The following is a 484,002-nucleotide window of genomic DNA, read 5'->3' as shown; positions in this document are numbered from 1 at the left end:
TGATGAACAACAGGAGGACTGTGACTGTGACTGTGACAGACTAACAATGAACCATTGTATCATAAAAGAAATCTAACTTAATGTTGGGCTGGAGCGATAGCACAGTGGTAGGGCGTTTGCCTTGCATGCAACCAACATGGCCGACCCGAGTTCGATTCCTCCGCCCCTCTCGGAGAGCCCGGCAAGCTACCGAGAGTATTTCACCCGCATGGCAGAGCCTGGCAAGCTCCTCGTGACGTGTTCGATATGCCAAACACAGTAACAATTGTCACAATGGAGACATTACTGGGCCCGCTTGAGCAAATCGATGAACAACAGGAGGACAGTGACAGTGAACGTCTTAGTTGAGGCTGGAGCAATAGTATAGCGGGTAAGGCACTCGCCTTGCACATGGCCAACCTGGGTTCAATCCTCAGCACCCCATATAGTCCCAAGAAGCACAAAGCCAGGAGTGAGCCCTGAGTACTGTTGGATGTGCCTTCTACACACACCACACACACAAACAAATGTCATGGCTATTGTATGTCCTTTACTATTCAATCTATACACAGAGAAACTAAGTGAGATTATAACTGCATTGATTCTATAGGTAAATCTGGGGATAAATAACATCTTTATCTATGGGGAAAAAAAATAAAAAATTGGATCAGAGGGAGAGTCTGGTGGGGAGGGCATTTGCCTTGCATGTGGCTGAGCCGGGTTTGATCCCCAGCATCCCTTATGGTCCCCCCCGCCCCGAGCACCACCAGAAGTAATTCTTGAGGGCAGAGCCAGCGGTAACACCTGAGTATCACCAATGATGCCCAAAGCTAATAATAATTTAGTTACTATGATCCTAGCTCTTTTTTAAATTTTTCAATAGCTTCCAATTTTCTCTACAAAGACCTTATCTTACTTTTGTTAAGTTTATTCCTAGGCATTTTGGTTTTTCTTACATTTTCTATTTTTTCCTATTGCTGTATAAAATATAATTGTTTTTTATTTTTTAGGTAGCACCAGTGGTACTTAGGTCTCATGCCTGGTTCTATGCTTAGGAATCCTTTCTGATGTTCTCTGGGGAGATCAGAGATTGAACTGGGGTCAGAGCACAAGCTTGTCAGCCCCTGTATGCCATTCTTTATTCTCTTATTTTTCCATCTTTCTAGATGTACTTCTTAAATATATTTGAATTTTTACAATCTCACCTCCAAATCTTTATCTTTGAACTGGCATATTTGCATTTATCAATATATCAGTTATCTATTGCCCAAAAGTTAGCTTAAAAAAAAAAACATTTATTTTGTGGGTCATTAACTGGAGTTGGGTTCAACCAGAGTGCCCTGCTGTGGACCTGGCTGAGGTCACTGATACGGCTGCAGTCATCTGGAGGCATTACTGGCAGTACCTGGCACACATTAGGGTGCCTTATCCCTCCTCTCTTTAATGGGGAGACTGGCAGAAATCACACTTCAAAGGGTCATACTGAGTTGGGAGAAAATATGGCCATCTTTGCAACTAATCTTTCTTAAACATCATAAATTACATATTTAGTTGTATTCCTGAATTATTTTATATTTTCCATCTAATACTATTTTTCCTTAGTGTTTATTTTAAATTATTTTCTCATTTAATTTTCCTCCCTTACTAATCTGAAAGTTACAAATCATATTTATAATTACCTTAAGAAAGTACCATATAGGAGCTAGGGGGTTGACACAGATGATTAAAGCTTTGCATGCAGGAACCCTGGGTTTAATTCTCTGCATGGCATGACCCCCTAAACAAAGCCAGCAGTGACCTGTCCTCAGTACCTATTTGCTACCTGTATCTTCACCTTTCCCAACAGTATAGAGGTTTGTGATTTAACTAACCATGACTCTCACACTTTTGACTCATAAGGCTTTGTATTTTTATTGTATTTCTTTAAACCTAACAAGGCATTGTTATTAAAAGCATAAGAATATTTGGGTGGGTGAGGATGTAGCTCAGTGATAGAGTGTATTTTTTTTTTCAATCGTTTTTTGTTTGGGGGCAACACCCAGTGATGCTTAGGGGTTATTCTTACTTAGCTCTGTATTCAAGAATCACTCCTGGTGGGCTCTGGGGACCATATGAGAAGCCAGGGATTGAACCTGGGCAAGTCATATACAAAGTCAAGTACTCAACCCGCAGCACTATTGCTCTGGCCCCTATAATGTATGTTTTCGAGATATGAAGTCCTGAGTTTGATCCCAAGCTAAGACACACAAAAAATGTAAAATTTACCAAATATAAAAAATTGGTAGGAGGGGGGAAGGAGGGGGCAGGCTTCCAGGTGGTTCTCAGGAGTTTCCAGCCCTCCACCAGAGATCTTGGCTAACCATGCTGGTGGTTCAGCGGAAGGTCCGAGGATGCTGCTGTTTGGCAATGTAGACACAGGGGGTTCAGATAAAAAGCAGAATACAAACAAAGAAACCCGTACCTAAGCATGTCAAATCAAAACTGTTAAAAAAAAATAAAGAAAATCATGAAGCAGCTAAAGGAAGGAAAAAAATTACTTGAGGGCCAGGGAGAGAGTTTAAAGGGGAAGCATATGGTGACTGATTATCAGCTGGAAGCAGCCTCTGGGCACCAAAGGATATGGCCCCCCAAAATAAAAGAGGGCGATACGTGTAGAAAGGTAGCTCATGGGCTAAGATATATGCTCTGCATGTGGGAGGCCTGAATTCAATCCCTGGCACCATTTGGGTCCCAGAGCACCGCCTGGAACAACACCCCCCCCCCCACCACTACCACTTGGGAGCAGCCTGAGCAGAATCAGTGTGGCTCAAAAACAAAAAACCCCTCTGGTTTCTGAGTCTTTAAGCTAAAAAGGCCCGGCAACTACCAATGAGTTTAATGCACAACATTCAGCTGGGGCTCAGAACCGTAACATGGATGGGATTATCAAAGATTCCTCATACCTTTGGCCATCCTAAGCAAGGTGGAAGATTTTAAATGTTAAATATCCAAAATTGGGGGGCCGGGGGCAGCACAGTAGCTAGGGCACAAGCCTAGCATGTACCCAACCCAGGTTCCTTGGCAACACATCAGGTACAGAGCATCCTCGGCCCTTCCGCCGAACTACAAGCACTGTTTGATTAAGAATCCCTCCTGCAGGGATGGGTATGTGATCATTGTATAATTGAAATCCAAGCACAAAAATTTGTAAGTCTACAACTGCACCTCATGATGCTTCACTAATAAAAATTAAAAAACAAAAATAAAGAATCTCTGGTGGAGGGGCCAAAACGTTCAGAGACACACTAGGGAGTCGCCCCCTCCTTCCCCCTCTCCTATGCCAAAAAAAAAAAAAAAAGTTTTGGCTATGAGAGTTTCTGCTGGCTTTTTCTACAAGTCAAATAGTATATTACTTTATATTTCTCCTATTACAGATCTGTGCAACAAGAATAAAGACGTGGGGCGGGAGCAGTAATACACCGGGGAGGGCGCTTGCACATCCTGATGGATCGGGGTCGATCCCCAGCTACCCCATCCGGTCCCTAGAGCACCGCCAGGAGTGATCCCTGAGTGCAGCGCCTGGAGGAAGCGCTGAGCATCGCCGGGTGTGCGCCCCCCCCCCCACCATAATTAAAACAACAACAACAAAATAATGACGTGTAAAACAAAAACAAGTATGTGGGGCTGGGGGGGGGGGGGGGGATACACAGCAACCAGGACTACACAAAGAAGAAAACCGGATAGAGCTACAGTTTATCAAGTTGACCTCAGCCTTCTGTTTACACCCGAGAGAGGAAAAAAGTCACAACTCAAAAAGAGCGAACTGGCTTGATCTTGATGTTGACTAACTTTTTTTTTTTCCACACTTGGTTCTAGGCCACACCCGGCGAGGTTCGGGGACCACTCCCGGCGGTGCGCGGGGGTCCGAGGGAGATGCGGGGATGGCCGCGGGTGGGTCCCCGCAGGGCGACCACCCTCCCCGCTGCGCGCTCGCCCGCCGGGACCACCTTCCTCGAGGTCGGAGCCTCTCGCCTTCCCGGTAAAAGCCCGAATTCCTCGCTCTGCAGCCCGCGGCGGGCGTCAATCAAGAACGATGCCCGGGAGGGCTGGAGAAAGAGCACAGCGGGTAGGGCGTTTGCCCTGCACGCGGCCGATCCGGGTTCGATTCCCAGCATCCTATATGGTCCCCCGAGCACTGCCAGGAGTAATTCCTGAGTGTATGAGCCAGAAATAACCCCTGTGCATCGCCGGGTGTGACCCAAAAAGCAAAAAACAACAACAAAAAAAACCACAACGACGCCCGGGATACGGAGCGGAGGGAGAAGGTCCAGGGCGTGCCGGGCACGTCCCCCGGGGACGTGGCCCTCGGGATTCGTTAGCAAAGTCCCTGGTCAGGGCCCGGGGAGCGCCGGCCACTGACGCGAGGCCAGGAGGAGTCCCTCGGGCCCAGCTCTCCGCCGAGTCTGAACCGCCGCTCCAAAATCCAAACGCCCACGTGAGACGCCAGCGGGAGCCCGACACGCCGAGCCCCACCGCAAGGCCCGCCAGGGACGCGTGTCTCGGCCTGGCAGCCCCGACGCCCTGTCCCTTACCCGAGCCGCCGGCCCCGGTGCGCACCAGCTGCTCCCGGCGTTTGAATACGCGCGGGGCGCGCGCCCACGCGACTTGACTTTGTTCCGCTTCCTGTTCCGGAAGGGTTTTGATTGGTTCGCAGCCCTATCCCCAGGAAGGAACGCGGCGCCTATTGGTCAGCGTTCCCAGCCGGCTGCCGCGGACGCCGCTTTCAAAACGAGCGCGCGCCGGGCGCCGCCTCCTTAGTTCAGAGTTCGGAGTGGTTGATTGGGGCGTGTTGGCCCCGGCTTGCCGGGTGTGGCTGTCGGCGACCCGGCTGCTGATGAGAACGGCTTGGTGGAAATCAGTGAATAGGAGGAATAGTGAAATGATCCAGAAATATTTGATCTGAGAAGTCAAAAATACACGAGACTTGATTGATTTTTCAATATAGTTGCCATCGGCAGTGGATGAAATCAACCTGAAAAGTTCTATCTACCATTATGATTATTGTATTAGCTACATTAATTAAGTTTTGGAAATAACTAAAGTGCTCGTCAGTAGAAAATTAGATAAAGATGTATGTTATTATTAACCTTTTTTTTTTTTAAAAAAAGATGAGAATTAGTCATTTGCAGCAAAATGGAAGAAACCAGAAAAGGGAGTATGTGAAGTATAGTTAAGTAAGGAGGAAAAAAAAAATATCGGGTGATTTCACCTATGAGTGCAATATAAGGAAGTAAAACTGATTAACAGAACAAAACAAAAATCAGTGGACATTGACATCAAAATTGAAGATTTGGAGGCCCGAGCAATAGTATAGCGGGACGTTTGCCTTGCACTTGGCTGACCTGGGTTCAATCTCCAGCATCCCATATAGTCCCCTAAGCACCGCCAGGAGTAATTCCTGAGTGCAGAGCCAGGAGTAACCCCTGAGCATCGCTGGGTGTGACCCACAGAGCAAAAATGAAAAAAAAATTGAAGATTTGGTAATTTGAGAAGATATGAGAGAAAAAGTAAATAGTTTAAGGGAAGTTAGGATAGAGGGTTTTAATTTTTTCTTTTGCAAATATATGTATAGATATATAAAATTTCAAACAAAGATATTGCTGTTCAGAGGACAGTCTAAGACCAATGGAAGAAAGTAAATGTCATGCAAAATTAGCTCAACGCATTTTAACCACTAAAGAACAAAGTAGGTAAATTTGGAAGGTGGTCAATTCCTTCATCAGTGAAGTGTTCAAGTGAAGTAATCATTTCTTAGAGATATGTAAATAGGATCCTTTCATTGGGTAGACATTTAAAATACATGACTTCCATTTTTCACAGTTAAATGTTTTATTTATTTTTTGGTTTGGGAGCCACACCGAGCTGTGTTCCGGGCTTACTCCTGACTCCCTGCTCAGGGATCACTTCTGGTGGGCTTACGATTGAGGTACCAGGGATCAAACCTGGGTTAAGTATTGCAAGGCAAGCATCCCACCTGCTGTGCCAAAATACATGACTTTTAAGCATTCTTCTGAAACTAAATATATGTTTCCACCCAACAAACGAGGGACTAGTTTTATAAAGAAGTCATCTTGATTTCTCAGAAATGTCAGTTCCAGAGGTGAATACTCCTTACAGCTTGTGGACGGCTCAGACGTCTATTGAATCTTAAAAATGTGGGTGAAAATGGATTATTTTGGTGGAATATTTCAGGTGGGAGAGAACCCAAAAACTAACCAAATCCTCTTGTCATTGCTCTCAATTCACTGGAAGGTTGTGAAATAGAGGTGGCTTAGGAGGAATGGTCAGTCTCTTTCTGACCTTGTAAACCCACATAATTTAGTTTTCTTGGGGGCCCCACCTGGAAGGATCCAAAGGCTATTCCTGGATCCATGCTAAGGGAACCAGGTAGTGCCAAGTTTTGACTGAGCCCACTGCATGCAAAGGCATACTCTAACCCACTGAGCTGTCTTTCTGCCCACTCCCCCCATAAAATTTTGACCCTTGTAGTGAATTCTACATTTAATACAAAGGGGGAGGCATGTGGTCTGGGTGATTGAACCCAGAACACCAAAAATACAAGGTTTGTGTTTTACCTCTCAAACTACCCTTCTCTGAGGTTTGGACTTTATTGTTCACATTTACTCGTTGTAAGGAAATATTTTCTGTCATAAACCTGGAATTTGCTATTTAACTTACTGCAAACACTGTAATCCCTTTTATATCTTCTTTTCTACTCTAGCTGTAATTGTTTTTCAATTACAGTTCTATTTTAAGAACCGAAATTGATTACTTCCTCTAGTGATTCTTTGAGAAATATGACCCTTAGAAAAGGCAGTAACTACTGAATCTGGGGAAAGGAGAGAGGAAATGATACAACAAGCAAATATACAGTGGAATACTATTCAGTTGTAAGAAAGGGATAAGGCTTTCCTTTTGCTACATACATGTTGAAGTTAGTCAGAGGGAGAACACATACAAGATTATCTCTCTCATTTGTGACATACAAAGACACAGTAGCTTGAATATTGACTGCAAACTGAGATTGCTAAACCCTTGAAGGATAGGGGTGGAGGGATGGGACTGGGGTAGGGGAGGAAGAGGTAAACTAGAAGTGACACAGGACCAAGGTGGGGAGGCTTTGGTACTTTGCTGGTGGTACTGAGGCACTTTGTTGGTGATACTGAGGTATACATTATACACCCAAAGCATTAATATTGGCACTGTTGTAACTGTGGTACATCAGATACAAATAACCCAGGAGTGATCCCTGAGTGCAGAGTCAAGAATAAGTCCTGTGCACTACTGGGTATGACCCAAAAATAAAAATAAATGAGATCTGGATTCTTATGGGAACCGGAATACTGATCATTTGTTGCAGCACCAAGAGCCTATACTAGGTCTAGGGATAGCACCATCCCTTCTCCCAATCTGACCAGACTGTTCCCAGAAATCATCTTCAACCATTGAAAAGAATCACCTTTATGGGGCTGAGTGATAGAACAGTAGGTAAGTCACATGTCTTGCACATGGCTGACCCGGGTTCGATCCCTAACATTTTTTATATGGTCTCCTGAGTCCCTGAGCACAGAATCAGGAGTAACCTTACTTGAGCACTGCCTTGAAAATTGCCTTGTGTGGCTCAAAAACAAAACCAAAAGAAAGAAGAAAAATAAAACTCACCCTGAAAAGTCAGTGCCTCTGTGATATTAATAGTCCACCTTTAAAAAATAAAAAGGGGGAAGATGTGGGAAATCACACCTTTAATAAAAACCCCAAAGTTGGGATAGTCCTCTGAGTAAAACAAGTTTAGTTTATATAATCAGGGCTGCAAATAAAGTGTTGTCTTTACAAGAATAGAATAAGAGATTATCATGATTTTAATATCTAATTTAATTTAGACAATAGAGTCTGTCAATGTGTGCCCAGGCAGAATAGGAGATGACTCCAGGCACAGTGCTCTACGTTAAATGTGCTTGCTAATTGTTTATCACCCTGTGGCTACGACTACGTAAATTATATTCCAACCTTTGCTCTTAATGTACCTGTTAACTCTTAATGTACCTCCTCATGGAAACAATTAGCTCACCTGTGTGGAGCCGGGGAGCTAGTTGGGAGAGCAGAAACTGTGTTCAAGAAATGGTCCAGACTGTTGAGACCTGCTCCCAACCTGCACAAGTCACAGAGTCTGTCTCATTCTTTGCACTGCCTCTACCAAACAGAGACAGAATGAAGGTGCCAACCTGATTGGCTTTATTGTGACAAATTACTACAAGGTTGGACAACCAAAATGAAACCAAACTGAAAAGATTGGCTAAAAAAGAAAAATAATTAATATCGTCTGCTAAATGTACAGCATTTGTCCACCAGAGGGGGTTATGTTAACTGGTAGGAATAGAGACCAGGCTGAAAGGTTTATGTAAATTGTATAGAGGTGTCATTGCTTTTATTTATTTTTATTTATTTAGTTTTGGGGTCACATCCGGTGATGCTCAGGACTTACTCCTGGCTCTTCACTTAGGAAGTACTCCTGGTGGTGCTCGGAGGGCCATATGGGGTGTTGGGAATCGAACCCGGGTCAGCCTTGTGCAAGACAAGTGTCCTACATACTCCACCCCCAGTGTGTCATTGACTTTAAAAGTGGAGTATTCTATAATTGCAATTTATCTTTCAAGGTGGGGAGATAATATTTAATAACAGTTTCTTTGTACAAGCACATGATGTAGCTGGCTCCTCTCCTCCTTCCGCACCACCTTTTCCTCATGTAACTTTGGTTATATTAGCAGCATCTATAGACTTCTCTTTTAATTTTATTTTGTCTTATTCATTTTTAAGATTTCTACTTTTTTGGGGGGATGGGCAATCACACCCAGCAGTTCTCAGGGCTTACCCCAGGCTCTGTGATCTTACTGACGTCATCGGGGTCCATATGTGAGATTGAACCCAGGTCAGCAAGCCAAACACCTTACCTGCTGTACTATCTCTCTGGCCCTGATCATCCTTTTTATATCTTTATGTTGCACATCTAGACAAAATCATCCACTGAGTCTCAAATTTGTCACTTTAACCTCCCCAACATCTTTGTTAAAATATTGGTTAAGTTGTAATTCATGGTTCAGGAGAGGAAATCATCAAATACTGTTTTTTTTTTTTAACCTTCCAACACATTTTGCTCATCTTAAATCCCTTCTGCTCCTTCCATTTTGATTTGAGTGGCAAAAATTCACTTTTTATAGTAGTAGATGAATAGTATTTCATTTTATAATTGCCATTTTTAACTTCTTTGTCCAAACACCTATAGGTGGGCACTTCATTTGTTTTTGTATTTTAGCTCTTGTAAACAGTGTTGCGGTACTTTTTGTGTCAATGTTTTTGTATTCTTCAGATTAGCATCCCAGAATGGGAGGATTGCTGGATTATATGTCAGTTCTGTGTGTGTGTGTGTGTGTGTGTGTGTGTGTGTGTGTGCGTGTGCGTGTGCGTGTGTGTGTGTGTGTGTGTGAAGTTGGGTCATACTCAGCAGTGCTTAAGGCTTACTCCCAGCCCCGTGCTTAGACGATTATTTCTGGTGGTGACAGGGGACCATATATGGTCAAAATTAGGGTTGAATGCATGTAGGGCAAGTTCCTTAACATATTTGTACAGCACCTAGTTTTCTCTTTGGTTGGGATTGGAGATCACACATGGCAGTGCTTGGGGTATTTCCTGTTTGAGACTCAGGGATCACTCTTGGCTGTCCTCTGGGGAACGTGAGTATCAGGGATCAAACTTAGATCATGTGCATACAAAAAATATACTTCCACCCATTAAACTATCTCTCCTGCCTCTAAGTGGTTTAAAAAGTTTATTTTTTGTTTACTTGGCCACACAAGGAAGTGCTCAGGGGAATATGCATTTCCAGGGACTCAGTATGGGCCTCTTGCCGGCCAACCATGCTCTCCAGCCTTTAGCCTTTATATCCAACATTTAGCTTTCATGTGAGGGGTTGGGGATGGGGAGATCGAGGTCATATCCGGCAGTGCTGAGGAATTACTCCTGGTTCTGAGCTCAGGGATAACTCCTGGTGGCACTTGTGGGACTATTTGTGGTTCTGGGGATCAAACAAGTGTCTACCATGTGTGCTGTGGAGAGGGATAAGTACCTTAAGTCTTGTATTATCTCTCTGGCCTCCAGCCTTTAGGTTCTTTTTTATTGGTGGGGGGCATACCTGGTGATGCTCAGGGGCTACTCCTGGCTCTGCTTTCAGAAATTACTCCTGGCAGTGCTCAGGGGATCATATGGGATATTGCTCCAGGTCAACTGGAGCAAGGCAAGCACTCTCTCCACTGTATTGTGACTCTGGCCCAGCCTTTAGGTTTTAAGGAAGCATTTCCAGGATTCTTACATTAATTTACATCCCAACTAACAGAGCATGAAAAATTATTTTCTCTACATATCTCTTATTAATAAAATTACTTATTAATAAGTATTATTGATGCTTTTGACGCAAGTCATTCTCATAGGAATGAGATACTATTTCATTGTGATCTTAGTTTGAAGTTTTTTGCTAATCAATGATGAACATTTTAAAATATGCTTTGCACTGGCCAAAATATTTTCTTTGGTGTAAAGTATTTATTAGTAAATGCAAAAAAATCTATCTTTTTCCCTTTTTTGATGCCTGGGATTTGTATATCTTACAAATGCAAGATATGCTTACTACTACATTTCTAGTTCATCTAATAGGTAATGAACTGATTGTTTAAGTTCATTATCAGATGACCTGGTAATGTCAAGGGGAAATATTTTAGAAAAATATATGTTAATTTAAATGACTTTTTATGGTTTATTTTTGTGTCATACCTACTAGTGCTTGGGGGTCCCAGCTTGGTGATCTGGGGCAGGGGGCTGCTCCTGGCACTGTTGGGGGCTTGGGTGCCATGTGTTGCTAAGAATCAAGTAAAACATTTTAAACCATTACACATAGATTGGGTTGGAGCGATAGCACAGCAGGTAGGGCGTTTGCCTTGCATGCGGCTGACCTGGTGGACCCAGGTTCTTTTCCTCCTCCCCTCTCAGAGAGCCTGGCAAGCTACTGAGAGTGTTTCGCCTGCACGGCAAAGTCTGGCAAGCTACCCGTGATGTATTCAATATGCCAAACACAGTAACAAGTGTCACAGTGGAGACATTACATCGATTTGCCCGCTTGAGCAAATCGATGAACAATGGGAGGACAGCAATAGTGACAGTGACACATAGATTGACTTCATTTTATTTTTCTGTGACAGAACTTTTTGCCTGAGTCAGTTTAAGCTGTAATAATTTATTGCTTTCTATAATCATAGCAGAAAGATACATTCTTCGCTTTTCAAGTATACACTTATGCAAGAAGCTTAACTCATTTTACTTTTCTTTTAAAATTTCAGTAAAATATCTAAAAGAAGGAATCATACACTTACTACCTCAAGAGAGAGGAATAAAGCAGGAGGCCCAAGTTCAATCCCCAGCACTGCCCCCTCTGCATCCCTGGGAGCCCCTGAACACCTCTGGGTAAGGTCCAAAAGCAATTGAAAAACACAAGTGTTGGGGGTGGAGCAGGTAGGGTGCTTGTCTTGCACACCGCCAACCTTGGTTCCATCCCGACACCTTATATGGGCCCCAAACCCACACCACTGGGTACAGCTCCAAAACAAACCAAAAAAAGGAAACAAGGGGCCGGAGCCATAGCACAGCGGGTAGGGCGTTTGCCTTGCACATGGCCAACCCGGGTTCAATCCCCGACATCCCATATGGTCCCCCAAGCACTGACAGGAGTTATTCCTGAGTGCAGAGCCAGGAGTGACCTCTGAGCATTGCTGGGTGTGACCCAAACAACAACAACAACAACAACAACAACAACAACAACAAGAAGTTTTTTTTTAACCATGCAAGTTGGCATGCATACATACTATTTTATACTGAATTGAACACAGTGTCATCTTAATCTTTTGCCTCCCTTTGAATATAAATTTCTTTGTCTCCTCTCCTTCCCTCATCTGTCCTCATTTCTCTTTTCTAGGGAAATTTCCGTGGGGCTGGGTGCAAAAGTCACAAGAGTATAACAATAGATAAAAGAGCTGGACTGACATTAGCATCCAAGGACTAAAACTATATTCTGGGGGCTGAAGCGATAGCACAGCGGACAGGGCATTTGCCTTGCAAGCGACCGACCTGGGTTTGATTCCCAGCATCCCATATGGTCCCCTAAGCACCACCAGGAGTAATTCCTGAGTATATGAGCCAGGAGTAACCCCTGTACAACATCGGATGTGACTCAAAAAGCAAAACAAAATAAAACAGAACAAAAAACTATATTCTGAAGGAAAAACCATTCATTTCCATGCATCCCAGAAGGTTTACTTTCTAAAGTAAGCACTTGCTTCTTACAGTAGCCCAATAATTTGGGTAGATTCGCTTTAAGAACTTGTATCTAGATTTAGAACACCCAAAATCATAATGCAAGCACACCAAGATAGATGCTAATAAGCAACCTTGCAAAATCAATAGAAGAAAGAATTTTTAAAACTTTTTAAAAAATTGAATCACAGTGAAATATACAGTTACAAAGTTGTCTGTGATTGGGTTTCAATCATACAATGTTCCAACACCTGTCCCTTCAGCTTACATTTCCCATTACCAATGTCCCCAGTTACCGTCCCTCCTCCAAAAAATTCTCAAGGGCTATTCCTGGCTTAGAATCAGGAGTCACTCCCAGAAGTTCTAGAGAGACCTTATCCATTACTGGGGATTGAATCCTGGCATCCTACTTGCAAAACATGCATATGCACTCAGACCATTTAGCAAACTCTTCTTCCCAAAATTAAAGTTTTAAAAGTATTGTCTTCCTTCCAAGCCCCCCTCTCTAGTTTCTGGGCCATAGGTCCTGGCAGTGTTCAAGGGACCATATGTGGTGTAGATGATCAAATCCTGGTGGGCTGCATTCAAGGCGAATGCCCTATTAGCTGTACTATTTCTCTGACATCTCTGTTCCTTTTCACTACAAATAGCACTGTTTTGTCCATTACAAAGACCCTCCAGGGGAAAAGTTGGTACAGATTTTATTATCAGGCTCACAGTGATTAAGTAAATTTATTTGAGGTGCTTGGGATTAAACATATTAAGATATAAAAATGTTTCACTGCCATAGGAGTTAAGTGTACTCCACAGTAGCTTTCTGTGGCTCTGGAGGGAAAAATCATGAAAGAGAAGACATCTGTTTTGTCTGCAAAGAATTTAACATTCAAGAAAGTAGAGGAGCAGGATGCAGAGGGAAGTTTGTTCTGAGCTGATATGTGCCAGGGATAAGCAATAAGTAACTTGCATCCTTATTTAACTCCACGACTCCTTGTGAACTATTATTATTCCCATTTTCCACATAAGAAAATAGGCTCTGAGAAGCTAGGTGTGAATTACATTTGAATTCAGAGTTTTTCTTTTCTTTTCTTTTTTTAATTCAAAGCTTTTACTTTCCCATTGTACCTGGCGTTCTCAGGGTCTAGAAATAAAGTGTGATAATTGAAGTTATTTGAATAAAATATATATAATACTGTACGTCTATACGCTTGCTCCTCTTCATCATATACATTTAACAGTTACGGTAATTAATGCATGCTATTTGTTATAATGTTAAGACTCGGAGTAGAACCCGGTAGTTGAATCAGGTACTGCATGCCTCGTATCCTCCAATAGAAAAACAATGATAATTTCTGTCTTTTTTTCCACTTGAAAAAACTTACATGATTACTAGGGAGCCAAGACCAGTTGGGAGTCATAGAAAGAATGAACTACGACTCCCAACATGCCCAAGGGGCTAATGCCAGTCCGCCAAACACTTCCAGCTTTAGGGCAAAGGTGACCTCGCAGGGTCGGGCGGCCAAGTAGAGAGCCTGCGGCCCGCCTCTCACTTCTGGTGCATTCTGGGATTTGTAGTTCCGTAAAGGGCAGGGCCTGCCCACCAGGGGACACCTTGAACTACGACTCCCGTGAGGCCCCGAGGCGCGGGCAGCGCCTGCGTGCCGAAGCCGCAGGAGCGTGCGGGCGGTGCTAGGGGCGGGAGGAGTAAAGATGGCGGCTCGCGGGTCTCCGCCTTCTGCTCCCGGCTGAGGCTCCGCGAGGGAGGCGGCGGCGGCGACCCGAGCGGCGACAGCGAGCGAGCGAGCGGCGGTAGTTCGTGCGGCTGCGTGCCGAGGCCGGAGCCATGGCGGAGTTGGAGCACATCGGCGGGAAGCGGGCAGAGTCGGCGCGAATGCGGCGGGCGGAGCAGCTGCGGCGCTGGCGGGGTTCGCTGACGGAGCAGGAGCCCGCCGAGCGCCGGGGCGCGGGGCGCCAGTCGCCGTCGCGGCGCGGGAGCCCCCGGGTCCGCTTCGAGGACGGCGCCGTCTTCCTGGCCGCCTGCTCCAGCGGGGACACGGACGAGGTGAAGAAGCTGCTGAGCAGAGGCGCCGACATCAACACGGTCAACGTGGACGGCTTGACAGCCCTGCACCAGGTAACGGTCCTCGGCGGCGCCCCGGCCCCCCGCGGGTCAGCCCCGGCCCCCCGCACGTCGCCGCACCCGGGGACGCCGCTCCCGCTGGGCTCGCCCAGGTCCTCCTCGGGCGGCCGCTCCCCCACCCGGGGTCGCCGCCTGCAGGGAGAGTGTGTGTCCCCGTCCGCCCGGTCGGGGTTTGTATTTCCCTCCACCTCCCCGGGTTGTCATGGTTACCAGGGATCTGGTCCCCGGGGTTCTGCGTGCCGCGGAGCCTGTGCCCCGGGTCGCGCGCGCCTGGACAGAGACCCCTGTCCAGGCCCCGTTCCGAAGAGCCCGTCTGTTCTGTGCGGGGCCCGGTTCTAGAACGGGTCAGCCGAGTTTTCCCAAGCCACATCGCTCCAAAGACGTCTGCCCCTTGTCCAGGCTGTAGCTCCTAGAACACCCTGAGCCCACTGTCGGGGGAGGGGTGCGGAGGGGCTTTCGGTCATAGCAGGGTTGCTCCCACCCCCGCCCCCCATATGGACTCTTCCTCTAGAGAACCCAGCCACGTTCGCCGGATGCCTGTGTCGTGGCCCTTCTCTCCAGCCTGCAGCCGTGGCTTTTTCCTTTCCCTGCTCCCCCCAACATACTCACCCCCCCCCCCCCCCCCTCACGTCTACAGCCGAGCGTGAGGGTCTGTGCACGAATGGACAGCTCTGTCCTGGCCATTGCAGCTGGCCTTCTCTCACCTTATGTAACGAGATTCTGTACAGACTGACTGTCCTAACTCTGCATCCTCCTCCCCAAATGGGAACTTCAGATATTTTGGTAAGCTGGGAGCTGGACACCCACTCTTAATCTTTCTTGTTTTGCTTGTGCCGTCTGTGCAAAGTGAATGTGTTGGCACGAGAATCCCCTTTTAAATATTAATTTGATGTCAAACCACTTTGCCGAAAGTATCAGCCAAATCAGCTTGAGTTACTCCTCCGTTGTGATCGAAACCTTCTCCTTCAGATGGAAGGAACTTCCTCTTCTTTTCACCCTGTTTGTATCTATTTTCTTTTCTCTTTGTAACTTCCCTGCAGGCAGATAGCAGTCAGCACTGCTGGTTATTTTGTCTTAACCTCATGTAAATTTCAGCTGGGAGATTTAACAAGTGATTATTCCCATTTTACAGAAATCTAGAACTCAGAAATTGTTGCCTGTGCAAAGTTTGAAAGGATTGAGAAGTTTGTCTCAGGCATAACTTTTTCCCGATTTAAATCCCAGAGCTTTATATCCCATCTAATAAGAAGCTGAATGTGAACAAGATAGAACCTAAGAGGGCCACCTTCATTATTTAAATCCTTTGTACTATCTGAGAGGGTAACTTCTTATTTTTTAAATGTATTCAGGATGGAAAGATTACGATTTGGATAGCAGAAGAAACCATTTAATGGCTTCATCGAGGATAAAAATATAATAGAATGCAGCTAGTTTTCTTGTCCATGTGTTGTTTCATTGATTCATTATTTCATTAAAGCACACTTTTCTTACTCTCTTACTAGCCCTGTTTCTTTTAAGGTGACTGCTGGCTGATTCTGGTCCTTAACATATATGGTAACACCCCAAGAAAAGCACCTGCTCTGAGCTTACTGTTAGTAGATCTTCCTTTAACTACTTGTCTGATCCCTTCTCTGAGATTGATTTCATTTGTGCTGTTTAGTCTCACTCCATTATTGTGAAATACAACTTCTAGTTAACATACTTTTCACAGTTAACAGTCTCTTGAAATAGGAGAGGAAGGAGAAGAGAGCTATGGAGTTAAAAAAAAAATCCTACAAATGCATTGGGTATGCTTTCCTTCCTACTTACAGGGTGGCAGTGAGTTGAGCTGACTAGGTATACTCAATACCAGACAAGTTCAGGAAAAAAATTTAAAGATTTGAAGTTCAACAGCCTTCTGTTGAGAAACTATCTTTGAATCAAGACTTTCATTGAGTCAGAAACTCCCACTTCATTTTCCTGAGGTAATCTGTATGGCCTGAAAGACTCTTAAAATACACACAAGGTTATTTTCAAGATGTGAGCTGGAGCTGCTAATAAGCATGGTAGTGAGTCTCCTGTATCTTTTGTGCAGTGGAGATTTAAATTACTTAGCTTAAATACCTATCTGTTAGACAAGCATGATATGAATTATCACGGTAATTGCTCCTTTCTTTTGTTTTGGTCATGGACTCTTGACCAACTCTAGGTGATCATCTTGGCATGTGGAATGCCACCCCCTCCCCCAATCTTAGATCTTTTTTCCTGTTCTCTCCAATCCCTTTCTACCTCCATGATTTTTCTCCTGTTCCCACGAGGTCACAGTAAATGATTTGAGCTTCAGGTTGGGGTGCCTTGATGCTGCTTTTGACTTAGAGATCTTCCTTTCTTGGCAGCTTTTACTTAGACCATGAGGTGCTTGAATCAAAGATAACATGCTCCAGGGGGGTCTATTTATACTTGAAATAGACTGGGATAAGAAATACCTCAAAGGTTAGACCAACTCTGATCAAAGTCTTGGAGATGAAGTAAATTTGGGTGACTAAACTAAGATTTAGTGAACATGCACTCAGTATCCTAGAACCTTCAATGGAAACAATGTTAGTCTGTTTATATAACCCCCCAAATCACTTGTTTGCTCACAAAGAAACTCTTGTTTCATTTATCTACCTTATAGGGAATAAACTATATGGATGAAGCTATACATTTTTTCTTTTCTTTTGGATGGGAGAGATAACCCAATGGACTGAGTGCATGCTTTGCAAGTAGGAAGCCGGTTCAATACCTGGGAATGCATATGGTCCTCCCTAGCCAGAAATAGCCTCTGAGAACTTACGTATGTGACCCCCAAGACAAGAATATTTAAGAAAATTCTTTTCTGTATTTGTTTTGCAAGGTTGCTTATTAGCACCTGTCTTGGTATGTTTACATTGTGATATTGGGGTTCTAAATCTAGTTACAAGTTCTTAAAACTGAAATCTACACAATTATTGAACTATTGTAAGAGACAAATGTTTGCTTTAGAAAGTAAACTTTTTGGGATGTTTATAAATGAATGTCTGCTTTTTCCTTCAGAATATATTGTTTTAGTGCTTGTATCTGTGCTGGCTGTACTGTAGGATATTAAGTGTCAGCCCAACTCTTTTATCTGTTGTTACTCTTGTGATTCTTGCACCTGGCTCCAAAGGATTTTTCTGGAAAAGCAAAATAGGGACCAAGGAGAGGAGACAAAGAAATTTATATTCAAAGGAAGGCAAAAAATTAAGATTCCACTGTGTTCAAGTCAATATAAAATAGTATGTATGTGTGCCAACTTGTATGGTTAAAAAAATAAAAAGCAATACTGCATTTCTTTTTTTTTTTTTTTGTTTTGTTTTGGGGCCACATCAGTGGTGTGGGCTTGGAGACCATATGGGGTGTTGGAGATCAAACTTGAATTGGCAGTGTGCAAGGCATGTGCTGCATTCTTGTTTGTTTGTTTCACTTTTTTATTGAACCACTGAGAGATGGACCCTTACAAAGTTGTTCATGATTAGATTTCAGTCATATAGTATTCCAACACCCATCCCTCCACCAATGGTCATTTTCCACCTGCTGCACTCTTGGTCTAGTCCCAACACTTGTGCTTCTTAATGACTTTTGGACCTTACCTGGAGGTGTTCAGAGGCTCCCAGTGATGCTGAAGGACCATGCAGTGTTGGGGTTGAACCTGGGCCTCCTGCATACAGAGCATGAGCCTTTTGAACCATATCTCAGATCCACTACTTTTTTTTTTTTTTCATTTTGGGTCACACCCAACGATGCTCAGGGGCTACTTCTGGCTCTGCATTCAGGAATTACTCCTGGCAGTGCTCAGGGAACCATGTGAGACTCCGGGGATTGAACCTGGGTTGACCACGTGCAAGGCAAATGCCCTACCCACTGTACTATATTTCCCACAATTTGTTCTTAACCCATTTCCCTACCCTAGTGAATTACTTACAACTTTAGGGTTTATCTGTGAAATGACTCTTGTGTTACCTATGTGCTAGTGAATTCTGTTCAGTGAAAGGTCCCAAGGAAAATGGGATCTATGAGAGAAGAAAATCCTCTTGGTTTCTTCCTTATTGCAGATCTGGGATAGTCATCCAGACTTATTTTAGTAGTTTGCCTCTTCAGATGGTTAATATGATGCATCAGACTATGTTGAGCACCTGGCTTCTTGCCTTATGAATATTACTCCCAAGTTTCCATGCCTTAGTGGGCCTCAAAGTCATATTTAGAAATTAGGCTTATTTTTATGATGTTTTTTGAAGGCCAGATACAAGTGACATTTTTATATATCTATTGGCCAAATTTCTCTTCTCCTTTCTTAAAGTCTTGTAGAGTAGTTATATACCACCATTAGGGCTTTTAAAGTTTGGGGGGAGTATTTTAAATAGACAGGCTGAGTTATAAGTTTAGCAAGTTCATGGGATGTGATTACAGCATAGTGTCTATATTTAACAATACTCTGTGGTATATCTGAAAACTGTGAAGAGAATAGACCATAAAAGTTCCAATCACTGGAAAAAAATGACCAGTTTTTCTTTATGTTAACTGTGTAGTAATGGGGGTAATAAAACTTTTCATTTTGTAATCTATACTTATGTAAAATAATTATGATGTACATCTAAAATAAGTACAGTGTGATTTATCAATTATAACTCAATAAAATTATGGAAAAAAACAATAAAAATTTTGAAAAATTTAGCTAAGTTGTCTGTGTTTGTATATTAAATAAAGAATCACTGAAGTTAGTTTACTGGCCAGACCTTGTTGGTAAATTAAAATTAAGATGTTGTTTTCATTTAATTAATGTATTTATCGTTTGTATGTTTTTGGACCACACCCAACAGTGCTTGGGGGATCCTCCTGGCTCTGCACTCGGGTATCACTCCTGGTAGGGTGGGGGATGGTAAGGGAGTCTGAGGATTGAGTCCGGTTTAGACTTATGCAAGACGAGCAGCCTTCCCACTGTGCTTTCTCTTATACCCCTATTTTTATTTTAGAATATTTTGAATTTGGAGCCACAGTGGTAGTACAGTGGGTACGGTGCTGCCTTGCCATACAACCTACCCAAGTTTGACCCCTACCATCCGAAATAGTCTCCCAAGTCCATCAGAGTGATTCCCTAGTGCACAGCTAGGAGTAACCATGGAGCACCACTGGGTGTGATCCAAAACAAAACAAAAATTAAAAAATTAAAAAATTTAAGGTGTACGACATATGCAGTAAAATTCACTTTCTAAATTGTAGAGTTCTCTGAATTTTGACAAATGTATAAATTGTTATTAAAATCAAGACAAATAACAGTCCCTCAAGACTTGTGTTCCTTTTAACTATCTCTTCTTCCCACTTCTATTCCATCCATTCTATGTCATCAGGTTTTTTGTTTTTTTCCCCTATGCTCACTTTGCAAAATAGATGAATCATACGTATGAAAACTCTTTTTCATTTGCTATGTTGTATTGAGATTTTATCATACTGTTACATTTACCAGTGGTTCATTGGTGGTGTTTTTGGGGGGACTACACTTGTTGGTGCTCAAAGGTAAGTGCTTGGGCGATCATAGAGAGTGCAGGGGATCTAATCTGGATTGGCTGCAGGCAAAAATCTGTCCAACTGTTTCCCAGAGTTTCCATTTTGTATTCTGTTTTATTTCCATTTTATGTTCTAGTTACTCATTTTCACCAGCACTTGGTATTATCTCTCTTTTTAAAAAAAAATTTGGGCCGTACCTGGCAATATTCAGGGCTGATTCCTGGCTCTGCACTCAGGAATCACTCGTGGCACTGCATGGGGGACCATACGGGATGCTGGGGATCAAACCCAGGTCTGCTGCATGCAAGAAAAGCTCCCTACCCACTGTACTACCCACAGCTCCAGTGCTTATCTTTTTTGTTTTTTAATTTTTTTCTTGGGAGGCACTCAGGCAGTGCTCAGGATTTAGGGGTGACTCTTGGTTAATGTGGCCCACTGGACCAGGAGGTAGTTTAATGATAGGACCCCTGGATGTGGTGTTGCTTGTGCCCTGTGTTGGGAGGGACCATCAGGGCCACCCTGGCAGTGCTGGGTTAGGGTATCAGAATAGTACCCAGGAGTGTTTGGGGCCACCAGGCTATACCTGGTGGTGCTCTGTGAGTCATACAGTTCTAGAGGTTGACTGGGGGTCCTTTACCCTGACCCCTATGCTTTCTCCCTGACTTTTTCTTTTTAGAGCTATTTGTTAAATTTATTTAGGTTTTGGGCTCACACCTGGCAGTGCTCAGGGGATACTCCTGGCTCAGTGTTGCTCCTGAGAATGCTCGGGAAACCATGCATTCCGGGGATTGCATGTAGGAGGTATGTTGAGCTATCCCTTCTGCCCTTTAAAGCCATTTAAATTGTCACTTTATGGTAAGTTGTTTTTTTTTTAAATGACAGTAATAATACTACTTAGTAATAGTAGCAGCAAGAGTAGTGGGTATAAGTAGTAATAGTAGCCACCACTTCCAGAGTGAGCCAAGGACAGAAGAACCATGAGTAGGTACTTTTGTTATTGTCAGCATTCACGGAGTTGGGAAATCTGAGACACTGCTAGTCACACAGATAATAAATCTCAGAGCTAAAATTTATCTAAGCCAAGTGGTCAGTTAGGGAGGTCCATGTTTTTAACTTTTTTTTTTTTTTTTTTTTGCTTTTTGGTCACACTCAGCGATGTTCAGGGTAACTCCTGACTCTGCACTCCGGAATTACTCCTGGCGGTGCTTGAGGGACCATACAGGATGCCAGGGATTGAACCCAGGTTGGCTGTGTGTAATGCAAACGCCCTACCTGCTGTACTGTCACTCTGGCCCCATGTTCTTAACTTTCTATTGTATTACCTCTTATTAGACTATTTCACCTCTCATTGTTAAAAAATTTTTTTTGAAAGAAGTTGAAAAGCATTTAAAAATCAAGCTGCTCAGATAATACCACTCACATTTTAGTGTGCGTATTTTTCCCCCCATGAAAGTTCATTATATGAAGTTTTTGTTCATTTGTATTTTTGGGGGGCCACAATCAGTGATGCTCAGGGCTTACTCCTGGCTCTGCTCTCAAGAATCACTCTTGGCAGGACTTTGGAGACTGTATGGAGTGCCAGGGATCAAACCTGCATTGGTCCATGCAAGGCAAGTGCCCTACCTGCTGTATTACAAGTTTATAAGTAGGATATAAGAATAAACTTGCAAAGATAGTAAACTTCAGTTTTTCTTATAATTTTATTCCTGTATCATTAAATGTACCTTGAAAGTAGACCTTTAACATTTAAATAATATGTTCTCATCTGCATGTTCTCTCCTACATTTTTTTGATAGCGGTTTAATATGATTTAAAGTTTTTAACTTATATTGAATGTGTAAAGATAGATTGTAAGCCTGTGCTAAAGTATGTATTTGCTAATCAGTAGGTTTTTCTGCCGTCAAGGAACTCATGGAAAGTTTTGAGATAGATGGATGAAAGACAATGACTTTGAAAGTTCTATGCTGTAAGGAAGATGTGCCTATGTGGAGGTGCAGGGGGTCGCAGTACGGGTTGACAGGGCAATGTGGGCAGAGTAGGATGAGGGGTGTATGGGCTGAGGACACCCGGGGAGTCCTGGGGGATATGTGTGTGTAGAGGGTTAGGAATGGGATTGGGGATGGGGATAATAGTCTAGAGGACTTTATAAGCATCAGGCCGAGAAAGCATGGTGGGGTCCTTAGTAGAGGATTTTCATGGGTTTGAGCAGGAGAGTTAACCAGCGAAATTAGTATTTTAGGAATATGAAGCCTTGACTGGATTTCAGTATGAATGGAAGAACAGAGAAAAGAACCAGCTGTGAGAATGGAATTGGTAAGCAAACAAGAAGCACATAATACAGCTCCAGTATGTGAGTCTGGAAGAACTGTGTTATTCAGATACAAATAAGATTCTGTCCAGTACTAGACTCGAGGTGCTCTAAAGATGGTCAGGTAGAAATATTCTATTTTTCAAAAAACATGATTCAAATCGTATCATTTCCTTAACTTGATTCTGTTTTTCTCTTATTTATTTAGTTTCGTTTAGCCACATCTGATGATGCTCAGGGGTTACTCCTGGCTCTGCACTCAGGAATTACTCGTGTTAGTGCTTCAGGGACCAAATGGGATGCTAGGGATAGAACTTGGGTTGGTCGCGAGCAAGGCAGGTGCCCTGTGCACTGTTCTAGACCCCTGTTTTTCTTATATTTAAGGTGAGAAACTTGATTGTCAGTGTAAAAGTGAAAATTGAAGCAGTGAATATGAAAGGAAGGGAGCAAATATAAAAGAGAAGAGCAAAATCTCAGGTGGTAGGCTGAGGAAGAAGTTCAATTGAGAGTCATAGGTACGTGTGGTATATTGTATTTATTGTTTCAAAGTTGGCCACATCCTTATTCCTGGAACCTGTGAATATTACCTTACACAATAAAAAGGACTTTGTGATGTTGATTAATTTAAGATCTTGAATTAATTTAGGGGACTGGAGTGGTAGCGGTAGGGCATTTGCCTTGCGCGCAGCCAGCCCAGCTGAGCCAGGTTCGATTCCTCCGCCCCGCTCGGAGAGCCTGGCAAGCTACTGAGAGTATTCAATATGCCAAACACAGTAACAAGAAGTCTCACAATGGAGACGTTACTGGGCCCGCATTGAGCAAATCAGTGAACAACGGGAGGACAGTGACAGTGTGAATTAATTTAAGATCTTGAATTATCCAGGTGAACGCAGTATAATCATATGAATTGTTATAGAAGGGAGGCAGGAGAACAGAGTCAGCATGTGATGGGATGATAAAAGCAAAATATTGAATAATAGTGGAGGAAGGGGTTGCGCATAAGCCAGACTGTAGCCAATCCTTAAAAGCTGAAAAGAGAGAGGAAATGAATTTGACCTTCAGAGCCTTGTTTAATAACTTTAGCCCAGTGAGACTGATTTTAGACTTTTTTCCGTTGGGTCACTGCCAGCACACAAGGGGTGGGGAATGCCTGGGGCCACACTTTAACAGTGCTCTGCCTAACTGCAGTCCTGATGGTCTGCTTGGTGCTTGGGTCTGGTACTGAGGTCCTGCTTAGGCCTGGAGGTCAGTCCACCATGGTGCTCAGGGTGATTTCAGACTTCTAATTTTCAGATCTGTGAGATAATAAATATGTAAGGTTTTTTTTTGTTTGTTTGTTTTGGCTGTTGTTGCTATTTGTTTTTGTTTTGTAACCCTAGCAGTGGGCTGGAGCAATAGCATAACGGGTAGGGCATTTGCCTTGCATGCAGCCGAACTGGGTTCGCCAAGGTATTCCGCCCACATGGCAAAGCCTGACAAGCTACCCATGATGTATTCCATATGCCAAAAACAGTAGCAAGTCTCACAGTGGAGCCATTACTGGTGCCCGCTTGAGAAAGATCGGTGAACAATGGGAAGACAGTGCTACAGTTCTAACCCTAACAATGTTCAGGGGTTACTCCTGGCTCTGTGCTTAGGAATCACAACTGGTGGAGCTCAGGGAACCATATACGGGATGCAGGGAATCAAACCCAGGTGGGCTGCATGCAAGGCTAGTATCCTACCTGCTGTACTAGCACTACAGTTCCAAATGTTATTTCTTAAAGTTTGTTTCCAGTGCCAGAGATCAAACCAAGGGCTGAGCCACACCACCATCCAATAGTGTTGTTTTAAGCCACTAAGATTTGTGGTAATATGTTTTAGAGGAAGATGAAACTAATAACATGAAGAGGACTAAGCACAGCTAGCCTAGTCAGTACTGTGAAAATAAATGGAGAAGTCCTTGAATAAAACTCTTGGTTTTTGAAGTGGACTTAGAGGCAGTGTTTGCCTTCCATGTATGATATCCTGGGTTTGATCCCTGGCACTGATACACAAAATAAAGGACTGTTAGATTTGATCTCTTATAACTTTTAAAACAGCAGTTTCAGTAGGGAGTTGTTTTTTTTTTATGAGTTTCATGGAAATGAGGCTTTTTCCAATTAAAATAATTGTGTGATAGCTTATGTAACACAGTTATGGTTATATTAATGTTAAAGTTTATGGTTTTGATATACAAAAATATTGTGCCTTTGCCACCACTAAAATGCCCAAGACCCTCCGTCTCTGCCCTCCTGTCACTTGATATCAACCTCTTCCTTTTCTCCCCACCACTCTCACTGTTTGGTAATCTCAGCTTTTTAATCAAAGTCCACAGGTTTTTCATCATCTGATACTGTCTATTCTCTATATGCCACAGATGAGTGAGATAACTGGTGTTTGTCCTTCTCCCTCTGAATTATTTTGCTTAATGGGTTGCCCTACAGTTCCATCCCAAATTGTAGTGAACTGCGAGATTTCATCTTTTCTTAAGGCTGAGTAGTTTTCGTTGTGTATATACACCAGAACTTCTTTATCTAGTCATCTATTACACATTTGGATGATTTCCATAGCCTGGCTATCGAACTAAGCACTACAGAAAACATAGGTATATGTATGTCTTTTTGAATTAATGTTTTTGTGTTTCGGGGGTAGATGCCAAGAAGTTGAATCACTGGATCATATGGAAACTTTATTCTTACTTTTGGAAGAAATCTCCATTCTGCTTTCCATGAATAACATTCTCACCAACAGTGAATGAAGGTTTTTATCTCACCACATTCTCACCAACACTGGTTGCTTCTTGTGTGTGTGTGTGTGTGTGTGTGTGTGTTTAAAAAAACTTAAAAATTTGTATTAATTTTTAAAAAATTATATCATCATGATTTACCAAGTTGTTCAGTTGTTTCAGGCATTCAGTATTCCATTACCAATCCCACCACTGTCCCTCCACCAATGTGCCCAGTTTCCCACCCAACCCCTCAGTCTGTCTTCTTAGCAGCCACAAACAAATTTACTCCAGGTTGTTTATTATAACATATAGGCAAGTGGAATTAAAAAAAAAGTCAATAAAAGTCAATTTGTGATATAAAAGTCAATTATTGTTATATCTCACAGTGGTGTTACAGAAATTATTGACTGAAGATTTACTGGGCTGGTTGTTGCTAGTTCAGCCTTTTGTGTATTGTTTTCGCTCTTTGAAGTTGGTGCATTTCCCTGATAATTGATGATGGACTTTTTTTGCATAAGTCTGTGTGCCTTCTTTGGGGCAGTGTTTGTTCAGCTCCTCTCCCTATTTTTCATGGAGTTAATTGGATTTTTGTTGTCTAGCTTTGTGTTTTTATGTATTTAGAATATGAGCGCTGTGATGTAATATTTTCTTCAGTTGAGTGTCTTTATATTTTAACCTAAATTTCTTTCACCATGTAAAACCATATTAATTTGATTGAGTCCCATTTGTTTAATTTTAGCTTCGTTATCTTTGCCAGAAGAGGCAGATCACTAAGACAATGATGAGATCCATATCCTGGAGAGTTCTGCTTATGTTTTCCTGAGTGTATTTTGTGTATTCTGGCTTCATCTATTTTTATTTAGCTTCTTGTGTGTGGTAAGAGATTGGGAGCCAGTTTAGTTTTCTGCATGTGGCCATCCAGTTTCCCCAGCATCATTTGTTGAAGAGACTTTTCTTTCTCCATTTTATGAACCCAGCTTCTTTGTCATAGGTGAACCGTCCATGTATATGAGGGTTTGTTTCTTGGCACTCTGTTTTAGGGAATGCTCCATACCTGGTGGTGTTCAGGAGACCATAGGAGGTGTCAGGGATAAAACCTGGGTTGGGCACATGCAAGGCAAATTCCCTACCTACTATCTATCTATCTAGTCCCCTTGGCACTCAGTTGTATACCATTGGCATGAGGGTCTGCCACACAGCTTTGATTACTATCGCTTTATGGTACAATTTAAAGTCAGGAAATGAAATGCCTTCTTCCATTTTCCTTTCATTGTTTTCTTTTCAGAACAGCTTTGACTATTTAGGAAGTTTTACAATTCTTTGCAAAGTTTAGTAGCATTTGTTTAAAGTCTTTAAAGAATTTCATCAGAATTTTGAGGGGGACTGCATGGGATCTGCTTAATGCTTTGGGTAGAACAGCCATTTTGACCATGTTAATGATTTCAATCCATGAACAAAGATATTTTTCCATTCCTCTCTTTCTGTTGTGACTCGTAGATCTTGAAGTATGTCTTTCACATCTGACTTTACCCATTCCTAGATACTAGATTTTTTTGACACTTATTTTAATATAAACATTAAATATACTTAAATATTATTAGAATTATTCCTGGTGGTACTCAGGGGATCATACGGAATTTCAGGGATTGAACCCCGGTTGGCTGCGTGCAAGACAAATGCCCTGCCCACTATAGTATCACTCTGGCCCCTCTTCTTTTCTTTCTTTTTCTTTTGATGTTTTAGTCCCTGCTAGGCAGTGCTCAGGTCTTACTCCTGGGTCTGTGCTCATGGAACCCTATGGGTGGAACTCAGAGACCATATAGGTATCGCGCCTTTGTCAGCTGGGTGCAAGGCAAGTGCCTGCCTACAGTTCTATCTCTCAAGCCCCGAGTCTTTAGGATCTTCTATGTATATTATTTTGTTATCTGCAAATAGTGATGTTTAACTCTTTTCAAATTTGGGTGCATTTTATTTCTTCCCCCTCTCCCCCAATTACTGTGGCAAAATCCAAAATTATATTTAAGTACAGCAGAGAAAGTGAATATCCTTGCCTTGTGCCTACTCTTATAGGAAAGGCTTTTGCTGTTTTGCTGTTGAGTAGATGTTGCTGTGGGTTCACTGTATTTGGCCATCATGTTTTTTGCTTTTGCCTTTCGGGTCATACCCAGCAATGCACAGAGGTTACTCCTGGCTCATGCATTCAGGAATTACTCCTGGTGGTGCTCAGGGGACCATATGGGATGCTGGAAATTGAACCTGGGTCAGCTGCATGCAAGCCTTTACCCACTGTGCCATTGCTCCAGCCCATGGCCATGTATCTTGAGGCATGCTCTTTCTGTTCCTATTATGTTGAGTTTTTTTTTCTTCACGAATGTACGTTGAATCTTTTCAAAAGGTTTCTCTGCATCTATTGATGTGATCATATGATTGTGTGTGTGTGTGTGTGTGTGTGTGTGTGTGAAGACAGAAAGTTTTTACTGAAACTTATTTAGAAAGATGTGAGGGAAGAGAAAGTGAGAAGTACATATTTGAGAGAGAACACAGGCTTCTCCAGTGTGGGAATAAGCCAAGGAAGAAATAGACAAGTAGTAAATACAAGTGCAAGGGAGAACACTGGGCTTGAAGAGCATGGTCATTTGAGTTTTATTTTCCCTTTGTTGATACATTGTATTACAGTAATTGATTTGCATATGTTGAATCACCTTTGCATCTCTTTGTATCTTTTTGTTTGGTTTTTAGATTTTGGCCACATCCTGTGTGTGTGGGGGGGGTCTTGCTCCTGGTTCCATCCCTCAGAAATTACTCATGGCAGTGCTTGAGGGACCGTGTGAGATGCTGGGACTTAAACCTGGGTTGTTTACCTGTCAGGTGGCACCCTACCAGCTCTACTATCTCATTAGGCCTTTTTGTATTTTTTGTCTTCATGAGTCTAAAGTTTTGTCAGTTTTATTTATTATTATTATTATTTTTCAAAAGGGCTCCTAACTTTATTTTTTGGCTTTTTGGGTCATGCCTGGCAATGCTCAGGGTGTGCACTCAGGAATTACTCATGGCATGCTTGGGGGACCACAAAGGATTCTTGGAATTGAACTCAGGTCAGCTGTGTGCAAGGCAAACACTCTACACACTGTACCTGATGATTGCCTTTTTTGTTTGTTTTGGGGTCATACCCAAATGTTTCAGCTGTTTTTTGAGACTGATACCATCAGTCCCTCAAATCTTAGTGATAGTCATTCAGGGTAGAGGATTGTTGGTTGGAGATTCTTTTCATTTATTACTTTGAATATATCATGTCATTCCCTTCTTGTTAGTAGAATTTCATTCTAGAAATCTGTTATTAGTTTTATGTTGTTTCCCTTGTATTTGAGGCTTTGCTTCCCTTGTTTTTTTTTTTTTTTGTGGTTTATCTCTCTTTGGTTCTTGTCATTCTGATTGTGGTATATCTTGGTGTATTTCTGTGTGAGATATTTACTTCACTTATTTATTTAGGCTTCCTGGGTTAACGTACATTGTCTCTCCTTAAGCTGGGAAGTTCTCAACTATTATTTCTTCCACCAGCCATTCATCATATTTCTTCACTTTCTGGAATTCCTGTTTGGAAACTGTTCCTTCTTCTGTTGCCCACTAACTACCTTAAATTATCTTCATTAAAAAAATCTCTTCTATTCCTGTCTTTATTGCTGTTCTGTGTGCCTTGTCTTTGAGGTTACTCATCAGATTTTCTGCTGCTTCCATTTTGCTGCTGAATCTACTCCTATATTCTCTAGATCCTTAATTTCTGCTAAAATAAGTTAATTTAATTTTTTCCATCAATCTTTCTTTGAGCTTACTGACTCTTCCAATGACTTTCTCACCTTTGAGAGAATCATTGTTCTGAAATTATTCGTGGGCAGTGTCAAAAGTTCTAATGTACTTGAGGAGTTTCCTGGGCTTCTGTCCCTATCTGTTAATGTAGATGAATTCCTTTTAAAACTTATTCTAAAAAAAAAAAGAATAAATAAAAATTATTCTGATGCTTTTTGCATACTAAGGGTGGAGCTCTGAGTTCTAAGTGGTTTGAGCAGTGACCACCGTGGTCTTATTTACAATACGAGGCTAATGCCTGTAATTACTGAATGACTGGTGAAGATTTCTTTTTTCTTTTTCTTTTTTTTTTTTGTAGGGGGAGGGTGAGGTCCACACCCGGTGGTGCTCAGGGCTTACTCCTGGTAGACTCGGGACCATATAAGATGCTGGGGATCAAATCCAGGTTGGCTGCATGCAAAGCAGCACCCTATCCTCTGTGCTATCTTCTGGCCCTTGTGAAGACTTCGTTAATGCTTACAAGATCAAACTGGTGCCTTTATCTCTGATTTATGTGCACCTGGTTGACAACAGGGGATTTGTGGCAACAATGTACTATAGCGGTTATAGCACCAGGTCTAGCTGGCCTGGGCCCTTCAATTGATGTAATGTCACAGTCCACCTTGCTTGGGCAGTGATGAAGATTGTGGTCACTTCTACCCAATTACAGCAGTTCAGGAAGCTGATATTTGCAGCTGTGGGGGGATTCTTGAATTTGTCAGTTCCGGTTTGGGGAAAGCTGCTCCAGACCGTAGCCTGATGGGCGGCCTCACCTCTGCAGTATCTGCTGCCAGGGCGAACAGCTCCCCCTGCTTCTTTGGGAACAGCTGCTCGCAGCTGTGTTCTGGAGACAGCTGCGCCCTGTCTGTGCTGGGTACTGCCAGTTCCCAGTCTCTTCTGACAAATGGGCACAGGCACAAAACAGAACCTTCTAGAACCGTTGCATTCAGTGTTCTCTGACTTAGGTGTTGGGCTTGTTACCCCTGGATATAGTTTTTGCTTCTGTGAGTGCTTGTGTGTAATTGGTGTTCTATAAGCCCTTGCATTCAGCATCCACCTCACTCCTGTCCCCTAGCTTGGTATTTCCTGCCAGTCTCCGGGATTCCCAGTCCCATTTTCCTTTTGGCCTCTCCTGCAATCCCCGCTTCCAGAGAACAGGCTCCTTCGCTCTGGATTGGTGTACAGTTCTTCCTTCTGCAGAGCTGAGGCTCCCAATGGTGGTGGTGTTTTCTCCAGTGAATTTTCTTTATTTTTATTTTTTTTAAATTTTTATTTTATTTTTATTAGTGAAACACCATGAGGTACAGTTGTAGACTTACAGATTTTGTGCTTGGGTTTCAATTATACAATGATCAAATACCCATCCCTCCACCAGTGCCCATTTCCCACCACCACGGATCCCAGTATCCCTCCAACCCCCCCATCCCACCCTGCCTCTGTGGCAGGGCATTCCCTTTTTTTTCTCTCTCTCCTTTTGGGTGTTGTGGTTTGCAAAAGAGGCGTTGAGTGGCAATCATGTTTGGTCTATAGTCTACTTTCAGCATGCTTCTCCCATCCTGGGAGGATCCTCCCAACCCCCTTTATTTGGTGCGCCCTTCTCTATCTGAGCTGCCTTTTCCCCTAGCATGTGTGGCTGGCTTCCAAGCCATTCTCTAGTGAATTTTCATAGCAGACCAGTTGTGGGTGCTGTACTCTGTTTAGTTTTTATGTATGAGTCTTGGTGTTGAAACTGCACGAACACTCAGCACTCTTTTCTCAGTCATATTGGCCCTACCTGGAGCTATTGCTTGTATTTTTTTTTTGTTGTTGTTGTTGTTGGTATCATTTCTTTTGTTTTGGGATCACACCCAGCTTTGCTCAGGACTTACTCTTGACTCTGTGTTCAGGAATCATTCCTGGCAGGGCTCAGGGGATCATATGGGAAAATAGGAATTGAACTCTAGTCGATTGCTTGCAAGGCAAGTGCCCTCCTCATTGTGCTATCACTCTGGCCCCTGTGCCTTATGTACCTATATATCTATATATCTATATATATTTAAAGCTTTCATATTTGAGTTTCAGTTATACAATGATCAAACCCCCATCCCTCCACCAGTGCACATTCTCCACCACCAATGTCCCCAGTATTACCTCCCCCGCCTCACCTTTCCCACCCTCCCCTATGGCAGACAATTTCTCCCATACCCTCTCTCTTTACTTTTGGGCAATATGGTTTGCAATATAGATACTGAAAAGCTATCACGTTCGGTTATTTATCTACCTTCAGCACACATCTCCCATCCCGAATGATTCCTCCAACCATCTGAACAGTCAGAGCAAACACAGATTCAAAGTCAAAGGTTGGAAAACAATTCTACAGGCAAACAACTCCCTTATATATTTAATGTTATATCTAAGAAACTATTGCTTTATCCAAGGTCAAAAAAACTTATCTATTTTCTAGTAAGAGTTTTATAATTTTAGCTTTGGGTCTTTGATCAATTTTGAGTCAATTTTCATATTGTGTGAGGTAGAGATTCAGTGAAAAAGAAATTTCCTTGTCCCTAGTTTTTAAAAAGTTTTGTATTGATTTTATCTTCTGAGACTTTCCCCGGCAGTGCCCAGGGCCCCGTGAGCTGCTTCCGGGAGTACTCTACCCGCGGGTCTGAGATTAGTGCTTGGGTAGTGATGTGATGCTCCTGGGCTCAGGGGTACACCTGGTGGTGCTTGGAGGCCATGAAGTACTACAGATTAAAGTTGGGGTCTTAAATGTGCAAGGCATGCATTCCAGTACTTTGAACTTTAAAAATATTTTTTTAAATTGAAACTTTTTATAGACATTGAGTAAAGTATGCAGAAATGTACAGATGAATTTTATGAACTAAATACTTAGATTACTATTGCTTTGATCAGCAAATAAAAATTATTTACTGTTATTATATTTCAAATAGTATCGCTTGTTCACTTGATCACTTGACACCCCGTTACTCATCGATTTGCTCGAGCTGGCACTAGTAACGTCTCCATTAGTCCCTGTCGTGTGCTAGTGTAGCCCAATGGCGTCTGCTCGCTCCAGGAACACAAAGAGCCTCAAACCGTTCATTCAGGGTCTTGACAAAGAAGTCTGACCATCTCGTTAGTGGGCGGCCATGTGGAATCCAGTCAGTAATGGCTCTAGTCCAGCGGTCATCTCAAAATTGCATTATGTGTCCAGCCCATATGATTTTCGACACCTTGGCAAATGAGACAGTATCCCTGATTCTCAATCGTTGATGGAGGTTGGAACTCCGGATTCCTTCTCTCACCTGAGTGAAGTGTGATACTCCAAGCATAGCTCTTTTGATTCTTCTATGGGAGACCTGAATAGCGTTCTCATCCTGTTTTCGTAGGCCCAGGTCTCTGAGGTGTATGTTAATGCAGGAAGAATGGTGGAGTTGGAGAGATATGCCCAGAGCTGGAGGTTCTTCGTCTTCTTAGCTATTCTTCGATGCTCTTGAAGGCGTTCCAAGCCACTCTCTTCCTCCTGCACAACTCAGGTACCAGGTCGTTCTTCAGGTTGAGTTCTTGACGTAGGTACACATAACTGCTGCATTTGGAGACGTTCATTCTGTTGAGCAAATGGAATGTCAGGAACGAGTCCATTATTATAAACATTGTCTTCTTGAGATTCAGCTTCAGTCTGACTTTTCCACACTCACGGTTGAAGTTGGCCAGCATTTTTGCCGCTTGGCTAATGTTTGGTGTTATTAGAACAGTGTCATTAGCGAAGCAGAGGTGGTGTAGTTGCCGACCATCTATCTTCAGTCCCATTACTTCCCATTCCAGTTGTCGCATGATGTTCTCGAAGGTGGCACTGAAGAGTTTCTGGTGAAATGGTATCACCCTGCTGAACCCCTCTCTTTATGTTGATGATCTTTTCCCTGTAGAATGGTGAGATCCTGGTGGTGTATCCGTAATATAGCTCACGGAGGATCCTGATGTACTGAGTTTGAACATCCTGTTTGATTAGGGCTTTGATGACTGCTTCAGTCTCAACAGAATCAAAGGCCTTCTTTAAATCAATACATGTTAGACAGAACTCCCAAGAAACCTCAGTGAGCTTGGTTATCGTGTGGATACGATCGATCGTGTTGAATCCTTTTCGGAATCCAGCTTGCTCGCATGGTTGTCCTTCGTCTAGTGTTCTGCCAATCCTATCCAGGATGACTCAAGTGAATAGCTTGTAGATGACGGACAACAGGCAGATCGGGCGATAGCTGCCTATGTCGTGGATATCTCCTTTCTTGTACAGTAGAATGGTCCTGCTGGTTTTCCACTGGGATGGAACCTTGAATTCAGACAGTATGCATTCAAATAGTATGCCACTAGTTAATAAACCTGGAAAGTTTAAAGGAATTAATGGAATGATTTCTCATCTAAGGGACCTTAAATGTGCTCGTTATAGCTTGAACTGGGCAGGGAGTCTGTTATTTTGTATTTCCAGGAAAATCTGACTTCTTGCAGGGGATGTTGGGCTACATCCGGCCATGCCCAGGAGTTAATCCCAGCTCTGTGCTGGGGTTAGATGATTCCTTTCAGTAGTTCTTTGGGGGATCACTTGGTGCTGGGAATTGAACCAGGATTGGCCGCATGCAAGGCATGCACCCTGCCCCTTTATATTATCTCTCCAGTCTTGGGAGATCTGTGTGTATCCTGAGTTTTAAAACTAATATACATCTTCATTATTATGATCTGCCCTGGGGTGGCTCACAGGCACCTCAAATTCAATGTATTTCAGGGACAGAGAGATAGCTCATATGGCTGAGTAAATGCTTTGCGTCCGGGAGGCCTGGGCTTGGTTCCTGGCACTGCATGGTCCCCTGACTACCACTGGCAGCATCACTCAGGCACCACCAGCTGTGACTCGATGCCCCCACCCCTAAAAAAACAAGTAAGCATTCAACATATTTTATACAAATAACTTCATTTTGTGTGTGTGCTTTTCAACAAAGGATACCTTTTTCTTTCTAGATAATGTGTCAAATCATTTGTGATTCTGTATTTTATGATTTATTTGTTCAGAAGTGTTTCTCTACACCCTCCACACCCTTTGTTGTTTGTTGACTGGAGTCTCACACTTATTGCTTGTTTGCCTGGCTGTGGTACTTGCTATGGTTCACACACTTGGTTGTGGAGCTTATGCCTTGGTTGTGACATTCCTGAGAACTTCATCCTTGGGGGCTGCTGGGGGTCTCATTGGCAGTGTCCACATCCCTGGGCTCTGGTCAGCAATATTATTCAACACTTATTGGCACTGATGATGCAGTAGAGATCAAAACAAGCAGTGGTCGCTTTATGGGATCATAGTTACGGAATCTTGTGGATTCCACTTCCTGTCTCTCGAGTCTGTTCTACTTTTCATTTTTTCTTTGTCACCATCCTGCTATTCTCTCCCATGTAGTTCACAGAAATAGTCAGTTGAGTAGCGTACTTGCATCTGCTCGTGTCTTCTCCAGCCATTTCCCACATACTGGCCTAGAAGATCTAAACGTATTACACTTCCCTTTAAACATTTTCAGTGGTTTTCACTGCCCTGCTCTCCAGTCTTGCATTTTGCCATTCCCAACTTTAAATTCTCTGCTTCACCTGTATTGATCAGTCTTTGATTTTCTCAGTTATATCGCTTTTCTTTCCAGGTGTTAGGACATTTCCTTTCCTGGCTATCTCCACCCTCGATGGTTCTCTTCTTTGCCTATTCGTCTTTCAGGTTTAACCTCATTGCCTCTCAGGAGCCTCCCTCTGGCTACTCAGTCTGTGTTGTGTTATGTGTCGGGCACTTCTCCACTTCTCCTATGTTTTCTCTTGGTATCTTGTAGCTTAACAGTACTAACAGTTGTCACATAGTCTTACAATTTTTTCATGTAACTGGATGTCTTTCCCTAAACAGTCTTTAAGCTATGTGAGGAAAGGTTTTATTCCTAAGTTACTCATCATTATGCTAACTGTGCCTACCAAAATATCTGTCAAATTTTAGATATTTCAAGAGCCCGGCAAGCTACCGAGAGTATTCGATATGCCAAACACAGTAACAACAAAGTCTCCAATGGAGACGTTACTGGGCCCGCTTGAGCTCGAGCAAAGTAAAAAGTATATGTTTAATAAATGAACAGATCTGGATGGTAGCAAGAGAGGAATAGTGAATTACTCTAGTCAATAATTAAATGGATTAATTAGCATTTTAATTTGAGTTCATATCTTAAGCTTTATATCTTTCTTTGTTTAAGATATATTATTTTTTGTAAATAATTTTCTATTTTTTGGGGGACACACCCAGAGATATTCAGGTTTACTCCTGGCTCTGTTCTCAGGCATGACTCCTGGCAGGCCCGGGGGACCATCTGGGGTGCCAGGGATTGAATCCAGGTTGGGCATATGCAGAACAAGCACCTTCCATGCTGTAGTATTGCTCTAGCCCTTTATTTTAACTTATTTTACATGTAAAAAAAATAGTGTAGAGACCGGAACAATAGTAAACCAGGTCAGGTGCATGCAAGGTAAATGTCTTACCCATGGTATTATCTCCCTATCCCCTTAAATCCTCTCTTGGGAGTGGTGTATACTCCCCCAATACTTCATTCCTGCCATTCAACTAAAACTGGTTCACCACAGACTTCCAAAGTACCATATCATATTATCTTTATAAGTTCTTTTTCTCCTTTTCTCATTTAATAGTACTTTTGTCTACTTGACCCCTTTTGTTAATTAAAACTCTTTTCTTGTCTTCTGAAATATTGCTTCCTGTCCCTACCCTTCTTCTCTTGCTTTCTAAATCACTCTTCCCTTCTTTCTTCACTATTCTCATTTTTTTTTCTCCTGGTGTTCATCCCAGTCCCGTTTCCTCTCCATTGGTATTCTTACCAACTCCCAAAGTCTAATCTATTGCTTCTGTACTAATGATGTCCTGATCTGTCCAGTTCTGAGCTTTTCAGGTTTGATCTTTTCCCTGCCTCCTAGATCTCTTGGTTTAATTGTTTTACATGCATAGTTCAGTTTTTGTGTTTCCAAAACAAAAGCTTCTTTGTTCCAGTCAAAGATAAATCTGTATTTATTTTTTTCCTTCCTTCTTTCTTGAAGTCTACTATTAGCAGTAACTCATTCACCTAAGACATTGATTCCCAGTTGTTGATTTTACCATTGATGTTTCGTTCTGAAATCCAGCAGAGGGCACGTTAAAAATGGACACCCCTCTGTGCTACCCTCCAAAGACTGTGACACAACAGGTTTGGAGTAGTGCCCAGGACCCTTTTATTCTGATATTCATCCAACTTTGGGAATCTCTGATAAAAACAGATGTGTTCCCTCCCTCCTGTCCCCTAGTCTCTGCCCAGTTGTCAAGACTCTTTAACGTCCTTTGATTCTGTTTTCTTGTCTCCATTCACATTCCTAGCATCCTCCTTCAGAATTCTATCCATCATATCAGCCAGTATATATATATATTTTTTTTTGCTTTTTGGGTCACAACCGGCGATGCTCAGGGGTTACTCCTGGCTCATGCACTCAGGAATCAGTCCTGGCGGTGCTCGGGGGACCATATGGGATGCTGGGAATCGAACCTGTATCGGCCATGTTGGCTGCGTGCAAGGCAAACGCCCTACCCGCTGTGCTATCGCTCCAGCCCCTCAGCCAGTATATTTTAAAAATTGAATTAATATTAGATTGCAACACTGTTTCTATTTTAGATATACAGTTTGTCACCCCAGCAACTGTGTACATCATGCCATTCCCATTAGCAGATGCTCAGTCACTTTTTTCAATGATGCCCATCACTGTTACCAACCCCTCTTTTCTCTCATCCCCTCTTGTAACCATCATTGTATTATCTGTCTAAGGGTTTGTTTTATTCATTAGTTTTGTTTCTTTATTTTCCACAAATTGGTGAAATCATATAATATCTGTCTTTCTCCTTTTAACTTATTTCAGCTTGGTAACTGGTAGAACCCAGAATTCTGTGCTTTTGTTATGCATCCCATATTGTTCTAATGTAGCTTTGCAATTTGGTGCCTTTGACAGGCAAAGTGAAAAGTCTAATTAATTCCTTATGTGGCATCTAAGAAGCTTTCATCTCTACCAGATTCTCTACACCCCACTTCACATTCACATTCCTGTATATTTGTTCCTTGTCATTTTTGGAACAGTCTTTGCCCATTCTAATCCTGCTGTCTGGATTGACCCTGTTGCTCTCTTGTACTTGGTGCAAACCCTCCCATTCTGGGCCGGCAAGGTAACTAGGTGCATGTCAGAGGCTGGGGTTCGATCTCCCACACTGCATTTAGTCCTCCCGAGGACTGCAAGAGTGACCCAGGAGCACTGAGCCAAGATGTAGCCTCAGCACTGCCATTTGTGGCCCACGCAGGCCAAGAAAACAGAGAGAGCTCCTCCCTCTTCAAGGAGGTCCAAAGTCTCTGGCCAGAATGTCTTCATCCTTTCTTTTTCTCCTTGCTGCTTCTTTAGCAACTGTACATGGTAGTAAGTCACAGATTCATATTTTCAGAGTGTGTGTGGTTTCTTTTTTCTTGCAGCTTAGGTAGTAACATGGTTGCTCTAGTGTTAATGTTTATGGTATTGATGTACAAAAGTTACAGAATGCCATGACCACCAAAATGCCTGAAACCCTGCACCACTGTCCCTATGTCACCTTTTGTCCACTTTTTGCTGTCTTCCCTCCTTCTCCATGCTATTGTGCAAATTCTATTTTGATTTCTTATTCTAGACTGTGGCTTCCTGTAACCAGGAAGTAGATCTTGGTCATCTGTTTTCTCCTTAATGTCCATTGTTCTGCTTGAATGTGTGTGTCTGTGCTCAGCAAAGCTCTGAAAGAAGATGAACTCTGTTCAGGAAGAGCAGAAGTCTGCAGTCTGGCCCTTGAGGGATGTACATATTTAGGAAGAGGAAGAGTTACCTGATTATAAAGAGAACTGAAGAATTAGTGTCTCTGGAAGGAGAGTTTGTACTTCATTCATCGCTCCATTTTCCTATTAAATATTTATTGAGCATTTATTTTGTGTGAAGCTCTGTGTTAGGTATCAGAGAATAGTGTATGTTGCAGAATTTGGATGTCACTGTCACACTGTCCTCCCGTTGTTCATCAGTTTGCTCGAGCGGGCCGGGCTCTCCGAGAGGGGCGGAGGAATCGAACTCGGGTCGGCCATGTTGGCTGCGTGCAAGGCAAACACCCTACCGCTGTGCTATAATCACTGTCCTTCCGTTGGTTATCGATTTGCTCCAGTGGTCCCAGTAACGTCTCCATCGTGAGACTCGTTGTTATTACTGTGTTTGGCATATCAAATACGTCACGGGGAGCTTGCCAGGCTCTGCCGTGTGGGCGAGATACTCTCGGGATCTCCGAGAGGGGCAGAGGACTCGAACTCGGGTCGGCCATGTTGGCTGCGTGCAAGGCAAATGCCCTACCGCTGTGCTATCGCTCCGGGCCACACCCTGCTGTGCTCAGGGCTTACTTTTGGCTCTGTGTTCAGGGATCACTCCTGGCAGGGTTTCAGGGGACCATATATGGTGCCAGGATCGACCTTGGGTCAGGTGAGGTAAGTATCCTGCCCGCTGTTCTATTGCTCTGGTCCCTGGATGTGTATTTGTATCTAAAATAAATAAACAAAAAATGATTTTTTTATTAGTGAAACACCATGGGATACAATTGTAGCTTGGGTTTCAGTTATACACTGATCGAGTATCCATCCCACCACCAGTGCCCATTCTTCACCCCTACCAATCCCAGTATCCCTCCCCCCATCCCCCATCCCACCCTGCCTCTGTGGCAGGGCACTCCCCTTTGTTCTCTCCTTTTGGGTGCTGTGGTTTGCAGAAGAGGCATTGGGTGGTAATCATGTTTGGTCTAGAGTCTAGTTTCAGCATGCATCTCCTGTCCTGGGCGGATCTTCCCAGCACCGTTTATTTGGTGCTCCCTTCTCCATCTGAGCTGCCTTTACCCCTAGAATGTGTGGCTGGCCTTGAAGCCATGGAGTGAACCTCCTGGTATTTATCACAGCTGTTCTTGGGTGTTAGTCTCTTATTTTGTTACTTTATGTTACCCAAATGAATGCAATCTTTCTGTCTATCCCTCTCTTTCTGGCTCATTTCGCTTAGCATATTTTCCATGTAGTACCACTTGTATGTAAATTTCATGACTTCACTTTTTCTAACTGCTACATAGTACTCCATTGTGTAGATGTACCAAAGTTTCTTTAACCAATCATCTGTTCTCGGGCACTCAGGTTTTTTCCATATTCTAGCTATTGTAAACAGTGCTGCAATGAGCAAACAATTGCAGATGTCACTTCGACTATACTTTTTTGCCTCTCTGGGATATATTACCAGGAGTGGTATTGCTGGGTCAAATGGGAGCTCAATTTCTAATTTTTTGAGAATTGTCCATACCGTTTTCCAAAAGGGCTGAACCAGTCGGCATTCCCACCAGCAGTGAAGGAGGGTCCCTTTCTCGCCACATCTGCGCTAACACAGGTTGCTTTTGTTCTTTTGGATGTGGGCCAGTCTCTGTGGTGTGAAATGATATCTCATTGTTGTTTTGATCTGCATCTCCCTGATGATTAATGATGTAGAGCATTTTCTCATGTGCTTTTTTGCCATTCGGATTTCTTCTTTGAGAAATTTTCTGTTCGTTTCGTCGCCCCACTTTTTGAGGGGTTGGATGTTTTCTTACTGTGGAGTTCAACCAGTACTTAGTATATCCTTGATATCAACCCCTTGTCGGATGTGTATTTGGCGAATATCCTTTCCCATTCTGTAGGCTGTCTTTGTATTTTGGTCACTGTTTCTTTTTTTTATTTATCATACTAATTTTAATGAACAACCTTTTAGTCATTCTATTACATACAAGCACAGCGGGTAGGGTGTCTGCCTTGCACGCAGCCAACATGGCCGACCCAAGTTCGATTCCTCCGCCCCTCTCGGAGAGCCCGGCAAGCTACCGAGAGTATTCGATATGCCAGACACAGTAACAACAAAGTCTCCAATGGAGACGTTACTGGGCCCGCTCGAGCAAATTTTCTATAACTATTATTTATATTTCTATAACTATTATTTAAAGTATTTTATTTTCTATAGGTATCAGAGGATAAATACAAATATTTTGTAAAGGTTTTCAACACAAAACTAAATATTTTCTCAAAGAGTTAACATAAAAATATTCTGTGTAACACATGGGTAAATGAATTATTTAATAAGGTGTTTAATAAGGCTTTTATTAGTTTTTTTTATTTTTTATTAGTGAAACACCATGAGGTACAGTTGTAGATTTACAATTTTTTGTGCTTGGGTTTCAATTATACAATGGTCAAATACCCATCCCGCCACCAGTGCCCATTTTCCATCACCATGGATAATATCCCTCCCACCCCCATCTCACCCTGCCTCTGTGGCAGGGCAATCCCCTGTGTTCTCTCTCTCCTTTGGGTGTTGTGGTCTGCAAAAGAGGCTTTGAGTGGCAAACATGTTCAGTCCATAGTCTACTTTCAACATGCATCTCCCCTCCTGGGAGGATCCTCTAAACACCCTTTATTTGGTGCTCCCTTCTCTATCTGAGCTGCCCTTTCCCCTAGAATGCCCGGCTGGCCTCTAAGCCATGGAGTAATCCTCCTGGTACTGATCTCGGCTATTCTTGGGTATTAATCTCCTATTTTGTTACTTTATGTCCCCCAGATGAATGCAATCTTTTTATGTCTATCCCTCTCTTTCTGACTCATTTTGCTTAGCATGATACTTTCCATGTGGTACCACTTGTATGTAAAATTCATGACTTCAGCTTTTCTAACAGTTACACAGTACTCCATTGTACCAAAGATGTACCAAAGTTTCTTTAACCAGTCATCTGTTCTTGGGCACTCAGGTTTTTTCCAGATTCTGGCTATTGTAAAGAGTGCTGCAATGAACAAACAAGTGCAGATGTCACTTCAACTATACATTTTTGCCTCTCTGGGATATATTCCCAGGAGTGGTATTGCTGGGTCAAATGGGAGCTCAATTTCTAATTTTTTGAGAATCGTCCATACTGTTTTCCAAAAGGGCTGAACCAGTCGGCATTCCCACCAGCAGTGAAGGAGGGTCCCTTTCTCGCCACATCTGCGCCAACACAGGTTGCTTTTGTTCTTTTGAATGTGGGCCAGTCTCTGAGGTGGGTCACTGTTTCTTTTGAGGTGCAGAAGCTTCTTAGTTTAAGATAGTCTCATTTGTCTATCTCTGTTTTCACTTGCTTGGCCAGTGGCGTGTCATCTTTGAAGATACCATTAGCTTCAGTGTCATGGAGTGTTTTGCCAACTTTTTCTTCAATATACCTTATGGATTCCGGTCTGATGTTGAGGTCTTTGATCCATTTTGATCTTACTTTTGTACATGGTGTTAGGCAGAGATCTGAGCCCAGTTTTTTGCATGTAGCCGTCCAGTTTTGCCAGCACCATTTGTTAAAAAGACTTTCCTTACTCCACTTCACATTTCTTGTTCCTTTATCAAAGGTTAGATGATCATATGTTTGAGGGGAAATGTCAGTATGTTCATCCCTGTTCCATAGGTCTACAGCTCTGCCTTTGTTCCAGTACCATGCTGTTTTAATTATTACTGTTTTGTAGTAGAGTTTGAGGTTCGGGAGGTTAATGATTTTTTAAGTTTATTTTGTCTCTGGTGAGGGTTAGGATTGAGGTACAGTTCTGTTTGATGAGGTATTTCCATCTATTTGGGCAGAGAATACAATACATGATTGTTACTATACCCAGTATCTGTTCTCAATAGGGCCTGCTCTGATGTTTTTTATCATTCTCTGAGAATGTAAAGTCCAGTTAGTTATATGTTAATAAAACTAGAACCCAGTTTTCTAAACAGCATTAAAAAAAAAGGTCATGAATAGAATGTTCTTAACTATTTGGAATTGCGAAATTACATTAAGGCAGGGGGATAAAGTGCTAAGATTCTTTAATCTGAAATACGAAGAAAAAATTTTTGATGGGTACTTGGGAAAGCAACTAAATTGTGTGACAAAAGTTTAATTAGTATGAGATGAGCATCTCATTTAGATTTTCTGGTTACAGTTGCCAATAATCAGACCATTAACTTTCTGTGGCATCTGTGTCTTAAGAGCAAGTTGATGAAACATTTTCTCCTTTTCCAGATCCAGTAGTACTCGGAGAAGTCTGACTATGTCTTTATAGGAAATTTTGACTGACATCATTCTGTTTTCTTGATTAATTATTGTTGGAGAAAGGTAAAGAGTTCTATGCTTTCCTATGATTTACTATCTTTTATTTTTATTTTTCACACTTCATGGTATTTGAAACTATTCCTTATGGTTCTGTGCTCAGGAATCACTCCTGGTGGTCTTGGGGAACCTTATGCGGTGCCAGGGATTGAACCAGGGATGACTGTGTGCAAGGAAAGCACTTTAACTCCAGTACTATCTCTTTGGCCCTGATTGATACCTCCTCTTCCTCTTCTTCCTCCTCCTCCTCCTCCTCTCAGTGTTCAGAGCTTACTTCTGTTTCTGGTCAGGGATCACTCCCAGAGAAGCTTGGGGACCAAATGGAATGTGGGGGACTCTGGTCGGCTAATGCAAGACAAATGCCATACCTGCTGTATTATATGTCTCTAGCCCATGAATAAAATTTCTAATGAGTTTTTTTTGGTAATGTTTCTATAAAATTCCTATTTTGTGTCTGTTTATTTCTATTTTAAGGTAGTTTTGTTAGGTTTCATTTGTCCCATGGTGCCATTGAGATTTTTTTCTCTATGTGACTTTCTTAGATTTTATTTGTTATAAAACGAAAATGTGTTATTTTTTAAATATTGGGGGAAATTTAGCAGTGGACTCCAAGTCAGCATTCAAGTTAGCACAAGTTTCTAAAACCTTCAGTATGCTACTAGCAACTTGAATTCAACAATACATTAAAAGGATCATATACCATAGCCACATGGAATTTACTCTGCACGTTAGGGTAGTCCAACATGCAAAAATCAATTAGTATGATACGTTATACCAACAAAAGGAAGGACAAAAATCATGATCACATCAATAGATGCATTGAATCATGTCAACTGAAAGCATTCAACAAGACTCAGCTCCCATTTATGATAAATCTGGATAAAAGGAACATATCTGAACATAAATAGTATTGGAGAAACCTGGACTGCCACATGCAAAATGATGGAACTCGACCCCTATCTACATTATACATAAAAATTAATTTACAAGTGATTAAAGACTAGAATGTAAGACCTAAAACCATGAAATCCCATGAGGAAAACAAAGATAATAAAATCAATGGCATTAGTCTTGGTGACTTTTTGTTTTGAATTTGACTCAAAGATAAAGAAAAGAAAAACAAAAATAAATGGACTGCCACTGCATAATCCTTCCTATGTTTTATTTATTTTTAAATCTTAATGAATCACCGTGAGATACAGTTACAGACTTACAAGCGTTTTGTGATTACGTTTCAATCAAACAATGTTCGAGTACCCATCCCTCCACCAGTGCCCATTTTCCACCACCAATGTTTCTAGTGTCCCTCCCGCTATCCCCACCCCTCTTCCTATGTTTTAAACACATATATGTAAGTATACTGTTCATCCCAATGTTGCATCTAAAAGGTAAAGGTAAAGGCCCTCCCGTTGATTGTCGATTTGCTCGAGTGGGCCCAGTAACGTCTCCATTGGAGACTTTGTTGTTACTGTGTTTGGCATATTGAATACTCTCGGTAGCTTGCCGGGCTCTCCAAGAGGGGCGGAGGAATCGAACTCGGGTCGGCCATGTTGGCGCTTGTAAGGCCAACGCCCTACCCGCTGTGCTGTCGCTCCAGCCCTAAACTGCATCTAAAGCAGTTTAATATAAATGATTTTCGAGGCAGAGCAATAGTACAGTGGGTAGCGCACCAGCCTTGTATGCAGCTGACCTGGGTTTGATCCCTGACATCCCATATTGGCCCTCGAGCACTGCCAGGAGTAATTCCTGAGTGCAAAGCCTTAGGAATAAGCCCTGAGCATCACCAGGTCCGGCCCAGAAACAAAATGGAAAACAGAAAGATCCTAAAATAATGCTGGTACAATTCTTTAATTTTTGGGGGGAGAGTCCCACCTGGCTGTGCTCAGGGCTTACTCCTGGTCTGTGCTTAGGGATCACTCGTGTCAGCTAAATGCAAAGCATCACCTAACCCCTGTAATATATCTCTTGTACAATTCTTTTTGTTAAAAAGGTTTTTGTGTGTGTGTTTTTAAAAACTTTTTTTTTCTTTTTGGGTCACACCTGGCAATGCACAGGGGTTACTTCCAGCTCTGCACTCAGGAGTTACTCCTGGCGGTGCTCAGGGGACCACATGGGATGCTGGGAATTGAACCCGGGTCAGCCGCATGCAAGGCAAACGCCCTCCCTGCTGTGCTATCTCTCCAGCCCCCGTTTTTAAAAACTTTTAAAAAACACTGTGACTTGTTTATGATTGTTCAAAGTTGTTCATGATAAGTTGTTATGAACATTCATGTTCCAACACCAGTTTCACCACCAGGTCACCACAAGTGACCTTCCCTCCACCATCGTTCCCATTTCCCACCCCCACCCCCAAGCCTGCCCCTTTAGCAGGCACACAAGAATGTGTTTTGTATTCGTTGCAATGAATGGCTATGAAATTCTTTAAAAATACTTCAGTAAAAGAAAAAGTTTGTGAAAATTTTTCTGTTTTCTGTTACTGCTAAATCCTTGCCTAAGGATTTACTAAGCTGTTCGCTGCCTTTCATGTGATTATTTTCCTTTTCTTTCCTTTCTAACTTTCTTCCCCCCTCCCCCACCCCCAATTTGGTGTGCTCCTGTTAGGATGTCAGTATTGTGAAATTTGGAGGTATTAAAGAAAAACACAAAACCAGCATTTCTCTGCAACAAGCCTATGGTTTTACAAACGTGTTATAAACATAGAAGTTGAAAAGCTCCCACTTCATCTTATCCACATTACTGTCATCCCTCTGTCTGTGGTCTGAGTCTGTCTTCATAGTCACGACCTTGATTTTGATAAATTGAAATTGCTTTGGAGAAATGATCCATTGAATTACTTTACAGTCTTTTCTGCTTCTAGCCTGGTTTTTCCAAAGCAGTTTGAGTATCTGTGAGAAAGAATGCCAGTGTTGGTTTAGCATTGCAGATGCAAGGGCCCTTCTGTCAAGAGAATGTTGCGTCTGGCACAGGGTCAGTTAAGCAGAGTGTCATATACACACGCATATACACTTTACAGTGGTGAATGCCTTTGGTCTCTGCTTTCTTTGTAAAAAATTTTTAGTATTTTTTTATGGAATCATAGTGAGATACACAGTTACGAAGTTCATGATTGGGTTTCAGTCAGTCATACGCCAGTCCCTTCACCAGTGTACATTTCCCATCACCAATGTCCCCAGTTACCCTCCCCCGCCCCTCCTGCCTCCACAGCAGACACTTTCTTCTCTCTCTCTCTCTCCCTCTCTTTTCTGTCTCTCTGTCTCTGTCTCTCTTTCCTTTTGGGCATTATGATTTGCCGTACAGATATGAAAGATTAGCATGGATATCCCTTTACCTACTTTCAGCACACTGACTGCTTTCGTAAGACAGACCCAGACAAACACACACACACACACACACACACACACACACACACGTCCATCTATCATTCCCCCTCCTCCCACACATACCTCTCTTCAGTGGACTTGTTGAATCCCTTTGATCACTGACTCTTAAGAGTGTAAGAGGATTGAAGTAATAGTACAGTGGGTAGGGTATTTGCCTTGCATGCTGTTGACCCTGGTTCAATCCCTGGCACACCTAGTTACCCGAGCTGCTAGGTGTGATACCTGAGCACAAAGCCAGGAATAAACCCTGAGCATCACTGGGTATGACCTCCGGCCCCCCAAAGAAAATTGTCTAAGAGCAGGATGAGAAAAGGGCTCCTGTACTGTTAGCACATTGCTTTTGACCACAGACAGTGCTATGTTCATATAAGTTTCAGATTTTAGTTTTAGTGCCCTCTTTTCTTACTGACAAACACAGATTATTTTGAGTCAGTTAGGGAGTACCGGTCTCTTTAAATTATTAAAAGTATATGGTATTGTGATAATTGTGTGCATTCTGAGACAAATTCTGGCTGGTCACTGAATATTTCTATTGATAAATAATAATAAAATTGATCATTTAAGATTAGGGCTGGAGTGATAGCACAGCGGGTAGGGCGTTTGCCTTGCACGCAGCCAACATGGCCAACCCAAGTTCGATTCCTCCGCCCCTCTGGGAGAGCCCGGCAAGCTACCGAGAGTATCTTGCCCCCACAGCAGAGCCTGGCAAGCTCCCCGTGATGTATTCGATGTGCCAAACACAGTAACAACAAGTCTCAAAAATGGAGACGTTACTGGTCCCGCTCGAGCAAATCGATGATCAACGGAAGGGCCTTTACCTAAGATATTAGAATTTAAAAATATTTGCAGTCACATTTCTAATATAGCTGGGAGACTTCTATTCTAATTGTGCTTAATGTATTAGGTTATGTACTGTCTTGTTAATAAAACATGAGACAAATACATATTGAGTTCTTTCTGTATATAGTACACTATTCTAGGCCTGGGAATATCATTTGCAGCTCAGAGTCTCTGTAAGAAGTTCAGAGTCTTATTAGGGAATGGAATTGTTAAAAATAGCTGCAGTAAAATGCAATGCACTATAATTAATCCTTAGAAACACAGGTGGTGTTGGGATGGGAAGGACAGTCAAGGCAAGCTTCACAGAAGAGGTGATGGTTAAATAAAGTCATGGAGGCTTCACAGAAGCTCTCAGGAGGGAAGAGTAGAGAAATGGTGTGTGTAAATGGGTAGGGGTGTATGGAGGTATGACCCATCTGGAGCACTGTTATGGGACTTACGGTGTGTTTCTAGTAATAACAGATAGTAGACTGAGCAGAGCAAAGACAAGCAAATCTTCTCTGTCAGAAGGATTTGCAGTTCGGTTCCCTGCACTCACTCCATTTGGCCACTGTAGTGTGAAAAAGCTGCAGTGTGAAAAACTAGTGGAGCTTTGTTATGGGCGTTACGGTGTGTCTAGTAATAACACACATGAACAGTTGTGCCAGAAACTGTTCCAGCTGCCATATGCACATTACGTCATGTGATCTCTAGGACAACACCATCAGGAAAGTGTTGTTGTTGTTCTCATTGTAAAGATGAGATAACTGAAGCAGAAAAAAAAAATAGCAATTTGTCTAAGGCCATGTCGCCATTAAAGTTACCCGCAACCTTTTGAACTCAGACTTTCTGCACAGTGCTGTGCGTAATGTGGGGGTCGGCAAACTAAATTTACCCACGCGAATCCAATGGGTAGCTTGTTTTCGTACTACTTGCAAACTTCAAATGATTTTATTATTTATTTATTTATTTATTTTTACTGTGATAGAGGTTTTTATTTTTATTTATTTTTAAAAAATTTTTATTAGTGAAACACCATGAGGTACAGTTGTAGACTTACAAAGTTTTGTGCTTGGGTTTCAGTTATACAATGATCGAGTACCCATCCCTCCACCAGTGCTCATTCTCCATCACCACTGATCCCAGTATCCCTCCCACCCCCCATCTTCTCATCCCACCCTGCCTCTGTGGCAGGGTATTCCCTTTTGTTCTCTCTCTCCTTTTGGGTGTTCAAATGATTTTTAAAAATTTAGTTGATAAAAGAATATTTTGTGACATGTGGAGCTTATTCAAAGTCAAACTTAAGGGGCTGATGAGATAAGTCAAAAGATCACTCATGCTTTGTGTGTTGGGTACCTGGTTCTGTCCTCAGAGCTGCATGGTCCCCACGCACTGCCAGCAGAAATGACCCTTCTGTACACCAGAAGTAGCCCTAAGCACCTGTTGGTGTGGCATCAAAACAGGACCATTGAAACATCCCAATTTAATTTCATTGGCACATGGTTGCATTCATTGTTTTCGTGTTGTCTGTGGTTTTTCACACTGCAGTGGCCAAATGGAATAATTACAGGGAACCGAACTGCAGATCATTCTGACTCTTGACAGAGAATGTTTGCTTGTCTTTGCTCTGCTCAGTCTATTCAACTTCCTCATAGAGATGCTTCCTATTATAGAAGATCACGTGTCAACAACAGTACTTGGGCTATGCATTATTTATCTCTTTTGGAGGGGGGGGATCATGGGCGTATGCCACACCTAGCTGTGCTCAGGGATCACTCCTGGCTCTGCTCCAGAGACCATATGTGGTACTTGGGATTGAACCCTGGTTGGCAACATGCTAGGTAGGTCCCTTATCTGCTGTCGTATCTCTTGACCTAGCGTTACTTATCTTTTACAAAGTGTGTCTTCTTGAACTCTCTAGCCTCTCACTGAGTAGGAGATAGGCGACCTCCCGTCATCTCGCTGTGCTTCCCAGAGCCTGGCAGTCATGCCCATGAACTACCTCTGGTGCCACATAAGCTCATGAATGGCCATGATGCATAGACTCACAAATAAATCTCAGAAAAGATCAACAAGCTGCAGAGATGCCTCCAGACCCATGCCAGACTGAGTCTCATCCAGGGCACCCCAGAGCAGGCGAGTAAACCCACCACCCACCCAAACAGCCCTGGCAACCAAAAAGCTCCAGAACCCCGTCACCATCATGCTCACAGCTGATCTCCATAGGCCCCAGATGAGCCTCATTCATGAGAGAATCTATTGAAAAACTCAACACCAGCTGTACGGTCCTCCTGTTGTTCATCGATTTGCTCGAGCGGGCCCAGTAACGTCTCCATCGTGAGACTTGTTACTGTGTTTGGCATATTGAATATGTCACGGGTAGCTTGCCAGGCTTTGCCGTGTGGGTGAGATACTCTCAGTAGCTTGCCGGGCTCTCCGAGAGGGGCAGAGGAATCGAACTCGGGTTGGCCATGTTGGCTGTGTGCAAGGCAAATGCCCTACCCGCTGTGCTATCGCTCCAGCCCTCAACACCAGCTGTATCATTCTATTTAAAATTTTAGAATTCCTAGTACATGGGGCCATGACATCTCCTGCTCTACATCACTGGTGTATCAGGAGTAGCACACTACATGGGACAGGGTGTAAAGTAGAAGGCAACCGATCTCAATAAAAAAAAAAATATTAGCATACACGCCTATAACAGCATGTTCATAATCTCTTATTCAAGGATTTAATGGTTCCAAAGTGAGATACAACAATCTTCACATACTTTCCTTATTTTTTTTTTTTTGCTTTTTGGGTCACACCTGGCAATGCACTGGGGTTACTCCTGGTTCTGCACTCAGGAGTTACTCCTGGCGGTGCTCAGGGGACCATATGGGATGCTGGGAATTGAACCTGGATTGGCCGCGTGTAAGGGAAACGCCCTACCCGCTGTGCTATCTCTCCAGCCCCACATACTTTCCTTTAAGGAAAGTTTTTGATAATTCTTAGCACATTATTCATAACAAGCAATATAAAATAAATTATTTGGGCCTGCTTTTGGGTCAGGCTTGGGTGGTGGTTGGGAAAATTCAAAATAATGGTGGTGGGAAGGCGGTGGGGTTGATGTTGGAATATTGAATGTAATAAATTATTGTGAACAATTTTATAAAAATAAAATTTTAAAAATGTGTGTCTTCAGGTTAAGTTGTTGCACATGTTCTTAGGTCAAACCTGTAGTTAAAGGACGTTGTATCTGTTGTTCTCCATCACGTGGCTAGGGATCCGCTTTATGGAAAGACTGACTGGCCTATGCTGTGATATTAGAGTGACACTCCTTTGAGCCTGTGCACTAACCCATAATGTCCCCCATCTGTCCTGAAATTTGCCCTTTGTGTCTCAGAGCTTGGGCCACAGCCACTTCATAAACGAGACAGTTGAGATGGATTGAAAATGCAAGATAATACTTTTCCCTTAACCTTCAGCATCGCTGCTGCAGCAGTGTCTGAAATTCTCCGCCTTGGCATGCTCCTCAGTACGCCGAGCATACTGCCAGAAAAGGCTCCGGGAAACTTGGATTTGATCACAACAAGTAAGCACTTCTAATCAAAGGAGACACGGACATTTCTCATGCCATTGCATTGTCAGGCTTTGTGTATAGTCTTTGAACTTAATAAAAGTAAAAATGTAAAGGCCCTCCCGTTGATCATCGATTTGCTCGAGCGGGGCCAGTAACGTCCCCATTGGAGACTTTGTTGTTACTGTGTCTGGCATATCGAATACGTCACGGGGAGCTTGCCAGGCTCTGCCGTGCGGGCGAGATACTCTCGGTAGCTTGCCGGGCTCTCCCAGAGGGGCGGAGGAATCGAACTCGGGTCGGCCATGTTGGCTGCGTGCAAGGCAAACGCCCTAATAGTCCTCTTTTTTTTGGCCACACTCGGCTGGACCCAGAGCTTACTCTTGTTTCTCTGCTCAGGAGTCACACCTGGGACACCTGGTGGTGCTCAGGGGACCATATGAGTGCCGGGGATTAAACCCAGGTTGGTCACGTTCGAGGCAAGTGCCTTGACCCCTGTACTATCTCTCTGGCCTCAAGAATGTCTTCTCTTAACAAGTAAATCACAAATGCTTTTTTGCTTCCCTTGGCACTATTATTAAGCTGGTCAGGGAGAGTGAAGTCTAATGTTCTACATGTGACCTCAAGGGATGTTTGTATTATTTATTGTTTTGTAGCATTAATTCCATGCCCTTACCTCTTGCACAAAGCAACCAGATGCAGAATTCTAAGCCATTTTATTTAAAAAAAAAACTATGGGTATAAATATACTTATTTCCTATGTATATGTGTTTGTGTGTTATGAGGTCAAACTCAGGGCTTCCTAAGTGAGCATATAAGCATGCATTTGACTACTGAGCCACATCCCAGTCTTGGCCATATATATATATATGTGTTCGTATATATATATATGTATATGTGTGTGTATATATATATACACACACATATATATGCACACACACATATATATGTGTATATAGACATACATATATTTTTTCTTTTTAAATTAAATCATCATGAATTACAAAGTTTTTCATGATTGAGTTTCACTTGTTCAGTGTTTCAACACCAGTCCCTTTGCCAGTGTCCACTTCTCTCCACTAATGTTACCAGTTTCCCACCTGCTCCCAGCCTGCTTCCATGGCAGACCCTTTTTTCTCTTCTGTTTTGCTTTTTTAAAAAATTGTGGGAAATACCCGATGATGCTCAGGGGTTACTCCTGGCTCTTCACTCATGAATTACTCCTGGAAGTACTTGGCTGAACAGATGGGATGCCAGGGATCAAAGCCGGATTGGCTATGTGTAAGGCAAATGCCCATCCGCTGTACCATCACTCTGGCCCCAGCACTTTTTTTCTTTTCAGGCATTGTAGGTTACAGTACTTTACTGGTAGGGTATTATACATATCATTTTACTGCCTTTCAGCACCCAGTCCTCATCCCGAGCCACCATTTCCCGCTATCATTCTTAGTAGTCCCTTCCTGACCTGTTCCCCTCCCCCACAGCGGCAAGTTTTCCATTAAGGACTGCTATTCATTGCTATTGCCTTTGGGTATTAGTTATTCCCCTAGTACGTTTCTTGTTTTTTTTTTTATTATATTTAAGTACTATTTGTTGTTGTTTAATTTTTATTAGTGAAACACCATGAGGTACAGTTGTAGACTTACAAATTTTTGTGCTTGGGTTTCAGTTATACAATGATTGAGTACCCATCCCTCCACCAGTGCCCATTTCCCACCTCCAATCTCCCAGCATCCCTCCCACCCCCACCCCCCTATCCCACCCCAGCCCTGTGGCAGGGCATTCCCTTTTGGGAAAAAAACGTGCCTCACACTCTACTACAAGGTAAAAGGTAAAGGTAAAGGCCCTCCTGTTGATCGTCGATTTGCTTGAGCGGGCCCAGTAACGTCTCCATTGGAGACTTTGTTGTTACTGTGTCTGGCATATCGAATGCTCTCGGTAGCTTGCCGGGCTCTCCGAGAGGGGCGGAGGAATCGAACTTGGGTCGGCCATGTTGGCCGCTTGTAAGGCAAATGCCCTACCGCTGTGCTATCGCTCCAGCCCACTCTACTACCGAGAGTATTCGATATGCCAGACACAGTAACAACAAAGTCTCCAATGGAGACGTTACTGGGCCCGCTCGAGCAAATCGACGATCAACGGGAGGGCCTTTACCTTTACTCTACTACAAAGCGGTAATAATTAAAACAGCATGGTACTGGAACAAGCCGGGGCCGCAGACTCCTAGTATGTTTCTTTATGGGCCGGAGCGATAGCAAAGCAGGTAGGGCGTTTGCCTTGCACGCGGCCGACTCAGCCGACCCGAGTTTGATTCTTCCGCCCCTCTCAGAGAGCCCAGCAGCTACCGAGAGTGTCTTGGCCACACGGCAAAGCCTGGCAAGCTAACCATGAAGTATTCGAGATGCCAAACACAGTAACAACAAGTCTCACAATGTTACTGGACCCACTCAAGCAAATCGATGAACAACAGGAGGACAGTGCTATGTGTTTTCTTTATATCCTAGAATGAGATCATAGAATAGATATCATAGAATGAGATCATTCTATGTCTGTTCCTTTCCTTCTGATTCATTTCACTCAGTATGATACTCTCCAGATTCATCCAGGTATCAAATTACATGACTTCATCCTTTCTCATGACTGAATAGTATTCTATTGTGTCATCTGTTCCTGGGCACTTGGGTTGTGTCCAGATTTTTGGCTGTTGAGAATAGTGCTGCAATGAGCATAGAAGTGTAGAGGTCTTTTCTGCATTTTGTTTTTGAGCCCTTAGGATATATTCCCAGGAGTGGGATTGCTGGGTCATGTGGAAGTTCAGTTCTAAGTTTCTTGAGGAATGATGGAAAGTTGGACCAGTCAACATTCCCACCAGCAGTGAATGAAGGTCCCTTATTCCCCACATACACATCAGTACTGGTTGTTGTTCTTTTTGATGTGTGCCAGTTTCTCTGGTATGAGGTGATGTCTCTCTGTTGTTTTGATTTGCATCTTCCTGATAATTAGTGATATAGAGCATTTTTTTTCATATGCCTTTTGGCCATTTGTATTTCTTTGAGGAAGTTTCTATTCATCTCTACTCCACATTTTTTGATGGGGCTGGATGTTCCTTCTTGTAAAATTCTATTGGTGCTTTATATATATATGTCTATATATATATATATATCTTGGAAATTAACTGTATCAGATGAGTGGTGGGCAAATGCTTTCTCTCAGTCTGTGGGCTTCTTTGTTTTCTGGTCAACATTTCCTTTGAGGGGCAGAAGCTTCTTAAATATAGTCCCATTGGTTTATCTTTTCTCCCATTTGCTTGGTCAGTGTCAACCATATTTCTTAATGTTTTTGAAGTTGATATTTACATCTTCACCACCAGTGTCTTCTCTTTCAGAATCACAGATTTATAGTTGATAGGAAAAGTAAGTTGTATCTGCATTTGGTTGGTCTGTTAGACGTAGCAGTAATAAGGTGCTATCTTAAGAGAGGTCATCCCCGTTTCTGTTCATCACCAGCATTTCCTGGACCACTGACAGTGCTGAGGTCAGAGCAATGTAGGAAAACATTTCTCTGTCCCAGGGGTCAGATCAGGGACACAATTCAAATGTAACACAAGCGCGTCAAAACTCAGTTACTTTTCACTTCACTGGATGTAAAAGAATATTGTGGACAAGTGTTAAATTCATGTTGCTGATATACATAGGGAAATATTTGGGGGAATTATTTTTAATGTCTGAAATGGGGTGGGTGGGCAAAGTGATGACTATGATAAGCAAGTATATTGTTTTGGTGGATTACATGCTCATTTGGTATTCACTGGGAAATTCTTTCAACTTTTCTGTATGTTGGGATGTTTTCATAGAGGACTGGCTGTTTGGGGGAAATAGCTGTAGGGGATGGGTGGATAATATGAGGGTGTGAAGCAGACTAGGTAGAACAGAGTAGAGAATGCTGGCTGGGGGCATGGGGAGTTGAGGGTCTCATGGTTTACAACCTACTACTTATCTCTCACCAATGGTTAAGTTTCAGGCATATGACCTTAGAGGAACCAGATATTTTACTTTTTTAATCCAATATGAAATTTCTTAATATGAGTAGTGTCTTAGCTTATTTTGAAAGTTCCACATGAATCAAACAAAATGCTTTTGATTTGTCAGTTGTTTTTCTTTCTGCAAATTTTATATTTTGGAGGACAATGGGCGGTGTCCTTCTGAGTTATAGTCACTGTGGTGATGACTGACAAGTGGCCTGAAAGTAATCTCAGTGTGGCTGAGACCTTACCCTTATAACCTCAAGTCCCCTTCTCTGTGGGCTGCTGGACAGTAATGCTTTGCCAGGAGCCCAGGGCTATGTTTCAGTATTCATGACATGGACATAACCAGGGCTTTGCTGTGGGGCAGGCAGTAGCTGGGAGGTTGGGCAGCTTGGCATAAATTTTCTTGGACTCACGTTGGGATGGTTTCATATGAAAAAGCAGTGCAGATAAGCTTGCTGCTCAGTTATAGTTGCTGCATATAAGTCACTTAGGCTTTAAACAGAATTAGAAATAGATAGGATCAGAAGCAGATAAGGCTTCTACAACATCCCTTGGATTCCCTGTTTGGACTCAGTGGTGTCACACAGGCCATCCCGGGGCCTAAGCTCTTAAGAGTCCCCTTTGACTGCTAGTATGCTCGTCAGCTACACCTCCCCTTCTACCTCAGGAACACTTTTTAGATCCTTTCCCTCCTTTGTGTCCGCCACCAGCACCCTCATTCCAAGACTTCATTTTCTCTAGTTCTAGTGGTGTTTCTGTCCTGAGTGTTCCCTACCAGCAGTTCAGTCTTTGTACGCTCATTATGGTTATCATTCTGAGATATGCATTTAATGGAACCACTCTCTGGTTTTAAAATCTCAGTTCCTGTCTTGCTGCCTGCAGGATTAGACTCATTGTCATGGATTATTGGAGACTTCTCTGCTGTCAGCCCCATCCATCCAGCTTCTCTTCTTTCCATTTCCTGTTAGCTTACGCAATGTTTTCAGTCTTTCTTATTTTTTGGCCACACCTGGCGATGCTCAAAGATTACACTTGGCTCTGCACTCAGGAATCACTCCTGGCAAGGTTCAGGGGACTACATGGGATTCTGGGGATCAAACCTTGGTCAGCCACCTGCAAAGCAGGCATCCTACTCACTGTCCTGTGAATCCTGTTCAGATCTCCACATCTGCCGCACTTGAATTTGAGTACAAGCATGCAGAATTTCTCATAACTCTAAACAATTCAGCTCTTCTTTTTCTCTCCCTCAGACTTTCATATACACCTTTCCCTTTTCTACAAATTCTCTTTAGCTTACTTTTTCTTTCTTTTCTGTTTTTTTTAACTCACTGTAACTACTGTCTTCTAGCCCCCATCCCTAATTTTTCAACTAGTTATCTCTTTTCTCCTTTTAACTGAGATGAATCATACCCATTCTGTGTAAATGTTCCCTGTCATCCTCAGAGTTGGAGATTTCTTATTTTGTTCATTCTCTTCTTGCACATATCTTATTTTATGTTCAGTATGATTCCTCTTGTAGGCAGGGTTTCTTTTTCTGCTTTTTTTCCCTCTCTCTGCTAAATGGCTCTCATTTTTAAAAATTGAAGTGATTGGTTTAGAAGACTGTATAAATATTATGAATAGGTGCTCATACCTCTTCAAATGTCCAAATTATCACAGCACACCCTCCAGCAGAGTACCAATAACCCTTTCCACCGTGCACTGGGACCTACTCTATGCTTTACTCCCTCCCTCATCTCCTTTTCTGGTACTTTCAGTTTAACAGCCAGGATCTAAGAGTTGGTTTTATGTTGTGAGTTCTTTTGCTTTGTTTTTCTAGTTTCCTTAATGCAAACAACATCATCCTATATTTGCCTTTCTTCTTTTGGTTTATTTTTTGACATCTTCTTTTTCTGTTCCCACCCACATTATTGTAAATGGCAAAATTTTATCTTCTGGCTGAGTAGTATTCCATTGTGTTTGTGTATGTGTGCATACCTTCCTGTCTCTCCTCCTCTTCACGCATTCATCCCTGTTAGACACACCTTGTTTCCCTATGTTGACTGTTACAAGCAGTACATAGGACTATGCTTTTTTGAATGAGTGTTGTTAGGTTTTGGATCGCTCCCTAGGAGTGGAATTGCTGAATCATATGGTAGATCTATTTTCAATATTTTGAGGTCGTTATTAATACCGTTTTCCATAGCGCCTGCTCCAGTTTACATTTCCACCAACCACGTACAAGGTTTTCTTTTTCCCCACACTGCTGCCAACACTTATTTCTGGTCTTTCTGAGATAGGGCCATTTTCACAGGAGGAAGGTGATAATCTTATTGGAGGTTTGATTTTCATTTCCCTGGTAATAGTAACAATGAAATTTTTTTTCCATCTTTGCCATTTGTACATCTTGTAAGGAAGAAGTGTCTGTTCAGCTTTCATGCCCATGTTTGAATTGGGTTGTTTTATGTGTGTGTCTGTGTGTGTTTTATGTTGTTGTTATCTTAGATATCAACTCCTGATTGTCAGAGATGTAGTGCAAGTATTCCCCCCCCATTTTGTAGATTGTCTTTTTGTTTTAATGAAGTGTCTTTCATTGTAAGATGCTTTTCAGTTTGATATAGTTCCACTTATTTATTTTTGCTTTTGTTCTTCTTGTTGGTGCTAAATCCCCAAAGCGTCATGGAAGCTATATTGCGGAGTATATTGCCTAAATTTTCTTCTGTATGTTTTATGGTTTCATATATAACATCTAGCTTTTTAATCCTAAACTACAAAGTGTGATTGTGTGTGTGCATGTGCACGCACTCATGCATGCTGAGGACTGAACCTTTGTCCTCACACGTTCATGGCAAATACTGACCCTGGGCCTCATGTATGTTTGTTTTCTTCCATTTTTGGTTTTGGGGCCACACTGGGCAGTCCTCAGGGGCTGCTCCTGGCAGTGCTCAGGAGGTTATGTGATGGTAGGGATTAAATAAGCAAAGGCTGTATCCCAGCCCTTTGAGCCATCTTCTTGACCCAGTGGCCCCAAGTCTTATTTATTTTTGATTCCTACAACTGAAGAATGAAAAAATAAATGTTTGACAATAGTATAGACCTCAGTGAATGTTTGCTACATGAATAAATGGAAAAGCACTTTACAGTCAAAGAACATATTACTAAGAGAAATTCTTAACCTTCTCTTTGGTAATGTGAGTCAGTGTCAGATCCGGAACTTAAATCTGCCGTCTCAGATTTTCTCCCTGTGCTAACAATAGACTTGATGGACCCTGAAGCAGTCGGGGCCTCTGTGACGGTGAAACTTAGCCTGCAGCCCCTGACTTCCTTTTCCAGTCACAGGAGTCATTCTTCCAGCCCTTCCATATTGTCGTCCCTTTCTTCTAATCTTAACTTTTAATTTCTTTACTTCTCATTCATAGAAAATGTAGTCTAAAACTTGAATGGGTGTTTCAAATGTTTATTTTTCTTCAAATGTTTATTTAAAATACATAAATTTTACTCTTTTGTGGAAAGAAGTGTTTCTGCTAGAGACCAATAGGGATATAATGATGATGATGATGATGATGATGATGATGATGATGATAACAGTTGATATTTACATAGCATTTAACTATAAGCTAGGTACTAAGTGTTTTTATGTATCTTAACTCTTAATTACTATTGAAACTCCATGCAGTAGGGTTTCTAGGCTTGGTATGATCATTGTATAGATGGCAAACAAGTGTGCATTGCTAACTTATTCCAGGAACAGAAATATACCCATTTAGTAGGACTGGGATTTGAACCTGGGAAGTCTTTAATCTGTACTGTGTTGAGATTTTATATATCTAAATATATAAAAGTATACTGGGCCCGAACAATAGTACAGAGGATAGGGCATTTGCCTTGCATGTGATCAGCTCAGGTTCGATCCCCAGCATCCCATGTGATCTCCTGAAACCTCATGGAGTAATTCCTGAGTGCAGAGTCAGAATAACCCCTGAGCATTGCCAGGTGTAACCCAAAAAAAGCAAAAAAAAAATCCAAAAACCAAAAAACAGCAACAACAAAAAACCTATGTGAGTAGATATTTTCTTTATAATGTAATATATCTATATATATAAGGGCTGGAGTGATAGCACAGCGGTAGGGCATTTGCCTTACAAGTGGCCAACATGGTCGACCCGAGTTCGATTCCTCCACCCTTCTTGGAGAGCCCGGCAAGCTACCGAGAGTATGTCGCCCGCACGGCAGAGCCTGGCAAGCTCCCCGTGACATATTCGATATGCCAAACACAGTAACAAGTCTCATGATGGAGATGTTACTGGGCCCGCTTGAGCAAATCTATGAACAACGGGAGGACCGTCACCGAATGTAATATATAACATAATATATAAATATGTACTCACTTAAATAAGTATATTTTTTCTAATATTTTGTATCAAGTTTCCTCTATATACATACCAGTAAGTGTTATATATTAATCAATATTAGCACAGCGGGTAGGGCATTTGCCTTGCACGAGGCCGACCCGGCTGACCGAGTTCGATTCCTCTGCCCCTCTCGGAGAGCCCGGCAAGCTTCCAAGAGTATCTCGCCCACACAGCAAAGCCTGGCAAGCTACCTGTGACGTATTCGATGTGCCAAACACAGTAACAAGTCTCACAATGTTACTAGGCCCACTTGAGCAAATTGATGAACAAGGGGAGGACAGTGACAGTGACCTATACAAAAAAATAGAGAAAAATTGCTGGGGAAATAATAGTCTTATGAGATTTCCTTTTATGGATAAAGTGTGGCATAATGATTTATACTTTCTGAGAACTGAATCTTCCATGATTTCTTTGTAACTTTTACTCCTTACCTAACCCACGTTTCAGAATTGCTTTTCTTCTTTCCATGAGGCTTACTTGACCGCCATGGAGTGTTGCCCAAGCCTTAACTTTCAGGCTGTACTTTTGTGGCTTGTGAAACACTTGTTTATGGGCACAGAGTGATCCTGAATTAAATAGAAAATCCCTCTCCATGGGACAGCAATTTATTCTACATGCCAAGTTGGCAGCAGAGTAGACCTATGGGGGCTGTGGTTAAGACAGGTAGCCAAGATATGAGGGCGGTTTCTAATCCAGTCTCATGCTGATAAGCAGTGGTAGCCAAAACACTTTAATGGAATCTTTCTGTTTCGCATTTAGTGTAAGCAGAGGGGACCAACTCCATTTTACCAACTTGCCACATTTCACATGCGAAATTATTAGAGGGCTAGATTAATATCAGTTTGCCTTATATATGCTAAAGCAAAGTTATATTTAGGAAGATAGTATCAGGTATTAAAAATGTTCCATGAGCCAAGTGGTATCTTGAGCCTGGTCCATGGACTCTATTTTGGATACTTCTTAATTAGTAGGTAGAAAACACTCAGGTGGTTCTGTAACCTAACATGACCTCAACTAAGGCTCCGTAACTTTTCTGGGCCTAATTCTCCATCTGTAAAATGAAGACTCCTAATACTTATTGCTATGGCTGTAACTTCCTTTCCTTTTCCCATCTCTTTATCTTTCTGTTCCCTCCCCTCCCCTTCTCTCCCTGTCCTCCCCTAATTAAAAAAAATTTAGGCCCTCAATCCTGGAGGTCCTTGGAGGCTATTCCTGGCTTTGTTCTTAGGGATCATTCCCAGTAGTTCAGGGAGCACCATGAGGTGCTGGGCCTCCTGCATATTCTGCATATTCAGTTTTTTTGGGGGCCACACCCAGAGGTGCACATCTGGCTCTGTGCTCGGCATCATCCCTGGTAGGGCTCATGAGACCATATGCGGGACTGAATTTGAAATGAAGTTTGCCACATGAAAGGTGAGTGCCTTAAAACCCAATACCTCTCTGGTCCCCTATTTTTTTTAAAAGCAGCATTAATGGAGCAGGTTGACAGCATAAAGGGCTAGTGTCAGCAAGTCCCAGAAAACACCACAGCACCGGAGATCTCTCCAGATCTTATACCAGGCCAGTTTCACCGGGGCACCCCAGATGGAGCAGGTGCAGTCTCCCCGCCTACTCCAGATGAAATCCTGGTGACCAAACGCTTCCACAAACAAGGCTCAGTTATGTTGGTTCCAGAACTGAATCTCCAGGCTGCATAGCGGCAGAGATCCGGGATGTCCCACCCCAGGTCCCCACCTGCCCAGCAGACTATCACACCCACATTTGCCTCTGGGCTCCAGCTTAGCACACCAACAGCCCTGGCCCAGAGACTCCAATTGAATCCCAAAATGGATTAGTGCCATACAGAGATGTCTCTGGAACCCAACCATTTACAATCTAGAAATTTACATTTATAATTGCGGCCACGCAGGCTCTCATGATACTCAGAATGAGCAATAGAAAATAAATTATAAGCGTCTGTCCCTGGCAGGTAGGCTTGAATGGTGGTGGGAAATTTCGGAGCAAAACATCACTGTCACTGCCACTGTCCTCCCCTTGTTCATCGATTTGCTCGAGCAGGCCAGGTAATGTCTCCATTTTGAGACTTATTGTTACTGTGTTTGGCATATTGAATACATCATGGGTAGCTTGCCAGGCTTTGCTGTGCGGACGAGATATTCTCGGTAGCCAGTGCCCCAAATTAGAGAGTATTGGGGAAATTGTCTGCCATAGAGGCAGAGTGAGGACTAGGATGTGGGTGGTGGAAAATGTGCACTGGTGGAGGGATGGGTTATTGTATGACTGAATCTCAAACATGAAAGCTCTGTAACTCTATCTCATGGTGATACAATTAAAAAAAAAGTAATGTGGAGTTCATGTCCAATTCAGTCAGCTTAACCAATGGTTGAACAAATAGCAGTATACCTACATTATTAAAAGTAAAGTAAAGTAAAGGCCCTCCCGTTGATCATCGATTTGCTTGAGCGGGCCCAGTAACATCTCCATTGGAGACTTTGTTGTTACTGTGTCTGGCATATCGAATACGTCATGGGGAGCTTGCCAGGCTCTGCCGTGCGGGTGAGATACTCTCGGTAGCTTGCCAGGCTCTCTGAGAGGGGCGGAGGAATCGAACTTGGGTTGGCCATGTTGGCTGCGTGCAAGGCAAACGCCCTACCGCTGTGCTATTGCTCCAGCCCCAGCTATCGCTCCAGCCCCACATTATTAAAAAATTTAAAATAAAGGGCTAGTGTGCATACTTTACATGCAAGGAGATCCGGGTTTGATCCTTGGCACCACATGGTCCCCCAAGCAATGTGCTGCAAGTGTCCCATGAACGGGAGGTTCATGTTCCCTGAACCTCTCTCCATCCTTGGTAACCTTGGTTCTGTTGCCAGAGTTGAGGGGTTTGTTTTCATTTTTCATTCCCTGTCTTTGTTTTATTTATTCCACTTAAATGTGAGATCATCTGGCATTTGTCCTTCCTCAGACTTACTTTATTTACCATCAAATCCTCTAGTTCCATCCAAGTTGTAACAAAAGGCAGGGTTTCATCTTTCCTTACAGATGAGTAGTGTATACGTGTCAAAAATTATCTATGCACTGGTCTGGTGTTGGGCATTTGGGTTCTTTCCAGTTCTTGGCTATTCTAAGTAGTGGTTGAATATACTCAGGTGTGTTTACATCTTTTCAAAGTAGCATTTTTATATTCATAGGGTAGATGCCAAGGTGTGGAATTACTGAGTCATATGGTAGTTCTATTTTTAAATTTTTGAGAAGTCTCCATACTGTTTTCCCTGGCAGCCGAGCTTGATGACAGTGCCTCCAATCACGAATATGGTTCCTTTTCCACCACATCCTTGCCAGCACCGGTCACTTCTGGGCTTTTTGATATAGGTCACTCTCATTGGTGTGAGATGATATTTCATTGTAACCTTAATTTGCAGTGCACTGATAATCAGTGATGGTGTACACTTTCAAATGCCTGTTGAAAATCTGGATAGCTTCTTTTTTTTAATTATTAAAATTATAGTTTAGATAATATGGTAATATTAGTGTTAAAATTTATAGTATTGATGCACATTATTGCATGCTTCTATCACCCTTTGAGAAAGTGTCTGTTTGTCTCATTTTTTGAATGGGTTGTTTGGGTTTTTATTGTCGTTGAGCTTTGTGAATTCCTTAGGTATGTCTTACATATTATATTAGCCCAGATGTATATTGTGTGAATATTTCTCATATACATTACAGTGACCCCAGGCAGCACACAGGCCTGGCTGTGGACCTTGGCAGCTGCACAGCCCACTGTTTGCCTGGGCCATGGTGCTGCTGAGACCCACCCTCCTTGCATTTCACTGCTGGCACTCAGGAGTGCACTCTTAGTCGAGGCACATCAAAAAGCTGCACACCCCCCTTTACAGCTGTGATGTTCTCAGGGACTGTCACCTTTTCATTTGTGAGGGATGGGGGTGGGGTGTGTCTTGGCAGAACACCTGGCTGTGGGGCAACCAAGATTTAGTGTGTCGCAGGAGGGATCTGAGAGCCGGGCTGCCAGGGCTGGGGACGTGGAGACCCCAGGGACTCCGCCTCATCACCACTCACTCTGCAGCAGCATTGTTCCTCTCAGCCCTAGTTTTGTGTTTAAATATTGAAGTTCCTAACCCAGCTGGAGCGTTCTTTTTTTGGGGGTGGGGGACCACATCAAGAGGTACTTAGAGATCATCATGCCTGGCATTGCTCGGGTACTGTGCCAACATTCAAATAGGGTCACCACAGCATGCAGGCAGGTACTTTCATCTTTATACTATCTCCAGCTCTCTAGCACTTAGTTTCTTATTTTTTACTTTTTAATTGAATCACTGTGAGATACACAATTACAAAGTTGCTCATGATTGGATTTTACCCATACAATTGTTTCAACACCCATCCCTTCACTGGTGTACATTTCCCACCACCAATGAACCCAGTTTCCCATCAGCCCCACCCATCAGCCTGCCTCTATGGCAGACACTTGCCCTCCCTTCTTCCCTCCCTCCCTCCCTCCCTCCGTCTCTCTGTCTCCCTCTCTCCCCCCACCCCACTCCAGACACTCTCTCTCTCTCTCTCTCTCTCTGGCATTATGGTTTTTGCAACACAGGCACTGAAACGTTATTATGCGTATCCCTTTACCGACTTTCAGCACTCAGTTCTCTGGAGTTCAGTCTGGAGTGGTTATTTCCAATTATCATTGCCATAGTGTTCCTTTTTCTGTTCTAATTGCCCTCTCCGCCCCAGGCAAGTTTTCAACTGGGGGACCAGTCCTCTTGGCCGTTGTTTCATTGTCCGTAGGTATCTGTCTCATACTATGTTTTTTAAAATATCCTACAAATGAGTGAAATCATTCTATATCTGTTCTTCTCATGTATGTCACCAGCATGATATTCTCCATGTCCATTCATTTATAAGCAAATTTCACGTCTTCATTTTTTTCCTGGCAGCTGTGTAGTATTCCATTGTGTAGATGTGCCAGAAGAGCAGAGGGCTTTTCCTGCATTGTGTTTTTGGACCCCTTGGGTATATTCCCAGGAGTGGTATTGGGTCATATGGAAGGCTCAATTTCTAGTTTTTCGAGGATTGCCCATAATGTTTTCCCAAAAGGCTGGACCACTTGGCATTCCAACCTGCAATGAGTGAGGCTTTTTCTTCCTGCATCTATACCAACACTGGTGGTTCTTTTTTCTTTTTGATGTGTGTTTTTTAATAGAGTATAAGTCTCTGGCTTAACTTCAAAGGGCTGGAGCGGTAGCACAGCGGGTAGGGCGTTTGCCTTGCATGCAGCCAACCCAGCCGACCTGAGTTCGATTCCTCTGCCCCTCTTGGAGAGCCCAGCAAGCTACTAAGAGTATCTCACCCACATGGCACAGCCTGGCAAGCTACCTGTGACGTATTTGATATGCCAAAAACAGTAACAAGAAGTCTCACAATGGAGATGTTACTGGGCCTGATGAGGACAGTGCTACAGTGCTACATTACAATATCTTTTTACTTAGCTATAGTTTCTTTTGCAGTAAGGAGCCTTTCACTTTGATGTAGTCCCACTTTTTTATTTCCGCTCATTTTATTTGCCAATTGAATCAAATCATTAATGACAGCTCTAAAGTCAGTATTATGAAAAATTTTGTCAGCATTTTTCTCAAGGTGTTTTATGGATTTGGTTCTAATATAGGTCTTTAATCCCCTTTAAAATATTTTTTGTATATGGTAGGAGCTAGGGATCCAATTTATTTTTTTGTTGTTGTTTGTGGCTAAACAGTTTTTCTAACACCATTTGTTGAAGAATCTTCCTTCAATGAAAGAATCTTTCAACAACAAAGTACCTAATGCCACTAACTCTTTGTCAAAAACTAACTCCTATGGTTCTTTAATTCTCTTCCATTGGATTGAGGGTCTGGGTTATTTTTTTTTGCAGGCAAGGGTTGTCCCACACCTGGCAATATTCAGGGATTATTCCTGGCTCTGCACTCAGAAATTACTCCTGGCAGGGCTTGGGGGACCATATGGAATGCCAGAGATTGAACCAGGGTCTATTGCATGCCAGGCAAGTGCTGTACTATCTTTTCGGCCCTAAGAGTTTGTTTTTATTCTAATACCACACTACTATGATATGATTGTTTTACAGTATATTGAAGTGCAGGGAATTCAGGGCCACTCATCTTCTTTTTTCCTCATAATTACATTGACTATTTAAATTTTTTTGTTCCTTGAAAATCTTAGCAATATTTGTTATATACCATTGAAGAATGTCTTTGGAGTTTGGTAGGGATTGTAGTGAATATGTGTAATATTTTTTATAAGGAAGGACATTTTAACAATTCTTCTAAGTCATGCACAAGGAATAGTTTTTATTTCCTTGTGTCCTCTTCTATTTCTTGTAATAGAGAAATAGTTTTCACATATAAGTGTTAACTTTAACGTCATTTTTGAACCATTCAATTCAGGAAGACGATGGGCAGCTAGTGAGATGCATGTGTCTGTCCCATCATGTATCAAGGCTGGACCATGTGATTTCATGATCTTCAGGCCAGACATTCCATAGGGGAAAAATGACTTGCTACTTTAATATATTGACTTATGATTTTAAAAACGTTTTCAGTGATGTCTTTACAGTTTTCTATGTATAATATGTTATTATTGATATTAACATGATATAGTGATATTAACATGATATTAGTGATAATGGGCTTCTGTTTTTACAACTTTCATTTTTGTTTTTGTTTTGGGGTTAGGAGGTGTTCTGGTGGTGCACAGAGGACCAAGCAGTGCCAGGGATTGAACTGGACCTTCCACATATTAACTATATACTCTAGCCTTCAAGCCTGTCTCCCTATCATTTAGTGTGCTCACCTTTAGGTTCAGGATTTGTAAGAAGAATTTCTTATTTCCATACAAGTATCAGAGGAGTGACTCAGCTATGTACAGTCTTTTGACCAGAGAGAAACTCCTAATTTAGATTTTTTACCATTTAGTATTTCTCAAAGCCAGGGTTACCAATATGTAACAAAGTAGAGATGTAGAATTATAACTGTAGTACTTCTGTTTGAAGTCTGACCATAGACTTTGAGAAGCTGTGGCTCCTATTTTCTGGGTCCTTCTGCTTTGATGACTGAAGTTAGATCAGATGTGTATAAATTCGTACATTATAAAAATGGATAGGAGATTAGCTGTAGGACAGCTTAAAGGGCTTTCTTTACCTAAGTGTATATATTCATGAAGAATAGAGAAAGTTGAGGGAAACATTATTTGAAGACTCAGGGCTTGAGGCATTTAGAGGAGTTCTTGATAGACTCAGGCTGTACATTTGTAAAATCTAAATATTGTCAGTTCAATATGATACTTGTTCCTAACTCAAAGAAGATGGGTTTATTTATTTATTTATTTTTGGTTCCACATTGTAGATATTTATAGTCTTGGATGTAATACCCTGAATCCAAAAATCTTAGCGAGTCACTCTATGGAAAATTCTTTACTTCTGCTGTCCCTCTTGGCTGTCCCTCCTGCAAAGCTACAGATCTGTGTCCAGGGCCTGCCTGAGCCCTGACTACATAATCAGATATAGTTGTCACCACGTGGGTGCCAAGTCTTTGTGCCAGCAAGCTGTGAGTCTTTCACACAGAGCTAAAAGTTGCCACGGTCACCTGTCGTGTTGGAGCAGACAGCAGGGATGCTTCTCCTTTGCGTGGTGGCTGCGGTCTCCTGACAGGAATGAAGAGGCAAGAACTTGGAAAGGTTGACTAAGCATCAAATCTCAACTCCTATTATGTTTGCAACCTGATCTGAAACCGAGATCTCCAAATGTACTGGCTCCCTTATCACCCGTGATTGATTAGCCTGAACTCTTGAGACGAGCAGGCTACCTTACTGGAGCAAGGAGTCTTGTGAACTTAAAAATGTTGAGTTTTACAGTGCTGGCGTGGGTGTGGGGGAAAAGGGACACTCTTTCACTGTTGGTGGGAATGCCCACTAGTCCAGCCTTTCTGGAAAACAATATGGACAGTCCTTCAAGAACTAGAAATTGAGCTTCCATATGACCCGCAATACCACTTCTGGGAATATATCCCGAGGATGCAAAAAAGCACAGTAGAGGGGCTGGAGCGATAGCACAGCGGGTAGGGCATTTGCCTTACACACAGCCAACATGGCCGATCCAGGTTCGATTCCCAGCATCCCATATGGTCCCCCGAGCACTGCCACGAGTAATTCCTGAGTGCATGAGCCAGGAGTAACCCCTGAGCATCGCTGGGTGTGACCCAAAAAGCAAAAAAAGAAAAAAAAGAAAGCACAGCAGAAATGACATCTGTACCTATATGTTCATTGTAGCACTGTACACAATAGGCAAAATCTGGAAACAACCCAAGTGCCCAAGAACAGATGACTGGTTAAAGAAACTTTGGTACTTCTGCACAGTGGAGTACTATGCAGCTGTCAGGAGAGATGAAGTCATGAACTTTGCTTATAAATGGATAGACATGGAGAGTATCATGCTAAGTGAAATGAGTCAGAAAGAGAGGGCCAGACATAGAAGGACTGCACTCGTTTGTGGAGTATAGAACAACATAACTTGAGGCTGACACCTAAGTACAGTAGATATATGGGATAGAGAGATTGCTCCATAGATGAAAGCCTGCCTCATGCGCAAAAGGGAGAAGGCAGCTGGAATAGAGAAGGGATGACTAAGAAAAAGATGGCTGGAGGAATCAGTCGAGATGGGAGGTGTATGCAGAAAGTAGATGGAGGACCAAACATGGTAACCTCTCAGGGTCTGTATTGCAAACCATAATGCCCCAAAGTAGAGAGAAATTATGGGGAATCATGTCTGCCATGGAGGCAGAGGGAGGGTGGGAAAGGGGGGTTATACCAGGGATATTGGTGGTAGGGAATGTGCACTGGTGGAGGGATGGGTGTTTGATCATTGTGTGATTGTAACCCAAACATGGAAGCTTGTAACTATCTCATGGTGATTTAATAAAATTAATTTAAAAAAAGTTGGGTTTAAAAAAAAAACTTCTAGATTTCCCAGCAGATTCACCAGTCAGTCCTGCCACCCTGAGTCTTCAGTTTCTGTCCTCAGCCAGAATACCTAATGTACATTTGTGAACTCTAAATATTGTCAGTCCTTATTCAATATGATACTTGTTTCTAACTCAAAGAAGATTTTTTTTTGGGGGGGGGGTTAAGTTGTGGACATTTATAGTCTTGAATATATGTGCTGAATACAAAAATCTAATGTGAGACAATGGTCAAACCTGTCTAGGCATTTGCTATTTGGGCAGAAGGTTTGTTAAACCTTTCTAAAACTTTGCGCTAAATGTCTTTTTGACGTGACACAGTATTGTTGTCCCTTTTAATCTGGCAAATATGAGATTAATCACTAATGGATTTTAATTAATACCAAAGAGTGGGGCTCCAGTTTCTGACTTCCTGTTCTATGCCATTTGCCTTTGTTTTCTGTTTTTTTCCTTTTTGTTTATTTCCTTCTTTCTCCCTTCTTCCCTTTCCTCCTCTCCTCTCCTTCTTTGCCTCCACCTCTTTCTTCTCCTCCTTTTACTTTTCCTCCTGCTTTTCCTTTCCTTCTCCTTCCCTTCCCTTCTTTTCCCTCCCCTCCTTTCCCCTTCCCTTCCTGTCCCTTTTCTTTTCTAAGAGGAGAGCATCCTCAGTTATCCAAGTGAGATGTAAGGCCAGTGACTAGTGTCATCATATGGGCTGCTGGAGATTGAATGCACACAAAGCAAACAGCATCTTACCTGCTATACTATTGCATCAGCCCTGTTTCTTGTATTTTCTGTAAGAAATTACTCTAAGTGTGCTTTAAGACAGCAGAACTTTATTATCTCACTATGCATGAGGCTAAAATCTGAAATCAAGGTGCTGGTAAAGACATATTCCCTTTGGAGATCGAGGTAAAAAGTTGTTCTTTTGGCTCCTCCAGCTTCCAGTGAATACTGACCTTCCTTGACTTGTGGCTTCAATTATATTCTTCTCTTCTGGTGCCTGCTTCAGTCTCCTCCTATCCTTTCTCATATAAGGACACTGGTCACTGGCTTGAGTTTTCACTTGGATAATTGAGGATGGTCTCCTCTTAAAATCCTTAACTGTTTCTGCAGAGATCTTCTTTTTCAAGTAAGGGACCTTCCCAGGTTTTGAGGGATTAGGTCCTAGACATATCATTTTGAGTGTCATCGTTCAACAAACTGTGCCATTGGAAAGTAGATGCATGGACAAAATCACAAAATGGATGGGAGGCAATGCATTGTGCAATGCCTTTGACCTTGCCCCAGTCCCAGATTGTATGTGCTTCATGATTTGGATGGGATCAGTTATGCAGCTTGGAGAGAAGTCTTTGTCTGATTCTAGACAACTGAGAATCAAATGAATGTCCAGAAAATATTACTTCCCCATGTTTTTAAGTCTTCTTTTTTAAACTTAACATACATTTATTGAAGACTTACTTTATTGCCAAGTGTTGTTCTAGATGTTTGAGATTTGTCAATGAACAGATTAGCCCTTGTGGAATGTATTTCTTGCATTGACAGTAATGACTTGAGAAATCCGTATAGGTGATTTAGGGATTTGGTATTTGTTTGATGAATGTTTGCCAGAAAGAAATTCTGTTCTTTGCTGTCATCAGCAAGCTCTTTGGATATTCAACAGAGTTGAAAGGATATATATTTTGAAGAATATGTTTTTGATGATAGTTCATATAAAATTATTCTTATTGAATTATGTAAGGGAAAGAAAAAGAACAAAATAATGGAAGCATAGCATGGGGATATCCCACAAACCTCTTTATATACAGATACTTTTGTCAGCATGATTTGTTAAAATCCAGCCAAGCATGAGCTAAAAAATTCAGACAAGTTGGTATTAGGCTGTGCAAAACTCAGTTTGTTATGTGTCATCTTCCTGCACTGGGATTTGTGGGAAAGAGGGTTGATCTGGCCAGTGCAGGTAGTTTCAACGATATTCTGAGACGCAGCAGGAAGGTCAGCTCTTGCAGCCAGCCACACTTGGTGGTGGTGACAGTTGCGGGCTATTTTGGGAGTGGAGGAGGCTTTGTTTTGTAAGGCCTTCTCTGTAACTCCCAGATTTAACTCTGGCACAGATCAGCTATCAGCTCCTTTTGCCTTTGATATGGTACAGTAGAGAGCATTTAATCACTGTCTCCCCATTTCATTGGTAAAATAAAGCATTTTGCTTGAAAATTGCTTGTCATTGTCACACCGTTTTTCAGAAGTTTTAGATGATTACCTGGCAATTTTTCTAAATAGCTTTATAGAGTAATTAAGTCAGACCACTTTTGCTTGAGGACCATTGTTACCACACTAGGAGTCTATGCTTCTGTAGAAATGCAAAACCAGAAGGAAATGGCATAAGCCAGCTGCAGTAGGAGTTTGTGTGGAGGACAGAAGAGTTTTCCCTTTGATGTCACAAGTGACATCAGAAACTTGTTTACATTCCTTTGCCTGCTGAGAAAAAGGAAAGACCCTTCTCCCTGGAAGGTTCAGTACTGCAGGCTGGGCGGTGCTCATGACCTCAGACAGGTTTTATAAATGGGTGAATCTGCTCATTTTCGATGCTTCTGTAGTGAATAAGCCAGCGGTGCAGCTGGAGAAGGCTTCTCAATTTAGTCGTTATTACTTGAGGAGATTTTTAGGGGCTGCTTCTCCTCCATAGCTTTAGTCATATTTCATCTTCTGGAAGGAAAAGAGCAAAACAAGGAGTGAGACTGTGGGTCTCACAACTCTGTTGATTGGTCTCTGTAACTTTTGATTCTCCTTCAACTTACTCTCAGTGCATATAATTTCATTCACACAATTCCTGACCTTAGAAATCCAGTAGATCCTAGATATTAGGTACTTTCTGAAGTCAGCCTCCCAGAAACTCTTGCTATTTCAAAGCCATTTTAGCCAAACCTCTGGCCCTTCTTTAAGTTACAGGAGATGGAGGAGAGCATAGGTCAGGAGTAAGTGCTAAGTGAAAAGTATGTATAATTGGTGCTTTTTCTTGGAAGTTGGTGTTTGTTAAATTATTAGTCTTTAAAAAAAATCAACCATGTCAGGCATTGTTCCATCGATTCATCTCCTTTCATCCTCACAGAACTCTACACGGTTGGTATTTTCATGCTATAGATAGCATTTTGTTTGGTTTGGTTTTGGATTTTGAGCCATATCCCGCAGTGTTCAGGAATCACTCCTTGTGGTATTTGGAGGACCATTTGGAATGCCAGGGATCAGACCCTGATAGTCCCATGCAAGGCAAGCACCCTACCTGCAGTACTATTGCTCTGGCCCTGCAAGTTAGTATTTTGATACTAGGCTATTTGTAAAGCTTAGATACGAAGCTTCACTATTGGTAAAGCTTTGTGCAAATCCAAGTCACCTGACTTCAAAACTGATGCTTTTAACAAAATATTATTTTTCACCTCGTGGACAGTATAGGGAATTATTCTCACAGTCAGCCTACTTTATTTTCTCTCAGAGTTTTTGGTTTGTTTTGTTTTTTGATTGATGCTGTGCCAAGTTACATTGCAGATTAGCTCGTATTTTTATTGTGTTCTCAAACATATTCACAATGTCATTCTCATGAAAATACTGCACCAAGGATGTGAGACTTATAGAGGGTAGTGTCACAAAACTGAAGATAAAAAGGTTTTGTTGGGGTGAAGGAGACTTCGAAGAGGAATGAATAGAAGTAAGAGAGAAGGAAAAGTAAAGATGTTTTTCCTGTATACCTGTGCTAGCTGGGCTTATTTTAGTCCCTTTGGAATTTGGCTGCTATCATCTTGAAAGGGCAAAGAATGATCTTGGGAATTTTGGCGTCCAAAAATCTGCCTCATGGTGGCATGGCTCTGGGAGCTAAGTTTTTAGACTGTTCTTTCAGAGCCAGAGAAATTTTGCAACCACACAGGAAGCAGTTGACCAAGCTGTTCTGGCTTACACAGGTTAAGATGGCACATTTGACCTTCTTCATAAATGAGTTTATTGTTACATGGGCAAAGGGTGTCTTCAAAATACTTTTGCCTTGAAATTGTAGTACGGTTTTTGGTGGTGGTGGTGGTGGGGTGATGGGGGCATGTGAAGCAGTGCTCAGGACTTCCTCCTGGCTTTGTGCTCAGGGATCACTCTGGGCAGTGTTCAGGTGCTAGGGAACAAACCTAGGTCAGCTGCGTGCATGGCACGTGCTCTACTTGTACAATCACTCACTTCTGGACTTGAATACTGTATTGAAAATAGTATTTCATTTTTTCACATAAAGTCTTTTTTAATTGTTTTTAGCAAGACACTCTGCACTGGGTTGGCTCAACCTTGTCATAGGTGATACAGACTGGCAAATGAGTGTAATAGTGAAAAATTTAAAGCAAGAGCTTGTAGAAGTTGATAAACCTAAGAAGCATATAGAAGCATTTATAGGGTAAATGCAGGGAGCTTCTTGTTGAAAGAGACTGTTAGGAATACAAAAGTCACCTGATATCCAAGTTTAATTTGGAGGAATACATCGAGGTTGATAATTTCAGTAACGATATAAAGAATATCAAGTTATTTGGATAAAATGAACTAAAATGCTTTTTTAGAATCAGAGTCAGCTATTAAATTTTTTCTTTTTTCCCCTAATTAAATTTTTTTGAGAATTTATAAATGCATTTATAATTATTATTTAAGTTATTTAAATGCATATATAATTATTACCTTGCTGATAAAATAGTTAACATTCCATCTTTGCAATCTTGTAAGGAATACAGTAAGATATTGTAAAGGCTTTCCAGTATAACCAGGTCATCAACAACCATGCACACATATACACACCACCTACTTTAGTGTTTAACACCGTACCAACTTTTCAGAAAGGCCCTCTTCAGAAGCTCTACTGGATAGCTGACCCTAATTAAATTTTTATCTATTTCCCTGCTTTTCGTTAGGATTCACTCAAGGTTATCTGTGGAGGAAGTTCTCGTAAGTTCTCTAAAGTCTGTACTTGCTAAGTCCCATAGTTACCAGAGTCCTCTGGTGTTCTACCTTGGATTCCCTCCCCCACATAATCGTTCATTTTAACAGTTGCCTATTATTATTCCTTGGTATGTTTTGCCAATATTCCACATGAGTAGAATTACAACAATATTTATCTTTTTCCATCTGCCTTATTTCATGGAGCATAAAACCCTCTAGTCCATCAGTACTGTTGCAAAGAGCAGATTTTGTCTTTTTCTGCTAGTTGAATAATGTTTCTGCATGTGTATGAGTGGCTACATTGAGTGAACACATTGTAGCCTCTTTCTCCATTCAGCACCTAGATGCACCCAAGTCTTGGCTGCTGTAATAATAAATAATGCTGTCAACTTGGCAGTGTACTTATTTGTTCAAGTCAGGGTTTTAAAGAATAATATCCTGAAGTAGGGTAACTGGGTTATATAGAATTTGGATTTGATTTTTTTTTTTTTGATGGGCAACACGCACAGTGGTCCTCAGAAGTTGTACTAGGGTTGGTTGTTTGGGATTTGTTCCTCGTGGTGCTCAGAGGACCATGTGGTACCAGGGATTGAACCTGGGCCTCCTATGTGTGAAGTATGCATTCCGCCCATTGAGCTATCTCTCTAGTCCCTATTCTTAATGTTTTGAGGAATATCCATACTTCTTTCTGTAATGTCTGTGCCAATTTACATTCTACCCACCCCAGTAGTATTAAGGGTTAGGAATCCTAGAATATTAGACTTATACATCACACTGGAAAAATTATATTCAATCTTATGTGACTTTTATTTCCCAATTCATGAGCAAATCAATGTTTCCTAACATGCCCTGTTTTAAAAATAACAATAAAACAGGTCACCCATTTATAGTATTATATAATCACTTTCTCAGTTTATTCTAATGGTATAAATGAGATTATATTATAACTGTTTCAGAGCTGATATAGTGAGGCATGTTCATTGAGAGGCCTGCACAAGATCTCAAAGTTTAATAGAAATTAACATCTCATTTCAAAGGCTCTGTTGTCCATGTCCAGAGAGTCTAGTTTGTAGTAGAACTTAATCAGTACTTGTTGAATGAATGAATGCATGAATGGGCTTTTCTTTTCAGGCCTGTATTGATGAAAATTTGGACATGGTGAAGTTTCTGGTGGAGAACAAAGCCAATATAAACCAGCAGGACAACGAGGGCTGGACCCCCCTTCATGCAGCTGCTTCCTGTGGCTATCTCAACATCGCTGAGTGAGTCTCTCTGGGTTGGGATTATTTATTGAAAGTCTTTATATCTCTTCAGCTCCCAAGGGCCTACCGTTCACAGTATAATTTCTCTTTGTTGCAAATGATAAAAGCTGGAGGTGAATTATTACTATTTTGGGAAAGGCACACCTGGTGGTGCTAAGGGGGTTACTCTGCCATTGCTCTGCACTCAGGAATCACTTCTGATGGTGCTCAGGGGACCATATGGGATGCTGGGGATTGGACTACGGTCGGCTGCTTGCAACACAAATGTCCTATTCACTGTACTATTGCTCTGACCTCATGGAGGTTGAATTATTTATTTTATAAGGAGTAATTTATGCTATATTTTATGTGGTAGCTAACTATAATCAGAAAACAAAACTTTCCCCCCCTTCCATTCACTGCGTTTTCTGTTGTGCTGACAGAATTGCCCTCCTTTGGTTCTTGGACTCCTTTAATTATAGTGTTTGCAGGGGGTTGCACTCCTGAGTTGCAAGTTGTGGAGTTTCCACACACGTCTGTGGTGCAGCTGTGTGTGGTACCAGGGATCTCAGACAATATTGCTGCATGGATGATTCTGAGTATACATGGTGGCATTGGGTATTGAACTGACAACTTGTTATTTGCAAGACAAGTGTCCTAAGCCATTGCACCTCCCCCAGGTTCTCGTTAGTGGGTTTTTTTTCCTCATTAGTGGTTTAAGTTGAAAATTTTCATTTGCTTCTATTTTCCAATAATGCATATTCTTTGGGACATGCTGAGGTGTCTGCCGATTGCTGCACTGGGTTCACTTTGAGTAACTGTTGGTAAGCACACATGGGCAGGCCAAGGGATTTTTGTAAACTTATCCTATTGCTTTAAAAATCATTGGGGTACATCTACACAATGGAATACTATACAACTGTTAGGGAAAAAATGAGGTCATGACATTTGCCTATAAATGGATTCACCTGGAGAGTTTACAGAAGTTGTTAGTACCATTATATTTATATTTTACTGTCTGTAGTTTTTGTGCTGCGTGAGATGAGTCAGAAGGAGAGGGACAGACATAGGATGACTGCATTTATCTGTGGGATATGTATTAAAAAAAAAACCAAACAGTACGAAACTAATATCCAAGGTCAGGGAAAATGAGTCAGGAGTACTAGTCAATGATTGGAAATTACAATAAGGGTGTGTGTGTGGGGGGGGGGGAGAGTAGTTAAGATAGAGGAGAGTCCATATTAATTGTAAATGAACACTCTAGACAAGAACTATGTGTTGAAAGTAGGTAAAGGGATATACATGATAACCTTTCAGCATCTATATTGCAAACCATAATGCCTAAAATATGAGAGAGAGAGAGAGAGAGAGAAAGAGAGAGAGAGAGAGGCTAGGTTGGGGGGTTGGAGGTGTGGGAGAGACTGGGGACACTGGTGCTGGGAAATTACACTGGTGGAGGGGTGGGTATTGGAACATTGTATGAGTGAAACCCAATCATGAACACATTTGTTAAAAAAACAAAAGACTGGAAAGATCTGTGCATAAATAAAAATCACAGTGTCTCTGAAAAAAAATCACTGGGGGCAGGAGAGATAGTAAAGCAGGTAGGGCACTTGCCATACATGTTGTATACCCAGATTCGATTCCTGTCATCCCATGTGGTCCTCTGAGCACCACCAGGAGTAATTTGAGTGCAGAGCAGGGAGTAACCTCTGAGTATTGCCAGGTGTGATCCCAAAACAAAAAAATCAACGAAAAACAAAACAAAAATTTCTCAGTATAAAGGCAGCTAGAGAATGCCAGATATTTTGATAATATTTTACATGGTAAATGGAAGGATAAGCTTATACATACACGAAACACAGTCAAGGCAGAGATTGGCATGTGTTCTCCAAATTAGTTGAATGAGTAAAGCCGCTAAGCTCCATGACAACTAGGTGTACCTCCCTCAGACAAGAATCTGGACCACAATATGAGTCACGAGATTCACCCTTGGCCCCAGAGTATAGGGAGGACAAGGAATGAAACAGTGAAGGCAAAGGGGAGAAGAGATAGATGAGAAGCAACAGGGCAGGGGTCAAGGGGATTCAGGTACATCAGTGGAATGATATCCATCCCAGAGTCAAACAACACTGAAACCGTAAGACCCAAACTTTAATAACCCAATTTTAAAGATGCCTGTCAAGGTGGCAGGCTGGGACTGGGGGCATGGGAGTTAGGAGAGGGAATCTGGAAATATTAGTAGAGGGAAGTTGACACTGGTGGTGAAATTGGTGAGCAACATTGTATCTTAAAACTCCGACTATGAAATGGTGTTTTAATAAGATAAAATTTTGGAGCAAAAAGTCACTAAAACAATGTCTTGTGAAGGAAGAAGTGGCCAAGGAGATTGTTCTTATTTATTTAATTTTTCCCCTTTAATTTATTTTTATTTTTTATTGAATCACTGTGAGATACACAGTTATAAAGTTGTTCATGATTGAGTTTCATTGTACAGTGTTCTATCACCCATCCCTTCACGAGTGTACGTTTCCCACCACCATTGTCCCCAATTTCCCTCCCCCAACCCCAGCTTTCCTCTATGGCGGACTCTCTCTCTCTCTCTCTCTCTCTCTCTCTCTCTCTCTCTCTCTCTTCCTCCCTCCCTCCCTCCCTTCCTCCCTCCCTCCCTCGCTCCCTCTTCCTTTTAGGATTGTGGTTTGCAATACTGTTACTGAAAGATTATCATGTATATCACTTTACCTCCTTTCAGCACCCAGTTCTTGTCCAGTGATTATTTCCAACAATCATTGTCACAGTGGTTCCTTCTCTGTCCTAACTGCACTCCTCACCCACACTTGTGGCAAGATAAATGGGAAGAAGACTTTGATAGGTGTAATATCTTTGTTTTTCTATTTTTTTAAATTGTTGTGGGGCCCACACCTAGTGGTGCTTGGGTACCGTGTAGCTCTAGGGAGCAAACCCAGTGTCTCACATATGCAGGGCCTGTGCTTTCCCGCTAGTCACATCCCTGGCCCTGGAACAGCTTTAAAATGAGGGGCCAGTGAGATCGTAGAACAGGTAGGGAGCTTGTCTTATACACAGCTGACTTGGATTCGAGCCCCAGCACCCGATATTGTCCCCTGAACCCCACCAGAAATGATCCCTGAGCACCACCAGGTATGACCCCCAAACCAAAAACCAACCAACAAAAAAATGAGGCCATTGAGTATATTCTGGAAGAGGGTCAATTTTGACTGATAAGGCAAATTCCGTAAATAAAAATCATGATGTTATAGGATCCTTTGAAAACTAGATTGCTTATTTTAAGGTTTATTTCAATATAGTTAGCGCATTTTTACATATTTCTCTCTCAGCTGACAGCAGGGAAAATCGTTGGCAACTGTGCCCAGGCCTGGGATTGGCTTTGTTGTTGGATTTGTATAGATTTCCCAGGGGAGAGCCCATGCCACTGGTTTGCTCGAGAGCTGGGATGTCCTATCAGAGCAGTTAAAAGGACAGTGAGCGGGAGAAACAGTCAGCAGGAGGCCTGGGAGTGACTGGCTGCCTGTTCTGAGGAAGGGACGATGGATGGAAGGTCCTGAGGCCAACAGAACCAGAACAAAGCAGTTTCCTTTGCTCTGGCACTTCGTTCTTGTAGTTTAGTAAGTCAGTTCCCGCTTCCTCCCCTGGACTCGCCTCTTTTCATGGAAAGGCTGAGTCTCACTGTACCCGTAAATGCCAACTTTCTGATGTCCAGCAGATCAGGAGATTGGCATAGACTTCTATTTTGCCTTTAAAACTATTTTCATGTTTACAGAAGTTGTTAGTACCATTATATTTATATTTTACTGTCTGTAGTTTTTGTGCTGCTAAATCTCATTCAAGGATTTCCCTTTTTGTTGGTTTGTTGTTGTTTTTTTGTGTTTTTTTTTTTTTTTTACTATTGGAAAGCAGCAAATAGAGCTCATGCTTAGAATGAGGATTGCTTATGTTGGCATTATCCACAAGCGTTCCTTTCTTTCTCCTTTTGTGAAGCTGAGTACAAAGAATGATTGTAAATGTGTTTTTACAGTGGTTTCTTTATTTCCCCCCACGCTCCTTTTTTTGGGGGGTGGTGCAAGGTGCAGGGATCAAACCCAGGGCTCACGCATGCAAGGCAAGTGCTCTACTGCTGAGCTGCATCCCTGCCTACATAGTGTCTTTCTTCTTTTGGCTTTTTGGGTCATACCCAGTGATGCTCAGGGACTACTCCTAGCTCTGCACTCAGGAATCATTCCTGGTGCTGCTCAGCAGACCATATGGGATGCTGGGGATTTAACCTGGGTCAGTCATGTGCAAGGCAAATGCCCTACCCACTGTACTATCGCCCCAACTTTCTAAATAACAGCAGAACACTTCATGACATTGAAGCTAGAGGTATCATCAGTGATTCAAAACCATTGGCCGAGCAAGCTGAAATAAAGATAAATAAATACTCTTCTTCAGCGTTGCAAATAATATTTTAGAAGGTTGGTCCATGGTCATTTCCCCCCTTTTCTTTTTGTAGCTTAAGTATCCCTTTTTTAGGGGGCGCTCACACCCATCGACATTCAGAGATTACTCCAGGCTCTGCACTCAGGAATTAACTCCTGGCGGTGCTCTGGGGACCATAAGGAGTGCCAGGGATCAAACCCTGGTCGGCCACAAGCAGGGCAAATGCCATACCTGCTGTACCATCACTCCAGCACCTGTAGTTTAAATATGTTAAACTCTATATTCTCATTAGAAACTCTGTATTTCTTTTTTTTTTTTCTTTTTGCGTCACACCCGGTGATGCTCAGGGGTTACTCCTGGCTCTGCACTCAGGAATTACTCCTGGCAGTGCTCTGGGGACCATATGGGATGCTCGGAATAGAACCTGGATTGGCTGTGTAGAAGGCAAATGCCCTACCTCTGTGCTATCGCTCCAGCCCCAGGGACTCTGTATTTCTAAGGAGTGGAAAGGAACAAAAAAGACAACTAGTTTTCTAGGTGTTCTAAGTGTATTTTGACCTTCACATTTGAGCTCAATATGACATATTTTTTAAAAGAGGTTTGAGGTTATTTTCCCTCTCACTTGAGTTTATGCATCATGCTATTTGAGTGTTTTGCGTTCTCATTACCAATACATATTTACCTTGTAAGCATCAGATTGGTGCAAAGCTGCAGCATTTAATTTGGCTTTATTGTTTATTGGGAGGCTAATTTGTCATAAATTTTCAAACACATTTCACTTTCTTCAGCCCTCCCTTAGAATAGTAATAAATCACAAAAAAGCACCATTTTTCTCAGATCAACAGTAAGTTTAAAAGGTTTTATTTCTCCCCCTTTCCCTCTGTTCCTGTGGTGACTGGAGGTTCGTACATGTGCTTTGTCCTGGTGCTCACACTCTTGGTCGTGTTGTGTATGCACGCTGGCTCACGCATCTGGGGGCTGTGCTCACATGCTTGACCATGGGTTGGGCCAGAGACCGCACACTGTATTTGCAGTGCTTGCTTGTTTTTTTCAGTTGTGGTGCTCCCATCCATCCTGGCTATTGTGTTCCCTAGAGTTGCTTACTCCTTGGGAGGTCACGTTCCTGACTGCAGTACTTGGATGTCTTTTAACTGCATTGCTTGTTGGGGTCGTACCCTTTAGTCGCAGCGCTACACACAGTGGCTGGGGCCAGAGGTTGCCTACTTAGTTGTGGTGCAGGCGCTCAGAGAGCAGGGCTGCTGCCATACTTGGCACATGTGGATGGCACCAGGGACCCAGCTCCAGCCTCATGTTTTCAAGGCAGGTGCTTTTCACTGGTAACCACCCGCCCCCACCCCTCTTCACTTTGTTGTTTATGTGTCACGAGTCGCACCCTGGGTTGTGGTGCTTGCATGCTCGACTGCAGTGGGGGTTGCTGTGGTGGTGCCGGTGTCACAATCAGCTGTGAGGGTTGGTGCCAGGATCAAACAGGAGCCTCACCCTTGCAATGCAGTGGAGCCCTAGTCTCAAAAGGTTTTGTATTTTGAAAGGACCTGGTTATTGAGCAAGTAGGTATTTCTGAGTCCCAGAGGTAAAATTAATATTTAATGTAGAGGTGATGTTTATTGTTGTTCAGGTAAAAAAAGGATCAGACTAAAGAAAATTTATTTTTTGTTTTGTTTCTGGCCACACCTGGTAATACTCAGGGGTTATTCCTGGCTCTACATTCATGTACAACTCTTGGCAGTACTCAGGGGTCCATATTGGATTCTGGGGATCAGCTGCATGCAAGGCAAATGCCTTACCCACTGTATTTTCACTCCAGCCCTCAGACTAAAGAAAATTTGACTTTCCCCCACTAGTATGGTTTAGGAAGGCAGTCTTCCTTAGCAATCAACAATCTCTTTCTGATTCATGGAAAGCCAGATTATTTTAGAAAATGATTTTTTATAAGTGAGTTTTCTTGATCGTGGACTTAAAAACATATCAGAAAAGGAATACCAGGGGTCTCTATAATCAAGTGGCATGACAATTAGGATGGCCTAGATGTCAGGGTAGAGTGGTTAATTGATTTGCAGCAATATTTATGGAATGCCGTGAGCAAAGAGAAAGTGTCAGCTGTCATGGCAGTGGTTGTGCTGAGAGAGGCACACTTGTCCTCAGCTGGCCTTCAGCCTGGTTGCGTCATGATACAGTGTGTATCATGATACAGTACATATTCCTGAGGTGCCCAGAATTAGTGCTGGTGAGGCATGGGGGTAGGGAAGGGAGAGGGAGAGGGGAGAGAAAAATCAGTTGGTGAAAACAAGTTAAGTCTTCTTCAAGGCAAACGTGTTTGAAATGGACCTTGACAGATAGGAGAGCTCTTGAAAGGAAAATGAGAAGGAAAGGGTGTTTCATTTAGTTTGAGGAAACTGTTGGGGAACAGAGCCGAGAGTGGGCGGTGTGGGAACAGTGATTCTGGTGCAGGATTTACAGTTCAATCTAGCAGATAGTCACTGAGGACAAATGACATATATTACTTCTATTTTGATTTTTCAGTGCCGGGGAGTTGAACGTGAATTTGGCCTAAATAAGAGAAACCAGTATAGAGGAGCTCGTGAATGTGTGGAAATAGAGGGCTGACTGATGGGTAGAAAACCCAGACTTGGTAACATTAAGAGGACAGGGCTGGGGAGAGTCCAGTGGGTAGGGATTGCACTGCCTTGCATGTGACTGACACCGTTTCTGTTCCCAACACTGGATCCAGTCCCCCAAGCACCTCCAAGAGTGATCCCTGAGCACAGAGCCAGGAGTAATGTCTGACACCTCCAGCTGCGGCCAAAGAAACAAACAAATAAGGATACAGATGAATAGAGGAAAGTGGCAAGATGCAAAAGGGAAGTTATATTCAAAGTAAAGCCCATATGATTCAGCAGCTCTGACAAGTCAGACTCTACAAGCTGAAGAAAATGCAGGGATAAAGTGAACAAACTCCATGAAATGAACACGTCCCCAAGAATACTCTGCCCAGCAAGGTTATCATTCAGACTTGAAGGAATGATATGAGCTTCATGGATGGGCAATAGCTTACAGATGCATAGCCTTGAAAATAGTTTTGTAAGAAGCATTAAAGGAGCTTCTGAAAGACAAGACAAACTTCTTAGCACTTTGCCACTGAGTACAGCATTCACTCATGGGCTTATGGTGCTTTTCTGCTAGATTAATAAAGGTCTGTTTATTACTAGTTTGCTAAGGGATTTTATGCTTTTTCAATAATGAATGAATGTTTCATTTATATTGAATGCTGTCTTTTAAAGTGATTTTTATATCTCTAGATCTTTTTATTACAATCTTTTACTTATTTATGGATATACTTAAGCACTATCCATAATATAATATTTTCTAATACAAAGCCAACATTCCCTTTTGTTGATAAAACACGTTTATAAGCCTATTCAGATTTTCTCATAAAATTTTCTTAATTTTCTTCTCCTTACTCTTACACCCAGCAGTGCTCAGGGCTTGTATATCCATAGGACTTATCTATTTCAAATGAATTTTAAAATGTAGCATTATAGAATTATTCAGACTATTAAGTTTCAAATTTTATATACCTGTGAAAAAAAGATATAAGGTTTTTAAAAAAATTCTTTTGTTTTTTTGGGGTCACACCTGACAGTGCTCAGGGCTTACTCCTGGCTCTGCACTCAGGGATCACACTTGGCAGAGCTTGGGGGACCATATATGGTGCCAGGGATCAAACCCAGGTTATCAGCTACAAGCAAGGCAAGCATCCTACCTACTGTATCACTCTGGTCAAAAGAATTTTGGGGGGAAAATTTTTTTTTGTCAACTTATCATTGATTTACCAATTTTGTGGAAATTCAGTAGATTATCTTTTTGTTGTGTTTTGCTTGGGCCACACCCAGCAGTGCCCAGGGACCACTCCTGGTGGTGCGCAGGGGACCATAAGGGATTCCGGAGATTGAACCTGGTTTGGCTGTGTGCAAGGCAAGTGCCCTGCCTGCTGTACTATGTCTCTGGACCCAGGTGTTTAGTTTTATTCATTTCTGTGTATGTAGGAGTAACCACCTCCACAATGAATTGAAAGAAAAAATGCTTTCATATGTGGGATATAGCACTGTAGCACTGCCCTCCTGTTGTTCATCGGTTTGCTTGAGTGAGCACCAGTAACATCTCACAACAAATTGTGAGACTTATTGTTACTGTTTCTGGCATATCAGATACGTCACAGGAAGCCTGCCAGGCTTTGCCATGCAGGCGATATACTTTCAGTAGCTTGCTGGGCTCTCCGAGAGGGGTGGAGGAATCGAACTCGGGTCAACCTCGTGCAAGGCAAACGCCTTACCCACTGTGCTATCACTCAGGTCCCATGTGGGATATAAAGTTCATAATAAGGGAACAACAGATGGCCAAAGTCATTGGAACGGGAGTTTCTGTCTGTACTTATATAGGATGGGAAGTGGCTGGGTGGGTTCCCAGGGACACTGGTGGGGGATGTGGGCACTCTGATGCTGATGTGCTGTTGGAATGATGTATGCATAAGTGGTGGATGAAAAGACTAGTGAACAGTATTGTGAATCTCGATACCTCAATCAGATGGTCACTGTCACTGTCACTGTCCTCCCGTTGTTCATCGATTTGCTCAAGCGGGCCCAGTAACGTCTCCATTGGAGACTTTGTTGTTACTCACATAGATACTCTCGTTAGCTTGCCGGGCTCTCCGAGAGGGGTGGAGGAACCGAACTCGGGTCGTCCATGTTGGCTGCGTGCAAGGCAAACGCCCTACCGCTGTGCTAATCAGATGGTTAAAAAGTAAAATTATAAAGGGCTGGAGCGATAGCACAGCGGGTAGGGCGTTCGCCTTGCACGCAGCCAACATGGACGACCCGAGTTCGATTCCTCAGCCCCTCTCGGAGAGCCCGGCAAGCTACCGAGAGTATTCGATATGCCAGACACAGTAACAACAAAGTCTCCAATGGAGACGTTACTGGGCCCGCTCGAGCAAATCGACGATCAACGGGAGGGCCTTTACTTTATAAAGGCCTTAGGTGGACTGGAGTGATAGCACAGTGGGTAGGGCATTTGCCTTGCACGCAACCAACCTGGGTTCGATTCCCAACATCCCATATGGTCCCTTGAGCACCACTAGGGGTAATTCCTGAGTGCAGAGTCAGGAGTAACCCCTGAGCATGGCCAGGCATGACCCAAAAAGCAAAAAAAAAAAAAAAAAAAAGAAAGAAAGCCTTAGGATGAAAAATGTTTGATCTTTCTCTGAGATTGTGAAGAAAGTTGAAAATTAGGTGAGTTATAAATGCCATTGTACCTGATATATAGAGAATTGATCTGTAAATCAAAAACATTTATTAAGGCCCTATTTTTTTTAGACCAGGTTATTAGGCACTGAGAAAGCAGAATTTATGGTCTTAATCTAGTGCTGGTTAACTTTTTTCTTCTTTGCCGATCCTTTGAATATAGTGGCCATTTATCTTTCAAAAAATTGCCTACAGTGTTTAAAATGTGACACTTTAGGACTGGGAAGATAGCTCCAAGTGCTCTAGTGCATGTTTGTCATGCATGAGGTCCCAGGTTTGATTCCCAGAATTTCATGTCTCATACACACACACACACACACACACACACACACACACACACACTGCATTGAATGGTCCCTAAACATGCTAGGAAAGTAAAATAAAATAATAGTATGTATCTTAAACATAAGAGGACCAAAAATAGCTTTTATTGTTGAATTAGTTTTATTATTGAATATTTGAATTCTAATTGAAATACTTTTTCTTCTTTGATACTTATATTTGGTAGAAAGTCCAGTATTATTGGGAAGTGATATTACACACTGATTACTCTATAAAATTATATTATTTTGTTATTTTGTGTGAAAGCCCTTTGGGAAAAAAATTCGTGGAGCATAGTAGAGTGATCAAACATTTCTTTTTCTGAATCAAATGTTGTATTTGGATATAAAATCACTATCTGTAGTTATTTCTTTAGTAATTTAGTTTCATCTAAGAGTGTAGAATATTTCATGTAGATGGTGGGTTAAAGGGAGAGTTTGTTGGCATGATTTTGGCAGATCTCTGCAAATTTAACTCTAGCTTTATTCTCCTAATTTCATATTCCAGAAGCATTTAACAATCTCTGTTATTGCACTGAGAATATTTTTGTGAGACTTACTCTCTTACTTATTCTCAATATTGTAATACAGTGAGTCCTTTTGGGAACCCATGTTTTGCCCTGAGAGTTGGTGTGAGCTTTTCTGACTGCCTGCTTCCCTTGATGTATTAGAAAATCTCTGCTATCCACTGAGCATGAGTGACTAGCAGTTAGAAATAATGAGTAGAAGAGAAGGGACCACTATGTGATAGTTGGAAATGATCACTCTGGACAAGAACTGACTGCTGAAAGGAGGTAAAGGGATATACATGATAATCTCTCAGTACCTGGACCATAATGCCTGTGTGTGGGTGGGGGGGGGGGGAGAGACAGACAGAGAGGCAGAGAAAGAGAGGGAGAGAGGAGAGAGAGAGAGAGAGAGAGAGAGAGAGACAGAGACAGAGAGACAGAGAGAGACAGAGAGAGAGAGGAAGAGAGAGAGAGAAGAAAACTGTGTGTGCTATAGAGGCAGGCTGGTGGGCAGGGGGGAGGGAAACTGAGGACATTGATGGTGGGAAATGTACACTGGTGGAAGGAGGGGTGTTGGAACATTGTATGACTGAAACCAATCATGAACAACTTTGTAACTGTGTATCTCATGGGGATTCAATTTTAAAAAAGGAAGAAAGAAATAATGAGTATAGAAGAAATCTAGTTTGTTGTTGTCATTGCTCTTTTTAGGAACTAGAGAAGCCTCCAGTCCCAATTTTTGAGGACTGACTAATGGAATTATAAATTAATAATGGATACTTTACCTGGGAGCATGTCTTTTTTAAAAATTTTTATTAGCAAAACACCATGAGGTACAGTTGTAGACTTACAAATTTTTGTGCTTGGGTTTCAGTTATACAATGATTGAGTATCCATCCCTCTACCAGTGCCCATTCTCCACCACCAATGATCCCAGTATCCCTCCCACCCCCCATTCGCCTCTTCCTGCCCAGCCTCTGTGGCAGGGCATTCCCTTTTGTTCTCTCTCTCCTTTTGGGTTCTGTGATTTGCAAAAGAGTTATTGAGTGGCAATCATGTTTGGTCTGTAGTCTACTCTGGGAGCATATCTTAGCCTTCCAAACAGAAGCCTTGCTTGCGTTGAACATCAGATGCATGAGTGTGGATTGATTTTAGCCTGATAGAGGTCGTGTTAATCCTGGGTCTTTTCTGCACAGGTATTTCATTAACCAGGGAGCCAGCGTGGGCATGGTGAATAGTGAAGGGGAAGTCCCTTCTGACCTTGCGGAAGAGCCTGCAATGAAAGATCTTCTTCTGGAGCAAGTAAAGAAGCAAGGTAACTGAGGGATCGGAGAGGGTCAAGAGAGGCTCTTGAACACTGCTACTTAAGAATTGCTGTGTGTAGAACTTTTCATTATCACATGGTAAGCGATTGGATCTGTCTGCACAGCAATAGCCAACCATATCACTTACGACCGAGTATCCTCTTAATAACTCTCCCAGGTAGGTCAGATACCAGAAGGATAACTCTTCCTGGTTTTTGACTCTCTAAGCTTGTATGGTTTTCATACCCTAAAAAATTCAGAATTTTTGTGCTTAGTTTATAGCAGTACCTCCCACAGTTTGCAGTGTAATGTTTAAAAAGTAACTTTTCACCAACTAGGTTTTAAAAAATAGATGAGATTTGAGAAACAGTCTTCTATGTTGAATACTTACTCTTCACTGAAGAAGTCTACTTATATATGTCTGCTTAATTTTGCAGTGCCGTTCACTCTTTGTGTGTGAAGTTTGGGTCTGTTCTAAATCATTTACCCCTTTCAAACTCTCATGCACTGCTGGTAGGAATGTTGTCTGGAAAAACCCCTGTGGGAAATGATATGGAGAGTTTTCAGCAAACTTAGATTTGAACTGCCATATGAACTGGCAATTCCCTTTTGGGCATCTACTTCTAGGACCTAAAATCACTCTCTGAAAAGGACTGTCACAGTCATTGTCCTCCCGTTGTTCATCGATTTTCTCCAGTGGGCCCAGTAACGTCTCCATCATGAGACTTTGTTGTTACTGTGTTTGACATATCGAATATGTCACAGCTGGGCTCTCCAAGAGCGGTGGAGGAATCGAACTCAGGTTGGCCATGTTGACTGCTTGCAAGGCAAACGCCCTACCCACTGTGCTATCGCTCCAGCCCTGAAAAAAACATATATACATTATTATTCATTGCTGCGCTCAGTACAATAGCTAAGATATGGAATCAACCTAGGTGTCCAATGACAGATGAATGAATTATGCAGATGTGGTATATATACAAAATGGAATGTTATGCAGCTGCAAGGAATGATGATATCATGCAGTTTGCTGCATTGTGGGAACTGGAAGATATGTTGAGTGAAGTAAGCCAGAGGAAAGACAAACACAGAATGATCTCAATTATTTGTGGTATATAGAATACAGGACAAGTAAATATATTGTAATAAAAGGGTGATGCCTTGATCACCCTTGACCCAATGTTTAGAAAGGAGAAGGACAGAGAAGGAAAGAAATCAAGGGGGAATGAAGAGAATGGGAAGTAATGGGTGAACAGGCATGATGCCTGTTCAGTTATACTGGTGATGTGATGAGTAGTATAGCCATATATCCAAAACACAGACTCAACAAAAATGAAAACATGAGATCTAAGCTATAACCACTGAAACCTTGTAATTTGCCTGTCTAGTTGACAGGCAAGAATGGGGTGGGGGTTGGGATGGGGAGGAACATGGGAACACTGGTGAAGGGAAGTTGACACTGGTGGTGGAATTGGTGTTGGACTATCATATGCTTAAGACTCAAGTATCAATAACTTTGTAAATCAGAGTTCTTTCATTTAAAAAAATGAAAAAAATTATTCCTTTCAATTCATCAAAGGGATAATAGCAATTGTAAATGTGTATGCACCAAATATCAAAGTATCAACTATATCAAATAAATACTAATAGATAAGAAGGGGAAAACAGACAATGACATGACAAGAGTGAACTTAATTCCTCACTTTCAATAATGACTAGATCATTCAAACATAAAAATTAATAAGAAAACTGTACTTTAGAGCAGACAGACCTATTTTACATCTGTAGATCACCTGTCTGCCCAGTAACAGTAGAACTCACACTGAAGTGTTTATGAAAAATTTTAGAGGCTAGATTGTATTTTATGGAACAAAAACAAATTTTATAAAACTTTCAAAGATTAACATTATGCCATGTGTCTTTCCTGACCACAGTTATATGAAACTAGAAATTTGAAACAAATAATGTGGAAATTAAACAGTGTAGTGTAGAATAACCAATTTGGGTCAAAAGAAATTTAAAGAATCTTAAAACAAATGAAAATGAAAAATAGCTTACTAAATCTAATGGGTTGCAATAAAAAACAGTCCTAAGAGAGAATTTTTTTAATGTATTTTTTTTTATTACTGAAACACCATGAGGTACAGTTATAGACTTACAAATTTTTGTGCTTGGGTTTCAGTTATACAGTGATCAAGTACCCATCCCTCCACCAGCGTCCATCCTCCACCACCACAGGTCCCAGCATCCCTCCCACCCCCCATCACCCCCAGCCCACCCTGCCTCTGTGGCAGGGCATTCCCTTTTGTTCTCTCTCTCTCTCTCTCTCTCTCTCCTTTTGGGTACTGTGGTTTGCAAGAGAGGCATTGAGTGGCAGTCATGTTCGGTCTATAGTCTACCTTCAGCATGCTTCTCCCATTCTGGGAGGATCCTCCCAACAACCTTTAGTTGGTGCTCCCTTCTCTATCTGAGCTTCCTTTTCCCCTAGCACGTGTGGCTGGCCTCCAAGTCATGGAGCAAAATTCCTGGTACTAGTCTAAGAGAGAATTTTTATATCCTAAATACTTATATTAAGGAAAAAGAATAGAGTCAGAGAGATAGCTCAACTGACTAGAGTGTTAAATGTAGGAGATCTGGTTTTATTCCTAAGACCAGCATAGCCCCTGACTATCTCCAGGAGTGACACCAAACCTGGAATAGCCCCTTAGTAATGCTACATGTGACCCCAAAACAAACAAAAAGAAAAAGAGTTATCTTAAAAACTTCATAACACAAGGAACGAGAAAAATAAAACCAAACTAAGTCCAACGTTACCAAAAAGAAACAACAAAGAGTAGAGGAGAAATAATCGAAACTCTTACCCACTTCAGTCCTAGTAAACTATAGAAGATAATACCTTTTCTAAAAAAAATGCACAAGCAATAAGTTTATTCATCATCAGTACCGTAAACTTGAACACTACTATGATGATGTTACCTAAACTATAATAAGAAAAAAGAAACAGGAAACATTGGACCCTTGAGGTAGCTGCTATTCTGCTTCAGCAAATTTTAAGTTTAACTATATTGGGAAGTCACCTCATTTTTTTAAATTTGGTTTTCTTTCTTTAATTAATGAACAGTGTTTGTCAAGTTGAGAATCAAGTTAATATGATGTATCACTCTTAGGGTGAGAATAGAAAGGGAAAATTGTTAATGAGAAGGGTGACACAAGATTACAAAATGTGTTTGTGGTATTTTAATCATTAAGATGATGATGCATAGGTATTTCCTATATTGTGATCCATGTACTCCTATATATATATAAAATGCTTTTAATAAATAAATGATTATAAAGTAGAAAAAATAAAATAAAATAAAAATTTAAAAAATGCATAAGGATGGAGAGATAGTACAGTGAGTAGGGCACTTGCCTTGCAGTGGTTGACCTGGGTTGGACCCCTGGCATCCCATATAGTCTCTTGTGTACTGCTAGGAGTAATTCCTGCATGCAGAGCCAGAAGTTACCCCTGAGCATTGCCGGGTGTGGCCCCCAAACCAAACTATAAGTAAATAAATAAAAGATATACATGTTGATACACCTTTGGAATAAGAATAACCCAAGATTCAAACACAGTTCAAATAAATAAAATGAGATTTGAAGGAAGAGCGCTTATAACTGATGACACAGAAATGAACCATAAGGAACTACCATGAATAATGCCAACAAGTTGTCTAACCTAGGAAAAATGGATCAGTTCCCAGAAATATGCAACCTACCAATGTTGAAACAGGAAGGAATAGAAGATCTGAGGAGACTGATGAAAAGTCACTGTCACTATCACTGTCCTCCGTTGTTCATCAATTTGCTCAAGCGGGCCCAGTAACATTGTGAAACTTGTTGTTACTGTGTTTGGCATATCGAATATGTCTCGGGTAGCTTGCCAGGCTTTGCCGTGTGAGCTAGATACTCTCGGTAGCTTGCTGGGCTCTCTGAGAGGGCAGAGGAATCGAACTCGGGTTGACCAGGTTGGCCTTGTGCAAGGCAAACACCCTACCCGCTGTGCTATTGCTCCAGCCCATGATAAAAAGTAAGGAGATAGAATCAGTTATCTATCAAGAAAAGTCCAGGACCTAATGGCTGCACTGGGAAACTACCAACTGTAATTTTTGTTCATTTTTTGGGGGGGGGTCTATATCCCATGGCGTTCAGGCGCTACTACCACCTTTGTGTTTGGGGGTTGTTTATGACAGTGTTGGAGGAACAGTAGGTGAGAAACAAACCCACATCTCCCAAAGTGTGCACTCAATCCATTGAGCTCTGTCTCTGGCCCCTCTCCAAAATATTTAAAGATGAATTAACAACAGTCCTTCTCAGATGCATCCCCAAAAATTAAAGAAGAGAAAATATTCCTAAGCTCATTTTATGAGTCAAGCATTTCCTTGATATCAAGCAAGAGAAGAATTCTGTAAGAAAACAAAACTATACGCTAATAGTTCTGATGACTATAGACACAAAACTTCTCAACAAAATATCAGCTTTCTAGCAGATTAATAAAATTATCATTTTATCATGATAAAATAGGATTTATGTGTGAGACGCAAGGATGGGTTCAAATCAATACATGTCACACATCACATCGCTAAACTGATTGACTATACAGAACATATTTTCATGAAAATAAGTTCTTAACAGTTTGGGTTAAAACAACCTCAACATAATGAAATCATGAAATCAAATTGGACAGGCCAACATATAACATTTGACTCAATGCTGAAAGATGAAAACGCTTTTTTCTAAGATCAGGAACATCACAAAGTTACCTACTATTAACAGTTATATTCAGCATTGTACTGCGTAAGGTCCACCAAGCACTGCCGGCAATGATTTCTGAGCACAGAACCAGGAGTAAGCCCTGAGCACAAAACAAAACAAAAATATAATATCAAAGGGAGTTAGAAGAAGTTGATAGCAACCCTCTAGAATGACTTTGAGGGGTTAAAGACTTCCTTGGAGGAGGTATCCACACATGTGGAAATAGCAAGAGGACTAAAAGGGAAACCTGAGGAAGATGAGTCTGAGTTGCTGTAATATCTTAGTAAAATGTCAGCATGTGAGAACTTGCTTCTTAAGGATGAACACAGAGAGCAGTTTCCTGAGGTGACATCTGTTTCTGCTGGAGATGCTGTGAACGCTGGCAATAACAGCGGGGAAAGTCACATAAACTTGGTTGATGAAGCAGTAGCAGGGTAGAGAGGATCGATTCCAATTTGAAAGAAGTTCTCTTCTGGGTAAAATGCAGTGCTACAGAGAAAGGAAGAGTCAGTTACTGCAGCAAACTTGATCATGGTCAACTTCAGCTTTCAACAACCACCACCCTTGTCAGTCAGCAACCCTCAGCCTCGGAACAGCATCCTTCACCAACCAAAGATTCTGGCTAGCTGAAGGCTCTGGTGATGGTTAGTGTTTCTTTTTAGCAATAAAAATACTTTTAATTAAATTTAACTTATTTGTTAAGTCATACATTTTTGGACACAGACTGTCACATACTTAATAGAATTTGGTATAGTATAAACATAAACCTTTATATGTGTTGAGAAAGCAGAAAATTAGTATGACTTGCATTATTGCAATTTCACTTGATTGCAGTGGTTTGGAATTGTGCCTGCAATCTCTCCAGGGTTATACTTATAGGCTGTAGTCAATTGTATTTTTTTTTTTTTGCATTTAAAGGGTTTATTGGTTTTACAAATGAGTGAGCATTAAACTAATTAATAAAAAAGGTTCTAATATGACTACGAGGAAGAGACCTAAAGCCTCTTTGAAGTACGTATGCTGTTTTTAAAGTGTAATGAGCCCTTAGATGGAAACATAAAACGTAGGATACTAATTCTTCATCTTCGTTTCATTAGCGGGTCTTGCTGAGCCTCAGAGGTTAAGTGGTTTAGTCAAGAATATTCTTAGCTGATACTTGTATTACTCACCCTTACTTGTGTGTGTTTGGGCACACCTGGTTGTGTTCCGGCTGTTTCTGGCTATGCTTAGAAGTGACCCTGGGCAGTGCGCAGGGTGCTTAGATTAACGTTGCTAACTTTTCACTATCTAGATAGCCTCCAACCTAGGACCAATTCTGAGGTCCATCAGTTTAAAAATATTGACATTCATTCTCCAATAAATATATAAATTGAGAAAGATTTCTCGACTATGTGAAATGGTGCCCTTTTTTTTAAAAATTTATTTATTTATTGAATCACTGTGGGAAAAGTTACAGAGCTTTCGGGTTTAGGTCTCAGTCATGTAGATACCAAACACATTTCCCTTTACCAATACTCATTTTTAACCCCGAACCCCAATAGACCCCCACCTCCCACCCCTCCCAATTCTTGTGAGGCAGATGAGTTCTAGTTAATACTCTATCTACTTTGACTAGATAGATTATTTCGATAGAAGATGCACAATTATTGTTTAGAGTTTACGACCCACCCCCCACAATCAGACATGCTGAAACAGCGTTGTGAAATGATTTGCTTTCTACAACTTGGTTTAAGAACAAAATGATGTCGCGCGGCCGCTATTGCGGCCGCGCAGTTTTGAATTTCTGCTATTTTACTTATTGACCCTGGAAGAATTTCTATTAAAAGTTAGCTAGTTAAGAGATTGGTTTCTGTGCCCTGGAGTTGTGGCCGTGCCGGAGAGCCGCTCGTGGGGGGCAGCTGGCGACCTCGGTGGGGCGTGGGGGACGGCCCACAAAGCCCCCCTTCCCATGAGGTCCCTGCCGCTCCCGCCAGCCCCGGCTCAAACCTGCTTTCCACAAGGCTCCCGTGCGGCCGCCATCTTTCTTTCCAGAGAGGAGCGGGCGGGCCGGTCAACACCCTTTCCCCTCCGGGCAGGCTTGGTGGCGCGGTTCAACACAAGTCCATTTGCTTTTCTGCTCCAAGCGGCTGGTTCTCTGTGCTAAGTCCTTGTGCCTCCGGGGCCGTGGCCGTGCCGGAGAGCCGCTCGTGGGGGGCAGCTGGCGACCTCGGTGGGGCGTGGGGGACGGCCCACAAAGCCCCCCTTCCCATGAGGTCCCTGCCGCTCCCGCCAGCCCCGGCTCAAACCTGCTTTCCACAAGGCTCCCGTGCGGCCGCCATCTTTCTTTCCCTCAATTGTATTTTTATACACTGACAATAAATAATCTGTACAGGAAATAAAAAGGATTGCATTCTCAATAACATCAAAACCAGTAAACATGTAGGAATAAATTTAACCAAAAAGGTGAAAGACGCATAAAGTGAAAACTCTAAACTTTGATATAAGAATTTTTGGGGAGGTGGTCACATCTGGAGGTCCTCTGGGGCTGTCTCTGTCTCTGTGTTCAGGAGTGATGTGGTGCCAGGAATTGAACCAGGGTTGGCTTCTTGCAAGGCAAAGATCTTTCCCCCTGTATCTCCAGCCCTAAAAAGAGAATTTTAAGAAGACAAATACTGTAGCACTGTAGCACTGTCCTTCCATTATTCATCGATTTGCTTAAGCAGGCTCAGTAACATCTCCATTTTGAGACTTATTGTTACTGTGTTTGGCATATTAAACACATCACGGGTAGCTTGCCAGGCTTTGTGGTGCGGGCGAGATACTCTTGGTAGCTTGCCGGGCTCTCCGAGAGTGGCGGAAGAATCAAACCTAGCTCAGCCGGGCCGGCTGCGTGCAAGGCAACTGCCCTATTGTTGTGCTATTGCTCCATAGTAAGGTAATCTGTCTTCATGGATCAGAATAATTTTGTTAGATGTACAGACTAGTCAGTGCAGTTCTATCAGACTTTCCAGGCATTGCCCACAGAGGTCAATTCTAAAATGTGTGCAGAACCACAAAGTGCCCCAAAAATAGCCAAAACAGTTCTGAGCAAGAACAAATCTAGAGACATCATTTTTTTTTTTTTTGCTTTTTTGGGTCACACCTGGCAATGCACAGGGGTGGTTATTCCTGGCTCTGCACTAAGGAATTACCCCTGGCGGTGCTCAGGGGACCATATGGGATGCTGGGAATCGAACCCGAGTTGCCTGTGTGTAAGGCAAACGCCCTACCTGCTGTGCTATTGCTCCAGCCCTGAGACATCACATTTTTGATTACAGATTTTACTAATTAAAGTAGCAGGGCACTGGCAGAAACAAACTTAAAATGAAGTAAAGACTTAGACATAAAACTTAAACTGAGAAACTCCTCAGAGAACCCACAGGGGACAGACTACGTGACTGATCTCAGCATAGACCTCTTGTGTGTGACACTAAAAGCACAACTATAAAACAAAAACAAGAAAATACACGAAACTCTAAAACTACAGAGCAAAAGAAGCTCCACAAACGGAAAAGGCATCCTACTGAAAGGAGAAGGAGAATTTTCAGGACACATATCTAGTTATGGGTCAGTTTCTAAAATATAAGTATAAAAGGAACTCATATAATTCACTGACTTCCCCTCCTCAAAATACTCATTAAAAAATGGGCAGAGGCTTATAAGTTGGGTTATTGCTATCATATGAAATTGCCACTGCAAAATTTCTCTCACATACAGTTAAGAGTTTGCTTATTCACATCCAGTTTTTGTCTTTGTTTTCAAAAACTACCTTGAGATATTTCAAAGATTTCCTAACCCTTCTCCAGTGGCTTCTCAAAATAATTACTGGCTTCTTTATGGCAACTGGAAATAAGTCACTTTTGGGGAAAAAATTACTTTTCCAGAGAACAGAGGTGCAGAGCAACTAAAAAGATGTTTCTCTAATATAAATGACCACATGATACAGGAAGAGATGTGCAACTTATTTTATCATCAGGCAGATGCAAATCAAAGCCAACATTGAGTTACTGCTTCACATTTGTTGAATGCTCATGTGCAAAAAAGAAGGAAAATGTTTTTTGTAAAGATGTAGAGATGAGGGAGCCTTTGTGTGATGTTCGGATTGTAAATGGTATAGCCACTATTGAAAACAACCTAGAGATTCCTCCCCAAATTACAGAACTGCAATGTGATCTAGCTGTTCAACTCCTGGGTATAATATACATATGGAAAGAAATCAAGATCTCAAAGAGTTTCCATGTTCAATTGTAGCATAATTTACAATAGCTAAGAGAGGAAAACAGTATGACTATCAGTTTGTAGATAATATAAGTATAGATCCTATGTCACTGTCACTGTCCTCCCGTTGTTCATCCATTTTCTCGAGTGGGCCCAGTAATGTCTCCATTGTGAGACTCACTGTCTTCCCGTTGTTCATCCATTTTCTCCAGCGGGCCCAGTAATGTCTCCATTGTGAAACTTTGTTGTTACTGTGTTTGGAATATTGAATAAGTCATGGGGAATTTGCCAGGCTTTGCCGTGTGGGCGAGATACTCTTGGTAGCTTGTTGGGCTCTCCGAGAGGGGCGGAGGAATCGAACTCGGGTTGACCATGTTGGCTGCGTGCAAGGCAAACGCCCTACCCGCTGTGCTATCACGCCAGCCCAGGTCCTATGTAAATATCAAATATATAAGAATGTATAACTATATTTTACATATATTAATATAGCAAAGTAAAATCTATTATACTTAATTATGTATGATTATATATATTTTGCCTCATAAAGCCTTTTAAGGTATCTAAAACCCTTTGAACAGGTATGCACGTTCTGGAGACACTCCATTGTTTCCTCTCCTGGGGAACACCCCACCTCACTCCTTCTCATTGGTACGGATGGTGGGGCATTGCAGGCTGAAGGAAGGAATCTTTGGAATTTCTCTGTGATGCTTTTTTTTCGAGGATGGGTGGGGCAGTATTAAAAAAAATTATTATTGTAGTGTAGGTAACATGTTGCCAGTGGTATGAACGTTACTGATCTAATTTTTAAAAAATTTTAGTCACCATAATTTACAATCCTGCTAATGTGTACAGTGTTCTAACCCCACACCCTCCACCAGAATGTTCTGTTCCCTCCATTGTCTTGGGCCCCCCTTTCAGCCACCTCCCTTCTTCCACTCCCCACCCCAACGTCATGTATTTTTGTTGTTCTCAAAACATGACATTTATAAAGCCACAGATCAGTCACACTTCTCATAGACTCTAGGATTTTTACCATTCTTATTTTAAAAATATTTATATATGGGGGTCAAGTGATATTACAGCAAAGAGGGCACTTGCCTTGCATGCGGATGACCCAGGTTTGATCCCTGGCGCCCCGTATGGTCCCCTGAGCACCACCAGAAGTGATTCCTGAGCACAGAGCCAGGAGTTATCCCCGGGCATCTCTGGGTATGGCCCCAAACAACAACAGAAAAATTAAAAATATTTACTAAGAAATCAATTGATTTGTAAAATGTTAAGTTCTCAAGAACTTTTAATGATCTTTATTTCATATCAAGCAAATATCTGTTGTTGACCCATCATGTTCTGTCACTAGGGATAAAGTAATGTGGACAAAATCCCTGCTTAATGAATTACTTTTCTAATTTTCTTTTTATTCTCCTTGATTTACAATATTGTCTTTATGACAAGGTTTCACACATGGTGTTCCAGCCTCTCACTCTCCACAACCATACTCATGTGCTCTTGATTTGTTTGTTGTCTCTGGTCCACACCTGGCAATGCTCAGGGATCACTTCTCGTGGGGCTCAGGAACCATATGGGGTACCAGGAATCTAATCCAGGTCAGCCACATACAAGGCAAACATCCTACTGCTGTGCTCTCTCTCCAGCCCTGTAATTTTGACCTTGATGCCTAGTTGCCACACCTCATCTTTTTAGAGCTCTGTTTTAATCATCCGGTTCATAATAGTCATTGAAAGTTAGTAGAACCTCTTTTCCAAAATAGCGACAGGGCTGGAGCGATAGCACAGGGGGTAGGGCGTTTGCCTTGCACGCAGCCAACATGGCCGACCCGAGTTCGATTCCTCCGCCCTTCTCGGAGAGCCCAGCAAGCTACCGAGAGTATTCGATATGCCAGACACAGTAACAACAAAGTCTCCAATGGAGACGTTACTGGGCCCGCTCGAGCAAATCGACGATCAACGGGAGGGCCTTTACTTTACTTTACTTTTTACTGTAAGAGTATTTCTGTTGTTGTTGTTGTTACTGTTGTTCTTTTTAGATTTCAGCTGCTGGTGCTTGGGGTCAGCTTTCTCTGTAGTGCTCAGCATTGCATCCAACAGTGCTGAGGGATCATGCAGGTGCCTGGGATCAAACCCGGAACTCCCACGTGCAAAGCATACACTCTGCCTCCTACTGGGAGCCACCTTCTTCATCCCCAGAATTGTTTTGCTGTTTTGTTTTAAAAATTAAATATGAAGAAAATAGTCTAAAACACTTCCCAAATAATCTGTTATTGTAAATGTATCAGGCATTCTTATATAAACTTGAGCTCCTGAGTAACTACCTAAACCAGTGATTCCTAGCATCTGGAAAAAAATTTTTATGAACTTAATCGAATTTAACCAACACTGGAAGTGTTTCAGAAATATCTAAAATAAAACTAGCAAGTATTATCTGTTATAGATGACAGTGTATGTGTATTAAATAAATAATGAGTCAAATTTTCTTGGAGAGAAATAAAAATTTTGGTTTTTTTCCTCTAAGCTTATTCCCCTTAGTTTTTTTGTTTCTTTCTGTTTCTGTATTTAAATTACAGTTTAGATTCTGTATTTTTATTTATGTTGATATATGTGGCTGCCTTGCACACAGCCGACCTGGCTGACCTGAGTTTGATTCCTCCGCCCCTCTCAGAGCCCAGCAAGCTATCGAGAGTATCTCGCCCACACGGCAGAGCCTGGCAAGCTCCCCGTGATGTATTTGATATGCCAAACACAGTAACAACAAGTCTCACAATGTTACTGGGCCCGCTCGAGCAAATAGATGAACAATAGGAAGACAGTGACAGTGATGGTGGTCTTGGTGTACGCACCTTACCTCATAACCACTAGAGTGTCATCAGCCCCCACCTGTGCCCCCGAGTGACCTCCAGTCCTGCTCCACCCTTTACCCCCATCTGGTACTTTCATTTTGTTCTCTGTACCCAGGGTTTGTAGTTGGTTGATATTGTCAGTATCCTTCCTTGTTTTCTTTCCTTCCCTGTAATGCTTTAAAGAGAAAGTATCTCCATTCCTTTGAAAATTTTAACTACACATCACCTCCTCATTTACTCTAGATTATTTAGCTGCAAATCATTTTGTTTCCATTAAAATACATTTAAATAACTTAGAGGTTTTTTTTTTTAGTTTATACTAGTTTTTTGTTAGCAGTCTATCATAAAGTGAGTTGAAAAGAGAGATGGAAGGAGGGACCAGAGTCATAGTGCAGTGGGTAGAGTGTTTGCCTTGCATATGGCTGACCCACGTTGGATCCCTGGCATTCCAAATGGTCCCCCAGGCACCACCAGGAGTAATTTCTGAGTTCAGAGCCAGGAATAATTGTTACGCATCACTGGCCCAAACTGTTCCCTCCGCCCCCTCAAAAAAGGAAAACCAGAAAGAGACCTAGAATATCAGAGTTCTGGTGACTAGAACTAATTTTTTTTTGTGATCTTGAGCATGATTTTTAACCTTCCAGTATTGTTTTTCTCATCTGTTCAGTGAGGATGGTGATGCCTGTCTTACTTACCTCCAAAGGTAAATGAAAATGATATATGATATATAGAAAGAACTTCAAAATGAATATTTTAAAACACATATTATAACATAAAAATCACCTGTGGTCTCTGTATTATATTGAAAACAATTTTAGATATGTTCCGTTAATGGATCTGCCATCACATAATATTTAACACTGGTAAGATTATTAATATGGATAAAAATATCATTGCTCTTCTAAATGAGGAGTGTAGTTAATGACTATCCGGTATGATGACTAATCTGTTGTTTGCAGTTATTTTTAAGTTTTGAATCTAAGGAAAATATACTGTCAAATAGAAATGGCCCTTTAGTAATGCTGCCTCTCTGGTATCTGGTTCCTGTAGGAGTTGATCTGGAGCAGTCAAGAAAAGAAGAAGAACAACAGATGTTGCAAGACGCCCGCCAGTGGCTCAACAGTGGGAAAATAGAGGATGTCAGGCAGGCGCGCTCAGGGGCCACAGCTCTCCACGTGGCTGCTGCCAAGGGCTACTCTGAGGTCCTCAGGTATTGTTCATTAGCATCAAGCAGGAGTTTGATTGATTGGGGCGGGGGAAGATGAATTGGGGGCGAATTAAATTTTCAGCTATGGAATGTTTCTTATTTTGTTGTTGGTTTCCTCGCTGAGCCTATATAGTCTTTTCTAACCTTTTGCTAGAATTCATCCATGGATGGTTTCTCTCCCTTCTACAAACTCTCAGTTACATTTATGATCTACAACAGAGCTGAAATAGACTGACCTAAAAGCTAATTCTTGCAGCTCTGTGATGATCATGAATAGCCCTGCAGTCTCTTCTGGTGGCATAGAATGCAGGGCAAACTTGTGATCATTTTCATCTTCTTTGCACATAGTATCTTTGGACTTTTTGAATTATGTAGATCTTGAGTGTACAGGGCCTAACTAAGTAGGACAGATAATAGGATATTATTCTAATCTCTGTCTCTTTCATTTTTTTATTATTATTATTTTTAGTGAAACACCATGAGGTACAGTTGTAGATTTACAATTTTTTGTGCTTGGGTTTCAATTATACAATGGTCAAATACCCATCCCTCCACCAGTGCCCATTTTCCATCACCATGGATAATATCCCTCCCACCCCCATCCCTCCCATCTCACCCTGCCTCTGTGGCAGGGCAATCCCCTGTGTTCTCTCTCTCCTTTTGGGTGTTGTGGTCTGCAAAAGAGGCTTTGAGTGGCAAACATGTTCAGTCCATAGTCTACTTTCAACATGCATCTCCCCTCCTGGGAAGATCCTCCAAACACCCTTTATTTGGTGCTCCCTTCTCTATCTGAGCTGCCCTTTCCCCTAGAATGCCCGGCCGGCCTCTAAGCTATGGAGTAATCCTCCTGCTGTTGATCTCAGCTATTCTTGGGTATTAATCTCATATTTTGTTTCTTTATATCCCCCAGATGAATGCAATCTTTCTATGTCTATCCCTCTCTTTCTTTTTCTTTTTCTTCTTTTATTAGTGAAGCACCATGAGGTACAGTTGTAGATTTACAAATCTTTGTGCTTGGGTTTCGGTCATACAATGATCAAATACCCATCCCTCCACCAGTGCCCATTTTCCACCACCATAGATAATATCCCCTCCCACCCTGCCTCTGTGGCAGGGCATTCCCTTTTGTTCTCTCTCTCCTTTTGGGTGTTGTGGTCTGCAAAAGAGGCATTGAGTGGCAAACATGTTCAGTCCATAGTCTACTTTCAACATGCATTTCCGCTCCTGGGAGGATCCTCCAACACCCTTTATTTGGTGCTCCCTTCTCTATCTGAACTGCTCTTTCCCCTAGAATAACCGGCTGGCCTCTAAGCTATGGAGTAATCCTCCTGGTGTTGATCTCAGCTATTCTTGGGTATTAATCTCATATTTTGTTGCTTTATATCCCCCAGATGAATGCAATCTTCCTATGTCTATCCCTCTCTTTCTGACTCATTTCGCTTAGCATGATACTTTCCATATTGTACCACTTGTATGTAAATTTCATGACTTCATCTTTTCTAACAGCTACATAGTACTCCATTGTGTAGATGTACCAAAGTTTCTTTAACCAGTCATCTGTTCTTGGGCACTCAGGTTTTTTCCAGATTCTGGCTATTGTAAAGAGTGCTGCAATGAACAAACAAATGCAGATGTCACTTCGACTATACATTTTTGCCTCTCTGGGATATATTCCCAGGAGTGGTATTGCTGGGTCAAATGGGAGCTCAATTTCTAATTTTTTGAGAATCGTCCATACTGTTTTCCAGAAAGGCTGAACCAGTCGACATTCCCACCAACAGTGAAAGAGTGTCCCTTTCTCGCCAATCTGCGCCAGCAAAGGTTGCTTTTGTTCTTTTGGATGTGGGCCAGTCTCTGAGGTGTGAGATGGTATCTCATTGTGGTTTTGATCTGCATCTCCCTGATAATGATGTAGAGCATTTTCTCATGTGCTTTTTTGCCATTTGGATTTCTTCTTTGAGACCCAAAAGTCCATGGCTTTCCTATACGCAAACAGTGAGAGAGAAGAAAGCTACATGAAAAAAACAATCCCATTCACAATTGTTCCCCAGAAAATCAAGTACCTAGGAATCAGCTTAACTAAGGAAGTAAAGGACCTGTACAGAGAAAACTACAAAACGCTACTTCAGGAAATAAAAGAGGACATGAGGAAATGGAAAGATATCCCCTGCTCATGGGTCGGGAGACTTAGCATTGTCAAAATGGCAACACTACCGAAAGCACTGTGTAAATTCAATGCAATCCCTATAAGGATACCCATGACATTCTTCAAATAAATGGAGCAAACATTCCTGAAATTTATATGGAACAATAAGCCCCCACGAATAGCTAAAGCAATTCTTGGGAAAAAGAAAATGGGAGGAATCAACCTCCCTAACTTCAAACTGTATTACAAAGCAGTAATAATTAAAACAGCATGGTACTGGAACAAAGGCAGAACTGCAGACCAGTGGAATAGGGTTGAATACACTGATGTCTCTTTCATTTTTATCCTTATAGTTGTACATGATTTATCTTTGCTGTTTTGCTTTTTGTTTTATTTTGGGGGGGGGGAATCAGTGGAGGGGGGTGGGTGGGCAGTACTTGGTGGCCACTCTGGGTGGTGCTTAGGGAACCATGTGGTTGGTACTCGGGATAAAGCCTGGGGAATTCCAGTATCTAAAGAATGCAGTTTAAGCTTTTTGATCCATCTCCGCATCTCTAAACATGGCTTATGTAGGTTTTGGTACCCAATGTTGGTGGGCCCCCAGTGAATGGGTCCTTAAAAGCACTGTATGTTTAGTTGTTGCTAGACTCTTTCAGTGCTTTATAGTCTACCTAATAGGTATGACAGCATGTGCTGTTCTATTTCCATCTGTGTGACATTCATACTCTCTTCACTTCTTGGAAGATGTCATGGAAACCCATGCAAACGGATCCAGTCCAGTGCAGTAGCGAGGCCCTGGGATGGGGGTTGGGGTTGGGGGTGGTGATATCAGGGGCAGGGGCCAGCAGAGGATATACACTTCATTCTTCATGCAAAACACAGCAAGTTCATAGCTTTATTGGTTATATAAATACCCTACAGATAGTTTTAAAGAGTTGGAATATAAAAGTCTACATGAAGTAGATGATTTTCTAGAAAGACCAGATCAGAAAGCTTTTAAGTAAAATATTGGAAGAAAACCGAGTTATTTTATATGCTATTTTATCTTTCCACTGGAAAATGGAAAGCACATCTTGTAATAGAGCTCTTTGATTCAGATAATTCAGTTAGACTTTGATTAATCTCAGACATCTTTCCTTACACCTTCTTGCGTGGTATAACATGTGTGTTCCTATAGATACCATGTGGTTGTGTGGTATTCAGTGTAATTGGCTTTCCGTGTAGTAGCTATTAAACTGAGCTGTGCACTAGAGGTTGTAGGACCCTTGTGGTTCCGGACCCAAATCTGACTTTATTTGGTGATCGTGTAGTTGGTAGGTAACAGTAATGCAGAGGAAGTAAGTGTCTTGTTTGTGGCTTTTCCCCTAGACTTCTGATTCAGGCTGGTTATGAACTCAATGTTCAGGATCATGATGGCTGGACCCCCCTCCATGCTGCTGCACACTGGGGCGTGAAAGAGGCTTGCTCCATCCTTGCAGAAGCACTCTGTGACATGGACATCAGAAACAAGCTGGTTAGTAAACCCGGCCCTCTGAAGGGACGGTGAGTTGGGTGGGTGAGTCTATAGAAGAAGAGGCTAAAATCTGTTGCTTGGCAAGGCAACAGCTGCCTGGGGATATGGCTCTGCTCATGACCTGGACAGAGATGCTATGTCAAGTAAACTGCACTGTCATGACTTTCAGATTTCATTCATGTTGAAGCCCCTTAAACCAGCTAGAAAAAAAAATTTGCCTTTGGAAAAAATGGACACTAGGGAAGCCTAAGACTTCTATGTTTATGGTAAAATACAAAATATTTTATTTGATGTACTTTAAATCAAGAACTTTTAATAGCAGAACTCATCACTCCTAGTAATTTAAAAATGACAGAAGTTTCTTTCCTTTGAAAATAGTGGGAGTCAACCTCAGTCAAGCCACTCAAGCTCTTTCACATATATACTATATACATTTGCTATTTCCCAGGAATCCTCAGGCATGACTTTTTGCCAGAAAATGGAAACACAGAGACCAGTGATCTTAATGTGCCTCACATCTCTTCTGAACTTAGGTTACATTTTTAAATTATGGACCAGGCCTTGCTGATGTTTCCTTCCTAAGAAAGATGACTTTTCTCTCGCTCATAGGGAGATGACTCCTGTAAACGTAATCTCTAGAGCATATGTGCCACCCACCTCTTTCTGAGATTTGTAAGCCCCTTCTTGAATTTTCATAGCAATTAAGCTCATTTAGAGCGATAGATCAGTGGTAGGGCGTTTGCCTTGCACGTGGCTGACCCAACCGACTGGGGTTCAATTCCTCCACCCCTCTCGGAGAGCCCGGCAAGCTCCCGAGAGAATCTTGCCCACACGGCAAAGCCTAGCAAGCTCCCCGTGATGTATTCAATATGCCAAACACAGTAACAACAAGTCTCACAATGGTGATGTTACTGGGCCCGCTCGAGCAAATCGATGAACAATGGGAGGACAGTGACAGTGACAGAGCTCACAAATAGAGCTTTCTGTTACCATCAATATCATCACGGTTATTGTGACTTCCTCAATAATATTTTATTAAGCATAAAACTATGTGATAAAAATTTTGCCTTTTTTTGGTTTATGTTTTCTTGTAATCGATGAAGGTGTCATAAGGCAGAGTAGATCATTTAGGGAAGCAACTACGTTGTATGGATCAAAAGTTTGAGTGGAATATTGATAGTGCCCCGATAGGGTCAGGTAATCACTTGCTTCTGTTTTCTCTTGGTCATGTTATCCCTCTTTCATTGCTAGGGCCAAACACCATTTGATGTTGCTGATGAGGGTCTTGTAGAACACTTGGAGATGCTCCAGAAGAAGCAGAATGTGGTGAGTTGCCAGTTGATGTTTTGCAAGCTTTTGTAGCAGTCCACACCTGGTGTCTTAATCACTTGCTTTAATTATATCTGCTGAGGGCTAAAGTGGGCATATTTCCATTCCAGAGGTGATAATTGTTCCTTTTAGGAACTACTAATAGTCTTCTAGAAGAAAACATCCCAGAAACTGTCATTTCAAAGTTTCTCATTTCAGTCTCCAGGCAGCTGAAAGCTTAAAACGACAACAAGCTAATAATTACCTATGAGTTTTAGAAAATAAATGTCATAGATTCAAATCGGTTATTTTTTCCCCAATTAGGAACGATGACATCTCACAACATTTCTTACATTATTGACCAAAAGGGCATCTATATTTAAAGTAAATTAATTGTAAAAAGGAATATGTGACTTTCTTAAAAAGCAAACATACCCATAAACTAAAACTGTCACTTGGTGCTGGAATTAGGCTCAGTGGGTGAGTCACACTTCTTCCACATCCAGCAACCATCCCGAATTTAGCCCTCTGCTCCCTCCTCCGTAATCTAAATCTTCTGTTGTTTGGATGCAAGCCATTCCTCTTAGTGCTATGTATAGGAGACTCCTATGAGCACAGCACCCATGTACATAGTGAAGAATGGAGAAAAACCCTTATTATTATAATATAAGAAGTAAATACTTAAGTTTTCTACTTGTAAGGTGGGTCAGTAGGTTGGACATGGAGAATAAAGATGAATTTGTGTTAGGGGTTAGAGAATTTCTTATTTGAATCGGGTGGGAGAGAAAAAAATAACTGGCTTTGGACCTGAGATGTGGTTCAAATAGCAGAGAACATATGTAGTATGTGCGAAGCCCTGGGTCTAATCCCTAGCATGATCCCTGAGTATGGTCATGTGTTGCCCCCACAAAAATCACTAGCTGTGTTGTTTTTGGTTTCTGGGTCACAACCAGTGATGCTCAGGGCTTACTCCTGGCTCTGTGCTCAGGGTGCTCAGGGCTTTCTTCTGGCAGGACTCTCCGAAACTCTATAGGATGCTGGGAATTGAACCCAGGTCAGCCACTTGCAAGGCAGGTACCCTACCTGCTATTACTATCTCTCCAGCTCCTAAGAAAAATCATTAGTTTTGATTTTCCATGTGTGCAGACTAAGAACTATGCTGAGCTGAACTTTAGGACTAATATGAGAAATAGCAGTTGTGAATGAAAGAACTATATATAGTTCAATACCGAGAACAAGCCAGCCATGTCTATATCTAACCTCCTGGGTATATACAGCGTCATGTCTCAACAGGGAAAGTGAAGATACTCCCCAATTCAAGTGGGAAAGTCACCTCTCTGAGCTCAGACAAACATTACCTTCATTTCATTTTCTTCAACAAGCAATGGAACCACCAACCTCTAGAACTTTCTGATAGGGCATCAGTACTATATTTAGCAGTGACAGTCTCCCTGATGACAGATAAACACTTTGCGTGGTTAGAGTTGTGTTTTTCAATTCTAAAATGGTTTTTAGACTCCTGTGGAAGTTGCATAAGTTTGAGTTTAGGGTCTATAAATAAATTTTGTTTAGAGCACATAATTTAAATACAAGTTTTTCTAAGGGCCAATTTCCTTTTGCTGCCTGTTCTTAATTTCTTTTTCTTTAGAACTACTGCCAACTAAATTCATCTATGGATCATAAAGGACTCTTTCAAAGTTTTTATTTTTATGACTGCATGTACCTATGTACCTATACCTAAATATCTATAGCCATAGCTATCACTGTGTCTGTCTGTCCTTCTGTCTTGGTCATACCCAGCAGAGCTGCTTCTATGGTGCATAGGCCAGTGTTGCTTGGGATGATTAGGGCCATACCTGGTGGTTTTGGGATCCAACAGACTGTTCTGGAGAGCGGACTCAGGGCCTTCCCATGCTAGGTGTGTGCTCAGACACAGTAGTTCTGGAGACTACTGGACCACACCTGATGCACCAGGGTCTTCTTGGCACTGCTGGGCAAGCTGTGTGATTCTGGAGCTTAAAACCCTGGCCAGGCGCATGTCAGATGTGCGCCCTCCCCACTGGACTGTCTCCCCAGTCCTGATAGGATGGCTCTTTCATTGCAGCTCGAATACCAGGGTTTTTGGTCTCTCACCGTAGATGGGGATTTTTCTATTTCCTTGTCTCCTAAGGCAATCCGTTTGTGGCTGTTGGCTTTGTCAGTTCTCTCCTCTCCTTCTGGTGGTGGTGCTGTCTGCCTTCTTTGGATGACAGAGCCCTTTCCTGCCTTCCCTTCATGGTGGTTCCTGCCGTGGCAGTGACCAGGGATCACATGCTCACTTGGCTGTGGTGCATACACACTCAGCTGTCTCGGTGTCCGGGGGTTATGTATGTTTTAGTTTAGATGTTCACGTGGATCACACTCGCTTCATTGTCCTACGTGCATGCCTTCTGGCTCTTAGGCTTGCAGGGGGCCACTGTGGTGCTCACATTCGTGGTCCCAGGGGAGTGAACTCCTGGCCAGGCCTGCACATTCTTGAGGTGTAGTGTTGGCTGGGTCCCCCACTTTAGGTGAAGTGCTCGTATACCCCTGGCTGTGGTGGGCAGGAGATTGCACACTCAGTTGCAGCTCTGGGGTCCCAGATAGCAGAGCCACGAGTGCCACTAAGCCCATGTGGGTGGCAATTGAACTCGGGACATCACTTTTCTGAGGTGAGGCCTGTGTTTGTTTGGTTTTGGTTTTGGGGGCCACACTGTGCTCAGGGATTTCTCCAGGGTCTGGGTCAGGGATCACTCCTGGTGGAACTCAGGGGACCAGCTAGGATGCTGGGAGATAGAACCCCGTTGGCCATGTGCAAGGCAAGCACCCTACCCACTGGGCTACTGCTCAGGCCCCTTGAGGCAGGTGCTTTTGACACAAAGTGACCTCCTCAGTCCTAACAGTACCATTTTGAGTTCTTCTCATTGCTGCTGATTTTTACCAAACATGAACTTCTTTTTTTTTTTTTCTCTCTTCAAGCTTCGAAGTGAAAAGGAGACCCGGAATAAGCTCATTGAATCAGACCTGAACAGCAAGTTGCAGAGCGGACTCTTTAAGAAGTAAGATATTTGGGGCTTGAGAAATGTGATGAGCTCTGCTGTGTATGTGTATGCAACATATTTAGCTTGAGAATTTATAGTAAAGAAACTCCAGTTTTAGCCAAATGATCTTCAAACATATGGGGATGCTTGAGGTGTGAGGAGGTGGCATAGATATGTGGGGGAGATTCCGAGGGTAGATGGACACATTTTTAACTTAGACATCAACTGAGACTGCAACATTTCTATTTTTTCTAGTTTAGGGTTAAAAATTAGTTTTTGTTTTATTTAAACAACCTGGTTTACAAAGTGGTTCATAATATAGTTGTTATGAGCATTCAGTGTTCCAACACCAATTCCACCACCAGAGTGACCTTCCCTCCACCATGTCCCCATTTTCCTAGTCACTTCCCACACCTGTCCACTTAGCAAGCACAAAGTTAATTACTCTATGTAGCTTATTGCAACTGAATGGGTAATGGAATTATAAAAAAAAAAAAAGCACTATAGTAAAAGAAAATTTGTGACAATTGTTGGACTGGAGCGATAGCATAGCAGTAGGGCACTTGCCTTGCACGCAGCCAACATGGCCAACCTGAGTTCGATTCCCCTGCCCCTCTCGGAGAGCCCGGCAAGCTACCAAGAGTATCTCGCCTGCACGGCAAAGCGTGGCAAGCTACCCATAGCGTACTCAATATGCCAAACACAGTAACAGTTGTCACAATGGAGATGTTACTGGGCCCGCTCGAGCAAATCGATGAACAACGGGAGGACAGTGACAATTGTTATATCTCACCTTGGGGTCATTGAGTTCTTATGAGAGGGTTTACTAAGCTGTTTGTTATTACTGAGTCTTCTGTTTCATTGTTTTTGTTTATTGAGCTTAGTTGGCTACTGTGTTACTTTCCGATCTCATTTGTGTGCTCCTACTGGGTTGTCAGTATTGTGGATTTTGAAGTGACTGTGGGCTCCAGAAACTCGAGGATCTGTAGAATTGAGCCCATGAGTTTACATGACAGTGGCTGTGGGATGTGGGTGTGGCTGCCAGGGATTCCTGAAGTATGGGGGGGGGGGTGAGGGAAGGGGAGAGATTGCTCACCCCCCTCCCCTCTGAGAAGACCCTAGAGCTCTTGCTAGCTTAGACGTTCGTAATTAGCTAATAGAACTTCCCTAAGCTCAGGGACAACATCTACCTTACCACTGTACTAGTACCTAACTTGATTTCTGGCATATATAATAAATACAGTTCATACTTATTCTGTCACTGTCAGTCACTGTCCTCCCGTTGTTCATCGATTTGCTCGAGCGGGCCCAGTAACTTTTCCATTGGAGACTTTGTTGTTACTGTGTTTGGCGTATCGAATATGTCACAGGTAGCTTGCCAGGCTCTGCCGTGCGGGCAAGATACTCTCAGTAGCTTGCCGGGCTCTCTGCGAGGGGCGGAGGAATCGAACTCGGGTTGGCCATGTTGGCTGCATGCAAGGCAAATGCCCTACCGCTATGCTATATTAAATGATTTAAAACATATTTATTTTATCATCATGAGATTTATAGCTATTCTTTTTCTTATGTGTTGAACAAGCCAATTGCTATAAATACTAAAGTCTAAACACTTAATCTTCAGAAACCTCAGATATAGAGAAATGCCTCTGTAAAGATTTACTTGAATATATTTCTACTGTTACTTCTAATATAAATGCCTTTAAGATTCATTTTTATTTCACCTCATTCTCACTGAACTTAAGAAGTAGTTTGTCATTTTTGAGTTAGACTGTATCATCTTTAATTTAGCAAAGAGAAGATGCTCTATGAGGAAGAGACACCAAAGTCCCAAGAAACGGAGGAAGAAAACAAAGAATCCAGCAGCTCCAGCTCCGAGGAAGAGGAAGGTGAAGATGAGGCTTCTGAGTCTGAAACTGAGAAGGATGCAGGTAAAACAGAGATGTTCAGAGCGATGGTTCATCCCTTCCTTCCTTCCTTCCTTCCTTCCTTCCTTCCTTCCTTCCTCCCTCCCTCCCTCCCTCCCTCCCTCCTTCCCTCTCCCTTCCCCTCTTTTTCACTATCTTTTTGCTCTTTCTCTTTCTTTGTTTTTTTTTTGTTTCTGTTTTTATTGGAAGAAATTTAGAGCTATAGTTGGGGAGAGAAGAGAAAGAGAGACACAGAGAGACAGACAGACAGATGTAGTCAAAGGAGAGCACAGGCTTCTTTAGAATAGAAAAATCAAAGTACACATGTATGAGAAAGTCCACATCTCAAGCAGATGCAGGCCAAAGAGGCAAGGACAGGCTAAGAAAGTATATATCTCTTGGGCCGGGGCTCTACAGAAGGTGGGGCTTTTGCTTTGCATTTGGCCACCCTGGGTTTGTTCCTTGGCACCCCATAAAGACCCCTGAGCACTGCCAGGAGTGATCCCTGAGTATAGAGCCAGAAGGATGCCGTGAGCACCACTAAATGTGGCCCCCAAACCAATAAGTAAATAAATAAATCTAAAACCAGAAACTGCAACAAACTAAAAAGACAGAAAGCACACATCTCAAGAGGAGATGTGGACAAGTGCAACAAGACCCCTTGTTTCTGTAGTGGGAGGAGATCATTGCTTGTCAGAGAAGGTCTCCAATTATTCTTGAAAGAGCAATAAGTTTCATTTCCAAAGATTCCAGACCCCTGGAGAATTTGACTGTAAAAACTGGGAGCTTGTTAGAATGTGTTAACCAGTTCCTATATTGCTGCATGATAAGGCGCCCAAAGAATTTTTGTAGGAGGGAGCCAAGTTTTCTGACCTTGAAGTAGTAGGTGGTATAAAGACCAGATTCCAAAATTCTCTATATTAACAGTCAGAACAGGTGAGATTCTGCAGAGACAATTTTGGTCAAGTACATCTAGTCAGATGATGAAAATCTGCATTGTTTTTTGAACAGAATCTCTAACGTCTTTTTTAAAAAAAATATGTTCTTATTATCTTGAAGCTCCTTTTATTACTGAGTCAGAGATAGATGAAGAATTGAAGTTCTGTTTACTTTTACGGTTCCTACATGCAATATATACATCACATGGGGCCTTAAGTTATTACAGGGCAAGATGGTAGCCCCACTGTCTGAGAGTGAGATATTCAGTATGGTGACACCAACTATAAACTATCCCATAGTTATTTATTTTTTGGCAGTGCTCAGGACTTACTTCTGGCTCTGCACTGAGATCACTCCTGTGCTTGGGGGACCATATGGGGTGCCAGGGATAAAACCTGGGTCAGCCGTGTGCAAGGCAGATGCCCTACCTGCTGTGCTATCATTATGGTCCCAGTACAGTATCTCATAGATTTTGATATATTGTATGACAGTGCGAAAAGGAGTTCTGGATTTTACTGAATAAAGGTTCAGTACAGTTTCTCATGAATAATTGGGAATTCATGATAAATTAAGGCTTTAAAATGTTTGTCTTGCATTCACTGGCTTATTTTCTCTCTAGATTTGAGTCTATAAGAAATGAAACATTTTTTGACAGTATAGCAGATCTATTTTTTTTAAATTTTAATTTTTTTGTTTTAAATTTTTATTAGTGAAACACCATGAGGTACAGTTGTAGACTTACAAGTTTTTGTGCTTGGGTTTCAGTTATACAATGATCGAGTACCCATCCCTCCACCAGTGCCCATTCTCCACCACCACAGATCCCAGTATCCCTCCCTCCCTTCCATCACCCCCATCCCACCCCACCTCTGTGGCAGGGCAAGAAATGAAACATTTTTAACCAGAAGATTGTGTTAGAGGGGAGTGCACTAAGTTCATAATGGAGTCTGTGTTTTTCTCTGAACTCTGTCATGGCTGGCAACATACAATGAAGATATTTAGTTCTTTCTGTGCCTCTCCCCATATCCTATTGAGGTTGGTGTTGTTGGTATGGTCTCCCGCAGTTATAGGAGAATATTGCCTTTCTTCATGTCTAGATCTCTGAGGGTTATTGAGTGTTCATAATGGGATTAGATAACATTGGTTCTATAGAGAACCCAGGCAACAGCTAAGTTGTAGTACGAGAGGGAACCATTCTTTCATTGAAACTTGAATTTCTATGATTAAGTAGGGACAGTTTGCTCTGGAAATGCTGACATAGTAAAGCTATCAAAATATAGAAATATCTCTTTTAAAAATCCTTTCATTAATTACTTACATTCTCCAGTCTTCTTGTGTGGAATTCGTATTTGAACTTGCCGCATGCCAGATCACTTTGTTAGTTACCAAGTTTTGAAGAATTGAAGAGAGCTGCCTGAACTACTTTTAATTGCTTTATGACGTGCACCCATGCTTTGAGTCTCTTGTTCCACAAAGCCCATTGCTATTGGTGTAAGCTATCCATAGCACCTTATTTCCCATGATGCACCTTTGTTCAGAAATCTTTGATGACCACCTTCTCTGTCTTTGCCTTCAGAGTAAATCTCAAGTGCTCTAGCCTGACCTTCCAGTGCTCTCCATAGGTAATAACTTATGCTAGCCACATTGGCATAAACTCTGTATTCTCAAACATGTCTGAAACCTTTCCTGTCCTTAAATATTTCTTTGTGTTTTAGAATTAACTTCTATCAAATGCTTAGTTGAGAGATTTCTGCTAGAAGCAATGTGATCTAATTTACCGGATAGAAGTTTTTTTTTTTTAATTGAATCAGAGTGAGATAAAAAGTTACAAAGTTGTTCATAATTGGGTTTCAGTCATATAATGTTTAAACATCCATCCAGAAGAAGTCTTTCTTAAAGGTATTTTTATGTACAAGAAACTGAAAAGTAGTGGATCACTTCACGGTTCTACCACTCTGATTACTGTCCCCACATTTTCTCTGTCTCCAGTTCTGCATACTTATCTCTGTTGGAAAAGTCATCATTTTGGCTGGGAACTCAAGGTTTATCCTTGTACTCCAATCTCAATACAATATTTGGCATATGGAAAGCCCTTCATTTAGTAAATGCTTTTGGTTGTGTATTTCTTGGGAAAATACGGGATAGGAAAGACATATACACGTGACTAAAATACATTTCACATGAGAAATAAAAATGAAGTTCATGTTGTTCACTAGTAAAAATTACCTTGAAATTAAAGTATTAATTTGAATTAATACTCTTTATATGTTGAGTCCTTTTTATTGACTATGCACTGGAACATTTTATTTAATCCTTATACTCCCATTCTGAGATATATAGTGTTATTTCCACTTTTTAGAAATGCCCACAGCACTGTATGGGTTCAGGTTTTATAGCTGCTTATAGGTGTTTGTAGTGGCTTATCTGAAATCCTGACCTTGGATTCCTCAGAACAGCAGAGGAAGAGTGAAATTTGGAAATTTTCTTCCTAAGAAGTGAACGCTGAAGCTCTGTAAAGGATGAGCTGTCCCATGGAAGAGATTTCCCATCATAGAGGAAAGAGATACAAGGAGTCTTGGGCCACACAGATATTCAGGAAGTAGCACCGTAGCACTGCCCTCCCGTTGTTCATCATTTTGCTCGCGCGGGCCCAGTAATGTCTCCATTTTGAGACTTGTTGTTACTGTGTTTGGCATATCTAATACGTCACGGGTAGCTTGCCAGGCTTTGCCTTGTGGGCGAGATATTCTCAGTAGCTTGCCAGGCTCTCCAAGAAAGGTGGAGGAATCGAACCCGGCTCGGTCAGGCTGGCTGCATGCAAGGCAAATGCCCTACCTGCGGTGCTATTGCTCCAGCCTTGTTCAGGAAGTAAGTGTAAGAATTAGTGAAGTCATTGAAGAAGGTATGGTCAGAGAGGTAGAGTGTGGGGAAAGCTTGGGTGGGTATTTTTGCATCAGAAAACCAAGGCAGGAATGAGTGGGAGAATCAGCTAATTTCCACATCTCACAGTGTTCCTGTTGCTTTGAGGACTCTGGCGTCGGATTTCAGCCAGTGATAAGACGGCAGTGAGGCAGTGAGGCTCCGGCAGCCTCAAGTCCAGTTGAGATTTTACTCATGTGTCAGAGCCCAGCCCAAATTTCCTTTAGAATGTTTTACCGCCATAGGTACAAGTTCTTTTCCTTTCTCTGACTCTTCTAGCTATTTGAGCCATTTTGTATGCCTTATGCTGCTTAGTGCTAGTGTCATGTCTATGTTGTTTTTTCTTATCTCCCCTCATCACAGGCTGCAGAAGCACTGGAATACAATGTGCCTCTTATTCATCTCTTTGCCTTTCATAATATCTAGCAAAAGGGCCTTTGACCAGCTAGGTGAAAATAAATATGTGGAAATGTGGAAAAATGGGTCAGATTTAAACCTCAGCGGTGCCCACCATATATATGTGTGCTGAAAGAATGCTTGTTGAATACATGTATCATATTTTTAAAGATACACAATGCAACCTCATAGAATGAAATCTTTTATGTATGAATGTTGTTGTGACAATTACTAATTATATTTGGAGGTGAATGTTAGCAGTTTAACTTAGATTTCCTCTTTTTTTTTCCCATTTATTTTACTCAGTGACCAAAACATTTGGTGTATCAGTTACCTGCATGGCAGAGCCTGGCAAGTTCCCGTGGCATATTTGATATGCCAAAAACAGTAACAATGATGTGTTTCATTCCCCTGACCCTGAAAGAGCCTCCAATGCAGCACTGTTAGGAAGAAGGAGTAAGGAGAGGCTGCTAAAATCTTGGGGCTAGGCCGAATGCAGACGTTACTAGTGCCTGCTCAAGCAAATCGATGAATAACAGGCTAACAGTGATACAGTGATGTCAATTGCCTGTCACTGTCCTCCCGTTGTTCATCGATTTTCTCAAGCGGGCCCAGTAACGTCTCCATCGTGAGACTTTGTTGTTACTGTGTTTGGCATATCGAATACATCACGGGGAGTTTGCCAGGCTCTGCCATGCAGGCGAGATACTCTCGGTAGCTTGCCGGGCTCTCCGAGAGGGGCGGAGGAATCGAACTCGGGTTGGCCATGTTGGCTGCGTGCAAGGCAAACGCCTTACCCACTGTGCTATCACTCCAGCCCGTCAATTGCCTATTGCTACATTATAAGTCATCTTAAAATCAAGTGGGTACAGACAACAAGGGTATAGTTGTGTGAGTTGGCAATGGGAGGGGCCCAGCTTAATTGACTTTTCTCTCCCTCATTAGTGTAATACACATACAGCAGCAAATTCATGTGTTGAGTCAGTTGGTAAGATAGCTGAAAGACAGATGATCTTACTTAGATTTCTAACGTTTGGGAGGATGCTTGGTGCAAGGGGACCGTTTGCCTCTTGTTATCACAAGGTAGCTGGATTCCAGCATAATCAGGGAAGACCCAGTCCATAAGCTCTTTTCTAGTCTCAGCTTGTATTGCATTCATAGTGTTCCAGCAACCATAGAAAGTCACACAGCCAAGCCCAGAGTCAGTACGAGAGAAACCCCCTCAGGGTGTGGTTCACTGAGAGTTACAAGATAGATTTCTTATGGCTGGAGATACTCAGATAGTATTTAAAGAGTGTCATAAAGAGGAACTGGAGAGATCATAGAGGGGTTATGGTAGTTAATGCTGATCCCTGGTACCACATAGAACCCTGCATAAAAAGGTTCTTTGGGCACATTATATGTAATATGAAAGAAGTTTCTGGTCCTATATTTAGGAGTTAGAGGTAAAGCTGGCATACCAGGATAAGAATTCCATTGCGTTAATTTTCTTATGGCAGTGGGTGCAGAGAGTCATCTTAATTTGAGTAGAAGCATCACATGACATCAATAAGGACTGGGTTGACAAGGCATAAACTTTTTAGCAAAGGCATCCATACACATAAAGATAAAAAGTCTCATATTTATTTATTTTTTCATTGATGATTTTGGTCTTTTATTTATTTTTATTAGTGAATCACCATGAGGTACAGTTACAGACTTACAAACTTGTGTGCTTGCATTTCCGTCATTACAATGGTCAAGTGTCCATCCCTACACCAGGGCCTATTTTCCACCACCAATGGTACCAGCATCTCTCCCATCACCCCCACCCATCCCCCCCCACCCCTTTTGCTCTCTTTTTCCTTTCTGGTGTTGTGGCTTGCAATAGAGGTATTAAGTGACCATCATGTTTGGTCTGTAGTCTACTTTCAGCATGTGTCTCCCATCCTGAGCAGATCCTCCAAACGCCCTTTACTTGGTGGTCCCTTCTCTATCTCAACTGCATTTTCCCCCAGCATGTAAGGCCAACTTCTAAGCTGTGGAGTAATCCTCCTGGTACTTATTCCTACTATTCTTGGGTGTTAGTCTCCCATTCTATTACTTTGTATTCCACAAATGAGTGCAGTCTTTCTGTGTCTGTCCCTTTCTTTCTGAAAAGTCTCATATTTAGATTTGTACTTTTCTTGTCTTAATAGATAAGAAGTCAGAAGCCACTGTCAACCATTCCAGCTCTGAAAGCAGGAGGAGTGTGTCAGAGCAGACATCAACACCAGCTCAAAATACCTTCTCTGCCTCTTCTCGGAGAGTGAGTACTTGGAGTTTATTTGAACATAATGTCCCCTGATGCAGTGACACACAATGAAAACCTTAAAGAAACACTTCTGGGGCTGGAGAGATATTACAAGGAGTAAGACACTTGCCCTGCATGTGGCCAACTCTGACTCAATCTCCAGCATTGTATATGGTCAAATTCTTGCAAAACAATTAAGTTACATTTTCACTTGCACCAGCCTGCTCTGATGGCTGAACAAAATACCATAGATTGGGTAGGCATATGAGAAAGATACTTTTTGGAGGGGGTGGTTTTATGCCATACTGGGCAGTGCTCAGGGCTTAATCCTGGCTGTATGCTCAGGAATCCCTTCTGGTGATTTCTTCACTTTTGCTCTGGACAACATATGCAGTTCCAAGGATCAAACCTGACTTAGTTGCATGCAAGCCAAGCACCTTGATTGCTGAACTATAAAAAGATGCTTGAATCAAATCAACCGCAAAACTTCACTGGGTGTCTTTCAATAATAGAGAATGAGTTTTTCATAAGAACTCTGAGATCATGGGCCTAGCTTATCCGTATCTTGGTGAAGACTCTCTTGGCCTTGCGAGCAGCCTCCTCTCACTGTGCTTTCACACTGTGAGAGAATGAACTTCCATATTTGTTCCTCTTCTTCTAAGGGCAGCATCCCTACGAAGTCGGAGGCCACAGAATGACTTAATTTAACTTTCATCACCTCCACATATAGCCATTTTTGGAGATAGACTATGAATGTGGACAGGGAAGGCACACACAAGCATAGCATCTTTTACATTATCCACCAAAGCAATAGAACCATTCGTCGACAAGAAAATGTGCCTGAAAATAAGTGCAGATAACATAGGGTATAGTAGTCTGGGACCAAGAAATTTTGTCAATTGCCTGTTTTCTTCATATCTGAAGATAAGTATTTTCTTACTGGATTAGGAAGATACCACGCATCCAGGATTGTTTTGATGTTTACTCCCCTTCATGTTTAAATAAAGTCTTTACATTTTATGATAGAAAGCAGAGAGGCAAAGAACTTGTAGAAATACCAGCAGTACCTCCTCCTGTAACATTATTCAGGCCTCTTAAGAAGTTGTAGTTTTCTGTGCAAAGTTGAATGATGAGCCTGGCAGTGAAAAGTTTAAAATTGAGGTTTAAGTTGATCTGAGTTCTTTGGAAGGTAACTGTAGAAAAAGCCCTATGGTTTGAAAGATTTTAAGTTTGTGATCTAAGTGCCATGACTTAGAAAGACAAGCTTATGATGTCATTGTGGAAGAGAGCAAAGAGGACCTAGCAACTTATTTATTTCTACGAACACTGTTAGGAATTCATTACGAGCAAATACAGTGCAGCCATCACACACTAGCCAGGCTTTTAGTTACACCCAAACACTCCCAGGACTTCTAGGTATGAGGAAATGTTTTCATTTAAAGATTAAATACACACACACACACACACACACACACACACATTTATTTGTCTTTGTTGCAGTAATGTTGGGAAGGGCATTTGCCCCCCTCAGAAATGGGGCAGAGAATAAAGAGCTTATATGATTGAATTTCTAAAGCCAAGAGATCACTTGATCACTTGATATCCCGTTACTCATCGATTTGCTCAAGCGGGCACCAGTAATGTCTCCATTCGTCCCAGTCGCATGTTAGTGTAGCCCAGTGGCATCTGCTCGCTACAGGAACACGAAGAGCCTCAAACCGTTTGTTTAGGGTCTTGACAAAGAAGTCAGACCATCTCATAGGTGGGCGGCCACGTGTTCTTTTGACGTCACATGGAATCTAGTCAGTAACAGCTCTAGTCCAGCTGTCATCTTCAAATCGCATTACGTGTCCAGCCCATCTGATTTTTGATGCCTTGGCAAACGAGACAGCGTCCCTGATTCTCGATCGTCGATAGAGGTTGGAACTCTGGATTCCTTCTCTCACTTGAGTGAAGTGTTATATTCCAAGCATAGCTCTTTCAATTCCTCTTTGGGTGACCCGAATAGCGTTCTCATCCTGTTTTTGTAGGGCCTACAGGTCTCTGAGGCATATGTTAGTGCAAGGAGAACGGTGGAGTCAAAGAGGTGTGCCTGGAGCCGGAGTTTCTTTGTTCTCTTAGCTATTTCTTTGATGCTCTTGAAGGTGTTCCACGCTGCTCTCTCCCTCCTTCACAGCTCAGGTGCCAGGTCGTTCATCATGTTGAGTTCTCAACCTAGGTATACATAACTGCTGCATTTGGAGATGTTCATTCTGTTGAGAGAAAATGGAATGTCAGGAACTGGTCCATTTTTCATAAAAATTGTCTTTGTGAGATTCAGCTGCAGTCCGATCTTTCCACACTCACAGTTGAAGTTGGCCAGCATCTGTGCCACTTGGCTAATGTTTGGTGTTATTAGAACGATGTCATCAGCGTAGCAGAGGTGGAGTAGTTGCCGACTGTCTGTCTTCACTCCCATTTCTTCCCATCCCAGTCGTTGCATGATGTTCTCGAGGGTGGCACTGAAGAGTTTCAGTGAAATGGTATCACCCTGCCAAATCCCTCTCTTGACATCAATGATTACTTCCTTGTTGAATTGTGAGATCCTGGTGGTGAATCCGTAATACAGCTCACGGAGGATCCTAATGTACTGAGTTTGAACACCCTGTTTGGTTTGATTACCGCATTAGTCTCAATAGAATCAAAGGCCTTCTTTTAAATTGATGAATGTTAGACAGAGTGGCATCTTGAACTCCCAAGAAACTTCAATGATCTTGGTCACTGTGTGGATATAGTCAGTCGTGCTGAATCCTTTTCAGAACCCCGCTTGCTCACATGGTTGTCCTTCATCTAGTGTTCTGCCAATCCTATTCAGGATGTCTCGAGTGAACAGCTTGTAGACAATGGACAACAAGCAGATCGGGCGATAGCTGCCAATGTACTGGATGTCTCCTTTCTTGTACAATTGAATGGTCCTGCTGGTTTTCCATTGGGATGGAACCTTGCATTCAGACAGGTAGCATGTGAAGAGCCGAGCCAGTCTGTTGACGAGTACTGATGGCATATTCTTCAGGTGTTCAGGTCTGACTTTGTCTGGGCCGGGTGCTGTTCACTTCTTTACCAAGAAATGGCATGTCGGAAACCAAGAGAAATACATAAAAATTATGTACATTCAAGTGAATGAGTAAAGATGAAAATCAGAATGTGGGCTAGAGATAAGTGGTTTAATGTTTTTATTACATTTCTATTATCCAAGATAGTAAAAGTAGTCTGGTACCTGGTGAAAGACCAAAGCTTTCTTGCAGAGTCCGTTTCTCCCTCCCCCCCCTCCCCCTGCACACATGCCCCTCCCCCACTCCCACCCTAGCCCTCAGAAAGAGACTATTGATTGATGTTCTGTACATTAGTTAAACCACTGACTGGCCTTTGGGCTAATTCTAGTCTATAATGGTTTCCATGGCAAACTGAGCACATTAAAGACAATGCAAGTTTTCCCTACAACTTTTGTTTTCTGGTGTTAGGATTTTCTAATATTAACTTAAGTCAACTTGCCACTGCAAGTCTTATTATAGTACTCTAACTACTCTTAAAGGACCAGTTAAGCTCTTCATCACATATTGAGACCTGGAGAAGTGAAGTTATTTTTCAGTTACGCAGTGGATCAAGAAAAAAAAAATATGTTGTTAGAACTCAGGATCTTTTGGTCAGTCCACATTACATGAGGAAAGAAAATGGTGTTTAATTTTTCAGAGCCGCACTGCAAGATAGGAACATTGCACTAAGAATCTCAGGCTAAGGGAAAACAAGAGCGAGGAGAACTGGTCAGTGGTGGTTGGAATCCACCACAAAGTTTGTATGGGACAGAGGGTAGTAAGATAGAGAAGGGACCAGTATGACAATAATAGGTTGAAATGATAACTCTGGTCAAAAGTAGAAAAAGGGATATACACAACAACCTTCCAGTATCTGTAATTGCAAACCATAAATGCCCAAACCTGGGGATGGGGGGAGGGGAGGGGAGGGAGGGAGGGAGGGAGAGAGAGAGAGAGAGAGAGAGAGAGAGAGAGAGAGAGAGAGAGAGGAATGAGCTGCTGTAGAGACAGAGACAGGGTGGGGTGGGGGTGATGGGAGGGAAACTGGGAACTGGGAACACTGGTCCTGGAAAAGGTGCACTGGTGGAGGGCTGGATGTTGGAACACTGTATGACTGAAACCTAATCAGGAGCAGCTTTGTAAGGGTCTGTCTCATAGTGATTCAATTAAAAAAATTGAGGCTAGGGGCTGAAGAGATGGAAGAACAGGGAAGGCACTTGCCTAGCACGCAACTGACCTGGTTTTGATACCCGGCACCACGTATAGTCCCCTGAGTCCTGCCAGGAATGATCCCTGAGCACAGAGCTAGGAATAAGTCCTGAACATTGCCAGGGGTGGCCCTCAAACCAATAATAACAACAGTAATAATCATCTGAGGCTATTTCTGACTTAGGGAGAAAGGAAGCCTGACAGCTGTTGGTGTCTGCCAGGTGAGGAAGGGAACATTGGCAGGAAGCCTGCCATGTATTTCTCCTTGTATTGCCGTATGTTGCTTCACTGAACCTAAAATGCAGGAGAGGCAATGAGGCTGGAAAAAGAATCATGAGCATCTTTCTTGGATTTGTCCCTGCAGTACTCCTCCAGCCTTTTTAACAAGCCAGAAGAGCCCAAAGATGAATCTCCTTCTTCCTGGAGACTAGGTCTCAGAAAAACTGGCAGCCACAACACGCTGAGTGAGGCCGCCAATTCCAGAGAAGCTCTAAGGGACCGAGGCTCTTCCATCTACCGCTCATCATCAAGCCCTCGGATTTCTGCTCTGCTGGACAACAAAGACAAGGTACGGTGTGGGCTGGCACAGGGGAGTTCCAAGGTAGATTTTATTCATGAAAATTTAGTTTCAGAAACAAAACAAAATTTTTATAATTCTTGGTTTGTTCTACATGTAGAAAGCCAGCCTCCCTCCCTCCCTCCCTCCCTCCTTCCCTTTCTCCCTCCCTCCCTCCCTTTCTCCCTCCCTCCCTTTCTCCCTCCCTCCCTTTCTCCCTCCCTCCCTTTCTCCCTCCCTCCCTCCCTCCCTCCCTCCCTCCCTCCCTCCCTCCCTTCCTTCCTTCCTTCCTTCCTTCCTTCCTTCCTTCCCGGACAAGAATCAAACCCAGGGCCTCTTATATGCAAGACAAAAGCTCTACTACTGGGCTGTACACCTGATCCACTACCAGCTATTTAAAGGAAAATAGATATATTGATAATCAAATAATTATTTGCCCTCTATTGTTTGTTTGGCAGATGCCCCACAAAAAAGTCTTTTAAGAGGCCTTAGTTTATCCTTCCTCATACTCTTTGTGTAAGGCAAAGAGCACGAGCCAGCAACATGAAAGTCTAGAAATGGCTGTAATTTATTCTTTTGACAATTATGAGCAAAGTTCATTAGTGGGTAGTTAGTCCTAGTGAAACTACTTAGAAAAAATTTTAGTATCTTTTCTTTTGTTTAGTAGTAGTTGTGAGAGCAGTTTTAACTGCATGTAGAGCATATCTGCTCATTCTTTCAGGATGATGTAATTTTTCATTTTTTTCACTTTGGCTTCATATTTTATCGGCTTCTATTAATGCTCTTTTCTGGAATCAGGTCTTCCTTGCAATTTAGTACCCTTGCTTGATAAATGTGTTTCTTTAGACTTCTCAAGTGGACACAGTGTTTGGGTTGGATTAACCTCTGCCATGCCTATTCCTTATAAAGAAGCTTGCATTTCAAGGAAAAGTTAGGTGGGGCAAGAAATGATTAGGTTTTTTTGGCGGGGGGGGGGGTTGTTTTTCGTTTTGGGGCCACACCCGGCAATACTCAGGGGTTACTCCTGGTTCTGCACTCAGGAATTACTCCTGGCGGTGCTCAGGGGAACATGTGGGATGCCAGAGATGACCCTGGCCTACTGTACTGTCACTCCAACCCAAGATATGTTTTATTTTATTAAAATCTTGAGAGTGGCTTATGAGGCTCCCTCTCAACGGAGCCACTGCCTTATATATCTCTGTTGCTGTTTTATTTGATCAACCTGACTTCTCTGTGAAAACCATTCCCCTGATATTTTTTCCTCTTGTATGAAAGAAATGTTCAGAATTAGTCTGTGAAAGCTCTCCCTTTGTAATACCACTCAAATTGGAATTGCTATTGAATCTAGAAATAAGATTATCCAAGTATATTAAGTTCTGCTTTTTTACCCGAGGTGTTGCACAGCGTGTCAATATGGTACCTTCCCTATACTGAATGTGTTTTGATTTTACAGGAGAAAGAAAACAAAAGCTATTTTAGTTCACTAGGACCCCGAAGGCTGAACAGCACAAGTGACATTGAAGAGAAGGAGAACAGGTAATCCTAATGCAGACCCAAAGGCAGGTCCCTTTCACTCTGCTGGAATCTGACAGGGATCTGGCCCTTCCTGGGTCTCCCTCAGAGAACTAGTGAGGACTGTGGAATGACCTTAGCACCACAGTGGGAGCGGTGGTCCTTGTGTTTTTAGAACTCCACCCAGCAAAGCAAAACTCCCTTGCTTTGCCTGTTCTTTGCCCTTGGGATCTTAGTCCCGCCTAGTGATTGCTGTCTAAGGCCTTCCTCTCTGGCTCGACTCAGTCTGGGTTTCTTCCTTTATTTGAGGGGTTTGTACCACACATGGCCGTGATCAGGCATAACTCCTAACTCTGTGCTCAGGGATCCTTATTGGTGGGGATTGAGGGACTCTATGGGATGCTGGAGAATGAACCCAGCTCAGCCACACACAAGGTAAATGCGTCACCAGTTGTACCGTTGCTCCAGTATGTAAGGGTTTATTTTAGTCCACCAGAAAACTCTAAAGAGAGTTTTATGTCTGACTGGTTTCCCAGATGCTGCCACATGACAGACATGAAAATTGTTTAATTGTATCAATCTCACCCGGACAGCAGAGCCTGGCAAGCTCCCCATGACTATTCCATATGCCGAACACAGTAACAACAAAGTCTCCAATGGAGAAGTTACTGGGCCCGCTTGAGCAAATTGATGATCTACGGGAGGGCCTTTACTTTAAAATTTTAGGTGGATAAATTTTAAATCTTCTCAGTTCAAAATTAGTATACAGATTTTGAAGTACTACTGTTATCTCACAGCAGAACCTGATATAGAACTTTGCTTTTATTTTGGTGTGTGGGGGGGTCATATCTGGCGATGCTTAGGGGTTACTCCTGTCTCTGCACTCAGGAATTATTCTTAGCAGTCCCCTAGGGGACCATTTAGGATGCTGGAGATCAAACCTGCAGCTGCATGCAAGGCAAATACCTGATGTACATACTACTGCCCTGGCCCAAACATTGCTTTTCAAGGTGTGGTCCTGCAGCTGGTAGCATTGGTATCACCTAGGAGTCATTAGAAGTGCAGATTCACAAGCCCCACACCATATTTTTTTTTAATTTATTTTATAATGTATGTATATTTTTGCCTTTTGGGGTCACACCCAGCAATGTTCAGGGGTCACTTCTGGCTCTGTACTCAGGAATTACTCCTGGTGGTGCTTGAGGGACTATATGGGATGCCGGGCATCGAACCCGGGTCGGCCGCGTGCAAGGCAAATGCCCTACCCGCTGTGCTATTGCTCTGGCTGGAGCGATAGCACAGCGGTAGAGCGTTCGCCTTACAAGTGGCCAACATGGCCGACCTGAGTTCGATTCCTCCGCCCCTCTTGGAGAGCCCAGCAAGCTACCGAGAGTATTCGATATGCCAGACACAGTAACAACAAAGTCTCCAATGGAGACATTACTGGGCCCGCTCGAGCAAATTGACGATCAACGGGAGGGCCTTTACCTTTCTTTACCTATACCTTTACCTTATTTTATAAAGAAGTTCACAATACTTGATTACGTTTAATATCCGAACACCAATTCCACCACCATTACACCTTACCACCACCATATTTCGGGTGTTTCCATCCCAAACCCCAATCCCTACCCCAAAGCAGAACTGAAATAATGTATTTCCCTCTAAGGTTGGTTGCCTCCTACTTTGAGGGTTTTTTGGTTTTTTTTTTTTTTTTTTTTTTTTTGCTTTTTGGGTCACACCAGCAATGCACAGGGGTTACTTCTGCCTCATGCACTCAGGAACTACTCCTGCCAGTGCTTGGGAGACCATATGGGATGCTGGGAATCAAACCCGTATTAGCTGCGTGCAAGGCAAATGCCCTACTCACTGTGCTATCGCTTCAGCCCTGCCTCCTACTTTGAATCTCATCAAATGTGGTGCGGTACTCTTGGACTATGGATAGAGTGTGTGTGTCTTATGAAGTGTCCAGGAAAGGGTTCACTCTTAGGTGAGGCTCGGCCGGAGCGTGTGGAGAGCGGCCGTGAGCATGGCAGTGGTTGAGTTTTGGAGGTTTTTGGTTTCCAGGGCTGGGTCCGTTGGGGCAGGGAGGGGTCTTACCCGCCCCCCTCTGGGGTGCCCTGAGTGAAACAGCCTGGTGCGGGATCCGGCAGCATGGTTATGGTGAGCATTATTTTGCTCCCTTCTGGGAGAGAAGGACGTGTGATCTGGATGGTGGCCAAAGATGAGATTATTTGGCTTCAGCCCACCCACCCCATATTTTAATTCACATTAAGCAGTTCCCTAGGATTTGTGACTCAATTAGTTTTTTTTTTAAATGTGGGAGTACTGCTATTTATTCAGCCACTGATTAAGCTGATTCAAGTGGGCATGAACTCCACATTACTTTTATTTATTTATTTATTTATTTATTGCTTTTTGGGTTACACCTGGTGATGCACAGGGGTTACTCCTGGCTCATGCCCTCAGGAATTACTCCTGGCGGTGCTCATGGGACCATATGGGATGCTGGGAATCGAACCCGGGTCAGCCGCATGCAAGGCAAACGCCCTACCCACTGTACTATCACTCCAGCCCATCCACATTACTTTTTTAAAAATTTTTTTAAATTGAATATTCATGAGATAGACCATTACAAAGCTGTTCATAATTGGGGTTCAGTCACGCAATGATCCAGCACCCATCCCTCCACCAGTTACATTTCCCACAATCAATGTCCCCTGGTTTCCCTCCTCATCCCCCTCCAATACCCATGCCCCACCCCCAGCCTTCCTTTGTGGGAGGCACATTCCTTCTTGCTCTCTCTCTCCTTTTCCTTTTGTGCATTATGGTTTGCAATAGAGGTGCTAAGAGGTGATTAACAAACACAAACAGGTGTTTGTTCAGGACATTCAGTATTTTTATTAGGACAGGAAGGCTGGAGTAGTTTTTTAACTGGGTGGCACTTTGGGTTGTGAATGTGACTGCTGAGGCTTCCAGAAGTACAGGGAGGTGCCGGGAGGTAGTTCATCCCGACCTCGAGAAAGCTTGAAGCTTTCAGTCACAAAAACTGTATACCTGAATTTTCGGCAGATTATATCTTGGTGGGCTGGAGCGATAGCACAGCAGGTAGGGCATTTGCCTTGCGCACAGCCAGCCCAACCGAGCTGGGTTTGATTCCTCTGCCCTTCTCGGAGAGCTCGGCAAGCTACCTAGAGTATCTCGCCCGCACGGCAAAGCCTGGCAAGCTACCTGTGACATCTTCAATATGCCAAACACGGTAACAAGTCTCACAATGAAGACGTTACTGGGCCTGCTCGAGCAAATCGATAAACAATGGGAGGACAGTGCTGCAGTGCTATATCTTGGTGAGGTCCATCCCAAGACAGTGGAGTCTGGACAGGGGCATGGTGGTGATTTTGGATTGTGGAAGCAAGTGGCTGCTGGAGGCTCTGCTTGGGTGGGCACCAGGCTGACCCACCCCTCCGCTTCAATTTACCTTGGTCTTTTCAGCCTTGTATGGGTCCAAGATTAGCTGCGGCTTTTTATCTCTTTTGAGATTTATTTATGGGTCTCTGAAGCAAGTCTGGTAGAAGAGCTGACATAGTGGCACTGGAGCTGGTTCGTGGGGGTGACTGCCAGTGCTTCCCAGAGTATAGGAAAGTGGGGGGAGGTAGCCCATTCCCAACTCTGAGAAAGCCTGGAGATTTCAGTCACAAAACCCACATACCCGAATTTTCAGCAGATTTATCTTGGTGAGGTCCATCCTGAGATGGTGGAGGCCTGGGGTATGGCAGTGATTTTGGATTGTGGAAGCAAGTGGCTGCGGGGGGCTCTGCTTGGGTAGGCACTAGGCTGACATGACCCACCCCCCCACCCCCAGTCTGTTCAGTCTGTTCAGCCATGCGCTAGTCCAAGATTGACTGTGGCTTTTGATCTTTTTTGAGATTTATTTATGGGTCTCTGAAATAAGGCCGATAAATGAACCTGTATAGATGAGCAGGAGGTGGTTTGTGTGTGTGGTTCCCACATACCTAACTTCTGGCCATTTAATTTCTTGGTAAACTTGGTCCCCAGATTGCTGAGGTCTGGCCAAAGGCAGAGTGGCAATTTGGGGTAGCAGGAAGCCTGAAGGCCCCATCAGACTGCTGATGTACTTGCCCCGCAGGTACAGGTTGACCTACTGGTGGCACCATACCCCAGACTCAGTTAGTGGGTGGAGAGGTAGTGCTTGCAGTGACCTACATTTAATCCTTGGCACCGCATATGGTCTCTCAGCCACTGGGTGTGATCCAAAGAAGTAATCCCTGAGTTCTGTTGAGTGTGGTAAACAAGCAAACAAGCAGAGGATCAGAAGTGATGTCTTAGTGTTACAGACTTTTACGGTTTAGATACCTAACAAGTTGGCTTTAATATTTTTCTTTTTTTGTTTGGGAGACCTTGTCCTGGCAGTGGTTAGCAGCAGCTGTTGGTGTTGTGTGGAAAGAACCAAAAGAACCATGCACTTCCAGGGATCCAGCCCGGAGTCTTTCATGTATTCGAGGCATGCTTTCTATCTCTTGGAGACATCTTCCCAGTTTATACAGCAGTTGGCTTTGGAGTTGGTAAAAGAAAATCGATAGTAATACTCTTCCTCTGTATAGAAATCAGGTATATGAAACAGAGGATTACTTGAAAAATATGCCTTGGGGCTGGAGAGATAGGACAGCAGGTAGGGAGCTTGCCCTGCATGCAGCTGACCTGGGTTCAGTCCTCAGCACCCCATATGGTTCCCTGAGACCCTCCAGGAGTGATCCCTGAGTGCAGAACCAGGAACAAGCTTGAGCACTGCTGGCTGTGGTCTCCCAAAGAATCCCCTTCCAAAACAAACAAAAAAAGTAAATACATCTTATTGCTTTAACCCTTAACCATGTTACAGTTTTTCTTATTGACTCTTCTCTCCCAGTTTGCATTGTGTCAGGAAGATAAACTGATGATAACTGCTGCTGTTTGGTTTGGTTTTCTTCCATCCCTCCACAGAGAATCAGCTGTTAATCTGGTGAGGAGCGGCTCCTATAACCGGCAGCTGTGGCGGGATGAAGCGAAGGGAAAGGAAACTCCACAGACCGTCACTCCGTCCAGCTATGTATCAAGCTACTTGAAAAGGTACATGTTCAAAGGGATGGGAAATGATTTTCTTTCTCCCTGGCCCTGGGGATTGGGTAAATGCATGCTCGGTTATACCCAATTAGCACCACAAAAATGAATCAAAATGGAATTCCTTTTAGATTTCTTGGGGTTAATATATTGCTTGAATTTCAAATTGAAATATAGTTTTCTTAGCTGAATAAAGTGAGCTGATTCTAAATTCTCACGACAGATATGAATTTTCTACCCTCTCAGTCCTCATAACATCTTCACCTAAAAGTGACTTCTAATATTCTCTGAACAGGACTGAGTTTAACGCCCTGTGTCCAACTAGCTCTCCTCTTGTAGCTGTCTTCTCCCCACATTTTTTTTTTTTTGCGGGGAGGAAGGTTGGGGTTCCTGTAGAGTGGTGAGTGGGGTGGGAAATGGGAATAGAGTTGTATTACAGTGAAGTAGTTTTGTTTTGAGCCTGTTGTTAATTTAGGGACTTGAGTTTTGTGTTTTTTTTTTATGACTTTAATGGCCCTCAGATTCATCAAGATGTGAAACTCGCAAGTTTGGTGCAGAGAAGGTACTTGGGTTTCCTCCCTTTTCTCATCTGTATTCCTTTTCTGCAGTTATTTTCTTTGCCTTGTACCAGCCAGCAAATACAGCACCTTTGCCCAAGCCGTAAAGCTATAGAGTGTACTTCTTTCATATTTTAATTCAATCTTTGCTTCTGATGTGGAAGAATCTGATTCTGTCACTTACTGTGAATTCTCTCCTTCCAACTGTCTCTTTATGCTGTCATTAAACTTTTTGACAATTGATTGGCTACCCTTGAATCAAACTTGTCCATGATCTACATATTTGGGATCAAAACTTCATTTCTGCTTGCAAGGAGCAATGTAATTAGCTAATAAATATCAAAATACAGAAAAAAAATAGCCATTTTGCCTTTTAATGTACTTAGAAAGGACTCAACTTTGAGAACAAGTGAAGTTCAGTGATGACACAGAAGTTTTCTTATGCAAACCTGGTGGTTCTTTTATTAATAAGGCTTTCATCTGTCTTCAAGTCTTTAGTCTCTCTCTAAATACGCAAACGTTCCTTATGGTTGGACATAAGAATATGTTTCTAAGTAAACAGTGTTCTGTATCTAAAAAGTAGAGAAGTCTTCCAGTTAATTTTTAGGCATGTTGTTATTTTGTGAGGTTGTGATTTTTCATGATCCAAGTCATCCACATGTCAGCTGACAAATGCTGTTTGACCTAATTATGGCGAACAGAGTGTAAAGGAACTGCTTCAGTCTCAGTGGAGCATGCATAACATTTTTTGAGGAAAGAGCTGAAACTTGCTTCAAGTTTTGGTTTTGCAAAGCTGTTCTTCTCTCATCCTAATGTACTTTTTGATTTCACAAAATCTCACATTAATGATCTTTTGAAGAGAAATTTCTCATGGGCTGGAGAGAAAGTACAGGGATAAAACTCATACCTTCCATGTTCCAACCCTGATTTGATTCCTGATGCTAAATGGTCCCTTGAGCATTGCCCAATAAGGCCCTGGAGGCCCCTGAGCACTGCCATGGTTGTGGGCACAGTCCCCTGAAGCACGGGGCTGAGCAGCACGGCACCCTCGGACCCAAGAATTAAACTGCTGACTCAGAAGGCCTCAAGTCTCTGAGAAGGGTCCCTACACCTCCTGAGCACTGTTTGGGAGTCCCTCACTCCCTGAAGATTTTGAGATGAATTATATGCCATCACTACTAAAGAAAACAAAGCATGAATAGATATTTGTTATTTTTGCGTCATGCCAAACCTTGGCATACTTCCCATATCCCAGCTCATCATTTCCCTATAGGCAAAAGTTTCTTTCAAATAATCCAATAGAATGCTTCTTTTCAGAAGACACTTCAAAACTTCTTTTGGTAACAGCACTCCTCCTACCCTGACACAAAAACACCATATGTCTTATTAGTGTTATAGACAAGAAGTGTCTTATGCCCTAACCCTAATGATTTTTACTGCAATTCAGTTAGTTCTTATGTGTCCTTAGTTGAATCAAAAGATAAGAGTTGCTTTCTAATTCTCTCGCACATTTTTACTTTCTTGACTTAAGACATAAATCCTCCCAAAGATGATTTTTGCTTTGGATTAAATCATTGTACTTCTCAAAGTAATTTTTTTTCAGAATTTATTTTATACTCTTTTCTTTTCTTTCTCAATTTCAGTTCCCAAATCTTTCTAAATTCTTGATCTCACTTTAGCTGTTGCTACTTCTACATCAGATAGACATTTGAAGTTGCATGATTTTTTTGTTTTGCATCGGGCTTTACTGGGAATTATTTTTTATATTCAAATTACTCTGTTCCAAGCATTTTCCTTTCTTGGTCTCTACTCACGCATTCACTCTTTTGCTTTCTCTTGCTATGTACCATTGCTCCTTTCTCATATTCTTTCTCTCTTTTGAATGATTGACTCATGCCTGCTTGCTGACAGTGACCCAGCTCTAGCTGGATTTGATCACTCCACTTCCCAGTTGTCATACCCTCTCTTTGGGCTACATTTCTTGTAAGTGCACAATTTTGGTGGGAAGGTGGTGCTGGGAAGTGGTGGGTGGCACCATGTCCTGAAGAAAGTGACTGTGTGCTATTTTGCAGTGCTTCATTTGGTAGAAGTAGTGACCCCACAAGTCCCTACATTTCAGCCAATCGCAATTCATCTTCTGCTACCTCACCCATTACCATTGGTTCATCTACCTCTCAGGGCAGCGAGTGGCAACCTGCCTCTTCTTGCCCTGCACCAGTCAGTGCAAACACTACTGCATCTGTGCACCATGGCAGGTAAGGCTTCTTGGAGCCAGTATGAGTTACAGTCATCAAAGCTAATGCCTCTGGAAACACATGTGAATGCTAAAGCAAAGAGACTTTGTCACTTTGACATGGTAGACATAGCTTGAATTACTCTAAGATGTTTGTAACTTAGAGGGTATGCATTTGATTTGACTTGTGTTAGATAGTCATCAGTTGCTTGCTGATTAATTATGGGGTAATTATGGGGTAAGAAGCTGGATTTGCTTCTTAGGTATCAAGCTAAGATGATTGCTTTGATCTTGCAAGAATCTTGCCAACTGAGCTACAATTTAAGGGGCATACTATTACAAAACGTCACCTGTGATACATATCACTTACTAATTTTTCAGTAGTTATGATTAGGAAGAGTTTATATTGAGCCCTTTGGGAGGATGGCATAAAATCAAATCCAAAGGAAAATGAATTCTTGTTTCAAAAGCCTCCGGTAGCCTTTCTGAGATACCCAGCCAGTGAGAACGTTTTGTTGGAAATGGCAATATTTGTACTATTGTAGGTGCAGAGGAAGGAGAGACCTGTGTTGGTCTAAATTTTGTACTGGGCATCATTGTCTTGGTTTACTTACCGGTTCAACTCAGGAGTAGCACGGGGAAAGTGCTGCAGGAGGTTAGCTGGGATTTTAACCACGTGGGCGTTTCTGGTGGGGCTCAGGTGCTTCCACCCTGTGCTCAGGGGCCAGGACGTTACCTACCAGTGATACTCAGCCAGCTGGGCTTGTGGTTTAGTGCTCAGACTAGAGGATGCAGCACAGCTTGGCCCTTTCGATGCCCCGAGAGCCACTAGGGTCCCATACAGCGGTGCCAAGGGGCCATGCAGTGCTGGCATCAAGCAGGAAATCCTGTGCCCCTGACCCCAGCTAGCCCCCGCATCCCCTGTATGTTTTTTATAGGTTTCTCCTTATTTAATTTTTTTCTCCTTCCCCTCTCTTTATTGTTAGTGTTTTGAGAACCACGGTTGCACATGTTTGATTATGGGCACAGGGGATGGTCCATTTTTTATGGTGCTGAGGATTGCAAATGGCAGTGCCTCCAGGAGCACACTTAACATATGGGGGTGATGCCAGGAATTGAACTCATAGCCTGTTGTAAAGTTATTATTGTAAGAACACCACTGATAATGGTGCTTGATTAATAGTTGTCAGTGTATTAGATTACTTTCCCTAAATAAATGATCATGTATTTGACTAGGAGGGATAGACTTAGGATGGATAAAATATACTAATACCATGTAATTATATAGAAATATACTACATAACAGTCCAATTGATTATGCAGAAGGACAGGTTTTTGATATATTATCAATAATAATTCAGTGCAAGTGTATATAAATTTATTAAACCTTCATAGTAATCCATTAAGATAGGGTAGATATTACCCTCAAATGGAAGAGTGGTTATGTGATTGACTTTTAAGAGTTAAAACTGGGGGAAAGTATGGATAGCGCTCTCTCTCTCTCTCTCTCTCTCTCTCTCTCTCTCTGGCAATGCTTAGGGGTTATTCCTGGCTCTGCACTCGGGAATTACTTCTGGTGGACTCAAAAGATCATATAGGGTGCCAGGGATCAAACCTGGCTCAGCTGCATGCAAGACAAATGTCCCACCCACTGTACTGTTGCTCCAGTTCTTTGTTTTTTTTCTCTCTCTTTTAAGAAAGTCCAGATTTTGGTTTTGTTTGTTTGTTTTGGGGCCACATCAGGCAATGCTCAAGACTTACTCCTGGCTCTGCACTCAATAATCACTCCTGGTGAAGCTTGTTGGGGGGACCACATGGGATGCCAAGGATTGAACCCAGGTCAGCCGTGTGCAAGGCAACCTCTCCTATCTCTCCAGCCCCCAAAAGTCCAGATTTAGGCAGACCAGATACACAGTTCAAAAGCATTAAAGGATACAGACTCCTTTTGCTTTTCTGCTCATAATGTTCATTCCTTAGGTTTCTTTGGTTACATAATAGCTGCTGAAGCATTGGCCATGGTGGCTGCATTCATGGCAGGAAAGAAGAGGAAAGGGGGGAAGTGCACAGAGGGAATTTGAGCTGAGAGTTTTCTCAAAAGCACTGATCTTCTTCTTATATATTCCTGGCTACCACTAATCAGCCAGGAAGACTTTGGAAAGTGTGGATTTTATTTTATTTTTTATTTATCATTATTATTATTATTATTATTGCTTTTTGGATCACACCTGGCTATGCTCAGGGATTACTCCTGACTCTGCACTTAGAAATTACTACTGGTGGTGCTTGGGGGACCATATGGGATGCTGGGAATCGAACCCAGGTCGGCTGCGTGCAAGGCAAATGCCCTACCCACTGTGCTATCGTTCCAGCCCCTGATTTTATTTTTTATTGCACAGTGGGTAGCACTGTCCTCCCGTTGTTCATTGATTTGCTCGAGCAGGTCCAGTAATGTCTCCATTATGAGACTTGTTGTTACTGTGTTTGGCATATCGAATGCGTCACAGGGAGCTTGCCAGGCCTTGCTGTGCAGACGAAATACTCTCGGTAGCTTGCCAGGCTCTCCGAGAGGGGCAGAGGAATTGAACCTGGCTCAGCCAGGACAGCGGCTTGCAAGGCAAACGCTCTACCACTGTGCTATTTTTTATTAGAAAATGTTATTCGGAGTCACTCCTAGCAGCGCTTGGAGGACCATCCCATGCTGGGGATTGAATAGGATTTGACTCATGCAAAGTGCCTTAACCCCTGTACTATCTCTCCAGTCCAGAGATTTTAATTTTTTCAAATAGGTAAATCACTGTCCTCAGTGTAGCTGGGGTTTGTTAGGAGGGTAGAGAATGAGATTGAGTATTAATTAGACAGCTAACTATCTCAGCATGCATACATACTATCCAGTTTCATGAAGAGCCTTCCGGTGTATGAATTGGACTTTAATTTTGTAGGTGAAGAAATTGAGATCAAAAGCTTAATCATTTTCCCCAAAGTCACACAGCTGGTATAGAACCACGGAAAGCCAGAACCTAGATTTGTCTATGTAAAGCTCTTGTCTGTTTCATTATTTTATTGCCACTGTGTTCATATGTTATTCTTGGCATTTAGTCTGCATTCTACGTACAGTATTTTACCTGTCACCCTGAATTTTAAGTGTTATTGTCCCCATTTTACAAAACAAAATACAGATCAGAGGGGTAAAACTCGCTTATTCTTAGCTTCAACTGTTTCTGAAGACTCTAAGCCTAATTCTGGAAACTTTTCTCCAGTATTCTGCTTCTAACAGTCTACTTACAAAACCATACTTCAGGGTAATAGTAAAAGTCCTCTTATGTAATTTAATAAAATAAAATCCCTGGCATACGATTATGATCACGATCACGACCATCCTGTTGTTTGTCGATTGCCTCGAGCAGGCCCCAGTAACGTCTCCTTCGTCCTAGCTCTGAGATTCTAAAAAGTGCCACATTCAAGGCTCTTTCAGGGTTAGGAGAATGAGACCCATCATTGTTACTGGTATTTGGCATATTGGGTACGCCACGGGGAGTTTGCCAGACTCTGCCGTGTGGGCAGGTTACATTCGGTAGTCTGCCAGTTTGTCCAAAGTAGGAATGAAATAATAAGATGTCGCACGGCCACGACACACCCTGGCATACAGAGATCAAAATATGTTATTAACCAAAAAAATATTTTTGGGTAAGATTTTGGTGTATTTTTTTGTAGTTTGTTTCTGGCTAATTTTATTAGGACCCAGAGACTCATATATCTTGCATGTCTTGGGATTCACTTACCTTCGTTTTTTAAAATTAAATAGTGAGAGGCTGGAGCAATAGCACAGCAGGTAGGGCGTTTGCCTTGCACGCAGCCAACATGGCCGACACAGGTTTGATTCCCAGCATCCCAAATGGAACTCTGAGCACCGCCAGGAGTGATTCCTGAGTGCATGAGCCAGGAGTAACCCCTGAGCATCGCCGGGTGTGACCCAAAAAGCAAAAAAAAAAAAAAAATTAAAGAGTGAGTGGTCATTCTTTCCATGAAAGTCATTCTTTAATGAATTAAAATTTATATGAGAGTGAGTCATTTTTATGTGAGTCATTAATTGCTCCTAGAGTAGTGATTGTATTTTTTAAATCACACTTCAAACTGTTCTACTTGTATATTTGCTTCTAGGTACCATATATAGACTTGTATGATCTGGTTATTTCTTGCTGCTTCTGACAATACTATTATTTGGAAGTGACCTTATGATTAATTGTAAAAAATTGTGAATATGTGGAAAACCCAGATTTCCAGCAGTTACTATTTTCATTGCCTCTCCCATCTCCGCAAGCATCAATTTTGGATCTCTGTTACCCCAGCAACAAACTGTGACGTCACGAGCGATAGCATTTTGGGTGGAGAGCCAATGGTTGTACTCAGGTCTGTGTTAAGAAACAAAGATCTTGTTTTCATGTAAAGGAGTCTGATCATCCACTAATTATTCAGCTTGCTGTCAGGAAGCCTGTGATTAAGCTTGGATATAGAAGTCTGCGAGTTTTCATTTTTGTAGTTAGGAGTATAGACAATTCTTAAATGAAAAACCATTGCTGAGCTAGGTGAAGGAGAATCAGACAGACTGAGGCTGCACGCTTTTTATCAAATGTTTCTGGATAATCCAAGAAGATGGACATCCAGTCTAGGCTGAGGACTACTTGAGAGCCTCAGAATTAAGGGGCAGGTGAAATCCAGTACGGTAAGTAACTTTAGTGTTGTTTTCATGTGTGGAGAGCCTTGTCTCTGTGTGCATGCATGGAGACCAGATGGTATTTCAAAGTCACTTAAAGAACTCTCACATATGTCACTAGTAAATTTGCTTTGTGTAACAGCTTTTATTTGATTAAAAAAAAATTCCAGGGAAAAATAAATTCCTTGTAAATGTACCTCTTAAGCCAGAGTATGTTAGATTGAATTCTGAATCAGACTAGTCTATAAATTAAGGGCTCTTTTTTTTAAAAAAATAAATAAATACAAAACAGAACCTGCTAGAGAGAGAACTCAAAGGACCGAGTTCATTTTTCCCATGCCAGAGACTCGGCTTCAGTCCCCATGTTCTACCTGGCTCCCTGAACCCTGCCAAGTGCAACCCCTGAGTCCCAGCTGTCAAGCCCACCCCAAATAAGAATAAAAAACCCAAACCAACAAATTTCGAATAAGAGAATGCTCCAGTTAAATTTCTCCTGAGCGGTCTGTCTCTGCAATAGTGCTTTGTGGTATAGCTTGCCTGATCGTTCTCCTTCCTCTATCTGCCCCACCCCCCTTTCAGGACTCCTTACAAATCTCAGGCTGACTCAACTGCAGAGAAAACAGCAGACAATGTGTCTTCGAGCACCCCGCTCTGTGTGATCACCAACCGCCCTTCACCCAGCACTGCCAATGGGGTCACCACTGCCACTGCGCTCTCCACGCCTGGGACGGATTCTGTGGAGGCCAGGGAGAGGAGGAGGTAGGTTCTCTGCTGATTCCATTGTCTGGTTTTGCTTTCAGGGTAGCAAAAAAAAAAAAGACGTGAAGTCTTTTCCTCGATCGCAAGTAAATTGCTGGAAAATGTCTTTACTCTTACAGTTTTGTATTTTTGGCAGAAATCTTCATTGCTCCTGATTATTTTGACATAGACATAAGATTACCTTGTGGATAGAGGCAAGGACATACATTACCATAGGGATATAGCTCTTTTCTCTTTGTCTTTTGTCAGGCATTTCTGAGGCACGTTTCCCATCAGACTCTATTTGAATAAAATGACCGAAGGATATTCATTTTGTTCTTGGTGGTCCATGGCTTTTCTCGCAGCAAAGAAAAGCAGTAGTATGACAAAAAGTGCAGAGCACTAGAAGGAGGCAACCCATTTTAATTGCTCTGAGAATTCTAGAATCATAGAGGATGGTATGGTAGAGGACAGTGACGGGCTGTTCTGCAGTGTCTGTGTAGGGAGATTGCGAGAGAGCACTCAGGACTTGAGAAAGAAGAGGCTCAAGGTAGAATCTTAAGAAGTTTGGTTTTTTTCAATCATCAGTGTTAAAATTCTCGGGAGATGTGATCAAGCCAAACAGACCTTTTAATTTTTTTTTCTCCTGCTTGAAAAATAGAGTAAATAGGATAGAAAAATAGACTGTACTTCACTTGGGCGTTTTCAGTTTGTTTTAAAACCAGGACTGCTGAAACTTTGTGATGTGTCAAGTTGCCAGGCTGGATGGTGGGGAAGGGAGAGTTGGGAGTGGGGAGGGAATATGGGAGCACTGATGGAGGGAGTTGACGCTGCTGCTGGGACTGGTGTGGAAATAGTGCAGGCCTAAAACTCCAATAACTTTGTAAATCACAGCTCTTCAATTTAAAGAAGAAAGAAAGAAACCAGGGCTATCATTATCCTTCCCCTTGCCCCACTTTTTTTTTTTTTCAACAGTGTTTTTGAGCCTCATGCTGGTGCTCAGGGACTATTCCTTGAACAGTAATAATATATCACAATAAATCTGCAAGATGCAATGAGTCAAACCTTTTAGATCTTTGTTTATTGGAATACTAGCTCTAGAACTTACGTTTTGTGAAGAAATTGAAGGGAAATGTTGTCAGTTGAAAATAGAATTTTTCCCCTTTCTTTTTTCCCTTCCTTTTCCCTCTTTTTTAATCCCCTACCTTCTCTCTCTCTTTCTTTCTCTATCTCTTTCTTTGGGGGAAGGGGTTCTTGGACCATCCCTTGATGTGTTTAGGGCATACTCCTGGCTTTGTGCTCAGGAATCAGTCCTGGGGGATCATATATAGTGACAGAAATCAAATCAGCCTCATGCAAGGCAAGCACCCTACCCCCTATACTATATACTATCTCTCCAGCTCTCTTTTTTTATTTCTTTACCTAAGCATGGGGGAGAGGGGAACCCAACTGATATCTGGGCAAACAGATCACAGAAACATTAGTTGTCATTAGTTATCACACCTCTTTTTTTTTTTAATTAGCACTGTAGTGCTGTCTTCTTCTTGTTCATCGATTTGCTCAAGCGGACCCAATAACGTCTCCATTGTGAGACTTGTTGTTACTGTGTCTGGCATATCGGATACATCACGGGTAGCTTGCCAGGCTTTGCCGTGTGGGCAAGACACTCTCGGTGGCTTGCAAAAATTTAAATTTATAACACTGTGATTTACCAGGTTGTTCATAATGCAGTTGTTTCAGGCATTCACTATTCCAACATCAAATTGTCACACTCTTTTAATTGGCTGTTACCCAAGAAAAAATTTTAAAATTCATCTTGAGTAAATATGTTAATGATAATGCATTTAATTGCTCATGAGCTATTTAGATTGTATTGGTTTTATCTAAAAACTAAATGTAAAAGTAATCTTCTCATTAGCTGAAAATATGCCTTTTGAAAAATCCTTCGCTCTGTGCTAAGCAAGAAAAGTAAAATGAAATTTATCGCTAAGAGGTCCAGGAGTGTGACTCAGTGGGAGAACATGACCTGGTGGTCCTGGTTACACACCCAGTACCACATGCAGGCACACAGCACCCCAGAATGTGGCCCCTATAAAAAAAGAATTTAAATAAGTTTATTATTAAGATTATGATCCCTGAAAGGATCAATAACTCAGGTAAGTCATTCTTTATCAGACTGTATTATTATATGTGTTATTTTATATATTTCATGAATCATTAGAGAATACTATGGAGGCATTTACTATGGAGGAATTTTAGAACCCATGGTTAATAAGATGTCACTTTTTATAGATTTTGATTTGAAGCTTTGAAGTTTGATTTATTCCACAAATGTTTATTGAGTACCTGCTATTCACCACATACTTTATAAGGAGGCCCTATTTTCTCAGGGGACAGCAATAAATGAAGGTATTAAATCAGGATATTAATCACAATGTGAGAGTTGTTTATCAGGATACGTGCCCTTGGGGAGTGGCACAAGATAAATAGGGTGATGTTAAATATTTATTAGATGATTAAATAAGGAGATGGCACAAGATATCAAAGAGCTGTTGGACTTACTTACTTGCTCTGTACTATGATAAGCCCAGATCATTCACCAGGCAAATACAGTCGCAGTTCTTGGAGAGTGAAGATGAAAAACAGAAAACCTCTGCTAGTGAAGGTGACAAACAGAAAATCAATAATTATACTTGTGATGTATGCTAGGTGATATACATACATATGTTTATGTGTATATGTGTGTGTGTGTGTGTATCTCCTGATGTATGCATTATGATCCTGTATTCCAGGATACTTCTGTAACGTCCCTTCCTTCTAGGAAATCACTAAGAGGGTGATGCTAAAACTGAGATCCGTAGAACAAATGACTTAGTTAAAGAGTGTGAGTGTTCCAGGCATAACATATGGCAATTAAAAATACACTGTGAAGGAAAGTTGTTTGATACTTTGGAGAAACTGAAAGATGGTCTTGTGGTTTCCATATTGAAGGTTAGGGAGAGTAGTTTACGAGGCTTGTGAAATAGGTAGGAGCCGTGTAATGCAGGGTCTGACAGTCAATGATAAGGCTTTTGAATTTATATGCTAAGTTATATATAATGATGATCCATTGATAAATATTCTGGTACTATCTTTATAAGGGCTGGAGCGATAGCACAGCGGGTAGGGTGTCTGCCTTGCACGCAGCCAACATGGCCGACCCGAGTTCGATTCCTCCGCCCCTCTCAGAGAGCCCGGCAAGCTACCGAGAGTATTCGATATGCCAGACACAGTAACAACAAAGTCTCCAATGGAGACGTTACTGGGCCCGCTCGAGCAAATCGACGATCAACGGGAGGGCCTTTACCTTTACCTTTTATCTTTATAAAGCTGTATGTCATATAATTCACACATATTTATTTGGGGGTGGGTGCCTCATCCAGCAGCGCTCAGGGGTTACTCCAGTCTCAGTTCTCAGGAGTTACTCCTGGCAGTGCTCAGGGGAGCCATATAGGATGGTGGAGATTGTAACCCAGGTCAGCCACGTGCACATCTATTGTACTATTGCTATAAAGTGTAAAATTCAGTAAGTTTTTTTCTTAAGTCTCCCTGACAGTGCTCAGGGATGCTGGGGGCCATTTCCAAATGCTTGTTGGATTCAGTGTTTGGACCTGGCAATGCTGGCTGTGCTTAGGGCCCCATGTGGTAGTGGGGCTCAAGCTCAGAGATGGGCATGTACTCCAGCTACTGAACTATCTCTCCAGCCCTACAGTTCAGTCACTATCACTGTCACTGTCCTCCCGTTGTTCATCGATTTGCTCGAGCGGGCCCAGTAACGTCTCCATTGGAGACTTTGTTGTTATTGTGTTTGGCATATCGAATACATCACGGGTACTTGCCAGGCTCTGCCATGCGGGCGAGATACTCTCAGTAGCTTGCAGGGCTCTCCGAGAGGGGCGGAGGAATCGAACTCGGGTCGGCCATGTTGGCTGCGTGCAAGGCAAATGCCCTACCGCTGTGCTATTGCTCCAGCCCTACAATGTGAGTGGTCGCAAGGTTAACCTAAAGTCAACCTACAATTCAATAGTTTTTAGTATTTCCAGATATGTAAGACTGTTAGCAAAGGTCAGTTTTAGATAATCTCATCACCTTAAAAAGAAATTCCATATCTTTTAGTTGCCTTCTTTCCCATCTTTCCATTTCCCCTTAGACCTAATCAGCCATGATCTTTCTGTCTCCGTAGAGGTGCCAATTCTGGACATGGTTGGTGAATGAAACCAGCATGTGGCATTTCACAACTGGCTCTTTGTCTTAGTATAATTTTGTCATGGTTCACTCATGCATGTCGTAGCGTATGTCAGTACTTTATTCTTTTTCATGACCAAAAGCTATTTTGTTGTGTGGACATCACTCATTTTGTTTGCCATTCTTAAATTGGTGGACTTTTGAGTTTTTTCCCCACCTTTTGACTATGATGAGTAACATTACTATACACATTTGCATACCAGTTTTAGTGTAGAAATGTTTCTCTCTAAGTGAACATATCTATTTCTCTTGTTTTCTATGTATGTACCGAGAGTAGAATTGTTGGGCCATGTGCCACTTGTTTGTTTTTTTTTTTTTTCTTGCATGCTTGGACCACATTCAACTGTGCTAGAGGCTTACTCCTGGCTCTGTGCTCAGGGGTCACTCCTGGCAGTACTCAGTGGAACATATGTGGTTCTGGGGATTGAACTAATGATATCCACTCACAAGGCCAACTTTCCAAGTTACAAGAGAGCAGTACCTTACCCTCCATGCTCTCTCACTAGCTCACCTCTGGAGGTTTTTTTTTTTTCTTTTTGGGTCACACCCAGAGATGTACAGGGGTTACTCCTGGCTCTGCACTCAGGAATTACTCCTGGTGGTGCTCAGGGGACCATATGGGATGCTGGGAATCGAACCCGGGTCGGCTGCATGCAAGGCAAACGCCCTACCCGCTGTGCTATCGCTCCAGCCCCACCTCTGGAAGTTTTTAATCACAAGGTCTGAATTACTTAATTTTTTAAAAATTCTGGCTATTAAATTCCAGTTACAGTATTGCATATTAATTGACAGGTAAAAAACAGATACCAATGGGTGTCATATGACCAGGAAGGAGTCTGTTGCAGAAGGATGGCACATAGGAGAGAACTGGGGCACTGAGATATCAGTAGTGGAGATGGACAAAATCAGTCTCAGGTATGCTTTTTAGAATGGTTCTGGCCATGTGGTAGATAGAATTTACAAGGATCTCTCTCCCATTATAAATTATGAAAGTATAGTTGAACTTAGAAAAATAAAAGGGAATTTCTAGGTTACTTCCAAGAATAAAGATAACCCCAAGCCAGATTAGGCTGAGTTGCCCAGCATTGGTATAAAACCTATACTGTAGACTTTAGAAGCTCACGTTTTAATGCCATTTATGAGTGTAGGAAGCATGGTTGGGGACCGACCAAACTGGGAACTGTAACCAAGAATCTGTATAATGCTGGAATTCTTGAATGTCTTCTTAAAATATTCAGCCATGAACAGGATACTTTGTCCAAAGAGGTGTTAAAGAAGTAGTATTTGTCAAGAATTTGGTCAGGGACAGAGAAAACTCTTGTGGGAAATTTTTATAACCTTATATAGTTTGGCTATCCAAGCCAAACATTTAATATAGAAAGTAGCTCTGTGAGGCTGGAGCAATAGCACAGTGGGTAGGGCATTTGCCTTGCACACGGCCAACCTGGGTTCGATTCCCAGCATCCCATTTGGACCCCTGAGCACCGCCAGGAGTGATTCCTGAGTGCAGAGCCAGGAGTAACCTCCGTGCATCACCAGGTGTGACCCAAAAAGCCAAAAAAAAAAAAAAAAGTAGCTCTGTGCTCTTGAAACTCTGGAGCTAGAGCATGGCAAGTTCAGAATCCCCTTAATGAAACACATCTACCCCCAAGGTCTCAGGGAGTTTTGTAATAAAGTTCTCTACCTAGAGGAATACACGAAGCACATTATAGACGCTGAAGTCAGTGAATCACCACAAGGTAGAGTTAGTAAATGCAGGTTCTAAGATATTCATGGATGCAAGTTAACATATAATAGAATTTTTATTTATGTATTTGGGGCACCTCCCTAGCATAGCTCAGGGGGCTGGGGCCTACTCCCAGTGATCCTCAGCCTAACTGTGCAGACTGGGCCATTCATTGGGTGGACTTGGTCATGTGATGCTCCGGGACTGACAGGGCCACACCAGGATAGTGCCTGGGGGGATTATTAATTTGGTGCCAGGGATTGGTCCCAGGGCTTCCACATACCAGGCACGTTCTCCATCCCAGAGCTATCTCCTTGGTCCCTTAAATGATTTTTTAAAAAATTGAGTTACCATTAGTTTACACTGTTGTAGAATTTTAGGTGTAATATAATTTTTGAATGCATACCAAACCCCAAACTATTTAAATTGGTAACAGCAATTAGAAGTAATGAGCTATTATAAATATAGGCACATCTATAGGATCAGTTCTGTGAATTAGTCAGGAATAGTCCTTAATACATAAAATTCTGCAAATACAATGTTGTAGCTAATGTGTAGAGTCCTGCTTAAATGGGAACTCAGATACGTTGACTATCTAATAAGTCTCTTGAGACTGCTATTTGCCAGGCACAGAGAGAGGGATTAAGGATAAAAGATCAAAGAAAAACATTCTTTAGACCCTTCAGTATATATGTTGTTGGAAGACAGACAAACAAATGAAATGTTATAATTTTTATAAATAAAAAATGAACAATTAAGTACTGATTCTTAAGGCTGGGCTGTAACTCAGTGTCCAGCCACTTGCCTTGTATGAGTGTCTCCCTAAGTTTGATTCCCTGCACCACAAAAAAAATAGTTATTGCCCTGATAATTGTTAAGTGCTCATGATAAATATTTGTGTAGGTTGCTATGGGAGCACAAAGGAGGACAATCTAAATTCGACTGAGTAGGGTGACAGAGGGTGTACCACAGGCAGTGGCGGGGTTGGATTTTGAAAGGTAGCCAGAGGTTCTCTGTGAGTGGAAATAGGGTGGTATTTTAGAGGTAAGAAATACACGAGACAAGAAATTTCCATATGCCTAAAGCTGGGAGGGGACATGGCGCTGAAGCACTTCTGCCAATATTTTATGTGAAATCGATTTAAATAAAGAAAAAGAAAGAAATTAACTCTGGCCAAATGAGTTTGTGAAACTTCAACCACTGATCCCCAGATCAGTGCTGGTCTGCAGAGAGGTTGAGAACTAGTTTGTGTAGCTCAAAGGACTGGAGTGCATACTCGCTAAGAAAAAAAAATGTTGGTCTATGGACCACTGTGCAGGCCAGGTGTTGGTTTGCAGGTGTAAAAAAAGGCTGAAGAGTATTGGGTCAAATTAAAAGAACTCTGAAATATTCATTAAAAAATTTTATGGTATCACTCAAAAGCCTTTTCAGAGTCATTTCTTAGAGGTTGGGGGTGGAGAGCCGGACGTGGGCTGTTAGAACTTACAGCCTTTTCCAAATGTCTCTGTCCATGAAAAAGTTTTGCTTTGTTTTTGTTTTTCACAGAAACCTAAGACTCCAATTCCTCTAGGTATACTTTGGAACTAATGGAGCGTGAGAATGGGGAGCTACGTAGATGTGTGTCTTTGCTGTCTTAAGAAATGTGGGCCTCTGTTCTCTGAGCTCTGAATACCACTGAAGTATTTTCAGCTGGGGAATGACTTGATCAAATCAAATCTATCATTTAAGGCTTACAGAATGAAAACCATTTAGTTCTCTCTAGACAAACTTAAGCTGAAAGGGGGGGCGGGGAATCACATATTTTGCAAATAGCTGAATTTTCCTTCTGAAAGAGCAGCACTGGCTGCTAATTCTCCGGGAGCTGGAACTTTTACTGTAAGCAACTGATTGTGGAAGCATTTGACTCCATCTGGGAAATTGTGGCGGAGGCTTTCAGCCTCTGTTCATAGGGACCCTTGGGGTAAATGAGTCTTTGAGAATGGCCACAGGCACACCTCACCCAAAGGAAAGTATCTCAGAAGCAAGCTCCTTCGGGCATGTTGGAGTGACTGGTAAAGCACATTCCTTTACCCGAGAATGTCTCATTCTGGAAGGGGATAAGCGAGTGGGCACATACCAGCTGGCCAGTGACTGGCCTCAGTCTTACACCCCAAGCTACTGTTTCTTTCATTTTCTAGAGTTCTTGTTTAGGGACACGGCAAAGCCTGGCAAGGCTACCCGTGACGTATTCGATATGCCAAACACAGTAACAACAAATCTCACCATCAAGACGTTACTAGGCCCGTTCGAGCAAATCGATGAACAACGGGAGGACAGTGCTACGGTGCAGTGCTTGTTTAAGGAAGACGGTTTGATACAAAAGGAAACTCGTGACTCTAACTCATAAACAGGGACATATTAACACTTGATCTTTATGAGTGATTATGGAACATTTTCCTCGTTTTATTTTACAAAGTTCCAGAGTGACCAAGGATTACCATTGGAATGGAGGTGTAGGGGATCTTGATTTACAAAAAAAGTAACTAGGGATCAACAGTCTCTTAGGATGTTTATCTGTGAAGGCAGCCAATCCCTGAAGAGTCAAGTGAGCTTTTTAAGAAAGCCACAATCTTGGGTTTTCAAAATTCCTTTTTCTTTCTTTGGGGGCGGGGGTGGGGGGCCACACCCAGCGATGCTCAAGGGCTTACTCCTGGTTCTCTGCACCAGGATCACTCCTGGCAGGTTCAGAGGCCCATGTGGAGTACTGGGGATTGAACCCAGGTCAGCTGCATGCAAGGCAAGTGCCTTGCCTGCTGTACTATCTTTTAAGAAATTATTCTTTTTGTTCAGTTATTGGGCCATGTATGGTGGTGCTGGGTTGGGGGACTCTCGGACTCTGTGCCCAGGGTCACTCCCAGCAGTACTCAGGAATCAAGTCCAGGCCTCTTGCATGCAAAGCAGGCTTTGCATATGCCAAGTCCATTGAACTATCTCTCCAGCCCTTAAGTTCTTTATATGTTGAAAGAAATAAGACTTATGCTCCCTGTTTTACAAATGAAAGTGCCGAAGCCCTGAGAATAGATTTAGATTTGCTTAATATGGGGCTGGAGTGATAGTACAGGGGGTAGGGCATTTGCCTTTCACCCGTCCGACCCGGGTTCTATTCTCAGCATCCTAGCACAGCCAGGAGTAATTTCTGAGTGCATGAGCCAGGAATAACCCCTGTGCATCGCCGGTGTAACCCAAAAAGAAAAAAAAAAAAGATTTGCTTAATATTACCTGGTGAGTGGCATAATGAAGCCATCACCCAGATCTTTTTCCTCCTGGGTTGAATTTATTACCCCTTTCTTCTTTTGGACTTAAACTTTTTAAAACATTGCATGACCTTGAGATACACAGTTACAAAGTTGTTCCCAGTTGGGTTTCAGTCATCTAGTAGACCAACACCCATCCCTTCACCAGCGTACACTTCCCACCACCAGTGTCCCGTGTCCCATTGGATTTAAACTTAAAGGTTCACATTCAGGGGCCAGTCTCTCTTGATCCGTGGCAGTCTGCCTTTCTGACACTCCAATCACTGCCCTCCTGTGGATTGCTCCTGAGGGCTGCAGATGCCAGCAGGCTCAGCTGCCTTAAAGGAGTGGGTTTGATTGGCAGGCAGCAGAATGGCAATGGCAAGTGGCACACAGTTGGCAGAGAGCTCCTCGGGGATATCGGAGCTGGGCAGCAGCTGTCACAATAGGGTGGTGGTCGGGCTCCTTTTCCAAAGCTTAGGTTTTCCTTAGCAACCAACTGGAAACAATTCTCTTAGCTAATAATAGAGTCCGATCATGGCTGCCTTTGATCCTCCGGCTCTCTTCTTGATGTTTCCCCCTTCCTGAAACCTGAAGTTTACATCTTAATTGTAGGGGGTGCCCTTTCACTTCCGTATAGTTCATTTGTTTTTTCACCAGAAGCTAAAACTTTTTGTCTTTCCTCAACAATTTATATGCGATTGGTTGGGACGTAGGCAGTCCTGGCAGTCTTATACTCTATAAACATCAATCTTATTTTACAAGAGAGACAGTTATTCCTGCTGGTAGGAAGCTATTAGCAGATTAATTTGGCATCATCTCTAGAATGTTGGAAATTAATTTTATTGATTGAAGCACAGTGATTTACAGTATTGTTAATGATGGCTTCCCTTGTATGTATTCCAAGTGCATGCATCACCAGTTATCCACCTCCCTCCCACCAGGATCCCAATGCCCTTCCCTTTCAAGTGCCCCTGACTCAGACCCCCCAAAACTCAGTTGTGTGACTCAGTTCTATTATTGTGCTGCCTTTGGCCCTTGTTGGTACCTTATGGTGTGTCTTGAAGCCCCACATATGAGAGAGATCATTCTGTATCTACCCTTTCATCCTGAACAACTTCACTCCACATGATCTCTAGAATGTGGGGCATTTATTTATTTTTTATTTATTTATGTAGGTGTACTGCTATTTATTCAGCCACACAGCAGGTAGGGCATTTGCCTTGCACACAGCCGACCTGGGTTCGATTCCTTCATCCCTCTTGGAGAGCCCGGCAAGCTATTGAGAGTATCCCGCCCACACAACAGAGTCTGGCAAGCTCCCTGTGGCATATTTGATATGCCAAAAACAGTAAAACAACAAGTCTCACAGCGGAGACGTTACTGGTGCCCACTCGAGCAAATCGATGGGGAGGACAGCGCTACAGGGCTATGAACTCTACATTACCTTTTTGTTTTTTAATTTTTTTAATTAAAAAATTTATAAACTTCACAATAATTATTTACATTCAATATTTCAATACCAATCCCACCACCACTACTTTGAATCTTGCCACCACTACCCCAGCCTGCCCCTTAGGCAGATGCTAAATAATTTATTTTGTATTGCTTGCTATGTATAGTATGAGGTGTCATGTGGCTGCAAAAGTGGCCGTGTGCTCCTGAAATTTTGAAATTTTAAAATATTTGGGGTCCGGAGGCATCTCCGTGGTGTGCTGCTCTCCTCCGAGATTCATTTGTGAGTCACTGAATCATGGCTATTAATACCCTTAAACAGTGTCCAGAGGCAGTGACTGCCAGGAAACCAGAAGGTCGGGGAAATGGGAGGAGGTCACCCATCCCCAACTCCTTGAAGCCTGGAGTTTTCAGTCTCTGGTTCCACTGAGTGTTTTAGTGGATTCATTCTTGGGGGGGGGGGGACTCAGGATGAACCTGTGGGGTCGGCCATGAACGTGGCCACGAATGGGTTTTGGAGGTTTGCAGCTGCTAGGGTTCATTTGGGGCAGGCGGAGGGACACACCTGGCCCCCTCCCAGGTGCTCCAGTGAAATCAGCCTGGCTCGGGGTGGGGAGACATCTCTTGCGGTGTGCTGCTCTCCTCTAAGATTCATTTGTGAGTCTCTGAATCGTGGCCATTAATGTACTAAAATGGCCTGCTTTTGATCTCTTTCAAGATTTATTTATGGGTCTCAGAAGCAAGGCTGATAAATGAGCTTGTATAGCTGAGCCAGAGGTGGTTTGTGGGCATGACTCCCACATACCTAACTTTTGGCTGTTTAATTTTTCTGGAAACTTGGTCCCAAACTGTTCAGGTCCAACCAGAGGCACAGCAGCAGTTTGGGGGCATCAGGAAGCCTGAAGGCCCCATCAGGCTGCTGATGCATTAGCCCCACGGGGACAGGTTGACCTGCTAGATGGCACTGTACCCCCATAGAATGTGGGACATTTAAGCCAAGTATAAAACTCTTGAGTCATGGTTTTAAAAACTCACTTGACTCACCTTTCTTAAGCTAAAGGGGCTCTTGATAAAGTAGGGCACAAGCTCCTCTAGTCTCTCAATTTGTGTTCAAAAATGAATATTTTCTTCCCCTATCCAAAAGACTATGCAATGATGATCTTACCAGTTTTTTTTCTCAATCTGTATAAATAATAATCTTCCTAACATGGATATTGAACCAGGAATATTAAGCAGGAAAAGAGTGAGCAGTACTTAGCAGTAGGCATGTTTTCTAGGATACTGCAATTGCCAAGGCCTCTGGGTTACTTGTGTGACTAATTATTGCATTGGCTTACTAGCTTATCTGACTCCTTTTACTCCTTTCTTAGTGCTGTCAGTATCTGTCATTTTGTAACTAGTATACTCCACACTGTGTGCAGTAGTGAATATTGATGCTAGGGTGAGTACTTTTCACATTTTAATGTCTGTTTTATTGCTCATTTTGACTCCTACACCTGTGAATTTGGTTGTAGGTGTGCATATTATTACTTCTGTTGAGTCATGCATATTGCTGGTATTCAGTATGCCGAAGTAAGGTGTAAACAATCCCTTTCAATAGCTGCAACACTAGTTCAAATTCTGGTACCACATTTGGTCCCCCAGTCACTGCCAGGAATGGCCTCTGAACACAGAGCCAGGAGTAGCTCCTGAGCACTGTCAGGTGTGGCCCCAAATAAATAAAAGCTGTTAAATAAAGTGAGAAGCTGTGGGTGGGGGGGAGTGGGTGGGGAAGTGTGATTGATAGTTTTCTTTCTTTTTTTCAGCGTGGGTGAGGGGGGTACACCTGGTGATGCTCAGGGCTTTCTCCTGGTTGGGGAATCACATGGGGGGCGAGGGATTTGATACAGGTTGTCCATGTGCAAGTCAAGCGACTTGCCTGCTATATTCTCTCTTCTTTGGCCTCAGTATAGCATTTTTCTTTTCTTGTGATAAGGAAAGCAGTGGTCCCCCTTACACTAGTAGGGCTTCAGAGTTGATAAATTGGTTGGTACTAATTAATTAGACTGTGGGGAACAATGCTCTTGATGTATATCTCAAAATGTGACTTGGGGCCAGAGCAATAGTACAGCAAGTAGGGTGTTTGCCTTGCCTGAGGCTGACCTGGGCTCAATTCCCTGTATCCCGTATGGTCCCCTGAGCACTGCCAGGAGTGATTCCTGAGTTCGGAGCCAGGAGTAACCCCTGAGCACCTCTGGGTGTGGCCCCAAAACAAAAAAAAAAAACCACCCACAAACAAACAAAACCCCCATGACATGAAAGGAGGTGATGGAAGTTTTTGTTTGGGGGATTTTTTTTTTTTTGCTTTTTGGGTCACACCCGGCAATGCACAGGGGTTACTCCTGGCTCTGCGCTCAGGAATTACCCCTCGTGGTGGTCAGGGGACCATATGGGATGCTGGAAATCGAACCTGGCTCAGCTGTGTGCAAGGCAAACGCCCTACCCGCAGTGCTATTGCTCCAGCCCCAATAGAAGTATTTTAAAATAGCTTGTGGTGATGAGCACATAATTTAGTAAATATATTAAAACTGCTGAATGATACATGTGAGTGGTATATTAAATCTCAAGAAAGCTGTCTAAAAATACTACTACTACTGCCGGGGCTGGAGAGATACTATAGCAGGTGGGACATTTGCCTTGCACATGACCGACCTGGGTTCTATCGCCACCATCCCATATGGTCTTCTGAGTCACCAGGTGTAATTCCTTGTGCAGAGCCAGGAGTAAGCCCTGAGCATCTCTGGGTGTGGCCCCAAAACAACACAGAACAAAATCCTAGTACCATTTAGCCCCACTGAATAGTTTGGGAGACAGTCTGAGTGATCCCCCACAGTGCATTGCTACGCTAAAATTTCAGGACCTTTTGTGAGAAAATCTAGCATCCTTCTCCTGTTCTGATGTCCAGCGTGGCCGTTGTGATGCCAGTTAGTTCCTTTCCCACAGACAAGGCTCATGTCACCCAACCACTTACCAGTGCAGAAGTGGGGCTTAGGACCTTTCCCTCTGCCCCCAGGACACACGCTGTCCAAAGCACACCCGGGAAGCCCTTCCCTGCCGCCCAGGGCCTCTGTTGCTCTGTCCTAATTCCCCAGCCACTTCAGAGTGAAGTGAGCAGTCAGCCGACACCTGCCAGGCCGAGCCCTTATCGGCCATGTTTTTATAGTTAATCTCCTTCTGATAAAGTGGTTCTTTTTTCAGAGCTGTGAGTATTGGTGACCCGTGGAAGGGACAAAAATTCCGTGCCCTCACTCAGCATACCTCCCCCACCCCCTTCCACCATTCGATTTTCCCAAGTTAGAAACCAACAGTTGCTTCCAGCAGCCTCAATCAATGGGCTTGGGCATTTCCTAAGGAAGAACAACCAGAGGAATGGCCGCCTGTGGTGGAGACCAGGCTTCTGGGAGAGCGGGTGTGCCTGTGGAGCAAGGTGTGTCTGAGGCAGCGTGACCGCCTCTCATCCGGAATGATTTGCTCTGCCGGTGGCCATTCAGCTGTTCCTGGTTTTATGGAAATCAGAGGCACAGGAAGTTACCGTGTGTGTGCTTGGGGAAGTGAGCCCAACCTCTAAGCCGGCTCGGGGCTCCGGTGTCTTGGGGACTGACGGCGGGGTGCCGAGCTGAGACAGCAGCATGTTCTGGGCGTGCGGGAGCAGGTACCGTTTCTCTACCTGAAGGCTCGGGCAACAGTGCTCCTCTTAGTCCCCTTCTCTTCCTGCTGGTTCTTGCCAAAGCAGCTTGTTCGTTTACGCTGTTTGCATGGCGGTGTGGACCGGGGAGTGGGCGAAGGTGTATGAGTAATAGGAGGTTCAGAATAACCGGTTGGGAGCTTCCCCGGGAGTTCTGCATGTTCCTAATGGGTTTAAACATGTGCTCAGACTTGAGGATCGGTGCCTTGAGGTGAGCCTTGCAGGAGATGATTAGAAATAGGAAGTAGGAACAAGGTTTCTCTTTTAAGAGGAAGCATATGGGCAGTGTTACTGGAAGTTGGATGGTGGTATGCTGGTGGTGGGTATATTCTCTTCCTACACCCTCTTTCTTTTCTTTCTTTCTTTTTTTTTCTTTTTTTTTTTCTTTTTTGCTGTGGTGCCTGGGATCAAACCCAAGGCCTTATACAAATGGGCTGTGTTGTTTGTCTTTTTTATCTTGTTTTATAAATTTTGAAGTAAATATGTCAGGAAAAAAATTGTGCTTGTTTAGGCAGATGGAAGTGTAGCTTCTCTCTGAATTGATCTTTGAATAGGACATTTTATGTATTATTTTATTTGAGAACAATAGCACAGCGGGTAGGGCATTTGCTTTGCACGTGGCCGACCCCGGGTTCGATTTCTCCATCCCTCTTGGAGAGCCCAGCAAGCTACTGAGTGTATCCCACCCACATGGCAGAGCCTGGCAAACTCCCTGTGGCATATTAGATATGCCAAAAACAGTGAGACATTTTTGGTGCCCGCTCGAGCAAATCAATGAACAACGGGAGGACAGTGACAGATTTTATTTGGGGGGCCTTCCACGGGGCACTCAGGAGGTCTGGGTGCCCTATCTGTGATTCTTGACCAACCAGGCTGGAGGTTGCATCCAGGGCCAGAGGATGTAGCAGTGCCCTGGCTATCCAGGGCCAGGACCCGGGGTGACCAGGGCCACCCTGGCAGTGCTCAAGGGAGCTCCAGGGCTGTACCCAGAGATGCTCAGGGGACCATGTGGTACCAGGGGATTGAACCTGGGTTGGCCACTTGCAACACAGCATGTACCTTAACCCTTGTAACTGTCTTTCCAGCAACTAAACAGAAAATTTGAAAATCAGTTCTCTTCATTGAGGCCTGGGTGGAAGTTGTTTGTTTACTCACTACAAACTGTAAGATTGAGACTTGATAGACATCAGTATTTTTTTTTCTTTTTTGCTTTTTGGGTCACACCCAGCGATGCACAGGGGTTACTCTTGGCTCTGCACTCAGGAATCACCCCTGGAAGTGCTCAAGGGACCATATGGGTTCCTGGGAATCGAACCTGGGTTGGCTGTGTGCAAGGCAAATGCCCTACCCGCTGTGCTATTGCTCCAGCCCCACGCCAGTATTTTCGAATGCTTACACATGGCAGTTTCTTAGTTTATCTTGAGTGCTAGGAGGACCCACCTCTAGATAAAATTCATAATCTCGTTGAGCCAGTCAGTGTAGAAACTCCTGCTGGTAGGTAGGCCTTTTGGCCCGTGGAGTAGCACTCTATTAGAATCTTTAATTCGCTTTCTCTGGAACCTTCCTTTTCTGTCTACTCTTCAGTGTTTTCTGGATCCCATCACTGGATCCCAGGTAGAAAAAGCCTTACATTTCCCGAATCTGTTCTACTTTCCTGCCTCTGTCTACCCATGATGAGTCTTTGAAGTCACATTGGACAAAATCCAGTTCGCAGTATAAGAATCGCTGCTGATTAGCACTTGCTGTCAGCTCCTTTCTGAGTGCCAGGCGCAGACCAGTAAGCTGTCTTTAGCAGTCTTTTAGATCATTGTGCTTAGGACGGGTTTAAATCACTCAGTGATGTGGCCTTTATCACTGCATTGTGAGCTGCTGCTTTGTGGGCCTCCTGTGTACACGCAGAGCATGTTGTACATGTGTGCATGCCCTTTGTGCATGTGTACATATTCATGTACATGCCCTTTGACTCTAGCTCGTGAGCTGCTTCTTTGATTGTTTTTGGTTTTTATTTTGTTTTGGGGCCACACCTGGCGATGCTGAGGGCTTCCTCCTGACTCTGTTCTGAAGAATCACTGCTAGTGCTGCTCAGGTGACCATATGGGATGCTGGGGATCAAGCCCAGATCAGCTGCCTGCAAGGCAAATGCCCTACCCGCTGTACTGCAGCTCCAGCCCCAAGCTGCTTCTTTGAAAAGAAAGAAAACAAAAACAATAGCAAAAACTGTGCTTATTTTCCACCTGCCCTTTCCGGTGCTGTTGCTGCTGCAGCTGCTGCTGGAACCAGGGGGCCTCGAACACTTAGATCACATCCTTTGCTGTGCTGGGAATCCAAAGGGCATGGCCGCTCGGCTCCCACGCAGCACACGTGGCCATGCCCGGCAGCCTGCGGCCTATCCTCCAGGCTCTCTGTATCCCTTACCCCCATTAGGAATGTCTCGATGGTGCTTTCCTATCAGGTTTTCTTCACATCACGTAGCCTGATTGGTGTGGAGTAAACATTGGATGAAATTTTGTTTCTCCGGCACAATAAGCCCCTATGTAGTGAAGCTCTGAGTCCAGGAGATGGCAGCAGAGGAATGCCAGTTGACTTGCTTGCTGTAAGGCCCAGCCCAGCTATCCCCTCCCCAAAAAGCTTCTGTTTGATGTTTGGATCCGTTTGCAGATACGCCTGTCTGCGCCATTCCGTTTTAAGTGTTCTAGCAGAGCGGGTGCAGGTGGTTTCTGGCGTGTGGAGGTGCTTTGTGAACGTCTGCTCTGGTGATTCTTCACACGAGAACAGCTTCCCCGAGGTAAAAAGCTCTGGGTTGCAAGACAAGAGACATATTTCACCCTTCAGAGGAGCACACAGTTTGTTCTCAGGCAAGCCATTTAACTTCTTTTACTCTCAGTTTCTTGATTGGCAGATCAGGGGCAGAGGAGATTTGTGGGTGATATTGGCTTCTAAAATCACAGGATTCCGACATCTTCAAATGATTGTCTTACACTCCACGTGCTCAGTATTCGGCTACAGACTGTGGGTATTATAGGACATGTGCCCTCAAGATGGAGGACGCTTCGTGCACACACACATAAGCCAGACTTTTGGGTGGAAGCAACGTAACCTTGGGTGCAAGATTGTGTTCAGGTAAGTAGGTCAGGATTTCGGAGAAGGTGTGGGGTGGAGCCATGAGGAAGGGCTTCACGAAGCCAGTGGAAGTAGAATTTGAACTGACTTTTAAACCTATGAAATGTCTTTCCTTCTTTCATTTTTTTAAAATGAAAAATGATTCTCATTTTTCAGGTTTTGGGGGGTAGCAACTAATGGTGCGAGGGTGGGGAGTGGGGAGTGCCAGGGACGGAACCCAGGTTGTAGCACATGCCACGTCCCTGCCCCAAACACACAAGGGTTAAGTGGGTAAGAGAACTAATATCCTTGAAAGCTTATCAAAGTACCCTGGATGTAGTTAGCTCTCCAATGTTGTGAGAAAATAATGTATTATTAATACATCTATGGAAAATCAGATTCCAGTAGATTAGATATGAGTTTTAATTTCTAAATTAGGGGACCTGCCAGCAATTGCAGATCTAATAAATGCAGAGGCAGGATTTAAAACAAGGTCTGTTGACTGAGTACATGACCCCTCAAATGACAGAGGGGGGGTCGAAACAATAATACAGCAGGTAGGCGTTTTTTTGCCTTGCATGTGGCTGACCCCAGTTCAATCCCTGACATCGCATATGGTCCCCCAAGCACTGCCAGGAGTAACCCCTGAGCATTGCTGGGTGTGACCCAAAAAGAAAAAATAATTGTATAAAGATAGATAAAGAAATTGGGGTTGGGGCTGGAATGATAGCATAGCGGGTAGGACGTTTGCCTTGCACGTGGCCAACCCGAGTTCGATTCCCAGCTTTCCATATGGTCTCCTGAGCACCGCCAGGAGTAATTCCTGAGTGCAGAGCCAGGAGTAACCCCTGTGCATCGCCGGGTGTGACCCAAAAAGCAAAAAAAAAAAAAGTTGGGGCATCCCTGCACAGTGGACTACTACACAGCTGTAAGAAAAGAGGGAATCTAGCAGTTTGCTGCAACTCAGGTGGAATTGGAGGGTATCACATTAAACGAAATAAGTCGGAAGGGGAGGGACAAATGTCGAATGATCTCACTCATCCAGTATATGGAGAAACAAAATACGGGAGCAGGCAGTATTGAAGTATTGAGTGATGACAGCCCCTTGGCCTTGGATTACAAAACTCAGATAACTTCGCATTGGAGAGACCAGCGAGGGGAATGGAAGGACAGGCTGGAGGACATAAAGGCAGTGGTGGAGGGTCTCAGATACTGGCTGGGAGACTGCGGCTGCAGTGAGGTACAGTAACTCTGTGCATGAAAGCCTAAATGACAATGCTGTTGTAACCAGGTTACCTAAACTATGATAAAATTTCTTAAGAAAAAATGATGGCTCTCATTCTCCTAAAGAGCCCTGAATATAATCTCAGGGCTAGGATGAAAGAGACGTTACTGGGGCCTGCTCGAGGCAATCAACGATTAACAGGATGATGAAATGAAAAAATGAAATGAAATGAAGAAAAAATTATTTTAATCCAGACCTTTTGAACTTTCTTTCTCGCTTGCCTGTAGATACCCACAGGTGTGCCCAAGGTCAGTTTGAGACTTACTCCTGTGTACCCTGCCTGCTTAACTGGTGGGTGTCTTTAAAACATTGCTTTACGGGGATATTTCTGTATGATTCACTCAGTAAATGTTTTATTTGTTTACTTATTTTCTATACCTATATACCCAAGGTCCCATAAAAGTTTCTCAGGCAAAAAGAGGCAGCGAGTAGAATAAAGTACAAGAAGCTCAGATTTATATCATTGCAGTAGTTAGAATCTCTTTTTTGTTTGCTTTTTGTGTTTGTGGGGGGAGTTCTGGGGGACAGTATACCTGGTGGTGCTCAGGGTTCGCTCCTAGCTCTGCACTTAGGGATCACTCCTGGAGGGTTGGGGGGAGGAGGGTATGCCGGGGATCGATCCTCGGTCTGCCACATGCTAGGAAATGCCCTGTCTGCTACACTGTCACTCCAGCCCTGAGAATCTCTTGATACTTCTTTAAAGAGAAGATGAAATGCCTAGGAGGCTAGGATTTGTTTTCGGAGATACCACATCTGAAAACAAAGTAAATTAAAAACCTTCTATCCTCTCTGAAATTTAAATGGGAAGTAAGGGTTTTTGAAAACCAAATGAGAAGTTGTCTCCTCAAAAGGTTTGTACACTGTTTTATGAGGACACAGGATATAAGTGTTTTATCTTTGGAGAATTCCAGGGCCAGGGCAGTCATATTTCTATTTTCAGAAGTACTTTTTAAAAATGGAATTGGCTGACAGCAGTTGCTTAAATGAGTCCTTGTTTCTGATCCTTCTTGAAGACTGTTTCTCCCTCTTTGTCATAATTTCTTAGATAACCTTGGGTAGTGTACTGACCTAGATCTTTTCTTAAACAAAACAAAATCTTAGACTTCTAACGTGGAAGGGGAAAACAATGTAATTCACATGTTCTGTGCGCTTATGCTGCAAATGGCTCCTTGACATGTAAATGAAATAGAGCTCCAGGACCCATCAGGAACCACATTATTTTATGACAAAGCTACGTGTCTAGAAGAAACAATACTTGGCACAAAAATTCATAAAGATTAGGAAGCAGGACTGCAAGGTAAGCTCTATGACAAAGATGCGTCTGCACAAAAGTTCATTTGTCCTTGACTGCTCTGTGTCTTTCCTGTTGGAATAGAACACGCCTTTGGCACTGCAGTGTCCTTTAGAGTTGCCCCATCTCACTGAAGCGTCCCTGGTACTCTTGAGAAACTTCTCATTTCCCTTTTTTTTTTAAGTCACTCTTTACCTATTAAAGTAGAAATTCTGCCCCACTTTCCGGCCAGTGGATTTGCACTGGCAAAGTGCTTTAGAGCTTTCCTAAGTATTGCTCAGCCGCTTCATCATTTACCTGGCTCTCTTGAGAGCATTTTTACCGGCTGCCTGCTGCCTTCTTAGATCTTCAGTCTCTCTCTGTAATACTGTTCTTTTTTCTTTGTTTGCTTGTGGGTCACACTGGGCAGCGCTCAAGGGACCATGCAGTATTAAGGATTGGCCCCGGGGCCCCTGTGTACCGTTTGCTCAGCGCTTGGGTCTGTCTCTTCAGCCATGACACCATTCTCTCCTGCTTACTTCTGTGCTTCTAATTGCTCCTTCCTTGTCTCCCTTTTTGCCCCTTTTCTTCAGCAAGCCCCTTAAGTACTGTTCCTCAGACTGCTTTGCTCTTCCTAGCACTCTGCAGTGTCGATACTAATGTACCCCATTTGTGTCAGCCATCACTTAGTTCTCTGTTCCCGGTCCTCACTTCTCTGCCTGGCTTCAGAAGGCCACAAGTGTAGGTCTTTCTTAGAACCAGGCCTGGCTGTGACTGCCACCCAAAACTGAGTTTCCTTCCCTTCTTAGTTCTTCATTTTTTTAAAAGTGTTGTTACAGGCATTTCTTTTAAGTTCTCAAATCCTCTTTAGTATAAACCGGCCAAACTACCCCCTCCCTTCTGATGTCCCAAGAAAGACCAGAGAGGTCTGTTTTCATTTGTGATGGTGGGGCCACACCAGTGGAACTCAGTAGCTACTCCTGGCTCTGTGCTCAGGATTGAACCCATGGTGGACCATGTGCAAAAGCAAGAGTCTTAACCTCCATCCTCTCTCCCTAGCTTTCTCATATTAGTAAGAAAGATTAAAGTTGTCCTGCTTAAATATCACCCAGTTTAGAACTTGGAAACCAAACTCACTGCCTTCTCCTGTAATTGGCACCAGGAAATGACCGGCTTTCCCCTAAGACCTGTCCTTCCCTCAGACCCTCTTTGGTCTTCCTTCCCTTGCACCGCCTCACCTGGACACCTCCCTTCTCTGCCTCGTCATCTTCCTGATATGCAGATCTATCCTCACTCTCCAGCTTTCAGTCCCAGCATGGCACCCCGAGCAACACTGGCTCCCCTGCTCTTGCAGGAAGCTTCCCATCCTCTTTAAATCTGCTCCAGGCACATCTCCCTAATTACTTTTGCTGACCTTCTTCAGCAGTGCTCTGTCCCACTTCCTACCCAGAGTTCTTTCTATACTAAATTATACCAATAAACACAGGGCTGGAGTGATAGCACAGCAGGTAGGGCATTTGCCTTGCACACAGCTAACTCAGGTTCGATTCCTCTGTCCCTCTCGGAGAGCCTGGCAAGCTACCGAGAGTATCCCTCCCACACGGCAGAGCCTGGCAAGCTCCCTGTGGCATATTTAATATGCCAAAACCGTAACAAGTCTCACAATGGAGACATTACTGGTGCCTGCTCGAGCAAATCAATGAGCAATGGGATGACAGTGCTACAGTGCTACCAATAAACATGGTAGACCATTCCCACAAGATCCTGCTGGAGATAGGCCTTATTCATTTGGGGGCGGGGGGGGGGGGGTGGAAGAATGGAGGGAGAGACACTCAATAGTGCCTGGGTGGCCACTCCCAGTAGTGCTGGGGGACTGTGAGGTGTTGGGGATCCCAGCTCAGCCCCTTGAGGTATTTCCCCAGCCCAGGCCTATATCCATTTTGGTATGCAATATCTGGCACAGTTCCAAAAAAAAAAAAAAGGACCATGGTTGATTGAATGGAATGAAAAACACACGAGTGTTGACCAAACTGTAAAGATAGTAAATAAATTATTGGAGAATTAAAGCCAGCCTGAAGTGAAAACTATGGTAATCCTGACTGAATTTCATCCATTAATTGAATATAGTAATTTTAGAACACTTACAGGCTAGTCACAGGGCTAAATGTAGAAGATGTAAGAAAAATACATGAACCCCACTTTTCTAAACCTTAGGGAATGAGTGGTTGTGAGCAGTGGTTTAAAAATAAGGAATTTGCTCACCTGGATCTTAAGCTCATTTTTTGCTATAATCGGTAATGTGTGATTGTAACTTAATTTAGTGGGCAAAATTGGTTAGCATATTTCTTTTCAATGTGAATTAAAAAGCTGTTGTGGACTGGAGGGATAGTACAGGGTTCAGACGCTTGTCTTCCTTATGGCTGACCTGGGTTCGAACCCTGGCCCTGCCAAGAGTAACCCCTGAGCGCAGAGCCAGGGCTAGCTCCGAACACTGACAGTTATGGGACCCCTCTTGCTCCCCCCACCAAAGAGAACCAATGTGTAGTTTCAGAAATGAGTTTTAGTGCTTTCTCTGTAATTAAAAAAAAAATCTTTATTTTAATAAAGAGAAAGTTCCCTTAGACTAGGCTGGTGGCAAGTTTGACCCCAGGGCTCTGCCATCACTGAGGAGTGATGTTTGTGTGCTACCAAGGGCAGATTTTACTGTGAATTTTACCTCAGGAAATCTGGCATTTTAGAAGTGCCCCTGTGTCAAAATCCTGAAAGGAATTTGAGTCATCAGAAAAGTGGGTAATTGATCTAGAAGAAAATAGATCCATTTTATAGACCTTCTCTGGAAGTAAACCTAATTTTGATTCTTTAACGAGCTTTTTCATTGTAGTCTTTCTCCCTCCCCTCACTTCCTTGTGTTCAGGGGTCACTCTTGGCTCTGTGCTCAGGAGTTACTGCCCGTGATGATCAGGGGGCCAGAAGGTGTTGAGACTAGAATCTGAGCCTCCTGCATGCAGAGCCTGTTCTCGGCCTATTGACCTATCTCTCTGGCTGGTCCTGACTCTTCTTGAATTTCAGGGAAGACCTTAAATTGTTAGCAAAATTTTGTTATATGTAAGTATTTTGGGGCTGGAGTGATAGCACAGTGGTAGGGCGTTTGCCTTGTGCACAGCCAGCCCAGCTGAGCCAGGTTCGATTCCTTCACCCCTCTCGGAGAGCCTGGCAAGATACCGAGAGTATCTTGCCTGCACGGCAAAGCCTGGCAAGCTACCCATGATGTATTCCATATGCCAAACACAGTAACAGGAAGTCTCACAATGGAGACGTTACTGGGCCTGCTCAAGCAAATTTATGAACAACGGGAGGACAGTGTTTGTTTTGTTTTGTAAGTACTTTTATTTGGGGGAAGAGATTACAATTTCCCTCTGATTGTGCAAGATTAGCGTGTGGAATAGAGGCTGAAAAACATGGATTTGGTACTCCCCAGATATGCTCCCTTACCTGCACAAGGCAGTGCAGTGGTCACAGCAGTCACAGACCAATTTTTAGAGGCAGTGAGAGGAGCGGGAGCTGTGAAGGCTCCATTCTCAGTGCTCAGGGCCCACCTGATGCTGGCACAGGCCTGCTCCTGGTTCTCTGAACAGCTTCATACCCCCTTTCTGCCACTCCAGGCTCTCAGGGCTGGGGAGAAGCTCAATGAGTTGGAATGCATGCTTTGCAGGCCGGCAGCCCAGGTTTGATCTCATAGTGCAACCCCCAAGTACTAACCCAGACGTATCCCTGAACACCACGAGGGTGTGGTGCCCTGCCTCAACCCTCCACGAAAAAAAAATAAAGCTCCCACACCTCTCAGACCTAGACTGCTCAAAGGACATCCCTGCTCCCGCGTGTTTAATTTCTTTAATATTAGCACAGCCTCGAGAGTACCTATACTTGTGTATCACTCCCAGCGATGGCAGTGCTCTTCAGAGTGCTCTCTTTGGCAGCTTTTTGGGTCTGAGGCAGTACTTTTAGTATTGCATGTATTTAGGCTTTACCCCCACCTTGCTGGAGTGATAGCACAGCGGGCAGGGTGTTTGCCTTGCACGCGGCCGACCCAGCCAACCCGGGTTCAATTCCTCTGCCCTTCTCGGAGAGCCCGGCAAGCTACTGAGAGTATCTCACCCACATGGCAAAGCCTGGCAAGCTACCCATGACGTATTCAAAAAGCCAAACACAGTAACAAGTCTTACAATGGAGATGTTACTGGGCCTGCTCGAGCAAATTGATGAACAACGGGAGGACAGTGACAGTGACCCTCAACCCTGGTGCTTGTGGTGGGCCTGAGTCTATTCCTGGGTATCTGTCGGCCGTGTAAACCTTACTCTTTAGTACTTGGGGGTACTTTGGTACAGTGCCCTGACTCAGGCACTACTAGGGCCACTCTCAGCAATGATCAGAGGGTCATACAGTGCCAGGGATTACTCAGGGCCTCAGACATGCTTAGATGCACCCTACCACTTGCACTGTCCTCCAAATCCTGAACATTAAAAGGCTTTGCCTTTGAAAAAAATGAAAATTGATTAGGGAGATGACCCGAAAAGACAGAATGGAAGTCCTGGGCTTGGTCCCCACTACCATATGGTTCTCCAGAGCTGCCGGGAGTAGACCTTCAAGTACCACTGGCTTTCAATCAAAACAAAATAATTTAAAAGCACTTCAAGTTTATGATTTTTATGCAATATGCATATTTTAAGTAGAAAATGAGTTACACATAATCGCACCATTTAGTAATAACCACTAAATTTTTGTTCTCTTTATTTTGATATTCTGCATACTGTTTTCTCTTTAAAATATTGCCATTATGATAGTGGCAGGATGGGTGGCAGGAGGGAAAGTGGGGACATTGGTGGAGGGAAGTAGACACTGGTGAAGGGATTGGTATTGGAATATTGCACACCTGAAATTCCACCACGAATAACTTCATAACTTTGTAATTCATGCTGATTAAATAATAATTTTTATAATATTTCAATTATAAATCTTTGCATTAACTATTATGAACAACCAATATATCAGTTTTCCAGCTTGATTAACTCCTTGCATTTTGCAGATTGGCTTCAATTAAAAATACAGTCTGAACTCCTGTATGTGCCTCAGATCCATCCTTCCCTAGAAGTCATCACTCGTATAGGTCCTTCACCTCTTTGGTTAAACTGATTCCAAGGTACTTGATTTTCTGAGGGACCATTGTGAACGGAATTGTTTTTTTAGTGTCTATTTCTTCTCTTTCGTTATTTGTATATAAGAAAGCCATGGACTTTGGGGTGTTGATTTTGTAGCCTGCCACTTTACTAAACCGACCTATTGTTTCTAGGAGCTTTTCTGTAGAATCTTTAGGGTTTTCTAAGTATAGTATTATGTTGTCTGCAAATAGTGATAGTTGGACCTCTTCCTTTCCTATTTGTATTCCCTTAATATCTTTCTCTTGCCTAACTCCAATGGCCAGGACTTCCAGTACTATATTGAGTGGCGAAAGTGGGCAACCTTTTCTTGTGCCTGATCTTAGAGGAATGTCTTTTAGTTTTTCCCCATTGAGAATGATACTTGCTGTGGGCTTGTTGTAGATGGCTTTGACTATATTGAGGAAATTGTCTTCAGTGCCTATTTAGCTGAGAGTTTTTATCATAAATGAGTGCTGAATCTTCTCAAATGCTTTCTCTGTGTCTATTGATATGATCATATGGTTTTTTTGTTTTCTTTTGTTGATATGATGGATTCTGTTGATTGATTTCCGAATGTTAAACTGTCCTTGCATCCCAGGGATGAATCCTACTTGGTCACGGTGTATGATCTTTTTGATGAGTCGTTTGATTTTATTTGCTAATAGTTTGTTAAGGATCTTTGCATCTGTGTTCATCAGGGATATGGGCCTGATGAAAGAGATACCTTTCTTTGTGGTATCTCTGTCTGCTTTTGGTATTAGGGTGATATTTGCTTCATAGAAACTGTTAAGAAGTGTTTTTGATACTTCAGTTTCATGGAAAAGCTTAAAGAGAATTGGGAGTGGGTACTCTTTAAAGATTTGAAAGAATTCACTAGTGAATCCATCTGGGTCAGGACTTTTTTTTTCTTTTTGGGTCACACCTGGCGATGCACAGGGGTTACTCCTGGCTCTGCATTCAGCAATTACTCCTGGTGGTGCTCAGGGGACCATATGGGATGCTGGGAATCAAACTCAGGTCGGCCGTGTGCAAGGCAAACACCCTACCCGCTATGCTATCTCTCCAGCCCCTGGGCCAGGACTTTTGTGCTTGGGGAGACTTCTGGGAATATATCCTGAGGATGCAGAAAAGCACGGTAGAAATGACATCTGTACCTATATGTTCATTGCAGCACTGTGCACAATAGCTAAAATCTGGAAACAATCCAAGTGCCCTAGAACAGATGACTGGTTAAAGAAACTTTGGTACATCTACACAATGGAATACTATGCAGCTGTAAGGAGAGATGAAGTCATGAACTTTGCTTATAAATGGATAGACATGGAGAGTATCATGCTAAGTGAAATGAATCAGAAAGAGAGGGACAGACACAGAAGGACTCCACTCATTTGTGGAGTATAAAACAACATAACATGAGGCTGACACCTAAGGACAGTAGATACACGGGACAGATAGATTGCTCCATAGCTGGAAGCCTGCCTCATGAGCAAAGGGGAGAAGGCAGCTGGAATAGAGAAGAGATCACTAAGAAAAAGATGGCCGGAGGAATCAGTTGGGATGGGAGATGTGTGCAGAAAGTAGATAAAGGACCAAACATGATAACCTCTCAGGGTCTGTATTGCAAACCATAATGCCCAAAAGTAGAGAGAGAGTATGGGGAATATTGTCTGCCATGGAGGCAGGGGAGGGTGGGAAAGGGGGGTATACCGGGGATATTGTTGGTGGGGAATGTGCACTGGTGGAGGGATGGGTGTTTGATCATTGTGTGATTGTAACCCAAACATGAAAGCTTGTAACTATTTCACAGTGATTCAATAAAATTTTTTAAAAAGTCATCATTCTCCTATTTGGTATTTGTCAATTTTAGCTTTTTATTAATGATGATTGCATGTTTGCCTATATATAATACTGGTTCATATTTTTGTTCTTCCTATGCATTCTGTGCACATTATTCCAAAAGCTGCTGTTTTTTTTTCCCTTTATTTTATTTTATTTTTTTTAAAGTTGTAGATTTACAATTTTTTGTGCTTTGGTTTCAATTATACAATGATCAGATACCCATCCCTCCACCAGTGCCCATTTTCCACCACCATGGATAATATCCCTCCCACTCCCATTCCCCCATCCCCCCTGCCTCTGTGGCAGGGCAATCCCCTGTGTTCTCTCTCTCCTTTTGGGTGTTGTGGTCTGCAAAAGAGGCATTGAGTGGCAAACATGTTCAGTCCATAGTCTACTTTCGACATGCATCTCCCCTCCTGGGAGGATCCTCCAAACATCCTTTATTTGGTGCTCCCTTCTCTATCTGAACTGCCCTTTCCTCTAGGATACCCGGCTGGCCTCTAAGTTATGGAGTAATCCTCCTGGTGCTGATCTCAAAAAGCTGCTGTTTTTACTTGGTGTTCTGTTCCTTCATTTAAAATGCCCATTTTTTGTGCATGTACCATATACATTTTTTAACTAATGGGTCATATCCTTTTGTTATTAATTCTGTTATGTATATTCTTGTTCATGTTTCTGTATATAAATACCATGAGTGTATTTTTTCTTGAGTGAACTTTGATACCCAGAGGTGAATGCATCTTTGCCCGAGCATGCTGTTCTGCTCTCCTGTTACGCCTCACTGTCTGTGTGCTGGAATTCAGTTTTTCAGAGCTAGAGTTACACTTTGTATATCACTGTGTGCTTGTTTTTGTGTGGAATCTTAATATGATGAAATTGTTTTCCATATTTTAATTTGCATTTTCTTGAAGACTGTAGCACTGTAGCACTGTCCTTCTGTTATTCATCGATTTGCTCAAGCAGGCCCAGTAACAGCTCCATTTTGAGACTTGTTACTGTGTTTGGCATATCGAATACATGACGGGGAGCTTGCCAGGCTTTTCTGTGCGGGCGAGATACTCTTGGTAGCTTGCTGGGCTCTCTGAGAGGGGCAAAGGAATCGAACATGGCTTGGCCGAGCTGGCCACGTGCAAAGCAAATGCCCCACCGCTCCAGATCTCTTGAAGACTAATGAACAAAAAAAATTTTGTAGATTCTTTGGGCTTTCTGCTTTATAAATTCCTTCATGATAAGCTTTGTGAATATTTTTTTCAGCTGCATTTTTGGTCCTTTGTTTAATGTTTTAAACTCTTTACATATCTATGTATGGGCAGGCATCATTCTATTGAACAGTAGTTGAAAACCTTTGTTTTAGATGCTTATATTTTGCAAGTTATATATCTGTTTTAGTTTGTTTGTTTCCTAATGTCCACCTAGTATCCTAGTATTCTATCACATCTAAGTAGAGGTGTTCCATATTTTATTAAATTATTTTCCCTGTTTGAGAATGAGATTTTTCCATCAATATTTTTGTGTTTTCTTGAGTTTCTTTGTTTAAAAAAAAAAAGAGGTGGTACTGAGTTCGACCTTCTCTATTTTATAGTCAGTGATAAATACTTGAGGCCATTGGCCAGGTCCAGTTGGTGCAGCGTCTGGGCCCGAAATAAGGCATCATTCACTTGGCGCTTTTTACTACTTGAAACCTCCAACACCTGCTTGGATCAGTGCATGAAATATATATTGACCAATGTAAATAAAACATTTCTGGAAGTGATTTTGGCACTTGAATCTGGAGTATTTTTAAAGGAGTAAGTGTTCAGAAGGGCAGGGATTCAAGATGATACAACCCTTATTTAAGGTTGGTCATAGGAGCATCAGACTCATAGTCTCAAACAGTGGCTTTCGACACCACCCATGGACCTCTGCCAGTCTTCAGGTACACCAAGATTGGAATCCACTGGACTCTAAAGCCAAACTGGCCAACTGGCAACATCAATAGTCGTGAAGAGAGAAAGAGGAACCCATGACATAAAGGCAAGGACAAACTTCAGACCTGGTGCAAATGGGTTAAAGTTAAAGGGTGGGTGGTATTGTGTAATCTGATAAGCTAAAAGATCCTAAGATTTCAAGATTTCCTATGTCACCTAGCAGAATATGGCCTGACTTTATCATCAAGGAAGAATATTTAAATGATCCAGTTTCCTACGAGCTGCTCTAATTCAACACTGACAGCCGAAGTTTTAGCAAGGAACCAAAGTTACAACTCCACTAAAAAAATTATTTAAAGCAAATGGGTAGTGTGTGTGAGGGGGCTGGGGGGCGGGTAGGAGTTCTCTGAGCCAAAGCAGTTCTCTGAGCCATTTGCCATGTAACTTAATCTAGATGAGTGATCCACAGACCTTTTGCTGACCATGATCTCCTTCCAAACTTGCTTTCTTCTGGTGTCCTACCAGCGGGACCCCTGGTCTTGTGCTATGGCCTCCTTAAGTAAATTTTACCTGTGGCCGCCTCCTGGGGACTCACAGGAAGCTATATGGCCCCTGGTTGAGAAACAGTGGTCTAGAGTAAGGATCAGCATGCTTTTTCCTCTTCTTTAGTTTGCAGGGGTTGGGGTGGTGTCAACTTAGACTCTGAGTATTTGGGATGCATACAGACACCAGGGGACTGAACCCCGAATTTCAAGCATGCCAGTCCTCTGTCACTTGAACCAGTTCCACCGAACTTTCTTTAAATGGCCACATATCTAAGACTTGGTGGGTTCGTACTGTTTCTGTGGTATCTGCTCAGTTCTGCTGCTCTCGCATGGCAAACCCCAGGCCTCCAGCCTTGCCTGTCGACTTGTCCTGGTCCGTGACTACTCTGGCACAACAGTAGAGCTGTGAGGAGCCCGGCAAAGGCCCTAGAGATTCACCATCTGTCCCTTAACAGCCAAGCTTTGCAACCCCCTTGACATTTCAGGACAGATAATTCTTTGTTGTTACCCCCTGGGACAGTTTGATCCTATTGAGAACTAATCTGAAGCCTATAGGTAATGATTATTTTAATTAAGGAACCCCCCCCACCCGCCCCCCGGCCCCCTCACACACACTACCCATTTGCTTTAAATAAGTTTTTTTAGTGGAGTTGTAACTTTCATTCCTTGCTAAAACTTCGGCTGTCAGTGTTGAATTAGAGCAGCCCGTAGGAAACTGGATCATTTAAATATTCTTCCTTGATGATAAAGTCAGGCCATATTCTGCTAGGTGACATAGGAAATCTTGAAATCTTAGGATCTTTTAGCTTATCAGATTACACAATACCACCCACCCTTTAACTTTAACCCATTTGCACCAGGTCTGAAGTTTGTCCTTGCCTTTATGTCATGGGTTCCTCTTTCTCTCTTCACGACTATTGATGTTGCCAGTTGGCCAGTCCTCAGCTTCTCCTGAAGCAGAATTTACAGCTCAGTCAGATGGATGCAGCAATTAGGGTAGCCCAAGGGCAAATGAAATAATATCCCCAAAAAAACGCCACCAAAACCTACTCCCCGAGTGCTGCCTCTCTCTGACGCTCTCTTCTTTCCCAGGAAGGAGAATTCACCCAACCCCACCTCACCACTGCCCCCCCACCGTCTTCTGTGAAATGAGAGATAGTATTGATCGGTTTGGTACAGTGTATAAAATATGCATCTAATGGAATGGTATTTTGGGAGCGGTTCTCAGCATTGGCCCTGTCGAGCGAGCCCCAAGATTTTGCCTTCCTCCCCTTTTCTCCTCCCCTTCCTTCTCCTCCTCCTTAGCAGCAGCTCCTTAGCAAATTACAAGCTTTGCCTGTGGCTCGCTGGATAGTAGTGGCAGTGCAAGCCTTCCTAGTTTCCAAGGGAGACGGCTGCTGAGACTGCAGTCTTTCCCGGCAGCCTCTTACCTTTCTTGCTATTCTTCTCCACACATCTCTTGACCTTCATTCTGCTATGCAGGCCTGCGCAAGGAGGTAACGGTCGGTTTTCTTGGAGCTCTCTTTGCCGAAGGGGGCAGAGGGAGAGCAGGGTGGGACGGGGAGGCGTATGGGGACAGCCGGGTACGAATGCTGCGATTAGGGTGAAAGTAGTTCTGGAGTGCGTCGCGCGCTGCTCGCGTGCTCCTATCTGCTCTGTCTATAAATATCGCAGAGGTGGGGGCCCCACCACTGCCTCATAAGACTCAGAGGTGCCACATGATGAAAATGCAAATTCACTGATAGTGCCTTTGGGAAGCATAGGAAAAGGATGCATTTATCTCAGAGAAAATAAAATGAGTTGTTTTGCAACTTAGTTGACTAACTGTATTCTTGGACAAAATTTGGTTAAGTTTGTTATATCAGCTGGATCTGGTTTTGGGGTTTAAGGACAAAGCTTGATCATGTAATAATGAAAATAATTGGTTCTCAGGACTGATGCCGTCCAATATGATAACCGGTCTTCGTTTGTGGCTATTTAGATGTCAAGTTATTAAAAAAAAATTTAAAAAATTAATTTCCTTCTTGCATTAGCCATTTGGAGGTGGGGTGGAGGGGAATGTTTGGACCACACACATTGTTGCTGAGGCCTGCTCCTGGCTTGGTGCTCAAGGATTACTCCCCATGGTACTGGACTTCATGTGAGGCTGAGAACCAATCCTAGGCCTCCTGTATGCAAAGCAGGTGACCCAGCCCTTTGAGCTATCTCTCCACATTTAAGTACTCAAACGTCACAAGTGACTAGTTACTACTCATAAGATTGTGAAGGTGAATAACTTTTCCGTGTTGTACAAAATTCTGTAGAGGTGTGTGCAGCAAAGTGTCTAGGGGATATAGGAAATTTAGTATTTGACCAAAACCAATAAGTAGGCATTTTATCAAGAAGATTTATCTGCTCTTTGTACCAGATCAGCATAAATATGGATTGACTGTGGTTGGGCTAAAGCCAGATCACTTATCACTTAAGTGATGGGACTTAAAAATACAGACTTATCACCCTTGTTTTATAAATGAAGAAAGTAAATGCACATAAATGCACATGAAGTGACATGATTTTGTCAAACAAATAATAATCAAACAAATGACTGAGCTGAAATTAGACTCCTTGTGTGTGTTCTTTCCACTCTACTGCACTGTTAACCTCACACATACCAAGGAAAATGGGTGTTAAAATCTGCCCAGTATGGCCTGGCAGCTGTAGAGAACGAGATCTTCTCACAAAATGTAGCCACCCGTCTTATGTCACTGTTGAGTTTGTTCATTATTGATGGCAGCCTCTCGTAAATTTAAACCATTCTTTCCCAGGGTAAAGAGTTGGTTATTGGGGCTGAAGTGATAGCACAGCGGGTAGGGCATTTGCCTTGCACGCAGCCGACCCAGGTTCGATTCCCAGCATCCCATATAGTCCCCCACGCATGGCCAGGAGTAATTCCTGAGTGCATGAACCAGGAGTAACCCCTGTGCATCGCTAGGTGTGACCCAAAAAAGCAAAAAAAAAAGAAAGAGTTGGTTTTTGCAAATCTTAGGAAATTTCAGGGGATGTGAGAAGTATTCTAATGAAAGATAAGACATTTTTATCCACTAAGTTCTGTTACTGCTAGAGAAAGAAATTTCTTCCTCTGAAAATCCACATGGCCAGGGAAGCCTGATACTTGGTGGAAGGAAGTTTTCATTGTGGAACACGTGAGAAAAACTGTATAGAAGCAGAATGTTCAGAGGGCCAGTTGAGTGAAGTAAATCTATTTTAAGTAGAAGGGTACGAGAGAAATGAATGTAACTTCCAAGGAGAGAACAAAGTTGTGTTCCTAGAATAAAGAGAGAATAAAATTTTTATATGGAATCACAGTAGGAAATTGACTTTTGAAATAGCTTTCAGGAGAACTTCATTTGATATATATATAATATATATTTATATATATAGATATATAATATATATATATACATACACTGGAGAGAAGGAGCTTAAATGGTTAGCTTCAAACAGGGAAATAATTTTTAAAGATGTTTGTCTTATATTGTATTCAGTGCAAAAAAAAATGTAATGCAGTGGTCATTAATTACCAAGCATCTAATGGTCTGATAAAATGTTTTTTCTTTCTTTGAACTATGTGCTCTCATAAGGATGACTTATGATTTTGATTTAGAAGCATTTGTGGATCTCTGTAGGGAAGGGAGACTTAGAAAAATATCCAAACCATAGACCTATGACAAAAGACTATGACTTCAAGAACACACTTGATATCAAATTCTGAGACTTGGATAGAGACAGTAAAATTATTTTTGTTTCACAGACAAGTTGATCAAGGCCTAAGGAAATATTACTTACCCAGAGTCTCAGTGGTGTTCTGTCAGAGACCTAAAAGAACTAGTACTTCGGTGTCCTCTTTCACTACAGTCATCCTAGCTTGTGACAGTCACTGCCGATGACAGCCAGAGCACCTCATCATTCAAGTGCACAAAGCAAAGGTTTGTTTCAAAGCATTTTTGTCTCCGCAGGTCCTATCTGACCCCTGTCCGGGATGAGGAAGCCGAGTCTTTGCGGAAAGCACGCTCCAGACAAGCTCGCCAGACTCGAAGGTCTACTCAAGTAAGTGAGAACTCTTGATGCCAGCACATCTACCTTCCATTTAAAAAAAAGAATAGTTTCTTATTCAAACAATGATAATGAAAGCTTTCAATCTTGTTCAACATAGAATCAAATTAATTTCTCCTTACCTTTACTCATTCCCATTTCTATTCCTCCTGGTTCAGACCTAATTTATCTCCTTTCCTTCACATGGCTTATTCCAGTTGTGTTCAAGGAACCACATCATTTTGGGGGGTTGGGGGAGAGGGAGCGCACTCACTCAGCTGTGCTCAGGGCTTTCTTCTGTCTCTGTGCTCAGAGACCATATGCAGAGGTCAGTCTGAGGTCAGTCACATCCTGCATTGTCTCTCCAGTCCCTAATGGACCGTGTCTTCGTTTTCCAGAGAAAATTCTGGTAGTTTGTCAAACATTGTGGGTAGCCCAACACAGCTACTCTGGTATATATATATATACTCAGGAGAAAGGAAGACATGTCTACAAGAAAAATTGTACAGAGTTGTTTATAAGCAGTATTAATCACAGTAACCCAAAGCACAGATTCATTGTCATCTATGGGCAGAGTTTACTGATTATATAGACCTCTGTTCTTCAAGCTGTGATCAGGAGTTTCCTGGTAGTCCACTAAAAATTTTCCCCAGTCGGAAGTGGAGAGATAGTTACAGTAGGGAGGGCACATGGCTTATATGCAGTCAAGCCAGGTTTGACACCCTGTACCCCATATGGTCTGCCCCCCCAAGCCCCCCTCCCCAGGAAAAACTCTGAGTGAAGAGCCAGGAGTAAGCCCTGAGCACTGCCAGATGTGGTCCCAAAACAAAACACAACAAAACAAAATTTTCCCAATAGCATAGCAGCTACATGATTTAAGTGCCACATTGTTGCAGGATCCGGGAGGTTGTTTTTGCCTTCACTGTCAGCTTGTCGGAGAAATATTTCTCCTATTTTCCCTAGTGCGCAGGTGTGAAAAGGTTGAAGAATGCTGATGTAGACTATACTCATGTGTAGAGCTGATGGTGCCTCTCGGGGCCTCTGAGGCAGTGTGGCTTGGTGTAGAATTGGTTTTGTCCTTGACACATCAGTGACTGCTAGCCTGTATGACATGGGAGGCCTTGCTGTTTAGATCTGTGTAATCACACTCACTGGGTTTGAACAGTTTCACACAGAAACCACCCAATATCATGCCCCGTGGAACAGATGCCATGTTTATCCTTTCGTCTGAGGGGGGCAACTGAACTGCTTCTACCCTTTGGCTGTTATGAATCTTGCTGCAGTGAGTGAGCATGGGATATAAATTCTCTCTCTAAGACCATGCTTTGAGTTCTTTGGGGTATATATTTGGAAGTAGAATTTGCTGGAATTTTTTGTTTCTATCTTCTTAGTTACATTTGTTTTCTTTTTTACTTAGTTACTTATTTTACTTAATTACTTCTAGTTACTTTTTTTACTTAGTTACTTTTGTTTTCTTTCCTTTTTTTTTTTTTTCTTTTTGGGTCACACCTTGGAGATGCATAAGGGTTACTCCTGGCTCTGCACTCTAGTGGTGCTCAGGGGACCATATGGGATGCCAGGGATCAAACCCTGGCAAATAGCCTCTCCGCTGTACTGTTGCTCCTGCCCCACTTTTTTTTTTTATCTTTTCCACTAGATTAAAAGGAACTTTAGGGCCAGAGTGGTAGTACAATGGGTAAGGTGCTTGTAGTGGTCTTTAAATCCCCTGCAACACATATTGTCCCCCGAGCCCACCAGGAGTGATCCCTGAGCACAGGGGAGAGCCAGGAGTAAGACCTGAGCCCTTCCAGCAGGGTAGGGCCCCCAAAAGAAACCCTTCTAAAAAAATAATTGTGTATTTTTTTTTTTTAGATAACTTGGTTAGCATAGTATTATTGTTTTTGGTTTTGGTATATAAAGTTACTGCTTCTTCGCCTAAGACCTTCCACCACTGTCCCTTTGTCACCTCTAGTTCACCTCTTCCTTCCTCACCACTAATATCTGGAGTATAAAAGCGCTTGATTTGTCTGTCATCCCTGTGCTTAAAGACACTTAAGTGTTCTTTCATAGGAGAATGAGTAAGTACGTTAAAGAAGAGTAAATAAATAAAAGCTCCTTGTGGTTACAGTGCTGCTTTGCTGCATTCCAGCTTTGGGACTTCTCTTTTCTTCTGAAGACCAGAGCACAAAACTTCTCGAATGAGAATCCGCTCCCTCCCTCCCTCCCTGACTCCTGGTTCCCAGCTCCAGATGTCTGCATACTTTTGCCTTTCTCCAATCCCACTGCTACTCTGATCCTGAGGGGCACCAATAATTGTTGGAATGTCTCTGTGTGATTCCTAGAGTTACTTGAGAAATGATGTTAGAGGAAGAACAAGTTTGGGGGCTGGGGAGTGGTTTGTTACTGTAGCCTGGCTCTGAATTTTCAGCCCTTTTGAGCCTGGTTCTTCTCCTCTGAGTAAACATTTTTCTCATGTCTGCTATTGAGAGTATCTGTAGGTATACCGTCAGTTTGCTCCCGGGGGAGTAAAGGAGACTTCCAAAAAAGACGTCGTGAACTTTATTTGATATGAATTATTCTGTGAAGGAGAGCATCGACAATAGGCTAGTGTCGATGTTCATCTATTCTCTGGAACTCGGATTGGAAAAGCTCAGTATCATGCTCTGGTCATGAAGCAGTAGGACAGCAGGTAGGGTGCTTCCCTGCATGTGGACAACCCTGGTTCAATCCCTGGCACCCCATAGGATTCCCCAACCACCACAGAAGTGATCCCTGAGCACAGAGCTAGAAGTAAGCCCTGAGCACTGCCAGGTGTGCCTCCTTAAGCCGAAAAGTTATAGTTCCTCTACACACTGAATAGAACACGTGAAACAAAGGAAATAATCAGGCCTTTGCTCATCAGGGTATTTATGTTAATCACACATTAACATAAATGTGACATGTGGCCTCCTGCCTCTGGGGAACTTCAGGAGTCAAAGACTAGTAGATCTTTTAGGGAGTTTCCTGCTTTTTCATGAAGGGATAGTCTGTGATTAGAGTGACACTTCCCTGAACTTGGGATATTTTCTCAGGGAGTAACTCTGACAGACCTTCAAGAAGCCGAAAGAACTTTCAGCCGGTCGAGGGCGGAGCGGCAGGCCCAGGAACAACCAAGCCAGAAGCCCCCGGGCAGCGAGGAGCCAGAGGAGAGCACTGAGAAGCATGAGGCCGCCGCCTCGGACACCGAGGACACCCCGCAGGCCGCTGACAGCAGTCGGGATGAGGAGGTGAGCCCATTTCCTTCATCCGGACTGTGCTAGATGGACACGGGGTCATCTGTAGGGGAGATCGCTCACATGGCTACTGCGCCCAGGTCAGCACGTAGAAAAACGCTTTATGTCACTCGCAAAGTTATGTGAGTGCAAGAATTCAGAAGATGCTAATCCTGAACTAAGATGGTATCAGTTTTAGATGTACAACATAATGATTTTGATTGATAAATGTATTGTGCAATGATTGCAATAGGCTTTTTTTTTTTTGCGGACCCTCCACATGACATGGGATGTGCTTTCCTGAGCCTTCTCCCCAACCACACATCGTTTTAGTGCTGTGTGTGCTTGCCAAGGGTGACACCCCCTGTTTGGTGCTTCCTCACAACTAGTTGTGGTGCTGCTAAGGTCTTGCTTGTCTCAAGTGGGACATGGGGGATTTGAACTCATGGCCATATACTTGCAAGGCAGACTCTCTAAGCCATTGTGGTATACCCCCTCATAAAATATTTTTTATTCTTTAAAAATACTGTTTTGGGGGCTAGAGCGATAGCACAGTGGGTAGGGTGTTTTCCTTGCATGTGGCCGACCTGGGTTCAATTCCCAGTATCCCATATGATCCCTGAGCACTGCCAGGAGTAACCCCTGAGCATCTCCAGGTGAGACCCCCCCAAAAATAAACTTTTTTATAATAAAATTCAAGTAGAAATATAAGCACTTTTTGAATATTAACTTTATGCATGCATTATACCAATTGTTTTGTAGTTTTTGCATTTATTAACTAGTTTAATCCTCAGATCAACTCTCAGGTGGATATTATCCTACTTTAAATAAGAGGAAAGGGTCTGGGCAGTAGCTCAAAGGCTTGGAGTGCATGCATACTTTGCCTGTGGTCTTCTCAGTTGAATCCCAGCATAAATGGTGCTCAGAGCACCACTGGGTACAGCCCCCAGGGCCATACACACAAGACCACTGCAGCACCAGCCCGATCACTGAACCATCCGGCCTGAATAGCCAGGAGTGGATCCCAGTCCCTGAGCACAGCTCAGGCCCCCTCCAGCACAGCATGAGACAATGGGATTAAGAAACTCACTCATCATTTCATATGCCAAGACATGGTTAAACAAATAACTGAAACTAGGCAGGCCAGTGTCGCTGTTTGCACTCTTAAGCATAGTAATTCCAGCAAACCTAAATGTTTCCAAAGTGCCCCTTAACCCCATACCACAAGATGTCACTATTGGGATGGATTTGTTGGCTTTTGTTCCATTTCCCAGGTGGAGCTGGTTGTCAAGGGGGTGAGTTCTTTTTAGAGTGAATGTCACTTCTGGTTTCCCTGGGATTGTTCCAATTATTCCAATTATCCAATTACCTGTTGTTGTGCCTGTGTAGGGCTCAGTGCCACTCCTGTCACTCTCAGCAGCATCCAGCTGTGATGATGCATTTTACAGTCTAGAGGTTGGGAGATGATCCTTCCTTCCTTCCTTAGATCCTTATCTCTGAGTCACCAGGCTTTGCAAACTAATGGAGACCAGTGTTCTCTCAGCTGTTATTCATTGAGTGCTTAGTATCAGGTACTGTTCTGAGGCCCTAACACAGACTGTCTCCTTTAACTCTCCTTATTCCCACTGAGGAAATATTATCCCACGATCACATCTGAAGAAGCCCAAGCACAGAGGTGTTAAACACCATTTAAGATTATAGAGCTAGTAAGTGTTGTGGCTAGAATTTGAATTAACTTCTGCCTTACATTAAAGCTTACAGTAGTTTGTGGATTTTTCAGTTTGTTTTGTTTTTTTGAGCCACATCCAGCAGCGCTCAGCACTTACTCCTGGCTCTAAACTCAGGAAACATTCCTGGCAGGCTCAAGGGACCACATAGGATGCTGGGGATTAAACCCAGATTGACCACGTGCATGGCAACACTTCTCCCTGCTATACTATTGCTGTAGTCCCCTATTTGTTATAGGGCTGGAGCGAAAGCACAGCGGTAGGGCGTTTGCCTTGCACGCAGCCAACATGGCCGACCCAAGTTCGATTCCTCCGCCCCTCTCGGAGAGCCCGGCAAGCTACCGAGAGTATTCGATATGCCAGACACAGTAACAACAAAGTCTCCAATGGAGACGTTACTGGGCCCGCTCGAGCAAATCGATGATCAACGGGAGGGCCTATTTGTTATATTTTTTATAATTTGTAATTATATATACATATTTATATATGTGTATATAGCACAGCGGTAGGGCATTCGCCTTGCACGCGGCCGACCTGGCAGACCTGAGTTCGATTCCTCTGCCTCTCTCAGAGAGCCCGGCAAGCTACTGTGTGTGTGTGTGTGTGTGTGTGTGTATGTATATATATGTGTATATATATACATATATATAATTTCATGTGAGGTAAGAATTTCTCTGTCACTGCATTTTCATTAAACCAAATTAAGGCTTATTGTTGTCAGGTCATCTTATCTGTTCTAATTTTTGGGGGGAACTTACAGAAAAAATTCAAAGGGGAAATTGGGAATTTTTAGAAAATTTCTATAAGCTAGGTTATGTAGCATTTTCAGGAATTAGTAGACTGCTCCAGTTTGGTCTTTCTTTTCATATAATATTTTCATGTTCTTGATTTTTTTTTGTTTGCTTATGGAAACCTTGTCTTTCAGTTCTGCATCTTAAAAAGGTCATCATCCTTTCTATTTTCATTCCAAAATGAAATAATTTTTTACCAGCAAGGTACTACCTAGTGCCTTTAGGTCAGTTAGGAATAATTTTCCTGAGAAGCTTGCAACATGATGGTATTTTCAGAATAGAAATCCAGAGGCTATTTCTTTACGGTTGATGAACTTTAATTCAACTCAGTAGCTACCTAATGAGTTTCTGCTACCTTTTCCTGTGCTCTTGGTGATGGAGGAGTGCATTTTTAATTTTATTTATTTGAATTTGAGGGTTCAGCCTTGCTATGCCCGGGGCTATATTTTGGCTCTGTGCTCAGTAGTGACCCTTGGTGGTGCTCAGGGGATCATATAGAAGGTGCCAGGAATTTGAACTGGCATGAGCTGCATACAAGACAAGTGCCTTACTCCTTGTGCTTCTTTCTGGCCTTTATTTTGTTTTATTGAAAGGTGGGGTACACCCGGTGTGCTCGCGAACCCTATGTGGTGCCAGGAGCCATTTCTCAGTGTAGCCCCATACAAGGCGAATGCCTCGACCACTACTGTTTCTCTGACCCTCATTTTATTTCTTAATTTTTGCTGTCATGGAGGCGAGGGTGAGGGCAATTCTGTTAGGGTTCACACGATACCAAGAATCAAACCTAGGACCTCTCACATGCGAGGCCAGTTGAGCCACACCTCCAGCCCCAAAGTCCTCATTGGGAATCGATCTGCTGTCCTCCTCTGGTTGGACTTGATTCTTACCTCTCCCCCTGTGGGTCATTTCCAGCCTGTCTATCGCCGCCTGAGGTGTTCAGCTCAGGCTGACAAATCCACAACACCAGTGTCTCCTTCTGCATCAAAACCCTCCCTCTACGCCCATCTGCGGACAAGCAGATACTCAGCTCCGGATTCTGAGAGTTCAGAGAGTACCACAGACGCTGCAGCTGCACAGGAAATGGACAAAAATGGTACGTAGGGGTTCAGAAGGGGCAGGCCCCTCCTCGTGCGCGCCCTCCAGAGTCTTACAGGCCGTCCTGTGTTTTATCTTTGGCCAGAGAGAGAAGAAGTGGATTTGGATGACCAGTCCTCCAACAGGCTGTCCACTCGTGACAGGAGACGGCCCAAGGAGCGGCGGAGAGGCACAGGCATTTGGATAACGGATGTAAGTGGGTGGATCAGTGCTGAGTCCCCTCAGATCACCCTCGGCCACTGTCCTTTCTGTGGAGTTCAGAGAAGAGCTCCTCAGCACTGCCATGCATTTTGCAGATAGTGAAGATGGCACGACTGAGGGAAAGAAGAAAGACACAGCTAGTCTGAGTGTTTTGGGTCTGTTCCCTCTGGATGCCCAGTTCCTCAGACAGTGGTGGGCCCATGTAGGCAGGCAGTAAACAGTAAGAAACTGGAAATTTACACAGCCAAATAAACAGCAACAAAGCTTAGCAACTGTTGGCAGTGCATCCTGATATTCCCTGGTCAGCAGTATCTTTCTGCCCCATATTACCAGCAGAGATTCAAACTGAATGATGTAGGATGGCTACACTATAAGAATCTCAAGGAAGTCAAAATCTACAAGTAAGATAATTTATTTGCCTTGGTTTTACTGTGTCAGGGAAAGGGGACAAATAGTACAAAAATAGATGAACTGTAACTTTCAAATAAAGATAGGTGCCCCTGCGCTTCTTTACACACGCAGTGCTTTAACTCACCCCCTTTTACTATATCCTTCTCCCTCAGACCTTGTTACTGGAGTGTACTTATTTATGGGTTTGTTTTGCTTTGGGGACCAAACCAGGCAGTGCTCAGGGCTTAATTCTGGCCTTGCACTGAGGGATCACTCCTGGTAGTGCTCCGGGGACCATATGGAACGTCAAGGATTGAACCTTGGGTGGGCCACATGCAAGGCAAACGCCCTCCCCTCTATACTGCTGTAACTGTCACAACTAGCCCCATGAAATTTTTAAAAATCAAGTGGCCAGTAGTGAAGAGATCCAGGGTTTTCACTGCCTCGTTGGAGTGAATCAGAAATAAAACAGCATTTATTTATTTTTATCGAAGTAGCTTTTTATCTAAAATCATTGTCTAGATGGGAGCATTTCATTGTCATGGAACCAGATACCCTGATCGCTGTTGAGGAAGATGAAAGAAAGTCTGTTTTTCACGAGGCCCCTTTCCCCACTATGGTTCACTGGACTTGATTTTTTTTTCTTGAATGCAGGTGACATTCCTAAGCTGCCTGTCTCTGGCGGCTGGTAAAGAAGCAGGGACAGCCTCTCTGGGCATCCGCTTCCCATTGCCCGTGATTGATGGGTCAGGATGCATCATGGCTGGGAGCTGCCCCTGTGGCTTTCCAGGACATCTGTGACCATAACCCTCTTGTTTCCCTCTCTCCATCCTTTTCAGGACGATGAAACTGGTGGCTCCGGAGAGGGGAAAGAATCATGGGTAAGTGACAAGTCAATGAGGCACATTACTGCTGGACACTGCTTGCTCCTGTGCATGCAGTTTCCACAGAAGAAAGAGCAGACCCAGTGCCAGTTCTGGCTGAGGGGAGTTTGGAACCAGACGTGCCTCTGAGACCTGTGGCAGGTGCTGCTGGTGCTGCTTTTCTGCACGTCGTAACAGTGTCCACGTTCTTGGACCAGTTTCCTATGAGTTTTCTGTGCCCACTGTCAATCCCTAACACTGTGGGCAGTGTTATACAGGTGCTAAGACAGCTATGGTACCTGTCTTCTTTTTCTCTCTGCAAGTACATTATTGATGTGTATAAAGCACTCTGAAATCTTGGGAAGAAATGTGAAGAGTGTTTCTCTCTCTCTCTCTCAGGGGTCTACATTAATAGAAATGAACATACATGTAGAGTATGTAAAACATCGGTCCAAAAGTAATTTATATTTGACTTTGAAATAAAGTGAGCCACCTAGCGCTATGAAACGCAGACACTTTAAGGCCTGTCAGGAGCTGTCCTGAGTCCAGCTCTCCTGATTCTCCTGGAGTGTGAATGCCAGTCACTCAGAGGTGATAAAAGGTTAATGATTTTCTCTGTGGTTCCATTTATTAGGAAGCAAGTGATTTGGTTTTAACTAAATCGAGACTACATTTTTGGTTAGAAGTGATGTGAAAAGAGGCCTGTTTGTTGCCTAAGGTTTGTAGTCTGGAAATGTGTTCTTAGGATATCAGCAATTAACGCATGTGTAGCAGAGGTAATAGAAGCACTATTTTAATCATTAATGTGTCTTTACTTCTGTCAAAATCCAAAGAGTCCATAGTCACCTACCAGAGGGCAGTGCCTATCATTTCTTATGGTGACAAAGCAGAGAATTGCCTACCCTTGGTTGAAATGAGGGTTTCTTCACAAGGATAAACTATGTCATGTGGAAGTAGCACAGAGATGTTCTCTTGTGATGGTGTGTGCATGCATGCGCGCGTGTGTGTGTGTGTGTGTGTGTGTGTGTGTGTATGCACGGATACATGTATGCAGGCATGCACGTGTGCAGACAACTGAATTTCAAGAGGCTGGGGAAGCTTTTGGAGAGGAATGCAGAGACAGTTGCTTTGGGGAATACTAAGATAACCTAAAGAGAGAATCTGAGTAATAGATTACAAAGCACTTGAAATGGACTGTAATCTCAAGAGAGCAGGAGAGGCCATTTCAGTCCTTAAGAGGAATTATAATAAGGGAGGCTTTGTTATAGGGGAATGCCTTTTTGCTTGTGAATCTTTGTGTCTACTTTTTAAAACTTCTTCACACGGAAAAATACTGACCTAGGGCTTCAATCAAGGAAAACGGAGCTGTTATACATGCAGTGCTTCCCAAACAAGTTTATTTTAGGACTATTGACTTAGAATCGTAGGAAATGTTTCTGAAATGAGGGAAAGCAAAGACTGTTGAGGTTTGACATGAAATGTAATTGTCAGACTGATAAAGATTCCATTCACCTGATCACTTGAAGTATCCACTGGTTTTTACTGTGTGAATCTTATAAGAGCGAATAGCTTACTGTGTCTAAACCAGTTACTTTGGTTGAAAATCTCTGCAATTCTACTTCAAGAGAATCAGTATTATCTTCTGATCGTCCTCTCTCCTACACCCCGTGTCCTGCCATTAGACAGCAGAGCCCACTTGGCGGCAGCAAAGATGACCAGCCAGAGGGAAGGTCATTCTGTCTCAGTGGCATTGGGGACTGTCCAGCATGGAGACCGCTGAGAAACAAGGGAAGTTTGCTCTTGCCTTGGTTTGGGAATCAGTGACATTATATCAGCCATGAAAGCATATTGGTTTTCTTCTATGCCTTAGTGTGCTCCCCAAGAGGAGTGGAATCTATTTTAAGTTAGAACTCTTCCGGGGGTGCTGGAGAGATACAAGTTGTGAGGTGCTTGCCTTGTATGCAGCCCAGCATCCTACAGGATCCCTTGTGTACCACCAGGAGTGATTACTGAGTGCAGACCCAGGAGTGACCCTTGAGCATTGCCATGTGGCCCAAAAAAAAAAAAAGTTAACAGTTTCTAAGACTTCAGCATCTATTTTTTTAAAATTTACAATAAATAAATTGCACAGATTTGCAAATATACAATTTAATTTTAAACAACTGTATCTGTTTAATCAATGGCTGAATAAGTAGCAATACTCCTACATTATAAAAAAAAATAAAATAACTGTATCTGCCTCAGAATGACTCTATAAAAAAATATCTTTACAGCTCCTCGGGGCTGGAGTGATAGCACAGCGGGTAGGGCATTTGCCTTGAACGCGGCCAACCCGGGTTCAATTCCCAGCATCCCATATGGTCCCCTGAGCACCTCCAGGAGTAATTCCTGAGTGCAGAGCCAGGACTAACCCCTGTGCATTGCCAGGTGTGACCCAAAAAGCAAAAAAAAAAAAAAAAAAATCTTTACAGCTCCTTAACAACGCAAGTCTGATAGTTACATTTGGTATGTAAGAGTCTCTAAAAGTCATAATAAATCCTTTTTCTTGTTAAGGAAAAAGTAACGGATTCCAAATCTTAATATGGAGGTCATTTAAGTTATATGCCCAGAAGCCTTCCTGTTCAGGAGCTTGCTTGCTCTCTGGTAGGGATTGCAGAGAATGTTGGTTGCTTCTGAACACATGGGTCATGACCTTTCACCTGGATCTCTGGCCTGCATGCTTTTTGCTACACAAGAAGTTTTACCTACTGCCTTCTTCTCTCACCCTTCCTGTCTGCTGTTTCCTCCCCTGGAGCCAACTTTTCAAATCCATTTCTGTTGTACAATTGAATTTCTCACTAGAGGGCACAAGTGGTCAAGAGAAAGGATGCGATAAACAGAATGGGTCCAGATGAAGCTGAGCCAGAGTCAGGTCACTTTTGTTTTAAAGTAACCCTCGAAGAACCCAGTTCAGTGTAGTAGGGGTACTTGCATCCCAGGGTAGTAAGGGTGCTTGTCATATCTTAGAATTGGAGAGGAATTTAGAATCAGCCTAAATTAGAAACTTCATTTCACAGTTAAGAAAACTGAGGCCCAGGGCCAGAGTGGTACAGTACAGTGGTGGGTCAGGTGCTTGCCTGGGCCAGCCTGGGTTCAATACCTGGCGTCTCCTATGGCCCTTAAGTCTACAGGAGTAAACCCTGAGCACAACCGCATGTGGCCAAATTAAAAATACCTAAACTAAATAAATAAACAAAACCGGAGAAAACTGAGGCCCAGAGAAGTTAAAGCCTGTTCCAGTCCATGACATTAAGGCCTGTTGCCGTACTTGAGTTCTTCACTGGGTAAACTGCCACAGGGAACCTTTCTATTTGACTGCAGTGAAGCAGCCTATCCTGAATTAAGGCTTACCTCCTTCTCCATTCCCTATTCTTTTTAAAATTTTTTAAAATTCAGGCTACATGTTTGATTTTGTTTTGTTTTGCTTTGCTTTCTTAGATTACATTGTCTTTAAATTGATTTTGCTAGAAGCATCTTACCTTTTTCCAATGAAGGAATATCTTTCCTGGTGGACAACTTAAAAGAATATTAAGATTCAGGGGTACAGCATGCCCAGTGGGCTGTGGACAGCCAGTGAGAAGTATACATCTGTCTTGCAATGTCCCAAGGCCAGACCACCTGATTTTGCAGGCCAGACATTCCCCACCCCTGCCATATGCCAATAATCCCTAAGTTGCCGTCAGTCATTGTAAGGACTTTTTCTTTTTTCACAGATGCAAGGCATTTGCCCAACCACTGATCCAGGACTCTGTTTTTTTTTTTTTTTAAGTGAATAAGTGAATCATCACAGTAGAGTTTCATATAGAAGAATGATGCATTTATACTATTTTTAAAGGGTAATTATCTAAGGGGATTTGGGTGGAAGCCAGGATATAAGGTAGTAATATTATATAATAATATAATGATTATTACAACATTTCAGGGGAAAACTTGGTGGTTTGGACCTGCTTAAGGAGCAGGTACTGGGATGCTGAAGTTTTATATTCAGGATCTGTTTTGCAGGGAACCCCAACAAGATTTGCTATTGAGTTGGATATAGGGTAAGAGGAAAGGAATCAAGATTCACACCATAGCTTTTAGCTAAGACAACCAAAAGAGTGGTTTTCATTAAAGCGGTGGCATTGATCGTGGAAGAAATAGACTGTTGGTGGCAAAGTCGGCTTTTGGTTTTGTTTTCAGAAGTGTTATATTTGATGGCTGATTAACATTCACTTAGAAATGTTGAGAGGAGAATTGGAGGTAGGAGTCTGGAGTTAAGTGAGTATCTAGAGAGGCTATATAAACTTGGCCGTCAGTATGTATATATATAAACTGTACTTAAAGCCGTGAAATTGGAATAGATTACTAAGTAAGGGAATATCAACAGGGAAGCCAGTCCAAAGTAGTGCCTCAAGTGTCACTCTGAAGTTCATTGTGAGAAGTGGCAGAAGAAGAGACTGGCCTCTGAGAATACAATGGCCAGTGGCCATTTCCCCCCTTTTCCAAACCAACCATCAGAGGCCAATGGATGGCTTTGTTATTGCTGTTTCATCATTTTTCCCCTCCACCTAAGTGAGAATGCTCCCCGTGAGCTCTGCTCATTCTGTTGCCGGATGTTGCATGGTGGCATGGCAGAGCTGGACATCCCAGAGCATCCTGATGTCTTTTTTTTTTCCCTGTATCCTGATGGGCTGGAGCGATAGCACAGCAGGTAAGGCGTTTACCTTGCACACGGCCAACCCAGCCGGCCCGGGTTCGATTCCTCCGCCCCTCTCAGAGAGCCTGGCGAGCTACCGAGAGTATCTCGCCCGCACAGCAAAGCCTGGTAAGCTCTCCATGATGTATTCTATATGTGACATGCCAAAGACAGTAACAAGTCTCACAATGGAGATGTTACTGGGCCTGCTCGAGCAAATCGATGAACTGGAGGACGCAGTGCATCCTGATGTCTTTTAAGATCAAAATGGTTGCTTCTCTGCACCAGACCTTGTCTGCAAGCCTTAGAAGTGCAGGAATGTGACAAGATTGTTTCTGTTACCTTGGAGATCAATTAAAACCATATTTACAAATACTCTTTTAGAGTTGATTTAGGTTTTTATCTTCTTTGCTTTGGCTAATTTTCCTGAGCTTCATGACATGTTTGAACAACTAGCCCTTTCATTTAGCTTTAGATGAGGCTTTCTTTGCAGAAGTTATTTCTGCATGCTATTGTACACTAAAATCTGATTTAGCTTGGATGGCTAAAACAGCAATTACTATAGACTTTGAATTGTAGAGCTGAAAGTGACTTAAAAGACCATCTAATTGAACTCATTTTTAAAGATAACAGTTGAGGCCCAAAGAGATTAACTTGTCAGTATCACACAGCTAAGTTCCTATTCTATGGTTCTATACCTCCAGTTGAATTTTCGTCTCAGTTATATAGCTCACGTGATATAGTGTTAAGACTAACAATATGGCTTAGTAGTTAAGGATGCAAACCCATGAACTAAGTCAGACAGCAGCCTGACCTCTTAACTCATTTGGCTAAGTTGCCAGTCTTTCTATGCTTCAGTTTCCTCGTCTCTATAAAGCAGGGATAATAATACCATCTACAGCTTCAAGTATGAAATGAAAATGAATTAGAGTTGTGAAATAAAAATGAATCAATATTTGTGAAATGAAATGAGTTTGATAATTAAATAATAATTAATAATAATTAGATAATAATTGCAATCCGTTCCAATTATTTTCCAAATCATTAGGTTCTTAAGCCTGGATGAGACTAAGGGTTTTTGTAGTACTTTTATTGACCTTAGAATCATGTGATTTTTAAATTTATTCATTGATTTACCCAGAAGAATGAATCATGAATAGCAAGTCAAAAAAGAAAAAGTAGGCCAAACTCTTTAGTTATTTCAACATATTTCTGTGTTCTGAAACATACCTGCAGGTTTGTTTTTGTTGTTGTTGTGTTTTGTTTGTTTGGTTGGTTGGTTTGGGGGCCACACACCTGGAGAGACTTGGGCTTTAGGGCTTACTCTTGGCTCTGGGCTCTCAGATCATTTCTGGTGGGGCTTGGGGCACCATATGGTGTGCTGGGATTGAACTTGGGTCAGGTATTTGCAAGGCAAGTGCCCTACCCACATTACTATCTCTCCAACACACAGGTAGTGTTTTAAGAGAGAATTTTGTTTTTCACTTTATTTGAACTTGTGGTTTACAAAGTTGTTAATAATACAGCTGTTAATGGCATTCAGGATTCTAACACCAAGCCCACCACCAGTGTGACCAGCCCTCCACTGCTGTCCTCGTTTCTCCAAACACTCCTCAAACCTGACCCCTTAGCAGGCACAAAATAATTTATTTTATATTACTTGTCACAACCAAATGGGCTAATGGAATTATGCAATAAAAATCAATAAAAGAAAATTTATGAAAATTGCTATGTCACACCATGGGATCATTAAGTTCTTTTCTGATGGTTTAGAAAACTCTTTGTTGCTAGTTGAGCCTTCTCTGTGCATAATGACAGTTTATTGAGCTTAGTTGGCTTCTCTGCTACTTCCCCATCTGATTTGGTGTGTTCTGCTGGGATTTTAGTACCATGGAATACACAGCCATGAGCTCCGGGATCTGTAGAACTGCGCAGTGAATGGTGGCAGCTGTGGAATGTGGGAGTGACTTCCAGGGAGAAAGGCAGTCTGCTCTCACTTGAAGAAGACCCCTGAGTTTTTCAGCCTGGAAACCGGTGCACCTGGAATTTGCCTTGGTCTGGTGTTTCTGCAGAAATTATTTATGAAACAGTGGAGTTGGGCTGTTGCCGTGGCAGCAGCTGTGGGGTGTGGGTGTGGCTGCAGGAGTTTTGGGCAGGGTGAAGACTCGGCCCACCCCCCTCCTGCGGGTGCCCTAGAGTTTTCAGCTGAGAGACCTGTGTACCCATGAATTTTAGCAGCTTGGCTTGCATCTCTTCCCAGATTTAGTCGTGAGTCTATAAAGCTGGGCTGATGGATGGGTTTGCATAGCAGTGGCTGCGGGGATGTGGGTGTGGCTGCTAGAGCCTCCAGAAGCTCAGTGGGGGCGCAGGGGGGGTGCTGGTTCCAAGAAGACCACGGAGGTTTCAGCCCGATAACGGGTGTGCCTGGGGTTTGTGTGGGTCCATGGTCTCTACAGAGGCTGGTAGCAATTAGAGGCCAACCCGAAAGCCTCCATCCCTCTTGGAGAGCCCAGCAAGCAACTGAGAGTATCCCCCCATGAGGTAGAGCCTGGCAAGCTCCCTGTGGCATATTCGATATGCCAAAAACAGTAACAATAACGGGCCTCATTCGACTGACCCTGAAAGAGCCCCCAGTACACCATTGGGCTACGTTAGCACACGACAGGGATAGTTGGAGACGTTACTGATACCCTCCCGAGCAAATTGATGAACAACGGGATAACAAGTGATGCAAGTGATGCGGATGCTAGTCGTGAAGCAGTGGAGTTGGGTGTTGGCGTGGAGGCAGCTGTGGGGTGTCAAGAAGAAACCTTCCACAATTTATTTTAAGACACCATGATTTACAAAGTTGTTCATAATAGAGTTGTTTCAGGCAGACAGTGTCCCAATACCAGTCCCTCCGCCAGTGTGACCTTCCCTTCGCCAGTGTCCCGAGGCTTCCTCCCGCCCTCACCCTGCCCCGTTGGCAGGCACTTAACATTTATTTAATATTGCTTGCTCTAACAATACTTACAGGCAAGGCAAACGGAATTTATGATGATTTTAATCCATGTGAAGAAGCTCAAATCATTCAGTACAACATAATATGATGCCTATCCTAAGAGATATTTCGAAGGGGATTGCACTATATAGGACGGAATAAAAGAGAAGAAAGGGACAGAATAAGAACTGTTTTTCTTTCACCCAGAACCCTTTGAACACCTTACCAAATCAAGCTCCTGTGAAATTCTGTCAGTCAAGCAGGCTTTGGGCTTTCATATTCATGCCTAAATTACTACCTCTACCTCCCCCTTCCCCCCACTAAGTTTCTTTGCCAGCATTTCTAAAAACCACACTTTTTACATTTTAGCTCCTTTACATATTTGCGCTGGCTTTTCACAACTTGCTCTGATTATTTGCTGGGACTTTGCCCCTCTCTTGAGCAGTATTTTGTCTCTTAATCAATGTATCACTTATTAACAGTACTGTAGGATTTCAGGAGCATAACTTCATACCTCTCAAGCATACAGGATTTATACCAACCACTTTATACTTACCTCAGCCAAGGCCACTGCGCCGTCCCACCACTAAATGATGCCTCTGCAATATCCCCCCTCCCCCCACCCCTTCCCTCCAGTAACCAACCTAGTTTTCACCTAGTCTAGGAGTTGGTTTTGGTTTTTGCTAGTTTCAAGTAATATTTAAAAATTGTGTTACTTAATCCTATGATGCCCCTCTATCTGCTGAAGGATACCCGTCTTCCTGTCCACTTCCTATCCACTCTCTGCTCCCCAGAGCAGTAGTGCTGACGTTCTTCTCTTGGGTAAAGGACAGGACTGTTCTGCATTCCCCTCTCTCCGGGGCCTGATTGCCTAATATGGTAAGGAATGTCCCCGGCCAAGACCGCACTGTCAAGATAGAGCAACGGTTTGAACAAGTTTAAAGGCACGTAGGTGAACGATCAGGTGATTATTTATGTACTAAAGCAGTGTTTTTCAGAGTATTGTAACCACTCCCTTAAAAAAATAGTCTCTCTTCCTTTTTATAAAGAAAAAGGATGATGAAATAGAATTTTTCTCCCTTCACCTCTTTATCGTTATCCAGAAAAGTAAGGGTGGGAGGAAGGGCAGTTGTTCGTATTATGAGAGGATTTTATTTATTTATTTTTTGCTTTTTGGGTCACACCCAGCGATGCACAGGGGTTACTCCTGGCTCTGCACTCAGGAGTTACTCCTGGTGGTGCTCAGGGGACCATATGGGATGCTGGGAATCGAACCTGGGTCAGCCATGTGCAAGGCAAACGCCCTACCTGCTGTGCTATCGTTCCAGCCCCTATGAGAGGATTTTAAATGTCTGAGAAATTTAATAATATGTGCCTTGTGAGTATAAAAAAGTAAGAGGAGATTTAATAAGCAGAGGCTATTCTAAAAAGCCCAATCATTGCCAGCCTGAGAGTTGGTGTTCCACCTGCAGAAAGGCCAGCTGTCCTGGCTGAGTGCAGTGGAAGAGAGCGGGTACCCAGGAAGGAGATGCTGATTGAGAGATTGGCAGCTGAACAGTTCTGTGGGTGGGCAGCTTACCTCCTAGCCACTGTGGACTGAAGTATTTGGTTCCACAGTAGCCTGAATGAGCTTTCCTTTCACTGTACTTTTGCTCTTGCCTTGCAGATGCAATTAAAATACAACACTTAAAATACAGCAGATGCAGTGATTTTCTATATAAGGGTCAGACTCGTGTGCCTTGTTCTCGCCCTAGCTCTCCGAACTATCTTAAGAACAAAGTTTCTCTTGGCATCTTCCTTTTAAGGAGACTAATTTTTGGACCCTCTGTTCCTATTACGTACTGAATTCTGCTTACGTTAGAAGTTTGTTTTGGGGGTAGAATAACTTGAAGTTTCTCATCTTCATCAAACTTCTTATCCAAGGGTGGGGATGGTTTATCAACTACTAAGGTTCTTATGGTTAACCTCTTCAACCTTTCTTTGTTTTATTTTGCCTCTGACTGCCTGCGGGATATTAGTTTATGTCAGTTAACCCTGACCTTATGTCTCTGTGAAGGAATTCTGATGAGCTTGAAATGCTGCTGACACTTTGCTATTATAAAGCAAATACATTTCATTATAGAAAAACATATGAACTTTAGAAAAGAATAAACAGTTTTAGAAAAGAATAAAACAGTGGTTCACAAGCAGCAAGAGCATTTGTGGAGGAAGTTATAAAATCTCAGAGGGATACTTTTAGGGATCAGACTGAATGGGAATGGGGGTGCTCTCTATGCAGTCAGTGGGCAGTGGCCAGAGATGCTACATACCCAATGTGTCCCCTGTAGTAAACAATTATTCTGTTGTTTGCTTGGCCTTTTGTTTTCTCCCTGGACAGTTAAAGATAACAACTTCTCCATCACCTTAGTCCAAAACCACACTTGATTTTTTGTAAAGATTTACTTTTTTTTTTTTATAATTGGAGGCTAGCTCATAGAATTGGAGGAATGATAACAGAGCGGTAGGGCATTTCCCTTGCACACAGCAAACATGACCGACCCGAGTTCGATTCCTCCGCCCCTCTCGGAGAGCCCGGCAAGCTACCCAAAGTATCTCGCCCACACGGCAGAGCCTGGAAAGCTACCTGTGATATATTCGATATGCCACACACAGTAACAACAAAGTCTCCAGTGGAGACATTACTGGGCCCGCTCGAGCAAATCGATGAACAACAGGAGGACAGTGACAGTGATAACTGGAGGCAGTTCTGAAAATCCAACCACCATGATCTTGGTGAAAGGAAAACCTATTTATAGTTTTCTCCTTTTTTCTCCATTTTTTTCTCTGTGATGGCAGTGCCATTCGTATAATCCCATCGTCATACAACATGGCCTACATGTCTGTGTTTGACTTCTGCTTTTGTGGGGGGTTTCCTTCTAAGTCCAAGCCTCTGACTACTTTCTTATGATATTTTGTAGTATTATACCAAGAATTTACATATTGAAATACATATTTAATTATAACTATTTTTTATTCATGTTGTCAATTTCAAAAAAAAAAATTTTTTTTTCCACTAAGTTTTATATCTGTAAATTTCACCTCAGGGTAGTAAAGGTTGTGGTAGGTGGAAATAGTAGAAAAATAGTGTATTAATAAAGGAAATTCTTTCTGCTATCAGGAAAAATTGCCCAAAGTCAAACTACTCAGAAGGAATTATTGTTTAACATTCTGGTGAATTTACTGCTGGTATTTTTCCTAAGTTGTTTGTTTTAAACATACTCAAGACTAATGACACACTTTTCCGCCTCCCTGCTGGAGACAACTAATGACATTATTTGTTTTGTTTTTGGGGCAACACATTCTTAAGAAAATGATCGTTTTCATCCTAAGCATTCCTGGGACCCCATCATTACCATGATAGCACTTTTTTAAAGTTGTCTTCAAAGCTGTTGGTTTCAACTCTTTTATCAAAGTAATCAGTCCTGTGATGGCTTTGATCATAGTTTCCAAAAATAATTGTTCCCCTTTCCATTGGAGTCTGAGGGTTACCTTACTTACAAAAGTATTCATTTCTTCTGTTGATAACATGGCTGGGAAGCTTGAACCATGGTCTGGGCTGAGCTAATGTCAGAGTTCTAGCCCAGTGATTGAGGAGAAATGCTTTAGTGTGGGATTTTCAGTTCTTTCTCAGCAAATGGAGTGTTTATGGAGTTAGCCCAGCAGGAATGTTGAGCTTGGGGGACTAACAGATGTTGTCTTTAGAAGTGTTATTTTGTTAGGACATTAAAGGTAGGTTAGTTGGGGTGAAAAATGTAAATATGAGAGATTGCAGTCTACCAGACTTCATTTTCTCCATATAGCCAGGTTTTTACCAAGCAAATTCAAACACCAAAAACAACCATTTAGTGATACGAGTTTCTTTTGCAGAAATCCACGTTTCAGATCCATATACGATTCTTTAAGATACATAACATTCACCTGTGTGTCCCTTAGCACAGTATGTGTGCTTTTGAAATTTCTTTTCTAAAAGCTTCAATTTTGGGTTTTTTTACACTCCTATTCTCCTTTCATCTTTGTTTTGGGGGTAACACATCTGGTGGTGCTCAGTGATCATTCATTGCTCTGTGCTCAGGAGTCATTCCTGGAGTCGCTCATTGAACCATATGTGATGCTGATGATCAGACTGGAGTCAGAACATAGACAAGCTCCTGTACTTTTTATCTGAGCCTCCTCTTACACCTTGAGCATATACCAGTGTTATTGACTACTGAGAATTAAAAAACGCACATTTAAAAAGTCCATTGACAGGGCTGGAGTGATAGCACAGTGGATAGGGCGTTTGCCTTGCAAATGCAGCTGACCTGGGTTCAATTCCCAGCATCCCATATGGTCCCCTAAGCACCACCAGGAGTAATTCATGAGTGCATGAGCCAGGAGTAACCCCTGTGCAACTCCGGGTATGACCCAAAAAGAAAAAAGAAAAAATCCATTGACTTGGGGGTATGGTGCTGCCAGCAGGTCAATCTGTACCAGTGAGGCGAGTGCATCAGCAGCCTGATAGCACTGTCAGGCCTTCAGATACCCCAAAATTGCTGCTATGCCATTGGCCAGACCCCAAAAACTTGGGGCAAAGTTTACCAAGAAAGTAAACGGCCAAAAGTTAGGTATGTGGGAGACACACCCACAAATCACCTCCAGCTCAGCTATATAATTGGAGGCATGGCTTCTCTGGTTCCTGATCGAACTACTTAACACCCATGATCCCAGAGGATCAGAAACGAATCTCGGAACCCAAAAGCTTTTGGCAGAAATGCGTCCTATTCCAGCAGTAGGTTACTGATGCTGGGCCACTCCAGGTGGGAATAGGTTTTGTGCCTTGGCCTGTTCCCCTTGGCAGCCTGGTGACCGTCATCCTCCAGAGGCCACAAGACAGTCAGGATTGGGCCTGCAGTGACGAGACATGCGGGGCCTCACCAGTGGTGGTGGAACCAGCCCTTTCCTCCCCATTCCAGCGAGACCTCGAGTCGCCGCCTACAAATGGCCTCTCTGGCTCCTGATCAAGCTGATTAATGGCCACGATCCCAGAGACTCAGAAACAAATCTCGAAACCCAGCGACTTGGCAGAAATGCATCTGGACCGCATACACGGCCATGGCTCCAAAGGCAAAAGGACTTAATCCAGAGCCCGACAGCTTGCAGCAGAAAAGTGAATGGACCATGCGTTAAACTACGGCACCATGCCTCCCCGGGAGGGAAAGGGTGTTGCTCCCTTCCAACTTCTCCCCCCCAGCAGCAAGGTGGCCACCGCCTCAGAGCTTATTGGAAAGCCAGGTATGAGCCGGCAGTGATGGGGCAACTGTAGTCTCACAGGAAGGGGGTCATTACTGGCTCATCCTTCATGCCCTACTGAGGTCACGAGTTGCCCCCCACGAGCGGCTCTCCGGCACAGACATGGCTCCAGAGGCAAAAGGACTTAGTCCAAAGCCCGGCAGCTTGCAGGAGAAAAGTAAATGGACCATGCGTTAAACTACAGCACCATGCCTCCCCAGGAGGGAAAGGGTATTGCTCCCTTCCGCCTCTTTCCCCTCTGGCAGTAAGGTGGCCGCCTCCTCAGAGCTTATTGGAAAGCCAGTTATGAGCTGGCGGTGACGGGGCAACTGCAGTCTCATGGGAAGGCGGGCAGTACCGGCTCATCCTTCACGCCCTAATGAGGTCACGAGTTGCCCCCCACGATCATCTCTCCAGCACAGCCATGGCTCCAGAGGCAAAAGGACTTAATCCAGAGCCCGGCAGCTTGCGGCAGAAAAGTGAATGGACCATACATTAAACTACGGTGCCATGCCTCCCCGGGAGGGAAAGGGTGTTGCTCCCTTCCGCCTTTCTCCCCCCGCCCCCCCCCCCCCCCCCCCCCGGCAGCAAGGTGGCTGCCTCCTCGGAGCTTATTGGAAAGCCAGGTATGAGCCAGCGGTGACGGGGCAACTGCAGTCTCATGGGAAGAAGGGTGGTACCGGCTCGTCCTTCACGCCCTACTGAGGTCCTGAGTTGCCCCCCAAGAGCAGCTCTCTGGCACAGCCATAATACCAGACGCACAGAAACCAGTCTCTAAATTAAATTATCTGGCTCTTTGAAGAAATCTAAAATTGCGTGGCCGCAATAGCAGCCACGCAACATTATATGATTCTCATAACCAGCTATAGAAAACAAAGTATTTCACAATGCCTTTTCAGCAATTCTGATTGTTGGGGGGGAAATTCTAAACAATAATGGTGCATCTTTTGTCGAAATGATGAATGTAATCAATGTAGAGAAGAGTTAAGTGGAGATCATCTGCCTCACGGGCATTGGGTGGGGTGGGAGGGGGGTTTATTGGGGTTAATAAATAAAACTATGGAAAAAAAAGTAAGGTGGAGTTCATGCCCAATTCAATCAGCTAATCAGTGGCTGAATAAATAACAGTACTCCATAAAAAAAAAATCCATTGACTAATTGCTTGAACTTAAATACTAGTTCAAAGAAGAATACTGATATTCTGGGATCTTATCCTTATGATTATTATTTTTTCCATGTACTAGAAACATCTTAAGAGGAAAATAAAATGTTTGAATATTCTGTAGCCAAATCAAACATTTTACATTTTCCTTCCTAACAGTACTTTCAGAAATGATATCCAAAGTCATGGCTGAATGCTTTCTCACTTTTCCAGATGTCTAGTGGAACTCCTTGCTGACTGTTGTCAAGGATCGACACTGCCCATCTGGGGCCCCTGGGGAGGGCTCTTTTTCCTTTCCTCCAGCAGTATGTTCTGGGGGAAGGACCATGGCAGCTCATCTGTAGCACATAATACTCTGGGTCAGGGTCAGCAAATTGTTTTGGCAAAGTCTTGTAAATCTTTTCTATCTTGCAGGCCATGTGGTCTGTTGCAGCTCCTCAACTTTGCCATTATAGTGGGAAAGCAGTCCTAAAGGAGATACAAATAAATGGAGGTGGTATGTTTTAGTAAAACTGTATTTATAAAAGCAAGCTGGTGGGCTGATTTGGTCTGTGGGCCAAGCTTTTGATTTGTTTTGCTAATTCAGAAAAATATTTGCTGTTTCCAGCATGATTCCAAGTGTCATTTTCCTCTTACCCGAGTGCATCTCTGATAATTTAGTTCTTTCCCAATTCTTCTGACTTAATAATATCACCCCACTTTGTAAGGCAAGAGTAGTCATCTGTTTGCGAAGGTACAGATTAGTTGTCACTCGGATAAACATCCATAAGTTTAGTCCTACTGCAGAAAATAACCTCTAAACCTTCCTGAATGAATAGGAGGAGAATAGTTTCTTCTGTATTATTTAAAAGAGTTTTTTTTTGTTGTTCTATTTCGGTTCATTACCTTATGCAGAGAAAGTCTGAAGTGGATGTATAGCCTAGTATATCCCTATCTGCTTTTCTCATCTTACCCTTTCCTACCTTCTGTCTTTGAGGTTAGCTAAAATTATAGTTTGGTATATAATAACTTGACACTTGAGAAATTCCTCTTTTTATAGCCCTGTGACCAAAAGTAAATTTGCCTTTAAGGCTCAGAGATTCTTGGAGGCATGCCTGTCAGAAAATTGTTAATTGCTATCATTCACTTTAATTGCCGATTGTCATTTTAATTCCTTAGTCAGGAGCAGATTATAAATTTATTCAACTTTTGGAAGGGCCTTGTTTTCAGTTTACAGAACATGTGCAGTAAGAATTTGGAGAAGCACCAAAGCATTGACCCTTGGCAGGCTTAAAATGATAGTTAAAAGGAGTGACTGACTGGAAGAATAAACTAAAATTCTGATTCTTCAACAACTTTAAGGGTAAATGCACTGAAAGCTGACAGCAATATGTCACGGCAAAGGCTCACTCTCAGGTGGGAAAATTGATTGTGGCATGGATTGACACAATTTCGTGCTAAGGGGGCCAGAGATATGACTAAAAAAGATATGACCCGTGACCTATGTCATGGGTCAAGCTCCAGGTTTGACCCCCAGCACCACTCCCTTTCATCTCTGGGTGGGAGGGGGGTTTCCCTAGAAATAAAATGTGCCAAATAAACAGAGCCAAACCTTTCCTCAAGCATGGATGTCAACCCAGTGCAGGGCATGTTAGAGCACTAGTGACCTCTAGTGCTCTGAAATAAAATTAATGAAGTACTAGGTGGACATCTTCTAAGTTTATTTCTGGAGGGCTTGGTTAGACTCGAGGCAAGTGTCAATGCTGCTGCTGAGCAAGTTGATAATGTTCCGTGCTAATACTAGCAGGCAAGAGTTTCTACAGCCAGCTTTCTCCAACTCATCAGTGAGGATCACCAGGGTCACTTGTTTATGAAATTGACTTGTAAGCCTTTGAAATCCTAAATTAGTAGAGTGGAATGGTAGATTGGAAAGCCTGGAAATCTGTTATTATAAAAGTCTCCCTGGTGATTCTTAACAGGCAAGTTTGATGAAACTATTCCTTGTGGTTTAGGGAGCACCACTATCCCAGGTGAGCATCATTGAAGAGGAGGATTCATTATCACACTAATGAAGCTTTTTGACAGTCTCTTCTTCCTTTCCTCCTGAAATGTACATGAAGCCTACAGAGTTCCAAACTCTTAAAGGCTCTCTGGGACAGCCCTGTCCCATTCAGGAACTCTTGTCCACAAAGCAGCATTTGTTCAGTCAGCAGATTCTTATTTATGTAGATTTGGGGGCCACACCCAACAGTGCTCAGGACTTACTCGGTCACTCCTGGCAGTGGTCAGGGACCATATTCTGTGCAGGGATCTAATTGGCATAGCTCATATACAAGGCAAGTGCCTTCGCCCCGTACTATTTCTCCAGTCAACTTATTTGATTACCCCCAGGCATTATGCATTAGGTTACAGAAATATATCAGCTGGAATGTGTTTCTGTTACAGATTGCATTTTAGGGGGCCTGGAGGTATCCTTAGACAAGTTGAGATAGTAAGTTGGTATTTAAATGTACGAATTTGATGTACATATGAGATATTAGAGCAAGAGATAAATAGTTGGGAGTTGGGACTTAGAAATGGTACTTAGAAAAAGAGTCACCATGTGACATCTCTCAAAGTAGAATTAAAAAGAAAATCAGTGGGGTGGGGAGCTCGGGTGGGTGGGGAAGTGGGCGGAGCAATATTACAGTAGGTCGTGCCCTTGCCTTGCATACCCAGGTTCAATCCCTGACACCCATACCCAGGTACAATCCCTGGCACCCATATGATCCCTCAAGCACTGCCGGGAGTGATTCCTGAGTGCAGAGCCAAGATTAACCCTGAGCATTGTCAGGTGGGTCCCTGCCACCCCCCCAAAAAAGGGGGGGAGGAACTGGTTTAGAACTATGTCCTAACTGGCATCAGAACTAATCCTAGGTAAGACTAAGACCAGGAGCATTTTTTTTATTGTAACCAGGGAAAATAGATAAATAGGCAAATCTCATGTTGGGGAAGATGAAGTAGTTCTGATCTGACTTTTTTTGTGTGTGATTCATATGCATGCACACATTCTTTATGCTTAAAGAACAATTCAAGCCTTTTGGCATCACAGGGAAGGATAATGAACTAAATCATTAATAGTAGGTCTGGATCTAATGCAATTTAAGAAATATGAAAACTCAGCAGGATTTGGTATTTTACTGGCTGTGGGAGGTAAGACTTAAGAGAGGATTAGTGATTGAGAAGATGTATGGACTGGTAGAAACAGTGCTGGTTCGGGAGCCTGAAGAGCTGGGTTCAAACCCAGTTCATCATTAGCTGAGGTCGGTGCCCATTTCCTCCAGGAGGCTGCCTTTTGACCCTATTCTGACCAGACTAGGTTTTCAGCATCTTAGGGATCATCTTTAAGACATGGAGTTTATCATTGCTACATTGCATTTAACAAATGCATTAAATTCTTTAAGGAAAAAAAAGAGAGAAGACATGGAATCACAGTGAGTGGCAAAGTTACAAGGTTATTTAGGGTAGATCCAGGGGTACAGTGTTCTAACACCAATCCCTTGACCCAGAGTCCATTCCCTCCACCAGTGTCCCTAATTTCCTGCCTCCTCACCCACTTCCCTAACCCCTCAGCCCGCCATGCCCCTGCCCCAGTCTGCCTCTATAGCAGGCTCTTTTTCCTCTTCCTCTTCCCCCCACCTTTTAGGTACCATGGTTTACAGTGCTGTTACCAATAGGGTATCATGCATATCCCTTTACCTCCTTTCAGAACCCCATCCTCCTCCAGGATGACCATTTCTCTGCACCATTGTCATAGGATTCCCTTCCCTGATCTATCCTGCCACCCACCCTCCAGTGGGAAGCTTTCCATTGAAGACCAGTTTCATGTTCTTCATTTCTATTGCCTTTGACATTTGTTATTCTCCAACTGTGTCGCTTTTCGCCCCTGCATATGAGAAGGACCATTCTGTGTCTGTCCACCTGATTAACCTCACTCGGTATGATACTTTCTCTCAATCCATCCATGTAGCAGAAAATTGCATGGTTTTATCTTTTCTTATGGTCAAATAATATTCCATTGTGTATATGTAATATAGTTGTGTGTATGTGTTTTTTTAAATCCAGTCATCTCTTTGGTGGCACTTGGGTTGTTTCTGAATTGTGGCTATTGTGAGTAGTGCTGCAATGGGCATAGGGGTGAAGATTTCTTTTCTGCTTTATATTTTTAGGACCTTGAGGTATAGTCCAGGAAATGGAATGGCTGGGTCATATGGCAATTCAATATGAGAAGTGTTTTTTGATAAATGACCAGAATGAAATTCTTTAAAGGCAGAATCTGTCTCCTGGTCATGTTCTTACTCCAGGACCTGGCAGAATACCTCGTATTTTAGGCATTATGTTTTCTCTGAAATTTGTAGGAAGTTCTGTTAGTGACATTTGCTTTTTTCCATTTTGATCGCTCCTTGGGTAAGCTGCAATTAATGAGACTTGGAATTGAGGAGAACAAACATGTTTGTAGATGAAGATAGAGATTTTGCTTTTGAACATACTGAATTGGAGGTATGCCTTTCAGCTGTGTCAAAATAAACATCCTGCAGGCGAGTCAATACATGGCTCTGAAGTCTGGGGACTCTGAGGCTAGCAATAGAAATGCAGAGACTCTCAGCCTGCTGGTAATGGGTTTAAGCTATGAAAAGGTATCTTTCCCAAGAATAACTTGTAGATCACTTAGTTCTCAAGTTGCCCTCGTTTCTCCCCTCCTGGGCAAGAATTGTGTATGTGTGTGTGTGGGGGGGGGGGGGGGGGTAGGGGACAGGGGGGTGTTGATGCATTCACATGAATGCAGTGCATTTTCACAATGACTCTGAAGTAGTAAGGATAGGCAAAGGGAGTGTATTCCCCAAGGAAGGAGATTTGTATGTGATAAGGAGGACCACTGCTGTTTCAAAAAAAAGGGGGAGGGGGTGCTGGGGAAATAGTTCAAAGGACCGGAGCATAGCTTTGCAAGCAGAACCCCTGGGTTCAGGAGCAACTTCTAAGCACTGAGCCAGGAGTGACCCCTGAGCACCGCCAGAGTCACACAAAATGAAACAAAATGAGAGTAGACAGTTTAGAACAAAAAGTGTCTGAGCGGGGCTGGAAGTGATAGTACAGTGAATAGGGTGTTTGCCTTGCACGCGGCCAACCCGGGTTCAATTCCCAATATCCCAAGCACCACCAGGATTAATTCCTAAGTGCAGAGCCAGGAGTAACCCCTGAACATTGCTAGGTGTGACCCAAAAAGAAAAAAAAAGTGTCTAAGGGATAGGCAGAGGAATGAGGTTCCCACGAAAGAAATCAGCACAGATATGGTCAATGGAGGAGGAAAAGAACCAGGAAATAAAAATGTTCCTTCAGCGAGGACATGAGGTGTTTCAAGGACTCTGGGTCACAGAACTTGAACTTCATACTGCTCAAGCCAAAAGGCTTAGGTCACTGGATTATTCTGTGTATTGATCCTAGCATAGCTCAATAACACAGTCTGATACTTTGTCATCAGCACTCTGCCTTTTCTCTCAAGGCCACAGAGGAAGCATTGCTTTGTCTGTCCTCGTGTTCATATTTCTGGTTGATCTTGCTTGTGTCAGGTAAACTACCCTGATCCAATTTCTGTAGCCAGAGATGAAATGAGACAGAATTAGAGGACAGTGAAGCATAATATAGTTAAGTTCCTTAGGAACAGAAGCATTTGTTCTTCTCTGGAGCCTGGTGATGGCTCAGTAGTAAAATCACCTGCCTGATAAATGTGAGGCCACAAGTTTCATCCCTCATGCCACCCACATGTGCCAAGGATAGTCCTGGCAACTGTTATTTAGGACCCATGGTGCTACAACAGAGTGCGGTGTACTGTTACCAAAAGAGGCACTGAAACCAAGAAGTACGTGATCCCTGCCGGGCCACGCATCCTCCATCAGGGATGGAGCTCAGGGTGAGGGTTGGAGAGTGGGGGCCACACTGTAGGGACCGTGCGGTGCTGAATCATGGAGCCAAATTTGGCCACGTGCAAGATGAAACCCTATACTCCAACTCAGGCCATTTCTTTAAATGAGATATGAATACCTATGAAGAGGGGTATATGAAGGGAAGAACAGTGTCAGCACATAGCAAGAGTTCAATAAACATCAGACACAGTGGTAATGGTAGTGCTGGTAGTGATAAGGATGCTGCAGCAGCTGCCACTTCTTGTCAGGATAGTTAGAAGACAGCCAGCCACATGGACTCAGTTCCCCATAGGAAGTCAAGAGTGTTATTGAGAGTACTGTAAAGACAAATTGCCAACCAAGATTCTGTGTCAGTGGCACCCACTGTAAGTCTGAGTACGCGTGGTTTGGGAGCTCTCAAGCATTCCGAGGATTTGGCAATAAGGGGACATTGCTAATCTGTGACACTTGGCAGAGTGAGGATTGGCGCAAGGTCACGGAATCAATACTAGTTTTTCTTTATATACATGTTTGGCTTTGTTGAGTTTTCTGAGAGTTAATAGCATCTGATTAGTAGCCATTGGCTTAATGGGCAAAGTTCCAAGATCATCTGCTATTTAAAAATAATCTTCAAAGCTTGAGGAATTGAAACAGATCTAATCACCATGTCACTTGACAGTTTGTGTTGCCTGTGTGATTTCATATTGTCCTCTGAATTTCTTTCTCCTTATCGTTTTTCCACATTTCTACTTTCTCTCCTTCTCTAGAACAGATGCTAGACCAACATTCTTGTCTACTCCTTCAAGGATCTTTTGAAGGAAATGAAAAGGAAACACCTCAGGCCAGAGTTAGTACAGAGGGTAGGGAGCTTGCCTTGTGCACAGCTGACCCGGGTTCAATCCCTGGCACCCCATAGGGTCCTTGGAGTCCACCAAGAATGATCCCTGAGTACAGAGCCAGGAGTAAGTCCTGAATACCACTAAATATGAGCCAAAAATCAAAAGAAAAAGAAAAGCAAGCACTGCTGTTTTAGAGGAGTATTTCCTACATGTTATGCTAACAATGATAAAAATGAATTAGTTTGTTGAATTAGTGAGTTATTATTGTCAGCTGTTAATCAGGTTTTTATTATGAGTAATGATGTCCAGAAAAACTTTGTTTTCTCTGTTTCTGCCTCTTTTTTTTTTCCTATTTAGTTTATTTGTTGACAGAACGTTTTCAGAGAAAAAGCCTAATGTAGGGTTAAGTACATTCTGCCAAGTCACCCAGAGATTATCCTTAGCTAAAGAAGTTTTTATAGAGTAAGTTGTGGAAAATAGCTCTTAACCTTAGGACTTCTAGGTTAATCGAGAAAGGCTTCAAAAGAAAAATTTTAGAAAAATAATATGGGAACCTTTTCCTCCCATCTTTCTCTCTCTGTGGTTACATTATCACACAGAAAAGTAATCACCAATAAAACAAAGCTGAGTGAAAGATAAATATCTGGGAGTTCTAGTTCCAGCTTCACAGTTAGGGCCGGGAGAGTACAGTGGATAAGGCACTACTTGCCTTGCACATGGCTGACTCATGTTTGATCCTCGACACCCCATATGAACCCCTGATTCCTGCCAGGAATGAGTGCAGAGCCACGAGTAATCCCTGAGCACTGCCAGAGTAGCACAAGCCAACAAGCCAATGCCCCCCCAAATAAAGACCAATTTCACCAGTAATAAAAGTACACTGCTGCAAAACAAATTGCCCTATGAATAGGTAGCTTTCCTAAAGAAACTCAGTAAATCAGTAAATTCCTCCAGAATTTACATCCTAGAACAAATTTTTTGTACTGCAACCTAGAATGAGTTTCCAGAATTCACTTTGCTTTAGCCATGATTTGTAGAAAACTGTTTCAGAATAACTAGTTAGCAAATGTAAGAAAAAATTTATGACTTCAATGATATTTAGACTTTAATTCAGAATTATAATGAAGTAGGATTCTTCTCACCACCCAAAATTGACAGCAATTTTAGAAAGATAAAACCCAGTTGAGATAAATATTCAATTAAATGAACCCTTTACTGTTGGGAATGCAAGTCAGTACTTGCTTTTTAGAAAGCAAATTTTTCAAACTATCAAATGCCTCAAATTGACCCATAATTTCTACTCACATAAACCTATTCTTAGGAAGCTGTACTAAATATCAAAAGGGTGGGGAAATCCTGTGCACAGTATATATTATATGTACTTGTATAAACATTCTTTCAGTGAGTGCTCAAGTATTGCTACCTCTTAGTAATAGAAGAGACTGTTAGATACTATTAAACAAAACAGATGACTCTAGTTAGCTATTATATAATAATGGAAACATTGGGAACACCCTAAATGTCCAGTATTCTGGCAACAGTTAAGTAAACTATGATTCATCCATGTAATAGGATACTGTGAATCATAGTTTACTTTACCATTCTCCCACCACTGGCCACTTATGGGTGTCTCTTTGCAGTGGATCACAGTATGAAGCAGCCATTTAAACACGAGTTACAAGATAGTGCAGTATCCTACATGAATGTTTGTGGTTCAATTCTACTGAATGAACTAGATCAGCTGTTATCTGTCTATATGATGCAAATATGATCCTCAGGGTACACCAGCCCCAGTGAAAAGACCAGAGGGGAAAAGTCACTGAAATGCTGTTAGTGGCTATATTTTTGTGGTGACACTAAACAAGACCTTGTTCTACATGGCTTTCCAAATTTTCCATTTTGAGACTCTGTTGTGTGGGTTTGTGGGGTGCAATCTTAACTGCTTTGGCAACCAGCACAAACAGAGAGAACCAAAGGCTTGCGTGAAAGTGAAACTGTTTGGTGCCCTGAACATGAACCAACTGGGAATTTTGTCAGGAAGTTCATTCCTCTCTTCTGACTGGAAGCCAGTTGCTGTGGTGGTAGAAGTATCAGGGAGCAGATGGAAATCGCAGGGTGCCTGTCCCTAGAAGGATTCGTGTTTCCGCACCGGCGAAGCAGAGGTGATGTGCAGTGCCCCAGCTGCAGTCACACGGATGGTGCAATGAGCTGTGTTCAAGGGCTTCTTTAGGGTATAAACTGAAGACTGCCTGGGATTTATGGCTGGTTCGCTCTCACACATACCAAGTCAGAACCAGCCTGGCTTTCGCTGCAACAAGGTGGAATGGACTTGTTCTTATAAATTACATTGTCAGCACTTGAGAAGCTTTGAGCTTTTTCTTTCCTTGAGTTTTCTTGACCACCTTAATCCAAGTTTTTCTTCTCTTCAGCAGAAACCCCAAGTTTTCTCTTACCTTCCTCATCCTTTCCCCTACAATTTCACCCTGATATGTCTGACTAATACAGACTTTACAGTCTGCGGGTCCCATTTCTCACATCCTGTAACTTGGTTGTGTGCCGTTTAGATTTTCTGTACACAAGAAATCTGCTGGGTTTGGGCCTGGCTTTGGTGTTCCATTAACGATCACGGCCATAGATATGTTTATGGGAACATCTTTTCCTTTCTTGTCTCCGTGACTTACATGGAGGGTTTTTCTTTTGGTCTTGGCTTGCTCTTCTCAATTAAAAAACTCTGTCTACACCCACATCAGGTGGAGACTCTGCTTTTCTCAATTGAAAAACTCCGTCTATACCTACACAGGTTGGTAACTTGCTGCCACCAGGTTCCAGTAGCTATCAGTTGGCAGAGAGGTGATAAACAGAAGCTGTGACTTCCGGCTGCCTTGGAAAATCATTTCAGGATAGATGGTTTTCTTCCTACACCTGGCAAGTTATTTACTCAGCAAAGTGGAGAATAGAGGACTCAGGCCTACTTACAAAGTACCAAAGTGCTGAGGTCACAGAAAATTATTTCTGGAATTTACTGTAGAAGCTATTCCAGCCTTATTCTCTTATTTTATGGACAAAAACAAACAAAAAACCCCCTGTTTAAAGAGGGAGGAGAGGCAGGGGGATTGGCGTGGGGCCCCAGAAACTGCATGTGTTCAATCCTCAGTACCACGCGTTCCCTTGCTGCCCCCAACTAGCACAGCAGGCACCCAGCACCCGTAGGTCTGAGCCGTGCCCCATTCCTGAGCCCTGGCACTGAATCATATGGCCCAGTTTACAGTATTACTGGCAGTGTCCCCCAACTCCACTGAGCAGTGCTTGGGAAGCCCCCCAAGAAGAGCGGGCAGGGCAGTGGGGGCATGTCTCAGCCACAGCTGAACAGCAGCTTCGTGGCAGAGAATGAACTCGAACAGTCCTGGATTTCCAGACCAGCATTCTTGCCTCTCTTGATGGCCGTCTTCCAGTTGCGGGAGTGCAGGTTGGTGCTTTCTGTGGGAGCTGCTGACTGCCTAGCCTATGGGAACCACTGTCCTCTTTGCTCAGTCTGATCCCATTTATGGGAAACGTGCTGCTCCTGGTTGCACACAGGCTTCTCACAAAGTCTGCTGCCACCCTAGTCTCTTACCTCCTTAAAGGCATCTTCCTGCCATTTTTTTTATTTTCTAGTATATCTATTTTAGGGTGTTTTGTTTTGCTTTGGTTTTGAATTTTGGGGTCACACCTGGTGCTGCTCAAGGGTTGCTCTTGGCTCTGTACTCAGGAGTCACTCCTGGCAAGGCTCTGGGGGCCTAATGGGATGCTGGGATTGAAGCTTGATCAGCTGCATTCAAGGCAAGGGCACTATCCACTGTACTGTCTCTCCCAGCCCTGTATTATTTGTGGGTTTTTTTTCAATTCAGACAGCTTTGTGAATATATTTGCTAGTGCTGACAAACTGATGAGGTTCAGAGATGAGAACTGCTATTTTTTTAATTTAACTTCGATTCCTCCGCCCCTCTCGGAGAGCCCGGCAAGCTACCGAGAGTATTCGATATGCCAGACACAGTAACAACAAAGTCTCCAGTGGAGACGTTACTGGGCCCGCTCGAGCAAATCGACGATCAACGGGAGGGCCTTTACCTTTACCTTTAACTTACAAATTTATAAATAAATTTTTTAATTTATTTTTTTATCAGTGAATAACTATGAGGTAGTTACAGACTTACAAACTTTCGTGCTTATGTTTTAGTCATACAATGATCGAGTACCCATCCCTCCACCAGTCCTCATTCTCCACCATCACAATATCCTCCCATTCCCCCACCCCACCTTGCCTCTGTGGCAGGACATTCCCTTTTGTTTTCTCTCTCCTTTTGGGTGTTGTAGTTTACAATAGAGGCATTGAGTGGTCATTGTGTTTGATCTATAGTCTACATTCGATGAGAACTGCTATTTTAAAGGAAAAGCCCATCTAGGATTTCCAGATTAGGGAGGAGTGAGGATGCTGAATCCTGTCTCTCTCACTCCGGATTTAAGAAATCACAAATGATAATCATACTAAGTCTTGGTTTGAGTCAATAATGGAGAGAGAAGCTACTGTGATTGGGAAACTATAAATTGATATAGGCAATAAAGATCAGCTTTTTTTTAATTTGTTTAGCAAGAATTCAGTCTACTCAGAACATGGACCCATAAACCAGGCAGTCATTATACTCTGCAAAAGGGGGTTGGGTTAATTCAGCTTCATCCCAGAAATTAGCTTGCTATAGACAAGGGAAAAAAGGACAGACATGAGTAAAGAGACAGGCACAAAGACCCAGACAAGATAAAATCCAGATCCAGATGACTTTGGGCTAACAATCTAGAACAGGTCTACAAAGGTGGGGAGAGATTCCATGCAATCCACTTAAGATATAGTTGAAGAACAGTGCCTCTGGTGAGGTCACTTGAAAATGCCTTGTAGAGATGGGTGCTTTCATATTAGAATAATTATAGAAACTGAGTTCTTACAACATTTCTAGGGATCTGTAACATGGAAGACCCCGAAAAGCACTGAGGGAGACCCAACAAATGATAGAATTTGTTTTTTCAAAGAAAGATAGAAAAGCAACGAAAAGAGGGTTCAAAAGCAAATTGAAAATCTCACCAGAAGTTTAATTGCATAAAACAAGAATACCAGGTAATGAAACAGGAACAGAAAGGGCTGAATGACATCTCTCAGAAGCAGGAAAAGTGAAATATATAAAACTGAAAATAGAAGATAGTACAGTATCGGAGCTGGAGAGATAGTACAGGGGTTAAAGCACTTGCCTTGCATGCAGCCAACTTCAGTTGGATCCTGGTACCATGTCTAGTTCCTGGATCCAGGAATAACTCATCAGGTTTCAGTCATTCAGTGCCCCAACACTCATCCCTTCACCAGTCCCCAGTTTCCCTCCCCCGCCACAACCTCAACCTGCTCAGTGGCAGACATCATTCTCTGTCTCTCTGTCTCTATCTCTCTCTCTCCCACTCTCTTTTTCTCTCTCTCTCCCTCCCTCCCTCCCCCTCCTTCCTACCCCCTCCATTATGTTTTGCAGTACAGGTGCTGAAAGATTATCATGTATATTATTTTACTTCTTTCAGCACCCAGTTCTTGTCCATGTGATCACTTCCAACTATTGTTATGGTGGTTCCTTTTTTGTCCTAACCACAACCCTCCCCCACTCTGAACTGGTCCTTCTGGCACTCATTTCTACTGTCTTTGGGTATTATTCTCATACAGTGGGGTTTTTTTTTTCTTTTTATGTCCTGCAAATGGGTGAGATCATACTGTATCTGTCTTTCTCCCTCTGACTTATTTCTCTCAGCATGATACTCTATGTATATCCATATATATGCAAATTTCATGGCTTCATTTTTTCTAGTGACTGCATAATGTTTCATTGTGTAGATGTACCATAGTTTCTTTGTCCACTCATCTGTTCTCAGGCGCTTGGGTTGTTTCCAGATTCTAGCTAAGTGTGCAACCAGAATATTAAAGTGAAAGAACAGTTAGACTGTGTGGTATAGTCAACTTAAGAGAAAGTTAGCAGATTGGAAATTTAAGCAGAGGAAATCATTCATTTAGAAATCTTTCGATTTTTCACCATGTTAACTAGGTTTGTGACTATTTTGCAATATGCGCAAATACCGTTAAACCCTTGAAACGAATGTTAAGTATTGATTGGTTATACATCAGTTAAATAATATGGAGGGTGGTAAATGAAGACAGATGTTCCATGTGAAACCTGAGCTTTTTATAAAGAATTGACTGGTGAGTTCAGTTCTGTCTCAAATGAATTAAAATTCACTAGCAGGTTCAACCTCACTTTTGTTATAGGTTGACTAAACTGATTTTGTTATGTTGATAAAGTGTTGTCATATCCTATGCACTGGGCTTGCTTGCACCACCTATATTTATGATAAGCCTCTCCTTGCATTAATTTAGTTTGTTTTTTTTTTAAACATTTTTATTACTTAACATTCTGTGTTTTACAAATGGTAGTTCTTTTCACTATTTTTAATCAATATCTGGTTTGTGGTAGTTTCATATTTATAAATTATTGGTGTAATCATAATCAGATTCACCAAAGTTAAGGATCCTCTAAAGCCTTTTTTTTCCTTAAATTTTTATTAGTAAAATACCATGAGGTACAGTTGTAGACTTACAAATTTTTGTGCTTGGGTTTCAGTTATACAATGATCGAGTACCCATCCCTCCACCAGTGCCCATTCTCCACCACCACCAGTCCCAGTATCCCTCCCACCCCCATCCCCCCATCCCACCCTACCTCTATGGCAGGGCATTCCCTTTTGTTATCTCTCTCCTTTTGAGTGCTGTGGTTTGCAAAAGAGACATTGAGTTAAAGCCTTTTTTATATATATATATATATATATATATATATATATAAATTTCAAAACTGAGGATTTTATTTGAGAAACAGTTGTTGCTTACCGTTGTACTTCAGTGGAGTTTTCAGTGGAATTTTTTTTTATTTTAATGATATAAGTCTGGAACTATAGATATAATTCAGTGACAATCCATAAAACACACACATATATGTGCACACATAAGAATAGTAGCAGTCCCGGGGCTGGAGCGATAGCACAGCGGTAGGGCGTTTGCCGTGCAGGCAGCCAACATGGCCGACCCGAGTTCTATTCCTCCGCCCCTCTCGGAGAGCCCGGCAAGCTACCGAGAGTATCTCGCCCGCACGGCAGAGCCTGGCAAACTACCCGTGAGGTATTCAATATGCCAAACACAGTAACAACAAAGTCTCCAATGGAGATGTTACTGGGCCCGCTCGAGCAAATCGATGATCAACGGGAGGGCCTTTACCTTTTTACCTTTATCCTTTGAAAGATTTTGTATACTCTCATTCAGACTTATTAGGACCAAGAGACCACATAAATGGCATGTGTCTCCCTATAAGATAACTGTTCACCAGTAGTCCATGGCATGGAAAGGCAGGGTATGTTTCGGTTTGTTCTAATGTGTGCTAGCTAGACATGTACAGCAATGTTCCCCAAAGTGAGCATTACCACCCCAAGGGTGGTCAACCACAAACCCATTACAGAGATTCACGCTGTGCTCTTAATTCCAGTAACACATTTTTTTCACATACCCACACCCCAAATTGATTAACCCCTGTAAGTAACGTTACACACAGCATCAAACTGCTTAGAACAGTGCATGCGCCTCGCAGATATATCTGGGAGGGTGTGGGAAGTGGATGGATAGGTGCACCTGGCAGTGTTCAGGGCTTACTCATGGCAGTGCTTAGGGGAACCCCGTGTGCACTGGAATTGAACCAGGGTCTGCCGCATGCCATCCTGGCTTGCATTTCAGCCAGATGCTGGTTTTTATGTGCCTTTAAGCTCACAGAACACAACATGTGGTTTTATGTATCCCACTCAGTCATCAAAAAAGCCAAGGGGGGGTGGGGTTCTATATTGTATGATAAACAGCAGACTCCAGGAAGCTAATTAATTGGATTCCCATAGTGAACCTGTTTGCCTCAAATATTGCTGTACCTTATGAACCTCTCAGGTTGTGTTTCTGTGTTTCTTAGATAAATGTACCTGTAGCTCTTACTCGGCAAGTGTTTGCCTCAGTATAATTGTGTTCTTGTGGAATTACATTGCCATTGCATTGTAGGGATGGCAGAGTTGACAGGACTATTAAGTTGTGTGCCCTGGGGATTGTGTTATCCTCCCCTCCCTCATGGGTAATGGGCTCTCTTTCTGAATTATATTATGATACAGGAGCTGAAATGTGTTTATTTTACAGACTGCTTTACCTATGATGGGGTGGGGATGGGGGCGGAGATTCTGCACAAACAACAAACATCAGCACTCTCCCCTGGACATGGATGGGTATTTTGTTCAGTTTTGGGGTCACACTGGCGATGCTCAGGGGTTACTCCTGGCCCTGCACTCAGCAATTACTCCTGGTGGGGTTTGGGAGACCATATATGATGCCAAGGATTGAACCCTGGTCAGCTGCATGCCCTACCTGCTATAGTATCTGCCTGGCCCCTGGAATGTTTTATTTTTTTCAACCTTTTGTTGTATTTATATTCTTGTAGTTCCAGGGAGAAAGCCCAGCACTCACACATATAAGGCAAGATCCCTGAGCCTCATCAGGTTTTTCTCTTTGAATGGCTTTATATAATCTTATTATATTAATCTTATAGCGTACACACATACACACACATCTCCAGGGAGAAACCTTTTGTTTCATTCAAAGTTGTAGCTGTGTTGTTTTGGTTTTAAAGAATCAAGTGTGAACTTCGCCCACAGGATCCTAGTGAGGAAGGTATATTGATGTCCAGGAAAAATGAGAAAGGCAGAGAACTTTTCCTAAGTTGGATAGTGAAGGAACCTTCCTAAGGTGGAACCGGGAGGAAAAAAAGAAAAATTGAGCATGAAAGAAATGAAGTGAGAGATTGGAAACAAAACCTGGTAGTACACTGGTTTCTTTCATATTCGTTGATCTTAAATTGTTTTAACGACGATGTGGTGGCAAACAGACCATGGATGGGTAGCAGGTATGCATCAGGCACACGCACAAACACACTATATCAGTGCATCAGTCGCTACAAAACTGAAAGGATTCAAGCCAGTGTAGCATGCAGTAGAATGTTCTTTTGTATACTCTGCCATTATCAGCACTATCACATGATTCGTTGCTGAGTTTCTAGCTTCATGTTTAATGCTCAGGAGGGAGCGTTCTTAGTAAAACCAACGAATGAAGCAGACTTTATTTCTGGTAAATTGACAATTTTGAAGACTAGTTGAAGAACGTAAATGTATCTGTGAACTCTATATTCACACATTGATTGCTTTTCTCAGTGAGAGTTTTTCCTTCAAACTCAGCAGTTACTAATGATGGGAAATGATTGTGTGCCCCTTCTTTCCCACCACCTAATAAAGCACTTATCTAAATTATAGGCTTTAAAGAAAATTACTAAAAATTTAAAAACTAAATCAAATTGAAGCTGAAAAACTTGTGGTCAGGACCCAAACGAGAACTTGGGCTTGAAGCTCTTGGCCAGCAAGCGCCAACCCATGAATGCACACTCTGGTGCCATCCTGTTAGGGACCCCCAGCGAGAAAGAGCCCAGAAGATGCTCTGTGGCCCCAGAAGTGCCCAGAGGTAGCATGAGATCGTGAACCTCCACGCAAGTGACTCACATGACTCAGGCAATCCTGATCACCCCACCACTTTAGGTCCCTCATAAGGGTGAAGGCAGATCCTTGAACTTATCGCAGAATTTCTGAGCCTTTGGGTTTATGATTTATTTTGGTATAAGATTTCACTTAATCACTTAATCACTTAACTTCCCGTTAGTCGTCGATTTGCTCGAGCGGGCGCCAGTAACGTCTCCATTTGTCCCTGTCACGTGCTAGTGTAGCCCAATGGCATCTCTTCGCTCTGGGAACATGAAGGGCCTCAAACCGATCGTTCATGATCTTGACGAAGAAGTCTGACCATCTGGTAGGTGGGCGGCCACGCGGTCTTTTGACATCCCGTGGAATCCAGTCGGTAACAGCTCTAGTCCAACGGTTGTCTTTAAATCTCATTACATGACCAGCCCATCTGATTTTCGACACCTTGGCAAATGAGACAGCGTCCCTGATCCTTGATCGTCGACGGATGTCAGAACTCCGGATTCTTTCTCTCATTTGAGTGAAACGTGATATTCCAAGCATAGCTCTTTCTATTCTTCTTTGGGAGACCTGAATAGCGTTCTCATCTTGTTTGCGTAGGGCCCAGGTCTCTGAGGCATATGTTAATGCAGGAAGAACAGTGGAATCAAAGAGATGTGCCCGGAGCCGGAGGTTCTTCGTCCTCTTAGCTATTTCTTCAACGTTCTTGAAGGCGTTCCAAGCCACTCTCTTCCTCCTGTGCAGCTCGGGTGCCAGATCATTTGTCATGTTGACCTCTCGACCTAGGTACACATAGCTGTTGCATTCGGAGATGGTCGTTCCATTGAGAGCAAATGGGGCATCAGGAACAAGGCTGTTTCTCATAAACATTGTCTTCGTAAGATTCAGCTGTAGTCCTACCTTTCCACACTCACGGTCAAAGTCGGCCAGCATTTGTGCCACTTGGCTGATGTTTGGTGTTATTAAAACAATGTCATCAGCAAAGTGGAGGTGGTGTAGTTGCCGACCATCTATCTTCACTCCAATTCCTTCCCATTCCAGTCGTCGCATGATGTTCTCGAGGGTGGCACTGAAGAGTTTTGGTGAAATGGTATCACCCTGCCGCACCCCTCTCTTGACATCAACAATCACTTCTTTGTAGAATGGTGAGATCCTGGTAGTGAATCCGCAGTACAGCTCACGGAGGATCCTGATGTATTGGGCTTGAATGCCCTGATTGGCTAGGGCTTCAATGACCGCTTCCGTCTCAACAGAATCAAAGGCCTTTTTTAAATCAATAATAAGATTTCATCTTTAAAAAAATCCAGTGTTCTAATTACTTGAGCCTAAATTTTACATCTGTTACTACCAGGTGGTAGGATGTTTTTCCTGATAGCCATATTATAAGTACAACTTACATATCATAAATATCTAAATGTCGTAACAGATTTGTTTATTAATGAAGCAAGAAGTTTCTGTTGAACAAAATTTACTTAGAAAGGAACCAGGGAAGAGAGATAAAATATGTGTTCAAGAGAGAACAGAGGCTAGGGAGAATATGGGTTTGAGAGAACAAGGCTAACAGATTTATTTTTAAAGTTACATTAGTATATAACTATTTCCTGGCATTATAAAAATGTGACTATTTGGCATCTTTTTCCTTTCTTTTATTTTTTGTTTTTATTTTGTGGTACCAGTGTTTGCAAAACAAACACTTTCCCCCTGAGCCACATCATAGCCCTCTCTTTGACTTTAAAACAACTTCCTTGTGGGATCATGGATGTGACTCAGCTGTAAGAGCACTTGCTTTGCATGTGTGAAGTCTGGGTTCGATTCCCAGCACTGCCAAAAAAAAAAAAAAAGGAAAGTAAAAATAAAAATAAACCAACATCACATAAAACAACTTTGTTGGGATTTATGAATAGTGATATATTTTTCCTTGACTTTATTTTTTTTTTCATTGATTTAACATTGGTTTACAAGACTTGTCTTTTTGGGATACAATTTTATACCTCTTCAAAACGTGTGTTCCTACCTCCTGTTCATCACCCATACGTGTCCCCTCACCGCTGTCCATTGCACTCCTCTGCCACGTCTCAGCTTTCTCTCATCTCCCCCTTGGCCACCTCAGCTCTGCAGTAGTGAGGGTTAATTGTCATTTGACTTTGTGTATTCCCTTGCTTTGTTTTTTCCTACCCCCGGTTGAGATCATGCAGAAACTTTTCTTTCATCTTACCCACTGCAATATCTTTCCACTTAACGCCCCCCCCCCAGTCTTTTTATTATGAGCATTGTTTCTTTTTTTTTAAGTTAAAAATATTGTTTTTTTATTGATTCACCGTGAGGTACAGTAACAAAACTTTCATGTTTGAGCTTCGATCATACAGTCATCAAACACCCATCCCTTCACCAGTGCACGTTTTCCACCACCAAAATACTCAGTATCCCCCCCCCACCCATTCCACACCTGCCCCTGTGTGTGTGGCAGACAATTTGCACTATATTCTCTTTCTCTACTTTAGTTACCTTTGATATTTTGAGACCAGTCCCACCACCATTCATACCTGCCGAAAAGGCAATGCTAGACAATGTGCTTTGTATTGCTTGTTATGGATACAATGTAATGTCGTGCAGCCACAGGAGCAGCCACATGCTCTAGGGTTTCTAAAATTTTAATAATTAAAGGGTCTGAAGAGATAGCTGCAGCAAGTTGCTCGGGTCCAAGATTCGTTTGTGTGTCTCTGGATCATGGCCATGTGGGAGCTTAAATAGACAGTGGCCGGATGTGGCGTCATCTCAGAGTCCCATCAGGGCCGGGGGATGGGCCCACTCCTCCCCTATCCTGTGAGGCCTGGCATTTGCCACCACAACATTTGTACCTGAAGCTTGTCACTGACTTCTAGAAAATGGCGTCTGCTGGGGCTCCTAGAGGGCAGGCAGAGGGACAGCACCTGCCCCCGTCGGGAGCAGCCCAGCGGAAGTGACCTGTTGCAAAGTCCAGGGCCATCTCTGCAGCAAATTGCTCAGGTCTGAGATTTTTTTGTGTGTCCTTGTGGGCATAGTTTCTTTGGTGGTGCAGAATCTTCTTAATTTGGTGTAAACTTATTTATCTTTGTTTTCATTTGCCTGGCTAATGTCATTGAGTCATTGAAGATGCCCCCAGATTCAGTATCATGCAGGGTTCTGCCTGTGTTTTCCTCAATATAACTTATGGATTCAGGTGTGACACTGAGCTCTTTAGTCCATTTTGAGTTGACTTTTGCTCATGATGTCAGACAGCAGTCTTAGTTCATATTTCCACATATGGCTGACCAGTATTCCCACCACCATTTGTTGCCAGGGCTCTCCTTGCTCCACTTTATACTTCTAGATCCTTTGTCAAAGGTTAACTGTTCGTTTACCTGCATATCTGTCTGTGGAGTCTCAGTTCTATTTTATTGGTCTGAGAATCTGTCCTGTTTCCAGTGCCACACTGTCTTGATTACTACGACTTTATAGGATAGTTTTAAAAGTTGGGAAAAGAAAGGGCTCCCACCTTGCTTCCTAGAGTGTCTCTTAGGAGTGGGGGCAGTTATTATTTCATCTGAATTTCAACATGTAGTTTTGTTGTTGGGCTGGAGCGATAGCACAGTGGGTAGGGCGTTTGCCGTGCACACAGCCAACCCAAGTTCGATTCCTCTGTCCCTCTCAGAGAGCCCAGCAAGCTACCAGGAGTATCCCACCCACACGGTAGAGCCTGGTAGGCTCCCCTTGGCAGATTTGATATGCCAAAAACAGTAACAAGTCTTAAAATGGAGATGTTACTGGTGCCGGCTTCAGCAAATCGGACAGTGGGAGGACAGTGCTACAGTGCTAGTTTTTGTTGTTGTTATTGTTACTTCTTTTGCTGTGCAGAATTTACTTTTACGTAATCTTATTTATTTTTGCTTTGGTGGGGAGTGGTAAAGGTAGACTCCCCAGAGCTCCTATTTTTGCTTTCTAAACAGCATATTTTAAAGTATACTGGAGGGGCTGGAGTGATAGCACAGCGGGTAGAGTGTTTGCCTTACAAGTGGCTGATCCAGGTTTGCTTCCCAGCATCCCACGTGGTCCCCTGAGCACCTCCAGGAGTAATTCTTGAGTGCAGAGCCAGGAGTAACCCCTGTGCATGCCTGGGTGTGACCCAAAAAGCAAAAATAAAAATGGAAATAAAAATAATAAGGTGTACTGGAATATATGTATCCCAGTGGAACTGCTTCCCCAAATATACCTGGAATATGTGTATACCAATGGAACTATTTCCCTAAATCCACCTTAATTCTTAATATATGAATTTTCAGAAAACATTTCAGACAAGCCATGCTTTTTAAAGCTGCATGTCCCACATAACCTACAGAGAGCTGTTTGGCCTACTTTTAAGCTAATAAAAAAGATTTGTCCTACTAATGCTTCTGATCAGTTCAAGTATTTTTTTTCTCATCGAAGCAATATGAATGTTTTGATTGAATAGTTATTATTGCTCTCATAGAGCATATGTGGGCATTCAGTAGCCTTGGTCCCGACCACTTAATGAGAACCAGCCTACCCATCCTTATTCTTACTTCATCCTTGATAACCTCTGTCCAGTTCTGAGTTTCCCCTCCTAATTTGAGTGTGGTCTAATCATATAAAAAGGAGATCGCCAGTCGGGGTGGTAGATTTGTGCCAAAAGTAGACAATGAACCAAACATGATGACCTCTCAGTATCTGTATTGCAAAACATAATGCACAAAAGTAGAGAGAAAATATGGGGAATATTGTCTACCATCGAGGCAGGGGGAGGGTGGGAAAGGGGGGGATACTGGGGAGATTGGTGGTGGGGAATGTGCACTGGTGGAGGGATGGGTGTTTGATCATTGTGTGATTGTAACCCAAACATGAAAGCTTGTAACTTTCTCACAGTGATTCAATAAAATTTGAAAAAAAATAATAATAAAGAAAATAAAAAGGAGATCGCTTCCACTTCTGCTTTGCCTTTTTAAAAAATCTGTTGCTAAATTTAATTGCATAATGTTAAGCCATGAACCGTATCTGGGGGACAGGTTTAAAGCATGATTTGTTTGTAAAGAATCCTTAGCATTCCTTACCTTTATGAATTCCTGAGATTTTCCCTTTCATAATTTGGGGGCATGATTATTTAAGTAGATGAGAGTGAGACTGGAAGCATTTTTTGGATACTGTAAAAATAAGTGAGCTTCAGTGGGGGATGAGAAGATGCCTCAGTGGGCGGGAGTCATGCTTTGCATGCAAGAGCCCCAGGTTTAATCCCTGGCACAGGTATCCCTGAGTACCCCCAGTGGGGATACCAAAACAAAGACAAAATTAGTAAGCTCCCTAATAGGCATACTTTACTCTTCTAGTACTGCCTTATACCTCAAGATAGAACTGTATACCAGCAACCTACCGGAGTGTGCAAAAGCCTTTTAATGGATCCATTTGGTTGGTCAGATTTTCAGCTTTTATTGCTTTTTCATAAAGAGCACATGTTAAAAAAAAATCCCTTTGTTAAATGGAAAGAATTACTTGGCTTCTTTTTTGTTCTGAGTTTCCTTACATATGGAACAAATGCCAACTCTATTCCAGAATGAATCATTTCAAAGAAGAAGTTGAGGGTAGGAGCTTCCTTGTGTGGTGCCATGCCTATTTCATTCCAGAACATCTGTATAGGCATCAGTAGATGTCTTTGATTAGGGCTGGAGAGACAGTGCAGGGGTTAGGGTGCTTTTGTCTTGCATATAGCTGACCTCAATTCAGCCCCTGGCATAAGGTCCCCCACACCCCGCCAGGAGCAACCCAGTCATCGGTTTGAGGCCACTTATTTGCTTCCGTAATTTAGCTGTTATAAGTAATGCTTCAGTAAACATTGGGGTAGATATAGACTTTCTTAGTAGTGTACTCATAGTCTCTGATCAGACACCAAAAGTGGAATTGTGAGATTATATTGTAGCTCTCTCTTTCGCGTTCTTCTTCTTTTCTTCCTTTTTTTTTAAAGAAAAAAGTTTACTCTTTATTTGAGGATGTGGGGGTTGTGCCATAGCCAGTGAAGCTCAGGGATTACCCTTGACTCTGCCCTCAGGAATTACTGCAGTGCTCAGGGACCAAATGAAATGCTGGGGATCAAACCCAGGTCAGCCGCATGCAAGACAAGCGCTCTCCCTGCGGCACTATTGCTCCAGCCCCTTCCTTTATCGTCTCGATCTCCCTTTATCTCCAGAGCATCTTATAAGATAGTCGCACCAATTTACTTTCCCATCAACAGTGCATGAAAGTTACTCTTCCTCCTTACCCTCTCCAACACTTAACTGTTATCGTGCTTTTAATGTGAGTCAGTCTCAAAGAGTGATCTGAATGTGCATTTCCCTAATTATAAGTGATAACTAATTGTTTCATAGAACTGTTAGCCTCTGTATGTCTTCTTTGGAGAAACTTTTATTCAAACGTCTGCCCATTCTTCAATTTTCTTGTTGGTTGTTGTTGTTGTTGTTGTTGTTGTTAAAGCTATATGGGTTCTTTATGTACCTTGGATACTAAACCTATCAGTTTTATTACTTGTAAGTATCTTTTCCCATTCGACAGGGTGTCCTTTGAGGGGGGGCACATCCGGTGATGCTCGGGGTTAATCCTGGCTCTGTGCTCAGGGATCACTCCTGGCTCAGGGGACTGGAGGGGGAGCCGGGGACGAAACCTTGGTTGGTCATGAGCATTACCTACTGTGCTATTGCTCTGGTCCTTAGAGTGTCTTTTCGTTTTGTGTAAACTTTTTGTCACTGTGACCCCTGATCATTTTATTGGAGAGTGGCATTTAGAAATAAAGATTTTGGCTCTGGCCCCAGAGTGTCCTTTTGTTTTGTGTAAATTTTCTCTCACTGTGGCCCCTATCTTATTGGCGAATGGCATTTAGAAATAAAGATTCGGCTCTGTAAGCTCAATTCTTCTGCTCTTCCAAGCCTCTCTCACTAGACGGAGCTGGGAAGTATAGAGATACATGGCACATATCTTTTTTCAGTTTTTAACACTTTTTTGTTCATTGAGATCGCACAGTTTTCATGGTTTTGGTCTACAAAGTCACTGCACCTCCAACACCACCACAGTGCCGGAGACTGTCACCAGTGTCCTTCTGTCGCTTCCAGTCTACCGGTCCCTCCCATTCCTCTCCACCGGCCCACCCGCCTTTGTCACCTTAGTTCTGTTGTCAGAGTTCAAGGGCTTGTTTTCATTTGCCATTGTCCACTTACTTGCTCTCTTCATGCCACATTTGAGAGACATCACCCTGCATCTGTCCCCCCTCTGGCTTATTTCACTTCACGTAACACCCTCTAGCTCTGTCCACATTGTAGTAGAAGGCAAGATTTCTTCTTTCCCTAGAGCTTGGTAGTATTGCAGTAGGCATATATCCCATAACTCCTTTATCTGCTCATCTGTTACTGAGCACTTGGGTTGTTTTCAGATCTTGACTACTTATAATAGTGTTGCAACAAACATGTGTGCATTCATCTCTTCATAGTAATTTTGTGTGTCCTTTTGACCAGTACCAAGACTCCCATTTCCCCGTTTGATCGTCTCTCGCTTTCTAGACTCGGGTAAGCTTCCTGCTTAGAGAGTCAGCAGGATTCAACTCTCTAATCTACAGAGGGCTCCCTTTGCAGGGGGCCGAAATTGTGATTTGCTCATCTTCAGGTGCAGCAGGAATGACATGTCACGAACATTGAACAGAGCGGTGCTGAGGGGGCCCTGATGGATGCGTGTGTCCGGGATTTGTTACTTAGAAGTTCTAGAAGTGGGAAAATCTCCTTTTCCCGATGTTGAGACGTCAGCCCTTGGGACTGTCGCCTCCTCCGAGGCAGTGGACGTGGAAAGGTGGGTGGGTTTGCCTCACTGCACACCCCTGACCAGCCTCCCTTTATTCCTAGAAGCTGGCAGACTTGCTTTTCCTCCTACAAGTGGCAACTAGAATTCTGAGTTGAAAGTGAGTCTTTGCCCTTGGCTCCTGTCCAGCATTCCTTGCTGAGCGAATAGGGATTTGGAATGTCAGAAAATAGAAGAGGGGAGGGGAACAATTTGAATCTGACTGCGAGTGTTTATATGTAAAAGCAGATTCGTCTGGGAGAACTTGGGCAAACTTCCTCGGACTGCTTCCTTCTCTGAATCTTTAGGTTCCTTATTTATGTATTTTTTGTTTTGATTTTTTTTTAAGTTGTTTAGCCAGAATTCCATACCCGTCAAGCCCAGGGGAGGCAACGCAGGGAAGACAGCATGATTTCCAGAGAATTTATCTTTCTTCCCTGTGGCTAGAGGGACCAGGGTGTTCCCTGCTCAGCTGCAGCTGGATCCAAAGTCGTCGGTTCCTCTGGGATTTTATCTGGTGTCATCGGGACCTAGACTCAAGTTTTCATTGGGGGCACATCGCAATTTGAAGCGTCCTCTGGGGAGCATTTTCTAGGCAGAAAAGGTGTGACTCAGCACAGTCCCGGCCACGGTGAGCTGCCAGTTCTGAGCACTTGTGGTCAAAGCTCCGCTGAAACTATTGATAGGGCCACGCCTCTCAGGCTCCGCTTAACCCAGGACTGGTTCTCAGCTCGAGACTGTAATTTCCAGGGTGGCTTTTCTCCTTGATTCAGTTCTAGCCAGAGTCGGCTTGCCTCAATGCAAACAGATCTGTGTGGGTGACCTACTGGGGCAACTTCCCAGCTTTCTGTGAAGAATCCACTGGTTCCGTGTCGGGCTCCATACCTCCTGAGGAACCATGTCCTCTTTATATACCCGAAGTAAAGAATTCACCCGGAGTAGGAAGTCTCAGTCTGACTCTCCCCCTGCATCTCCCTCCCCGACTGCCAAGACGTTCCGAGTAAGCAGTGTTTCTTTTTATTTGCATGCTTTCATAATTGTGTACACGGGAGATAGTGTGCATGTGTGCGGGTGGGGGATGGAGAGAGATGTATGTATGCATCTGTCTGAAGTCTTGGGGGAATTGCGCTTAGAGCAAAGTATCATTTCAGAGTCAAAGAAAACTTGTCAGTAAAGATCCAGTTAGCCTCTCTGCCAGTTTCTTTGGTTCCTGATACTTACTGTAGTTGTCAGAGCTGACTTCACTGTGTCAGACTGCAGTTTCTGTCTTTTAGCTTTCAACAGTCAGTAGTAAAGTGCTTGACAAGATTTTTAGTGTCCTTGTCTTATGGGGCTTTTCTTCATTTCTGTGGCTATATTTAGTTGCTCCCTTTCCTGTGTTTTATGGGTCAGTACTATGTTTCAAGAGCAAAACTCCCAAATGGCTGTGAAATTCTATACGTTAAACCTCAGTTATGTGCAAGTCCATTGGTGTATTCACGTTTGTGAGCGAGCATATGTTTCTGCCTATGTTGCCTGTCGGTGAGGGAGGGGGGGAAAGTGAGCAAAGGAGTTATGGACGCCTGGAGTCTGAATCCTCAGTCACTATCAGGAAGTTTTGTGCTTAAAAAGCCAGAGGAATAACTCCTGGCCGTGACAAGCATCTGTATGGAGGTAATTCTAGTGTCTTAGCAGATTCATTCCAGACTTACTCCCTTTTTCTCCAGTGACTGTTTCCACTGAAGTGAGTTGCATATGGGCATTTGTATCCCATTTAGATCTCTGTAAGAAGCTGATTAAAAGGAAGAACTGCTACCAATCGCAAACAGTGAGAAGGCCCGGTGGGCATATTAGGTAGTAAAACAACTACCTAACTTCCTTCTTAGGGAACAAACTGGTGCTTGTACCAGGCATATAAAGTAAAAAGCAGGGATGCTCCATGCTTCCTTATTTGGGGAGCTACAGGAGAAAAATCGGCAAGAAACCCAAAGAGATTACTGCATTTCTTTTGGGCTGTTTTCTGTCCATCTCCAATGGTTTTCTCACCGTGTAACTTACCATGGACTTTAATTTTCATCTGTGGCTTGTTGATGTCAATTATCAGCCAGAGATGTTTAGTTATCAGAGTACCAAAGTATTTTGTTATAAGGCTGTTGGTTTCCTGAGATCTGTTTGTATGAGGAATGAGGCAGGTTTCAGTGTTTATGTCACCGTCACTGAGTTGCAGGTAGTTTCCTCAAGTCATAGATTGCTGCCTTTCCTTCCTGAAGTGCCACAGAATACTCTTCCCCAGTGATGCTAGAGTATACTTTTGGCGGTGCCCAGTTGAGGTCCATAAAACATTGCACCTTCCCCTTTGTTCCCTTCTCTCACCACACTCTAGTACCTTTTGGTGTAGAGTTCTCTTGTTAACATTTGGGTTTGTTTGGTTTTAGTTTGGGGGGCACATCTGGCAGTGCTCAGGGCTGACTCCTGACTCTGCACTCAGGAGTCACTCCTGGTGGTGCTTGGGAGACTATATGAGGTGCCAGGAATTGAGCCTAAGTCAGCCATATATAAGGCAATTTGCCCTGTCCACTGTACTCTCTCTCGAGTCGTCTTGTTAACATTTGCTTGCCACTTTCACCATAGTATGGCACCTGGTCAGTTTCCAACAACATATGTGCTGATGCCTCCTGTTTAGCTTTGGCCTCAGTTCTTCTGTAGAGTTAGGCATTATTTTCTTTTTTGCCTATTCTAACAGCTGCCATCCATCCTTCTTCACCGTATCGACACCCCCAGCTTGTTCGATGGAGGTTACAAGTGGGAGAGATTTTTGAGAATTTGGGTTACAGGAAACCCAAAAATGGATGGGTTTAATAAGAGACTGCTTCCCAATTTAGTGGTCAGTGACAGTGGGTTTCACAGTAGCATCAACTTACTGTGGCCAACTTCAAGCATCTGAATAGCTTGGACTGGACGTCTAGAGTGCTCATTTTCATGTATCAGTCATGTGCACATATGCCTTTAATGTCTCAGAAAGTGAAGGAAATGCAAGAATAATTTAAAGGCTGTCACCACGAAGGATAGGCTATAAAACTGAGATTTATCTCATAAGAATCCAGTGTAGCCATTTGCGCTCATGTCCTGATTAATTAGAGAGCTCTCTGAAAACTCGTTTGGGGGATACTCTGCTAGCAGTTAACACGGCGGTGGTGATGCTGGGAATGTATGGCTTCTGGTTCCTGGTTGTATCTGCACAGAAGAGAAATCACTCAATTCAGCACCATTTTGCTTGGAAGAAGTAGAACCGGGTCTCTGATTCCCAAACTTGTCGTCCTGTGCGCAACACTGGAGCACATACAGATGGTTTGGAAGGTTAAGGACTGCTAGCGTCAAAGGACAATTAAGGGCTTGGGTAGCTGTGAGAGTCCAAAGTCAGACGTGAGAGGGATACAATTTCACCAAATGAAATGGCAGGAAGGAAGAAGGCTGTGTTTATGGACAAGGGAGGGAATTGACAAGCTACTGAATTTCCCATGGTTGACTCTCAAATCCCAGTCAAAGCATGAGTCCACAGACCCCAAAGAGCCCTGTGGGTAACAAAGTTTTCCGGTTATTTGTAGTAGAAATGCTTGCTTAGACCTTTAAGGGTAAAGATGTCAGAAGATGAATGTATGCAAGTTGAAGGTTAGATCAGAACAGCCTCTCTCTCTCCCCTGTCTTCCTCTCCCTCTCCCTCTCCTTCTCTCTCTTTTTCTCTACCCCCCCCAACTTTATACATGAGCACACACAGTGTTTTGTTAGAGATTACATAAAATCAAAGATATGTAATTCCAAATGCCTCTGGAATCAGCATTCATCACCACCAAGAGTTGCCTTGTTGGGGCTGGAGAGAGAGCACAGTGGGTAGGGTGTTTGCCTTGCGTGCGGCTGACCCAGGTTCAATTCCCAGCATCCCATATGGTCCCCTGAGCACCGCCAGGAGTAACTCCTGAGTGCAGAGCCAGGAGTAACCCCTGTGCATTGCTGGGTATGACCCAAAAAGAAAAAAAAAGAGTTGCCTTGTTGAGCAAGCACATAGCCTTATTATTTTTTCTTGCTATTGCCATAGGGCCAAATATTAAATGTTTCCTTACATGTAATATCCTCAAAAGGAAATTATAAAATAATGGCCATTCACATGGGAAAAGTATTTTGGGCACATCATTACTAATCCAATGCTCCCAAAGTAGTAGGAGCAAACTGTAACTAACTCACGCAGATGCTTTTTTTAACTTGAGAAAAAAAAAAGCATTAGGATGATTTTCAGTAAGTAGATAATGTGAACTAAAAACTATCTGGGTTTTTTGTTTTTGTTTGGGTGGGGGGCACCCCCGGTGGTGCTCAGGGCTTTAGACTCAGTGATCTCCTGGCAATACAGAGACCGTATGTGATGCCAGAGTCTAACTGGGGGCAGCTGCATGCCAGCTAGTGCCTTGACCCCTGTGCTACCTCTCCAGTACCTAGAAACTATCTTCTCATAGTTTACCTTTAAACTCCCCATATGTGTGTGTGTTTATATAGCATCTGATACTTTTAATATTTTGTAATTCATTCAATACATGGGAACTCTACCAATCTTTTTAATATAAAAAGATATAATGCTTGCCTAGAGATTACACAACTGAAAATCTCTTACATGCAGAAGATAACACATGTCCTCACCAGCCAGAATCTTTGTTTACTCTTTCTAGTTTGTATTTTAAAAGCATTTTCATTCTCTAAACATGAAGTTATATTCTTAAATGTGATTTTTTTCAAGGGAAATGTCCATCCTCTCAGTGTCCGCACACCCCTCATATTCCCATCAAAATGACTCTCCTGAGAGGGGCCCCTCACAGAGTGCTGCTTTTGCTTTCTTGGCCCTAGATAAGAGAACAACATTTTTAATCACTTATTTTGACTTTCATGAACACAGGGGTCACGATAGCTTGACATCTCTTTGTGTCTAAAAGCCGGGCAACTCCCGAGTAATAGATTCCTCACTGATTTCTTTTCTGGAGAAAGCAGAACAACTTTCGGATTAACTCTCATTTCTGATGGGAACCACACCCGTACTTAAGAGAATTTAAAGTCTCTGTCCTCGCATTCTCCGGCAACTGCAACATGCAGGACCAAGTTCACATAATTAGCAGGAAAGCTTCTTTTTGACATAATTTTCCATCATCAAAATCACACAACTCCAGAGTTGAAGCTATAGTACAACCTTGCATGCAGCTAACCCGGGTTCAGTCCCCAACATTTCATGCAGTCCCCCCAAACACCATCAGGAATAATTCCTGAGTGCAGAGCCAGGAGTAACCCCTGAGAATCACTGGGTGTGACCCCAAACCAAGAACAAAAATGCACAACCCCAGAAACATCAGACATCTCTAGCACTTGCTTTTTAACCATTTTCATATTATTATTGGATTCAAGTGTATAAATTCTGTTCACTTACCAGCTCGTCAGGTTAGATCTGTTTTCTGACTAGCCCGTGGACCAGTGTCAGTTTAGAGGTGTGTAGGAAGGTTGAAAACACTTGGATTAGATGAATACTTTTGAATCATCTTGATTGCAAGAGCCAGTTTTCCCAAAGCAGCCTTTGCTAATTTAACAAAATATTTTTCAGTACCAAAGATGAAAAAAAAAAACCTTCACAATGTTCCAAACTGGGACCAGGGGTGTAGCTCAGCAGTAGACTGCTTGCTTTGCATGTGTGAGGCCCAGGGTTCGATTCCCAGCACTGGGGTAGGAATGAATGCCCAAATTGTGGTGCTTCCTCAATCTTTCACTCTTCCAAAATGCTTTGAGGGAGGGGCTGGAGAGATAGTACAGCAGGTAGGGCACGTGCCTTCACATGGCCAACCTGGATTCAATCCCTGGCGCCCCATATGGTCCTCTGAGCCCCACCAGGAGTGGTCCCTGAGCTCAGAGCCAGAAGTAAGCCCTGAGCACTGCTGTGTGACCCAAAAACTAAACAAACCCCCCAAAAGTGCATTGAGTTGGAAGGAAAAGTGCCATCAACTGAGCTCTAAAGACATTTTAATTGGATTTTCATAAAATGGGCTGGAGCAATAGCACAGCGGGTAAGGCATTTGCCTTGCAAGCGGCCAATATGGCCGACCCGAGTTCGATTCCTCCGCCCCTCTCGGAGAGCCCGGCAAGCTACCAAGAGTATCTCGCCTGCATGGCAAAGCCTGGCAAGCTCCCCGTGACGTATTTGATATGCCAAACACAGTAACAAGTCTCACGGTGGAGATGTTACTGGGCCCGCTCGAGCAAATCGATGAATAACGGGAGGACCGTGACCGTGACCATTTCATAAAATACTTATTGTACTAGGATTTGACCTGCATCTGTAAACCAATATTGGTAGCATTTCTTATTCAATCCGAATTGTTTATGCTTTGGGGGAGAGCCCCAAATGGTACTCAGGAGGCCCCAAATACCCCACCAGCAATCTTCTGCAACGTAGGTTATTGGTTCAGTGCAAAGGCTAATGATAAACTGCTGCTCGGGCTTTGAGGTGCTGGGGAGATCCCGGCCACCCCAACAGTTCTGGAGGCCACCAGGGCAGAACCCAGTGGTGCTCAGGGGACCATGTGCTGCCAGAGATTAAGCCCAGATCAGGCTTAATCTGGGCTATCTCCCAGCCCCTGGATTGTTTGTTCTTTCATAATAACAGAAAATATAAAGATTTTATATATTTTCCACCCCCGCCATTAATGTAAATAAAAAGAACAACTCATTTTGCTTTTTGTTTATTTTTCGTTTTGTTTCGCTTTTTTGGAACATGCTCAGTGTGTTTGCACTCAGGGATCGCTCCTGGCAGGCTCAGGAGACCATATATGGTGCCAGGATGAAACTAGCCTGCAGCCGCGTGCACGGCGCGCTGCCTGCTAGACTGTCTAGTGGGCTTGGGGACCACTCCCAGTGGACTGTGGGGGACTGAACAGTCCCGGGGAATGTGCCCAGGGCTCCAGCATGCAAAGCACAAGCCATCACTCCTGGCCATCGCTCCTGCCCAGCCTGAGTCCATTTTTTAGTCCCTTTTTTTAATGTATTGTCATGGATCAAGAAGCATCTGTCTTAGTGAATAATGCTAATTAAATCTGCAAACCAATTTTTCAAGTGCAACCACAGTATATATAGGGTTAGTCGTTTTTTAATTTTACTAAAGAAAAGCCAATGAACATGGGTTCTTTAGCCCACAGAATCATCTAAGCAGTAGTATAGGTGGTAGGAATAAAGATAGTTTCACATTTGGAGCCATTTTCTGAACCCTAGATGGATACTGACCTAGTTAGCATCTGTCCTACTTAAGACTGGATTAGGCGGCATTAAAAATCTTGGGTTACTGACCCAAGAGATTGGGAATTTCTAAGGCATCAGTATAGTTCCTGTCCTGAAATCTCTAGGTGACAGCTAGAGATGTTAGCACTGTCCTGTCCTTGACCCTCAGATATTTTTTATTCCATTATAAACAGGCATCTACCTGCCATAATTTGAGTCCTCACAATTAACATCAGGAGCCCCTGCTATTTACTAGGTCCTCTACTGGACACTGAGATTCATAATTGAAATATAGGTTCTTTGCCCAAAGAACTTATCTTCCTGGGGAGAAACCCAGGGACAGGGAGACAGCTCAAAGGGCAGAAGCGTATGTTTTGCATTCTGGAGCCCTGGGATGGAACCCCAACACTGCAAGATTCCGGGTGTGACCCAAAAACAAACACAAAAAGAAATTCAGCCTAAGTTTGAACGAAAGATAGTTCATGCACCCACTAGTCTGTCTCTGAGCACATCTTTCCTGTTCCTGAGCAGGGCTTAGTACAACCTTTAGGCAGGATGCATAGACAGTAAACAAAGAAAAAGAGAGAGTACAAAGATCTGGAGCACATGCTTTGCATATGAGCGCCCCAGGTGTGTTCCTCGAACATCACTGAGATCACCATAGTACACTGGGAGTGGTCCCCAGGCACCACTGAGTGTGTTTTGGTGTGTGATCAAGCCAAAATGAAACAATCATTTTATTTTCTCAGCTTTTCTCAATTTCATAGTATTTGGGTGGATTTACAATTACTTACACTCAGAAGAGCAAAGAGAAACCACTAGAGAACCAGAGCAGTAGTACAGCAGTTAGGGCGTTTGCCTGGCACGCGGCCGACCCAGGTTCAATCCCCAGAATCCTATATGGTCCCCCAAGTACCACCAGGAGTAATCCCTGAGTGCAGAGCCAGGAGTAACCACTGAGCATCACTAGGTGTAACCCAAAAAGCGAGAGAGAGAGAGAGAGAGAGAGAGAGAGAGAGAGAGAGAGAGAGAGAGAGGAGAAAGGGAGAGTGAGAAAGAGAGGGAGAGAGAGAGGGAGGAGAGAGTACATGTTTTCATGCTCATCCAGACTGGGACTTCCATTCTCACAAGGTCTAGAATTCAACAGCCTTTGTGGGTGACTCAAAATGGAAAGATTTGGGGGGGTTGTTTGTTTTGTTTTGTTTTTGTTTGTTTGTTTTGGAGTTTTATGGGTGGTGGGGGGTTAGTAACCTGCTAAAAGATCAGATAAAGTTTATCAAAAGTGTGTCTCGACTTCACCCTCTTTATGGTTCATTATGAATGCAACATTTCTAAAAGTTGAGGTAATGTTGTTTACAATTGTTTTGGGGGGGTTGGGGGTTTTTGTTGAGGAACACCCAGCGATGCTCAGGGCTTACTTCTGGCTTTTGTGCTCAGGAATCACCCCTGGTGAGACCATATGGGGTGTCAGTGATCAAATCTGGTCAGCCACATGCAACGCAAATGCCCTACCTACTATGCTCTCTCTCTTCTAGCCCATTTCCAGTAGTTTTGATACTTATGCTTTAGGGTCACAATCCAGTGCACCACACCCACTGCGGATTGCCACTGTCCTTCTACCACTGTCTCTGGGTCCCTTTTCGTCTCCGTCTGCACAGCATACCTCCTATTGACAGAATTTGAGGACTTGGATTTGTTGGCTATTGTCTATTTCCTTGTTTGAAAATATTTCATGTAAGAGTTGTTACATCTTTATGTTGATTTCCAAGATGAGTTTGTCTTGATTGGTTATCTCAGAGAAAATATACTGTAATATAACTGTATGACTGTGTATATATTGTGTGTGTGTAACCATAATTGTCAAAGAGTAAACAAATGAGCTTAAGTGCCTGTATGTTTAGAAAGGAATAGTCTTAATAATAAAACTCTACAAACAATCAGAACCTTTTACTTTAGAGCCAAGGAATTTATTTGAGCATATTCCTCTTGCAGCCAGAAAACATTGGCAGAGCCAAAGGAGTGTAGAGGGACAAGAGAAAATGGAAAAGTAAAAAATAATATATTGTAGTAATACCAGTTGCAACTAATAAAATGCTGACTATATGCCAGTTTCTATGCCAAGAGCTTAAATTTATTTTCCCATTTTGTGAAAATAAATTTTTGCACTAGGTAGCATTTCTCTGCCACCTCCACCATTTTGGCAGAGGGGTGGGGGGTGGAAAGGGGCGTTGGGTCATACCCAGAGTTGCTTGGGGCTTCTGACCCTGCTCAAAGGTCACTCCTGGCAGTACTTAGGGAACCATCCATGGTGCCTTTTTTTAACCATATGCAAGGTCAGTGCCTTGAACCCTGTACTACCTCCCTGGCCCTCATTTTCCCTGTTTTACTGGTTAGGACACTGAGGCACAAAGAAGTTAAACAATTATGTAAGGTCACCTCACAAGTAAGTACGGCAGCCAGCAGGTTGGCTTCAGCTGAACCAGGAAGTTTTTGTAGCCAACCCAGTGAAGCTTCTGCACTCATTACATAGCTCTTGATTATAGTTTGTGCCCCAGACTGTTGAATCTGGTTTGAAAAAAGCGATAGTAGTAATAAAACCTGAGATGATAGTAATAATGATGATAGTGTTTCAAGGGAGGAAAAAATTAGCAGAATGATTTAAGAAGGAATAAATCTATGTTGGTAGAACATTCATTTTATATCATGTTTAAACGGGGATAAATATTGGCTGATAATTTTGTGAGGGAAAAAGATCCGCTCTTCCCTGGAAGGTGGTAATGTGGATTCATTTTTAGTTTGTGTGTTCTACGCAGTTACTCTAAAATCATTTGTAAGTGCTCAAAAACAGGTCCTTTAATTTAGGTGTATCTCTTTGTTTATAGTATTAATGTACTTTATGAGTCTTTTTTGTTTGTTTTGGGACCACACCTGGTGGTGCTCAGAGCTTACTCCTGTCTCTGTGCTTAGGGCTCACTCCTTGCGGGACTTAGGGGATCAGATGGGATGTCAGGGGTTGGACACATGCAAGGCAAGCTCCCTACCCACTGTACTATCACTCCAGCCCCTGTAAATAATTCTTACACAAAAGCCACCAAGGTATGTGTCATCTGTCAGTTATAAAAAGTTCTGAGTTAGAAAATTATGATTTACCAAGGGGTTTTCTTACCAGAAGGATCCTCCTGCTAAAAAGCAAACTACAAGTATATTTAGTCCCTCTCTTGAAAAATTTACACTTTGACATTAACCTACATTCTAACATATTTTTTCTGGGGGTAGAAAAACACTATCCCCCCACATCCAAAAAAAATTGTATGCATCTGAAGACTTTAGGTCCATATTAGGGTATCATAGGCAACAATAGTATCATACCAGAGCAATAACAGTTGGGGAAGACGCTTGCCTTGCACACAGCTCATCCAGATTTGATTCCCAGCATCCCATAGGAGCCCCCGAGCACCACCGCCAGGAGTAACCCCTGAGCATCGCTGGGTGTGCCCCCCCACACACACACAAGGCAACAGTAGCTCTTTGGGTCAGTTGTGGTCCTCAAAATTTTCTGTCTTGAACCAGATTTCTTAAAGTCCGCATGAGAGTCATTCTTCATTGCAACCCAGTTTCTGTCTGTAAGCAGCTGCCAAGGCAGGGCTGTTCCTTCAGGGAAGCCGCCCCAGAAATCTCTCAAGGGGGGTGTTGCCCTTGACTGGTCACCCTATTTGCTGTGTGTACCAGATCACTGAGTATTTGATTATTTTCTCGCATCACTTTCCTTGGTTTATGGGTGTGTTTATCTTTTCATCTTCAGAGAAGAGTTCTTTGAGATCAGAGGACCGTGTCTTAGATTCTACAAATGTTCCTTTTCCTCCTCTCAGTGGTTCTTCCGCCACTGGGCACCGACACTCTGGAGTGCTGGGGACAGGCACTGGCGCTTGCCTGAGATATGAGCTCCTGGCTTGCTCACCCCATCACCTGTCAGGGAGACGGAGGCCCCAAAGCCTCTTTCTGGATCAAAGTGACACACTTTCCCCTAGGCGACTTGGATTCCTGTTTATTACAATTGCTCGTGTATTTACAAGTCTAGAATATGAATACCAACAGTTTGGTTTCTGTGGAGACAAAAAGAAAACAAAGGAATCTTTTGACCTTGCATGGAACCTCCTTATAAATATTAAAAATCTACATAAAACAATGGGGAGAGTCTTTGGCAATTGGTGGCTGTGGAGGTGCGGTAACATGGTAACACCAAAAACATACCAAATACCCCCCTAAAAATCTAAGAGTTCTACAACTGGGAATATCCCCCAAAGAATAAGATACAGACCTGCATAGAAAATAAAGGCTGTAAAATTTCAATAACATTTATGCCGCACGATCCATAGATAAAACAAATGATGAGTCTGTTTTTGTCACTCAATTAATTTAGATAGATTTATGTTAAATGTTATGTTTAAACTTTCTTTTAAATATAGTGAGGTATACTCGATTATGTGGTCTCGTTTCTACATGCACTATTAAATGAATAGGGTAAATGCAATCTGGAAAGGAGATTCTTCAGTAATATTTATAATGCAAACTAAATGTCAGTACTGTATATCTTTCCTTTCCTGTTGGCTTTTGTTCCATATGCATTAAGTAATTATAAAGTCAAGTCAAGGAGTTTTACATGATGAGTTGCATATAATTTAGGACTTGCCTTTGAAAGCTGCACTTTGCTTGGGACTGTTCTATCACACACACACACACACACACACACACACACACACACACACACACCCCTTCTGGTTCACAGGAATGCTCATTCTCTTCAGCATTCGGATGCACTTCCTGAAGGATTCTGGTTCTGACTGTAGATAATAACCCTGCTATAGCTGATTGGTCATGAACTATGGATGTATCTTACTTTGAGTAGTTTATCGATAATCTAGATCAGGTTTCCTAAAGCAGGAAGAGGTTGAGGGGGTAGGCTGGGGGCAGGGTGATTCCAGATCTTGTAATAGTCATAATTTCTACACTGTCTTCCCCAAAGATGTCAAAATTAATCTCCATTTATGGAAATAGGATGAGCTAGTTCTCCCATTATTCTATTGTATGGCATAATTCACCTTAACGTAGGGAGATTTTTCTGGGCCTAATTTTTTTTTATGGGTTCTTAAAAGTAATGAACATGGGCCGAAGCAGTAGTATAGTGGGTAGGGTGTTAGCCTGAACTGCATGCCACAGTTCAGATCGACTGGGTTTGATCCCCAGAAGCCTGTATAGTCCCCCGCACCCTGCCACAAGTGATCCCTGAGCACAGAGCCAGGAGTAAGCCCTGAGCACAGCTGGGTATGGCCAAAAAAAAAAAAAAGCCATGGACTTGGCTGAGGCAGAAGAGAAATCTGGAGTGTGACAAGGTCTTACGGCACCATTGCTTCCCTGAAACGAGAAAGGGGGCCATGGATTGTTGGAAACTCCAAGGATTGTTGGAGTTTCTAGGAGCTGGAAGTGGTGAGAAGTTCCCAGGGGCCGGCTCACCAGCTGAGAGCCAGCAGGAAAGCAATTCCCTGACACCTACATCCACAGCGAACTGGAGCCTCTCACCAGCTCTGAAGGAGTGTACAAGCAGACCCTTCCCCCGGATCTTCAGGCCAGAGCCAGCCACCAGGCACCCTATTTCTGCCCCACTGGAATCTGACCAGGATGCCCAGAGACAGATGCTGGATTTCAAATGCCCGGAGACAGATGTTGTATTTCTGCCCTACAAAGCTGTGGAAGGGAATAATTGGTGTGTTGAGTCACCAACGCTTATGGTAATTTATTAGAACAGGAGAAAGTGCAACAAATTGAAATTTTCTTATTAAGAAAAATAACAACGTTTATGATGCACTGTCTGTAGCACTGTCCTCCCGTTGTTCATTGATTTGCTCTATCGGGGTCCAGTGTGAGACTTGTTGTTATTGTGTTTGGCATATCGAATACCTCATGATAGCTTGCCAAACTTTGCCACACAGGTGAGATACTCTCGGTAGCTTGCTGGGCTCTCCGAGAGGGGCAGAGGAATCGAACCCAGCTCCACTGGGTCGGCGGCTTGCAAGGCAAACGCACTACTGCTAAAACCTCCACTTAAAATCAGTCTTTGTTGACTGCCCTCTACTGTTACATGCCCTCAGCTTGTATTTCCAATTTATTTGTACAGGATCCCTGGACCTGATCCCCAGACACAGATCAATACAGACTCAGAAAGATTCATCTCAAAGTTCATTGCCAGTTACCCTCCTTTAAAATATCCTGAGAACCCCATCTATTTAAGTCGTTCAGGGGTCTCTTCCTTTATGTAGAAGGGAAATCAAATGATTCTTAAAACTTAAAAAGTGAGGCTGGAGTGATAGCATAGTGGATAGGGCGCTTGCCTTGCACGCGGCCAACCCGGGTTAATTCCCAGCATTCCATCTGGTCCCCTGAGCACCACCAGGGGTAATTCCTGAGTGCAGAGCCAGGAGTAACCACTGTGCGTCACCAGGTGTGACCCAAAAAGAAAAAAAAACCCTTAAAAAGTTACAAAATTATGTTTCAAGTGTTAGATAATACAGCAGGTAGGGCACTTGGCTTGCATGTGGCCAACCCAGGTTTAATCACTGGCACCCCATATAGTCCCCCAGTACTGCCAAGCAGGATCCCTGAGTGTAGAGCCAGGAGTAAGCCAGGAGCCTGAGCACTGTTGGGTGTAGCCCAACAACAAAAAGCACAAATTCATGTTTTAGTTAACCCAGATAATGGTTAGGTTTGCCATGGTCCTGGAAATCTGAGAGGCCCTTCTGCTGCCACAGTCATCTCCGTAGCTCGTCCATTCTTGGTCATCAGTTTGAGAACACTGGAGGAAAAGGCTGGTTCTCTGCACACCATCCGAGAATAGCTCAGATTGTTTCTCCTGGCCCAGCTCGTGCACAAGAATATGATATGAAATGTTCTTTCTGCTCCGTCCTTCTTCAGGGAAAATGTAAATAGGAGGTTTTTTTCCCATCACTGCAAGGTCAGGCCATAACTCCAAAGGAACATGAGTTAGACCCATTTCAGGCTTGGCAGTGGCCATGTGACTTGGTCTCATTTCTTTCCCTTGGGCTCCAGTTTCCAGAGCCACAATTTTATTTTAAACTTGGTCAAAAAAAAAGTTTGGTTTCAATTATGTGCCTTCCTGAACTCGCGATAACTTTCAAGTTAAAAGCTTTTGTGGGGGGTTTTCTAAGTCAGTCTCTGGTGATTTGGGAGCGCTACGCATTTCACAAATCAAAACCAGCCTGGTTCCTGCCCCTCTTCAGAATTGCCATCTGAATTCATGGTGATCTTTGCTCTGTACTTTTATTGGAAACAGGGTCCAGCCAATGAGATTATAATGGGAGAATGTTAAGAACTGTGAAAGCAAAGAACCTGCTGCTTGGTTTCAGAGCATTTCTAGAACTATGGTTGGTCTGGGCCAGAGTGATAATACAGCGAGTACGGCATTTGCCTTATGTGCGCCCAACCTGGGTTCGATCTCTCACACCCTCATGGTCCCCCAAGCCCACCAGGAGTGATCCCTGAGTGCAAAGTCAGGAGTCAGCCCTGAGCATAGCCAGGTGTGGCCCAGGAACAAAACAAACACACACACAAAAACTATGGTCTATTTATAGTTAATCATCTTTATAGTTCTACTTTCTCTATTCATGTTGGTTTCTGAACAGCTTCTAGTCTTTTCTTTTCCAGAGTCCCATTCACAGACTCTATTGTCCATAGTTGAACCATAAAAACTGTGAAACTAATTCCTCCTCTAAAAAAAATATTTAGTTCAGACACACTAAAGAGTCTCATCTTACTGGGCATCCCTCCTTTATCTCGAATAGAAAGCAGATCAGAAATCTTACATAAGTTCCTTCTAAGATTTCCTTAGGAGAAAATATGACATAATACATTTGTGTATTGACTAGAAATATTGGCTAGAAGAACTTAACACCTTTCCAAAAAGTAAAGCTGCCATCATATAACAGGGCTAATCAGACCCTGCTCAGGGAATGGAGAGTAACTTTTATTTTTGTTTGGTTTGGGGCTTGAGACCACACTCAGCAGTACTTAGGGGTTATTCCTCACTCAGTGCTCAAGAGGGACCCCTAGCAGTGCTCAGGGGACCATATGTGGGGCTAGGGATTCAACCCACAGTTAGCACTGCCATAGCCACATACCAGGCCTCCAACAAAGCTACATATGTATTACCTCCCATGCTATTTCTCTAGCCCATGTTTTTTTCCTTTCTTTTCCCACCTTTTTTAAAACTTTTTTGTGACTTACAAAGCTGTTCATAATGATTTGTTAGAAGCATTCAGTATTTCAACACCAATCCCACCATCACTGTCACCGTCCCTCCACCATTGTCCCCATTTTCCCAACCAACTCTCAAGCCTGCCCCATAGCAGGCCCACAGTAATTTATTTTTATTGCTTGTTGCCATAAAATGCTAATGGAATGATTAAAAAAATAAAAAAGAAAAATTTTTAAGAATTTTTGCATCTCACCATGGGGACATTAAGTCCTTGTCTGAGGGTTTACTAAGCTTTTGTTGCAAGTTAAACCTTCTGAGGTAATGTATTTGTTGCCAAGACTGGTTGCCCTGTACATTATATTTCCATCCAATCTGGTGTTCTCCTGTTGGGATGTCAGTATCGTAGAGTTTGGAGATGTTGCTCTAGAAAATGCAGAATATTTAACTGGGCAGTCTAGCGGAGGCATGGCAGCAGCTGTTGGGGTGTGAGTGCGACTGCCCAAGTTTTGGTCGGGTAGAAAACTGGCCTGTGCTGCCTCCCCAGGTCACCCCAGAGGTCTCTGCCAAGATGGATATCCGAGAAATTTTTGTGGCTAGTTGATCCAAGATTTATTTATGAGTCTCTGGAACAAGGCCAAATAGATGAGTTTAGATGGCAGGGGCAGCAGGATGTGAGCATGGCTACTGAGGCTTCTGGAAGTATGGGAAGGTGGGGGAAGATTGCCAATCCCAACTCCGAGAAGGTCCAGGATTTCAGAAAAAAAGGGGGGGGAAAATCCATGTACTTGAAATTTTTCGCTGGTTAGCATCTCTTGGAGCTCAGTCGTAAGGTGGTGGAGTCTGGCCGGCTTTGGTAGCGCAAGCTCTGGCCCACCCCCTGAGATAGCCCAGGAGGTCTCAGCTAGGACTGTATCCGAGAAATCTTCGCAGCTAGTTGATCTCTTTGGAGATTCATTTACGAGTCTCTGGAACAAGAACTGTACATGGCAGCAGTGGCGGGACATGGTTTGTTCTGGCTTTATTTTTGAAAGAGACAGCTGAGGAAAATTGAGCCATCCCCAGAATATAAGTAAAGTAGAACCCACTTTCCTGACCGCTAGAAGATCATGGATTTCACTGGGTGCCCCAAACCCCATGTTCTAGGGTTTGTTTGTTTTTTTTTATTTCCTGCCCGTAAGACCAACCTCCTTGAATCTTCTGGGAGGACCTGCAAGGTAATTTTCCTCACCAGTGTTCTGCCTGCCTTATGGGGTGTCACTTCCTGGTTCACTTCCCCTGAGAGCACCGTGGAGAACTCCAGCTGGTTCAAGTCTCCCCTCTCTGAGTGAGGGTGAGTCAGCGCTTTAGAATGAGAAGCCCTGTCAGCCAGCAGTGAAGCAGGCCAGTGTGACTGACAGCAGGATAAAGAGGGAAAATCCAAGTTAAGTCTCTGCCACCAGTTGAGCGACTTTTGCCCAAGAAACCCAAACTTTTCTCTCCCTAGATCTGACCGCTCTTTCTCCATCAACCCCAGACTCTCTGGGATAGTAAGCTGCCCAGCAAGGAACTAGTTTCTGGAGGTGGTCTACAGTGAAAAGCAAAAAGCGGAATCTGAAAACTTAAGCTAGTTGATCCGAAACTAGCAATTTGAACCCTAATCCCTCTTTACTTTTAAGGTTTTAGCTTGCTTAAATTTTTAAGAGCCAGGGAGCTAGCTTTGCCGGCTGAGCGCAGGCTTTGTAAACTGAAGCCCCCAGTTCAGTCCCTGGCCCTTAGCACATAGTAGTTCCAAGAGTCAGATCTAAGAGTTATTGAGGGACAATTAAGGGTTAATGCAGAAGTCCTGTTTTCTCTGATACTGAATCTAGGGGAATTGTTTACTGTCTTTTGAGTCATCACCTGCTCCTTTATAAAATGTGCACCCCAAAAGAGTACAGCAGAATGCGTAGTGTCCCTTATTGTTCTTTTTCAAAGATTGTGAATCTGCCTTGGATTCCTGCAAGCAGACACGTGCTTGTCTCTTAGCTTTGGTGTCTGTCTTTAGGAAACCTCTGCAGTAGGCCTGTAGGGACCAGAGCTGGTGTAGGAATCCCAAATTTGAGCAACATTCATATCCCCTTACCCCACATGCTCCTATTTGTGGAAAAATGAATTTAGGCCTCTCAAAAATCTGTGGAATATGTTTTTTCATATTGGAGAATCTTGTGAACTTTTCCCTGCTTGCCACTAGGGTGTGCGTGCATGCGTGCGTGTGTGTTTGCATGTGTCCCTGCATGCGTGTGTGTGTGTGTGTGTGTGTGTTATGTGTGTGTTTGTGTGTATTTGTATCTGTGGGGGGGTGGGGGGGTGTTGTGTGTGTGTTTTGGGGGCCATACCCGATCGTTCTCAGGGCTTACTCCTGGCTCTGCGCTCAGGGATCCCTGCTGGTGGAGTGCAGGGGGATCAAATGCATGCCAGGGATCTAACCCAAGCAGGTTGCATGCAAGGCAAGTGTCCTACCCACTGCAGTATCGCTCTGATATGAGCGTTTTAAAGTTTTAAGAGTCATATTTATAGCATCCTCAGAGGAAGCCATATAGTATGCACAGCCATAGAACACTGTGATGTACACATCTGAGAAGTTCTTGGGCATGATAACACATGAATGGCTTCATGATATTTCCAGAACTCTCTAAAGAAAGGGGTTAATTATCTCTAATTCTTTATATTTTGTGTCGGTGTGGGTTTGGGTGATGAGAGGGGGTTGGGACCATACCAGCTGCATTCAGGGCTCACTCCTGGTTCTGTCCTTAGGGTCCCCTCATGGCAGTACCTCGGGACCATATGCAATAACGGGGATGGCTGCTTGCAAGGCAGGTCCCTTAGCCCCTGTACTGTACCTCCATCCCTGCTAGGCATTCTTAGAGGAATAAATCAATAGAAATGCTTTAATATACCTAATGGCTAAGATCCATACCTGGCAAAATTCTAATTTCCAGTGAAAATAAAAGCGGGTTTTTTTCATATAGAATTACCTATCAGAATCTATACAGCAAACTTCAAAGCAGAATTTATAGCTAAAACCTTACAAACAGGGCCTGGAACGATAGCACAGCAGGTAGGGCGTTTGCCTTGCATGCGGCCGACCCGGGTTCGATCCCCAGCATCCCATATGGTCCCCTGAGCGCCGCCAAGAGTAATTCCTGAGTGCAGAGCCAGGAGTAGCCCCTGTACATTGCCAGGTGTGACCCAAAAAAAAGCAAAAAAAAAAAACTTACAAACAGTAGATATTTATAAAAAGGAACACACATTTAAGTGAGGTCCCATGTTTTAAAGTAATAGTCAATAGGGCCAGAGCAATAGTACAGCGAGGAGGGCATTTGCCTTGCATACTGCGACCAACCTGGGTTCAATCCCTAGCACCCCGTATGGTCTCCCAAGTTCTCCAGAAGTGATCACTCAGCACGGAACCAGGAGTAAGCCCTGAGCATCACCAGGTGTGGTCCCAAAACCAAAAAATAAATAAATTAAAATAAAAAATAAAAATAACATTGTCGATAGACATGATTTATCAGTAATAGTCTCATTCTGCATACCATGTAGAAATGGGCTTTTACTTGAATAAGAAGAAAAAGGCCTAAAGCAGAGCATTTTGATTATAAATGGGTCATTATTTTATTCTAAGAGTGGGCAGGAAACATCTATCTTTGGAGACATTGTCAATGGTCCTGTCATTTGGGTGGAGTTGTTTGAAAAGCACTGTTCTGCCTCCAGGCAGAGAAAGTAAATGGTTTCATAAAGCATCATTTCATTTGCTTGTGAGTTCAGTTCCCTGCATCAACGGTCTGAAGTTAACTTGCTGCTCTAGCCAGCAGCAAAAGCTTTCACAGTATTCCTAACAACTAAAAAATGAAATGATGGGACATGGGGGAAAATTCACATGTGCAAAATTTGCTTCCTAAAATTTTCCCCCTTTAAAAAAAATTGGGGGGGGCCATACCTACCAGTGCTCAGGGGTTACTCCTGACTCTGTGCTCAAGGATCACTCTTGGCAGAGCTCAGGGAACCATATGGGATGCCAGGAATCAAACCCAGGTCTGCCATGTACAAGGCTATCGTATCCACTGTCTATGACTCTGGCCCCTGAAATTGTCCCCTTCAATTCTTACTATCAGAGTAAGCGGTGACTTGCTCCAGGTCACGTGTCTAGAGAATATCAGAGTAGAAATCATAACCCCAGTGTGGCCGGAGCCGCTGCTCCTTCCCAGGGTATCAATAGTGCAGTTCAGTGAGTGTTTATTGAGCACTTAGTTTCTAACAGCACAGCACTGATGAAGTAAGTGGGACTAGGGGAGCGACTAGGTCACAGTCAGAGGCATTTTAGGAACTGTGTTGTTTTCAATGCATCTCAGTACAAGTGCCTTTATTTCTGCAGCATCCTCTTCTCGAAACTCATTTCCTTTATGAACCCTTCCTTGGAGCCCACTGGTGAGCACTGCTACCTCCGGGAGCCCCCGGCTTCCGTACTTACCCACATTGCTTGAGCCCATTCGTCACAGAGCATGTGGGGCCCTGCTTGGTGCCTTCATGCAGGACTCTGCTTTGCTCTAGTTAAGCCAGCCCAGGCACTGGCTGACGTGGAGTTCATTCTGTTATCCATCTATTCAGCATGGCACAGTGTACAGTTTTCCTGGGTTATGACTTTGCATCCACCTAGCTAGTGAGTGGGTGTAGACAAAAGCCAAGTCACCCCCTTCATGCAAATGCTCTTGGAGCATTTTTATATACCATATTTCTCAGGAGGTGATTAAAATTTAGTTTCAGGGCTGGAGAAATAGCTCAGCAGTCTGGAGCACACACTCTGCATGCTGGAGGCTGGGTTCAATCCTATCAGCTCAGGATTCCCCCATGCACCCAAGGGTGGTTCCCTAAGCACTCAAAGGTAGCATGGTGAGTAAAATGTTGCCTTGCATGTTACCAACCTGGGGACGATTCCTAGCAACCCACCTGGTCCCTGAGCCATGCCACAAGTGATCCCTGGGTACAAAGCAAGGAGTAAAACCTGAGCATCACTGCATATGACCTCAAAATTAAAACACACACACACATACACACACACACACACACACACACGCGTGCGCGCGCGCACACACACACACACACACACACACACACACACGCACCTGTGATTTAGGCCTGAGAGATTCTACAGAGATCAAAGCTCTTGCCTTGTACACAGCCAATTCTGGTCCAGTCCCTGGCATTGCATAGGTGGTCTAAGCATCACCAGACACAACTGCTGATGAGCACAGAGCCAGGAGAAACCCAGGAGCACTGCTGTGTGTGGCCCAGAATCTTCCCTTCCAAAATATCTAAAACAGCTCTGCTTGAGATCCATTGAAAAGAAACTATTCCAGAATACTGAAGGAACACACGAGAGAATCCTGCGGAGGGTTACCCCTGACTTAAAGAGCATTCCAGAGAGAAGAGCAGCTTTCAGCAAGGAACATGCCACCCCTCCAGGGGAGCTGTGGGCTGTGGGGCCCCAGACCCTGGGCTCTGGGCTGAGAGCCTGGGCTCTGGGTGTGTGGGTTGTCCTGCAGCTTCCAGGAACTGCTTCATGCTTGAACAAAGCTATCATTGAGAAGCTCCCCAATCATTCCAAAGTTTCTTATTCATCTTGTACATTACTCTGCCCTTGTTTCTCTTCTTTCCATTGTCCATCATTGGTCTTTGAGGGCTTTACCAATCTTTTGCATCTAAAAAAGAGAAAATACTTTATTTGTCTTGAATTCTATTTAAAAAAAGGGAGAAGAGAAAGTGTGGGCTAGAGAAAATTCAAACGGCCAAGCACATGCTTCAGGTACAGGAAGCTTGGGTCCAACCCCTGACATTACATGATCCACCTCTAGGTGTTGTACAGTCCCTCTCCACCCCCGCCCACAAAAGAAACCCAGACTAAAAGAGGTAAGGCATGTGCATGTGACAAACCCTAGTTCAAATCCCCAGCACTTCACGTGGTCCCCTGAGCACAGCCAGGTGTGACCCCAAAATAAAACAAACCATATAAAACAAAAAGGGGGGTAAAGGTTCTCTGTGGTTTAAAGATAAATGTGAACAACATGGGCATAATTGCTTTTCATTGTTTTTAATGACCATCAGTAACCAAGCTCATAGTCTGTGTCTAGGAAACTCTTCTTCAGAAACCTCAGCATACTTTTTTTTTTTTGCTTTTTGGGCCACACCCTGAGATGTTCAGGGCTGACTGCTGGCTCTGCACCCAGGAATCACTCCTGGTGGTACTCGGGGGACCATATGGGGTGCTGGGAATCAAACCCAGGTTGGCCGCGTGCAAGGCAAACACTCTAAAGTACTATCACTGAAGTGATAGTACTCAACATACTTCAACATATTTTCGTACTCTTTTCCTTTTCACCTAGGAACAAGGCTAGAACTTTTCCCTTCCCCCAAATCCTCTCCTTGGGTTCTTTTCCCTAGAGATCAGGGAGATGGTCAGGAACTGAGTTTTAGTATCTGCAATTTGTGGTGTTCTTTCAGAGTCCGTTTGGTGGTTTATGAACTGAAGGAGATTCACAGGATGCAGACTGGGATCCAGAGAAACTAAGTGTCACACAAAAAGTCTCTCACTTCTAGAACAGAAAAGATGTGCACTTTATCGGTGTGGGGTGGTTTTTGATGGCTTTCCAGTGTGCTAGCTGACTGCGCGCTGAGAACAGTGCTCTCCCACACTCGAATCTAGTACGTCCTGGAGCCAAAAATGGGAGTTGGTGCCAAGGAGTCTTTTAAACAGTCCGTTCAGTTGGTTTTTCTTACATTGTATTCCTGTCTCATGTGAAGTTGAGACATCAGATTTGGAAAATATGTTTATAAATGAAAGTTATGAAAATTCGTCCCTTGCTAAATGCTGTTTTTTTGTTTTTGTTTTTGTCTCCTTTCTCCAGCATGAAAGACTTTCTAGGTAAGCACGTCCCTGTTTTGTGTGCATGTTTAATACGTGTGAATTAATGTGTGTCTAATTAAGCAGCTTTCTGTAGCTTAGTAATGCTTCACACAGCCTTTCCTCCCTTTTAATTTCCACAGCCACCGCAATCATCCAGGCTTTTATCATCTCCTGCCAAAAGTAATTCGGTAGCTTTTCAGCTTAACTTCCTGCATCTTCTCTTTCTAATTTGTTTGTATCTGACCGCATTCTACATGAATTTCCCTGAAGCATCCAGGCTCTATGCTAGATGCTAGGGAAACAACAGGAGTAGGAATCTGTCTTACCCTCCATAGTCCTCACCAAATCTCTGGTGAAACAGTTTCAATTGCACGTACTGAGTGCCAAGCTAGAAGTCGGGGCTGAGGAGAAATCCCAGTCATGGGCGTAGTGGTCCTGCTGTGTAATTGAAGGTCGGAGGTTAAGAAACCAGCTGTCTGGGCCCTGTGGTGGTACTCCTGAAGTGTATGGGTTGCATCGGATATACCAGAAATCTGAAAATTCTGAGTGCCGTGCCCATGGTGCCATCCCTAGCTTCATCCGGCCTCCATTGCCCATCTACAAGTCCATATGTTTCTGATTCATCGACAGCTCATTGGAGTCGTTTCCCAAGAGTCATTAAACTCCAAGAAACTTTCACTTTTCAGAGCAAACTCATGGGGGCAGCTGTTTCATCCTAAACTTAACTTGAAGAGCTCTAGCATATCCGTCAACACCTAGGTCCAGACTTCCCCCATTTCAAGTACACTCCACTCTTGGCACAAAAGGGTCACTTTTTCAAGCTGGGGGCATGTCCGGGAAGGAATGCTGGGCATTGTTCCGGGCCTGAGCACGAGCATACTTCCTGGAGAAGGAGCAGAGGCCTTCTCCTCACTTCCGTGTTCTCAGCACCTGACCTTTTCTTTCATCCCCTCCCCAGGTTGGAATCTGGAGGTAGCAATGCTCTCAGCAGCGACTCTTACAGTGATCGGGCATCAGCGAGAGCCCGCCGGGAGGCCCGAGAGGCCCGTCTAGCCAGCCTGGCCAGCCGGGTAGAAGAGGACAGCAGCCGGGATTACAAAAAAGTAGGGTCTCTCCTCCGGTGCCTGTCCTTGGGTCACAGCACAGACACCACTTGGCCTTCCCCTGGTGGAGGAAAAAGTGGGGAAGAAAGACAGCAGAACTCACCTCTGCTCCCCACAAACCACCAGGAAAGGCATGAGGAAGAGGAACGAGGAATTCCTTTCGGCTCCTTGGTTCACTCCGCCTGTCCGCCAACCAGACTGAGAACCCCCCCACCCCCCGCCCCGCAGATAGTGCTGTTAGTGTCTGGGCAGACATTTAGAGGTGCAGACCAAAAATTTAAAAGAAAAAAAAGTAAGGACTCAAAATTATAGGAGGGGGGACACAAAAGCCAAGCTGTCTAGTGGTTCATTTGGAAGGCTCTTGTATTTTTAAACACACCTGCTCTCAATGAAGTCCTATGAGTATCAGACAACCACTTTGTTGGCGACTGTGATAATAACAGTCTGGATGGGGTGAGGGTTTCAATCACTTTACAGTTTATTTCCTTCAGTACCCAGCTCAGGCCGACTTGGAAACCTTTAGTCCTTGCCAAGGGGGAAAAAATCTTTAAGAAAATGTTTATTTTGTTAATGTTTTGTTAAGCAAAACTTGAGTAAAACTAGTGTATACACAATAGATTGACTCAAGAATAAATATTTAGTGCTAGAAGGCAATACAGCAGTCAGGCTCAAGTACCATATGGTCCCCTGAACATCATAGGGTGCCACCCAGGAGACCCCTGAGCATCATTGTGCTTGGTGCCTTGGAGGTCCCCACCACTGCAGGGCAGACAGTATAACATCCTTGGGCCCTTGCATTGAATAGCCAGCCTGGCTAGCCAAGAAATGTCATTGGGCGCCCCACCAGCCCCAAATTTCTGTTTTGTTGGGAATACAATTTTCAAGCAATCCAGTGCCCACTAGGAGAATATGGAGTGACTGTTCTTCCCCAGCCCCCCACCCCACCCCCCGGCTCCAAGAATAACATTGCATTTAAACGTCACTCTCTTCCTGTTCAGCTGGGACTTCCTTGGTTTTTAATCTGAACAATTCTGTTTCCTCTCTGTTGGGCTCGCAGTGGTTTGGGGCAGGGAGCCTTGGGCATTCCCATGTAACAAAGTGAAGGGTTCTCACCCTGAGAGCCGTGCCTTGCAGGGGACCCATCTCTCTCTCTCTCTCTCTCTCTCTCTCTCTCTCTCTCTCTCTCTCTCTCTCTCTCTCTCTTTCTTTCTCTCTGTCCCCTGCTACAGCTCTATGAGAGTGCCCTGACTGAGAACCAGAAACTGAAAACAAAACTTCAGGAGGCTCAGCTCGAGCTGGCAGATGTCAAATCCAAGCTTGAGAAGGTAGCGCAGGTGAGTGGGGAAGAGGGAGAGGATGGGGAGGTGGGGTGGGTTGAGGGGGATGAGTAAGCCCAGGGTCTCTGGGGGTAGGAGGAAGCGGGAGAGAGCAAGGCTGGCCCCTGCCAGCATCAGGGAGATGGAAGCCTCTTTGATTTGTCACCAGTATGGGGATTCAACCAGCATTTATGTTCAAGTTGAAAACTGAGGACCCAGAGATAACCAGCACCTTGAGTTTGCCCCCTGGCAGCATGTGGCCCTACCAGCACCACTGGGCATAGCCCTCCAGCACTAGTGGGTAGCCCCCACCACCACCACACATCCCCCAAAAGAAAGAAAATTAGCTATTCTGTGTGTGATTCCTGATGCTCTGAATGCTAATATTGTGGACTATCTGCATGTTGATACCAAAGTCTAAAGTAGTATAACATAGCTAGTTTATACTAGACATCAAAAAGCCCTGTCTTCAATGTGTTTCAGCTCCTTTACCTACCTGTCACTTCTCACCTAGGGATGATAAGCAAGACACACTTTGAAAAAAAAAAAATGAAGGGAAATTGATGTTGGTGGAAGGATTGGTGTTAAAATAGTCACTGTCACTGTCACTGTCCTCCTGTTGTTCATCGATTTTGCTCGAGCGGGCCCAGTAATGTCTCCATTGTGATACCAGTTACTGTGTTTGGCATATCGAATATGTCACGGGGAGCTTGTCAGGCTTTGCCGTGCGGGTGAGATACTCTCGGTAGCTTGCCGGGCTCTCTGAGAGGGGTTAAAATAGTATATGCCTAAAATTCAACTATCTATAACTTCATAACTCAGAGTTCTTTAGATTTAAAAAAAAATTTTTTTTTAATTTGGGTTCACACCTGGCAGGGGCGGGGTGGGGGTGGGGGACAAACAGTGCTAGGGACCAAATCCAGAGCCTCCCACATGCTAGGCACGTGCTATCCCACTCCCCCTACCTACTCATCCAGCCCGGTAACACCCCGTTAAACTTGAGGCACAGAGGCTGCGAAACAGCTGTGGAAGCAAGTAGTTTGCGTAGGTCACAGCCTACAGCAAGAACCAAGCACTGTTAGAACATAGGTGAAAGAAAGCAAGGATTCTGTCTCTAAGCCTCCGCTATCTTTCAGCCTAGGAATAGGAAACAGCAGTGGCCGAAGGACTAGCTAGACCTTTCCCTCTTACTGCCCGCGCTGGTTTAATTTAGAGGCAGTTTAGGAGGTGTTGGCAGCAATCACCCCCGTCCTCCATGAAACAGACCTGCAGCTGGAAGCTAACGCAAGTGCCTTCTTAGCTTGTTGCCGAGCTGACAGGAAGTCTATTGAGTTCTTGCCCTCTCAAAGTGCCCAGGGACTAAGAGTCTAAAAGCAGAACTGAATTACATATGGCTCTCCCAGAAAGACGGAAATGAAAGCCAGAGATGGCTAGTTGTTATGGCCATATGATACAACTCAGAAGCAAAGACTCAGACGCGAGGATTATACTGTCTGGGTACAGGGATTTGGGGGTGGGGGAAGCTGGGAGGGTTACAGGATGACCCTCTAAATGTCATCTTATAATTTCTATGCATAATTGGGTGATTGCACCCAAAAAAAATGTATATGGGCTCCTAGCAGGAACCCCACACACTCTGGAGAAGGGGTCGGTCCAGACAAAATGGGTGGCCTGCCTGTCAGAGGCAGCCCCTCTGCCTGGTTCAAAAAGCTGCACTTGGCCCTTCTACTGGCAATTCCCAAGATCCACTGCATCCCAGAGGACAGCTGGCCTTCGAGTGATTTAGTGGAACCAGAGGAATAGGTCCAGTCTAAAGGAAAACACGTGCACTTCGCTCTCCGCTCCAGGCTGGGGGTGGGCTGAATACCCCTGAAGGGCTCTCTTGACCCAACATTGCTGAGCCATGCTAAGTGCCTAAGTCCCAGCAGCGCCTCAGAAAGTAGCCAAGACTTATTCTGAACAGCACCGCCAGTAACTGGTAAGGCAGATCTCAGGCTGGTTCTCATCAGTCTTTACTGGGCTATTTCACAGGGAACCCCATCATCACCCACGCCCCACTCTCTGTCAGAAGCTTCTGTCAGCATGTTACTTGACCTTTAGGGCTTTCCCACCGTGCTCAGGTCATGGAGCAGTCTTAATAATGGGCTGGCAGCGCCTGGCACCACGGGCCTGGCAGACCAAAGCCACCTGCCCAGTCACGGGGAGAAGCGTGGCCTTGCTAGCCAGCCACTTTGCTGGGTGTGTCAGAATCAACTTTGTATGCCAAAATACAAGTTATTGAAATTCAGAAGAAATAGTGGTGTTATGAATCAAGTGTTCTGCTATTACCAAAAATGGAGTTTTTGGCACTGGAGAGAGGCGAGTCAGCCGCACACATGTATGGGGGTAGTTACCACATGGACACATGTAATATATAATGTTTTAACATAGAAGAGCCCCAGATTCTAGGGGGTTAAGGTGTCATGTTAAAATGAAAATATTTGGGGGCTGGAGCAATCGAATAGCGGGTAGGGCGTTTGCCTTGCACGCGGCCGACCCGGGTTTGATTCCCAGCATCCCATATGGTCCCCCGAGCACTGCCAGGAGTAATTCCTGAGTGCAGAGCCAGGAGTAACCCCTGTGCATCGCCGGGTGTGACCCAAAAACCAAATAAATAAAAATAAAATGAAAATATTTGTTCTTTGTGCGAGTGAGCAAGAACTAGCTAAGATTGAAGAAAATAGTGAGTCACAGAAAATAGTGAAGCTGAGAAGTTTCTCTGCTTCTCAGATTTAGGAAAGAGGAGCATAGGACAATATTCAAAAAAAAAATGGCAGGACTTACTTCAGCCTTTTTCCTTTCTGGGGACTCAAGGTCAAATCAGGCGGCCATAACTTCAGAACAGAAAAACCCAGAAGGAGTCAGAAATGCTAGCTTTATTATTAGTTCTGGCTACTTTTTAAGATTTGGGGGGAAGGAGGGATGCCTTCTCCCCTTTAAGAGAATGCAGAATAATGTCTGCATTTATTAGCTGTTTGTAGATAGTGTTCAGCAAAATAAAAATAATCATCCTGGTTTGCTCTCCAAAGCCTGTGTTCTCTCTTAAACACGTATGTATTCCTCTCTTTCTATTTCTATCCCCTTACATCTATTTTTTTGCTTTTTGCTTTTTGGGTCACACCCGGCCACGCACAGGCGTTACTCCTGGCTCTGCACTCAGGAATTACTCCTGGCGGTGCTTGAGGGATCATATGGGATGCTGAGACTCTAACCCAGGTCGGCCGCGTGCAAGGCAAACGCCCTATCCACTGTACTATTGCTCCAGCCCCCCCTTACATCTTTTAAAGTACATTTTGTTCAGTTAAAAAACTTTGGTACATCTACACAATGGAATACTATGCAGCTGTTAGAAAAGATGAAGTGATGAACTTTGCATATAAGTGGATCAATATGGAAACTATCTTACTAAGTGAAATGAGTCAAAAAGAGAGAGACAGATATAGAAAGATTGCACTCATCTTTGGAATATAAAATAACAGAATGGGAGACTAGCACCCAAAAATAGTAGGGATAAGTACCAGGAGGTTTGGCTCCACGGCTTAGAAGCTGACCTCATATGCTGGAGGAAAAGGCAGCTCAGATAGAGTAGGGAACACCAAGTAAAGTGTGGTTGGAGGACCTGCTCAGGATGGGAGATGCGTGCTGAAAGTAGACTATAGATCGAACATGATGGCCACCCAATACCTCTATTGCAAACCACAACACCCAAAAGGAGAGAGAGAACAAAAGGGAATGCTCTGCCACAGTGGTGGTATGGTGGAGGGATGGAGTGGGGGTAGGGGGTGGGAGGGATACTGGGATCATCAGTGGTGGAGAATGGGCATTGGTGGAGGGATGGGTACTCGAGCACTGTATGACTGAAACACAGGCACAAAAGTTTGTAAGTCTGTAATTGTACCTCACGGTGATTCACTAATAAAAAATTTTAAAAATAAATTAAAAATTCAAAAAAAGAACCAAAAAAAAGGATCTTGCTTCACTAAAAAGATCATCATCGGGGCTGGAGCAATGGCACAGCGGGTAGGGCATTTGCCTTGCATATGGCCAACCCGGGTTCAATTCCCAGCATCCCATATGGTCCCCTGAGCACCGCCAGGGGTAATTCCTGAGTGCGGAGCCAGGAGTAACCCCTGTGCATCGCCAGATGTGACCCAAAAAGGAAAAAAAAAGTCATCATCATCACCCTGTATTTATTAAATATCTACTGAGCATTAGAAATTTTGTCCACTTTCATAATATTAAAGGCAAAAGGAGGGGTTGGAGCTCTAATACAGCAGGTAGGGCGTTTGCCTTGCACACAGCTGACCCAGGTTTGATTTCCAGCATCCCATATGGTCCCCCAGGCAATACCAGGAGTAACCCCTGAGTGCAGAGCCAGGAGTAACTTCTGTGCACCTCCAGGTGGGATCCAAAAAGCAATAGATAGATAGATAGATAGATAGATAGATAGATAGAGGCAAAAGGAACTTCAGGGTTCATTTCTGTTTCCTGTTGAAGAGCCATTGCTGGTTTTCCTACCTCCTAACTTTTGTGGCTAAGTGTTTTTAACCCCTCTGCAAAAATTCAGTTAAGAAGCTGAAGAGTGTCGCGGGGCTCTGACTCTCCAGCTCAAGGAGCCTTTTTTTTGTTGTTGTTGTTATTTTTATTTATTTATTTATTGGTTTTTTTCCCTTTATTTTATTTTATTTTATTTTTTTTAAAGTTGTAGATTTACAATTTTTTGTGCTTTGGTTTCAATTATACAATGATCAGATACCCATCCCTCCACCAGTGCCCATTTTCCACCACCATGGATAATATCCCTCCCACCCCCATCCCCCCATCCCCCCGTCTCTGTGGCAGGGCAATCCCCTGTGTTCTCTCTCTCCTTTTGGGTGTTGTGGTCTGCAAAAGAGGCATTGAGTGGCAAACATGTTCAGTCCATAGTCTACTTTCGACATGCATCTCCCCTCCTGGGAGGATCCTCCAAACATCTCAAGGAGCCTTTTATCAAAGAAGCCACATTTCATTTCGGGGGCTGGGGGCATGGAATAATTAGAATCGAAGACGTAGTGAGCCTCTGTATATGTGCCCCGAGTAACGTCTTGGTATTCGGGATTCTTTCCCATTCGAGGAAACATTGCTCCTCTCTTCCCTCCACCAAGTGAGGCTCCCACTAACTCAAAGCAGTGACCTGTGAGGGCTAGTGGTCAGCCTGTTTTCTCCAGGCCTCTGCTGAGTGGGATTTTGGGAGGTCTGCTGGTGACCATGAGCTAGGCTAGGCTGTACACTGGCCGCAACAAGTAACCACTGTTTGTTCTCCATTGGCTCTAGCAGAAGCAGGAGAAGTCCTCCGACCGGTCATCCATGCTGGAGGTAGAGAAGCGGGTACGTGTCCGTCTCTTTTTCCCTCTACTTGGCCTCTTCTTTCTGAGTCTGTCTGACTTTGTTGTTCATGCCAGTGGAAAAAAAGTTCATCTTAAGAAGGCCGGCGTTCTGCCACATTCCATTCCCAGCTTAATAAGAAATTCTTTCGCTCTGACTCTGGACAGCGCTTTGATTGCTATTCCTTTTGGCTACCCTCAGATCGTGGTCTCACGTTTTCCAGTCTTAGGGCGGGAGGGCCCTGGCAGGCCGCCCCCACATGATTCTGCCTGCAGATAAAACTGCACACCCATCGGGGCTGGAGAGATACTGCAGCAGGGGAAGGCACTGGCCTTGCACGTGGCAGATCCGGGTTCAATCCCTGGTACCCAATATGGTCCCCAGAGTCTGACACAGAGCCAGGAATAATTACTGAGCAACACGGAGTGTGGCCCAAAAACCAAAAGACAAACTGCATGCGCATGTGCAGACACACACTCCGATGTATTTGGTTTGCTGGGAAGCACAGATGCTTCTGCAGACCTGGTTCCAAGGTCTCTTTGGTCCCATCGCCTCCAGCAGGCAGAGCACTCCCAGCAGTAGTCTTTCCCAGAGATTCCTCTCTCCTAACTTGAAATCTGAGCCAGTGAGGGCAACCACTCTCCAGCGGCAGGGAGGATGTCTGGGTCGTTTGCTCCCCGCCACCTCAGCTGCATTTCAGAATACTCTTTGGGAATCTGAAGCTCTTGGATTGGGAAGACTCAGCTTTATCGATGAACCTTAACTCTGGCTTGACCCTAAGGTCTGTTCCCACTTTTCCCATTCCTGTCTGTTGGACAGCAGCGAGGTGTTGTTCTCTTCCGTTAACTCCCATAACAAAACATCTTTTTACTAGCTCACTGAGTCAAAGACTCGTCACCACAGCTAGACCTGTTGTCATCGGCTGCTGTGTGAGAAGGAAAAGCAGGGAGATGCGGAGCTGTCCGTAGGCAGTGATGTCCACTCTGCCCTCCGCTCCCCGTCATGAGAGAAGCAGCTGCCGAAGCACTCAGAGAGGGGGGTGCCTGGAGACGATGAAGCCTTCTCGGTCATTAACAGAGAGCCTGGGTCCTCCTCACTTGCAGCCATTTGAAGTTCCTTGAAATCATCCACTTCCTCAGAATATCTCAGCATGCCCCGTTCTGATTTCTGTTGCCTATTAGCAAGCTGCTTCCCCATGGAATGGGTCGATGGGAGCTTTAGATGCTGTGGTTTGACTTCTTTGAAGTTGGAGGGGCACATTCGGCAGTGCTCAGGGGTCCCCGCATTGCAGGGGACTAAGCCCAGGCTCTCAAGTGCTTTGCAGCCAACTGGCCACTCCTCGTGGGTGTGGTTCCACCAGGGAATTAGCACCATCCTGCGGTGGGACGGGGTAGGCCCTTCTTCCAGCTGCCTCTAGACATGGCCAACAGTCTCATTGTTCTTTGACAGGAGAGGCGAGCCTTGGAGCGGAAAATGTCAGAGATGGAAGAAGAAATGAAGGTATGGACATTCGCTTTCTCTCTTTGTGTGACTGTTCTCCAGATGCCCGCCAGGCCCTGTCCCTTCCAGCCCTCTCTGCTTGCCTCCCGCCCCCAATGAGAGATGCTATGTGAAGAGGCGCACTCTCCTCGGCCATGGCAGAGGGGCTCGCTTCACGCACATCCCCTGTGACCCCCAAGGCCTTCTGGGGACAGATGCTATCCCATTCTAAGAAAGCACTAATTCAGCCTGAAGCGGGGCTCCTCGTTTTCTGAGCCATGGCATCACCCTCCAGGGACTTGGTGAAAAAGCTTAACACCACCCCTAAGAAGGGGGCAGGGTGTGTCAGGGCTAGCCAGAGAGTCTCCACCTGGGTCCGGCCCTGTCCCTCCCTCGTCCCTTTGCTGGAAGAAACTCAGTCTAAGTCATTCTGCAGCAGAATAAAAATTGATTCCCATTGATTTCCTACCCCGGGACATTTCCCCTGCAGTATCGGGTAACGTAGAAAACTCACCCTTTAGAATGAGCTCGTGCCACCAGCCAGACTCCACGGCTCCCCTGCAGAGACCATCAGCCCCACTAACTAACTTCAGTGGGCAGTTTGGAGTGTAAGAACTGGCAGTGTGCCCAGCGGAGTCAGGTGGCTGCTGTGGAAGGGGGAACAGCCGCCGGGAGGAGAGCTGCACAGAGCAGCATCCAAGTCTCTGAGGCCACAGGCCGCGGTCCCTTCGCACTGGCTTAGCCCTCTTGCCTTCTCCAAGGATTGTGCCTCCCTGGATGTAGGACAGGGAGTGTGCGGCTGGGGAAGCACAGGGAGAACTCTGTAAGCGAGCAGCTTTCACCTGTTAGGAGAAACAGGACTGCAATGGGGCATATGTACGCACATGCACACGCACGCGCTCACACACACACACACACACACACACACACACACGAAATCAGGGCTTATTAATCCTGTTGCTCTTTTTGATTCTAGAAGGAAGGGAGAGATGCCCTATATTTGCAATCCCTGTTCTCCACATGCTAGGGCTAGTCCTGGTGCTTTCACCCAGAAGTTCAGGCAATACCTACTTAAATCTCGACCAGGGACACTACTTCAAGGTGATTTGAACCATAGGTAGAAATTGTGAATAGTCGATTTTCCTGAGATGATAGGAAAGATCTGGCCTACTCCCATCAGCCACTCGTCACCTACTCCACGCCTGCTGCACAGCATTCTCTTCTGCTACACCTGACCCGTTCTTGATGAATGAGCGGCCGCAGCTTGGGTTGCCTGGGGGCTGCTGCAGCCATGTTGGGCCACCCTTGAGCTCTACCACCTGTGCTCTGCCCTTAGGCAGCCCTCAGAGATGCTCCTGAAGAAGACGCCTCTACCAGGGGTGTGGCTCAGTGGTAGAGCACTTGCCCTGCATGTGTCAGGCCCTGGTTTCGATTCCCTGTATCTGATGCTCTCCCGAGCACCACCAGGAATGTGCCAGACAGGAAGTAGTCCCTGAGCATAGCCAGATGCTGCAGAAAGAGAGACAGAGACAGCACGTGCATGCGCACACCTGAAGGCTGATCACGTCTCCACCCCCCCCCACACACCCCCACCGTCCCATAAAAAGACTGAGAAAATATCCAAAAGTGGAGTGAGAGACTTTCCTGTTCCAGTTCCAAGTGGAGTTGGGACACTCCGGTGGTGGCCCTCAGTTCTGTGAGTGAGGACAGGCTTGCATGTTTCTCTCTATCTCTGTGTCCTGTCAGACTGGACTTGCCTACACTCGCCATGGGTTATTTCCTTTCCTTGGTAGAGACACATGGAAGTCAAGCCTTCCAGTCCAGCCACTTCAGTCAGCAAGTTTGGGTTGGACCCAAACTGGATTTGGAACTTAAAAAAAAAAATCATATTTTTATTGAGTCGCTGTGAATGCCAAGACTATGCATGATGCATCTCAGGCATACAGTGTTCCAACACCATGCTCATCACCAGTGACCATTCCCCTCCACCAGTGTCCCCCGTTTCCATCACCCCCTTCCTGCCTCAGGGTCAGGCACTGTTTTCCCTTCATGCACTGTGGCTTACAGTACCATGACTGGTAGGTGCCATGCATATTACTCTGCCACATTCCAGCACCCCCTCCTCCTCCAGAGGGACCCCTTCCACCCACCATTGTCTCAATGTCCCAGATTTGTCTGTCCTTCCCCCTTCCCACAGTGGCAAACCTCCTACTGAAAACCAGTTCCCGTGTTCTTCATGTATATATCGCCTTTGGACATTTGTCGTTCCCCTACTTAGATCTTGATATCCCACATATGAGAATGATTTCTCTCATATGCAGAAAACATTTTTTATTGAATAAAATGTACCCATTCTTGGAGCTGGAGAGATAGCACAGCGGGTAGGGCGTTTGTCTTGCACGCGGCCGACCTGGGTTCAATTCCCAGCATCCCATATGGTTCCCTGAGTACCGCCAGGACTAATTCCTGAGTGAAGAGCTAGGAGTAACCCCTGTGCATTGCCGGGTGTGACCCAAAAAGCAAAAAAAAAAAAAAAAAAAGAAGTACCCTTTTAGTACCAATCCCAGCGCCAAGTGGAGAAAAAAGGGTCCACAGAGCCTAAAGTCTCTCAGACACACATTCACATGAGTCTCCAGACCTGCTGCTGGATTCCAAAAGTTCCAGCTCCCCCCAGGGGACCTAGAGGAAGGACTGCCAGAACCTCTAGTCATCATCAGTTTTATGTTTGTGTCGTACACTCTTTGAAGGGAAAAAAACTCCAGATATACTAATACTCATTAGGCTAGATATGCCAATAATCATAAAACTGGTATGGCTAGCCCTAGAAAAGCCCAAGAAAATATGTGCTTAGCTTTCAAGTCTTTCACCCAAGTCACAGTTGGTGTTGACCAGTCATGACCATCTCTCCAGTGGTCAGTCCCAGACCTCTTTGTCCTTGGTAGCAGCCAATGGGGACAGTAGCCTGCTTGTCCAGTTGCAGGGCCAGCCAAGGGCCAGCTGGCTCTAGTGGCTGTATTATGTTCATCGTGCTTGTACTGACGCTCCGGCCTGCTTGGAGCAATCCGTAGGGAGCAGGTAGACTGCCCTGGGGTTCCCTGAAGACACTGAAGGGTAGAAAGTGACTCCCATACCTGGTTTTCCGACTCTGACAAAGTGAACAAAGGTCAAGTCAAATGGGAACCATGCGATACGCCCCCAAACCCGCCTCCAGGGCTGCAGGCCTCCATGACTTGGCTTGTGCCCGTCTGGCCTTTTCTTGGGAAGGTAAGTACCTAGAGGTTCTCCCCAGGAGAGGTCCTGGATTAGAGGAAAATTTGATGCCAATCTTGCCCAGGTTGCATGTTGGTGAGCGCTGTGCTGGGCCCGCGCCAGCCTGGGCCATGCCCCTCATGCCCCCCGTTGCCTGCTGATGCCCCTCCGGACGCTCTGCTCTACTGCCCCTCCTTCCGAGGCTGCCGCCCCTCCCCGACTGCTGCATGCAGGGCCCCAGCAGGCAAGCCCCTTTGGAATTTGACTTGGACTTTATTTACTTACCCTGGAAATATCACAAGGTGGTCCTGGCCCCTAAGTCCTGCCCGTGCCCGTCCTGCTTTATGGCCCGCTGCCTCTCCATCCCCCTCCATGCCTTTCTTCCAGTCCTGCTTCCTAGAGAACATTCCACCAGACTCTGTTTGGCTTCTCTCTCTTTCTCTCCACCTCTCTCTCTCCTTATAACTCCCAAATTCTTCCAGAGCAGTCTGCCTGCACTCACATGTTAGATTGAGTCATTTTCATAATGAAGTCTTTAATGTTATTCCCTAGAAGGCAAGAACTTCTTTATATAATGACAAGGATGTGTTGAAAGATTTGGTTCAGTGTCAACACCAGAGAAGGGTGAGAACCAGGGACTTTCCGTCGATTCTGAAGCTTGGTCCTTACCCATCAGTTTAACATCTGACCCCACCCGACCGCTCCGTGACCTGGGGGCGTGCCTGGTCCTGAGCCCTGCAGTGGCTGTGTGCCACCCCACATTTTTTCCAAGGTGCTCATTCTCCCTCTTTGGGGGGAAAAAAAGAGATCTGAAGTTTGTCTCTGCTCGTTTTTCCTTTTCACTGTTTCCCCCCTTCATACTGACTCATATTCCTGCTGCTTCATTCCCGAGCAAGTTTAACTCCACTAACTTTCCATTCTCATCCTTCTCACCCGTGCAGGTACCACAGAACTTTTCTGTGATACCTGGAGGCCTTTTTTTTGTAGTCAAAAGGCCTACAAATGGATTGTGTGTCTTCATCTATGGACTCCCATTCATATATCATTCTCCTCTTCCTAAAGAGCTGCTGGCCTCAGTTGCAGGTTCCACGTGAAACCCCTTAGGAAGAACAAGTAACAGTAGGCAGAGCTGTAATGAAAGTCCAGTGCCGAGCAGTTTGGTGTCCATTCAGGCCATGAGGGAGTTTGGAAAATACCTGTGCACTGGCTATTCTGTTCTCTCTGCAATGCTGACAGATAATTGGGGTCGGACTGCTCAGTTCAGCCAGTTCCATGACTGTTGGACATTTATGATATCTCCAGCTTGGGTACACGGCTGTGATTTCCAGAGCATGAGTCTGTCAGCACCTTCCGCACATCCCAGTTCCTGAACTGGAACAAAGAGAATGTAACTAGTTGTGAACTTAGTGATGCAGATAACTGAATAGCAGGTCAAGACACCTGAGCCTGTCCTGGGTCCTGGAGCGTGCTTCTGGGCTGCAGGAGCCCCTGCCAGCAGCCACGCAGCCAGAAGTCCCAGTTGGCTTCTTATTGTGGTCGGTGGCACTTCAGCCTTCTATGCCATGCACGCCTCCTGCAGAAACCCATCAGAATCCTCTTCTTTTCTTTCTTCCCTCGTTTTGTTTTAGACACTCAAAGTAAATGAGGTGAGAGAAGGACCCAGAAAGAAATCAAGTGGGAATGGGAGGAAGGGTGTGAGGACTGAGACGAGAGGGTGCAGCTCGATTTGGGAGGTCACGGCTGGATCTTGGAGGTCAGTTCCAGCTGCAGTGAGGAAGAGGAGGAGGAGGAGGAAGAGGAAGGGTCCCTGAGGCTGTGGCTCAGCCATGTTAATTGAGTTCAGAAAGCTCAAGCCACGGGATGGGCTGTCGGAAAAGCAATTCAGATGCGCTTTCTGGGAGTCTGGTGGCTCTGTTCGTACAGCTGGCCTTCAGCACAGCCAGGCCTCAGCCAGGAGTGGCCGCAGCTCTCCCCCTCCCCAGCCATCCGCTTCCCCTCGCTCCCCCCCCCCCAACTCCTGCCTTTCTCATTTTCTTTCTTGCATGCAACTAAAAAAAAAAACAAAAAACAAAAGTCATGTGATTTCTCTGCCCTCCTTTTATCTCCTCCGGTGTGTCTGTCTCTCTCGTCTCGTCTGTCTGTGTCCTCCATGTCTCACTCTCTACAGAACCTCCACCAGCTCAAACAGATTCAAACCCTGAAGCAGATGAACGAGCAGCTGCAGGCTGAGAACAGGGCCCTGACCCGAGTTGTGGCCAGACTCATGGCGTCCATCGAGTCTTCGGAAAACCAGGAGCTCTAGCCCTTGCCCCTCTTCTCCACCTCACTTCCCTCCTCCGCCACTCCAGGCACGTTCACTCTTCTCGCGGGGCCTTGACCGCGCTGTGCGCGGCCCCCCACCCCCAGCAGAACCAGCGTAGGCAGGTTCCTGGGAAGGTTGGTCAGCCGGCACTGCAGGAGCAGGGTTAGGGCCTGGCCGGGGAGGCTGTGGGGAGCCCTGGCCTGACTGTCAGTTTGGGGGCTCACCACCTCACTCCCTCTCCGAGGAACTGTCTGGATCTGCCCGCTGGGCTCCACCCCCGTGTGTGCTCACTCATCCTTTGGCAGGGCCGCTGCCAACCCGAGACCACCCTTAGCAGCTGTCCAACTGCAAGCAGGTTCCCCGGAACCCCGCATCGGGGCTGGTCATGGATTCCAAGCTAGGGATAAGCAGGGGCGAGGCCGTCAGGGTGAGAAACACGCGGAAAGGCTAGTAACAAGAGAGTGGCTGGACCCCCTTGATGAAGCAGGGATCCGAGGTGAGACCCGGGCAGTCGCCTTATCCCACACTCCCCTGTGCATTCTTCTGGTGAAGCCGGGTTCAGAGCCATGACCCTTTAGATCCCGGGCAGAGCTAACTTCCTAGACCAGCCGGTATGTGGGAGAGGGAAGACTGGAACCAGACGTTTAAGCCTTGCGCCGAACCAGCGTCCATCCCGACATTAGAGTTGGACACCTGGTCTCCACCTCCTTTCGCAGCCCTCGGAGGCTTCCATGGCTCGCCTCCCTGTCTCTAGCTCCTCCGCTCTGCACCCGCCTCCCCCGCCCTCCACAGCCCGGGCCCTGTGAGGCGAAGCCTGGCCCTGCCAGTGAGACCCTCTCTCCCCCCAGGCCTGCCTCCCGGGGCCAGTTTGCCATGGAGATGGCGGGCAGAGGGGAGCAGAGAGCCAGACTTTGTTTCCAACTGAGAACCGAACAGGAAAGAAAAAAGTGTGTGATCGCCGAGCATTTCCCTGACGCCTTGTTTTCCCACCCAAGAGATGGCGAGGGGTCACCCGCCACTTAGCAGCTTAACTCTCTGAAGCGGATTTTTCATTGTCAGCAGTAATCTAATTAGTCCAGATGAAGGCCTGTTCTCTCTAGCTGACTGTTTGCTTGCGCCTTCAGGGTCGGTAGCTGGTGGCTAACACCAGATCTGAAGCACCCAAAGTCCAAGACAGGCCGAGCTCACATCCCGCCGCCCTCACGAGCAGAGAACAGTGAGGGCAGTGCCGCCGTGGCCTGGCGCGGGCTCTTACCCTGCGGCTGAGTCTTCCTCCAGACTCGGTGCTTGAACCTCAGCTGCAAGGTTCCTGGAAGACTTAACATGGGGCGAGCCAGAGAGCCCCCAAAGATACCCGAGTTATTTCCCGCTCCCTCTCAAAGCACAGTAAAGCAGAGTGAGGCTCGGTCAGTAACCTCCTGACACAATTAGGGGCCAGTACTTAGAGGCGCTTTCTCATCCCCCAGGATCGTCATTTTAGGTATGGAGATTTCCAGTCACAGTGGAAGTCGTTTGCTCTCAGTGAGAGGAAGTGGTGCCACCAGAATTCACAGAATTCAGACCGAATGGGTCAGGTTTCAGCACCCCAGCCCTTCCCCACCGTGTGTGGCCTGGGGCTCCAGCCATTCAGTAGGCCACAGTCACGGTCACGGTCCTCCCGTTGTTCGTCCATTTTGCTCGAGCGGATCCAGTAACGTCTCCATTGGAGACTTTGTTGTTACTGTGTTTGGCATATCGAATACATCACGGGGAGCTTACGAGGCTCTGCCGTGCAGGCGAGATACTTTTGGTAGCTTGTCGGGCTATCTGAGAGGGGCGGAGGAATCAAACTCGGGTCGGCCATGTTGGCTGTGTGCAAGGCAAACGCCCTACTGCTGTGCTATCGCTCCAGCCCCTTCGATAGGCATGTGGTCGAAACAGTACCAGAAGCCTCCATGGGATGGACGACAGCAGGCCGCTGCCTCCATGCCCTGGCTGCTCGTGGGAGGCCAGAGTCCACGGAATCCTTTCCCTGCCAGAAGCCTGGCTGGCCTCCGCGAGGGGAGCCCTTGCAGGCCAGTGTAAGCCTCCAGTACAGCCCATGAACCACACGGAAAGTTTGGGGGCAGGGGTGGTAGGGAAGGGTCACTCTACAGAAGGATGCTTCATGACATGCAAAAAGTCAAGTCTCAGAGTCAGATTTCAGGTCCAGAATGCAAGTTTTATTGGCATTGGCCCATGCTTAGTTGTTTGCCTGTTACAGCGTGTGTGATGTGCAGGAGGAGGCCTGCAGGCTTGCAGCAGACACCCGAGGGCTTGCACACCCCAAGATACTGACTGGCCTTGTCCAAGGGGGAAAGGAAAACAACAGGGCCCTACTGGAGGGAAGGATGAGATAATTAAGCCAAACAGTGTGGTCAGGAGAATGTGCCCTGCTGGCTTGTTTTTGTTTGTACTTTTGGCTTTTAATGACCCCCTGGAGAAGCATCTGTCCTCTGTCTGTACCTCAAGCCACTGACCAACAGTCTCTAAGCAGGAAGCTCCTTCCCACTTCCCAAGCCTCCCAACCCCCACAGTTCCTTTGGAGTCGCTGGCAGCCTCTCCCCAGCCTTCTCCTGCTCCAGGGGGATGCTGCAGCACGTTCCTCATCGAAGGCAAAAGCAATAGTTGAGAAAGGCCTTATCGTATCTACCCAGTACCTGAACACCACATGCTCCACGGGATATTTAAAACTCAGTCCAGCTGAGGTCCAGAGAGCTGGAATGATAAAGCTTTGTTCAGCCCCAGACTTGTAGTATGTCCACAGATGTTCTTGTTTAATCATTTTTATTCGGGCGAATATCAGATAACAGTGCTCATTTCCTCCTCTCTCTTGTGAGAGTCAAGTTTATGAGTCTGTCTTTGCCCGCCTTGATTTCTGCATTCCATTTCTTGTTCTCTTTGACACTCCCTTAAGATGTCAACTTGTAGCATGTTGCAGCTGGAGAATGCCCTTGTCCAATGTTTTTTTTACGAATTTAGTTTTTAATGTGGAAATAAATCATCAAGGCTCAATGAGTTGTTTGTCTTTTTTTTTTTTTAAGGCAGCTAAGTTCTGACTTGATGAGCTGCTAGCAGTGAAATGCAGTCCATTGCCTTATATAGCTTCCTCCTTGCCTGTGGAATCCTGTTTTGGAATATGCCAGATCTCCCTGGTCCCCAGGCTGCAGGCTTCAGAGAGCTGAGCAGAGAGCGGGGGAGCAGCGTGAAACCCTCTTGAGTGGGTTTTCTTACCATCTTGAGATGAGTTTCTGAGCACTCCAGTCTGGTTACCAGGCCCACAGAGGTCCAAGAGGCCCAGGTCAAAGAACTAAAATGATGTTTTTGCATTTTCTGAGCAAAACCCTTCCAAATGTCTGTAGGTCGCTTATGTGCCCTCACTCGTTTAAGGGGAGCATCTAACAGGAGGAGGACTCTACGCACAGAGTGTGCCAGCACTCCTTTGACCTCCTGGGAGCCTCCCAGAGCCCCTACTTTACGAAGGCGTGGGGTGGGGGATGTCATTCTTCCTTGACTGCAGAACGAAAACCAGTGCTTGCTGCAAAGCAATTTGAGCAACATGCTACGAGTCATTTAGGGCAATGGCAGTGCCGAGGTTACAGATCATTAGACTTCCGGTGTTTCATTCCCACCTTCATGCCGCCTTTGTGCTGAAAGGATGATTTTTGGGTTCAGGTGTATGTGGATTCTGTGGTCAGCCTTGCCAGTTACTAGCCAGGGCCTTTGGTCTTGCTAGGAAGCTCTCTGGGGGCTCATTTCTAGACATAGGATAACCCCCGAGCATGGACGCGTAAAGTGCTCCTGGGAGTCGGGTGCCGAGGCACAAGTAAGACTTCCTTGTTGTTTCAGCACACGTTTCTTCCTGGAGTGCCTCCAGAAGAGCCAGACAGGGGAGAAATCTGTCCTTTACCATATAGATTCATTCTCTGAGTGGCCGTGGTAGAGCCAGAGCTAGGACTAAACATAGTAGTGACCTCAGAGTTCCAGACTGTCCTTCACTGGGGACATCACCTGCCCATGGGCATCACGTAGGTTTGAGTGACTGACCCATCAAAGGAATCTGCATGGGACCAAGGTAGGTGCGTGGAACGGGGGTAGGCACCTTCTTGCTGGAGGACACTTACCCTCAAATCTCAGTCTCTGCCATGAGCAGGTCCCACATGAACTGTCCCCTCTCAGCATCCCACTAGGCTGTTTCAGTCACACACAGGCTGAAGGGCCTGCTCACGTGAAGACTTGAGTACCCAGGAGGGGCTGTGGAACTCCATTTTTATTGAGCAACAGTAACAACAAAGTCTCCAATGGAGACGTTACTGGGCCCGCTCGAGCAAATCGACGATCAACGGGAGGGCCTTTATCTTTTACCTTATGTGCGGTAGCCCAACAGGTCAAAACTCATCCGACTGACATCTGCCCCCCGCCCGCATCCAAAGCCTCTTGCTCCTGGAATCAGCCCCTGAAGGTTTAGAGAAAGCCCCTGGCCTCCGAGAACCTCCCGTAGGGAGAAGAGCCTGTGAATCCAGAAGCCCCTTTGGACCTGACTTGAATGGGTAGAGCATGTCCATCAGCATCACAGAGGCCACCCAGAGAGGGACCCCATGCCGTCTTGTGTGACCAGTGGACCCCATCCCGGCCCTCTTCTGCCTCCTGTTTGCCCGAGTGTGGAGCCATTCCCTCGCTGACGCCCCTCCTCCCTTCAGGGGTCTCTTCCATGTGTCTGCCTCTGGCTCCCTTCCCAGAGTTTCTCGGCTGGCAGTGGGTTCAGTGGGCAGGACCCGTTGCCCACAGGTACCACTAGAGTGGAAGGCTAGACAGCGAGGGGCTTGGAGCCCCGTCAGCCAGCCCCCCAGCTCAGTGTACCTGTTCCCAAGGTAGAGGGACACAAGGTGGCCTGGTGTCCACATGCCCAGCTAAGTCCAGGGGGCGATCGGAGGGCTCTGTGCACCCCAGGAGAAGGAGTGCATGGCGGAAGCCCTATCAAGAGACTCCACCCACTGGCCTGGCCAGTCAGGGAGCAGGGACGGGGTCACCCCAGATTCTGACATGCCGTTCCCTCGTCCCCCTGCAGGTATTAACAGAACTGAAGTCTGACAACCAGAGGCTGAAAGACGAAAATGGTGCCCTCATTCGAGTCATCAGCAAACTCTCCAAATAGACTGGCCCCCGGATTTCCGGGGGAAGAGCAGCCACCGCTCCCCACCCGCCTCTTCCAGCCATTGCCTTCCACCAAACGAAGTGAATGTGTTGGTGGAAGGACTGTCCTCTCCGCCCCCCAGTCACCTCTTCTGCTCTGTACATTCTCCTCTGCACTCCCCGTGCCCTGCTTCTCTGCCACCCCACCCGCGTGTGATGACAGCTGTCACTGAAGAGTGTGATCCTTTGAGCCATTTGAGCCCTCTGGAGAAGGCCTGCAGGAGCGCGCCGGGGCCAGCGGGGGCCTCCCGGTTCCTGCTGCTCAGCTCGTCGTCTGTGCTGGACTCGGCCCAAACCAGTCCCCCCACTGCCTTTTGCACTGACCCGGGTCTCCGATGCAGAGGAGTCTGGCGGCCAGTGCAGGGGCCTGTCTGGAAGCCGAGAGAAAGAGCAGAGACTGCGGGCCTCATCTCGGGGCGCCCCTGGCCCGTGTTGCTAGCCGATGCCAAGGGGACCGTGACTGCCGCGAGGGCCTCTGCCTCTCGTCACCTCTCAGGAACTGACCTCTCTCCAACTGCTGGTGGCGAGATCTGTTTGCTCAGCAACCCAGGAACACCCACTGACGAGTCTTAACACCTCTGCTCCCTTCCTCCCTCGCCCATCCCCAGGGCTCAGGCGATCCGGGCGTCCTTCGTTCCTTCCTTTCCTGTGCTGGCGCTCCTCTGAAAAGCCAGGCCCAGACTGTGGCCGAAGGTTTCTCTCTCCCACTCTTCTCCCGATTCCTCTTCCCCCTGCCCCACCTCTCCCCTCCACCCCCGCAAACTGGTTTTCTGGATGAGGAAGTCCAGGCTCTGCCGGCCCCTTTGACCTCTTCTTCCTCACTCCGCTCAGAGGGAGGATGTCATTGCAGGGGGGACCACAGTGGGGCTGAGGGGACAGGAATGGATGAAAAGGCATGAATGGTGCGAGCAGAGTGACGAAGGGCCTTGGCAGCTGTGTGTCAAGGCGCTGGGAGGTGCTGTGGACATGATGAGCTCAGCTGTTCCCGGTGGTTAGGTTTTAGGGAGAGACCTTAGTTTTCTTGGAAACGAGGGGCCGGAGTGATAGTACAGCGGGTAGAGCATTTGCCTTGCACACAGCCGACCTGGGTTCAATCCCAAATGGTCTCTTGAGCACCACCAGGAGTGATCCCAGAGTGCAGTGCCAGGAGTAACCCCTGAGCATTACTGGGTGTGACCCAAAAAGCAAAAAAAGAAAAGAAAAACGAACAGGAGAAATGACTTCTTCATAAGGGATTTGAAGGGATGGAATATTTTCAAACCATTCAGAAAAGTCCCAGAACCTTGGAGTTGCACAGGTGAAAGGTCATCTGGTCCAGCTTTTCACTGTGGGTCACAGCAGATCCCTCCTCCCCCCATCCACCACCTGCCACAACTTCTGAGCCCTGGTCAGGTGCTGTCAGCAGTTATTCCTCAAAGGTTGGTCAACTCCAGTAACCAGAAAAGCTTTCCTAGGATGAGCAGAGGGCTTCCTAGTACTTCTGGAAAAAAATCTAGGTACAGTTTTAAATTACAGGGCTGGAAACCTTTGATCTGCCAGGGGCCATTTGGATATTTATAACACCGGCCTTCAAATACAGGCCATGGGCAGCTAACGAGAAGCATCCATATCCGTCCCGTCATGCACCACGGGCAGACCACAGGATTTCATGGCCTTACACGGCCCACCGGCCAGATGTCCCCAGCCCTGCTTCATGGTGACAACTTTGGACAAGTGTTGCTGGTGAGACCCCCTTAATCTTCTGGCTGATGTTCCCAGGTTCTTTAGCCATCCCTTCCATGGAAAGCGCTCGTGCCTGGCTACGCCCGTTGTCCTTGAGCCAAAACAGTCTTTTAAAGATGCCGACACCTGAGCAGATGACTCTGTTAGTCCAGCACAAAGGAATCAAACCATAAGTGCTTGACCGTGCTCTCACAGTGATACTTAAAGTATTTTCTCTTTATTGGAGTCTTACCCCTTGTTTGGCGCATGTGAGTGTGAAGGTCACTTGACTCATCTTTCTGGAGTTGCAGTGCTTCGAGCGGTCGATTCTCCTAACTTAAATCTACCTCTATCCAGTTTGTCTCCGTGGCAGGAAAACTGCCCTGTGAGTGCACAGTCTTCTGAAATCTCCCGTACCCTGGAGGCCAGCAGGGTCACAGCAGATCTCCCCCCCCCCCCCCCCCATCCACCATCTGCCACAACTTCTGAGCCCAGGTCAGGTGCTGTCAGCAGTTATTCCTCAAAGGTTGGTCAACTCCAGTAACCAGAAAGGCTTTCCTAGTAGTATGAGCAGAGGGCTGCCTGGTACTTCTTGCAAAAGTCCCCGTGCCCCGGGGGCAGCTGTTTTCCAGGAGGGGCTCCAGCGAAGCATCTTGTGTTCCCGTGAGCACACTGCCAGCCAGTTCTCAAGGATCCTAGGCTTGTCTCTTCCACTGTTGGGCTCCTTATTCTCTGGGGTCCACGAGGTGGTCTCCTGACTCATCTCAGAAGTGGGTGGTTGCTGCCTCTTTCTCAGAAAAAGAGAATTTGATTATTAGGAGACGTCTTGAGCCCCTTCCATCTTGACCAGGAGGTGGGGCACCAAGAGCCCCTCACATCTGTCTGGTGCCTGTGAAAAGGGGGGACGAGTCCCAGAATTCTTGGCCAGCCTGTCCTCCCCTGCAGCGTCTTCCCCTCATGGTGCAGCTCTCTCCTGCGAGAGGGTTGTCCTCTTGATGGAATGTCTCTGTGCTTTTCAGTCCCGGGGAACTCACGGGCATACGAACTAGTTCATTGTATTGGACAGTCTGGCTTCTGGCCCTTCTCTTCACCTGTCCTGACCATGACCTGGAAGCCACTGCACTTAGGGTGCTGGGTGATCCGCCTGCCCAATTCTGTGCTACTTGGTCAGGCATGTGTCATCACACCTGCAAGCCCCCAGTCCTCGGGAGCTGGCAGGGTAACACAGGGGGCACCCCAGAGCCCAAGCCCAGGTGTGTGCAGCCCAGGTGTGTGACTTGCAGGTCTTCCCATGAAGTATCAAAAGAGGAAGGAGAGGCAGAGCTTGCCACGCTCTACTTCCATTGCTGTTCCTGTCAGGCCGCAGCCTCTGCGAGTAATGAGGCGGTCTCTCTAGCCCTCCTCCGGCCAGTTGGCCAGTTCAGCCTGCTTGGCTCATAAGGGCTACTGATTCTTTCCCAGCAAATTCTAAGGTACAGTGACCCCTTGCCCCACTGAGGTCTTCAGAGCAGCTGGGCTGTGCGATGATGAGGGCGTTGCCCGGGTGTGTTGAGTGCGGTCTCGCCGCTCCCTGGATAGGCCAATCTACCTCTGTCCCACCTCGGGGTGTGTGTGCACACGTTCCTGCTTCCTCGCCCATCTCCCAGCGCGTGGGGAGAAGCTTGGGTGGTTTCGTGGGGCCACTGTCAGGGTGGCTTCTGGGGTCATTGAAGTCATCCCCCACCCCTGGCCCAAACCCTTCCCTTGTCCTAAGTGAAACATGTGCTTCTCTTCAACAGTTCCACTCTGGAAGCTAAGAATGCTCGGCCCCAGCCCCCTCCCCTGCCCCCCATCTATTCTGATACAAAATAGATGGGAACTGCTGACCCTCTGCTGGGGGCTGATCCTCAAAGTCCTGCCCTGAGTGGGGTCTCTGGGTGAGGTCTCTTGCCCCATGTGGCAAGCCTGACATTGTTTCCCCTCCGTGAAAGGCAGGAGCAGGAGAGCAGATGAGGCCTGGAGAAAAGCCAAGGTGTTTCCATTTATTTCACTTCAAAGGGGGAAAGCCCAAGAGCTCAACCCCTCAGCTTATGGGAAGGGGTTTTCCCCCCTTCCCCTCCGCCCCCACCCCACCCGCTGTGACACTAACCAGGTCCTCCCAGACAGAACCAGGAGCCCATCGATGCCAGCATACACCTAATGCGGTCACAGGTCATCTGGGCCCAAATCTCGGCCCAGTCATGATCACAGCTCCTGGTCCCCAGGCTGGTTTTGAAGGCTGAAGGAGGAGAAGTCCTGTTAGGTCAGAACATCTGGGGTCCAGGCCGGTGCCCTGGTCAGCCTAATGATCAGGGACAGTTTCCTGCCCCAGCAGAGAATGAGGTTGAATTGGATGGTCTTTCGGATCCCTTCAGACTGAAGTGGATTACTCCTAGGAAGGTCAGAGCGCTTCTTAAACTCAGAGTTTTGCTTTAGCTTTAGACTTCCTTGTTTTCTTCTGGATTCCAGCTGTTTATCGTCAGCACGTCGAGGTTGGCTTCTCATCGTTGTTGGAAAGAGACTTGAATATTGGCAGTAATTGAATGGTGGTGCAATTGCTTTCTCTCCTAATGGCTTGGTAAGAATATTAAAACCTGCAGAGGTGGAAATTGGAGCTCAGGGGGAAGTGGATAGAAGCAATTTGTTGCAGGCAGCCTTTGGACAAATTGTTTTAATAGGAAATAGAGCCGTGCTCCATAGATTTCTCCAGCTACCTTTCCTTGGCCTGCTCAGATGTCGTCTGTGTGGTTCTCCTCATCCCCAGTGGGCTGACAGCATTTGGCGTAGCATAGCCTGGCCCGGAGCCTTGAACTGTGCCCTCAGAGCAGCAAAGGGGATTGTCCTCCATACCAGCCTCTAGCTGCTGGCACGCTGGGCCTCCGGACTCTGAGGAGCGGGCAGTGCCCGTGCTATTCGGGGTGCCCTTCTTTTAGAGCAGGTCAGCCGTGGCGGCACGATGCGGGAGACTGGCATGCCACTTGCTGCAGAACAGCACTCAAGCCTCCAGGCCTGGGCAGAACCAGGCATGAGTGGAAGTGGGACAGCGGGACAGCAGAGGGCCTGAGAGTGAGGGGGTCTGTGTGCCGTGGAGGGAATGGAGAGGGGAGCCGGCCGCCCCTCAGCTTCCAGGAGCAGAGAGTCCATCTATTTCCCTAACGGGTATTATCAGTGCTCGGGAACAAGGGTCCCTCTCCGGGACAGCTATTGGTTGAGCTTGTGCTATGATTGGAAAACAGATCCTGTTGGCTGCAGCCTGGGAACTGTCCTTCCCACAGTTCTTTGAGGATGAGGCGCTTCTTCAGGGCAGGTTCTTAAGCAGCCTGCAGCTGCTCTCCAGCCTGCAGCACAGGGGTCAGGGTCAGAAGGGGGCCTGGGCAGGATCCGCATGAGGCCAGGAACCTGGGTGAAAGTCCCCCAGTCCCCTCCCCCCAGGGAGAGAAGCAAATAGGAAGTGAGTGTATGTCCGGACCCAACTGAGAACTGTTCTGTCTGACCTCAGAAGGGTTCTCTTGGGCCCGAGAGATAGAGCAGCGGGGAGGGCGTTGACCTGGCGTGCAGTTTGCCAACCCCGCCACCCCGTGTGGTCCCCTGAGCACCGCCAGGAGGGATTCCTGAGTGCAGAGTCAGCAGTGAGCCCTGAGCATCGCCAGGTGTGACCCAAAGCCAAAAAAGAAAAGGTGGTTCTCTTGGGGGGGTCATGCCTGCTTCTCACGCCCACACTCCAGCAGCAGGGGGAGGGAGGGTCAAACGGAGCCTGCAGAGCCTCGATTAGGATTAGCCCCATGTATTCCTCGGATTCCTGTTTCCTGCTTTCCCCTTTCCTTCCCACCCCCCACCGCGTCCCCTGCCCCCCCCCCCCCCCAAACTCCCTGAGCTCTCTCCACTCCATCTGTTTATCATTTTGGACCATAGGCCTGCCAGAGTGATATTTGCTGTTCTTTCTCCTCCGAACTTTTCTCTGCCATTTCCATAAACTTTTCCTTGGGTGGCCCCTGAAGGTGACATCAGGCTGCTCTGATGTCCTTCCAACATCAACAGGCTGGTCACCCTCGCCTCCCTCTCGCCCGCCCTCCACAGCCCTTGTTCCTTGCCTTTCTCACATGGAGCTGATGGGGAAGAGGATGTCCACACGTCAGTCGGACTCCAGGAGGAAACCCAGAAGCGCCAGCGCCCGCCCCAGTTCCATCCCAGTGCTCCCTGCTGTGTTGACCAGCCCCTGGGGAAGAGGGTGAACGGCCAGGAGGCCCCGAAGCCCAGGGCAGTGCCCTGCTGTGTGTGCGGGGCCTGTGTCTCAGATTCTCCTGCTCGGTGTGGGTGTTTCTGGCTGCAGGGAGCCTCAGGGAGCCTTGGTCCTCAGACCCAGCACTCCCGCACCAGGGCCTCTCTCACTTCCGCTTGCTTCCACTCCCACCTGCAGGGCCTTCGGAGAGATGGGGGCGGGGGGGGCGGGGGTCCAGGCAAAGGGTCTGAAGCACAGGAGAGGGGCAGGGCAGGGTAGGGCCGTGGTGGGAATCTGCGGCAATCGCTCAAGCCCCTTCTCCAGCCTGTATCCTGCTGCCCACGGCCTTTTCCAGGCTGGGCCTGGCCCCGGACGACTGGCACCCCCGGGGAATGAGGAAGCAGTTGCATCCCAGCTCTGCTCATCAACACCACTGCATCAGCACCACTGCAGTGTCCAGCCTCTCTGGGTTCCAGAATGGCACCCTGGGAGCACCTCACTTTCCCCCTCCACCCCCCGCCCCCCCCCCCACCCTCCCGCCAGCACTGTTATGGCACCAGAGGTAAACTTTTCAGCAGAGTTGTGGGATTAACTTCAGTTCATTGTAAATACACCTGGGGCCGGGCGGGGGCTGGGGAGGGAGAGCCAGATCTGCTTTGTGACCTGAATGTATTTTTATGCAATTTTGAGTGGCCTTTCAACCCTGAGATGAATGACTTCGTTTTCCTGGTTGTTGTTATATAGTATTATTAAGCAGTCTGTGTTTGAAAGTTTGGGAATAATAATATTCACATCTATATGATGCCTGGAGACACAACAGTATTTATAAATGAGTAAATAAAACTGTGTTTTAACTTTGTGACTGGCCAGCCTGCTGTTTAGGAAACAGGTTTGCCGCAGTCGGCCCAGCGTCATGGCCTTGTCTCCTGTGTCTGAGGACAAGTAGGGCGAGGGAGCGCCTCCATTGGAGGTCTAAAAGGAACCCGAGGAGGGCTGGAGAGTACAGTGGGTAGGGCACTTGCCCTCATGTGGCCAACCCTGGTTCAGTCCCCGGCACCCCACATGACATGGTCCCCCTTCCCCCCACCAGGAGTGATTCCCTGAGTGATCCCTGAGTCCCACTGAGTGTGGCCCAAAAATCAAAAAGTAAAAAAAAAAAATTAGTGGAGCCACAAAAAATAGGTTGCCAAAGCCCAAGAGCATGGCTGCCCTGCGTCGGTCGGAACAGCGGCTGTGTGAGTGTGTCCAGACCCTGGGAAGATCTCCCTGTGTCCTGCTTCCAGGGCAAGCGGGGGCCGCACACGTTTTGGGGAGGGGGCAGTCACGGGCAAGCTGACGACAGAGCCGCGGTACCTGGGTCTGGCCCTGCCCAGCCAGGATTCAGGGCTGGTTCTGCATCCAGAAGAACCGACCTCAGCACCCTCACGGCCAGTGCTGCTGGCCAAGCAGATGTGCCCAGTCACCCGCTTGGCCCTGAGCACAGGAGAGTGGGGGCGGGGGGATTCTTCTCCCCTGCCGTCAGCCCGAAGTACACAGGTGTGATGTCATGAGCGAAGAGTTTGGGCCTGTCCTGGATGCTGGCCAAGGAGCGTGACTGATGGCAGGGCTCCCGGCCTCCAAGGGCATTGTCTGCGTCCCCTGGGCCACACAGAGACCAACTGTCACCCGGTGACAGCCAGAAGTCCCCGTGGCACACAGGCCCCCTGCCCCTCGCCCTGGGGCCAGGGGCCTGTCAGGGCTGCAGGAGTCTGGCTCTGCCTGCACTTCCCCCGCCCAGTGCTGGGATGGCCAGGAAGGACAAATGGACACTCAGCGGCGGACCAGAGCTCCCACACACACCCTCCCCACCCGCAGACAGGCCCAGGCCCCACTCGCCAGACAGACAAGGCCGCCCTCCTGACCACTTCTGGGCAAGGTGGCTGGTCAGCATGGAAGGGGCAGCTTCGGGGACGGGCAGGGCTGCTCCCCACAACCCGGATCTTTCCTTCACTCGCTGGTCTTCTGTTCAGGAGTCAGCTGAAGCAATGGGACACAGTGGACCCGGGTGACACTTCCCCTCTGCGTCCCTGTCACCAGGCTCAGACCACATGGAGGGCCAGTCTCACAGGGACATTCCCGGCCCCATTGTCCACCTCCCTGCGGAAAAGCAAGCGAAGCATGCTGGGCTCGAGGCCGGAGGTCCAGTCGCCCTGCCCAGCACCCGCCCCCCCCCCCTCCCAGGGCCCCGCAAGAACAACCAAGACACCCCCCACCCCCAGTTTTCTTTCAGCTCAGTTTCTTTAATAAGGAGACGCAGCTCATTACAAAATAACAATTTGACAAGAGATCAGACAAGAACAACAGAGTCCACAGGAGGGGGTGGAGAGCATTGCCAAGCGGGGATGGGCAGGGGAGGGTTATACGTGGTCCTTCCTGTGAAGACAGAGCGGGGGACTCAGGGGAGGCGCAGTGCACTCCAGGGTCTGCCCGGCATCTGGTTCGGAAGGGTCAGACCGAGGATTTCAGGAAGCAGCAAATCAAGCCCTTGGATGGTGGGGCTGGGGCAGAAGCCGGCTGCTTGGCAGAGGGTGTTGGGAGGGCAGAGGCAGCGGGTGGAGACTCTGGCCCGGCCCACGTTCGGGGCTCACAGGCCCACCTCGGCCCTCCCAGCCTCGATTTCTGTCTCTGCTGCAGGTGTGCTGAGGGAAAGCCAAGGAGGGGCGTGTCCCCCTGCACTAAATCAACACCCTGGCACCGCGTGCCCCAGCCTTACCGACAGGCCCCCACTCTGCGGGGGACAGGCCTGAGCCTCTCATGAAGCCGCGGGCAGGGCTGGGGGCTTGCGGGCTCCAGGTCTCTCTGGATCAACCACGCCTTAGGGCCGTGGGAGCCCCCAGACCCCGCTCCCCACTCTCACCTGGCTTGCGCTGAGGGTCCTCGCAGTGTGGCCTGACACCCCTCCCTGGTGAGACCTGGCACCTCCAGCCACCCTGCTCTAGGTGCGAATGCGGGAAGCTATCAGGCTTCTGGAGGGAGCGAGTGGGAACCCCAAGACCTCACAGTGGGGGGTTGGTTCTGTGAACCCCTGGTGGCCAGAGGGAACCTGGCCAGGCTGAGCCGCTGACCCGGCTGCTCCTGAAAACCCCGGTTGCCTCCACAGCGCCCCCAGGAGAGGGGTCCAGAGTGAGGGGCACACGGGGGGAGGGGGGGGACAGGGAGGGAGCCACCACCGACCCCCATGGGAGCCATCCAAGCGCCAGGCCCCCTCCATCCTCGACACAGGAGATGAAGGAGCAGGAGGGAGACCAGTGAACCCTTGACAAGGGTTCGTGGGGAGCCAGTCAGAGGGACATGGGGGGCTCCTGGGAGGAGCCGTCTCCAGCAGGAGGCCCCCTTATGGCTTTTCAGTTAATTCAAACAATGGGAGGAAGGAGCTCACACAAACGTACACACACATGCACACATATGCACACGTGTGCGTCCACACATGCACACGCACACACATGCATGCACACATGAACACATATGCACACTTTTGTGTTCACATACGTGCATGCACACGTGTGTCCACACATGTGCACGCACATGCATACACACATACATGCTCACATATATGTGCACACACATGTACACATGCATGCAGACGTGCACACTGTACATCCGTACATGTGCCCACACGTGCATTCACACATGGATGCACACACATGTTCATGTGTGTTCACGCATTGCACACACGCATACACGCACACGGGGAACACAGAAGCTCCCGGGCACCGGACGCAGGCGGACACGGCCTGGGGTTGCTCTGCAGGCGGATGCTTAGCAGGCAGCAGGGACGGGCCAGCAGACACCAGCGTCCTGGGTCCCCCAGCCTCTCCCCTGGCCAGGCCGGGCCAGAGCAGGACGCTGCCAGCTTCAGCCTCACAGAGGGGCACCCGGGGTGGGGGTGGGGGCGAGACAGGGGTGGGGAGACAAAGACTTGACTGACACACATCAAACGAGCAGCCTCAACGAGTCGTGAGAGATGGACTGGGCTGGGCCATGCAGCTATTGACGGGAAGTCAAGGCATGCATCTCGCGTCAGAGGCCGGAGACGTGACCTTCGAAGAGCTAAACGCACATGGAGGGGGCAATGGGCTCAAATGGCTTCAGAAGGTTCTTGTTGCTTAAAAAATAGATTTGTGTGTTGCTTAAAAGTAGATTTGTGTGTCTTCAAGTTGCAGCGTCCCCTTCTCAGTATTGCAGCTCGAAAACAGAGAAAATTTCCATGGCCAGTCCCTGGCCTCTCGGCACTGGGGGGTGGGGGAAGAAGTGGTCAGGAGGGGTTGCCAGGCTGAATGCAGGTGCCCAGTTCAACCTGGACCTCAGGCCCACTGCAGATCTCTCTTAGCTTAGTGTGTCACATATATTGGTTGTTGAGCTGGAAATCAGATTAAACTGGGCAGCCTGCTTTGATTTGCCCAGTGTGATGACCAGGTCATGGGGGTTCTGAGACACCAAGATCAATCCTTGGGCTACTTCACTGCCACCTCCTGCCACCCGGCTGAGGGGATAAACTGGGGGGCAGGGGCCATGCCAGACCCCACTTGCTTTCTACCAGCTTGCTCCTACTGAAACCGGGGTGACCAGAATTGGATCTTAGCAGAACATGGACACACACCTGAGCCTAGGCAGCTTCTCAACCACCTGCAGCCCCAGGGCTGCCTGCATCCCCGAAGGAGGAATCCCCGTCTCTCCCTGGGCCCCAAGCCAGCAAGACCATCCTGAAGCGACCACAGGTACACAAGGCAGGGAGTCATGGGGAGGAAGGAGCCCCTCCCTGCTGCCCCCCCTCCAGGCCTGCATGTGCTGAGGGACCCTGAGCCCCCTGTCCTCTTACTGCCTCCTGAAGTCTCTTCCAAAGTTGCCCCGTCTGCCTGTCACCACGGCGAGCAGGTCTAAACAGACGAGGATTCGAGGAGGAAAGGGAACACACGCTTCTGGGGGCCCCCAGCCCCATTCATGGGTGGGTCTGGGCCTGCCCTCTAAGAAGTCTCCTCTCTATGATATTCCCCTCCGGATGACTCTGGGGTGAGTGCTTGCTCTCACAAACAGACCCCAGAACCCTGCTGGCAAGATACGCAGACACTCTGCCTCAGGCCTCCCCATAGTGAGGGTCTGGGATAGCCCTCGGTGTAGGGAATTCACACGCTCACGTCCATTGCCCTTTCTCCTGCCTGGGCCCCAGACAAATGCCTCTGGGACTCTGGGTATCCCAGGCCAGACGAACCCTGGGGAGGAAACTGCTCCCCCGGTTAGCTATTCCCAGCATCTGTCTCTCAGCAACCTGCGCACCCCCACCCCCCACCCCGCCTCAAGCTGCCCTCTGGAGGTGGGTCCAGGGCAAGACACCCGCCCTGTCTAGAACTTGGGGCACTCCAGCAGCAGGGATGCCCACCGGCCCTTCTGTCCACCATGGAGCGGGGCTGGTGGGCTCTGGGGGGGGAGGGCTGGCTGCAGTGCACTGGCAGAGAAGAGCCCCCACGGAGGGTGGACTGGGAACAAGCCAGAGAATGAAAGGGCGCGGGATGAGCATGAGGGAGACCTTGGGGAAGGCAGGCCTGGGGGCTGCTGTGAGGGGAATATGGGAAGACCCTGAGAAAGCACCAGAACCCCACAGCTCTGCAGGCGGGAAAGAGTCAGAGACTTCTGCTGGCCACACCAGCACCTGCGACACTGCAGACACCCCCGTTCTGAAGGAGCCCACAGTCCTGCTCTCCTCGCCGCCCAGCTCTGGTCTCGGGGACCTGCGCTCCATCCAAGCGGTTGCCAGAGCCCAGCCGTTCCCTTCAGGCGGTGGCACACAAAGGCAGACACACGTGCACGCACACACGGGCACGCAGACACGCGTGTGCACGCAGCCAGTACAAAACACGTACTTTCTGGGCACCCTGGGCGGAGAGAGGGCAGCTCTGAGCCCTGCTTCCAGCCTCCCTGTGGCCTGCCCTGCTCTACGTAAACACGCCCTGAACAGAACCAAAAGGCCCTTCTTTCCCTGTTGAGAACACCGGAAGACACTCTGCAGCGTCTACACTGTTGGGTCTTCAAGGTGTCCCATTGCTATCCACCCGTCTTAGGTGCCCATAGCACACTGAGGCGGCGGCCCATTGGGGCCAGGCAGGAATTTCTGCCATTTTTTTTCTGGGGGGGGGGGGAGAGAGAGAAAGAGAGAAGGGAGGGGAGAGAGAGAGAGAGAGAGAGAGAGAGAGAGAGGAAGAGGGGGAGGGCGAGAGAGGGAGAGGGGGTAAGGAGGGATAGAGAGAAGAGAGAGGGTGCCACAGGCTCTTGGGAAAGCTGTGAGTTTTCTATGGTGACAGATGGGCAGGGGCCTAGGGCCCCGTGCATGAGAGAGGGGACAGGGGGTCCGCAGTGCCGGGCCTCTCGCTCAGGCTGAGGTTTGGAAGAGGACTCAGTGCAAACTTGACTGACATATATATGGCTTTTTATCAATGCTGGCGACGAAAGGTGACAGGAAATGGGACACAACAGAACACGAGGCAGGAATCCCTTCCCAGCAACGTGGGACGTGGGACGGAGGCCCTGCTCTGCTGGGATCAGAGAAGCTGCTGATGAAGGGTGGGGCGGGGCCTCCCCACAGGTTCCCCAGGTCGAGCTGCCCCTCCGCCACCCACAACGGAGAGCAGTCGAGAGGGAGCTGGGGGAGGCCCAGAGCGTCCCACACAGTCTGTGCCTGGTGTCCACAGTCCTCCCCTTCTGCCATTCCCGTCCCTTCTTACCTGGACCTCGGTGGGGACTAAGAACATTCAAACCTTCCTGTCAAAGTTCTCTGGCTCTGTCTACACATTAACGTGGTTTCCACTAGCGCTGCTTGGCGTAAATGAAAAAGAGAGAAAACAGAAGCAAAGGCAGGCTGAGGAGCAGATGCAAATGAACTGCGGGGCAGATACTCAGGAAAGGGAAGAAGCGTCTGTTTCCCACGGGGGAGGGGGCGGAGACCCAGGAGTCTCGTTCTTGTTTTGTTTTTTTTGTTTTTTTTAGGTTTTTGTTTGTTTGTTTTTTTTGTCTTCCTGGGTAATGGGGTTTGTGTTTCTTAGGAATCTGATATTAACCATCAAGGAGCGGGAGGTCCCGGGACTGCTGGTTCGAGTTCGAGTCTGACCCATCGAGCAGAGTTCATTGTCACGAATGTCGAGCAAACCATGACTGGCAGGAGGAAGTTTGTGATGGGGGACAGGGGTTTGGTCCTAGTTTTGGGCAAATCCAGGCTTCACAGCTTGTCTCCGAAACGGCCACCCACGCGGAGGGTGCTTCCAGAGTCCGACCCGGCTCGGAACCCTCTCCCCGAGCGAGTGAGCAGAAGCGCTCCCACTGAGACCGTCAACTTGGCTCGTTCCAGAGTCCCCACAGAGCCTCCACACAAGGTCACTGTCCCCGGCTCTTTCCAAGGACTCAGAGCTGCTCACGTGCACGCACACCCGGGATGCACGCCCGCACACCTGTCCACGCATCTGCACACACACGCACTGCCGGGTCGCCTTCCTCCTCTGGGAAACAGGACGTACCACCGTGGTGTGGGTCCAGGACACTCAGAAAACAGGAAATGCTGCAGCTGTCTGCCGCCAGAGGGCTTCACTCAGGGGGAGGCTTAAGTGAAGCGTTGGGAGTGTGTGTGTGTTGGGGTGGGGGTGGGGGGGGGTAGTGGCATGCAGCAGGGAAGAGCCAGGCTTCTCTGGAACCTCGGGGGGGGGACTCTCCGACACAGCCCTCAGAAGGAAGTGGGTCTTTCCAGAGGGAAAGGGGAAGGGAAGAAACCGAGGACACCACCACAAACGGAGGGGAGGAAGAAGACCTGGAGGTTGCGGAACTGAGGTATCGGTCGCTCTGCATCTGCCAGTGTCCGAGGCGTCCCGGCCACTCCTGCCTACTTGTTCTTGCCCAGCAGCGCGTCCACCTCCTCCTCGGGCTTGAGGGAGTGCCACTGCGCGATGGGCCTCCGGGGGTTGGCCAGCATGTCGGACCAGTGCCGCAGCTCCGTGCCCGTGGCGTTGCTGCCCACGAAGATCTTGCCGATGGCCTCGTTCTTGCCCAGCTTGTCGTAGTCCAGCACGGTGACCACGACCTGGACTTTCTGCAGAGGGAGAGAAGAAAGGGAGTTGGCGCCAGAGGGTGGAGGTCACCCGGGGCCAGAGAGCACCCCCTCCACCCACCTCTGCTCCAAACAAGGGGTCGGAGAAGGCCCCCCACAACGTCTTATTTATGGCACCAACAAGATTCAGCTTGGACAACAAATGATGGCGAAATAAAGAATGGCCAAGGGCAGTGCCAGCAAAGGGAGCTGGAATTCAGTAGGAAACAGAGCAGCTGCCGGGCTTGGTGGGGTGGGGACAGGGAGGGAGCAATGTCCATGGTGGCGAGATGTGCTCGGCTGGGAGGCAGAGAGGCGGGAGTGTTACAGATGGAATCCTATCAGCAACGGTGCTGCAAGCCATAGCAGCACTACAGCACTGTCGTCCTGCCCCGTTGTTCATCCATTTGCTCGAGCGGGCACCAGTAACGTCTCACAACAAATTGTGAGACTTCTTGTTACTGTTTTTAGCATATCAAATACGTCACAGGGAGCTTGCCAGGCTTTGCCGTGCAGGCGAGGTACTCTCAGTAGCTTGCCGGGCGCTCCAAGAGGGGCAGAGGAATCGAACCCAGGTTGGCCTCGTGCAGGGCAAACGCCCTACCCGCTGTGCTATGGCTCCAGCCCATAGGCCACAGTGCAAAAACTTATTTATAGCCAAAAAAGCACCTCTGAAACCTCAGGCCTTCTCAGAGTGGGGATGGACGGCCTCCCTCCACCTCCCTGTACTTCCAGAAGCCTCTGCAGCCACACCCCATGCCCCACCATCACCACCACATAAGCTCATCTACAGCCCTCTCCAGAGACTCATAAATAAATCTCAGAAGAGATCAACTAGCTGCAAATATTTCTCAGACAACCCTTCCAACTGAGACCTCAGGGGCAATACTGGAGGCAGGGCGGGCCAGTTTCCACCCAAACAGAACCTCAGCAGCTACTCCCACACCCCAGAGCTGCCGCCATGCCTCGTCAGACTGCCTGGTTACATATTCTAGATTTTCTGGAGCAACATGTCCAAACTCATATCCAAACATTTCACAATCCAGTAGTAGTGCAGGGAATTGGATGGGATGTTATGTAGAAGCCGACCAATCTGAACTAACAGAAACAGTAACACAGAAACCTTAACTTGTAGCAACAGCTTAGTAACAGCTTATTCCTCACCTCAGACAAGGACTTAATGTCCCCCAATTAGATAGAACAGTTTCCACAAATTTTTTTCTATAGAGATACATTTTTTTTTTCTTTTTGGGTCACAGCCAGCGATGCTCAGGGGTTACTCCTGGTTTATGCTCTCAGAAATTACTCCTGGCAGTGCTTGGGGGACCATATGGGATGCGAGGGATTGAACTCCGGTGGGCCGCATGCAAGGCAAACACCCTACCCTCTGTACTACTGCTCCAGCCCTACTGCTCCAGCCCCCTAGAGATACTTTTTGATCATTCCATTAGCCACTTAGTGGTAACAAGCAGTGTAAAATAAATGACTCCACAGTCTGCTACTGGGGCAGGCTTGAGGAAAGTTGGGAAAAGGAGGGTAATGGTGGAGAGAAGGTGACGGTGGTGGTGGGATTGGGGTTGGAATACTGAATGCCTGTAACAAGAGCATCATGAACATCATAAACCACAGTGTTTAAAGTGGGGAGGGGATGCCTCTGGAAGAAGCATACTGTGAGTGGGAGGCAGATGTGGTGAAGGGACCAGTGTTGAAACACTCTACGCCTGACACCTAATTATGAATGACTTTATAAGTCCATGGTGACTAAATAAATAGATACTATTTAAAAAAAATATTCAACTTGGGGCTGGAGAGCTAGCACAGCAGGTAGGGCGTTTGCCTTGCACGCGGCCGACCCAGGTTCGATTCCCAGCATCCCTGATGGTCCCCTGAGCACGGCCAGGAGTAACTCCTGAGTGCAGACCCAGGAGTAACCCCTGTGCATCAGCAGGTGTGACCCAAAAAGCAAAAAAAAAAAGACTCAACTTGAGGGGGCCCAGTTGGGCGGCTGGGGGGCGGGGGGCTGTCCTCAGAAACAACCTTTGTGGCTCCCACGTGGCATTTCTGGAGACTGCGCCATGCCTGGGTGCAGGCAGTGAGGAGAGGAGGAAAGGTGCTCCTCCCTCTGCCTGGATCAGCAGACGTATCCTCAGAGCCTGCCAGCACTGAGTGGCGCGGCGGAACTCGGAGGAGGCCCTGCTTCGGGGGACCTCAGGGTGGAGGTCATATGTCAGCGGGGAGGTGACAGACGACGATTTCCAGAGAGAAGCAAGAGCATGGCAGGAGGAGAGACGAGCTTGGTGGGAGCAGAAATAGGACAGTAGCTTTGGTGTCTGGGAAACCCAAGCTCGGGTCATCGACGCAGAGAGTGAGAAGCAAGGAGGCAGGAAATGGGTCAGGAGTTTGCGCCTTCCCCTCCAGAGGGGTCTCCTGAAGTCTTGGTGGCAAACAGTAATCCCCATCACTAGCTTGAAAGGGGACAAAGGGAATGATGGGGGCTAGTGGGGGAGGGGGGAAACCACTGGATGCCTGAGCCCGAGCCCAGAAGGCATGGGGGACTGGAGTGGTCAGAGCAGCATTCAGGGTACACAAACACATGAACACCTGTCACCATGTGACAGCTGGATGGGCTGAGGGGACACAGGGTGCCCGGCTCCCCGAGCCCCCTCCCCTGGCAGTGCCCTCACTAAGTTCCCTGACCCCCCACTTGTGTCTGCCCTGTGGCATGAGTGCAGTGAGAGAATGGGGTGCAGGGTGGGGTTCCCGGTGAATGGAACGGAGGGCACGGAGGGAGGGCGAAGCCAGGCCCGGCCCAGGACTCATGGCTTCTACCTCACAGGAGCTAACGTGGCGGGGCAGCCCACTGTGGCTGCGGAGTGTTCTCCAGAGGCCAGAGCAGCTCCGTCAGGAGAGAGACACAGCTCCCAGCGCAGCCACCAGGCTGTGGGAGGGACCTCAGGACTGCCACCAGGACCCGACCCCTGATCCAGAAGTGTTGGGAAACACCCTCTCCAAGGCCTGCAAAGGGAACCGTGGGGGGCCAGGAGGAAGGGGGCAGAGGCAATGGGAGGCCACCTACGGGACACAGAAGAGAGGGGCACCGAGGCCACAGGGCCTGGGGAAGGACAGAGGAACCCCGAGGGTCCCTATCTCCTCCCCCAGCAGGGCAGATAGTCCCCCAAATCTACAGGAAAGGGGGTGGCAGGGTGAGGCCCCAGGAGGAGGCCCTGCCTAGAGCCGGGCTCCATGTCCCTGGGGGAGAGCTCCCACCCTCCAGCCACCCCCACCAGACGAAGGCCCGGGGCGGGGGGGCACCTGGATCTGCTCGAAGGGGATCTCGAAGCTGAAGGACTCATTGAAGTAGGGGTTCAGCGTCTTCTTCTTCACCGTCGTCTTCTTCTTCTTGAGCCTCTTGCCGTTCTGCATCAGGTGGATCTTCACGTAGGGGTCTGTGCAGGGACACGCCGGCCTGAGCCACTGGGCAGCTCGGACTCCCGGCCAGGCCGCCCAGCTCCAGGGCCAGTGGGGGCTCCCCAAGGAACCATCTGAGCCCCGTGTGGCCTCCCTGGAAACCTTGAGCTCTTCCTGAGCCTGAGTAGGGGCTGGCTGTGAGGGCGGGTGGGAGTATGCTAGAGTGTGTGGGTGGGTATGTGTGTGTGTGAGTATGGGGGTGGATGTGTATGGATATGTACAATAATGTGGGAGTGTGCAAGTGGATATGTGTATATATGTGATAGTGTGTGGGAGTGTGGGAGTGGATGTGTACAATAGTCTGTGTGTGTGTGTGTGTGTGTGTGCGCGCGCATGCGAGCGGGTGGATCTGTGTGTATATGCAATAGTGTATGTGAATGTGTGTGTACGCGGGCGAATGTGTGTGTGTGTGAGTGGGGGGGATGGATGTTAAGTGCATGATAGTGTGAGTGTGTGTGTGTGAGAGAGTGTGTATGTAGGTGGATGTATGTGAGAGTGTGTGGATGTGTGTGGATGCGTACAATTGTGTGTGAGTGTGTGGGGGTAGGTGTGTGTATACATGGGCAATACTATGTATGTATGTGAATGTGTGTATGTTTGTGCAATAGTGTGTGTGAATGTGTGTATGGGCGACAGTGTGAATGTGGGGGGGTGGATGTGTGTGGACGTGTACAGTAGTGCGTGTGCGTACGTGTGTGTATGTGTGTTCTTGTGCGATAGCGTATGTGAGTTTGCGTGCTTGTGTGTGCAATAGTGTGAGAGTGTGACTGTGCATGTATGAATGGGGGGCGGGGAGGTGTGCTGGTGGTGGTGGAATGCTTGGGGATATCTGTCCCAGGCAGGGCACAGAGAAAAACAATTGCTGACCCCAAGTCCACTAAGCCCTCCTGATGTTGCAAAGGAGAAAGAGAAGCCCAGAGAGGGGAAAGGGGCTACCCCAGGTCACACAGCAGGACCCACAGTGAGAGCGACCGGGGGAGAGTGCCTGAGGCTGAGCAGAAAGTGGCAAAGGCGACACACTCCCTGTGGCACCAGAGCTGCCAGAACCCACTAGAACCCACCAGAAGCTCACGCCCCTTCTGGCAGCTTCAGAGTTTCTCAGGGCCTGATTGTGGGGACACAAGGAGAGACCCGCCCTGGGAGTAAAACCCCAAGTTCCTGAGCCAGCCTGCAGTGAAATCTCTCTCGTTTCCTCCAAGGCTCACGGGCACCAGGAAGGAATCCCTGGGAGGTGCGGACACTCAGCAAGGCCGGGATGGGAAGCCAGAGCCCCTCTCCGTGGCCTCGGGCTGTCCTGCACCCCACCCTAGGCAAGGCGCGGGGGAGGGGTGGGGGGCCGGCTCTGCCGTGGCGGCTCGCTGGTACCACCCAGCGGCAGCGCAGGGTCCTGCACGTACCCGAGAGGCCGCCCACGTCCATCTTCTTCAGGTTCTTGGCTTCCAGGATGCAGACCGTGAGCTTTCCGGCCGTGGGCACGTAGCGCAGCGAAGTGCAGATGTCGCCCAGTTTCTCTGGCTGGCCAAGGGGAAAGCAGGGCGGGGGCGGGGGCGTCAGGACGAGCGTCCCTGTGCCCTGACGTGGCCGATGCCCGCCTCAACGCTGGGCAGAGCCCCTCGGCACCCCCCTCCCCATGTCCTGGGGGCTTGTCTGCTGCTGCTCGGCTCAGAAAGCACCTGAGAGTGAGAGCGGCCCAGCGGGAGAGATAGGCGATGGGGGAGGGGGGCAGGTCTCAGGCGCCTGCTGAGGCCTCCAGGAGGTGAGAACGGGGTGTGGTGCCAGTCCAGGGTCAATTCCAAAGATGGGTCACTGCCCCCCACCGCCGCCACCCTACCTGCAGGGACAGGTGATTTTCAAAGCCCTTTGCACCCCTTTTCTTAGGTGGCCGTCATTGCGCCCCCCTCCCTCCCTCCCCCCCCCTTTCTGCAGAGGGCCAGTGGGAGAGTCCCAGGGCTTAGCATGGCTGGGGGCAGGGGAGACCCCAGGGTCCCTGAGTCCTGCCTGCCTCTCCACATCCAAGGCCCAGGGGAGCTGGCCAGAGCCCCAGGGGGAGGAGGAGGGACGTCCTACAGTGAACGGCAGAGGCTGGCACAGGGCTGGACACACAAAGAGGCCCAGGCCAGGCTGCCTGGCCAGCACGGGGCTGTGCTGTGCATACAGCAGGTGCTCAATAAACAGCGCAGGGAGAATAAGGCTCAGGCTGACTTCTTTAGAACAAACATGGGTTTTCCTTGGGTAAAGTGAGTCAGTGAGAGGGATGCATGGATCCAGGTGACATCAGAATATGGGGAGCACTTGAGGGCTGGAGCAATAGCACAGAGGGTAGGGCATTTGCCTTGCATGTGACCGACCAGGGTTCAATTCCCAGCATACCATATGGTCCCCTGAGCACCTCCAGGAGTAATTCCTGAGTGCAAGAGTGAGGAGTAATCACTGAGCATGGCCGGGTGTGACACCCCCCCCCCCCCCGAAAAAAAATGTGTTGAGGACCTACCTGACCAAGAACAGCAAGGACATGTGGGGCGGGGCCTGCGTGGGGGCGGGGCCTGCGTGGGGGAGGGGCCTGCGTGGGGCGGGTCCTGCGTGGGCGTGGCCTGTGGGGGCGGGGCTCACGCTGCCCTGCACTCACCTCCTCCTTCTCGCCGCCCTGCAGGTCCCGCCACTCCTCGATGGGCTGGCCCAGGTCCACCGTGTTCATGGGCACCTTCACCTCCCCAATGATGTCATGCTTGGAGAAGCGGTCGAAGTCGTAGATGGCCATCACCAGGGTCTTGCCCCCCAGCTCCTGGTAGGGCACCTACGGACACGGCACAGCCTGCTCAGAAGGGGGTGCAGGGCTGCAGGGCTGAGGGAGAAGAACTCGGGGTCTGGGGGAGCAGAGTGCAAGGGCAGGCGGGTGGCTCCGAGCCCCACAGTCAGCGGCACCCCTGGTCCAGGCCAGGCTGGTTCCAGGGACCAAGGGCACAAGGGCCCCCGCAGAATGGGCAGAGCTGGGTGGGGTGGCCCGACCTCCCACCCGCGTCACCTTGAAGGTGAAGGTCTCGTTGAAGGCGGGGTTCAGCGTCTTCCGGTGCACTTTCGTCTCGTATTTCTTCTTCTTGTCTGGAAGGAGGAAGACTTTGACGTAAGGGTCCGAGGTGCCTCCCATGTCCAGGGCCGGCAGCTCCGCGGCCTGCAGCACCCCCACGGTCAGCTGTGGAGAGAGCGGGGTGGGCGCCTGAGTCCACGGCCGGGCCCGACGAGGACCACGGAACCGGGCCCCTGCGCCCCACGCTGCAGAGCTCTGCCCGGTCCTCCTCGTGGGCGCCCCTGCCCCCTCCCCGGACAGAGCAGTGCCCAGAGGGCTCGGGAGCTGCTCCTGGACCACCCAGACCCCGGTACCTGGTTGGCCTGGAAGTCGTAGTCCAGAGAGAACTGCAGCTTGCCCAGGTTCTCGGGCTCCTCCTCGCCCTCGCCCTCGCCCTCGCCCTCCGTCAGGCCCGTCTCCGCATCGTCGTCATCCTGTAAGGACTGGGGGGCAGGAGGGACAGGCTGAGGGGCCCAGCCGCGGGGCGGCTCTGCGTTCCTCTCTCCCCTCACCGCCTCTCCGCCTCTTGGGGCGCGAGTGGGACGCTGCTCCCTTTTGGCCCCCTCCCCAGTAGCTCCCCCCACTCTGGGCAAGACTTACCAGGGGGGCAGTGCAGCCGTTCCCGCGTGGAGCCAGGCAACCACCGAGGCGGGCAGAGAAGGAAGAAGGGGCCGTGAGAAGGCGTCCACCCCACCCGAAGCTCAGGCCAGCCCCTCCACGCCAGCCTGGGTTCTCCCTGGGGTGTGCTTGGACACACATGTCCACACAGGTACACATACATGCCTGCAAACACACTTAGTGCACACAGGCACATGGATGCGGGCGCTCACGGATGCATCCACACCTGCAAACACAGGCATGCACCCACACAATCAATGCACACTCTCACCCTCACCCTCACACCTGCACATGCATGCACACACAGGCACAAAGGCTCATATATGGGAATGCACATGTATACGCGTGCCTGCAAATACATGCACACACACGCTTGCATGCACGCACAGACCACCCTCCCGAGACCAGGCTCTCTCCTTCCAGTGCTCTCAGGTAAATGGGGGGTGGGAGGGGGGAGGGTCATGCTCAGGGTGTCTGGAGACTTAAAGGGAGTAACCTGGGATCTCGGGGACTTTTCCAGGAGGGCCGGCTCCCCTCCACACACACAGCCGAGTTAGCTGAAGCCGTGGCAAGGGTGAGGGGAGCACTGTCCTCTTGCTGCCTCTTTGCCCCCTCCCCCGCACGTTGTCTCTGCAAACTACTGTCCCTCAGCCCCCCAGCCCCCATGGGCCCCCAGAAACAGTGTCTTTCTAGTGGCGACAGGTTCCTCACTCAGCAGTGATCGCAAAGCCCCTTTATGGGTCAGTATAAAATTCTTCCCAATGCCCCTGCAGGGGTGAGTCATCGCCGATGCGTGGAGAGGGACGGATGACTGGACAGGAAAGCAGAGAAGCTGCCTGCCATGAAGCCGCAAGACAGCAGAGGAGGCGCTGAAGGGGTGGGGGGCAGTTTAAAGCCGGTGAGGTCATGGGGACAGGACGGGGGAGGGGACAACGTTGAAGGGCAATGATCACTCTGGAGGGGGGTGCTTTCCACGCTGTGCATGGGTCCCTGTAATAGCACTGCAAACCACAGTAACTAAAAGACGAATAGGATGCTGGCTGGGCAAGGGGAGGGAAGTGGACACTGGTGAAGGGACAGCTGGGGAACATTACACGCCCGAGACTCCATCGTGAGCAAATCATAGTGTCTCATACATCAATTAAATTGGAAATTAATAAGCATAGGGAAATGGAAGGAAGGAAGGAAGGAGGGAGGGAGGGAGGGAGGGAGGGAGGAAGAAGGAGGGAGGGAAGGAGGAAAGGAGTATGGGGCGCTGCAGGGGATGAGTGGGGGAACAGCTGGGGTCGAGGATGAGCTCCCAAGACTTGACCCAGCAGATGAGAGGAAGGTGGCCCCTCCCCTAACAGGCCCCCCTTGACTTCCCAGCAGTGATTCCTCCCTCCTTCCTCAAATGGCCAGACCCAATGTCCAGTCACTATGTCTAAAACAAAATGTCAGGGACCATTGGGCAAGCTAATTGCCAGACAGCTGGGGAGAGTGAGGAACCAGAATACCCTGTTCGACTGATCCTGGGCTTGTGCAGGGAATCTTCCCTCGAAAGGTGTCCATCCACTGTTCTCCCTTTTCTCTCAAGGTATAGAAACCTAAGCCTGAAGGCAATAAAGTGAGTCTCCTCCCTGCAGAGGCTCCCAGAGCCGTTGGTTGTCTTTGTCTGTCTGGTCTCTGTCTTATCTTTTCCTACAGCTCCATACTCATCCTCCCTCTAGGGGCTGTCCTCCTTCCCTGTCTCATGTGCAATGGGTGGGCGGATTGCCACTGCCCGCTCTCCTGCCGGTTCCCTGGACCCAACCTGTCAGAATGACAAGGGAGGGAGGGAGACAGGGAGGAAGAAAGGGAGGGAGGAAGGGAGGTAAGAAGGAAGGGAGGAGGGAAGGAAGGAAGGAAGGAAGGAAGGAAGGAAAGGAGGGAGGGAGGGAGGGAGGGAGGGAGGGAGGGAGGGAGGGAGGGGGGAGGGAGGAGGGAGGAGAGAGGGAAGGAAGGGAAGAAGGGAAGGGAGAGAGGAGGGAGGGAGGAAGGGTAAGAAGGAGGGCGGGAGGGAGAGAAGGAAGGGAGAAGAAAGGGAGGGAGGGAAGGAGGAAGCAGGCAGATACACATGACCAGCCTGTGGGCGTCCAGGCGGCCTGGGCCAAGTCTCGTCAGTGCCCTGCCCCACGTGGTCCTACCTGGCCGCCCTTCATATCCTTCATGTTCATGGCGTTCTTCATGCCTTTGCCCTTCTCCTTCTTGTTCTTCTTCTTCTTGCAGCAGCATTTCTTGCAGATGCAGAAGCAGCAGGTGAGGATGAGGAGACCGGCCACCACCGCGATGGCGATCAGCGCCCAGGGCGGCACTGCCCGCAGGGAGAAGGACGCTGTGGTCAGCAGTGCTGGGCCTTGTGGGCCTCACCCCACCCACAGCAGAGAGCCCAGGCCCCTGTGCCCACGCACGCCCCGGGTCCTGAGAGGAAAAGTCGTGGGTGCCTGTGCTTTGGGCCTTATTTATAGTTCTCTTTTTTCTTCACCCCTTCCCTTTAATTTGTGCTTTTTTGTGGGGGTGTCTAGGACTCAGTCCTGACGCTGTAGTTGGGGTCACCCCTGATGGGGCTCAGGAGACCTTATGGGATCGAACCTGAGTTCGCTGCACGCAGAGTGAATCCCCTCTGGCCCATCTCTCTGCCCCCTCACTGCCTGCCCTCTGTGCCCCGCTTGCTAACCACAGGAGGGACACACCTTTGTTGGATTCTGCTGCATTTTGGCACCTTTACTCTAGAGAAAGGGCTGACCTGAGAGAAGAGGGGTGGGTAGGAGGAACCCCAGCTTCAGCACACCCCCATGCTCAGTCTCGAGCCCCTGACCCAGAGGCAGAAGAGACAAGTCCCCAAGGACCTAGAATCCTGTGTGTGTTTCAGGGTGGGGGACAGGGGTTGCGCCTTGGGTGCTCGCCATGATCCCGAGTCCTGCTCTCCTGGGCCAATGCCACCTCTACTGTCTGCAGCCTTTTGAGTTCAGGACACAGGGGACTTCCCTTTTCCACCTTCCAAAGGACACTCATTTTCTGAGTATCAGTGGACACATTGAATAGAGATTTCTACGGCAGCATTTTCCGTCTTCTCTTGGTTTCATCCTTCTGCAGTTTTCCAAATGATAAGCAATGTTTTCCTCCCGGAGATTGGGGCACACAGGTCCCCAGGCCCCCCGCATCACTGACAAACTGCATTCCCCTTCCTGCTGCGGAAGGGACTCGCCAAGGAATCCAGCCTGGAACTAGCCCCCCAGAACCCTGCCCACCTCTACTCACGGGGGATCTTGTTGATCTCGTTGAAGAATTTGTCCTTCAGCTTGGCGAACATGTCCTCCTTGCTCTCCCCGGGCCCCCCGCTCTCGGTGGAGTTATCTGCAGGCCCGACTGGCATGGTGGTGGTGGTGGTGGTGGTGGCAGCAGTGGCGGCAGTGGCAGCAGGAGCCACAACGGGCTCCTGGGTCTTCTTGAAGATGTTCCTCATGGTGACAGAGGACACAGCTGCAGATCAGGGGAAAGTTCTGTCCGAAAGATTAAAAACACTTTCAACAAACCCAAGACTAGGGCTGGAGTGATCACACAGCGGGCAGGATGCTTGCCTTGCACGCGTCAAAGAAATCAGGCAAGGGTTCAATCGCAGGCATCCCGTATGATCCCCCAAGCCACGCCAGGAGTGACCCCTGAGCATAGAGCTAGGAGTAAGCCCTGAGCACCATCAGATGTGCTCCCCGCAACAAAAACCCAGGACTGTAAGGAGTAGGGTTGTGGCTGAGTGAAGAGCATTTGGCTCGCATGCCTGAGGCCCTGGGTTGGATCCCAAGCACCACAAACAAACAATAACTAAACACTATGAATAATAATGCCCTTATACATCAAAGCCACTTCCCATTATATTAGGTAACATCTATCCCAACACAAAAACACGGCTTCAAAAAAACACAGGCACACCTAGGTTCACTGCAGCAATATTTACAATGAGCAAGATCTGGAAACAGCCCGAATGGCCAATGACAGACAAACGGATAAAGAAGTTGAGGTGTACGTGCATGATTAAATACTATTCAGCTATAGAAAGAGAGGAACTGTTGACTTTGATGACTGTGTGATAGAACCAGAGGGTGCTGCGTTCGGCAAAATAAGGGAGAAGGAGGGCGAATACCCGATGATCTCACCCATGTTGGACTGGAAAGAAACCAGGCAAGGGAGTGAGTGATGGTAGCCAATGAAAACAAGCCACTGAGCTCTGGCAACAGGCTGAAGTAGCTGAGAGGGGACAACCAGGGAGGGGGAGGAAGGGGTGACCTGAGAACGGTGCTGGAGGGGCTCTGGCACTCGGGGTGGTGGAGATGCAGCCATTATATCCCCCCAACTACTAACACTGGGCTTGAGTAAGAGTACAGCAGGTAGGGCATTTGCCTTGCACGCTGCCGACTTTGTTCAACCTCCCCAATCCCATCTGGTCCCCAAGTACCACCAGGAGCAATTCCTGAGTGCAGGGCCAGGAGTAACCCCTGAGCATCACCAGGTATGGCCCCCAAACAAAACAAACAAACAAACAACACCCCACGAACATTAACCCTGCTGTCACCATGTTACCCAAAATAATAATAAAGCCCAATGGGCTGGAGAGATAAAACAGCAGAACAGGTGCTTGCTTTGCACCATGGCCGACCCAGATTGAATCCCTGCTACCATGCACGGTCCCCTGGGCCCTGCCAGGAATGATCCCTGAGTGCAGAGCTAGGAGTAAGCCCTGAGCACCGCCAGGTGTGGCCCCAAAACAAAGCAATAAAAATACATATTTTTAACTGGGGTAGAACATAGTCACCATAAAATTCGCACATGTTGGGCAGGTGCTTTGCTGAGCCCCTTATCCAAGTCACCTAATTACTCCCTTTCACAGCTACAGGGATGGAGGCGCAGACTCATGAGCCCTTTCTCCAAGGCCACTGGAGAGAAAGAAAGAGGGTGAATGGCGCCGGACTCCATGGCCAAAAACAGAACCACCTCCTGCATCTCCTTTAACTCCAATCCTGCAGCCACTCAAGGAACAGCCGACTCTGCCATCTTCCCAAACCGACCTAAACTGTCTCCTCTCAGCCCTGCCGAGACTCTCCCCTTCTCTCCTCAGCCCTGTCTAGACTCTCCCTGTCTCCTCTCAGCCCTGCCCAGACGTCCCCTCTCCTCTCAGTCCTGCCCAGACTCTCCCCATCTCCCTCAGCCCTTCTGACTCTCCCCATATCCTCTCTCCCCTTAGCCCTGCCCAGACTTTCTCCATCTCCCCTCAGCCCTGCCCAGACTCTCCCGTCTCCCCTCTGCCCTGCCCTTCTCTCCCCTCACCCCTCAGCCCTGTCCAGTCTCTCCCCTCTCCCCTCAACCCTGATCAGACTCTCCCTGTCTCCCCTCTGCCCTGCCCAGATTTTCCCCTCTCCCCTCAGTCCTGCCCCATCTCTATCCTCCCGCTCAGCCCTGCCTAGACTCTCCCCGTCTCTTCTCAGCCCTGTATAGTCTCTCCCCATGTCCTCACCACACTCCCCCACCCCTCCCCTCCAGCCCCTCCCCAGTCCCTTTCCTCTTTAGCTGCTCCAGCATTCAGGGTACACCAAACTTCCCTCAAGAAAGAGGACCTAAACCGACCTAAACTGTCTCCTCTCAGCCCTGCCTAGACTCTCCCCTTCTCTCCTCAGCCCTGCCTAGACTCTCCCTGTCTCCTCTCAGCCCTGCCCAGAGGCTAACTCCCTCAGCTCTGCTCCGTGGACCCTCAGTCTAGACAATCAGTTCTCATCTCGGGATGGGTATCCAGCCCTGGCCCCACTCTCTCCCTGGCCACACGCGTTTGTTAGCAGCATGGGGGCCCTGGAGATGAGCCCTGGGCATACAGAGCTGCCTTACAAGAGCAAGGCCTGAAGTTCGATCCCTGGCGCTGACGCATATGTCCAGCAGGGTCTGGCAGCCGCATCCCAGCACTGCCACACGGCAACCGGTGTCAGGGGCAGCATGGCAGTGTGTCCCCTGTAGAGCATGGTGGGAGCACCACAGCTGAGGACTGCATCCCAGAGAGGTTATGTGAAAGCACCTGAACTACAGGAGTGCTTCTAGGGGAGCACCACAACGAAATGCATCTGTGAGCCCCAGTCCCTGCAACAATGAGGGGAAGGAAGGGGAAATGGGGAAGGGGAGTGGAGTGGAGGGGGGGAGGGAAACATTTTTTAAAAATCCAGGATTAAAAGAACGGGTGTTGAAATAGTATATGAATGAAACCTAATCATGAATAACTTTATAACTGTGAATCTTACTGTGGTTCAATATGAAAAATAATAAAATAAAAAATCCAGGAGAGAAGAAAATCTAGGGAGAGAGGAAATATTGAGAGAGAAACTCTCCATAATTCCACCATTCAGAAATCACTCAGGTTATTCTTTTGGGGCATTTTACAACACTTTCATTTTCTATAAATTTCTATAAATGAATTACAAATTCATTTTTCTATAAATTGAGACCCTATCGTTTATAGTTGGGTATTCTGTTTATGGTGATATTAATTCTATCATAAATATTTTCTTTCCACTAAGGAATTTATTTTTTTTAATTTTTTTGCTTTTTGGGGTCACACCTGGCAATGCACAGGGGTTATTCCTGGCTCATGCACTCAGAAATTACTCCTGGCGGTGTGCAGGGGACTATATGGGATGCTGGGAAACGAACTCGGGTCGGCCGCATGCAAGGCAACAACACCCTACCGTTGTGCTATCGCTCCAGCCGAATTTCTTTATTTTTAAGTAGCTAAATGCCTAGCACATGTAGTACCAGACTGGTAGAACTATTTCACCACTAGACATTTCAGTGCATCTCAGCTCCCTGCTGCAGAGTTGTACAAGTGCACGCTTCTCAGAGACCCCCACCAGGGCAGGCATGGGGTGGCAGTGACCTCCCTCTGTGTCAAGCACACCAGGGCACCAGGAGGCATGATTGCTAGCACTGCCTCCATGACCATGACCAAGAATGGCCAGGACCCCTCCCGGGAGAAGCCATTTACTTACCGGCAATTTCCAGCACTATTTCTTTTTAAAAATCAACCAGAAATACTACATTCAGGATGCAAGTAGCACTTGAATTTAAAAGGTGACCGATGACATGCCCCCGTGCGTGCTCAGGATGGGCTGATTCTCTGCTAACACTTAGGCGGTTCTCAGAGGAAGCATGAAGAGCTCTGGGGCACTGTCCCTTTCCAGGGAGCCACACCGAGTACCCTCAAGGTGCCAGGACCTCAGTCACAGTCACTCACCAAGTATCCTGAAACACGTCTGCTCACCCTGGCCGCAACCCCAAACTCATCTCGAAAGGAAAATGAAGGAGCCCCCTGGGGGTCAGACAGACACTCTGGCCATAGGACATGACCTGAAACAGAGAAGACTCCAGGCCTTCTGCTGCCTCGTCCTCCGGTCCACCTGCCTCACTGCCCAGGACCTCCTGCTGCCTTGCTTTTAAGCAACGTTAGACAGAGGTCAGCCTTCCAAGAGCAGAGGGACCACATCTAATTCTAGAACATGTTTGCCACCTCCAGAGAAACCTGCCACCATCATCGTTCTCATCCTCATCCCACTGAGCCTGTCTCATTTCTGACTTTCAGTGGTCTCTGAACTGGACAAGGCAGATAAATGGATCGTGGACCAGGGATGTGGCTCAGTGGGGTAGAGCACACGCCTTGCATGTGTGAAGTTCTGCATTCAGTCCATGATCACAAAAAAAAAAAAAAAGGAAAGGAAAAGAAAGAACGGGTCCAGAGAGATAGCACAGTGGGTAGGGTATTTGCCTTGCATGTGGTTGACCCAGGTCTGATCCCGGGCATCCCATTTGGTCCCACAAGCACCACCAGGAGTAATTTATGAGTGCAGAGTCAGGAATAAGACCCGAGCACCACCAAGTGTGACCCAAAAAGAAAAACACAAAAGGAAAGAAAAGATAGGTAATGTGTGGAGTGGCCTTTGCATGAGAATTTTTTCCCTCACATCTTCAAGGTTTGTCCGCAGTGTACCTTCTTCGCACGTCACATTTCATCCTTTCTGTATGTTTGGCCATAACCAGCGATGCTCAGGACTTACTCCTGGCTCTGTGTGCAGTGGCCACTCCTGGTGAGGCTCAGGGAACAATATGGAGTCCCAGGGATTAAACGCAGGTCAGGGGTGTTCAAGGCAAGCACCCTCCCTGCTGGTCTCTCTCTCTCTATCCCATCATTCCTTTTTATTTCCAAATTGCTAAGGTACATTCACTTCACCGTTCATCCAATGCATTTGAGTTATTTCCATTTGGGTGCTATTGCAAATAATAACGCTCACACAACTTATATTTTTGTAAGGACGCGAGTTCCACCTCTGAGTTTGTATTTCCTTGATGACAAATAGGGATGCGCATCTTTTAATGACATTGGTCATTCAGAGAAATGCGTACCCAAATCACATGCTCATTTTGAAATGTGTTATTTGGGGGCCCGAGAGATCACACAGCAGATAAGAGTGCTTGCTTTGAATGCAGCTGACTCAGATTTGACCCCTGTCATCCCCAACCCCACCTGGAGTGATTCCTGAGTGAAGAGCTAGGAATAATAATCACTGAGCACTGGGGCCGGGTGTGGCCCAAAAACCAAATAAATAAATAAAATGTGTTATTTGTCTTTTTATTATTGAGTTGGCAGAGCCCTTTATTATTCTGGAATTCAGTTTCTTGTCAGGTGTCTGTGTTCTTTCTTTTTTTTTTTTTTTTTTTTTTTTTGCGATGCACAGGCGTTACTCCTGGCTCTGCACTCAGGAATTACTCCTGGCGGTGCTCGGGGGACCATATGGGATGCTGGGAATCAAACCCGGGTCAGCTGCATGCAAGGCAAACGCCCTACCCACTGTGCTATCACTCCAGTCCCCAGGTGTCTGTGTTCTAAATGCTCTTTTCCCATACTGACCTTGCATTCTCATTATTTTTGACATCGTTCTTTGGAGCACAGACGTTTAATTCTGGTGATGTCCAACCTGTCTATTTCATTCATGGCTTAACTCTAGGCGCTGTAAGAAGCCCTCACATAACCCCGAAGCACAGAGATTTTCCATCTCTATTTTCTTTCAATTGCATGGTCTTAATGCTCATTAGTATCTGTGGTACATTTTGAGTTGACTTTTATGTATGGTATAAGGAACAGGTCCAAAGACATTCTTTTGTGAGTAGCTATTCACTTGACTCATGTATTTAAAAGACTATTCTTTTCCCACTAAATTATCTTAGTAAAAAAAATCAGGAACATGAGAATTTATTTCTTGCCTTTCTGCAGCTGTGTTCCAGGGTCTGTTCCAATGCCCCACCCCTGTAGGGTCTTTTAGCACGTTTTGGAGGCCGGTGTGTAAGATTATCTGTTCTCTCCTCTCAGTTCTTGGCATTTCCCTATGAATTTTAAGATCAGCTTGTTTCCGCAAAGTAAATAAATAAATAAACCAAAAGGCCAGCTTTGGGATTTTGAGGGGGGTTGCATTGCCTCTGTTGATTCCTTTGGGGAGTTTTGCTATCTTAATATTAAGTTTTAAAATGCCTTTCCAGTCAATTCATTTCTTTTAACATTGTTTTCTAGTTCTTGGTATATAAACCAGGCAAGTCTTTTGTTAAGCTTATTCCTAAGCATTGTCTTTGTGTGTGTGTCTCTGTGTGTGTGTGCTGTTGGAAATGAAATTACTTTCTTAACTTCATTTTCAGATTGTTCATTTGCTAGGATATAAAAATATAATAGATGCATATATCTTGATCTTAAATCCCACCACAAACTGAAATGGCTTATTAGTGCTCTCTCTCTCTCTCTCTCTCTCTCTCTCTCTCTCTCTCTCTTTCTCCCCCCCACTCTGTGTGTGTGTGTGTGTGTACGCGCGCGCGCGCACGTGCCCTTAGGATCATATGCAGGATCACATAAATGCAGATACCTTTACCTCTCTCTCTCTCTCTCTCTAATCTAAATATCTTTTATTTCCTTTTCTTTTTTAATTGACCTGGCAAGAGCTTCTAGCTCAATGTTGAATAGAAAACTAAGAAGTCTTATCTTTTTCCTGATCTTGGAGGGAAACTTTCTACTTTCTCAGTAAGGACAACGTTAGCAGTGGGCTTTTTATAGATGTCGTTGATAAGACTCGCTCAGCCCCCATGGCCTTTCATTCGGATTCTGCCTCCTAACCACGTGCCGGGCTGGCACGCCTCCTCCCCTTCCTGCATCAGCCCCCCCAAATGCTCCCACCAGCCCCCAAATGCAGGCTTGGCTCCTGCGGCTCCTCCCAGCCCACCCACTCCCACGCATGCCCACCGCTTGCCAGATGCCTGCAAACCAATCTCTTCCAGAAACTCAATTTCACCTCTAAAAACTGCAGAAAGTCAGGCCTCCTTTTCAAAACGATTGCAAACACTGGAAGAGGAGGTTTGATTGTACCTGGCACACGGAGGCCCTTCGGTAAATATGGGCGGGCTCTGAAGCCAAGGAGCTGCTTACTGAGACCCTGGCAGGGGGCTGGCGGTGACCTGCGCATGCAGAGGCCTCACTGCACGCCAGGTGAACAGTCACTGGGCCCACTCCCTCAAACCAGCAATAAAGAAAGAGCCGCTTGCTGCTGGGGGCGGGGAGGAGGGGTGCACCAGAACTCAGGGGTCGACGGGGTGAGGGGACCCAGAGCAGGCCGGCAAAGTCGGGGACGCGACGCAAGCTGCCACCAACAAGCGAACGCGTGCCATTTCCCCCAAAAGTTCCAGGGAAGCGAATATAAAGCACCCCCGGGACGAGGATGGGGTGGGAGAGCAAGGAGGGTTTCCTGCGGATGCCAGGGTCGGTGCAGGTGAAGGGGGGCCACTGTGGGGACCAAGGGGGGGCACCGTGGACAGTGGATAGCGTCTGAGAGAAGAGTTGGACGGCTGAAATGGAACAGAGGCTCCAAGGTGGCCCTGGCTCTGTTCTGGCCCTGGTAAGGTGGTCCAGAGGGTGGGCGGGGTTGAGGAGAGGGGCGGGACCAGATGGTGGGCGGGGTCGGAGGATGGGCGGGGCTGCTGTGAGTGGGCAAAGTTGATGGGGCGGGGCCAGAGAGTGGGCAGGGTCGATGGGTAGGCGGGGCCAGCGGGTGGGCGGGGCTAAAGGGATTCTTGGGGTTGCTGTGAGTGGGTGAAGTTGGTGGGGCAGGGCCAGAGGTTGGATGGGGTTTGGCCAGGTTGGCAGGGCCAGGAGAATGGATGGAACAGGTTCAATGGGCAGTGCTCAGTAGAATATTATAGGGCAGCGGAAGTTTCGCCTTGAGTCAGAGTCATGTGGTGCAGTTGGGAATTTTGAGCAAAGGGACAAACAAGGTTTACACAGGCATGTTCCAGAACGTTCCCTTTAACTGTAGTAAGCTCATATGGCTAGAAGGAAGCTGTGACTCCAAAGAAAAGAGGCTGGAAACAGCCAATAAATAGTGTCTTGTCATCCCTGCCCTGAATGAAACCCCCAACAGGGTTCCCAGGTTTCTGTCACCAGGTGCTGGGCAGCACCAGAGGGCAAAGAATGACCCAGGGGTACTGGGAAGGGTTGACAGAGCCACATCACAGCTAGAGAGTTCTGAATGACCCTCCAGTTCTGTTTCCCCCCATTGTTCCATCAAGGCTCAAGAGAGGCTAGTGAAGACAGCTGGGAATAGTGGTCCTCAGTGAGTCCCCAGCTCTCCACCCTCCACATCCACTCCTGCAAACCCCCACATCACTCACAAACACCTCCACACCTGCCCCACTCCTCGGGCACTCCCCAGCTGCCTCCTCTCAGCCTCTCTCAACCTTCCTCTCATCTGCCCTGTCTGTCTCCACATGCAGCACTCCCCCTCTCCCCCCGCCCACCCACACAAGTCCTAGCTGCTCCCCGAAGGCCTTTCCATCTGCTCTGCTCCTGGCCACCCAACTCCACACCCACCCCCGGCACCAAGTCCTGCTCCTGGGATGTCTCCTTGGCCTGTCCTGTGCCCCTACCCACCCTGTCATCATGTCCTGCCAGGTCCGTCATGCCAACAATTCCCTCCATTATCTTCATGGAGAAAGCCCATTGACGGGCCCCCTGAGATTCATATGCTGAAACTAATGTCCACTGTACTCAGTGGCCTGTGGCCATTTTGCAGACACGATGGCTGGCGGGGGAAGGGGTTTATACCCTGTAACTTGTTCTTCTCCTCCCTGGCAGGGCCAGGAGAGACTCCCCCTCCCCTCACCAGTGCCACCACCCACCCCCAGCTCACACGGCAGCCCTGGGGCCCTGGGAGGTACAACCTGGTTTGTGGGGGTTTGCAGTAGCAGCTTACTGAAGACACCCCTTTTCCTCCATGACTGTGCTCAGACTGCCAGGCTGAGGGTCTTCATGGAATGGGGGCACAGGCACCCCAACATCAACTCTGCCCTTGGGAGTCCCTCATGACCCTAATCTTCCTTCCACCCTCCCCCAAACCCTGGCTGAGTCTGTCCCCTCCTAAGTGCCACTGAAGAGCCAATGAGGACCCGAGAACCCCTGAGTGCATCTTGGACCCCTTCCCCTCCCTATGCCTGCCTCCCCTCTGTCCCGGGCCACCCCCCCCCCCCCATCCTGCTCCATCTCCCTCTATGGCCCCTCACAGCACAGCTTTTAGGAAAGTCCAAAACTTGGAGGACGTTTCCATAATTGAGGGAACTTATCTCCCATCTCTCTCCTCTGCACCCCTGGGTGTCCCCGTTAGCTCTCCTAGGGCTATGGTGATCCCGGGGTCCCAAGCACACCCCACCCCAGCTCTGAGTCCATTGGCCCAGGTCCTGCCCCTTTCATTCTGCACAGTCATCAAGTCAACCTTTGTGCCAAGAGGACCTAGTCGAGCACTGTGGTTAGAAGGCACCGGGTGGCCTCCAAGGCCCTGTGCTCTGAACCCAGCCCCATCTGCCTCTCTCCTGAGCCTTCGAACACCGTCACACGCGCCTACTTGTATTTCTCCCACCCCAGGGTCTGCACCACCTCCCTCTGTCTGTCTGTCTGCAAGTCCTTCTCAGCTCAGCCCAGAGGAAACCTCCTCAAAGAAGCCTTCAGGAGGCCCCCCTAGCAGATGAAGTCCACTGCCTCAGCTGTGGACAGCTCTGCCCTCAGCCTCAGGACACCACCCTGGGCTCGCGTTCGGGAGACCAGCCACATCCAGCCCGCGCCTAACTTGTAAACAGCATTTTCCTGGGACACAACATGACTCATAGGCTGGTCCACTCTCGCGGTCAGCGCCTGGAGGGATAACGGGAGCCGAGATGGTGCAGGGCTGCAGCGCTGCAGGCTTCCCTGGAGGCGCTCGGAGGGCACTGCGCCCCCTGCCGGTCGGGAAGAGTCCTGCAGCAGCCGGCGCCCTCGGGTGGGTTGGAGAGGGTTCTTGCTTGCGGCTGTCCCGCGCGGGTGCGGGAGCGGGCAGCGTGCGGCTCGGAGGAAAGCCCTTCTCTCTCGGAGCACGCCTCAGTCACGGCCAGACTTGCCCAGTCTGATGCTTCCTGAGCCCAGCCTTGAGCCTGCTGCTCCTTCTGCTGGGGCGCGGTTCCCTGGCACACAGCGATCACTGCGCTCCTCCCAGGTTGCATGAGCAGCAGAGCTTGAGGCACTGAGAAGTGCTCCTAGCCCCCCACTCGGGGTCCCTTGCCTCCCAACGGCACCCCCTTCCTCATCACCTAGCGAGTCAGGCTTAAAAGCGCAAGGAGGCTGGGGCTGGAGTGATGTACAGCAGGCCTTGCACGCAGCCAGTTTGGGTTCAATCCCTGGCACCGACATGGTCCCCCTGAACCCTGCCAGGAGAGGTCTCTGAGAGCAGATCCAGGAGTAACCTCTGTGCCAGGTGTGGCCCAAAAACAAAAACCAAAATCAAATGTTCAGATTCCAAAGACCTGGTAGGTGCTGTTCTCAAGATTCCCAGAAAGGAGGCCCAGAGAAGCCAAGTGACTCATCCAAGAACACACAGCACGTGCTGCTGGGTCAGTGCTGGGTGCAGAATCTCAGTCTCTGTCCCCTGATCCAGGTTTTTTCCCTGCAGTAGGGCTGCTGCCACTGGCTCAGGACTGTCCCCGGCTCCTGGGGTGTGGCCAGGAGGGAAAGATAGTTCCACAGTGGCTAAGAGCTGCCTCCCCATCACGGCTCCGCTGCAGAGTTGGGGACGCAGCCAGCTGGAAGGGGTGAGGATGACAAATGAACTGGGGCTCCCAGGACAGAATGCTCTGGTCTGGTCAGAACTGCCCATGCAGGAAAACAGGAAATGGTACCGTCAAGCCACCTCCCGGCACTGCAGGGAGGGTGGGGGGGGGGGGGGAGATCAGCCTTGCCTACAGGGATGCACCAAGGAAGGCTGTGAGAAAACAGACCTGTCCCGGCACAGAGGGGGGCTGAGGGTCTTGAGCATATCAAGCCACCCCAGAGACATTGTGAAAATACAGGTGCCTTCCGGGTACCCGGTTCCCCGAACCTTATCCAGCCAAGTGGACATGTGGTCCCGGGAACTGGCACTGAATGTGACCCAAATGCAGGTGGTCAGAGCAGGGTCTGAATCCCTGACCCCATTGCCATCCAAGGTTTGCGGGAGCAGCGGGAGCACCTCTAGGCATGCGGGTTTAGAACCTCAGCTCCGGGGCTGGATAGATGGTACAGGGGGAAGGGTGCTTACTCTGCACACCACTGGCCTAGGTTTGATCCCCCAGAACCCCACATGTTACCCTGGCACCACCAGGAGTGATTCCTGAGTGCAGAGCCAGGAGTAAGCTCAGAACACTGCCAGGATGCCCGAAACCAGAATGTGTGCCCTCCACCCCCCATTCTCTCCCTCCTCACACCCCAGGCCCGGGAAACGGCTCGGGTCTTCTGCCTCCCATGAACACCCCATTCGGCCAGCCCTGGTGGAGACAGCAGCGCTGACTCACGGGCTACCCCAAGCTTCTCCGCATCTGTCTGCAGAGGCCTGGTGACGAGGCTAACCAGCAGCTTGTCCGCGTGAGACTCACGGCACAGCAGACTAGGACACAGGGCACGTACCCGGCTCAGGCCTGGCACCAGCACCCCAGGCCCACTCGGGCTCTGGGAACAGACAGCAGACTAGAGGAGTCTATCCCCCAGGAGCCGCGGATCTTTGTCCCAGGAAATATGGGCCCGTCCCCTGGGAACTGCAGGCCAGGCCCTTAGGGACCCAGAGGCTGTGGGAGCCGCTGACAAGCAGTGCCCATGCCACTGGCATGTCCCCCTCTCTGCTGAGACCCCTTTTCTCGGGCCTTCCCTTCACCCCCATGCCCTGGCCAGCCTCCCCACACAGTGCTGGCGCCAGGAGGACCGAAGCACACTCAGCCCTGATGGGAGATGGGCCTCGCGGAGAACTCAACCCCACTCCCCTCCTTCCCCGCTGCAGCCGCCGGGGCCGGCTCCCTGGGAGGGGAAGGGCATGTGGGCCACTGACCCACACTCGAGCCCTCCCCGCCCAGCCCCAAGGGTTCCGGAGGAGGCTGCTCACCCGCCATGAGCAAGCCCTCCCCAGGGAGCAGAGCACATCATGGTAGCCAAGGGACATTCGGGGAGACCAGGGCCAGCCTGGTCTATGGCTGTGGTCTATGAGGAGAATGGGGCAGGGGCCACACCTCAGTCATCTCCTGCCTCACAAATATGAGGCACATGGGTGCCAGGGGGCACAGCTGGACCTCAGAAGGGGGCAAACAGACACAGGAACCAGGGGCTGACCGGGCACCTCAACAGGCTGGAGGAGGGGCGCGGGGAGCATCTCACAGTAACATCTGCTGCAAATGCCTCCATGGCTGCAAACCCAGAGGAACTGTAAGGTCCAGCCCCAGAGAGACCCCCCCCCAATTGGCCCCCCATGAGACCAGATGCGTCAGGCATAAACCATGTTTCTTTCTGCAGGGCTGGAAGGGGGGTCACAGAAGGGGACCAGTGGACAGAGGAAGAAGAAACCTCCCGTCCACCCTGGCAGACTCAGGGGCGCCCAGACCCCATAGCAGGCTGGCTGGGGTGGGAAGTGCCTGTGCCTCTCAGAGTCACTGTCCCGCCCATCCTCCTACCCCTCAAGCCCAGTGTGCAAGTCTGACCCCTCCTCCTCCAGGGGCCGGCAAGCCCGGGTACCCCTGACCACCCCACCCCCCTGCTGTTCTGCAGGGGACAGCCGCAGGGTTGGAGGTGGCAAGGCTGCGCTGGGCCTGAGACCTCTTCGCAGGCTGCTTGCTATGGGATCAGGTAAGGGGACAGCAGGCAGCTGTGGGCAGGTGTGTAGCTGAGGAGGGGAGGGGCTTGGGGCGGGGGCTCTGGGGATCGCCAGCAGAGATGGAGCAGCCACCTGGGACAGGGCACAATGCCAGAGAGCGGCTAGAGCTCATATTTGCAGGGTTTGGTGGGTGGGGAGAGAAAATGTGGGCAGGTAGGAGGGGGGTGAAGAGAGACTCAGACAATACAAAGGGCCCGCAGAGGGGGCACAGGTGTCCTGGGGGTGGGGGGTTCTGTGGTGTTTGCACTAATGAGGGCGGTGCTTCACTGAATCCCCAGGACCCCTCGATCAGGAAGTGCATGAGCAGGGCCAGATCCACAGTACAACAGGCAGGGCGCTCGCCTTGCATGCGGCCAAACTGGGTTCGATCCCCAGCATCCCATATGCGCCCCTCTGCCCCCCCCCCCGACCACCGCCAATAGTGATTTCTGAGCGCAGAGCCAAAGTAAGCCCAGAATACGTATGGCCCCCAAACAAAACAAAACATGGAAAAGACCTACGTGCAGAGAAGGGCTGGTGACCTGCTCTGGGTGCATACAGGCCCTCCCTGCCCGTGAGCACAGAGAGGTGGGAGCACCCCATGGGAGGCTTCCTGTGAGAGGGGCCTCTGCCAGGGGCTTGGGGGAAGACGTGGGTGACCGGCTGGCCCAGGTAAACTTCACAGCACCCTTTCCAACACTGCGGGTCTCTGCCTCCCTGTCTCCACCGCACCCGGTCCCCTTCAACCGGGCCCTGTGGGAACAGCAGCCCCTCCTGCCTAGATTTGGGGGTGCCCCCTTTCTAACATGGTTCCTTTGGCAGCAATGGCTTTGAGTGGTAAAATACAAGCTCCAGATTGGAGGTAAGGATCCCCTGAGCAGATAAACGAGTCACATGAGCAAAATGCTCTGAACAGACATGAGACTCGGGTTCTTTCTTGGAAGCGCTTCTGATCCCCACAAAAGAAACTGAAGTCATTTTCCTGGAAATGGCCTGAACTCAGAACCCTGAGCCCTTCCCACCATCTGGAATCGTCCTCCATGAGCTGCTGCTGAGTCTGAAGAATCAAGTCTGGAAAGAGATGCCCTCAGGACACACAATTTCTTGCCTCAGTCGTTTTGCTTTAGTTTGGGTTTTTTTTTTTTCCCTTTCTTTCTCTCTCTCTTTTTTTTTTTTTTTTTTTTTTTTGCTTCTGGGTCACATCCGGCAATGCTCAGGGGTTACGGGTTGCTCCTGGTTCTACACCCAAGAATTATTCTTGGCAGCGCTCAGGAGACTGTACGGGATGCTGGGGACTGAACCTGTGTGCAACGCAAGCGCCCTACCCGCTGTGCTCTAGCTCCAGCCCTGCGCTCGCTATTTCTGGTGAAGGTCAGGCTGGGATGGGGCAAGAGCTGAGGGGCAGCCCCTGGAGTAGGACACTGATTCCCGAGGGCCTGAGCCCCCCACTGCGGCCACCTCCGATGAGTTGTGGAGTGCACGCAGATGTGGCCCAGTCCAGCTTCAGCCTCTCGAGTCGGGGGCCCAAGGGGCTGTGAGGGAACAGCCTGGCTCAGCTCCCCGAGGCTCATTAGAGGAAGGTGAATGTTGAAGAATGTCAGAGCAGGCAGCTCATTAAGCCCACGGAACTTAAAAATAGTGAGGTGCTCACTCCTGGGGGGCAGGGAGCTGGGGACTGGCATCCCAGCTCATCACACCAGCGGCAGGAGCAGCCACCTGGGGTGTCCGTACCCCTGGGAGGAGTCTGCTCGGGGCTGCGCCAGGCAGTTTGGGGAGCGGGCACTGGGAGTGGCCCAGCCAAGGCTAACGAAGGTGAAGGTGCAGGGGAGAGGTATGGAGAGGCTGTGAGGGGAGGGGGGTGGCCCGCCCGGCCTTACGGGGTGAGTCGGTCTCTTCAGAGCCACCCTGGGTATGCACTGAGGTATCCGACGCCCCGCGGTGCCCGGGACACACAGAGAAGAAGACTGCAGTGGCTGCTTCCCGGATGTCACAGCACAGCGGGGTCAACCCCTGCTGAAGGTCGGGCACGCGCTGGGCCAGCACCCACACCCGCGGCCTCAAGGGTGAGCTCAGGCCCTGCTGTCCAGCCCAACTCCTGCTCTGCTCAAGAAGTATCCCTGGATAAGGGATGTAACAGCCCTGAACCCAGAGCCCCTCATTCATATAGGGATTATAATGAAGGGCAGCCAGCCGTGGAAACACAGAGAACAGGGTTTAATTGGAGTTAACTCAGAAAGCAAAGGACACCAAGGCCAGAGTGATAGAACAGCAGGGAGGGTGTTGGCCTTGCCTGCGGCTGATCTGGGTTAGATCCCCAGCACCCGATATGGTTCCCTGTGAGCCAGGAGTAAGCCCTTAGCACTGCTGGGTGTGGCCAAAAAAAAAAAAAAAAAACAGAAAACAGAGGCCAGAGCGATAGCACAGCAGGTAGGGCGTTTGCCTTGCACGCGGCCGACCCAGGTTCAACCCCCAGCATCCCATATGGTTCCTTGGCACCTCCAGGAGTAATCCCTGAGCATTGCTGGGTGAGACCAAAAAAGAAAAGGAAAAAAAAAAAACAGAAAAAAGACAAGGAGGGGAGGGAAGGGGAGGGAAGGGGAGCGGAGGGAAGGGGAGGGGCGAGAAGGGGAGGGGAGGGGGGAGGATGCCATTCAGGAAGAAAGCTCAGATGGCTAGAGCACCTGCTTTACATGCTGGATCCCTGGCCTCCATCCCCAGCTCCACATGGTCGCCGGAACATGACAGGGAGCGAGCTGCAAGCACAGAGCCAGGAGCAGCCCCTGCACACCCTGGGCTGTGGTTCAAAGCTCCATCACTAGGTGTACCAGGCCGGGAAGATGGCTCAAAGGACTGTGGCACACTCCCAGCATGCCTGGGGTCTCGGGTTCGAGCCCTGACACCACAGGGTCCTTCCAGCACCACTGGGTGTGGCTCTGGTGGCCCTCCAGCACTGCATCCCCTGAGCACGGGAGAGCCAGGCCCCACCCCCAAGTATGCCATCTCCCCTCACAAGTCACTCCCAGGTCTGTACACAAGAGAAACATCCTCTTGAAAAAAAGCCCCAATGAATGCCCATCCTGAGTCATCCAAAGAGGAAGAATCCCCAAGGTCCATCAACTGCTGGATGAACCTGTGGTCCATCCACACAGTGGACAGTCACTCAGCAAGGAAGAGGACAGCAGAGCTCTGCGACCACAGCCCGACCCGCGGAAACATGGCAGGAGCCCCCAGAGATCCACATACGTGGCCCGACTTTGACTCTCCGGAAGAGAGCCACCCAGAGTCGGAGTCTCCAGTGGCCACGGCAGAGGCAAAGCTGACTGAAAGTAGATTTCACTGTGAAAATGCACTCAGGCACTGCTGATGCCTGAATTTAGGGTCCATGGACTTTATCTCCATGATGTTCTTTAAGTCAAAACTATAAACTAAGTGGCCATCTTGCTGGCAGAGAAACTGCCTAACTCCACTTCTCCAAAAGAACATGAGGGGCTGGAGTGATAGTACAGCGGCCTTGCCTGCAACCAGCCTGGGTTCTATCCCTGGCACACCGTATGGTGACCTGAGCACTGCCAGGAGTGATTCTTGAGTGCAGAGCCAGGAGTAACCCCCGAGCACCGCCGGGTGTGACCAAAAAAAAACTATATATATATAAAAAAAAAAGAACCTGGTATTTCCAAACCTTCCCAGGTAGACTGATTTGGGCTGAGAACTCAGGGGTCTTCTCAAATAGGAGTAGGCAGAGTCCCCTTTCTTCCTGAAGGCCCAGCAACCTGTAGTCACACCCCACACCCTACAATACAGAAACAGCCCAGCTTACAGCCAAACCTCATTGATCTGTCAAGCTACCAAACTGTTCCAGATCTATAGCTCCTGGACCATGTGGCTGTGTCAACTTCGTAATTAAGATACCTCCAAACTCAAAGTACTGTCGGGCCAGTAGGACCACAGCAGATCTGTGTCGAGCACCAGGCTCGTGAGCCTCAACGGTAACACCGAAGGCTCAGCCGGCACCAACCAGCACAGCAGATCCCCAGGCAATGACTTCAGTGTCATGTGAGATACAGCAATGATCACAAGTTGACTTTTATTGATCTAAGTTTTGATAATTCCGCTTGCCTCTGTGTTGAAACAAACAATATGAAGTAAATTTATTTGTATCTGCAAGGGGGATAGACTGGGGTGCTGGGGGGTAAACTGGGGACACTGGAGGTCATTCTGGTGGTGGGATTGGTGTTGGAGTATTTAATGCCTGAAACAACTATATTATGAGCAACCCAGTAAATCACGGCATTATAATAAATATATATATTTCAAATTATGGGCTGGAGTGATAGCACAGCAGGTGGGGCGTTTGCCTTGCATGCGGCCGACCTGGGTTCGATTCCTCCGTCCCTCTCAGAGAGCCCGGCAAGCTACCAAGAGTATCCCACCAGCACGGCAGAGCCTGGCAATCTCCCCGTGACGTATTCGATGTGTCAAAAACAGTAACAACAAGCTTCACAATGAAGACGTTACTGGTGCCCGCTTGAGCAAACTGATGAACAATGGGAGGACAGTGCTAGAGTGCAGTGCATTTTAAACTATAAAGGAAGTGTCCATCGCAACTTCAAGATGAGGCTATGAGAGTCGGAGAGAGATGGGGCGAGTGCCCCAAGTCTGACTCGTAAAGGGTCTTGGGCTTGATTCTGGCCTTGGGCCTGAGATCTTATTGACCTCGAGGCTCGGGGCTTATTCCTGAAGCTTCTGCAGAGATTCAATCTGTCTTGAACTGGTGGAGATCGGGCCAATATCACAGGAGCCACCACCCCCAACACCCCCACACCCCCAAGGAGGCCACTTGGCTGTTCTATGTTTACCCAAGTCCTTCGACTTCCAGAGGGGAGAGATCTGAGGTCAAGGCCAAGGATACTGAGCTGGCCACCACAGACTGGTGACCCACATGGACAGCCCATGCCCAGCCCCTCCTTCAGGAAGACGGGAATGGGCAGATGGGATGCAGTGGACTCGGGGCATGAGCTCATGGCCAAGTCTGAGGTGACCTTGGCAACCCCACTGCTGGGGCTCTTAGCACAGTGACCTCTGGGAGGAGTCTCTGAGGAGGGTGTGAACAGGGCAGTCTGACCCTGAGTCACTGATAAGGAAAGTGGCATCCGTGGACTCTGCTGTCCTCCCCCGGTGACCAGCTCAGGACTCTGTGTCCCTGCGTTCCTGGCGGAGGACCCGGATGCTATTCCCTGGAACTCTTGGCCTAATTAGCAGCCCGGCAGTGTTAGCTGGTCAGCTGGCTTCAGCGTTCACCTCAGAAAGGAGACAGGAGAAGGGGGACAGTGCACTGTCTCTCCTAGGTTTTGACCACTGTGACAGGAAGGTCACAGGCTGACTGGTCCCTTCTGGACCTCCCTGCATTGAAAATAGCCTGAACCTTGCCTGGGCGGGGGGCAAAGAGGTTCCCGTGTGTCCCCGAGGCCAGTATACAACCCAGTCTGTCTGGCCTCTGGGCCAGCGGCCCCACTTGGCAATGTTCTCTCACCGGCCCACAGAGGACTACGGGGTGACCCAGAGTTACCATCCTTTTCCGGGCAACTGAGGAAACACAAGCCCTGAGTGACCCAGACATCGCCCAGAGGGGCCCCGACAGGAGACATCCCCGGATTCAGCCGTTTGTGCAAAGTTCGATGCCAGACACCACAGCACCACAGCACCGAGGTAGCTGAGGCATGGCCCTGAGCAGGCCAGCAGCAACTTCATCTGTGCCCAGATGCCATAGGTGAGGGCAAGGGGCATTGTCATTCTCCTCCTTTCAAAGAGATCACAAGGTCCAAAGATGGGGAGACCTAGCTTACTTGGGGCAAGAACTTCATGGTGGTTCCAAGATTCTTATCAAACACAGCCAATGGGGGCAGGCAGTACAGCGGGGAGGGGGCTTGCCATGCTTGCAGCCAACCTGGATTCCATCCCTGGATCCCCATATGGTTCCCTGAGGCCCACCAGGAGTGATCCTTGTTGCAGAGCCAGGAGTAAGCACAGGCCCAGAACACAAAACATAGTCAAGCCTTGTCCCCGCCTCCCCCCAGGCTTGGGGGCTACCTTCTTAATGCCTGTTTAACTTTTGTTGGCTTATTTTTGTTTCGAGGTCACACCTGCCAGTGCTCAGGTGCTACACCCAACTCTGTAGGGGTGAGGGGAGGGGTGGGCAGATGGGGGATTGAAGTGCTCTATGAGGAAACAAAGCTGGGGCTCGAGGATGCAAAGTGAGTGGTCCAGCCCTCTGAGCCATCTCCTGGCGCCCTTTCTATTTTAAGGAGGATCATAGAGCCAGAGGAAGGGACGGCATGTAAGGAACTTGCCTTGCATACATACCCTAGTTTGATCTGAGAATCATATATGCCCCCTGAGTACCACCAGGACTGGTCCCTGAGTGCAGAGCCAGGAGTAACACCTGAGCAGAGATGGGTGTGGCCCAAGAAGGAAGGAAGGAAGGAAGGAAGGAAGGAAGGAAGGCAGGCAGGCCATAATAACACTAGCTATGTCTCCCAAGAATTGTGTGCTCTTAGAGCTTTATAAATATATTAATACATTAAATCCTGATACCAACCCTATGGCATACAAATGTATTTCACTTAAAGATGAGGAAACAGTAACATCAAGTGCTTAAATAACTTAGCCAAAGTCCCATAGGAATTGGGCTTTGCAAGCATGCAATGGTCCTGGCATCCAAGTGCCCCCCTCCTCACCCCATACACCAAGGTCCCCTGACACCCGCAGCTCAAAACACAGCAAGTGCCGGGGGTCAGCGGGCGGGGTGCCCGATCTCTGAGGCACCAGCTGCCCATAGGTCCTTCCTCGGCTGAGCAGTGGGAGCCACTTGACGGCAGGGGCTGGGGAGCGGACAGCCTGGCCCATGCCCACTGTGGACAAAGCTCAGAGACACGCCGGCCCTGAAGCTGGCACCGCTGCAGCACCTTTCCTGGCAGGCTGAGAGGGGCCGGTGCAGCATCCTCCTCCTCCCTCCATCCCCTCTAGAGCAGCCTCCAGCCCAGCGTGGGGGACTCCACACTCCTCCCTGGGTCAGCAGGCAGCCCTGACCTCCAGAAACGCCACTGTGGGTTCTATGGCGGGCCACCAAGCCAGTCCCGGCAGAGGACCCCCCTTCCTCACTGACAACTCCTACAGGGGAAGTCCCTCCTCGCACCTTACCCCCCCCCCACTTCACGCTACAGTGCAACTCCCCACCCCCACCTTGGTCCAGGGATGCTGGTGCCTCCAAAGGCACCTCTGGTTAAATGACCAAGAAGCTGCCTCACGTTCAAGAATTCCATTCCAGTGGAGACCTTGGTCCTCCTCCTCCCAGCCCCTCCAACCCTCTAATTAAACACACACACACACACACACACACACACACACACACACACACACATACACACACACACCCCAAAGGACACAGGAGGAGGAAAAAGAGCAGCCAAAGGGACAGATAACCAAACAAAGGCAGGGAAAATTTGCTCACTGCCTCTCCTGACCTGCCAAGGACTTTCTCCACCTCTTTCGCTGGGCTCCGGGCCCAGCTAAGGAAGGAAGCGTTTCTCCGAGCTCCTGCCCAGCCCTGCCGGCTCTCTGCTCAGCCGGCCATCTGCTCCAAGACCTTTCTGCAAAAGCGTCCAATGGCCCACTTCTCCAGGGAGATACAAACTGGGGGCGGGGTGGGGGGCAGCACTGAACAATAGGGGTCTGAGATGCCCCCAAGACGCTCCCTGCCAGGATCCTTCACTGCATAAACCCCGGAATCCTCTGCAAACAAAGAGCTCGCACCCCACCTGCCCGGCATCCCTCCCACGGCCCAGACTTCAGCTCACGCCTGGCTATCGCTCTCTGTGTTGCCCAGCAGCGGAGGCCTGAGGGGCCGCCACTGGCCTGGCTGCGGACCTGACCTTGCTGAGTTTGTGTCTTTGCTTTCCTCTCTAGTCTCTCTCGTTGGTGGGCTGGCTGGGTGGCGGCTGACACAGGCTCCCAGCAGAGGGAAGCGGGCGGGAAGAGCCCTGGGCACCGCTCACGTGTTCCTTTCATTTCCCCAGACCTCAGTGTTGGGGTCAGTACAATGGGAAGGTTGGTGGCCAGTCTCCCGGCCAGATGGTCCTACCCAGGACCACGCTCTTCCTGCAGCCACCTAGGCACTGTGCCCAGGCTCAGGCGTTATTCCCTTTTGATCTAGTTCTTAGACAATTAGGCAAGGGGGGTAGGGGTTAGGGTACGAAGGGTTGGGTGCTTGCTTTGCATGCGGTCCACTCGAGTTCGATTCCCGGCATCCCATATGGTCTCCCCAGCACTGCCAGGAGAATTCCTGAGTTCAGAGGCAAAAGGAACCCCTGAGCATGACCAGGTATGCCCTGCCATCCCCCACCCCCGCCCCAAAACTAAAAGTGAGGCAGGGGGCAGCGTGCAGGCGTCTGCCCACCCAGCCATATCCTGCAGCGTCATTAGCTCACACAGAATCTCTGTGGGGACCGAGAAAGGGGCTCATCTTGGGCTCCCTTTGGGGTTTTGGCCGTGACCTTAGCTTCATTTCTTTCACACACACCCTCCCGACCCTGCCCCCCAGGTATCCTTCCTCCTCTTATCGGCACTCAGTGCTCTGGCTTTATTTTGCTGGGTCTATTCATCCATTTTCTGGCCTATGGCGTGCACTCCAGGGAGCACTTGAATTCCAGACAGTGAGACTGCTCAGTGCTCGTGGGGACGGGGGGCAGAGAGGCTGGAATAACGGGCTGTGAATGCGGGTGCAGCCCCATCTCTCAGGCTGTGGTGCTGTGTGACCCTAGCCTGGAGCTTCTCCTCTCTGAGCCTGAATCAGAATCAGACACTGGGTGCGAAGGTCCCTAAGACCCTGTCGGTGCCCAACACTGGGTTGTGCCTGGCCCCTCTGTGTGCCTGTTCTCCAGGCCCTCCTGGGCAGCTTTCCTCCTGGCCCACAGTGCAGGAAGGCTGCCCCAGCTTCTCTTGGCTTCCCTGCCTTTCTCTGGCAGATTCCACTCCGCCTGCAGTGCCCAGCCCCCGGCCTACACCCTCTGCAGGCCCCAAGGAGCAGTGCATGCAAATTCCTGCGGCCACAGCCCGGAAGAGGCTGCAAGTGGCCAGTGCTTTCTGGGAAACCTGAGGGCGGGAAGGACCTCAGGGCTCGTGCTGACCCCACCTCTCCCCCAAGGAGACCCTCTGGAATGATGCAAAACCTCAGCAAGCTCTTTCCTTATTTTCTTTAGTTTTTTTTTTTTTAAATTTGTTTATTATTTGGGGGCCACACCCGCAGTGCTCAGGGCTTGCTCCTGGCTCTGCACTTGGGAATGACTCCTGGCAGTGCTTGAGGGACTATACAGGATGTCCAGGATCAAACCCAGGTCAGCTGCATGCCACGTCCTACTCACCGAGAGATCTCTCCGGCCCCCAAACTCTTTCCTTTGCAGCATTGGTTCACACTAGAAACTCTCCCAATTGCCAGGAGTTTTCTATCAGTTATTCTCATGTGATCTTCATCAGGTCCCTGAGATGTCCGTTATCTTATCCCCACTTGATGAGTGTAACAGCAAGGCTCAAAGAAGTTTGGTGATTTGCCCAATTGTTACACAGCGAATAAGAAAAGAGTAGCAAGGGTGGGGAACCTGGGTCTGTCTCTCCTACCCCTGACTGAGAGAGGGTTGAAGGCCTTTCCCTCAGCTGTCACAGGAGAGTGAACCCCAAAGGACTCCAATAAAACACAGACTCTACACCCCAGCCTCAGCGAGGACACAGTCCTCAGGGCTGGGAAATAGCAGGGCTTTCGTGCACAGAAACCAACCTTTTACTGTGAAGAAACAGGCTCGTAGGGGTACAACTTGCCTGAAGTCACACATGGAGTCAGGGCACCCCTGGCTCTGGTGTGTGTGTGTCTGAGGGGGGTTTGCAGTGGGGAGGGGCCCCACCTGAGCCAGGGTCTGGCCTCTCCTGCTGCCTTCTGTGTGGGCCCGCAGGAGGGAGGCCCCTGGCTCTGGGAACCCTGTCCCATCTCTCGGACCTGAGCATCAGTCCCTGCAGTCACGGCCAGAGCAGGGCCCAACAGTGGGCAGGGTCCCCAGTCTGGCCTGGGAAGTCCGTGCTGCGTGTTAATGGGGCTGTTGATGGACAGGAGAGACAGGCTGCTCGGAGACCTGAGTCCAGCCTGAAAGCCTCTCCCCTCATCTGCCCCTGCTCGCCTGCACACGCTGCTGTGCCGTCCACTACCAGGCTCCTGTGTGCTCACCCTTCTCCGTGGCACAGACAAGCAGGGAGGAGGCAGAGAAAGTTCTCAAGGTCACAGGGCTGTGGGTTGGGGCCCCCAGGAACCCCCCGCAGGGTGCCACATTCCATGGGATATTTTGTCTTCAGATGTTCCCACTCTGGGGACTGGGGTTTGGGGAGGGGGATGCCTTAGCAGCGGCCCCCCCCCACAGCCATGCAGTCCCCTCCCTGGAGCCTCCCGCGCAGAGCTGAGGGGCTGTGGGGCTGGAAGTGATGGAGTCCCGCCCTCTCCACCAGCGGGCAAGGAGGGAATGCAGCCCCTTGCCAAGGTCACACAAGGTCACACATGGGGGGGCACAGAGCCAGGGCCGACTCTCAGTCTCCCCCAGGAAACCGGGGACTCTCCCGCCAGCCCCTTCCCGCGGCACAGCGAGAAGCTGTTCCCCCTCCTGGGGACAGAGTCGCCCCTTGCTTTGACGTGGCCTGTGAGCTGCCTAGTGAGGCGCTCTGGGGACCCCAGGGAGATCCCTACAGCCTCCCTTCCAGGGTCCCAGCTGAAGACAAGCAACCCTGCCTGGGGGCAGACCTCAGGGGCCCCTTAGTGCGACCTCAGGAGGTCCTTAGCACCCTGCCCTCTGTCCCTGGGAACTTGGTGGCAGGAAAGGCTCTGGCCGCTGCAAAGAGAATGCACAGACTCAGAAAGCCAGGCCTTTGCCCCCCAGGCAGCAGACATTCCCGGAGCGCCAGGGAGTCTCCGCCAGCCTATGGGATGAGGGCAAGCTACAGATTTTCCCAGGGGCTCCATGACAGGAGAAACCAGCTGGTGAGGCAGAACCTCGTGGAACTGCACAACAGATCACCCCCCCGAAGGCCCAGGCCAGAATCTTCAGGGGCCCTAAGTTCCAGGCCCCCCATTTTCCAGATGAAACTGATGAGTGCAAGGCGGAAGTGGACTATCCAAGGTCATGGGCGGGGTCAGAGTGATAGACGCTTAGATGCTTCCCGATTCCCGAATGCCAGCGCCCCTCTGTCAAGCGAACCCTGTGCTCCCTTAGAGAGGCCTTCTTGCAAGGACAGCGAACCCGGGTGCCCAGGCTCAATGCCGCGCGCCAGTCGCTTCCCGCCGCCCCCTCCGCCCACCCCACCCAGTCCCCATTCCCAAAGGGGCCACCAGGCCCCGGGACCCCAGGTTCAGAGATCCGCAGCAGCTAGCCCAAGGTCACACAGCAAACTGAGCAGAGCATGCGCTCCGCCGTCTGGGGGTCCCCTGGCCTGCGCCCTCAGCTGCGCCGCTTCCCGCACCCTCGGGACCCCGCGGCCCCTCCAAAGCGCTGAGTCGCGGCGCTTGTAGGAGTCTGAAAAAGTTTCGGGGAGATGCTGGGGCGAAAGGTGGAGCTGCCCATCCCGGCCCGGACGGCTGCGACAGGGTGTGGGGGCGGGGGACGTAGGGGGCGCGGTTGGGAAGCGAGTTCCGCGCGCTCCACCCACGGCCCCCCCGCGCACCCCACTCTGCGCCAAGGGCTCCTGAGCTTTCACAGGGGCCTTCCCGCTCCCCCCTGCCTTCGGAGGGAGCCCCGCACCCACTTTCCTCTGCACACCCACTTCACCCACCCGCCTCCGCGCCTCTCCCCACGGGGCCGGCCGCACGCGCTGGAGCTGCTGGCCGCGCCCCGAGCAGGGGGACTCAGCCCCGGCCTCTCAGCTACTCCCCGCGCGGGTTCCCGTCTCTCGGCGGGAAAAGAGAGGTCGAGGGGTTCCCCGGAGATCCGAGAGCATCCCCCCCGCCGGGAACTCACCGGGTTATTCCGACGCAAGGCGGCTCTCGGGGTCCAGCGCCCCACCTCGGGTTCCGTCCCGCACTTTGTTCTACCAGCCCCGAGCGCCGAGCTCAGAAAGTCGGGGTGTCCCGGCTCGGCTCTCCTGCGTGCGCCCGCGCGAGCCCAGGCCCTCGGGGTGGCCGCGGGGGCTCGAGGTGCGGCTCTGCTCGGGACGGGGCGTCCCTGGCCGGCCGCCCGCGCCGGGGGCTCCTCGGGGCCGGGGCGGAGGGCGAGGCGGGGCCGCCGTGGTCCGCTCCTGCACTCGCGGGCCGGCCGGCCGCTGCGGCTCCTAGCTCGCTCGCTCGCCCTCCCTCCTCTCTCTCTCTCTCTCTCTCTCTCTCTCTCTCTCTCTCTCTCTCTCTCTCTCTCTCTCTCTCTCTCTCTCTCTGCAGTAGTAACAACCTGCTCCGCTCCCCCGCCCGCCGATTGACATGCGGCTCACATCCGCCTGCACACAGTGCGGGCCGGCCCCTCCGAGGGCGATCCCCGCAGAGCGCACGCAGCACCCCCGCCCCCGCCAGCCCCGACGCGGGGGCACCGCGCGCCCCCCCCCCGCGACCGTCCCGACGGCCGGTGGGGAGGGAGGGAGGCGGGAGAGAGAGGGGCGGCCGGGGAGGGGCCGGTGGGTGCGACAGGAACGCGGTGTGGGGGACACGGGGCGCAACCTAGAGCCACCCTGGAGAAGTTTGGGGCGAGCCGGGCGGGCCGGCGCCCCCGGAGTCCCACGGGGTTCCCGGGACGATGCGCAGGCGTCCCCGCCCGCTCGGTGTCCTGCGACACTCCCCACCCTACGCCACCCCCCAGCGCTTCCCGGGCCTCTGGGGCGGGGACGGGGGGGAGGGGACCTCCCGGCAGTCGGTGGGTAGGAGGGGGCCGATTTGCTTCAGGGGAGACGGATGAAGGTTTTCCGGAGTCGGGAAAGGAGAGAAAAGGGAGGGCGCCAAGGAGTGGTGGAGACAAAAGGCTGATGGGGAGAAGCTGGGCAAGGTGTGGAGCCCAGTGAGCGCCTCCCCCACTCTCGCTGCCCCAGGGGGCGGGGTCCCCCTCACCCCCAGCTTCTTGGGGAGGGAGGACGGCGGCGGGACCCAGGTCTGCGCGCCCAGATTCTGGTGGACAGACCCTGGGACGCATCACAAGCTCGTTCTCAGGGCCCGGCCTGCACAACCTCGACCCCGTAGCTCGCCTACGCGTCCCGCAGGCCTGGAGGGGCAGGGGGGCTGCAAGCCGGGTCTCCCCCGCCCCTGTCCCCGCCTCCCCAGGACAGACCTCCCAGGTCTCACCCCAGCTTCCCCACTCTCCGCACACTCTCCCTGCATGCTGGGAGTCCAGGCGTGTTTGGGGTTCGTGCACAAAGTGACACCAGCCCCTAAAACCTTCCGTGCGTGTGGAGAGAGCTTCCCGGGGGTTCCCGGGGCTCCCTGGTGATGCACTGAGCCTGGCGGCCCCCGGAGTTCCGGTTCCCTGCAGCAACGCCCCTCCAACTCCCCACCCCTTCCCCGCTGCGCCCCACTTTCCCCCTCACACCGCCGCACTCCCAGAGCGGCCACCGCAGTGCTGCAGCGCCCGCATCCCAGCCGCAGCGCGGGGCTGGAGCCGCTCTAGACGCAGCAGCCGCTCAGACTGCAGAAAACGCTGATTCAGGGATTTCCAGGCAGCAAGCCACGTGAGCCCGCGAGTGCTGTCCGCATACCCGCGGGCGTCTGGAAGGGTGTGTGTGCATGCATGCATGCATGCCTGCCTGCCTGCGTGTGTATGCATGTGTACATTCATGTGCCTGCATGTGTGCATGCACATGTGTGCGAGCACATGTGTGCATGTGCATGTTCAGGTCAAAGGACAGAACAGACTGTGGAGCCTCTAGCATTAGTCAAATGGAACCGAGGAGCAGGAGGGCAAGGTCAGGGCTGCAGAGGGCGCGGGGACCCAGGGATCCCCTGCACATCTGTCTGCCATACACCTGGGGAGACACCGGCTCTGGGAGAGGCCAGCTGGATGACGGGTCTACCCAGGGAGACCTGCCACCTTGCTCCACCTTTCCTCTTTCACCCTTTGGAAATCCTTTGGCCAGAAGGAGGGAGGTGGGAGGGAGCTTCAGGAAGGAGGGAGAGGGAAGAGGGAGAAGAAGGAGTAAGGAGGGAGAGGAAGGAGAGAGGAAAGATTGAGAAGAAGAAGGAGGAAGAGGAGTAGGGAAGGGAGAGGAGAAGGGAGGGGAAAGGGAGGGGAGGAGGAGAGGGAGAGAAGAGAGGGAGGATGAGGACAATGGAGAGGGTGGGGAAGAGGGAGGGGGTGGGGAAGAGGGAGGAGGGGGGAAGAAGAGAGGAGGGAGAGGAGGGCGAGAGAGAGGGCAGAGGGGGTGTGGAGGAAGAAGACGGAAAAGGGACTCCAGGTCAGCAGGATGGACTTTGAGGTTGACTGAGCTAAGGGTCCCAGGACACCTGACCTGTGGGAAGCTGAGTGAAGTGGACCCCAGCTCCGCCTCCTCCAGGACAGGAAACTCCCCAGGCCTCCCCCAGCCACCAGCCAGCAGCTCTCACTAGGAGAGGCCCTTGGGTGCCAGGGAGCCTGTGTTCTGTCTCCCCCACCCTTCCCCGCCACCACCCCCTGCCCCTCCTTGGGGTCACTGGCAGGGACAGAGCTACATCCGGGGAGAAGAGGGAGCACTTCTTCAAGGGGCAGCTGTGGCTTGCTCAGAGCTCCAGGGGAACCCCTAAAATGGGCAGTAACCCCTGGACCTTGGATTTCACTCGCTGCCCCTCAGATGCTGTTGTCACCATGCCCGGGGTGGCGGGGGGCGGGGGTGGGGGACACACTGGGCTGCAGTGCCCCTGAGATCATGTGGCAGGATCACACATCACACAGCAGTACCAGCTAGCATCTGGCATGTGGGGCAGTGCCAGGGATTCAACCTCAAGCCTTTGAGGCAGGTGCAGTAGCCCTGAGGCACCCCAAGGCCCTTCACCTGATCTCAACACCCCGGGGGGACGGTGTGACTCCTCACCCCCTGGAGCCTAGGAGGCCAAGGTGGTGGCTCACCCATGGTCCGCCTTAGAACTGGGCCTTGGACCCCAGGGGCTGATGTCCCAGAGCCGGCACGGGCTGGTCTGCGGGCCCAGCTCTTCCCTGCGTTGCTCTGACTCCCAGGGTCGCCCGTCCTACCTGCCTGGGGTACCAGCATTTCTCTGTGGCTGTTGTGTGTCCTCTGGACTCAGGTGGCACTGCCACTGCCCACGCCCACGGCCCTGAGGTACTCCCTCCCTCCACAGAGCCTTCGACTGGCTCGCCTCGCCATCCTGAGGGCAGTCCCTATGCCACTCCTGTGTGCCCTCGTCATTTCTTATTCTTATCTGTTCTCCCAGGGACCATGAACCCCAGGAAGGAAGCCCCCCACACTTTCCCATTCGACCCCATGGCACAGACTAACATCATGATCATGAAATCGTAGAGCTTCTGAGCTCGGCGGCCTGGACCCCTGGCAGTGCCACACAAACGCTGTGTGATCAGGAAGGGCTCAGAGTTGTTCCTGACGCCCCCTCACCTGCCCAGGCTCTGGGCATCAGCGGGGTCACTGGCCAGCGCCCTCCAGCGGAAATCAGGCTGGACCCTAATTTGTCAGCAGCTCTCCTCTCTGCCTTCATCCCCTATGTCCCAACACTCCAGCATCCTGCGTTGTCTCCTCTCCTCCCACCCAAATGCCTCCTGAATCCCACCTTCCCTGGGCTCCCACAGGCTGGCCCCCAGTCACCATGGGGCTCCCGTGTCCTGCCCAGGTTTTGCGGTCCAGAGTGGCCTCTAGCACTGGACACCAGCTGAGCCGGGAGCACCAGCAGCTTCGCCCACAGACCAGGGCAGGCCCTCACCCCTCTGCCAAGGAGATGATAGCGCCCGCCCCTGGGCACACCCCAAACCACAAAAATCCCCTCCTATGGAGCTGGTGCCCCAGGGCCCTAGCACATCCCCCTAGCCCCCCCTGGGGTTCAGGGGTGCTGGGGAAAGTGGGGACCATGCTGGGAAGGGCGCCTGGATGTGGACGCCCCTGACTTCCTGTCCCAGGACCTGTGGGGGCTCTCGGGCCTCAGTGCCCCCCAGCCCTGCTCCGGCACGCCCCCACTGTGCCTGGCCCCCAGTGGAGCTCCAGCCCCTGAGCCAGACAGAAGGGAGGGAGGGGCCAAGGAAAAGCCGAGAACAACTTCACCTTGACCGAGTTTCCTCCCCCTCCAGGCCTGTCCACACAGAAAAATGACTCTGGGCTCTTCCCTTCCAGAAACACAGGGGCCGGGCGCTGCTCAGCCTGAACCCTGCCCTCTCGCTGGCCACCATTAGTGCTGATGGACACGGCCTGCTCGCCCCCCTGCCGGCCCTCCCCCCTCCTCTGTTATGTCCTCCCCCCTCTTCTCAACTGAGTCCTCCTCCACCCTCCTCCCTCCTCTCCCCTGGTCCTTCTCTTCTCCCTCCCCCATCGCTCCCCCTCCACTTCCCAGAGAGTCAGCCCAGCAGCCTCGATGCATCTTCAGAGCAGTCAGCAGTGGTGAAAACTCTTAAACCCTGAGCCCAGCCTGAAATTCCCTCCTGCTAGGTGTGAATCCTGGCTCTGCCCAGAAGCACCAGCAGCAGCAGCAGCGGCATGGTCTTAGGGAGGTCCCATCACCTCTCCATTCCCATCTGTGAAATGGGAAGGAAAGTGCCCCTCACACCGTGCCCGAGTCCCGACGAGAGTAACCAGGCGTGAAGGTCTCAGCGCCTCTCAGGACCTGAGTGGCCGCCTGTGCAGGCTGGAGTTCCCTCAGTGCGGGTTGGGGTGGCAGGTCCATTGGCAGATGAGGAAACATGCAAAGAGCCCCCATTTCTCCCAAGCCTGAGCTCTGCGCCCTTGAGCGGCAGTTCACATCTGTTCAGAGTGGGGGAAGAAGTGGGTTGAGCTGAAATTGCTGTGCAGATGTCAACCCTGAGGGCAATGCTGGCACCCTTCTTCTGAGAGTTTCTTTACCCACGGGGACTTGGCAATGGTTCCCTGAGAACAAATTAAACTGTGCCTGAAAATCAGCTCCAGGCCTAATAAATGTACTAGGTGGTCCTTAAAGAGGTGATTTTGGGGACTAGAGACAGTGCAGGGGTGGGTGCTGGTCTGGCATACAACTAACTCTCCAGGAGTGATCCCCAAGCACAGTCAGGAATAAGCCATGAGCACTGCTGGGTGTAGCCAAGAAAACAATTTTTTTAAAGGGGAAAAAAAAAAGGGTGGGAGTAATAAGGGAGGGCACTTGCCTTGCACACAGCCAACCCAGGTTCAATCCCTGAGATCCCTGGGCTGGAGAGATAGCACAGCGGGTAGGGCATTTGCCTTGCACACGGCCAATCCGGGTTCGATTCCCAGCATCCCATATGGTCCCCTGAGCACCGCCAGGAGTAATTCCTGAGTGCAGAGCCAGGAGGACCCCCTGAGTATTGCCCCCAAACAAAATGCAAACAAACAAAAAGAGCAGGTTTCTGATCGGACACTGTCAGCAGACAAACCCACCAGGTGGGGGCTCTGTCCTAGTCCCACTCAACTCACAGGGGTAGGGAGTCTCAATCACTGAGACGCTCTCAAGAGCCATCACTTAAACCTCACACTTGACACTTGAAGGCCTTATTCACGGCTGTGAGATCTTCAAAGTGGCCTTCACCAAAGTAGGTGTGTGATGGGCGGGGGGCCAGGGGAGGAACCCTAGGGACCACAGAGCCAAGGGTGCTGGGAAAATGGAGAACCGGGAGAGGAGCAGGTACACAGGAGGCGGCCCCCGCAGGGCAGCTGGGAACAGTGGGGGTGCCAGGAGCCCGTGCTGGAACTGTCACCTGGAATCACAAGCCCAGGTGAAGCCGCACTCCAAGTCAGCTGTGAGGGGTTCCCAGACATATGCACAGCAGAGAGGTTCTGTTTCCTGCAGAAGTAGGAAGCTCATTGGCGCTAATGAGGTTCAAGCACTGAAACGATGGTGAGGTGGGGGTCTACTGTTTGCTGTGTGCTGGGCACAAAGCCTGAGGGTTTGTGTGAGTTTACAAAGTTAACATAACATGACAAAAGCTGCAGGAGAAATTGTTGCTCTTGGCCTTTTTTTCTTTCCTTTTTGGTTTGGGAGCCACACTCAGTGTTGCCTGGGGGTACTCCCAGCTCAGTGTTCATGGTTGCTCCCTGCAGTACTCAGGGACTTTGTGGTGCTGGGGATCCGTCCTGAGACTCCAGCCCGCTGGGGTACCTTCGTGCCCCACCCCCTTTCTTTCAGTGCCAGGCCTGGAACCCAGAACCTCACACATGCAAGGCAAATGCGGCTTGTTCTCAGTCCCACTCCACAGGCAGGAAGACAAAGGTCGGGATGAGAATGGCTCCTGAGTTGGCTCATCTGCAGAGCAGGAGGTGCAGGATTGGAACTCTCGTGGTTATGGGCTCCAGGGGCAGACCCTGAAATCCTTCTGCCTTGTGAATCACCAACCAATGTCAAAGGCAGGTCCTTCCACTCCAAAAAGCAATTGTAGAGAACGGAAGACCAGTAATCCTTACATCCCACCTTACCTCATCTGCATTGGCCCCATTGTACAGACAAGCAAACTGAGGTGCAAACATGTAAATTCTATGCCCAGGTTCACACTCTGGAAGTGCCAGAATCCAGAACAAGCCCTGACCTGAGGCTGACAGTTCACTCATCTTTGGAGGGGTGATGTGACTTTCCCAAGACTCCATGATTACCTTTAGAACCTCCCAGGCTGCTACAAACCCGGGCAAGCCGTCTTCCCTGCGTGCAAGAATAAATCTGTTCTGTCTCCCTGTTCTGGGCTTCCTCAGCCCCTGTAGACATTGGCCAGAGTCGCTGGTTGAGAGGGAAAGGGAGTTGGCAAGGGCTCAGTAAGGCTTCTTAGAGAATTCGAGAAGCCAAAATCATCATCATCATCATCATCATCATCTCCCAACAATGGGGATGTAGAAACTGTAGCCTGTTTACCTGTGTGAGCCTCCCGGCTCAGGTAAGTCAGTCCACACCTGAACCAGGACTCCAGCCAGCCCCAGGAGGCAGCTGCCTAAGGCGCCATCAGGAGCGCCACCAGGTGGCAGCTTCAGCGCCATCTACTGGTGAGGAGCATGCATGACAGGTGTGGCCGGTGTGGAGAGGGGGTTGGGTTGCAGAAACCCAGGTCTGGCCCGGCTCTGGTTAAAGATGGTCAAACAGGAAGATCCTGGAGTCACCTCCTCCCACAGGCACACTCAACCGACAGGGCATTTTCCCCTGAGAGGCACAAACCTCACGACAGGTCGTAGTTAGTGTGGCTGGGTAAGGTGCCTGCACACGACTGACCGGGTTTGATTCTCAGCACAGCCAGGAGTGATTGCCGAGCGGAGCCAGGAGTGAGCCCTCAGCGTCGTTGGGGTTTGTGGCGGTTGTTGTTGTTTGGGGGCCACACCAGGCAATGCACAGGGGTAACTCCTGGCTCTGCGCTCAGGAATCACTCCTGGCGGGCTCAGGGGACCAGATGGGATTCTGGGGAGCCAACCTAGGTTGGATGTATGCGAGGCAGGTGGCCCACCTGCTGCCCTATCTCTCTGGCTCCAGCCATGAGCATAATTGGGTGTGGCCCAGCTCCCTGACCTCCCAAAAACGAAGATAGAAAAAAAAAAACAACCTACAATGATTCCAAGGAAACTTTTCAAGCAGAGACCCTCTTGCCATAATTCCCAGCCCAGCACATGGCCCCACAATGGGGAGGAACCTCAAAATCCAGAATTTCTGCCTGAGCGAAGGGCTCACGCCCCACATCTGGCCCAGGCAGCTTAGTCCATGCAGCGGCGAGTGAGAACAAGCTCATCTATGAAAACGGCGCCCAGGGAGGCCGAACCGCAGCCCCTCTGCCCCGTGATACAATGGCAGGTTTACATGTGTGTGCATGTAGGAGTGTGTGTGTGTGTGTGTGTGTGTGTGTGTGTGTGTGTGTGTGTGTGTGTTGGGGGAAGGCGCCTATGCAGTGCTCAGAGGTCCTGGGAACCAATCCAAGTCTTTCTCGGTCGACCAGGCTAGGGGCTCAGTGGCGGGCCCAAGGATACCGTGCTGTTCGGAAACCGGGCAGTGCCCGGGATCTAGCGGAGTCAGGACCAAGTGGGGGCAGAGCATGCTAGGCTGTATCCTAAGCCATTCTCTCTCCCAGCCCCCAACAGCCTACTTTGAACCAGCTCTTGCCCCAAGAGTCCCTCCCTTCCTCCCACTCCAGACCCCAAATGGGGTGGGGGGGGAATTAATTGAGTGCTTGAGTCTTTTCCCTTGCCCAGACACAACCGAGTTTACTGGGGAAATTAGGGTGACATTGGTGCAAATAATTGAGTGTCTTTCCCTGAATGGTCTGCAGGCCCCGTTGCCTTAACCGCTGCTTAAATGGATGAGCTAATTAACTGAACTAATTGCTCCTGGGGACTAATATTTCCACAGTCACGTGGCCCGAGAATCTCGTTCCCCAAGAAGGCCGCCCCCTCTTCCTGTTGGACCAGGTTTCTGCTGAGCCTGCTCTCAGCCCTGTATCAGTGGGGGTGGTGTAGACCCCCTTTCTCCAAGCTCTGTCCACGTGCAAGCTCCACCAATTCACTCAGCCACCCAGCAGCTGTGCCTGGGCACACACGCACTCCATGTGTCAAGACACTACTCTGGACTCAGCGCACCCAGCAGTGAGCACAACCACAGAGAACTGGGCCTTTGTGGTGGTGCTGTGTGCTGAGGGAGATGGTCCCAACCCTGCGCATCCCCACCCCAAGAAGGGGTGAGGCCTGGTGCTACAGGACAGTCAGGGAGCTCCTGGATGGCTTCCTGGGGAAAGTGGCACTGAACCAAGGTTTTAGGCTGGACAGAAACCAAGCAGGCAGAGGGGAGGGAAGCGCAGCTCCGGAAGCCGAGAGAGGATCCCAGCTCAAGCACGGTGCTGGTGAGAGCGAGAGCAGGGGGCGGGAGAGAGACTGTGGGGGGCAGCTGCCCAGGACTCTGGCTGGATGAGCTGAGGAGGCATGTGAGTCAGCAGTCACCTGTAGGGTGAAGCCTTGCAGGTGAGGGTGAGACCCTGGGCCAGTTCAAGGGAGCTGGAGCGCCGCCCTGCTGGACAGTCCATTTCACAGCCAGCCTGCGGCCACTTTCACAGCTGCTTTGCTTTTTACTTATGGGGCCTCATCCAGTGGTACTCGGGGCTCCTCTGGGCTCAGTGCTCGGGGCTGCTCCTGGAAGAGCTGGGGGAGGGGGATTGTGTGTAGCCAAGGATCAAACCTGGGGCTCCTGCATGCAGGGCTCATGTGCCAGGCATCTGAGCTATGTCCCTGCCCGGTCTGCTTTTGGAGTTCAGTCACCGGAGTTCTGTTTCCTTTCTCTCCTGCAAACCAACAGCTGATAAGTACCTGCGAATCTCCAGTGACAAGAGTGATTTTGATTCAGGCGCAAGGGAACGCTTGACAGTCAGCCGAGCTGTGCTGTCGTTCACGGGTTTCTAGTTGTTGGGCCCTGTGAGATGGATGGGGGAGGAGCTCGGGGAAGGCAGGCAGGAGCCTGCCTCTGCGCACTTTCCTCCCAGCACTGTCCTTCCAGGGAAAGGAGTGTGCGGGAGGGGAGCAGGGAGGGACCTGAGAGACCCTATGGGCAAGGCTCGGAAGATATTTCCTCCTGGGTGCTGTGGGGAGCAGTGTAGGCAGAGAGGCCCAGGACAGAGGGCAGTTAAGGAGCCCCTCTTGGGCAGCTGGGTCAGAGTGGGTGTGGCTTCCTGTGAGTGGGGGAGAGTGGTGTGACTTCCTGTAGGGGGAGAGTGGGTGTGGCTTCCGGGTGGGGGGGGAGTGGGTGTTGCTTCCTGGTGGAGGTAGGTGGAGTGGACATTGACTTGCTGGTGGGGGCAGCAGGACAGGGCTAGGAGGTTTCCTGTAAATAGAGAAGGCTGAGCCTGGGAGAAAGGGTAGTGGATGAGTGTGGGGTGCTCAGGAGAGGAGAGAGGCAGTCTGTGTGGACATCAGGGGGACTGGATGAGACAATAAGAGGTTCTGGTGAGAGAGGTTTTGGGGCACACACACATGACCATGCACATACACATGGGACACACTCATTCACACACGCATGCACACTCAACATACACTCATACACACACACACATGGATTGAGGAGAAAGGCAGAATGGGCAGGTAGGATCCTGATATCAGAAATGCTAGGGCCAATGTGGAAGGCCACTGTGGCAGAGGTCCTGTGACTGCTCTCTCTGCTCTTCCCAGAGGAAACATCCCTTGAGATAAGCCCATTACAAGGGTGTTTGTCCCAATATCCGGAGGCCCTCTGATGTGTAAAAGTTTAGCTTGGATAGATTGAGTTAGCACAGCAAAGCCTGGCAAGCTACCCATGATGTATTTGATATGCCAAAAACAGTAACAACAATCTCACAATTTGTTGTGAGACATTACTGGTGCCCACTCAAGCAAATCGATGAACAACGGGAGTACAGTGTTACAGATTGAGTTAGGCAACTGACCGAAGAATGTTGTTGTTCTTGTAATGACTCCTGGATTATTAAGCAATAAATCCTGAATGTGTCGGGCACTTGGGGGTCTCAGTCCACGAGGCTGCTAGCCCCTGACCACCACACTTCTCTTATGTTTGTCTCTTTCTTTAATTCCCACTTCAACCCTGTTCACAGGGGCTGGTCCCCGGCATTCATGCACACATACCAAATAGCAAGCACACACACACACACAAACACACACACACCTGTGCACACACACCCATGCATACACCCCACACCCATGCACACAACACACGCATGCGCAGATAACACACACACACACACCAGAACAGGCAACCCTGGGAAGCCTACTGGTCACTGCTCTAGGATTCCAAGGATACCTCGTGGCCTCTCCATGTTCCCTGGGGCTTCTGGTCTTTCCTGCTTGACTTTGCTGCTCTTTACTTCATACCCCGGGCTGGAGCTATAGCACAGCGGTAAGGCATTTGCCTTACAAGCGGCCAACATGGTCGACCCGAGTTCGATTCCTCCGCCCCTCTCGGAGAGCCCAGCAAGCTACCGAGAGTATCTCACCCGCATGGCAGAGCCTGGCAAGCTACCCGTGATGTACTCGATATGCCAAACACAGTAACAACAAGTCTCATGATGGAGACGTTACTGGGCCCACTCGAGCAAATCGATGAACAACGGGAGGACTGTGACTGTGACTACTTCATACCCGAGCAGGAAGAAGGTGACCTTCTTTCTGAGCATCAGACCCCTGCATCCTACCACTAGCCCCTCAAGCCTAAACTCAAAGTCAAGAGTAGAGAATCCAGATGGCCTGCAGGCATACAGGCCTGGGTGCAAGTCACAATTGTTTCTCTCCATGGGATTTGGGGACATGTCTTGGACCAGTAGAAATAACACTGTCTTGGCAAGGATGGTTTGAGAGCTAACAACACATTAGATCACATTGTATGAGTACAACTGCCAGAAAGGAAAGGTCTCTGCTTGTCTGCTGAGCTGTCCCCAGGCCATACTGCAGTCCCTGTGGGCAGTCCCTGGCTGGCCTCCTGAGGGCACCACTCTCTCTTCAGCACCCAGCAGTCAGAAGATGCTTCCCACTGTCTGGGCATCTGGGAGAGCAAGAGTTCGATTCTGTGCCTTGCACTGAAATTCTTCTCCCAGAGCTTGTCCTGCTGGTCTTGTCCAGCCTCCTGAGAGTATGATGGTCTCTAGCTTTCCGAGGACAGCCACCCTGACCTCCCTGAGCCACCCTGACCTCCCTGGGCAACCCTGCACAGATCAAAGTGCTCCTCCCCCGGCTCCCCCTAAGCTGTGCCCCCCCATGGCTGGGGAAGCCCATGGAGCACCCAAGGGGGCAGGTCCCCACCCCACCCCCGTCCCTCCCTCCATGGGCAGGCCTGGAACCCACTTCTTTGGAACGTGGGATTCAGGACCATGGACAGAGGTCCTACCAGCTCTGGGGGCGGGGAAAGGGATCTCTTTCCTAGTGAGGGCCTTTGGGGTGCAGGAGGGGAGCAGCAGAGAGCCCAGAGCACTCCGCATGGAGCTGGCCCGCCCCATCTCCTCCTTCCCTCCGAAGTGCCAGCAGCTGCTTTGGGGCATCCTGGATGGGCTGACAGGGGTGAGATGCTTCCTGCTGGACCAAGGCTGGGGGTACACTCAGAGCACACAAGGGTCCTGGGTCAGGGGGTCTCATTGTCCTTAATGGGATTTTCGATTCCAACTGAAGGCAGCATTTGGGATTTGGGAGAGGGCTTCTGCGGGGGGGGGGGTGCAGTGGGGGATGGGGGACAGCGGGAGACACAGCCCCATGGAGGAAGCACTGGGCACTGCGGGGCTCAGGCTGGCGCTGCCCACGTCCCCAGCTCACCATCCTCAACACCTGCTGGTGGTCCTGCACTGCTGTTCTGGGGGCACCTTCCTCAGGCCTCCGGGGACTTCCTGCTTGGTTTCATGTGGCCTGTCCCCCTCGGAGCACTGCTGCTGGCCCAGCTCAGATCAGCGGGTAGCCCTGAACCAGCTCTGCCCTTTGCCTCTTTGTTCACAAAAGAATCGAAGTGGTAGACAGCTGGGGTGCTCTCAGCTCGGAGGGTCACGTGGTCCCATCAGGGAGCCGGACACCTCCTTGGGAGAGGGAGGAGAGGGTGACAGGCACGGTGCCCACTGGGAGGTTTCTGGAAGGGGGTTGCAGACTTCAGCTGCCGTGTCCCCAGGGACAGAGATTGTGGGGAAAGGAGCACTGGAGACACAGAGGCCTCCCAGCCTGTCCCCTGCTGTCCCCCACCTTTGCTCTGTGACCTCATCTTTGCCCCAACCCATACCTGTCAGAGCCTGCTGGGCCCTCCTGGATCTGGGGGTGGGGTCACTGGTGTCGCCATCTTCCCACTTCAGGTCCTCAGGGCTGCAGCAGCAAGTGTCAGAAGGGGTGTGGGCTGGGTCCAGGACTGGGGGTGGGCAGGGTAGGGGCTGTCGGTTGACAACAGGGAGGCCAGGAACAGGCCAGGTATGCGCCAGGTGTGGGCCAGGTGTGTGGGCTGGGTGCTGGTGGGTGCATGGGCTGAGTGCGGTCTGGGTGCAGGCTGGGTGCAGGCTGGGTGCGGGCGGGTGCAGAGACTGGTGTGGGCACCTTCTCCTCTAGAGTCCTGTGCCAGACTCAAAGGCACTGCAATGCAGTGGCTGGATTTTTATTGTTGTTGTCGGGTTTTTTTTTTCCCCCTAAAAGTCCTCTTTTCCCGGGGAGATCTATAGTGCTTCCAGAAAAGGGTGGCCAGCTTGTCTGGGGGTCGGTCAGCACTTTCTGCTGCAGCTGCTGGTGAAGCCAAGGTGGGGGTGCAGGTGCAAGGGCCCAAGTGGCACCCTCCATCCAGAGACCCGACACTGACGGCTTGAACGGAAATTTCTGTCGAATTAGAGCAGTTCTCAGTCTCCTGTCCCTGGGGGATTCAATTCAGTCTCCTTCACACAGGCAGGGAAGCCTCTGGTTTCTCTCTCTCTCTCTCTCTCCCTCCCTCCCTCCCTCTCTCTCCCTCTCCCCTCACCCCCACTTGCCATGTTCCCCAGGAAGCAGAGGACCACTGCACTACAGTCCCTTTGGAATATCTGATGCGTTCATGAACTTGAACCTCCCACCTCTCGGGGACACGGCACCTCCAACCTCTGACTTCTGTCCTGCGTCTCATTTTAAGGGAATGTTCCCATTCAGCTCTGCTTCGCCAAGTGAAAACACTCAGGGTTGAGTCAACTCCCAGGACCACCCCAGCACAGGGTGGGGCAGGTGCCCCTCTCCCCACCTGAGAGTCCCCCTGGGACACCAACTGCCTGCAGGGGTGGAGGGGGGCAGAGCAGCAGCGGGAGGTGGTGGTGATGAAAGGTCGGGGAGGCGTGGTCAGGGACAACTTCTACTGTAAGGGGGGAAGAGCCTTTGGAATTTCTTTCTGCTGCCCCTTCGGTGTGGTGCTGACTCTCGGAGCCCTGGGCCGGCACCCCAAAACCCTAGGCTCTCCGGTTCTCTGCCACTTCTCCTCGGATGTTGGGTCTCTCTCAGGCACAGATGGTCCTCGCACAGGAGCGGCCAGCACCCAGCCGAGCCAAGCTGGGGCCAGCCCAAGGAGAGGAGCTGACAGTCTGCCCATCTGCCGAGCAGGTGGCAGGCTCTGGCGTGTCAGTCGGGGGCAGGGCAGGCGGGAGCCCAGGGCTGGCCCACCAGACCCTGGGGGTGCAGTGAGCCTTACAGGAACCCCAAAACCCTCTGCTCCGGGTCACCCGACAGCCCATCTGACACTTTCCTCCACTAAGGTCAGGTGGGCTCTAAGGACAGCCCTGAGGGACTGGGTAGCCCCCAGGGGATCCCCTCCCCGGAAAGCAGAGGGAACCCCAGGAGGCACTGTCACATTTATCAGTTCCCACTGGGCCCAGCCCTGCTGCCTGCTGGCCCTGTGACCTGGGTAAGCTCCCAGGTCCCTGGGGGTCCGGCTGCGCTGAGGTGGGAGTGAACAGTTACAGCCGGGGAGGGGGAGGGAGGGCACCCACAGCTGGCTCAGTCAGGAGACTGCAGCTGTTTGACAGGACCCTGAAGAACAGGAAGGGCAAAAAAATCTCAACCCCAGCAACCTGAATCAAACGGCCACACCCAGCAGTGCTCAAGGCTTCTCTGGCTTTGCCCTCTGGGATCACTCCTGGCAATGCTCAGAGACCCTGTGGGGTGCCAGGGATTGAAGCCGGGTCAAACCATGTGCAAGGCAAGCGCTGTACCCTCGGTACCATGACTCTAGTCTCCATGATGTTTTTTTTTTCTTTTTGGGTCACACATGCACAGGGGTTACTCCTGGCTCTGCACTCAGGAATCACCCCTGGCAGTGCTCAGGGGACCATATGGGATGCTGGGAATCGAACCCGGGTTGGCCGCATGCAAGGCAAACGCCCTACCCACCATGCTATTGCTCCAGCCCCTAGTCTCCATGATTTTAAGGTGCTTGAAAAACCTTCTGGAAACGTCCATAAGGGGCCCATTCCCAGACCCACCCCAGAGACTCTGATGGAGCATGTTCGCTTCAGATCCCCTGGGTGGCAGTGCTGTGTATGGGCCACCAACCACAGTTTGGGGAGCTCAGGGAGAGGAGAGCTGGGCTCAGGGCAGTGGGGGGCAGGCTCTGCCAACAACCTCCTGTTTCCCCCACGGGCTCTCACGCCCTGGCGCGCATGTTCCCAGTCAGCTCCCCATCAGCAGGTCTGTAGTGAGCACTCAGGGTGTTCCAGGTGCTGGGGAGGAAGCCGGGGGCAGGAGAATACCCCATAGAGAGGACCCACACAATCCCGGGCTCAGCAACCCCCTCGTTTTTTTTTTTTGGCTTTTTGGGTCATACCCACAGTTGTACAGGGGTTACTCCTGGCTCTGCATTCAGGAATTACTCCTGGCAGTGCTCGGGGACCATATGGGATGCTGGGATTCGAACCCGGGTTGGCTGCGTGCAAGGCAAATGCCCTACTCACTGTACTATCACTCCAGCGCAAACCCCCTCATTTAATAATCATACCGGGGGCACTCCACGGGCATTAAGCACGATGGTTGGCAAAACTGTAGTCAGAAAAAGGGCAAGAAGCTGGAGTGAGAGCACAGCGGGGAGGGCACCTGTCTTGCACATGACCGACCTGGGTTTGATCCCCAGCATCCCATCCGGTGCCCCGAGCCCACCAGGAGTGATCCCTGAGCACAGAGCCAGGAGTAAGCCCTGAGAACCACTGGGAGTAGCAAAGAAAAAAAAAGGGAAAAAATGGGGCAAGGAAGGCTCTTGGGGACCACTTGCCTTGGGGACCCATGTGCTTCAAACCTCAGCACAGTGGATAACTGGGTGCCGCTCCTGGAGGGCCCCTGTCAGCACCCAGCTCTCGCCCCCCAGGGTGAGCAGAACAGGGAGACTCTGCAGGGTGACTTATGAGGCTTCCTCTCTGCCAGGAAGCCCGCCTGTTCTAGCCCTTTCTGCTCTGTACCATTCCTCAGCCTCCTATTTCCACAGGAGGATGGGCCACCCCCCGGCCCCCACCATACACACACACACACACACACACACACACACACACACACACACACACATGCGCATGCTGTCAGACACTGCCCGCCAGCCCTCGAGCTGCCTGGCAGGGGGAGCTCAGCCCATGGCCTCAATTTTTCATGCCAGTTCCACATTCATCACGGCCTGCCAGCTCCGGTCTTGGTTCCAGGGGGCAGGTGTTGGGAAGGAACACACAAGGGGGCCAGGCCTGCTCCCAGCGCCCACATCAGAAGCACCCCAGGCCCTCGCCTCCCAACCCAATCACCTTCTCTTGCATTTGGGGCGACGGCAGGGCAGTAGGACTTGGACTTGCTCAGCCTGTCTCCCAAAGTGACGTTTATTCTCTCCCTCCTTCACTGAGCCATTCACCATTCATTCACTCACTCACTCATTCATTCATGTGTCAAACATCTGGATCGGGTCATGTGCTTCTCTTCACAGAGGCGAGTCTCTCCAGGTCATTGCCCAGCTGGGGTGAACAGACCCGAGAGAGCCTGGGACCCCCGTCTTTTCTGGTCGGGGGCCCGTGCCCCCAGCATTCCCTGGGCACAGTCCAGGCTCTTTGAGAGACTGCAAGTAGCCGTGGGGACTCCAGCCTCTGAGCCTCCGGAGGGGCATCTGCACGGCCGAGTAACGTCCATGCAAGGAGCAGAGGGTGGAACAGAAGCAACCCACGGTCGTCTGGGCGCGCGCACGCAGTCAGCGGTAACAGCGTGGAGAATGAATGGAGGTTGGAAGGAGAAACCAACTCAGGGAGTTTGTTTTTGATTTTTTTTTTTCTGGACAGAGAACAGCTGCAAGGCAAGACCCCAGGTACTGGCAGAGGCTTCCAACAGCCCAGAGTGAATGGGACACGCTTGCTTAGGGCATGGAACGTAGCCGGCTGTCTTTGCTTTCGCGAGAGTGGAGACAATGCTAGTTGCTGGGGATAGTCCGCAAAACACGATGCTCAGTGCTCTCTCGTCCATTTTGCACAGCTCAGCTCTGCCCCTGTCTCTGCTCCTCTTGCATTACCCAAGTCTCTCCCCGAGACATTTTCCACTATCCATCTAAGAGGAGGGGTGGGCGTAAGGGGCTAAGGATGCAACAAGGACTAGCCCCACTGGGGTCCAGAACCAGAACTCCAGCCACCCCTTGCCCTGGACCCCCACCCCCCACCTCCACCCCCACCCTGTCTTAAACTGTCACCTCCCACTCAGCATGCAACCTCTGTGCCCTCATCTTTGTCTCCAAACACCCTCTTCCTGCTCACTCCCCTGCTCCAGCCTCTTCTTTTACTGGAAACCTTGGTGTGGCTTCTAGAAAGCACTTAACTTTGACAGGTTCAAAGTTCTGCTGCAGTGCAAAGGAGAAGGGAAGAGCCTCACATGTTCCCACCCCTTTCCAACAGCTACGGAGAGTTTGCAATCTTGTTGCTCTCGGTCCCCTTCTGCTATGTCCCTGGTTTGAAAAACCCAGACCCCAGCTCTAGGGCCAGAACCATATAGCACAGCAAGGAGAATTAATTCTGGCGGTGTTCAGGGAGCCCTATGGGATGCTGGGAATTGGACCTGGGTCGGTTGCATGCAAGGCAGGTGCCCAGTCCACTGTACTATCTCTCTGGCCCCTCAATCACTCTCTGAAGTCAGTTTGTTGGCATGCACCCATCGAGTTGCTTGTGTCACTATCAGTCCCTCTCCCTTTCTCATGTCTCTGCTTTGTTGGCCATGTCACCTTGCTGTGACCCGGCTCACGTCCCACACACACTCTGGGGTGACTTTCTCCCCCGGAGGCCACGGACCACTTTCCTCTGCACCCCTGTTTCTTGAGAACAAAGGGCTGGAGCACTGAGACTGCTCGGAGACACAAATCGCCTCTTCACCCCACCTTCCACACGGTTCCACCAGCTCAAACACCCAGTTCTCACTACAGCCTGCCTCGGACTCCCCCCACCCCCCAACACACACACCCAGTCTACAAAGGAAATTCCCTCCCACTCTCACCTTCGCTCTGCTCTCTCTTCAACCCGACTCACTCCTGCCTCTTCCCTTGCTAGGATGTGGCCATGTTGGGTTTCCCTTTCTTCACTCGCGTCCGAGATTCCATTCTGGCCCCCACCTCCCCCACAGCATTTCCCTGGGCCTCTCCCCACCCCACAGCCTGATTCATTCACAACCAGCAGACACGGCTTGCACATCAGGTTCCTCCAGAGCAGCAGGCGGCAGCTCCCTTCCTTCCAGTTGGGGTCCTCGGGCCCAGAGCATAGCCATAATGCACGCCCACACACACCCTTTACTGCCCCTACGGCCGCCTTTTCCTGCCTCTGCTAGCGAGGGGTCAGGGCATATACACGCAACATCATCTGTTCAAAGCCAAGGACAACTGGACCCGTTGTTGCTCCATCTCCTCCCACCCGCAGAAGGACACCCAATCCCCAGAGGTTTCCTTATGTTCTTGGCACTCAAGCCCCCAGTCCCCAGCCCCAGATCACTGCTGATTTGTTGTCCCTTTAGATCAGAGTCACCTGTGCCTCCTTCCTGTGATGGCCCCGTGATACTCGTCTCTCCCCGCCTGACACAGTAGCTTTGAGTCTCGTCCCCATGCTGCAGATCACATAGCACCTTCCTTATTTCGAGTTTTCTTTTTTTTTCTTTATGTAGGAGTACTGCTATTTATTCAGTCACTGATTAGTTGATTGATTTGGGCATGAACTCCACCTTACTTTTTTTATTTTTCATAGTTTTATTTATTTATTTTTCTTCTTATATTTATTTATCGAATCACTGTGGAAAAAGTTATTAAGCTTTCAGGTTTAAGTCTCAGTCATAAAATGATCAAACACCTCTCCTTTCACCAGTACTCATTTTTCACCACCAAGAACCCCAATATACCCCCCTCCCACCCCTCCCAATGCCTGTGAGGCAGATGATTTCCACTTAACTCTTCTCTACATTGATTACATTCATTATTTCGACAAAAGATGCACCATTATTGTTTAGAATTTTCCCCCCAACAATCAGAATTGCTGAAAAGGCATTGTGAAATACTTTGTTTTGTATAGCTGGTTATGGGAATCATATAATGATTTTGGATTTCTGTAAAGAGCCAGATAATTACGAGATTGGTTTCTGTACGTCTAGCGTTAATGGCTGTTCCGAGAGCCACTCGTGGGGGGCAACTTGTGACCTCAGTAGGGTGTGAAGGATGAGCCGGTAACGTCCCCCTTTTCCCATGAGACTGCAGTTGCCCTGTCACCACCGGCTCATACCTGGCTTTCCAATAAGCTCTGAGGTGGCGGCCACCTTGCTGCGGGGCGAGGGGGGGGGAGGGGGAGGCAGGGAGGGAGAGGGAGAAAGCCGAAAGGGAGCAACACCCTTACCCTCCCAGGGAGGCATGGAGCCGTAGTTTAATGCATGGTCTATTCACTTTTCTGCCACAAGCTGCCGGGCTCTGGATTAAGTTCTTTTGCCTCTGGAGCCATGGCCGTGCTGGAGAGCCGCTCGTGGGGAGCAACTCGTGACCTCGGTAGGGCGTGAAGGACAAGTCGAGTTATTATTTTTGAGATTTGGGGTCACCCTCAGCTACACTCAGGCGCTGCTCCCAGCTAAGTGCTCAGGAGTCACTGCTGGAGTGTTTGGGGAACCACATGGCATGTGCAAAGTCTGAACTCAGCCCATGGAGCCCTTCAGGCCCCCTCATTCATTCCTTTTTCTTAATGTCAAATGCATGGTGGGGAGTGTCTATTTAAATTAAAGTTTTAATTCCCATATACAATAAGGTAACAATTATTTCCGTGTTTTATGCCCTTGGTCTCCCTGAGCATCTCCTGGTCTAAGACACTTGGCTGTCTCCCAGGAGGATAATGTGTTTGTCCCACACATGGGGGAGTCACAACAGCAACAAAGAAAGTCGTGGGTGCCCCCTCGGAGCATGGAGTCAGGAGAGGCTGAACCATGTTCCGCTCTCAGTGTTTGAAGTCCCTTTCCAGGACAGTCATCCCAGAAGCCCCCTCTCCCTTGCTCACATCACGCCTTTGTTGACCAAGTGTCTGCTCTTCCCTAAATCTTGGCTGAAGCCCCGGAACATGACATGCACCCTTATGAGCTCGTTGGAGAGACGGACAGAGATGTGAGCATTCCTGCTTCCAGCCAGATGAGTGAGCAGGAGAGAAGCTCATGGAGTGCCCCCACAGGCCTCAGACGGTCTGTGTCTGGGGCTAGGAACAACGCCAACAATGCCCCCTCTGACCAGCTGAGGGGGTCAGGAGCATGCCCAGTGGCTCTGAGCAATAAACTGGAAGTAGTCCCAGAGTACCTCTAGGTATACCCCCCCAAAAAAAATTTAGCAGGAAACAAAAAACTATAGAAAGTGCCGTATGGAGGGCCAGAGAGATAGTACAATGTGTAGGGCACTTGATTTCACGGCCACGGTCACGGTCCTCCTGTTGTTCATTGATTTGCTCAAGCAGGCCCAGTAACGTCTCCATCATGAGACTTGTTACTGTGTTTGGCATATCGAATACGTCACGGGTAGCTTGCCAGGCTCTGCCGTGCAGGCGAGATACTCTCGGTAGCTTGCCGGGCTCTCCGAGAGGGGCAGAGGAATCAAACTCGGGTCAGCCATGTTGGCTGCATGCAAGGCAAACGCCCTACCGCTGTGCTATCGCTCCAGCCCAGGGCACTTGATTTACATGTGCCACCCCAAAAGGGTCCCCTAAATCCTGTCAGGAGTGATTCCTGACCACAGAACCTGGAGTAAGCCCTGAGCAGAGCCAGGAGCAAGCCCTGAGCACCCTCAGGTGTGACACAGAAACAAACAAACAAACAAGCAAAAAAAAAAAAAAAAACTAAAAAGAATGTCTCCGTGGAGCTAGAGAGGTGGTATGGTTCGGAGGGCGTTTGCCTTGCATGCAGCTGACCCATGTTTAATCCCTGGCACCACACATGGTCCCTGAGCCCAACCACTAGTGATCCCTGAGCGAGACCCAGGAATAAGCACCCAGCACCATGAACTGTGGACCCCCAAACAAACAAACAAACAAACAAAAAAGTAATTCAAACCTAGGGAAACTACAGAAAATGAAAGGTGAAAGTCTTAAAAAGACGAAACCCCAGGAACCAAACCGGGAATCAGAACACAAGCCGAGTGTGGCCTTCGATCCCGCCATTGGCTGAGTAAAGTTGAACAGGGGCTTTTCGCTCTCACTTGCACCTCTGGGCCAAGGAAAATCCCAGAGACTGAACAAAATTAAAGGCAGGCCTGAGTTTATCAAGCATCTTAACATCAACTGGAAGAGTAGGCATCTGAACCATTGGGTGATCACGAAGCAAACGCCAGAACCATGGAAAGTCAGTCTTCCTCAGAAAATCCCAATGAGAAACCTTCTAGCATAGCAAGATGTCTCATAGGAAAACATGTCGTAACACAGAAGTACACAGAAGTCAAAAGTCAGCAGGAATGACCCAGACCCCGATAAAATCATGGGCCTGGAGCATCAACAACAACATGAATCAGATTCTGATTCAGTGATTAAACTGGGACAAACAAGCCAAGAACTATACCACTGCTGTGTTGCTCCACAAACAGTGCTTGGTGGGTTTTAGCCCAGCTTAGCATAGCTCTTCCTGGAATAGGTCACATAACTCCATGCTCCCCCATCACCAAGACGTTGTCTCATCCCTGTCCCAGGGGTGATCCAAAACTGAGATGATAGATTCCGCTGGGCAGGACGCCATCGTCACCTTGGAGTGACCTCCAGGAGGGAGCCTCACCCCTACCCACCTCCCTCCCCAGCTCTGAGCAAGTGGGGTATAGAACTCTTGGCACACCCCGGAGAAGATTTACTATTTGCTTCTGCCCTCAGCCGTCTCCAGCCATCTCTAGGTTTTCAGCCTTTAATGCATTTTCTACATCTCTACAAGATTTATTCGAGGCAGAGAGATTTATTTAGCACATTCATGCTCAACAGAGAGGACAATTCCTCATAGAATTCTGATCTCATTTGCTGGATGAGCATGCGGGGGGATTGGGGCGGGGAGTGAGGGTGGGACAGTGTGTAGCACACCCAGGGGTGCAGGGCGTCGGTGCAGCTGACACGGGGGCAAGTGTGCACCCTACCAGTACGTGCCAGTGGGCGGCTACGTGAGGCAGGGTGCAGGTGGATATCAACACGCATGAGCCCAGGTCTTGCATGTGTGGACGGATGTGAGGCCTGTGTAATGTACATGCCTTGTAATGGGATGTGTAGGGAGGCGAGGTACATGTGCAGATGTAAAGGTGGGATTGAAAATTGACTCTTACACACGCCTCAGCACCTCCAGGCCTGGCTACTGTTAGGGAGGGAGTATGACTCATTTCCAACCAGGACAGTTTCAGAACAGTGAACCTCAGCCCGAAACGCTCCAACAGAGTTTTCTGACATCTCAGATTTTTTTTTTCTAAATGACAGGTGTGGCTCAAAGGTTGTGGTCCAGAGCCATTTTTGCTGGCTGCAAGTGGGCTCTCTGGAGCCAGAGGGAGCATACAGCTTTTCTTAAAATTGAAGTCATTGGGCTGGAGCTGGTAGGATGCTTGCCTTGATCAAATGCAGGAGACCCCGGTTTGATCCTTGGCATCCCATAGAGTCCCTGAGAACCGCCAGAAGTTAGTCCTGAGTACAGAGCAGGAGTCAGCCCTGAGCATCTCTGGGTGTGGCTCAAAAACAAACAAAAAATTGGAGGTGTTTATGTTTGGGATAAAATGGAATTCTATAGATGCGTAGACATCACCTGGGGTCAAGAAACTTTTGGTAAAGTATCAGATAGTACATACTTATGCTTTGCTGTCCATGTGTTCTCTGTTGCAACAATTCAACTTTGCTGCAGTTACAAAAACAACCAGGGACACCCTGGTAGAGTAAGTTGTGCTAGAATTTTTTTTATCATTTTTTTTATTAGTGAAACACCATGAGGTACAGTTATAGACTTATAAATTTTTGTGCTTGGGTTTCAGTTATACAATGATCAAGTACCCATCCCTCCACCAGTGCCCATCCTCCCCCATCACGGGTCCCAGCATCCCTCCCGCCCCCCCATCCCCCCCCGTCCTACCCTGCCTCTGTGGCAGGGCATTCCCCCTTGTTCTCTCTCTCTTCTTTTGGGTACTCTGTTTTGCAAGAGAGGCATTGAGTGGCAATCATGTTTGGGCTATAGACTACTTTTAGCATGTCTCTCCCACCCTGGGAGGGTCCTCACAACACCCTTTATTTAGTGCTCCCTTCTCTATCTGAGCTTCCTTTTCACCTAGCACATGTGGCTGGCCTTCAAGTCATGGAGAAAAATTCCTGGTACTAATCTCAGCCATTCCTGGGTGTTAGTCTCCCGTTTTGTTGCTTTATGTTCCCCAGATGAATGCAATCTTTCTGTGTCTATCCCGCTCTTTCTGACTCATTTCGCTTAACATGATACTTTCCATGTAGTACCACTTGTATGTAAATTTCATAACTTCATCTTTTCTAACATGTGCTGGAATTTTTAAGCATGAAACCCTGTTCTGTAATAGTAGTTTTGTAAAACACATCGATTAAAATGTGTTTTCTTAAAAAAAAAATGCCACCAGAGAGAGTATGTAAATCAGTTGGCATGACTGTGTTCCAATAATGCTTTGCTCGAGGTAAAGGTAAAGGCCCTCCCGTTGATCGTCGATTTGCTTGAGCAGGCCCAGTAACGTCTCCATTGGAGACTTTGTTGTTACTGTGTCTGGCATATCGAATACTCTCGGTAGCTTGCCGGGCTCTCCGAGAGGGGCGGAGGAATCGAACTCGGGTCGGCCATGTTGGCTGCTTGTAAGACGAACGCCCTACCCGCTGTGCTATCGCTCTGAAAAAAAAAAAAATGGAATTCTATCTGGGTAAGAGATGTGTTTATGTAAACAAAGAACAACACTAACTGAAAAATAAATTTTCCAAAAAAGAAGGTATATGTGAAAAAATAAATAAAAATAAATAAAATAAAAATGAAAATAGAAATAAGTAAAAATAAAACTCTCCAGGACTCCCTATGCCTGGAGTATGAAAATCCAGCTCCTTAACCTGAGCTCCGAAGCCCCACAGCCAGGTCCTACCCTTCACTCTTCACCCGCTGCTGCAGTTCTTCCTTCATTCCACTCCAGTCACAACTATCCCTCTCATGCAGAAAAACTCCAGGACCCTCCCAGGTCTGTGTTCTCAGAGCACTAACTCCACTCAGGAGAGCCCCGTCCTTAGGACCCAACTGCCTTCCAAAGGCCCCAACTCCAACAAGCAGCCTGCCTGGGTCAAGATTCAGTAGAGCCTTTTTCGGGGAGATGCAAACATCCAGACTCTCACACCAGCCTCCGCTCAAATGTCTCCTTCTTGGAGGGCCTATTTCTCCTCCCTGCGGGGCACCTTGGGCCACCTGAAACCAGTCCCTTCATGCTGTCCTGCCGTGTTCTTTGTCTCTGTTCCCACAAAAACATTAGCAGCAGCTGGCCTGGAGTGATAGCCCAGCGGGTAGGGCATGTGCCTTGCACACAGCTGACCCCGGTTCGATTCCTAGCATCCCATATGGTCCTCCGAGCACCGCCAGGAGTGACTCCTGAGTGCAAAGCCAGGAGTAACCCCTGTGCAACACCAGGTGTGATCAAAAAAAGGAAAAAAAAATAGCAGCATGCCTCCCATTGTCATTGCCTCCCCCCAGCACCCCCTTGCCCCCGGCAACATGGCATGGTACCTGCAAGAGGCCTCCTCTTCTGTCTGCTGAATGAAGAACTGTGTGTACCCCCAGCTGCTCTCTTGTAAGGAAAAGTGGAATGTGCGAGCATTGTTGCACGTTGGGTTCATAGCAAGAGAAAGTGTGTATAACATACAGTCATTCATCCAACCGATATTTCCAACGTCCCGCCCCGACACTCAGCAGGCCCCAGGGATATGCTAATGGGCTTTGCTCTCACTGTGCTCACAGACTGGGGGAGGGGGAAAGACACATTAAACAATTAAAAACGGAAGATCATGCCAAGACTGTGATGGCAAAGCACAGGAACTATGAGAGCATCTGCCCTGGAGACACGGTGGAGTTGGGGTTGGCGAAGGCTTTCCTGGGTGGGGTTGCAGCCACCGTGAGAGCTGTGGTGGCACTGCCAGGCTTCATTTGATAGTTCCCCACACATTAGTGACACATGTGTTGGCCCTTGCAATTGTTGCCAAATGCCTGAACACAGAGTAAAGCAGGACTTCCTGTCTTTCAGAATGAAACATCATTCAGGACACCCCGAAGACTTCTCTCATCTTCTGGCTGGCCTCCCTCCCTCTGTCTCCACTTCCTCTACCAGCCAGCCAGCCTCATCACAAACCTGACCCAGCACCTCTGGGGCTAAGTTAAAACTTGTCAAGAGGCGCGAACCACAGCACCACGCTATCCATAACCATAACCATTACTGCGTTTTCTGCACCAGCTCAGGAGTTCGATGTCTACACAATGCTACCCGAGTCTTCAAGGCCCTGCATGGGGACCCCGCTTCTCCCTTTCCCCCACCCAGCGCAGCTGATTCAAGTCCGACTTTTGCATGCAGAGCACAAGCACTTAGCCATGCACCCTTCAGGGTGTTCAGAAGGGGATGTTGGAGGGGAATAGGTGTGGCCTGGACTGGCCCCCAAACCGAACTTCCTCCATACCTGCTCTCTCAGCAAGCACTAACGCCCCCCACCCCACACTACCAAGCACCCCCACTCAGCTCAGAGAGCCGCTTCCAGGCCTGCTGCAGTGGATTACTGGCTTCTTGGGGCATGAACCCAGTCATAGCTCACACCCACCAGTACACAGAGCCATGCTCTGCTCAGATGCACTGATGATGTATCTCTCTGCCTTTCCTCGCTGAGGCTAATGCTTAAACAAATGGCATAAATCTTGCATGTTACATCAGACAGCCAGACACAGCTTGGTGGACATAATAGATCTCATCAGAACAGACGCTTTGCACCAGGCTAGCTGTGGGCCACCACAACAGAAGGCTAAGCGGAAACCAAATTCCTTGAACAGCCCTTCCTCACCGCTGCACCTGGACCCCAGTCACCACACACATAAACAGGAAAGTTCAGGAGCCAGTGATCTAGGCCAGTGGGGAAAGCGCTAGCCTTGCCGTCGCCAATGCGGGTTTGATTCCTGAGCCATGAGTAAACCCTGAGCCCAGACAGCCGAGGCTCCCCCCACACCCCACCCCCCAAAAAAACAAAAACAAAGATGAATTCACTTCTAAATCACACAATGTGTTTCCCAGTGAGAAAAGTGAGTGAAAAAATACAGACTATAAAATTGCTTAGGTAGAGGCTGGAGCGATAACACAGCGGTAGGGCGTTTGCCTTGCACACAGCCAACCCGACCGACCTGGGTTCAATTCCTCTGCCCCTCTCGGAGAGCTCAGCAAGCTACCGAGAGTATCTCACCCACACCGCAAAGTCTGGCAAGCTCCCCATGACGTATCCAATATGCCAAACACAGTAACAAGTCTCACAATGGGGACGTTACTGGGTCCGCTGGAGCAAATTGATGAACAACGAACGGGAGGACAGTGACAGTGACAGTGACAGAGGTTTTGTTTAAAATACAAGTGGCAGAGGCCAGAGCCATAGTACAACAGGTAGGGCACTAGCCTTGCAGGCAGCAGATCCAGGTTCGATCCCTGGGTACCCCATCTGGGCCGCTGAGTCCCACCAGGAGTGATTCCTGAGTGCAGAAGCCAGGAGTAAGCCCTGAGCACTGCTGGGTGTGACCCAAAAACCAAAAACAACAAATAAAGTGGCAGATTATCTTCCACCTAAATATGTTCTTACAATGGCCATGACCTTGACAGAGAAAGTCCCTGTTCCTTCCTCCTAAAGTTAGTTGAACTTTGTGACTGCTCTGGTTAATAATAACACTAGTGAGAAAGGCCAAAATCTCCTCTTTGCTCTTAGAACCCTCGGTCTTGGACCCCGTCTCCTTGCTTGGAGGGAGCTCATGTGATACGAGGAGGGCGGATGGCCAGGAGCTGGGTTGCAGCCCACAGCCTCTGTGGAAGCCCCACCAACAGCCAGCACCAAGTTGCCAGCCCTAGAGGAAGCACCTAGAAAGTGGTGCCAGTGGGCCCAAGGGTACTGGAGGTGCCTTGCTCGAATTCGAATGCCATTTGTCTGAGCAGAGCACACTGCTGTTTGAAGTTGGTGTTTTGGGGGGTCATACCTAGCAGTGCTCGGGATTTACTCCTGGCTCTGTGCTCAGGGATCACTCCTGGTGGGACCTTAAGGGAAAATACAGGATACTGGGGATTGAACCCAAGTCAGCTGCATGCAGGGCTAGAGCCTTCCTCGCTGTGCTATTCCAACCCTGAGGACAGCTGTTTTGAGACCCTCCTTTATGGGGCTGGAGCGATAGCACAGCGGGTAGGGTGTTGGCCTTGCATGCGGCCAATCCGGGTTCGATTCCCAGCATCCCATAGGGTCCCCTGAGCACCGCCAGGGGTAATTCCTGAGTGTAGAGCCAGGAGTAACCCCTGTGCATTGCGGGTGTGACCTCCCCCCCCCCAAAAAAAAAACACTCCTTTATTTTCAATTTTTTTTTTTAATTGAGACATCACAGCTTACAGTGGTACCGATATTCTAGGCTTGCAATGCTGCTACATGCAGAAGCCCTAGCCTATCCCGCCCCTGGACCCCTCTGCGCCACCTCTGCTCCCGGCTCTGCGGTTAAGCAGCTCATGTAGGTGGTTTGTTATCGGGGGTTTGATCAGTGTCACAGCGACCACCAGTGTCACAGCACGCTCTGCTATGGAGTCTGCGACACCACCATGGTGCCTTGAGATACGGATAGGGGACAATTCAGCTTTATGCCAGATGTCTCCTATCATCCATATGTTTTCAAACAAGCAGGTATGTGGGCTGATGTCACTGTGTCATCCTTAAATAGAGGGAAAAGATTAGCAAAACGTTAATCTTCATTCATTCTGTGAAAATGGAACGTTTGGTGAGCTTTTCTGCTATTGCAACTTTTTAAAAGGATCCAGTGGGGCTCAGTATGCTGTGTTGAGTCCTGGGTTCCATCCTGACACACAGACACAGACACAGGTACACACACGCACACACATGCACATATACAGACACACACACATAGAGACATACTCACACAGACATACGCACACACAAACACACGCATAGACAGACATAGCACATACACAGACACATGCACACACGCACACACAGACACACACAGACACACACAGACACACAGACACACACACACACACACTGCTATTTTTTGTGTGGAACTACGGTCTGGACGAAGTCGATGGAGAACCTGACGCTGAGGCTGTGCCCACTGCTCCGGCCCAGCTCCGCCCTCCTTCTTTCACCCGCAGTCCCGTGAGCCCCTTGCCGCCTCCCCGGTCCTCTTTCAGCTCCTCTCTTCAGCATTTCCTCTTCTGGCATCTATCCCGTCTCCTTCCCAAACTTCCAGGGAGAGGGTCTAGCCCGGCTCCTGTGAGCCGATGGCAGCCCGAAGCCCCTCACTTCACCCCCTGCCTGCCCTCGGGCCCTCCAGTTGCTCCTCGCCCCTCGCTCCACTGGCCTGTTCTGCAGTCCAGCTCCTATGTGCCCATCTCTGAACCCACACAGACCCTTCCCCCAGCAGCCTGCACGCAGCTCTTCCCCACAGAGATGCCGTCCAGCACTCCCTGGGCACCAACACCCCTGGCTCCAGCCCTTCCAAGCCAGCATTCCCCTGGGCCACAGCCGTGGCAGTGCTGGTTCCCGGGGTCGCTGCCAGGCCTGGCCTTGAGGCACTCACAGGAACTTGGCATGACTGTCTCTGACTGTCTCTGCACTGGCCCCCACCTTTGCTTTAAGACAATTTCAGGCAACCTCATCTCCTGCCCCCTGTGAAGCTGAGTGGAGCGTGGGGGAAAGTTCTCCCCATTTCTGTGTGTATCCTCTCCTGCCCCATTTCTGCAACTCCACTGACCCCTGAAGATGCACCATGTCCTGACTCAAGTCATCCCAGCCCTCTCAGACAGCACCAAACATCCTCCCCAGCCACTCACCCGGCTCAGAGTGAGGGGCCCGTCCAGCCCCTCCACCTCCTCCTGGGTCTGATGGGCTGCAGGCTTGGGGCACTCTTCCTAATTAGCTCTCAGCTGCAGACTCCAGCTCCCTGGGGGCTGGGTCCGCCTCTCTGCTCACCCAGATTCCACAACTGCCTCCCCGCTGCCTTCCCTGTCTCTGAGTCTCTCCCTGCAAGCTGAGGGAGACCAGAGTAGACCAGCCAGTGTCTAAGGCAAAGGTGGCCTCAGTGGTCCTTCCTCTCTCCCTGTAGGTCCAGCTGCCCGTTCCCGACGAGGGGCCAAGGTGGGGGTGGAGGGGCCAGAAGATGTCCAAGACAAGAAAGTGAAAGCTACCCCCACCCAGTCTGCCATGCCTACACCTTCCAGATGCTTCTTTACTTTTTTGGTCTTATTATAAGATAGCACAGCGATAGCACAGTGGGTAGGGTGTTCGCCTTACAAGCGGCCAACATGGCCGACCCGAGTTCGATTCCTCCGCCCCTCTCGGAGAGCCTGGCAAGCTACCGAGAGCATTCGATATGCCAGACACAGTAACAACAAAGTCTCCAATGGAGACGTTACTGGGCCCGCTCGAGCAAATCGACGATCAACGGGAGGGCCTTTACCTTACCTTTACCTTATTATAAAAATATTTATCTCTTCCGTTAGTCACCGTGAAATGACAAAGTTGTTCATGATTGGGTTTCAGGCGTTCATTCTTTCAACACTGCTCCCTCCAACAGTGCTCACTTCCAACAATTTCCCACCTCCCCCCATTTGTCACCCACCAACCAGTCTGTCTCTACGAGGGGCACTTAAATATATATATATATATATACATATATATATACATATATATATATGTTTTTTCATTGTAGTTTCACCAGCTGCTTCTTTTCTTTTCTTTTCTTTTCTTTTTCTTTGGTGGGGGAAATCACACACAGCAATGCACAAGGATTAATCCTGGCTCTGCACTCAGGAATTATTCCTGGTAGTGCTCAGGGGACCATATGAGATTCCGGGAATCAAACCTGGGTCAGCCATGTGCAAGGCAAACACCCTACCCGCTGTGCCCCGGCTGCTTCTTTTCTGCCTGCTTTCTCCACCTTAAAATGTCCCCAGAGAATGTAGAAACCAAGGGTCTTCCTGCAGTTAGTGGGAATGCACATTGGTCCTCCATGGAGAAGTATGACAGCATCTCAGACAATAAAAATAAATTAATCATATGACCCAGAGACTCCACTCCTGGGTCTCTAGCCTAGGAACATAAAAACACTCATTTGATTTGGAGGATTGAATCCAGGTACTCATACAAGCAAGGTAAGTCTAAATCCCTAACTGGATTCCATTCAATGTCTGCCACTGCATAGGGTGCCCTGAGTGCTTCCAGGAGTGATCCCTAAACACAGAGCCAAGAGTAAGCCCTGAGCATGGTGTGACCCAGTTCCACCCCCGCCCCTCCAAATAAAACCTACTAATTTGTTTTTTGGGGGATTCACACCTGGCAGTACTCAGGGGTTACTCCTGGCTCTGCATTCAGGAATTACCCCTGGCAGTGCTTCGAGGACCGTATGGGATGATGGGATTGAGCTTAGGTCAGTGGTGTGCAAGGCAAGTGCCCTACAGACTGTACTATCACTCTGGCCCCTACAAGTCACAATTTGAAAAGATATATTCAGACCTGTATTCATAGCAGTGCCATGGACAGCAGTCAAGCTCTGGAGACAACCCAAATGCAGCAGCAGATAACGTGAATGAAGAAGTTGTGACAAGGCCAGAGAGATAGCAGGGAGGGCGTTTGCTCTGTATGTGGCTGGCGCAGGTTCGATCCCTAACATTCCTATGGTCCTCCAAGCCCTGCCAGGAGTGATCCCTGAGGGCAGAGGCAGGAGTAAGCCCTGAGCATTTCTAGGTGAATCCCAAAACTAAACAAACAAAAAAGTTGTGGTATATATACACAATGGAAAACTATTCAGCTATGAGAAAAAGATGAAATCTTGCTTTTTGTGACAACTTGGATGAAATTAGAGAGTAACGTGCTGTGCAAAGTGAATCAGAAGAAGGATAAGCATGGTGCTAGAGAGATAGGGCAGTGGGGAAGGCATCTGCCTTGCAAACATTTGACATGGGTTCAATCCCCAGCATTCCATTTGGTCCCCCAAGCACCATCAGGAGTAATTCCTAAGTGCAGAGTCAGGAGTAGCCCTGAGCATTACTGGGTGTGGTCCAAAAATGGAAAACAAAGAAAAAAAAGAGAATGGACAAGGACCAATGGAAACAAACTTGTAGACTCTGACCATAAAAACTGAGATAAGGGGGTTATGGTGCTGCCAGCAGGTCAGTCTGTACCTGCGAGGCGAGTGCATCAGCAGCCTGATGGCACCATCAGACTTTCAGATATCCCAAAATTGACGCTGTGCCTTTGGCCAGGCCCCAAAAACTTGGGGCAAAGTTTACCAAGAAAGTAAATGGCCAAAAGTTGGGTATGTGGGAGACACACCCACAAATCACCTCCAGCTCAGCTATATAATTGGAGGCAAGGCCTCTCTGGTTCCTGATCGAATGCTTAACGGCCATGATCCCAGAGACTCAGAAACGAATCTTGGAACCCAAAGGCTTTCGGCAGAAATGCGTCCTGTTCCTGCAGTAGGTTACTGGTGCTGGGCCACTCCAGGTGGGAATAGGTTTGGTGCCTTGGCCTGTTCCTCCTGGCGGCCCGGTGACCATTATCCTCCAGAGGCCACTGGACAGTCAAGTTTGGGCCTGCAGTGATGAGACACGTGGTGCCTCACTAGATGAGGGTGGAACTGGCCCTTTCCTCCCCATCCCAATGAGACCCCGAGTTGTCACCTACAAATGGTCTCTCTGGCTCCTGATCAAGCCGATTAACAGCCATGATCGCAGAGACTCAGAAACAAATCTCGAAACCCAGAGGCTTTTGGCAGAAATGCATCTGGACTGCATACAAGGTGGCTGCCGCCTCAGAGCTTATTGGAAAGCCAGGTATGAGCCGACAGTGATGGGGCAACTGCAGTCTCATGGGAAGGGGGGCAGTACCGGCTTGTCCATCACGCCCTACCAAGGTCACGAGTTGCCCCCCATGAGCGGCTCTCCGGCACGGCCATGGCTCCAGAGGCAAAAGGGCTTAATCCAGAGCCTGGCATCTTGTGACAGAAAAGTGAATGGACCATGTATTAAACTACGGCACCATGCCTCCCCGGGAGGGAAAGGGTGTTGCTCCCTTTCGCCTCCCCCCCCCCCCCCCCAGCAGCAAGGTGGCCGCCGCCTCAGAGCTTATTGGAAAGCCAGGTATGAGCCGGCGGTGATGGGTCAACTGCAATCTCATGGTAAGGGGGGTGGTACCGGCTCATCCTTCACGCCCTACCAAGGTCACAAGTTGCCCCCCCCACAAGCAGCTCTCCGACACAGCCATGGCTCCAGAGGCAAAAGGACTTAGTCCAGAGCCCGGCAGCTTGTGGCAAAAAAGTGAATGGACCATGAGTTAAACTACGGTGCCATGCCTCCCTGGGAGGGAAAGGGTGTTGCTCCCTTCCGCCTTTCTCCCCCCCTCCCCGCCAGCAGCAGGGTGACTGCCACCTCAGAGCTTATAGGAAAGCCAGGTATGAGCCGGTGGTGACGGGGCAACTGCAGTCTCATGGTGGGGGGGGGAGTGCGGTACCGGCTCTCCTTCATGCCCTACCGAGGTCACGAGTTGCCCCCCATGAGTGGCTTTCCAGCACAGCCATAACACCAGATGCACAGAAACCAATCTCGTAATCATCTGGCTCTTTGCAGAAATCCAAAATCGTGTGGCCACTATTACGGCAACGCAACATTATATGATTCTCATAACCAGCTATAGAAAACAAAGTATTTCACAATGCCTTTTCAGCAATTCTGATTGTTGGGGGGGATTCTAAACAATAATGGTGCATCTTTTGTCGAAATAATGAATGTAATCAATGTAGAGAAGAGTTAAGTAGAAATCATCTGCCTCACAGGCATTGGGAGGGGTGGGAGGAGGGGGGTATATTGTGGTTCTTGGTGGTGAAAAATGAGTATTGGTGAAGAGAAAGGTGTTTGATCATTGTATGACTGAGACTCAAACCTGAAAGCTTTGTAACTTTTCCCACAGTGATTCAATAAATAAATATAAGAAGAAAAAATAAATAAAATTATGAAAAAAAAAGTAAGGTGGAGTTCATGCCCAATTCAATCAGCTAATCAGTGGCTGAATAAATAGTAGTACTCCTACATTTAAAAAAAACTGAGATGAGGAGCTGGAGCGATAACAGAGATAATACAGCAGGAAGGGCATGTGCTTTACACTCAGCCCACCCAGTTGGATCCCCGGCATCCCAACTGGTCCCCTGAGCACCACCAGGAGTCATTCCTGAGTGCACAGCCAAGAGTAAGCATAAGGCATCACCAGGTGTGGCCCCAAAACAAACAAAAAACAACGGAAATGAGCCCAGGCAGGGGCAGAGGCCGATGCAAAGGTTTCATTGACTGTGGTAGAGGGTTATTGACTGTGGGTAATAGACCCAGTGTGGCCCCTAAAAGAATAAGTAAAAATATCCCCAGAGAACAGAAGCCCTGTTCACATCAAACACACATGGTACTGCCCGTCAAGCTCATTCTCGAGGACAAACCAGGCCCGGGAAAGAGTACCTGGGTTAAGACATTTGCCTTGAATGAGCTGACCCCAATTCAATCCCAGGCACTACTTAGTTCTCCTGAGCACTGCCAGGAGTGATTCCTAAGTACTGAGCCAAAAATAGCCCCTGAGCACCACTGGGTATGGCCCAATAAAACAAAATTAAATACATAAAACAAAAAGTCTGAGGACAAACCAGTGCAGTGGCGAAGCAGCTGAAGCGGTGGAAGCTTCTGGATTTCTGGTGAATATGCTATGCTCAACTGTCAGTTTTGGTCCCAGGTAAGAAGGACACAGGACAAGGCCCACAAATGATCTGAGGAGTGAGAGAGGAGTTGGCGCCCGCCAGTATGCCTCCAGCGGGGACTCCGTCCGAGACCCCCCAATTACGCACCAATGGCATCACGAAGCTGACACAGTACATCATGAGGATAGAACCTTCCACATATTCCGCAACCCATACGCATCATACGTACGCATATGCACACACCTAGTGACATATGGCACCTACAGATATTGTACACATACTGGCTCCACCAGCACACATGTGCACACCTATGCAATGCCCAGAATACAGGCACACACTCGATTCCACATATGCACACACCCTCTCTCTCTCTCTCTCTCTCTCTCTCTCTCTCTCTCTCACACACACACACACACACACACACACACGTGTCTCCCAAAAAAAATTCATGCAGAGGCCGGAGTGATAGGCCAGAAGGGAGGGCATTGTGCTGATACGGCTGGTCCAGGTTGGATTCCTGGCATCCCATATGACTCCAGAGCACCACCAGGAGTGATCCCTAAGCGCAGAGCCAGGGGTAAACCTTGAGCACTGCCAGGTGTGACACATACATGATTTAAAAAAAAAACATACATGCAGATAGACCCAGTGTCACCCCACTCCTGCAACACACACACACACACACACACACACACACACACACACACACACACACCACTCCCAGCCCCAGCCAAGCCCACCTTCCCTTGCCGCCTTGTCCGAGCCTCCTTGAGGATGCCCATCTCTTGTCATGTCAAGGCTGATCACAGGATCTCCCTTGGGGACGTGGCTTTGTGAATGCAAAGGGAGAGTCCCAGGGCCGGATCTGGCACAGAGACGCCCTGCGTTCTGCATTCTGCCATGCATCTTATTTAACAGCACAACCCCCAGAGCAGGGGCCTTAGCTCCCAGGGGCGGCCGGCAGGGAGGACACACGTAGGACGTAAGTGGCTCTCCCATCTCAGTGGCCAAGGAAGCCTTCCCGTCTCAGGGACTGGAACAGGACTCCAACCCCACGAGCAGGAGCTAGGCTGCGAGTGCCAAGCCAGGTTCTGGGGGAGTTGGAGGGGGCACCATTCAAAGAACTGGAGATCAAGGTTCGGCAGGGCCCCCTGGGTCCTGGGAAAGGGCAGAGCAGGAACTCAGACTCTCCTTGACAGCTGTGCCCAGAGGCGGGGAATATGGGATGGATTAATATGGGAATATGGTGGGATCACCAGTGAGAAGCTGAGAGCAGAGGAGGGGAGGCCCCCCCACGGGAGGTGAGAACGGGGGGGGGGGGGGGGTGCTGGATGCAGAGGGCAGCTGGGGGAAGGGGGGGCGGGGAGGGGGAATCAGACATGCGCGCAGCGCCTCCTGGTGGGGTAGCACAGGCTCCCACTTGGGCACCCCAGACCACCCCTTCCCAACCCTCTGTTTGCTGTCATTCTCATCATGTCTCATACCTCCCAACTACGGTCTCGAGAGACTGAACTCAGGGTCGGTGCCTCTCACGGCTGCTCCCCTGCGCACGTGGGTCTGCAGGATGACAGGGGCCCATGAGACAAGGGGGTATGACAAGGGCGCCCGTGGCCTGGCTTCTGGCATCCTCTCCCCTTCCTGGCTCCAACCTGGCCTAGGGTGTGCCCTACACAGGGGCCAGTAAAGCACCACGGCCCGGGAGGCTAGGCTGGAACACTCAGGAAATAAGAGGGAGCCAAGGGGACAGAGGCACTGTCCACAGAACACAAGATCAGCTCAAGGGAGCGCCAGCGAGCGGGCCCTGCATCCCCCTTCTGCAGGGGCTGGAGTTGGAAGAAGCTGCCAGAAGGGATTTCAAGTGGGGCTCAAGAGGTTCCTGGGGAAAGAACAGGGCAGGACAGGATGCCTGGGGTTTCCCACCCCACCCCTTCCCTCTTCACCTTCTCTCAAGAAGAATGAAATTGGAGTTAATGACCTGTGGCACCTACATGATGGAGCCACCATAAAAATCCCCCGGAGAGAGGGTTCAGAGTGTTTCTGATGGCGGCGTCACGGAGGCGCCCGCCCATCCGCCTCACCCTGCTGGCCCTGCCATCTGGATGTTCATCTGTAGCCGTGATCAGATCCTTTTAGAACAAACCGGTAAACCTGTTTCCCGAGGTCCTGGGAGCTGCACTAACAAAGCAGCTGAGTCCTGCTCTCTGATGTAGAGATCGTTGGTCCAGAGCAGACTTGCGAGGGGCCAGAGCCATAGTACAGTGAAAGGGGATTGCCTTGCATGCAGCCAACCCGGGTTTGATCCCCACCATCCCATATGGCCCCCCAGAGCACCGCCAAGAGTGATCCCTGAGTGCAGAGCCAGGACTAAGCCCTAAGCATTGCTGAGTGTGACCCCAAAACAAAAACAGCATCAGAATAAAATGCTGTGTGCAGACGTGGGGCCGACACAGAGAAGAAAGATGCTGATGGAAGAACTGGGCCTTCTTTACATGGGAAAGGAGAAGGTGGGAAGCTTCGTCATCTCCCACCAAGGCAATGGACATTGAAAGGAGACCCCAAACCCATCTGGAGGGTCACGCTGAGAAGCCTGAGAGCAGAAAACAAGCAAGAATTCAGAGCTGGCCGCCATGGAACTCCTCAAGTCTTTTGGAAAATCCACGGCCTGCAGAGTCCTCCTTGTGCCCAGCAAGAGAAGCGTGCTGACCGCCAGGCCTGGGAGTAATTTACTCGGGTGTGGCACTCACAGCTGTACCCCCCACCCAACCAAATGGAACCCTGAAGTGTCTACCACAGGAGGATAGACAAGGGGGTTCAGGGCATCATCCTACAGGAGCTTGGCAGTGACATGTGCCTTGGATGGTGGGTGTCAGCAAAGCACTAGTGAAGGGGTGGCCTGTGGTTACATTCCTAACTGGGTCACTCCAGTTCCGAAGCAGGGGAAATGAACTGGTAGGGTGGGGAGCTGTGGTTGGAGAAACTGAGGCATCTCCATTCACCCAGCACCCCCACTGCTCCGGGCACTGGTACATTCTAGCTCCTGGGCAGGCTGAGGCTCTGTTTGTGAGTATCCGCCTAACTGTAGGCTCGCGATCTCACACACCCTGCATCTATACTGCACACAGCCCATTTCTGTGGACAGAGCAGATGACTGACCCACAGCATCCCTGACCCTGGCCATCCTCACCCTGCTTGGTTCCCACTCTCTGGACTCTGCTGGCTCATGAATGACTTTCTCTGGCCCCTTCCACATCGCTGGAGAAGGTCACCGTATTCTGACAAGGCTTCGGCTTGGGGGGGGGGGGGGAGCCTGGGAGGTCATTCTGCAGGGAAGGCACTTGCTTTGCCCTCTGCAGATGCTGACTCAATTCCTGACCCTTGCATATGGCACCCAAGCACTGCCAGGAGTGATCCCTGAGCACAGAGCCACAAATAAGCCCTGAGCACCACTGGGTGTGGGCCCCCAAATCCAAAACCAAATCAAAACGAAATACCCCACTCACTTCCCATCAGGCAGAAAACCCACCTCCACCCCTCGCCCTGGCTGTGTCTTTGACACCCCACCCCACATCCTGACACCCCAGGAAATGGCATCAGGTATCCAAGACATACCTTTGAGGGAATGTAAATGTGGCTGTGGGCAGTGGGTGGGCTGGGGCGCCAGCAGGAACCCAATGGTCCAGGATGGGCTAAACTAGGGAGAAGATGGCTAAGCTGGGAAGGAGGAGGTGGCAGGCCTGGAGCCCCGGAAGAAGGGCCGGGGGGCAGGGAGAGGACAGGGCTCCCTTCCAGGAGGAGACAGTCCTTGGCAGCATCCAGCTCCGGTCTCCTGGCAGACACAGCCGCTGGGGAAGCACCAGCCTGAACAAACAGTACTTTACCTGCCAAGGAGCCAAACAAAAGAAGCCCGTTGGCCGGGCCCTGACTGTTCCGAGGTTATGAGAAATGGAGGCAGCAGGTGTGGGGGGTGAGCACTGCTCCAGGGCCCCCCATCCCCTCCAGCCCCCCTGCTACCACCCCACAGCTCACACCAACGGGAAATCCGCAGGTAGGTGGAGCGCGGAGGCGGAGCGCGTAGGTGGAGCGCGGAGGGTCTGTGTCTGCGGCTCGCCACGTGCACATCTCTCCCCCCACCCCCCCACCCCCCCCCCCCGCCCCACAGCCCCCAAGCCAGAGGTGTCCTAGGCGCTCAGACCACGGCTGCAAAGCCCTGTCCAGCACCCACCTCACCAAAGAGAAGGGGGTTCAGGCAGGGGAGTGGAGGCCACGGCTGGAAGTGCGTCGGGGAAAAGCCGTAGCAGCCGCTGAGAACTGGGGTTTGGTTCTGTATTTGGGGGCCACTGCAGTGGTGCTCAGGGCTATTCTTGGCTCCGTGCAGAGCCAGGCGAGTACGCGAGCCCTGCAAGGCAGCCCAATGCACGTTCCCTGGTGCTCTCCGGCTCCCTGCAAGGTAAGAGGGACCCGTGTTGCTGGGAAGCAGCTCTGGCACCAGGGACAGAGACGGGCACGTCCCCAGAGAGAGGGACCAGCTCCAAAGGCCCCCCAAAGCAGCCTACCTCTCCAACTATTTCCTCCTCGTCACCCCTTCCTTGGACAGGCACCAACTCACAGATTCCCTCCTTCCACCTTAAAGACGGGGTCCCGCCCCCTCCAGCTGCATGTTTGGAAGCTGGGGTCCCCCATTCACCAAGGACACCTGGATCCCTGCTCCTTGTTTATGCACAGGCAGAGAACCAGGTGCTCGGTCCATTCCCATTACCTGCCCCCTCCCCCCTCCCTCCCCACCCTGGGCTGGCCCCCACCCAAGCTCTTCCTTCTCATTCCCCCTTTTTTTTTTTTCAAGTTTTTGGGCCTCATTCGGCAATCACTCCTGATGGTGCTCCCGGGACCATATGGGGTGCCGGGGATCGAACCCACATCAGCTGCGTGCAAGGCAAGCGCCCTTCCCACTATTGCTCTGGTCCCTCACGTCCCCCTTGCAAACCCATCTCACCTTCCAGAGCAGGGGTTCCCTCAGCGGGTCCACCAGCTCCGTCTCCATCCCCTCCCCCAGGCCTGACTGAGGCAGCGCCTGCCCCTGCAGCCACATCTTGTCTCTCCGTGCCCCTTGGCCAGAGTTTCTGCCATCCATTCAGCACCTCAATGCCCACAGTGCGAGGGTCCTCACCTCTGAGTCTTCGTTCTGGCACCGACTCTGCTCAGAGGCTGTCTCCTACTTGGCTGTCAGGGAAATGCCTGCTCTGTGTTGGAGCACCAGCATGGGCTGCCTCAGCTTCCCTTTGGGGGGCCCTGCCAGCTGCCCTCTTGCCCCTGTGTCCTTTGCTGAGCCAATACCGGCCTTTCTCTGTGCTGTGCTGGACCCTGGGCCCCTGGCATGCCGGGACTGTGTCAGCATCTGTGTCCCAGTGCATATCACGCATTGACTATTGGGGAGACCCAGTAGAGGCTTTGCTAACTAGTAGGTGCTGGGCCACAGTGATAGTACAGCGGGGAGGGCACTTGCCTTGCATGCAGCCAACCCAGGTATGATCCACGGCACCACACAGGGTTCCCCGAGCATATCCAGGAGTAATTTCGGATTGCAGAGCCAGAAGTGAGTCCTGAGCATCACCAAATGTGCCCCTCCCCCTCCGACCAATAAAAACACCCATTGTGAAGCTCGTGGGTTCAAATTCCAGCAGTCAGTGGGTTTCCTGACTCTCCCATTCCAGAAGCCTCTGCCCCTGGCATGGTGCCTGTCTTTGCAGCCGCCTCAGCTTCCTTCTTTTGGATGGTCTGAACCCCTGTCCTACTGCCCAAGGACAGAGGTGTTTCTCCTCTGTGGGTCCACTCAGCCTGGCCCTGTGCTGCACTGTCCGCCAGTTGAATGACCAGGAGGTGGAGAAGAAAGATGGGGTTAATTACCCCCTGACTGTATCCTGGTCACCGTCTGGTGGGGAAGTCCTGGGGGAAACTGCCCAGTGAACAAGAGTCCTGCCAACTTGCCATCTGAGGAGTGAGGCCTGTCCCATACATGTTTCATTTCATTCATCCTGACCCGGGAGACACCAGTCTCTATACCCCCTCCTTCCTAGGTTCCCTGTTCCTAGCATTGAACACTCGATTGAAGCTGAAATAAGCCAGAACAATCTTTTCAGCCTTCACAACTCTGAGCGCACATTCATGGAGGGGGCAGGGCCCTTAGGGCAGCATGGCCAGGCCAACTGCGGGGACCAAGAATGGACACCAGGCTACTGTCACCCGGACGCTGGGTGGTGGCAAAGCGGGGCACCAAACACACCTGCATGCTCCTGCCTGCAAGGTGAACAGTCACTTGATCCTCGGTCACAGTCTCCCCATCTGTAAAATGGGAAAATGCAATGTGCTGTGGCTGCCTCAGAGGTAAAAGGGAAGCCCGCTCAGTGGGTCACTCATTCCTGAGCAAGGACAGGCGGGGAGGACAAGCCCCAGTGGCTGCATGTGGCCGGGCTCAGGTCTGCAAGACGCTCTCATCTGTGCCCCTGAGCATCACTCAGGGGTGGAGCAGAGAAACGTGTCAAGCTGGAAATGAGAGATAGCTGCAGAGGTTTGGCTCTGAACCTGAATCCTGAATTGCCTTTTCCCCTCCACTAAGCAGGCATTACTCATCGGCCTCCCACGCCCGCGACTTCTCTGAGACCTTGGAGGACGGCGGCAGACCCAAGGCACAGACGGGCATATCCGATGACAGAGGAGGGAGCCAGAGCGAAGGACTTTCTCCAGCAGAGACGGGGCCCAGGCAGTCAAGGGCTGGCTCTGCTCCACCCTGGGCCCCTCAGAGGGGCCTGTCTGCAGTGGCTCCCACCCACAACATTGCAGCTAAAAGACAATCACACAGGGTCAAGATTGGAGGGTTCTTCTTGGGTCTGGAGCCCCAGGCCAGGCTCAGTGCTTCAGGGGCAGCTCCGGCGCCCACGCTCGCAGAGTGGACTTGGGCTAGCAAGGCGCCCTTCTACTCCCAGCCTGGCTTCCAACTGAGAACGCTCCCGGAGCTCCTGAGGCCCAGGGGTTCACTGTCCCCCACTGACCGACCAGCAGGTGCAGGTGTGGCTGCTCCTTGCAATGAAGGGAAGGAGGAGCCTTCAGGGTCCTGGGCACACAGCTGAAGCAGGCCCTCACATGTCAGCTTCCACACGCATGCACATACATGCACACATACATACACACAGACATACTTGCACACAGACATACATACGTGCAAACGTGCATACATACACACAGGGCCCCACGGCACATGCCTGGGGCAGGCTGGCACACATGAGAGGGTGAACCGCAGACTCCTCTCCTCTCTGTCTCTCCTCACTCCCTCTCTCCCCCTCGGTCCTCCCATCCCCCAGAGACCAGCCTGCCCTGAGACTTCCTGTGGCTGTAATTCTAAGCTGGGATTCCAATGACATCATTGCTGGGGGGGAGGGGTCAGAGGGGAGAGAGGAGAGGTGGGAGGAGGAAAAGTGTGGGGGAGTCCTCAACCAGACAGTCCTCCAGACAGGCTTCAAGGCCCTGAAGGCGGAGCCCAGAGCCAGCCACTCAGACCCAAGCCCCTCAGCCCTGGAGCCTGTGTCCTCTGCAGAGCCCACCCACAGGCTTCTTCACCGCAGAGCTGAGGGTGGTGGGAAGGCCCTGGGAAATGCCCTACCCCCATGGCTCTGAGACCGGGGAACCCCAGGAGCCCCTCGTCTTCAGGAGGGCAGCAGGAAACGTCTGGGTCCACAGGCCCTCCGGGGCCCAGCTGAACATTTCTTCCAGGAGTGAAGCTCCATTAGTCACCATCAATTATTCATCCCTGTCAGGGCCAGAGCCTGTGGGCAAGGGAGCAGCTGGCTCCCAGACCCACAACCACTCTCCGCCCCCCTTGGAGGCAACCAATGGCCTCTCCCACCCCGCCCACCCTGACCTCCAGGTCCCACTGGCGACCACCTCTGTGGAGTCAGAGCTGGCTGAGGCTACCGCCTGCGAAACACGGGCCACAGGCGCTGACAATGAGGGCTTCTGGGACCACAGAATGGACGTGCTCACCCGGTCATGTTCACAGACACACTCAACAGCAGGAGAGTGAGGCCAGTGGCCGAGCCCAGGGACAGCACAGGGTGGCCCTAAGAAGCTGCCCACTGCCAGGTCTAAGCCCGTCCTGAGGTGCCCTTTCCTCCAAAGAAGCCTGAGAATTGGGGATTCTCAGAGGCCGTGAGAAAAGACCCTGGAGGGCTGCAGGTATAGAACAGCAGGGAAGGCACTTGCCATGTCTGAAGTCAACCCAGGGTTCCATCCCCAGCACTGCATATGGTTCCCCGAGCACAGCCAGAAGTGATCCCTATGTGCAGAAAAAAGAGTTAGCCCTGAGCACTACCAGGTGTGGCAAAACCAAAAAGGAAGAAAGGGAGGGAGGGAAAGAGGGAGAAGGCAGGGAGGGAAGGAGGGAGAACACAGAGGCCCTAGAGACCAAGCCAGAGGTGCCGGAGAGTCCCTCAATAGCACAGCTGACGGGTCTCCTGGCTCCAGGGTGGACATCCCAGGGCTTCTACTCATGGGTCATCAATACTCCTGAGCAGCGCTGGGATGCCTGGGACCCCATATTCACTGCCGGACATCTGGGAGAAGCTTCTAAGAGCGCTTCAGAATTATTCTCCCCGGGCCCCCAAGTCAAGACAGACGCCATCCGCTCTAATACCAAGGCCTTCCCTCTCCTCAGGAAGACCAAGGAGCCAGCAGCCCCACCCTGGCCCAGGCCAGCCCCGGTCTCCGGATCTGCCTCACTGTTTGCATAATGGTGTGCAGGGATGCTCTGGAACTAGACGACGGTGCCCCCAATTGTCCTCCTTGTGAGAATGTTGGACCCACGTGTGCGGTCTTCTCTGTGTGTCTCCGCTCCTTGCCCTTACCCCCTGCTCCTCCAAACGGGCACGGCACATGGTGGAGGTGGGCAGTGAAGCCTGTGGACGAGGGCACAGAGAACTGACTCGACTGTTTCCCAACAGCCTCTGCCAAGCCTGTGTAAGGCCATTACTCACCTTTTAGGCTGCCTCTTCAATGTGGAGACCCTTTCTGTTGGGGTGAGTGCCTGGTTCAGCTGGGGGTGGGGGTAAACCACACGGGTGGCTCCCAAGCTGGGTGCAGGGGCCTGGGTGGGGCTAGCAGAGGCGAGCAGGAGGGCACTTGGCTTCATTGAGGGGAGCTGGCACTCTTCCTGGACTCTTCTTCCTGTGCTCGGTAAATGGCACAGGGTCCCGTGCACTCTACACGGAGCCTGACCTGCCTCACTCGCTGCCAAACAATGAGCGCCGTGGATGGGTTTCTGGGCGGACTTGCGCTCTCAGTCCACTCAGGCGTGCAGTGGCTGAGGAAGATGCAGACTTTGGGAGCACTGGAATGGAAGAAACAGGAAGGAGAGGGGCGGAGCTTCCAACCCCACTGGGCTTCTGGGCTCTGGAAACACAAGCCTGACCCTGCTCAGATGAGTAAGAGCAGGAGTAGGACGCAGTCAGCTGGCACCGCACTCGCCCCTCAAGCCCCCTCCCCAGACCCTAGAGAACTGCCACCCGCCCCTCAGAGCTGGACCCTGACATGTGTACTCAGCCATGGCTGCTCCCACTGTTGCCCACCTTTCCGTGCATGAGAGGGTGGTCAGTCCAACCCCCACCTCCACACTGCCTGCCGGGAGAGGCCCGTATTCTCTGCGCTGTTCCCGAGGATACCCCTTTCTCTCCAGGCAGTCAGCTCATCCCAGCCTCATTTGGGGTCCCCTGTCTCCACTTCCATGACTCCAGAGGTCACCCCACCAAAACTGTCCCCTCTCACAGCCCAGGACAGATGTTGTGTTTGAGTTAGTGTGATGTGTGTGGGGTCAAGACTATTTCAGAGGGCTGGAGAGATAGCACAGTGGGTAGGGTGTTTGCCTTGCATGCAACCGACCCAGGTTCGATTCCCAGCATCCCATATGGTCCCCTGAGCACTGCCAGAGGTAATTCATGAGTGAAGAGCCAGGACTAACTCCGGTGCATCTCCGGGTGTGACCCAAAAAGAAAAAAAAAAGACTATTCCAGGGGGGGTGAGGAAGAGAGAGAGGAAGCGAGAGAGAGGAGAGAGAAGAGAGAGAGAGAAAACAAAAGTGTCTAAGTGCCTGCCATAGAGGCAGGTAGGGGGTGGGGGTGATGGGAAGGAAACTAGGGACACTGGTGCTGGGAAATGTACACTAGTGGAAGAACGGGTGTTAGAACACTCTATGACTGAAACCTAATCATGAACAGTTTTGTAAGGATCTATCTTATAGTGATTCGATTAAAAAAATTTTTTTTTGATTTTTTTTTTGGGTCACACCTGATGATGCACAGAGGTTACTCCTGGCTCTGCACTCAGGAATTGTTCCTGGCGGTGCTCGGGGGACCATCTGGGATGCTGAGAACCGAACCTGGGTCGGCTGCATGCAAGGCAAATGCCCTACCCTCTGTGCTATTGCTCCAGCCCCCCTAAAAAAAAAATTTTTTTTTAAAAATAAAGACTTCCAGAGAAAACCTTCCAGCTCTGAACACTGCAGCCAGGCACTGAGCTCGAAGAGTAGGGTGAGTTCCAGGGCTGCAACCTGCATTCCCTCACCTACACAGTCCGCTAGCCGCCCGCCAGCCCAGGCGCTGCAGGGGAATCTACTGGCCAAGGCCTCCTGGGGGATGGGAGACATCTGGAGACATCGGCTAGAGCTCGGAGTCTGTCCACTCCTCTGTCCACCACTGAAGTGGGACCCAAGGAAAGCAAGCGTCGTAGCCAAGGTCCCATGGCACTGACTCAGAGTCCAGGGGAGAGGCAACAATCTGTCGTGCTGACTTTCGCATTCATCCTGCCTCTGCCTGAAACTGGCACCTCCTCCAAGGCCAAGCCCGCTCTGTTGGGTGCTGTCCGTGGTGCTGAAAACGGCGGTAGCCGCTAAAGTGGGCTTCCCTCTGGGAACTGCGGCTGCTGAGTGTGATGCTGGGGGCTCAGGAGGAAGTGGATGGCTGTCTTCACAGAAAAAAGTGCAGAGACTAAATCCAGGAGGATAAGCGGGAATATCCAGGAGCTAGGGTAAGAGGACAGTAGACCCACCGCCATCCTCACCTTTTCTCCTCACTGTGAACTGGCCGTGGACCCCCTGACCCTAACATACTGAGCCCACATGCCTTTAGAGATGCTGTGTGTGAGAAACGGACATGTTTCAGACCACCTAGCCAAAAGAGAAATGCTCTGAAGCTCCTAGAAGGGAAAGATCAAAAAAGAAGAAGGCCAGAAAGGAAACTTCTCGAAAGGGAAGCCACAGAGAACTTTGCAGTTTCCACAGGTAACAGGAGAGTCTTGCAAAAATGTGGGGTGATTTAGACAGGACCAGGTCGTGACATGACCTTCCTGTGAGTCCACAGAAAAGTGAGGGGGTGGGGCGCTATGTACTGTCCATTTCTCTTCTGCTAGCAGCACAGAAGCCCGAATGAGGTGGATGCATTTTCCAGCACAATCCTGGAAACTTCTGCACTGACACAGGATTGCACCAATGTGAAGGAGCCTAGTCTATTCTGAGTCCGGGACTGGAGCCCCTGCCGCATTTTCTGCGTGGCCCCTGACTCTCTGCTTCCTTCAGTACTGAAGCAGATGGAATATGAATCGTTGGCAAATATTAGGTGGACAAAGGTCTTGCTTTGGCGAGAGATGAACGGTGACCTGGGTAGATGAGGGCTGGGGCGTGGGACAGGGGATCTGGTACTTGCATTGTGTTCTGCCAACTCAGTTTATTTATTTTTAATTTTTTTAAATTTTGGGCCAGAGTGATAGTACAGCAGGTAGGGTGCTTGCTTTGCATGCAGCCAACCCAGGTTCAATCCCCAGCATTCCATATGATCATCCAAGTCCTGCCAGGAGTAACCCCTGAGCACAGGGCCAGGAGACAGCCCTGAACACTACCAGATGTGGTATAAAATATAAAAATTAAAAATTGTGGGCTAGAGTGATAGCACAGTGAGTAGGGCATTTGCCTTGCACGCGGCTGACCTGGGTTTGATTCCCAGCATCCCATTTGGTCCCCCGATCACTGCCAGGAGTAACTCCTGTGTGCAGAGCCAGGAGTAACCCCTGTGCATCACTGGGTGTGACCAAAAAAGAAAAATAGAAATTAAAAATTGTTTTGTTTGGTTGGTTTGGGGGTATTGTTTGGGGGCCACACCTGGCAGTGCTCAGCAGTTACTCCTGGCTCTGCACTCAGCGATCACTCCTGGCAGGGCTTGAGGCACCATATGGGGTGCCCTAGTTGGTTGTGTGCAAGGTAATAGCCCTTTACCCTCTGCAATATTACTCCAACCCCCTGCCACTTCAGTTTATTCCCTGGCACTTCATAAGGTTCCCTGGGTACCCTGGCACAGGGAAATCCCCACTGCCACAGGGCCCTTGCACTGAACTGCCATCCAGGTTGGCTGAGAGTCCCCAGGACAGGCCTCCACACACTCCCCAACCCCCGCTAAGCACTGCCTGGGAGGCCCCCAAAGGGAAGGGGAAAATGGGCAGATGGTAGTGGGGGCACCAGCACTCCTGATGCAAGATGACTCATAACTCAGTCTCTTGATGCTGAGCTCACACATACCCCAAAGGAGGGGCGCTGGCCCTGTTATGCCCCGCCTAATCCTCTCCCCCAATCCCTTCTCCTCGTCTCCCCCGACGCTGTGATGTGCACACAGCCCTCCCCAGAACATCTGTGCTCACACTCACAAAGACCCTGGGGTGCAGGGGATCTGGTTGTCTCTCTCTGTCCTCCTGAGGGGCCCACCCTGTGTGACTTGCTGCCACCATGCCTGAGTGCGTTCCCTGTGCAGAAACACCTCTTCTGTCAGGATGCAGGGGAATGCGTTGGCCTTTCTGACACCAGAGATATGGCATGTCCTCCACCCTAGGGTTCAAATCGCCTAGGTTCACCATCTGCAGGCAGAAAGTTGAAAGAATGTGAAACCACACACACACACACACACACACACACACTCACACACACTCACACTTACACACATACTCATACACACACACTGACTCACACACATATTCACACACACTCATACACATACTGGTTCACACACAAATACTCACAGTTACACACTCTCACATACTCACACACTCATACTTTCACATACTTTCACATACACGCACTCATACATACACACACATTCACATATATACACACACACACTCTCTCTCTCTCTCTCTCTCACACACACACACACACACAAAGAAGCTTCAACCACAAACAACGGCCATACAAACGTCCAAGGTCAGGAAGGGCCATGGGGAGCCTCATGGTGCAGCCCCGTTCAGAGCCAGCACTGACCCTCCCCCTTGGCAGCCCTGCCTTGGTTCTGAAACATGGAAGCCCCGGGCTCTCTGATCCCACAGCTGTCACACTGCCCATCCTGAGAGTGTGTCTCATTTCCGTCAGAGCAGCAGAGAGCAAAGGGATGCTGGGCCAGGTTTGATGGAGTGAGACAACTGGCCACTTAGCACACGTGTCATCGAGAAATGTGAGCTGCGGCAGTTTATGCTTGGAAATTTATTTCCAAGAGGACCTGACATCTCCTGCTCGCAGACACCCAGACAGCGCTGACAGCAGGGCCAAAGAGAGGCCCTGGCCTGTCCAAGTAGGGGAAGGTCACCCTCCACTCGCCACCACATGCCCTCCACAAAGCTCTGCTCTGTCGCTCTGGAAACGTCTCTATGTCACTCTCACTTCTTCCGCCAGACGTCTCCGTCTCCAAGCAAGAGAACGTTGCCCACCCCACAGGCTCTGGCTTCAAATCTCAGTGCAGGGCCACTGTCAGGTCTGTCCCCAGCTGAGCCCTTGGGACACAGCTCACATCCTACCTCCCGCCATTTATCCATCCATCCGTCCATCCGTCCACGGGTTCTTCCCCCGGGCCCCTCTGCCAACTGGGTGTGGCATGTGGGCACCATCCATGGCAGGGCTAGAGAGTGCCCAGGAATTTCCCAAGAAGGCCCAGGAGTCTATGGCCCTTCCTTGGCTCACGAGTCCTGGAAGCATCATCCCCCACTGGGGGCCTCACTGAGTGTCTCACCTGGCACTGATGCCCATAACTGGCGTGGGATCACCAGTGGTGGGCTTCCCTAAGTGAGTGTTTGCCAACCTCTGGCCAGAAAGGCCACCAGGGCAGGCACTGTCTGCTCTGTGTGTGTGTGCACCAATGGAGTGCCAGGATGCCTGTTGCATAAGGATGGATGGATGGATGGATGGATGGATGGATGGATGGATAAATGGATAGATGAACTGTGTGGATGGATAGATGGGTAGGTGGATGAATGCAGAGTGGCAGTGCCATCCATATGAGAGGCTGCAAGGTGAAGGGGTTCCAGACTCTCACCCTGGCCTCAACACTGAGGAGAATGAACAGGCAAGGTCCCAGATTTTCCAGAACCTCCTCCCCCCCCCCATCGGGTGCATCTGAAGCAGCCCTTCCTGGGTGAGCCCACACGGTGGTGACAGCCTGTGGCACATTGTCTTCCTACCCTGTTCTCTTCCACCAGGGCTGCAGCTGGTCCTCCTGACCTGTCTCCTCCACACAGTCTCATTCGCTCTCCCACCGAACCCCCTGCTTCTGAGCCCCCGCTCCTCTTCAGTGCTGCCACCGAGAGCTCAGCTGAGGTTTCCTTCATTGGCACCTCATTTCAGATGGAAGCTGCCATAGGGACATAGCATGTTTTGGGAAGAGACACAGCTGCCAGACCCGGGTTAGGCCCTGCCTGGAGCAGACCGGAGCTAAGTCAAGAGCAGCACAGTGATGGAGGGGGGTGGCGGAGACCACCACAGCCCTCTCTCACCCAGAGCACTGCCTCAAGTACTATTTCCTTCCCCATCTTTAAGGCATGCATGCCTTTGTTCCTCTGCCGGTACCTTCATGCATGTGGAGAGTGGTCTCAGCATGGTTGTGGCTGGTTCCGGAGGTCTTCAACTGCCGGAGCTCTGCTCGGGGCAGGGGATAAACTCAACCCGCCCCCCTCCTGGGGCTGAGATCTCCAAGCCTGCTCAGATCGGGGCTGAGCATCCTCCACCCAGATCCTCCATCTTGCAGTAGGCAGGGGTCACACCCACCAACTGACCCCCAGCACCATGTAATCCCATCAATGGCTAGGATTCAGAGACTATAAAACCCAGCTCTCGGAAAAGACATGTTATTATATCATTCTTACTTTGGACAACCTGGCAGGCTACTGAATGTAGCCTGCCCACACAGCAGAGTCTGGCAAACTCCCCGTGGTGTACCCAATATGCCAAATACCAGTAACAATGATGGGTCTTATTCTCCTAAACCCTGAAGAGCCTTGAATATGGCACTTTTTAAAATCTCAGAGCTAGGACGAAGGAGACATTACTGGTGCCTGCTCAAGGCAATCGACAAACAACAGGATGATTGTGATCATGATCATGATCTTTAAGGAACATGAGCGGGGGGCGCGGGGTGGGCAGCTTGCCCAGAGCAGCATGTAAGATGAAGTTGACAGACACCCCTGCCCCAAGCCAAGTGTCCTGAGGGGTCACTGCCCCAGACAAGAGGGACATGCCCAAAAGGGAGACAGGACCAGGACACCCAAGGAGGAATCGACACCACTCTGCTGGGTGGAGAGGAGGAGCCCGAGTGTGGGCATCAGGGGCCCAATCCCCGGGTTAGCCAGATGACCCCCACAAGACAACAGCCAAGGTTGGTTTCTGTGTGGGTGGCACCTTCCCAGCAAAGCTTGGGACCACCAAAGGGTGCATGCATGTTGTGCCATCCCCATGTTCTCTCCTAGCCCAGTGTTTGTGGTTTGTTGGTTTTTAAAATTTTATTGAATATCCATGAGATAGACCATTAAAAAGCTGTTCATGGTTGGGTTTCAGTCATATAACGATCCAACACCCATCCCTCGACCAGTGTATATTTCCCACCACCAATGTCTCCTGTTTCCCTCCCACCATCCCCCACCATCCCCCTGCTCCAGCCTGCCTCTAGGTCAGGCACTTTTCATCTGTCTCTGTCTCTCTCTGTGCATTATGGTTTGCAATACAGGTACTAAGAGGTCATCGTGTTTGTTCAGAGCTTTCAGTAATTTTACCAGGATGGTAAGGCTGGAGTAGCTTTTTAGCTGGGTGGCAGTTTTGGGGTGTGGACGTGACTGCTGAACCTTCTGTAAGTACAGGGAGGTGGGGGAGGTAGCCCATCCCAACCCTAAGAGAGCTTGGAGATTTCAGTCACAAAACCTGCATACCCAAATTATCTCTGTGAGGTCCATTCCAAGACCTCGCCAGGACTGGAGACTGGCTGGGAGCATTGCAACGATTTTGGATTGTGGAAGGAAGCGGCTGCCAGGGGCTCTGTTTTAGTGGGCACCAGGCTGACCTGCCCCCTCCGATTTACCCCCGTCTATTCAACCTTGTGTGGGTCCAAGATTAACTGTGGCTTTTGATCTCTTTCGAGATTTATTCATGGGTCTCTGACGCAAGGACAATAAATGAGCTTGTATAGTTGAGTTGGAGGTGGTTTGTGGGTATGACTCCCACATATCTAACTTCTGATTGTTTAATTTCTCCAGAAACTTGGTCCCAAATTGTTGGGGTTTGGCCAGAGGCACAGCAGCAATTTGGGGGTATCAGGAGGCCTGAAGGCACTATCAGGCTGCTGATGCACTTGACCCTGTGGGTACAGGTTGACCTGCTAGTGGTACGGCACCCAACAGTGATAATGGCTTTGATGTGTCCCCTACCCCATTAAGGAAAGGACAAGTTTCTTAGGTGACCCCTCTCAAACATCCCCCAACCCTGTCTTTGGGCCACACACTGTGGTGCTCAGGCTGACGCCTGGCTCTGCACTCAGGGGTCACTCTTGTTTGCTTAGAGGACCATGGGGTGCCAGAGACCAAAACTGGGTCAGTCACACACAAGGCCAGTGCTCTATCTGCTGTGCTAGGTCCCTTTCCCAGCCCCTCCCCATCTTTTCCTACACTTGTTTCTCCCTTTCCTGAGTTTACACAGGGACTGAGTAGGGAGTGCAGAGTCCCCAGCTGCCCCACTCCCCTCTGGGGCCCCCAGGAGCCCGAGGTGTCCCTCCCCACTTGCCCTGCCTGAGTGCCCCGGACAGTGCCTGGGGCAGTGTGACCTCTGTGTGGAGATAGGAGTGCTCAGTCCTGCATGTCACCCCACACACATACAACTCTGAGATCTCAGTGCCTTGCGGCTGGGCCCCAGACCCACCAGGTGGCAGGAGGGATAGCAAGAGGAAGTGGACTGTGGGTGTGACGGAGAGTAAGGACAGTCAGGGGGTCACCCTGCTGAAGGCTGGGGGCTGCGTGCCCGGGTGCTTCAGCCCCTACAGAAGCCAGGCAGAGCGGGAGAAGCAGCTGAGTACTGCATGAAAGAAATCCTGGATCGACTCTCGGCAACGCATGTTGCCCTGAGCACCACCAGGAATGCCCTCTCTGCTGAGAACCCTGTCCAGAGGAACACCCAAACACCACTGGCATGACACAGTCCCCCAAAAAGACAGGTAAAGGTGATGCTGCAGAGGTCTGTTGGTGAAAAAAAATTTTTTTTTTTTTTTTTGCTTTTTGGGTCACACCCAGCGATGCTCAGGGGTTACTTCTGGCTCTGCACTCAGGAACTACTCCTGGCGGTACTCATATGGGATGCTGGGGATCAAACCCAGGTTGGCCGCATGCAAGGCAAATGCCCTACCCGCTGTGCTATCTCTCCAGCTGCCCATTGGTGAAATTTTTTTACTTGGTTTGGGGACCACAGCAGTGATACTCAGAGGTTACTCCTGGCTCTGTGCTCAGGGATCACTCCTGGCACACTTGCGGGACCATCCAGGATGTCGGGGATTGAATCTGGGTCAGTCACATGCAAGCAAGTGCCCTGCCTGCTGTGCTCTTGCTTCAGCCTCTGTGAGATTTCACTTTAGAAAGAGACTGAGGTTGGGGCTGGAGAGATAGCACTGTGGGTAGGGCATTTGCCTTGCACTCAGCCAACCTGGGTTCAATTCCCAGCATCCCATATGGTCCCCTGAGCACTGCCAGGAGTAACTCCTGAGTGCAGAGCCAGGATTAACCCCTGTGCATTGCCGGGTGTGACCCATAAAAGCAAAAAAAAAAAAAAAAAGAGTCTGAGGAACTCAGTTTCAGATGCAACCCCAGAAATGGGTGGACGGGCCCAGTTTGTGCTCAGGCCCTGTGGGGAGCAGTCCAAAGGGGGGCAGGGGCCATGACCCTGCTCCCACCTGCAGCATGAGCCTAGAGACCTCATTTGCTTGTTTGTAAGCTCACTGACTCCCCACCGGCTCTGAAATACCCCTGCACCTTATCTGCCGTCAGAGAGGCCAGGAGACAGGTGCCCTGGGGAGCACCCACAGGTCGCCCCAACTCTGCCCCAGGGTCTCTCCTGGCCACTGGCATTTCATGCTGTGCTCAGGGCTCTCTGTTCAGGTGTGTGATGGGGGGCCTCGGGAAGGAACACTGGGCACCCCAATTTCAGCCACCCATCCCACCATTGCTCGTGCACAAACAGATGTGAGACCCCAGCTGCTACTCTGAAGCGAGTTCTGACTCACTCAAGGACCCTGAGAAAGCCCCTGCAGCCCAGGGAGAAGGTCACAGCATCCTTGGAGAGGCCTTGGCCAAGGTTATGTTTGAAGAGCCCAGCCTTGTCTCCAGAGGGCAGGGCTACATTGACCAGCCCAGGGGTATGGAAGGCCGAACACGGAAGTGGGATTGAACCTGGGGCCTGACCCCTGGCCACCTGCAAGCCCCTGGGGTTCTCTTGGGATGGGGGGTGTTAGGTGTCAGGTATTCCTTCCTCAGCTCCCTGCACTCCTGGGGTCCAGTCTCGACCCCAGAAGGAGCCAGACGACTCCCCCCTTGACTCTGATATCCTGGGGTACCCCCAAGCTCCCTCAGTGCAGACCTGTTGGGGTGGAGACCGGGCCCTCCCCCCACCCTGAGAAGCCTCAGAGCCTCCAGCACAGTTCCCAGCACCAAAGAGCTAATCGGATTTCTGGCGGAGCCTCTCACCTCCTGCACTGCCAAGATAGATCTGGAACGGGCAGCCTTATTACAGCGATGCCTTCTCCTCCGCAGGGAGCGCCAGACTGGGGGAGGGGGCCTCACCCCTTCCCTCAACGAACTCCACGCTTTCTGTGGTCACCAATCCCAGCCATCACCCACCAGGACTCTGGGGTTTTCCTACCAAAGAGTGTCTGGTGCTGAGACCCATCTCGCCCAGGGCTTGGCCCCCCGCACCTCGAATCCCAGAGCCAGAAGCCAATGGCGGTGCTCCCCTCCCTCCACGGCTGAGGCAGGGAGCAGGGCTCCCGCTCTCCTGCCATCTTGCAGCTCCCCATCTGCCTCTCCAGGGAGAAATAAGGGAACCCCGGCTTACAACAATGTATCCCAGATACCCACAGACCCGGTCTGTGACTTCGGTCTCTAGTTGGCACAGTAAGGGATCCCTGGGGAGGGGAGTCAGGTACCCCGGGAGGATGAGAGGAAAGAGAGTGTGTTTGTAATGACTATGTCTCCTCTGCGACAGAAGCAGCTGAGCAGAGGGAGGATGGGGAGTAGAATGGAGGGACGGAAAAGGAAAGGATTTTATAGCAGCTAGGCGCTTGCCTCCCACTCAACTGACCCAGGTCCCATCCCCAGCACTGCATATGGTCCCCTGAGCCCCATCAGAACTGATCCTGGGCACAGAACCAAAGTAAGCCCTGGGCACAGCTGGGTGTGAACCCATTCCTACCCCCCCCAAAAAAAAAAGAAAGAAAAAGGGGCTAGGGTTGGAGAGATAAGAGAGCAGGAATTCACTCTGCACACGTTCACCCTGCTTTAATCCCCAACACCCCACGTGATCCTCTGAGCTCCTGCCGGAGTGGCCCCTGAATGCAGAGCCAGGAGCAAACCCGGAGCACCATTGCGCAGAGGGAGGGAGGGAGAGAAGAGGAGGGAAATGTGTGAGCTATTGTCTTCTTCCTCCTACACTCACACGGGTACATAAGGGACACATACAGGAACACACACACGTACACAGCAAGCACACAGCACGTGTGATGCTCATGCGCTCATCCTCAGGTATACACATAAATGTATGTGTCAGCACACCTAAGTACTTCAAGTTACACATCTACATGCATGCAAGAAAGCTCCTGTGCATTATACACGTGTGTGTGTACATGTGTGCACAGACATGTGTATGCTTGCACACACACATTGCAGCAGTTGGTCAAGACTCCGTTTCTTACAGCTGAGCAAGAAACTGGTGCAGGCTCCCTCTTCCTTGCTCTCCTACTTGCTCTCTCTCTCCCTCCCCACACCAGCCCACCTTGCCCAGCCCCCAGACCTCGCTGGGAACTGGAGCAAGCAGCAGTGGCTCCTCCTGTTATGGGCTGCAGGACCTCACTTCCAGGGCCAGCAGCTGTCTCTGTGGTATGGACAGGGTGCAGCTCTCCCAGCCGGCCCCTCACCCAGTGCCTCCATTCATTTCTATCCCCCACCTCCCTGGAGCCGGCACAGAGTTGCAACCGCTCACACTGAGATGAAGATGCATGGAATAATAATGGGTGCGTTCCTCCTCTAATTGCGACATTCCCTAATTGCTAAATTTCAGAGCCTCGGCATCGGCCCAATTATGGGGACCTCTAGCAGGGTTCTCCATCACCTGCAGAGTCCTTGTCCCACTGATACCTTGGGAGAGCCCGCCCCGCCGCCCACCTGTGCTCCAAACCTTGACCGCCCCAGCTTCTCTGCAGGATGGGGAGGATAAAAGGGGGGTTACAGGCCCCAGAAACCTGGTCCTGCAGGCAGATCCCTGGAAGCCAGCCCTTCTGAGGAGAAAAGGAAGCTCACCGCCTGCAGCCAGGGAACTGCGCCACTATGAGACCTTTTCAGCCCTGGTGCTCAGTTGGTGGAGGGGAAGTGGAAGGAGGGGGAGGAAGGGAGGGGCAGGGTGCTTGGCTCAGGGCGTCTGGGCTCCAGCTGCCCCTGCCTTTGAGGGCTCAGTCGAACCACAGCTGCACTGCCAGGCTGAACTCTCAGGGAAATGCCACCAAACACCACGAGATCCAGCCCCCTGCCCCTTCCTGAGACCCTGGGAACTCACACCCACACTCAAAGGCACGCATACACGCACATGCACACACACACACACACTCAGACACTCATAGACACACAACCTGCACTCAGACACATACAAGCTCACACACTCACACAAATGCACACAACTCTTAGCCGCATGCCTGCTCTCATATAAACACAAGCATACTCATAGATACACTCCACACAAATACTTACACATGGACACCCACACTTAAGCACACACAGGCTCACACCGCATAACACAGAGGCATACACAGACATACACACGCACACATATAGACATACACATAAACACATACATGCAGGCACACACCTGCACTCTTAGGCATGCACACACACACACACACACACACATGAATGCGCATAGATACACACGCATACCTCTGTGCCCTTAGGCACACGAAGACTCACACATACATGCACTCACATAGACAAGCACACACATACAGGCACATGCCTGCACTCCCGGGCACACACAGGCTCACTGACATGCACTCACACATCTGTTTTGTGGAGAGGTTGCAGAGGCAGGGCAGTCAGCCCACAGGCGCCCCATCATCTGCTCTGCTCCCCCAGTGGCTTCTGACTAAAGCCTGGGCTGAGCAGAGGTACAGAGGGTACCACTTGCCTTGCATGTGGTCAACCAGGATTCAATCCCAGCATCCCACAGGATCCCAGGATCCCTCGGCACAGGCCCTCAGCACAGGCAGGTGTGGCCGAAATCCAAAGAGAGAGAAACAAGAGCCCCTGGCAATCCCCCAGAGCAGACCTGGTCCCATCCCCGGTCTTGCCCAGCTTGTTTTCCGCCCACTGCCCAGCCCATCCACCTCGGTGTCAGCGCCAGCCTTGAAGCCACCCCCACCACCTCCCGCTCCCGACGCCGGCAACAGGCCCTGAGAGGGTGGGAGGGGCGCACAGGTCCAACAGGCATGCTGAAAGCTCCAGCGCCTGTCCCTGAGGCCGTCCCAGTGTCTGTCCCTGTGTCTGTCCCAGTGACTGTCCCAGTGTCTGTCCCAGTGTCTGTCCCTGTGTCTGTCCCCACGTCTGTCGCTATGCTTGTCCATGAACTGGAGCCACTCTCCTCCCTTGGTGGTGATACTTAGGGACTTGAGGGAGAAGCCAGGTGGACCTGTGGGCGCCAATCACTGTCCCTTGCCTCTGTGCCTCCATTCTGGCCCGGCCCCTTCTTGAACCTGCGGGTGCTGGTAGCACCCAGGAGAGGAACCCTGAGCCCCAACACAAGGTGATGTGAGAGGGGCTCTGGACCAAGCAGGTAAAGCCTCGACAGCTAGCCTGGGTTTGATCCCAGCATCCCATATGACATCCCAATCTCTTGCATTGCTTGATCACTGTCCTTGCAGGCTGTGCCCTCAGCAGCATTCAGCCCGGCTGAAGAGGGGACCTTCTGGGGGGCCAGGCTGGCAGACAGGCTGCTCCCCTGCAGGTCAGACCCACCCGCCCTGCCGAATCAGTCCCCCGTGCCTGGCTATGGTCTCGAACCAGCAGTGCCAAGGCTGGCAGTAAGGGCTGACAGAGCAAATCCTTCCCAGAAATGAAGCGTTGGCAAGCGAGGCTCATTAGGCCTCGAGACTGCCTGGAAGTGGGAGAGATCAGCTCAGCTCCAGTGGCTCTCCTGCCGGGCTGCCAGTGGACACGTTCCACAGCAGCTGCCACACACACACAAGCCACCGGGCCACACGTTAAGCCAACTCTCACCCCAGACGATCTGCACCCTGCACAGAGTTTATCTCCAACCTGTAGGCAGGAAGGCTGAAGTGCAGCTGGGTCCAGCTGCCCAGAGTCAGAGTGAGGGTCAGACTCAGAGGAACCCAGGAAAACACAGTGACAGTCAAAACACAGCCTCTTGGAAGTCCTCACACAACCCCCCCGGGCCGTGACACTGACCACGCGGGCTGCTAGGGCACCCCACCATCCCCTGCTTCTTGGATAAATGTTGCCTGTACAATGACTATTCACACAGAGCTTTAGAAATGTATCCACCCAGTGGCAGTATTAATGGTTACCATCCATTTATCAGTTTTACGGTTTCTTTAACACAACGCAATTAACACCCACAAACAGTCGATTCATTTTGTTCCTGCAGTCTGGCACTGGGGGAGGCTGCTCTGGACCCACTTATCCTTCGAGGTGCATCTCACCCTGGGGGATTTCTCCCCATGTTGTAGACGGAACGCTTCAGCTCACCCCGTCACACACTCGGAGCACCTGCTAAATCTTCCTTCCTCACCCTCACAATTGCGTTATCTCTGTCACCAGGTCTGATTCTGTGTCATGAGGGCAGGCAGAACCCGGGTCTGTCTTATTCCCAAGTCTCCACTGCCAAGTGATTTGAGCACGCACTGGAGTGCCAGATAAGTCACCGAGGGGCCAAATAAGTCGCCCAGCCCTTCAGAATGGCAAGTCTGCCACAGCAGGCCAAGAAGGAACAAAGTCATGTGCCATCATCGGTGGCTGTGGCTGCCACACTGGGTGGGCACCAGGCACCATGGAGGGGGCCATACGCACTCTCTCCAGGCAGTACTCTGAACTCGGAATTTCTGGGGCGCACGTTTTCTCAACCAGGCAGTACTCTGGTCTGCAGTGCTAGGTGGTTCCTATTATAACCGTTCCCCCTGCACCCCGCAAACACTCCAATCTGGGTGGTTTATGAGAAGAAACCCAGTTTCAGCCAGAACCAAGATCAGGAAAATTCAAAGAGCAAGCCCCAACGCAGCAAGCTAGGCGAGGGGTGATGAGCTGCCTTCCAATGCCCCGGCACTTCCGGCTTCCGCTCCAGCCCCCAGCTGCCCTGCGGCCACTCTCCCCAGAGAGGGCTGGGCTGGCTGCCAGGGGAGGAGGGATGATAAGGCACCGGCCCGGTCTGAGTGGAGGCCAGGGGGCTGCTGGAGGCCAGGCCCGCCTGAGCTAGGAAATATGGGACCCAGGGAGCCCCAGTTTGGCCTTCAAGCATCCCAACCAGCCCTGGATCCTGCGTCATGCCCAAGGGGATCTCTGCCAGGAAGCTGTCGGAGCTCCCAGCCCCGACCCAGTAGAGTCCTCAGTCCCCACCAGATCCCAGTGTGCCCAGGTGGACCCAGTCTCATCCCAGAACCCCACCGGCAGCTGGCCAGATGTACCAGCTTCTCTCAGGACAAGGCGGGGGTGGGGGCGAACCAGACTCAAGAGATTCCCCCATTGGCTCGAGCGATAACACAGTGGAAAGGGCACTTGGGGGTTGACCTGGGTTGGATTTCCCAGCATCCCATATGGTCCCCCAAGCACTGCCAGGAGTCCCAAATGTGGCCCCAAAACCAAAAAAAAATTTTTTTTAAAAAATAAGGGACTTCCCAAAGAAAAACTGGGCGGGTGGGGGTCATCCTGGATGCAAGAGGCAGGGGAGAAAAACTGGGCAGGATGGGGGCACATTCTGGATGCAAGAGGCAGGGTGTGCAGGGAGGGTCAGGGGAGGGGCAGGGCGGCAGTATGGCTGCAGTGTGCGGGGACCCCAGTGCTGACTCACCCCGCTGGCCCTGCCACCAGCCTGTCTCTGCACAGAGCACCACCTGCCTGTGCCCACCTTGGGCGCTGGGGCTCCTTGGTGCTCACGGGATATTTCTGGGTACAGGCAGGGGGGAGGGTGGCTGGAAGGACAGAGGGCTGCTCGCCACTCCTCACCACGCCAGGGGCAATTATCACACCCTCAGGGCAGCAGGAGGCAAGGCGGGCACCCCTCACATCCCCCAGCCCCCAGCTTCTCCTCCTCAAGCCCCCACCTTTGCCCTTCTATGAGCTGCCCTTGGCGCCCGTACACACACACACTGTCCCACAAGGAAGTGGGGTGCTGTGGGGGCACAGCCGTGGGGGGAGGGTAAGGGGGTCTTGGGGGCACCTGTGGAATGTGGGGGAGGAATGGGAAGGTAGAAGAGAAGAAGGGCTGGGTTGAGGATCCCCGGTCGGAAGGGTGGATGACGGGCTCAGAGAGTGGGGTGCCTCAGTCTGTAGGACCGCGTGTGTGCGGTCACCTCGGGGCAGTTGAGTGGGGTGAGGCTAGTCGTGCTGAGTCATGAACTTTGGAGAGGAGAGCGCCCCCACCCCTCTGGGGTCTGTCCCGGTTCCTCTTGGCTCCCCAGCTTCTCCCTGACCCCGGGTCTCTGCCGACGCTCTGCCATCCCCCCCCCTCCCACGACGGGACGGCGGGGCTGGGGTCCGACGCCTGCGGGGTGGGCGTGGGGGCAGTCCGGGAAGCGGCGGCAGCGGAAGAGGTCCCCCGGCAGTCCCGGAGCAGATGTCGGAACGCGTCGCGGCGCGAGCAGGGGCGAAGAGGGGCGCGGCCCGGGGACGTCCACAGCCCGAGTCCCCGCGGGGCCCCGGCACCCCCGCGCCCCTTCCGTCGGGACGCGCAGAGGGACGCGCCCTGCCCGGAGCCTCCAACTTCCAGACCCCACCGGCCCCGGGCGCCTCTCCTATCCGGGGGGGCCTTCGGCTCCGAAGCACAAAAAAAATAGAAGGAAAATGCGCCCTTAGAGGAGAAACTTTGGGGGCGGAGGCGGGGGTCTTCCCAGGGGCGCGGCACGGACTTACCGGGACGCGAGCCCGAGTGGAACCGAGAGATCCGGGTCCCCAGGTGAGGGGCGACGACCGAGCGGGGGCGCGCGTCCCCCGGAGTCCCCGCTGCGCGCCGTCCCCAACTCGCTCCAAGTGCCTTTGCCGCAAGACTCCGGGGCCGACGGCGCCGCGGCGAGGGCGGGAGGGACGCGCTGCAGCGCGGGGAGGGGACGCGCGGAGGGGGGGGGGGGGGCCCGGGCGGAGCCGCCGCACCTGCCCCGCCGCGACCCGCGCTGCTCAAGGTCACTCTCGCCCCGTCCACGCCGGGACGGCCGCTCCCAGCCCTCCCGCCGTACCCCCGACCCACTTCACTGGCTTTGGGGGTCTCGGAACCCCTCGCCCTCTCCTCCGGCTCCTCCACTCTCGAGTGGTCGGGGAGGCGGGGAGAGGTCCGAGGTGCCCGGACCTATGAGAAAGTGGCGGGTGGCGGGTGGTCACCGGGGCGGAGGAGAAGCCAAGGGGAAACTTGCATTTACTGAACCGCAGAGTTTTCCGCCCCGGCCACGGCGCTGCACGCTCGGGACAGTCCCTGAAGGTGGGTACCGGGACAGTTGGCAGCCAGGGAGCCGCAGGAAGTGGGACACGGAGGAAGAGCCTCGGGAGACGGAGTCCGTGGCCAGCCCCGGGCGGAGGGAGGGAACCGGAGGGAGGGAACGGGGCCAGGACGCGAGCGTGGCACTGCGACACCCGCCCACCCCGGCCGCCAGCGGCTCCCTCAGGCCGGCAGTGCTCAGTGCGCATTCGCCAGGGGAGATGGGAAGCGGAGATGATGGACGGGGGATGCAGGAGCACACGGGGCTTCATGGTGGGGAGGAGGGACGGAAGGGATGGCAGGGCCGGGAGCAGTAGCTGTGGACGGGCTTCCTGCATGCCTCTGTGGGTTATTTCAGAACAAGAAGACCCGGCCCAGGGGCTCTCCTTCAAAGGGACAGTGGCCATCGTGAAAGACGGGGACCAGAACTGGGAGGATGCCCAAAGGGTCTGGACCCTGTGCTCACACCCCGAGGCATGACCCAAGCAGGGACAGCCCTCGGGGGACTGTGCAGGCCATAGTTGGACCCCCAGCAGGGCAGACACTCCTATGCTGTCTCCGCCCTCCCCCCCCCCCCCATCTATTCTCCTTCCTGCTCTCCACACTGATAGGAAACCAGGCCAGAGAGGCTGGCAGCCTCCTCACACAGATCTGGATCCCTCTGCTCTGAACCTGTGTCCACCCACCCTATTCCCGACCCCTCCTCCAGGCACTGGACACCAGAATGCCCCTGGCCAGGTCACGGAGCGCCCACACTGTCATCAGTCTAAGTGAATGAAAAAGATGGTGGCTGAGCCACGCCTTCATGTGCTTTCAAAAAATTCATCAGCCCACTTGGGCCTGGGTTGTTAAGCTCAGCCCAGCTCAGCGTCCCTCCTGGCTACCCCCTCCCAGGGTCAGGAACCAGGAAAGGAGAGAAGGGAAGAGACAAACTCGCCATCCCCCCTGAGGTGCTCCTCAGCTGTGCTCTGAGCTCCCAGCTCAGTCCAGGCTCCTGGCACAGTGCTCAGAGGGGCAGGGAGAAGCCCTTCCCTCTCCAGCCCTGACCACCACCGTCTCCCCTCCCCACCCAGCCTTCAGCAGCTCTTCCATTCTCTGGCTTTACCCAGAGAGCGGACAGACCCAAGTGGACAGGGCTGGAGGGAATCTGGCTCTCTTCACACACCGGCCAATGCACACCCTGCCCGTAAGTTGGAGTTCCTGACCCCTCCCGTCTGCCCCCCCATTTCTCTTCGCCTACAGGCCCCATCGTTACTGACTAATGGCTAAACGCTCCACCTCCCTCACTGGTGGCCACAGGATGTTTGTGCTGCTATATTTTCTGGGGTGGAAGAGGCTCCCAAGGGGCTTGGGCACAGACCAATATGCTGGCTGGGGATGCTATGCCGCAGAGGGCAGCAGTGTTGGGATCAAGCTCAGGGTCTGCCTCCAGGAGACCCAGCTTTAATTCCTGGTATCACATGGCCCCCAGAGCACTTCCAAGGAGCAGCTGCTGAGCACCAAGCCAGAAATAACCCTTGAGCAGCACAGAGTGTGGACGAACCCCCAACTTCTCCCCCAAAGAAAAGTAAAAAGTAAAAGTAAAGGCCCTCCCATTGATCATCGATTTGCTCGAGCGGGCCCAGTTAACGGCTCCATTGGAGACTTTGTTGTTACTGTGTTTGGCATATCAAATACGTCACAGGTAGCTTGCCAGGCTCTGCCATGCGGGCGAGATTCTCTCGGTAGCTTGCCGGGCTCTCCGAGAGGGGCAGAGGAATCGAACTCGGGTCTGCCATGTTGGCTGCGTGCAAGGCAAACGCCTTACCGCTGTGCTATCGCTCCAAATCCCAAAGAAAAACAAGATCAAATATGACAATGGAGAAAGAAGTGGCTCCATCTGTGGTGTTACACACCCAGAGGGGGAACACTTTAAAGTTTTCAGCGACAAAGCTGGTAGCACTGCAGCACTGTCCTCCCGCTGTTCATCGATTTGCTCGAGCAGGCCCGGTAACATTTTCATTGTGAGACTTGTTGTTACTGTGTTTGGCATATCAAATACATCACGGGTAGCTTGCCAGGCTTTGCCGTGTGGGCGAGATACTCTCTGTAGCTTGCCAGGCTCTCCGAGAGGGGCGGAGGAATCGAATCGGCCCGGCCGTGTGCAAGGCACATGCCCTACTCCTGTGCTATCACTCCAGCCTGCCAAAGCTGGTATAGAAAAGCAATTTAATGTCTTTAAGCCACACCTGGTAGTACTCAGGGCTTACAGCTCACTCCTGCTGGTGCTCAGAGCAACATATGGGGATCAATCCCAGGTCAGTTCCCTGCAAGGCAAGAGTCCCACCTGCTGTACTATCACTCTGGCCCTAATCTGTCTTTAAGGGACCACCCTAGCAGAGCTGGGTTGGGAAGATGGTGTCCCACCTACTTCTGTGGTGCCAGGGATGGAACTCGGAGCATCTAACATGCTAGGCATGTGCTTGGTCATTGGGTTACTTCTGTTGCCCCCCATAATTTCAGATTTTTATCCTAGTCCAAGAATGAATGGCTAGCATAAAGAATTCACTTTTTCATTCTCCTACCCTCTCACTTGTTTCAAAGTAAAAATGGCATTTTGGCATGCAGGATTTGCCCCAGTGGTACTCAGGGGACTGACCCGGGGTCTTCTGCCTGCATATCATGTGCTCAAGCTGTGAGCTAGCTTGTTGTCCTGAAAATGTCCCCCCCCCTTTCTCAAATGCAGAGTATGACTGGTGGTGGGAGGAGGGCATGGTTCTGGTGGCAAAGCACCTGTCTTGCAGGTAAGAGACCCTGGGCTGGATCCCCTGCCCTCGTTCCCATCCCCATGACAATAAAAAAGCATTTGGGTTTGAGACTAGAGCTGTCTATACTTTCTTCCTCAACAAAGCACCATAGTTTGATGTCACCGATAAGTTACTCTGAGCCTTAGTCTTCACTCTAAGAAGAGAGGGCTTAATCCGGCTTATTGTGCCCGGTCTACACTTCCCTTGCCTTGTCCTCTATCAGTTTGGTGAATCCAAAAATGAAGAGCTGCCAAATGCAGGGAAATGTTTGCCTCAGGGAATGTGAGGTGGTGGGCCAAGCAATAGCATAGTAGGGGGTTGGGGAGGGGGAACCATTTGCCTTACAGCCGACCTAGGTTCAATCCCCAGCATCTCATCTGGTTCCTCAAGCACTGCCAGAAGTGATCCCTTAGTGAAGAGCCAGGAGTAACCCTTGAGCATTGCCGGGTGTAACCCCCACCCCCCCGCCACACACACACACAAAAGAGAAAGAAATGTGAGGAACAGTGGCTCCAAGTTGGAAACCAACGGGGTAACAGGATGGCCTTTCTTCCCATTGGGCAGCTGATGCTCATCAATGAGCATATAAGATGCAAGCCAGTGGAAACGCCTTCTCAGCCATAGATCCTGTCCACTGACTACCCCAGCATCTATTCAAACCATCTGTAAATCAAGGAGAGAGCCCTTGGACGATACCCGAGCTGCAGGCAGAGGACCAGGACCCAGAGAACAGGATACCTCAGGAAGCAGCCCTGGGAGTCTGGGACACGCCTTAACCTGAGCATCTCGGGGCACCTGTCTCCTTTCTCAGGCCTTTCAGCACCATCTCTTACACCTCACTCTTCCATTACTCATCCCTCCTTGCATCCAAAAGTCATCATCAACCTTTGTATCACCCTGGCAGGGTAGAAGCATGTGCGCGCGCGCACGCACACACACACACACACACACACACACACACACACACACAAGCTAGGAACAAAGGCAGAGAAATGACTGGCACCATGCACCAAGTGAGACTTATTCTGATAAATCCAGGTAAACCCTGGACAGAACTTATGACTGAGAAGCTGTTCCTCTTTCTCAAATCCAAAGAGAATCACTGGGGGGAGGAGGGACATGGTTCTGGTGGCAGGGCAGCACCAGCCTTCATGGGCTGGCTTGGCCCTTTAGGTGGGCAAAGGGGTGACTGTTTGGGTGGAAGCCAGGGAGCTGGTTACAGTGCTCAAGTCAGGAAGCCACTTCTTGGCTGAAGTCCAGGGGGGTGGGGCACTTGCCTTGCATGAGTTGACCCAGGTTTGATCCCTAGCATCCAAGCACTGCCCATTGGGTATACCAACCACTGCCCTGAACACAAAGCCACAAGTAAGCCCTGAGCACCAGCAAGTATGGCCCAGAAACCAAAAATAGAAAAGCTACTTTTCAACCTCTCAACTAATCCATGAAATGGGCACTGCACCCTCTTCCTTTACTGATTTGGGGGAGCTCATGCCTGTACTAACTGGGAGGGTTCCGGGAAGAATCTTCCTCAGTGAATACTATGCTCTTCCGCTAAGGAAATGAAATTGCTTGGTGAGGCTGCGTGGGGCAGGTGTGTGGCAGAGGCCTGTCACGTGGAACTGGAGATGCTGCCAGTGCCTTCTCCAAAAGGCAAACGAAACCACCGGAGACTTTTAACACAGGATGGACTTGTTTTGGAAAAACAGGCACAACGGGCATTGGCCTAGGTCCCATCTGTGCCCTGCTGGCTTCTCAGAGGGACAGGCATAGGCGCAGGCCTTGCCCACCTTAGCCAACCTCTCACAGCCCCAAATACTCCAGGTACTGGGATACAGAAACGTGGGTGGACGGAGTCACTCAGGAACCTAGTTCTGGGCCCGCAGGGGTGAGCAGTGCCGGGCCTGGGATGCTGGGATGTTTGTGGCTCTGGGAGGCCTCACCTTTAATGACCTACCCCATTTGCCACAGAGGTTGAGTGAAATTCCAAAGGAAATTGTGTGTGTGTGTGTGTGTGTGTGTGTGTGTGTGTGTGTGTGTGTGTCTCCGGGGGGAGGCTGTTTCGCTCGGGGCGCCTGAGCCTGTGGAGTTGAGCTTGTGGAGTAATTGGTTCAGTCTGTGGCTTGGTTAGATGGTTCAAGAAGGACAAACTGGCTAGATAGTATGATGGGTAGAACATTTACCTTTTGTTTTGTTTTTTGGGGGAGGGGGCACGTCTCTCGTTACTCCTGGTGGGCTCGGGGAACCATATGGGATCCCACGAATCGAACCCAGGTTGGCAGTGTACAAGGCAAGTGACTTATTCACACTGCACTATTGCTCGACTCAGGGCACTTACCTTGTAGGTGTCTTAGCATCCCATATTGCCCCCCCCCACCCCCCGAAACAAACCAGGAGTGACTCCTAAGTACAGAGCAGGAGTCTGTCCTGAGCACTGTGTGATGTAGCCCAAAAGCCGAATCAAATGGACAAACACCTGGAGCACAGCAGTGTGAGATAAGCCCCCAAACCCCACCCCCGGTCTGCAGAGAGGTGCCCTGCAAGTGTGTCCGGCCAGTACAAGCTGCATCAGACAGCAGGGACAGGCCAGGGCCAGATCAGGTCCTGCAGCCCCGACTTCCTCTGCCCAGACAGGTGAGTCACCTTGAGGTTTTTCCACCCATTTGCTTATGCGATATCTACACTGAAGGTCATTTCTTCTTCTTGAGGCAAAGTGCACAATGGCTATGCCCCAACGAGGGTGCCCGTTACTCATGGTGAGTGGGGGCATAAGGCCAGGGCTCTGGGGAGAGCTGCCACATGCCCTCCGGACACCCCAAGGTAGCAGATCAAGGACCTCAAGGAAGCAGCTGAAATAATTCTCAACTGCCCCAAACTGTTTGGAATCAAAAGCACATGCTCAGTTCTCTCTAGGCTTCTCGTCTTGTCGGTTCCCAACCCCGGGAACAGAACAGCCCCATCCTGGGGACCAGAGCTCTGTGGGGTTATTAAGACAATGGTTATGCGCTGCCAGAGCCCTGCTCATGTCCAAAGGGCCCGGCCTGTGGAAGTTAAAGTCCTGGCCCCTCTGTGTGCCAACAAAGGCCGCCCGTTTCTTCCCCTCTACATTTCTCAGCTGTGAAATGTGTCTGACAGCAGCACCTTCGCTGGGATGCTGCAGAGATGGGCATTTGCAAAGTATTGGGCACAGTGCTTGCCACTGACCAAGGGTTGTGCTGACATTTGTACCACCTTCCTGGCCTGTAGCATCTTCTTCCTCAGCTTGCCTAAATATGGGTTCTTGCCTGAGCCACACTGAACAAAAGTGGCTGTTGGTTTGGATTTGGACCAAACCTGGCTCTGCTCAGGGACTACTTCTGGCTCAGTGCTTGGAGAGGCCACGTGGTGCTTGGGACTGAACCTGAGTTTCTGCATCTGCGCCTGCACCTCTGAGCCCTCTCCCTCCTGGGCCTCCAGGGACACCACTTCACAACACATCTGACCCCTGGTGGCTGCATGAATCCACACTAATGGAGGAGAGAGCGGGTAAGGGTCTTTGGGGATCCTGTGAAACAGCCTATATGAAAGGTATTGATCGGTATTCATTTTCAGGCTGGCTGGGCTGATCCAATCGTGCATGCCTGCTAGAAGAAGAAACCCATCCACACAGTTCCCTGCTAATCTTTCATAGTGTCCCTGGGGGTCTCAGCCTCCTCTCCAGCTCTGGACTGGTGGGAAAGCAGCCAGGGCCTGGGCCTGGGCCTCTGCTGCCCTCTTCTGTTCAAAGTTAGGAGTTCCTGCTGGCTGGACCCAAAAGGACTGGGAAATCCCCTCTGCTCTCAAACTCTTCTTTACCCTGATGCTTTAGTGCATCCATGGATTCATCTTAGTGCAGTAAGTGGTGAGGAAGGACGATACCTCCAGATTGGCTGGAGTTGAGACTAGGAAATCTCCTGACTGAAGGAGCTGTGGCATTGGGCTGGGTTCTCCTTTTAGGAATGTTACGGATTTCCCGTCCTCAAAGAACCTGACAGATATGGATCGAGAAACAGATCGCTTATTCCAAGGGCACAATTTTGCATTGAATTCCATCTGCCCACCTGCACCCAGAGAGAAATTCTAAGACAACAGGGGATGGGGAGAGAGTTCCAAAAGCTAGAGACACGTGCTGTGCTCGTGGGAGCCTTGGCTGGGGCTCAAACACTCATCTCCACCCCGCCCCCAGAATTAGTCGCAGAATATGAACAGCACCCTAAGAATACTGATAATGACGTGGCAAAAGCTGGCCAGCAAGCGAAAAAAGTGGGGGAAGGGGGCCAGTGGGAAAGTACGGTGGGAGGACGTTTGCCTCGCACACTACTGGCCTGGGTCCAATCCCCAGCATGCCATACAGTCCTCGTGCCCCACTAGGAGTGAGTCTTGTGCTCAGAGCAAGAAGGAAGCCCTGAGCACAAGCAGGTGTAACCCCAGAACAAAAACCACCACCAAAGTCGTGGGAAATGCATGGTAAAGTATTACAGGGCTGTAGTCTTGGTTTGAACCCCCAACATTGCATATGGTCCCCCGAGCACCCAAGGGCAATGCCGAGCAGAGTCACAAATACCCCCTGAGCACTGCTACCTGCGAGCCAACCCTTCCCCACACCCCTATCCCCAGCCTCCACTTTCCTTTTAGGATGTGCTGGTGCTCTGGGCCCGTTGAATTCTTGCAGTTTCCCCTTCTGTTCTCACCTGTCAAGACATTTGTCTCTCGCTGTACACGATTAGCTGAATGTGTGGAGTTTTCAGACCCCCCGATAAAGCCTGCTATTGGGACAGGAAGACGGCTTAGTAGGGTGGGCATTGGCTCTGCAAGTTGGAGGCGGCCCGGGCTCAATCACCCTGGCACGTGGCCCCTCAGCACCACCAGGTGTGGTCCAGAAACCAAAACGTGAATTAGATTGTTGGGTATAGGTTAAAACTCTCGGAAGACTGGAGAAAATGAGTGCTCAAGCCTGAGTCCTCTCAAACCAGCTAGCAGCCATTTGTGCATTTCTGTTATTTTACTGCAGTGCCAGGAGCCAAGCCCAGAGCTCAGCGATAATCGCTCAGTGACGACCCAGCCTGCTTCAGCCACTTTAAAGGGAAGTGAGAGGCACAGATAGTGCATGCCATTATGAATTAAGTCCCTTGCCTCTAAACTAAGTTTTCTCAAATTTTAAGATTGAATGGAAACACATGAATTAGGTTAAATGGAATTCATCCTTTAACTGACTTCTTAAAAAGTTGTTAATCTATCTAATTAAATGCAAAAGCAGCTTTCTCAAGGCTTCCTCTCCTGTAGAGTCCTGCTAAAAGTGTGATCATAAGGCCGGAGAGACTCCAGCATCCCGGAGAGCCCCCCACACACACCCCCTAAGCTCAGGGCCAGGAGTGAGCCTTGCCCCTCGCTGTGGCTCAACGCTTCTTCACCCCCAATTTAGTCACAGCCCGAATCAGTGCTTGAAGCTGCACTCCAGGGGCCAGGGAGACCACCCACAGGCAGTGCACATGTCTGCATGCTCCAAGCCCAGGTCTGATCCCAGCACCCCCTGCCTGGGCTCATTAAAGCAACCCAAGGAAAACTCCATGTGCTCCCTTCTCCCCCAACAAGCACACGCACACACACTCACCCTAGTTCCCAACTGGGCACATCTGCAGGACCTCGATTTTCATAGGGAAGAGGGTGTTGCTTGGCCATTTTGTTTTCTCAGAAAATCAATTTCTAATTTCTCTATTTTCCCATCCCATGGAAAGCAGAATGAATAGTCCCTACGGCCTGCACTTACCTGGAACAGATCAAATGACAGCATAATCCCATTCCCTATCACAATGCACAGAATCCCGAAAACATGCGCCGACTTCTCCGTCCCTGCACAATTCACCCAGAACTGAAAACAGGGAGCTGGGAGCATCTATCTGCTGGGCACTGGCTCTCGATTTACCAATTATAGTGATAAAGATGTAAAGATATTCCTACGTAAACAATTTTGAAACATGAAAACTGGTTTATATAAATTTGTAAGAAGTGAAATATACACTTTACAAATTGATTTATATACTTTGAAAATAAATTTACAAACAGTGTCACTTTATACAATGCTTCATTTAGGCAGATTTTCAGTAACATTTCTATTACACATTACACATGGATCCCCTCTGAGAAAGTTGAGGGGCATAACAGAACCCCATGCAGAGGTCTGAGGGGCACCAGGCATCAGGCTGTCACTCCAGTGCTCAACAAGGAGCTAGGGAAGAGATCTGGTTCCCCTATGGATGAAGGCAAGGCACTGGGATACTCACAGTCTTCGTTCTTCTTCTCAAAAGACAGTTTCATCAGCAGGGGACTGTGTCTTATCATGATGCCCCCTCCCCCCAAAAAAAACCCAACCAAGAAAAACCTCTGTTAATGTAGACTAACACACAGTCAGTTTCCGAATAGCCAACAGGCAATGGCACCCATAACCCATTAATCCAATTCTATCTCCTGTTAAAGGTGTAGAAGCTTCTACAATCCATTCTGGTCGGTCTGCTTAATGGCTGGAAACCTTGATGGGACTTAGCCCATAAAATCACACATGGGAACTAAAATCCAATCAATACTCTATTCAGACCAGAGCAGGTTTTAATAAAATGGCAAATATAAATCAAGAACGTAATGGCAGGGGGTGGGGGTGTTAGGAATTGGGGGAGGAGGGGCAGGTTCCACTATGATGGGGCATTGAGAGTGGACCAAGTAGGAAGAGACACTGATCCCCTTCCAGGTAGGCATCAGGTATCCACAGGGCCCACGTGGCTGTTTATGGTGAGGTAGTGACAAAGTATGTGCATCTCAAGTATTGCTTCAAACTGTGGTCCCCAAACCTCAACATCTTTACATCTCTCAAGTTCTGCATAGTAAAAAGAGTAAAAAACAGGTATTTGTTGTTGTTGTTGTTTTTCGAACCAACACCATCAGAGGTGGCATCTCTGGACCACCCAGGCTGCTGAAATGAACTCTGCAGAAAGGTCACTGGGCCAAGGATGTGACTTTGGTTCAATCCCCACCACCAAAGAAACAAAAAAGAAAACAAGGGAAATCCCACCACTGTAGCCAATCCTGGGCAAGAGTTACATAATCATTCTTCAGACTAGAGGCTATAAACAAGCCCTTTACATAAGAAATTCCCTAGATACCAATTTAGAAGGGAGAAAAATAAAAACCAGCTGGAACAGCCCAAAGGGTGACCACGGTGCTGAGTTGACTAGATTCTTTATTCGAGGTGCCAGGGATTGAACCCAGAGCCCCACACTTGCAAGGTGGGCACTACTCACAACCTGGCCTCCAGTGTTTCCTTACTGCCTGATCTTCCTGGCTCAGGGTCCAGTACACAGTCCTTTTGTCCATCTCGCTAACTGCAGGAAAGTGTGTGGTTCTAGGGGCAGTGTATTAGAAACCCCCCTGGGAGACGGGGGCACTTCACAGTAAGACACAACAAAGCATGGCGCTAGGGTAGTATCACTCTGCCATCACCCAGGGAGACAGAAGGGGACTGACAGGGAGGTAAACATCCTGTGTTCTGAGAGCACTTGTCACTGTCCAGTGCCAGGGGCCACTCTGGGAGAGCTGAGGACAAGTCCAGGCTTCATTCTTCTCCCCCAGCACGTGAGCGTCTGGCGCCCGCACTTCAGTGCCAAGGGATGTCAGAAGACCAGGCTCTCTCCCAAGAGGGAGCAGCTCCACGCATCCACACTGGCCTTCCTTCTCACTCCCTTAGAGGGCAGAGATCTACCTGACCAAGGCACGGTTGGGACTGTATGGAGAGAACCTGGTGGCAGTGGGTGAGCTCCACACCGGAGATGCCAGGAAGGCTTTCTGATGCCAGCAGCTCAGCTACGATCTCAATGGAGCTAGCGAGACTGGCATCCTTGCACCAGAGTCAGGGGGCTCGAGGCATCAGGATATTTAAAAAGACCAAACCGCTATTTTCCCCGAACGTACTCTGGACACTCTACTGTGTCCAGATTCTTCTCTATGGGCCCCAGAACCCCCATCAGACAAGGAAAGATATCACAACTGTGGGAAAACTGCAGACAATTAGGAGTCATTCTTAAAGAGATTTAATTATTTTAATTGCAGAAAAGGGGATAATACATTTAAATCTCTGCTACATCACAAACTGCTGTTTTGTTGTTGTTGTTGTTTTATTAGAGACCCACTAGTTCTACCCATCTGTAGGCTTATGGCTATAGAGTGTGGGGAAAACAACTATTAGCAACAAAATAGGATAAAGCAAGCAAGAATCTGTTCACCAGAATGTCTTCTCCACTGCAGAAGAGGGTCCTTGAAAAGAGGAGGAAAAGCTGGGGACGGTCCACCACCAGGAATGACAACCAGAGCGAGAAAGAGGGGAGGAAGATGGGAAGGCAGAAGCTGGTGTGCCCAAGTTTTCCTTTGCACACCACACCCCTAGGCCAGATTCCCTGCCAATCCCAACCTAACGAGGATATTCTTTTCCAAAGAGGGCTGATTTGAAGATGGGAATCACTTGCCTATATTCTGAGGAAGCTTATGAAGACAGCATGGCTTTAGAGACAGGCTCCATATCCGCAGAAGATGGGGATGCGCAGGGCATGGCGGAGGCGCCGTTCACTAACGGGGACTGGAGCAGGAGACAAAAGAATCCCCTAACGTGTGCAGGCTGACAACCACGGCTACCGCAGCCTAGGCGGGCAGAAGCAAAAGCAAGCGTTCCCCTCTGGCTCCTCGGAGCCCACAGGATGAGGGGCAGAAGCAGCAGGAGCATGATGCCTCTAAAATAACCAGCGCTTAGTGTTCTATTAGGACCAAGGATTTATTCCACAATATAAATGGCAACATTGCATACAAGCTACCAAAAAAACCAGGAAGGGGAGGGCGGGGCAGGGAGGCAGCGGGGAGCCACAGGGGTCACAGCGGGGCGGCCGCTGACGGAGCAGCCGCACGGCTCCGCGTCACGAGCTCCTCCGTGACTCGAGGGACTAGACAGTCGCCTTCTGCACATCAGACCAAATGCTAAAGCACCAACACACTGTTCGGAAGTTTGTTTTGTTTGCTTTAATTCCAGCCACTGAAACCAACATAGAAGTTATTGCTTAGATAAATAAACCTAGTCTACCAGGAAAAAGAAAAGCGGATAAGGAAACAAAAACCCCAAAATGAAAAAAGTAAGTTCCCCAATATGGTAACAGAGTAAACAAGAGAGAAGTTCCTCGAATGAGGATTTACTGGAATTTCTGGTGCCCTTCTGGGCACTGAAATTGAGTTGAACTCTTATGCCGGTAAATCCCAGTTAGAGGTCAGATTTTAATGCTATCCACGAGAAGGTGCACGCTCCAATGCCTTCCAAATTGGTGGAAACCCCTGCAAAAAACAGTCAGCATTTCAAACCTCAACAACCACAAACAGCTCTTAAGGAAAAAAATACAAAAAGTGTCAAAAAATTTTTTTAGTTGTTTTTTCTTTTTTTCAAAGAGTTCTGGAAAAATGATCCCATAAGGAGTAGAAATAGCACCTTTTACAGGCTGGATTAAAAGCCAGTCCTGTAGTTTTGCTGAGAAATTGAAGAAATCTTCTTGGTTGGAGTCCTGAATTACATTAGGTAAGGGTGTGTGTGTGTGTGTGTGTGTGTGTGTGTGTGTGTGTCTGTGTGTCTGTGTGTCTGTGTGTCTGTGTGTGCTCGTGTGTGTGCAGTGTGTCTATTTCCGGCTTGGTGCGTCCTTCACAGTGCAGCGCACACAGATGTAGTCTTCTTTCTCTGCCATCTCTGGAGAAACACCAACACAGACCTGATGAAACCACTGATTGCAGCTGCCATCACACTGGACCCAGTCCACCTGGTTACAAAGAGCAGGGAGATGGGGTTTTCAGAGGAAAAAATGTGATTCAAAATTGGGTCGGCCAGCCTCAAGATATTCAGGCCATTTGCCATTAACGGCCACTGACCCACCACTGGGGCCTCTGGCAAAACAGCTAAGCCAAGAGTGTGGCTGGCCCACCAGCCAAAGCAACCAAGTCAAAGCCATTCTTCAAGTCGTGACTGCTTTGGGGTTAAGACAGCGCCGCCCTGTGGTAAGTAAGCAAAAGGGCATTACATCAGCATCCCTCCCACCTTCTTAGCGCCGGGACGGTGAAAGCTGCAGAAGCAGGAAAAGGAAAAAGGGAAGCATGTTTTAAGAGTTTCTTCAGGAAAAGGGAGAAGACCCAGGAACGATGGTAAGAGCACAGGTATCAGTGGGGGAGGGCTGAGCAATCCATTCAGATCAGCTCAAAGCAGAGAAGCAGAAGAGAAAGACCCAGCGAGATGAGGTCTGGCTTACAGGGTGTCTGAGCTAGGGGGAAGCATGTCCTCTATGGCCCACACCTCACTGACCTCATCTCCTTCTGGCTGCAGGCAGCTCACAGCTGGGCAGATGGCATCTTCGTCCTCAGACTCCTCCTGTTCAGAATAGGATGTATCTGAGGGCAGGGAATGAGTTTCAGCGCAACGAGCTGACTCATAGCTACGCTCTCTCTCTAACTTGAAATTGTTCATGTCCTTTGGGTGGCTCAGTTTAATTTTCTTCTTTTGGGGGTTCCGCATTTTCTGGGCTCGGTCCCACCGCTCACTGGAGAGGCCCTCTCTTTCCAGGCGTCTCTTCGCTTTTCTCTCAAGACTGTTGATTCCACCATCACGCTTCCCGCGGCAGCAATCATTCTGGGCACAAGACAGCAAACACAATTTTAGACTACCGTCTGCTTAGTAAACCCCAAAAGCTAAGTCACTGCCATGTGAGAAATGAGCTGTTCCACACACAGTACTGCAAGAATGGCCCATCGTCACCGGAGCCGCCCCCTCCACTCATGCCTCTAGAATCTACAGGGCTTGGGCTTAACTTCTGCCCCAGTTGATGCTACGAAAAGGATACCGGGAAAAGGAAATGATAAAGATGGATTCAGTCTCCAAATCAGCCACCCAGTACAGGAGAGGGAGACACCTCTGCCCAGTCCATAACCAAGTGACCAGTGACTCTAGTTTCTAGCTAGAAATTAGTATAGCATTTTTCTGCTGAATAACTAGTTTAGCCCCTGACAGACTCCTAAGGAATTATGTATCTATCCCTTTAAGGACATACATTCTTGGGGCCAGAGAGTTGGGCAGGGCAGAGACACTTGCTTTGTGCACAGCCAAACCCAGTTCAAATACCAGCAGAGCCAGCTAGGAGAAATAGGATGTAAGCCCTAAGGATCAGGTGTGGTTCCAAAACCATAAATGATACTTCCATTCTCACCACTCATGGGAGTAAGGTATGTTAACATAACCAATTATGGTGCTATACTATTTGTCATAGTAACACTGTAGCACTGTCCTCTTGTTGTTCATCGATTTGCTCGAGTGGGCAACAGTAACATCTCCATTGTGAGACTTGTTGTTACTATTTTTGGCATATCAAATATTCCACAGGGAGCTTGCCAGGTTCTGCTGTGCGGGCGGGATACTCTCGGTATCTTGCTGGACTATCTGGAATCGACCCCGGGTTGGCTGTGTGCAAGGTAAACGCCCTACCTGCTGTGCTACCTATTTGTCATAGTAGCACTGTAACACTGTCCTCCCATTGTTCATCAATTTGCTCGAGGGGGCCCAGTAGCGCCTCCATTGTGAGATTTTGTTGTTACTGTGTTTGGCATACTGAATACGTCACGGGTAGCTTGCCAGACTTTGCCGTGCAGGCGAGATACTCTCGGTAGCTTGCTGGGCTCTCCGAGAGGGGCAGAGGAATTGAACTCGGGTCAGCCAGGTCAGCCATATGCAAGGCAAACAACCTACCCGCTGTGCTATTTTAAATGCCAGTATCATGCCAGTATCATTTCACTCCCCCCCCCCTTTTTTTTTGCTTTTTTTGGGTCACACCTGGCGATGCACAGGGGTTACTCCTGGCTCTGTACTCAGGAATTACCCCTAGCGATGCTCAGGGGACCATATAGGATGCTGGGAATCGAACCCGGGTTAGCCACGTGCAGGCAAACGCCTTAACAGCTGTGCTATTGCTCCAGCTCCACCCACCCCATTTTTTTTTTTTTTGGTGGTAGGGGGTGGGTTTACCTGGCAGTGCTCAGGGGTTACTCCTGGCTCTGCACACAAATTATTCCTGGTGATCGGGGGACCATATTGGGTGCTAGGGATTGATGCCAGGTTGACCGGCAAACGCCCACTGTAGCCCCAAAGCCAGTATCATTTCTCATGCGTTTTTCATGAAATTTATCCCACTCCTGTCTAGGAACCTCCAATGTCACAGGCCAGTTCCTCACTGAAGCGGCAGCAGGCCTTTAACAAGTCTAAGAAACAGGAGAATAAGTATTTATTCCACCCTTAGGCAACTAGGCACAAAAAACAGTCATCCTCAGTCTTGGGCACTGGGTTGTTAGAGATCTAGGGCTACAATGAATACAGGAGCAAAAATGTCTTCAAAAAATTGCTTTAGGGCCTCAAGGTAGATGCTGCGAAGTGTGGAAGGTCAATTCTTGATTTTCTGAGAAGTGTCCATGTTGGTTTCCAAAGAGACTGAACCAGCCAACAATCCCCCACCAGTGGATAAGGGATCCTTTTCCCCTACACCATGCCAGCACTGATCATTCTGATTTTTGTGCTGTGTACAGACATGTGCACTCCTGCTATACTATGTGAGGTGTGATGTGCTCAACTGTTTTGATTTGCATTTCCTCGATAACTGATCCTGAACAGTTTTTCATAAACTTATTGGTCATCCGCATTATCATCTTTAAGCTCTTCTCTCCGTTTTTTGATGAGGTTGTTTGTTGTTTGCTTTGTGGGCGGAACACTTGGCTGTGTTCAGGGACCACATGGGGTGCATGAATAGAACCCAGGTTGGCTGTGTGCAAGATGCAGTACCTATCTCTCTGGCCTGGCTCTTTGGGCTTCCTTTTGCAAAGCTTCACAAATGCTTTATACAATCTGGATATTAACCTTTCGTCAGTAAGTGGTAGGCAAATAATTTCATCCGCAGGTTTCTTTCAATTCTAGTCACTGTTTCTTTTTGGCATAGAAGCTTCTTAGTTGGCTTCAGATGCTGCTTGTCTGCTTGGCTAATGGCACCGTGTCACTGAAGATCCTGAAAGACTCCATGTCACGGAGGTTCTGCCTATGTCCTCCTCAATATAATCGACAAATCCAGGTCTGGCACTGACGTCTTTAACCCATTTTGAACTGACTTGTGTGTAAGCCGTGGGGAAGGAGTCTGAGCTGGCTCTGTATGTGTGGCTGACCAGCTTTCCTAAAACCACTTGCTGAAGAGCTTTCCTTGCTCTACCTCATACTCCTCACTCCTCTGTCCAAACCTGGCTGTCCATTACCTAAGGACCCATCTCTGGGTTCTTTGTTCTATTTCACTTGTCTGGGAGTCTCTTTATTCCAGGACCACACTGTCCTGATTTTATATAAGGATTTATAGTAAAACTTAAAGTCGAGGAAAGAGGAACTGGAGCAATAGGTAGGACGTTTTGCCTTGTACATAGATGTTTCCCAGCATGCCTGAGCACTATCTGGAGTACTTCCTGAGTACAGAGCCAGAGCATTGCCAGGTGTGGCCCAAAAAGCCAATCAATCAGAGAAAAGAAAATGCCTTCCACCTTCCTTTGTCCTAAGACTGTAGTATGTATACCCCATAGGCGATTATTCAGCTAGAAGAAACGATGTAATCATGCAATTTGTGGCTGGATGACACTAGAGGTATGTCAGAGGAGAGGGACAGATACAGAATATCTCTGTGGATGTGGAATATAAAGAAACAATGTAAGGTAATAAATGGTCAAAGGCGACAGACCCTGGGAGCAGGTCTCGAAAACTGAGCTCACCTAGAAGGGGCAGTGGGAGTCCATGGGACACTGGGAGGGAAGGAAACACTCTGAAAGGGGTGGCACTACAAACTTGTATGCATAAAAACCTTTTTTTGTTTTTTTTGGGGGGGTCACACCTGGTGCTGCACAGGGGTTACTCCTGGCTCTGCACTCAGGAATCACTCCTGGTGGTGCTCGGGGGACCACATGGGATGCCGGGGATCGAATCTGGGTCGGCTGCATGCAAGACAAACGTCCTCTCCGCTGTACTATTGCTCCAGCCCCTTGCATGAAACTTTTGGAACAGTATTATGAATCACAGTACCTCAATAAAGTGGGGGTGGGGGAAGAGAATAAAATGGTCATCCTTGAAAAAAACCCAGACCGTGAGCAAGCATCTGCAAGTGACAGCCTGGGGTTGGGGCTGTGGACTGGACAGTCTGCACCCTTCTCTCAACTGAGGACGATGCTTCTGCAGGTACTGACACTGAGAAGTGCATCCCCTGGCCAGCCCCCGCCTTCCCCAGAACCCTCCCAGCACTCACCTTCTCAGTGCTGGGTCTAACGGGGGAGCTCCGGTCAGTTTGCTGAGCAGGGCTTGGCTTTGCAAGTAAAGTCTGGTAAAGTTCCTGAATTTCAGGAAGGGATACCTGGAGCAGCTGGGCTTCCATCAACAGCTCATTCACTTCTGGGCTGATACCTACGGAAGAACAAATCATAAGGAAGACAGCAAGTAGTTCACACTGTCCCTGCAGTTTAGTCCTGCTAGACATCTAGGCCGACTCCTCTTATCACCCCAACTCTGACCTTTGACAATTATACGCAGATGAAATAAGGTTCACTTTACATATCCTAAAGTCACAACATAACAGAACCAAACTAGTTTCGCCCCCAGTTGTGACCATGAGCTAAGTAAAAGTTCCACACTAGATCCCATCTCTTGTTTGCTACTAATGCAAAGATACTATATACGCTGCCTGGATAATCTCTAATAGCATCAAACTATCCAGGACACGAATCAAGTAACTAGACATATACTGGTCTAGTTACCCAGGGCGCTGTGTCTATGGGCATAGCTGCAGCTTTGGGCAGAATTCCTGGAAAACTCATTTATAGATAACGAGGCGGGAAAGGAGCTTGTTTCCAAGTGTGCACGATCGCTACAATCTTCCACAAGAGCGTCAAGTACCGAAGTAGCAAGGGAACTTAATAGCTGACTAAAATACTTGATATTTAGTCATGAAAGCAATAAAAATGATTCTTTCCTCTATTCCCTTGTGCTTATAAACCTTCCAATATGATTCTTCATTTTCTTTTGCAAATCTGACATTTGGGGATAAACCCCCTTTTAAAGTAGCTGATCATTTACAGCAGACAGTCTACTGCAAGATCTTTTGTCATTACTCAATCCTTAAATAAAGTTCATTTCTGTTTGGCTGGTTTGGGTCACACCCAGCAGTACTCAAGAGACCGTATGACCTGGGTTGGTTATGTGCAAGCCAAGCGCCCTAACCTGCTGTACTGTCTTTTCTCCTCTAAAAATAAATTTTAAACCAACTACAAACCATGGAGAGGGATACGACTCCGCACAGTAGAGAAGGGAGAGTGTGAATATGAGGTTCTGTTGTCCCGATCATCAGGCAAAGCAGAGGATGATGTGCCAGTAGGTTGAGAGACCTAAGTAAGAAAAACATGTGTGATAAGGATTTTTAGGGTGGAAAATACATCTACTGGCCAATAAAGTACCCTGGGTTTGGAACAGGCAACCAGGCAAAGGAAGCCCTGACTTCCCAAAGCTGAGAGGGAGGTTCCCTGGTATCCTAGATTTTGCCAGATCAGTTGTATCTGCTAAATCTTCAATGTTTTCACTGGATCTGACTTCAGAAGAATGCCATTAGGCAAAAACCGAGCAAATTCCGTATCCTTTTATCCCTATGTCCTTTTCCCTATGAAGAAACACACAGGAACGTAGACATAGCATATCCTGTTGTGTAGCACTGAGCGCCTTCATCAGGGCAGCGGGGATGTTGGCACCGGAATAGGGGCTGTCTGCACGGAGCCGGAGTGCACACATGGGCACGCCCCCACCTGCCTGTCAGACACCACCCAGGGCTACCCCCAGCATCCAGGCAAGATTGCTGTGACTACCAGTGCCACCATCAAGCACATCCTCAATGCCACAATCCCAACAGAGGCTGCAATAAACATTCCTACAGCCACGGATGAGCAAATCAGGATCTGCTCTATTCTTCCCTCTGACACGTTAATAGCCAGAACCCATCCAAGCAGCACAACTGGATCTGCCATCTGCAAAGTGCCAGTTTCTGCATTTCAGTGTGGCCATGAGAAAACACATGTGACTAAAATCAACTTCTTGTTCTCATCTCTCATTTGCTCCACATTTAACTCTTGTGATTTATGTTTTTGTGCGTATCTCCTCAACCTTTCTGTGGCCACCTCCTATGAAGCCTGCCCACCTTAGCTACGGCGAGGTGAGGAGCCCGCTCTCTGCGGATGGTGAGGCTCACCAGGAGGACTCAGCACGCAGCACCTGCCCTGGCTCAGGGGCGGTAAGAAACCCACCCCCTCTTCTCTCGGAGTCCAAGCCGGGGGCGGGGGGGGATTTTCATATAGCAAAAAAAATTTTAAATGTCTATGTGTTAAACACCTCTCTCTGGGAGAGGGCATTCGTGAGAAAGCGAAGTCTGTGCCTCAGACGCAGCCACAGAAGCAGCATGCCCAGAGACAGCTCGCGAGGGGTCCTCCAAGGCCAGGGCGGGAGAGGAGAGCAAGCGCAGACTCACCTTGGCGTCCTCTGGCCCAGGAGCCGCTGAGGCCTGCCCCCGGCTGGACAGCGGTCCTGAGCCCACGCCGTCGTGCACGCACTTGAGGTTCCCCGAGGAGAGCAGCTGCTGGGCTCTGTGCTGCCAGCTCACGGTCCTCTCGATCAGATACCGCAGCGCGTCTCCCTCGGGAAGGCGGACGCGAATGCGCTGCAGGGAGGCCAGCAGGGGCAGGATCTTCTCCAGCGGGGGCTTCTCTGACCTCCGACAATGAGGACAAAGCCACACTTGCAGGTCTTGTGTCACGCTGGGCACCGCCACACAGCTCGTGTGGAACGCATCCCTGCAGAGTTCACACTGGAGCATGGGGGCAGCCGGGGCCTTCTGGCAGAGGCAGACTTTCAGGTCCGCGCCTGGAGCAGGCGACAGCACTTTCCCTTCGTTGGCTAGTCTGAGGGACTGCAAGGCTTCCATTTCTCTGAGGCGAGCTTCCCCAAGAGTTGCCATCTAAAGGGGGTGACAACCAAGACAGTGCAGTCAGAGAGCTGGCCTGGACCTGGTGGCCGAGGACACGCACTCTGGGCTGAACCGTGTCCGGTGAGAGAACACTGACATGCAGGAGGCCTGCATGAAGAGGGAACAGACTGGCATGTGTCCCAAAACATCACTTACTTCCTGACTGCGCCACCATGCTGGTGAGCAACCCGGCACAGAGGCTACAAGCCATCTGTGTAAAATGGTACCCAGCGCATGCGGAGGAGGTGAGATACACACCACACAACACTCTCTGGCCTCCATCAAGGAATCTGAGCAAATACCTAAACAGACTTATTTCTCACACTCTGCATGAAAGCATGTCCGAAGTTCTTCGTTTTAAAAAACCATTGGCACTTGTGCCCTTCTCTAGAAAGTTCTCTGATGAGGGTCTTCTATAGTAGCCACTGTACTGAGCCTTCCTGCCTCCTGTCTCGCTGCTGAGCACCGAGGCACTATGTGTGCGCTAGACCCAACTTTTCTTGCACACACTCACACGTGCATGCACACACACATTATCTTAAGGGACATGTTTACAGCAAGGTGGTTTTCTGCAGAAAGTGGCAAGTGTGCTCATAGGATAGAAAGACAGGTCCAGGAAAGCTCTGAGTTCAATTAACCTGTATGTGTGATTTGCAAACACAAATGAAATCAACTTCATTTAGGTAAAAAGCAGAAGTGATACTAAGCATGTATCCCCCCACCCTCCTATGGGCCCTGGAGCCATCTCCCATGCCCCAAACATACACTCCACCAGTATTTACAAACTGCTCATTTGGAGAGCTTTTATAAAACTCCTTAGCACCTTATACTGTATATACTAGTTGCCCATTTATCAACAGTGTGAGCTGAGTAGCAGGCCTGATCCCTGCCCCACAGCCCCCGGGACAGCTGTGCCCAGCCCTTTGAGCCACTCCTTGGTCCATGACTTGGAAAATGTTATTTCCTCTTTTCTTTGGAGCTAGTGTGCCGTCAAAGGTTCTACCCTGTTCCAAAGATTTCCTCCTCTGCTTATTTTGGTTTTGTCTGTTTTTTTGGGGGGTTATACCTGGTGATGCTCAGGGGTTATTCTTGGCTCTGCACTTGGAAATTACTCCTAGTGATGCTTGGACAACCATATAGGATGTCAGGGATCAAATCTGGGTCTGCTATGTATAAGGGAGTCCTACCCGCTGTACTAGGAACCACCTGAGGTGATGGGGGTAGACCCGAGTTGGTCACTGCCAGGTGTGGCTCCAAAGAGAAAAGGCCAGACCACTAAAGTCCTCTTCCAGTACTGAATGGGAAAGCAAGGATTTTTAAACTGGGACTTCCCAGCTAGGAAAAAAAGTGAAAGATTGTAGGTAGGACCAATTCTGTTCCCCAATCCTTAAAATGTTCATTTTTAACTGTTAAAGACATCCCCAGTTACCACCACCTTTGCATCCTCATTCTCCAGATGAGACTCAGCCCTGAGGCCTGAATGAATCTGCCATCAGTGTAATGAAGCAGCAGCATACGAACAGATGTGAGTGTCTGTGAGTGAGTGAGTGAGTGAGTGTGTGTGTGTGTGTGTGTGTGTGTGTGTGTGTGTGTTCGGGATGGGGGTATTCAGCTTTAAAAAACAACATCTTGGGCGAGAGAGTACAAAGGATAGGGTGTTTGCCTTGCATGCAGCCTACCCAGGCTTCTGTCCCTGGTACCCCATATGTTCCCCTAAGCACAGCTAGGAGTAATCCCTGAGTAAAGAGCAGGAGCAGAGGGGAGTACAGATCTGAGTCAGGGGGGCTGGAGAGAGAGGACACTGGGTAGGGTGCCTGTGATCCCCAGCACCCCATATGCTGCCAACCCCAACCACAGATGATCCCCAAGCTCAGAACCAGGAGTAACCTCTGAGTGTAGCCACTTTTTTTCTGTAGATTAAAAAAAGAAGTGTAGGCTGGGCTGGAGAGGACATGAAAATGTTCAGCAGGAGGGTTAGAGCACGTGCTTTGCAGCAGGAGACTGGAGTTCTGTCCCAGAAAAGCATGGTCCTGAGAGCAGCTCCTGAACATCACTGGGTTGTCCCCAAAACCAGAGTAAAATTTAAACATGCAGGCAGCATTGTGGATTATGTGACGATAAAGTGTCTCCTATAATTTAAAAGGAGGAAGCCAATGACCGATCATTCGAAATTCTACCAATAAGGGGGGCTGGAGAGATGGGACAGTGGGTAAATTTTGCCAGGCTGACCGAAGTTTGATCCCCGGCACCCCATATGGTGCCAACCCCCACCACGGATGATCCTGGAGTGCAGAGCCAGGAGTAACCTCTGAGCAGCACCAGCTGTCACCCTAAACCAAAATGAACGATTAGTTCTAATCAATAGGTAAAGCATTAAGTTTTTAAGTTAGCCTGTGAACAAAGACGAGATGGGCTCAGACTAACTGAAAGATAAGGCTTGCAAAACCAGATAATACAAATACAAACCACACACTGTCATATTTAATAACCAAGATGGTGGTCCATTATGTACCATTAAGTACCATTAGAATCTGACTGGATGTACACATAAATATGCCCAAAGAAAGGCATGTTCCAGGGGCTGAGGATATGGCTCAGGGGCAGAGCACATGCCTTGGTGTTTGAGGCCCTGGGTTCAATCTCTGGCACACACCACAAAAACAAGACAAAACATGAAAGCATGTTTCAAAATACATATATAAATCAAGAGTGTCAGAGGTAAGGTCAGAGAGTGACAGTCAGGAAAAATGGTGCTGTGCCCCAAGGATGAGCCACAGGTAAATTCCAACTCTAGAATGAGGGATGCTTTTGTGCCATTAACATCTAAATTGTATTACAAAAAGTACAAGCCTCAGGGGCTGGAGAGAGAGTGTGTACAGTGGATAGGCTCTGGTTGAACAGGCCACTGACATAGGTTCAATTCCCCGCACCCCATATGGTTCCACAAGCCCTGCCAGGAATGATCTCAAGCACGGAGCAAATGAGCACCACAGGGTGCGGCCCCCAAACTAAAACAACAAAAAGAACAAACTCTATCATGGAAAAAGTCCTATGCTGTTTTATCTTCAACTTGTGGAGGAGCCACACTGAAAGGTGTTCAGGGCTTACTCCTGGCCCTGCACTCAGGGACCATTCCTGCTGATGCTGAGGGGATGGTATGGGGTATAGGAAAGTGACTTACCTGCTGTACTCTCTCGCCCCCTTTAACAATAACACTAAAAAACTGTACCTGTATATATATGAAAGCAGTGTGATGAGTAAATCCTAACATACCTCAGCATAAGAAAAAGGCTTGAAGTGACAGCATGTGACAGAGCTCCACTTCTTGTGGTTATCATTTTACAATACACATAACTTAACTCACTATGTGCCGTACTAGTAATGGGCATTAGTACATGTGAAAATAGTATGTGGAAGTTATGGTCCAATAAAACTCTTTTTAAAAAAGCATCCAAGTTTCAGAGCTACTGTCATCTGTCCCAATACTGAGTTCACTAAACATCAGTGGGTCGCTGCTTCATCTTGAAGATGACAACATCTGTGAATCAGCAGTGCTTACTCAAAATGCATGTCAGACAAAAACACTCCGGCATGCTTTTAAGCACAATAGTCACTGTAAATGGGGGTATGGTGCTGCCAGCAGGTCAATCTGTACCTGCGAGGTGAGTGCATCAACAGCCTGATGGCACCTTCAGATTTCCAGATACCCCAAAATTGGTGCTGTGCCTTTGGCCAGACCCCAAAAACTTGGGGCAAAGTTTACCAAGAAAGTAAACGGCCAAAAGTTAGGTATGTGGGAGACACATCTACAAACCACCTCCAGCTCAGATATATAATTGGAGGCATGGCCTCTCTGGTTCCTGATTAAACTGCTTAATGGCCGTGATCCCAGAGACTCAGAAACAAATCTTGAAACCCAGAGGCTTTTGGCAGAAATACATCTGGTCCCTGCAGTAGGTTACCGGTGCTGGGCCAACCCAGTTGGGAATAGATTTTGTACCTTGGCCTGTTCCCACCCCCCCGGTGGCCCAGTGGCCGCCATCCTTCAGAGGTCACTGGATAGTCAGGTTTGGGCCCCCAGTGACGAGACACGAAGGGCCTCATGAGATGGAGGTGGAGCCGGTACTGCCCTCCCCACCCAAACGAGACCCCAAGTCATTGCCCACGAACGACCTCTCTGGCTCCTGGTCAAGCTGCTTAACGGCCATGATCCCAGAGACTCAGAAACAAATCTTGAAACCCAGTGGCTTTTGGCAGAAATGTGTTCGGACCCCACAGTGCGTTACTATCGCTGGGCTACCCCAGGGAGGAAAGGGTGTTGTCACACCACCTGCTCCCCCTTGGCGGCGGCTCGGTGGCCGTCATCCTCCAGAGGCCACTGGACAGTCAGGCTTGGGCCTGCAGTGACGAAACTTGTTGGGCCTCACAGGATGGGGGGGGGGGGGGGCACGCGGGTCTGTCCTCCCCAGCCCAACGAGAACCCAAGTCATCGCCCACGAATGGCCTTTCTGGCTCCTGATCAAACTGCTTAATGGCCTTGATCCCAGAGACTCAGAAACAAATCTTGAAACCCAGTGGCTTTTGGCAGAAATGCATCCGGACCCCGCAGTAGGTAACTGTCGCTGGGCCACCCCAGGGAGGAAAGGGTGTTGTCCCTCTGCCTGCTTGCGTCCCCGACGGCTCGGTGGCCGTCATCCTCCAGAGGCCATCGGACAGTCAGGCTTGGGCCCGCAGTGACAAAATTTGTTGGGCCTCACAGGATGGGGATGGAGCCGGTCTTGGTCTCTCCACCCCAACGAGACCCCAAGTCATCGCCCACAAATGGCCACTCTGACTCCTGATCAAGCTGCTCAACGGCCATGACCCCAGAGACTCAGGAGCAGATCTCGAAACCCAGTGGCTTTTGGCAGAAATCCCTCCAGATTTATGTGTTAAAATTTCGGAATTTCAAAATCACATGGCCCTACTGCAGCCACGCATCATCATATGTTATTCATACTCAGCAATAGAACACAAATTGTCTACTGTTGCCTTTTCAGCAGATCTGAGGGTTGGGGTAAAATCTCAAATAATAATGGTGGGTCTGGTGTCGAAATATTGAATGTGATCAAAGTAGAGAGAGAGTAATGTGGAAATCATCTGCCCCACAGGTAGGGGGAGGGTGTGGGGTGGGATTATACTGGGGTTTTTGGTGGTGGAGAATGGGCACTGGTGAAGGGATGGGTGTTTCATTGTATGACCAAGACTTAGACCCGAAAGCTTTGTAACTGCCCTCACCGTGATTCAATAAATAAAATTATAAAAAATGAAAAAAAAAAGTAAGGTGGAGTTCATGCACAATTCAATCAGCTAATCAGTGGCTGAATAAATAGTAGTACTCCTACAAAAAAAAAAAGTCACTGTAATACTGCCCAGTGCTAGCCTGGAAATTCTCACTGTGCACCCCAGAAGAGCCCATGACCTTGGTGAGACTATCTGAGTCTCCAGCTACACTGGAAGGCATTGGTTCCCTGAATCTCTCCTTAACACATCTGACAAAATTTAAAGCTGGCAACTTTTATCAAGCCTTTCTGGAAAAACTTCTCTTCCACTTGCCTTCCACACCCCTGTGGGCAGAGAAGGGTAAGAACGTCTCTCTCACCCGCCCCCCACCCCACACAGGAAGGTGGAGCAGGACCCATACATACAGCAGAGGCTGTCTCTGGACTTTCCGTCAACGCTCGCTCCAAGTCACTCAGACTCTCTAATCTGGTGCTTTTCTTCTTCCCACTCGGCACAGCCTCCTTTGCCTTTCTCTGCTTTCTTTTCAATCCCGAAAGGCCAATATCACATCGAGGGCACAGAACCTAGGGACAGAATACAATCACCAGTAGAAGGACTTTCAGACTAAGCCTGAGGGAGGCCCCCAAATAGACCTAAACAGTGAGGTTGGTAAATGCCTTAATACTTAAATTTTCTCTGGGATGAACAAGCAGAAAGTTCTCCTCTACAAAGGAAGACAGGAAACAGCACGAAGGAGGAAATAAAGAAAACTCAAAAAATTGTCTTGGATTCTAGACTTAGTAGAAATGTGATCTGTATGAATTCAGTCGCAGTGTATCATTTAATAAAGACACAGAACATGCAACTTTGGCACTTCTATGAACGGCAAATGAGACCATGTATCAGGCACACAGAGAGGTATGCAATCTGGGGGACCTAGGGCCTGGCTCAGGGGCAGAGCACCTGCCCATTGGCTGGAAGGCTGCAACCATCCCTAGTACTGAGAGTCAATCCTGCATACAACCACCTGCCACCTGCTGTTACCTGGCCAAGAAAATGTATGGGATCCCCAGGGCACAGTGGCCAAGATGTGGTCCCGGTCACAGCCACAACCAAAAAACAGGCAAAAGAATGGGGGTGGGGAGATTGCAAGCGATAAAGCATGGCCATGGTTAACAGTCCAATTCAACGGGAGCTGCTTTTCCTTAGATACAGAACACTATTCCTAAATGTACCCAGGAAAAACGTCCTCTCACTAGAAGCATGGAAGAATCACTAGCTCTACTAAAACACAACTCAAAAACATTAATGCCACCTGCATCGGGGACTGCATGTTTTTCACCTAAAACTTTATACATGGATGGTTGCAAACTTACCTCTAAGAGAGAATATGAAGAATTCTCAGTCAAGAATGTGTTAGCAGCACATTCTTTCCACGCCTGAACCTCAGCTACTAGCAACTCCAGCCTTGGCAGAGAATCCAGATGTACCGGGATAGCTCGACCTCGGGTGACAAGTTCAAGAAGTGTGTCCAATACTGGTACACGTCCTCCGACCTAGTAAATCAAAAAATGTTGCACCAGAAGAACAAATACTAGTATGAGAGGTGAGGTAAACATACTTCAGGCTGAGTTTGTTCTATGATTTCAACATGTGTTCTATAATTTTATCATAGGATATTCTAAACAAGAGCGGGAGAGGTGTAGGAGACTTTGTGTTCACATGACAAAAACCTGGAAGAATCTGGCGTCTGTGCTAGGCCCTCACACAAAGGGACAGTCACAGTCCCAGTGTAGTGACTATCTTTATTCCCTTCTAAATTCACTTATTGTCTTGATTCCAACAGACTGAAAAAGAAAAATTAGCATCCATCCCGACTTTCATTAATCAACAAAATGCACTGTACTCCAATCCATTTGATGATGAATTAAAGCAGCTCAGTATAAACGATTACAGGAACTAAAATAAAGTGAAAATGCCTGCTGGCTCACTAACTTTAGCACTCGTCAGAATCACATGGACAGCTCATCTGCACTGTGTTCTGGGCACCAACCTCAGATTTAGTTAAGAGTGGCGTCATGAACTTGCATTTCTAACAAGCTTTCAGTTGTTGCAGGCTACAGAATAAGGTCCCCAAAAAGTGTATTAAGATAAAAACATAAGTATATCTGGGCTGGGGTCTGGGTAGGCATCGGTACCCAAGTACCACTGTAACTTCCTGAGGACAGAGCCATGAATAATCCCTGAGGATTGCTGGGTGTGGTCTCAAACCCAAGACAAAACATTTAACATGAATATTCAAAAAAAAGTTACATAAAAATTTTATTTTAAGTCTGATGACTTCAACAACAACAAAAATTCAAGAATTCATGCCGATAAAAAATGAAATTTTTATGCTTCATCTGTACACTAAATAACAACTGTTAATAGCTACATAAAATCTAATTTTATGACTTAGAGATGAAGGATGACACCTCGTACCACTATCAATATCAGCTGATTCACCAAGATAAAACAGCAAAGCATCTTGATTTCTTTGTTCCCTATCAGCCATTCTTCTATAGATGGTGATGTCCAAAGTCAATGCCAATGGCCATATCAGCCATTCTTCTATAGAGGATGTCCAAAGTCAGTAAAACCTTATGCTTTGTTTTTTCTCCCAGCAAACAGCAAGACCAAACTTATTTTTTCCTTACTCATCAAATAACAAACTAATCACTACAAGCAAGAGGCTACTGCAATGGACAAATGGGCCCACTAGAAGTGGGTAGGAAGTGGGTGGCTAAGGGTGGTGAATACACGGGACAGGTAGACTGCTCCATAGCTGAAGCCTGCCTCATGGGCAAAGGGGAGAAGGAGATGGAACAGAGAAGGGATCACTAGGGAAGTGATGGCTGGAGGAGCTGGCTGGGAAGGGAGATGTGTGCAGAAAGTAGATAAAGGACCAAACATGATAACCTCTCGTGTCTGTACTGCAAACCATAATGCCCCAAAGTAGAGAGAGAGTATGGGAATACTGTCTGCCATGGAGGCAGGGGGAGGATATGCCGGAGATATCGGTGGTGGGGAATGTGCACTATTGGAGATATAGGTGTTTGATCATTGTGTAACTGTAAACAGCCTGTAACTAACTCATGAAAGCTTGTAACTACCTCACGGCAATTCAATAAAATTAAAAAAAAAATGTGGGTGACTCATTACGTGGCATGTCACCTGACTCTCACTCTCTGGCCACGTGCTGCAGGTGAGCTGGGTGAGACAGTGAGGTGATACTCAGGGATTACTCCAAGCTCTGCACTCATATAACTCCTGATGAGGTCTGGGGGACCATATGGGATACTGCGAGTCAAATGCACGTCAGCTGCATGCAAGGCAAATGCCCTCCTCACTGCACTATGACTCTGGCCCCAGGGTTCAATTTTCTAATCCATCCTGCCCCTCTGTCTTTTAAATGAGAAGTTTGTACAGCTTCATGGTACCATTTGCCAGGCATCAGGCCACACTACAAAGACTATCCACAGCCAGGGCCTACAATGAAACCAAAGCTTTAAGCACTCCCTTTCCTAATGCCCAGCAATGCAAATTCCAAAGTAGCAAGAAATTTCTTGTACCTGACATGCTCTCAGTACTATCACTACTTTTCTCCTGAATATTGTTCTTGTACTAAAAGAGTTGAGGGGTTGTAGTGATAGTACAGCGGGTAGGGCATTTGCCTTGCATGCGGCCTGACCCGGGTTCGATTCCCAGCACCCTATATGGTCCCCTGAGCACCGCTAGGAGTAATTCCTGAGTGCATGAACCAGGAGCAATGCCTGTGCATCGCTGGATGTGACCCAAAAAGCAAAAAAAGAGTTGAAAGGTTTTGCTGTTTTGACTTTTTGGACTCCATTTTGTAAGGTTTCAAATTTTACTAGGGAAATAAACTTGTCTTCTGAAATACCACAACACAGTACCGGAAACCACTATGGACACATGTGAGAGGACATGTGTACTGGACAGGCAAGCTAACACAATACTGGCATTCCATCTCATTCTGCAATAATAAAGTGCGGGGGGAGGATGGGGAGAACACTGCCAGGAAGCTTCCGAGGACCAGATCCTGGTCATGGACCTCAAGATGAAGACCTCATTTTCAGCTCTCTTTATATATGGGCGCTCCCAAGTTCCCAAAATGTTGACTGAGTATCTAAGAATTTCTTTGAATAAGTATCTCTTTGAATTTCAGTCGACTGGTTTAGACAATATGTGAGAAGTCCATCTTTAACAGCCAACCCCCAATACTGAACTGCAGCCCAACTGCTTCCCCCCTGCGGTTTCCTCTGCGAATGTACTCCAACCCCCAGGCTTTCCCAGGAACCAACCTGCAGGGCCTCGACATCCTGCAGCCAGTCTTTGGCTTTCTGCACGGAGTCTCGGAGAGCCACGCCACTAGGGAGATATGCAGGGATTTCCTCAATCTCCTTCACTGCAGTGGCAAGGCTGTTCAAAGAGTGCCGTGGTCTGTAAAAATGATTTTATATCATGATTCACCATTCTTAAGGTTTACCAAATGAAAAAAGTCCTTTCTGGGGCAAGGGATATGGCTCAACTGCTATGTGTGAAGTCCTGGGTTCAATCCCTGGCACCCATTGATGGCTCAACTGCTATGTGTGTAGTCGTGGGTTCAATCCTTGGCACCCCCTCAAGCACAACCAGTGTGGCCCCACACACAAAATAAGATCATTTTCAAAGACAGTTCATTATGTCAAATGAATTCATTATTTCAATCATTAAGGTCAGAATGGCTGCATCAGACATAGGAACAGCAGGCTAGGGAGAAAGCTTATGGACAAGAGTAAATCATTCGCATGCAGGAGCCCTGGGTTCAATTCCCAGCATCACATGGTCCCCTATAAACCAGAAATCAAAAGATTAAAAAAAAAAAGGTAAGCACATCTAAGATAAATTATATTAAATTCTACTCATTACTGATTTTAGGATAATAATAACACAAATTTCCACTTGTGAAGGTTGTTCAATAATGTGTTATGTGAAACTATATACTGCTGAAACTCATAAACTTTAAGAAAATAAAAATTCTCTAAAACAGAGACATAGCTAGGGCCTGGTGATGCCCTACATGTAGGAGGCCCAGTTCAATGCCCAGTGCCAGTGCCAGCTACAGAAGTGACCCCTCAACAGAGAGCCGGGAGTGGGACTGAGCACTGCCGGGTGTGATTCCCCAACCCACAGGCAAGCAAGATAAGCTGTCAATGTGCCAAAGCATTCTACTCAGCAGCCTCTACCTTTGGATTATTAAAGTCTATAAATGTTTTGGGTAGTTTATGGTGCTGACTGGATCAACACAGATCTGTCAGAGTGAAAGCAGTATCAGCCGACTGCTCTAAATCCAATCAAATCTCTAATACTGGCAGAGCCTCCTGAATTACTTAATCAAGTGCATGAATTTCTAATCCTAACCCTGTTCGAAGTTACTGGCACTCTCTTCATTTTACACAGCAGTGCCATCAGTCTTTCAAGTGACTTGACAGCTTATTAACTACAATGTTACTGGGATGTTGGGGAGGGCAGCAGATCCCAGCAGTGCTCAGAAGGTCTGGGGGCTCCACAAACCAGCCCATGGTTCAGTGCAAGGGTCCAACAAATACTGTCGTGTCCTTTGGTTCCTGAAGTGCCGGGGGCTACCCGGGCTACCCCAGCAGTGCTCAGGGGCCTCCAGAACTGCAGCCAGTCTTACTCTGGTGATCATGTAGTCCTGGGTATCAAATGGCCCCTGACCACAGGCCTATCACGGCCTTAAACCCTATACTGTCTGTCCCTTAACTGTGGCTTTCAATATTACTTGTAATATTTTTCTTCCTTCTCTCAAAGATGGTACTATCAAGGTAGTCACAGAAAACTTCCTTAAAACAACTTTAGAAAGGGTACGCCCATCATGGGCTGAAGCGATAGCACAGCGGGTAAGGGGTATGCCTTGCAAGCAGTCAACATGGCCGACCCGAGTTCGATTCCTCTGGCCCTCTCGGAGAGCCTGGCAAGCTACCGAGAATATCTTGCCTGCATGGCAGAGCCTGACAAGCTACCCGTGATGTATTTGATATGCTAAACACAGTAACAACAAAGTCTCACAATGGAGACATTACTGGGCACGCTCGAGCAAATCGATGAACAATGGGAGGACAGTGACAGTGACGCCCATCACATCATTCCATAACCAGTATGATATTAGTTAGGAGTCTTCAGCTGAAATGCCAAACTAACCCCCACTACCTCACAGATTTCTCCTGCCCCGCGCCTACCATGCTCTGGACAGACCCGTCAATGACCCACCTTCCCCAAGCCACAGAGGGGAGTGTGCCCTTTACCTGGCCTTGAGAAGACTCTTGGCTTTGTCATCCCAGTGCTCTGACACCGTGAGCAGCTCCTGCAGACGGGCCATGGCCTTCTCCACTGCCGAGTAAGGGGCCAGACCCACCCCTAGGTCTATGAGGCGTCTCATATCATCTAGGGTCAGGGAGGCAGGGTCCAGGCAGGCCTGCCGCACCTCTTCGAGCCAGCGCGCCTGCTCGAGCCGGGTGCGCATCTCGGCCAGCTGGGGCAGCTCAACGTCAAAGTCAAAGCTGACATCAAGCAGGTCCTGCAGCTCAGCGGCACTGGGCATCTCCTCGGAGAGCAACTGCTGGCTGTGCTGCTGGAAATCTTCCACGCGGTTCAAGAGATCCTAGAAAAACATGTAAATATCAAAGGGCCACGATTATTTCATCAAAATAGCACTTTCAGTAACTGCCTTATTTCATGCTTAGAACCTTCAAGACCTTAATTCAGCAAGATTGTCCTCCAGTACCATAGTAAGTGACTGTCCCAAAAACCTTGACCAGGTGTAGTAGGGAGGGCACTTGTCTTACAGGTGGCCAAACCAGGTTCAATCCCTGACAATCCTGACCTGTGCCAGGAGTGATCCCTGAACACAGGGACAGGAGTGAGCCCTGAGCATCACCAGGTATAGTGCAAAAAGAAAAAGAAAAGGGGAAAAAACAAAAAAAAGACAACCCTGATCACAAGCCCCTAGTGGAAACTTTCAATGCAAACTGTACAACTTTATCTCTTGCCAGCCTGTGACCAGACTCGGTGTTCTGATTAGACTTTCAGGTTATGGACTTGTGCATAAAATTTACTCATGACATGTGCATCACAGAGAACTGTCCCCCCGTCCCCGAGCTACCTTCAGCAAGGGCGTCTGGCTGAGGACGCAGGGAAGCGCATAGAGCTGTGTCACGAACTGCCGGAGCTCATTCACTGTCAACTGGTTTTGGGATTTCCCTCCACCAGATCGGTACCTACGAAGACAAGGCCAGAGAGAGCCAGGTGAGAAGACAGTCGCCATTCCCAGGAAGGCAGGCCAGAGGGAAAACCCGTCACCAGGTTTCAAAGTTTGGCTGAGAAACTCAGAAGCACAAACCTAGTTTGCCGTTTGCCATTAAGCAACTGCTGTGCAACGGAGGCGCATTTCTCTGCGTCTTGTGTGACCAAGCGAAGGTGACGTAAAAGGTCATTGTCTGGGAATTTCTTCATTTCAGATTCTTCAATTAAAGCTTTAAAACTGACAAGGCCTAGGGATAAAGAACAGATCATGTTTGGTATGTGCTACATGACTACTACCAGTCTGAAAAACAGAAAGGGTCTTACTTTTCTAAATTCTTATCCGTAGATAACATTTTAAAAGACTTGTAAAAGTTAGGGTCAAGGTGATGGGTCAGTGTTGGGCACCGAAGCCCAGGCGCAATTCCCAGGATCTAGCACTGCAAGGTGTAGACCAAAGTTTAAGAAATAAAGCAGACACCAATCCAACATTTTTCGGTGGAGAGGAATATTTAAACAAGTGCCTAGAACTGGTCTTCTTATGTGGGAATTATTAAAATACACAAATGGAAAACTCATTTGTCTAAACAAAGTGAAAATAGATTTGTATTGTGGTTTGAACCAATTCCTCTTGCAGTTTATTCTACAGCTGAGAAGAGAACACAATTACCTAGAAAGTTACAGAGAGAAAGTAAGACACTTCAAAAGAGAAAGAAAGCAAGCCATGGCTTTCCTTGGCTTTCAGAGAAGAGGTGGTTTTAATTAATGGAAATGACTCAGCATTTCAGACACTTCTAGCTTAATGCCATTTGTCCTGAAACACAGTTACTGTTGTCACTCTTATACGTTTTCCAACAATGAGATATTTTCTCACACCAGAGACTGGCACACATCAAAAAGAACAACAACTAGTGTTGGCATGGATAAAGAATGTTGGTGGGAATGCTTACTGGTCCGGTCGTTTTGGAAAGCAATACGGGCATTCCTCAAAATAAATAAATAAATAAATAAATAAAACCAGAAATTGAGCTCCCAATATAAACAACTGCTGGGAATACACCCTGGGGCCCAAAAATACACAGCTGATATGCCATCTGCACTTCTATGCACATTGCAGCACTATTCACAATAGCCAGAATCTAGAAACAACCTGAGTGTCCAAGAACAGACAACTGATAATGAAACTACTACGGTACATCTTCACAGACTCATTCAGCTGGGAATATTAGCTGTGAAATACTACACAGCTGTTAGAAAAAATTAAGTCATAAAATGTGCTTATAAATGGGTGAATGTTGAGTGCAGATTCAGAAGGAGAGAGGAAGATAAAAAAAATGACTGCACTCATTTGTGAGATTTGGAAAAATAGTATGAAACTAATATCCAAGGCCAGGAAAATCAGGGGCCAGGAAGACTAGTCAATGGTGAGTGGGGGGGGGGGGGGGGGGGAGGAACAGTTAGGATAGAGAAGGGACCAGTGTGAAATAATAGTTAGAAATGGATCGCTCTGGACAAGAATTGAGTATTCAAAGTAGGTAAAGGGATCTATCTTTCAGTATCTATACTGCAGACCATAATGCCCAAAAGGGGGTAGAGGGGGAAGGGAGAGAGGTAGAGAAAGAGAAGGGGGGGCGGAGAGGGAGAGAGAGAGGGAGAGAGAGAGAGAGAGAGAGAGAGAGAGAGAGAGAGAGAGGAGAAAAGAAAAGAGATGAGAAACGCCTGCCACGGAGATGGGGACTGGTGATGGAATGGGTGCTATGACCAAACAACTGTAACTGTATATCTAACTGGATTCAATTATAAATTTTTTTTATAATTTTAAAATTTCAATGGGGGAGGAGAAAAAGGTTTTCCTTAGAAGTCAGAGTTGGGACATAGTTGCTGCCCTGCATACAGCTGACTCCACATGTAGAACCTGGAGCACAAAGTCAGAGTCAAAACAGCCGAGGGCCAGAGGGCAAGTCACAAACCTCACACTCCACCAAAAAAAAAATTCTTTTTTGGACATTAACTAGCGGTGCCTTACTCCTGACTCTGTGTTCAGGGATCCCTCTTGGTGGGCCTCAGGGAACCATATGGGTATCAAACCCAGGTCAGCAGCAAGCAAGGCAAGCTTTCCACCCACTGTACTATCACGCCGGCCCTCAAAAAAAAATTTTAATAGAAATTTTTTCTAAGGACTGTAGAGACAATGCAGTGGTAGGCATCACATTATTGTCCCCTGAGCCTGCCTGAGTAACCCTTGAGCGCAGACCCAGGATTAAGTCCACACAACTCTGAACAATACACACAACAAGACTTTACTCTGGTGTAAAGGGATCTGCTGCCTCTACTCGTGGTTTCAAGACCTCTCATCAGTGCTCAGCAAATCCGGCTGAACAGGAAAGTCAACAGGTGACAACGTGGTGGTGGCAACTATACACAAAAATTCCCCTCTAACACTGTACAACTAAAGGAGGCTAGGACCACTCTGAGATCGGTGAATGCCAGAGGCAGAGCTGTATGGCTGGACCACAGTCACTGACCCAGACTCAGAAGACAGATGGAAGAGCTCAAGGAGGGAATGAACGCTCCTCATGAGGGTTGGGGGCTGGGGAACAAGTGGGCCACACTGTGGCGAACAACAGGCACCCTGGCTTAGCAGGTGTGAGAAGAAAAAAAGAAGAAAACATTGGACAAAGCCAAGTTGTCTCAATTCATCCTTTCACTGGGTTTTGTTAACTAGATTGCAGACCACTCCCAATTTGCCAGACCACTCCTAATTTGCCAGGTCACCAAGCGCCACACCCTCTTACACCACCTACTTTTCTTTTTGTTGATTTTCGCTTCCAAAGCGTCATTCACATTCAAGGCCCATTCGTTGTAGGACTCGGCCCTCAGTTTCAGCGCATTCATCATGGGGTAGAGGTCGTCCAGAGTGTAGCGGTACCTGAGAACAGAGCACAGACAGCTCAGGCTCGGCATTTCAGGGACAGGCAGCCATGGTCCTGTGCTCCCATTAGAATGCAGTGCTCCCTCTGCAGAGCACTGTCCTACTCACCGCAGCTTATACTGATACGGAGCACAGGAGCACAGTTCCTTCACGTGATGCAGACACACCAGCACTCCAGGCTTGCAGGAACAGGCAATTGCGGACATGAAGCATGTAGTCTTGCATTTGATACACTGACGCTCATCATCTGGTAGCAACTCAAAATCCATTCTCTCCGAATCAATTACTCCCTGAAACAAAGTGTGCAGTGAAGGCCTCCAAAGGCAGCAGGACCCCATCACCCTTTCCTTCCCACAAAACAATCAACAGTTGAGTTTAAAAAAAGGAAAGTGGGTGCCAGAGCGATAGCACAACAGGTAGGGCATTTGCCTTGCACACAGCCAACCTGGGTTCGATACTCAGCATCCCATATGGTCCCCCAAGCACCACCAGGAATAATTTCTGAGTGCAAAGCCAGGAGTAACCCCTGGGTGTGACCCAAAAAGGGAGAAAAAAATAAAAGTGAAAAGAGCCATGACAATGGGGCGGAATGATGTAAAATGTGTGGGGCACAAAATGCCCCAGCAAACAACAGCATGTGAACTACTCCATCATCTACAGAGAACTCATTTGGGGACCTTGGTTGGTTTTGACACTCAGTTATCATGCCTCACTAGCGCCAAAATTCCCCAAGACTCCCTCCACCAATGTCCTCGGTATTTCTGCTCTACTTCATAATCCCTCCCATTGCACCCCCCCCCCTTTACTTAGTACTCCCAGTTCTGTAATCCAGAGCTTGGTATCATTTGGTACTGTGTCTTTTGTTTGACAAGATTCAACTATGGGGAAAGGGATGGCAAAGGGTTTAAGTTTTGCACGCAGGCTTGCTCCCCAGAACTACACGGCTCACCAAGCAATCTGGAGCACCCCAAGGACAGAACAGGGAGCAGACCCTGACAACCACTGTTTAAAAGGTTTTTTAATATAAAATGGCTACAGTGATAACTACAGTGGGTAGGGTGCTTGATGGAACCCCGTATGCTTCCCCAAGCTGTGCCTGGAGAAATCCCTGAGCACAGAGCTAGGATTCAGCCCTGAGCTCTGCCAGGTGTGGCCCCTAATCCAAAACCAAAACAAGACCCAAGAAACGGTTACAGAAGCCAGGGAGACAGTGCAGTGGGCTGAGATCATTCTTTGCCCTAGGAGGTTCCAGTTCTATCTCTGGTTCCTTATGATGGTCCCTTAAGCACTGCTGGGAGCAATCCCCTGACATTGCAAGTGTGAAAAACAAACAAAGTCATAATAAAAGGACAATAAAACTACTGAACTTAGCAGGCTGTGCGTACTGCTGGCTAGAGACTGAGAGCCAGTGTGGAGGGGCCCAAGGAATTTCTGCAGGAGAAGATGTGTCTGCGGCTGTTTCAGGGTCCTAGCAGGATGAGCCTTTTAAATATAACCATCCTCAAGAATTCTTCAGTCATCGCTGACTTCCCGCCCGCCGGTTCCCCCCCTCCGGCCCCCCACCCAACATGCCACCCTCTGCTTTCAGCTCTGGCCCACACATGGCTCTTGTTATTCTCCAAAGACAGGGAGCAGTTTTTGTGTGTTTTTTAGCCTATTAAAGTGTCACCTGACAAAACAAACAAACAAACAAACAAACAAAAACTACTGAGCTTAGCTGCTTATCATACTCTAAAATGTTCTGACCCGTATTTTGGGCACAAATAAAAGCAAGGTAATTGTGTGTCTTATTTCCTTCAGAGTAAATACTACATAGGACATCTGGGTAACATTACTAAAATCTACAAAAAGAATAAAATATACAAAAGTTCTAAAAAAGATGAAGCCAACGAGATCACTAATCAAAGGCAGCTGGGCTCCTTTCCCCTAAGCACTGAGAAGGAAGCGCCCTTGGGCAACTCTCAGTGTAGCCCACACCCTCCTCCAGTCACCCACCTCCAAAAAACTGAAAATGAGGACAGGGGAAAACTTTAAATGAAATTATGAAAAAATTCTATGGGATTTAGTTGAATATTAACAAGTAAATTCACCAAACTTATTTTGCAAATTTCTACATCTGAGAAAAAATTGCGAGTCCTCAAAATTCCCCAAATGAGTTGCCATTATTAATGAGGCCCTTTTCAGCCCTAGGCGTTGTTTTTCCCACTGGTGAAATGCCAGGGGACAGGCAGGTAAGTGGTGCTGAGACAGCGAGCTCTAGGGCACATCTCAGACTCTTACTTAGAGGCATCTTCTAAAAACTCAATTTAAAGAGCCCGGCAGATAGTAAAGGGACTAAGGTGTGCAACCAAACCCCAGTTCCATCCTGCCACCAACATGGTACCCCACCCCAAGCATCACCGGGTGCTGTCCAAGAGGCCCCTCATCACCACTGCACCCCCTTCTCCTACAATGTCAAAGTGGCCAGGATAACCCCAAGCATAGGAGGGCCTTCCCACAAACCAAAGCCCAGTTGACAGGGTATCACTGAGAGTGACGGGGACGGGGAGACGGGGAGACACGGACGGACGGACGGACGGACACACACACACACACACACACACACACACACCCTCTAATTTGCAGGTGACCTCCCAAATGGTATTGAAATACTGAATGTACTCCATTATTGTGAACAATTTTATGAAAATGAAACTTAGAAAAGGAAAACCATGGGAAAAAATGTTAGTAAAATTAGCAAGTGCATTTCACCAGCTACAAGAGCAACATACCAAAAGTCTGCAGTAGTGGTTTTGGGGTGGCAGAAAGAGTTCCTGACAGTGCTGCACCTAGGCGGCTCAACAGGCCACCAGCCTCAAGTACCAAATTGTAAACCCACACTTCTGGGCCATGTTTGCAGGGAGGGGCCCCTGACCAAGCCTATTTTAAAAAACTTACTTGGGTCCAAAGGTAGATTTTGTTTTTTAAAAAAAAGTCTAGTAAAGTTCAAGATGAACTTAAAACTGAAGAATTCTATTTGACTTGTAAGAGAAATTGCGCGCAGCCTGCCCTGCCGAGCTGGGTTCGATTCCTCTGCCCCTCTCGGAGAGCCTAGCAAACTACGGAGAGTATCTCGCCCGCACGGCAAAGCCTGGCAAGCTACCCGTGACGTTTTTGATATGCCAAACACAGTAACAACAAGTCTCAAAATGGAAATGTTACTGGGCCCGCTCGAGCAAAATCACTGAACAACCAACGGGAGGCCAGTAAGAGAAAATCATTGAAATTTTGAATTGAGTAGGGCATACACAAAAGATCCAGAAGAGAAAAAAATGGTAAAATGTAGCAGTTGAAAATGAAATCAAAATAAAAAACTTATTTAAAAGAAAAAGCTAAAATAGCTATAGACTACAAAAAAATATTTACGTAAAACTTGGTAAGCCTTTTATTAATTTAATAAAACTGAATTAAAAAGGGAGGCCAAGGGGTCAATTTCACTGAACACTTCATCGGAGACAAATACAATGGCAGCAAATAAGTGCATAGGATATTTAATATCGTTAACCAGTAAGGAATGAAAATTAACATCACCATGAGACACACACACACACCCATACACACACCTTAAATGAAAGCTAAAAAAGACATCTTAGTATAACACTCAAGTGCGTACCACTGTTCATGGTGATACTCAATGACATACAACGGAGATTTCAGAAACCTTACCAATTTACGGACAGTTTCTCTTAAAGCCTTTTCGTCCTCAATCATAATCGCCATGTCTTTCTGGACAGTCGAAGCAACTACAACATCCAGAACATCAGCTTTGGAAGCCATCTTGCAAATCATCTCATCGTGGGAAAATACACAATAGCGGTGAAGTAAGCGATAATGCTCCACGCACTGACGGCCTAGTGGCAGCTGTGTGACAGAGAGGAAAGTACAGGACATCGACCTTTCAACTTCACACACAAAAACTTTTATTATTATTATTTTTGCTTTTTGGGTCACACCTGGCGATGCACAGGAGTTACTCCTGGATCATGCACTCAGGAATTACTCCTGGCGGTGGTCAGGGGGCCATATGGGATGCTGGGAATCGAACCCGGGTCAGCCGCGTGCAAGGCAAACGCGCTACCCACTGTACCCGCTCCAGCCCAAAGACTTTTATTATTAAATTAGAAAATATCATGTCCTGGGCCATAATATATGAATTCTAAAACTAAAACTTGAAAGATGACTAAAGCTAGTCCTTGGGCTTTTTTTAGCTTTTGTATCTCAAAGATCTGGCATATTAAGACACCTTAGTAACACAGGCCAGGGAGAGAGCATAGAGAGGAGCATTTCCCAAGCACACAGCCAGCCTGGGTTCATTTCCCAGCACCACTCAGGATGGGTCCCTGAGACAAGGCAGGCCTAAGCCCTGAGTAGTGACAGGTGTGGCCCCTGCAGCCCCTTCCCCACCAAAAAGTGGTTTAAAAATATCATGTAATTCCTTAACAATGTAGACTCTGATTTTAAATACAAAGGCATGCATTTTCCGGAACAACAGCGCTGCACTAAAGCGATGAGCCCAAAATTTCCCAACAGAAAATAATTCTAAGATCAGGTGGTGCTGTTCTTCAAAGTACTATTGCAATTCATTAGATTTAACATCACAAATACTTAAAACTAGACAGATCTTTTGAGGTAAATGAGAAGTATCAAAAATTCAACTTTACAACTAAAATAAAACCCAGAATGTCACGAAAAATGACTGCATTGAGGCACTGAAGCTGATGCACAATAAAATAATCTTCTAGTACCAGGCTATAATCAAATGTTGAGTTTCATCCAAAATGTAAATCAACAGCCTTCTCCCATTCTGGAAAAGCCGTGTTCATTCTTTCGTTCATTCTTTCTTTTTGTCTCTCCCTCTCTCCATCCCTCTCGCTGTAATTCTCTCCCTCTCTTCAATTCTCTAAATTTTTAAAATAAAATTTTTAAATTTTTAATAAGAACTACTTGCCTCACTAATAAAATTAAAAAAAAAAAAAGAAACAAAAACCATTAACTCAACAGATGTCCTTCACCCAAACAAAAAACTATTAGCTGAACTAAGCAGCGTGCTAGTTCAGCGTGCTAGTTAGGAGAGGCTTGCCCTACAATGTGGCCCACATGCCTTTCATTCTCATCATGGAAAGTCAACAATTTGTAAGCAGCCGTTTGAGCAGCCTAAGATTAAAAAACCATACCATGACAAGACTATCACAGACCATTCTGCAGAAAAAGCATAAATCTGAAAAGGGCAGCAAGCCCTAACCACATACCCAATCAACAGTACAGAAGTTAACAGCCTCAGCGAAATTGAAGCCCTGGTTAAAACCACTATGGTAGGCTCTCGGGAACGTGATCACGAACTCTCCAGCACACTGATTCGTTCGGTAAACCTAGAAAATAGAAATTGAAGACATTTAGCAGCATTCTCACAAAAGACAATCCTAACATTGACTACTGGATAGCTGATGACTAGAGGCTGCTTCCAGCAACTGACCACCAAGGGAGAATAAAAACAATAGCAGGACAGCATCTAGAGACACATCTGTCACAAGCAGAGTTGAAACCCCAGACTACCATGAGTATCTCAACAGAAAACACCATCTGTAGTTTAAGATACAGCTACACCCAGAATCAGGACAAGTTCTCTAAACACTGACAGCTCAGAATACCCCCGTCTGCTCAGGAGATTGGCCATAAGGCTGTGCGTGTGGAGGCCCAGGTTTAGTTCCGGAGCCTCAATGGGAGTGACCCCCAAACACCCAGCAAGAAGGAACCCCGGAGGTCCTACCTTGTTCAAAAAAGAACAAGAAAAAAGACTATTCTAGTATAGGAGGCCAGATATACAGCTCCATGCACAGAAAGTATGTTTCAGATGCATATGGTTCTAGAGTCAATATACAAATTGATCTCACCCTTGTCCCACCAAAATAATCCTAGTATTGTTACCTCCTTACACCAATTAAAGAAATTTAACACTATTTTAAGGTTCTTATCTAAGCAAAGTTCTTCCTGACTGGTGTCCAAACTTAACTCCTATCAACAATTCCCCTCTGCACAATACCAAGTTTCCCCCCAAAAAAGATGCTTATGTTGCTCTAGGTGCACAAATTCTCAAACTAAATGAACAGTTGGCTTTGGGAGGACAGTGCTACAGTGCTTTCTGAGTCATGGTTCTCAGATGGTTCCCAAATTGTGAATCCCAGACGAACAGCATCATTATCAACTACAAATCTGGAAACATAAACCCGTGGCCATCACCCAAACCTACGCAGGAAGGAGAGGGGTGAGCCTTAGTCACTTGTGTTCTAGCACGACTTTCTGGGTGCTGACCAGGCCTGGTACAATCCCTTCCATTAGGACTCTCCTACCCCCACACTTTATACATATTCCTGATCAGGGCTACAAATCACAGTTCAACAACACGAGCTGCAGAGTCAAAAAGATCAATCTCCCAGTCCATTATATATGCAAACATTATGATTCACCAAAAGGAACTGAGACCCTCATATTTCTTCATTATCTGTTATGTCTAGAATCTAACCCCATACGGTGTGCTAAATTACTGATGAGCATGTCATGATCAGGTCTCACTAAGGGAAAGCTACTCACAACAAAAAGTTCAATCAATAGGGTGCATACACACAAACCATGTAGAAAGTAACAGTAAGATGGAGTATTTTGGTCACTGTCACTGTCCTCCCATTGTTCACTGATTTTGCTCGAGCGGGCCCAGTAATGTCTCTGTTGTGAGACTTGTTGTTACTGTGTTTGGCATCACGGGTACCTTGCCAGGCTTTGCCATGCAGGCTAGATACTCTCGGTAGCTTGCTGGGCTCTCCGAGAGGAGCGGAGGAATCAAACCCAGGTCGGCTGGGTCGGCAGCATGCAAGGCAAATGCCCTACCACTGTGATATCACTCCAGCCCCAAACTATGTGCCATTAAATAATTTATAATCCCTCAAAGTCCATCTGCCTCCTTTTTCTAGCCTACAGACCAAAAAATACATAATTTAGGTCACAGCAAGATCAAGAATTTGCTTTAACACCTGCCTTTGGGGCAGGCTTTAGTGGTGGTGAGAAAACTTGACATAATGGTGGAGGAAAGGAATAATGGTGGTGGGACTGGTGTTGAAATATTGAATGCAATCAATTATTGTGAACAACTTTATAAAATAAAATTGAAAAATAAAATAATAAAATAAAACAAAAAAAGAATTTGCTTTAAAATTACAAATGCAGCATTGAGCAGAGCAATAGCACAATGTGTAGGGCTTGTACACAGCCAATCCAGGTTTGCTCTAAGGCATCTCATATGGTCCTCCCTCACTGTCAGGAGTAATTCCAGAGTACAGAGCTAGGAGTATCACTTGAGCAAAATAATTTTAAAAAATTATAAATGTAGCATTTACATTTTGATTTAGCTAAGACAAGTAAGTCTTCAACTTGTATCTAATCTGTATCAAAACCTGGCCTCAAAAAAAATCCCCAGAGTATTCTGATTGCAAACGCCTTGGGAACCAGTAAACAATAACACTGCTTATCCTGGAACACAACTTCAAGAACTTGAAATAGGCCCGAACAATAATCTAGGTGGTAGGGCATTTGCCTTGCACATGGTTGACCCAGATTCAAACCTTGGCAGCTCCTACCGTCCTCCAAGCCCACCAGGAGTGATCCCTGAGCATAGAGCCAAGAATAAGCCCTAAGCACCACCAGGAAAGGCCCCCCAAAAAGGAACTTGCCTTGAATGTGCTCTACAACAGTCTGATCCCTCATATTACATCAGCCCGCCAGGACAGCCCCTGAGCAGAGCTGGGAACAGCTCCCTAGCACCATATGAGCTTGTTGGGGATGGGAACTGAACTGTAACTAAGACCATCAGACATGCTCGTTACTAACATGATTAAGATCATCTAGATTCAAGAAATTACTTTTGTAAATGGGAACAGACTATGTTTCTAACACTAGAGTTCAGATTGAAAAATTGTAATTGAACCTAAATAATTTATAGTAATTTAATTTACACAAGTAACATGTGCTTTTTTTCCCTCTATTCTTTTTTTTTGGGGGGGGAGGGAGTAGGGGTGGGATACACCTGGCAGTGCTCAGAGCTTACTATTGGCTCTGCAATCAGGAATCACTCCTGGTAGGCTCAGGGGACCTTATGGGATGCTGGGGATTAAACCCAGGTCAGCTGAGTGCAAGGCAAACCACCTTGTCCAATGTATTATCACTCTGGCCCTGGTGTATTATTTTTTATTTTTGCAGTGCAGGGAGCAAACCCAGACCCTTACATAGGCAAGACAAGTGCACTACTGCACCCTTGGGCCCACATGTTTCTTTTTAACATGTTTTTGGTTCCTACATCCAAAAACTGAGGTTATTAAGCCAAAACAAACAGCTTAACATCAGTCAATGCTTGTATCACCAGTACATACACTTGTGTTTATCAATCTAATTACTACCTGCAACAAATTAGCTTTTGTGGTCGCATAACAGAGTATCTATATACCAAAATCCATCAACAGCTGTGTCTACTCTTCAGCTCTACCATAGGAGAACAAAGAGATCAACCTCGAGAGAACCATGCTAGCAAGGAAAAGGAAGTGGTGCAGTGAAGCCCAAGTGACAGAAGGCTGGCCCAGGACATACAGGCACTTCGTGGGTCATCAGGGTATTGGGGTTCATGATGGTGACGAGCTGATGGAGGAGATCGGGCTGAGAAACAAAGAGCTCCGGAGCTAATTTCTTCATGACATTTTCTAAGTGTTCGGCAGCATATCCTGGGACTCCATACCAGGTTTTTGGCTCACCCCTGGAAAGATTATAAAAAGAAATCAATCTGCAATACCAAAACATGCAAATGGTTAATCACGTCAGGTTTTTCAGATGCCGTTTTGTAATACTACGCTACAAAGGCACGTTCAAACTAAAGAAGCTTCCTTAGAAATGTGACGTGAACATATGTAACACATTTTCCCCCTTCAAGTGAAAAGCTTAAACAGGAGAGTTTCCAGCTGAGAATCCTCTCCTCCCTCCATTTGGTCTGACTCTAGAAAATGTAGGTAATTAAGAGTCTCTGTGCATATAAGGCCTCCAATGCTAGCCATGGGACATGTGGTCACCATCACATCCAACAGCAGTTGACAGGGGATGGCAACACTCTATCTTCAAATCAAAGACTACTAAGGATATTGGTATGTCTAAAGAGCTTTGATACTTCAAAGCACTTTGGGGATAGCAGCTCCCCATACTCCTGGGGGCCATCAGGACTACACACACTGGGTGCTCAGGAGCATATGGTGCCAGGGATCCAACCCGGAGCCCAGTGCACACAAAGTATGCATGCTATAGAACCCTTGGAGCTATCAGCCCAGTCTTTTTCAAAGCACTTTGGAATTGTCAAGCAATGAATCTGTGAAAACTCTGTGAAGCATGGTGAGTATCAGCTCTGAGTCGCAGCTGGGAAGGATTGTGTCTGTGGAAGAGAACTGACGCCCAAACATATATGGGCCAATTCTCTCTTTGTTGTGGTATATCCACAAACTCCTTGGGTGGGGATTTATATGAGTTACAAACCTTCAAGCAAATCTCTTTGTACTTAGGAAAGCAAAGGAAACGGGAAGGGAAACATGTGGAAAAAAATTAATGCCTTTTGGATTGTAACAAAGAAAAACGAAAAAAAAAAAAATCAAGTATCTCCCCTACAGCCCCTGCATCATCCCCACCCCATGCAGTGATGTCAGGATCCATCTCAACCCAACATTAAGCTGTAAGTCCCAAGGACAGAGAACTACCTCATCATGGTACCCACAAACCCACTCCTCTGGTTTCTGGGCTACCTGAGTCACTGTGGGCCCAGTAACATTGTGAGACTTGCTGTTACTGTGTTTGGCATATCAAATACATCACGGGGAGCTTGCCAGGCTTTGCCGTGAGGGCACTCTCGGTAGCTTGCTGGGCTCTCCGAGAGGGGCGGAGAAATCGAACATGGGTCGGCCCTGTCGGCCGCATGTAAGGCAAATGCCCTACCCCACTGGACGGCATGTTCCATAATAAAGTGTGTGTGTGTGTGTGTGTGTGTGTGTGTGTGTGTGTGTGTGTGTGTGTGTCTAGTGGTGGTGGACTGGGGGCGGGGAGGTCCTCCCAAGTGAGGTTCAGGAAGGCTGAGGTTTTTCCCAGCAATTCCTGGTCAACTAGGCTAACTGTGCACTATGGGAGCCTGAGAATGTGGCCTGATGCCCACCCAGGTCACCCAGCAGTACTTGGCGTGGACATGTGGGCAGGACAGATTTGGGGACACGTGCAGGCAATGATGTGCCTAAAGCTCTCTACAATCCTGTCTTGTTCAGGTCGTCTCTAAAATGTAAAACCAAACCAAAACCATTTACACCCTCTGCAGAAATAAGTCAGACTCAAAAATTTCTATGAGCAGAAAATCCTCTTAGGAGGTCCCCTTGGGCCATGGGGCTTCCTGCCCATCCCCTTCCTTCCTATTCTCTGAAAATCTTTTTCTGACCAAAAAAAAAAAAAAAAAAAAAAGCAAAAGACATATGTGTGTGCTGTTTCAGGCGATGCCTGTTCCCAGGAAACATCAAGAGCTGTTTTTTGAATTTGTTAGGATGCTCCACTGCAACAATAGTGAAAAAAAAAAATTAAGCAAAAGCAGAAGTGGGTCATTACTCGTTCACTTATGTTTAAGTCACTGATCAGAGTTAAGACACAGGAGCATTTATCAATGCCATCAACATACTATTCACGTGCAGTTGGTTATCTGGGTCTTCTTACCAGTGCAAATAGTTAATCGAATAGCTCCAGTGGTCTTCAATGTGCCAGCAGAATGAGGAGAAGCACATGCCCACATACAGCCATGGGAGCTTCATGCCGCAGATGTCCGCAGTGATGTGGGCGAGAACAGACTGCTCCATCACCGGCATGTTGTTCAGGTTCCAGCCACTGTCCAGGTACTCCTACAAATTATGGGGACAAAACCTGTATAAAGGCTTGGCTGCCCCAAGCTCATGTTTTAGACCCTGTTTCAAGATGTGTGCTGCCCGTCGCCTCCCTTAAATTAAAACCAACAGATAGAAGAAGCTACTATCTTAATCTCAGGGCATGCCCATAGATTAGTTTTGTCCAATGTTGAGCTTTATATATATAAAGGGATTTGCGGTAATACTTTTAATTCTAAACTTCCCCCTACACACACGTTTTTTCAGTTACAAAGAATACACATAGTATGAGTCCATTTACATAGATTTTAAAAACAGGAAAATGCATCTATGCTATTCAGGTCAGATTAGTAGTTATCCTGTGTGGTTGTCCTGATAAAGGGAAAAAATGAAGGAGAGAGACAAAAGAAGTTCTGGTAATAATCTAGATTTTGTTCCAATGCTGGTTAATAGTATATTCTGATTTTAAAAATATATCCAGCTGTACACATATAATAATGTACATTTTCTTCTGTAAGTGTGTTAGATTTCAAAATAGGTATTTTGAAAAGTCTGACTCCTGAGGCCGGAGAGAGATTATACAGCATATAGAATGCTTGTCCTGCATGTGTCAGACCCAGGTTCAATCCCTGGCAGCACTTCTGGTTCCTGAGCACTGCCAGAAGTGAATCCCTAAGCATTATTTTGGGTGTGGTCCCAAGATAAAACAATCCTTCCAACTAGGCAAGAAATAGAAAAATCCTTCCTAAGAGATATTGTTAGCATGGAAAACAATACACCTAACTAGCATTAAGTTAAAAAATAAATGGGTTTGGTTCCAATTGCTCCTATTTTCTTCAGAAGAAGCAAAATTATAGAATCTGAAGCCAAAGGGACTGAGCAATTCTGACAGCATGTCCCAATGGAATACAACAGAGGGGGCTAGAATGTTTCAGTAGGATCTACTTTATTTTTTGCTTTTTTGGATCACACCCAGCAATGCACAGGAGTTACTCCTGGTTCATGCATTCAGAAATCTCTCCTGGCAGTGCTCGGGGGACCATATGGGATGCTGGGAATCGAACCTGGGTCTGCTGCGTGCAAGGCCTGCTGTGCTATTGCTCCAGCCCCAGGATCTACTTTATTTTTGTAATTAAAATAAGCAGGATAATTGAGGGTTTTCTGAAAGGTAATCATTATTTCAAGTCAACCAAATAAAATTTAAATCAATAACGTAATTTTTTATAAATATGCATACTTCTTGCAATAGGATTGGGATTTCGATTAGAGTCAGGACAGCTAGCCTTCATTTCCCTCCGAACCCCTCCCCCCCACACCCCGCCTCCTTCCCTTGGTTTGCTGATGGGCTGACTAGGGCTTATTTATTCCTGGCTCTGTGCTCAGGGATCACTAGTGGCTATGTGGTTGGGTGGGTGGGTGGGTCGGGAGCACACCATATGGGATGATGGGGATAGAACCCATGTCAGTCATGTGCAAGGCAAGCACCCTAGGTGCTGTGCTGCAGCTCAGGCCCTGGCCTCCACTTCACTGTAATGCTTGCATGCACCCTACAGTGCCCTGAAGATCGCACAATGCCGCAGCACGGTGTGTCCTGGAGAGCAGAGCCACCGGCATGGTGCTGGGAATATTGGGGTATCATGGGCACAGGCTTACCAGGATAACAGTGAGCCATCCCATCACCCTGCTTATTATTATATTTCATTCTTATATTATTATATTTCATTCCTTTCACTAGACCCAACTTAAAAGCAGGTCTCTTCCCCTCTACTTGCTCAAAGTATAATCAAGTCAGAACGACGACCTACCTCTTCCTCAGGAGAAAGTTTGAGTTTTCCATCTCGGACAGGGAAGCCACTGCCAAATTCTTTTGAGGCAATATCTGCTCCATACTCCACGGTGACATCCTCTTCGATGGTGCTTACCAGCCGCCAAAATTCCTTCTCAACCAGTTCTGTGGGTACCATCTGTGAAACAAAACCTTGATGAAGAAGAGGGACCAAAGTGATGGTTCAGCAGTAGGGTGCTTGCTTAGCAAGCAGCTGACCCAGGTTCAATTACCAGCATCCCATATAGTCCCCTGAGCACCACCAGGAATAATTTCTGAGCGCAGAGTCAAGATGTGGCACAAAAATCAAAGAAAAGAAAAGAAAAATGCTGACATTGAGAAATTAGAGATGCCTTTCTGCTTTGAAAAATGTAGTAAGTCAACTGCTTGCCCTCTCAGAGTGATTAATAGTTGTTTGAATAATGCTGTATCTTTCTGAATATAATACATGAACCCATCCTTTTCATTCTTTTCACTAGAGAAAAGCGCCTGCTATAGATGCAGGCAGGCAGGGAGTAGGGGGTGATAGGAGGGAATCTGGGGACACTGGTACTAGAAAACGTACAATGATGGAGGGATGGGTCTTGGAATACTCTATGATTAAAATCCAATCATGAACAGCTTTGTAAGGGTCTATCTCATAGTGATTCAATAAAAAGGTTAAAAAAAAAAGGTATATGCCCTACCCACTGTACTACCACTCTGGCCCCCAATGCACTAAACTGTAATATAACTTGACTAAACCACACAAAGATTTAATAGTGCACAAAAATGGTTGTTAGGGGGAGGTGCTAACTCAGATTTCAAAATAATTAATTCAAAAGAAACTTCTCCAGAAGTTTTAGAAATTCAAAACCAAAACCTAAGTATGAGCGTACATGGACTGGCATGTTGAAGTAATCCGATTTGAATGCATCTGCCATTTCCCCAAAAGTACGAAGAGTATAGTCCCTGGCCGCTTGTTCAAAGCCGAATGCTTCTTGTGGCTTACTACACTCCTGCAAAATAAGTAACGAAGAAGAAGAAGAATAGGTGTATTATATAAATCACACTTGATCATACATAATTTTTAAGCAGATTAGCATGGTTTATAAATGTACTGCTCACAAAATGTCTGGATAAATGAAAGAACACATACCAAAGTGTTAGCATTGGTTATTTTTAAACAATAAAATCATAACTCTTTTCTAAGAGTAAGTTTTAGCTCAGAGCACACATGCTTTCTTTAAAATAGCTTTCTGCCCAGTTGCTGCTTGCATGGCTACAGACCCTCCCTTCTGTCCCAAGGAGGTCTGCTCCCATTTCTTTTCCCATGGGTCTCATTACTACCAATGACCAACTCTAAAGCCCAAAGACAAAAAAAAAAAAAAAAAAAAAAAAACTGTTCTGAGAAAGTTTCTACTGCTCCACCTGCTATTAATTCCTACCTGAGCCAAACACTTCGGACACCTCCAGTCTCCCTTGGGAACATCATGGAGAGGGGGGATCAGGCAGAAAGTGTGGTAGCTGTCATCGCAGCCATCACACAGGAGAAGGCGGTCCTCGTCGTTGCCACTGCCACACAAGAGGCACACATACAGGTCGACCTGCAGCAAAGGAAGCGGGCGCAGAACAAAGGAGCATGAGCCGCCTGCACTGTGAAATGAGACAGATGACTGATCAACTCTCTTCTGCCTGCTCCCAATAAAAAGTGTGTCACCATCTATAAAGGACAGTTCACAGTAGCCTGACACACACGACTATAACGCATTTACAGTTTTCTCAATTTCTCATTAGTTTTCTCAAGGAATCTTCTCAATATTCTCCCACCTTGCTCAATTGTGTTTTTTGTTTATTTGGCGGGGGGGTGAGGGTAGGGGTGGGGGGCTGTGAGGGTGTGGGGGAGGGAAGGGGCACTGCTGCGACCACACTTGGTGATGCTCAGGGGTTACTTCAGGCTCTGCACTCAGGAATTACTCCTGAAAGTGCTCGAAGGACCATATAGGATGCTGGGGATTGAACCCGGGCCAGCCACTTGCAAGACAAACATCCTACCAGCTTAATCAATTGTATGTTTTAAAGTTACTTACACATTCATCTTATAGTAAATTAGTGAGAACCAATCTAGAGATACAGCTCACTAGGCATTAATTATCAACCTCCTCTCTCTCTCCCCTCCAAAATTGAAGCTGTCATGTTTTAAAGAAAGTAATGAAATGAAACCCATCACTAATTTATATTCTAGTCATGGTTAAGAAGTTTCGGTCTTTGAAGAGCTACATTGTATCCCACCACCACCCTCAAAACTTCATAGCCATGCCCCCAGATCCCATGTCAGGCTGTTTCATTCAGGGCAACCCAGAGCAGGGTGGTAAGGCCCCTCCCTGCCCCAACAGAGCCAGCCCAGGATCTGAGAACCTCCAGAATTCAAAAGCCGCCATGCTCACAGCTGGCTCTCCACATGCTTGGACGGGCCTCACCCATGAGTCGATCTATTCCTGGACCTCCCAACCCAGACATCTCATACTTTACACTGCCAATATACCAAGAGTAGCACACCACATTTGATTGGGAAGGCAACCAATCTTAGGGGGAAATATATCAATACAGATATAGATATAAGCAAACAAGGCTCAATCTTTAACAACATGTTACTAATCTCTTATACAAGGACTTACTGGCTCCTACGTGAAATACAACAATCTTTAAGCTTTCCTATAAGAAACCTTTTTTGTCTCATTCTTAGTGGATTATTCATAACAAGCGATACAAAGTAAATTACTTCGGTTCTGCTTGTTGGGCAGGGTTTAGGGTTAGGATGGAAATATGGTGGTTTGTATTGGTGTTGGAATTATTAAATGTAATCAAATACTGTGAACAACTTTAAAAAAATAAAATTTAAAAAAATAACAATAAATCCTAACCCCTAATACCACAGAATGTAAATACTGCAAAAATAATGAGGGTCTATGCTTAGCACGCTCAGCATGTAAGGCCCAGTTCTGATCCAAGGCACTCACAGTAACCTGAAGACAGATAGGAGAGACCCTGGGCATTCATCCAGGTATGACCCCAAAGAAAATAAAACAAAAAAAATATATGAATTATCTGGAGATAGTGTCTTTAAGGCAGTGGTTAGGGCAGAGACAGACCCTCAAGTGCATTGTTATCTGATCTTTGAAAAAAAGGGAGCTAAGACTATGAAGTGAAGCAAGGAACAAGACTTTGGCAAAGGGAGGGCTACACACCAGAAAAACCAGACCTTCCCAGGTCTGGCCTCAGAGTCCCAAACCTTCAGACCTTCAGGAAATATACTTTCTATTCTCTAAGTCACTCTAGAGAAATTTATTATAGCAGGCAGTCCTAGCAGACTAATGCATAGAGAGCACAAATAGAAAACTAGTATTTGAAATGTTAAAAGAAAAAATCTCTTTTTGCCATCAACTAGCAAATGAAAGATTTTTGCTAAAAAAAAAAAAAAGGAATGGAAATGGCTGGGTAATTAAATTTATCAGGAGAACAAATGGTGAGGCCAGAGAGATAGTACAGCAGGTAGGAGGCATGACTTGCATGCAGCCAACCGAAGTTCAATCCCCAGCATCCCATAAGGTCCCCTGAGCACCACCAGGAGTGATTCTTGAGAGTAGTGCCAGAAGTAGCCCCTGAACACTCCCACGTGTGGCCCAAAAACTAACAAAACAGGGAGAGAGAGAAGAAATGGAATAATTTTCCATTTCAAGATTAAAAAACACTTTTATCAAGCTACTCATTGAGTTTCCAAATGGAGTTAAAGACAAATAGCAAATTTCAAAATTTTCTGTGCTGCCAGGTCCTTACCTCGTATTCCCCTCACCAACTACTTTCTGCTTTAAATTTTATTTCATTTCTTTATATTAGTTTACAGTACTTTATTACTGCAATCACACCACCATTACACCTACCCACTACCATACTTCGGGTGTTTCCATCCCAAACCCCAACCCCCGCCCCAAAGAAGAACCAAATGAATAAACCGCGGAAATGATCCAAAAAAGTTTTCTTAGAGGAAAGTGTGAAGACTGTTGTATTTCACCTAGGGGACATTAAGGCCTTCTACAAGAGTTCACTGAAGTTTCACCAACTACTTTCCCCTCCTTTCTTTCCACTTCCTTGCAGGAAAATTAGAAAACATCAATTCAATATTTGATCTAGCATTAAATTTATAAAATTTATAAAACTTATTAAACTTATACAATCTGGAGGTTTTATAAAAAGTTTTATAAGAGCACTATTTCACTACTATTTAATGCTAAACTGAATGCACTGTAGTACTGAAAACAACATCCTCTCCCCATCTTCATACTGCATTTGTGTATTTCCTAGTTTTAGAAACTGAAGAGAGGCCAGAAAGACAGTACAGCTGGTAGGGCATCTGCTTTGCATGCACCACACCAGACCCAGGTTTAATCCCCGGCATCTCATATGGTTCCCCTGAACTGGCCAGGAGTGATCAGGAGTACAGTCACTCCAGGAGTGCATACACCCTATGCACATCTAGGTCAGGCCAAAAAAAAAAAAAATCAAAACAACAAACAACAAAGAAACTGGTATGAACTTCTTTGAATCAAGATCTACTTGGGGCTGGAAGGGGCTTGTTCCTGCATATGGCAGACCCAGGTTCTATCACCAGCACCCCTTATAGTCCGAGTCCCAGGAGTGACCAATCAGAGTACAGAACCAGGAGTAGGCCCTGAGTATAGCCAGGTATGACACCAAAACAAGAGCAAAAGCCAGGAAAGCAAGGAAAGGTGGAGGTAGGGGGAGGGTAGGCCTACTCAAAGCTGGATACTAAATTATTAGTCAAAAGTATACTCAGGATGAGCCGGGGGTGCGGGGGCGACTAAAACCTCATGGGAAGGGGGGGCGTTCCGGTCCGTCCTTCACGCCCTACCGAGGTCACCAGTTGCCCCCGCGAGCGGCTCTCCAGCACAGCCACGGCCCCAGAAGCACAAGGACTTAATGCAGAACCCGGCAGCTTGGAGCAGAAAAGTGAACGGACTATGCGTTAATCCAGGCCATCAGGTCTGTCCGGAGGGGAAAGGGTGTTGTCCCAGTCGCCTTCTCCTCTCTGGAAAGAAAGATGGCGGCCACATGGGAGCCTTGTGGACAGCAGGTATGAGCCGGGGGAGTGGGGGGCGACTAAAACCTCATGGGAAGGGGGGCGTTTCGGTCCGTCCTTCACGCCCTACCGAGGCCACCAGTTGCCCCCCACGAGCGGCTCTCCAGCACGGCCACAGCCCCAGAAGCACAAGGACTTAATGCAGAACCCGGCAGCTTGGAGCAGAAAAGTGAACGGACTATGCGTTAATCCAGGCCATCAGGTCTGTCCGGAGGGGAAAGGGTGTTGTCCCAGTCGCCTTCTCCTCTCTGGAAAGAAAGATGGCGGCCACATGGGAGCCTTGTGGACAGCAGGTATGAGCCGGGGGAGTGGGGGGCGACTAAAACCTCATGGGAAGGGGGGCGTTTCGGTCCGCCCTTCACGCCCTACCGAGGCCACCAGTTGCCCCCCACGAGCGGCTCTCCAGCACGGCCACGACTCCAGAGCACAGAAACCAATTTCTTAACTATCTGACTTTCAGCAGAAATACTTCCAGGGTCAATAGGTAAAATAGCAGAAATCCAAAACCAACATTTAATTCTTGAACCCAGCTGTAGAAAGCAAATCACTTCACAATGCTTTTTCAGCATGTCTGATTGGGGGGGGGGGGGGGTAAACTCTAAATAATAGTGGTGAATCTTTTATTGAAACAATGAATCTAATCAAAGCAGATAGAGTGTTAACCAGAATTCATCTGCCTCACAGGGACTGGGAGGGGTGGGGGGTGGGGTTTTATTGGGGTTCTTCATGGTAAAAAATAAGTATTGGTAAAGGTAAATGTGTTTGATATTTGCATGACTGAGACCTAAACCTGAAAGCTTTGTAACCTTTCCCACAGTGATTCAATTAAAAAAAAAAGTATACTCAGAGAGAGAGTGTGTTGAATGTGTCAACTCACAGCATTGGTGGCTTTCTTCGACCGGCTCTTGGGTTTTTCCTTTTCATTTTCTACAATATAGTCTTTCTTCTCAATAGGTTCTTGCTTGATGCTGCTCTTCACTTCTTTCTCTGAAAGAGACAATGACAGTGAGCTTCACTACAATCTTTTCTCAGCTTCCACTTGCCCAAAGCATGTGATTTGATACAAACAAACAATTTGGCCTAAAGCAAACAATGTGATACAACTTCAAACTTCTTTTCAGTTTAATAGTAGCTGTTACTTCACTCAAGAGCTCCTACTGAATTGTAGCACTATCCACTGTCCTCCCGTTGTTCATCGATTTGCTTGAGCAGGCCCAGTTAACATCTCCATCGCAAGACTTGTTACTGTGTTTGGCATATCGAATACACGTCATGGGTAGCTTGCCAGGCTCTCCCCGAGAGGGGCGGAGGAATCGAAGACCCCAGGGTCGTCCTGGTCAGCCGCGTGCAAGGCAAATGCCCTACCCGCTGTGCTATTGCTCCAGCCCCCTACTGAATTAATCTATAATAAAATGCAGTCATATCATTTAAATGTCAAGATGTGGTCATGTTTGGTAATCTCCCTCAGGCTTGTGTAAGACACAAGATTTTTGATGGAGGCAAGTTCCTCTTGATATTGTCAGTAAGTGATTTTTTTAATGCATTACATGTACGTCCTGCACAGTATATCTTATCCCTCATAATCCAGGATCACTCACCTCTCTGAACTCTCAGATGTAAAAACTAAAACTAGACAATACACCAGCTACCATCTAATAATCTATCCTGATGAGCACTGTTAAATGCTTTCAAGTTCATTTAATCCTTTGCAATAAAATCTTTTTCAAAGAAAGTTGATATTAAACAATCAAGGGCCAGAGAGATAGTGTAGCAGAGTTTTTTCCTTACACATGACAAACCTGGGTTGAATGCTGGGCATGTCATATGGTCCCCAAGTCCCACTAGGAAAAATCCCTGTGCACTAAACCAGAAGCAAGCCCTGAACGCTGCAGGATGTGGCCCAAAAAGAAACCAAAAAACTTTTAAAATAAATCAAGAACTATCTCAAACTGATTAGTGCAAACTGGATGTTAAAGAAGGAAAAGGAGGGGCTGGAACAATAGCACAGCGGGTAGGGCATTTGCCTTGCACAGGGCCGACCCGGGTTCAATTCCCAGCATCCCATATGGTCCCCCGAGCACTGCCAGGAGTAATTCCTGAGTGCAGAGCCAGGAGTAACCCCTGGGCATCGCTGGATGTGACCCAAAAAGAAAAAAAAAAAAAGGAAGAGGAGGAGGGAGGAGGAGACTCAGAGCTGTGTTTCTTTATATCCATGTTATAGACCACTACCTTTCCACTAAACGAACACTCTAGGAATCAGCCACACAACAGTAGTTGTTGGTTGTTCTATATGATACAGGATGGTATCTCTGAAGAATGACCTAAACCTCTCAATGACTGACATCAAGCAAAAGTCAGGTAATCTGCTTAAAACTCAGATTTTTAAACATGTCTGGGCCTGGGAGAGCAACACAGTGGTGGTTTGGATACCTGCCTTGCAATTGTAGATGGGCCCAGACACACCCCGGTGGGCAGGGTCTTGCGGGTCCCCTGAGCCTTACCAGGAGTGCTGCCTGAGCACATAGCCAGGTGTGTGGCCCCCCCCCCCCCCAAAAAAAAGAACCATGAACAAGCTCCACAACCACAGCACTGTGAACCTCAGAGACCACCACTGCCAAGCGTGCAAGCACCAACCATGACCAAGGTGGGGGACCCCCCCAACAAATACATATAAAGCCCCCTCATCACAGACAATGGAAAGGAGGATGGAAGGCAATGCAAATTATTTTCTTAAAAAAAAAGTGTCACCATGCAGCTCTAAGAAAGTGCAAAACCACGCAGTCAGTAACACCCTGGGTGGGACTGGAGGACGCCAGGCCCAGTGAGGGTGTGAGACAGCGAGGCTCTTGATCTCCCAAGAGAAGGATCTCGGTCAGGTGTGGGGCTGAGCAACGGGGCGCTTCCAGGGGCGAGCACGTGATTCTGAAGGAGTGAGCGATGATTCTGGAGCTACGCCCTGCTGCATCCCTATGACTGATGCCGCTCTTACCATTCTCACATTTCGGAGCCGGACAGCCTGTTCGACGTCTTAGGTTATGAGTTCTTGCCTCTGATGTCTCTTCCGGTTCAATTTTAATATTCGTAGCCTTAAAGAAACAGTATCATACATGTGAACACTGTCTTTAAAAAAAAGAAACCTATTGAAAATCTACTTGGCGGGCCATAGAGGGCAGTGGATGAGGCACTTGCCTTGCACACAGCTGACCCAAGTTCCGCAACTCACGTGTTCCTAGAGTCGATTCCTATCAGAATCACAAAATGACTGATTCTAACGCTGTCTCCCCTCACCGGGCAATCAAAACGTGGTTCTCTTTCCCTTAGAGACATCACATCCCCATCATTCGGAATGACTAAGGAAACTTAGAAATTAAAAGAGAAGTTATTTGGGCCAGAGAGGTATTACAGCTGGGAGGGTACTTTCCATATGGCCAGGCACCCATGTGGCCCTCTATGCCTGCCAGGAGTGACTCCTGAGCACTATCAAGAATGCCCCACATCAACACCTTCCCTCTCCACTCCCTATAAAGGGGAGCAGTTACTTTTTATCATGATGTAGAAAAGTATCAAGAACAAATTCTGGGACATGGTCCTTCCCAAACTGGGACAGCTCTTATTTTCCTTCTGAAAGTCCCTCAGTTCTCAACTACTTGAATTTTTTTTAAAGTCATCATTAAGCCAAATGACTTACATCAAACATATCAAAATGTCATTAGTATATGTTTTGGGCCTGTCATTTATTTATGAAAAATTTAGCTTTCAAAACAATTATCTACTTACTTTATTAGTAAAAAACTATTAGAAATTATTCTTATGACATTGCTAAGTTGGGGCTGGGGAAAGTACAATAGACAAGAGCACTGGCCTTGCACGAGGCCCACCCAGATGCAATCCCAAGCACCCCATATGGTCCCCTGTGCCCCACCAGGAATGATCCTGAACACAGAACCAGGATTAAGCCCTCAGCACTCCAGGGTGTGTCCCAAACCAGCTCCCCAAGATACTGCTAGGTGAAATTCCCTTACCACTGATATTATCAGAAGCAGGCTCAATTTCATTTTCTTGTTGAAGAGCTAGTATATTTATTGGTCAAAAAATAATCCTTGGGGCTGGAGCGATAGCACAGCGGGTAGGGCATTTGCCTTGCATGTGGCCGACCCAGGTTCGATTCCCAGCATCCCTTATGGTTCCCCAGCACCACCAGGAGTAATTCCTGAGTGAAGAGCCAGGAGTAACCCCTGTGCATCGCCAGGTGTGACCCAAAAAGCAAAAAATAAAAAGTAAACACTGGAGGGTTTGTCAAAGTGTATGTGAACTTCCTTCCCATATCTTCATTAAGGTATGCTGAAAACATCCATGGCCAACACAAATCTCTCCCACTGGGATTGTAGTGACAGCCGTGGGGAAGGCATTAGTCTTGCACACTGCTGACCCAGATTCCATTCTCAGCATCACATATGGTCCCCTAAGCACCACCAGAAATGATTCCTGAGCACAGAGTTAAGAGTAACACCCAAGTTTCAACAGGTGTGGCCCCCAAAACAAAATTCTCCCACGTAGTGTCAAATCCATCACATGTCATCCATCAGATCTAGGCTTCTTCAACTAAGGTGTATCTAATATTTTAAAGATCCATTTATGCTCAAATGAGCACTACAGATTAATATCATGATTTAAACTTTCTTGTGACCTTCAAATAACAGTATTTTCCTATACATGATGACCGCAATTCAGAAAAACTGACATTTAATAGGAGAACTATTACCTAAATGAAAATTCTCTTATTTATCCATGTATTTTGGGGGGGGTGTGGAGGGAGGGCAGGGGGGATGTTTTAATTTGGGGACTACAACCAGCTGTGACCAAGGCTTACTCCTGGCTCTGTACTCAGTGATCACTCCTGGCAAAGTTCTGAGGACCACTTGTGGTGCTGGGGATCAAACCCGGGGTGGCTATCTACACGGCAAGTTCTTTACATGCTGTACTAATTCTCCAGTTCAGAAAATGGACAGCAATACCAACTATCAGCAATAATTAACAATATCAATAATTAAGAATATCAACCAATAATTGCAGATTCAGAAAACCTATAATGCAGTAAGTTATAAGAAGTCTTAATGCTTAAACTGCCTAAAAGCTTTTCAGGCACATGAAACCTTTGCATCCCTGATTAATAAACAAAGCCTGCAGTAATATTTTCAGGTGAAGCCTCAAGAGAAAACTCTAGAATGGCCCTATCAATTCTTAATCCCCCCTGCTGGTCCCGTAAGTTTCATTTTCATTTTATGTATTAATAAAATGCTTTCCAACCATTGTATTACCATAAATCGGGGCCACTAACTCCAATTCTGCTTTCAAGTTCCCATGGGTACAAAAAGAAAAAGAAAGTTGCCATGGCTAGGCAGGTGGTTCAGCTCAGAGAGCCCAGAGCGCACAGCCCGCTGGGGAATCAGGCAGTCTGAGCATCAAGCAATGATTCTTCCCCCAAAACAGCTGTTTAGTAGGAAATCCCTTCCCCACACACAGCTCTTAGCCTCAATTTACAATGAACCCTGCAGAGCTTCCTGGATGAACTAAAACACCATCAGAATCAATACCAATTCTTCCAACAATTAAGCATCTCATCAGAAAGCACATTAGAAATATAAAATTTGCTCACGTCTAAGAGGCGGAGTGGCCTCTGCATGAGACACATGCGGTGCTGGGCAGCGGCAGCTTTGACAGGCTCAGGGACTCACCTCTGCTCTCATGCGCTTCGCTCTCCGGGCTGGGGGGCACATCTCCGAGGGCTGCACAGACTGCCTCTGGGGAATATCATGGGGCTTGTACTCCTTGTCCTTGGTGTCTGTGGTCAGGTTTGGCTTCTGCAGACACTAGAAATAAGGCAATTATATTGAAAAATTCCTCCCTTTCATCTAGAGAGAATCTGAAGGGACTTTTGCAAGATATGGTAACAGTTTATATAGATACACTATAGGCCTATGATTTTAAAGTTCTAAATAAAAGCAAAAAAAAAAAAGCAAAGATACGCATATAACTACCAATAATAAGCACATGAATATATAGATACATTAACTTTGTGAAAATGTTTAGCAGAGCAGGGCTGGAGAGAGAGTACATCAGGTAAGGGGCTTGCCTTGCAGGCACCCAACTTGGGTTGAACCCCTGAGATCCCATATGATTTCCTGAGCATCGCCAGGAGTAATTCCTGAGTGCAGAGCCAGGAGTATCCCCTGAACATCACTGTGTGTAACCTAAAAAACAAACAACAACAAAAAGGGCCATGTGTTCTGAGCATAGAGCAGGACCAACTCCTCATACTCGATGCTCAAAGGACCAGAGGATATAGTAGAGCAGGTAGGGCATTTCCCTTGCACATGACCAACTTGGGTTGAATCCCCGGCATCCCATATGGTCCCTGAGTCCCACCAGAAGCAATCTCTGAGTACAGAGGCAGGAGTAATACCTGAGCACCAATAGGTAAGGCCCCAAAACAAAATAAATTAAATTAAAATGTTTAGCAAATCATGTAATTACTGGCCCCACTCGAGCAAATCGATGAACAACAGGAGGACAGTGACAGTGACCTTAACTCATTAATCATTTGTTATCATGTCACAACATGCCAGAAGCAGACCCAAGACCTTCCCAATGGGGGACTGTGAATATCCCTGTTCATAACTTAAAAAGCCAGAACTGACAGACCCCTTAACAGCTCTAAAAAATATTCCCATACTCCACTAAGAATGTTATATTTTTAAGCTATTTAAAGTAGAAAAATAAAAGAATACAGTAGAAAAATAGCTCTATGGCTTTTTTTCAATTTTTAGAATCTAAAGAATGATAAGCAATATTCTACTATCCGAAGGTATCTTCAGAACTGAGGAAATAGTATCGGACTATTCTCCCTGATCAGCCTTCCACGTCTTCCAAAATACACAAGGCCAAGATTAATGGGTAGTCACAGCAATAATTTTTACTTCTGATTAGAAGAACATCTCTTTTTGTTTTGACTTTTCTTGTTAGTTTGATTCTAAACTAGCTGAAAGAGGACATATACTACCAGTATAACAAAATGACAACAAAATATTACCACTGGAAGTGGCTTTCAAGCACTACTCCCCGTCCTAAGAGAATTCATAAACATCATAAAGGCATTTTCAATGCAGATTTCGGTACCAAACGAACTTGCAAAGAGATGTTACTAAAATAATGGCATTCTAGAATCCTTGGTTCTACAAATAACATTTTACTATCAGTCTCACTAACAAAAAGGTCTTCCTCTAACATTTGCAGGGAGATGGCTAGAGAACAGTGCAGTGGGTAGGACCCTTGCCTTGCACACAGTCGACCCGGGTTCAATCCCTGGCATCCCATATAGTCCCCCAAGCCCGCCAGGCATGAGCCCTGAGGACATTTTTGGAAGAAAGGAAAGGAGGTAAGGAGGGGAAGGAGAGAGGGAGGAATAGGAGAAAGAAAACAGAGCAACCATCTAGCAACATCTACTTCTCACACTTAAGAAATATGAGCTACAAAAGAATACTTACACTTACATATACTTTGAAATTATGAACACATAAATTATCTAGCTGGAAAAATTAAATATCCTGACATTTCTCTAAAAATGTAACAAAAGTGGAAAACCCACGAAACAAAATACTGACTTCCACACAAAATCCAGAACTGTTCCCCCTCAAACACGATGTCTCAATGTAGAGTGAAAGAAACCAGTTTAAGGCTAGTCGCAAATACTCACTCTTAGACTGTCTCCAGACAAAAATAGGTTGTAGGGATTGAGGATTCTCTCGTAATGCCCTCTGATATGTGAGCCCACAGCTTTGCCAGGGGCAAAGCCCATCTTGGTGGCAATTTTGGTCCATTTTCTATCCTTGCAGACAACTGCAAACCCGCCTTCTTCTGCAACTAACTGTTAAATAATAAAAGCAAAAGGGTTAATAAGTATCTGTTTGGAAATCATTCCTACTTCCCCATATGCCTTGCAGGACAAATGTTCTCAGCTGTGCTAACCTTAAATTTTTAAATTTCTGGGCAGAGAGCGAACAGAGGGCAGAGCACTGACCTTGCAAGCAGCTGGCTGGGTTCAATCCCAGCACCACATATGATATGGCCACCCGAGTGCCACCAGGAATGATCCCTGAGCCCAGAGTCAGGAGAAAGCCCTGAGCTCCACCAGGTGTGACACCACCCTCACCACCCCATCCCCCTGCACCCCCGCCAAAAAATATATAGATATATAGATATAGATATATAGGTATAGATAGATAAGATTTTCCAGGGCCAAGGAGGTAACTCAAAGAGACAGTGAACATGCCAGAAGTCAAACTCAATGACATGGTCTCCTGAGCACTGCTGGGAGCACCAGGCATCACCACCTGCATGCAGGCACAGCCTTTCTAGTCAGGGAAGCGACTTGAAAAGCTGGAGCACGTGTTTTATATATTAAGTCCAGGTTCAATCCCTAGGCCGCAGCTCTGGAGCGCCACAGGAATAGCTCCTAAAGGAGGCAGGCAGACAGGCCAGCAACAATAAAAGAAAATAAATTCTCAGGCACTACAGATATGGCCCAGTGGTAATAAGCCTGTATTACACGTGAGACCCGGGTTCAATCCCAGGTACCACAAAGATAAACATATGTGGTTTCTCGTCGTTGTTGTTGTTTTTGTCGCCCCTCCATCCACCACGCCTCTCTGCAACATCTGGTAAAGCTCTGTGCTTAGATTATCAGCTACTAGTGGGAAGCAGAGGATCATATGTGGTGCCAGGGACTGATTCTGGGTCAGCCACATGCCAGGTAAGTTCCTCAACCCCTGTACCATGATTCTGACCCATATATATTACCTAAATCAAAAGAAAATATACATCCAATACTCTTTATCTGGGGGGGAACGGGGGAGAGGGGAGGTTTAGGCCATACCCGGCAGTGCTCAGGGCATCCTCCTGGCAGGCTCAGGGACCATACAGGGTGCAGGGGATACAACCTAAGGTGGCCATGTGCAAGTAAGTGTCGTGCCTGCTTACTATGGCCCCAGGCCCCACAAAACTCAATTTAAGCTAGAAAATTTTAACACTGCATCTGAAAACACAGTACACAAATCTTTTGGTACCCCCAAAAAAGATGCTTCTCAACTCCTGAAGAACCCAATATTTTTTCTGGGAAGAAAAACACATAAATAATGAGCTGCTAATAAAGTCAGAGTCTAGCGCTTGATTCTACTTCTTGATCCATAAAATTGTATCATGAATACTAAACTGTGAGCACAGCAGCAAGCTTGATAGAAAGAATACAAACTCCAAAGGTAAGTGAAACTATATTTGAGGGAATTTTTTTTGGGGGGGGGGGGGGGTGAAGATGTTTCGTGCCACACCCAGTGGTGCTCAAGGTTTACTCCTGAGCTCACTTATTCTGTGCTCAGGGATCACTCCTGGTGGGCTAAGAGAACAATCTGCAGTACTAGGGATCGAACCCAGGTCGGTCAAATACAAGGCAAGTGCCCAACCCACTCTACTACACCTCTCCAGTCCCTCTTGATTAAATTTTAACTTGATCTTATTAGTTTGGTCAAACTTCTATCCAAGACTAAGTTTTCTCAAACTTAGTAACACAGAGAAAAATTCCTTCTAAGGAAATAAAATTTAAGTTTAAAATGATAAACAGGAGGCAGGCAAAAGAAAATCCAGTTCTCAAAACTGGAGTAGCACCTCATCAGCCAACTGAACTGATAATCTCATTTTAATATTTCAAACAATAACCCCCTTTTTAGGTAATGATCAAATTCACACTGTCAGACAGTATTAAACAGGAAAGATGATTACTTGCTCTTTACCTTATTGAGCTGAAACAAGTCCAAAATTTTCCTCTCCACATGTGGAATTTTCAGTGTACTTCCCTGCAACTCCCAATACTTCGCAATCTGGTCCAAGAAATTTAATTTTACACGCGTTTGAGCCTAAATAACAAAGAATGGAGTTTTAATGCTGTTGAACTCATCTTAGCCCTACTGCCTGAGTTAAATGATTATACAGTAAAAACAAAAGTTTGTTTCAGTCCCTACCATGTGCAGATAAGGGGTTAGCAACACCCAGAATGTCCCCTCTCACAACTACCTCAGTAGGCTTTCTAAAAGGTACTCCATTTACAGGTATAAATAGTCATGATTCTTCTTTAATCGTACAAATTTATGACAGGCAAGCATCTCTATTTTCTTGGGGGGTGGGAGGTGGAGCCATACCTGGTGATGTCCAGGGGTTACGCCTGGCTCTGCACTCAGGTATTATTCCTGGTGATGCGCAGGGAACCATGTGGCATGCTGGGGATTGAACATCGGATCAGTCTACGCAAGCACCACACTGTAACTCTGGCCCCTGACAAGTAAGCTTCTATATACCTCTCGGTCTTCTCTTAACTTATGTATTAAATATGTTTGGGGAGGGGGGCCACCCTGCAGTGTTCAGGTCACTCCAGCCCCATATCAGGTATTTTTAAAACCTATTCTCTTTAGTGCCACTTTTCTTATTTGCTTACACCAATTTCAAAACAGATTCATAGTAATGATTCTTTATCAATTTTACTAAGTCCTGATAACAGGTAAAAGATAGCCAGGGAAACATCCTTAAATATCATTCCTTTAACAAACTGTCTCCACTGTCTACAAGTAATTTCTTAAAATTTTTCTCATGTTTCTTTGTCCTACTTGTAAACTATGTCAGGCAGTTTTAGGTCTTTTATCTTGTGCTCGAATGAATAAAAGTGAAGTCAATGCTCAAATGTTCCCAGACTCTGAGAGCTCAACGTTAGTCCCTGTCTCCTATCTCTCCAGTTCAACTTGAAAATACACTGAAATACACCTGCATACCCCAGCCACTATCATATTACACTCATCCATCCACCCAGTTCTACAAATTCAAGACTCAGTCATGCAAAGCTGTTAAACCTCATAGGAACATGAGTCTCCTGGGTGAAAATTCTGAGGCGCCCTCGGAAGGAACGCCAACTGAGTCCCTGCCCTGAAGTCCGGGCAGCTGCACCCAAATAGTCCAAGTCCACTGCTTCACAACTTAGCTCTGCAGAGTCACTGAACTGACGAAAACTTCAGGTACACCAGTTTTCAAGCTCAGAACTCTGGATTCTTCTTGGAAAGGGGGCTGACAAGCACCCCTCCTTCTGGAAGCCCCACAGCCACACCCACAGCCCCCAACCCCAGGTAAACTCATGGGCAGAGCTCTACAGAGCCTGGAGTTCCTGGAGACGGACATGGAAGTAGGAGCACATAAAATTTGATGGGAAAGTAACATAAAAGCCAAATAAGCTCAATAAGGGGGGGGGGGGGACCCAGAAGGCAACACATAGCTTAGTAAACCCTCAGGCAAGGCCTTAATGACCCTGTACCCTGTGGTAAAATAAAATAATTCTCATAAGTTTTCACTTATTGGAGTATTTTTTGAGAATTCTGAGTCACTTAATTGTAATAAGCAATATTACAATTAAAAATAATTTAATTGCAAGTACAATATTACAATTAAATAAAAATAATTTATTTTGTGTCTGCTCAGAGGGCAGGCATGAGGGGTAGCTGAGGAAAATGGGGACATGGCAGGGAAAAGTCCGCAGGCTGAGCCTTAGCTTGAGCCTTTGCTCTGCACATGGCCAGCCTGGGTTTGATCCTGACCTGTTGTGGTCCCCCAAACCTGCAAGGAATGAGCCCTGAGCATCGTCAGGGATGGCCCTAAAAACATAAAAAATAACTTTTCTTTAATGAAGTGTTCTCTTTAACATGAAATTTAGCTTCCTGTAAAGGCCTTTCCATTCGTTTTACAGTGATTAACAACTCATCCATATTCTCATTCACAAACATTAGATCTGGGGTAAAGCTTCTTCAAAAGAAACATTCCTAGAATGCAAATGCAGGCTATCTGAACAGTTGTTCACAAACTACCTCCAGGAGTGTGGGGAAAACAGACCAAGGGACCGGAGTGCATGCTTTATATGCAGGACCCTAGGTTCAATTCCTGTCACCAGTGTGCTGCCCTGAATACAGCCTAGTTGTGGGCCTCTCCTCCCAAAATATACACTACCTCCAATTCATTCAGCCTCTGGATACGTGGAGTAAAATGAAGTTTATCGACATCACATGCAAATGGTGGCTGCCAATCCTAGGGAAGAAGCAAAGGCATTTTATTAAAAGAATGTATAATTCTGACATTTTAAAATTTATTTAGAATGAAAATCCAAAATAAGTAAAGCAGAACATATCAACGAGCAGTTCTCAGTCATACTTCCACGGAAACAGCAAAACAGGCATGAATACCTACCCCATACTCTATACTCTGCACACTTCCCTACTCAAACTCTTCCAAATGAGCAATGTCAGAGAGACTCAGTCTGATCCCCAGGAGAAAGATATCTTTCTTAATTCCAAATTAGAATATGAGGAAAGCTGGAGAGCTAATACAGAGTTAAGGCACTTGCCTTGCTTGTGGCCAACCATGGTTCAACTCCTGGCATCATATGGATGGCCCCCAACCCCCATGGAGCAGTGATTACAGTGAGTACAGAGTGATTACAGTGTGATCAGAGTGATCAGTGAGTACAGTGAGTACAGTGAGTAGAGAGTGATTACAGTGTGAGTACAGAGTGATTACAGTGATTACAGTGAGTACAGAGCCAAGAGTAAAGCCTGAGCACCGCTGGGTGTGGCCCAACCCCACCTGACCCTCACAGAAGGGCCTACAGTTGGAAAAATAGGAGTCCTAGGATTGGACAGGAGTGCTTGATGGCTGTACCAGATAACCACTCAAAACCCAGTCTCAGAGGTCTAGTGGTAGCCTAGTGAAGCATCTCTCTCGCAAGCTTAAGGCTGGGCGTTCAACCTCCAGCACTGAGCATGATCCGGCATTACTGCTTCTTGGAATCTCCAACACCACTGCGGTATGTAATCTCTGGTCATGGCAACAGTAACAGAAAGAGGAAAAGGGGAATTCATAATAGAAACAAAATGAAAAAAATATGGTGCCAAGTGCACATTCTGGTTATTTTACTAAGACAGTGTGAAACAGTCCACTGTACTTTTCTAAGTGCATGAGTTCTATCAATCAAACACAGCAATCAGAAATAATTACACTCATGGGACTTTTAATCCACTGCCAGCAGAGCTAGCTAAATTCAATGTTCTAAATTCAGATTTTTTTTTTGGTGGGGGCTGGGGGGGGTCTACATCTGGCAGTGCTCAGGGCTTACTCTTGGCTTTATTCTCAGAGATCACTCCGGGCAGGTATGGGGACCATATGGGGTGCAAAGGATTGAACATAGGTCAGCCGCATGCAAAGCAAACACCCTAGCCTTTATACTATTGCTCAAGGACCCAGATTCTTAGTTTCTAAATTACTGACAGCAACACAAAACTGCTACATAAAATCTCAAAGGTCCTAGGAACTTCCTCTAAGAGAATTTTTAGAGTGCGAAGAGATAATACGGAGTTAAGGCTTAAACCTGCCTTTCGGTGCAGCCAACCCCAGTTCAATCCCTGACCCTGCAGATGGTTCCCTGAGCAAAAACTAGGAAGCCAGAAGTAGTCTCGCTGAGTAGCTGAGCACTGCTGGGTATACCCCTCCCCCCAAAATTTGTAAGTACTTTAAAAGGCATGTCAAAGTAAGTTGGGCATGACAAAACTATTAAATTGTAAAAAGATTTCAATGCCACCTTTGTGAAAAGCACTAAGAGAAGACTTCCTGTTCAGTCCAGGAGATGTGCTTATGACACCCACCCATGCAGTTGCAAGCCCGGCCCATGACAAGCATTGCAAAAGCTTCATTTATAAGTGACAAAGCAAGCAAGGCTGCTATTTCCATGTCCCAACATGGAATCTAGTGGGTATTCACTGCCAGTGCCCACCAGGCACGCTTTGTCATACAAGGAGTGCATGCACAGTCCTCCAAACAGAGATGCAGTGTGTTAGGAAATGCTGCTCTCACTTCCCCAGTCTCTGAGGATCTCCAACCCACTGCAACCAAGTGTTCCAGCACTGCCACTAAGTATGTGAATCCCAGACACAGCAACAATAGAAAAATGAACTATCATCAAAAATATTATCACCAAATATTGTATTACATGGGCTGGATGGAACGATAGCACAGCGGGTAAGGCGTTTGCCTTGCACACAGACAACCTGGCCAACCCGACTTCGATTCCTCCGCCCCTCTCGGAGAGTCCGGCAAGCTACTGAGAGTATCTCACCCACACGGCAAAGCCTGGCAAGCTCTCCGTGGCGTATCTGATATGCCAAACACAGTAACAATTGTCACAATGGAAATGTTACTGGGCCCGCTCAAGCAAATCGATGAACAACGGGAGGACAGTGACAGTGATTGTATTACATTAAGTTCTGGCCTGAATCTTACTTTAGGAAATAGTCATAGTCACAACAATCTCAACTTTTGAAGATGCTCAACTTCAAAATATTCATAACAACCAATACAAAATTGTTTCGGTTCTGCTTTGGAGGGCACCATTTGGGATTTGGAATGAAACATTCGAAATATGGTGGTGGGAAGGTGCGATGGTAGTGGAGCTGGTGTTCGAATAGTAATGAATTATTGTGAACAACTTTATAAAAAAGAAAATCTTAGATAAAATAAAAAAGAAAGATGCTAAACTTTACCATTAAGGACTTTATGTTCTTTCAACTCAACTCTTGCTTTCAGAATTTTTCACCATAGCAATTTCAACACAAGTGGAAGGCTCCCCTCTTGTTTTCTTCCCCGCAATTTCTCCAATATTCTTTATCAGGGGCAGAAGGTGCTCAGGAGGCCTAGGCGCCCCGATCAGCAATTCTGGGCCAATAAGCCCCTACAGTGCTGCACCCAGAGATGTTCAGGGACCAAACCGGGGGCTTCCTGATAGTGCGCACTCTGACCCCCAATATTCATCTTCTTTCCCCCCTTCAGTGCTGTCATCATCTCACACCTGAGTGTTGCTCACGGAGGCAGCCCATCAAACTGCAGAACTAGCATGCTCAGCCAGCAGTTGCTGCTCATGCATTTTCCTAGCATCTTTTTTTGTAGTTGTGGTGATAGTGTGGTAGTATACTTTGTCAGTTTTTGCCCCAGAGACTGCGTGACTGCAGGGGACCATAGGGAGCAATCCTGGGTACTGCTCTCCACATGCTCAGCACGATCCCTGAGAATCAGACACTGACCTTAAGTGCATGCCCCTGAGGCCCGGAGGCGGGGGCCCCCCCTCCACTATTCATCAAGTACAGGACCAGAGAGAGAGCTAACTGGGCATGTGGGGGGCCTACGTTTGAACACCCAAATCTCTTGGTCCCTTGAGCATCATGCCAATAGTAGCCCCTAATTAACTCAGGAAACAGCCCAGAAACATTTTTAAAAAGCACCATGTCACTTTATGCTATTTCATATAAAGTTGAACAAATGTTTATGAGACAGGTTCTGAACACAGCCAGGAGTTACTATGTTCAGAGGTCGGCTCTATTCTGTCTTCGGTGGCCCAGGATTAACTAACTCCCGCCCCTGATGGTCCCTTGGAGCACCTCCAGGGGCTATCCTGAGCACTGATCCGGAGCAGTCTCTGTACACTCTAGGGTGTGGCCCTGAATCCAAAGTCAAGCACAGCAAAATCTTTATAGTGCCTGATGTTTACAAAGTAAATGTTCAACAAACCATTACCTATTAGGAAATGCACATGTTTTAAAGCTTAAGCTTCCAAGATAAAGTTCCAACTTTTCTCTTTCTTTTGGGGCAGGGGGAAGGGGGAGGAGGGTAAGGCGTTGGTTATATAAGTTTTAATTCTCTAATCTTCACATAAAATTATGTGAAATGGAACCCACAAACTAGTATGTAACATACAAGATCCATCAGCGTGTTTTTTTCTTTTTAACATTTATTTTTCAATGGGTCCAGAGAGTAGTATGACAGGCAGGGCCCTTTCCTTACCCCACGGTTCAAAGCCCAGCACCCCGCGTGGTACCCCAAGCCCCGCTAGAGTGATCCTTCAGCAGAGCACCAGGAGTAAGCCCTGAGCACTGTCAGATGTGCCCCCCCCCCCCCAAAAAAAAAAGAAAGGAAAAATGTCGCTTGCTCTTCAGGCCCGTGTTCTTCATTTAATACATGCTCATCTGCTTGTCTGCATGTCTGCTTACTCCCGCTCTGGAGAAGTCTATATTTCCTCTCTTCCTCTCCCTCACATCTTTCTAAGTAAGTTTGTTCAGTTAAAAACTATCTTGTTTCGAACAAACAAAACAATGGTTTCCTCAGGTCAGGGATGTGGCTTAGAGGTGGAGCACATACTCTGTGTGAATATGGCCCTGAGCTCAATTCCTGGCTCTGCAAGATTAAATGGGAATAAAATAATTTTCCTAGACAACACTAAAGCTTATTGTGAGAATTTCAAAAATGACATACAGTGAAAAGAAAAATTATACACAATCCCAGAGAAAGTCTGTTACACTATGCTATTATACAAACTTCTGGTGGTTTTTTCCCCCCCTAAAATACTTCTATTTAAATACTCGAAATACGGTGGCAGGAAGGTGTAATGGTGGTGGGATTGGTCTTTGAATATTACATGTAATAAATTATTATGAACAACTTTATAAAAACAAAATTAAATTTAAAAAATTTAAAAATAAAAAATACTTCCATTTGAAAGTCAGGGCTGAGCTACAGCTTAAACACTTATTTTGTATACAAGAGAGCTCCAGGTTCAACTCTTGGTGCCAATGGTCCAGCAACAAATTAAAAAGAAACATTTTTAAACAACAAAAAAGTTGCATTGTTTTTTACTGTAAACACCTACTATTTCATTCTAGTAATAGTTCATAAATATTCTAACCACATTTAGAGATTTATTTTCCAATGTTATCTATTGTAAACAAAACATTCTTCTAGGAAACATGTTTTAGCCTCAATGATCAAACTTCAGAGACTGCATTTTCAAGAAAAAAAAAGAAAACAATTTGATTGTAGATCTATCTAGCAACAGCCTGGGAGCAGACATCTTACAAATACTCAGAACTCACAAGTGTCAATACCATCAAAGGTCAGATGACAAAGAGTTTCCATAGTTAAGAATCCTAAAAACGCCTGACAGATGTGCGGTGATATCCTGGATGGGATCCTGAACCGACGACATTCAGTCACAACTAAGGAAATCTGAATATAGTACAGACCCAAGTTAATTAACAACGTGTCTAACACAAAACAGTAATGAAAGGGGGAGTGATAATGGTGTTAATTACACTATTCCCATTTATTTTGGTAATCTAACAAAGTTCTAAAATAAAGTCTATTTTTGTTTGTTTTGGAATCACTCCTGGCTCAGCACCCTACCACTGGGCTATCTCACCAGTCCTATTTGTACTTTATGAACTTTCACTGGCTAGAAGCAGAGTGGTGAAGTAACAAATTTTTACTAAACCAACCCTCCACTGGTTTTGAAATGCCCTCAAAGGAGGAGCACAAAAAGAAACCTCTTACCTACAGAGAACACATTTACTCCTACTTAAAGTTTTATGGGCAACACCAGGTGTGCTCAGGGCTTACTTTTGGCTCTGAGCACAAGGACCCTGGTGGGCTCAGGGGACTCTATGGGGTACCCCATACAGAACCTAAATTACCAAGACAGACAAAGAAATCCAAAACCCTTCTGAATTCAACTTCCACCCTGAACAATTGTAATAAATGTTTAGACAATAAACAATTGTAATAAATGTTTATTGATGTGACGATGATGATGATGATAATAATAATAATCCTGTCCTGTCCTCCAATTGTTCATTGATTTGCTCAAGCAGGCACCAGTAACGCCTCCATTGTGAGACTCATTGTTACTGTTTTTGGCAAATCGAATATGTCATGGGTAGCTTGGGTAGCTTGCCAGGCTCTGCCATGGGGTGGGATACTCTCGGTAACTTGCCAGCTCTCCAGGAGGGCCGGAGGAATCGAACCCAGGTTGGCCCAGGTCCGCCGCGTGCAAGACAAACTCCCTACCCGCTGTGTTATCGCTCGAGCCCAATAATAATAATAATAGAAGAAATCCAAAACCTAAAACAATAACAATAACAATAATAATAAAAGAAATCCAAAACCTAAAACAGCATCATCCACTCAACTACCATCTTAGGAATGAAAATAATAACAAGTGTTTATAAACAGTTTCCTTGGGGAGGAGGGAGGTGGTTGGGATTGGGAGGGAAACTGGGTATATTGGTTGAGGGAAGGTAACACAGGTGGTGTTGGAACACAAAATGCTTGAAACAACTGTGTAATGAACAACTTTGTATATCGGTTTTTAATAAAAACCAATTTTAAAAACGTTTCCTTGGGGGAAAATTGGCAGAATTCAGTTTTCACACCTGGTCCTGTATAAAATGATATCAGCACACTGAAGTGATTTACACTCCCTATAGGACAGGAAGATCAGAAATTTCTCATGTCAATTCAATAACATCTATACCATAACGACGTAAAGAAGTTATGCTCTCCCATCTATGGTGTCAGCACACTTGAACGGAAGGTGCAAGTTAAGAAAAGACATTCTTTTAAAAGCATCTAGGGGCCGGAGCAATAGTACAGCAGGGAGGGTATTTACCTTGCACACAGCCAACCCGGGTTCAGTCTGGCATCCCATATGGCTCCCCAAGCACCGCCAGAGTAATTCCTGAGTGCAGAGCCAGGACTAACCCATAAGCATTGCTGGGTGTGACCCAAAAAGAAAAAAAAAATCATCTAAATTTGATTTTTTTTTAATCTGGGAAAGGGTGTGAGAAAAAAAGGGGCAACCCGTCTCAATATTCTATCCCAAATGCCCAACCCACTGGGGCACCATGGGCAGGTCAGTATCCCCACCCTGACGCTCAGGCCTCCTCCCAGCCAGACCATACGCCGTACCTCTTGGCCTACGCAAACCTGTCACCCTGAGACAGTCACTAGAGACTCTGCTTCGATTAATGCCCTACCTTAAACCCTATTTGCAGACTAGAGGGATGGTAAGGGGGTCATGGCACTTGCCTGCATGTGTCAACTCCAAGGCCATGGCCAGCACCCTGCAGGGGTGACCCCTGAGCAGAGCCAGGCTTGGGTCCCGAGCACTGCCAACTGTGGCTCAAACACCAAGAAAAGTAAAACATCAATGAGACTAAGAAACAAGTAAGCCCTATCTTACTAGATGCATATATTTAACTCCACTATAATCTACATTAAATATGAGCCTAATACTTAAAGTGGGGAAAAAATTTAAAGCACACCTGACCCGCAATATTCCTATTTGAGGAAAAACTAAAGACTGGGGCTGTGGCAGAAGTGACAGGACAGCTGCCAGCGGGCCCCTCGCATATGGCTAGCCCTGGCTCCACCCCAGCACCCCACATCGCCCAAGCAAAATAAAACAATAAAGACTGAGCCTGGAGAGAGGAACAAGGCATGGCATAGGTGGGCTCTGTCTGATTCCAGGTCCTACAGAGTTCTGAGCACAGCACCAGGGTGTGGCCCCAATCTCCTTCCCTTCCCATAATCCCCTAAAAATAAGCTTGAAGACTAAACGTGGCGGAATTGCTGGAAAGCTGCTATGTTTATCCCCCTGCCGGGTCACTTAATATTTCCACAAGGAAAATGTGCCAGCCCATTCAATATACCAGAGTTCTGGTCATACCTCATTTAATAAGGCCAAATCTTTTGCCTAAAAAATAAGGATGCAGTAAAACACAAGCGTAAGACCTAAAATAAACGGGTCCTATGATACAGCAGACCAAATACTGTGGTGCTGCAGCCTCGCCCCCTCAACTAGTTTTCACAAGCTTTACTGCGTCACTGAATACTGCTGCAGTCTCCTTTTAAAGGATAACCTATTTTAACTTAAAGGAGGAGAAATTGCAGGGCCAGAGAGATAGTACAACAGGAAGGGTAGGATGCAGGCCTTGCATGTGGCCAGCCCCAATTCGATCCTAGCACCACAGAGGCTCCTCTGAGCACTGCCAGAAGTGACCCCTAAGCACAACCAGTGTGGTCCAAAAACAAAACAAAGAGGGGGTGGGGGAGTAGATGCAGTCTGACAGAAGAATTAGTGCTCCCTGGAAGCAAGAATTAATCACTGATAACAGAGACACCCAATCTGCTAGAAAAATCTACTATCTACTTTTCCTGTACATAGAGATTGGTAGCTCTGTCTAGAGTTACAAGAAAATCATCACTATAAAGTCATATTAAGACTGGGGCTGGAGAGCAGCTCAGAGAGAGAAGAGAGCACCAAGTAAAGGGTGTTGGGAGGATCCTCCCAGGATGGGAGATGCATGCTGAAAGTAGACTATAGACAGAACATGATTGCCCCTCAATGCCTCTTTTGCAAACCCCAGCACCCAAAAGGGGAGAGAGAGAACAAAAGGGAGTGCCCTGCCACAGAGGTGGGATGGGATGGGGAGGTTGGAGGGGTGGGAGGGCTACTGGGATCATTGGTAGTGGAGAATGGGCACTGGTAGAGAGATGGGTACTCGATCATTGTATAAATGAAACCCAAGCACAAAAACTTGTAAGTCTACAACTGCACCTCATGGTGTTTCACTAATAAAAATTAAAAAGACTGGGGCTGGAGTGTATTACAGTGGGGAGGGAGTTTGCCTTCCACGCAGTCGACTCAGGTTCAATCCTGACATCACATATGGTCCCCTGAGCACCACCAGGAGTAAATCCTGAGCATCGCCGGGTGTGGCACTCCCCTCCCCCCACCAAAAACAAAAAGACCAAAATATGAGGGGCGAGAGTCAGCACAGAGGGTACGGTGCTTGCATTACTCAAGGCCACACAGGTTCCAATTCAGCATCACTTACAGTCCATGCACCTCCAAGAGCGATCCCTGAGCACAGAGCCTGGAGTAAACACCATGCGTGGGACCCTCCTCCTCAAAAGGAGGACCGAAACGCTGACTAAAACAATCTCTTCCCCAGTATATTAACTCAGTCCCTGGTCAATAGATCTTCCTTCCTTAAATAAATCGGTGGTCCTGGGGTGCTGTCATGACCCTCATTTTCACTCACCCTCCCACTTCCTCCCTGAGCCTGCCCTAACCCCAAGCCTTCCCAGAGATCCCAGGCAGTCCCTCCTCCCCGCAGCTGCCCCACGACACTCCTACTCCCCACACACATCGGGCGGTGCGGTGGGGGCTACAGACCCTCCTCGCCAACACTCGGTGCTCCTTTTGTGGAAGCTGTTGGACTCATTCCTGCACCAACAGAACCTTGCCCAATGCCTGGCACGGAGCCACATAGTAATCATTAACTGAACCAAATCCACAACCAACCCCAAAGACCCAGTGCCTTTCTTCACTCACCAGAGCTGATAAAAGGATTCCCTGATTTCTGGAAATAAGAGAATTTGTCAATTCCAAAGGTAACAGGAAGGGACCAAAGAGAGTGCAATGGATGAGATGCAAGCAGCTGACTCGGGTTCAATCCCTAGCACCATATATGGTCCCCCAAGCACCACCAGGAATGATCTGTGAAAATCACCAGGTGTGGCCCCCTAACAAAGCAAAACAAAAAACAAAGGTAAGAGTTAAGGGATTTCCTTCCATTAATCACTGTCCCATCCCCATCAAGGAACTCTCTCCCTGAGCTTTACAAAGAGGGAATTACTTAAAATTCAAACTTGAGGGCACCACATGAAGCTCTAGTTCAGTTTTTTCCTTCTTTTTGTAGGGGCCAGTGAAAAAGTACAAAAAAAATTTTAGCGGGCCACAGGAATAATACAGCTGGTAAGGCACTTGCCTTGCACAGAGCTATCAAATTCTATCCTAGGCACCCCATATGGTCCCCTGAGCCCTGCCAGGAATGATTTCTGAGCACAGAGCCAGAAGTAATCCCTGAGGACTGCCAGGTATGGCACCCAATTTTTTATTTTTAGTTTCATTTTTGAGAGCTGGAGTTATAGTACAGTGAACAGGGTACTCGCCTCCACATTGGTCCACAGTATGCCATGTGGCCGCTTGAGCCCTGTCAAGAGTTGATCTCTGAGTGCAGAGCCAAAGGTAAGCCCCAAGCACCACCAGGTGTGGCCAGAAAAATAAAACCAAAAAACTTAATTTATTTTATTGTAGTGTCCAGTGACAGTAATGCTGTCAAACTTGATTCAGTTCTCAGCACCACACCTGCTCCCAAACATCAATGGTGTGAACATCCCCGCCTCCGCCTTAAAAAAAAAAAAAAAAACCTGTATCTTAGGTAACATAAGGTTACAAGCAGTATTGCCACATTTATGGTTTTTGATGTAAGCAGTTACTGCCCTTCACAGCTATAGGAATTCCTAAGACTTTCCCTACTTTCTTTTTGAAAAATTTCCAGGAACCATTCTTTACAAAGCTGCTAATAAGAGTTTCAGGAATACAATGTTTCAACTCCAACTGCCGACTACCAGTGTAGGTGTTCCCCCCACCCCCAGCAACGACCCCCCCCTCTACAGAAACCCTTCAAGCAAGCCTCCCAGTAGGAACTTCGGTAGTTTCTCCATCTGTCCAGAATGCAAGATCACAGCAGGTAAGGTGCACGAGAGAGGAGGGCTGCGTTGGGCTGCCTTTACAACTTTACAAACTCGATGGCAACTCCAACAAATCTCCTCACAGACCCTTCTCATCTGACCCACCAATTAAAAAGTGTACCAGAGCTCAAATCCTGAGGTTCCTCCTGGGCTGTCTCTCCCCTCTCAGCTTGAGCCTGGGAAGACATTACCATCTGGTTTAAATATCACCAAAGTGATGAGCTGGTACAACCACACAAAAAATAAGGAGCTCAAGCTTAAAAACCTTGCAATTATGCGGTTTGATTAGGGATCTGTTCATTGTTTTTGGAGTTAGGAGATTAGAGATATAGATTAATGTTTTGGTATCTGTCTTCTGGAGTATGAGTGCTTCAAAAGAATGTGTCCTTAATCAAAGTGCTCACTCAGGCCACCAGAAAGAAGGCACACCGTGAAAGGCGCTTGCCTCAAACACAACCACTGGGTGTGATCCCCTAAGGCCTACCAGAACCCATCCCCCTGAGCAAAGAGCCAGGAGTAAGTCTTGAGCACCATCCAGGGATATTACCTCCTCTACAAAACAGTGCAGTCTCCTGCCCCCCGCGCCTGACTGTCCTCGCTGCTGGGGCCCCTTGGAGGGGAGCGGGTTGAGCTTTCCTCCCCGCCCCGACCAGGGCTCCGGCAGCCAAAGACCTCCAGGACCAGCCACCACCATGCTGAGACCACTCTCCGCACACATGAAGGTACTGGCAGAGGGACAAAGTCACGCGGGTTCCGGGGTCGAGATCTCCAAGCCTACTTGGATTTGGGCCGAGCATCCTCCACCCAGATCCTCCAAATTTCAGTAGGCGGGGGTCACACCCACCAACTGGCCCCCTGGTGCCGTGTAATCCCATCAGCAGCCAAGACTCAAAGACTATAAAAACCAGCTCCCGGAACCGCGCGGCCACATTTGAGGCCGCGCGACATCTTATTATGACATCTTATTACCTCATTCCTACTTTGGACAAACTGGCCCACACGGCAGAGTCTGGCAAACTCCCTGTGGCGTACCCAATATGCCAAATACCAGTAACATTGATGGGTCTCATTCTCCTAAAGAGCCTTGAATATAATCTCAGGGCTAGGATGAAGGAGACGTTACTGGGGCCTGCTCAAGGCAATCGACGATTAACAAAAAAGTGCTCAAAGGTCATACAGGTAGCTCAAAGAGCTTTGCGAGCAGGACATGTGTGTTCACTCCCCAGAACCACATGCATCCCTGAGCACCACCAGTAGTGACTCCCTCTCAAGCCCCCAAAGATCAGAAGATCTACCTGGGGCACCACAGAATATTTGTTTTTAAAAAATTAAGGGCCAGTGTAATCGTGCAGCAGGTCAGGAACTTGCCTTGCATATGTAGGTCGACCTAGGTTCTACCTCTGCTACCACCTACGGTCACAGAGTCCACCAGAAGTGATTCCTAAATGCATAGCCAGGCAAAAGCCAGGTGAGCACCACCAGGTGTGACCCAAAACCAAAACACACAAAAGAACACAAGTGCTCAAAGTATTGTACATTGGACTAATTACTCTGAATATTACAGTTGGTCACATCAGTGAGCTGGGAAGAATTAACACAGGAATGCATCAAAATCCTCAAAGAACCACATAAAGAACTATTTAGGTATCTGAGTGAAGAAACCCTGGCCTGCCTGCATGTTTACAATTGACATTTTTTTTTTCAGGACTAGAGAGATAGTACAGGGTAGGGATTTTGCCTTGCATGCAGTCAACCTGGGTTGAATTCCCAGCAACCCATACTGTCCTCTGGAAGTGATCTCTGAGCACTGCCAGGTGTGGTTCCCCTCCCCCCCAAAAAAACCCCAAAATTAAAAACAATAAATTGCAATAGATAAAATAAAGATCCCTTCCATTTGCAGATTTCCACAGTATCACAGGGATCCCACACAAATGAAATTTACACAAAGCTCATCAAACACAAACTCCTGCCTCTATTTACACACTATGTAGTGTGTATACACACACCTGCAGATTTTCTGAAGTAATTTTAAAAGCTCTCCCTGGGAATCTGAGAGACAATACGGTGGATAGGGCACTTGCTTTACATGTGACCAACCTAGGTTGGTTCCCACATCCAATATGGTCCCCCGAACTCTATGAGGAGCGATTTCTGAGTTGCAGAACCAGGGATAAACCCTGAGCATCACCAGGTGTGGCCCCCAAAAACAAATAAATGAAAGAATAACAATTCTACTTGAAAAATAAATTTTAATATCATTTATTAAAAGGTCCAAATATGGAAGCCAGAGCAATAGAAAATGCGGCAGAGCACCTGCCTTGCACACAGCCAACTGGAGTTAGATCCCTGGCACGCTGTATGGTCCCCAAGCCCTTCTGCCAGGATTGATCCCTTAGCGCGGAGCCAGGAGTAAGCCCTGAGCACTGTAGAGTGTGGTCCAAAAGCAAAAAAAAAAAAAAAAAAAGAAAGAAAAACCCATGCCTTGGTTGGAAATATAGTACAGGGGTTAAGAGGCACTAGCTGGAGCCCAAGTAACAATACAGCAGGCAGGCCAACTAGGTTCCATCCTCAGCACCCCATCTGATCCTCCAGAGCCTGCCGTGTAATTCCTGGATACAGAGCCAAGAGTAACCTCTGAGCAAATAAAAGTTTTATCTAAACCAGAAGAAGAATTACATTCTATATCTCTGGTTCTGGTGCTAGGCTTTTGATTTTTTTTTTTTCAAACCTTTACTAAGTCATTAGTTTAGTTATAGACATTCAATATTCTAACACCAATACCACCACCATGACACCTTCCCACCACTATTATTTCCAAATTTCCCAACCACTCCTCAAGCCTTCCTCCACAGCAGGCCCACGATAACTTATTTTATATTGCTTGTTATAAATAATTTGTGAAAAGGATGATCAAAAAGTGTTTAGAAGAAAGTTAGTGAAGATCATTGTATCTCACTCTGGAGCCATTAGAGATTACTAAAATGTTACAGGCTAAGCCTCTATGTTTATAATTTGTTAACAGAGATTGGTTGCCTTCTACGTTACATTGTTACATTCCATCCAAGCTGGTGAGCTACTCCTGGTTTATCAAGTATTAGGGGGTTTGAGTTGTCCTCCAAGAAGTCTAAAATTTTTAACAGGGTGATATAGCTGGAATTAAATTCTTAACTGGGTGGCAGCTCTGGGGTGTGTGGGTGACTGGTGGGAGCTCCCAGGGGAGGTAGCCCATCCTCAACTCCAATGAAAGATTTCAGTCACAAAACCTGCATACCTGAGTTTTTCAACAGATTTCCGGATGAGGCTCATCTGGCCTGGAGCATGGAGTGTGCAGGTTTTTGGCTGCTGGGGCTCTGTTTGAGCAGGCATGGGTGCTCACCCAGCCCACTCTGGGTGCCCTGGATGACTCAGCCTTGTGCAAGATCTGGGAGAAATTCTGCCACCTGCTGATCTTTTTCGAGATTTATTTCTGAGTCTCTGAATTATAGCCAGTGAGAGAGCTTATGTGGAGCTGGAGACTGGGCTTTTGATTTTTAAGTTTCGTTATTTGGGGGGTGGGGGGGGAGGTGTGCGACACCTATCTTCGGTGCGAGGGGCTGAACCCAGGTCAGCTGTGTGAAAAAAGTGCCTTATCCACTATACTATCTCTCTAGCCCCAAAAGTTTCACTGGACGGGAAAACAAGAAATGCTGTCACCATTCCTTGCCCAACTTAATCTGTTACAGACCCTTCTTAGCAGTTAGCAAATGAAGCTCCCTGTAATCTAGTAGTTAATCTGGACCAAGGTCATATCAGATCCCCATCTAGATGAGAAGAAAACACTGGGGAAAAAAATGACTGTTCAAGGTCATTACAGAATTACATTCAAGGCTCTACTCCCTTTTTAAAATCTAGAAATACAGACTCCTTATACAACCCACCCTGGACATCCCCTATTCCCCATGAGAGGTGACCCCACACACATCAAAAAGAAACAGAAATGTACTCATTTTCCTGGATGTTTGCTTTCTCCTACAAATTTTTTCTTATAGCTTACAGCTCTTTAGTAATAGTACCACGTGAAATAAGGATCAACAAATTAAAAAAAAGAATCATTATACCATCACATGTATATAACTAATCTCCTGTCTGAGAAATAAAAGTTAAAGGGCTAAGGACAAATTTCAAAGAGGTCCAGCCGATCTCACATGCACAGCATGGACTCAGCCTGGGGAGGTCCTGCTCCAGTCCCCAAATTTTTCACTGACTGATCTTCATGCATCTCTGACATGTGAAAGCACATACGTGTTAATACTTACTGATAAGTGTAATGATGGTGTATTTGAATACCGTTTATAAAAATGAACTTATATATACATATATAAAACAAATATAACTGCAGAAACGAACTGTAAAAAACCAATTACCATTTAGTTTTTCAGAGTAAATTGTTTCATTTGGAAAATGAGAAGTGACAACCATTCTTGACAGAAAAGTGAACATAATAATCACCAAAGCATTAACTCCTAGACCTTAAGTTTACAGTTTTCTAAAGCTCCTTTTCCAGTGTGGGATTTCATTCTATTTTGATTACTGATGCCTCCTTACTTATGCAAATTAGAAAATGGAGGAGAATAAAACGCTGCTGGCTAAGAATGGCCTCTGCACAGCACCACCAGGCCCAGACCTAGGTGCCTAAGGAGGATCGTGCTGTTTGAGGACCAAACAACAGAAGAGAGAGAGGTAGAGACACAGTCCCCGTGTCCACTGGTACCATGCCCATCACTCACCAGTGAGTGGAGGAACCCTCACTTCCAAATGCCCCAATCTGACAAATACGGTGAATGAGGCAAAATTCTAAGTTGTTCTCTACAACTGAAAGTCATTAACTGTTTTCCCAACCAACACTGCTACTCATTCTGCTCATCAGATCCAGGAAAGCAAAACAGTTAATATTCTCTATGGTTTTACATATGGTTCAACAGTCTCATAATAAAACTTAAATTTGTACTCTGGAAGTTAAAGATTCTGGCAAAGCAAAGTAACCAGTATTTATGTTAAGCCAAGTTTAGGAGCTAGAACAATAGTATTGCAAGTAAGATACTTGCCTTGCTCGCGGCTGACCCATGCACAGTGCCGGCTCCCCAGGTGGTCCCCGGGGCGAGTCGGTAGTGACTCCAGAGCACAACACCAGGACTAAGCCCTGAGCATACAGACACGTGTGACCCCAAAAAGAAGAAAAACAAGATACAAGAAAAAGAGAAAGTTTAAATGACTTTTAAAAATTTTTTTTGCTTTTTTGGGTCAAACCCAGCAATGCTCAGGGTTACTCCTGGCTTTTCACTCAGGAATCACTCCTGACAGTGCTCAGGGGACCATATGGGATGCTGGGAATCGAACCCGGGCCAGCCGCGTGCAAGGCAAACGCCCTACCCGCTGTGCTATCGCTCCAGCCCCTTAAATGACTTTTTTAAAAAATGTCTAACTTGGGGCTGGAGCGATAGCACAGCGGGTAAGGCGTTTGCCTTGCATGCAGCCAACATGGCTGACACAGGTTTGATTCCCAGCATCCCATATGGTCCCCCGAGCACCGCCAGGAGCAATTCCTGAGTGCATGAGCCAGGAGTAACCCCTGAGCATCGCCAGGCGTGACCCAAAAAGCAAAAAAAATAAATAAATAAAAAATGTCTAACTCTAGGAATTTCTAAAGATATATAGCAATGGCAATTTCACAGCCACGGCCACGGTCCTCCCGTTGTTCATCGATTTGCTTGAGCGGGCCCAGTAACGTCTCCATCATGAGACTTTGTTGTTACTGTGTCTGGCATGTTGAATACACCACGGGGAGCTTGCTAGGCTTTGCCATGCAGGCGAAATGCTCTCGGTAGCTTGCCGGGCTCTCCGAGAGGGGCAGAAGAATCAAACCCGGCTCGGCCGGGCCGACTGCGCGCAAGGCAAACACCCTACCGCTGTGCTATCGCTCCAGCCACAATGGCAATTTAAGAGAAATAAATGGTCTACAATTAAAATTCTTATTTTTTATTTGAGGCCATACCCAGTGACACTCAGAGACTACCCCTAAGGGCTCACTGCTTGGGGGTCCCTCCCTGGTGATGCCCAAAGGAGGATGAGGGGCTGAGGATGGAAACCAAGTCTTCCTGATACCCAGTATGTGCCTCTGCCTGTTGAACTCTCTGGCACCTACAGTTAACTCTTTTCATTTGTCTAAAAAACTTAAGGCATTAAATCAAATTTCACACTGATGTTCCAAGCATCTTATAATTATGAACAGAAATGTCACATGCCCTACAAGCAGCTTTTCTTCATTAGTCTAGTCATAATCTTGGCAATGTAAAAAGCAAGTTCACCCCAGAACTCACTTGAGAGTTAACAGCAGAGGGCAGAGGACAGAGGGCAGAGGACAGAGGGCAGAAAGGAGTGATAGTAGAGCGGGTAAGGCGTTTGCCTTACACATAGTCTGATCCCAGGCACCATATAGGGTCTGCTGGGCACCACCAGCACCAGCACCTGAGCACAGCCAGACGTAGCACTCCCCACCCCCAAAAAAGGAGTTAATGGCAGAAAAGAACTTAAGGGGGTAGGTGTTACAAAAATAAAATACCAGGGACCAGAAATAGTACCAGAGGTAGGGGCTTGCCTTGTAGGTAGCTGACCCAGGTTCAATCCCTGGTACCCCCTATATGGTCCCAGTTCCCCCCAGGAGTGAGTCCTGAGCAGTCAGGTGTGGCCCCACTCCCATGACCACCACCAAAGGAAAGTTAACATTTAATCTCTTGCCAGGACTAAAAGTTGATAAAAGCTGAAATCCTTGTTACACTGAATACAGTATTTCAAGTCTTAAACTTAAGTTTCTTGCAACACAGATTGTTATTTTTCTGAACTTAAAGGATCCCAAGTAAATGGGAGCAGCCCAGAGCGTGACAGGGCACTCCGGAAGAACTCCTGAGGGGAAGCTCCTACCTACGCCTGCTGGCTGTCCTGCAGGGGAGCCAACAGGAACTCAGACCAGGGCAGTGCTAGCCCAGCAGGCAGGGCGCTTGCAGTGCATGCTGCCAACCTGGCTCAATCCCTGAGCCCCTCAAAGAGTGATGGACTGCAGTCAGGAGAGTAAGCCCTGAGCACCACTGGGTGCGGCCCCAAAACGAATGAAAACAAAAACAAATTTCAAGGCACAGTATAAACAGACTCTCTGTCCCAGCATTTACCCCCAGCTGATTTTAATCTTTTTCTTTTTCCTTTTGGTTCCTGGGCCCTACCCCCCAATACTCAGGACTTATTCCTAACTCTGCCCTCTGGGGACCAGTCCTGGTGGGCTCAGGGGACTATGTGGGGTGCCAGGGACTGCTCCAGGTCAGCTTCACGCAAGGCAAACGCCCTCCCCTGTACTATCACTCCTGCCCAATCTTCACTTGAAGTTAAGAGTGATCGGTGCACTTCCAACTGCTACAAGCATAATCTTCAGAATACTTTTCTTAGATAGGAATCAAACAGGAACTGGAGGTGAGTACAGAGGGTACGGTTCGAGGTTCGATCCCTAGCATTGCACATGGTCCTCCAGCACCACCAGGAAGTGATTCCTGAGTGCAGTCAGGAGTTAACCCCTGAGCACTGCTGAGTGTGCTCCCTGCCACAAAAAAAAAAAAAAAAATCACACAACAATCTCAAAACCAAGCTAAAAGGATTGTGGCAAGAAGGAAAGTTTATGTTTTTTTTCTGGGTAACTCATTTTTATTTGGTTTGCTTTGGGGTCATAATCAGCTGCAAAGGCAAGCAAGTATATCTGCTGTACTCATCCTGGCCTTGGATAACTGGTTTTTATTTAAGCTTGTAGCTGCCTTTGGAAAGAGGTAGACAATTAGGTTTCCTGGAGCCTAATTAGCACTTTTATTTTGAGGCAAGAGGTCTCCCTTAACCTCTTCTACAGTCCATTTTAATGTGGTCCAATTAAGACGAGAGGCTACAAAGCCTGTAAAAAGTCCTGCGTGTATATATAGCACACGAAACTCAGTGATTTTGAATCTCAGTGTTGGGGAGAGGGGGCACACACGCACTAGCGGTGCCAGGGATAGAAACCTATCTTCACACAGGCTGCGCTCCACCAATTGATGCACTTCCACGACCTCACCCCATTACTCTTTATTTTAGAGCCAAATCCAGAGGTGTTCCGGGCATCAGCAACTGAAATGGGGGTAGGGGTCATGAGATGCCCAGGGACCATGCAATTCCCAAAATTCAAATCCCAGAAATCACACAACCAAGAGCCACATCCCGGATTCAGATTCTTTTTTTCTTTTTTTTTTTTTTTTTAAGTTTTTGGGCCACACCAGGTAGTACTCAGGGCTTACTCCTAACTCCGTGCTCAATAATCACTCCTGGTAGCACTTGAGGTACCATATGGTGCTGGGGATCAAACAGGTCAGCACTGTGCAAGGCAAGTGCCCTGCCCACAGTACTATCTCTCCAGCTCCAGATTCAAAATTTTTAATCAAATATTTTACAATTATATTTTTGCCTCTGTTTAAAAAAAATTCTGATGTTTGTGTGATTATATTAAGGAGCCTTAAAACAACTGACAAATTTCCTGTTAATCAACCACAGTACTTTTAGTCTAAGTCAGAGGTTCAACATACTTGGCTTACCATTCCCTTTTCAGAAACAGAATCACTCAACAACCCCCAAATTTACCTTAAGGGGAAAAAGTTCCCAGTTGTACCAGAGGCAACTGCTGTCCCCCACACCCAATCACAATCGAGTACCACCACCAGGAATATAAACCGAACTTTGGGAAATACAGGTCTAAGCAATATGTCAAAAGTGAAGAAAGTTAAGTAGCTTACAAAGGATTAAATTAAAATGAACAATTCTCCCCCTTATCAGCATGTCAATAAAGAATCCAAACAGCTTTATACAGAAATTTATGAGCACTTTTCAAAGACAATTCTCAATTCAGTGGACTCCTTACAAAGGTTTGGGTTGCATGTTTAAAAACAGTCCTAGGGGTGGAGCGATTGCACAGCGGGTAGGGAGTTTGCCTTGCACGCGGCCAACCAGGGTTCGATTCCCAGCATCCCATATGGTCCCCTGAGCACCGCCAGCAGTAATTTCTGAGTGAAGAGCCAGGAGTAACCCCTGCTGTGCATCTCCAGGCGTGACCCCCCCCCCAAAAAAAAGACCAAACCGTCCTGGGGAGGGGGGAGGAATCCTGGCAGCCAGAGATATATCTAATACAGTGGGCAAGGCACTTCCTTTGCATGTGACCAATCTGGGTTCAATCCCTAACATCCCATATGTTCTTCCAGTTCTACCAGGAGTAATCTTTGAGTGTTGGGCCAGCAGTAATCCCTTAGCACTGCCAGGTATGCCTTCCCACCCGCCAAAAAAGAAAGAATAAATCCTATTAACATAGTAAGGGAAAAGTATCCAGTGGAGCCGGGGCTGGAATATTTAGCTGCCTATGTAGTATCTTTCACAGTCTACTCTGAAACTGTGGATTGTATTGATAATAGTTCCCTATGAATTACAACTAAATGGATGTCTGTGGCTCCCAAGCGTGAGATCTACCACTGCTCAAGTCAAATCCAACACCCACTCAAAAGGCAACACAAGATTGTTTATTTTTGCTTTGTTTTTGTTTTACAGTACCAGAGACTGAATGCAGGCCCTTACATGCGCAAAACAATTCTCTACCATGAACTATACCCCGGCACCTATTTTTAAAAGGCAGAAGGCTTTTTTGGGAGATTTGGAGACCACACCAGGCAGTCCCTTTGCAGTTGCTCATAGAGGTGTTCTGGGGACCACATATGTGGTGCTGTGGATCGACTTCAGCTGCCTTCTGCTCAAGCAGAAACTTTTGACACAGAACTGTAGCAATTAAGTGAGAAAAAGAAATTATTTCATTTCAGGGCACTACAGTCATAAATTTGTCTTCAAAGAGAATTCCAAGAATTCCAGGAGATGGCTTCAGCGAAAGTGCTGGCTTACATGAATGAGAACAAGAGTCTGATGCCCAGTGCACTGTTTGAGGCTCAGATCCCACACGCTTAGTTGCCACCTGCAGAGTATAGGGTCTCTGACACACCCAGTCAGAAGTGGAACCCTGAGTGAAGAGCCAGGAGTAACCCCTGCTGTGCATCTCCAGGCGTGACCCCCCCCCAAAAAAAAGACCAAACCGTCCTGGGGAGGGGGGAGGAATCCTGGCAGCCAGAGATATATCTAATATAGTGGGCAAGGCACTTCCTTGCATGTGACCAATCTGGGTTCAATCCCTAACATCCCATATGTTCTTCCAGTTCTACCAGGAGTAATCTTTGAGTGTTGGGCCAGCAGTAATCCATGGAAAGCATGTGTGCACGACCCACAGCAACCCTAGTACACATAACTAACACACATCCCCTTTCACAACCCCCACCCCCACCCCAGATGAGCTCATGTGCAAGAACCTACCTAAAGTGCTGGGCCCTGGGCTGGAAATATCAAGACAGGATTTGCATGCAGAAGTCCCGGGTCCAGTGCCATCCCCTCAGGGTCTCCTAAGTATTCCTGGGGCAACCCTGAGGACTGAGCTGGATTAGGTCCTGAGCACTGCCAGGTGTGGCCCAAAGAGTTCAAGTCTAAGCATCACAAAACAAAGAAGCAAGTGGGGGAGAGGAGAGGACTAGTCAAAAGAGATTGAGTTTCTTTGGCAGAGATGAAATGTTCGATGTTCCAATATCATGATGATGGCAGTACAACTAAAAAGTCTAAAACCCACTGGATCACACACTTGATCTTGGTAAATCTTATATGAATTAGACCCAAATCCTCTGTCACTCAAGTGTTTCAGGGCCCAGAGAAGCAGTCCAGTGGGTAAGGTGCTTGCCTTGCACACAGCCAACCTGAGCTCAATCCCTCCCACTACAATCAGTCAGCCCTGTCCTCAAAAGTGATCCTGGAGCAGAGGCAGGAGTAAGCTCTAAGCATTGCTGGAGACCCAACGCTCTCTAAACACAGACCCTCCAACTCAAAAACAGTGTTTCAACTGATAAGCCTTTTTCCCCCAAAATGTTATATAGAAGAGGTTCCCAAACTTATCTGACTTTCTGTCCCATTTAAAAAAAAATCAGGATCAGGAGTTAAGTATATATACACTATATCATATAGCACTGTCCTCCCGTTATTCATCAATTTGCTTGAGTGGGCACCAGTAACGTCTCACAACAAATTGTGAGACTTGTTTCTGGCATATCAAATACATCACAGGTAGCTTACCAGGCTTTGCCATGCAGGTGAGATACTCTCGGTAGCTTGCCGGGCTCTCTGAGAGGGGCGAAGATATCAAACCCGGGTCGGCCACATGCAAGGCAAATGCCCTACCGGCTGTGCTATCACTCCAGCCCAATATATTTATATATAAATAGATAGATATATAAATCTATCTATATATATATGCCCCCCACCCCCAAAAAATAAAAACCCAAAAAGAAAAAACTCTACTCAGCACCCCCTTGACCCTTGCAACCTCTTGGGAATAAAACTAAAGCTTTCCTTAGGGGCTGGAGATACAGTACAGCATGGTAGGGCACTTGCCTTGCATTCTGCCAACCCAGGTTCCATATCCAGCCCCAGCATTCCATATGGCCCCCAAACTGCCAGGTATAATTTCTGAGCACAGAGCTAGGAGTACCCCCTGAATATTGCTGGTGTGACTCAAAAACCAAAAAGATAAAGAATAAAGTGCTCCCCCATCTGTCCACTGCCCCCAGCAATCAGTATCATCACTCAATCTGGGAAATATTGCTAAAGATTTTAAATGGTCTAAGAATCACAAGTAGTGAAAGCGTTCACAAAACCACAGAAGTTGGAAAAACAAGGTTAAGACCAAAGTCAAACTCAAAATGAGAGAGTTCGAGATGATGGAAGAGTAGATGAAAATGTCAGATTATAAAAGTGTGCATTCCAAGTTCCTCCCTTCAGGGAGGACCCACTGTGCTCATCAAGGCGGTTGAGAGTTCTAAAACTTAAAGGTTTTATACTCTGACTCTAAAGATGAAGTGATCAAACCAGTGATCTCAGGAGTTAAAGTTGGGGGGAGAGGGAGGGGGAACATGTCACCAGGCTTTGATTTAAATCCTTAACTTTCCAGTCTGGTAAAGTTTGGACTCTGCTCTATGTGGTCAAATGTTCAAGGTCTGATGGAAACAAAGTTATTAAAGTCATCAAATATATCACAATGAAAAAAAGTGCGGTAAATCTAAATACTAAGTAGCCCATCTATTTTCTACTTAGTCTACTAAAATTTATCATCTCCAAACAACAAAGTGACATAAAAATAGTATTTTGAACATTCTAAATATTGAGGTTTAAAATGTGTAACAAAATAAAAAGCCTTCTAATTTTGCCTACTGCTACAAAATGTAACTTGAACAAACGTCAAGATTTGACTACACTCCCCTAGAATTGTCACATTGTTTTCATGCTTGTCATATGGCATTTTCACATTTTTCTGTGAACCCCCATTTTCAGCCACCCAACAGGTTTTCAGGACCCTCACTGAGAAAGCAGTTCTAAAATGAAGCCATGTAAGTACCATTACTTAAAGAAACAAAGGTGAAGAACAAAAGAGGAAGGAGGCTTTATAATTCTCTTCACCTTTTTCCCCAAACAAGTGAAATGTTAAGAACCCAACCCCCACTTTTATAGTTACTGGTACTCCAAAATTCAATAGTGAGCAAAAAAAAAAAAATCTAGAAACACCTAGTATATAAAGCTCTGCCAAAGAAAATATTTCACACACCTTCCCTGGAGCTTGCTGTTGATTTCAACTCTATGAAACCTCTTGCTCCGAGTTAGCCTCCTAAACAAAAGTGTTCCTAAAACAAAGACTGTCTGCACTAGCCTTTGTTCTAACAAGGTCTTTCGAGAGCTCCAACTTCTGTGAAGATTCCCCTCTATGCAGCAATATCAACAACCAAGTATTTCTAAACTCTTCCATCTGGCACAGGAAAGAAAAGGAGAGAAAGAAAGGAGAGGGCGAGGCGCGCCCCCCCCCCCCCCCCTTCCATGAAGGAAGGCTCCAGAACAGGGCCAGGCTCTGCCTCGCCCTGTCCTCGGGTCCAGGATGGGCTCCACTCACTGCGAAATGGTGGCCGTCACCTCTGTGGCAATAGAGAGCAAGGGGAGGCAATGAGATCACCCATTCTACCAAGTTCACCATTAATATCTTCCGCAAGAGTAAGGAACAGGCCGCAAAACCTAACCAGAACACTATCCTTCCTGGGGAAAAGAACCCTCCGAAAGGTACAGAAGAAATGAGATGAGAAAGGCCTGGGGCCACCCCAGGTTCACAATACCAACATGGAGGGCACCTCCCAGCACCCCACTCCGCTCTGGCTCCCAGGAGGAGCTCCTGGGCCCAGGGCCGCCCGTTTGAGGCTCACAAATGATACCCCCTCTTCACCTTCGCGGCCTATGACGTAAGAACGTCCACTGCCAAGCGTCTGAAATATTGGTCAACTTCAGAACAGAAATCCTGGATTCCCAGGCCAGGGTTCTAACTTCTGCTCTGCGATGCCTCTCAAGAGAGACTGACTTCCCTTATTAAAGGCCGAGAACGGGCCTGGGCCTGCGCCCGTCCCGCAGATGAATCGGCTCCTTAGGGACACCTCGCGCCCTTGCCCGGAAAATAAGACCCCCATCCCTTTCCAAGTTGCGCACTTTCAACTCCATTTCCAAGTACACCCGGCGGCCCACCCACCCAAACAGTCAAGTGTGGGGGGTCCCGTGGTCGTGGTTTCATCTGGGGGGGAGGGGAGAGCCCTGGGAACTGCAAATTCGCCCGGGTCCCCGCAGCTCCCACGTCACTACAAAGAGCCGAGACAGGGGCCCGGCTCGGCCCCCGCAGGCCGGGGCGGTGTGGGGGGGGGGGGAGGGGGGGCGGCGGTTAAACCTTCCCAACGGTCGCAGCGGCCAGGCCAACCGTCTCCGGCCCCACTCGCTCAGCCCCGACCGGCCCGGGGTGGCCTGGGAAGGGGGTCCGTCGGGGGTCGGGGTGGGGGGTGGACACAGGGGGCGCCTCCGCGGGACGGGGGCGGGGGCGCCGGGGTCTTCCCCCCACACGCACACACACCCCGATCCCGGCGGACGTTGCAGCCGTTACCGAGGCTCCGTGACACCCGCCGCGCTGCCCACCCGGCGCTGGGGAGTCGCGGGGGCGCAGGGGGCGGCGGAAACGCGCTTTCCCGTCTCCCCGGGCGCCCCTGACGCCTCCCCCGACCGCGCCGCCCCGGCCCGCGGCCCCACCCGCACGGCCCGGCGCTCGCCGCCGCCGGGGGACCCCCGGCCCGGGTGGCGGGCCCCCGCGTTCCGGGCGCGCCGCGGCCCGCGCCCCCCAAGCCAGCGCCCCCCCAGACGCCGGACGCCCCTCCCCGGGCACGGCGGGGCTCGCGCGCCGAGCGGCGGCTCCTCCCGCGGGCCCCCGCGCCCCGCGGCCCCGGCCGGCCGGCCCCGGGGCGCGCGGGGGGCGCGCAGGTGAGGCGCCCCGGCGCCGCCGCCGCCGCCACACAAAGGAGCGGGGCGCCCGCCGCCATATTGCGCCCGGCCCGGCGCTCGGCGAGCCCGGCCCCCGCCCCCGCCGCACACGCCCCCGCGCCGCGCCCGCGCCCGCCGCCCCCGGGACCCCGCGCCGCGCGCCACACTCACCGGCGGCGGCCGCACCTTGCAGATCCCCGTCTGCTCGGCGATGGGGCGGATCTTGTGGATGAAGGCGAAGGGGTCGGCGAACTCCTCCCAGCTGGGCTCGAAGACCGGGCACTCGGGCGGCGGCAGGAACTCGCCCAGCGGGCCCGGGCCCCCCAGGGGCAGCGCGGCGGCCGGCTCCATCCCCGCGGGGCGGCGGGGGGCTGCGCTCGGCCCCGGGCCTGGTGCGGGACGCGGCGCGGGCGACGGCGAGTGCCACCGGGGCCGGCAACGGCAGCACCTCGGGCTCTCCGGGCTCCCGGCGCCGACGTCTGGTCGCGGGCCCGCGCCGTGCGCCTCCGCCGCCACGGCGAGGAAAAAGAGTCCCGCCCCGCCCCCACTGCCTCCCCCCTCCACCCCACCCCCGGCGCCCGGCCCGGCTCCGCCCCCGAGCCGGGCGGGGCCCGGCCTGGGGCCTGGGAACCCCGGGGGGGCGGGGGGGGTGCTTGGGTATACCGAGCCCACCTTTACTGACCCCTTTCTTACTACGGGCCCGCCCCTGCCCACGGAAGTTAAAGGCCTGGTGGCGCGGATTAGGCACGCGGCCCACCCTCGTGCAGCGCTGCTAGGCTGCAAGTCTACACCCGAGTAAGCCCCTGGGCAGAGCACGCAGCCCCGCGACGGAGGCGGATTGTCCTGGTACAGGGCGGCGCGAGGCCTGTCCCGAAAACAGAGTTGGTCAGGGGCTGGAGTGATAGCACAGCGGGTAGGGTAGCGATAGCACACCGCTGGGGGTGATTTCTGAGTGCAGAACCAGGAGTAAGCCCTGTGCATCGCTGGGTGTGACCCAAAAAGCAAAAATAAAAAAAGAGTTGGTCATCCCCCCTCCCCGCCCCCGAGCGCGCCCCGGCAGGACTCAGCCAGAGAACTCCACGACCACCCTACCGCGCGGCTACTTTTAGTTCTCGTTTCGCCCGAGTCACACAGCTCTTGGGAGACTTTATGGGAAAGGGGTGCTACAGGGAAGCGAGGGTCCACTAGCAAGATGGCTGCCCGATGGGCAGGGAGAGAGCCTGGACAGAAGGACGGACGCAGTGACACCCGCCCCCCCCCAGAGCAGCGGGTGGCCGCCCTAAACGAAGGCGGGGTGCTAGTGATTAGGTGCAAATGGCACATACAGTTAGCACCTACGGATGAATTGCTCCCTAGGGGGGTAGGCAGGTAGCCTGCGAGGCTCGGGAGACCGGGGCACCTGCTGAGGGCATTGTCAGCCTTTCCGGGCTCTGGAGCAGGGTTTTATAAAGGGGAGGAACGTCTGGGGCGGGCGGTGCTGCCTTCCCAGCGGCGCCAAGTGGGTCTGAGAGGTCTGGGCAGAAATCCTGAAACCATGGATCCCAAGGAGAGATTAGAACAGGGCCTGGAAACCTGAGCCTCTGCTCCCGGGCGAGGCTAGTAGTGATCTAATGTGTGGTGAGCGAGCTTTTTTCTGCAGGTCGAGGGCGCGTGGAATCCTCAGCCCACCTCCCGCAGCGCGAGCACGCCTGCCCGCATTGCATGGAGCAGCGGAGAGGGTGTCTGGGGCCAAGGTGTGCCAAGATCCCCACAGCAGCAAAGCATGCAAGAGCTGTTTGGGCTCTAGTCCTGCTTTATGGCTCTTCCTAGGGCAAGAACCTCTTATTCCTAGAGTTCTTCAACTTGTAAGAGGGAAATGTGTCTGCTGGGGCAGGGGGTGGGGGGCTCCTCTCCCGTAAGTGACAAAGACGCATGGCTCCCACTAGAGATCAGAAGGGTTTCTGGGGTGTCCTCGCCTCTTGGGCTTTGTGGACCTCTGCGCGCGAGGCCTTGCCGAGTGACGCACCCTGGATGGGAAAATGGCCCACGGGTGGGATGTCGGTGCTGGGGGGTGTGGACGGATTGGCTGGGGAAGGGGAAAAGCTCTCCCTATCAACAGTGGGAGGAAAATCTCTTTGGGCTTTGGGCTGTCTGTGCCGTTGAGGAGTGCATTTCTTGACGGGTGTCATTTCCCGGGAGAGCCCCCGGGACACTCTACCCCGGGACACACACCCATGTTCTTCAGCCACAGGCGGGGAACTTGGAGACGGATTCCAGCCACCACGAGAATTCCGACTGTGACCCAACCGGGGTGCGCAGGAAGCGGCCGCCGAGGGAGAAACCCTTCCCATTCCAACGGCGCCCTCGGTCTCCCTTCCAGCCCTCCCAGCCCGCGGCCTCCATTTCCGGTGTGGCAGGGAGCGAGGCGATGCTGCTGCTGCTGCTCCCAGCCCTGGCAGCAGCTGTTGGGCTCCCCGCGGCCCCGCGGTGACGTCGCGGGCGGGGCGGTTGCCGGGGCCGTGGGGGGCCCCGGGGCCCGGGAGGCGCTCGGGCAGGACAGCTCCCCGCCCCCCGGAGACGCTGCCTTGCCCTTTATGATGTGTGTTTACATGGGCGGAGGGATCCCTCGCCAGCTGACAGCCACACCGCGGCCGGCACTTCTTTTTTTAAAGAGCCTGGCCACGGGCGGTGATTGGCTGCGTCGGCCTCCGGGGGCGGGGCCGGGGCCGCATTGTCTCGCTTGGGGCCGGCCGGGCACCCTAGGGGCCGACCTGGGCCACCTGGGCCCGCAGGTTTCGCACCGGCGGCTCCCGGACGGCTGGAGCGAGGCGTGGGCGGGGTCGGAGTCGGGTTCCTGGAGGAAAGCCGGGCCGGAGCCCCGGCGCCGAGCGGAACCCAGCCCAGCTCCCAGTGCCACGTCTCCAGGAACCCCCCTCCTTATTCTTGGACAACACTCCGCCCCGCCCGGGACTCGGTCCTCCGAACCGCCCCCGTCTGTGCGGCCCAGACGCGCTGCCAGGGGTCTTCATCCATATCCGGCGCTCAGTTCCGGCACAAACAGCCTACCCCACCCCCTCCCCCACCCCGCCGCCCGATCCCATCCCCCCTGCACCCCGACGTCTGCAGGCTTTGCCTCTAGATCCACCAGCCTGGACGTGCTCCCCCCTCCCCCGCGTTCCTTCCGGTCGCCAGGATAAGAAGACCACGCTCGCTCCGTGGAACCGCGCTGGGGAGTCTCTGCAGCCCACATGTGCCCCCCCCCCCAATCCTGCCCGCGGGGCACTGGTGCAGGCTCCGAATGAGCTGAGACCCGCGGCCAGACAGCCGCCAGCGCCGTGCCTCAAGCCCTATAGGCAGGTGAAGGCGCTGCTCAGCCCGCGCTCAGGGTGCAGCCCGAGCCTGGCCAAGAGGCCTGTGCCCCCACCCTGCCGTCCCATTGCCCTGTGGATCCCTCTGCTTTCCCGCAGGATCTCCCAGCACCGGCCCTTCCGGGCCTCCCTCTTCTCCGTGCCAGCGTCTCCCCATCTCTTGGCACCCTGCGATATTGGTGTCAGATGTCCCCCGTGGAAATCCAGAGATCTCCAGATAAACTGCAGCCCTCTTACCCTCCCCCTTATTAACATCCTCCCACAATGTCCTCAGGTTAACTGGGCCCATCGCTGCTCTCAGGACTTCTCTGGGCCCCTGCCGGCTCTGCCCGCAGTGGTGTCTCCTCCAGAGCACAAGATAAAGTAAAAAAGGCCCTTCCATTGATCATCGATTTGCTCGAGCGGGACCAGTAACGTCTCCATTTTTGAGACTTGTTACTGTGTTTGGCACATCAAATACGTCTCGGGGAGCTTGCCAGGCTCTGCTGTGGGGGCAAGATACTCTCGGTAGTCCCAGAGGGGCGGAGGAATGGAACTTGGGTTGGCCATGTTGGCTGCGTGCAAGGCAAAGGCCCTACCCGCTGTGCTATCGCTCCAGCCCTGGAGCGCACAAGGGCTGGAGAGCACAAGATAGCAAGAAATGAGCTCAGCAAGGAGGGCCGCAAGGATCAGTGCCAGGAGGGGGAGATGGCCTCAGTGTCTGGACTCCAGTGCTTGAGGATGGGGCTTTGAGGAGGACACAAAGGAGAATCTGAGTGCCGCAGCAGAGCAGGGAGACTCTCAGCAGATGAGTGCTGAGCTGAAGCCATGGCGACGGGCAGTTGTCTTATGCAGCCAACCCGGACTGAGTTCTCAACACCACATACATTTCCCCATGCCCAGTCAGGAGAGACGCCTGAGCACAACGGCAGGAGTAAGCCCTAAAGACCCTGGGGTATGGGCCCAAAACACAAAAAGAAAAACAAGGATGAGCGCATGTTCTGAGGCCCACACAAGCCCCCAGTCCTCTGCGGGCTCATTGGCAGGAAATCAGCCCCTTTCTCCTCCTCTGAGTTCTGTGTAGGATTTCCCAGTGCTCTGTTTGGCCTGTCCCCTTAGAGGGGACCTGTCCTGGAGATCATCCCTGGGCTGTGTCTGGTCCTGGTAACTGGCCACTAATAATAAAACACTTGGGGACTAGAGCGATAGCACAGTGGGTAGGGCGTTTGCCTTGCTCGAGGCCGACCCGGTTTCAATTCCCAGCATCCCACATGGTCCCCTGAGCACTGCCAGGAGTAATTCCTGAGTGCAGAGCCAGGATTAACCCCTGTGCATCGCTGGGTGTGACCCAAAAAGAAAAAACAACAAATAAACAAAAAAAACATGCCCCCTCTTTTAGGTGTCAGCCACAGAGGATCCAGGGTGAAGCCCAAAACTTTGTCCTATATCTTGACCCTCTCTCCACAGAGTCTCCAAAAGACACCGACAAATGATACTTTCCCACAGTTGCTAGCCCTGCCCATGGGGTGGAGGAGGCAGAGTCACCACCTCCGTGGAAGAGTTTGCTTCAGGGTGTGCTTCCTCCCTTTCCGGTTGGGCCACTTTAGAGGCCCAGACTCCCAAGAAGCAACCTTGTGGCCCTGAGCAAATCTGAGAGACCGGGAGGGGTACTTGCGTTTTCTTTCCCAGGACCCATCCTCACTCAGATCTGCACTAGGTGCCCCTTGCAGCTGTCCAAAGGCCCTAAATGCTGGCAATGTTTTTGTTGGGGGAAAGGAGGAATCAGTTGGGCACACCTGGAGGTGCTCAGGGGTCACTCCTGGCTCTGCTCTTAGGAATTATACCTGGTGGGTCTTGGGAGACCATATGGGATGTCGGGGTCGGCCATGTGCAAAGCAAACTTCCTATCTGCTGTACTAACACACCAGTCCTAGTCCTGGCAATGTTTTGAGATTCAGATTCACTGTTTCTGGCACAAAAATCTCCTGGAGGAAGGAACCAGCCTTGGCCGATTATGTCAGGGCTCAGAGAGCATATTTGAATCCCACATGCTGGTGTGCACTGCAGAGTGCAAGGCCGTGGTGGCCAGTGTGCGTCCTTGCTCTGACACAGGAAGTGCTTCCTGGGAGTTCCATCTCCTCTGCCCTGGCAAGGGTGGAGTGATGCAAGCCATGAGAAGGACCGCAGCAACACATCAAGGACAGGGCCAGCGGCAAAGCGTCTGCAGACGTGGGCCCTGTGAAGTAGGTGGGCAGCAGTATCACCATTTTTCAGATGGAGAAGTGGAGACTCAGAAATGCCAATTAGCCAGAGTCACGGCACTAATAACAGCACTGGGTCTGGAATGCTGGATCTAGTGTCTTTGATCTTCCCCAGCCGCCAGGCTGACTCCCGTAAAGCCACGGGTGGGGGACACAAGCGCCCCTTCCCAGCTCTCTCTGACTCTACTAATCTGTATCCAAAGGCCAAAGCCAGACAAACGAGGTCAGATGGACTCTGTGAAGCCCCCACAGACCAGCAGCAGAAATCTCAATCTCTGGGAAGAAGGAGGGTTGCCAAGGAAACTCTAGTGCCAGCGTTCAGAAATGCTGGAGTGAGGGTCAGAGAAAGCATACAGTGGGTAGAGTGCTTGCCTTGCACATGCCTGACTGGGTTCAATCCCCAGCACCCTAAGTACTGCTAGGAGTAAGCCCTGGGTACTGGCAAGGTGTGACCCAAAATATAGAAAGGAAGCAAGGAAGGAAGGAAAGAAAGAAGGCAGGCATGGGGCTCGAACAGTAGCATAGTGGGTAGGGTGCTCAGACCTGTCCTGGGAATCATCCCTGGGCTGTGTCTGGTGCTGGTGACTGGCCACTAATAATAAAACACGGGGCTGGAGCAATAGCAAAGCGGGTAGGGCTTTTGTCTTGCATGCGGCTGACCCTAGTTTGATTCCCAGCATCCCATATGATCCCCTGAGCACCATTGGGTAATTCATGAGTGCGGAACCAGGAGTAACCCCTGTGCATTGCCGGTGTGACCCAAAAAAAAGTAAGGAAGGCAGGCAGGTTGGAGTATGGTGAGTTCCTTTCCTGGTCACCCTCTTTTTTTTTTTTTTTTGGCCACCCTCTTTAAGCTCCTCAACTCAAGTAGAACTTGGGCCCACATCCTCGACATGAGGACATGTCCCTGTAGCAAACAATGTCACCGATGGCCTCTGCCTAAATGCAGTGCTGATGCCGAAATCGGTGTTAAAATTTATTTTTCCTCTAGTTTTGTCTTCGCTAGTTTCTTCCTTTTTCTGTTCCTTCTTCCTTCCTTCCTTCCTTCCTTCCTTCCTTCCTTCCTTCCCCTCTTTCTTTTAATTTTGGGGCCACTCCTAATGGTGCTCAGGACTTATTCTTGCTCTGCATGCAGTAATAACCCCTGACGGGGGGGTTCAAGGACCCTTATAAGGTTCCGGGAGTTGTACTCCAGTTGGGTGTATGCAAAACAAGTGCCTTACCCACTGCACTATCTCTCCAACCCCAAGTTTTGTGTTCTCTGAAGCCTTTTGAGAAGTGCTAATCAGCTGCCTAGATACAAAGAAGATCTCAGACACAATCCTGTATATACAGAAATTTATTTTTTTTTTGTCTTTTAGAGTCACACCCAGCAAAGCTCAGGGGTTACACATGGGTCTGTACTCAGAAATTATTCCTAGCAGTGCTCAGGAGACCATATGAGATGCTGGGGATCAAGCCCTGGTTGGCCGCGTGCAAGGCAAATGCCCTACCTGTATGAATAGATGTACTATCGCTCTGGCCCCTGTGGAAATTTGTAGAACGTTAAAATGAGAGTGGAGTTCGGGGAATCAAGAGAGATGAAACTCTCAGCGTGCGTGGAGAGAAAGCAGTGCTGGCCTTTGTGGTTGAAAACAATGCTTGTTCCTTTTAATCAAAGATCTGGCATTAAGTGCTTATAAGATCCGAAGCATAATTGAGTGAGCTCTTTTCCTCCTCACAAGTACCTGTCATTATCTTCCTTTCCTGGGTGAGGAACTGGAGTTCAGCGTGGCTGAGTCATTTGAGCATGGTCATATGGAAAATGAGATTAGCCGAACCAGATTCTGGCCCAGGCTATTTAACCATCACTCAGTGGTAAACGGTCCAGTCCCCCAGCACTGCTCTATTAGGCTGGTACTAGCATGGTATTTGCTGGGTGACCACTCAACATTGTGACACGGTCCCTGATAATAAGTCATTTAATAGGTGCTTGTTGAGCTGGAGCAATAGTACAGGGGTTTAGATGTTTGCCTTGCACATGGCCAATTCAGGTCCGACCCCCAGCATCCCATATGGTCCCCCAGCACTTCCAGAATAATTCCTGAGTTCAGCTAAGAATGACCCCGGAGCATTGCTGGATGTGGCCCCCAAGCAAACAAAAATAGATTTTTGTTGAACATTTTCTCTATTAGGCAAAGTTCTTAGAGATGAAGCGTAGAATAAGACAAAAGACCCTGTCCCTTATATCCTAGTCTGGAGGACACATTCACTGAAGAGAAAAAGACCGTTTCTGATACACATATCACTAAGGGAAAAAAATACATTATAAGAGTCATGGGAACATGGAATAGGAGGGCTGGTGATGGATTATTTTAGCTGTGATGGCCCAATGGAGGAAAAACATATGAGCTCAGATTTGAATGTGGAGATGGAAATTGGAAATCCTCTATGGAGATTTTTTTTGATTATTTGTTTTTGTTTGGGAATCACACCTGGTGATGCTTAAGTCTCACTCCTGGCTCTGTGCTCAGGCCTCACTCCTGGTGATGCTCAGGGTACTATATAGGGTGCCAGGAATTCAGGAATTGAACCCAGTCAGCCTCATGAAAGGCAAGCACCCTACCCATTCCTATATGGAGATTTCTAAAAAGAGGAGTAACATATGCAAAGAACCTGAATCAAGGAATAACTTGGCAGATGTTCAAGGGATGCCACCACCTGCCCATTTAAAGGAGTTGAGAGGAAGATGGCAATAAAGACAGAGAAATGGGGCTGGAGTGATAGTATAGCGGGCAGGGCGTTTTCCTTGCACGTGGCAAACCCGGGTTCCATTCCCAGCATCCCATATGGTTCCCCGAGCACCACCAGGAGTAATTCCTGAGTGCAGAGCCAGGAGTAACCTCTGAGCATCACCGTGTGTGACTGAAAAAGGAAAAAAAAGAAGACAGATGACTAGATGAGGCAGGCAGTGTAGACCGTGATTAAAAGGATTATCACTGGAAAACTGTAGCATGGAAGGGGATAGATATCATTTGATTCAAACAATGACTTAATTTTAGTGAAGAAAGATAGTTTTTTGTTTGTTTTGTTTTTGCTTTGGGGCCACACCCTGAGGTTCTTACTTCTGGCTCTGCACTCAGGGATCACTCCTGATGGGACTCAGGGAACCATGAGGGATGCCAGAGCTTGAACCCACCTCAGCTACATGCAAGGCAAATGCCCTCCCCACTGTACTATCGCTCCAGCCCCACAAGAAAGTTTTTATTTTTATTTTATATTTTTGCTTTTTGGTCACACCCGGCCATGCACAGGGGTTACTCCTCACTCTGCACTCAGGAATTACTCATGGTGGTGCTTGGGGTACCATATGGGATGCTGGGAATTGAACCCAGGTTGGCCACATGCAAGGCAAACGCCCTACCCGCTGTGCTATTGCTCTGGCCCCAAGATAGTTTCTATTGAATGAAACTTAGATGTAAGGGGAGAGGAAGAGAGGAAGTACATACATAACACAGTCTCTCCAGAGTGTAAAAAAGCAAGCAAAGAGACACAGCAAGCGAGATACATATTCAGGGGAAATACGAGTTTGAAAGGCAAGCCTGGCTCAGTTTAGAAGGTCTCGCTATTAGACTGATGTAGGTAAGGGGGCTGGAGCGATAGCACAGTGGGTAGGGAGTTTGCCTTGCATGCAGCCAACATGGCCTGTCCGAGTTCGATTCCTCTGCCCCTCTCGAAGAGCCCGGCAAGCTACCGAGAGTATCTCACCTGCACAGCAAAGCCTGGCAAGCTACCCGTGATGTATTCGATATGCCAAACACAGTAACAACAAGTCTCACAATGGAGACGTTACTGGGCCCGCTTGAGAAAATCGATGAACAATGGGAGGACAATGACAGTGACAGGTAAGGGGAGGACCTGAGGTGGAGGATGAAGAAGTCAACTAAAGTAACTTAAAGACGTGGAGCCAAGAGGCAGTACTGGCAGTACATCCAACTGCCCAGTTCAAATCCCAGCACCACATATGTTCCACTGAGAAACACCAGGGGTCACTCCTGAGCACAGATCTAGGAACAGCTTTTTTTTTTTATTTGTTTGGGGGTTTTTGGTTTGTTTGTTTGTTTGTTTGTGGGCCACACCCAGTGGTGCTTAGGGATTACTCCTGATTTTGCACTCAGGAATCACTCCGGGTGATTCTTGGGGTCCACATGGGATGCCAGGGATCAAACCCCGGTCAGCCACATTTAAGGCCTAACCACTGTTACTATTGCTCCAGCCACCTAGGAAAAGCTTCTGCACACCATCCCATGTGGCACCAAATCACAACCCCTCCTCCACAAAGAGAAGAAAAGAAATAAGGACAGTGGTGAAAGGTCTTGGGTGCTACAGTGAAGTGTGAGGTGTGCATCTGAACGATAAATGTTTTTGTTTGTTTGTTTTGAAGCCACTCCCAGCTGATGCGTAAAGGGGCTATTCCTGGCTCTGTGCTCAGGAATTACTCCTGGTGAACTCAGGAGACCACATGGGATTCTGGGGATCAAACCCAGGTCGGCCCCATGCAAGGCAAGCACCCTACCCACAGTACTCTCACTCCAGCCACTAAACTATAAATGTTAACCATATTGTACAACATAATAACAATGAACCCCAGTAAGCCCCCATGCAAGGTAAGTGTTCTGCCCTTGAAAAGGGTGTGTGTGTGTGTGTGTGTGTGTGTGTGGTTTTTGGTCTTTCAGTTTTCTCTAGTACATAAAAATTTCAGGTTGTTGGGGCCAGAGCGATAGTACAGCAAGCAAGACATTTGCCTTGCTTACGTCCAACCCAGGTTCCATCACCATCATCTCTATGGTCCCCTGAGCAACGCCAGGAGTGATTCCTTAGTGCAGCCAGGAGTAAGCCCTGAGCATCGCCGGGTGTGACTCAAAGAATCAAGAAATAAAATAAATTTTCAGGTTGCAGAATATTTCGGGTGGAGTCATTGAGGAGCCTCTTTAACAGTGCACAGTACCGAGGTCACTCCCAGAGACACTCTGCTTGGGTTCAGGGCCTGGCAAAACAATGCTCTATGCGCCCTGCAGGTCTGGGGGCTGGGGGGCAGGGCGGTGGCTGAGGACTGAATGATGGGATCAGGGTTAGAACAGAACCCAGGGCTCCGCTCTCCCGGCACCCCCTAGCTGCTGTGGAGGAGGGCCCTTCCTTCCAAAACAAGGCTCTTTTCAAGAGAAGCCAGGATCTTGTCTTTTTTAATCAGCTGAAGGGAGGCAGGAGTGAGACACACAGGACATCTTGTGACTGACTTGCAAAAGATAAGGGCTTATGAATTTCGAAAGGGGTAGGTCTAAGAATTTAGGACAAATGCCAGTGCTTTTGCTAAGGTATTTGAGGGGGGTTGTTTTGTTTGTTTTTGTTTTGAGGAAACACACCGCTGTGCTAAGGGCTTATTCTTGGCTCTGTGGTCAGGGATCACTCCTGGCGATGCTCAGGGAACCACATGGGATCCCAGGGATTGAAGCTGGGTGAGCTGTATGCGAGGCAAATGCCCTGCTGGGTGTACTGCCCAGGGCCAGTAAGATTCCACGGGAAGTGAAGAGTCATGTGCTTCCCTAATATCCCCAAGGCAGGAGCTCTGCAAAAGTCTATCTGTGATCTCAGTGTTGGCAGTTTGATCCTTGGTTGGGGCGTAGACCCCAGCCCTCAATACATTTACACTGTGTGTGTGTGTGTGTAAATGCATGTTCACGTGTGTGTGCGCGCATGTGTGTACGTGTACATAGAAAGCCTCCTAAACTCTTACAAACTCAACCTTTTTATTCACTACTTTTTAAACTGCTTTTTTCAGAGCAGTTAGCTTACCTGCTCTGAAAACCTCTTGCTGACGGCTCCCTCGCATAACTTGTTCACATTTCTGTGTTCTTTTTGGGGAGCAGGGGTTGGTCTCCAACCGGCTGTACTCAGGGCTCTCCCTGGCACTCTGCTCAGGGGTCACATTTGGCGAGGGTCAGGGGGACCCTCTGCAGTGCCTGGGCGGAACTGGGTCAGCTCCATGCAAGCCAAGTGCCTCAACCCCTGCTCTGCCTCTCCAGCCCAAGTCTTTCACCTTAAAACTGTCTTTAAAATGTTTTAAATTATAGTTCAGGCACCCTGGTTTCAACAGTGTTAAAGTTTATGGTGGCGATGCCGCCACCTCCAGAGTGCCCACAACCCTCCTCCAGCGGATGTCTCCTCTAGGTCAGTCTTGATCCCACCCCCTCCCGCCCCCATCCTTTATTGTTGTTTCTAACCCAAGGCCAAGGTTCACCATTGCTCCAGGCTGCCCCCCTTGTTTTGTACTTTCACATTGTAAGAGCCTCCTTGCTCCTTCTCCAGGACCTACCTGGTCATGGTCCTCAGAAACCCCTTTTGAGGGAAGGAGCAATAGGCCAGTGGGTAGGACACTTGCTTTGCATGAGGCCAACAACCCAGGTTCTATCTCCAGCACCCCATATGATGTGTCATTGTTGTCATCTTCTTCTTCCTCATTAGGTCCCCCACAAACAACCCCTCAGAGCCAGGAGAAAGCTCTGAGCACTGCTGGGTGTGTCTCCAGAACAACAAAACAAACAGCAGAAATTTCTTGGGGGGAAAGGGAGAGAGCTCATTGGTCCGCCACCCAGACTTTTTCTTTGCGAGGACACAGATTCAATCTTGGCACCATGTGGCCCCTGACACATTGAATGGGATGGCTCAGATGGTCCTGGACTTGCAGGAGTGTGAATCCTGCTCAGATCCTTGCTCCCAAACCACAAGCCCTCTCAGCTATTACTCATAGTCCATGGTTCAGTGACGCATCTGTTTAAAAGATGAAATGGGAGAAAATAAGGGTAAAGACACTTGCTTTGCAAGTAGACAACCTAGTTTGATCCCCGACACCTCATAACGCCCCCCCCCCAAGCATTGCCAGGAGTGAGTCCTGAGCATCACTGGGTGTGGCCCCCAAAACAAAACAAAACAGAAGGTGAAATGTCTTGCTAACAAGGTAATTGCAACATACTCTTTGCAGTAACAAAGCTGTGCCTTGGTCTCTGGCAGCCCAATGGGCTGAAATGTACACACATATATACACACATGCACACACGCATGCGCACACACACACACATGCACATACATATACACACGTGTACACCGAGGCTTACCACTGCTTGTGCGCATGTACATGTACCAGAGCATTCTCTCTCTCTCTCTCTCTCTCTCTCTCTCTCTCTCTCTCTCTCTCTGGTTCCACCCTCCCTGCCCTATTTTAGGGGGGAGTCCACACCCAGTGGTGCTCAGGGCTTTCTCCTGGCTCTATGCTCAGGGATCACTCCTGGGAGAGTTCAAGGGAACCATATCAGGAGCTGGGTGCTGGGGATTGAACCTGGGCCGCCTGCATGCAAAACAAGTGTCCTATGCACTGTGTTGTGGCTCAGGCCCTTTCCATTTTTATATACCAGAAAGGAGAGAAGGAAATCCAGTATGGGACGTGCAGAGGGAGGTGGTCTCTTTAGGGCCTTACTCTAGTTTAATGTGCCCTATACATACAGGGAGCGCTTGGGAAAGACCAGCGAATTCCTTGTGTCCTCCCTGTGTCCCTTAAAGCTAAAACCTTTTTATGAATTGCCCTGTTTTCCCACACAGCCTTGTGACAGAGAACAAAGAAAGAAAAGTTCCATCTGTTGCCAGAAGGCAGAAGTTCTGGGACACTTAATAGGGCCCCATCAGTTCAGGACTTGGGAGCCGTGGAAAGGGCTGTCAGTCAAGCCTTAGAAATTACTTTTTGTGCAAGTGTATCTTCTTCCCAGAAGCCAACAGATACAGACATGTTTCAGCTACTGTAGCAAAAATACACAGTTAATAAATTACATTGATATCTTTATTTTCGTTGGACTGGCTATTAGCCCAACAGATGCTGAGAAACAAGAAACTACACTGTTGATTGCTTGAAGGTCCAGAACAAAGCTCCATCTTCAGCCTTGGGTATCTTCATGATAAAAATGAAATATTGCAAGGGTAGAACAAGCAATATGTCAAACACTTTTTTGTTTTGTTTTGTTTTATGGCCTTGTGTTGCTCAGGGGTAACTCCTGGCTCTGCATTCAGGGGTTACTCCTTTAAGCACTTTTTAAAATTAATTAAAAAATTTTTTTTTCATTAAGTTGTTCGCAATAATTGATTACATTCAATATTTCAACACCAATCCCACCACCATTACACCTTCCCACCACCATTATTTCAAATTTTCCCACCACCACTCAAGCCTGCCCCACAGGCAGATGCTAGATAATTTATTTTGTATTGCTTGTTATGAAGGGTCTATCTTAGAGTTATTCAATACAAAAAATAATATGAGATGCCACATGGCCGCAAAAGCAGCCACATATTCCTGGAATTCTAAAATTTTTAATTATTGGCGTCCGGAGACATCTCTGTAGCAAGCTTCTCTTTTCCGAGATTCATTTGTGAGTCTCTGAATCGTGGCCGTTAATGTGCTTAAATGGTACCCAGAGGCAGTTTGTGGTCATGAAAACCAGGACGGGGGAAGGTGGCCCATTCCCAGCTCTTTGAGGCCTGGAGTTTTCAGTCACTGGTCCCACATACCTGGGTTTTTCAGCGTATTCATTCTCTGTGTTGGGGGCTCGGGACAAATCAGGGATTACTTCTGGCAGTGCATGGGGGACCACACGGGATGCTGGGGATTGAACTCATGTCAGCTGCATGCAAGAAAAATCCCGTACTTGCTGTACTATCTCTCTTGCCCCTCAAACACTTCTTAGCAGTGTTCTTGGGAAGGACTGTATTGAATCTGATGAGAGGTATACTGTGAACTTTCCCAACATCTTTAAGAAGCTTTGCCTGTAAGAACAAATGAGTATTTCCAGAATCTACTTTAGCATCACAGTCAGAGACGGGACAAATGATAGAGATTAAAAGTTCCCTTTAATTTACTGGGTTGATGATTTTATTACCTTTAGGCCGACCCGAGTTTGATTCCTCTCCCCCTCTCAGAGAGCCCGGCAAGCTATCGAGAGAATCCCACCCGCACGGCAGAGCCTGGCAAGCTTCCCGTGGCGTATTCGACATGCCAAAAACAGTAACAACAACTCTCACAATGGAGACGTTACTGGTGCTCGCTTGAGCAAATCGATGAACAACGGGAGGACAGTGCTACAGTGCTATATTTTGCAGTGTCAGGGATGGAACCCAGGGCCTCTGGCACACAAGATACGTATCCTATCAGTGGGCTACACATTCTCAGCTTATTTTGTTATAGTAACCTCTAGAATCACTTCCCTCTCTTGGGAGAAAGAGATCACAGCCTGCAACTTTTCTAAGAATTCTTGACATAAATAAACATAGGCAGAGGAGTTAAGGAGATCCGGATGGGTCTGGTTCAGGGTAAATCTGCCTAGAAATTTATTTACCTTTGAGGTTTATTCTAAGACCCACCATTCAATCTGTTTCAATACTTCCAGGGAAGGACTAGAAGGACTACTCCATTGCTATGGGGTTAAGTCATAAAAATATGGCCCTGCTCTTTAGGGCCATGTATAACAGTAACAGACTCATTTTGTGCCTATGTCTGAATTTTATTCTCATCAACAGGAATGGGAAAAGCTATTGGAAAACTTTGATAAAGGACACCTGGGAATTGCCTAGCTTCTACCCAAGTTTGTCTATTGTTTATCTAAATCTTTTCAGGACCTTCTAAGACATCAAATTTCACCTAATGTTTAGCTTGGTCCAAGAAGCCTGTGACTATGAGCTGGAAGAGAGAGCTTGACGTTTCGCCGAACTATGTTCAATTTTCCAGCAAATTCATGAGGGTTGGGTTTCCTTTATTTTTGTATTTGGGGCAACACCAGTGTAATGTTCTGGGGTTATGTCCGGCGGTGCTTGTGAGGGACTTGTGGTACTGGAGACAGAAGCCAGGAGCCTCAGTTTCTTCAGGAGATTTGAAATGTGAGCCAGAGTTCATAATTCATGGGAGAAAATGGAAACCAGCTGTAACTCACAATCCAGCTTTAGTTCAGGGGACAGAAGAGAGCAGAGGTGTATCAGGGTCCTCAGAGACCCTCACAAGGAGGTACTCAGTAGCTTCTTGGGGGACCATGCAGTGCTGAGGAGCAAACGCGAGGGCCCCACATTCAAATCTTGTGCTCTAGTTCTTTGCCCTTTTTTCCCCTTGTTTGTTTGGGCTACACCCAATGGTGCTCAGGGCTCACTCCTCCCTCTGTACTCAGAGAACACTATGAGGACCATGATCATATGGGTAGCCGGGAGCGAACCTGGGTCAGCTGTGTGCAAGACTAGCACCCTGCCTGCTGTCCTATCGCCCCAGGCCCTCTTTGCCTATCTTAAATAGGCAGATTTAACTAAATGCAGAGAAGACTTCAGTGGGCGGCTTTACACACTAGCTCAGCCGAAGGAAGGGAAGCCTGGTAGAAGGGAGGCACAGAGGTGAGGAGAGGGAAAGGGAGGGAGCAGCACTGGAGGGAAGCTTGAGGTGCCAGAGGGCAAAAGGGAACTTCTTCCTCTTTTCACTTTTTATCCTTCCTTGAGCTTTTTTTTTTTTTTTTTTTTTTTTTTTTTTTTTTAGTGAAACACCATGAGGTACAGCTGTAGACTTACAAACTTTTGTGCTTGGGTTTCAGTAATACAATGATTGAGTACCCATCCCTCTACCAGTGCCCATTCTCCACCACCAATGATCCCAATAGCCCTCGTTAGCTAACTACTGTCAAGTATTTGTCAAGGGGCTGGAGTGACAGTACAGCAGGTAGGGCGTTTGCCTTGCACGTGGCCGACCGGGGTTTGATTCCCAACATCCCATATGGTCCCCTGAGCACTGCCAGGCATAAGTTCTAAGTACAGAGCCAGAGCCAGGAGTAACCCCTGTGCATCACCGGGTGTGATCCAAAAAAAGGAAGGAAGGAAGGAAGGAAGGAAGGAAGGAAGGAAGGAAGGAAGGAAGGAAGATCTGGACTAAAACACACAAATTCATGCACTCAAGACAGCAACAATCCTGGACTAGAAAGTCATCCACAAAGGAGAAGACAGGAGGACAACACAGCCAGACAGTGAGCTGCAGCCAAAGGTGCTGGCAGCCCTGGGAACCGTGGGGACAAGATGCAGCAGCCCCTGGCCCCTTGATTAAGCTCTAGACAGAGAGAAAATGGGCACAGCGACTCAAGAAACCCACACTAGCGCCAGATGAGGGACACCAGAGCAACTTTGCCTAAGACCCCAGGATGGGGAAGAAGCAATGAACTCAAGGGGCTTAGCTGAGTGCTGCTGCTTGCTGTTCCACACATGCCAAGTATACTGACCTCAAACAAAAAGGATCTACATAACCCAACAAAGAAAGGGTTCCTCCTCCTCCTTATCTCTTCTTCTTCTTCTTCCTCCTCCTCCTCCTCTTCCTCCTCCTCCTTTTGTTTTTGGGCCACACCCGGTGATGCTCAGGGCTTACTGCCCTCAGGAATCACTCTTAGCAGTGCTTGGGGGGACCATATGGGATGCTAGAGATGGAATCTGGGGTCAGCCATGTGCAAAAGCGCCCTCCCTGCTGTACAATCGCTCTGGCCCTAGAAACAAAACTTTTTTTTTTGCTTTTTGGCTCACACCCAGCTATACTCAGGGGTTACTCCTGGCTCTGCACTCAGAAATTACAACTGCCATATGGGATGTGGGGGATTGAACTCTGGAAGGCCGAGTGCAAGGCAAACGCCCTACCCACTGTACTATCGCTCCAGCCCCAGAAACAAAAACTTTTGAAAGGCACAGCTCCTGGCAAGACACATGTGTCCCTGTTGGTCTTCTGTCACTCTCCTTAGGAAAGGCTGTTGAGTGGACATGTCTTCTTCTCCCGCCTGGGCAGAGAAGGGCCGTTTCCTTCCATTGGGGGCAGAAGGCATGCTGGGTCTAGAGTTGGCTGATTGCACATTTATGCACCTCTAAATTCATTTAAATAGAGATTTTTTTTATTTTGTCCACAGCTTGTGGTGTTTGGGGTTACTCCTGACTCTTTGCTGGGAATTACTCGTGGCAGGCTTTATGGGATGCTGTGGATCCAACCGGGGTTTGCCGCATGCAAGTCAAGTGTTTGATCCCCTCTATTATCACTCAGGCCCAAAATAGGATTTTTTTTTCTTTTTGCATTCCTGCTAAGGGTTTGAGCACAGAAGCAAGAATTGTCCTTGTAGCTAGAACAGGGCAGGGACCGCTACAACAAGGGTGGAGAGAAGTGTTCAACTCAGAGAGGCTGAAAGGTCTGCAGGTGCTGGGCAACAACCGTAAGCACAGCACAAAAGTTATTTTTAAAAAGTGCCTCTCACAGGGGCAGCCTAGGAGGTGGGAGGTTAATGCCAGGCTCTGGTGAAGCAAAGGGGACAACGAAGAAAAAGACAGTGACATTGACATTGAAACATTATAAGCCTGAAGCCCCAACATGATCAACTTTGTAATTCACCTTGACAAAATTAAAAACAAAACCCAAAAACCCCCAGTATCCCTGGGCTTCCTTTGACTCTGGTAGCTCAGATTGGGAATGTACAGGAGAAAAGGAATTTTAAAATAGAGTTCTGTTTTCTTTTGCGGGGGCCGGTGGGTTTGGTCCAGATCCAGGGGGTACTCCTGGCTCTGGGCTCAGAGGTCACTCCAGGAGGTGCCTGGGGGCCCAGGCTATGCTGGGGATTGGGCTGTGCCCAGCTGAACTCAAGGAAAGCGCCATAACACCTGTGATCCCTCTCAGGCTCCTACCTAGGGTTTTCGTATAATTTTCAGTCTCCTGGTAGAAGCATTTCTGCTGCCAACCATTGACAAGACCTCGCTGCCCAGGGGAGACTGAAGACTCCTTCACAGCCATCGCTAATAGGGAGATGGCCAGAAACCTACCACCTGTGACCCAAACAGGGTCTACTCAACCCTCCCCGGGGCTCCTGCTCCACAGTCCTTACATCTAGGTCGTTCCTTTGCCACTTAGTAAAGTGGGGAGCATGTGAGGTTGACTCGAGAAAAGTGTTTCCATCGTCTGCTTGAGCCCCCTCGGCCACCAGTGCTCAGGGAAACGCCCGGCTTGGGTCAGGTCTGCCCCTTACTCAGCATGGGCATCGGGAGTCTGTCGTCTTCCATCACAGAAAAGAACTTCAGGAGGAGCGGGGAAGAGTTTTGTTTTTACTGAAACTTAGTTAGAAAGATATGAGGGGAGAGCAAGCAAGAAGCAAGACTTCTCCATAGCAGAACAGGCAAGAGAAGTGCAGGAGGGCTACCAGGAGGAGCTTTTATACAGTCCCTCCAAATGAGGGTTTTTCTGGAGTTATGTAAATATCCAAGTTAATCTGGGTTTTGTCAGGAGAAATCTCTGATCTGTTGGGGATTTTCTCATAATCTCTTGCATTGTGGATGGTCTCTTCACAATCTCAGACCCTTCCACAGCTTCTCCTTTCTGAAGAGTTCTCTCTTCTCTGGGTGGGACCCTGGATTTCTGCATCAGGATGGTGCCTCAGTTTCTCCTCTAAGGATATGCATATCAAGGGGGTGTGGTCTTCATGCCTTTGGGCTACTCCAGGGCTGGGAAGTGCAAATTATTATTATATTTATTATTATTATTATTATTATTATTATTATCTTCCCAGAGTACGTTACTGGAGGTCCCCTATCTGCTTGCAGACCCCCGAGCAATGTTCACTGTGTTCAAGCTACATCCTCAATGCGCTCCCCAGGAATAAGCAGTATCAAGGTTCAAAGGGAGACACGCAAGCTGTGGTGTGACCCAAACTTGGGTTTTTGTTTGAAGTCTATTGACCAACCAGAGAGGCTTAAACACTATTTATTCACCTCCAATCCTGTTTTCCCATCTGTGAAACCAGATTCGTCCACCAGTGGTTCAGCTGGATCCCACCTTGGATCAGCTTGTGGATCAGGAGTGGAGGCTGAAAGCCAGAGTTGATGTGGGAATTGGAGGAAATGGAGCATGGAAGGCGGAGGGGGACCATGTGTGGCTCGCTTGCCCTTTCACTTGGTGACCACAGTGCATGCACTTCTGGCCTAGCGTGGGGCTCCTTCCCCACACCCCTCACAGAAGGGGGGGGGGCTCCACCTGCTCCCAAAGCCCTTTCTGAAGCAGTGTCAGGTGCTTCCTGAGGACAAGGGGCCTCGGGGTGAGTGCACAGCCTGCCCAGCTGCCCCGCCCCAGACCCTGCCCTCCTTCCCTCCTCACTCAGGGAGGCTCAGACAGGCCCAGGCAGGTAGGGCATGGGCTCCAGTTGCCAGTCCTGCCCCAGGTGGGTGGGGAGGGCTGGATTTTCCCACCCAAAGGCCTCAGGGGAGGATTCTCCTCTTTCTGGTTGGGTTACTTTAGAAGTCCTGAGTCCAGCAATATTATCTACGGGTGAGGACAGAAAGCTAGGCTCCCAGTCCCGCCCACACACATCAACTCCCCCAGCCCACCTGGGCAGGGGAACCTACCCCCCAAGGCAAGGAGCAGGGGTGGGGTTCAGACACTTGACCTCCAATTCCCAGAGTTCCTATCAGTGGGATAAAGATAACATCCTTGTAGGGTTTGTAGCCAAATGAGATTAGCACGTCGGAGGGCTCAGAAGGGTAAATTACCCACCAGGGGTTGGGGCATTATCCAGCTTCCCCGGAATTCTTGGGCTAAATCACTAATCTCTGTCCCCACTTTCTCAGCCTCTCATTCTGTGCGGTTCCTAGCAAGTTCCAGGAGCCCGTGGAGACTGCTGCTTCCCCCAGCTGGGTGCCCTGGATGTCCTCAACCTGGATGCTACTTGTCCTCAACTTGAAAAGAGAGAGGACACAGGAGGGAAGTTGACACCGGTGGTGGGGCTGTTGCTAGAACACATCTAAAATCCAATGATTGGGGCTGGAGTGATAGCACAGCCGGTGGGGCATTTGCCTTGCACGCGGCCAACCAGGGTTCAAATCCCAGCATCCCATTCCCCTGAGAACTGCCAGGAGAAATTCCTGAGTACAGAACCAGGAGTAAACCCTGTGCATCACCGAGTGTGATCCAAAAAGCAAAAATAAATAAATAAATAAATAATCCAACGACCAAAATCACAGTCTTAATAAAATAATAAAAACTAAGTTTCTAAAGGGGGTCTGAAGGGTTGGAACACTAGTGCAACAAGTAGGACACTTCCCTTGCATGTGGTCAACCCAGGTTTGATCCCCGGCACCCCAAGAATAACTCCTTAGCACCACCAGTAGTAATTCCTGAGTGCAGAGCCAGGAGTTAGCCCTGAGTGTTGTGGGGTGTACTACCCCCCCAAAAAACGATTTGTATTTGATCCCTGGCACCCCATGGTCCATTCTCCTCCCCAGAGAACAATGATCCCCCCCCCACTCCACCCCTCCAAGCAGGCTGATCACCCACACAAACCAGGCCTGTGCTCTCCCCTCCCATCTGCCCTTGGGAGATAGATGCTGTGTAGGAGGGATGTGGCAATCTGTGTTCACCTGACAAGCCTCCGGGTCCAGGGAGACTGGGATCCAGGCTGGAGAGGCCGCCTGGAGAGAGGCTCAAAGCACCAAAGCTAAACAGGTCATAAGAAGAGTTTCTCTAAATCTTTCCTGTGCTCCAGCAAAGGGAGAGTTTGTTTCCTGGGCACCACACACTCCTTGGTTTCCACTTAAGATCTAGGATCTGGGTTGTGCCTTCTCATCTCTGGCCTCGCCTTACTGTTGCCCATGGTTACCTAGTACTGCAGGCCTGCGAGGAAAGCCAGCTTCTCCCATCCCAGCCAGAGGTCACTTGATTTTCCTTCTGATTCTGGATCAACTCATGGATGATTCTGGGCCCTGGGTTCTAGAAATGCAAGACCCAAAGGTTGGCAGGGACAGTCCAAAGGCATTTAAGGAAGTAGCACCTCCGGCTTCTGTCCTTGAGTCTGGAAGATGTGGTTGCACAATTCCAGGTGTTTTTGTTGTTGTTGTTGTTGTTGGTAAGGGGGTATTGTTGTTGGTGTTTGGGGGCCACACCTATCAGTGCTCAGGACTTACTCCTGGCTTTACACAAGGATCACTCCGAGCAGGGCTCAGGAGACCATCTTGGGTGCCAGGGATTGAACCCAGGTCAGTTCCATGGAGAAAGTGCCTTTTCTTCTGCGTTTTCACATCTCCAGTTTTCATGGGGCTTCCTGCCGTGCATGGATGATTGCTCAAATTTCTCCTTTTATAAGGCCACCAGTTCTACTGAACCAGGGGGCCACTTCACCCTACTCTAGTGGGATCTCACTCTGCTAGAGACAACTACAACTATTTCGAATTAAGGTTACATTCTTGAGATACTGGCAGTGAGAACAGCAATGTGATTTGGGGGGGGACACTTTTCAGACCCATTAACACTTTCCACTGAATCTGGGACTGAAAGCCTCAGTCTTAAAGAGACCTCCTAAGCTCAGTTGTCTCTCACAGACGCTGCCTGCCAGTTACAGGGCGAGACAGTTGAACTCAGGCCCTGCCCACCTCCCACCGTTCCTGTTACCACAGATGAGTTCTGGGTGCTTGAGTTGCCCCCGCAACTCCATGAAGTGAGGGTGTACCTCTACCACCAAGTTAGAGCCCAACTATAGAATTATGTGTGAATAAATGATGGGGGTTTAAGAAACTAAATTTTGTGATGTTACAGCAAGAGAAAATGTAATCTCACCACTCAGGCTCAGAACTCATACTTGCTTCACTCGAAGGAAGCTTTTCTGGCAGAGTCCAATGCCTGCTGGTTACTCGGATCCAGTACTTGGATCTGTGCGGAGTGGTTGGGAACCGGGACAGAGTCCTGTGTGTCTCCAGTGAATGGTACCCTCTGACCTACCTGACTGCAGACACTGGGGGTTGCGGGGGTGGAGACAGGGAGGTGCTAGCCACGAGCAGGCTTGTGCAGAGGCTGGGGCAGGGGATGCCGAGTGGGGCTTTGTGTGGATGGGTCGACAGCCAGAATCTGGACAGACAAAACTGGAACTCTGGGGCCCCAGAACACTGAAACTCTGGGTGCAGAAGGGACACATGTTTTGAGAGGCCTTAGCTGAACAGATGATTGGAATAATTAAACATGAGAATGAGAATCTTCCAAAGAGAGCTGGATTTGGTGGCCAGAGCATTTGGTTTGCATATGGCCAACCCGGGTTCTATCCCCAGCATCCCACATCGTCCCCCAAGCAACGCCAGGAGTAATTCCTGAGTGCAGAGCCAGAACCTCTGAGCATCACTGGGTGTGACCCAAAAAAGAAAAAAAATGCAAAACAAAAGAGCTGAATTTGTTGAGAAGGGAGAGGACAGACCAGCACAAAGGTCAAACAGACACAGAGGGTCACTGCATGGACAACCGGGATCAGGCTAACCCTCTTCTTGCCCTACTGGTGACTTATCACTGCTGATGATCACACTGGTCACCGCACTCATGAACACTTCTTGTGTCCCACACACAGCTTGAAGCACAGTCTGATCCTCGTGACCACCCTCTAATAAATTATATTGTCTAAGTAGGATTTAATAGAATTTGACGCCAGAGGAAACTGAGGTCCAGCATCTCAACCTGGGTTTGCTAGGTCTCCACTCTGCTATAAGCAGCGATGCTGAGATGTCAGTCTAGGTGCTCACGCCAGTGCCCCTCACCATGGGCCCCCTGCTTGACCTTTCAAATCAGCAGTTTCCCACTGTCTTCTCACACCCCTGCCAGCTGCAAACACTTGGCAACTCAGTAACTCTTGTGCTCATAGCTGATGAAACCCACTCTAAATTCTAGCCATGATGATGCCACTTTACAGAACAAAAGGAGCAACTGGGCCAGGTCAGCTGCTTCCTGCAGGAAAATGGTCCCCTCTCCCCCCACCCACCCCCGACAAAATCATCAAGGTTGGAAAAACTGTTGGCAAAACAGTTTGGCTTTTGGAATGTAAGTTGGCAGCAAGAGTGTCCAGGAAAATAAAAAGTAACATAATAGGAGACTAACATCTGAGGATAGTAGAAATAAGGGTCGGGAGGACCGCGCCACAGTTTGGAAGCCAATCTCATGTGCTGGGGGAAAAGGCAGCTGGGATGGAGAAGGGACCACTAAGTAAATAATGCTTGGAGGGCTTGCTGGGGATGGTAGATGTGTGCTGAAAGTAGACTATGGACCAAACATGATGGCCGCATAGTACCTGTATTGCAAACCATAACTTCCAAAAGAACAGAGAAAGAGGAAATGTGGCTGCCATGGGAAGGGGTAAGGGGTGGGGGGCGGGAGGGATACTAGGAACACTGGTGGTGGAGAATGGGCACTGGAGGAGGGATGGGTATTCAAACACTGTTTGACTGAAACACAATCATGAAAGTTTGTAGGTCTGTAACTATATCTTACAGTGATTCATTAAATTCACTGTCAGTGTCCTCTTGTTCATCGATTTGCTCGAGCGGGCACCAGTAACATCTCAATTGTGAGACTTGTTGTTACTGTTTTTGGCATATTGAATACGCCACGGGGAGCTTGCCAGGCTCTGCCGTGCGGGCAGGATACTCTCGGTAGCTTGCCGGGCTCTCCAAGAGGGACGGATAAATCGAACCCGGGTCGGCTGTGTGCATGGCAAACGCCCTACCTGCTGTGCTATCACTCCAGCCCAGTTTTAAAGTCAGCCAAAAGAATTTATTTTGATGACCAAATTAAGGAAATATTAACCAACATCCAACATCGGAAGGCTATGCTCAGTATCAATGGTATTAGAAAAACCCTCTGGCGACCCTGTAGTACACTGCAAACAATCCCTTTATTACAGTAGCATTACTCTCAGAATTACCCTATATGAAAAAAAATCTTCAATGCAAACATGTTTCCAATGGTTAAAAAAGAGAGGGGGGAGTGTTATCTGATAGGTATAGTTAATTTGTGATATTTACATGATATATTATGCTATTAAACTTATCACTGTCACTGTCACTGTCCTCCGGTCATTCATCGATTTGCTCGAGCGGGCCCAGTAATTTCTCCATTGGAGACTTTGTTGTTACTGTGTTTGGCATATCGAATACGTCACGGGGAGCTTGCCAGGCTCTGCTGTGTGGGCCAGATACTCTCGGTAGCTTGCCAGGCTCTCCGAAAGGGGCGGAGGAATCAAACTTGGGTCAACCATGTTGGCCACTTGTAAGGCAAATGTCCTACCACTGTGCTATCGCTCCAGCCCATTAAACTTATAAAGCAAAGAAAATGAATAATATTAAGTAGAGGAGGACATAGAAATGTACAACTGGTTTCTATTAGAAAACAAACAAAAAAAAAACCCTTCTAAAACAAAACTCACAGCTAAACTGTCATTAAAATAGAATAAAATAAAATAAAAGGATGTCCAGGAAAGAACAGAATAGGAAACAAGCAGCAAACTTTCACCGGGAATGGATAGAAAAACAGGCAGTGTCTTTGAGATGGAGAGGAAAACACAGGCAAGAATAGAATAGAAAATTCTCATGGCTTTATCCTTGGGGGTGCCTGCTGATTGGCCGAGTGAAATGCCTCAGTCTCTGCTCTTAATGTACCCAGTGAATTCTTTTTAATTTATTATTATTATTATTATATTTTGGGGAAGACTGGAGCAATAGCACAGTGGGTAGGGCGTTTGCCTTGCATGCGGCGAACCCTGGTTCGATTCCTCCGTCCCTCTCAGAGAGCCCAGCAAGCTACCGAGAGTATCCCACCTGCACGGCAGAGCCTGGCAAGCTCCCCGTGGTGTATTCGATATGCCAAAAACAGTAACAACAAGTCTCACAATGGAGTTGTTTACTGGTGCCTGCTCGAGCAAATCTATGAACAACGGGAGGACAGTGTTACAGTGACAGTGTATTATTTTTTTTATTAGTGAATCACTGTGAGGTGCAGTTATATACTTACAAACTTTCGTGTTTGCGTTTCAGTCATACAATGATCTAGTACCCATCCCACCACCAGTGCCCATTCTCCACCTTCTCCACCACCAATGATCCCTGTATCCCTCCCACCACCTCCATCCCATCCTCACCCCTCCCGACCCTGCCTCTGTAGCAGGGCATTCTCTTTTGTTCTCTTTCCTTTATACCCAGTGAATTTTGATGTGTTTACTGTTATTTTGTTTTGGGTCACACCCAGCGGTGCTCAGGGTTTACTCCTGGCTCTGTGCTAAGGAATCACTCCTGGTGGTGTTCAGGGAACCATATGGGGTGCCAGGGGTTGAACCCAGGTGGGTCACATGGAAGGCAAGTGTCCTACCCACTGTCCTGTTGCTCTGGACCCCATGCCTTGGACAGTCTTGTGTGAGACTGACCACTGCTGGACAGAGGTCAGTGGTGCCACCCTTACTGGTATTAGCCCCCTTAGAAGCTACTTCGATCTTACCTGATTCATTTTATGGCATACCTTGAAAGTAACCACCCATCCCTCCACAGAGACAGGAATCTGCCAGGTTGGGAGCTCTTCAGACCTGGTGGGATGAACCAGGCTGGGGAGCAGCCTGAAGGGTGAGGGGAGGGAAAGCCCCTCTCAATTTCTTCATAGTTGCCTGGATTCT

At 47.5% G+C, this 484,002-nt stretch overlaps 3 protein-coding genes across 8 annotated transcripts; 1 reads left to right on the top strand and 2 right to left on the bottom strand.

Moving 5' to 3' along the window:
- Nucleotides 1-14,000: 14,000 nt before the first annotated feature.
- PPP1R12B (protein phosphatase 1 regulatory subunit 12B) lies at nucleotides 14,001-264,443 on the top strand. Of its 4 annotated transcripts, none has more exons than XM_056110652.1 (24): nucleotides 14,001-14,503; nucleotides 73,447-73,577; nucleotides 85,355-85,473; nucleotides 98,397-98,556; nucleotides 102,068-102,212; nucleotides 103,464-103,538; nucleotides 106,518-106,597; nucleotides 108,368-108,507; nucleotides 114,915-115,024; nucleotides 119,654-119,857; nucleotides 121,299-121,381; nucleotides 126,356-126,481; nucleotides 134,553-134,732; nucleotides 168,308-168,398; nucleotides 171,455-171,649; nucleotides 175,065-175,245; nucleotides 175,333-175,439; nucleotides 176,678-176,719; nucleotides 237,585-237,601; nucleotides 238,542-238,686; nucleotides 239,916-240,020; nucleotides 245,358-245,408; nucleotides 246,855-246,905; nucleotides 252,301-252,499. In XM_056110652.1, exons 1-24 carry the CDS (start codon nucleotides 14,213-14,215, stop codon nucleotides 252,433-252,435), a joined length of 2,964 nt encoding a protein of 987 aa, XP_055966627.1. In that variant the 5' UTR covers nucleotides 14,001-14,212; the 3' UTR covers nucleotides 252,436-252,499. The 4 variants fall into 4 exon arrangements, with proteins under 4 accessions (XP_055966627.1, XP_055966626.1, XP_055966628.1 ...); XM_056110651.1 differs by having other exon boundaries at nucleotides 14,003-14,503; nucleotides 245,355-245,408; XM_056110653.1 differs by lacking the exon at nucleotides 252,301-252,499 and adding an exon at nucleotides 257,522-264,443 and having other exon boundaries at nucleotides 14,011-14,503; nucleotides 245,355-245,408.
- Nucleotides 264,444-271,289: 6,846 nt separating this feature from the next.
- Nucleotides 271,290-367,019, bottom strand: SYT2 (synaptotagmin 2). Of its 2 annotated transcripts, none has more exons than XM_056110656.1 (9): nucleotides 366,864-367,019; nucleotides 282,118-282,339; nucleotides 281,004-281,170; nucleotides 278,535-278,654; nucleotides 278,179-278,346; nucleotides 277,783-277,950; nucleotides 276,554-276,671; nucleotides 275,001-275,134; nucleotides 271,290-271,691 (listed from the first exon to the last, which is right to left on the bottom strand). In XM_056110656.1, the coding sequence occupies exons 2-9, from the start codon at nucleotides 282,320-282,322 to the stop codon at nucleotides 271,485-271,487; spliced, it is 1,287 nt and encodes a 428-aa protein (XP_055966631.1). In that variant the 5' UTR covers nucleotides 282,323-282,339; nucleotides 366,864-367,019; the 3' UTR covers nucleotides 271,290-271,484. The 2 variants fall into 2 exon arrangements, with proteins under 2 accessions (XP_055966631.1, XP_055966630.1); XM_056110655.1 differs by lacking the exon at nucleotides 366,864-367,019 and adding an exon at nucleotides 307,130-307,458.
- Nucleotides 367,020-378,282: 11,263 nt separating this feature from the next.
- KDM5B (lysine demethylase 5B) lies at nucleotides 378,283-458,385 on the bottom strand. 2 transcript variants are annotated; one of them, XM_056110648.1, is made up of 27 exons: nucleotides 458,065-458,385; nucleotides 432,925-433,002; nucleotides 430,677-430,799; nucleotides 428,588-428,758; nucleotides 426,570-426,704; nucleotides 423,824-423,920; nucleotides 421,712-421,821; nucleotides 417,125-417,283; nucleotides 416,576-416,695; nucleotides 415,678-415,836; nucleotides 413,709-413,890; nucleotides 411,573-411,735; nucleotides 408,191-408,310; nucleotides 406,608-406,802; nucleotides 403,011-403,192; nucleotides 402,775-402,899; nucleotides 400,071-400,221; nucleotides 399,834-399,948; nucleotides 398,977-399,332; nucleotides 396,973-397,111; nucleotides 393,988-394,167; nucleotides 393,037-393,195; nucleotides 386,855-387,340; nucleotides 385,616-385,727; nucleotides 384,596-384,750; nucleotides 380,590-380,913; nucleotides 378,283-380,053 (listed from the first exon to the last, which is right to left on the bottom strand). In XM_056110648.1, the coding sequence occupies exons 1-27, from the start codon at nucleotides 458,242-458,244 to the stop codon at nucleotides 379,916-379,918; spliced, it is 4,614 nt and encodes a 1,537-aa protein (XP_055966623.1). In that variant the 5' UTR covers nucleotides 458,245-458,385; the 3' UTR covers nucleotides 378,283-379,915. The 2 variants fall into 2 exon arrangements, with proteins under 2 accessions (XP_055966623.1, XP_055966624.1); XM_056110649.1 differs by having other exon boundaries at nucleotides 458,080-458,385.
- Between the last annotated feature and the right edge of the window lie 25,617 nt (nucleotides 458,386-484,002).

Source organism: Sorex fumeus, unplaced genomic scaffold, assembly GCF_029834395.1.
Source record: "Sorex fumeus unplaced genomic scaffold, SorFum_2.1 ptg000010l, whole genome shotgun sequence".
Lineage (NCBI taxonomy): Eukaryota > Metazoa > Chordata > Mammalia > Eulipotyphla > Soricidae > Sorex > Sorex fumeus.
Note: the sequence above shows the minus strand (reverse complement) of the source record. Positions and strands in the feature narration are given on the sequence as shown.

What these genes read in the sequence shown, in the direction of transcription:
- PPP1R12B (XM_056110651.1), top strand. Translation starts at nt 14,213, where the DNA reads ATGGCGGAGTTGGAGCACATCGGCGGGAAGCGGGCAGAGTCGGCGCGA. An exon ending in GCTTGACAGCCCTGCACCAG is followed by an intron (nt 14,504 to 73,446) that starts GTAACGGTCCTC and finishes TTTTCTTTTCAG; the next exon opens with GCCTGTATTGATGAAAATTT. An exon ending in CAGAGCGGACTCTTTAAGAA is followed by an intron (nt 106,598 to 108,367) that starts GTAAGATATTTG and finishes TCTTTAATTTAG; the next exon opens with CAAAGAGAAGATGCTCTATG.
- SYT2 (XM_056110656.1), bottom strand. Translation starts at nt 282,322, where the DNA reads ATGAGGAACATCTTCAAGAAGACCCAGGAGCCCGTTGTGGCTCCTGCT. An exon ending in CGAGATCAACAAGATCCCCC is followed by an intron (nt 281,171 to 282,117) that starts GTGAGTAGAGGT and finishes CCCTGCGGGCAG; the next exon opens with TGCCGCCCTGGGCGCTGATC. An exon ending in AGGATATGAAGGGCGGCCAG is followed by an intron (nt 278,655 to 281,003) that starts GTAGGACCACGT and finishes CAGTCCTTACAG; the next exon opens with GATGACGACGATGCGGAGAC.
- KDM5B (XM_056110648.1), bottom strand. Translation starts at nt 458,244, where the DNA reads ATGGAGCCGGCCGCCGCGCTGCCCCTGGGGGGCCCGGGCCCGCTGGGC. An exon ending in GCCAGACGCCCTTGCTGAAG is followed by an intron (nt 399,333 to 399,833) that starts GTAGCTCGGGGA and finishes ATGTTTTTCTAG; the next exon opens with GATCTCTTGAACCGCGTGGA. An exon ending in TTAGACCCAGCACTGAGAAG is followed by an intron (nt 380,914 to 384,595) that starts GTGAGTGCTGGG and finishes TCTTGTGCCCAG; the next exon opens with AATGATTGCTGCCGCGGGAA.